The following is a 576,716-nucleotide window of genomic DNA, read 5'->3' on the forward strand; positions in this document are numbered from 1 at the left end:
TAAGGAAATTCAAGGTCGCTTCCCTCAGGGATCACTTTTAGGAGCTCCGGCGAATAATGACAATGGACCACGTCAGGGCTCGGTCAAAGGCTTGGGGGGGGACGTCAACAGGAAGAGGCTGTCGACCTTAGAGATGAACTAACCACTGCTAGCGCGCCCACCTCCCCAGACCACTGCCTCACTCCTCAAGCTCTCTGGTCATTACAAAATGGCTACCCTGTCCCTGGCCTTATATAAGCTTGCCTTAGATCACTAGAACCAGCTGGAAGGTTCTAGAGTCCCACTATGATACCCTATGGGCCCCTTCCCCTGAAGTGTCAGTTATGGCAGTTACTGGCCATCATTTTGTGGGTCTTGTAAATTCAGTCAGAAAGGCACCTACGCCCCAGGAAAAAGACTATGAGGGAAAAGAGCACCTAATCCCTAGGCCAACACCTGAAAAGTCCAGTGGACATCAAAAATAAAAAGATTGAGGGGCAAAAAGGGGACAAAAATAAATAAATGAGTAGGAGGGACCACCCAGAGGGCTGACAGGTCTAACAGCCAGTTAGTCAGAAATCATGTTTTTCATGGAAAGGGCTGCTGAAATGCTGTAAAAACGCAGCTGCATTTACTAAAACAGGTTTGATTCCTGACTCGTAGTGGCTGTAAATAGAAGCAGTAGAAGTGAAAATCAAGCAGAGACTGGCACATCAGGTGAAGAGGGCGACCGGTGGAAGGTCACTGGTGGGGCTCAGGTGCCAGTAATCTTTGAAAAGTTCAGCTTAAATATGTAGAGAATTCTTTACCTTGATCATGGGCTGGAGGTTTCTACAGCTTCACAAAGTAGAACAATGGCTTGATGCTTGAAGTGGGTGATTTCCCAGACTGAAGTCAAACACTCCTGGTACCAAAATGTAGTATTGATGAAAGGACGCTCCAAGCCAGGTAGTTTACCACGTAGATTTATTGAGGTGGTAAATTAGATACATAGACAAGTAAAGTCAGAGTCTAAGTAGGAGTCCCACCAGGAGCAGCTTCACTGCTGCTCAGCCCTTCATCCAACTAATTCACGCACTCACACATTCCAAACACTAACATTCCATCAGGCAGTCATTCTGGCTGAGCAGCAGGATATCACAAAGTCACAGAGTATCTGGGAGGTCTCAGGACCAGGAGTGCTCTTAACCAGGAACTGCTTGTGACTGGGAAATCTGAAGGTTGGAACCCTGGTGACTGGCACAGGTGACGTTGACGCCTGTGGATAGGGAGCCGCCTAGGTGAACTGTAGCCTTGGAGACCAGGACGAATGATGACAGAGAAGCCTCATGACTGGGAACCCGGTGATCGAAAGTCTGTATACTGGCAAGTGTGGCAATCAGGAAGCCAATGACTGGAAGCTCTCATGTGTGAGAACCGTGGTGACTCTGAATATTGGTAATGGGGGCGCTGGTGACTGGACCCGTATGCTAACAGGAAGCTTGGTGAGTGGGAGCCTTAGTGATTGGACGTTAATGGACCTGGAAGCTTGGTCACCTGGTAGCCGCAGCAAGTGAGAGCCCTACTTACTGACGACCCAGTGATATGCAATATTGGTGATTGGGAGCATTGGTAATGAGTCCTGGTAACAAGAAGCGCTGGTGACAGCTAGCCCTGATGACTAAAACGCCTGGTGACCGGAAGCCCTGGTGATTGGGAAGCCTTGTGACTGGTTGGCGTGATTTCAGAGAGTCTTAATGTATGAAAGCCATGATGCAAGAGAGCCAGGGTGACGGGAAAACCTGATGTCAGGAGCCACAGTGGCTTATTCACCTAGTGATGGAGAAACCCGGTGCACAGGAGCCCTAGTGACGGGGAGCTTTGGTAACTGTAAGGACTTCAGGATATTTTTGTCCAAGACCCATTATATCCAGGAGTTGTGGTGAGCAGGGGCCATGGAGACTAGGAGATATGGGCATATTATCAAGCCCCAGCGATAATCATCGCTGAGCGCGCTTAGCGCTATGGTGATAAATATTCCAGCGATAGCGGGGTTTTCCGTGGAGAATCGCTGGTTTTCCAGCGATGTTCCATGGAAAATGGTGACAAGCTTGATGAAAGGGCCTTAGCCCCACAATCCACCTCCCATGTTAAGTATGCCTTCATCAGGAATTTAACAGACGTTAAATTCCTGAGTTAAGGCAGAGTTAGTGCGATTTAAATTATCGCTAGGCCACGCTGTTAATATCATGAAGCTGCCTTCGCGATATTTTTCCATGTTGTTTTCACAGCCACGCCTACTTTGTATATCATCATAGATGCGAGGCGTGTGAAAACGGGAGCTAAGTCAAGGAAACACACGCAAGCGTGTCCTTATAAACAATGCAATATAATTATCGCCGCTTTGCGCCCGAAAAACGGAAGCTAAAGCAGCAATAATTATATCGCTGGCCCTTGGTAATATGCCCTGTAGTGAGGAGAGGGGGAAGCGTGCTGAATTACATTTCTGGTGAGAGCCATGATGACCGGTAATCCTGGTGACTGAGTGAGGTATGCAGGAAGTCTAGTGATTGGAGGCCGAGTTACTGGAAAGCCGGTTGACTGGGAGCCCTGATGGTGGCGTGGAAGCTTGGAGACTGGGAGGGCTGGTGACTGGGTACCCTGGCGTCCGTAGCGTCGAATGACCCGGAGTCCTGGTGACAGGGAGCCTGGTGACCCAGAGTCCTAGTGATCGGGAGTCTTGGTGACCTGGAGTCCTGGTGGTCCTGAGCCTGGTGACCGGGAGTCTTGGTGACAGGGTGTCTTGGTGACAGAGAGCATGGTGATCGAGAGCCTGGTGACCGGGAGTCTTGGTGACCGGGAGTCTTGGTGACAGGATGTATGCATGTATGTATGTATGTATACTTGTAAAGCGCACTGCTACCTCGTTACGTGGTGTCCTGGCGCTGTATACCGCTGGGGAACCCGTCCTGGCTTTCCCTGTGAGAGGGCACCCCAAGGTGAAGCCAGGCATCCCCGGCGTTGCTGGGGCCGTTGTGGAGATTAAGCAAGCTATTGCCCAGAGTTGCAGAGTGGGACCCATGGTTAGCGTAGGCACCTAAGCGAGAATTATCGAGTCCGCGGACATTGACCCAAGACCCTGCCGCGTCGGGAATTGAACCCTGGTCCCGACCTCTGCTTCAGGGTCTGCCGCTTCTAACCAGTGAGCCACACAGGGAGTCCTGGTGGCAGGGGAGTCCTGGTATCTGAGTGTGACGACGCCGAGGTGCCAGGGTGCCTCGGAGGCCTGTTGACTGAGATTGTTGGTGGCTGCAAGGCCTCGTGGCTGGAAACCCTGATGACAGGAGCCTGGTGTTCGGGAGCCTTGGTAACCGAGAGTCCTGGTGACTGGGAGCCCTGGTGATTGAGAGCCCCGGTGTCTGCAGCTGTTGGAGGCGGGCTTGCCGCAGGGACTTTGTCCTGTCGTTAACTGCATGTTTACAGCTCTGAAGCATTAATTGTCACTTGCTAAAATTAAAAGCCCTGCTCCTCTCAGTGCAGCGCCCCGTGTACACTCTAATCTAATTGCCATTACAAGCTGCTCCGGCTTCATGCACGGAGAATCAATACCATTTAATGAAAGATTCCCGTCGCCTATAGGCGGGAACCGGGGCGCGCTGAGGGGGCTGAGAGCAGCCGGGGACAGCCCACTGGCAGGGAAGCACATGAGACCATGAGCGCGTGGGGACCTATAAAACAAGCCGGCATCAAGACACTACACGCATGGCATCAACGGGCATGCACGACTCTGGGGGTGATACTGGAGCATAGCATCATCTGAACACTACCTCCAAGGTACTGCTAATGGTACTGGAGTTCAGGGCGACAGTATACACCATCCACTGACTCATGATAGGGATGAGTAAGACTCGGGGAGAAATGGCAATATGTAACATGACATCATCAGAACCCTCTTCCCACAGTGGGGATAGGTATGCAGCAAGCTGGGGGGACAGAAAGGAATGGGCCGTCATCTGAACACTGTCCCCAAAGTACTGAGAGGGATACTGGACGTCAGGGGGACAGTGCAGAATAGACCAGTGTAGGAATGCTATCCCCATGGTAATGCCAGGATTAACTGAAATCCGGACGAGTTGAGATTATCTCACAAAACAGCATAGAGTGCAGAGATGGGTCAGTGTCAGAACACTGCCCCAATGCCAGTGACAGGGCCGCAGGACATGTCTCAGAGCAGGCTTATCTCTTCTCCTGCTATCACATTTGTTGAAATAAAAGAAACAAAACATGTTGGGAAGCCAAAAATTCAAAATTTGTTTCATGCAAAAAATATCAAGCAGCACTGCTAAAAGCAAGAGACAAAGGAGTGAAACCGGAATAAGCTCTTATGGGCAAGTCTGACGGAATCCCTATACACAATAAAAGAGCAGAAATTAGAAAAACATAGGGCCATATGTATCAAGCCTTTTTCCCGTTTGCAAATGGTCAGATTCTCAGAATCGGCCCGTTTGCGAATTAGAAAAAGCCTTTTGGGATGTATCATCCCAAAAGGCCATCGCAAAATAGAGATTTGCAAAATTTGTGATTCTGGGCCATATGTTTCAAGAAGTCATTTTGCAATTCTCAAATAGCGATTTTTTGCGAATTGCTATTTGAGAACCGCAAAATGCCATGTATGTAGGATTTGCAATACATTTTGTGAATCCTACATATTCCCTAATTGCGAATCGCAAATTGCGATTCGCAATTAAGGAATACCTCCCCATTCATTCCTATGGGCCTAGAGGCCCATAGGAATGGGAAGACATTCTCAATTTGTGATTAGCAGTTAGCGAATCGCAAATTGAGAATGCAATTTCAAAGGTGCAGGGGTGTCCAAAGGACACCCTGTTGCACCCCTGAAATAAGCATGGGTGCACATGTGGCGCACATACATGCCCTAAGGGCATGTATATGCTTCACATTGCACTTTGAAAAATGCAAAAAAGTGCATTTTTGAAGGAAATCGCAAATTACCACCAACTTGAAGTTGGTGGTAATTTGCGATTCCTTAAGGCCAATTAGGATTTTTTTTAATGCTTCTTACATTGCATTTAAGGAATCACAAAATGTGCGATTCCTTAAATGCAATCGCAAAATAAGGAATCACAAATGTTGCGATTCCTTATTTTGCACGCAGATTTCTTTGATACATACCATTTAGCAACAAGCATTTACAATGCAATGGTCTCGGCATTATTAAAGGTAGAGCTATTGGCATTGCTCATGAATTTTTTTTTTGTAATCATAAATAAATGGCATTGTCATTTACATTGCCAATAGCTTAATCGTTAAATAAATGGCATTGTCATTTACAATGCCAATAGCTTAATCGCTTGCAAATGCATGACCTATTGCATTTACACACACACAGAGCCACACACACAAAGCCACCCACACACACATACAGAGCCACCCACACAGAGCCACCCACACAGAGTCATTCACATAGAGCCACCTACACAGAGCCACCCTCACACAGACAGAGCCACCCACACATAGAGCCACCTACAAAAAAAGCTATCCACACAGAGCCACACACACACACACACACACACACACACACAGCCACCCACACACACAGCCACACACACACACACAGAGACACACACACACACACACACAGCCACACACACACAGAACCACACACACACACAGACAGAGCCATGCACACACACACACAGACTGAGCAACGCACACACACACAGACTGAGCCACGCACACACACACAGAGCCATGCACACATACACAGACAGAGCCACTCACACACACACACACACACAGACAGAGCCACGCACACACACACACACAGAGAGAGCCACGCACACACACACAAAGACAGAGCCACGCACACACACACAGAGCCACGCACACACACACACACAGAGCCACACACACACACAGACAGAGCCACGCACACACACAGACAGAGCCACGCACACACACAGACAGAGCCATGCACACACACAGACAGAGCCACGCACACACACAGACAAGGCCACGAATAACTGAGCCAGTCTAGCTTTTCCCATTCAATTCAGTCAGTTGTAGGACTCCTTTAGCCGTGCATGCTACAAGTAACCGAATGCAAAGCCTGGTTATCGCTGACAAGGGTCTAGCAAACTTGGGAACTCAGTTGGGTCCCCGACTGACATAGAAAGCAGCGGGGGACCCTTCAAGCATCTACGACGAGTAGCCGTACGTGAGATGTCCTTCTGTCCTGACGGAATCCAGCTGCCCGTCCTCCCAAAGCTGGGGCCCGGTTAGGAACGCTGGCTAGCCTCAGTCATCCTTCCCGCCCCACTTCCATCGTTATGCGACAGACAAACATCCGCACTGCCATATTCCAGCCTAAAATGGAAGGATCCCTCGCTGGCGACGTGGATTTGACCTCAGACTCTGCACTCTGACCTCAGACTCTGCACTCTGACCTCAGACTCTGCACTCTGACCTCAGACTCTGACCTCAGACTCTGACCTCAGACTCTGACCTCAGACCATGACCTCAGACCCTGCACTCTGCACTCTGGCCTCAGACTCTGACCTCTGACCTCAGACTCTGACCTCAGACTCTGACCTCAGACTCTGACCTCTGACCTCAGACTCTGACCTCTGACCTCAGACTCTGACCTCTGACCTCAGACTCTGGCCTCTGGCCTCTGACCTCAGACTCTGACCTCTGACCTCAGACTCTGACCTGAGACTGACCTCAGACTCTGACCTCTGACCTCAGATTCTGACCTCAGACCCTGACCTCAGACCCTGCACTCTGTACTCTGACCTCAGACTCTGACCTCTGACGTCAGACTCTGCACTCTGACCTCAGACTCTGCACTCTGACCTCAGACTCTGAATTCTGACCTCAGACTCTGCAATCTGACCTCAGACTCTGACCTCTGACCTCAGCCTCTGACCTCTGACCTCAGACTCCGACCTCAGACTCTGACCTCTGACCTCAGACTCTGACCTCAGACCCTGACCTCAGACCCTGACCTCAGACCCTGCACTCTGCACTCTGACCTCAGACTCTGACCTCAGACTCTGCACTTTGACCTCAGACTCTGCACTCTCACCTCAGACTCTGCACTCTGACCTCAGACTCTGCCCTCTGTTCTCAGACTCTGCACTCTGACCTCAGACTCTGACCTCAGACTCTGACCTCAGACTCTGCACTCTGACCTCAGACTCTGCACTCTGACCCCAGACTCTGCACTCTGACCTCAGACTCTGCACTCTGACCTCAGACTCTGACCTCAGACCCTGGCCTCAGACCCTGGCCTCAGACCCTGACCTCATACCCTGACCTCAGACCCTGACCTCAGACCCTGACCTCAGACTCTGCACTCTGACCTCAGACTCTGCACTCTGACCTCAGACTCTGCACTCTGACATCAGACTCTGAATTCTGACCTCAGACTCTGCACTCTGACCTCAGACTCTGACCTCTGCCCTCAGACTCTGACCTCAGACTCTGACCTCAGACCCTGACCTCAGACCCTGACCTCAGACCCTGCACTCTGCACTCTGACCTCAGACTCTGACCTCAGACTCTGACCTCAGACTCTGACCTCAGACTCTGCACTCTGACCTCAGACTCTGCACTCTGACCTCAGACCCTGACCTCAGACCTTGACCTCAGACCCTGACCTCAGACCTCAGACTCTGCACTCTGACCTCAGACTCTGAATTCTGACCTCAGACTCTGCACTCTGACCTCAGACTCTGACCTCTGACCTCAGACTCTGACCTCTGACCTCAGACTCTGACCTCAGACTCTGACCTCAGACTCTGACCTCAGACCCTGACCTCAGACCCTGACCTCAGACCCTGCACTCTGTACTCTGACCTCAGACTCTGACCTCTGACCTCAGACTCTGCACTCTGACCTCAGACTCTGCACTCTGACCTCAGACTCTGAATTCTGACCTCAGACTCTGCAATCTGACCTCAGACTCTGACCTCTGACCTCAGCCTCTGACCTCAGACTCCGACCTCAGACTCTGACCTCTGACCTCAGACTCTGACCTCAGACCCTGACCTCAGACCCTGACCTCAGACCCTGCACTCTGCACTCTGACCTCAGACTCTGACCTCAGACTCTGCACTTTGACCTCAGACTCTGCACTCTCACCTCAGACTCTGCACTCTGACCTCAGACTCTGCCCTCTGTTCTCAGACTCTGCACTCTGACCTGAGACTCTGACCTCAGACTCTGACCTCAGACTCTGCACTCTGACCTCAGACTCTGCACTCTGACCCCAGACTCTGCACTCTGACCTCAGACTCTGAACTCTGACCTCAGACTCTGACCTCAGACCCTGGCCTCAGACCCTGGCCTCAGACCCTGACCTCATACCCTGACCTCAGACCCTGACCTCAGACCCTGACCTCAGACTCTGCACTCTGACCTCAGACTCTGCACTCTGACCTCAGACTCTGCACTCTGACATCAGACTCTGAATTCTGACCTCAGACTCTGCACTCTGACCTCAGACTCTGACCTCTGACCTCAGACTCTGACCTCAGACTCTGACCTCAGACCCTGACCTCAGACCCTGACCTCAGACCCTGCACTCTGCACTCTGACCTCAGACTCTGACCTCAGACTCTGACCTCAGACTCTGACCTCAGACTCTGACCTCTGACTCTGCACTCTGACCTCAGACTCTGCACTCTGACCTCAGACCCTGACCTCAGACGTTGACCTCAGACCCTGACCTCAGACCCTGCACTCTGCACTCTGACCTCAGACTCTGACCTCAGACTCTGCACTCTGACCTCAGACTCTGAATTCTGACCTCAGACTCTGCACTCTGACCTCAGACTCTGACCTCTGACCTCAGACTCTGACCTCTGACCTCAGACTCTGACCTCAGACTCTGACCTCAGACTCTGACCTCAGACCCTGACCTCAGACCCTGACCTCAGACCCTGCACTCTGCACTCTGACCTCAGACTCTGACCTCAGACTCTGACCTCAGACTCTGCACTCTGACCTCAGACTCTGCACTCTGACCTCAGACTCTGCACTCTGACCTCAGACTCTGCACTCTGACCTCAGACTCTGCCCTCTGACCGCAGACTCTGCACTCTGACCTCAGACTCTGACCACAGACTCTGACCTCAGACTCTGCTCTCGGACCTCAGACTCTGCACTCTGACCTCAGACTCTGCACTCTGACCTCAGACTCTGAATTCTGACCTCAGACTCTGAATTCTGACCTCAGACTCTGACCTCAGACTCTGACCTCAGACTCTGCACTTTGACCTCAGACTCTGCACTCTGATCTCAGACTCTGCACTCTGACGTCAGTTTCTGCACTCTGACCTCAGACTCTGCACTCTGACCTCAGACTCTGCACTCTGACCTCAGACTCTGACCTCAGACTCTGACCTCAGACTCTGACCTCTGACCTCAGACTCTGCACTCTGACCTCAGATTCTGACCTCAGACTCTGCACTCTGACCTCAGACTTTGACCTCAGACTCTGCACTCTGACCTCAGACTCTGACCTCAGACTCTGACCTCAGACCCTGACCTCAGACCCTGACCTCAAACCCTGACCTCAGACCCTGACCTCAGACCCTGACTCTGCACTCTGACCTCAGACTCTGAATTCTGACCTCAGACTTTGACCTCAGACTCTGAATTCTGACCTCAGACTCTGCACTCTGACCTCAGACTCTGCACTCTGACATCAGACTCTGAACTCTGACCTCAGACTCTGAACTCTGACCTCAGACTCTGCACTCTGACATCAGACTCTGACCTCAGACTCTGACCTCAGACTCTGACCTCAAGGGGCTCGCGGGCACCGCCTAAGCACTGTAGCTAAACACAGACGACACACCCCCCACCCGACCCCAGCTGGGTCTGCACCCCCCCACCCGTGGTGCCATCCTGAGCCTCTCGCTCCTTTCGCCTATGCCCGCAGCAGGCACTTCAATGCACCCGCAGACCCCGCCTCCCCCATTCCATTTCCCAACTGCAACCAAGGCGCACGGGGAGGGGGGAGGGGGGTCGTCTGCTGCGGGCATAGGCGAAAGGAGCGAGAGGTGCAGGATTGAAGTGGCTGATTTTTCAAAGTAAGGTCCCGGCCGGGGCATAAAGACTGTTTTACAGCATGCTGTCCATCACACGCTGAAATGGCGGCGCTGCAGGCAAGTCAATGTCTTAAGAAGTCTGACAGAAGTGTGAATGTTTTTGGTGTGGACGACATAAACTTTGTAAGATTTGTTAAAGCTGTGGCATACAGAACTAAAAACGGTCGGAGACATGGTGTTTTTTGTTGTTGTTGTTTTTAAATACATGTACCGAGAAAAAACATACGATTTATGTTCCCGTTGCTTCAGATTGACAATAGTTAAACGTGCGGACCCTACTGGTGAATTGTTTCCCTTGCCAACCCAGGTGCTGCTGCAGCTGAAATTTCGGGAGGCATTTCTGGCGTTTGTGAGGGGCAACTATGAAATGGAGTTTGTCGGTGGTGTTCCGTTTGATCGTGCACCAGGTCTGCGCTCGTTGGCCTCAGGCGCACCTCCTAATTTTTTTTCTACATTAAAACGCCGGCACGCGACGGCCTAATTATAGGCCTTCAAGCGCTCCATCCAGCAACAGACACCGGGAGGGGGGGGAGGGGTTAGAGACTTTTGAGGCAGTCAAGTGTTGGAGGTGTACGAGAAGAGAGTGAACGTGCGTGCCCGTGTGGCTGTGTGCTAGGGCTTCACAGCACACGGATGCAGAACTGCTCTAGACATGGAGTGATGGCGGATGGTGTTTGCCGTAGGCAAAGAATGGAAGGCATTGTGCCGACATAAGCCCATTGGCACATATTCTACCGTGTATTTGCCATTTCACCTGCAATTATTTGTAATTATTTTCCCAGACTGCAAACTGAGGTAAGAGGCCAGCAAACTAATAACGAGGAAAGCGAGAGCAGCCTACCTCAACCTTACCAGCAGCAAAATGGCGGCCTCAAGCTTCCGAAATTTTTCGGATTCGGGGGCGTGTTTTGCTGTCCTGAGTGACGGACGACGTCACGAGCTAAAGAACAGCAAAACTTACGCCCCCGAATCTGAAAGAGACGGGGCTTGTTTGGAGTGACTCCCTTCTCTTCCAATGGCTGGCCTCCGTTTAGGAAGCCAGCCAATGGAAGCGAACGGAGCAGAGAGGCGGGTTTAAACTGCCCTACTCCAAAACATAAGATCTCCGGACCGAAAGCTGCGCTTTGCGCTGCTTTTAGGTCCCTCGACCAAAAAATGCGTTCGCAAAGGCCGAAATTCTGCGAATTTCGGCGTTTGCGAACGCATTAGTGCTTGATACATATGGCCCTCTGTATTTTGCAAATGCAATTAAGGAATTGCAAATTGCGATTCCTTAAATGCAATTCTGGAAGCACCAGAAATTTGCTATTTGGCCTTAAGGGGAATTGCTAATTACCACCAACTTCAAGTTGGTGGTAATTTGCGATTTTCTTTAAAAAAACACTTTTTAGATTTTTTTAAAGTGCCATATGTCACACAAACATGCCGTAAGGGCATGTATGTGCGCACAATGTCAACACATGCATATTTCAGGGGTGCAACAGGGTGTCCTTTTGGCACCCTTGCAACCTTGAAATTGCATTCTCAATTTGCGATTCTCTAATTGGTAATCGCAAATTGAGAATGTCTTCCTGTTCATTCCTATGGGCCTCCTAGCCCATAGGAATGAATGGGAAAGTATTCCTTATTTTCGAATCACAATTTGCGATTCGCAAATAAGGAATATGTATGATTTGCAAAATTTTTTGCAAATCCTAGATACACTGCATTTTGCTATTCTCTAATTGCGATTCGCTAAAAATCGCAATTTGAGAATCGCAAAACTCTTTTTTGATACATGTGGCACTTAAACCCATACTATGCAAGGCGCCACCCCCCTTAGGGGAGTGGCGTCGTTAGTGGCAGCCAAAGGGCCGACCACGTCAGGGAAACACTTCCGGGTCATCTGACCCGGAAGTGAAAGCAGACAGTAAGGACCAATGGGCGCGGGGGGTATTAACGACCCGGAAGTGGTCGAAGGGCGCGAGGCTTAAAAGCCTGCGTCCATCTTAGGGACCCCCTCTTCGTCCACTGACCAGCCAGAAGTCGGACGTATCGGGAAGAAGGCAGGAGGACCGTCGCGTGGTCGAGGGTCAATCCGACTCAGAGGTTGGTGGGCCGCGCAGTGTGTGTGCATCTTTGTTTCATCTATAGTTGCGTGTGAGTGGCGTGTGGGCTACGGAGTGTTTTTTGTGTGCGGAGAAGGGAGAGGGCGCATGGCGCGTGCGAGCTGCGGGAAGCGGTGATGGGAGACAGGGCGGGTCTGCGCGCGCCTTGCATTATTACAACTTTTAATTTAATCGCGTAGTGCAGATGTACCCTGCTCGTTCGTGTACGTCACGTTGCTGCTCGAGGCAGTTGTGTGTTGATATTTACTCCCATACTTCTTATGTCTTAACTTAATTCATTAACGAGGACGAGTGAGCAGTTCGCCCGGGCTTGTAACGCGCTGTAAATCAGCCTTGAGAATTTGAGAATCGCAAAACTCTTTTTTGATACATGTGGCACTTAAACCCATACTATACGCAATGACATATGCTTGGCACAAAGCACACAGTAAGTTTGGGGTTGATAGGGGACTCCTTTTTGTGTAAATGACAAGATCTGCATTGGTGAAGGGAACAAACATGGCCTGACGTTGAATCCAAAAGAATTGGTAGAATAGGAAACCTGTAGAAAGTAGAACTATGACATTCCCTGACGCAAGCACAGAATCAGATTTAAGCCCTTCACCATTTTGGGAATTTTAGTTGCATAAAAGCAGAACTGGGACCCAAGTAACAGCATTTAGTCCTTAAATCTATGGGGAGTAGGTACAGGAGTAGTCTCAGATACTCACAAACTGATAACAGCCTACACATTCTCTAACCCGACTGCATGCAACTTCGAGAAAGGTGGCCTAGACAGATGGAGATATTAGAGCCACACAAAAACCCTTGAAAGAGGCTGGGTTTAAATTTAGACACTTGAAACTATTAATTAGGTGGCACTGCCCCCAGCCCCCCAAGTGACTAAGCATTGCGGGACCAGCATACCGTGCAGAGGTTTGGAAGATTTTAAATAGATCCATTGCTTTAAGTCCTTTATGAAAAGTCATCTTGTGGTCAGCACAATACTACTCAACACCCGGACATCTCTCCCCAGCGAAGACGGTGCTTCTCAACAGCAATGGCAGTAGCTAAACTGAGTATTGAGACTGTGGAGCAGGAACTCTTGTCGGAAACTGGAAACCTGGGAGCATATTCTCAAGAACGTGTGATAACCATCGCTAATTTAGCTTAACGCAACTTTGCATATCGCAGTCTATCGCTAGAAAATAACACCGTCTTAACATCCAATTCCCAACCCGGCGGCACCATGCGATAGTAGCATGATAACGCGCCAAATGACCGCGCAAAATTCAAAGTAACTAACAAAAAATGAGAAACACTAACGCCAAAAAGGTTGCGATGCCCAAAAGCGCGGTACCAAATTCACCGAAAAACAGAGACAGCCCTGCCTTTTCCACGCGTCATGCGGGAAAATAAACTATAAAACCCCCCAAAAAACCACACCAAAACCAATTCAAACTGCGTAGCACCATGGATGCACCCGGACCGAGTGCAGAGGACAAGCAGAAACCCACAAGCCCCACGGAGGACTAGCATGGAACCCCGTGTTGGGGGAAGGGCAAGGAGAAGAGGAAGAGAAAGACAGGGTTCAGTCCGCTGGAAGACCTGATCATCGTCACAGAGGTGATAGAACACTACCAACAACTATTCGTCACCTTCACTGCGGCAGTGGCAACACAAACAGAAATATGGCAGACCATCGTCAACAACGTCAATGCAGTCGGAGTGTCGAGGAGGTCAAGAGGCGCTGGCATGATGTGAAAAGCCAGACCAAACAGAAAATCTCCGCCAACAGGAAGGCTGCAACTGCGACTGGAGGTGGGAGTCCTGCGCCACAGGAAAAGCTGGATGAGCTGGAGGAAATGGTGGTCACAGTCACCAGTGTGGAGACGGTGGCAGGAGTCGGAGGCCTAGACACAGCACAAATGACCTGACTCAACAGCATCAGGGTGAGTAACGACCATGGACTGGGGAGATGGGGGGGAGATGGGCACAATGGCACACATGCCCAACGATGTGTAGCACACTGCACACGCACAATGACAGTGGAACATGTCCCTGATACCCTTGGCACACTGCAGCACGCACACAAACACCACATATGGGCCCCCTCCGAATAACCAATGAAAACACCAATCCATGCACATGTGATGAATCCAAAAAAGCAGCGGCTCTGTGAGCCACACTGACTAAGCAGGTGACACTGCATGACAGATAGCATGGCAGCAGCCAAAATACATGACATGGTGCACGAATCGACATGGGGGTGGACCAGTGTGGATCACATCCATAAAAGAGCAGGTCACACTCTGACATATCTACGTGCACCCACTACCCATGTCGTCCAATACATGCAGTAGACAAACAATGCACAAGGCCACAAAATCTGTCCAAGAGCACAAAGGATCCAAGTCGCAAGCATGTCAGCCCCCAAAAAGCACACAATGCAAAGGCACACCACCTCAAGGGGACATGGGTCCACGAAATCAGAGCTGCAGGGTCGACTCCCCCACAATGCAGCACACACACATAGCAACCACAGTAAATCACCAATGACGACAATTTATTATTATTTTTTTAAAGATTTTTATATAGCGCTGGCTAGACCCGAAGGTATCAGAGCACTTTACATTAGGTTCCACAATGTAACAGAAAATGATCACAATTACACAATTCGTAAAAAAATAAGCAATAGATTAGGAGAGGAGAGAAAAAAATAGTGGAGGGGGAAGGGGAGGTTAGAAGAGGGAGGATGAGGTGAGAGACGACAGGAGAGCCAAAGGAAGTCTGTCTAAAGACCGACTAGGTAGGTGACGTCGAAGGAGGGATTCCACGGCCAGTCTCCCCTTTATCTAAATCAGGTAACTCCATCGGGCATCAGACAAAATAGCTAGTTCTCAAGTGTTGAGAGAAAACGTTCACAGAAAAACAGGGTGGGGACTAAGGGCAAGGACAGGTGAGGGCAAAGGTCAGGAGCTGGAAAGAGTAGTGCGGAGAGGGCTGGTGGTAGGAGAAGGGGGAGATAAGGTCAGGAGTGACGCGGGAGAGTTTGCCCAAAGTCCGGCTGGGTAGGTGATGGTCAAGGAGAGAATCCAAAGTCCATCTCCCCTTTAGCTCATGAGGTAGCTCCACCGGGCATCAGTCAAAATAGCTAGGTCTCAGTTGTTGAGGGAAGTTCACAGAGTAAATGTTCTGGTGGGTGGGCAGGAACAGGGACGGGTGAAGGCTGGTTGAGGTCCCGACGATGATCAAAGATTATAGACCAGGGGAGGAAAGAGCATTGCAGAGGGTCTCACTGAGTTGGCCATCTAGAAGTCAGGCAAGGGAGATGAGTCATTGAAAGATCGGATTCAGTCCGCCCCCATGAGTCTCTATAGCCCAGAAGGGAAGTGGGAGGGCAGCCATTTTGAGATCCAGTCAAAAATGAGACATAAGAGCCACTTGTAATATAATGATCGTCAAGGAGATAAAATCGGCCGCACAATGAGACGCATCTCTTCATCTTCATCATAGTTATGGGAGCCATTTAAGGGAGTCAAGCTGGTAGAGAAAGGCACTCCCTGTAAAAGGGTCCAATGGCATTACCTCTTCCCACTTTGCTAGCGCCACGTTGACAAAGCACCAAGTCGCCAGGCTGGAAGGAGGAGCTCCGTGTTGCTCATAGAGTCCCCATTATAAGGACAGATCGTGGCTCCCCGTTTTAAGTTTGCCGCCGCCAATTGAAGTTCAGGCTTCGTCTCGAAAAGAGCAGCGCCGAGTTGGTGGCAGGAGACGCAATTTAGAAAACTCTGAATCTCTTCCCAGTTGAAGCAGGTGCATTGGTAATATAGGATTTCACATGCCTGTGTTGTAGCGCTGTATACTCCCGTGTAGCATCTAGTGGATCAATCCAGATAGTAATACTGTCTGCCCGAACCTCTTTTCCTTCTGGTGTTGCCTTAATCACGTCATCTGGAATATTTCCATCCCATGACAGGTGATTGTGCTCATCTTTAACAACTTGTTCTTCAGAATTGATCTGGAGATCGGGGAAGGTGTTGTGGATAGTGTAGTACATCTGCCAGTTGGACTACACTTTGCCGTCTGTGATCTTGTCGTCGGCTCCTTCGCGGGACTTACCCTTGCTTTTCTCACCCGACACCCGCCTCCCGCACTTCTCGCACCTTGTCTCCACCACGCTTTGCCGCTACCAGAGACACAGCTAGCAGTTTACGCAGGTCAACGTGTTTAGTCTCATCTCCAGCCACAGGCGCCTGTCCATCCTCTTCTCCCGCGGGCAGCAAGAGAGTGGACAGGCGGCCACCCAGAAAACCGGCATATAGATGGTAGAGCACGCCCAGAGCTAGCAGTGCTAAAACACCCATGCCCAGCGGCGACAGGCAGATGCCCATGGGGGCCATGGGGTCTAAGAAAACCTGTGGCGGGCCGACGTCACTTTGGAGGGCAAAGAGCTGCCAGCACTGCCAACAGTCCGGCGCCGGCAATGTGGGGCAAAGTACAACACCTACACCACAGAGGAAACAACAGGTTCCGCTTGTGCGTAGTAACTGTCCACTCACATCTGGCATTGCCTGACACTGTGTAATGACAATGTACGGGTGCTACCTCACATCCGTCATATTCTCTAAAAACCTACTGTCTGCCATCAAATAGTCAGCTCCACCAAAACAGTCACAATTTGCATTGTCATGCAGTCTGTATGTAAACATCTATAAAGCTGCAACATACATGGGAACCTCTGTTAACCTGCATCTCCCCTTAACATTGCAGGGGGACAAACAACACTTCCCACTTCCCGTCTGGGAGCAGACCACAAATCCCATCAGTGATAATAAAGAGGACAACCTGCACATATGTTCAGACACCCTATAACGGCTAATGGACAGCCTCCGCACACGACCCCCGGGAGCATGGCCGCCCAGCTGCCTCAAGGGGACCCCACCAACTGCACAGACCACACAGCAGGAAACACACACCACCACGGCTGTCTCCCAGGACCCCCACGAACAACACATGGAATTTCAATGCCGTGTGTTGGGTTGCAAGGTGGAGTTGGCCGTCCAGCTGTGGGTGGGTTTCGAGCTCCCTCACGGACACACACTGTCCACACCATGCTCCATGACCATCCTTGGCCAACATCGCTGGGACCATCTCTCGGATACAAGAACTGCCTAGTCAGACAGGCACCAGCGATGACTGCACAGAGTTGCCACAGATGCGCAGGACAGTTGAGACCATGGAGCAGATGCAGGCTGGAAGTATGGCTGCCACGGCTGAACACCAGTGAGATGTAGCTGGGATCTTCCATGCCTTGCAGTTCATCATCCTGCCATTGCAGCCACTGAGCCGCTCCCGGATGACTGTAGCGGGAACTGCGACACACACATCTCTGACCCCTGATGTGTCAGTGTCACACAGTGATGGAGCCCTATCACCTTCGCACCCTGATGTGTCTGTGGCATACAGTGATGCACCCATTACCCCGCCACACACACCGGACACACCGGACACAGAGGAAGTATCAGAGGACTGAGATGTGGATGGTAATTACTATGTGAGGAAGGAGGTAGTAGCATCCATCACCGCCATATGACCTGTCTCTGCCTGGTTCTGCCCTATGCATCATGCCCTGGAACAACACCTTCCACAGACCCCCGGAATACTCTGCGACATACACCTGGACCATGACATAGACTACCATATCTTCACTGGTTGACAATTACACAGCAATCCTGCTGCGGTATGCACTCTCCCTCTTCCAAATCACTTTTCAATCCCCAAAGGAATCAGGTTGGCCCACCACTGGGCTCCCATTTAATGTGGGCTTGGCATGGCGATGTAGAGCTCCAGCTCTGGATTTCACGCGAATGTGAATAAAACATTCGAAATAACACAGATGTGTCATGACTATGTTCACTCAAGTATAAAAGTACGGATGTATGTATGGACAATGATTGCACAAGAAGGTACACCCTGGTAAATTACATCAATGCGCATGTTGAATCCTGAACCATATGGCCAGTTGGATGACTGTGAAGGTGAGTACTAGTTGTGGCCTCATTGCACATGAACAACAATCTCGCAACCCACCAATGTAGGCACACGTGCATGTATTAAATAGGACTGTGTCTAGGAATGACCAAATCGGTAGCAGGCCAGAAGTGTTGTCCTACATCGCAAGTGACAACAGAAGTTCACTTCGCATACCTAGTCACACACATCTGTGTGAACACATTCAGTTTAGATTCATAGCATTGCTCCACATGTTCAGAGGTTGGACACCATAATCACATTGTGGTAGACACATAAGTGCACACGCCTGCCAGCAACTATCCCACGCACAGTGTTTGGCTCACAGAGGTGGAGCAGTCAAAAGGGACCCACCCCCATTGTACATGCATCACTCAGTCCCTCCCTGTGTAGGGACGATGCTCATTGTGGCACACGATGTGTAAATCTAATCAACACTCATCACAGTTGGACAGTAGTGCAGTTGCATAGGCTTTATTGGCATGTGCGTGTCAGTACAGACAAGGCAACGGCCGCAACATGCAGGGACATGCTTGAGACAATAACACGCAGCATGGTAACATGTAGACGTGCAAGACATGGGGAGGCAAAAATGTACACAAAATCATTACGGATGGCAACGGTCTCAGCCCACCTTGCCTTGCTGGACGAGTCATGTGATGTTTGGCGTCTGTCCATTGCCCCGTCTGAGGGGACACAACTAACAGCCCATGGGGTCTGCATAGAGCTGTGCCACCGAACTGCTCCGACTGTCGGCTCTGCTGACAGTGATCAGGTGGAAGGGTCATGTCATGCTACATTGCCATGTGTGTCCTCTCCCCCCAGCTGTATGTCCGAATTGGGAACGTTGCCAAACGACGCTGTGCTTCTCCGACCATGGATGTGCATTACCTTGCACAGGCGTGTGCACACACGCGTAGTTCCACGCACATGCATTCAGAATCCAGATGAAGGCAGACATGTCAACTGTTGTGGTGGGATATGTGACCATTCCCCACCATGCAACAAGGTGTTGGGACCTGTGCTATGGGTGACAGTCCGATGTTTGAGTTTGAGTTTAAAAAAACATGAGTTTGAGTTTAAAACATTTGTAGAGCGCACGTACACCTGGCGGTTTCATGGCGCTGTGAAGTACTGATCCCGGGAGGGCAAGAGGGTCGGAGGAGGAAGGGGAAGAAGGACAGTTATTGTGGAAAGGCCTGTGCGAAAAGAAAGGTTTTGAGCGCCTTTCGAAAGTGCGAATAATGAGTGGAAGATCTAAGATGGGCGGGGAGAGAGTTCCAGAATGTGGTTGCAGGAATGTAGTTACTCGTCCATGAATGCCAGCGCAGCTTCATGGGCAATGTGTTCCAATAGTACATCGTTGTCGGGTTCAAGGAACACCAGGGTGACCCAATCCATTAAATGGTCCGGGTAGATGTGCTCAGTCCACGCAGTTTCCCCAATCCGCAACACTGCCCAGTAGGGTAGCGCCTCGATGTGGTCACTGCACACGAGGATTTGTGCAATCTACCATGCACAACTGCCAGCACATACGTCAAAGATCAGTGCATCTGATGCTCGGGTATTCTGGTGACACTCCTGTTCATGGGCCAACCTAGGGGCGCACTGTCAGGTCATACTCCAATTCAGCTACCGTTGCGTTGGATAGGCAGACCTCCATGGGGCACTCGAATGTGCATGATCAACAGTGGAACCAGGGCTGGACGCAGGTGATGTAGGCAAGACGGAAACTCAGACTGTTACTGATTCGCAACACTGCCATTGGCTCAGATCCCAACAGATTCAGCATTCGTGCACGTTACACTTCCACGTGACTGGGGTTGTGCATGTGCCCGGGAATGCCTGCCATTGTGTTTGTTGGTCTCGTAGCACCGGCACTCCTCAGACCGGAGCCAGTTCTGTGGATGATATGCTGCAGCTCAGGGCAATGAGTCATTTGTGTGCAACGTTTAGAAGTATGGGTAGTTTTTGGCCAATGTGTCAAGGGCATCCCTTGCAGGTGTAGGTCGTGCAGGAACAAGTGTGTGTGGCCATGTTGGTTTTTCTTTAGTGCAGTTCGTGGTGTGGGAGTCGTCGGAGGCTGGTTTGGTATCTCACGCAGGGTGTGCCAGCCGCATTCAGGACCAAGGTCGGAGGGTCGGTGGGCCTACCGCCTTGTGTGTTGTGACAAAGGAGCTTTCATTCCTAATTTTAGTCTGACTACTGCTTGAATTTCTGAAATGTGATGTGGCCTTCGTGCTGACTTTAATGCCAGTTAAACTATGGAGTTAGGTCCATAGGGGCATGGGGTAGGCTGACCTTATAATATCTAGAAAAAAAGCAAAAATGCCTCCTCCACTCTTATTTTTACTACACCTTCTTTCAAAAGGTCAAACCACGACTTGTTTAGTTTGACACAGTATTTTTATTTATACCATCCAATTTTTTATATTTTTGAAGATTATTTTTTCAGAGTTCATAAATGCAAAACAAGACCACTGTACATTGATTTATTTACAATACTGTACAATACCATTGAAGATATACACATAACAAAAAACTAAATCAAAATTGATTTATCGATATCAATCATCCAAAACAGAAACAATTTTAAACAAAACAACACATTATGTACACTTAAATTCCATAAATGAATAGACAAAGTAAGCCAATACGGAGTTCAATTAATGAAATAATATATTTGAAAATCAGATCTTATTAATTAATACTGTGGATGACTATTTGCTCCTTCAAGTTTGCCAAACTTAGTCAATAGTCAAATAGGCGGTTTGTACACTGCTGGCGAGCATTGGAATCGAGGCTATAGCTGATCTAAAAGTCACCTCCTATCGTAGCTACCCTGCTCAAGGCCTGTTTTAAAAACGATATAGGTTTTTAAATATGTGGGCTCTGTTGTTATTTTGCACAAATGTATTTACACTATTGATTTTAAAAAACGATTGAGGTTTTTAACAAGAGGGAATACATTTTAACTTGTGCTCCACTCATCTGTCTCACTCACTTGCTCGAGGCTTCCCCGGTCCGCCACAGCTTTGCCGATTGCTGCGGAGGGAAGACCTCACCTTGCACCACTTCCGGTATTCCTGTTCCGGCGGGGTTAGCGCTCCAGGCACCAGACGCGACTATTTAGAGCCACACTGGGCCGGACGCGCAGCGGACGAGCACAGCGGGCGCGCCGCGGGCGCGCCAAAGGCGTGCCTAAGGCAAGCCCGTCTGCGCCCGTCCGTGCCAGGACCGGGCCAAGGGCCTGTTAAGCTGCCAATTTCGCCAAGGGTCATCCCATTCTGCGCCCTTACAGTCGAGTTGCCCTACTTTCTTTAAACCCGGGCTCGCATGCTGAGCAGAAACGCTGAAACTTGGCATCAGATAATGTCTGGGCCTGCCCGGACTGTAATTTCCACATCCCTCCTCTGCAGTCGGATCCTCCCTTAAAGGAACTGCATACGCCGACCATCCGGGCTGCCATGATTAATGCACGCTCGATGGTGAAACATGCCGGTAACATCTATGAGCTTATAACGGACCATAATTTCGATATTCTGTGTATTACGGAAACCTGGCTCAGGGAGTCTTGTGCTCCAGTGGTCAGTCCCCCGTGGCTATCACCTAGCTCGAGCTGATCGGTGCTCGGGAAGAGGTGGAGGCACTGCTGTGGTGTTCAGGGAATCTTGGGCTTTTGTCTGCGAAAAATCCACGAGAATCCAGGAGGGAGAAGAGTTGGATTTTTCCTTTATTCTGACGCCCCACTTCACGTTAGGGGGAACGCTGATTTATCGACCACCTGGGCCGACTGGATTATTTTTAAATTCCTTGGGCGAGTCACTGGCAGATGTGTTCTCCGCTTCCCAAAATTTCTCCTTCTTGGAGATTTCAACATCCATTTAGATTCCCCCAGGGACCCAGACACTCTGGCCCTTGTAGATCTCTTGAATACAACCCAGCTGACCCAGTGGGTTATTCAACCCACCCACTCACAAGGTCACACATTAGATCTGGTGTGCTCCAATTTTTCACTAGACATGAGCGATCCCTGGCCAGTATCCTGGTCTGACCATGCCGTGATTATGTTCTCTTGGGCCATGGCCAAGCCGCTTCGCCAATCTCCTCTCTCCTCTGGGGCTCTTGCCCGGAAAATTAGCATTCCAGGACTTGCCGAGGCTTTATCTCACCGGCAGGTAGCCCCTGCACACGATCTTGAAGGACACGTTGACCAATTTAACACTTGGATCAGCAATGGGGTAAAAGCCATCTGCAAACCTGTGTCAAGAATAAATCAACGTGAGGTGCCCTCCCAACCATGGTATTCGCCTCTGCTAAATAACCTGAAGCGGAACTGTAAGAAGTTCGAACGACTCTGGAGGGTGGCCTATAGTCCGCTAGCCAAAGCTAACCTCCGCGCCTCTCAGAGAATATACTACACTGCGGTAAAAAAAGCAAAAAGTGAGTACTATACTTCCAGAATCATGAAAGCCGATAATAACAGCAAGGAGATCTTTGCCATTGTTCAAAGTTTCATGTCCCCCCGAGCAGAGCAAAAGATCATCCCCATCTCGGCGGGTTGGTGTGAGGAGCTTTCATCCTTCTTCATCGATAAGATTAAACTTATTGAAGAGGGACTAGCACTGTTCACCGCCCCACCTCTCCTGTCTCCTAACTGCACATTTTGCCCCCCCCCCTCCTAGCAGGCACCTCTCCCAGTTCGACATGGCAGAACGACCCGATATTCTGACCATCCTTAAATCTTTAAAATCTGGTTCACCCTCTGATCGTTGCCCCGCCAGGGTTTTGGCTGGAGTGGCGGACACTATAGGCGCCGAAGTCACAAGCCTGGTAAATAGGTCGCTGCAATCAGCCACGGTGCCAAGACAATGGAAGCAAGCTAAGCTCCTTCCACTATTAAAGAAACCCTCGGCTGACCCACTCACAACAGCTAACTATCGACCCATTTCACTGTTACTGGCTTTGGCTAAAGTCTGCGAGAAGATTGTCTTTCGCCAACTGAACGCTTTTGTGGAGGAGTCGGAGGCCCTCCACCCAGCGCAGTCTGGCTTCCGATCGTCTTTTAGCACTGAGACGGCTCTGGTCGAGGTGACAGAGTCAATTAAGGATTGCCTGGACAGGGGCGGCAGAGCGGTTCTGATTTTATTGGACCTCTCTGCCGCCTTTGATACGGTACCCCACCAACTTCTGCTAGCGCGCCTATCATCTATTGGCATCTCTGGGGCCGTGTGGTCATGGCTGGAATCCTTTCTTGGCTCCTGCACCCAGCAAGTCTGGATGCCGCCCTACTCGTCCTCGGCCAGAGAAGTTCAGACAGGGGTCCCGCAGGGCTCGACGCTGAGCCTGCTTCTTTTTAACATATATATGAACCCCCTGATCTTCCTGGCCGAAGAACTGGGCGCTAAGATTATGGCCTATGCCGACGACACCCAGCTGCTGTTTACCTGGGAAAACTCGAACTTAGAAGTTGATGCAGCAAAAAAATGCCTGGCAACCGTATTCACCTGGCTTGCCCAGACCTAACTAAAATGTAATGAGGGAAAGTCAGAAATCATCCTCTATGGCCAATTCCCCGCTCAGTTCTCAGAAGCACTGTGGCGCTCGGATTTTCTCCGCCCCCTTTCGGAAAGTGGCCTAGGCAGGAATCTAGGCATCTGGTTTGAGGAAGATCTAAGGTTTTCAGAACACATAAAAAGACTCTCGGGCATCTGCTTTGGGACCCTTAAGTCCTTAGGCCGTTTTTTTCCCCTGCTTCCCCAACAGGCCAAGGAGATGGTTGCCCGAGCACTCATCTTGTCTCGCCTGGACTATGCCAACGCACTCTATTTGGGCATACCAGCATTCCTGGTTAATAAGCTACAACTTATCCAGAATGCTGCGGCGAGACTCCTCTTGGGCATCTCTAAACGAACTAGCATAAGAGCGCAAATGTCCTCACTGCACTGGCTTCCAGTGGCACAGAGGATACAATTCAAGGCCCTGGTCCTATCTCAGAGAGCCCTGCATGACTCAGGCCCCTCCTACATTAGGAAGAGAGTGGCCTTCTACATGCCCCGACGTCCTTTAAGATCGGCATCCCAGCGCTTGATGGTAATTCCTTACTTCCGTCGCGCCAGGTTGGGGGGGCCAATCTTTTTCTGTAAAAGCAGCCATTCTTTGGAATGCCCTTCCTACAGTCCTATGCCACACTCAGGAGATAAAATGTTTTAAAAAACTTCTCAAAACCCACCTCTTCGGCCAGGCCTATTAATGCATTTCTCTCGCCATATGTGTATTATTGCTTCGCGCCAGGATACTCATGAGTAGTTGTGCGCGCTATAAATACCAATATAACATATAACATAACATATTGTACATTATTGTAAATAGATCAATGTACAGTGGTCTTGTTTTGCATTTATGAACTCTGAAAAAATAATCTTCAAAAATATAAAAAATTGGATGGTATAAATAAAAATACCGTGTCAAACTAAACAAGTCGTGGTTTGACCTTTTGAAAGAAGGTGTAGTAAAAATAAGAGTGGAGTAGGCATTTTTGTTTTTTTTCTAGACTTTAATGCCAGGGCCTGTGATTTGTGGTGTACGAATTTCGAGACACATGCAGCTGTTGGCATGTTTGCATGAGCCGGTTGGCATTGCGGTCCTTGTTCAGTCTCTCTCTCTCTCTTTCTCTCTCTCCCTGTCCTTTGATGAGTGCCTGACACACCTTCTTATCTTGGATATTGTCTTGCAGGTTGTGAGTCACAGATTGTCCAGGGATGCCCGCCATGACTATTCAAAATAGTTGTTTGGAGACAAATTAGTATATAACATTTTGTTTGGTCTTTCAATGGTGCATGAATGAATTAGGATTTCTGTACTCACATATATGTTGATAGCTGCAATTGTGCAACATCAGGCAGGTGTTTTTTTCATTTTTTCGGGCCGTTGATGTGCAGTGTCTTGGTCCGGGGGAGGTGGGGTGTGCCCGGGGTGGGGCCCAGGGGGGGTAGGGGGTGGTCCTGTGTGTGGTGGCGGTGGGTGTTGTGTCCCTCTTGGGTGTCCGGCCCGTATGATCAGTGGCTCCATGGCATCTGTGGCCCTTCAGGTGTGGCTCTGGGCTGGGCTCCCCTTTGTGGTGCAGGCTGTCGTCCAACTGTGCACCAGGTCAGAGCAGGTGTTACTTTCCTTCTGCTAGCGCGCCTTATCGCATGCTTTGTGATCTTATCACCAATCTGGCTGGTGTTGAGAATGTTGCGTAGTGGTGTTGTTGCGGCTTTTGGCACGGGAACGCCTACTCTGCATCTCATTAGCAATAGTTGCCGGAGTCGTCTGTGGCGATGTTTTTTGTGGCTGCTACCACGGGTAAACTGGTGATGTCAGCTGTTAGCACCTGCTTGTGAATGGGGTGATAAATTTATCGTGACTTTGGCTGCGATAAAGTGCCTTTAACTGGGCGATGACTCCTTGAGAATAAGGCCCCTGGTTACAAGAAGTGTATCACTTGGCATCTTATGAAAAGATACTTAATCAGCCAGAACAGGATCCATGTCAGATTTGTAAGATAACTACATTTATCTAAATGGGGATATGCTAAAAATCTGGCATAGATCTGGCCCTCCAGGACCGACTTTGGAGAACCCTGCTCGGCTGGATACGTTTGAAGAATATTGGGGTGACTTTTTGAAAGATTGATAGAATTTAAAAAAGTAACTTGTCACTATGGGTGAACTCCTTATGGGAAGCTAAAATGATAGATTTCAAGGAAGTAACGCAGGTCTCGATGTAAGCCAGAGTTTTGATGGGAGGGAAACTGATCTCAGGAGGAAAAGTACATTCTGTTCTGCTGTGCAACCGGTAATCAGAGTTAGAGTACTAATCTGGTCTATTGATGTTGAATGGTACTCTTTCTGAGCATAGAAGTGATTCATTTATTTGAGTTAGAGAGTTGAAATGGATACTCATAACTGTGTTAAGGAAAAATGTATATTATGAAAGAAGGAGTTATCAGTACAAGTGATGAAGAGAGGGTTGGAAGGGCATAGAAAGCTATGAATGTAACTGACAGATACTGTAAGTTTACTGTAAGTTTGCAGGATTGCACAGAAAATGACATGACACAATATGTGTATGTATCGTAATGTACAACTTGTTTATCACTAAAAATGTTCTAATAAAACAAGAGACAATTATTGTTTCCACCGACCAGAGTTCTTGCCCAGAAAAAGCCACATGGAGCATGTAATGCTAAAATGTACGGCAACTTGAGCTCCTTATATATATTTATCTCTTTATATGAATCTATGGGGCGTGACCACGTCACAGAAACTAGTTACACATGTAATAGACAGATGACAGGTTCTTAGGAAGAAAATGCAATACATCCTTGAAGCAAATGATACAATACATACAAGAGCGGCTCGTGTCAATGATAAGAGGTGGGGCGGGGGAGAGGGTCGGGTGGTGGAGAGGGTATGGATGTCGGAGGCAAAACAAAAATAAAAAAGAATTTACCTGTCTCTCTCCAGGATTGCGCTCTTCTCTCCACTGCAGGCAGGCACAGGCTCCCAGACAGTCCTGTGGCCAATCATGAAGCTGCTCTCATGCATTAGAGAAGCTTCAGGATTGGCCTAAGCAGGGTTGATTTGCACTACCAGACAGACTGGGAGAATGCACCTGCTCTCTCCATCCCAACAATGCAGCTGGGGTTAGAGAGAGCTTCACTGTCCATGTAGTTTTGGCCGACCTGAGACGTTTTATTATTATTGTTTTTCCCTCTATGTTTTTGAGAGTGTTGGCGGGGGGCAATGCTCCACAGCTGCTGAATACATAAGCACACTACTGACTTCATTAATTTCTTAAAATCACGCTTCTGGTTGCCAACATCTAAAGCAAGGCTATATTTTACTGTGAGATTCAAGAAATGTGCAATTGTACTGAAGCAAATTAAATGCTTTCTACGTCCATTACAGCTGTTAAACTTAGCAGGCGTGTCGAAACTAAAGTGCTCTCTAGATTAATAAGAAAACTACATTCATATCTGATTCTAAAATATATAAGCACACATTATGACATACAGCTACAAATAGACATTGACGTAAAAGCAATAGGAATACAGGATTATTTTTCACAACCTCCATTTATTGATTGGAGCAAAATTTCTTTACAGTGATTCGATTGTAAACAGCCTGAATACATCTGCCTTAATATCGTCATTATGATTACCTTCATCAACCTCAAGAAGGGGTACATTCCAGCCCAGGTAAGCATTTCTTTATTGGCAAAAATATTATGTAATTTAAGAAAAATAATTTAAGGGAAAAGAGATGGCTTAGGGTTAAGGAGTGGGTAAGGTTAAGGGTAATGGCGGTAGAGGTAAAGAGAGGTTAGAGTTCAGGGTCGGTTAGAGACAAAGGGGCCCATTAGGATGGCGGTTGGAAAATCACCCCGACCGCCATTGAGGCGGAAAACAACCACCCGCCGGGACCGTGGAAAAACCGGCGGTCAAATTATGATCAAGAGCCAAAAAAGACTGTCCACGGCAGAAACGGTCAAAGAAAAACCGCCTGTCGCTGGCGGTGATGTCCAAAATCCGAGCGCGGCGGTCGGAAACGCAGCGGAGAATCTACAACCCGCTGCAAGCATAGCGGAGACACCGCACGGTAAATTAGGATATCCCCGCTGGTCCCGCGGTATAATCCGCTGTTTCCGACCGCTGCGTTCGCACACTGCAGTGAATGGGAGAGCCAGCGAAGAGCTGCAGCACAGTCACCGCAGTGGACGATCCATACAAAACATGGCAGACTAAAACCCCACAAAATTGTCACACATTGCACAAATCAAAGTACCCATGCCCCCCAAATACACAAAACACATACCAATGAAACAAATACATGCCAACGGAAACATACAATCCCAGGACAATACCCACAACACACCTGACAGCAAAACCCCATTTGGACACACCCACATAGCTGGGTATAAAACCAGCCCCTTCACTGACCACAATCCTTTGCAACACTCCAGAAGAGAAGGGCATACACCACACCTGAGAGGAGAGGCAACACAACACAGCACACTCAACACCACCAACACCATCACACCACTACCACCAAGCCCCCAGCACATAACACACCTCACACACCAACACCACACACACCATCCACACCCCTGCACCCACAAACACTTTGCACACCACACACCATGTCCTGTCATAAAATGCCAAAATTCACAGAGAGTGAGTTGACAGTCATGGTCAATGAGATAGTCAGGGTGGAATCACAACTGTTTGGTAGCCTGGTCCAACAGACACCATTAGCCACAAGGACACAAATGTGGGAGAGGATAGTACAAAGGGTCAATGAAGTAGGGACCACCCAGTGATCCAAGAAGGAGATCATGAAGCGGTGGCATGATCTCACGAGGGTTGTCAAAGAGAGGTGGAGAAAGAACTGGGAGCTGGCTAACCGGACTGGCAGTGTCCCTCCCATCCCACAGAAAACATTCACACCATGGCAGGAGAAGGTGCTTGCCATACTGCATCCAGAGAGTCTCACAGGAGTATCCGGGGGAGTAGAGGCTGGTAAGTTCAAACAAATGTTTACTAACACACCGATATGTACTGTCTTGCACAAACACAAACCCACACCACCCAAGACAAATCCCATACATCTGCACCCACAAATACCTGTCTCACAGATCCAACCTTCACTCACTCCCATTTACCCTAAACGTAGCCAGCAATATTACCATGGGAGCATGAGCACAGGCAGCCTGTACCACTACTCCCACCTCCCACCAAGCTCCCTGGCCCACACCTCAGCATGATGGAGCACTCCCTCCTACCCACAAGCAGTTGAAAGCCATTGCAGTGTTCACCTTCACCTAACAGGTAGGTAGCCCGTACGTGCACCCACACATTTCTCACTAATGTAAGCATGCCATATGGCAACACCAGCCCTCTCATTGCACAAATATGCACACCGACCCTGCATGACATGCACCGTGTGCACACAGGTAAGCAAAGGGAACTGTCACAGATAACAAAGAGTGACATACCAATGTACATGCACAAGGAAGACTGGGCACAACCATGCACAGCACACACTGATGAGTGCATTGCCATGTGGCCCAACCAGCAAGGACCATAACAATATTGAGGAAGCATGTGTGGGCTCATAAATCTAAATCTGTACATGACAGGAAAAATTCATGCAGTACAATACAATGGACAGTCCATTCCCAGATGTGACGTCTGCCAGGTCAGACAAATCAACAAGGTGACAACAATGAAAAGATGTTGTGCTGGTCTCTACATGGTAACAGGTCCCTGTAAACATGACTCCAGTACGATTTGCATGGTATGCATTGATACCTCACACCATGTACAAGTAATGTATGTACCACTGCACCATGTTAGGAGGCACTGTAGTGCACTTAGAAAACAAAGTGAAGATCTGTCAATTGTGTAGTGTACGGCCAGTGGATGACACATAGCTAACAGAATGCTTGCAGAGTGCACAATAATGACCATTCCCCATCAAATCCACAGGTGACCAAGAACTTACTGCTGAGGATAACACCAACGACCAGCAGAGTACATGGACTCTTGGATGTAGACTCCCAGGATTATCTGGACGATGAGCTTGAGGCTGGCCCATGTGGTGTGCCAGGGAGCAACAGGTCCCAGGACCCCATCCTCCACCACCACCACATCTGCTGCAACACCAACTGCACAGCAGACCCCTGCTGTTACGGCCTGTGCATCCACTGCCACCGCTGCCGCCTCTACTACCACCACCACCATCAGTGCCACCTGCAACACCCTCCCTGTCCCAGAGGATGTCGACCCCACACCACCAACTGAGGATGGCAGGGAGAGTGTGCGGGGACCTACAGTGGCAAGGCAACAGGTCCGTGACAGCAGGGCAGGTGGGAGGGCCAGGGTCACCCTCAGAGTTCTTGGGGCATACGAACAGGCCCTGGGACAAACTGGCAGATCGGACGATCTTTTACGCGAGCTCATCCTGCTGATGAGGTCCATTGACACACGCATTGGACAAATGGTGGACCTCATGGGCCAGCAAGTGGCGTTACTGAGGGACTGGTCTGCGTCCCAACCAACACCTCCACCCCCCTCTGGTGGGACGTAGGATAACAGTTCACCATCCTCCCCTGTGGTCACAGAGAGGTGTGAGTCCTCAGATGCCGCTGGCACCACAGCAGGGCCCCCCCAGCCAAGCGACCAAGGGGCCATCCGAAGAAGAGCCTTGGAGTCACTGGAGGTGAAGCACCGGCCAAATGCCAGTCACCGAGCTAGCCCTGATGGAAACCCTCTTCTCCACTGCATTGACTGTTTGGACTGTCCATCCCCACACCGCCTTGTGAATGGCACCTGTTTGTTGGACTGGGTCACCACATCAAAGTGGTATCTACTCTTATATCTCATTTACCTTGACTGTCAAGTCACTGCACAATCACCACCTACATGTAAATATGCCCACCCCCTCACATGTCAACTTTGTAAATAAAATACCTTACACACTGTTTGTCTGTCAGATTTGTCTTTAGTGCAGGATGTACAGTCTTCAAAATGTCCAGAATGTATCAGAAGTATGTACTGTATGTAGGCAAGGATAAGTTTGAGGCACCTAGGGAAACACAACAGAACAACATTCACTGGTGTGAGTGTGGCATCACACAAATTACACTACACCAACCATCTACATAAACCAACATGCAGAGACCACAATGTGCAAAAAGTGTCACCATACACGTCCCGTATACGTTCACAGATGACATGTCACAGTCACATATCCACACACAGGTGACTTCACATCTGGCTGTTTAAACCATTCCCACATAGCCCTTCATGACAACAGCAATCTCACCAGACAATGTATATGTTGGACTTCGTCAACCACTGTCAAGTGAAGTAGCGGGTGATAAGCTGTTGACACATGTCACCACCTTCTTCCTCTCCACTGTCCTCACCACTGGACTCAGGTTGTTGTGCAGGCGGGGGCCTTGGGTCCTCATGATCACCCAGCATGATGAAGCCCTCCCTCCCACCCACAAGCAGGGGAATCTGCTTGTGAATGGCCAGGTTATAGAGCATGCAGCATGCCACTACGATCTTACGCACCTTCCCAGGTGAGTATGCCAGTGCACCTCTGGTTTTGTCAAAGCAGCGGAAATGTTACTTGAGCAGACCAAAAGTATGTTCCACCACACAACGTGTCCTGCCATGGACCTCATTGTATCTGATATCAGCCGGGGTCCTGGGATTACGCAGTGGGCTCAGCAGCCATGGACGGCTGGGATAGGCAGAGTCACCTAGGAATGACAAATACACCTTGCAATGCTGCACAGGTAGAGGGCAGCAGGTCATACACCCAGCACGCCATACAACTAGCCATACTCACCCACAATCCATGCACGGTCGGGAAGCAGATTAGCCATCAGCCGGGCAGGAAATAAGGAGTCATGGGCAGAGCTGGGGAATCTGGAACACACAAATTTGAGATGGTCATATATGCCAGGTACACCACCTGCACATTGATGGAGTGGTAATGTTTTCTATTACGAAAAATGTGGTCACTTGCCTGTGGTGGCACAAGACCGACATGTGTGCAGTCTATGGCACCAATAACATGGGTGATGTGCCCAAGGGGATAGAAGTCTCCTTTCACAGCTGCCAATTCAGCACCCCTGGGGAAATGTACATATCTGTCCTTGTAGATCATCATGGCGGACAGAACTTCCCGCAGCACAATGCTGAACATGGGTTGAGACATCCCACCAGCACTGGCCACGGTCTCCTGAAACGATCCAGTGGCAAAAAAATTGAGGGCTGCCATTACTTTATAAGTTGGTGTGAAAGCTGTTGGATATGTCCAGTGAGGCTGTAGGTGGGTCTCCAACAGATCACAAAGGGTCTTGAGGGTGGCTCTACCTAGACGGAATTTGCGAATGATCGCCACATCCTCCATGTCCTCCAGCAGTGTCAAGTGACGTATCAGATTAGGCCTCCTCCTAGTTGAGATGAAAGTGGACACATGTCAATGACACCCATCATGAGATGGCCACAGCATATTCCATTCACACAGAAAAAACAATGACTGACTTGATAAATGAGTGACACACCAGGTTACATGGGTGTACGTTTGAGCCACAGAGAGTGCACACCTCTCTATTTACAATACACAAGTGCCTCGAACACCACATAGGTCAATGTGAATCCACATAGTTTTATGGCCACATTTCACATGTTAACGCCAGGGAGCGTAGCATCCTACCAATGTGTGACAAATCAACAACACTTACTCATACTCATCTACTGTACCTGTCACACCTCAATGCATCATTCAAACTTGGCACACCTCCACAACACAATGACCAAAGTCGGCGGTGAACTGACAATTGCGTGTATGAGCAGACAGAAGAGCACAAGTAAGTAACAACATCATACAGTGAGACAAGTTTTGCTGAGGTCATCACTGCCCCACAACACAGTGATATGCGTCCACTATAACACTGTCCTGCCTCATGAACCATCTAATCCATGTGTGACATGTTAGGGACTATAGACCAATGTACGTCACACATACACAACCATGGCACATCTAGGCACTTGTGGAGTCAATGGAACATTGTCATTGTGTGCACAATCATGTGCCCTTCACCATGTGGCCACTGTGCACTGTTGAAGTGTTCCAGATGGACATGGCCATTGTATGTGCCCCAAATTGCAATAGCTACTGCCTGGCCCCGGTGGTGTCTCACCAGCACCCCCCTGACACAGGTGCGGTGGTTATTGGCATGGAGACATGCACAAATGGTGGTTGGCATGCTCCGCCATCCAATTTGCAGTAGCTTCCGCCCGGCCCCGGCGGTGTCTCACCAGCACCCCCCATGACAGAGGTGCGGTAGTTATTGGCATGGAGACACAAATGGCGCTTGGCATGCTCCGCCACCCAATTAGCGGTAGCTACCACCTGGCCCCGGAGGTGTCTCCCCGCCCTGGAGCCAATGGGAACAATGATTGCAATTTTGAAAATCGCGGTAGGTGTGCTCCGCCACCATGGAGGCGGACTTTGGATGCTTTTGAAAGACGCACCATCGCAGTAGCGCACCCAGGGCCCCTGCAATGCATCACTGCCATGGAGCATGCCCTGGAGCCAATGGGAATGATGATTCCGGTGGCATGATGCAGTTTTGAAAATCGCGGTAGGAGTGCTCCGTCACCGCGGAGGACAGTCATTGGATGCTTTTGAATGAGGCAGACCTGGACGACCAATTGTTGCAGCTTTGCACCTTTGAAATGACCCCAGGGGGCTATATATGTGTAGGAGTGAGTCTCACATTTCCACTGCTCACAGAGCCTGCTGCCTGAGACCCCTCATCTACTGCTGCCTCCAGGGACTGCTCCTTGAGACCCCTCTTCTGCTGCTGCCTCCAGGGTCTGCTGCCTGAGACCCCTCATCTGCTGCTGCCTCAAGGGACTGCTGCCTGAGACCCCTCACAACCCATTTCCACCACAGGTGTTCCATGTCCACAGGGATGGCAAGGACAGGGAAGATCCATGCCAGTCCATTCACAAGCGAGGAGCTGGTGGACAAGGTGCTCGCACAGTACCCAAGGCTGTATGGAGCCCCAAATGTCATGGTAAGTACTCATTAACGGAGGTGTAGGGCAGGTTGGGCACACATGTAGTTGGACTGTTGCAGTATATGCCCAAGGGTGTGGGGTTGTGTCATGCACTGTCAAACATGCTGTATCCAGGGTGAAGGAGTGTGTGTCCCAATGTTACAGGCTTCCCTGCCTGCAGTTGTAGATCTGAGTGAAGTGTGTTGTATTGTCAGCCATACAGTGACACAGTATGTTGGCCATGCATGTACCAGGACAGTGATTGCTTGGATGCATGGCTATATGTGCCCTTGTTGCCCAAGTCAATGTGAGCCCAGATGCTCTGCACAGTGGCCGCCCACCAAGAGGAGATCATATCACTGCACTTACTGTGCCCTTACTCTTGTTTGTTCACAGTGAAATCCAACTATGCACCCTCTTGGCCCTGTATAATTGCACACAACCACACTTGTGTAGTTCTATATTGTGTTTGTGAGTCCATGTCCCCCAATGCCACACACATAACATACTAATATATTCACAGGGCATGCACATTGAGTGCTGCACAGTCTTGCACACAGTAAGTCTACCCACAGACACAGCTCAATATGTGATGTATGTTGTGCCCAGACATGCATAAGACTGGAGATGTGTGCTTGCCAAATAGGGGGTTCAGTGCTGTCATCCTGCATGTGTGTGAGATGTGCAGGGACTCTGTACGCCGTCATAAATTCATGCAATCACATCAGCTTAGCCCATGCAGAGTGCCCATGTGAGATGTACCCAAGGGTGGGATGGACAGAGATTAGAATTGGTGATGAGTCTGTGTCTTGCAACTGTACTGATAGATGTTGGTACATGACACTGTGTCACTGATCATTTCCTCCTCATGTCTCCCATGCCTGCAACTCAAGGTACACCAGCGTAAGGCTGTGTGGAGGGCCATTGCAGCAAAGGTGCGAGCTCTGGGGGTATCTAACCGACAGTGCACCCACTGCCACAGGAGGTGAGATGACATCAGCCGGCTGGCAAAGAACGTGGCAGAGATGCTTCCTCGCACTGGGCAGTTGGCACGGTGCACCATGACACCACTGATGGGCCGCATCTTGGCAGTGACTCATCCTGAGCTGGATGCACATCTGAAGGAGCATAAGCAGCAAGGCAGGGGTGAGTATTTGTGGAGGGTGATTATGGCTGGGAGCGGATGCATGTGTACAGGGCCTGTACCAGCGGTGGCCTATGGGATGTTTGTGGAGTGGTGCAGTGCATTGTCATGTAAGTGGCTGTTGGGATGTGTGCCAGTGTCATGCATTTGCCCAAACTGTTCATACAAAGGTGATCGTCCCTGCTGGAGATTCCCATTGCCATATGTGTTATGCTCTTCATGGTTATTCAGTAGTGGGTAAGTCTGGGGAATCTCTTTGGGAGAGAACAGCAGTGTTCCCAATCCGAGTGTGACTACATCTATGCGTACTGTCATGAGGATGGGCTTTGCCTTTACACTTTGTTAAGTTAGCATGAGCTTATTAGAAGTTTAAACGCCATTTTTCCTCTCTGCTGCTTTTGCACACGGCACACAATATTATAAATGATTAGAGTCTAGCAGAATATTTTGCTTCACACGAGAATAATATGTTTTCCTATAGTATCAGCCGTGCTTGGTAAGCTATGTCTGAACAGAGAGTGCCGAGGCCTTTAAGGTTATTTCAACATAGTGGTTGTTGTTCGGTCTGATCAGCGCACGTCCTAGACATAACACATATGCAGCTGTGGCCACCTCTGATTTTGGCGCATTTAATAATGCACTGCGCAGAGCATGCACACACAGTTTGGAGAACATTTGCATGCAGAGAGCTGGTGTAGAAAAGGATGTGATGCCTTTCTACTAGGATCAGAGGTATGGGGCCGCTCTTGTAAACCCAAAGAGACCTTCTGTAGATATAATATAATATGCTAGCAAGGTAGGGTAAGACTGAGGTCCAATTTAGCCTTCTTCCCTTTAGCATTTTAACATACTTTCTCCGTTTGTATTTTATGGAATAGTAACTATGCTGATAACCGTGTTGCTTATAATATATTTGCTTGTATTAACTAAGATACTGCTCTTGAGAACACGGCATTAGAAATAAATATTTCAAACTTGCACGTGTCTTCATTTACTCCTCGTTTTGGACTGGTATGATAGTATACCGAAAGAGTGTTCATGTGTTCCACGTTACCTGAGGTGTTCTAAGTCCATGTTCTGGGTTGTGTAATCATTGGGGGTATGGAAGAACCAATGAGACACTGATTGCTAGTCTGGTAGGGGATTTTGGATACTAAGGTGAGTTTTGGTACACCCTAATTCACTGAGGTTCCAAGTCTCTATGCACAGTTCTGTGTAGGAGCAGAATCCCTGCGACATGGCGCCCAACCGCTGGTGGTCTTATTACATGACACTTGAGTAGTACTTCTATCAGTCCTTAACCCCTTCACTATTGTTTCCGGATAACAGTAGTGTCGGACAAACCTACCTATAATTATATAGGTTTATTCAAGCTTGATAACGGTTTTCGTTTGAATTACTACCCAGTTGTGCTACGTAGATTTTGTATTGTCACACTTTATTTCTGTGTCGGAATGGGTGATGTTGACATACCGCAGCATAGTCGCATTGCGGTACGCAATCAATTGCAGACTTATAACGTCGCCTTGGAGGGCATGGCGGTGATCATGGTGATGAGTGTTGAAGTTGCGTACCCATATGAGATCTTTTACTCGTGGGTGACTTTTCCTGCAGTGGACGCAAATTCTGGTGTGTTTCACACATATACCCACTCAGCCGTGCCCGCAGAATATGTTCCTTATAGGACACAGGAAGTTCCAATTAATGCATGGCAGCATCGTGTTTGGTTTAATGGCGCCCTTCCTCACTCATTAGCGACAACTAGATTGGGTCCTTTGTCCATTCGAGGCACAACTTGGCCTGTTTTGGCAGGATTTACTCCGCACCCTCGAATGGGTGCTGTCCTGTTGCTAATCTAAGGGTCCTACGTACAACCGCAATTGCAGTTATTAGGGCCTTGGTACAATACATTACCCGCAATCTCCCGGGCGGGGCCCTGGGTGTTGCGGCGCTTCCAGCCGGACCTAGTGGTATGAAGCTGAGTCCAGTTATGGTTAATGCTGTGATGGGCAAGCGTCCCCAGGAGAAGAATGATATGCCTTTCTGGCTTGCCGAGAAATTTGACCAGCTGGAAGCGGTATTTCCTAACAGAACTCTTGTTGAAAAACACAGGATTCTTACAATTAGTTTGCTGAAAGACTTTACACCAGACACCGGTGACTGCGAGTCATGGGGTAGAATTTTTGCGGCAGTGTACACGAGGTGCTTCGGCACTCCGTCAATGGCTGTCCTTCCTACGGTCATTAAGCGTGTTCAGCATGAACACGGACCTGAGGCTGCGGTTGAATTAGGAATGAGACTATGCGGCACATTTGACATAGTTTCGGAGCTCATCCTTTCTAATATAAAGGGAGACGCGGTAAACTTTCAGGTGTCTAATGCTTTGCTCGCGGTCCCCGATGCCGATAAACCCCGACAGTTACCGAAGATTATCACTGCTGCTTATAAAACCATTGGCCGTAATAGTCTGGGTGTCAAGCCATTTTCTACTAAAGAGAAAAAGCAACCCCAAGGGTCAGAGTCTGAAAATGACGATCAACCCAAGACCAAAAAGCAACCTTGGTCCAGTCCCCCATCACCAGTGCCTGCGTCTACTGAGCGAGTTTATGACTTGCGCAACCGCAGTACGATTAAGTCGCCTGATAGATTTCAGGTTCCTGTCCAACGCTCTCCTCGTTCTTTTCAGGACACATCGGCCTCATCGTCCGGTGGTGGAGGAGGCGGAAGAGGTAGGGGTGGCCCGCAGACTCGCGACCGGCACCGCCCGAAAGACGGAAAAGGCAAGCAGGACGATTCTTCACAGAAGAGGCCCCTGTTTCAGAAAAAGAAAGTTACCGCTTTAACAGCGAGATATGCCACAGATAGTGAGAACGCAGCTTCAGAATCTGACATGTGCTCTGACCTTGCTGGACAGCGCGGCAGAGATTAACATAGTGCGAGAGGCCCTGCGTCCACTACTGAAGGTGACAGCGACTGACCAATATGTTGTTGTGGAGACGGCTCATACCAGAGTAGCTCCCCCTGATAGGCTTTATGAAATTGTCTTTTTAATTGAAGGTGATATACAACGTACCATAAAAGGGGTATTGGGGAAAATCTTACAACTACCTATGACATTTTGTTAGCGGAGGCTGACTGGCCGCCACCATTTGTTCTCGCAGCTCCGAGAGGGGAGGAAGTGATACTGCCTAGTTTCGTGCACACTGTGTCAAAGGAGCATGCACTGAATTTTGCAGAAGAGTGCGCTAAAGCCCTTGCGCCGGCTCTGTACCGTCTGCATTATGGTTGGGATACATTTTCCCCACACCACGAGATTCCCTTACGGTCTATGCCACAGCCTCAACCTCAATATCCCATCCGACGCGAGGCTAAGGCTTCCGTTGCGAAAATCCTTGAACAATTGGAATATCAAGGTGTAATTGAAACTTGTGTGTCACCGATAAATAACCCACTTTTTACTGTTTGGTATTGGATTACCGGCATTTAAACTTGCATTGCCGTACCTTTGCAGTACAGAATACCCACGGCTCTGCTATAGTTGATAGTCTTGTGCTTAAACGATTTAAGACCACACTTGACATATCAATGTGTTTTTTGCCCACAATTTGGATGGTCTAAGTTCCCAATGGACCAGTTTTACCTGTGGCGGCAAACAACGCCAATTTAAACGCCTAGCAATGGGCTATAAAAATAGTCCGGGTGTGTTTGCTGCCCGCATTGTAACTCTCTTGGAGAGAGTTGACCCAGATGCGTGTTCGTATGTGGATGACATCTATCTCACAGACGACGAACTTTGGGAGCATCTGTGTCACGTTGACCGCATAATTTGTAGCTGTGCGGACTTCGGTTACAAATTCAACTTTGCAAAATCTCACATTGCAGAGTACACAGTGTTGTTTCTGGGTTATGAGCTCAACAATGAAGGTCGAGGATTGGCTCCTCACTTCTTGGAGAAATGCGCACAACAGCGCGCTCCTACAACTCTGAGAAAATTACATTCATTGCTGGGACTTTTAAACTTCGGGCGTACATACATTCCCGAATATGCCCAGCGTATCAAGCCTTTGTATGCTTTGATACAACCAACTTTTACCAAATCTTGCTGGCTGCCAGAACATTCAGCCATTTTGCAATCTTTGCAGGCTGATCTTCTTGAATCTAAATTCTTACTGACTCGTGATAGCCACATTAACCTGGTGATAAGAATCATCCCTGGGGCGGTGGGTTTCACTTACCCTACTTTTAACGAAGGTGATACAGTACCTATTGTTTACAAGTCACACTTGTACACTTCGGCTGAAATGCGGTTTTCCACTGTGGAAAAAGTTTTGACAGCAGTGCAAATGGCGATTCTAAAGGAACGAGCACTGTCACAGGGAAAACGCATGTTGGTTGTTACCCCGTATCCTGCACTTGAAGCAGTGACGAAAACCAGTGTACCTAATTCTAAAGCTTTGCACCCACGGTGGATACAATGGGCGTCTCCGGATGTCACGTTTGTTTTTGATGCCTCCTTACAGTCACAAGAGTTTTTGCAGTATGAATTTGTTCATCCTGAGCCATTGACTATGGGGCCTTTGGAGGATTTCCATTGTATCATTTACACTGATGGTTCAGCGCAAGTTGCGCATGGGTCTAAGCACGCATACGTTTCAGCTTGCGCCATTGTGGTAGGTGCCATGGGGAATGATGAATTCAAGTCCAAGGTCGTCCACACGCAGACTTTAGGGGACTGCACCGCACAATTGGCAGAGCTTCGTGCTTCAATGCTTGCATTGGAGTACGCTGATCCTAGTGTGAGGACTCTTACTGTGAGTGATTCTTACTACTGTGTCCAGTCTTACAATGAAAATCTGTTCTTTTGGATTCAGAATGATTTTCGTGATTTCAATGGTAGCACAATAACACATAAAATGATCTGGGTCCGAGTAGCTGAGCCTAAGGAGCAATTGCCACTCGTGTATGTAATTCACATTCTTGGTCATCAGCGCGTGGGAGTTCAAGCTGTTGGCAATTCTTTGGCCGATGAGGCCGCAAAATCAGCAGTATAGACATATTTGGTTGCGGCAGTTACACGTTCCAAGAGTAAGATTGATGATGATATCTTGACGCCTGTAGCTGTGACTAAGAGGGGAAGTAAATATCCTAAGGGTTCCCTTCGAAGTATTCATACTACTTAAGTCCTGATAAAGTTCCTTATGTGAAAATACCGGACGTTGGTGAATGGTTAATTCCCAATGCGGACCGCAGGTCCACACTGATTACAGCTGCCCATGAAGGTGTGGCGTCTGCGCATGCGGGCGTTTCGGCTGCTGTTCTCAGTTACAACAACGTTTCTGGTGGTGGGGACTGTACAAGCAGATGCGTGATTATGTCCTTCACTGTGACATGTGCCAGCAGATTAAACCTTCCACTGCTGCGCGTCCCCCCAGACACAGTTGTACACTTCTAATAAACCACTTGGTTGTGTTTACTTAGATCACTGCGGTCCTTTTTTTTCTGATACTGAATATAAGTACATCTTAGTAGCAGTTGATTCATGCACACGCTTTGTGTGGGTGTGGCCACACCGCAGCGCTGATTCGCGAACTGTCATATGAGACTTGCATGTCTTTGTAGGGATTTTTGCCTGTGGTAACTTCCATTTGGATCAGGGTCCTGCTTTCGCCTCAAAGGCATATAAGGATGCCATAGCTTCGTTGGGGGTCCAAGTCAAGTTTTCATCTCCATACAGACCTGAGGGTAATAGCGTTGTGGAACGAATGAACCGTGATTTAAAGCAGTCTTTGAAAGCTAGGGTTATAGGCACTGGCAGGAACTGGCTGGCCCACCTCAATAGCGTGCAGCGTGCCCTTAATAATCTCCCTAGAAGGTCTCTGGGTGGGCGGACCCCATACGAAATGCTTTTTGGTATCAAGATGTTTGTCCTGGACCTTGATGGTCTAGACCAGGCGGCTGTTGCTGCCTCTTTTGACATAGATGAACATTGCAATGTTTTACAGGATCTACAAAAGACGAGAGACAGTCTTGCAAAGGAACATTTGCCCTGCACATCTGAAGCTGCTTTGCAGATTCCGGTAGTTGGCTGGCTACCCCAAGTTGGAGAACTGGTTCGAGAGAAGATCGATAACAAGAAAGAATTTGGTCCCTCTTATCGAGCTCCGGTTCCAGTGCTTGAAGTGAAGGGCACAAGAACAGCCATTTTACCACCACTTCCAGGTCGTAAAGAAAACAGGTATATCTCCATTGACAATGTCAAAATACACAGAGTGGCCCATTCTTCTTAGTATGACACCGGCAGTCTCATGTCCTTCGATTTTGAGAAATTCTGTTTTGGCCCCGGCTTCTGATCCAAGGCCTGATGTTGCCATCGAGATTCCTGCAGTTTTGAGTCCTTTACTGAGTTCACTGCCTGGTACTCACCTTGATGAAACTGACTACACTTACCCCACTGACTTATCGATGCCTGATTTGCAAACTCGTTTGGCTACAGAATCAAGATTTTCATTTGACACTGACTCTCACACATCGAAGACCCCTTCAAAAATTTCTGTTTTGGCATCACTGTTTTAAAAAAAATGTTTGATTCCTCCTTGGACCTACATTTGGTTGGTGCTTTTTTCGATTTACCTGTTCATGTCAATTGGCTTTGTGGTGTATTTTTTTCGACTGGTCAACGGACACTATGTCGAGGAGAGAACATGCATTTGACATATCAATGGAACATTGGCTCCCCATTCCTCATCACACAGATTGAAGAGGGACCTGGCTTTTGTTAACATCACTGCTTGGCCTGTCTTAGATGGGATTGTATGGGATGCTGTTCGATTTCAAATCCATGGGCCCACTGAAGTTAGAGTTTCTATGGGGGATGTGATTAAACAAAATATACGTTCTGATGATTGGGATGTTCAGGCCGTAGAAGTTTTGTTTTCTGATTTGAACTATTATGCTGCCTTTGATGCTGAAGATTTGTATTTAGAATCTGCTAATTACGGTGATTTGTATAGTTACCAACATTTTGGCAATCACTACCTGCATAAAACCTGCATAAAGCTAATACCAGGAGGAACACTGTCAATTATTCACAATGAAAACATTGTCCGGCTCCTGTACAAGGCAGTTCTACTTCGTTTTGAAAACTTTCACTTATTTTACCAATTTTAATCAGTCAAATCCCAATGCATTTTATTTTAAGATGACTGAAAAGTCCATATCCAAGGTTAGACTTACAGACACAAAATTATTGTATTCGAAGTCCACTCTAGACCAATTAGCTGTTGGGGGCTACGAGTTGTGGAAGGATACCATTGATCTTAAATCTGTTTGGGGTTCTAAGAGCTGGCAAGTGCAAGGCACTGAGGCTTTGCACCGTGCATGCCTCATCCCGAACCATATATTGTTCTTGAATTCTACAATTACACAGACAACTTGCTTTGGATTGGCTACTACTAAAAAATTAAATGTTCCTTCTTTTCCTGAATTAGAAGAATATTCCGGTTGGAATAATGCCACTAAATTTTCGATCAGAGAGTTACAAACTCTGTTGCTAAATTCTTCCTTTAACATATCCAGTTTGGATCCCAAGGGTTGGTTGCTCTGGCACAGAAGTGCTGATTTTGGCCAGCATCGTTTTCTGGGTTTGGCTCATGGCTTTACACAGGTCAGGGTGGATCCCCGTTTTGAAAGTGGCCATTCTGTGACTACCTATTCTGTAGGCAAATTTTGTCAGAATTGGCTCAAACATTCCACTTTGGCGTCAGTTAAGCTGCCTTTATCTAAACTGACTGACGATGTTGATCTGAATGATTTTATAAAAGGCCCGGCTAACGGTAGATCTAAAAGATGGATATATGCTATTTTCAACGAGTTCTGGAAAATGTCCAAGATTGAGGCTGCTATCCGCATTAGAGCTATAGATAAGGCTAATTTAGAGAAAGTGCTAGCAGTTGTGGATAACAGCATTAACACGCTCTCTTCCCGCATTTACACGTTAGACAATATTGTATCATCTGTTGTTGATATTGTGCAGGATGAAGTGTCTGTTTTGTACCATGGTCAAAATCAATTGCGTTCCATTATGCAGTTTGCATGGACTTTGCAAACCTTGAACGCTGGAAAGGTGCCATGGCACTGCATGAACAGGTCATCATTGTTTGCCCCATTTAATTTGACTGACAAACAACGTTTAATGTCAATGAAAGATGCAACTTTTTCTATGTTACACATTGAGAAGTTGGAACCCTTACCATTTTCAGTGGCTGAGCTCAATTCAGTAACGTGGCTTATCCACTGGTTAATAACTCTCCTGTTTCCTCTATTCAAGTTCGAGGCGTGTATGAAGTACTTTGCCATTGGTAGATATGAGCCTCTAGGCAGTTCTTATCTCCATGAAGCTTGGTCGCTTCTATTTACCTATAGGTGCCTTAGGGAGGGTAAGGAAGTTTACTTGAATAGTGAAGATTGCACTGAAACACCAAATCACTCATTGATGTGTGGACATATCCAATTACATGGCTCTTGTAACCAGAACGAGCCTAATTTAGCCTGTATTTTGAAAGGTACACCTGTGCCTGCTATCGTACCCACATTCACATTATTGACAAACGGGAGTTATTTACTTTTAAATAACGAAGATTGTTGTGGGTTAGTAGCGGGAATTTCTTAAGTCGTTACCGTCAGTGAGTGTGTGATTTGCTGTGAAAATATAATGTATCCTCCTCCGCATGTGAAGCTTGATGTTTCCATCTGGCCAACGATTCCGACCTTGAAAGCAGAGTTCAATAAGATGAGTCGCATAAGAGCTCTTTTGTCCCAGAAAGAGGTTGCCCTCACATCTGCTCGTGAGACATTCGTCCTTCACATGGCAAACACCCGCACAGAGGTGCATGCTTTATTAAATACAGATTTGCCCTTGCATTCCGGTGAGTTAATTCACACTATCTTTAATGCATCCTCCACCACAGGACTGGCACACTTTTTTAAAGTTATAAACAGTGGCCTTGTGACTTCTTTTCAAACTATGGGGCCGATTAGGATGGCGGACGGACTTGCGTCCGTCCGCCACCCCTGAGTAGGAGGGACCGTCCGCATGGGCAGCGGCGGTCCCTCCATGGCAATTAGGATGTGACCGCCAGGGTGGCGGTCACATCCTCTATTTTTAACATTGCGGCGGGTGCAGCTTCAAGATGCACCCGCCGCAATGTTAAAAATGCATGTGTTGCATTTACATGCACAAAGCGGCAGGCACCGCACGGTGCCTGCTGCTTTGTGTACGCAAATGCAGGGGGGTACCATAGGTACCCCCATGTGCACCCCCCATTCACCCAGGGGGCCCGCAACGGGCCCCCAAAGTGAATGTCCGTATGCTTTTCCATGGCGGAAAAGCCGCCGTGGGAAAGCATATTTACACAAACATCATAATATGGCGGACGGTGTCTCATAGACACCGCCTGCCATGTTATAGCTTTTCCGCCGCGGTCGGAAGCCGACCGCGGCGGAAAAGCGGCGGACGAATTCCAGACCCACCAGCCATCCTAATTTGGCGGTGGGTCTTTGGAGTCTCCGCCGCGGTTTTTCCGCATCCTCCAGGCCGGCGGACACTTCCGCCGGCCCGGAGGATGCGGAAAAACCGCCATCCTAATGAGGCCCTATATTTGGTGTGTTCCCGGCATTCTTTCATTAAATTTTTTCCAGCCTGTTTGGTGGATTTCCCTTACTGCTGGCTCTGGCTGCAGGCGTTCTTTTACTGTTTTGTTTATTTCAAAATGGATGCACGTCCTGTGTTACAAGAAGAGCTGTCACAGCTGGTGCTGCTTCGCAACCGAATGCTTGAGTACTATGGAGCGCTGCCTCTTGCTACTTTGAGTGCGACTTATGGATTATCGTTTCGATTTTCCTACTTTACTTGTGTCCAGCCTGTCTTTCATTGCCTGAGTTGCGATTTCGACTGGGCCCTGGATTTGTGTCTCTGCAACACGGTGTCTCCCGATGTGGATTATAATCAGCTAATGAGCCCCTTAGTTGCTCATGAATTGCTTTGTTCTGGCGGAGGGATTATGGCCTTTGCAGCGATGCATGGAGTTCTAGGTTGTTGGAATGTGTTCGCAGCGGCGCAAGATTTCTTGGCACGCAGCTTCATTGAAAACCCACCGAGTTGTCCTCTGATGGTGCTAGAGGCTCCGGTAATTGAGGAATATGTATGTTCTTTCTCATTGTTAAATTGGATGGCTGAAATATTTTCAGATGAGAACAGTGACTTCCTGTTGGAGGCTGTTGCTGCATATTTTGCATATTCATTGTTAGGATGAGATGTGTCATCGCTTCTCTCTCTTCCATGACCGAGGTCATTTATTGGACATCGGATAATTTTTACTTTTTATCGAGCCTCAAATTTTTTTTCTCTGGCCCAGACCTATTGACTTCACTATGCCCAATGGCTACATTTATTGCATTTGAGCTATTATCGGGCTATAAGGGTTTTTTTTGTTCTAATTTTTTTTCCCTTGTACAAATTTGAGACTGGTTCTGACTGTCGTTCTTGAACTCTGTATTCCAAAATGTGCCCCTTATCTTATCATATCTTATCATATCCGTGCTCGGATCAAGGGAGGGTGTCATGGAGATGGGCTTTGCCTTTACACTATGTTAAGTTAGCATGAGCTTATTAGAAGTTTAAACGCCATTTTTCCTCTCTGCTGCTTTTGCACACAGCACACAATATTATAAATGTTTAGAGTCTAGCAGAATATTTTGCTTCACACGAGAATAATATGTTTTCCTATAGTATCAGCCCTGCTTGGTAAGCTATGTATGAACAGGGAGTCCCGAGGCCTTCAAGGTTAATTCAACACAGTGGTTGTTGTTCGGTCTGATCAGCGCACGTCCTAGACATAACACATATGCAGCTGTGGCCAACTCTGATTTTGGCGCGTTTAATAATGCACTGTGCAGAGCATGCACACACAGTTTGGAGAACATTCGCATGCAGAGAGCTGGTGTAGAAAATGATGTGAGCCCTTTCTACTAGGACCAGAGGTATGGGGCCGCCCTTGTAAACCCAAAGAGACCTTCTGTAGATATAATATAATATAATATACTAGCAAGGGAGGGTAAGACTGGGGAGCAATTTAGCCTTCTTCCCTTTAGCATTTTAACATGCTTTCTCCCTTTGTATTTTATGGAATAGTAACTATGCTGATAACCTTGTTGCTTATAATATATTTGCTTGTATTAGCTAAGATACTGCGCTTGAGAACACAGCATTAGAAATAAATATTTCAAACTTGCACGTGTCTTCATTTACTCCTCGTTTTGGACTGGTATGATAGTATAACGAAAGAGTGTTCATGAGTTCCAATGAGACACTGATTGCTAGTCTGGTAGGGGATTTTGGATACTAAGGTGAGTTTTGGTACAACCTAATTCACTGAGGTTCCAAGTCTCTATGCACAGTTCTGTGTAGGAGCAGTATCCCTGCGACAGTACATTGCATGCACCATGAATGTTGAGGCCTACACATCTCTCAACAATGTTCACTAGTCGTTGGGCCCCAGAGTACAACATGGTGTTTGGCATGTGAACTGTCATGTCATAATAGGTGTCTGTGTTGTCCCCTCCTGTTCCCTCAAAGTCTGTCAGTGGCAACAAGTGGTATGCCCACATCATGTCCGTAGGTGTGGACATAGCAAGTTGTGTGCCTGGAAAACTTTAGCCATGGGCGTGGTGTTGTGATGTGTGGCCTTAACATGGCTCAGTCATGACAGATGACCAGGGTTACATGCACTATTGTGGTCTATGTAGTGAGTTGCTGCAATGTGATTGCAGAGTGTGTGTGCAACATGTAGATTTGGGCATGTTTTGTACTGCATTGATTGCATTGCTTTGTCCTGTTGATGCCACTAACCTGACCCTGCATCTCTCTCTCATGCAGATTCGCCAGTGGTCATGGAGGGACAGGAGCTGGACACCAGTGGGGGTGAGACTAGCACTACAGCTGCACAATAGCCCAGTGTCACCAGCACCTCAGAGGGGGACCGGGGTATGCAGGAGGAATCCCTGCCTGAGACACAAAGTACCACATCATCTGATGCCAGCGGGAATGCATCCATGTTGGCGGAGAGGGAATGGAGAATCTGCATTATCTACTATCACACAGCGACCAGTGCCTACCCTGCCATCCACTTCCTCTGGTGCTGCCAGTGTCCATGTCAGTAAGAGAGGACGAGTTACATTCATACCTGGAACCCATGCCATTGCACCTGTCCCCCCTGCTGCCCTCAGTGCTGGAGTTGTTGAGCTTCTGTGCCAGCTTTGTGTGGGCCAGACCACCATGCTCAATGCCTTCAGTGACTATGACAAGAAATTAGGCCAGGTGGTTGCCTACATGGAGGGCATACACTCCGACGTGGGTCGGCGGCACCGTACTGTCCCGGCTTTGTTGTCCACATTTACGTCTGCCCTTCAACAGGCACATGCTCCCATTCCTGCTCAGGTGCCTTTGTCCACCCCCCAGTCAGTGGCACATCAGATGACAGTGAGCACGGTTTGCATGCATCAGAGACACGATATAGCACAAGGAGCACACAGCAGACACAACCAAAGCGATCCCGCCCACAGACACCATCCCCACAGAAGAGCAGAGCCAGCCCAGAATGCAAAGACAAGAGCCCGTCAGGGAAGAGCAAGGCCGAAAAAGCAATGAGACTGACATCAGGCTCACATGCTCAGAGGCATCACCAGCAAAGGACTCTACTGTCCCTAAAACTTCACGCAGAGCTAGGCGTGCAATGTCTGTGCCCACTGAGGAGGTGTTGTATGGCAAGGGTACACCTAGGAAGGGCACAGGGCCACATCCCCCACCACATCAAATCCAATTCCAAGCCCAGTGAAACAGGTAGAGGAGGGCACTGTAGGGGCTAGCCCTGGCAAACAGGCAATGGAGGGCACTATCTGGGCCACCCCTGGTAAAGAGGCAAAGGAGGGCACTGGCGGGCCACCCCTGGCAAAGAGGCAAAGGAGGGCACTGTAAGTGGGACACCTGGCAAGCAGGGGAAGGTGGTCCAGAGGCGTAGCCAGACAAAGCGTTCCGCAGGAACCAGAACATCACCAGAGGGAGTGCCAGGGCCTGCACCTGATGTGTGCCACAACAGGCAAACAGGTGTTTGCCTGTTGTGTCATCACCAGTTCCCATTTACCCCAAAACAGGGAAGCCATTTGGTATTCCCAAGAAGTGGAAGGGCACCCCTCAAACCTCTCCCACCAACACTGTGTTACAGGTCTGCATGACTCCACCTCCATGTGCCACTATACCACCTGGTCCAAAGAGCCCTCCAGTTTGCCAAGCCACTGATAGCCCTTCATCACCTGGGCCTCTGTCTCCCCAGCCAAGTGGTCCTGCTGTCCCAGACACACAGCCAGCTCCACGTCTGCCTGACAGCCAAGAGTGAGGGTAGTCCCCCTCATACACCTGTCTCTCATACAGGTGTGCTAGTCCTGCCCATTGTTTACCACCTGGGTGTGTTGCTGGCCATGGTAGGATACAGTCAAACACACTCACTGTGCAGCTTCTCATGTGATGACTCTGCACTTCTCCCTGGTCACTGGCCTTGTCATTCACTGCTGTTCTGGCCTTGCCTGTTCAGCTTCTCATGTCCTGACTCTGCACTTCTCCCTGGCCACTGGCCTTGTCATTCACTGCTGTTCTGGCCTTGCCTGTGCAGCTTCTCATGTCCTGACTCTGCACTTTGCCATGCCCACTGGCCCTGTTGCTCTGCTGTGTTGTAGTCTCACCTGTGCAGCCTCTCATGTACCTGCTGTGCCACCTGCCCTGGACACTGGCCCTGTTTCTCTGCTGTGTTGTAGTCTCACCTGTGCAGCCTCTCAAGTACCTGCTGTGCCACCTGCCCTGGACACTTGCCCTGTTGCTCTGCTGTGATGTAGTCTCACCTGTGCAGCCTCTCATGTACCTGCTGTGCCACCTGCCCTGGACACTGGCCCTGTTGCTCTGCTGTGTTGTAGTGTCACCTGTGCAGCCTCTCATGTACTTGCTACTGATCGAACAGCCAGGTCTTTAGTGTATTCCTGAAGGTCAGCAGGTCTTGGGTCTGTCATAGGCTCAGTGGGAGGGTGTTCCATGTCTTGGCGGCGAGGTGGGAGAAGGATCTCCCGCCGGTGGTTGTTCTTCGGATGCGCGGGACGGTGGCGAGTGAGAGGTCGGCGGAGCGTAGCTGACGGTTGGGGGTCAGTGTCCTTGCTGATTAAAGTTATTTTGCTGTGTGCATTTTGGTTGCCTGTGCACCATGCTCTATGTGTCACTTCAACATTGCCAGGCTCTTTGCCCGCATCACATTTTTAGACTGGGGTGACAGTGTCTTCAGTCCATTCAGACACTGATACTAGTGTTATCTGTGATGGCTATTTTACCTGTCATGCAGTTCACTTTTTAGTGGTTAGCTATTGTTGGCTACATTGTTGCCATGTCATATTGGGGGACACTGTCAGCACAGGGTGTGATGCTGTGCAAATGTTTGCATGCAGGCTGGGCAATGTCATGATGTATGTGTGTTATTCCTGTATATATGCCCAGCGGTGTATGTGTATGGTCATCCTGTGTTGACCCTTAGTCCTGGTCCCCTGGCCTACATGTGATGTGTGCTCTTGGGTGGTCAAGAGGTGTGCTGTGTGAAGGGTGTGACTTTGTAGTGGGTGTGGATGTGTGTGTGCCCCAGGATTGTGATAGACACACATGTGTGACCCAGGAGTTGTGTGCCTATTGTTTGGAATGTCCTGTCCTGTGTAAATGATTGTATGCACATGTGTGAGTTGTCTGTTGTGCACTGTGCAGTGTGTTGGTGTGTCCATGCATTTCTGTCTGACTCCTCCTTGTTGTTTTGGTCACTTATGAGTGTGCAAAGTGTGTGACCTGAACATCAGTGTTGTGTTTGTTTGATCATCAATGTGTCTTGAGTGTGGTTGTGTAGACTGTGTGGCCCTGCTGCTCCTCACTGGCATTGTGTTTGTTTTTCTCATGCATTGCAGGCACATGGTGCCTTTTCTCCTCCTGTATGGCATGGTGTGTGTGGCATGGTGTGTGTGGTGTAATGCCATTCCCTATGTGTGCCACTTGTTCCTAGCCATTGTGGGTCTGCACTCCCTCTATTTATGTATGGTACACCCCTTACATGTCTACTACTGACATGCAAGTCAGTTGACTTTGACGTCAGCTGTCCCCTTGGTTTACATGTGTATGTGCCTCCCCATCACTTCATTTGTGACACTGTGCCTTGTGGTGCAGTTCTTGGGCCAAGAGTGATGTTCCACTCTGGACATTGCCCCTATGGTTTATGTGTGATGTTCTTGTGCTATTAATCAGTGAGGATTGCTCATGTGCACTTCAGCTGTGTGTGCTGCCCAGTGCTCTTGTGAAGATGGTTCTGCTCTTGTATCCCAGAGTGGTGCATCCTGTTGTTGTTGTGTTGGATGTATGTGTGTTGGCTGTGGTATTGCTTCACTTCCTGGATGTGCTGTTGTATTTGTGCTGTGCTGGTTTGTGGTGTGTGTGTTGAGGTTGTGTCAGTCATGTCTGTGTGTGGCTGTTGTGCTTGGTGTGCACACACTGCTTGTTGTGCATACAGTGCTGTGTGTATGTGGCCTTGGAATTGCCAGATGTGCATCCCCTGATGTCCTGTGGTGTTTGTATTTCTAATTTCATGTGCATCTGTGGTTGGTTTGATGTGGCAGTGTAGCTTTGTAAGGCCAGTTTGGCCCAATACCTGACACTGGCACACATCCCAGCAGCCACTCACATGATACAGCACAGCACCACCACACAAACCTCACATGGGCCACACATGCCTCCGCTCCCAGCCAAAGTCACCCTCCCTAAATACTCACCCCTGCCTTGCTGGTGATGCTCCTTCAGACGTGCATCCAGCTCAGGATGAGTCACTGCCAATATGCAGCCCATCAGTGGTGTCATGTTGCGCCGTGCCAAACGCCCAGTGCGCGGTAGCAGCCCCAATGTCATCTCTGCCACTTTCTTTGCCAGCCAGCTGATGACGCCCACCTCTTATGGTAGTGGGTGCGTCATCGGTTGGATACCCTCAGGTCTCGCACCTATGCTGCAATGGCCCTCCACGCGGCCTTACGCTGGTGTACCTTGAGCAGCAGGTATGGGAGAAAAGAAGGGTAAATGATCAGTGACACAGTGTCATGTACCAACATCTATCAGCACAGTAGGAAGACACAGACTCATGACCAATTGTAATCTCCCTCCATCCCAAAACTGGTGGAAACCTCACAAGGGCACTCTGCATGGGCCAAACAGATGTGATTGCATGCATACATAAGGGCGTAGAGGGTCCCTGATAATCTCAAACACATGCAGGATGACTGCACTGAAACCCCTCAGTGGTTTGCAGACATCACCAGTCCCATGCATGTCAGCCCACTACATATATCACATATCTAACCCTGGGCGTAGTGTGCGGAGTGGGGCTCCGCGGAGCTACGCGAAGTGGGCACACAACTACGCCCACCCGCGCACTCCGCGTAGCCCCACTCCGCGCCGCCCGCCTCCCTCCCGCCCTCCCTAAATACATAAATAAAAGTATAAAAAGCATTTAAAAACACTTACCTTGTCTGCCGCGTCCCCGGGGCTCCCTCTCGCCGTCCCGCGATTCGCGCCGCCACCGATTCGGATCCTAATGCGCATGCGCGGGCGGCCGCGCATGCGCATTCCTCATGAGAAATGCGCATGCGCGGCCGCCCGCGCATGCGCATTAGGATCCGAAATGTCGGCGCGAATCGCGGGACGGCGAGAGGGAGCCCCGGGGACGCAGCAGACAAGGTAAGTGTTTTTAAAAGCTTTCTATACTGTTTATTTATGTATTTAGGGAGGGCGGGAGGGAGGCGGGTGGCGGCCGGCTACGCACCGTCTGCGGAGTGCGCGTAGTGCCGCCTGGCTACGCCCGCTACGCAAAATGCGTAGGAGACGGCACTCCGTGCACTCCGTGCACGGAGCGTAGCTGGCCGCCCAGGGTTACACATATCTACCTGTGTCTGTGTCTAGAAGCACTGTGTGCATGACTGGGAAGCATTCAATGAACATGTCCTGTGAACATATGTGTTTGTAATGTGTATGGCCTCGGGCACATGGACTCACCAACCAAATATCCATCTACAGAAGTGTGTTCGTGTGCAATTATACAGGGCTGAGATGGTGCATATCTTCTTTTGAGTGTGAATGAACAGGAGCAAGGCCCATGTAAGTTCGGTGATGTGTTCTCGTTTGGGTTGGCGGGCACTGGGCCTAGTCTCTGGGTTCACACTGAGTGGGACAACAGGGGCACACAGAAACAATCACCTGAGCAATTACTGTCCTGGCACCTGCATGTCCAACATCCTGTGGCTCTGTATGGCTGACAATGTAACACACTCCACTCACACATACAACTGCAGGCAGGGAAAACAGTGACATTGGGACACACGCACTCCCTCGTCCTGGAGACAGCTTGTTTGTCAGTGTATGATACAACCCCACATCCTCAGGCATATACTGCAGCAGCACAACTACATGTCTGACACCCCCTGACCGATAGCTCCCTTCATGATGACTTACCACTACATTAGGGCCAAAATACAGCCTTGGGTACTGTGCCAGCAACTCATCCACAGGGACCTCCAGCTCCTCGCTTGTGAATGGACTGGCACGGATCTTTTCTATCCTTGCCATCCTTTAGGACATGGAACACCTGTGGTTGAAGTGAGTGGTAAGGGGTCCCAGGCAGCAGGCACTTGAGGCAGCAGCAGGAGAGGGTCCCAGTCAGCAGGCCCTTGACGCAGCAGCAAAAGAGGGTCCCAGGCAGCAGACAGTTGCGGCAGCAGCAGGAGAGTGTCCTAGGCAGCAGGCTCTGTGAGCAGTGGAAATATGAGGCTCACTCCAACAGGTTTATAGCCCCCTGGGGTTGTTTGTAAGGTGCAAAGCTGCAACAATTGGTTGTCCAGGTCAGCCTCTTTCAAAAGCATCCAATGACCGCCTCCGCGGTGGTGGAGCACGCCTTCCGCAATTTTCAAAATTTTACCATGCCACCGCAATCATCGCTTCCATTGGCTGTAGGCAATGCTCCATGGCGGTGATGCACCGCAGGGGCCCGGTGTGCGCTACCGCGATGGTGCATCTTTCAAAAGCATCCAATGACTGCCTCCGCGGTGGTGGAGCACGCTCCCATTGGCTGTAGGCAATGCCCCATGGCGGTGTCACTCCGCCGTTGCCAGGCGGTAGCTACTGTGATTTGGGTGGTGGGGCATGCCCACCGCCATCTACCCATGTCAATGGCTACCGCACTTGTGAGGGGCTGGTGTTGGTGTTACACCTCCGTGGCCCAGCAGTAACTATCGCGATTTGGGTGGCGGAGCATGCCCACCGCAATCTACCCATGTCTCCATGCCAATGGCTACTGTACTTGTGAAGGGGGTGATGCTGGTGTCACTCCACCGTTGCCAGGCGGTAGCTACCGTCATTTGGGTGACGGGGCATGCCCACTGCCATCTACCCATATCTCCATGCCAATGGCTACAGCACTTGTGAAGGGGGTGGTGCTGGTGTCACACCGCCGTGGCCAGGCGGTAACTACCGCGATTTGGGCGGCGGAGCATTGCCACCACCATCTACCCATGTCTCCATGCCAATGGCTGCTGCACTTGTGAAGGGGGTGGTGCTGGTGTCACTCCGCCGTTGCCAGGCAGTAGCTACCGCGATTTGGGGCACATGCAATGTCCATTGTGAACACTGCATCAGTACACAGCAGCAGCATGGTTAAGGACACATCATTGTGCGCACAATGCCGTTATTCCATATAATCCACAGGTGGACGCACGTTATGTGTGATGCACATTGGTCTGTGGTCCCTGCCATATCACTTATGCATTTGATGGTTGATGATGCTTGAAAGTGTTAAGCTGATGTCAATAATGTGTGACCAATCAATGTGTTGTGGGTCAGTGCTGACCTTGGCACGGCTTGTCTCACTGTATGGTGTTGTTACTTACTTGTGCTTTCATATCAGCTCATGCACACAACTGACAGTTTTCCAGCTACTGTGATCATTGGGTTGTGGATGTGTGTCAAGTTCACATGATGCATTGAGGTGTGACAGGTACAGCAGATGGGTATGAGACAGTCATGGTCATTTTACACACATTGGTGGATGGTACGGTACGAGGCGTGCACATGTGAAATGTGGGATTCAGTATGTGTGCATTCACATTGACTTATGTGTTGTTTGCGGCACTTGTGTATTGTAAATGGAGAGGTGTGCCCTCTGTGTGTCTCAAATGTCCACCCATGTAACCTGGTGTGCCACGCATCTCTCATGGCAGTCTTTGTTTTTCTGTGACATCCTTAACAGGATGTGCTGTGGCAATCTCATGATGGTTGTCATTGACATGTGTCCATTTACATCTCATACGTCACCTGACACTGCTGGAAGACAAGGAGGATGTTGGGTCCGCCTCGACAGACCGACACGGAAGACCCCTTGTGATCTGTTGGAGCCCCACCTGCAGCCTCGTCGCCACTACCCAACAGCATTCACACCCACATACAAAGTGATGGCAGCCCACCACTTTTTTGCAACTGGTTCCTTCCAGGAGACCGTGGCCAGCGCTGCAGGAATGTTGCAACCTATGTTCAGCCTGCTGCTGAGGGATGTTCTTGCAGCCATGATGATATATAAGGATCGATACATACATTTCCCCAAGGGAGCAGAATTGGCCGGTGGGAAGGGTGACTTCTATCCCCTTGGGCACATCCCCCATGTTGTTGGTGCCAACGATTGCACCCATGTCGGTCTGGTGCCACCACAGGTGAGTGAGCACATTTTTAGAAATCGTAAACATTATCATCCGATCAATGTGCAGGTGGTGTGCCTTGCCGATATGACCATATCACATGTGTGTGCAAGATTCCCCGGCTCAGCCCATGACTCGTACATCCTGAGAAACAGCATGGTGCCCCGGATTATGGCAATTCTGCTTCCTGAGCGTGCTTGGATTGTGGGTGAGTATACCTAGTGATATGGCGTGCTGTGTGTGTGACCTGCTGCCCTCTGCCTGTGCAACGTTTCAATGTGTGTTTGTCATTCCCAGGTGACTCTGCATATCCCAGTCGTACATGGCTGCTGAGCCCAATACGGAATCCCAGGACCCCGGCTGACATCAGGTACAATGAGGCCCATGGCAGGACACGACGTGTCATTGAGCGGACTTTTGGCCTGCTCAAGTCAAGATTCCGCTGCCTTGACAGGACAGGAGGTGCACTGTCATACTCGCCTGGGAAAGTCTGCAAGATCATTGTGGCATGCTGTATGCTGCACAACATGGCCATTCACAAGGGGATTCCCCTGCTCCTGGACGATGGTGAGGACCCAAGGCCACCGCCTGCTCAAGGACCTGAGTGTAGTGATGAGGACAGTGGAGAGGAGGAAGGAGTTGACATGCGTCAACAGCTCTTCGCCCGCTACTTCACTTGAAGATGTGTGACAAGGTACAACTAGTACATTTTCTGGTGTAATTGCTGTTGTTGTGAAGGGCTATGTGCGGATGGTACAGACAGGCACCTGTGTGTGGAAATGTGGCAGTGAAATTTCACCTGTGAACGTATACGGAACTCTGTCCACACGTGTTGCACATTTTGTTGTCTGCCTCTTCACTTTCCTAGCGCTGGGATGCCCAAGGGTAACCACGCGCGATACAAAACTCACTAATAATAATAATAATAATTCACTTGCGTAGATGGTTGGTGTAGTGTAATGTCTGTGATGCCACGCTCACGCCAGTGACAATTGTTCCGTTGTGTCTCCCTAGGTGCCTCGAAATTATCTTGGCCTAGGGACTCTACATATTTTGGAATACATCATGGACTTTTTGAACACTGTAAATATTGCACTAAAGACAAAGCTGCACCAATTGAAGTGTGTAAGGTATTTTATTTACAAATTTGACATGAGAGGGGTGCGGGCATGTTTTCATGAAGGTGGTCATGGATCAGTGAGTTGACAGTCATGGTAAATGAGATGCAAGAGTAGACACCACATGTATGTGGTGACCCAGTCCAACAGATAGGTCCCATTCACAAGGCAGTGTGGGGAAGGACAGTCCAAACAGTCAAAGCAGAGGGGAAGAGGGTTGCCATCAGGGCTGGCTCCATCACTGGTGTGTGGCTGGTGCTTTGCCTCCAGAGACTCCGAGGCTCTTCTTTGGACGCCCCCTTGATCGCTTTGGCAGGGGGGCCTGCTGCATGGCCAACGGCGTCTGAGGACTCACCCCTCTCTGTGGCCGCAGGGGAGGATGGTGCACTGTCATCCTGCAGCACAACAGAGGGGGGTGGAGGTGTTGTTTGGGACGCAGGCCGGTCTCTCAGGAACGCCACTTGCTGGGCCATGAGGTCCACCATTTGTCCACTGCGTGTGTCGATGGACCTCATCAGCAGGATGAGCTCACGTAATAGTTCGTCAGACTGGCCACTTTGTCCCTGGACCTGTTCGTAGGCCCCGATGACTCTGTCGAAGTGGTCCAGGGATGGTGTGCCAACCTCCTGAGATATGGGAGTGACCCTGGCCCTCCCCCCTGCCCTGCTGCCATGAACCTGTTACCTCGTCACTGTGGGTCCCCACACACTTTCCCTGCCATCCACAGTTGTTAGTGTGGGCTGGTCATCCTCTGGGACAGAGAGGGTGCTGCAGGTGGCACTGGTGGTGGTGGTGGTGGCAGTGGTGGAGGCACAGGCCATAACTGCAGGGGTCTGCTGTGCAGTTGTTGTTGCATCAGACGGGGTGGTGGGGAGGATGGGGGCCTGGGACCTGTTGCCCGCTGGCACACCAGATGGGCCAGCCTGGAGCTCATCGTCCAAAGTATAATGGGAGTCTACATCCAAGAGTCCATGGACCGGGGGTGGAGACTGGCTCTGCTGGTCGTTGTTGTTGTCCTCAGCAGTGAGTTCTTCGTCACCTGTGAATTAGATGGGGAATGGTCAGTGATGGGCACTGTACAAGTATTCTGTTAGCCGTGTGTCATCCACTGTCTGGGCACTACACAATTGAGAGATTGTCAGGATGCGCCCATCGTCTCGCTAAATGGGGTGTTTGAAAGGAGTTGGCAAGTTGAGACACCCTTGCTGGAGGACTTCATTGCGAGTTCTAGTGGCAGCTTTGCGGCGATCCGCCATCTTGGGAATGCGGAAGTAATTCCGTTTCCCGACCGGTGGTCAGCGTTGTAGTTGTTCTAGGAGCTGCTGCATTTCGCGCATGCGCGCAAATCGTGCTGCGCACTTCAACCGACAAATTCACCGGAGTAGAGAGTAGTTTAAACGCTCTTCCTCAGAAAAAGGCGTTCTTTGACAAGTTTACCAGTACAAGGCTTCAGAACTGATACCAAAAGGAAAGTAACTGTGAAAACGCTATATTAGAAATAAAATAGCATTTCTTAACGAACGTTTTTTCCCTCAGCATGCTTGTGACCAGAAGTGTGTCAACGCCAGAGCACTCGAGATGTTGAGGTGAAGAGGAGTCAGAGTTGGGAAAACTTCAGTCAAGAGAAGTTCCCTCAAAGACATTCAAGTAAGAGTATTTGTTGAGTTTCATGGCGAGTCTCAGGCGATGAACCAGGGGCGCTAAGGACTCTTTCTAGCCAGAAGGCAGAAGAGCATATTGCGCCCTGAGCCTGTCAGAGACTATTACCAAAGTGAAGTATTGTAAAGACTTTTGTGTGCCTCAAAGAATTCAAAGACATTCAAAGACTTTAGCTGTTGAGTAATTATCTTCGAAGGATTCCAGGAAATCTCAAGAGAGAGAGAGAGTTCCCAGTTTCGAGTTCAAGATTCTAGAAGTTTCACAGTTCAGAGTGCTAGGAGCAATCTCTTCAGTAATAAGTTTCCACAGAACCTTAGGAGTTCTTCCGGTTTATCAGATATTACACATTCCAGACAAGACAGTTAGGAGAGTGGCTAGCTTCCTAGTCTGTATCGGTAAGACGCAGAGTTAGGGAATAGAAATAAGATTGGGTCAAGTGAAAGTTTAGTAGGGAGATTTAATCTGTCTTTTCCCTTTCAGAGAGTTCACCAGAAAGACTCCCGAGGCAGATACCGTGAGGAAGAAGTCTCTCTTGTTTTGTCTGTCCACTTCCCCTTCCCCCCCGGGTTAAGTCCATGGACTGCATTACTAAAAGGTAGTTCCTGGCTTGGCTCGAGGGGGTCTGGGGTAAGAGCTTCTGTTCCTGAGGGGGCCGAACCAGTGTATCCTTTTGACAGAGATATTCACTATTTTTATTAAGTGCAATACTGTGCCTCATTACATGGTGCAGAGTTACATCAATGACTCGTACATGTCAGGTATCTATGCATTGCATGCAATTGGTGCTGTGTGTAGTGATGCAGGTCTCCAACCCACAAACAGCCAGCCCAGTGTAGATGGCTACCTACCTGGCAGTTTGTTTGGTGTACTGCAATGGATTCCAGGAGCTCCTGGGAGGGAGGGAGTGCTCCATGCTGCTGGGGTGTGGGACAGGGCGCATGGTGGGAGTAGGAGTGCGGGCCTCCCTCCCCCAAACAGGCCTCCCAAGCAAGATGGCCACCTACCTGTAAGGTGAGGGTGAAGAATGCAATGGCTTCCAAGTGCTCCTGGGAGGGGGAGGGGTCTATCCTGCTGGGGTGTGGGACAGAGGGCATGGTGGGAGTAGTGGTACAGGCCTCCCACCCCCAAACAAACCTCCCAAGCAAGATGGCTACCTACCTGTTAGGCGAGGGTGAACAATGCATTTGCTGACACATGCTTCTGGGTGGGAGGGAGTGCTCCATGCTGCTGGGGTGTGGGACAGGGAGCATGGTGGGAGTCGTGGTACAGGCCTCCCACCCCCAAACAACCCTCCCAAGCAAGATGGCTACCTACCTGTTAGGTGAGGGTGAACAATGCAATGGCTGACACAGGCTCCTGGGTGGGGGAGGGCTCTATCCTGCTCAGGTGTGGGACAGGGGGCATGGTGGTAGTAGGAGTGCAGGCCTACCTCCCCAAACACCCTCACTGTAAAGATGGCTACCTACCTGTAAGTGTGTTTGGTGAACAGTGCAATGGCTGACACATGCTCCTGGGTGGGGGAGTGCTCCATGCTGCTGGGGTGTGGGACAGGGTGCATGGTGGGAGTCGTGGTACATGCCTCCCACCCCCAAACAAGCCTCCCAAGCATGATAGCTACTCACCTGTTAGGTGAGGGTGAACAATGCAATGACTGACACATGCTCCTGGGTGGGAGGGAGTGCTCCATGCTGCTGGGGTGTGGGACAGGGGGCATAGTGGGAGTCGTGGTACAGGCTTCCCACCCCCCAAACAAGCCTCCCAAGCAAGATGGTTACCTACCTGTTAGGTGAGGGTGAACAATGCAATGGCTGACACATTGTCCTGGGTGGGGGAGGGCTCTATCCTGCTCAGGTGTGGGACAGGGGGCATGGTGGGAGTAGGAGTGCACGCCTCCCTCCCCCAAACACCCTCACTGTGAAGATAGCTACCTAACTGTAAGTTTGTTTGGTGAACAGTGCAATGGCTTACACATGCTCCTGAGTGGGGGAGTGCTCCATGCTGCTGGGGTATGGGAAAGTGGGCATGGTGGTAGTCGTGGTACAGGCCTCCCACCCCCATACAAGCCTCCCAAGCAAGATGGCTAGCTACCTGTTAGGTGAGGGTGGACAATGCAATGGTGTTTGGGTTGTGCAAGGAAGTACTTATCAATGTGTTAGTTGCCATTTGTTTGTACTTACCAGCCTCCATTCCCCCGGATACTCCTGTGAGACTCTCAGGCTGCAGTATGGCAAGCACCTTCCCCTCCCATGGTCTGAATGTTTTCAGTGGGATGGAAGGGCCTCTGTCAGTCTGGTTACCCAGCTCCCAGTTCTTGCTCCTCCTCTCTTTGACAACCCTCTTGAGATCATGTCACCGCTTCATGATCTCCTTCTTGGATCGCGGGGTGGTCCCTACTGCATTGATCCTTTGTACTATCCTTTCCCACATTTGAGTCGTTGTGGCTAATGGTGTCTGTTGGACCAGGCTACCAAACAGTTGTGATTCCACTCTGACTATCTCATTGACCATGTCTGTCAACTCACTCTCTGTGAATTTGGACATTTTCTGTGCTGCCATGATGCGAGGTGTTTGAAGTGTTTGTGGGTGCAGGGGTGTGTGGTGGGTGTGGTGTTGATGTGTGAGGTGTGTTGTGTGCTGGGGGATTGTTGGTGCTGGTGTGATGTGGTAGTGATGGTGGTAGTGGTGGTGGTGGTGGTGGTGTGTGAGCTGTGTTCTTTTGCCTCTCCTGCCAGATCTGATGTATGCCCTTCTCTTCTGGAGTGTTGCAAAGGATTGTGGTCAGTGAAGGGGCTGGTTTTATACTCAGCTTTGTGGGTGTGTCCAAATGGGATTGTGCTGTCAGGTGTGTTGTGGGTTTTGTCCTGGGAATTGTATGGTTTTTTTGGGGCATTTGTTTTTTCATTGGTATGTGTTTTGTGTATTTGGAGGGCATGGCTACTTTGATTTGTGCAAAGTTTGGCATTGTTGCGGTGTTTTAGCATCGTCCGCCATGTTTTTCATGTATCGTCCGCTGCGGTGGCTTTGCTGCAGCTCTTCCGCTGTCTCTCCCATTCCGCGACGGTTGGAAACAGCGGATCGTACCATGGGACCATCAGGGATTTACTAATTTCCCGGCTACCTACAGTAGGGAAAGAGTTGGATAGCGGGAGGGTAAAAATGACTATTCCGACTCCAGAGAGTGCAACAGTAGGGAAAGTAATGATTTAATATTTAAATAAGAATACATTATTTATCAATACCAATTTAAAATGAATTAAAATTAATTACCAATTGCCAAATATTTAATAATTAATTCAGTATAAATACCAATAAATGCTATTTATTACAAATTAATTACCTAGTAATAATGAATTAACAACAAATTAATTTTCAATACCAAAAATGTAATAAAATAAAAAATACAGATTAATCAAATTAATTATCAATTAATAATTAATTAAAAATAATTAATTATCAATACATATAAATATAAATACATATTTACTTATTTACAATTAAATTACTTCCCACCCCGTTCCCCTATAACCCACAACCCACTCCAAATAATGAATTAAAACAATTAACATAATTATCAACTAATCAATTAATTAAAACTTAATTACCAATTATTAAAAAATAATTACCAATTAATAGTTAATTAACAATTAATTCATTATCAATAAATACAAATAAAAATACATATTTACTTAATTACAATTTAATTACTTCCCACCCTATTCCCCTATAAACCCACAACCCGCTACAGAACTAAAACGCAAAATTAAATTAAAAATAATTATTAATTCATAAAAACTAATATTTAATGTGCTATAATTAAATGACTTCCCACCCTATTCCCCAATAAACCCACAACACCCTACGGAATTAAAGTACGCAAAAATTAAATAACATAACATTCATTATTTCAAATTGTTTTTTAACATACATTACAAATATAATATACATTTTTAACACATATACTAGCATACATAACACTAAAAAAAAATCGATATTATGGTAAAACGATATTTTAAATTCGATATTATAGGAATCGATATTTCTTACCTTAATTTCGATATTCTAACCAACTATATTTTGGTCATTCGATATTCTGTCCATTCTATATTTTTTATTCAATATTCTGGTCAGTTGATATTTCTGAATCGATATTTAGGGTGTTAACTATCTGATGCATGTAGTCATCTACTGACTCCCAAAATTCAGCAACAAACTATGCACAAAGACAGCACTTACATTTTCATGAGCCAAATCCGTGGGATGGACTATGCCCAAGCATGTCTCAAATACATTCATAAGTCTTCCTAAATATTCAGCTCGTGCTTCACCCTTATTTTTTTTACAATTTGAGATCGTACTCCAGTTTTCATCAGGCCAATATCTACAATTGCATTCAACAACACATCCTTTGCTGCACTCAACTGTCCTTTATCAGCAGGGGCAACCCTTGGCTGCCTATCTTTCACTTCATTCAGTACCACCATTCACTATAACTAATTTGTGTCTGCCTTGTTAGATGTCTATACTTAAAACACATTTTCCAGTTACTCAATGAACTGAGTAGAGTTTCCCTGGATGTTGGGGAATGTTTTTAAGGCTCATTAAATCAAAGGGGCCCAAAAGATGTACACCATAATTCATCCCTCAACAGCAGGGAGGTCTATCAGTGGAAAAGGGGTTGAAACAGAAAGAAGGGTTGTTGAATGAGAAGGGAAATACCTCCTACAATCTAGGACTATAGTCTTTCTCCAGCTTTAAAGAGTAATAGCAGGGTGTTGTTCTTTGTGGTCTCCACACCCCAGAAAAGACCGGACTCTGGGCCATATTATCAAGAAAGGGTGATACATTATCGTCGCATTTATCGTCAGGAAACTGCCGCTAAAGCAGCGATAATGGGCTTGATAATATGATCTTGTGAATTCCCATAGAAGCCCCGGTTCTGGTGTTAACCTGGGCTTCTATGGGAAATCACAAGGGCATATTATCAAGCCCATTATCGCTGCTTTAGCGGCAGTTTCCTGCCGATAAAAGCGGCGATAATGTATCGCCCTTTCTTGATAATATGGCCCTCTGCTCCTAAACTGATCCACGGTAGTACAAGCAACCTTTTGTCTACTTGCTCACACCCCTCTACCATGCACTTTATTGTCAATTGGTCATATTGCAGCACTTGCGTGTGTGTTACCTCCTTGTATCCAGCCGCTGGCTGTTCTACACGTGTTGCTCCTTTTCTGGATGCATTTGTTTTCCGTGACTCCCAGCCCCTTTGGCCAGCATGAAGAACCTACCCAGCAGATCCTCCTTGCTTGAGTACTCACTCTCTTTCCTGTTTCATGTGGTGCATTCATCTGGGAGAACAGACAGGGAGGAGGTGGGACAGTTGGAGCGCAATCCCTAACTCTGTTCCTAAGTTGACTGATGTGGTACTCTAATTTCTTCTGGGTATTTCTCATCCCTCACATTTGGGATTCATGTGTATGCTTGTGTGCCTCCTAATGCCATTTCAAAAAGAGAGGCCAGTGCTGAGCATCTACCATATTTTTACAATCCTTTAGTTCCTTCTGTACATTTGTTAAACTTTCTATATCAATGGTATAATGCCCAACAAAGGACGTCTTCCTATTCTCTTTAATTAGTCCCACACACTCTCTTCCATGTGCCTTTACTATATTATTGGTACATAGTAAAGGCAGGAGTCCCGTTAGGTGAGGCTTCACTACTTTTAGGATTCTTAGCCCCCATCTCCTTATCGGTCACTCAAACCTGGTAGACCTTGTGCCCACTGCTCATCCCTTGGAGGTGTGATAGGAAAGGAGACGGAAATAACAGGATAGGGCTTCTTAACTTCTAGCTCTTCAAACTGATCTTATGGAGGAAGGAAAGAGGAAGGAATTGAGCACTCACATCTAAAGATCTCCTTGCATTCGATGAACGTTCAGTCAAAACACTGCCTTCTCGCACACATTCAACCTCAAAGAGTCTGTGCTTCCGGTCCTGGAGCTCCTGTCTATTTTCCCATTTTTTTGACAGCTCTTTTTATTGAAGGATTATGACAGCAGATACACCATATTTTCAGTAACATCAGGTTCATGTACATGTACAAGATGAATACAGCGTACAAATTTTGATTCCCATTAAAATCCACATGGGCCTGTCACAGACCAGCCTCTCCCATTCCTTCTTCATCTATTCTCCCGCTTATGGCATGTATTGCAGGTCTCCTCCCTGGATCAGTGCAGGTACCCCCTCTGTATTTATTTGATCCATGGCATATCCTGGGTTTCCTGGGGGACAGTGCATCCACTGATTGATCACTGCGTGCTGTGCCTCTTGATAGTATTTGTGAATGTCCGGCAGCGCTGTGCCCTTTTCTTACCAGTACTGTGTCAGTTTTGTTAGTGCTATACGAGGAGCCTTCCTGTCCCACAGCAATGTCCTTAATTCAAAGCCTATTCTCCGAAAAGATACACCGGGGAACGGGAACAGTGTATTTTGCAATACATATATAAATCTGGGCAGTGCCATCATTTTAAATAGTGCCGCTCTGCCCAAAAGGGATAGCGGTTGAGGTCTCCAATGGTAGACATCTTTCTTAAGGCGTATCAGGGGGCCCTGCAGAATATGATTGTGGAAGGCCTAAGGATCAATGGTGATATAGATCCCCAAATATCGGAAGCCTTTACCCCAGTTCCCCGAGTTTGCCTCTGAGCGTCGCCCTTAAGTATGAACAAGATAGATTTTGACCAGCTAATAGCATATCCTGAACATTTCCCAAATGAGGTGAATATGTCCCATATCTCGCTCAGGGGGGAGTGGGGAGACGCCACATAGAGCAGAATATCGTCCGCATACAGGGATATTCTGTCTTCCAACTGCTCTGCCTATTTCAGGCCTCGCACCAAGGGGTCCGCCGGTCCCAAATCGTCAGGGGTTTCCTTTCCGTGACTAGGCCAAACAACAAAGGTGAGAGTAGGAACCCCTGACAAGTCCCCCATCTGAGCCAGAATTCTCTAGAGATTTTTGCTTTAACCACCACCCTGGCCAGCAGTTCGGTATACATTAGGCGCATCCAGGGCAAGAACTTTGTGCCAAACCCGATACATTCTGATACTACAGAGAGATACTCCACGGTGTCAAATGCCATAGGGGCATCAAGTGACAGAATCACGGCATCTTTCTGGATAGTTTGGACCCGACCCAGCACTATCTAGAGCCGTCTCAGGGCTGTGCTCCTGCCTGGCATGAAGCCGGATTGATCAGAATGGACCAATTTATTGATAATTTGATCCAATCTCATAGCAAAGAGCTTTGCCAGTATTTTGACCTCAGCATTAAGTAGGGAAATCAGCCTATATGAGGCACAGTACTCTGGAGGTCTGCCCTCTTTGTGAATGGCCAGTGATTCCAGTCTTTGGTCTCTGGGAAGTATTCCTACTTTCTTGCTTTCCTGGTACATCTTCAGTAAATGTGGTGTGATCAGTGCCGTGGTAGACTTATATAATTCTATTGGGATTTCTGAAGGCCCCAGGGCTTTACCCGATGCAGTAATCCGGATTGCCTGATCAATTTCATCTGCGGGTAGGTCCGCTTCCATAAGGTCCCTATCTTCCCTAGCCAGGGCAGGGAGTTGAAATCTCTGAGAAGATCATGAGCGTCGTCCTCAGTTGCAGTACCCATTGGGGCACACAATTGTTCATAATAGTCTGCAAAACCGTTTGCTATTTCTTGGGGGTCTGTAATTGGATTCTCTTTCTCCTTTGAGATTTCATTGACCCATCTGCTCGCCTTTTCTCTCCTGTCAAGCCATACTATAAATTTACCTGCCTTATCTCCCAACTCATAAACTCGTATTGGGCTGCCCTTTGGCTAAGTGGTCAGGTCTCTGTATGCCTGCTTTTTGAGAGCGAGTTCGTACTGTACTGTGGACATGGAGTTTGTATTTAACTGGGTCTCTAGCGTCAAAATATCTTGCTCAATTTGCTCAACTTCTAGCCTAGTTTTTTTTGTTTACAACAGTCAATGATAATGCCTCACCCTTAATTACGTTCAAAAAGTGTCCGAGCTGAGTCTTCCGAGCCCTCATTTTCTTGAAAGAATTTGTCCGTGGCTTTCGTCAGACCTTCCCTAATGTGTGGAACCTTCAAGTACCATGGATTGAGTGTGATTCCTTTACTGGGACCCTGCTTGTCTTCACTGTATTTGGCCCATATGGGGGAATGATCTGAAATCCCTCTCTCAAGATGTCGCACCTCCCTGAATATTGGTAGTCTATGGGCCAAAAGTGAATAGAAGTGCTCCTGAGTGAAATGTGAAGCTTTGAGCTGGTGAGTTGTTGGTGCCATATGTCAGTAATTCTCATTGCTGTGCACAAATCTGTCAAATGAGTAGTGGAGTAAGCAATATATCTTTTTGGTAGGCGATCCAGCAAATCACACATCGTAATGTTAAAATCTCCCCCCATCAAAAACTCGCCAGAGGGAAGATCCAATAAGAGTTTACCTAAGTCTGGCAGTGTGACTTTATGCAAAGTCGGCGGTATATATGCTGATACTATGTTGATCGTTTCCACCTACCATGTTCCTGAGAGCACCACGTACCGGCCTAAGGGGTCAGCCCAGGAACACTGTATCATCAATGGCAGTTGTCTCTTTAATAGAATTACCACCCCTCTTGAGCTGGTCGTGAATCCCGCCTGTGCCACCATTTTATACCACCACCTATACGGAGGTCAATGCCAACCTGGCTTCCAGCCTGACCATTTCCACGTTGCCCTGTATACATTGTGCATCCCGAATTCTCTCATCTCTCTGTTGTCATATAGAGGGAAAAAACCTTTAACTCTGCCCTCTGCCTCCCCCGTTCCCTCCCTTCCTTAACAAAAGTGCCCACCTCCCTGCACAGTGAGCTCAGAACTGTTCGCCCCCAAATTCTGCAGAGTGCCTATCGCCTGCTTGCTCTAAACAATGGATTCACATTCATACATACTTTATGTTCACTTGACTACCTGCCCAAACAACTTGTTTCTTGTTTTCCCTGTAATTTCCTGTAGTTTCCTACCCAGACGACAATTGTGTGCACCCTTTTTTACCAATGCATTAACAATACAGGCCAGGAAAAGCAAGGAAGTGATCAAATATAAAATAAGAACGGCTAGACGTTAACTATATTTTGATTCACTTGTTCTCATGCCCCTTTTAGCCAATTCTCCAGATCCACTGCTCGGCCCTGCTCCACCCAAGCTCCGGTGGTGAAACTTCTCCATTACGTCTGGTGTAAAGGGTCTTCATGTGGAGTCTGCTCCAGCACTCTTCTATATTCTGCTTGTAGAGTTGATTTTCCTGTGACAATCAGTTGAAATAAAATATAAGACGTCAGAAAATCAAAACGTCTAACGTGCATTTAATTCAAAACATATGAAGCAGCACAGAAAATAACCAAGAGACAAATTTCATTACAACCGACCAGAGCTCTTGCCCAGCATGTAATGCTGAAATGCATAAACATTTTAACAGCATATATACAACAGCATACATACATATATCTCTTTATACAAGTCTACGGGGCATAGAACTGTGATAGAAACTTTCAGCGAAACCTATTCTAATGAACAGGTGGCATGATCTTCTCATGGAGAAAATATGAGACATCCTTGAAGCAAAAGATACAATACATAAGAACATTTCATTCATTTCTTAAAAACATGCTTCGAGTTGCCAACACTGAAAGCGAGGCTACACTTTACTGCGAGATGCACAAAATGTGCACATTTACTACCTTACATTTAATGTCCTTTAGACCTGCTAAAGACATGAAACTTAGCAGAGACGAGAGGGCAGTCCAGAATAATAAGAAAACAACATTCGTATTTGTTAATAAAAAATATATATGTGCATGTTGTGATGTACAGATTCAAAAAGACATTGATGTCAGGGCAATCTAAATACAAGATTACATTTCCACAACATTCACAAACATTGTTTTGTTTATCTATTAGATGGTGGAGTTCAGTTTTAACCCACTTTTTAGCAAGTGAAATGAACAGCGGCCGCTGGCACAGGTAAACGCGGTGTGGCTTGTGGGGTGGGGAGGGGTTGGAGCTGGGAGGAAGTCGACAGATGATGGAATATGTATAATTAAATAAATAAATAACACCTATTTTGTCATCTGGTAGCTTCCCCCCAGCCGTATTCAGGATATGGGCATAAAGCTCCACCCACTTTCCGCCCATCTTTTTTATTGGCTCCTGTCCCAGTCCTTTGTAAATGGTGGCTTTTCATTGGTCAATAGGCTTAATAGTCCCTCCTTAGTACAGCCTTGTCTCTTCTTGCAACCGCCTATGAGGACGCCCCCTGTTACATGTGTTGTTACTCCCTGGGTTTTCATTACAGCATCAAGGCACTATTTTCTTAGAAGGCTTCAGGCAGGACACACACTTGGTCCTTAGCTAGGCTGGTATTGGTTACTTCACTCACTAGAACATCTCACATTTATATGAGCCCATCTATAAATTTCCCTTCATCCGATCCACACAGAGTACAACCTAATCCAAAATTAATGTAATAATTCTTTTGTCACATTGCAAAGCTACTAATTGTATATATGGACATAGCTATTTGAATGTACTCGTAGTACTGTCTTGCATGCAATGCATTATGGGTAGGGCAGATTTACCATATCAGGGTGCAGTACCATATGTGATCAAAAGAGGTCCCCTTTTGGCAACATGGCTAGGTAAAAAATATTGCTATTTATAGTGCCAATAACTCCAACTTTGCAGACATGCAGTGCTGGTGCCTTGCTCACTAGGGACCTCTGGAAGCAGCTTGCGGTACTGCACCTAGACACGCAGTGCTGGTGCCTTGCTTACTAGGGACCTCTAGGAGCAGCTTGCGGTACTGCACCTGAACATGCAGTGCTGGAGCCTTGCTTACTAGGGACCTCTAGGAACAGCTTGCGGTACTGCACCTAGACATGCAGTGCTGGTGCCTTGCTCACTTGGGACCTCTAGGAGCAGATTCCTGGCTTACTAAACAAGCATTTGCAATTCACTAGGTCTCGCATTACTGTATGAGCTATTGGCGTTGCATTATTATTTGCAACGCCAATACCTCAAACTATCAGTAATGCGAGACCTATTGAATTGTAAATGCGTGTTCTTGCTTGCACTGGGGTCCATGGAACAATTGCTCTGCCTTGTGCTTACAGTGATACGAGCCGGGGTAGCGGTTTCTGTTAAATAGCTGCATAGGTTGGTCTCCTATTAATTTTTTACTGCATACTACTAGTAATATGATTTTATTATTACAACCAAGTTATAATGTGAGGCATCCCCTGATTATGAAGATGGCCACTAAAGGTGTAAACAAATCTATGCAAAATGTAATAGTAGCCTATTTATAAGAGAAAGAAATATGGGATTAAAACCAGTAGGGTTGAGTGCACCACCTTGGGAACTCCTTGGATCCTCGCCTGAGAGCACTCCCTAACCTATCTGTATTGAAAAAGGTTTTGTGTCAACCTTATGCCGATCCTTATTCACCCAGACCAGTCTGGCTTCATTGCGGGACGTCAGACTCACGACAACACCCGCCGCATTGTCTATTTGATAGAAAAGGCTAACAAATTTAAGATTCCAGCGGTTTTAATCGGGTTGGATGCCGAAAAGGCTTTTGACCCCGTTGACTGGAAGTTCCCATTCTACACGCTCATGGCGTTTGGTTTCTCGCCACAATTCCTAAACATGATTCGGGCCAATTACCAACACCCTCGTTCTAAAGTTTCAGTGAATGGAGTGCAATTTTCCCCCTTTAACCACTCCAGAGGGACTAGGCAGGGGTGCCCCTTATCCCCCCTGCTATTCGCTCTCAGTATTGAACCACTAGCCATTGCGGTCAGAGAAAACCCTGGGATTAAAGGCCTGCCTTTCGCCGGTGAATCCCATAAGATTTCTCTCTTTGCAGACGATGTCCTCTTGTCCCTTTTCGACCCGGCGGTGTCTATTTCGCACCTCCATAGGGAACTAGAGCGCTTTGAGGCGGTAGCAGGCTTTAAAATTAATTTGGATAAATCTTATGTACTTAACCTCACCCTCTCACAACAGGAGGCCCTCTGACTCTAGTCCCTTACACCCTTGTCATGGGCCGCCTCTTCCATCCAATACTGGGGTATTCAGCTGACATCGACAGTGGAGAAATTATACTCTGCCAACTTTCTGCCCATTCTTAACCGCATTCAAGCGGAGCTGACAAGATGGAAGCCTCTCTTCTTGACCTGGCTGGGTCGCGTACACGCAGTTAAGATGACCCTTCTCCCTAAATTGCTATATTTATTTCAGGCACTACCAATAGAACTAGAGGGGGATTTTTTTCGGCATGTAAAAGTTTTGATCCTACGCTTTATTTGGCAAGGAGGACGTGCCCGCTCCTCATATTTTCTGTTGCGACGCTCCCAACGGGAGGAGGGGGTTGGTCTACCTGATATTCACCTATACTACAAGGCAGCACAACTCCGAATACTGGTTGAATGGTCGCAGGAGTCCGAGAAGCACTGGCTCCATATGGACCGAAGTGTGGCTGGCAGGACAATATGGGACCTAATCTGGCGTACGAAAAATGATAGACCCAAAAACGCCTACCTTAGCACTCCTACGCGCACCACCCTACGAGTTTGGGACTCTGTGTCGTAAAATGAAAGCTGGACTACATTCCCTTCGCCCTTCACACCACTCCACTTCACCGCGGCATTTCCTCTGGCTTTTCAGGAGGGACCCTTTGACGCCTGGTGGGAGGGGGGATGTCTTGCCCTGACCCAACCCCTCGCTTTTGATAACTGTAAGAGCGACTATGGTGTGGGAGATTCAGAGCGTTATAATGCATTGGGCACTCGCACCCCAGGTCGCGAAGGGGCTACCCGTCCTCTTACTAAATTCGAAGCCTTCCTTACCAGGACCTCTTCTATGAAGGGTGAAATTTCGTTTTTGTACAAATTTCTTCTATCCACTACACTCTCTCCTCGGCCGAGGTATATGTCCATGTGGGAGGGGCTGGCTCAACGAGACATTACAGACAAAGAATGGGCTCATTTGTGGTCTGACATTTTTAAATGTAACCAATCCACAGACCTGCGAGAGGCCCATTTAAAGATGATGATGGACTGGTACTTATATCCCTCCAAATTATCTCGGATCTTCCCGGGCTCTTCAGATAGATGTTGGCGGGGGTGTGGCCTGCTCTGAGATTTCCAGCACATTTGGTAGGACTGCCCAACCATTCGGCCCTTCTGGGAGGAAATTTTGGCACAGGTGAAAGACATGCTTGGGTATCCCATCCCTACATCTATGGCAGAGATCCTTCTGGGCATCCGAGACCCTATGTTAGAACACCAGACAAGGGCGGATAAAAGGATAATGTGGATAAGTATTGGAGCAGCTATGATTACTATAGCAGCGGCATGGAAAAGGAAAGAAGCGCCAGCAATATCTTTGTGTCACTCCCGCCTTTGGAAATTGCTTAGCCTGGAACGCATGTCTGACATCTTTAAGGATGATTTTAAGAATTTCGAGTTTAAGTGGGGTGCATTGGTCTCCTTCCCTTCACAAGGTCTTCCATCAGCAGTCTGTCCTGCTACATTACGGGCTCTTCATCTCTCCCAACTCTGAGTAGGCCCCACTACTGCGGGCTCATTCCAGATTTTATGAGGCCACCACCTGGGTAGGGGGGGGGGAGGGGGGATTGGGGGGGTTCAGTTAATTCAATTGATTCCTTTGTGTGGCTGTTAGCTTCTCCAGTGCTTCGGTCCCCCATGGGGAGAGCCCCGCTATACTAACACCTACTGGGACTTCGACTCAACGGTGGAGATGTGAAGGACACTGAATCCGACAGAGAAGACGGCGGAGATGCCATAAGCTGCTACAGACATTCCTTCTCGACCTGTTTGTTTTATGTACCCATCCGCTTTAGAAGCTGTACTCTTCACTTGAGCTATGTATTGTGATTGGGGTCCGTCGATACGCAAAACAGTGTTCTTTTGACTTGTATCATTATGCTGGCTGGTAGTCATCTCTCCCCTGCGTGGGATAGTGGGCGGATTGTGCCTTGAGTTCTTGTTGAAAAACCAATAAAAAATTCTTTGAAAAAGGTTTTGAATTGACCTTATTCAAGGAGATCTAAGACACTTAAGCACAGTGGGAGCCATCATTCAAAAAAGGACCAGGCTGCTTTCTCCACCCGAAGTCTCTTGCATAAGTTTGGAAGTGTGACTCACATCGCGACCTGTGGAAGTGAAAACAAAACGATTACAGCTTGTGAAGTGGCTTTTGTGACAAGTTCAGTGCAATACAAATAAGTGAAATAGTATTATATTACTCTTATATTACTCTATGTAGTATATAGCAATATATTTGATATTTAACCTTGTTCAATAAAAATATTCTTGAAATGATGGATGACTGGATGGATGAGTGGGTAAGTTCCAAGAGTATGAAAGGTGACCGATAGGTGGTTTAGTGCCCGAATCAATCCATGGAGAAATAAACATATTTAGATAAGTAGATCTATAAATTACTATTTTCACAAAAGAAGAGTTTTATAAACCCACGATTGACAGGAATTATGTCATAATTGTGAAATATTCCATGTAAAACGTACACATTTGATATCTACAAAATGTTCAGATTTTCACCACTGGCAGCCATAGAAAAATAGTTTACTATGTAACACGAATGATGATGAAATAATGGTTTCACAGGAATTTTCTTGACAATTACAAACCAATCGGCCTTTGGCCTCATGTTTATTTCTCATGTTGCAAGAACCTAGGACCATATGTACAACGATTGGCGTTAACTACCGCTAACGCTAGTTAGTGACAGTTTTCTCGTTGCGTACAGCTGAAAACTATCGCCTTGTTAGCACATATTTACAAGACATCGCTACATGGCGATAGGTGCAGGGACCTGCGGTGAAAACTGCCAGTAACACAAGCGTGAAGGCAATAGGAATTCTGGCGTTAGCAGGCGAAAACTAACGTAAGGCCCATTAGCGGCAAAAAAACGCACGTTAGTCAGCCAAAAGTTAGGTTTTTCCTTTATAGGCACAGGAAATAAAACCAATGGAATGCATAGTGGAGCAGCCAGGGCCATGTGCAGCACAGGTCAACAACCCCTACAAAACCCCCAACAGCCAGGATGACCAGCAAGAGTCCCAGGGGAAGAGGAAATTCAGGGCTACAACTATGAAAAGAGGGGCATCGCTGAGCAAAACCAGTGATGCATCACCTTTCATTGCACACTCCTTGCAACACCATGGCGTCCAAAACCTTGAATGCGTGGACAGTCCCAAGGGCCCGGAGGCCTTTCTGGGCCTGCATCTGGGACCGCGAGTGGGATGTGGAGGTGCTCTGGAGTCACTGGGCCGTGGCACTAGACATTGCGGTGCGGCAATCGCCCTTACCTGGTGGTGAAGTCTGGCCGGTCGCATGGAGACAGGTTGCTGACCTGTGTGAGAAGACCGCATTGAGCCCCTTGGAGCTGTGAATGGTAGAGGTGCTCCTGCGCACCAACTTAGGGAGGTCTGTAACGCATCCTACGATCCACCACTACACCGGGGTGCTCGGAGGAAATTACCATTGGCTCTCTGCATCACAAGCCGGTTGATGTTGCGCATGCTGGATGCTGTGGAAGGTGAGCCCCCTGAGCTGTGCCAAACTTGTGTGGCGGGAGCGCTGCAACTTCACGCCTAAGGGGGCCCTCTTGCATCACCTGCATCGGGAGGTTCCCCAGTGGACTTGACGGAGACTGCTGTACCCAGGCTTGTGAAATCCCACCTGGCTGAGGGTCCTTCTGGCTGAGTCACAGATTTGGAGAGAGTGCAGCTGATTGCGCCACAGTGTCAATGTCCATGTAAGGAGAAGGCGGACGCATAGCAGAGGAGCCCCGGGATTTAAGTCGCTCTGGCCTAGCACCTGTGTGTGACGCACCCCCAGTGCGGCTAATCCGCAATGACGGAAGAGTGTCGCGCCACTGCTTTCAAGCAGTGCAAGAAGAGGAAAAATAATAACATGGTGATAACTTTCTGATGCACTCATGCTATGTTTCCTTTGCGTGCAGGAGGGTGGGTATGCCCACTCAAGTGTGTAACAACTGTTTGGTCGGGCCTCTCAGGCTACCCAAAGCAGTCATGCGCACTTTCCTGTTTGCAATGCAGGCTGCATTACAGCCTACATGGAAAACATGCCCCCCTTACAGCCCCTGGCTCAATGCCTTGTCCTGGTACTCCTGAAAAATCACAACACGCATTGGAGCGCTGTAATTGGCTTAGGGGAGGGAGCTTGGCTGCCTGCTTCCTGTTCCTGGAAGCAGACTCAGGAGAGCAGGAGCACAGAAAAAGCGGGACCCATCCTCGAGGTAATATTTTTTTAATTAAAATATTTACAACTCCCACTCACACACCTACACCCGCGTCGCCCCTCCTCCAGTGTCCTTTTATGCATTTCCCACCTCCCAGCTGTCCAGTCCCCCCTGCAGCACTTCTCAATGGTGGCCGCTATGCGCCCATGCGCAGGGGACGTACCACTCGTGTGACAAAGGTATATATGATGTTACAACGCATACCATTACATCGCATTCCATTCCAATTCATACTAATACTAAGCATATTGCAACATTAGGGAAATTGCTGGATAGCGGAGGAGTAAAAATTACTATTCCCACTCCAGTGAGTGCAACCCTAAAACTAACACTTGCACCCCAATATGCACCCTGAACCCTAATATTCATCTCTGACCCCCAAAACACACCCTAAAATTCATCTCTGGCCCCCGAAACCCATACCCACCCTAAAACTTAAAAATCTCCATTACTAACCTCACAAAGCACTTGAATGATAATGATAATGACATTTATAAGGCGCATCAATTACCCGGAGGGGTCCTGGCACTATCTAGATCCTCTGAGGCCGTGGGCAGAGAAACGAAATGTAGGGACCGGATCATTGTGAAAAGAGCCATGTCTTTAGCCCCTTTTGGAAGGTCAGGAGATCCATAGTGTTTCTTAGCTGAAATGGCAGATCATTCCAGGCTATTGCCGCACAGTAAATAAAACTTCTGCCACCCCATTGAGCTTTTTTTATACGTGGCACTAGGACCAGCTTGGCTCCTTTTGACTGAAGTGTTCTTTCAGGAGCATACCATTGGAGTCAAAGCTTTAGATAATCCGGCCCTGTGCCTTGGAGTGCTTTAAAAACCAGGAATAGGGTCTTGAAGTGTACTTGACTCCTGACTGGGACCCAATGCAATTTCTTAATGTCTTTGGATACCAAGGAGAATCTCGACGTTCCTGTGAGCAGTCTAGCTGCTGCGTTCTGCAACACCTGCAGTTTGTTCAGGGATCTTTGCTGAACGTTTAGGTACAGCCCATTGCAATAGTCCAGTCTTGCCATTACAAGAGCCGTGACCACCGTTTGCCTACTTTCCAGGGGCAAAAAAGGCAATATTTTCCTAAGCATTCTCATAAGAAACATAGTTTTTGATGCCACCGCATTTACTTGGGGCTCAAAGGTAAGTCTCTCGTCCAGTATTACGCCCAGGTTTTCAACCTTTTTTGTGGGAACAGGAGGAGTGCCCAACGTGTCCGGCCACCAATTGGGTGTCCAAAAGTTAACGTTGTTGCCGAACAGTATAACCTCGGTTTTACCCGAGTTAAGTTTGAGGCAATTCTTTGCCATCCAGCTACCCACTGATAGCATACAGTCCTGAAAGCGTCCTTCAAAACTTGCCACTTTACCTGGTGTCAGAGATACCACGATTTGAGTATCATCAGCATAGGAAGTGAGGCTAAATCCAACTGCACTTATGACGGGAGCCAAAGCGCTGACATAGACATTAAAAAGCGTTGGACTGAGAGAGGACCCCTGAGGGACCCCACAGGGCAGTGTAAAAGGTTCGAACTGGTAGTCTCCCAGTGCCACAATTTGTATTCTATCTGCAAGGAAGACTCTTAAAAGCTCCCAGGCTTTCCCTCGGATGCCACATGCTTTTAGACGGTCTGTTAATATCACATGATGCACCATATCAAAGGCGACGGACAGATCCAACAGGATCAGTGCCGCCATGCCTTCCTCTCAGATTCCTTATAGCTTCTCCTCCAGCTAAGCTCAAACTGTTTACAGATGAGTTTTTGGTTTCTTAGCTCCTCTGTAAACCATGGGGCAGAGGTATGTGTCCTTTTAGGATGGATGGCTTTGATAGGAGCTATTCTGTCACAGGCTTGCTCCAGCCATTCCGTTTATGCCTGGCTCGCTTCTTCCACTTCCAATGGCAGTTGGGCAGCTGTGGAGGTGAGAAGCTCCTGCAGAGTAGTTCCCTCAATTTTAGTCCAAGCTCTCGCTTTTATTTGTTCCTTAGGGCCTGAGACCCTCGTACTTTGCTCAGTCAATGTTATCTCAAATTGAACGGCAGCATGGTCGGACCACACCAGGGGCAAAAGGCCCACAAATTGAAGGCTTGGATTATTGGAGAAGATCCCATCCAAGGTATGTCCTGCCACATGCATAGGCCCAATTACCCGCTGCCTCAGATCAGCACTTAGCATCAGATCATATAAAATCACCTTGTCTGTTTCGGCCAATGCTTCCAAATGAAAGTTAAAATCTCCCACAATTCTATAGGCCTCTGAGGAAACCCCCTCTTCCAGTAAATTTCTGAGAGATGCTAAAAAGGGATTTCTCATTCCAGGCGGCCTATACAGTAGACACCCCTTAAATGTGTAATGATGGGATAGACTAAGATTATAAAACAAGGCCTCACATGTATCTATTGGAATAGGCTGAAAAGCTTCCTTAATCGATCCACGATAGCTCACTGCCAACCCTCCACCTTTCCTCATTGGCCTATCTAACGTGTGGCATAAAAACCCTCGAGGGGTGGCCTTTACTATGTCTGGTCCAGATGACGCATCTGTCAAGGCCTCTGTAATGAAAGCCAATTTGACTTCCAGCTCCTCAATAAGCCTCGCACACTCTAAGCTGTGTTTGACTAAGGACCTCGCATTCAGCAAAATGCATTTACTTTTTTTTGTCTCCCTACCAGCTGCCCCTGTCCTCGTGTCTTCTCTTGTGCGTAAGAGCAGACCTAGGAATCTGGATAGGCTGTTTTTACTTCTAGGGCAGACGTCTGGGAGACTCCCCGGTATTTCATCCATCAATAAGCATATACAGTCCCTGGCTCTACCTGCCCCTTTTAGCTCTAACAGGGTAGATCTATCATAACTAAGAAACGGTACCGTGTCTGAGCTGTAACTTCCAGGGGTCCTGGTGCTGGGCACGGGCCGAGCGCAGACGGGCGCAGATGGGCGTGCCTTAGGTGCGCCTCTGGCACTCCAGCGGAGCGCCCAAAGCATGTTCGCGCCAGCCTGTGAATTTATGTGCAAGTCAGGGAAAGCTTAGTCCATTGACCACCGTTCCCTCCAAGATGGTGGCCCCTCCCGTCTCTCAGTTCCGTGCCAATTCCCCTGTTGACTGCCCCTTCGTGCTTCTCCCGGCTCACGCCTCACGAGATCAAGTGCGTGAGATCTAGTGTGTGAATGGCATGCGATCTAAAGACAACTGCGTTGTTAAAGTTGCGTTGTAAAGGAATTACGATGTAATGCCTGTGTTGTAATGGACATACTGTCAAACAAGTGCCATCTCCTACAAAGCAGACTCTGACTGACCATGCACTCTAATCACCCAACAGGGACCATGGAACACCTCAACTTTCAGATCTGGGCCAACCCCCAATCCCATCCTATACGGCACCCTCATCTGCAAGGTCCCGGGCCTTGGACCCCCATTAACTGATACCATTGTAGACCTCATTGCACCCCAGGCTCCCCCATCCCACTCGGAGACCTCAAGTTTCACCTGGACAATCCCAGTGACCAGAACACCACCCCCTCCTGGGGAAGCTTGCAAACATCAGAATCAAGCAGCTAGTCACCACACCAACCCACATAGCCAGACACACGCTCGAGCATGTCTCATCCGCCAGCGGGAACTTCAACTACAGCCACACCACCAGACTCTCCCGGACCGACCATCATTGAATACATCACGTCTTCACCATGTCCACCGTACACCATCACCATCATGGCACCCCTCGCAGCAGGATCAAGACCACCGGAGAACTTCTCATCAACTCCCTCAGCCCCACCACTTCGCCAACGATTACAGACTATAACACCGCAGCGCGCAATCTACACTGATGGATCTCCAACTGCGCCTACACCCTGTCACCCCTCAAGAAAAGACTAGGCAAACAATACTCCAAGAAGGCCAACTGGTTTAATCCTGCCCTCCACTAGTCCAGATGCCCTGCAGACATCTTGAGAAGTGATGGAGCCACAATATCAATCAACTCCGCAACAAAGTCACCCTTGCACCACGGTGCAAGGGTGCCTGTTTTGGCACATGGCAGCCTTTGTGTGCCAACGTAAGTGAAAAAGACAGGGGCGCTTATTCATGAGCCCCTTCTGATAGTTTCACCCTGACAGTGCGTTAGTTTCTTCACATACTTGCAGTGTGATTCTAGCACTACGTTGTGCCGTATTTGCAAAGTGACGCATGTAGGCATATGCGTGACCTTGTGAAACCTTGTGCCACATTATACCTGCATCAGGTATGATGTATGTAGGGTGTGCGTTCCCATTCAACACAGCCTCATAGGAGTGGCACAGTGAAATCCATCAGATTTCACTGCGACAATTGTAGGACACCACTGCATCAGTACCTGACGCAGTGCCACAGGGATAGACTGGCCCAATGCATTGCTGGGATTGCCTCATGCGTGTGACACAACAGCAGCAATGCGTGCTGACAGATACGTCAGGATTCCAGACGTATCAGTCATTAGTTGCGACATGGAGCACTGACCAGTGAATACAGCTCATCCATGGTGTTGCAAGAAGGGCATAGTGAAAAGTGTTGGAACACTGTCTTGTCGCAGCGCTGCAACAATTTTCATGAATGAGTCCCAGTAATGCGCACTATCTTATTGATGGTGCGCAGTCCTGCCTTGTAGTTTGGTCGCAAGGCAGCGCAGCAACATTCCTTGCAGCGCTGTCCAGCACCAAACCTGCTGAAATGAGGCCCCAAGTGTTTGCTCCATTTTTAAGACCAGCTATTTTCTGGTCTTAAAAAACTGCCTCTAACTGCAGTTAGAGGCAGTTTTTTTGGTCTTGCTCCATACAAGAATTTCCTTGTAAATATCGTAAAGTGGGGTTAGCGGTCGTTTTTGCACAGAAATGCCTCCCTTGCATTTCATTTTCGTTAGCTATCGCTAACAGAAGTGGCGATCTTTAAAATGCATGTTTTTGACGGAACACTGCCGCTAACTGAGGTTATCGACAGCTTGTACATATGGCAATGAAAAAAATGCTGCCATACTGTCAAACAAGTGCCATTACTGCGGCGTTAACTACTTGTACATATGCCCCTTAGACTGAGGAAGCTGTGCTCCAAATCTGATGGATTAACACAGGCGTGTCATGGGGGCAGGGCTCAAGCTCTTTCTGCATGCCAGAGTAAAACATGCCTAGAACGATCTGGAATAAATGAAGAACAGTGGTGTGCATTCTATCACGTATCTGGACAAATCTGGGCAAGCCACATAAACCATGGGAGTTGTGTGGGAACGCCCAAGCAAAGCAAAACTGAATGCCTTTCCAGGGCAGAGAGAGGCAACACAGTGATTTGTGCTGCGTTGCCTTATTACAGATTTATGAAGTTGCATGGTTTCATAAATCTGACTAAAGGCTTTTGTCACTCTTAGATCAAGTTGCGTGGTGCAAGAGGGACTCCAACCAGCTCGTAAATAGGTCCTAAACTGTTTAGAGTGGGTATGATTAGGCTTTGGGCCTTTGTCCTTGCCATGTTTTGCTTGTCTCCACACGTATTACATCACTCATGACATGTTCAACTACTGCATTGATAACATCTGAAATTACATTGTTAAAAAAAACACTGTGCATGGTGGGGGCGCAAGTTAAAATTATTTTAGTGCATAAGTTATAGTCACTTGAAATAACTTCAACTGGTGAATTTCCATTATTTTGTTAATTTAAAACGTTATGTTTTACCTGACTTTTTACCTTGTGTCCTAAGTCCCATTAAGTGTGCTTGCTTAAAGATCTTTCAAAAAGAAAACAGCATTGTATGCTTCCTTTGTGGATTACTCCACTGCCCTCGACAAATTGAATTGTCAAAGACTATGGACAAAGCTTAAAACCTGTGGAATTGACCCTTCTTTATTGCACTGCCTTATCGAACTGCATACCGACCCATTGCTGCAGGTAAGGTTATCCACTGACAATGTTTTGTCATACAAATTCCGCACTGAAAATGGCTTTAAGCAGATTGCGCCCTGGCCCCTTTAATATTCTCTTTATATATTGCCAATCTATCAGTGTCTCTCTTAAATGAGACCTTGGTATTCTACCAAGCTGAGAAGCACAGAGTATCACACCTTGCCTATGCTGATGATCAGGTGATACTGTCATAATCTTCAAAAGGGCCACAGTATTCACTAAATTATTTAAATGAATTTAATTTGGAGACGGGATTAATTGCCAACCTGTCAAAAATCAAAATCATGACAATTGGAAAGAAAACCAACTCCATATTGTGGGTCTCAGGTGATGCTGTTGAAATTTAAAATCAGATTCTCTTGTTTTTTGATTGAGCTATGCATCATCCATCTTCACCCCTACCCTACTTTCAGCCCGGCTCTATACTTGACACACCGCACTTGCATAAACATTGATAAAGAATCTAGATTAAGGTATTGTAGGCTATGTATACATGCGGAGTCAGTGCAAAAGAACAGCTGGCGTCTTCTCAGGGTTTTTCAAGACAATGGTAAAGCCTCAAGTAAGGTTTACCCAGATAGCATATCTTTGTTGTGCAGCCTTAGGATGCGACAATTGCACCAGGCACCAAGCTGTCGATTCTTACTGTTACCTCATTTGTGTGTTTTTCCCAAAGCTCTATTTACCTCTGGGCATCACTTGTTTGTGATCTTTTGCTATAAAATCCCATGTAACCATCATTCAGTGTGCTTCCTCCTTGAGTATCTCTATGGTGCTTACCGGATGAGGCTCCATTCATGAATGCTAATAAATAACCTTTGGATTGTCCTTCACTCCAGTGTCGATTCCTCCTTACTTGTTAAAGAACCCGTGGACGAAGGGTGACCCCTGCACCAGTGGGTTTTAAATAATCCGCTTCCACAAATTGGCGCCCAACGCGGGGCCCCATCAAAGACTGTCAGTCGGATCGTCGAAGGAGATCGTGTCGGTAAGACAAACTTCACTGAGGAGCGCACCACCTGCAGAGAGTAGAGACTAGTTCTTGTGTCCAAGGTGATTTTTCAACTCTCCGACTCTGATCTTCCCGGCGGCTGCTGACCTTGCCTGGGGCCCTCGGACGGTCATTTATTGGGGATCAGGGAGGATCGACAGGTGGGAGTTGAAGACTAGGAATAAGGTAGATTTGTATTGAACGGCTTCTTTTGGTTATTTGGAATTTGTCTGGAACTTGTTAAGAACCTTCTTTGGAACTTGCTATTTGTATTGATTAACAATTTTTCTAGAAGGTAACATGAGAACATTTTTATTTCTCTCTGTTTATATGTTTTTTTATATCTTATATAACATGCCTGTAATGAGTAAACTTTGGAAGTTTTGTTGCTGCTGCTGTGATAAGCAGAGCAATTTAGAAGCATGTCAGCCGGCGCCACCAGAAGATTAGATTAGATTAGATTAGAATACTTGTAAAGCGCATGGCTGCCTCAGCAATGATGCATCCCTGCGCTGAAGCAAGACAAAGTGGGGGGACAAAAGAAGGATTAGAATTGAGAAAAAATCCAGGTCTTCACACATCGTCTGAAGACCTTGTGATCAGAAATGCTGCAGATGTGTAGGGGAAGGGAGTTCCATAGAGCAGGGACTAGTCGCCTGAAGAAGCGACCGCCAGATCTGGTCCTTCGAATGCGTGGGATTCGTGCAAGGATGAGGTTTGCCGACCGCAGCACACGCGGTGGGGAGTAAAGGGTGCACATGTCGCTCAGAATATCTGGGCCGATGCTGGTCAAAATCTTGTGCATGATGCGGAGCGCCTTGAAGTGTACTCAGTGTACAAGAGGCAGCCAATGCAGGCAGAGAAGGAGATTAGAAACATGGCTGTACTTAGGGAGGACGAAAATGGCACATGCTGCAGCATTCTGAACCCGCTTCAGTCGGTTCAGCACAGACTTATTAGAACCAAGGAGAAGCACATTACAGTAATCCAATCAAGCCAATATGGAGGCTTGGATTATCAGCTGCGGGCAGCGTTTGGGGGTTAAATAGAACAAGTATCGGTTTAAGGCCGCATAGCAGCCCAAAGCATTTCCCTGCCACTGATTTGGCGTATGTCTCGAAGGTAAAGTCTTTGTCAAGCATAAAGCCCATGTTTTTCACTGCAGGTTTAGGGGCCGGTGGGACTCCAAGGGCTGTAGGCCACCATTCATTATTCCAGAGATGGGAGTCTTTGGCAATCAGAAGGATCTCAGATTTTGCAGAGTTCAGCTGCAAGAAATTAGCTGTCATCCACTCTGCAATGGCCAGTATGTCTTCTTTAAATTTCACTCTGTCCTGGCTGGGATTGTTAGACAGGGTGACCACCAGTTGGGTGTCGTAAGCGTATGACACCAAGGAGATTCCCCTAGCTTTGGCCTTCCATGCCAGTGGACTCATATATATATTAAAGAGCCCTGAGGGACCCCACAGCGTGGTGGATGGACACGGGAGGCGAAAGGAGGGGTAATCACTTGGAAGGTTCAATCGGCCAAGAAGGAGGAGAACCACAGCAAGGCTTTATTACTAATCCCTATCTCCTCCAGACGGTGGAGCAAGATTTCGTGGGAGACCGTGTCGAATTCCATGCTGAGATCCAGCAGGACCAGAGCTGAGGTCCTCCCGGCATCCGCGGCAGATCTAAGTTGCTCTACCACCGTCAGCATTGCAAACTCGGTACTGTATCATGGTCGGAAACAATTTTGGGAGCTATCGAGTATATGATTAACTTCCAAGAAGTGAGTTAGCGTCTGATTCACAATGGCTTCCAGGATTTTGGATACAAATGGAAGCAGTGATATTGGATGATAGTTGTCTGGCTTGGAGGTATCCAATGAAGGTTTTTTGAGTAGAGGGACCACTCTTGCGTGTTTCCAGGATTTTGGGACCACTGCCGAGGTGAGGGATAGATTGAGTAGTTCCAGGCACTTCGGTAGAAGACCCTGTTGAGCTTTCCTGAAAGCATCCGGTCTTAAGGGGTCATCTGGAGACCTTAATTTAATTTTGATCACTAATCCCTCCAGGTCTTTGAGGAGGATGGTGGGTAGTGATGTAAGAGAAACGGTCTCAGCTCAAGTGTGTCTGTTCCTCCCGATGGCTCCTGGAGTTACAGTGTGATCGAAGTTTTGGTAAATGCCCTCCACCTTCTTGGGGAAGAAATTCGCCAGCTCCTTGCATTGTTGGCAGGAGGATATAATACTGCCTGATGCCCAATGGAGAAGTGACCAGATCCTTCAAAAGAGAGAATATGGTTTTACTGCGATTAGTGCTGGTAGTGATCTGGCTGGAGTAGTGGGCTGCCCTAGTTTTAGGCACTAGTTTGTGGTAGGATTTATTAGCTGCTCTACATTGTAATTTGGCTTGGAAGTCATATGTGCACCTCCATGTTCTTTCTAGAACTTTATAGTTCTTCCTGGCTAGGGTCAGCTCCTCATTGAACCAAGCATTAACCCAAGCACCTTTCGAGTGAGTGGTTTGAGAGGGATGCAGGTATCTAGGGCTTGGGTTACCCATCTATGAAAGAGCGCATCAGCCTCTTCCATATTGATCACTCTGTCTGGTGGTTCTGTGCTCAGGGCTCTGAGGAAGGCCTCCTGGTCGAATTTATGCCAAGGCCATTTCAGTGAGGGGTGCTGGTTTGACTGGGACTTAAGGTCGGCCAACATTAGCTGCAGTAGGATGAGAGAGTGATCTGTCCAGATCATGGGGAGAGGTGTTAGAGCTTCCAGTGACTCAAGGTTAGAAAAACCAGGATTGAGGAGATGCCCGGCGCTATGCGTGGTGCCAGGAAATATTTGATCAGTTGACAGGCTGCCAAGTCCCCTAGGAAGCTGAAGGTATCTGGGGATTCTAGCATCTCTAGGTGAAGATTCAGGTCACTGATAATATTAAAATTGGCCGACTGAAGAGCTAGTACTGATGTAGTATTCGCCAGGGCTTCTCTGAAAGTTTTAGATGGACCAGGTGGGTGATAGATTAGGAGACCAGAGAAGGTAAAGTTTGCACTCTGTGCAATTTTGAAAAGCGCACTCTCCCAGTCTGGTAGGTCTTGGGGAATAAAGCTGCAGGAGTGGACAGTTTTATAGACGATCGTAATACCGCCCCATCTCTCCCTGTTCTATTGAGACTGCATATGGCATAACCTGTGGGGAGGGCAAGTGCCGGTATAGCCTCGGAGGCCTCGGAAAGGCAGGTTTCCGTTAAAAAGAGGACCTCAGGTACTCCGACTTTTGAGATGTACATCAACTATGGTATTTGTCTCATTATGTATAATGCATTGTTAAACAAATATACAAAAGGGGATCCCCAGTTGCAATGGCCATTAGAGGGAACAATGGACCCTCATAAATTCGAGTATTTAGAAAAATGATGGTTCATAAAGAAAGTTAGGCCAGCTATGATTGACAGTTTGCGTATGTGGAGGAAAGAAGTGAAAGAGCGGCAGCTCAAGGCAGATAAGGTACAAAGGAAACAGGAAAGGAAGACAGAGTATCAGAAGTATAAGGAATTGAAGGATAAAGAAGTTCAGGAGAAAAAGGAATAGATTGCTAGTATCTAAGGAATATATAATCAGACCGACAGTAGCAGCTCAGATTCACCAAGAAGATGTGGATTCAGATATTGATGGATTATTGATCGAACAACCCCCACCCCCATATGTACCTTCAACGCCTCTTCTCCCTGGACCACCGAATGACGTCTCCCCTGTACCTCCAGTTCCACCTCCTTTACCCGCAGTTGTCCAACTCCCTATTTTCCAACCAGTACTGGTACATCCTTTACCCTCTCCATCCCAAGTTACGGCACCCAAAATGGTTGATGATTCCGTACCTCGTGTACCTGTCCCGACCCCCCGGATTCTTTGTTCTAATGTACCTTAGTCACGTCAGGACGCAATAAGGCTGATAGTATTAAATTGGTTGAGTAATCAAGAAATGGAAGTAGAAGAAATGATAAATCAGATACAGGCTTTTTCTGAAGGCGAGCTACTTTGTCTGGTGAATAAGCTTTCCCATCAACTCATAGTCCAATGGGAAATGACTACAGGACAGAATGGTTCCGATGATGTTAGAGCCATTAATCGACTGTCAGATAGGGGCTTTCCCTGTATTTAGAGTTAACACCGCCCTTAGAACAATAATTGGATATCGTAATTAACTTTTTTCCTCTCCCGAGATAAGACCAATGAGGGAAGTCGTGCCGCAGTTTATACCTGCGAGAGGGAATGCAGATAATGATGACCCTAATAGTCCAAATGCTCTAGCCCACTTTATGTACAACTGGATATATACCCCTGGAAAAGAACGTATGTACTCACTTTAAAAGCCTCCTTACCGGATATACGGAAAAACCCTAGAGGAATTTATGATGATGTACAAGCAGCTATTGATTCCTGCGTCATGATCGTAGCTGATATTTATATGTTTTTTGGTATGATCCTGCCACCGGATATGTGGTGACTTACTCAGAAACAGGCTCATGCTGTTGACTTAGGAGGAGAGTGAACTGTTATAATAGCAGCCGACAGGGATAGGAAACCTGGCAAGAAACCTAGTCAGCTCGTACTGGATCTTCCTGGTAACATACTTACCTATATTAAAACGATAGTTCCGGCAAGGAAAATAGATTGGGCACTTCTTACTGCTTGTAAACAGAAACAGGGAGAGGCCGACCCTGATTTCTTTACTCGCTTTGAAGAAGTGTTCCATGACTTTAGTGGGCAAGATACATCTACACTGCTTTTTTCTCTATTCCTATACATAAGGATAGTAGATATTTGTTTGGATTTTCATTACGGGGCCGCTCATTTAGATTTTGTAGGGCTCCACAAGGTTATGAGGAAAGTCCCAGCATTTACAATCAGGCACTTAAACGACAGTTGGATGAACTTCTTTTGCCACCTGGAGTTACAGTTGTGCAATATGTCGATGACATTTTGCTAGCAGCAGACACAGTTGAGCATTTTAAAGAGGCCACTCTCTCCCTATTACATCATCTTTCTGTTAAGGGACATAAGGTCTCTAAGAATAAGTTGCAATATTTTCAGCCTGAGGTCATCTATTTGGGTCACCTCTTGTCTAAGGAAGGTCGCACTCTCACTAGAGACAGGATTCAAACTATCCTAAATATTCCTATTCCAAGTACTCAAAAAGAAGTCAGGGCACTTATCGGTATTACTTCCTATTGCAGACAGTGGATCCCCAACTTTTCACTTATCATCAAACCTTTTCTGTCCCTTGTTACTAAAGACACTCCCTTTCCTCCACCATGGCCTATGTCAAAATGCATATTAGCAGCTTCGCACATCCCTTTGTTGTGCTCCAGTGTTAGGCACTCCAGACTACACCAAGCCTTTCATATTATTTGTACACGAGAAGGAAGGATGTGCATTATCGGTTTTAACACAGCCACATGGCAGTAAACATTGTCCATGTGCTTATTTTTCAGCTGTATTGGATCCAGTGGCCAGAGGACTTCCGGGCTGTCTTAGGGTGGTTGCCGCCACAGCCATTTCTATACGACAATCTGAAGGGAGAGTGTTGAGTAACAAACTTATGGTTATGGTACCACATTCCGTAGATGCACTCACTAATCAGACCAAGACATAACACTTAACTAGCGCTAGACTCACAGGATACGAACTTGCGCTCCTGGCACCCCATATCACACTCAAGAGATGTTTGACACTAAACCCAGCCACATTGTTACCTTAACCAGCTGGACAATCTCATGATTTGCACGATTATATTTTCTTGACAGAAGAACAAACCAAGGAAGAATAGATCTTAAAGAAACACCTTTGTTAGATCCTGAGGGAGAATTGTGGGTGGATGGTTCTTGCTTGAGATTACCCGATGGCACCACCTCTGCATCCTATGCCATAACCACATTACAAACAGTGGTAGAAACAGCCTGTATTCTGCAAAAATCTGCCAAAGCTGCAGAACTCATCGCACTTTTGAGGGCCTGTGAACTTAGTTAAGGGTTATCATTAAACATTTTCACGGATAGTCAGTATGCATTTGGAGTGGCACACAATTTTGGCAAACTTTGGAAGGAATCGGGATTCCTAATCTCCCATAGTTCTAAAATACAGCACAGTGAATTTGTAAATATTCTTCTCATTGCCTTGACATTGACAAAAAGTGTAGCCATTATCAAATGTAGTGCCCACAAGGAAATTACAGACAAAGTGGGACAAGGAAATGCCTTTGTGTATGAAGTTGCAAGAAATACTGCAAGTACGCACACATGTAGGATGTATGTACTACGATCCCAAGCTGAAAGATGGGAAATTATGTACATAGAGATCAAGGAAATACAGCAGTTAGCTATTGAACAAGAAAAGGCTGAATGGAAAAAGGAAGGAGAGTTAGATGATGAGGGATGTTGGAGGTCCAAAGATATGCCGAAATGGAAGTTGCCCTGTGCCTATTTACTGCCCTTTGTAACCATGGCTTATGGACCTGCTCACCTTAGTGCCAAAAACACCATCTCCCAACTAGAACAGGTTTTGGATAATCAACACATTCGGAAAACAGCTGAGTATTTGGTTAAACTTTGCATGATATGTCTACAGCACAATACCGGGAAGGGAGTATCAACCCCTACTGGCGTATTTTCTCCACCCCAGGTCCCCTTCGAAGCACTTCAAATGGATTATATTAAGTTATAGCGCTGTAATAATTTGATATATGTATTAGTAGTAGTTTTTTCCTTTAGTAGGTGGGTGGAGGCTTATCCAACCAAAGACAACACAGCCTTGACAACAGCTAGAATTCGGCTAAAAGAGTTCTGGAATTTGTAGAGTACCATGGAGTAACAATGGCCCCCATTTTACAGGCCAAACAATAGAGTACCTAATGAAGGGTGTAGGGGTAAGACAAAAGTTTCATGCTGCTAATTATTCCTAGGCTGCAGGTCTGGTAGAGATTTGCAATGCCACATTAAAGTTGAAACTGACAAAGATACAAGCAACAACGGGCCTTAATTGGCCACTGGCTCTGCCTCTAGCATTGTTATCTGTTCGTTCCATCCCACATAGTAGCATTGGACTTTCTCCTTACAAAATAGTTTTTGGCAGGCCTATGAAGGTAGGGGGACCCCAAGGCCAAATGGGATAAAAGAAATACAGTACCCTATTTTGAGTGATTACCTGAAACATTTGACTGGAAAATTGTTTCTGATTTACCAGCAGGTGCATGAAGCTATACCAGACAAATCAGAGGGTCCGGCTCATAGTCTCCAGCCTGGCAAGTTTGTTCTAATAAAGAATTTTCAATGTTCTAAGAATCTGGAAACTCGTTGGAAGAACGCACAGCAAGTTCTGCTGACAACCCAAACTGCCGTCCGTGTCACCAACAGATGCAATGGATCAATGCTGTGCATTGCAAACGAATCCTGGTGACTGTTCTCCTACCAGGAGGCAGAAACGATCTGAAAGACATCCTACAAACTCAGAAGAGTGTTGCTCCTCTGAATAAAGACATTTTGTTTCCTGATCAAAATACGACTGTGGCAACCAGGTACAATTTACGACCAAGGAAGGGAAGGAGCAGACAGAGTATACCGGAGGACCAGTTTCAATTAGTGGGACAGTTTGGCTGCAGCACAGTAGGATCACAGAATCGGCTGAACTAAGTTCAGTTTGGGTTGTGATACGTGTTCAGTGGTGCCTGGGTCTCTCTCCAATCTGTGGTTTTATTGATACCAGGAAGGAGAAATGCAGAAATTGGGATCTAAGTTGCAAAGCAATGACAAGACTCTGTGTATGGTGACTTTGATCATATTATTGATAATATTAGCAGCAGCTTTTTGAACAATGGAGGAAGGGATTCCTGCTCTAAACTTATTGCTCACTACTACTCCTGCCCCCATGGAACATTATTACTGCAATCTTCCCTATCATGAAAAGAAGCATCAAATGTCATACCTCAATAACACTTTCATACAAATGTTACATCATACTCATAATGCTACAAATACTACTAACTGCTGGGTATGTGGAATGTTGCCAGCCCATCAGAAGAAGGGAGGAACACCTTTCATTCCCCTGCCATTTTCACATAATGGCTCTTCAGGAGCCTGGTTCGCACTATTGTGACCCTTTGCTGTTGATAATATTGCTCCATCGGATGTAGGAAGACTTAATACACAGCTAAATCAGGTCTGTTACCCCGATGAAGGCCTCCCACAGGCCAAAGGAACTGTGTGCGAAATGGAGGAGTATCGCAGAGGAAATTGCTCCACGAGATACATTTTTCCTAACACTCGAACAGCCAAAGGTAATGGAGTGCTTTTACTAGAGCCCAAGCAAATCTCTGTGTAAGCAGTGTTGGCAGTATCCCTGTGGGAAAAAGTGACTGTACTACAGTATTGACTATTACTGGAATGAACAATAGCAGTTTTCTATCTACTCATATCACTTACTTTATTTGTGGAAACAAAGGTTACTATCATCTACCTATTGGATGGTCTGGAATATGCTATTGTCCTTTTTGCTTCCTCCCGTGTACTTTGCACCTGCATCTTATCACAAAGACCAAAAATTGTTTAATGACGTTTCCTTGAACCAATTCAAAAGAACTATAACTAATGATGAAGTAGATCACACTGATACTGCATTACAGCAATATGTTGACTTTAATTTGGGATTCTTCTTCTTTGTTGGTGCAGCCCTAAATAGTAGGAAAATCTGATCCATAACTCGAGTAGTAGAAGCAGTAACTAACCAAACCGCGATAGCTCTGGCAAATATTACAGAGGAGCTCCAAATTACGAAAATTGTAACTTTACAAAACAGGATGGTGTTAGATGTAATCTTAGTTGATTGTGGTGGAGCATGCCGCATTATCGGGAGTAGCTGCCCTTTGTTTATCCCTGACCACACCCCATCTGTTTATGATGCCATTTCCAAATTGCATAAAATAGCTGCGGAAATACATCAAGACCAAGGAATATGTCCTTGGTCTGAGTGGTTATGGGGAATTGTTCCTACTTGGGGCTGGAAATTAAATTATTAATGGGAATAGTAACCATAGGAATCATCTTTTTCACTTGCTGTTGCTGCATTCAATGTGCCCCTATGATATGTACAGCTTGTAATAGTGTTAAACCACCCTCGATTAATGTTAATGAATTGAATCGAGAAATAATGATGCAACTTGAAATTAAAGAACTTATGAATATGTACGAGATTAATATGTGTACTTTTAAAATGGATTCAGCATAGGCTAAAAAGGAAGGACTGTTGAAATTTAAAATCCGATTCTCTTGTTTTTTAGGTCTCGACCTACAGCATTGCTTTAGCAATGCTTGTTTGTCGAGATTATAGTAAGTGGTCCGAAAAGTCTACCTAGCTGCGGATCGTGTACAGTTCATGTGAGCCAGGCGAGTGGACATCAAACACCATCGGCCTCAGCATCAGACTTCGAAGAAATGCGCTCCCCCGCCCCTGCATCAGACTTCAAAGGAATGTGCTCCCCTGCCCCAATTCTCGCCTTTTATCCTTCCCACTTCCCCAGTTAATTGCTCCCCTTCTTCTCCCTCTGCCTTGCACCCCCTTCCTCCTCATTTCACTGACTCAGGCCTCATGTTCATTGTTCAACTCCCGTTCACCAGCGCCATAGGTGCCATTTTAACCGCTCCTCTAAGCAGGCCCTGCGAGACTCTTCTCCCTCACAGCCTCCCTTCCCTCGCATGCTCCTTTTGTGGCCTTTCTACAGCTCCCCACCCTGTTCCTCCTTAAGGATTCCCCACGTTGCCTCTGTTTGAGGCTCACGGCTCCCTCCATTAAATGTACACTGCCGTTTTTCCTCCCCAGCCCTGCCTTTGAGGCTCCCCTCTCGCTTCTCTGAAGCCCACGCCTCACATTATGAAATATGCCTCTCCGCTTATGTCTAACCCTCCTCTGCCGTTTCTCTTTTCCAGACCTCGCCCCACTCTTTGTGAAGACAGCTTCATATTGTTATATCTGAGCCCCCATCCCTAATTCCTTTGAGACGTGCCTTACCCCCACCCACATTCATTATCTTGCCCCACGCACCATTATTCTTAACCCCTTTCCTGATTTTCCAAACCCCCCTTTTCCTTTTTTCCTTTTTAGGAATCGCTACCCCCATCCCTCTCTGGTATTAACCACCTCCATCACTTCCCGTCTCCTCGGCATCTCAGCTGTGCCTGCCACTCTTATTACCTCTCTCTTTCTTTCTATGAGGCGAGCCTTTCCCTCTCGTCTCATTTTCTCTCCCTCTTTGAGGCTTCCATTGCCTCTAAAAGAAGCGTGTTCTTGGCCTCCTGAACCCCTACTCTCACACTCCCTTTCTGAAGCTTACTTCTCCCTTCCTTGACTGCTCAACATGGTCTTTATTAAAGGTTCTATTTCCCGTCCCTTCCCTCTGCTCGCTTTCCTTTCCACTACCCTCCTTTCTGAAGCTAACCTCTTTTTCTATCCCTCAGCTTTCCTCTTTAAATTCTACCTTTTCACCCTACTTTGTGGACCTCTGCCCCCTCCCTTCCCACCAATGGCTTCTATGTCCTTCCCCACTCTGTATCTTGGGCTGACATTTCCCTCCGTTAAAGGAGCCGTATCCTTTCCCTCCATCATCTCTTGATTTCTTAGGGTCTGCATTTACTCTACTGACTCCCGAGCTCCCCTTATGAAGCCCACACTACTTCATCTGTCTTTGTGGCGGACTGCTTCCTCTGCGACCCCCCCACCCCATAGTGCTTCCTCGGTTACGCTGTCTTTTACCTCCCCATCCCAAAAAGCCCAGCTCCTTCGTCTCACTGACTCACCCTCTCACCCACCCTCTCACCCTCACACACCTTTCACCCCTACACACCCTCTCACCCTCACACACCCTCTCACCCCTCACCTTCACACCCCCTTACCCTCACATCCCCTCACCCTTACACACCCTCACCCTCACTCACCCTCACACACCCACTCACGATCACACACCCTCACCCTCAAACACCCTCACCCTCACACACCATCACCCTCACCCCCTCACACACCCCCTCGCCCTCACCCTCACACCCCCTCACCCTCACACACCCTCACCCTCACACCCTCACCCTTACCCCCATCAGCCTCACCCATCACCCTCACCCCACACACCCTCACCCTCACACACTCACACCCTCACCCTCACACCCCCTCACAACCCCACACCCTCATACCCTCTCACCCTCACACACCCTCTCACCCCTCACTTTCACACCCCCTTACCCTCACATCCCTTCACCCTCACACACCCTCACACACCCTCACCCTCACTCACCCTCACACACCCTCTCACGCTCACACACCCTCACACCCCTTTCACCCTCACACACCCTCACCCTCACACACCATCACCCTCACCCCCTCACACACCCCTCACCCTCACCCTCACACATTCACCCTCACACACCCTCACAACCCCACACCCTCATACACCCTTTCACCCTCACACACCCTCACCCTCACACACCATCACCCTCACCCCCTCACACACCCCCTCACCCTCACCCTCACACATTCACCCTCACACACCCTCACCCTCACAACCCCACACCCTCACCCTCACAACCCCACACCCTCACATACCCTCACGCACCCTCACCCTCACACCTCACACACTCACATCCCCTCACCCTCATTCACCCTCACCCTCACACCCTCTCACCCTTACTCCCCCTCACCCTCACACCCCCTCCTCCTCTATCCCCCTCCCCCTCACACCCCTCCCCCTCCCACCCCCTCACCCTCACACCCTCAGACACCCTCACACCCCTCACCTTCACACTCTCACCCTCACACCCTCACACCCTCACAACCCCTCACCCTCACACTCCCTCACCCTCACACCCCCTCACCCTCACCCCCTCACACCCCCTTATGCACACACCCTCATCCTCATGCCCCATCACCCTCACACACCCTCACTCACCCTCACACCCTCACCCTCACACCCCCTCACCCCTCACAACCCTCTCACCCTCACACACCCTCACACACCCTCATACACCCTCACCAGCATAGCATAACAAAACATAGCATAGCATAACAAAACACAGCATAGCATAGCATAACAAAAAAAACACAGGATAGCAAAACATAGCATAGCATAGCAAAACAAAGCATAGGATAGCAAAACAAAACTAAGCATAACAAAACAAAACATAGCATAGCAAAACAAATCAAAGCATAGCATAGCATAACAAAACACAACAAAACATAGCATATCATACCAAAACATAGCATAACAAAACAAAGCATAGCATAACATAAAAAGCATAGCAAAACAAAACATAGCATAGTATAACAAAACATAGCATAGCCTAACAAAACACAACAAAACATAGCAGAACAAAACATAGCATAGCATAACAAAACAGCATAACATAGCAAAACAAAGCATAGCATAACAAAACATAGCAAAACACAACAAAGCATAGCATAGCATAACAAAACACAACAAAACATAGCATACACAACAAAACATAGCATAGCAAAGCATAGCAAAACATAGCATAGCATAACAAAACACATCAAAACATAGCATCCCATAACAAAACATAACATAGCATAGCATAACAAAACAAAGCTTAGAATAGCATAGCATAGCATAACAAAACATAACATAACAAAGCATAGCATAGCATAGCATAACAAAACATAGCATAGCAAAACAAAGCATGGCATAATAAAACACAACAAAACATAGCTTAGCATAACAAAACATAGCATAGCATAACAAAGCATAGCATAGCAAAACAAAACATAGCATAGTACAACAAAACATAGCATAGCATAACAAAACAAAGCATAGGATAGCAAAACTAAACATAGCATAGCAAAACAAAACATATATTAGCATAGCAAAACATAGCATACCAAACACAACAAAACATAGCATAGCATAACAAAACATAGCATAGCAAAACAAAGCATAGCATAATAAAACACAACAAAACATAGCATAGCATAGCATAACAAAGCATAGCATACCATAACAAAACACAGCATAGCATAGCATAACAAATCAAAAGCATAGAATAGCAAAACATAGCATAGCATAACAAAACAAAACATAGGATTGCAAAACAAAACATAGCATAGCATACAGCATCATTCAGTACCACCACAGCTTCACTCAGGGGCACCACAACATCACTATGCACTACCACAGCATCGCTGAACGCCACAGCATCACTCGTTCGCCATCACAACATCACTCAGCGCCACCACAGCATCAATCTGTGCAACCATTCAACAACACCTGGTTCAAATATGTTCTCTCAATGTTTCAAGCTTTATTAAAAATGTAGCAAAAAGATGTTAATATTTCACTTCTGTTCTTGGATTTTTGTCGCAATAAAATACACTGAACATAATCTTCACAAAAGTTAATTACAAAAGTTTAAGCTATTGCCATTATAAATTACAATAACTTTTATTTAAGTAGGAGGTACTAAGGAGCTCACTACGTCATAACTTATTGTAATGAAATACAATTGCAATATATTCTTATTTTATATAAACTGTTATGGTTAGGATGTACTGTATAAAGCTGCGCTATGATGTATAATATCCGGAAGAAAAGCTGAAAAACTTTTAATAAAAAGATTTTTTTTTAAAACAAGTTTTATTTAAGTATTAATTATTTAAAAAAATTAAAAGCCATTGTTATTTGTAATATCAATACATGTTAGTCACGTAAATACAACACATATTGCATTACAAATGCTATAGGTGTCACATTTGCAAAAGTTATAACAATTGGCATTGTAAATGACAAAGCTATTAATTTCGCTATCTTCAAAAACAAAACATAAATAAAAAATGTGTCATTTTCAATACCAATAGCTCAAACTTTCCTAATGCGAGACCTATTGCATTGTAAATGCTTGTTTGATTGAGCTATGCATCATCCATTTTCACCCTTGCCCTACTTTCAGCCCCGGCTCTATCCTTGACACACCACACTTAGATAAACATTGGTAAAGAATCTAGAATAGGGTATTGTAGGCTATGTATACATGCAGAGTCAGTGCAAAAGAACAGCAGGCGTCAGCTCTGGGTTTTTCAAGACAATAGTAAAGCCTCAAGTAAAGTTTACCCAGATAGCATATCTTGCTGCACAGCCTTAGGATGCAACGATTGCACAAGGCACCAAGGCTGTCGATTCTTACCGCTACCTCATTTGTGTGTTTTTCCCAAAGCTCTATTTACCTCTGGGCATCACTTGTTTGTGATCTTTTGGTATAAAAACCAGCGTAACCATCATTCAGTGCGCTTCCTCCTTGAGTATCTCTCTGGTGCTTACCGGATGAGGCCCAATTCATGAATGCTAATAAATGACCTTTGGTTTGTAATTTACTCCAGTGTCGATTACTCCTTTCTTGTTAAAGAACCCATTGACGAAGGGTGACCCCTGCACCAGTGGGTTTTAAATAATTAGCTTCCAAAATACCTTGATCGAAATAGTCAATTAATATGAGTACGTTGGAGTTACATTTGACAGTAAGCTATCATTGACTAACTACCTATTCACAAGAAAGCTTAAGTCAACCATGATTACAAAATCTATTATAAGATTTTACAACCTGTTTAGAGACATAGCAATCAAATCTTCATTGAAAGCGCTAAACATGAAACATATCCCTTACTTAATTTATGCATCATCTGAGTTAAATAGCATGGTCATAGCTAATCCCAATAAAACGTACATGCAGTGTGTATGTAATCTTCAGCATTTTTGCATATCTGCTCCACACTGCATCATCATGCCAGAGCTGAACTTAAAAACTTGAATGTCACTTCAACACAGAAGCAGTTTGAATTATTCTTGTGATTGTGCAAGGCCGATCTGTCCACTTTAAAATCCTTAATTCATCAGGAATTGAAAAACAAATCACACAAGGATTTGGAATGAACATTGTACCATCAAAAAAGATTCTAGAAACGTATAATTTACTTAATTAAGCCTCGCTGGCAAAGTTAAACTGACTGGCCCCAAACTGTCTGCTTCAAGGGACTTTAACCAGTAGACAGAGGGAGAACGACTTGGCCAAGCTACAACATTACAAACACATGGTTTCGTTTCTGAAACCCTCCCCCTTCAGAACCAAGAATATCTATGGTCAAATCTGCCCGGCTACATTAAAATGCAATTCTTAAGATTTACACTGTTCTATATTCACATTTATGAATTTGAGGGTAAATGGCATCCAGTGATTAAAGGAAGTTCTCCCTGTTGAGTTTGTGGATTCACAATTGAAACCCTTTTGCACATTTTATGTATTTGCCATAAACTCTTGTATCTTAGAAAATTGTACTTACGAACAATTTCTAACAAGGCAAAAATAAGATATACTATAGTGGCTGTTAGGTATTGTTTTAGAATCAAAGATAATAGTGCAATTATAAGACTAATTACATTTCAAATGAAGTTTACAAACCGTCAGTCTCTTGAGTTCAGCAAACTTTTTATCATAGGTTTTAATTTATACATGTCCAGAACTTTCTAACCATTAGTTCTATTCAACATTTATGCTGATTGTGACATATTGTTTCTATTGTAATCTTTGGATTACTACAATACACTTCTTATTTATTTACAGTATCAAGTTCAACATCACACATGGCCAACACCTGCTATTGTTTCACGCTCTCAAAATAATGGAGATAGGGACTTAAAATAAAACCTTAAAGGAAATAATGTTAATTCAAATTAACTTATTTAAAGTAGTTACAAATATAAATGTTTAATGTTAATTTAATGTTAAAAAAATAAAAACATATTTATTATAAAATGTTTTAACAAATGATTTTGAATATATAAATAAAATGTATAATTAATTGTTATAAAAGTATAATTTAATTACTTGTAATTCATTCTTCTATACATCATTTTGATGAATAATTAGGCATAATATTATCTATTTTTTAATGAAATTTCAGACAAATATTTTGTTGTAATTTAATACATTTAAACTAATTAACGGTGTAATTCAAGGGTAACTTTATAGTGTGATAGTATTTTAATTTTGTTGTACATTTAAAATAAATATTTGTAATTAATTTACAATATTATTTAACATAAAAATATTTTTTACCACGGAAGGCTACTTTAAAGTCTCCCCTTAATGCTGTAAATGCGGCTATCAAACCCCTTTATACACAAACTATTTTTATCACCCCAATCTATCTTATCTATATATGGAGCATCCATTAGAGCTCTGCCCTGCAGCCTCCATGTAGGCATCAATACCACACCACTACACAGGCACCAACTCATCTGTGACTTGGAATGGTGTAGCATGAAAACAGAATTTGTTTTATGTGGATAAAAGTAAAATGAGTAACACTGTGCATTATTAGTTAACAGTTTGCACATCAAATTGCCATAAATAATTACCTCTACAAGGGTGGTGGAGTCGTACCAAAAAGTGGATCGTGAGCTACATTGTGTTGCATACAAGATAAAATGAAAGTCTACCAGTGAAATGATAGCTCAGTCTATGTTTCAGTCCTGGAACTCACGGCATGCTTAAGGAACACCTGAGTATCTATCCTAGAATCTAACGTGGGTGCTGGTGTTAGCACTTGAATTTGTCTGCACTAAGGTCATGAGACAGTAGAGTCCCTATCATCTGCCTCCAGTGCTCAAGTGCTGTTTTTAACACCAGCCTACTTTCTTGCCTTCCCTCTCACCCCCTGCTGCCATACACCAATAATCCCCCAATACCACCCAACAAGAAACTGGACACCAGCATGAGGAGCGAATCTGTGAGTGGTTCATGTGAGTTAGCGAGGGTACAGCGATGTATTTTATTAACAGGCTAGTCACAACTCTGATGTAATGAGCCAGGGACTGACCTGTGAACACAAAGGTGGCTCCCTGCTGCTTTATTTTATGCACCGGCAGCAGCGAGGGTGCCAAATGTATTTAAGTACAGGGCTCTATTCTGGCAAAGGCCGAGTGTGCATGGAACTATTCCCACCCTTTGATATGCGCATGGTCTCATCCTTCTAATCTTCGAGAAACACCTCAAAACTCTTTTCTATGCCCAGCTGCGCACAGACGTGGTGTTGCTATGTACTTAAGTGTAATATGTAGGAACCATTATGTGGTATGTATAACACTGAGGGCAGCCGGGTTCTAGGGGAGGCATCGGGGTTTGAAGCCTGGATGCTAAGGGCTGTGCTTGCTTTCTTGCTTAAGCAGAGCTGAGAATAAAGGAATATACTTCTTTATTTAATTGCTTGACTTGATCTTTCACTACAAAGTTGGCAGCGGACTCAACTCTGCGGCAACCAGCGTGCCAATGGGATTTCAGGTGTTGTAAATCGAAACAATGCGAAGACTGATGAGCGGAATGTGAAGATTTGAAGAAAGAAGATTACCTGCATTCGTTACGGATGATGAGCAGATTCAAGGAAATATACAAGTTGGCACTGCAGTGATAAAGGGATTTGGGAAGAGAAATGCAGCGGAGCAATCACGCGCAAAATCGCTGACGAGGAGGAGCGCAAGAGATCTCGTGAGGTTGAGCAAGACAGTAAAGCTTAAGGAGAAGGAAGCTTAGAATGGTCACAACGTAATGCGACACACGTAAGTGTAAAGTTGTATGTTAAATAACTGGAGGACCACTTGTTATGTTCCAGTAAGTATATTTATTTCTATTGTAAATTGCGAGCTAAATGGAGGAGCGCCGGCCGACGCTGCCGTTCTGTGTTCTCCCCGGCGCGCAATGAGGAATGCGCGCGCAGCGCGCCAACATGGCCGCCGCACGTCACGTCTGACGTGACATGCATAAACTAGAATGCACACTCTACATATCTCCCCTTTTTATCAAACTTTAACTGAGTCACTTTCAGTCCAGTGTCCAACTCGAAATCTCGAAATCTGGAGGGCCTTACCACCGGTCTCCCACTTCTTGTAACCTTTACCGGGTTCTCCATAGTTCCTTGGCTCCCCTCCTCTTGGCTCTCTGCTCCTTCTCTCACAGCTCCCTCTTCATTCATGCTTCTCTCAAACCTGTCCATTCCCATACCTCTACTTCCGTTCTCTTCTTCCTCTTCTCTATCCATTTCTCCCCTTACTCTGTCTTGCTGCTCGCCGGCTTCTTGTCTCTTCTCCACGTTCGCACCTTCCATGTCTTCCCATTCAGTTCCATGTTGCTCCCAGCCCAAAACCTTATTGCACCTAGCCATCCGGTCCTGGGACCACACGTTTCCATCGCTCAGCAAAGCGGCTCGATCGTACACCTCCACAACTTGCATCGGCTTGCTGTACTTGCTGTCTCCCTTCTTCTGCAGAGTGGCCAACTTTACTCTCACCCACTCTCCTTTCTCCAATCCTGTACTTCTGACATTCCTCCGTTTATTGTAGTGGTCACTGTAAATTGTCTGTGCTCTTTCCAGGTTGGCCCGCACCACTGCAGGGGACCATTCGCTGGTGACGACCTTTTCCTTCCAAATCCTGTTGTCATGGGTGAAGGGTTCACGTCCCCTCAATATTTGGAATGGGCTATACCCCGTGCCAGTGGGGGTTATTCCGTACGCCCACACCATGTTCTCTAACGCCTTTTCCCAACTCTGTCCACTGGATATGGCGGCTTGGATGGCTCCCATCACTACCCGGTTAAATCTCTCCACTAGGCCGTTACCGGCCGGATGGTAGATCGCCGTGTGCTTGACAGCAATGCCATTCCTTTGCATGAACTTGCTCCACCTTTCCGACGTGAATTGGGGCCCATTGTCACTTAAGATCAATTTGGGTATTCCTTCCCGGGTGAAAGTCTCTGACAGGAACTTTATGATGTTTTCTGTGTCCATGGACTCATCTATTTTCACCTCCGGCCACTTTGAATATCGATCCATGAGTACGCACACGTATTTCTGCATGCCTTGGTCATCTAGGACGGGTCCCAAAATGTCTATCGATAGTTCTTCCCATGGATTAGCGGGAGGGTCAAACTTCCCTATTGCTGGTCTCAAGGGTTTTAAGGTCTTATCTGCTCTTTGACATTGTGGACATTCCCTGACATGCCTCTCAGCCTTTATGTCCATGCCTGGCCACCAGTAGTTTTGCTTTGCCCTTGCTTTTAGTTTTCCTATGCCTAGGTGTCCTTCATGTAGCAGGTCCAACAGTTTCGAGGTGAGGTTCCTGGGGGGAATCACCTTGTCTCCTCTGTAGATGAATACCCCCTTGTCCCCTACTGACAGTTCCTCTCTGACTTCAAAGTACGGCTTGAGGCTTGCCCTCACATTCCTTTTCTCAGGCCATCCTTGAACAATGTTCTCTTTTACTTCTTGCATGTCCGTGTCTTCCTCATAGGACTCTGACCATTCTTGTAAGCTTATCAACCTTTCTTGGTCCTCTATAAGGGCTACCAACTCTCCTTTGCTTGCAGGGTCTTCCTCTCCTGGTTCCATGGCGGCCGCCCTATTGAGGAAATCCGCCACTCGGTTCCGGTTCCCGGGAAGGTACTCCACGTCATACCTAAACTCGAGTAACTTTAGTGACATCTTGGATATTCGGGGAGTGGCACTGGCGTGTCCACTCGATGTCAGCACCTTCACCAATGGCTTGTGATCTGTTTTGATTAAAAAATGTGTTCCCCACAGAAATTGCCTGAACCTCGTCATGGCCCACACAACCGCCAGCATCTCCTTCTCAATCACGCTGTATTTGCTCTCTGTATCCGTCAGTGCCCTGGACGCAAAACTGATTGTCTCCATTTCTCCTCTTCCTCTGTCTTGCATGAGCACAGCGCCCAGGCCCTTGTCGCTGGCATCCGTCGTCAGTACAGTGGTGCCTTGTGGATCGTAGCCCTGGAGGGGGACAGCTCCTATTACATCCCTTTTGATCGTTTCAAACTCAGCTTGTGCTTCCGGTGTCCATTGGAACACAGTGCTTTCCCTGGTCAGTAACCTCATGTTGTGGGTCTTTGAGGCGAAGTGGACCACAAACTTGCTGTAATACTCCGCCATCCCCAGGAATGACCTGACCTCTTCCTTGCTTTTGGGTGGTGGAGCGTCAGCGATGGCCTTTACATTTTCCAACTTGGGTGTAACGCCCTGTTGTCCGATCTCGTGTCCTAGGTACGTTACTGACTGTAGTCCCAACCGACACTTCGCCCACTCCGCTGTAAGGCCTTTTGTTTCCAGCGTCTGTAGCACGTGTTCCAGCTTTCGGTCATGATCGTGCTTGTCTCGGCCCATCACCAGGATGTCGTCCTGGAAATACTGGACGTCCTTGCAGTCTCTGAATAGTTGGTGCATCATCTTCTGGAAAACTGCAGCCGCCGAGGCCAGCCCGAACGGCATGCGACAAAACTGGTAGCAACCAAACGGGGTGATGAAGGAGGTGAGACTTTTGCTGTCCGGGTGGAGTGCTATTTGGTGATAGGCTGATGTCAAGTCGATGGTGGAGTACCACCTCACTCCTCTGGTCTTGGCCAACATTTCTTCAATTCTGGGGAGAGGGAACTTCTCCACCACTATATTTTTATTCAGTTCTCTCAGGTCCACACAGAGCCGGACCTTCCCATTGGGCTTCATCACGACCACCAGGGGCGCCAACCATTCCGCACATGTTATCGGTTCTATTATCCCCTTCTTTTCCAACTCCTGAAGTTCCTTCTGGACCGCCTCTCGTACCGCGATCGGCACGTTTCTCACCTTGTGAGCTACCGGTATGGCCCCTTCCTTGAGCACGATCTTGTGTTGGAACTTTTCCATCCGTCCCACCGTGCCTCCAAACACTTTTGGGTAGTTCTCCTTCCACTTATTCAAGTCCGGCCATTCCTCTTGTTCTGCGAGTAGTATTTGTTCCTTTCCACCTGGATCCAGCTTTATCCCCAAGTCACCCTGGTCCAGCCATCCAAGGACGGAGGGTCCTTTCTCCGCTATATATAGCTTGCACCACGCTGATCGGCCTCTAAATTCAAACAACAAGCGCCGGAACCCCATCATTGGAATGCGGTCGCCATTGTAAGTGACCGGCCGAATGTCTAGTTTCTCCAGCTCTGGGCCCAACTTGGGTCTGAACATTTCTTCCCACACTGCTCGCTGGACAATGGTGAAAGGGGATCCGGTGTCTGCCACTACCGTGATGGTGATTCCTCCCATAGACATGTCCAGAATGGGTTTCGTGGATTTCTTCCCTTCTACGCTTAGTACTTGGTCATATATACATAAGACTGTGATCACCTCTTCCTCTGCGATCTCCTCTAGGTCTTCTTCGCCTTGGTCTATGCTTTTCACCATTTCCTTGGGATTTTTCTTCCTACACACCTTTTCGTAGTGGCCCAAGATACCGCAGTGTAGGCACTTAGCTCTGAACGCGGGACATCTTCGATCACGTGCGTCGTGGGACCAACTGCCGCACCTGTAGCACGATTTCTTGCCTTCATTGCCTGCTTGTTTCCCTTGCCATCTGTTGGTTCCTCTGGCCATCGGTTCTTTGCCTCTCTGGTCTTTCCGATGGTCTCCCTCTTGAATCCTGTTCACCATCGTTGGGGGCGCTATGTCTTTCTTTGTCGCATCGGCACATCTCCGTGCGAGTTCCGCCCTTTTTACAATGACCATTACGTCTTTGAGTGTGGTGTCGCCGCTTGCCCATAACTTGTCCTGGACATTTGTGCTAGTGGTATGCATTACAATCTGGTCCTTTAGGAATTCGTCTTCCCACAATGCGTATTTGCACGGGGCAGCTAGCTTCCTCAAGGCCGCTACATATTCCTCAATGTTCTCTCCCGGCCGTTGTCTTCTCTGCTGGAAGTTAAACCTGTCCACTGATATGCATATAGTGGGGCGATAACGTTCGTCCAGATCTTCCAATGCGTGTGCATATACATCCTTGTCTGCATCGTCCCTCTTTTTGGGCACCAGGCTCTTGTAAATCCTGAGACCCTCCGGGCCCAGGTTCAGTAATAGGATCCGTTTCTTCCTTTGGGGGGTGAACGACTCTTCATTTTCATCCTCCAGGACCCCTATGAAATTGTCGATATATTCTTTCCAGTCCTCCCACTTCATCAGGGGGTCCCCTGGTTTCGGTAGGAATTGCACCGGCGCAATCGCATAGCCTGCTGGCGTGCTCATCCTCACCTCCCTGCTCACTGTCGATTTGACGTCCTTGCTGGTGGGACTCCCTGGGGTGCTGTCCTTCACCTCTGTGGTGGTGTCTTCCAGGGGACTCTCAGTATTAGTCCCCGCCTCCTCCTCTTTGGTAGCCAGCGCTGTACCTCCAGGGCCCGGCGTGGTGGTAAGGGTTGCACCGTGGGCTGTCTTCTGTGGGGCGTGCTGCAGCCTCTCCGGCCTCTTCGCCGCCTCTTGGTTGACTGTGGCACTGCCACTCTCCTCCGCTCGTGTGGTGGCTCAGCTGTGCCTTCCCTTGAGCCCTCTGCAATGTGGGCTGTGTGGGGCAGCTCTGCTTCCTGCTGTGGTAGTGTGTGTGGGGTTGCCTACCCTGCTGCTGTCCACGTGGGGGTCCGTGTTTTTTTCCTCTTTCCACGTGGGTGGTCAGCTGGAGCCTCCCGACCTCGTCGCCACTGTAAAGTTGTATGTTAAATAACTGGAGGACCACTTGTTATGTTCCAGTAAGTATATTTATTTCTATTGTAAATTGCGAGCTAAATGGAGGAGCGCCGGCCGACGCTGCCGTTCTGTGTTCTCCCCGGCGCGCAATGAGGAATGCGCGCGCAGCGCGCCAACATGGCCGCCGCACGTCACGTCTGACGTGACGTGCATAAACTAGAATGCACACTCTACAGTAAGGCACGGCCATTTTGTGTTGCGTGAGAAATACAAAGGTGATTCGTCATTTACAGCTAAGGAAGGAGGAAGCAAGCAAGCGTCACAAAGCAACGTGTCCAACGTAAGGAGCAGCCATTTTAGGTCGGAAGGAAATTACTTGGTGTGGGAGATTCATAACGGTGACATGCACACTAGTCTGAAGTGAAGTGCGTTCACGGACGGTGATGCTCACATTATTAAGAAGTGATTTTACAACAAGTTGATAAGCGGAAGTCATAATATTGTGGTGATGTGTACACCAGAAGGAATTAAGTGTGATCACACTCCGTGATACGCACACCAGTTTTGGTGATTTGTGCAGCGGTAAAACACACTAAGGTACTTTAAGAGATAATAAGTTATGGGAGGAGTTATGCTACGGTGATGTGCACACCTTAATTGACTGTGAGATTTGTTTATCTGTGCACAATTATTTGGGTGTGTGTTGCAGTTTAACATTTTTTGGTATTTGTTGGATTTTGTAACAAGTTTTGGGTAGTACGATTTTACCATATTTAATAGAAATTCTGTGTATAGAAGATATACTTAGCTGCAGTGATGTGTGCAAACACAACAATGATGGACAGAATGTGGATCAATGTCACACATTCACCCCAGTCCAAAGATCTGGGCCCAAATCCATCGTTTTTCCACTCCACACCACCCTGGGTTAGACAATGGCGATATGCAAATCAGCGCTGACCCTGTGCCCCATGGGAACAGTCCAGTCCGAACTACAAAAGCCATGTCCTTCCCAGAACGGAAACAAGCATCCGAGGACCGGCCCGGTTTCGAGGTAACACCTCTCTTCAGCCCGGCTAGCTTGATTCCAGTGGTGTGGAGTAACTGGGACTCACGTCTGAGAATCCCCAGTACACTTAGAGCGGTAACTGCAAACACAACAATGATGGACAGAATGTGGATCAATGTCACACATTCACCCCAGTCCAAAGATCTGGGCCCAAATCCATCGTTTTTCCACTCCACACCACCCTGGGTTAGACAATGGCGATATGCAAATCAGCGCTGACCCTGTGCCCCATGGGAACAGTCCAGTCCGAACTACAAAAGCCATGTCCTTCCCAGAACGGAAACAAGCATCCGAGGACCGGCCCGGTTTCGAGGTAACACCTCTCTTCAGCCCGGCTAGCTTGATTCCAGTGGTGTGGAGTAACTGGGACTCACGTCTGAGCATCCCCAGTACACTTAGAGCGGTAACTGCAAACACAACAATGATGGACAGAATGTGGATCAATGTCACACATTCACCCCAGTCCAAAGATCTGGGCCCAAATCCATCGTTTTTCCACTCCACACCACCCTGGGTTAGACAATGGCGATATGCAAATCAGCGCTGACCCTGTGCCCCATGGTAACAGTCCAGTCCGAACTACAAAAGCCATGTCCTTCCCAGAACGGAAACAAGCATCCGAGGACCGGCCCGGTTTCGAGGTAACACCTCTCTTCAGCCCGGCTAGCTTGATTCCAGTGGTGTGGAGTAACTGGGACTCACGTCTGAGCATCCCCAGTACACTTAGAGCGGTAACTGCAAACACAACAATGATGGACAGAATGTGGATCAATGTCACACATTCACCCCAGTCCAAAGATCTGGGCCCAAATCCATCGTTTTTCCACTCCACACCACCCTGGGTTAGACAATGGCGATATGCAAATCAGCGCTGACCCTGTGCCCCATGGGAACAGTCCAGTCCGAACTACAAAAGCCATGTCCTTCCCAGAACGGAAACAAGCATCCGAGGACCGGCCCGGTTTCGAGGTAACACCTCTCTTCAGCCCGGCTAGCTTGATTCCAGTGGTGTGGAGTAACTGGGGATGCTCAGACGTGAGTCCCAGGCACTCCACACCACTAGAATCAAGCTAGCCGGGCTGATGAGAGGTGTTACCTCGAAACCGGGCCGGTCCTCGGATGCTTGTTTCCGTTCTGGGAAGGACATGGCTTTTGTAGTTCGGACTGGACTGTTCCCATGGGGCACAGGGTCAGCGCTGATTTGCATATCGCCATTGTCTAACCCAGGGTGGTGTGGAGTGGAAAAACGATGGATTTGGGCCCAGATCTTTGGACTGGGGTGAATGTGTGACATTGATCCACATTCTGTCCATCATTGTTGTGTTTGCAATTACCGCTCTAAGTGTACTGGGGATGCTCAGACGTGAGTCCCAGGCACTCCACACCACTGGAATCAAGCTAGCCGGGCTGATGAGAGGTGTTACCTCGAAACCGGTCCGGTCCTCGGATGCTTGTTTCCGTTCTGGGAAGGACATGGCTTTTGTAGTTCGGACTGGACTGTTCCCATGGGGCACAGGGTCAGTGCTGATTTGCATATCGCCATTGTCTAACCCAGGGTGGTGTGGAGTGGAAAAACGATGGATTTGGGCCCAGATCTTTGGACTGGGGTGAATGTGTGACATTGATCCACATTCTGTCCATCATTGTTGTGTTTGCAATTACCGCTCTAAGTGTACTGGGGATGCTCAGACGTGAGTCCCAGGCACTCCACACCACTGGAATAAAGCTAGCCGGGCTGATGAGAGGTGTTACCTCGAAACCGGGCCGGTCCTCGGATGCTTGTTTCCGTTCTGGGAAGGACATGGCTTTTGTAGTTCAGACTGGACTGTTCCCATGGGGCACAGGGTCAGCGCTGATTTGCATATTGCCATTGTCTAACCCAGGGTGGTGTGGAGTGGAAAAACAATGGATTTGGGCCCAGATCTTTGGACTGGGGTGAATGTGTGACATTGATCCACATTCTGTCCATCATTGTTGTGTTTGCAATTACCGCTCTAAGTGTACTGGGGATGCTCAGACGTGAGTCCCAGGCACTCCACGCCACTGGAATCAAGCTAGCCGGGCTGATGAGAGGTGTTACCTCGAAACCGGGCCGGTCCTCGGATGCTTGTTTCCGTTCTGGGAAGGACATGGCTTTTGTAGTTCGGACTGGACTGTTCCCATGGGGCACAGGGTCAGCGCTGATTTGCATATCGCCATTGTCTAACCCAGGGTGGTGTGGAGTGGAAAAACGATGCATTTGGGCCCAGATCTTTGGACTGGGGTGAATGTGTGACATTGATCCACATTCTGTCCATCATTGTTGTGTTTGCAATTACCGCTCTAAGTGTACTGGGGATGCTCAGATGTGAGTCCCAGGCACTCCACACCACTGGAATCAAGCTAGCCGGGCTGATGAGAGGTGTTACCTCGAAACCGGTCCGGTCCTCGGATGCTTGTTTCCGTTCTGGGAAGGACATGGCTTTTGTAGTTCGGACTGGACTTGTCCCATGGGGCACAGGGTCAGCGCTAATTTGCATATCGCCATTGTCTAACCCAGGGTGGTTTGTAGTGGAAAAACGATGGATTTGGGCCCAGATCTTTGGACTGGGGTGAATGTGTGACATTGATCCACATTCTGTCCATCATTGTTGTGTTTGCAATTACTGCTCTAAGTGTACTGGGGATGCTCAGACGAGAGTCCCAGGCACTCCACACCACTGGAATCAAGCTAGCCGGGCTGATGAGAGGTGTTACCTCGAAACCGGGCCGGTCCTCGGATGCTTGTTTCCGTTCTGGGAAGGACATGGCTTTTGTAGTTCGGACTGGACTGTTCCCATGGGGCACAGGGTCAGCGCTGATTTTCATATCGCCATTGTCTAACCCAGGGTGGTGTGGAGTGAAAAAACGATGGATTTGGGCCCAGATCTTTGGACTGGGGTGAATGTGTGACATTGATCCACATTCTCTCCATCATTGTTGTGTTTGCAATTACCGCTCTAAGTGTACTGGGGATGCTCAGACGTGAGTCCCAGGCACTCCACACCACTGGAATCAAGCTAGCCGGGCTGATGAGAGGTGTTACCTCGAAACCGGGCCGGTCCTCGGATGCTTGTTTCCGTTCTGGGAAGGACATGGCTTTTGTAGTTCGGACTGGACTGTTCCCATGGGGCACAGGGTCAGCGCTGATTTGCATATCGCCATTGTCTAACCCAGGGTGGTGTGGAGTGGAAAAACGATGGATTTGGGCCCAGATCTTTGGACTGGGGTGAATGTGTGACATTGATCCACATTCTGTCCATCATTGTTGTGTTTGCAGTGATGTGTGCAGCATAAACTTTTATGTTAACTCTGCCAATACCTTTTCGGCCGTGTCCAGGGGAGCCATGCATGAAGTGGCAAGAAGGGAAAGACTTTTTTGAGAATTATATGGTCACTATAAACAATGAAACATTAACATCTGAGATAAAAAAGGGTATTCTTTTACATTCTTTAGGTCCAGAGTGTATTAAGCAATACAATCAGATGGAGAAGAAAGTTAAAGGAGTAGATGAAACAGATGTCTATGGTAATGCTTTAGATGATTTGGAAAAGATATGCTCCTACTGTGTCTATTGCTATTGATGGGTATACGTTTTTTTGCAGGAAACAGGAAGATAACGAAACGATTGATGATTATTAGGCTGTACTCAAAAAAATGGTAATACCATGTAGATTTGGGGCATTGCAAGAGGAATTGATAAGAGGTCAACTTATCATGCTGATTAATAATAAGAGAGTACAAGAGAGGTTATGGGCCATAGGAGATGGCACATTAAGCAAAGTGTTGGCGGTTTTTAGGAAAGCAGCAATGTCTTTGAGGTATGCGAAGGCTGCTTTGGACAACAGTAAAGAATGTGAAGATGTTTGTGTAGTCTATAATAAGAAAAGTGCTACATCTGTTTAGAAACGTGTGGAGAGAAGTAAAGCTCAAGATGTAAAGGAACCAAGGAAATTCTTTACTCCAGCAAAAGTGAGGTACAGGAGAGAAGCACAAAACGGGTTAAGTTGTTACAGGTGTGGTAGTCAAGAACATCTTGCAAACAGTAAACAGTGCAAAGCAAAGGATCAGAAGTGTTCTATATGTGGATTAATTGGACATAATGCACGTGCATCTAGGAGGAGAGATAGGAGAGAAAAAGGTTAGTGTGTGACAGAGAGTAAGAGAGAATTTCCTTCGGAGGAAGAACAGTGCGAAGAAGATAATGATCGTGTAAAAATAGTAAATGATGTAGTTTTGGATGTCGAGAATCAAGGAAGGAACAAACCCAAATGTGAAGTGGTGGTGGCAGGAGTTCCTGTAGTTCTTGTGGCAGATTCAGGATCGCTGATCACCATCATAAATTTGGGAATGTGGAAGGAGAAGTTTGATGGAGTGATTGGTGGTGAGCTGAAAAAGTGTGAAATTAAGCCAGAAAGTTTTAATGGGGAGGCAATTCCCATAGTGGGGTGAAGAGATGTGTCTTTTGCATTTAAAGGGAGAAAAACTGAGGGTAGAATGTATGTGGCAGAACATGGACCTTGTGTTTTGTGATGGAGAGACCAACTAAGTTTGAATATTATTCTCAATCCAAACAGTACATTACAAGTGTTAGTATTAGATGAAGGAAACACGGTGAGGGAGAAACTATGTGAAGGATTCAAGGGAGTATTTTCAGGCAACATTGGATTGTTAAAAGGGTCCACCCATTTGATTATATTGAAAGAAAGTGCTGTTCCAGTGAATTTTAAAGTTAGAAATGTTCCTTTTGTGGTACGAGGTGAATTGGAAAAGAAATTGATCAGGTTGAAGGTGGCGGGGTGATAGAACAGATAGAGTCATCAGATTGGATGTCTCCAGTCGTGGTGGCCAGGGAGTCGAATGGGAAGATTAGACTTTGTGTGGACTTGAGGGATGTAAATCGGCAAATTCAGGTAGACAAATTTCCCTTGCCAGAAATAGGAGAGTTATTGGCAAAAACAAAGGGAATGAGCTGGTTTTCAATGGTGGCCTTATCATCAGCATATCACCAAGTTCATATTCATGAGGAAAGCAGCAAGATTACAGCATTTGTTACACAATTTGTATGTTTTCAGTATGTTAGGATGCCATTTGGACTGGCTTTGGCAGCCTCAGCGTTCCTGAGGCTGATGAGTGAAATGCTGAAGAATATCAAAGGAGTTGTGTATTTTCAGGATGATGTACTGATTCTGGGGGAAAATAGGAAGGTGCACGATCAAAGATTGAAGGAAGTCATGAAAGTTTTAGAAAATAAGGGTTTAACAGCTGCATTTTCAAAGTGTCTGTTTGCACAAAACAAAGTGACTAATCTGGGTCATGTAATTGGAAAGGATGGTATTTCACCAAAGGAAATTGCTAGAAGCATTAAGGGATGCTCCAGACCTGAATATAAGCATGACCAACACTCATTCCTGGAACTCGTGGACTTTTATAAAAAATTTGAAAGAAATTTTGCTGAAAAAAAACATATGATTTGAGGCAAAGTTTGAAAATTTGAAACAAATTTATCTGTACTGAAAAGTGGGATGATAAAAGAGTAAATTTGTAATGCATCACCTATTCAAGGTTATGATCCAGATCGTTATAGCATACTTACGGTGGATGCAAGTGGGAATGGATTGGGTGCAGTGCTAACTCAAATTGAGAATGGTGGAAACGAAGTTGTGATTGGGTTCGCATCTAGAAGTCTTACACCTGTTGAAGAAGTTTATTCAGTAATTGAGAGAGAGTCTTGCTTGTGAGTGGGCGATGGAGCATTTCAGAGCGTTAGTGTGGGGTACCGAATTTGAGGTCAGAAGTGATCACAAGCCTTTGGTGAATTTACTTACTACTGAAGGGCTAGTGAAGGCGTCAGCAAGAATTGCAAGGCTATCAATGAGATTGCAGGATTATAACTATAGGATTGAGTATGTGCCAGGTGTACAGAACAAAGTGGTGGACTGTTTGAGTCGCATGCCATTACTCATTAAGGTGGCACAGAATAGTGAGTGGGATGATTATCAAATTGCATTCAAATTGCATTCACAGATGATGAGGGGTTAAATTAATTCTATTGGGAGTGAGGAGTGGAAAGCTGAGTATGGAAAGGAAGAATTGTTGGAAAAAGTGAAAGCTTTGCATTTTTAAAGATTGGTGTGTTAAGAAGCCTGACCAAAGTACGATGAGAAGTTTTTAGGAAATACGTAGTGAGTTGGGAGTGGAATCTGGTTTTGTGATGAGGGTAGGGAAAGTTGTACCTCCTAAAGGTCTGAGAGGAAGAGTGATGGATTTGTGTCACAAGGGACATTTTGGAATTGTGAACACAAAGAGAAGAGTTAAATCTTTTTATTGGTGGCCAGGAGTGGATCGTGATGTTGAGAGAAGAGTGAGGGATTGTGAGCAGTGGGTCAATTCTGACAAAAGTTTGCATACTTTGCGACCATCGTTGATACCTGTGGAATGTCCCAAGATGGTTTGGGATATGTAAGTAGTGGATTGTGTGGGTCCTATAAAGTCTGAGTCAGGATAAAGTAAATACACCATTGTTTTGGTGGATTATTTTAGTAAGTTTTAAGAGTTGGAGGTAGTGGAAAGAGCGGATGCAGACACAGTTGTGAGATTTTTGTAGGAAGTATTTTTAAAGGAAGGATTGCCTAAAAAGCTGCTGAGTGACAATGGAGCACATTTTACAGCACTGACGGTGGAGGAATTTCTTAAAAGGAATGTCATACGGCATGTGAAGACATGGGTGTATCATCCAGCTGGAAATGGTGCAGTAGGACAATTTAATCATGGTATTAAAGGTACCATTCAAATTGCACGAGAAAACTAAAAGAAATGAAAGAAATGGGAAGTAGAGTTGAAGAAAATGTTGTGGGGATACAGGATGACACAGAGTTTGACAGGCTTTAGCCTATTCGTATTGAGGCATGGTAGGTAGCCTTTTGCTAAAGATAGCATTGGATGGATGAGTAGTTCAAAACAAGTAGAGTGGTCCCCAGAAGAAGTTAAGAAGAATATCTTAAAAGCTCATTTTTTATTTTAAAAGTTTTATATAGCGCGAACAAGACCCAATCAGGTATTATAGTGCTTTACATAGGCAGGTTGACAAACAAACGGCACGACAATAGGGGCAAAGCAAGAATAAATTAAAGTAACCGTAATGTACAACAGTAATAATAACATGAACGTAGAGAAGGAGGATGTCAGAGCCAACCATTCCAGAATATCATAGGTAGTCAGTGGTTCACAACAGGTTGGCCGGGTCTGCACTTTAGCCCAGAGCGGAAGTCATAAGTAAAGTTTTCACTTCCCTTTTGAAGGGCTTTGTTGATGGAGTCAGTCTAATTTCCGTAGGTAGGGAGTTCCAGATTCTTGGGGCGACACCTGAGAAGGCACGATTGTAGGTTTTTGTTTTTTTACATTTGTTATGTTTCAACAGCAAGTTGCTGGAGCTCCTAGAGGACCGGGTACCTCCCGAAAGGACTACCTTATTTGCAAGGTATAGAGGAGTGTTGAAATGAAGTGCTTTGTGGGTCATGCATGCCTGTTTTAGTTGTACCCTTGCCTCGTACGGTAGCCAATTTAGAGCTTTCAAATCGGGTAAATGTGGCTGGATTTCTTGGAGCCCATGGTGATCCTTGCCGCAGCATTCAGTGAGGCCCTGAGAGAGGGTTTTACATTTTGTTATTCAAATTGCTATGTTTCCGTTTTCCTCATTGTAGGTGGGAGGGGGATGTGTGGTGTTGCTATGTTCTTTATTGGAATATGTACGAACCATTATGAGGTATGTAGAATGCTAAGGGCAGCCAGGTTCTTGGGTAGGCAGTTGAGGTTTGAAGCCTGGAAGCTAAGGGCTGTGCTTGCTTTCTTGCTTAAGCGGAGTTGAGAATAAAGGAATATAGGGGCATATTACCAAGGGTGGCGATATTGAATTATCGCCGCTTTAGCGGCCGTTCTCGGCCGCTAAGCGACGATAATTGCACCGCCCTATTACCAAGCTGTCGCTAACACCAGTTAGCGACAGCTTGTAGGCGATAGCGAGCGGTTTGGGCCCCTCTTTGCATGTCAGCGATATTTATCGCTAATGACATGCAAAGTGGGCGTACCCAACCGGTTAGCGACTGAAAGCAGTCGCTAACGTCGCTATCGCCTATTACCAAGAAAGGCGAAGCAATGGAAATATTGGCGCTAAGCGCGAATATCACCAAACGCTAACGCCTGCAAATACCAGTTCTTAGCCATGTTATCCAATGGGAGGTGGATAACATGGCTAACAGCATTTGCACGCTAATACGTGAACACCGCTGGTTTTCCAGCGATATTCACGCTAACGCCTGCAATATTATCGCTTTTGAGATAACGTTGGTAATAGGACGTTAGCTCAGCGATAATATTGGGCGAAGCGCGGCGTTAAAAAAACTAACACTAAGCTCAGATAGCAATAAATATCGCTAACTGTTGGTAATATGCCCCATACTTCTTTATTTGATTGCTTGACGTGATCTTTCACTACAATCACTGACTGCAGAGGCAGGGCCAGCTCTGTAAAAACGTCTTGTACTTTCCATGTGGGGAGGGCCAGGCGAATAATGGGGTAGAAGGCGGAGGCAGCAAACGTCGCAGAAAATAGTGCATATGTAAGCACATTGGGCCATTTATGAAATCTCTTGAGGATTAATGTACAGGAGGAGGGGGCTTTCTTCCCTGAGGATTAGTGACAAATGGTCAATTTTTATGCACTTTAGAGAGTAACACTGGTAAGAATATGTAACAAGCATTGGAAATGCAATAGGTCTCGCAATAACGCGAGTCTGAACTATTAGCATTGTAAATGATAATGCCCTTTATTTTTGCGTTCTGGTTTTTGGAACATAAATAAAAGGCTTTGTCATTTACAAGGCCTATAGCTTAAATTTGCGTTAAAACGAGACCTATTGCATTGCAATGGTGGTGGTGCTGCTGAGTTTTCTCTGAATCTGCACTCTGAATCTGCACTCTGAATCTGCACTCTGAATCTGCACCCACAATCTGCACCCACAATCTGCACCCACAATCTGCACCCACAATCTGCACCCTGAATCTGCACCCTGAATCTGCACCCTGAATCTGCACCCACAATCTGCACCCACAATCTGCACCCACAATCTGCACCCACAATCTGCACCCACAATCTGCACTCTAAATCTGCACCCACAATCTGCACCCACAATCTGCACCCACAATCTGCACTCTGAATCTACACCCACAATCTGCACCCACAATCTGCACCCACAATCTGCACCCACAATGTGTGAGTGGCGTTGCGTGTGTGAGTGATGTTGCGTGGATAAGTGGGGTTGCGTGGATGAGTGGGGTTGCGTGTGTGAGTGGCGTTGCGTGTGTGAGTGGCGTTGCGTGTGTGAGTGGCGTTGCGTGTGTGAGTGGCGTTGCGTGTGTGAGTGGCTTTGCGTGTGTGAGTGGCGTTGCGTGTGTGAGTGGCGTTCTGTGTGTGAGTGGCGTTGCGTGGATGAGTGGGGTTGCGTGGATGAGTGGGGTTGCGTGGGTGAGTGGCGTTGCGTGGGTGAGTGAGGTGTTGAGTGGATGATAGTGGGCTTGCGTGGGTGTGAGTGGCGTTGCGTGGGTGTGAGTGGCGTTGCGTGGGTGTGAGTGGCGTTGCGTGTGTGAGTGGCGTTGCGTGTGTGAGTGGCGTTGCGTGTGTGAGTGGCGTTGCGTGTGTGAGTGGCATTGCGTGTGTGAGTGGCGTTGCGTGTGTGAGTGGCGTTGCGTGTGTGAGTGGCATTGCGTGGGTGAGTGGCGTTGCGTGGATGAGTGGCGTTGCGTGGATGAGTGGCGTTGCATGGGTGAGTGGCGTTGCGTGTGTGAGTGGCGTTGCGTGTGTGAGTGGCGTTGCGTGGATGAGTGGGGTTGCGTGGATGAGTGGGGTTGCGTGGATGAGTTGCGTTGCTTGTGTGAGTGGTGTTGCTTGGGTGAGTGGCGTTGCGTGGGTGAGTGTGGTGTTGCGTGGATGATAGTGGGCTTGCGTGGGTGTGAGTGGCGTTGCGTGTCTGTAAGTGTTGCTGTGTGGGTGAAAGTGGCACAGAGCCTTTGATGTGGCCTGGCGCAGGAGAAATGCTGCTGCTGCTAATTAAATACAAGAGCGGCCGGGAAGCGGCCGGGAAACACAAGTACGGCCGGCCACATAATTAGGGGAGGAGAAGCCGCACAGCACACGCTGGGAGAAGCCCTTTGATGTGCTGTGTGGCCGCGATGCGCACTCTGTGCTGGGGGAGGGCCATTAGCCTGAACTCGCGGCAAGATCAAACGAAGGGTGGGAGGGACATTGAGGAACAGATGGCCATGAAAGTGTATGGGCCAAAAGCGCGTGCCTGTGGCCACGTGCACTCGAAGAAAACGCCACGAAAGAATGCGGTGGTTTGACAATCAGTTCGAGCACTTGAATTCTCGCCATTTCCCATTCCTTCGGAATGGTAAAGGACGAGACCTAAAAACTAATTTACAGGCAGGAGAGAAAATGTTTTCTGCTGCCGAGGCAACGTGGTTCTCAGAGCTCCGACCAAATCCCTGAAAGAGGACTCTCGGAATGGGCTCAGTGAAGAGGCTGTGTTGGGAGAAAACATGAGCATGGAGACAGAGAGAGGGGGCTTTTTGTGTGCGCGAGTGTATGTGTGAGAGAGATGGGGGAGGAGAAAGAGCGCCGTTTCAAAGCACTTGGGGGCATATTATCAAGAAACGGCGTTAAAATTATCGCCACTTTAGCGTCAGGAAACTGCCGCTAAAGCGGCGATAATGGGCTTGATAATATGCTCTTGTGAAATCCCATAGAAGCCCATGTTCTGGTGTGAACATGGGCTTCTATCGGAATTCTCAAGGGCATATTATCAAGCCCATTATCGCCGCTTTAGCTGCAGTTTCCTGCCTCTAAAGCGGCAATTATTTTAACGCCGTTCTTGATAATATGCCCCTTGCTCTGTTACCTAAATAAGCAGGGCGGGGTGGGGGTGGTCGTCTGAGACCCCGCGCGGCCGCTGCGCCTCTGTCTTCATTAGTTAAAGCTTCACGCGGCCCCTTTCTCTGCAGCCAGGTGGAAAAACAAACAGGGTAGGTTGAGGTCAGACCCCCTCCCGAAATCTCATTTACCGGCTGTCTCATTACTTTACAGAATGCTATTTGGGGAGTGAGTACAGCCTAATTACCTGCGAAATTAACAGATTTGTAAACAATTATCCAAGTACTTAACATGTTTGTGCGGTTGGAGCAGGTCCAAGTCTATGGGTGACACGGTCTGTCCAGGAGAGACCTTTACATCCCTGTATATCATGACTGGGTCTGGACAGTAAGGGCCCCTGCGCGCTTATTCAATGTGGCAGAGTTTGTACAAAGGCCAGGGGCCCAGCCTGGTCAGTAAGACTGGGGGTGGGGAGGGGTGGACTTCACATACCCCAACAGTCATGTTAGTGTATCATGTGAATATACAATATATGAGAAGCAGGGCATGGCCGAGGCTTCAGGGCAGTGCGTTAGGAGTACTCAAAACACAATGGGGCATATTATCAAGGACAGGCGCTACATTATCGCCGCTTTTATCGGCAAGAAACTGCAGATAAAGCGGCGATAACGGCCTTGATAATATGCTCTATGAATTCCAATCGAAGCCCATGTTAGATGTGAACACATCTAACATGGGCTTCGATTGGAATTCATAGAGCATATTATTAAGGCCATTATCGCCGCTTTATCGGCAGTTTCCTGCAGATAAAAGCGGCGATAATGTAGCGCCAGTCCTTGATAATATGCCCCAATATTTTTCAAACTAACCCTCATTTTCTTAAGACCTTCAAAACAGAGACGAGAGAGAGAGAGGGAGAGGGAGAGCGAGAGCGGGAGGGAGAGGGAGAGAAAGAGAGAGAGGGAGAGAGAGAGAGAGAGAGAGTGTGTGTTTTTGCCTGCATATATGTAAAAATCCCAGATGAAATCCGACAGACACCTCACAGTATCCAACTGAAACCACTTGTACCCAACTATTTACAACAGAATGCATTTTCAGGGGTGTGTAACACCCCAAACACCCTCCTTCCCTATAAAGCGAGATTACCATGTGGTGAGTCAGATTCCGCTGAATACTGCTTCATACTCTGTATGAAGGACCTGAGTTTGGCGTTAGGCAAGAACACCCCAGACTGAGTGATCCTTTAATTTTGTGCCTTACCTTTCATGCTATTTTGTTTCAATGAGAGTATAATCCAAACCTTCTGCCATCTCTATAGCTTGAGCTTGGAATTCAGTAGTGATTCAACTGCACAGGTCACCTGGAGGCAGAAAATACCCAGATTACCAAGACAATTTAAACAGATTAAAACTTAAATTCAGTGGCTGGCGACAAAAAAGATAAAGCATAGCACCCAATACATAATGGATATCCAAACTGTTGGCATCTGACCATTTTATGCGGGCGACCTTGCCCTACTCCCATTGGCCCACTGAGATGGGTCTGTGCCCCAGCCCTGTTGAATCAGTCAGGAACCTGGCAGCTAAATGGGATGTATTTTCAGCATGATGGCATAGATTTCTGCAGACATCTGCGGACATCTCCACGGGTACTTTCCATTTGCTATTGCTGCCTTCTCTGAGTCAGTTGGGTAATTGCCCTGCTATCTCAATTCAGTTGGTTCCTGTTTGGGTTATGGCAATGTGTAGGGCTCCCAAAGTTGCCCCCTATTGGTCATGCAAAAGAACAGCCAAGCCCAACTTGTGGTGCCCTGTGATTAACTCATGCTAAACCTCTGCTTGGACAAGTACATGTTCTCTCCATTTAACCTTAAGACTATGAGGATCATCACACATGCCTCTGTAGCTCATCGTTTCTGTTCCTGACACGGTGCTGACTAATAAGATCACTGACAAAATATTGAGGACAAAAATATTGTGCAGATAGATTTTCGGGTAAAAAATATCGAGGATCAAAATAAAGAGGGCAAATAGATAAGTATAGATTTACTACACTTAACTCCACATCTATGAGGAGGAGTGAGTGCATGATCTAGATAGATGATCGTCATCCTTGGTCTGATATTGCAGTGCCGGAGGTGTATGAGCATCTACATATAGGTTTTCATTAGTTATAGTTAGACAACCTTTAAAGCGTTCTGCAGTAAAAGCGATCTGCGGGGCTTACAGTCTTTTTACCCTAGCTACCATTTAGATACATCTGCTGGCAGAGGAAGGACCAAGCAAGCTCAAGGCCCAAGCACTACCGCACAATTCTTTACCACTGCACTTCTAGACCCCTTCTCCCGACCACCTTTATGCCTCCTTATACACATCTACACAAGTAAGCACCCCTTTTAGAACTATACACACATCTAAACCTCTACAGTCCACTGCACCCCTGTATTATTTTCTTATGCTCAGTATATATTTTATCAGACCTGCTTGGCTGGTGGTGAGGTTCACTGAGTTGGCACACCTATAATTGTCCAGTGGCTGGATCAGCTGTGAGTATTTTAGCTAACACATGATTTCCAAGCTGACAAGCTAACTGGTGGATGTCTCAAAACTTGGCAAACCCTTGTGAATGGGGCATTACTCAGGCAGGTTTGGTGGCTCTGCTTGGTGGCTGGAACCGAGACCTGAGAGACTGAGCCTCACAGGCAAAAGGCATGGCTTCTCCTGTCTCATACTGGGGATTACGGGAAATGCTCAACCCGGAGGAGCCCCAGACTTCTCCCCGGTCTGACAACATCCTGCCCTAGGAGGACTATGTGACTTTGTCCGGTGGCTGGAGCCCTTGCCTGTGGTAACGGGCCTCCCCGGCAAAAGTTATAGTTTGACCCACCTCTCACTGGAGACTACTGGAACTGTTCAGCCCAGAGAAGCCCCAGACTCCTCCCCAGTTCAATGCCATCCTGTCGCAGGTAAGCTAGGTTGCTCTGCCCAGTGGATAGATCCTCGGTGTACGGTTACCTTGCCTCACAGACAAAAGTCAAGGCTTCACCCACCTCTCACTTGGAATTATTGAAAATATGCAGTCCAGAGGAGTCCCAGACTCCTCCGCGATCCAGCACCACCCTGTCCTGGGCCGGCTAGGTGGCTCTGTTCGATGGCTGGAACCCAAGCCCAGCAGGCAGGGCCTCCCAGGTGAAAGATATGCTCTCACTGGATCTGAATCACAGGAACTGGTCTGCCTGGAGGAGCTGCAGACTCCTAGCCAGTTCAACTCCACCCTGCCTCGGGCAGGCTAGGTGGCTCTGCCCAGTGGACTGGAGTCTGACCTGGCGGTCTTGGCTTCACAGGCGAAAGCCATCGTTTCATCCGCCTCTGACCGGAGCTTACAGGGACTGTTCAGCCTGGAGGAGCCCCACACTCCCGCATGGTCCAACACCACCCTGCCCCAAATCCACATCCCAGGTTAGATTAAGTGCCTATGGTGGTGGGTGGAGGCTAGGCCTGGGGTAGCCGGGACTTGCAAGGGCGAGCCAAGGCTTGGGCTGCCTCTTACATGGTGATTATTGGAACTGTTCAGCCCAGGGGTGCCATAGACTCCTCCCAATTCAGACTCCACCCTGCCCAGTGCAGCCTGGGTGCCTCTGTCTGCTGGCTGGAGACGCAACCTATAGGGACCAGCCTGCCAGGTAAAAGCCATAGCGGCTCCTGCATCTCACTGTTTGATTATTTTAGCTGGTTGGCCCCAGGGAACCCAGATGCCTCGCCAGTCCGACCCCACCCTGCCTTGAGTAGGGAAGATCGCACGTTCTTCTTGGCTTGCTTCTTGTAACCCAGCCACTTGGCCCTGGATGCCTAAAAGAAATATCCACCTTCCTTTAACTCAGCCCTGGCTACCGGAGGTGGTTTAAACCCTTTGCTTACACTCTCTGAGCATAGCTAAGAAACCAATGTTATTGACTACTAAGCCCACACAAAGTGAGGGCTTATAGACCTAGGGGGAGGAACAAACTGCAAGGAGAGGTCTTGAGTACCTTAGCAAGGTCTATCTCCTCGGGCTCATTAGTGGACCCAGTGCCCCAAAAGTTTGGAAGAAATGGACAGACAAACTGCACCCAGGTCTGAAAAAAAATTGTAATCAATCCCTAACCACAGTTACAGTTCCACAGATACAGAAGAAAGCACCATTTTCCTCCTATATCGCAACTCACCTATTCGGTGAAAATAGATAAAAAATGTTAGCAGAGAGCTTCCTAATTATCTGGAAGATTATTTCCTCCTAGAAACAGCGAAAACGGGTTTTACACCTGCTGGAGGCAGAGACAGTTTTGATCCTGGCCATGGATGAGCTTCCGATGATGGCTGACAGGGGTCAGACATCGGTTTTGATTCTGTTTGATTTATCGGCCTCGTTTGACACAGTCAACCATCAAATACTCCTATCCAAGCCAGACAATATAGATGTAGGTGGGACTTCATTACAAGAGATAGAATCCTATCTCTCAGATAGAATTCAGGCAATTTCACTTCCCCTGTTCCTATCAGAATTTTAAAAAGTAGACCACGGGGTGCCTCAGGGATCTGCCCTGAGACCTGTTCTTTTTTTAATGTTTATTCTTGGCTAGGTCCACTGTTTAAAATATTTACATCGCACAACATTAGTTTTGTGAACTATGCAGACAACACACAGCTTAGTCTTTCGCTAGCAAGCGATAGACATAAATCATTAGAGACACTCCATGGTTGTCTACGAGAGGTAGCAGATAGGTTGAACAGGAACTCACTAAAATTCAATAGTGAGAAAGAATTGTTATGCTGGTCACTGTCAAAAAAATCCTACTACACTCCCAAATATGTTCTGCCCATAGACATCCACAGGGAGTTTACAGCTTTCAAGGTTAGTCCACAACTTAGAAGTACTGATGGTAAACTTTCAGTGAAGACACATTATTGTAAGGAAAGTCCCAAAACCACACATGTTAACAAGATAGAAGCTACCGACGTTGGATTGCTCTAGAATCTACGGAAAATTATACCACTACTGCCGCAACCAGCACGAAAGTTAGTGGTCCAGAGTACAGTTTAAAGTAGAATAGACTACTGCAATACACTTCTTCTTGGAGCCACAGATTATCTAATATAAAAAGGCTTTATAAAGTGCAGGCATCAGCAGCAAAACTTGCACTAGACGAAGGCAGGCACGCCCCCTCCTCTGGTACCCTTAAGGAACTGCACTGGCTCCCAGTGGAAGAGAGGGTCGGTTTTAACTCAATGTATTGTATTGTATTGTAATTGCATTTATATAGCGCTTACTGCCCCTGACGAGGCGTCGAAGCGTGTCTGGTGTATACAGAAAACAGGACCTAGAGTGCCACAAAGAAAATTGCAACATTACATGCCAGGAAAGAATTGACGTTCCTCCTCAGCCAAACCTCTATGCATTCTGAAAGGAACGTGAAGCGAGGAGGGCGGCCATTCTCAGTGAGGTCAGTTCAGTTATGGAGTAAGCTGCCTGCCCTATTGAGTGCCCGTAAAAGCCTCCTGCAATTTAGGACGTTCTTGAAATTATGGCTTTTTCCAAAATAGTAACTTTGCTTCAGGAAATGGGAATAAGGGATTTATTTAAAGATGTCTTTTCTAGCAGCTGTTATTAGTCTTCTGGAAGGGTTTTTGTGATCAGCACCAGGACACCTTTTAAGTGAAAGTTGTACTTTATAAATGTAATTATTAATAATATTAATAATAACAGCTGTGACAGCCAGCCCTCTGGTCATCTGGTCCACTAGTCACCAGCGCCCAGAAGACCCAGGCCGACATGACGATCAGATGTCCCAGGGTGAGCAGAGAATGAGTACCCAGGCCTCCGGCAGCCGATGACTTTTCTAGTTCCACACACTGGTTTGCCATCAATCAGCAATTGATCAGACTCTGGTGCTGGGTAGACCATCCCCAAAAGGCTGCTCTCCATGGGGATGTCAGCTTATGCCTCTGTCTGCTCTCTGGGATGGCAGGCTAGGGGGAAAAGCCCATTGGACAGGCCTAGGGCAGCCTCAGACCTGGATACCTAGGGCCCCTGGCAGGCCAGCTCCGGATCTGGGCCCCAGCGCAGGCCAGACTAGGCCCTAGAGGAACTGATGACAAACAGGTCCTAGGACCTTGTCCTTCTTTTCCTGATAACAACCACCTGCCTTGCTCATAATCCATGCACATCAAGTGACGGGGGGGGGGGGCATCAGAGCAAGTGTATCCGACCTCCCGGAGCCTTGGCTTTGCTCGAAGAGTCAAATGAGCCCCCATCAGGTTCTGCAGGATAGCCCAGCCATCTGGGCGCTATGCATTCCTATGCCATGCATGACCAGATGTCTATGCTCGGAGCGACCAGATGACCTGGGTTGAAAGATGGCCATCTCGTCACATCATATCCTTAAAACACATTACGTGTGACCTTGGAAGAGCCAGCCTGGCACGAATACGACAGAATACTTGGAGCCTGAGTTGGGGTTCAGACACAGGACTTTGAGGGGGCTCCTGGCGCTGTGACCCAGAGACTGGGTGCACTTTTTCATCACGGCAACGCAGGGAAGCGCTCACGGTGCTTGCAGGACCCCGTCCCAGGCACTTTGAAACACAGTGGGACAGAGAATGAGTCCAGGGCAAGGGGCGTCCACTCCTAGGCCAGCTGGAGCACTGACCCAGGCACAGTCTGAGCTTCCTCACAAGCAGGTGAGACCTCCACGGGCCTGCGAAACCCCATCCTGGACTGTAAGTGACGCGGTGGGTCAGAGAATGAAATCCAGGGTCGGGGATACCACCTCCCAGCCAGCTGGAGCTCTGACCCGGGCCTGGTTAAACCATCCTAAGTCTGCCAAGCAGGGGAGCTCGTCCTGTGCCTGCGGGACCCCATCTCAAGCACTTTGAGACACTGCCGGCTAAAGAATGGAGCTGGGAGCTTCCACAACTAGGCCAATCAGAGCTCTGACATGGGGCCTGGTCAGAGTCTCCTTGTACAGCCAAGTAAGGGAGACCTCCTTGGGCTGGCAGGATCTCGTCCTGGGCTCTAAGTAACTTGCCCAACAGAGCATGGAGCAAAGGGCCGGAAGCTTCAACCCCAAGGGCAACGGGAGCTCTGACCCATGCCCCAATTAGCAAGGGAGGCCTGTGGGAATCCATCCTGGGCACTTTATGGCACAGTGGGTTGGGGAAGGAAACCCAGGGATGGGAGCTTCCACCCCTGGAACAGACAGAGCTCCTACTCTGTGGCCAGTCACAGCTTCTTAACCTGGCCAAGCACTGAAGGCCTTTCTCAGGCCTATGGGGCCCGTACCAGGCACTTTGAGACATGGTGGGCTAGAGCATTGAGCCCGAGGCTTCCTCCATAAGACCAGGCCAAGCTCTGATACAGAGTCTTGTCAGAGTATCTTTACCCTGCTAAGTAGGGGAGACCTCCCTGGGCCTGTGGGGCTCTATCCTGGGCTTTGAGTCATGCATCAGGCCTGAAAATGGAGCACAGGACTGAAAACTTCCACCCCCAGGTCAGCTGGAGCTCTGACCCTTGGCCCAGTCAGAGCTTCTAAACCCAGTCAAGCAGGGGAGGCCTCTATGCCCTGTGGAACCCTATCCTGGGCACTCTCCAACAGAGAAGGCCGGGGAATGGAGCCCAGAGGTGGAGGCTGCCACCCGCGGCCAGCTGAAGCCTAACTTTGGGGCCAGTCAGAGCTTCTTAACTCAACCAAGCAGGGTAGCCCTCTGGGTGACTGTAGGCCCCTGGTCCAGGCACTTTACAGCTAGATGGGCTTGAGGAGGGAACCCATGGCCAGGTCTTCTACACCTAGGCCAGCTGGAGGTCGGAACCACGAGCTGGTCTGAGCTTCCTAACCTGGTCATGAGGAAGGGACTTTCCTAGACATGAAGGAATTAAGGAAGGCAAGAGAATGGTGCCCAGGGCTGGGCCGTCCATCCAGAGTCCACTTGTAGCTTAGAATCGAGGCACTGACAGGGCTTCTTAACCTGGCCACACACATGAAACTTTCCCAGGCCTGTGGTACCACCAATCCTGGGCACTTGGCAACACATCTGGATGGGTAATGGAGGCCAGAACTTGAGGGTCCGCTCCTGGGCCAGCAGAACTTCTGATTCAGGGCTCAGTCAGAGCTTCTTCACACGGCCATGCAGCGGTGCCCTACCCATATCTACGGCACCCCATCCTGGGCACCTTACACACAGCTTCCACCCCAGAGTCAGCTCAGAGCTCTGACACTGGGCATGAACAATCAGAACTTCTACATCTGGCCAAGCAGGAGAGGACCCCACTCTGAGGTCTAAATAACCCATCAGGCCAGAGAATGGAGCCCAAAATGTGGGGTTTCACCCCCAGGGCCAATCACAGCTCTGATGCTGGGCATGGTCAACGCATAATCACCCGGCTAAACAGGGTGCCCATCCCGGCCTGCGGGACTGTTTTTACAGTAACTTTGCCAAATGGCGGGCTGAGGAATAGAGCCCAAGGCTGAGGGCTTCCCCCCAGGGAGCCCTGATGCGATGTGTATTGTGTCCAGACAGACCTTCTTCACCTGGCAAAACATGGGAGACCTCCGCAGGCTTGCAGGACCCTGTCTCAGGCTCTAAGTGACAGGGCAGCTGGAGAATGGAGCCCGGGATTGGAGGCTTCCACGCGCTAGGCCAGTAAAAACTCTGACCAGGGACTCTGTCAGAGCTTCTCATCCTGGCGAAGCAGGGAGCCCTCTGCAGGCCTTCATTGGCCCATCCTGGTCACTCTGAAACACAGCACAGATCTCTGGTTCCTGAGGTACTCACCCAGGGACTGCCAGAGCCCTGACTAGGGGCCTGGCCAGGTCTTTTCATCCAGGTGAAGGTGAGACCTCCTTGGGCACTCTGCGATGGGGCATTTCAGCACATGAGTCCCAGGTGGGGCCTAGCAGAGCTGTGTCATGGGGCCCTGGCAGAGTGTGTCACCCCACTGAGAGCAGAGACTGGCTATCTGGGCTCTTGTATTGAGCTCACAGTGTAACGAAGTTAGCAGTCCAGTAGCTGGGGTGGGCGGAGCTAGGTGGGCAGAGGGGAAGAGGAGGGGACAGGACAGGAAAGGGGAGTCAGAGTAGGGACAGGGACGAGAGTGGTTGTAAGAGAATAAAGGTCCAGTGATAACACTACATAGCGTCTGTGGTCATTGTAGCAGGACGCTACAGCTGGCGACGAGGGTGGGATCAGCTTGAACTCAACCCACAGAACATTGTAAGAGAGCCCTGTCCCCAGGCAGCGTCGAGGAGAAGAAGACGCTGGCCAGAAGGACGAAACTACGACCGGCCACGAGAGGCCGGCCACCGGTGACCCTGTCCCCCCCCCCCCCAGCAGTTGAGAGGGACCCAGGAGGGAGCCGAGGCGCCGAGCGTTTGGACGCTCAAGGTAAAGGAGACCCTTCGCGCTAAAACGCGACTTGCGCAAGAAGCGCGCAGTGACCAGCCAGCGCTGCAGGAACAGAAGCCAGGAGCCTACCCTGACTCTGCCAGACCCTAACAGGGAAGAGAAAGTGCCCCAACGTAGAGGACGGCGCCCCGCGTAAACCGCCTGCCGAGCGGTGCTGAATGTGCGCTGTTCGCGCCAAAAACGGACGAAAAGCTCACCCCCGATGCGTGAGGCATCGCCTGCAAGCCCCGCAGTGAACCGGAGTCTGCCTGGATCGCGTCTGAACTGCTCCGGTGTCTGAGGAGCGTCTGGAGAGGTGCGGAGGGTGAGCTGCCTGAAGAAACCGGCTGCCGGTGAGTGCCGAGTGGAGAATGGAGGCTTGAATGAGATCTCGTGAGACACGAGATTCCCCTAGCGGCGGCCATCTTTAAGTCAGGCGATTCCTGGGACACCCTCCCTGAGCAAAATAGAGGCGGCCATTTTGGAGTCAGGCATCCAGAAAAGAAAGTGGAAAAGAGACAAACAAGCACTGATAGCCGTAAAGGACAAACAAGCACTGCTAGCCACAAGAGAACAGGCATTGGCCAAAGAAAAGAAAGTGGAAAAGAGACAAACAAGCACTGCTAGCCACAAGAGAACAGACCAGTCGCTGACGCAAGAAGTGGACGAAGGCGCCAAAACTCACCGCCAAGATGTCTAACCCTCCCACGCAGAAAGACGTCAAGGGAGGCACCCACCTGCGAGCCCCGGAGCCACTGTCAGTCACAACAGGAAGCAGCATGGGATTAAAGTGGCAAGAATGGCTAGAGGACTTTGAGGACTATATTGAAGGGTCCAAAATTGAACCAGACAAAGATAAGATCATAGCCCTTCGCAATTTGGGGGGGCGTGAAATAAGCAAAATTGTACGAGAGATCCCAGCCACAGATGGTGACACCTATGACAAAGTAAGAACTGTTCTAAATAACCGTTTTCTGCATAAGAGAAACGTTGACTATGAGAGACATAAATTCCACCAGCAGCGCCAGGGAAAAGAAGAACCACTGAGTTCTTTCATACATCGGCTGCGGCGGCAGTCCCAGCATTGCGATTTTACCAACTTCTCGCCGGATGCAGCCATCAAATCTCAAATGATCACGGGGTGTCACTCGGAGTCGCTGAGACGGCGACTGCTGAGAAAACCACAGGAACTAGCGGAGATTGAAGAAAACTCCCGACTGTACGACCAAGCCGAGGAAAATGCGGCAGAAATTGAAACAGGACCCAGTACCAGCCACGAACACGCCAACCGCATCATTGAGAGGCGGCAGGGACGACAGGATCGGCGCGACAGTGGAAGACGTCACCCGCGAGACAGATCGCGGCGCTCCAAGTATTCGCCCAGGCGACGCCCGGACTACAGAAGGAAGGTATCCGGGAGGAGAGATCGCAGACCTGAACGCACGAGGCGCTGTTTTAGGTGCGGGTACGACTACCCTCACATCGACTCTTGCCCTGCCATGGGCCAACGGTGCAGAAAATGTGGATGATCCAACCACTTTGAGGCCATGTGTGGGGATTACCACAAAGAAAAACGCAATGATGGTGACAGGCGGGATGGGTCGCAGCGGCCCTCACGAGTAGAGACCAAGCGTCATCACATCAGATCAGTTCAGCAAGAGCCTCCCAGATCTCCCACGTCCTCACACTCCAGTCACGACTCTCGGCGCTCCCGATGGGACCGTCGTTCCCCCTCAAGGGACTCCAGATCGTCCTCCTCCAGGCACTCATCCTACACCACCGAATATGTCAACTTTGCTGACCATGATCAGTTCAAACGTTATCCACGCCTCAACATCAAAGTGGGCAACCATGCCGCCAAGTTCATGATGGACAGCGGAGCATCGCTCAACTACATTTCTGTTGCCGAACACGACCGCATGGACCCCAAACCACGTTTACATTTCGCGCCTGTCCGCGTCTACACCTGGATGGCGAAGAAACCTCTCCAGTGCTTGGGCAAATTTGACACCACCCTCACGCATGGCAAGCTCTCCATCCCAGCAGTTATCCACGTAATTAAGGGGCCTGAGGCTGACTGTCTGCTGAGCCTCCCCACGGCGGAACGTCTTCAGTTGGTGCACATCCTCTTCAACGTCCATGACATCTCGGACTGCGCTGGAAAATTCCCTTCCCTCTTCCGAGGTCTAGGGAAACTGAAGGGCCGTCAAATCCACCTGCATATCAACGAGACAATCAAGCCAGTGGCTCAACACCCGCGTAGAGTGCCATTTCACTTGCAATCCGCGGTTGAATGTGAACTGCAGGACCTTCTGGACGCCGACATCATTGAGCGCACTGCAGGACCCACTCCATGGGTGTCCCCGGTGGTCATCGTCCCCAAGAAAGGATCCCAAAACAAAGTCCGTCTCTGCGTGGACATGCGTCTGCCGAATACAGCTATCGAGAGGGAGAGACACCCAGGCCCACTCCTGAGCGACATGATCACGGCCCTCAACGGGGCAACTGTGTTCTCCAAACTGGACCTGAACAAGGGCTACCACCAGCTCGAGCTAGACGACAGCTCTCGCCCCATCACGACGTTTGCCACCCATCTTGGCCTCTTCCGCTACAAACGTCTCGGTTTTGGCGTCTCATCGGCTGCCGAGATCTTTCAAGAGGCCATACGTCTCGTCATCCACCACATCCCTAACGCTCTTAATTACAGCGATGACATCTTGGTCTACGGTTCGGACACGCAGGAGCATGACACCGCCCTCGAGCGTGTCTGCCTCGCTCTGATGGAGGCTGGGTTGACCCTCAACAAGGACAAATGTGAATTTCATCAGTCTACCCTGAAATTTTTTGGACACATCTTCTCGGCGAGTGGCATGAAACCGGACCCGGACAAAATCGCCACGCTCAACAACACCAAGAGTCCGGCTGACGTCAACGACCTACGTTCCTTTCTTGGGATGGCCAGCTACTGCGCCCGCTACATTCGTGACTACGCCACCGTAAGTCACCCTCTGAGGCTCCTCACGAAAGCTGGCGCTCAATTTGTATGGACCCCGGAGTGTGAGCGTGCCTTCAAGGATATCAAACACGCCGTGGAATCAGCCAAGTGCCTCTCCTATTTCAATCCCAAGAGGAAAATGGAAATCACCGTGGACGCGAGCCCCGTGGGCTTAGGGGCCATCCTGGCACAGTACGACCATGAGTCGGATCAGAGGAGGATCATCGCCTATGCCAGTCGGAGCCTAACAGACCCTGAGAAGCGGTACTCCCAACCAGAGAAGGAGAGCCTGGCTGTTGTGTGGGCGTGCAAACACTTCCACATCTTTATTTACGGGAAACACTTCACACTCATAACCGACCATCAGGCGCTTGTCACGATCTATGGAAATCCCAAGTGCAAGATGCCACCCAGGATCGAGAGATGGGGCTTGCGGCTGCAAGAATACACATTCTCGATCATTCACAAACCGGGGAAGGATGAGAATCCAGCTGACTATATGTCTCGCCACCCCCGAGACTCATCAGAGACTGCGCCCTCCATTGCGGAAGAATACATCCACTTTGTGGCTAATCATGCTCGTCCACCAGCCATCCCCATGCACGCCATTCGGGAAGCGACCAACCAAGACAGCATCCTACAGGCGGTAATAAAGCGTACCCGAACGAACAGATGGAGATACCACCCGCAGGAGGAAGAGGAAAGCCCTGCCGCCAAGAAAGAACTCCAAGCCTTCCGGCATGTCTCCAACGAACTCTCTGTAACTGGTGACAACCTCCTCCTCAGAGATCACAGACTAGTTATACCAGCGACACTGAGACAAGGGGTAATCGACTTGGCCCACGAAGGACATCGAGGGGTCGTCTCCACCAAAAGAGCACTGAGAGAACGTGTCTGGTTCCCAGCCCTCGACCAGATGGTCGAAGACACATTAAAAGACTGTCACCCATGTCAACTGACTAGCCACAGTAATCCACCTGCACCTTTACAGATGACCCCATTGCCTGATGGGGTATGGCAAGAAGTCGCCATGGACTTTTATGGCCCCCTGCAATCCGGGAAGTATGTGGTCGTCATCCTGGATGAATACTCCAGGTTCCCCGTGGCCCAGTTCATATCATCCACCAATGCCGCATGCACCCTTAAGGTGCTTGAAGAAGTCTTCGCGACGTGGGGTGTCCCCAGGGTTATCAAGACGGACAACGGGCCCCCATTCAACGGTCATGAGTTCAGCGACTTCGCGAAGCACATGGACTTTCAACATCGCAAAGTCACACCACTCTGGCCTCAGGCCAACGGCACAGTGGAAAGATTCATGTCCACCATCAAGAGAACATTCCAGCAAGCCACGGCTGAAAAGAAAGATCTTCAGTCCGCACTGAATGAGGTCCTTAGTGCCTACAGGACCACTCCCCATTCTACGACGGGCCAATGCCCTGCGACTCTCATGCTTGGGAGGACAATGAGAAATCGGATCCCCACATGGGACGGAGCCTTGAGAAAGCCTCCGTCGGATCAACAACACAAAGACATGGCTATAACAGATCGACACCGCAAGGACAAAATGAAAGAATATGCGGACCGCAAGCGAAGGGCCCGGTCCCCCTCCCTGAAAGAAGGCGACAGAGTCGTTGTCAAGCAGGAACAACGCCAAAAGACTGATTGTCGTTTCAAAGATGAGCCCCTAACAATTACCCAACAAAAGGGCACCATGGTGACAGCAGAATCAGAGACACGAAGAGTCACCCGCAACGCATCTCATTTCAAGAAGTGCTCTCCTGAAGTCCATGACAGTGTACCTGTGGTCCCCACACCTGAAAGCAGGGACCACCCTGAGACTGTCGCACCCGACACCGGCCCTTCACCTACTGAAGAACCCTCACCTGAGAATGTCATGTCCACACCAGCGAGACCCCGCCGTCATGTGCGGCCTCCCAAGAGACTGATTGCAGAGATGGACTAATCTCTATTTTTTCATTTATTACTTTATTAAGAAAGGGGGAGATGTAACGAAGTTAGCAGTCCAGTAGCTGGGGTGGGCGGAGCTAGGTGGGCAGAGGGGAAGAGGAGGGGACAGGAAAGGGGAGTCAGAGTAGGGACAGGGACGAGAGTGGTTGTAAGAGAATAAAGGTCCAGTGATAACACTACATAGCGTCTGTGGTCATTGTAGCAGGACGCTACACACAGGACCCTTACAGCATCTGAGGATAGCAACCAGATTGATGGTACTTTACCCACAACCTGGCCCTACTCATATATGAAGGAAGTCCACTAGCCATTATTGTAATTCGCACACACTCCGTGACAGAGAGGGACATTTGAGCGTATTTATTCAACCTCTGGAGTCTTGGCTGGGCTTAGAACTTCAAATTAACCTTCATTGGGACTTCCAGGGCAGCTCAGAATTCAGAAAACTGAGTCACACTCAGAAGTGATGTGTTAATTTATTTTACGTAGAAAACATCAGCGGTCATGTTGGCATGACACATTTTGCACCACCCACGTGAGTGAGGTACATATCTCACAGGCATAATTGTGTGCACCCCTAGTTATCATTTTGCACACCTCTATTATTTTCCCCTGTAAAGCCTTTAACACTAGCTGTCCCCGTTGTGGCACAGTAAGTCTAGAAATATGTTCAGACTAGCGGAGTTTAGCTAAGGATTGCAAAAATCTAAATGGAAACTAGCTCTGCATGCAGTGGAGTTGTGGTCTGAGATCACCACCGGCTCCTTACAGGCAGAGCCTGCACTGCACCCTTTTCCGTCTGATAGAATGCCAAAGCTACTATTGACAACAGGCTGCAGACACTGCAAGCTGCCAAAGTGTGAGCAGACAGCGCCACCTAGTGTGCATCCATTCAACGGTATGACATCACCATTGCTAGGTTATTAGCAGATTTGCATTCTATGTACATAAATTACTCAGAGGGACGGACGCTTATTGCAGATGCGACAACTGGTTCCACCAAATACTGCACACATTGTGAAAGAATGACACCGCTGTGAATGCAGCGAGGTACTGAGCGATTCTATCCAAATTACCACATCCGACTGCTGATCCCCAGGGGACCCTATTAAATTAACAGTGGCATCTTGTACTGAGAAGACAGCCTGTCTCACCGCTCGTATTCTCTGCAGACATGTGAACCGAGGCACGACGAGATACGTAATTTGCTCAAGATCACACCCTTTATGAATTGCGGTATGGTATTTCTGGATTAAAACACACGTCTCTCCATTTACTAGTTTAAACATATTTTTATTGGGGTTGCGTACATTTGACGATAGGCGGGAAATCATTACAGTAAATAATGACGTTCCCTTGGCTATTAATGCAGTTACTATTTTTTTTTTCACATTGCAGGCTCCGCTGGCAGGCGATCGTCGTCTACACGCATGGAGGACTCCCTGGCACGGCAGAGAGGGTTACTCCATATACTCTACCACCCTCTCCTCTAGCCAGAACTGAGGCACAAGCCGAGATGCTCTCTATGCAAACGTATGGTAGTTAGTTCCAGTGCAGTGAGGTAACAAAACCCCTTGCAGCCCCGGCGGTGCGGGGTGGGGAGGCGAACTCCGGGGGCCCCTTGCGGCGGGCACTGGCAGCCCCCCTGGCCTGAGAGCTCCAGACCGGGTTCGGAGCGTGTGTGTGTGGTGGCGTGAGGGAGGGGGTATGGGGGGGCTGCATGTACTCTGCAGATGGCCCCCCTCAAGTTTCGTTACGCAGCTGTCCCAGTGCTTGCCATACTTCCAAGCTGTCCACCCTTAGTGGCAAGAGCATTCTCAAGGGCTAGGCGCTTTGCTACAGTTACACATTTTGTCAAGCAGGGAGCCAGGATTCATTTTGGGTTCCGCAGGCTTGAAGTTTTAGTCCCCCTGCCGCTCCAACTGGACCAACTTTGAAACACCTTCCAAGTAGATGGCTACCTCTTCCCACTGACTCTAGCATAATAGGACCCATGAAACATAACACAGGACCTGCAGAGTAAAGTATTGCCTCCGGCTACTTACATTTATATTTCGCGCACCAATCTCTCACAGCTCCTCTGTTAGTCTGCTAGGCGCTGCACCACAAAACAACGTAAGAGCATCTCTCTGCCGACTCACCCAGAACACTAAAACAAAGCCCCCATTGGACCACAATGGATGCAATCACGTATCCCTGCCTCTCCATTGTGCAGCGTGACATCAATTAGAAACAAGGAAAACAAGCATTGGCATAGCCAATAGGTCTCGCCTTTGGGACCGTATAAGTGTTTAGTCAACGATATTGGCAACGTTTTTAAGGTATGTTGTAGAGCAATGTAGCTGCTGTGTTCAGTACTGTAAAGTTTGTGTGCAAGTTGTGCTTAGTGTAGTGACGTAAGGGCAGTGGCATGGTGTGGAATGTAGTGGTGAGTTGTGATATGGTGTGTGTTGGTGGGATGTATGAGTGTAGTGTGTTTTGCTGGTGTGTATGTTGGTGGTATATGTCCTGGTGGGCTGGCTCCTACTGACATCACATTCTACTTACGAGCCAGCAATGGACCTTTAAAATGCACCGGACTGTCACCCGTTCGTGTTGAGGAGATTCACTTTATTGTAAACATTTTGCTGGTGCCCTGTAATCTCTTGTCAACTTCTCAATAAAGGGGTTTACAAAAAAAAGAGGGGAGGGGTGCTTTTCGATCACTGACATTTCAGCGCCTCGTCAAGGGCAGTAAGCGCTTTGAAAATCTACAATAAAGCTGTGTTTTGGCTTTCAAAAGTCTTTATCCTGAATCAGAATGCGCTCGCAATTTTTATATAGCTCAAACTCTACCCGAGGGTATCTGAGTGGTTTACATAAGTTCCAGTTCCATTACACACGGCCATGGTCATTTTTTCAGAGGAAGACCGGCACGGGGAAATTAGGTGATTTACCCAGGATCACAGGATGTTGAACTGAAGCAGAGACTCAGACCGTGCTACAAATAACAAACAAAGAAGAGTGGGAGGGGGTGCAAACATGGGGTGCAAACATGGAGCGCATTCCTCAGTTTTGAAGTCCACAGCTCAGGCCATTACACCGCAACCTCTATTGAATGAATATGGGTACACCCTGAGCGTGCCCCTGAGGGCTCAGTAAACATGCATTACAAGATGTACACAAGCTCTACACAATGCGCCATGCTTTTGCTTTTGCTTGTTTCTCTCAGATCTTTACTACGGAGCTACAGGTCTCCAATTGCTGGCACACAATATTTACGAACACAGCTGTATGTACGAGCCAACAATGGACTTATAAGATGCACCAGACTGTCACCCGCTTGTTTTGAGGAGATTCACTTTATTGTAAACATTTTGCTGGTGTTCTGTAATCTCTTGTCAACTTCTCAATAAAGTCGTAAAAAAAAGAAGGGGGCGTATTTCGATAACTGACATTTCAGCGCCTCGTCAGGGTCAGTAAGCTCTATGAAAATCTACAACAAAGCTGTTTTTTGGCTTTCAAAAATCGTTGTCCTGAATCAGAATGTGCTTGCATGTATTTATTAGTTTTTGCAGTTCTTATATAGCGCAAACTCTACCCGAAGGTATGTGAATGGTTTACATAAGTTCCAGTTCCATTACACACGGTCATGTTCATTTTTTTAGGGAAGGCCGGCACAGGGAAATTAAGTGATTTGCCCAGGATCACAAGATGTTGAGCTGAAGCTGAGACTCAGACTGTGCTACAAATAACAAACAAAGAAGAGTGGGAGGGGGTGCAAACATGGTGCGCAGGCTGCTAATGAAAACAAGCAGCTCAAGAGGATTGGTGGGGGCGGGCACAGGAATGCAGGTGCCGCCCTGCGCGCTGCTGCGCGCTCCGAAGAGCAAAACACTGTGGGAGTTAATATTGCAAAAAGAGGTGGGACATGCACCCATCTTTAGCCATTTGCATGCTTTCATTAGGGAAAGACACACGCAAAAGCCACTCCGGTGTGTGGGAGGAGTCAGACCCACACAGAGATGTTTTGAGTACTTACAAGAAGCCTCCCATAGACCAGCGCATGCGCGCTGCTCTAGGCTCGACCTAAAAATGCACCCGCTACGGGGTATGAGTGATATACAAATGATAAAATACAAAATCATTTGTTGGAAGCAAGATCATGTCACGCTTGTGGCTAAAAAGACATAGCTCGCCCAGTTTGAGCTGAACGGAGACCTCCAAGTTCATGTCACATACAACTTACGTTACCAGCAAAGGTTGGGGTCCAGATTTGTTAATAAAGAATATATCATTAATCAACTCATGTTTTCTTTTGAGTCATTTTTTGGGTGAACATTAAAAATTAGATTTTTTTGCTGATTTAAAGATAATAAAAATACAATTGATAAAAAAGTGAATATTTGTAATCATTTTATTTAGGGTTAAATCATTTGTGAGCTTGGAAGGGATGTACGTCGTTACAACGCATGCTTTTACAACGCATGCCTTTACGACGCAAGTTTTACAACGCAAGTCGTTACAACGACTTGCGTTGGGGGGCGCTGGATAGTGAATAGTTTAATTTACTATTCCAACTCCAGTCCCCGTGGATAGTAGGGAAGGTTTTGGATAGTAAATTAAAACTATTTCCTATCCTAGAGCGCCCCCAGCGCAAGTCGTTGTAAAAGTTGCGTTGTAATGATTGCGTCGTAAAGGTACTTCGTTGTAAAAGTTGCGTTGTAAACGCTGTTCCCCGCTTGGAAGAGATGAGGTTATGACATATAGGCTTCGTGGGTACTCTTAGGCCCTAAAAATGCCCATTGCTTTGTGTTTAGTGCCACAAACCGCTTCTGCTCCTCTGAATCCTATCCACCTTCTCGTATTCTTCTGAAAAGAGTGCAGAGTAAGTCTGCTCGAGGATGTTCATTGCCACAGGACGTCTGTACACAAATCCCAATGTGCTGTCCTACATGTAAATACAGTCACTGCAGGGCACATAGTGCAATTGAAAGAAAATGCTGCACAAGTTCAGTGGAAGTCATACTTTAAAGGGAATTTAACCATGTATAACGTTCCAATTTGAATATCGATTAGGTCATTCGCCCAATGCATCAGCATACGTCATCAGGAGCACCCCGGCCCCATCCATCATGTAGGGCTGTTTTGTAGCCATCACGCCTGGGACAGGTCAGTCTTTTCGTCAGCCCCTGCTGTCTGTAGGGAGCACGTAGCATCCTGGCCCTAGAGGGCTGCCCTGGTCAGACCACCCTCGGGTGCTTCATTGACAGTGCTATGGTCACCGAGTTGAAGCAGTAAATGTCTTCCTCAGGAGTGTACCTGTACCACAGTAGCAGTCATTCACAGTGTATCGCAGGGTTTCTCATTGACATCTATGCCCAGTTAGAGATACTGCTTTAGAATGAATACATCTTTATTAAGCTATTGGATTAAAAGCACAACTAAAGTGATAACAGCTAGTTTACAGGCGGGGGCGTGGTTTCGGCGCCGACCGGGATGGCAGCGTGAGCGAGTTGCTCCGCGCTGAGTCCCGCCCTTTCTCCTGATTTACCGTGCCCCATGCCACCTGGCAGCCACAAATGAGGCCTTGGCGGGTCGCTGACCTGGTGGGGACCATCTAATCCCCGTCGGGACCCTGGAAGCCGCGTGGACCGGACCTGGAGATCGGCCCGGCTGGCAGCACAAAGGAATCAAGATGGCGGCGCCGTCGGAGTGAAGCTCCGGAACCTGTGTGAGGAGCGGTGCGGGGCCGTCTGGAGGCGCCTGGGGGTCCGTCGCGAGGCGGAGAACCGAGGGAAGGACAGCGGGTGCGGACCCGGTACGGCGGCGGAGAGCAGAGCGGAGGACTGACGGTGGCGGCGCCCCCTCCCCCACCGGCTCCTCCGGCCGACTGGAGCGCAGGGGCTAGGCTCAAGCAATGCGGCCGGAGATCCCACGGATGAGAAGGGCCGCCCGGCTGCTGTGAGTGCTGCAGTGGGGGCCGCCGCAATACTGCAGTGAGCGGAGACTCATCAGGGCGCTGGTGGAGCAGCGGAGCACGGCGCTTGCACGCCCCGGAGGGTGAGCGGGCTGAGTGGCGGCTGGAGGGTCGATCGCCAGGGGGGCCCTGCTAGGTGACCAGCGTGGGAGCACAGGCTTGGAACTGTGGGGTGCACTGTGACCGGGGTGGCCGGCGCACTCCGGCCCACATAGGGGCGTTTCAGGGCACTGCCAGGGGGGCTGCATCTGGGCCTGGCGTGCTGGAAGTGATTGCTGGTAGCCCCTCTGGAGTTGGGCGAAAGCACCATGGAGAGACTGCCGTTTCTGCCAGGCACATTGCCGATGGAATGACCTGCTTGCTGGAGGAGGCGGCTGCCGGTCCCTGCCTGGCACCTGGATTCGGGCGCCTCCCGCGGCCCTGGCTTGATCCTCTCTGCACCAGGGGCCGTGTGTTGCCCGCTTGCTACTGGCTGAGACAGCGGGGTACCGTGGGGCCCAACCGCACACGGCGGAGAATCTTGGTCGCCCTGGCTGCGACGCACAGTGTCTGAACTACTAGGAGCAGAGGGCTTGCTCAGCCCGGGACAACGGACTCACGGCTGCTCGCCTGATCGGTGGGGCTTACGCCTTCTGGGCCAGAGGTTGGAGACGGGGCGAGGGCGTGGGACAGCTGGCTCCACATAACCACGCTAGCCCGGGGACAAGTGATCTGCGCCCACTTGGCTGGCTCGTCGTTGGTGCTGGGCGGGCCCGGGATTGGTACGTTCGGTGGGTCTATCGTCACCGGCCGCCTTTGGAGGGGGCTGCACGAGAGGCAGGCGTCCCGCGCTCGAGATGGCCGCGCAGGGGACTGGAGCCGCCGCGACACAGGCGCACAGGGAAGGGAGGTCGAAAGAAGCTGAGGACGGTTTCACGACGGAGCCCTCGTCGCAAGAGCAAAGGTTGAATCTCCGCCTCGATGCGATATTGGCCGCGATTACTGCCACGAAGGACGAACTGCACCAGGACATAGCGCAGGTGGCGACGGGGCTTGGCCTGTTGAGAGCGGACCACGCTAAGCTCTCTGATAAAGTGAAATCCAACGAACAATTGCTCCAGGAGCTGAAACCGGCCGTGGTCACCGCGGAGCATAAACTCGAGGACGTGGTTCGTCGCCTGGCACTCCTGGAGCGTAGGGCAGAGGATGCGGAAGGACGCAACCGCCGGAACAATGTGCGGGTGGTGGGGCTCCCGGAGAAAATCGAGAAGGGTGACGCAGTGGCCTACATGGAGGACTGGTTTCGGACGGTGGTGGCGCCGGAGGGTCTGTCACCCTTCTTCTCGCTGGAACGAGCGCACAGGGTGCCCGCCAAACCGCCCCTGGAGGGCAGACCGCCCCGACCGATGGTGGTCAAACTGCTGCACTACAAAGACCGGGATCTGCTGATCCAAAGGGCGAGATCCCAAGGGCCCTTCCAGGTGGAAAACAGCAAGGTGACGATCTTTCCGGACTACACGCAGGAAGTGCAGCGGGGCAGGGCTTCCTTTCTGTCGGTGAAGAAAGAGCTGAGGGAGGAAGGGATTCAATACTCCCTGCTTTTTCCAGCCAAGCTGCGGATTGTCGTGGATGACAGAACCCACTTTTTCCAGACACCGGATGAAGCATGGTCCTGGCTGGAACTGTATCGTGCGGGGACGGATCGTGCGCACAGGCCCGCCAGGGATCGTGCGCAGCCAGTCAGGGTCAGGAAGTCGCAGCGCATCCGCTCCCGGAATAGGCGCCAACGGGCCAAGCGAGAGGCGCAAATGCTGGCCGATAGACTGAGTGCGTTGGAGGCCACGGCGAACATCACGGGCTCGCAACGAGAAGACACTTCCAGAGGTTCGGCTTCGGAAAGGGAAGGGGAGCAGACCGGTGATGAAGACTCGGAGGTGGGGGGAGCGCAGGGGCCGGAGGTCACCCCACAAACTTCAGATGGTATATTTAATGGGTGAAGCTTGTGGCCGCTGTACTGCTTGTAAGGCCTGGACGCTCCTGACTCCTAATGGACTGCCAGGTATGGGGCTGCATTAGCAGAATGGGGCTGTGGGCGCGGGGTGGTCGCTCTGTCGTCCTGGTTTGGGGCTCCATAGTCCTCATCAGACCCTTAAGGTCTTCTGTGGTGTCGACTACAGACTAGTGTGATGTGTTGGGTGTTTGCGGTTTGGAACGGGGCTGAAGCTGGGTTACTAGGCCCTGTCCTGGGGAGGGGGTGGATGGGAGTTAAGGGGTGTGTTTTGAAGGGGTTGTACAATTGCTGCGATGCGGGTCACATTTATTGGCGTGTGCCACTGTTGGGGGTGATGCTCTATGGAGACGTTACCTAACTTGAAATGTGTCACATGGAATGTCCGGGGTATTCGAACTATGGTTAAGCGCCACAAGGTACATGCCTACTTGGTGAGGCGGGGCATTCAGATAGCAATGCTTCAGGAGACTCACTTGACTCAGCAGGAATGTGGGGCGCTACAGAGGAGGTGGCGGGGTCAGGTGTTTGGCACGACCTACTCAGCATTTGCCAGAGGGGTGTTAATATGGATCAGAGCGGGCACGCCATTCCAAGTCACGAGCCAGAAAATAGATCCGGAGGGCCGTTATGTGGTGGTGGAGGGACGGCTGTGTGGTAGGGAGGTGGTGCTGTGTAACATTTATGCCCCCAACGCTGACCAAGCGCACTTCTTTGAGGGTTTGTCGCGCTCACTGGCGTATTATTTGGCGGGCCCTATATTGCTGGCGGGGGATTTTAACTCCATTTCAGATGTGCTGTTGGACAGGTCACACCCGCCTTTGGTGGACTCCCCAGTGCGCAGACTCGCGACCCATAGGCGGGATTGGCAGGAGAGGTGGGGCTTGGTGGATGTATGGAGGGCGCAGCACCCCGAAACCCGTGATTATTCCTACTTCTCAGCACTGCATGATCTGCATGTTAGACTGGATTCGGTGCTGTGTTGCGAGTCTCTGGCGAATGTGGTGATTCACTCTGAGTATTTGTCTAGGACCATTTCGGATCATAACCCACTGCTGATTTCTGTGCAATGGCAGCGGGCGAGATCGGCGGTCCCTACGTGGAGACTTCGTCCGGAGACGCTGGATGACCCGGCGTTCTGTGACACGGTCCGTCAAGGCATAGACGACTACTTCGCGGTCAATGCTGGGTCAACAGCGACTAGAGCGAATGAATGGGATGCGATGAAAGTGGTGGTGAGGGGGATATGTATGGGACGGTTTCTGACTGTGAGAGGGACTGTGCTGAATGACCTCGCGAAGGCGGAGGAAGTGCTGAGAGGGGTGGAACAGCAGCGACCCGAGAAGCCGGAGCTGCAAGAAAGCTTGTTGCGTGCTAAGGAGGCGGTGGCGACTGAGACGGAGAGATTGCGGTGCTATGATTATAAGTTGTATGCGGTGAAAGTGCATGAGGAGCGAGACAAGGTGGGCACGCTCCTTGCGAAGTTGGCTGATCCGAACCCTAGAGGATGTCCGGTTATGAGTGTGCGACGGGAAGACGGGGAGGTGGTTTATTCGCAGTCAGCGGTCCTGGGGCGCTTTCAGTCCTACTACACGGGTCTGTACGCCAGCCACCTCGAAGTGGGGGCCATGGACATTGGTAATTACTTAGATCAGGTCCCTTTGCCGCTATTGGATGAGGAGGTAGCCCGGGATCTGGGGGGCCCCGTCACCCTAGCGGAAATCAGAGGGGCGATTAGTCATATGGCGCGGAACAAAACCCCTGGGGTGGATGGATTGCCGATCGAGTTCTACGTCAAGTTCATGGAAGTGTTGGCGCCCAGACTGCAGGTTGTGTATGCGGAGGCGCGACAATTAGGGCGGTTGCCTGACTCTATGACGGAGGCGCTGGTTGTGCCCCTGCTGAAGCCGGGCAGAGATGCTTTGGATGTCTCTTCTTTTCGTCCGTTGTCTATGTTGACTGTAGATTACAAGATTTTGAGCCGCATCCTAGCCACCAGGCTCCTCCCACTAATGGCCTCTTTAGTGCATAGGGATCAAGCGGGATTCATCCCCTCTAGGAGCACTTCGATGAATATCCGTCGGCTGATTGGGGTCATTGATAGTGCTGCCGCAGCGGAACCAGGCCCAGTAGTGCTGACGGTTGATATTGAAAAGGCGTTTGATAGCTTAGAATGGGATTTTCTAGATGGCGTGCTGTTGAAGTTCGGGGTTGGGGAGGGGTTCCGGAGCTGGACGAGAGTGCTCTATTCTTCGGCTAAGGCGCGGGTGCGGCTGGGGACCTTGGTCTCCTCGGTTTATCCGGTCTGTAGGGGCACGAGGCAAGGCTGTTCGCTATCCCCTCTGCTCTTTGCCCTCACAATGGAACCGCTAGCGGCGCAGGCGAGAACAGGAGTTGTTTTCGACGGGATTGCACAGGGACCTGACACGCATTACATCTCGTTGTATGCCGACGACTTATTACTGTACCTGGCGGATTCTGGAAGGGCTCTAGAAGGCGCGGTGGACATGTTGGGCAGGTTCGGGAGGCTTTCAGGCCTCAGATTGAACTGGACTAAGACCTGTGTGTTTCCGTTGCGGAAGACCACGCTCTGCCCGCGGCTCACGAGGCCGGTAGTGTGGGAACCCTCTTGTTTTGTTTACTTGGGAGTGCGCATCTACCATGCGGCGGCGGACCTCCTTGAGGGGAATGTGGGGCGCTGTATTCGAGCACTGAGAGGCAGTGTGGACTTCTGGGCATCTCTCCCGCTGTCTGTACTAGGCCGTGTGGCACTGTTGAAAATGGTGGCACTCCCGAGGCTCCTGTATTATTTTAGAACGTTGCCGGTGTGGATCCCGCAGGGTATTTTTCGAGAGCTGAGGACGTTGGTGACTGGCTTTCTCTGGGGCCACGGTCGCCGACGGGTGGCATTAGCCACCTTGATGCGACCCAAGTGTGAAGGAGGGATGGCTGTCCCCGACTATGAGCTATACTATCTGGCAGCGCAGCTCCAGGTCCTGACGCAGGACGTGGCCAGGGAATTCAGAGGACCTGAGGATGGCCGTGGGAACGGCGTTCAGAGGCATGTCTTGTCATCGATTGTGATCCAACAGAGACTGGCTAGTAGGGACCTCACGATGGAGGAGAGGACGCTTAGATTGTGTTGGAACAGGAACCTGAGGAGGGCTGGGAAGCGCCGGCCGTATGCACCGGAGATTCCGCTGGGAATGCTCACTGCCTTACCGCACGGAGGTGATTGGTCCCAATTGTTAGAGTGGGAGGACCTAGGTTTGCAGATGGTAGGAGACCTCTATGTGGACGGGACGCTGGCCCCGTTCCAGACCTTAGAAGATCAATTCGGCCTGCCAAGTGGTTCCTTCCTGTTGCATGCGGCGGTTGTTGCGGCCGTACAGAGGCACTGGGGGGGCGGACTGGCTGAACCGGAGGTGACGATGGTGTGCCAATATGTGGTGATGGCAGCGGGCACCGTCAAGGCGGTGACCTGCCTCCACAATAGGATGTTGAATGAAGGTCTGGCCCCGTTGGTTGAGTTGAAGTCGCGTTGGGAGGCCAGCGTCGGTAAACAGATCCCGGACTCCATTTGGGGTCAGGTGCTACATAGGACCTGGAAAGGGACGAGAAATGCGAGATTCCAACAGGTGCATTTTTTCGTGCTTCATAGGGCGTATTTGACCCCGGAGAGGTTGCGCCGACACTTCCAGGTGCTTGATGCCATGTGCCCACGTTGTCTAGAACCTGAGGTGGATCTTGACCACATGCTGTGGGGCTGTCCGAAATTGGGGAACTATTGGTCTGAGGTAGGGGACCTCTTGAATGCTGTCACGGATCGGGAGGTAGACTTTGACATGGCCGCTTGCCTGCTTCTTTGGTTCCCGCACACCAAAAAGACCAAGGTGACAAGCAAATTCATTGGGTTGGGATTGATACTGGCACAGCGTGAAATCACTTGGCACTGGAAGTCCAAAGAGGGGCCGTCTGTACGGAGGTGGAGGAATGAACTGATGAAGTGGTCGGGTTGTGAGAGTGTGTCACGAATGCGCCAGGCGACTAGAACTGGTAACAAAAAGAGTTTGGACCTGGCAAGGTCCTGGGAGCTGGTGGTGCAAGCATTAAAGGACTACCTAACTGAAGGCGAAGAAGCTGATCAGGTATAGGGAGGGATTCCGTGTGACTACTTGCTTGTCGAATCTTCCTGATAGTTGTCACATTAGAGCTAGGAAAGGATGGTGGAACCCGCATTAGCAGCAGTTGCAGGGGAGGGTACTGGGAGGGAGTCGTGGGAGGGGGTGGTTTGCCGGCTAGCGGCAACCTCCCGGAACCGGATGGCCCAGGGAGGTAATTGTGATGTTTCAGTGTCGTGACATTGGAGTGGCCAAGGACTAGTTGGAGAGGGTGGGTTGGTTGTTTTGGGATAAAAGCAGAAACGAGGTGCTGCATTTGACCTGTGCCCCGGATGGAGCACGCACCGAGATACCCCCAGTGTACTAAGCCATTGAAGCGCCGCCCAGCCTCTGGGATGTGGGCTGATCGGCTGTGTATTGTGTTACTGTCGCACTGTATGCTGGGTACCATTGGGATCTAGGTTGGCTTGTTGGATGTGTTTATTCCTGATTCTGCAATAAAAACATATTAAAAAAAAAAAAAAAACAGCTAGTTTACAGGCTATGAGTACATATAGAATTATAAATGGGTAACGGTGAATAACGATCATGTTTTCATCATAGAGTTCTGAGTGACATCAAAGATGAAAACGAGGTTCGAGTTGCGTATGATATCATTTAGAACTCCGAGGAGAAAAACATCCCTGGTTTTCATGTTTTACCCATTTCACCCACCTATTCCCCCTCCCCCGCCCCCAAATCACCTTCCCCTGCTAATAACTGCTACGCATTGGCATAGGAGTAATTGGAGGAGACATGCATACCATTAGTTACCTCTTCTCCAAAACATACAAAATACATTTTCTCCTGCCACCCACCTGTGTCTGTATTCCCCCTCCAATCCTAAAGCTGTGCCACAGTCACACTGGAAGGCTCTATGAGAGCTTTTTAGGTCTTGGCCTGCCAATGCGCTTGCGCGTTGCTGGCTGAGATTATAGTAATTGGGCATAAGAACAGTCTACCAACGGCAGATTTGGCACAGTTCATGTGACCTATGCGCGTGCACAAACCAGCCTCGTCACAAACATTGTCTGTGCCTCCCGCCTCCCGTCACACTTCAAAGCTGCCGCTTCCCGTCCCAGCATCAGACTTCAAAGCAATGCGCTCCCGCCCCGCACCCCAACAGCAATGCCAAGAGCTTTCCCAGCGCGCGCCACTCTCTCAGTTGCCACATGCATTAGTAGGCAGCCCACCCCCCCTTCTCCATATGATTTTCTTGTATTGCGTGTGTCTGTACTGTCTGTGTCTCCCCCATCCCATTGGGGGATGGGGGAGAAACCAGCTGCTGAGCGTGTTCGGGAAGGCAGAGGGAGACTTTTGTTTGCTTTTTGACTAGCTTGTATCTTTGAGGGAGAAATAGTTTATAAAGCGCCAACAGGAGTAACTTCGCATGAGGCGCATTAAGTGAAATGACTGTGCACAGTACCGACACACGCAATACAAGAAAATCATATGGAGAAGGGGGGGTGGGCTGCCTACTAATGGGGGGGTGGGCTGCCTACACGCTCAGCAGCTGGTTTCTCCCCCATCCCCCAATCAACCCCCTCCTGCTGTTAAATACTTGCTGTCCTGTCCGAGCCTCTTATCGCCCCACCCCTCCTCCATTCTCAACCATTCCCTTGCTGCTTGCTCCTGAGCGCCGTTCGTTTTAGGACTTGTTAAAATAGGCAAGCGTTGGTAGCGCTATGCTGTGTAAAACTTGAAGTGCGGTATAGTCCAAAACCACGCTTCACGTTTTGTTCACTTCCACCCCAACATCTTCTAACATTTATATTGCACCTCTTAAACGCAAGTTTGAGCAATGACCTACTTTTGAGGTAAAGTAAGCCTGGTCTCCAGCTGGCTGGAGTTCAAAAAAGGAAGCAATGCGATCTCTAGGAATGCGATCTATATTATGTGATTACTGATAATGGGCCAAGCTAGCAACAAAGGCGAGCTTGTGAAACTTCAAACACATGCAAGGGAGCCAGCAGGACTGCCTGGACAATCCACCAGAAAGCTGACGAGCAGGAGGTTTTCGTCATCTTGTTTTCTTTTCGTCAGTGATTTCATATATCTCTTCACTTTCTGGCTTTCTCTCTCTTTCTCTGAGTCCTAGTCTGATGATGAAAAATAAATGTCAGTACCCGCCTCCTGCTAACACCTGCTAACACCTGCACGGAAAAGGCACAATTGCACCCAGAAACCATCACACAGACTCTTTATGGATTTTTGAAGGCATTGGTTTATGCTGCCACACCCCTCTGGTTGACCAGCTCTTCAGTGAGAACTTTTTACCAATCTCATTCAGTTCCAATTTCCCATTGGTTTTGTATGGGAATGCGTCCAGTGCAACACTTTATCCGTTTATTCAACTCTCTGCGATTTTTATTTACTTGTTTCTTTTCCTCACCATGCGAGCCTTGTGACAGTCCGAAGATAACATATATTTTGATGTTCTTCATATCCTCAACCATCGAGGTGAATAATAATAATAATAATAATAATAATAATAATAATAATAATAATAATAAAGTAGTTTATAAAGCGCCTGGCGACGCCATCTCGGCGTGTCCCCACGCTGTGGAGAGAAAGATTAGCAAGCAACATTAACACCTCCCCCGCCCAAGCTATGCTTTATAGATTATACAAGTGGGTTTTTAGAAGACTTCTGAACTTGGCCTCCGATCTTTCCAGTCTGAGGCCTATCGGGAGTCTGTTCCAATTTAGAGCCGCTACGTCTCTAAAAGAGCGACCTCCCAGTTTGGCTCTTTTTACACGAGGAATCATCAGCTGGCCCGTTCCTTCTGAGCGTAGAGCTCTACTAGGCTCATACTCATGTACCAGGTCTTGGAGATAGGACGGAACTTTATGCCAAAGTATCCTATGGCATATTAGGAGAGATTTATACATAACTCCCTTCTTGACAGACAACCAGTGTAGAGCCGCGAGAGCAGGTTTAGATGCTGCTCTTTTGGAGAGTCTCAGGACAAGACGAGCGGACGTATTTTGAAGAACTTGCAGGCGCCCCATGCTTTTTTCTGTGGCGCCTAAAAACAGGACATTCCCGTAATCCATGCGGGACGTCACAAGAGCCTGGGTCATGGTGCGTCTGGCTTCATGAGGAAGTAGGTCTAAGGTGTGATTGAGTGTTTTTAGCACCCCAAAACACTTTCCCACTGGGCGACGAATGTGGCCTTCGTAGGATAGAGTGGGATCAACCCATATCCCCAGATTCTTTGCCTCCTTACAGGGAATAGGAGTTGGACCCAGACATGATGGCCACCAGTCCGCTGTCCAGCTCAGGTTGGCCCCACCGACCACCATTATTTCGGACTTGGAGCTGTTTAACTTCAAACAATGCGCGTTCATCCATACAGCAAAGGCCTGCATACAGGCCTTAAAATTGGATGCCGCCGTTGAGGGTGCTTCAGACAGAGTGATCAGCAGTTGGGTGTCATCGGCGTAGGAGACTAACTCCACACCGTACGCTTGCACCACTTCGGCCAGGGGGGCCATGTATAGATTAAATAAAGTTGTACTCAGGGCAGAGCCCTGAGGCACCCCCTGTTCCAAGGCCATCTCTGATGATCTAAATTAGCCTCGTTGAACCTGAAAGCTTCGGCCTGTGAGGAAGGATTTCAGCCACCCCAGAGCGGAATCCGTAACACCCACTTTGTTTAGACACTGCAGCAAGATGGAATGAGCTACAGTGTCAAAAGCCGCACTGAGGTCTAGCATCACCAGTGCCATTGTGTGTCCGGCATCCGCCCCTCATGGCTCACATTGGGTTTCTTCTTTATAGGAAGAACTACCACTTTCTTCCAGTCTTCCGGAAGCGTTTTGGAGACAAACGAAGTCTGAAGTACATGCCTGGTTCCAGAACCAGCAGGCTCTCTCCCAACACCCTAGGGGGTGCCGGGTCCCGAGGGGAGCCAGACTTAATCCCTTGACAAATGCTGCGAAGCACCTCCGGGGGTGGAACCGAAAAATACTTCAGACCGTTTTCCGAATTACTTGCCCCTGTGACTTCCTCAAAACTTAGTCCACTTTCAGGTTTGTTCGAAAAGGTAGCGTAAATATCCCTGACCTTTCCTGCAAAGTATTCAGCTACTCTGTTACACTCTACCACCGAGTCGTTATCTGGGGTATTAGAGCTCGCTACCAAAGAAATCTCCTTACAAATCTTAAAGAGTTCTTTCGAGGAGTTTTCTGCCTCCCCGATACGATTTTTATAATGGGTGGCTTTAGCTCCTCGCACCATAATTTGATACTTTCTCTGTGCCTCCTTATAAGTTGTCTTCATCTGAGGGCAAAAGTCCACCCGCCATCTACGCTCCATTCTTTTGCAGTCAGATTTTGCAGCCTGCAGATTGGGTGTGAACCAAGGAGCTGACTTTTTACCTCTGCTCCCTGCCTTGGATAGACACATCGGGGCCACCACATCGAGGGCACTAAGAATGCGCTCCTCTAGCTTATTATTTGCACTTTCGCAGTCAGCGCCCCCCGGCGGACCCCCTTCCTGCAGCAGTTCGCTAAAGGTGTCTTGTGAAAAGTGCTTCCATTTACGACGGGGGTAGCTCTTATTCTCCCCTCTTTGTGTGTCTATCGCTAAGATGTTTATTTTGAAGAGAACTAAGTAGTGATCCGACCAAGGTACAGGAAGGGGAGTATCCACCATCACTCCGTCCCAACTTCCAAACACTGGATCCAGTAGATGGCCATGCTTATGGGTCGGAGTAGTGTTTTTCAGTTCTAATTGTAATGCCTGCAACTCTTGCCTTAAGTCTATGGCCTCCTTGACCTGCTCATCTTCAAGATGGATGTTGAGGTCTCCTAACACCAGAAGTCTGCTCTTCCTTATAGCTAAATGAGCAATACCCTCCACCAGACTAGTCTTAAATTCTTTAAGCCCTCCTGGGGGTCTATATACAAGGATCCCCGACACAGAGTATTGAGGTCCTAGTTTCAAATTAAAACGTCCGGCCTCGCAGCTGTCTATTTTTAGGGGCTCTAGAGTGCATTCAAGCGGAGCCTTGATAGCAATAGCAATCCCCCCTCCCCTCCCCCCGCTCCTGTCTATTCTGGCCAAGGTGTAGCTTGGCGGGATAGTTTCTATTATGTCCGGGTCAGAGTTCTCCCCCAACCAAGTCTCCGTTAGGAAGAGAAAGTCAGGCTTCTCATCCAGAAGGAGATCCCAGATCTGATTACTGTGCTTACTTAGCGATCTGCAATTCAGCAAGCCTCCCTGGAATCTCTTATTGCATATCCCATTAGCCGGTTCCCTCCTGCACTTAAAAGAACACAGTAAGCAGTCTCGGAGTGTTAATGCCTCCATAGAGTGCCAACATGGCCCCGCCATGGGTGGACGTAGACTAAGAAGTTCCTGTCTCCCATAGTGAGTGTGGGTCCGCCTAATTCGCACAGGGGTCATGGCCCCAGGCCCCGTCGGGCGCAGACGGGCTTAACTTTGGCGCAACTTCGGCACGCCTCCGTCACATAAGTAGGAAGTAGGGCGGGGGGAGGGGCAGCTAGAGCGCTGACCTGACTGCTATGTGCCCGGAGGTGCTGGGCTCCTCCTCACCCTCCGTATCAAACGCCCATAATGGACGCGGCGGACCGGGGCGGGAGTGCAGTAGGTGAGTGACCCCCCGAACTTTTAGTCAGCCCAGAAGTAGAGTACACGTAATTTTTAAAAACAAATATCAGCTCAAGTGCAATGCAAATCGTAGGAACCTGCCAGCAGTACTCGCTCACACTATGTTTTAAAAACAGCAGTACAATTGCTATTACATTAAAAACGCTCTAAATCAGCGCCCACAGTGCAATGCTTGCAGCACACAAGCGGATAGAGTCTGCCTCTGCCACCGGCTTACTCGTCTCCACAGCGTAGCCGCGTTCCTCCCCACTTTTTATTGAGTTTGTCTACAGCGCAGCTAGAGCGCTGACCTGACTGCTATGTGCCCGGAAGTGCTGGGCTCCTCCTCACCCTCCGCATCAAACGCCCATAATGGATGCGGCGGACCGGGGCGGGAGTGCAGTAGGTGAGTGACCCCCCCGAACTTTTAGTCAGCCCAGAAGTAGAGTACACGTAATTTTTAAAAACAAATATCAGCTCAAGTGCAATGCAAATCGTAGGAACCTGCCCGCAGTACTCGCTCACACTATGTTTTAAAAACAGCAGTACAATCGCTATTACATTAAAAACGCTCTAAATCAGCGCCCACAGTGCAATGCTTGCAGCACACAAGCGGATAGAGTCTGCCTCTGCCACCGGCTTACTCGTCTCCACCCGAGTCCGATTATCTTATACACGGCTAATTCTCCCCACCCACAAAAAATGGCAGCAAAAATGCTTGATGGTCAGATGCGCCCTTCCCTTGTTGGTGCAGTGTTTAGAGAAAGTGCTCTGTGCACGTCTCCCCCACATCCATCTTTTAAACACCTGGAAGTGCTGTCATGTGCTCACCAGTCACTCTGAGGACTGTGATAAGCCTCTGCAAAGGGTGTTCCTAAACATCTGAGGCACTATGTGTGCGCCTCTTTGGAAGGATCTGCAGCAAGTCTACAAAACACCCTTTATGCCTATCTTGGGAGAGGAATGAAATGTCTCAGACTTGCAGCTTTCAAAATATCTGGAAATAAGTATGGCGGCTATGGGCTTTCTGGGTATAGCGTTCTTGCCCTGTAATGGGATATGAAAAGTATTTTCTCTCTCTCTCTCTCTTTTTTCTCCCTCTTCCTCTTTCTCGCGTGCTCGCTCTCTCTCACTCTTTTTCTCCCTCTCTCCCCCTCTTTCTCTTTCCCTCTCTTTCTCTATCTATATATTTTGGTACTAAGCTTTGAAAGGACAGTACTCTCTTGCACAAGGCTACCACAGCATCACTGAATGCCACAGCATCACTCGTTCGCCATCACAAAATCACTCACCGCCACCACAGCATCAATCTGTGCTACCATTCAACAACAACTGGTTAAAAGATGTTCTCTCAATGTTTCAAGCTTTATTACAAATGTAACAAAAAATATGTTAATATTTCACTTCTGTTCTTGGATTTTCGTCACAATAAAATACACTGAACATTATCTTCACAAAGTTATTTACAAAAGTTTAAGCTATTACCATTATAAATTACAGTAACTTTTATTTAAGTATTAATTATTAAAAAAACACATATTGCATTACAAATGCGATAGGTGTCACATTTGCGAAAGTTATAACTATTGCCATTGTAAATTAATTTAGCTATTTTCAAAAACAAAACATAAATAAAAAATGAGTCATTTACAATACCAATTTTAATTTAATTTAATTTAATTGCGGGTTTATATAGCGCTAGGAATCGACTCCCAGAGGAGTATCTCCATGCTTCGACCGCTGGGGAACCCGTCCTGGCTCACCCTGAGAGATGGTCCCTGATGGGTATCTCTAAGGTGCGACCAAGCATCCCCTGCGGTCTGGGGGGGCCGTTGTGAAGATGAGGCAAGCTGATGCCCAGAGTTGCCGAGTGTGGTTTCTGACTAGAGTAGGCACCAAGGCGAGAATTATCGAGTCCGCTGACCCTGGTCCATGACCCTGCCGCATCGGGAATCGAACCCTGGTCCAGGGCCGTTCTCTGCTTACGGGTCTGCCACCTCTAACCAGTGAGCCACACTTCTCCACTATTAAGATAGCTCAAACTTTCCTAATGCGAGACCTATTGCATTGAAAATGCTTGTTAGAATCTGTTATTAACGCTAATGATGCTCAGAGACAGCCATACATAGCACTGTTTTACCATAATGTACTGTGATATTACTAAAGTGGCAGCTACCCCAATGAAGTGAACGGGACAGCGTTGACCCTTGGAAATTGTCAGTCTTTTTCTCAGATCCTAACACCGTATGGACCACCTAGCAGCATCTAAGGTGAGACTGCACGCGCTCTCTGCTTGCTGTGTTTCCAGGCACCTCATCTGGGAGAGGCAATTGGGCCTCAAAGCCTCCTTGACTCTCCTTGGTTGCAGGAAACCCGGTGCAAGGTCTTTCTGAGCCCAGAAAAATTGGCAGTTTGCATTTGGAAGTCTACTAGAAAGAGAGCCATCAGCCATTTTAAGGCCATTTGTTGCAATCTGCTGCCTTGTTTTGCATCTTAATGAAGAGGCATCAGGACCCTGATTCCTGTGGCATTTATCAAGCGTGAGACATGATGTAAAGTTAGATGCAGGTACTGTGTAAAATAATATCACGCGCATGTAGCACAGACCAATGTACAGCCAAGGTTATTATACTTTGGCAAACACATTGGTATGGAAGAACTAAAAAAAACCTAGAAAGAACAGTGAAAAACGGACGTTTTTAGACGTAAACATTCATGAGATATTCAACAAAGTAGCTTCCGAGTTTGGCCATTTTCCTACAGTTGCCAGTTCTTTGCACCAAAATAGCTTTGATAGACTATAATGGGTAAATGTTATCACATGAGCACTCAGCGGAATGCATATTCCTGAAGCTGTCCCCAGTTATGAAGGTTTATAACGCAGTGGTAGGATGGAACACTGCCAGAGAGAGCAGATTCAAAAGAATCAGTCAAGATCTATTGCTATGCCACCCTCCCATCCCTGGGCTGTATTATATTGCAGCATTTGCTTTTTAGCACTTCATATCTGTCATGATGCCACACCGGACTGGGATTTGCTTTAGGTTCCAGGTGCCCTTTCAGAGTGCATGGTTGATATAGTTTTGGATATAATTTGGCTAACATTGGAGGTGTTGAGTGAGATGCGTGAGGTTCAAAGACATGCTTCAAACATGCTACTGCACGTCACTGCACATAAGTTTTATGTGTTGCAGAAAGCGTGAGAAGCAGATGCAGTAGCACATATCCACCATTTTAGATGAGGTTAGTTTTCAAAGAGCTCAGATGCGGCAGAATGCATAACATGCCATGTGGGTAGGTAGAGCCCACAAGGAGTTTGTCAGATGGAATACATCCAGAAGAAACAGAGAGCTGGCCCATTTAGGCACTGTTAAACAACCAGGGTATAAGAAGTCTTCTTGGCAGTGGAGTAGCTAGGGCTTTTGCCATCCAGTGCAGGTAAGAGTGGGGAATGGGTGGTGGCAAAAGACCACGATGAGCGGTGGGGGAGTGCTGGCGAACAGACAACGAGCAGGGGTGGGGTGTTTATCGACGCCGACGAGGGAGAATGAAAAAAACATGAGCATGGTAAGAGTGGAACAATAATCAAAGCTGGCAACCTGAGCAGAAGCTATCTAATTTATAAAGGCCCAGATTTCTCTTAGTCCAACTAGGTCAAAAAGGCCTAATACTGAGCAAGGTTTTGTGCTTCAAGCAACTCTACTGCTCCTGAAGGCACCAGAAGTAGGGCAAAAAAGCTGAAAAAAGGCCTACTCTGCTTCCATTGTATGGTCTGCAGCCTTCCCTGCATTTTGTGACATAGCCCAAGTCCAAATTTTGATATTAAAATGAAATAAAACGTATTTGAGCTCCGTCCTCAATGGACGTGTTAACCCCCTGGGCCCCCTGAGGTTCTAGGGTCATCTAAGAGTGCCATGTTGTCGCATGGATCAGCAACAGCTACCAAGACGTTTGCCCATGATCCACCACTCAATATAGGAAACTATCTGTGCCCCTGGGATAGTTAGTAACATGCTGGCCCAAGGTTAGGGTCACTCCAAACAGAAAATGGGCATATCTTAATAATCAGCCTTCAAGGTGGGACAATTTTAATGCAACTGTCCTACCTGCAGACCTGCCTTGCTTTCTTTAGGATCAGGAGGTCCCTGAATTTTAAAAGCCCAGTTTGACGGGAGCTGTAGACAATGTCCTTATGGATTCAATGTCCCTGAGTCCCTCAAATTGCTGCTGCAGAGGGAAAAGTGTCTTCCAGACACCACATGCTGGGGGTATGTAAGTAGGATTGAACCACTGGTGCAGTTGTCAAGCTCCGGGTCCAGCTGTCATCAGGCTGTTGGACCTGGGCACAGCACGCCGGGGCAGTGGGGGGACCTGAAAGCATGGCGCGGGTCCGGATGCTTCTGACAGCCCAGGGCAAGGATGATATCCCTGCGGTCATGGACATGCAGTTTCAGACTGCGGCTTCGGAATTACGTGGTCGAATAGGGTTGTCATGGGCCTGGAGAAGCCGGCTGGCTCTGCAGAGGCACCACTCAGGTGCTTGCTCACCTCTACTTTTGCTGTCGGTCCCTGGAGACTGTGAGAGGTGCTCCATGCTACGTGGGCGGTCGCAGGAGCAGGTTAGTTGTCGTCTGACAGTCTTCTGTCACGTTTTTTTTTTTTTCCTTTTCTCATCCAAGCTCCTTGGCAGACAGCCTGATGCAAGACCTCCAGCGGATGCCTTCAAGCTTGGTTGCAGCTTAAAGGAAATACTTAAATATCATAATCATGGCTCAGGGGAGCTTTAAATCCCTTTTCTGCTCAGATTGTGGGGCTCACACACTCCTTCCGACCAATTTCTACGGTTTTAAAGATCAGACTTGCTCCTGTTAAGGAGTTAATCCTTTTCACAAAAGGGAATCTCTTCAAAACTATTGTGCGTGTATTTTTTACTCCTGGGAAAACAAAGGTTACTATGGAGCAGAAAAGGCCAATCTACATGTGAAACAATTTCCCCTTGTGAAATAATAATAAACAGGTTAAAATCACACTTTCACGCCCCGAGGATAATAACACATTGAAAATGAACTCGAACAAATGAAACTGCGCAGCGCCATCTCTTTAATTCTTGTTATTCTTCTCAAATGATACAATTAAAGCCTTCAAAGCGGAGGCTTTAGTGCCAATGTGTTTTGGAATTGGATGACCCCTGACCCGGGACGCTGCGTCACGTGCCATGGCGCACTGTGGTACTGCTGTAGCATGATTATGGGGACCTGGACATCCTGTCAGTAATTTACAGTAGTTTTTCTGTAAACTATTTGCCCAACTATTCGTACTCAAAAACCCTGTCTCACAATGTACATAAAACGTACCCCATTTCTTTAGCAGTCCAGGGATGGAGATACATCTCTTTGCCATTTGACTTTTTTTTATAAGACTGACTACCGCCCTGCCTCCACCCGCACTTCGTAGCAACCCGCTCACGTTCTCCATTTGCAGACTTGCCCCTGTCATGTAAAGCTAACATGCCGGCCACGAATCCTTGTAATCTATATTGTTCAGGTGCCCTTTGAGGCTGGGCCCATGCTCTATAAACACCCCAAATAAAATTAGATACATTTTCCAGTGGCTGCTTTGAGCCTCATAAAACCTGCCAGAGAAAAGTCCTTTCTTGACAGCGCGACGCCGGAAGTCTCGCATTAATGTGGTTTCCTTGTAAAGAGAGGAGGCCTGGCCACCAGGGCCTGGCTAATCTACTTTCTTTTGTTACAAACACAATCATTCACTTTTCTGCCCACATATCTGAATTTCTTAGATTGAGTTCAACTAGCTGCGTCTGTAGACGTGGGGGCAGACTTACAAGCCCCATGCGCCAAATTTACGCCGCCGTTGCGTCCCTTCTGGGACGCGACGGCGGTGTAACCCATGCGCCACGTTGTGCCTTATTTACAATGTGATGCATCTAGGGAGATGCGTCACGTTGTAAAAGCCTGCGCCACATATAACTTGCGTTAGGTTTCATGTAAGCGTTCCGGCGCAGGGTGGGCGTTCCAACGCAGGAACGCCTCGTAAAAGTGACGCAGTGAAATCTACAAGATTTCACGGAGTCACTTTTACATCCATGCTACGTCAAAAGCCTGCGCCTGCTTGAAGCAGGCGTAAGGAGTGATGCAGCATGTTAAGCATAGGGCACCCCTGAGCATTGCTGGAGCCGCGTCGCACTTGCGACACGACTCCAGCAATGTGCCGCCCTCATGCCACAAGATGCAACATGCATCGCCCTATTCTTGCGCCACGGTGCGCCGCATTGTAAATGCGACGCATTCGTGGTGGCGTAGGTAGGGAATTGCGTGTCGCATCTTTTCTGGCGCATCCCTGCTGATTTGCAGAGATGTGACAGAACTCGTAAATCTGCCCTGCGGTTTTTATGTGGGGCACGCAAGGGGCCACAGATAAAACTGGCCAACTACAAAGGGGATTATGAAGACTGTATAGTACTACGTTTGTGTGTGTGTGTGTGTGTGTTTGTGTGTGTGTGTGTGTGTGTGTGTGTGTGCATGCGTGCGTGCGTGCGCGCGCGCGTGTGTGTGTGTGTGTGTGTGCCTGTGTACGCACAAAATAATCAAGCACACTTTTATTTAAACATTACTATGATCTGTGGAAGGAGCACATTACTGTGGTCTGTGGAAGGAGTAAGGTCTTCATAGTGTCACTCTTGGCCACTCCCTTCTGCAGTCTCTGTTTGACATTTAAGCTCCTTTTCTTCTCATACCTTTCTGGAACCCTCTGCATAGTTCTCTTCTTATCTGTTTCCTCTTCAGCACCCTCTTTTCATTCTTCCCTACGACTTTCTTGAATCCCCTTCACTTCATCACACAATGCACCCCCTCACCTACATGCACTGCATTTTCTTTAACGTTCGCCCTGTCAACATTTTGACATCCGTGCACCTCCTTTGCATACTTTCACATATCATTACAGTTGCAATTGGCAAACCTGACCGTTGCGTTGTGTGTTCTGCAGGAAAGCCAATGATTGGATGAGCACCTATTCAGAGCCTCTTTGTAACTGGCTGACCGGGACTGTGAGAAATTTGCATCATGTTTGGCCTGAACCCTACCGCTCTCAGTCATGGCCCACACACACAACCTGAACTCACACAGCTATATAGGAACGACTCTTTTCAAAGTATGCCCGGAAGATTCGTAATATGTTCTTTTTTTTTTTATTTCCGAAATTCTTTATTGTATATAAAAAAATATATATTTACATACATGGACAAGGCTTATACATGAGTGAAAGAAGAAAGAAGAGAGTAGGCGAAGGAGGAAAAAGAAGGAAGGAAGAGGGGGAGGGCAGGGGGGGGCGGTAGTCCGTATTCTTGAGATTAGTCGATAGTTCGTTATTCCATAGTTCGCATTCCGTCGTATTTGATGTTCCATGACATTTGTACGTCTCTGTGATCGCTCCTCTTATGCCCCGCGCCCCGGGCCCGAAGGGAACAGTAGAGAGAGATAGATGTAGTAGGAGATAGGGGGTGTGCAGGGTGTTTCGTTATCACAGAGGTTTCAGCATGCGCCCTCAGTTGTATCTTGTTCACGCCTATGGTGGCTTGTGTGATGAAAGGTAGTGGTCTAAGGACCCCCACATGGTCGACTGCTTGTGCGTTTTCGGTGAGTGTTTTGCTGTGATGTTGTCCGCCCCCCTTAGGAACGTGACCCAGTTGAGCCATGCCTGTGGTGCCGCTTTTGATGTGTCCTTCCAGTTAGTTAGGACTATTTTGACTGCGGCTGTTAGCAGAAGGTCAATGAGGTCACGATCCTCTGTATTTGTGATGGCCTGGGATGTGAAAACTAGGGCCAGGCTTGTGAGGTCTATTTGTATGTCTATGCCTGTGATCTCGTGGATAAGTATTCTGATCTTCCCCCAGAAGTCCTTTATTTTTGGGCATTTTAGTAGGAGGTGTTCTAAGTCTCCCCTCTCTTTATCGCAGTTCCAGCATACGTCGCTGTCTCTAATGCCCAGGGTGGCTAGTCGGGCTGGTGTCCAGTATGCCTTGTGTACCAGCCAGAATTTCGTTTGGTTAAGTGTGGCCGTTACCTTTTTCCTAGTCGTGGATCTCCATAGCTCAGCTGTCACGTCCTCACTTAGTGCTTGCCCTGCTGTTTCCCCCCAGAAGTTTATGATTCGTAATATGTTCTAAGAAAAAATACAGGAACTCACCATCCTGGAGAAAAAGATACTCTAAGGGAATTCAACAGTAAGCTAAACGTGACATGTAAACAGGAACAACATTACTGTTCCAATGTTCAGAGGGCAATGTCTGTTTTTGCTGGCTGTGGCAGTGATCGGTGGTGGGCCACAAGGGGAAGGGGAGCAGGATATTTGTAATGTAATGTAACTGGACACTTGTAGAGCGCTACTATCACTCTGAGGAGCATCATGGCACTGAGCGGAACCCGAAGTTGGAAGCATAATAGGAGGCTGCGGTAAGTGAAGGAAAGGCATTAGATGAGAGTTCCGCACATAATGTCAGATATTGAAAAAATCCAAGTCTTTAGGGCTTTCCTGGAAAGAGACTCGGATTGGATCTGGCGGAGCTGGTTTGGGAGTTTGTTCCATGCCTTAGAGCCTATTACTGCAAGAGATTTTCCTCCCTTCGAGACAAGTCTGAAAGCTGGTATTTTCAACAGATTGGCGTTGGACGACCTAAGACTCCGGGAGGGTGTGTATTGCATGAATCTGGTGCGGGGATAGTGGGGACCTAGGAGTGGACTATCCTGAAGGTGATTATCAGGACCTTAAACAGGACTCTTTTGTGGATAGGCAGCCAGTGGAGAGTTTCTAAAGCTGCTGCAGCAGAAGATCTCCTAGGCCATTTCAGCACTAGACGTGCTGCTGTATGTTGGACCATTTAAAGCTTGTGTAAAACTGACTTTCTTGCACCTGCTTGAAGACTGTTGCAGTAGTCAAGTCTGGACATGATTAGGGCAACTGCCACTGTCTGTCTGACTGAGATGGGGAGCAGCTCAAATAAAAAAAAAATGTTTGACTGATATAGCACTGTCTTCACAGTACTCCTCTCCTCACACCCTCTCCCCACGTCAGCAATGCCACTTGCTACCACAGGGGCGGTAGAGTCTCACACTTGGCATAGAAGCAATGAGTTCCTTAACCTTTTTGAAGCGGCACAGTTAAAATTCACAAAGCCCTGATATCCTCTTCAACATAGACAAGATATCATGCTGCACAGAGTGGTTTGCTGCACTCCTCCCCTGTTCCTGGTGGCTTCCAACGTCCCATTTTAACTCCCATAGAAACCTTGGCTCTCCTCTACATAAGAAAGAGCTGAACAGAATTACACCGAACTTGGCATGAAAGTGGACTATTACCAGGGTCGGACTGGCCTACAGGGCACCCAGGCAGTCCCCGTTGGGCTGATCTGACAGATCAGCATGTTGGCAGTTTTTTTTTTAGAAGTTTTGGGGCGGTTTATAGCCAGGTGGATGATTTTTACTGTTAAGTCCCCTTATATTAACACTTTTTTTTAAACTATATACTTCTCTAAAGTGGGCCACTTTTACTTCGGTGCCATGGCCTAATTTCTTGTCCCAGACGAACCCTGATTTACTCAAGCAGTGCCTTGGCTTGGTTTGTTGTAAATCAATTTAGTGTTTTATTTTTTTGGGTTGAGAAATCAGCATTATAAAAATGTGTTGGGGCTTGTCAGGGTTTAAAAGTTAGAGGTATCTGCACACTCTGGATTTTTGGATTTAATAAAATAAAGAATTCCCTTGGACCAGGAACCTTTTTCTCCTAATGTCCATTGCAGAATTCTCAAATTGGGCTAAGGATCTGTGAATCTTCAGTGTACTGATTGGCTGTCCATCACAGAAAACTTTCTGTTGCGGCTGCTATTATCTAAAGCAATTATACATCGAGCGCCACTTTGGAGAAAAAAAACTGGGCATAAGGGGGCAGGGTGTGCATACCCTTGACATAACCGAACCCCCAGATTCACAAAAGGCCCCTGGGACAAAAAATAAAATAAAAAAGTACATTTATGTACATATATTACTCCCAAAAACTAAAGTTAAACTGGAGTTAAATTTGATTAATATGTTAGTAGTGGCTTTGCCACAAAACTAGAGTCCTGAAATCCAAAATGAAAGGTGGGCCTACATTATGTCTACTAAGCCTGCCTTACTACCTCAATCTTAACTCCCGCCCCTGTTGTGGCCTGAAAAACTTTGAAATGAGATGTGTTTTGCAAACCTACTGGTTTTGTAAATGAGTAAAAGGTTGTATGAAGGTATAACTACTGCAAGATGGTGGGTGTGATGGCATATGACAGTGTCTGGTCTTGAGACGCTGGCTGTGTGGGTGCAGGATGGTGGCTATGTGGGCATCTGAAGGTGGGTATACAGATGTGAGTTAGTGTACATGGGCATTAATCGCAGGTGCCTGGTTATATGATACTTGGTGTGTATGGGTATTCTTGTGATAAATGATATATGATAGTGCGTGTTGGGCTTGGCCACCTTTGCGGGGTCATGCCCAAATGTTTTGCCTTCACCTATGATGCTTTCTGAACCCATATTTGTTGGCTTTTATGACTTTATGCACTATAGCATTGCTAACCAGTGCTCAAGTTCTTATGCTCACTCCTTAAAACATGGTAACATTGGCTCGCATCTAATTGGCACAATTAGTTTACTTATAAGTCCCTAGTACAGTGGTACTACACGTACCCAGGGCCTGTAAATGGAATGCTATTTGTGAGCCTGCTGTGTTACTGGTTTTGTTAAAAAACAAAATACCTAGACTGGTGAATCAGTCAATGAAGGCTATATCCATAAATGATCAAACACATACAGGAAATAGTATTAACATCGTATATTGAAAATCATACAGTGATGATATGCACGGTATACAACTTTACGCCAGTTAAAGCACAGCTGTCTAATTAAATAACACGTAAGTGAACTGTGTAAGACACATACATTAAACAAAATCAAAACAAACTCATGGACAGATAAAACTTATACATATATATATATATATATCATCATTGGCGTGAGTCTCCCTTCCATTTTGACAGATTGCCTCCTCTGTTTTGATATGTTTTTGCTGGATTTATGCTTTGGGCACTGTCCCACTGCTAATCAGTGCAAGTGCTCCCTATGTGAAATTGATGTACTAATTGGTTATTCCCTGATTGAGTTATTTGATTTATCTGTCAGCCCCTAGTACAGTGCACCATGTGTGCCCAGGGCTTGTAAATCAAATGCTGCGGGTGGGCTTGCAGCACTGGTTGTGCCACCCACAGAAGCAGCTTGTAAAGTATGTCTCAGGCCTGCCATTGCAAGGCCTGTGTGCAGTCTAGCACTGCCATGTCGACTTGGCCAAGTGCACCCACTTGCCAGTCCCTAAACCTTCCCTTTACTTCATATTGGACACCCCTATGGTAGGCCCAAGGGCAGGGTGCATTGTAAGTATAAGGTAGGACATGCTCTGATGTGTGTAGAATGTTCTAATAGTGAATTACAGCCGTTTCCGTTTTTCACTATTGAAGGTTACCTGTTCTCATAGGCGAGAATGGGCAGTTAGATTATTACATTCTTATAATCCTAACTGACTCAGGGAACACGGTAGCAATTCCAATTTAGTATGCCTAATAAAATACATCTTTTAGTAAAGTTTATTTTAATATTCTGTGTTTGCAAATACCACTTTTAGAAAGCAGGTATTTGCTTGCCTAACCATTTGAGCCTGCCTCTATTGGGTTGTGTATTCCTTGTCTGGGTTTGTGAGTGACAGGGCTGGGGGATTCAGGAGACAGGCTGGTGCAGCCCAGTGGTGAATAGAAAGATGTGCATCTAGATGGGAGAGCAGAGTTGCACCTGGGACCTGAATAGGGCTGGGCCTTCCCTCTACAATGCTGGCACCTCCTGTGTCTTGTCTGATGTTTCTGCACTGCACTGTGAAAGGAGAGGAGGAATCATGTCAAAAGAGTGCTCCAGAGCTATATCTTCCTTCCTCTGTGCTGGCTCCACCTCCTGTGGGGCGTCTGATGTCTCTGCCCTGCACAGTGAAAGGAAGAAGAGAGTCATGTAAACAAAGTGCTCAGGAACTGGTTTGGACTAGGCAGGGGCCTCTCTGCCTTCAGAGAACAAAGGATTTCGGGGTATAAATATTGGGACCCTGATCCCAAGAAATTAGATCACTTCTGGAACAAGAAACCTTTCTGCCGAGGAGAAGAACCAAGGAAGCTGCAGGAGTTGTACTGCCCCTCTGCCAGTGTGCTCTTTGCTGGGTTGGCCTGCTGTGGTTGCTTCATTGCCAAGGGAAAGGAGAAGGAACTTTGTAAGGACTTTCATCTACAGAATATTCTCCAAGGGCTTGAACTGTGCTTGCCTCCTGCTGAAGTCTCAGGGCCAAAAGACTTCACCTCCAGCTCCCTCCTGAATTTCCTTGCTGGGAATTCTGACTCCAGTCACTTGCGTGCCGCTGGGAGCTGGAAGCGCGAGGCATCGAGAATAAGCGTGTCGCCGTCACAGCTGAAATCATCGCAACGCCGGAGAAGCAAGCATCTCGCATCTCCCTAGAAGTGTGTGTTCATCGAAGCTGCCTGCTGTCGCATCACCGGAGAAGCGTGACGCCATCGTGAGAGTCGCCATCGCATCACCGGAGAAGCGTGTTGCAGGGCCTTGCATGGCTCCAAAGTACAGAGTCATCGCCAGGCTGCCAGGGCGTCATCGCATCGTCATCGCATCTCCGCATCAAGGGCGTCATCTTCTCGCATCCCAACCGGATCATCGCATCGCATCAAGGCACCAGCTTGCGCACCGCAACGGGCCTGCATCACCTGTGCACCGGTAAGGCTCACGACGAGTCCCCTACTCTGAGCAAGCATTGAGGAAGGATGCAACCGTTCCCCCGGGTCACGGAACTGACGCATCTCCCCTTTTGCGAGTGTTTTGTTCACTTTGCATTACGCATCCAGGTACTTTGTTGGGAACTTTGTCGCATTTACCATCAACTTGAATTAAGAGACTTGAATCATCTTTTATGTAATCCTAAGTGTAGTATTGTGGATTTTTGTCGTTTGTGGTCTTGTGTTTAAGTCTATATAAAGAATACTTATTTTTATAAAACATGTGTTGTGTCCATCTGTAGTGTTTTCACTGTATTACTGTATATATTCACAACTACTTAACACACTGCCTCTGAGATAAGCCTGTCTGCTCGTGCCAAGCTGCCAAGGGGGTGAGCAGGGATTATTAAGGAGTGTAATCCCCTTATCCTGACTTAGAAGTAAGGGTCCCTATTTGGACAAAGGTGAATACTATTGCCAACTAGAGACCCCCAGATCTAACATATAGTAATAACTCTGTGTAGTCTGCACATATAGTATTATTCATATATGTTTTTAGATGTGTTCAGAGTGGTTGCAGAGCACATTTTGTACGTTTCGTCGATGTTTCGACTCTCTAAGATGTGTAGCCTTGTCTCATCAAGGTGGGTCTTCCTCAGGGCATACAACTCTAGAAATAAAGACCAGTGTGTCTATATGCAAATTAAATAAATCAAAGAAAGGCAAAAGAATTACGGCTCACCTGATGGGGAACCGAAAGGGATGAAACCCAAATGGTCTGCACAAACTATGTGCCGAAAGAAGTGAAAAAATTGCCCCTAAAAAATGAACACATACAAGGGTAAAAACTCCTGGAGAAAACTGTGTGCAGGAAGTCTCTACTGAAAACATATAAAGGACCTTCCCTCACCTCATAACATGGACAAAGTGTATTCAATGTGTGTGGGTGTGTCTGTGTGTAGATCCCACTGGAATCCTACAATATGAGGAGGACCTGGATTCAGATCTTTTGAAAGACTGGGAAGAGGGACCATATGAGGCATCATATAGAATGATGGGGACACTAATCACTAATGCAGAGAGAAAGGTCTCCAAGATCAAGGAGCCAATCAGGATTTTAGAAATTGAGATTAATGAAAGCAGTCTTAAAGAAGTAATACAGAAAAACATGAAAAACCTAAAGAAGGAGTTGAATAATTATGAACTATATCTTAAAGAAAAAAAGCAGAGAAAAATCACGAGAGATGAAGGAGACTATAGGAGGGGGCGCAATTTCACATATGCGAGAAAATATGATGATTTAGTTCAGAAACCCCAACAGACTGAAGGAAGGAAGAGTGAGAAATCTGTTAGCATTTCATCAAGCAGTACTTCGCTCTCTTCCTTGGAGAGTGATCCCGGTGAAAGGACTAGCAATGATCCTGTCGCAGATCCTCCCTCATTTTTTTTACAGGAGGTACGAAGGTACAGACTAGGGAATCGAATGAAAGCACGAAACAAAGACGCAGGCAGAAGGGTGGCAAGAAACACCAGGGGGCATATGTATCATCCTTTTTTTGTAGTCGCAAATGCTGCAATTCTCAAAAAAGCAGCGTGTGCGACAAAAAAAAACGGAAAATGCAATGTATGATTAAAATCGCATCGTAAAATTTTGCGTCAGCATTTAAGGAATCGCAAATTGTGATTCCTTAAATGCTATGTATGAAGCACCCAAGTTGTGTGATTTGTCATTAAGAAATCGCAAATTACCACCAACTTGAAGTTGGTGGTAATTTGCGATTTCTTTCACAAATGCACTTTTTGGCATTTGTAAAGGTGCCATGTGGTGCACATACATGCCTTTAGGGCATTTATGTGGTACAAAAGGGGGTGGTGATGGACGGAGCATCTGAACCAATCAAACACTCACACCCAGTCAAAAGATCTGGGTTTAATCCATCACCGTTCTTTAGCCCACTCTGCCACCCCAGTTCAGACATGGCTATATGCAAATCAGTCTGACCCTGTGCCTCACGGGAACAGTCCAGCCCGAACTGCCAAGCCATGCCTTCCCTGGACCGGAAACAAGCTTCCGTGGACCGGTTTCTGGCATTACAGCCTTCTTCTAGGGCATTTATGTGCGCCATATGCGCACACATGTACATTTCAGTGGTGCATCAGGGTGTCCTTATGACACCCTTGCACCCTTGAAATTGTTCTCAATTTGCGATTCTCAAATTGCGAATCGCAAATTGAGAATAACTTCCCATTCAATCCTACAGGCCTCCTGGCCCATAGAAATGAATGGGAAAGTATTCCTTAATTACGATTCGCAGTTTGCTAATTACAATTAAGGAATATTAAGAAATCGCTAAAAAATTGCGATTTTTTACATACATCCCTATTTGCAATTCTCAAATAGCGATTTCTAAAAAAAAACGCTATTTGAGAATCGCAAAGAGAGATTTTCATACATATGCCCCTAGGTCAGGCACACAGGCCAGGGAGCAGAATGTGGGCAACAAGAAATAAAATGATGACACGAGAGCTGATTGTAATGATGGATCAACTGATTGTAATATATTGTCAATTGTTAATTTGTCTTCAAGAGAATTATCACCTCAGGAGGAACTTGTTTTGAGTAGAGGACTGAATTATTGCCCCACAAATAGATGTGATTTTGTAGAACTGCATACTGATCTATTTAAGTTTATTTGCAAAATAAAAATTAAAACATTTTTTGAAGATCATCCTGTTGCACAATGTGTTCCCTTGACTGTTACCGATAGTGATCATGTGCCATCCATAGCGGATATACATCACACACATTTGCTTGCCTCATTATGTGATGAGATGGAAATAGGGGATATCATGCAGGTAGCTAGACACTTGGGCATATCACAAGATTATACAACTGATAGTGGCTTAGGTTGCAGATCCAAATTTATGCCACCGCAAATGAGAAACTCGGCCGTTGATGATTTTTATAAGAAGGTAACAAATGACTTCCATGATTTGGAAGACTTGCATTATAAGAGGAGAGGTTGCGTTCATACCAATAACTTGAGTGAGGAAGGCAACAGGATTCTAACTTGACTTGTGAAAAATAAGGAAGAAAATCCCATTAAGTAAAATATACCCTGGAATTGGACATTTTCTTTGTGCGCTATTGTTGCTGTGAACTGGTATGCCGAGCTAATATTTATATATAGTGTTGAAACCAATTGCTATGAATATGAGGAGTGGGAGGTATCTCTTGACTGAGACCCTAAGAGTATATGCAATTCATATTAATTAACTTGTGGAATAACAAGGGTATCCTTGATTAAGGGTGCTGGTAACATTATGCCCTTTCCTTAAAGTTAGCAAAAGACAAACGTGTCTTTAAGAAGAATCACATTCACTGCGATGTCTCTGATAGAACCAGGATGGATTCTATTCATGTGTCTAAAAAAACACAGTGAAAAGTCATCAGGACCCAGGCGAATTCAAAGCCTTCTGGGTAAAAGCCTCAAAAAAACTATAAAATGGAGGTGTGGAGTCTGCTTACTGAAAAGAGGGGTTTGGGATACTGAAATTATCTGTACACAAAGAACAACATAGAAGTGAATCTGTAGCCCTGTATCCTATAGGGGCAGAACTGTGCAGGGCAGACTAGAATCCTACATCAACTGGCACCATTTGGAGCCCAGACGAAGGTCCAGCCTTTCAAGAATCCCTGTGTCCCTTTTTGTATATGACTCTCCTATCTGTTGTTTGTTGCTCACTCACTAAGGCTTTACTGATGCTTGGACCTCCTTTCTGTCCTGAAGGTTTATCGGAGGGTTATTGTTAGACACAGGGGTCTCCAGTTGGCAGTGTTTTGAACCCTGTCCAAATAGGGACCCTTATTCTAGTCAGGGTAAGGGAATTACACAGCTCAGATAACCCCTGCTCATCCCCTGGGTAGCATGGCACAAGCAGTCCAGCTTATCTCAGAGGCAATGTGTAAAGCATTTGTACATACACACACAGCAGCACAGTGAAAACTCTACAAAAGGAGTCCACACCAGTAAAGTAAAAAAACAATATTTAGCTGAATAAAACAAGACCAAAATGACAAAAATCCAACATACACAAGTCAAAATATCACTTTTAAAGGGTAAAATAAGTTCAGTCCATAGAGATCTATGGATGCGGTTCTCTTAGCACAAAGTACCTGGGATGCATTCAAAATCATAGACGATACTGGCGCAGAGGCGGTGAGGTGCCAGAAAAGCAAAGTGATGCATCAGTTCCTTACTCACTGGGGAAGTGATCCATTGGTTCCTAACTGCTGCGTAGGGGAGGTGATGCGTTGCTTCCTTACTGTCAAGGAAGGTGAAACAATGGTTCTTTACTGAAAGGGGAGGTGAGGCGTCGATTCCTTACTGCTGGGCAACGTCAATGAAGAACATGGCACCCAGGGACGATGAGTTGGAAAAATCCAAGCGTGCTGTGTTGAGGCGGCAGAGCAGGAGCTGTGCCGATTTTCCAGCCACGCAGCAAGTGTTGCACTGATTTTTCAGCTGCACCGTAGGGCCTGTGTCAGAGTCGAGAATGTGCCACAGATATCAGTGACACGGGGCTTGGTACTCGGGTGACCTTTCAGCTGCATGTCAGGCGCTGAGAGTCGATGCATTGATTTTCTGCTTTGGTTACCAGATTCTACTTCCAAGGACCCAGGACATGGATTTGGCATGGCTAAGCAAGTGAGAACTCTCAGTAAAAGAGCCCAGGTGATAGGTAAAGTCTTTGATGGCCCTGAGACTTCCTAATAGGAGGCAAGCATGTACAAGCCCTTGGAGAACCTTGGAAAGCAGGATGTAGGGAGCAAAGTCCAGTCTTTTAACTCCCAGGACAGAAGAAGCAAGCATCAGGCAAGCAGAACAAAGCAACAAACAGAGTGTCAGTCGTTCCTACAGCATCTAGCTCTTCTTCCTGGCAGAATGTCTTCTTCATTCAGAAATGTTCAGAAGTTAAAGGTCACAGCTCCGGTACTTATCTCAGGTTCCGCCTCTGAAGTAGGCAACCTTCAAAGTTAAATCTTTCTAGTGCACAAGACCCTGCTTTTCCCTAACCTAACTCCAGACACACTACAGGGGGTGTCAGACTATACAGGTGTCAGTGACAACTCCTTCCACCACTCTAGCTCAGAAAGACCCATCAGCCTGGTGATAAGTCATCAGGATATGCAGGGCCCACCACAGCTCCCTTTGTGTGCCTGTCTAGAGTGAATGCACAAACAGCCCAACTGTCACCCTCTCTTAGAAGTAGATTCCATAGGCAGGCAGAGGCACAGATTGGCAAAACAAGACAATTCCCACTTTCTAAAAGTGGCATTTTCAAACATGAAATTTAAAAACTAATTTCACAAAAAGATGTATTTTTAAATTGTGATTTCAGGGACCTCAAATTCCTACTCTCTATCTCTTCCCGATTGGAAGTTACACTCATAAGAGTTCAAAGACCGCCTCGACAACAATGCACACAATAGCAAGGAACTCTTCAACATCGTGAAGGAATTCTCCAACCCCAGCTCCAACACCAACGACATCACGCCGTCGCAAGCCCTGTGCGACTCCCTTGCCACCTTCTTCTACCGCAAGATAGCAGACATCCACGACAGCTTCAACACCCAGACAGCCCCAACAGACAGCAACACAAAAGACCCTCCGCACACCATCGACCACGACCCCCTGCTAGCCTGGGCCAGCGTGAGCATCGATGACACCATCAAGAAAAAGCGCAAAATCCACTACGGTTCTCTGTCAGACCCATTCCCGCACCACGTCTTCAACAGAGCAAGCAGCTCCATCGCACCCCACCTGCGCAACGTCATCAATCTCTCCCTCGAGACCACGACCTTCCCAGAGATCTGGAAACACGCCGAGATCAATGCCCTATTCAAAAAACCTTAGGCAGACCCAACAGACCTCAAAAACTTCCGGCCCATCTCTCTGCTCCCCTTCCCGGCCAAGGTCATCGAGAAAACCGTCAACAGGCAGCTAACCCGATACCTCGAAGAAAACAGAATCCTGGACGCTTCCCAGTCAGGGTTCCGCAGCGACCACAGCACTGAGACTGCCCTCATCGCCACCACCGATGACATCAATGGCGAGACCGCAGCACTCATCCTCCTAGACCTCTCTGCCGCCTTCGACACAGTCTGCCACCGCACACTACGCGCACACCTCCACGCCACAGGGATCCGAGACAAGGCTCTGGATTGGACCACCTCCTTCCTCGCCGGCAGAACCCAGAGCGTCCGCCTCCCCCCATTCCGTTCCAAAGCCTCCGAGATCTTCTGCAGCGTACCCCAGGGATCCTCCCTCAGCTCGACGCTGTTTAACATTTACATGGCCCCGCTCACACACGTAGCCCCCACCGCACGACCTCAACATAATCTCGTACGCTGACGACACTCAGCTGATCCTCTCCCTCACCAAGGACCCCATCCCTGCCAAAGCCAATCTCCATGAAGGAATGAAGGCCGTCGCCGACTGGATGAAGAGCAGCCATCTGAAGCTGAACTCGGACAAGAAGGAGGTCCCTACCTTATAGGTGCCTTCCATGTAGTAAATGGGAAGGTTTGGGCCTGGCAAGTGGGTGAATGTTAAAAAGTTGGGTCTCTAGCTGCAATATGTATACACCCTGTCCAAGTAGGGATCCTTAATCTAGTCAGGATAAGGGGAATACACACCCAAGATAACCCCTGTTCACCTCCATAGTAGCTTGGCACAAGCAGTCAGGCATATCTCAGAGGCAATGTGTAAAGTATTTGTACATAACACATACAATAACATAGTGAAAGCCCTACAATTGGACACCATACCAGTTTAGAATAATAACGTATCTTTATCTAAACCGAACAAGAACAAAACAACAAAAATCCAACAGACACAACTTCAAAATATGATTTTTAAAAGGTCTCAGGCAATTCTGTCCATAGGTAACTATGGATGCGTGATTTTTACACAAAGTTCCTCAAATGCTTTAAAATCCACAATGCAAAACAGACGCAGAGAAAAGAAGCATCGGAAATCACAGCAATGCATCACTTCCTGAGTCCTTGGGGAGGTGATGCGACAGTTCTGCTGCACGCAGGAGAAGTGATGTGTGTAATCCGGACTGTAGGGGTAGTGATGCGTCGATTCCAAGAGAGTTCTGGTCTGTTGGTGCTACGTCGGCTATGCGTGGCCCACAGGCATGATGCGTAGAAATCCAGTAAAGCTGGAGGTCGATGCGGTGGTGGCAAACAGGTGCTGCATCGATTTCGTCAGCTGTGGTCCCACGATGTGTTGTTTCTTGTAGCTGCACAGCAGGGCCTGAGTCGTACTTCGGAGACCGAAGCGTTGGACTCAACATGCAGCGGTTCTTTAGGCTGCTGACAGGTGCTGCATTGGTTTCTTTGGCAGCACAGGACTGTGCTTTGGGATATTCTCCCACACAGCAGTACTGCATCAGAAAATATGACTGCATGAAAGGCAAAGCGTCGATTTTGCAGGTTTCGTCAGTCCTTTCCAACAGGAACAACTTCCAAGGTCCCAGAATTGGATTTGGCACCACAAGACAGGTCAGAACTCCCAGCATTTGAGTCCAAGGAAGCTTCAGTTGAAGTCTCTGTGTTCCTGAGATGTCTTAACATGAGGCAAGCTCTACTTCAAGCTCTTGGGGAATCCCCTGGAGCAGGATTCTACAGCAAAACAAAAGTACAGTCCTTTCAACTGCCCACGGACAGAAGCAGCAACTGCAGGCAAACCCAACAAAGCAACACACATCAAAGGGGGAGTACTCCTCCTTGAAGCTCCCTAGCTCATCTTGTTGGCAGGGTCCTCCCAGGACTTTGGGGTGTTGGGTCTAATACTTATACCCCTTTTCCCCCTTGAAGTTTTTGTTCAGAAAGTCTCTCTTGCTCAGTAAAACCAGTTCTGTCCTCCCTGGTGCAGCCACATTACAGGGGGTGGAGACGGCCATTGTGCAGCCTATTCAGGTGCTAGTGGGAACTCATCCCACCACTCTTGCCTAGGATGGCTCATCAGCATATGCAGGGCACACCTAAGCTCCCTGTGTGTGAGTGTATGCAGTGAATGCACAACCAAGCCCCTGTCAATCTAAAACCATACGTTGATTCTGCAGGTAGGCAGAGGCACAGGATGGTTAAACAAGAAAATGCCCACTTTCTAAAAGTGTAATTTTTAAACCCACAATTTAAAAACCACCTTTAGTAAAAGATGTGTTACTAGATTCTGAGGTCAGGGAGCCCAAACTCCAAATCTTTAGCTGTTCTCAAGTGAAAGTTGCACTTATAAAATGTTACAAGGCAGCTCCAATAATAGCCAATGGGAGAGCTAGTCCTTGCAATAGTGAAAAACGTAATACACCGTATATTTCTATCAGGACATGTAAAACAAACCAGTACATGTCCTACCTTTAACCTACACTGCACCCTCCCATGGGGGTACCATGAGCCTACCTCAGGGGTGCCTTACATGTAAAAAAGGAAGGTTAGGGCCTGGCAAGTGGGTGCACTTACCAGGTCGACATGGCAGTTAAACACTGTGTGCACAGACACTGCAATGGCAGGTCTGAGACACATTTGAAAGGCTACTTGTGTGTGTGGCACAATCAGTACTGCAGGCCCACTAGTAGCTTTTGATGTTGTAGTGTAGTTCCTATCATCCCAATAGGCTCTGCGCATTGGAATAATACCTACAGCAGTAAAGGCCTAGGCCAGACGTTAACTAGGTCTACTACTGTCGATACTAGACTTAAAGTTTTGGGTTTGCCAGCTTAGCTCAGAGTTCACTAGAAACTTTCTCGAATGTTCAAGGAGGACTTAACTTCCCTGATTAGACAAGAAGGGATTTAGTTTCTGACAACCATAGAACATGACAACTTTGCTCTCCCCTAATCAAGAGTAAATCTCGAGAGTCGTGTGAACAAAAGGCAAATTATTTTACTCAGTCAGTACGTGCATTCTTAGTCCCATCAGAATGTAGAGAAAAGGAAGAGACGGGCGTGTTCAATAAAAAGGTGTTATTTATTGATCAGTCTCTTTTCTCATACAAGAGAAATGGATCGATATTATTGCAATACTTATAGCTAAGTAAAGTGCATACATTAAAAGCAATAGTATAAAATAATACTGTAAAAACATTGATTATGGTTTCTAAGCCATAAGATGTTTTAAAATGAATAAAATATATTACATACACATATACATTTGACTAAACGTACTCAACTGGTGTTTCTAGATACGCCTACCCCGTGTACCTGACCTAAGTCTAATACGTGGGCGGGAATAGAAAGTTACAGTTTAAGTTAAGTTTGTTTTTGCCAAGTGAATAACTAAAGAATTCTCTGTGAGGGGTTATTCAGTTCTGTACCTGGAAGTTAGGATGAATGAGGAATGGTATCTCTCTCTCTGGTCTCGATATTCCAGGCTGCCTGCGAGGGCTGCCCAGAAACGCCGGTGCTGGATTCTCGGCAGGAGAAAGCAGCGCGTCTCTCAGCGCATCAGGAAGGCGGGGCTGCTGCCAGCGGGGTCTGCTCTGCTCTTGACTTCGGCAAGTATGGCTGCTCCGTCTCGTCACCACACGTGTGTTTGCATAGGGCAAGATCGGTAATATTTATACCTTTAAGGCGCCGAGATTGACGTAAGGATGGACATAGATACGTCAATAAGGATGTCATACGACTTGCTCGTTAGCACATTCTTTTACTGAAGTTCTCGGTGAAATCAAAACAATGGCCGCAGGGTTTTGCCCAGGTTGTCATAGGTTTGATTTGTTATGAGATCTCCGTATGCCTTATCAGGGGCTGGAGGAATATCGCTTGTCTAATTAGATCGCAAGCGTTATGACCTAATCAGATAACACGTTCCTGTGCCGTAGTGTGACTGCGTCAGATAACGGTATCTGCATCATGGGGGTTTTCTGCCTCATGGGCTGACTGCTAGTTAACCTGTTGGTTTGTTTAACTAGAATAGGGTCAGGAATAGGGGGATCGATTCAGAACCTATAGGAATACATGACACCCACTCCACGCTAACTATGGACATATTTACTAATCTAGGCATAGTATAACATAGTACAACATACTATAGAGTAGTGTGTATACCTTACCACCCCAAAATACATAAATGCATTTTGAAGTTCTTCAAATATACGGAAAATTTGCAGACATATATATTGTATGCACTCAAGCTATGGAATAATGCTAAAGTAATCACGCATTTGTATACATTATTGCTTATTTGGTATATGAGAATTACACATGAAATGGTTTCTTAAATACAGAAAAAAGTTTCGAGACCATTCCATCACAGAATAAAATATTTGTGAACATACCAGCGGGCAGCTAAAGTCTATAAAGTATCTAAAAAATAGAAATCTTAGTTCTTTAGGAATAGTTTCTTACTTTAAGCAGAAGATAAGTGTCCCGAAAAACCGAAAAAATAAATTGGGGCTTCTGAAAGAGTTGCTGTCCGTGAACTGGAGTGAAAAATAGTTCATGTGACTTTATTATTTAAAGTTGAAGGCCGAATTCAGGGAACGCCGTGTGCGAGCTTGCTCAAAAGTCTCTATTTCTGTTCGGGTGAGAACATCATATCATTTAGGCTTTCGAAAAAACTGTCTGGGAAAGTTCCACTAACTCGGAAATAGGTGTAATCATGCATTCTTGTGCATGATTGTCTCCATTGACATTCTGATTCGCATTGCTGACAGAAGGTCGTACCTGTTCGATGCTGCTTTCATCTTGAACTTCACTACCCATCAATCGTAGTGGTGAAGCTTCCACGAATGCCGTCATCAGGATTGGTAGCCTTTGAGGGCAGCACAAAGCATAAACCTTGATCGGGCTCAACAATGTTTCTGCATCCATCGGCGCATCCGATTGTAGCGTCAGACAGGTGTCTAACACGCATTCTTCTCCGCATAGCAGACACCTCAATACAGGTAAAACACATCTTTGCCACATTGGTCGAAATGATAGAAACCAAGTCATGTTCAGGTCTCTAAGCCGGGAGAGTCCCAGGATTTTTGATATCCGGTCCCGGTATCCAATGGCTAAGATTGTTTGTTCCCTTGTCGCAAGAGTTTTGTCTGTGACATGGGTTGCCATAACGAAAAATAAGGACTAAGAATAGGATTCCTGCAATTAGTCCCAAGATCAGGGGAAGTCCGCCAAAAATCGAATGGACGAAATCTGGAAAAATACCCAGTATGGCTTTGAATGGTGTTAATGCCATCGAAAATACTGTCTTAAGTACTTTTGAGACCCCATTGGTATCAGAAATATTTAAGATTTCATTCAGGATTTCCGCGAAATGTACGGGGGAATTAGTTGATAATAATGTATGTATCTCTGCAGTCGTCCTTGCGACTTGTAGATCATACGTTTCTTTTGATGACGAGAGCCTGGTAGGCGTCTGAAGAAGCACTGTTTTCATTCTGCTTAAAGTATCTATTCGAACAGAAGTAATTTTCAAATCGGGCCATGCCCTTGCCTCCCTGTCTGGGAAGGAGCTGGGGAACAATGAGCGTCCACAGCACTTGACCTTCGCAGTCGTAGTTACTAGATAAGGAGTCCCGGGCATAAGACTACAACATCTGCGGTCTACAATAAGGATGTAACTCCCATTATAGAGTCTTTGAAAGAATGGTTCTATTTCTGTTGCAGGTGCGCCTTGCTGGTGACATGAAAGGTTGTATGAATTCCCTTCACAGGCTCCATGCAAACTAATTCCGTTACACAGAAGTGTGCCACTTAGTGACATCGCACAATTGTTGCCACTAAGAAACACGTTCTGTCCTTTATTACTGACACATGCATGTGAATAGGGCAGGTTCCATGTTGTTTTAAGGTACCCCTTTCCTAATTTCTCGTACATGCCAACCTGTATATATTTTTGACAGTATTGAAACCTGAAGGTTGAGATTGGAATTTTATTATCCCATGTATTATCCATTCACTGACAGGTCGTTCTGACATTGTCACTGGTAATCTTTCGAGTTTTTCAATGCTCAAGATTGTATAATCAGCACCCTTTTGTGACATACTGATTTGTCTATCAGTAAGGTTAAAGATTTGAAATAGTGACGTTGTGTTGATTAAACGCCAAGGCACATAGCCTGAACGCAGATTTTGTAACGTCCAGCCAAGCTGTACAATAGAACGCAATTGTGACTGACCGTGTTGTAATAACAGTAAGTCTTGCGATAATATATCGATTGCTGAAGACACAATGCTGTCCAAAGAAAAAATTCTGGAGGACAGAGTCATTAACCCATTGTCCACTACAGAAAGTGATTTTTCCAAATTAATACGGTCAATTTCCCGTATTCTCTCTGCTGTTTCAATTTGAGTAACCTTCCAGGCCTCATTGTATGCTGCATATACAGAGGCTGCTATGAAACGCTTTTGACGCTGTTTGCGTGGTCCCAAAGTGAAATCACGCAAGTCAGCACCATCAGTAAGTAAAGTTAGGTGTTGCTTAATTTCTGCCAGTGTGGAAGTTTGTAGCCACTGAAGGCATAATTTGCCCACACTGTAGGTTGTTATTATCCCTGTGTGATGTCTTTGAGGATATCTAGGGTCTGGCCTGGTCATTTTGAACCCCTGTGTTTTGTTCAGGAATCTGTCTTGACAGTTATTAGTATCTGTGGGCCAGATCAACCACTGTTTCCAATCAGGATGTGTTCTGTTTTGGTTTAATATATGGTTTACGTCTATCTCTTCATCTGTATCAGAGTTATTGCTAAACATTGTTGGCTTTGGAATAGACGGTTTATTTAAATCTTTGATTTTGGCTAGGCCAAGACAGGTGGTTTGTTGAACAGTGTCATTTAAAAAATTTCATTTGTTCTGGGATCATGCAGGCTCTAAACAAAGCTTCTATACCCTGTACTTGCCATTCTTTTGTACCCCAAACACTTTTCAATTCAACATTTTTGTCCCAATAATCAAAACCAAAAGTATTCATTTTTTCAAAGAATGAGTCTGAATATAACAATTTTGTGTTGGTTATCATGGTCTTGGTCCCTGTTTTGTTTGACAATTTAAAATAAAATGTTTCAGCATTACTTGTGTTAAAACCTGAAAAATATGAATATTTGTCGTAAACGGTTCTTGAGCTCCCTTTTGGAGGTGTTGCACAATGTTCCCATTGATTATAATTTAAAACATTTCTAGGTTTTGCAGATCTATGTAAAAACTGGTTACCATAGTGGTTATAGCAATACATACTATCATAATTTGTAGAACCCTGCAAATAATCATGTTTGGTAAATTTAGCAGACATTACTAAGTCAGACATCATATTATTAATGCTTTCGAAGTCCCAATCATCAGCAAATGAGTTTGGTTTTGCAAAGTCACTCAAGGAGATCTTAATTTGGTGTGGATATTTCAGGATCTCGACCGGACCATAAATTTCATAGTCAGTGTTGTCCCAGGCTACCCCACCAGGTATCGGATTGGCTGTGAAGTTGACTGAAGAAAGTTCTCTTTTCTCGATGTGTGAAGATGTGTGTGGTTTGAGGATCAAGTTGATTTTCTGACTTGCTGTGTCCATTTTTGCATATTTTCCCTCAATGAAGCGTCCCAATGTTAGTATCATGATGAGCCAAAGTATGAGGATAAATGCACCAAAACCCACCCAAAATTCAATCCATGGGGAAATCAGATATGTTTCTTTCAGTTGTTTCAAAAGTTCCTTAGCTTTATCTTTAAAGGTTTTTGATGATGGCTGTGTCTTTGATTCACTGAAGCCTTCAGAGGAATCATCGAAGTTTATGAAGTAGCCGGATGCAGTTCTGTCAATTGTTCCAATTGGTTCAGGATTTCTGTTTCTTGCATTTTCACTTGGTACTTCATTATAGGTTGGTGTGTCTATGCTAAATGTTTTTATTTGGGTTTTCAGAGGTCTGAGTTCTATTGCATTGCTGCATAGTCCTTGTTGTTCTTCTGTAGGCGTTTCGAATGTGATGAGCCTCTTTGTTAGGACCTCTGTACTGGTAGCAAACCTTGGTGTTCTGCTACTTATTGGGAGTCCACTTGGCCTACTGTTTGTTATCGGCCACATGTTGTGGTTTTACCAGGTCGATGGATACAACTCGGTTCTCCTTTTTACCAGCAAGTGGCGGTAGTACAACTGATCTTGTCCCGTTGACAGAGAAGACAGGAACTGCTTTTCTGTAAGAAGGCCCAAATTCCTTCTTTACCGCGATCTTTTCCCTGACTAGATCCCCGACTTTTGGAATCCAGACAGGTCTTGCTGGGACAGGTGGTGGTTCTTCAGTGGTTGTTGGCTGTTGTTTCAACTTTATGTTGCTCAGGTCTTTTCTTGTTTTGTTTAAGTCCTGCAAAATAGCCAAACGGTCTTTGATATCAAAGCTTTTTTCTTTCACCACTGAAGTCTAACTATCAATGTCAGAGATCATCATCCTAGTTCCAAATAATAATTCGTACGCACTGAATCCCTTCAGAGAATTTCTTGGCAAGTTATTGAGACTACGTTGGACACTTATTAGATGTTTGACCCACCCAGCTCCCGAACCTAATATCCTTTCCGTTATAGATTGCTTTATGCCTTGGTTTTTTCTTTACACCATCCCGTACCCTCAGGAAGGAAGTGAGAAGATTCCCGCTGGACTATGCTCATTTGGCCATGTTTCCCCCCAGGCTTGAGGGCTAGAGTGGAGACAATGGTCAAACATAGCATGCTCTTAGCGTATATGCCATTTAGACTCGCAAATCTTTGTATAACAGTCCGGACGTCAGCCGAGTGCTGGTGATCTACATTATAAGTGGAACTAGCCTGTATAAGTTAACCGCAACCCTTCCTTTTTACTCCTGATTTTTTCTGGAGTAGAACGACGAGGTATTAAACTGTTTCTCTCCCCACTGCGATCTCTGTTGCAGTTTGGGCAGTTTTTTACAAACATGGTGTGACGCAGACTCATGCCTGGCCACCAGTACCGTGATTGTAATTCTTCCAGAGAATCTTTTAGTTTAAGGTGTCTGAGACCCTCGCCCATGTGTGCGTCTGCGGTTAACAAGTTTCTCCTGTCCATGTTTGGAATCACTCTATCCCTCACTCCAGGGATTCGAGCAAATGGGACGGAGTTTGCATCGATTATGTATGTATAATTGAGTGGATAGTTGATCGGTAACGCTGAGCAGTCGCCTTTTGATGACATTTTCACCGCCAGCACTGTTTCACCGTCAATGTATTTTAATGTACGCTTTTTTCGAACTACGGGAGCCGCTTTAGTGGCTGCCGCTGTGGCTGTTTCAGCCAATGAATTCCCTGCAACGTGAACGCCATCACGCTGATGACTCAGTGTATGTATCACGTGAGTCTTTGGTAGTTCTTTTTGTAAAAGAGCTATTTGTTCCCAGAGCAGTTTTTGCTTTATTGGTGCATCTGTGTCATCTTTGTAACCGTTTTGAATCCATGTCTGCAAATCTTTGTTATATGATTTGACGCAGTGATATGAATCTGACACTATAAGTGTCGGGAATTCGCGATCCGCATTATCTAGCGCCATTTTCAATGCTATTATTTCAGTTTGTTTTTCTGAATTAGTTTCTACTGAGTGTGATTTTGTTAATAGAGGTTTTAGTTTACCTCCGCGCCACACTTCTTTTGTAATCTCACATGTGGGGTTGTATGCCTGTTCTCCCCAAACGGGAGGTTGAGCATGTCCGTCTGTATAGATTACACAGGCGTAATGTCGTACGGGCAGAATGTCGATTGGCAGAGGATATGTTTCTTCATATTCTAGATTTTTTAATTCTTCTAGTTCTGGATCAAAGTAGTAGTATACTTTGTCCGTTGTGATTGAATTCACCCATTGTATCCATTCTGGATTTAATGTTGTTGTTGGTAAATTACACGGTGTTGTTAGTGCCTCGAAGGCTGATTCTGCTGTTCTGACTGTGATATGTCTACCGTCAGCTTGATCTTTTTCTCTAGCTATTGCGGTTTGAACTGCATGAACAATTTTTTCTTTGTTGCTGAATTTCTGTTCAGCTTCTGTGTACAAGTGTGATTTGAATGCAATTGTTACCTTTTCCCCCTCATTAGAGGTTAGGTATGTGAATCCGCATCTCCCTGGGATGACTCGAATCACAAGATTGCGTGTGTTATCACGTGTTTCTAATTTTGTTTTAATTAGCATGTCTGTTTGTAGGGATCTCAAAATTTCTGTGTGTATTTGAGTCCAATTGGATCTTTTAAAATCTGGTTTTATCAGATCATAAAGGGGTTTGACCCTTTCTGCGTAATTTGCAATGTATGTTCTTCCGAAATTTAGGAAGCCTAGAATCGACTGTAGGTTTTTTAGTGTTCTAGGAGCTTGGATTACGGCACATTTCTCTAGGAAATTGTCAGCCAGGCTTTTGCCTTCACTTGATAATTCATATCCTAAGAACAGGACTGTCAGATGGGCAATTCTGGATTTTTTAAAGTTGAATTTGTAACCCTCTGCAGCGAACCCAAGTATTATGGTGTTCACTCTTTTCAAGTGAGTCTCCAAGTCATCATCTGTTAAGTAAATGTCATCGACATAAGATAATGCTTCATCATCATATAGTTGTAGTAATTCTGTTACTCTCGCTGAGAATACCCCCGGGCTGTTCTTGTACCCCTGGGCTAACCGACAGAATTGTTTTTGAGTGCCATTTATTGAGAATGCAGTTAAATATCTGCTCTCTGGTGCTATGTTTTGACAAAAGAATCCATTAGAGATGTCTAATGTTGTTTTGTATTTTTTGCGCACTATGTTATTCATTAGTGCAGCACTGTGTGAGTTTTGCACTGCAAAAGGTTTGCAACATGTGTTAAGGTGTCGGTAATCCAAAACTAGACGGTATGAATTGTCTGGTTTGGAGACCGGAAACAAAGGGTTGTTCATTTGTGAGGTGCAAGTTTCAATCACCCCCTGGTATTCTAGCTGATCTAGTATTCCATTTACCTGTTTTTTAGCTTCTTGCTTAATTGGGTACTGCCTTTGTGCAGTAGGTTGTGATTTTAACTGGATTTTGTGAGGAGGAGAATCCTCATCCCATCCCACGTGATTTTTATATAACGCAGGAGCTAAAGCCACTGCCCACTTTCTAGCAAGTGTGTATTTTTTATGAATTGGAATTTGATTTGAGAAGGCAGGCATAATTACTTCTACGCCATGAGGGCACTCCCTGACAAACTCTGGTGGCCAGTCTTTTTCAGCTAGAAGGATATCATAGCCCTTGGAGAGATTATCCCAAAATAGTCCCCTTATTTTCCTAGTCTTATCCCCCTCTATACGCAATGTTATTTCGTATATTTTGTGAGGTTTGCTAACTCTGGTGTCCGCAGTTTCCACTTGAAGATATTCATTCGTGTCCACTGTCTCCAGATGATTCATAAGGACTTTGCGAGCTATGCTCACTTCTGCTGCACTGTCTAGCATTGTCTGAGCCCATTCTCCGTTTTTCAGTTGTGTCCTCAGTATTCTCGGCATTGTTAACTACCTTGATACTGGCTACCTTCTTTTTTGGAAATTGTAATTTCTTTTTTAGCTGAGCAGGTTCCTTGTCTTTGGACTTGGTGTGCTCTTCTCTTTGTTCTGATCGTCCTCTTCTTTCCGATTTCTGCGAGGAAGTCTGAAAAGATTGAGAGGGACGTGTATCAATGTCTTGATATCTATCAGGCTTTTTAATATTATCCCTATTTCTAAGGTTATATCTTTTCCCAGAGGGGTCACTCTGGGGTGACCTGTGTCTTTGGTTCGGAGATTTCTCTCTTCGCCTAGGAGACCTTCCTCTGGACTGGAATTTATTTTCTTTAGGATTGGATTGTTTGTTTCCATCCCAGTTCTTTTTTAGTGAATTATTATTAAAAAATATTTTTTCTGGACTTTCTGTCAGTTGCGGTTTTACTGGTATTCCACCTAAACTATCTCTGCCTAGTTCCTCATAGGATTTTTCTATGATTCTGGCAATTTCAGCTGGTTGGTCTGCTATATCTGTCTCTTTTAACCTCTGGCGGATCGCCACGTTTGCTGCTTCACCTTTTATGTTGGCTAATAATATAGCCGAGACCTGCTTGAAGTCTTTCAGTAATTTCATACCAAGAGTTAAAGCGGGCTCAGGACCATATTCATCTTGAATTTGTTTTAGCACATCTGGTATTACCGAAATGGATGGAACACCGTGCGTTTTTGTGTAGATGGAAGCAAAGACTGTACCCCAAGTGTCACAGTCCTCTATGTGTGGTGCGATTCCCATTGGAAGACAGATAGTCAGAATCCTGTGCTTTTCTAGCGGGGTGGTGTCAGGAAACACCGCCTCAATTTGGGTATTTTTCTGTGCCAACCAGAATGGTATTTGTTCCCGTTTAGCCGGTACTTTACCTAGGCAGGATTGGATGTTCTGTGGTGTAATTTTATTTGTGTTCCCCTGGTGAGGGGTCAGCTGTGGGAGTTTAATCGCTGGCTGAACTGTTGAAGTCCGTATCACATATTGGACTAATTGTCTATGAATTTTTATTAGTTGTTTTAGCTGTGTTAACAGGTTAGCTGCAGACATCCCGTCGATGTCTGGATGTGGTGTGTATCCGGCTAGGACCGGCCACGTTGCTCCTGGTCTACCTAAAGGACCGAGCCTGGTGATGTGATTATTATGTTTTAGGGCGCCATCAAATAAGAGCAAATGCTCTTGGAATTTGAGTGGTACTTCCACCTCCTCGAAAGGAGTGTACTCATTAGGAGGTTCCTCTATTTTGTAATAGTGGAAGTACTTTGTTACAGCATTTGCTGCTGGAAAATGTATCCATGAATAGTATACCTCTGTCTGCCGATATTCGTGTGCCTCAATTACGAATATGACTGTGCCACCTCTAGGTGTCAGTCCATTTTCTATAAGTTTCAGGGTTATAGATCTCCTTTTGATGACCGGGATGAATATTATATCCCCGTCCGCATCTAGCGCTGCAGCATCAGCCGCTGCGAGTTCAGCTGCTAATCTAACTGCCTCTCTTTCTTCTTCATTGTCTGACATTTTACTGTCCTGAAGGTTATTTCTTTTGTTTGCAGATCAGGTTTCTTATGGAAACAAAGATTAGATGCACAATATTTTGGAACTGTTTATCCTTCAACGTTGACTATACCAAGAACCATACATAGGAGTTCCCTCCTGCGAGGTCTGGCGGATATAACCTTTCACCCACTCCAGACGTCTTTGGAGTATTGTGGGAAAAGGGGTCTGAGTGAGAAAGCACGACTGAGTTACTCTAAATGTCTTACGTTAGTTTTATCGCCCTTTCCAAACGCGTTGGGCGCCATGTAGTGTAGTTCCTATCATCCCAATAGGCTCTGCGCATTGGAATAATACCTACAGCAGTAAAGGCCTAGGCCAGACGTTAACTAGGTCTACTACTGTCGATACTAGACTTAAAGTTTTGGGTTTGCCAGCTTAGCTCAGAGTTCACTAGAAACTTTCTCGAATGTTCAAGGAGGACTTAACTTCCCTGATTAGACAAGAAGGGATTTAGTTTCTGACAACCATAGAACATGACAACTTTGCTCTCCCCTAATCAAGAGTAAATCTCGAGAGTCGTGTGAACAAAAGGCAAATTATTTTACTCAGTCAGTACGTGCATTCTTAGTCCCATCAGAATGTAGAGAAAAGGAAGAGACGGGCGTGTTCAATAAAAAGGTGTTATTTATTGATCAGTCTCTTTTCTCATACAAGAGAAATGGATCGATATTATTGCAATACTTATAGCTAAGTAAAGTGCATACATTAAAAGCAATAGTATAAAATAATACTGTAAAAACATTGATTATGGTTTCTAAGCCATAAGATGTTTTAAAATGAATAAAATATATTACATACACATATACATTTGACTAAACGTACTCAACTGGTGTTTCTAGATACGCCTACCCAGTGTACCTGACCTAAGTCTAATACGTGGGCGGGAATAGAAAGTTACAGTTTAAGTTAAGTTTGTTTTTGCCAAGTGAATAACTAAAGAATTCTCTGTGAGGGGTTATTCAGTTCTGTACCTGGAAGTTAGGATGAATGAGGAATGGTATCTCTCTCTCTGGTCTCGATATTCCAGGCTGCCTGCGAGGGCTGCCCAGAAACGCCGGTGCTGGATTCTCGGCAGGAGAAAGCAGCGCGTCTCTCAGCGCGTCAGGAAGGCGGGGCTGCTGCCAGCGGGGTCTGCTCTGCTCTTGACTTCGGCAAGTATGGCTGCTCCGTCTCGTCACCACGCGTGTGTTTGCATAGGGCAAGATCGGTAATATTTATACCTTTAAGGTGCCGAGATTGACGTAAGGATGGACATAGATACGTCAATAAGGATGTCATACGACTTGCTCGTTAGCACATTCTTTTACTGAAGTTCTCGGTGAAATCAAAACAATGGCCGCAGGGTTTTGCCCAGGTTGTCATAGGTTTGATTTGTTATGAGAACTCCGTATGCCTTATCAGGGGCTGGAGGAATATCGCTTGTCTAATTAGATCGCAAGCGTTATGACCTAATCAGATAACACGTTCCTGTGCCGTAGTGTGACTGCGTCAGATAACGGTATCTGCATCATGGGGGTTTTCTGCCTCATGGGCTGACTGCTAGTTAACCTGTTGGTTTGTTTAACTAGAATAGGGTCAGGAATAGGGGGATCGATTCAGAACCTATAGGAATACATGACAATGTACAGACCACAGGCACAAACAGTGCACTTTACAAGGGTCTTACCAGTAAACCAAATATTCCAATTATGGAGAACCATTCAGAATCACAATTTACACAGGAAGCACTTGCACTTTGGAACTGATCAGCAGTGACAAATTTCCCAGAGTACCTTAACCATCAAAAATGAAGTCCAGCGCACGGTCAAAAATACAGGAGATAGAGCCAAAAAGGTTGGGGCAATCACGCCAAGGATGCCAGGTCCAACACTTCTGCCCTTGCCAGATCGACATGGCAGTTTCAAACTGCCCACACAGACACTGCCATGGCAGGTCCGAGACATGGTTGCAGGGCTACTCATGTGGGTGGCACAATAAGTGCTGTAGGCCCACTTGTAGCATTAGATGTACAGGCACTCTTACTAGGGAGTTACCATGTAATGAAATATGCCAATCATGGATAACCAAGCACAAATACAATTTAAACAGGGCACACTTGAACTTTAGCACTGTTCAGCAGTGGTAAAGTGCCCAGAGTCCTAAAGCCAGCTAGAATGAAAGGCAGCACACAGTCAAAAACAGGAAATCTGAAGCAAAAAAGACAGGGTAAAAACACACCAAAGATGCGAGGTCTAACAGTTAGTCAGGGCAAATAAATCATTCAAACTCTGCTGCTTCCATTTACACTGCTGCAGGGGACGCGTAGTCTTTAAACTCAGATCTTCTGTAAAGATTAGCACTTCCCAGGTGTGACATTGTCAGATTGTGAATGGTGGCTGTAAAATTAGTAGCCATCAATTTCTTTTAGCACAAGAATCAATTTATTTAAACAATGCAGGACAATGGACCAGATATTTCTCACAATGCACACAGGCATACATGAGAAAGGCAGTAATCCAATTCTCGATAGTCACAGTCCCTTTCGGCTACATAGCTCAAATTATTCTTCCTTCGATCCCGCTTTAGCTCTCTTCTGCCTATACAATAATTTAAACACCTCAAGATATTCACCTTTCCAAATATTTTAGAAGTACTCTGTCTTCTGGCCAGCCAGCTAGAGTCTGGAAGTCACACAAGAATCTCCCAACTGCTGTCTGCTGCTTCTCTCCTCCCTTTTCCTGTCCAGATAAAGCTCAGCGATACTCATCTTGCTCCCTGCCCCTAACCTTACCTTCTCCCCTTCACTCCCATCCTCACTTTCAATCCAGACCCATCTGGCACTGGCACCTTTCCCTCTGTGACCCCCATCCTTCTTCAGTCCCACCTCCCTAGGCTTACTTGCCACTTTATCCAATAAAATGTTTCCTGCATCACCTTCTGGGTCTCTCCCTAATGCTCATCTTCACTTCTATATTCTCCCTGTCCTCTTCTTCGCCACTTCTACGCAATGCACTCAGTCTCTTCCCCACTGCACATGGCCTTTGCGCGCGTCGCTGCCACCCAACCCCACAATCACCATTTCTCACTACCCAAAGGTGCATCTCTGTCCCCCCCACCCTTCCCAACCTCATTGTTTGCCCCGTACCTGTCTTGTTGTTGGCACTCTTGACACAACACACTAGCAGCCGGAAGTCTGTTTTCTTTGGCAGTGGCGAGCTAACGCCCGTACACTGTCCTCATAGCCTCCTCTGATGTACTGTGCATGGGGGATGATGCCTTGTGCTGCCCTGCAAAATCATCTGCCTACCTCCCAGTGGACAGCCATCTGTCACTTGACATGGTGCAGCACCACTCAGTGCATGATGCAGTTCTGTTTCCCATTTTTAGGTCTCGTCTAGGCAGCGCATGCTGTGCTGTATCTACTCTGTGGGCTTCAAGCACGCCCATCGTTTTTCGATCCTTGGTTTTCAGCAGTGCATTGGTTTTATTTGTCCCTCCTTTTGGTGTTATGTCCTCTCCCATGGTGACTGGCCATATTACATGTCATAGCTCACTTCTGCCTATTTCTTTTACCTTCATTGCGCATTATATTTTTGTTGGGTCTCAGCTCGTATTTTCTGAATGTTGTGCTTTTGGGTGTTTCAATCCAATTGCATCCCAATACGTTCACACAACAGGAGCTACTGCGCCCCCTCATAACCCTAGCAAGGGTTTCCATGTTCACCTATTTATAATGTATGTGTTTTTTTAATATATATATATATATGTAACTGACGAAGGCAAGAGCCGATACGCGTTTTTCCTGTTGTGTGCAATAAACCGAAATGGTTTAATTTACTGCGAGTGCTGGTTTTCTGACTCTGGTCAGGGGAGCTGTAATGTATATATATATATATATATATATATATATATATATATATATATATATATATGAATATTCTCTCCAAAAAAGGTTGCCCTTGTAGATTCACCACTCGCGCTGGGATTGCAGCACTCACTGTCACGGGTGGAAGGACGTCAGCGTATCCTCCGGCCTTCCTGCATGCCATACGCGTTTCGAGCTGGCTAATCGCTCTTGATCACTGGCACCCTGAATAACAAGGCAGGTAATGTTGACCATCAGATTTATTTAATTATCAGGTCCCGCCCCAGTGGGCGTGGCACTCGAGCATTCTGGATGCTGTAGTTGGTTACTACGCACGAGTGCGCTGCTTCTTCACACAGGGTTAAAAAATGTTTGCCCGGTTGGGCGGAAAGTCAAGGGGATTGTCTGACTGTCCCTCCAATATCAGCCGTGACTTAGGCTCCCAGCGCTCCTGAAATTGCTCGCAAGTTAGAGCAAAAGGGATCCGCATAGTCCGCGGCGGGGCTCATCCGCGACCGGACAGGCCGCATGTATTCTCTCCAAAAAAGGTTGCCCTTGTAGATTCACCACTCGCGCTGGGATTGCAGCACTCACTGTCACGGGTGGAAGGACGTCAGCGTATCCTCCGGCCTTCCTGCATGCCATACGCGTTTCGAGCTGGCTAATCGCTCTTGATCACTGGCACCCTGAATAACAAGGCAGGTAATGTTGACCATCAGATTTATTTAATTATCAGGTCCCGCCCCAGTGGGCGTGGCACTCGAGCATTCTGGATGCTGTAGTTGGTTACTACGCACGAGTGCGCTGCTTCTTCACACAGGGTTAAAAAATGTTTGCCCGGTTGGGCGGAAAGTCAAGGGGATTGTCTGACTGTCCCTCCAATATCAGCCGTGACTTAGGCTCCCAGCGCTCCTGAAATTGCTCGCAAGTTAGAGCAAAAGGGATCCGCATAGTCCGCGGCGGGGCTCATCCGCGACCGGACAGGCCGCATGTATTCTCTCCAAAAAAGGTTGCCCTTGTAGATTCACCACTCGCGCTGGGATTGCAGCACTCACTGTCACGGGTGGAAGGACGTCAGCGTATCCTCCGGCCTTCCTGCATGCCATACGCGTTTCGAGCTGGCTAATCGCTCTTGATCACTGGCACCCTGAATAACAAGGCAGGTAATGTTGACCATCAGATTTATTTAATTATCAGGTCCCGCCCCAGTGGGCGTGGCACTCGAGCATTCTGGATGCTGTAGTTGGTTACTACGCACGAGTGCGCTGCTTCTTCACACAGGGTTAAAAAATGTTTGCCCGGTTGGGCGGAAAGTCAAGGGGATTGTCTGACTGTCCCTCCAATATCAGCCGTGACTTAGGCTCCCAGCGCTCCTGAAATTGCTCGCAAGTTAGAGCAAAAGGGATCCGCATAGTCCGCGGCGGGGCTCATCCGCGACCGGACAGGCCGCATGTATTCTCTCCAAAAAAGGTTGCCCTTGTAGATTCACCACTCGCGCTGGGATTGCAGCACTCACTGTCACGGGTGGAAGGACGTCAGCGTATCCTCCGGCCTTCCTGCATGCCATACGCGTTTCGAGCTGGCTAATCGCTCTTGATCACTGGCACCCTGAATAACAAGGCAGGTAATGTTGACCATCAGATTTATTTAATTATCAGGTCCCGCCCCAGTGGGCGTGGCACTCGAGCATTCTGGATGCTGTAGTTGGTTACTACGCACGAGTGCGCTGCTTCTTCACACAGGGTTAAAAAATGTTTGCCCGGTTGGGCGGAAAGTCAAGGGGATTGTCTGACTGTCCCTCCAATATCAGCCGTGACTTAGGCTCCCAGCGCTCCTGAAATTGCTCGCAAGTTAGAGCAAAAGGGATCCGCATAGTCCGCGGCGGGGCTCATCCGCGACCGGACAGGCCGCATGTATTCTCTCCAAAAAAGGTTGCCCTTGTAGATTCACCACTCGCGCTGGGATTGCAGCACTCACTGTCACGGGTGGAAGGACGTCAGCGTATCCTCCGGCCTTCCTGCATGCCATACGCGTTTCGAGCTGGCTAATCGCTCTTGATCACTGGCACCCTGAATAACAAGGCAGGTAATGTTGACCATCAGATTTATTTAATTATCAGGTCCCGCCCCAGTGGGCGTGGCACTCGAGCATTCTGGATGCTGTAGTTGGTTACTACGCACGAGTGCGCTGCTTCTTCACACAGGGTTAAAAAATGTTTGCCCGGTTGGGCGGAAAGTCAAGGGGATTGTCTGACTGTCCCTCCAATATCAGCCGTGACTTAGGCTCCCAGCGCTCCTGAAATTGCTCGCAAGTTAGAGCAAAAGGGATCCGCATAGTCCGCGGCGGGGCTCATCCGCGACCGGACAGGCCGCATGTATTCTCTCCAAAAAAGGTTGCCCTTGTAGATTCACCACTCGCGCTGGGATTGCAGCACTCACTGTCACGGGTGGAAGGACGTCAGCGTATCCTCCGGCCTTCCTGCATGCCATACGCGTTTCGAGCTGGCTAATCGCTCTTGATCACTGGCACCCTGAATAACAAGGCAGGTAATGTTGACCATCAGATTTATTTAATTATCAGGTCCCGCCCCAGTGGGCGTGGCACTCGAGCATTCTGGATGCTGTAGTTGGTTACTACGCACGAGTCCGGAGGCCGGAGGATACGCTGACGTCCTTCCACCCGTGACAGTGAGTGCTGCAATCCCAGCGCGAGTGGTGAATCTACAAGGGCAACCTTTTTTGGAGAGAATACATGCGGCCTGTCCGGTCGCGGATGAGCCCCGCCGCGGACTATGCGGATCCCTTTTGCTCTAACATGCGAGCAATTTCCGGAGCGCTGGGAGCCTAAGTCACGGCTGATATTGGAGGGACAGTCAGACAATCCCCTTGACTTTCCGCCCAACCGGGCAAACATTTTTTAACCCTGTGTGAAGAAGCAGCGCACTCGTGCGTAGTAACCAACTACAGCATCCAGAATGCTCGAGTGCCACGCCCACTGGGGCGGGACCTGATAATTAAATAAATCTGATGGTCAACATTACCTGCCTTGTTATTCAGGGTGCCAGTGATCAAGAGCGATTAGCCAGCTCGAAACGCGTATGGCATGCAGGAAGGCCGGAGGATACGCTGACGTCCTTCCACCCGTGACAGTGAGTGCTGCAATCCCAGCGCGAGTGGTGAATCTACAAGGGCAACCTTTTTTGGAGAGAATACATGCGGCCTGTCCGGTCGCGGATGAGCCCCGCCGCGGACTATGCGGATCCCTTTTGCTCTAACATGCGAGCAATTTCAGGAGCGCTGGGAGCCTAAGTCACGGCTGATATTGGAGGGACAGTCAGACAATCCCCTTGACTTTCCGCCCAACCGGGCAAACATTTTTTAACCCTGTGTGAAGAAGCAGCGCACTCGTGCGTAGTAACCAACTACAGCATCCAGAATGCTCGAGTGCCACGCCCACTGGGGCGGGACCTGATAATTAAATAAATCTGATGGTCAACATTACCTGCCTTGTTATTCAGGGTGCCAGTGATCAAGAGCGATTAGCCAGCTCGAAACGCGTATGGCATGCAGGAAGGCCGGAGGATACGCTGACGTCCTTCCACCCGTGACAGTGAGTGCTGCAATCCCAGCGCGAGTGGTGAATCTACAAGGGCAACCTTTTTTGGAGAGAATACATGCGGCCTGTCCGGTCGCGGATGAGCCCCGCCGCGGACTATGCGGATCCCTTTTGCTCTAACATGCGAGCAATTTCAGGAGCGCTGGGAGCCTAAGTCACGGCTGATATTGGAGGGACAGTCAGACAATCCCCTTGACTTTCCGCCCAACCGGGCAAACATTTTTTAACCCTGTGTGAAGAAGCAGCGCACTCGTGCGTAGTAACCAACTACAGCATCCAGAATGCTCGAGTGCCACGCCCACTGGGGCGGGACCTGATAATTAAATAAATCTGATGGTCAACATTACCTGCCTTGTTATTCAGGGTGCCAGTGATCAAGAGCGATTAGCCAGCTCGAAACGCGTATGGCATGCAGGAAGGCCGGAGGATACGCTGACGTCCTTCCACCCGTGACAGTGAGTGCTGCAATCCCAGCGCGAGTGGTGAATCTACAAGGGCAACCTTTTTTGGAGAGAATACATGCGGCCTGTCCGGTCGCGGATGAGCCCCGCCGCGGACTATGCGGATCCCTTTTGCTCTAACATGCGAGCAATTTCAGGAGCGCTGGGAGCCTAAGTCACGGCTGATATTGGAGGGACAGTCAGACAATCCCCTTGACTTTCCGCCCAACCGGGCAAACATTTTTTAACCCTGTGTGAAGAAGCAGCGCACTCGTGCGTAGTAACCAACTACAGCATCCAGAATGCTCGAGTGCCACGCCCACTGGGGCGGGACCTGATAATTAAATAAATCTGATGGTCAACATTACCTGCCTTGTTATTCAGGGTGCCAGTGATCAAGAGCGATTAGCCAGCTCGAAACGCGTATGGCATGCAGGAAGGCCGGAGGATACGCTGACGTCCTTCCACCCGTGACAGTGAGTGCTGCAATCCCAGCGCGAGTGGTGAATCTACAAGGGCAACCTTTTTTGGAGAGAATACATGCGGCCTGTCCGGTCGCGGATGAGCCCCGCCGCGGACTATGCGGATCCCTTTTGCTCTAACATGCGAGCAATTTCAGGAGCGCTGGGAGCCTAAGTCACGGCTGATATTGGAGGGACAGTCAGACAATCCCCTTGACTTTCCGCCCAACCGGGCAAACATTTTTTAACCCTGTGTGAAGAAGCAGCGCACTCGTGCGTAGTAACCAACTACAGCATCCAGAATGCTCGAGTGCCACGCCCACTGGGGCGGGACCTGATAATTAAATAAATCTGATGGTCAACATTACCTGCCTTGTTATTCAGGGTGCCAGTGATCAAGAGCGATTAGCCAGCTCGAAACGCGTATGGCATGCAGGAAGGCCGGAGGATACGCTGACGTCCTTCCACCCGTGACAGTGAGTGCTGCAATCCCAGCGCGAGTGGTGAATCTACAAGGGCAACCTTTTTTGGAGAGAATACATGCGGCCTGTCCGGTCGCGGATGAGCCCCGCCGCGGACTATGCGGATCCCTTTTGCTCTAACATGCGAGCAATTTCAGGAGCGCTGGGAGCCTAAGTCACGGCTGATATTGGAGGGACAGTCAGACAATCCCCTTGACTTTCCGCCCAACCGGGCAAACATTTTTTAACCCTGTGTGAAGAAGCAGCGCACTCGTGCGTAGTAACCAACTACAGCATCCAGAATGCTCGAGTGCCACGCCCACTGGGGCGGGACCTGATAATTAAATAAATCTGATGGTCAACATTACCTGCCTTGTTATTCAGGGTGCCAGTGATCAAGAGCGATTAGCCAGCTCGAAACGCGTATGGCATGCAGGAAGGCCGGAGGATACGCTGACGTCCTTCCACCCGTGACAGTGAGTGCTGCAATCCCAGCGCGAGTGGTAAATCTACAAGGGCAACCTTTTTTGGAGAGAATACATGCGGCCTGTCCGGTCGCGGATGAGCCCCGCCGCGGACTATGCGGATCCCTTTTGCTCTAACATGCGAGCAATTTCAGGAGCGCTGGGAGCCTAAGTCACGGCTGATATTGGAGGGACAGTCAGACAATCCCCTTGACTTTCCGCCCAACCGGGCAAACATTTTTTAACCCTGTGTGAAGAAGCAGCGCACTCGTGCGTAGTAACCAACTACAGCATCCAGAATGCTCGAGTGCCACGCCCACTGGGGCGGGACCTGATAATTAAATAAATCTGATGGTCAACATTACCTGCCTTGTTATTCAGGGTGCCAGTGATCAAGAGCGATTAGCCAGCTCGAAACGCGTATGGCATGCAGGAAGGCCGGAGGATACGCTGACGTCCTTCCACCCGTGACAGTGAGTGCTGCAATCCCAGCGCGAGTGGTGAATCTACAAGGGCAACCTTTTTTGGAGAGAATACATGCGGCCTGTCCGGTCGCGGATGAGCCCCGCCGCGGACTATGCGGATCCCTTTTGCTCTAACATGCGAGCAATTTCAGGAGCGCTGGGAGCCTAAGTCACGGCTGATATTGGAGGGACAGTCAGACAATCCCCTTGACTTTCCGCCCAACCGGGCAAACATTTTTTAACCCTGTGTGAAGAAGCAGCGCACTCGTGCGTAGTAACCAACTACAGCATCCAGAATGCTCGAGTGCCACGCCCACTGGGGCGGGACCTGATAATTAAATAAATCTGATGGTCAACATTACCTGCCTTGTTATTCAGGGTGCCAGTGATCAAGAGCGATTAGCCAGCTCGAAACGCGTATGGCATGCAGGAAGGCCGGAGGATACGCTGACGTCCTTCCACCCGTGACAGTGAGTGCTGCAATCCCAGCGCGAGTGGTGAATCTACAAGGGCAACCTTTTTTGGAGAGAATACATGCGGCCTGTCCGGTCGCGGATGAGCCCCGCCGCGGACTATGCGGATCCCTTTTGCTCTAACATGCGAGCAATTTCAGGAGCGCTGGGAGCCTAAGTCACGGCTGATATTGGAGGGACAGTCAGACAATCCCCTTGACTTTCCGCCCAACCGGGCAAACATTTTTTAACCCTGTGTGAAGAAGCAGCGCACTCGTGCGTAGTAACCAACTACAGCATCCAGAATGCTCGAGTGCCACGCCCACTGGGGCGGGACCTGATAATTAAATAAATCTGATGGTCAACATTACCTGCCTTGTTATTCAGGGTGCCAGTGATCAAGAGCGATTAGCCAGCTCGAAACGCGTATGGCATGCAGGAAGGCCGGAGGATACGCTGACGTCCTTCCACCCGTGACAGTGAGTGCTGCAATCCCAGCGCGAGTGGTGAATCTACAAGGGCAACCTTTTTTGGAGAGAATACATGCGGCCTGTCCGGTCGCGGATGAGCCCCGCCGCGGACTATGCGGATCCCTTTTGCTCTAACATGCGAGCAATTTCAGGAGCGCTGGGAGCCTAAGTCACGGCTGATATTGGAGGGACAGTCAGACAATCCCCTTGACTTTCCGCCCAACCGGGCAAACATTTTTTAACCCTGTGTGAAGAAGCAGCGCACTCGTGCGTAGTAACCAACTACAGCATCCAGAATGCTCGAGTGCCACGCCCACTGGGGCGGGACCTGATAATTAAATAAATCTGATGGTCAACATTACCTGCCTTGTTATTCAGGGTGCCAGTGATCAAGAGCGATTAGCCAGCTCGAAACGCGTATGGCATGCAGGAAGGCCGGAGGATACGCTGACGTCCTTCCACCCGTGACAGTGAGTGCTGCAATCCCAGCGCGAGTGGTGAATCTACAAGGGCAACCTTTTTTGGAGAGAATACATGCGGCCTGTCCGGTCGCGGATGAGCCCCGCCGCGGACTATGCGGATCCCTTTTGCTCTAACATGCGAGCAATTTCAGGAGCGCTGGGAGCCTAAGTCACGGCTGATATTGGAGGGACAGTCAGACAATCCCCTTGACTTTCCGCCCAACCGGGCAAACATTTTTTAACCCTGTGTGAAGAAGCAGCGCACTCGTGCGTAGTAACCAACTACAGCATCCAGAATGCTCGAGTGCCACGCCCACTGGGGCGGGACCTGATAATTAAATAAATCTGATGGTCAACATTACCTGCCTTGTTATTCAGGGTGCCAGTGATCAAGAGCGATTAGCCAGCTCGAAACGCGTATGGCATGCAGGAAGGCCGGAGGATACGCTGACGTCCTTCCACCCGTGACAGTGAGTGCTGCAATCCCAGCGCGAGTGGTGAATCTACAAGGGCAACCTTTTTTGGAGAGAATACATGCGGCCTGTCCGGTCGCGGATGAGCCCCGCCGCGGACTATGCGGATCCCTTTTGCTCTAACATGCGAGCAATTTCAGGAGCGCTGGGAGCCTAAGTCACGGCTGATATTGGAGGGACAGTCAGACAATCCCCTTGACTTTCCGCCCAACCGGGCAAACATTTTTTAACCCTGTGTGAAGAAGCAGCGCACTCGTGCGTAGTAACCAACTACAGCATCCAGAATGCTCGAGTGCCACGCCCACTGGGGCGGGACCTGATAATTAAATAAATCTGATGGTCAACATTACCTGCCTTGTTATTCAGGGTGCCAGTGATCAAGAGCGATTAGCCAGCTCGAAACGCGTATGGCATGCAGGAAGGCCGGAGGATACGCTGACGTCCTTCCACCCGTGACAGTGAGTGCTGCAATCCCAGCGCGAGTGGTGAATCTACAAGGGCAACCTTTTTTGGAGAGAATACATGCGGCCTGTCCGGTCGCGGATGAGCCCCGCCGCGGACTATGCGGATCCCTTTTGCTCTAACATGCGAGCAATTTCAGGAGCGCTGGGAGCCTAAGTCACGGCTGATATTGGAGGGACAGTCAGACAATCCCCTTGACTTTCCGCCCAACCGGGCAAACATTTTTTAACCCTGTGTGAAGAAGCAGCGCACTCGTGCGTAGTAACCAACTACAGCATCCAGAATGCTCGAGTGCCACGCCCACTGGGGCGGGACCTGATAATTAAATAAATCTGATGGTCAACATTACCTGCCTTGTTATTCAGGGTGCCAGTGATCAAGAGCGATTAGCCAGCTCGAAACGCGTATGGCATGCAGGAAGGCCGGAGGATACGCTGACGTCCTTCCACCCGTGACAGTGAGTGCTGCAATCCCAGCGCGAGTGGTGAATCTACAAGGGCAACCTTTTTTGGAGAGAATACATGCGGCCTGTCCGGTCGCGGATGAGCCCCGCCGCGGACTATGCGGATCCCTTTTGCTCTAACATGCGAGCAATTTCAGGAGCGCTGGGAGCCTAAGTCACGGCTGATATTGGAGGGACAGTCAGACAATCCCCTTGACTTTCCGCCCAACCGGGCAAACATTTTTTAACCCTGTGTGAAGAAGCAGCGCACTCGTGCGTAGTAACCAACTACAGCATCCAGAATGCTCGAGTGCCACGCCCACTGGGGCGGGACCTGATAATTAAATAAATCTGATGGTCAACATTACCTGCCTTGTTATTCAGGGTGCCAGTGATCAAGAGCGATTAGCCAGCTCGAAACGCGTATGGCATGCAGGAAGGCCGGAGGATACGCTGACGTCCTTCCACCCGTGACAGTGAGTGCTGCAATCCCAGCGCGAGTGGTGAATCTACAAGGGCAACCTTTTTTGGAGAGAATACATGCGGCCTGTCCGGTCGCGGATGAGCCCCGCCGCGGACTATGCGGATCCCTTTTGCTCTAACATGCGAGCAATTTCAGGAGCGCTGGGAGCCTAAGTCACGGCTGATATTGGAGGGACAGTCAGACAATCCCCTTGACTTTCCGCCCAACCGGGCAAACATTTTTTAACCCTGTGTGAAGAAGCAGCGCACTCGTGCGTAGTAACCAACTACAGCATCCAGAATGCTCGAGTGCCACGCCCACTGGGGCGGGACCTGATAATTAAATAAATCTGATGGTCAACATTACCTGCCTTGTTATTCAGGGTGCCAGTGATCAAGAGCGATTAGCCAGCTCGAAACGCGTATGGCATGCAGGAAGGCCGGAGGATACGCTGACGTCCTTCCACCCGTGACAGTGAGTGCTGCAATCCCAGCGCGAGTGGTGAATCTACAAGGGCAACCTTTTTTGGAGAGAATACATGCGGCCTGTCCGGTCGCGGATGAGCCCCGCCGCGGACTATGCGGATCCCTTTTGCTCTAACATGCGAGCAATTTCAGGAGCGCTGGGAGCCTAAGTCACGGCTGATATTGGAGGGACAGTCAGACAATCCCCTTGACTTTCCGCCCAACCGGGCAAACATTTTTTAACCCTGTGTGAAGAAGCAGCGCACTCGTGCGTAGTAACCAACTACAGCATCCAGAATGCTCGAGTGCCACGCCCACTGGGGCGGGACCTGATAATTAAATAAATCTGATGGTCAACATTACCTGCCTTGTTATTCAGGGTGCCAGTGATCAAGAGCGATTAGCCAGCTCGAAACGCGTATGGCATGCAGGAAGGCCGGAGGATACGCTGACGTCCTTCCACCCGTGACAGTGAGTGCTGCAATCCCAGCGCGAGTGGTGAATCTACAAGGGCAACCTTTTTTGGAGAGAATACATGCGGCCTGTCCGGTCGCGGATGAGCCCCGCCGCGGACTATGCGGATCCCTTTTGCTCTAACATGCGAGCAATTTCAGGAGCGCTGGGAGCCTAAGTCACGGCTGATATTGGAGGGACAGTCAGACAATCCCCTTGACTTTCCGCCCAACCGGGCAAACATTTTTTAACCCTGTGTGAAGAAGCAGCGCACTCGTGCGTAGTAACCAACTACAGCATCCAGAATGCTCGAGTGCCACGCCCACTGGGGCGGGACCTGATAATTAAATAAATCTGATGGTCAACATTACCTGCCTTGTTATTCAGGGTGCCAGTGATCAAGAGCGATTAGCCAGCTCGAAACGCGTATGGCATGCAGGAAGGCCGGAGGATACGCTGACGTCCTTCCACCCGTGACAGTGAGTGCTGCAATCCCAGCGCGAGTGGTGAATCTACAAGGGCAACCTTTTTTGGAGAGAATATATATGAATATATATATACATATGTATATTTATATATATATATGAATATATATATATATATATATATATATATATATATCCACTCCACTCCCCATCAACAGAAAGGGAACCGACACATGCTAGCTGGTTCAGATTTTTAATAAAATTTGACAGGGCTCGTTGTTGAAATGCGAAATGCAGGGGCAGACGCGTTTCAGCCTAGCTACACACCAACCCATGCAGCCACTTATACACAAAGTGTTACATTAATACATATATTTAAATATTTAAACATTACTCACTATTATTTATTTTTCAGAAAGACACACATTCACTGGATGGTGTCATCAGTGATGACATGAGTGATGTCACTGACCATGTCATGAGTGATGTAATATGTGATGTCATCAGCAGTGCATTGCACGCGCAAGTTATAGTGAGTCCAACTAACTATAACGTGGGAATTTCAATGGTTTTATGCGAGTAAAACTTCCAGCTAACTATAACAAGTGTGAAACCTATGGTTTTTTCAGTGAATTTAATAGGTTTTTAAAATGCTAATTCCTAACTATAACTGGTGTGAAACCTATAGTTTTTTCAGTGAATTTCAATGGTTTTTTAATAGCAAATCTCTATAGGTATAAAAAGTAAAAAAATGTATAACGAATTTTATATTGTATAATTCTTTAATAGTTTTTTTTTTTTTTGCCCCGGAGAGCTCCCGGGGCGCGTACCGGTGAACGCACGGGTAACCACAATGTTGCGGCGCGCCCCGGGGCGTGTACCGGTGAGCGTCCGGTTAGCGCTATTCTCGCGAACGAAAACAATATCGTGACGTTTCCCGTAACCGCGTGATGCGTCATATGACGCCCTGCGTAAGCGCACCCGGAAGCACGCGAGCGCATACGATCGCGCAACGTCCTGACGCGCTTACGCTACGCGCCCCCGGGCGCGCTCCAGAGCGCGTAGCGTAAGCGTAACAAGTCATATGACCTTGAAATACTCTTTTCATTGGTTCCTAACTTTTTTTTTTACAAAGACTGAAATCCCCACCCATTTCCTTCACTTCTTGTTTCACTTTTGTGAGTGCAAGACCTGCTTTTGGCACCTGTGTCATATTTACTTCTATTATCATGGCTGCAAGAGCATCCAGCAGCAGTGATGAGACTGAGGATTACATTGATGAGGAGGTTCCTGAACGAACTGTGAAGGAACATTTCATTTGGAAATTTTTCAAAATTCCAGAGGGGGAGAAGAAGGTAAATGCTCCAAAGGTGGAGTGTAAAATATGCCACACCATCTTATCGAGAGGAAATCCCAGAAAAAAATACAGCTTCGGGAACTGGACGATGATACGCCACGTGTCAAGGAAACATCCCCAGAACTATGCACGGGAGAGTGTCAGGGCTCTGGCACGAGAGGCTCCCAGGGATTGTGGCTCTACTTCTACCGGTGGAGCAACACCTTCTGTGCGTCGGCGTGAGCAGGAGATGATACCAAATATTCAGCCTGCTTTTAATCAGGCTATATTAAAATGCCGAAAATGTGACCATCTTCTTTGCTATGGGGAGCAAAGTGTCACACTCATGGTTCGAGCTCTCGAGAACCACCGCTGCCATCCCCAGGCCTAATTTTTATTTATTGTTTGGCTCCTGTTGAGCTGTTTCCAGTTCCCTGTTTTTGTTTTTGTTAAAAAAAAAAAAGAAAAAAAAAATTCTTTTCAGAGCTACCTCCAATTCTCATCAAAGAGCTGTGTTCTTAAAAAATGAAAAAGAACTACCTCCAATGTATTAAAAAATGCTACACTTGTAAAGAAGTCTGTCATTGTTTTTTCTCCAGGGTACGCTCCCCGGTACGCGCACCGGGGCGCGTACCGGGCGCTCCCCTCGCGAAAATCGAATTTCTTTTTTTTTTTTAATGCGGCGGGGCCCTTTTATGACCCCCACATCAAACCTAGGTGGTCAGGGGGGGTCTACCCTGCCCCCTTTTGGTTATTTCCCCCTTTGTTTTGGCACCTCTTGTGTCTCGATCCTACCGAGACACAAGATGGCGGCCGATCCGGTCTGTTTGGAATGTTGACAGACACCCGTGAACCAATCAGCTTTCCGCTCGCGTACTCGCGTAGCGCGCAGGGTATATATATATATATAATTTACATAGCAAGAACGTCATCCCAAAGGTATTGGAGTCCGTTACATGAGAAACAGTTGCATTACACACAAGTCCTTATGCCACTTCCTCTTCCCTGGAGATCAGCATTTAAGATGGCTGGCACTCCTTTGGAAGCACAATTATTATGATTTCCAAAGCAGCGCCGGCCATCTTGTTTTCTAATGCTGCAGATGGGAATTTCCCACCCACTCGCACATGGAACTACCTAGTGAAAAAATCAATCAAGATTTTTACCTACTTGTGATACACATTTATTTAAGAAAGACCAGCCCCTGCAGAGAAAGCTGTCTGATATTTGCTGTTAACACCTCCATGGTTGGATGCAGCTTTTTTTTTTAATGTAAACTTATAGTTGCTTATAGTGATGGAATTAGTGGATTATCATGCCCATCACGTAGAATGCACTGCATTTTATATCAGAGCAAAGGGTGATGTCTTTAACATTCAGCAATGCTTGCTACAATGGTATGCAGACATATCTAGAAGGTAAAATCTATTCCTAAACAAACGTTTGGCTGGTGGCGTTTCTGTTGGGTTGCGAATAAATCATTCTCGGCTCAGTGCGCAGGTTACCTTCTTCCTCTGAACTATGTATCTGCACCGCAGATCATGGAACGGATGTCAAATCATTTTCTATTGACTATTTACTGAAGTGCAGGTGGAAAATTGTACTAGGTATCCCAGGTTATGTTTATATCTTCAAAAGGTTTCAGGAACATCGGGGCATCTTTTCATTATCATGCCGACTTTGTCTACATACCTTCAAATAAATTGATTTGTTATTCTTCCTTGCATTGATTTTTGCGACTTCTTCACATGCTCCGAACTCATGGATGAGTTAGGTAGGTTGACAGGGACAATAGGTTTAAAGGTAAACAACCTTTACAACGAAACTTTTACAACGCACTACCATTACAACGCGGTCATTACAACGCAAACCATTACAACGCATTGCGCTGGGGGGCGCTCTAGGATAGGGAATAGGTTAATTTACTATCCAATTACCTTCCCTAGTGTCCACGGGGACTGGAGTTGGAATAGTAAATTAAACTATTCACTATCCAACACCCAAAAGCACTATGCGTTGTAATGGATTGCGATGTAAAAACCGCGTTGTAAAGGCAGGCGTTGTAATAGCCTGCGTTGTAACGTCACACATCCGGTTTAAATCATACAGCCTGAAAGACTCTAGGTTTTATACAGCGATATGTTTACCTCTATGTGAGTGTAGGTGCTCAGAAGTTATTTGCATGAAGCCGGCATCTTACTGGTATTTGTTGCTGAAATAAACTGCACCATATTGGCCACTGGTGTTGTATTTCAACATTTAATCCTTTCGGTATCTGAATGTAATCGCCTCTCTGATGTTACACGGGCCAAAGGGCTAGTCTTAGGGAAGAAGGCACAGAAGGCCCCTGTTAACAGTCTTTAAAATGCATCCGAGATGTTAGTTCTCCACGGCATGTGTGACTCAGTGGTCAGCATTGCAATTGTTCATGAACCAGGAATTGCGGCAAGTTTGCATAGCATGTGACAGCACTTCCAGATATGTGAGTTCATCCTACCAGTTGTACAAAAATAACACTTTGAATAACTACTTCTCAATGCAGTTCTATAATAGGCCTACTAGTGTCAAAGCTTCCACGTTAAAGAACAGTAGATGTTGTAGCACCAAGGATCATGTGCTGCATGGCTAAATATTTTTAAGGTCCCAAAGGCGAGACCTATTGACTATGCCAATGCTTGTTTCTCTTTCGCTTCCAACTGCAGCCAGCAATGCCGTCCTGTGAGTGCTGCTCTGACTGCAAGGGGCACTTCCATTGTTCCCTTCCACCTAACACACAATCCTCTGCTTTTTTGATCTTCATGGGTGGAGGGGGGGCTGAGCATTCTTATACCACAGGGCCACTCCCTAGACAAGTGTCTGCTCGTCCGTGCCCACTTTGGCATCCACGCCTGATCGAGTACTTTAGGAACTAACAGACCCTCCATGCCAGTGTCCCTAAGTGACAACAAAGCCTCTACCACCTTCTTTGCTTTTGCAGTTTTATATAGCAGGTACTTGGACGAAGGGCATTAATTCGCTTTACGTGAGCACCAGTTTACAATATACAAGGTCAGATTTGTTTTGTTTTAGGCAGAATACGGGACATTCCTATAATCATAGGATGTTGAGCCAATGATGGGATTCGATGTAGAGCCTGGTTCCCCAGTTCCAAATTTAGAAGCTCTGGCTGTTAGGCCACCGCTCCCTATTTAAACCAACCAGCCGCACACACTAACCCTCACTAGGTTCAACCATTAGAATCAGACAAACAGACCTAGTTCCTTCTAGGAAGCCAACATGCCAGCTGGGTACCTAGTAAGAGGACCCTACCCCTTGGTCCCTACTCTTTTAACCCCACCTATCCCCTTCCCCACACCACACCCATCCCAATGGGCCCCTCTGCGCAGCCTGAACAGCACTGCGTGTACGATAATCCTGGGAGGCACAGCCACCAAGTCACCTTTCTCCCAGCCCCATTCTCTCTCACAGACTTTTGTGGTGCCTGTGGTGATAAATGTGGTGAGATCTCTACAAATAATTTTGTGCAGGATATAGGGCGGTTTATTCAATTGCTTAAAATAATTATTTTATCCTTCAGCTTTTCCCTTCCCTAATCATACTCCGCAAGCACCACCCTTGCTCCCTGTCCTTATCACTGTCACCTGCATCTCTCCTAAGCCACTCAGCAGTCTCATTTCTGCACATATTGTGTCTTCCTCCTGTGCCCCTCCCAGCACTTTGCCACTCCCACCTTTACTGCTTTGCTCTTTGGTGTACCATATATTGAGTGGCCACCTCCCAAATACTTGTTCCCCGGTGCCCAAAAAACTCTCCCCTCTTTAGGCTCTAAAGTAATATTAGATAGAGGAGCCCCAGTGGAAGGCAGTTTGCAGCACTATGCAAAAGTACTGAGTGCTCATGTCGCGTAGCAAAAATGTGAATTAAGGCCATTTGTCGAATTATGCCCACGACCTCTTGTTGCCATGTGAGGTGGCACCATACTGCAGCTGTCTACAATTGCCTTAATGCTTTATTGGCACTGACCGACTCTGTCCAAGTGTCACAAAGCAGACAAATGAATCCAAAAATTCATCTTTGCACCATTGCTACACCAGCACTTGAACCCAAAGACAACTGTGCTGATGCACCTCAATCTCACCTGCATTGTTCCTGGCCATTATCTTTCTGTACTTACACCAGAAAATGCAGCAGAGCAGGCTATTTTAGTACTTGGACCCACACATCCTAAGTGCACCCTGATCCTGATTGACGTCATCTCTTGCTGTTCCAAAAGTAGCACATACATACACACGTCAGTCAGTGTCCCTTGGTCATGATAGGTAGCACATGTGCAATTCCACACCAGAGACCCACTTGGTACTGCCAATGCTTCTCATTACGGATCTCAAGTACCCCATACTACTCCCTGGAGCAAAGTAGTTTAAGTCAGAGCTGATTTACAATATTTAAGAATCTCAGAATGTATCAAAAACAATTTGTGCAGCAAAACACAATGTTATTTAAAAAACAGAAGAGTCACTGGCACACTGCAGTGTAAATGACAACTCTACACATTTTGCAAGTTGCTGCTCTCTGCAAGGAACATCCCTCCAAACGTGCCTAATCAGCCCTTTTCAAAACACCTAGATCTCATGGCCAAAAACCTCTTCAAGGTCTTATCTTCCTAGTTCTAAAATGAGAAATACATTTTCTGTTCATTTGTTGCTATGGCCTCAAGCATTATAACTGGTCTATTCCTCGGCGCGTTATGTACAACATTCCTGTTTCACTGCCTTTGAGCTGGATATACTGATTGCCCCGCAATTGTCAATGTCCCACCCAAGATGGGCCATCCAGATGTGAGGCAGCGGTGCAGTTGTTTTAGACAGCGGCCATGGTTGGTTGTTTAGTGCACTACTTTTCTTTTTTTCTTTCTTTTTTTGTATTTTTTTTATTGAGTGGATTTTAGCCTTACCATTAATAAAAAATAAAAAGAAAAAAACTTACACAGTTACACACAACAACTCTTGTCCAATATAGCCATTAATTCATAAATATATAGCACAAAATAAAAGCGCTAGTGCGATGAAAATACAGTAGTGATCATGAAATCTGAAATATAGTGCAAATTTCGCAAAATTCGAAAAAAGTAGCAACCGAGATTTATTAAATTATAGCAGCAAATTAATTTACAACATCTTTAGATCCAGCCCTAAAGTCTAGTTGATATAAAAAATACAAGTACAGCACTGATCATGGAATCCCAAACATTGAAGAATAAACTTATGAACATAATCAAGGAAATCTACTGTGCTCCTTGAGTGGAAAGGAACAACTCACCATCATATTCTCTATCCTTCACTGCTTCTCGTTTGCACTTTCAGTGCCAACATATTCTGTAGTAGTTGACCCGTTTTACATCTGGATAGCCACATGATGTAGCTCCCTTTCTTCGGCTACCTATTTCTGTGAGAACTTTGGACATTTATTGATGAATATTCGCCAGCACAATACCATTTAGCACTAATGGGAAACCTCACTTTCCCTTGTTCTATGTAAGATTCAACTACACAGTGTTCTAAAACAAACTCCAGGTGCAATTAATATTATAAATAATTTGCAGTTCAGGTTATCAATTTCTATACTCTGTGTGATTTTTCTATTCTTTTATAAATTCACAGAGGATCACACTTTTCAAAAGTTGCATGTACAGTACTCAAGATAACATTTAGATACACGAGTGGATGATTTACAGAAGTGAGTGGGTCCCTTTCTTCTTAGTGACCACATACAATAACTTGTGTTTGATTCAATTAACTTGTTATTAGTTAATTTACTAAATGAAGCTGTGTACACGCCGCAATTGTACGACATCTTGATACCAGTGAATAGTGTCTAATTTTGTTTCTATGTGCTGTGAAGTGCGGGCCGAGGTGAATTAACCCTGCTTGTACCCGCCTGCGGCTGAAGGATCCGTCTCCGTCTACTTTCACTTCACCCTTCCATCGTTCTGTCCTCCCAGGCTGACCTGGCAAAAAAGTTAAACACAGCCCCACACTACAGGAAGCCTTGGCTAGAATGGAGTCGGAGGTCATGGGTAGGTCGCATCAGCCCGGCTGTGGTCAAGGGTCTGAAAGCAGACCCTTGACCACAGCCGACCGAGGAAAGGCCTCCGTGGCAAAATGGATCGTCCTGCCATGGTCCACTTCCTTCATCCGCAACGGCCAGTCCGTGACTGTGTCATTGCCACCAATGCCAGAGACATGTGCACCGACTCCCGCATGGAGATTCAAAGGTTAGAGAAAAACGTTAAAGTTCCTCAAACACAGGAAAAGGCACAGCCGAAAAAATGAGATATGCCAACCCAAGCGCCACAGCAAAGTTAAACTAAAGGCTTCCAGGTGTGTGGAGCGAAGTCTAATTTTAAAGGAGCCAGTGGATTTGTCTACCTCAAGACGATCACCAATAAGCAGCCCAGATGCGTGGTTAGCAGGGTCGGATTGGTAACGCGGGCACTCGGGCAATGCCCGATGGGCCGGTGTTCAGTTCCAGTTGTGGGCTGCTTTTCTGAGCAGCCTGGGGGCCGAATTGGGTGATTTCTGCATTGTTCGGATACCGCCAGCGGCCCAGTGGGGGTCTGAGTGGCCTTTCTGGAGGCAGAAGGTAGTCAATTACCTCCCTTTTATCAACGGCAGGTGTCACTCCCTTTCGCTCGCTGGGCTGGCCCATTAATATATGTATATTGAGTGGGGCAGGGGACCTGAGCAAAAGTGGCCTCACCTGTTTTCAGGTGTGTTTCACCAATGTAAGCTAATACGTGCATTTTTTTAACCCCCATCCCTCCTCGTTTTTATAAAATTTCGCCGAAGCAGTGTTTTGCGGAAAACCAATATGCAAATGTGGTCCACTTTTTTTTATCATGCCCGGCTCGATTTATACTACCAATCTAACCCTAGTTTTAGGGGAGGAGTTAGGAAGGTATGGACCAATCTCAGGAGCCGGAATTTGAAGTCTGGATCCAACCAGGGACTCTACCTACATAAAAGCAGGCTATTGAGACCAGGTGTGCAACGCCCATAGAACTAAAAGGGCTTTTTTAAAATTTATGCTGCTCTCCTGCTGTTATCCTGAACTCACACCATTCATCTTCCTCTTACCCTGTGCTCGCAAGATCACACCGCTCACCCTGCACTCACATCGACCAGGCTGCACTTATGCCCCTTGCCATGAACTCACGCCGCTCTCCCTCCACTTACTCTGCAGTCACATGAGCACACCGCTCACCCTCTACTCACAGTGACCACACTGCACCCACACCACTCATCATACACTCACACTTTTTACCCTGCACTCACAAAAGTAGACTACCCACCCTGCACTCATATGATACCTCACTCACCTGTCACTCTTATTGCTCACTCTGCAATCTCACTCAAATAAGCACATCTTTCACCATCAATCAATCAATCAGGGAATCGTTAAGCGCACTACTTACCCGTGAGGGTCTCAAGGCACTTGGGGGGTGAGGGGCGAGTGAGGATAAGCATCTCGGTCAGTCAAAGAACCAGGTCTTCAGAATCTCTCTGAAGATGTGCAGAGAGGGGGCGTGTCTGATGTCGACCGGGAGCTCATTCCATTCCAGGTCTTGGTCGTGATGTAGGAGAAGGCTCTTCCACCTGTTCTGGCTCTGCAGATGCGCGGGGGTTTGGCGAGGGCGAGGTCTGCAGATTGGAGGTTTCTCTTGGGAATGTGGAAGGATATTCTTTTGTTGAGGTATTGGGGTCGGGTGTTGTGGAGGCATTTGTAGGCATGGGTGAGTATCTTCAAGGTTACTCTCTATTCGACGGGGAGCCAGTGGAGGTCTTGCAGGTGTTGGGAGATGTGTTCTTGACGAGGGATGCCGAGGATGAGTCTGGCTGCAGTGTTCTGTATGGTCTGGAGTTTGCAGAGCAGAAACTTGTTAATTCCGGCATAGAGGGCATATCCGTAGTCCAGTCTGCTGGTCATGAGTGCCTGGGTGACAGTCTTTCTTGATTCAGGGGGGATCCATTTGAAGGTCCTGCGAAGGATGTTGAAGCAGGTGGAGGGGACGGCATTGACATGTCGGGTCATGGAGAGGGAGGAGTTGAGGACGAAGCTGAGGTTCCGGGCGCAGTCCGTGGTGGCGGGCAGGCTGCCGAGGGTGGTGGGCCACCAGGTGTTGTCCCAAGCGGTGGGTGAGGGTCCAAGGATGAGGACCTCTGTCTTTTCTGAGTTGAGCTTCAGGCAGCTACTGCTCATCCAGGATGCAACATCCTTCATTCCTTCCTGGAAGGTAAGTCGGGTGGTGATGACGGGATCCTTAGTGAGGGAGAGGTTGAGCAGGGTGTCATTGGCATAGGAGACTATGCTGAGTCTGTGCTGTCTGATGGTGACTAGGGGGCCATGTAGATGTTGAAGAGCGTCGGGCTGATAGGTGATCTTTGAGGTATTCCCCAGTTGATCTCTGTGTGTTTGGAGTGGAAGCGGGGCAGTCTGATTCTTTGGGTTCTGCCGGTGAGGAAGGAGCAGAGCCATTCGAGGGCAGTTCCCTGTATGCCAGCATCATGAAGTCTGGCAGCGAGAGTTCGGTTCATGCATTCATTCCTCCCAATCTGAACATTCACCTGCACCCAAACTCATATGTCACATAACTCACCCAGCAGTCACTATTCTCACCCTATTCTCCCACTATCACATCGCTCACCGTGGATTCACATAGGCACTGCTGTCACTCACACAGCTCACCCTTCACTCACATGGGCACAGCACTCACCCTGCACTTCCTCCTCGCACCCTGCACTCCTACGGGCAAGCGTCTCAGCCTGCATTCATACAGGCACTCTGATCCTCCTGCCTGCACCACAGGGACAATAGTCTCTCCCAAGCACTCACCAGTTAATCTCACAGATCGCACTTTACTCTCGCCGTTGTCCCTGCTTCAAACACAGGCACTCCACTCACCCTGCATTGACACCGCTCACACCACCCTACACTCACTCATTCCCCTCTGAATGCACTCCTCTCACCTGACACTAACATGGGACTTCCTCTCAAATCAGCATATTTTTTTACCCTACACTTGCACCACTCCCACTGCACTCACTCATACTATCCACCATCACCCAGCACTTACATGAGCACACCTCATACTCGGCACATATAAATATTTCACAACTCTCAAGAATATACATATATTTCTACAAAGGCAACCACAGAGGAATGTATGACGCAACAACGCATATGTTAACAACGCAGTATTTTACATTGCGTCCGTTACAACGCAAGTGGTTACAACGACTTGCGCTGGAGGGTGCTGGACTTATGAATAGTATGATTTACTATTCCAACTCCAGCCTAGGTTACAGTAGGGAAGGTGTTGGAACAGTAAATCATACTATTCCTTAGCTTAGAGCATCGTCCAGCGCAATTTGTTGTACCGACTTGCGTTGTAATGCCTGCGATATAAACATACTGCAGTATAACGACCGCGTTGTGAAGGTCGTTCTCCTCCACAGAGTACCTGTTCTTTCCATCTTAATTCCATTTGCAACATCAGGGTTTCGTGCAAGAGGGGAGAGTGGACTGAGAATATGGGATGGCGCGAGGACGGAGAGGAGGGCTGAGGCTTTGGGGTATGATGATGGATTGAGAATCATGTGACGTCTTCAGCCATTCCTGGCTTTCAGTTCACCACAATGCTTCATTCCAGGACTTGTATTTTTTTTTCATTGCAAGTTGGGTCTCAAAAATCCCAAAATGCAAAGTATTACTGGATAAAATCCATGGTTGCCCAAGAAGTCAAGCATTTTATAGGATCAGTTGGATGTGATAATTTCTAATACTGTAGCTGCTTGATCCACAATTTAAATTCAAATATAAGTTCCATACAGCATATTTTAAGGGAGTGTACCTTTTATTCACATCATACTTCTAACAGACATTGACAAGGCAATATATTATTTTTGAATAGTGTATAGAGAATATATACTATTTTTAATTTTCGCTACATCCCAAGCAGAAGCAGCTGGGCAAGCTTTTTTAACACAATATGTTGTAACTTGTATTAGATGTATCTGGTTACTTTCTGTTACTTTCTTCCTAGCTGCTCTGCCAGTGTGAATGTGATGCATGGAATGTTGGTGTGATGGTCTTGAATGGAATGTTTGGGTGCCTGGATATTTGAGTGTGACGGTTGGAGTATGGGCTGAGCAGAATGCAGACTGCTCCTGGTGGGACGGCATCTCTGCAACTCATCTACTTGTAACTGAACTTAATAAATCTACATGAAACTACATCTTGGCTACATACCTCATCACTACACAATAAAAGCAGATTGACTAATGTAAGTGTGAGTTGCTGTGAGTCTGTGTAAGTGTGACAGAGTACAAATGTACGAAAGAGTGCAGGAGCTATAGTGAGAATGTGTATGTGTGAGAATGTGTGTGTGTGAGTATGTGTGTTATGAATGCAAGTGTGCTACTGGTCTGGCATACTGGAGGTTATTCCTCCCTTATGGACAATAGCATACCATAATTGGCTGTGGGGACTTGAACTGTCTAACTGAGAAAGCCTCTAGCCCAGTCTTGCCCAGCAGCAGGGACACAGAACACGCACCACCACACCTGGCCAAAGTCCCTGACATAATGCATGTAATTCTTATCATATGGGATGGTGCCATAGCAAAATGTTGGAACTGATATTTGATGTAACTCTTGTCATAAGATTTCTTGTACTCATCTTCTAGGGGGTGTCAATGGCAAAATGCTAATCCTTTTATACTGTATTTTTAGAGGTACCCATGGCTATGGCTGTAGAATCCATGGTAAATGTCTGGCACAGTCATATTGGATGTACTCCTTGGCATAAGGGTTCACCCATGAAAAAATTATGACCTTGGTATAGTGGATGTAATTTCTGACTTAAGACATTTAAAATAGACGAGATCTACTCCTAGAAAGGCCAGGCTTCCCTGGTGCACTTTAAAAGTATTGGAATATTTCATGAATGCCCGTAAGGGTCTGTGGTGTTTTAGCAAATTTGATCCCAAAATTTCAAAACATTCTAAGGGAAGAAGTCTACTCTCCCTTAAATAATGTACAAGAAATCTGTTAACTTGTTTGCTTTTTTGGAAGTTGGTGGGAATTATCACACCTCACCACTTTCATGGATCTTTTTCCTCATATAATGGGTACGAAGTTTGCTCTCACCCTATTTCTGGAAATGCTCGTCCCGCCCCATTACTGGGAGCAGGACTGGCTTTAGGGCGGTGCGATTGGTGCAGCCGCAGCTGGCATTGAATTTGGTGTTGGGTGCTGTGTTTAAAAATAATTCTTGGTTTAAAAGCAAATTAACTTCCTTGTGCATCAGGAAGTTTCCAGGCAACATTTACAATATCAGGATAACTCTGGTGATTAATGTTCCTACTAGTGAGAGTTCAGAATGTTGTTTAGTTGCAGTTTGGGCTCATCGTAAAGTAGCAAGGAGGGTTAATGTGCCTGTTGCAAAGAGGTGTACCATTCAGATCACAGAACTGAGTGTGAGTGAACTATGAGTAGCACTAAACAAAAATTAAATGCACGTCAGAGAGAGGCTATAGAGAGATGACAGATGAGGTGCACTGTTGGAAAGTGGTAATGAGGGAATTCATGGAGAAGGAGGATATGGAGGAGGTGCGTGCCAAAAAAGGACTGCCATAACGGCCACCACCAGCGCTCGAGCCAGCCCAGGCTGGGAGTCTTCCCCTCCCCCCTCCCGCCCTCCCCTGTAGTGTAGTTCCTATTATCCCAATAGGCTCTGCGCATTGGAATAATACCTTCAATAGTATAGGCCTAGACCAGACGTTAACTAGGTCTACTACTGTCGATATTAGACTTAAAGTTTTGGGTTTGCCAGCTAGCTCAGAGTTCACTAGAAACTTTCTCGAATAGGCAAGGAGGAGTTGAACCTCCCTGGATAGACAAGAAGGGATTTAGTTTCTGACAACCATAGAACATGACAACTTTGCTCTCCCCTAATCAAGAGTGTATCTCTAGAGTCGTGTGAAAACAAAAGACGACTTATTTTACTCAGTCAGTACGTGCATTCTTAGTCTCACCAGATTGTAGAGAAAAGGAAGAGACGGGCGTGTTCAATAAAAGATGTTATTTATTGATCAGTCTCTTTTCTCATACAAGAGAAATGGATCGATATTATTGCAATACTTATGGTTAAGTAAAGTGCATACATTAGAAGCAGAAGTATAAAATAATACTGTAAAAACATTGATATGGTTTCTAAGCCATACGATGGTTTAAAATGGATAAAATAGATACATACACATATACATTTGACTAATCGTACTCAACTGGTGTTTCTAACTACGCCTACCCCAGATGTACCTGACCTAAGCCTAATACGTGGGCGGGAATAGAAAGTAGCAGTTTAAGTTAAGTTTGTTTTGCCAAGTGACTGACTAAAGAATTCTCTGCAAGGGGTTATTCAGTTCTGTACCTGGAATCTAGGATGAATGAGGGATGGTATCTCTCATCTCCGGTCTCGATATTCCAGGCTGCCTGCGAGGGCTACCCGGAAGCGCCGGAGCTGGATTTCTCGGCAGGAGAAAGCAGCGTCTCGTTCTCAGCGCGTCAGGAAGGCGGGGCTGCGCCAGCGGGGTCTGCTCTGCTCTGGGCTTCGGCAAGTCTGGCTGCTCCGATCTCGTCACCACCGCGTGTGTTTGCATAGGGCAATATCGGTAATAATTATACCTTTAAGGTGCCGAGATTGACGTAAGGATGGACATAGATACGTCAATAAGGATGTCATACGACCTGGTTGTTAGCACATTCTTTTGCTGAAGTTCTCGGTGAAATCAAAACAATGGCCGCAGGGTTTTTCCCAGGTTGTCATAGGTTTGATTTGTTTTGAGAACTCCGTATGCCTTATCAGGGGCTGGAGGAATATCGCTTGTCTAATTAGATGGCAAGCGTTATGACCTAATCAGATAACACGTTCCTGTGCCGTAGTGTGGCTTAATCAGATAACTGTTCCTGCATCATGGGGGTTTTCTGCCTCATGGGATGGTTGCTAGTTAACTTGTTAACCAGAATAGGGTCAGGAATAGGGGGATCGATACAGAACCTATAGGAATACATCACACCCACTCCACGCTAACTATGGACATATTTACGAATCTATGCATAGTAAAACATACTGTAGAGTATCATGTATACCTTACCACCCCAAAATACATAAAATGCATTTTGAAATTATCAAATATACGGAAAAAACAGTCACATGTAATATATGCACTCAAGCTGTAGAATAATGCTAAAGTAATCACGCATATCTATACATTATCACTAATTTGTATATGAGAATTTACACATGAAATGGCTCTTAATACAGAAAAAAGGTTCGAGACCATTCCATCACAGAATAAAATAATTATGAACATACCAGCGGGCAGCTAATGTCTATAAAGTATCTAAAAATAGAAATTTTAGTTCTCTAAGAATAGTTCTTACTTTAAGCAGAAGATAAGTGTCCCGAAAAATATGTAGAAATATTTTGGGGCTGCTGAAAAAATTGCTGTCCGTGAACTGGATGGAAAATTGTTCATGGTATTTTGCTATTCTAGTTGAAGGCCAAATTCAGGGAACGCCGTGTTCCAGCTTGCTAAAAAGTCTCTATTTCTGCTCTGGTGAGAACATCATATCATTTAGACTTTCGAAAAAGCTGTCAACAGCTTCCTGGGAGAGTTCCACTAACTCGGAAAAAGGTGTAACCATGCATTCGTGCGCATGATTGTCTCCATTGACGTTTTGATTAGAATTGCTGACAGAAGGTCGTACCTGATCAATGCTGCTTTCATCTTGAACTTCACTACCCCTTAATCGTAGTGGTGAAGCTTCCACGAATGCCGTCATCAGGATTGGTAGCCGTTGAGGGCAGCACAAAGCATGAGCCTTTATTGGACTCAACAATGTTTCTGCATCCATTGGCGCATCCGATTGTAGCGTCAGACATGTGTCTAACACGCATTCTTCGCCGCATAGCAAGCACCTTAATACAGGTAAAACACATCGTTGCCACATTGGTCGAAATGAAAGAAACCAAGTCATGTTCAGGTCTCTAAGCCGGGATAGTCCCAGGATTTTTGATATCCGGTCCCGGTATCCAATGGCTAGGATTGTTTCTTCCCTTGTCGCAGGTGTTTCGTCTGTGACATGGTTTGCCATGACGAAATATAAGGACTAGGAATAGGATTCCTGCAATTAGTCCCAAAATGAGGGGAAGTCCGCCAAAAATCGAATGGACGAAATCTGGAAAAATACCCAGTATGGCTTTGAATGGTGTTTAATGCCATCGAAAATACTGTCTTAAATACTTTTGAGACTCCACTGGTATCAGAAATATTTAAGATTTCATTCAGGATTTCTGCGAAATGTATGGGGGAATTAGTTGATAACAATGAGTGAATCTCTGCAGTCGTCCTTGCGACTAGGAGATCATACGTTTCTTTTGATGACGTGAGCCTGGTCGGCGTCTGAAGAAGCACTGTTTTCATTCTGCTTAAAGTATCTATTCGAATAGAAGTAATTTTCAAGTTGGGCCATGCCCTTGCCTCCCTGTCTGGAAGGGAGCTGGGGAACAATAAGCGTCCACAGCACTTGACCTTCGCAGTCGTAGTTACGAGATAAGGAGTCCCGGGCATAAGACTACAACATCTGCGGTCCACAATTAGAACGTAACTCCCATTATAGAGTCTTTGAAAGAATGGTTCTATCTCTGTTGCAGGTTCACCTAGCTGGTGACATGAAAGGTTATTTGAGTTCCCTTCACAGGCTCCATGCAAACTAATTCCATTACACAGAAGTGTACCGCTCAGTGACATCGCACAATTATTGCCACTAAGAAACACTTTCTGTCCTTTATTACTGACACATGCATGTGAATAGGGCAAGTTCCATGTTGTTTTAATGTACCCTTTTCCCAATCTTTCGTACATGCCAGCCTGTATATATTTTTGGCAGTATTGAAACCTGAAGGTAGATATTGGAATATTAATTATCCCATGTATTATCCATTCACTGACAGGTCGTTCTGACATTGTCACTGGTAATCTCTCGAGTTTCTCAATGCTCAGGATTGTATAATCAGCACCCTTTTGTGCCATACTGATTTGTTTATCAGTGAGGTTAAAGATATTGAATAGTGACGTTGTGTTGATTAAACGCCAAGGCACATAGCCTGAACGCAGATTTTGTAACGTCCAGCCAAGCTGTACAATAGAACGCAATTGGGACTGACCGTGTTGTAACAACAGTAAGTCTTGCGATAATATGTCGATTGCTGAAGACACAATGCTGTCCAGAGAAAAAATTCTGGAGGACAGAGTCATTAACCCATTGTCCACTATAGAAAGTGATTTTTCAAAATTAATACGGTCAATTTCCCGTATACTTTCTGCTGTCTCAATTTGAGTCACCTTCCAGGCCTCGTTGTATGCTGCATATACAGAGGCTGCTATGAAACGTTTCTGACGCTGTTTGCGCGGTCCCATAATGAAATCACGCAAGTCAGCACCATCAGTAAGTAAAGTTAGGTGTTGCTTAATTTCTGCCAGTGTGGAAGTTTGTAGCCACTGAAGGCATAATTTGCCCACACTGTAGGTGGTTATTATCCCTGGGTGTTGTCTTTGGGAATATCTAGGGTCTGGCCTGGTCATTTTGAACCCCTGTGTTTTGTTCAGGAATCTGTCTTGACAGTTATTAGTATCTGTGGGCCAGATCAACCACTTTTTCCAATCAGGATGTGTTCTGTTTTGGTTTAATACATAATTTACGTCTATCTCTTCATCTGTAGAGCTATTGCTGTTCATTGTTGGTTTTGGAATAGACGGTTTATTTAAGTCTTTGATTTTGGCTAGGCCGAGACAGGTAGTTTGTTGAACAGTGTCATTTAAAAATATAATTTGTTCTGGGATCATGCAGGCTCTAAACAAAGATTCTATACCCTGTACTTGCCATTCTTTTGTACCCCAAACACTCTTTACTTCAACATTTTTGTCCCAATAATCAAAACCAAAAGTATTCATTTGTTCAAAGAATGAGTCTGAATATATCAATTTTGTGTCTGTTATCATGGTCTTTGTCCCTGTCTTATTTGACAATTTGAAATAAAATGTTTCAGCATTACTTGAGTTGAAACCTGAAAAGTATGAATATTTGTCATAAACGGTTCTTGAGCTTCCTTTTGGAGGGGTTGCACAATGTTCCCATTGATTATAATTTAAAACATTTCTAGGTTGTGCAGATCTATGTAGAAAATGGTTACCATAGTGGTTATAACAGTACATACTATCATAATTTGTCGAACCCTGCAAATAATCATGTTTTGTAAATTTAGCAGACATCACTAAGTCAGACATCATATTATTTATACTTTCAAAGTCCCAATCATCAGCAAATGAGCTTGCTTTTACAAAGTCACTCAACGAGATCTTAATTTGGTGTGAATATTTCAGGATTTCAACCGGACCATAAATTTCGTAGTCAGTGTTGTCCCATGCTACCCCACCCGGTATAGGATTGGCTGTGAAGTTGACTGAAGAAAGTTCTCTTTTCTCGACGTGTGAAGATGTGTGTGGTTTGAGGATCAAGTTAATTTTCTGACTTGCTGTGTCCATTTTTGCATATTTTCCCTCAATGAAGCATCCCAAAGTTAGTACCTTGATGAGCCAAAGTATGAGGATAAATGCACCAAAACCCACCCAAAATTCAATCCATGGAGAAATCAGATATGTTTCTTTCAGTTGTTTCAAAAGTAATTTAACTTTATCTTTAAAGGTTTTTGTTGATGGCTGTGTTTTTGATTCAGTGAAGCCTTCAGAGGAATCATCGAAGTTTATGAAGTTGCCGGATGCAGTTCTGTCAATTGTTCCAATTGCTTCAGGATTACTGTTTCTTGCATAGTCGTTTGTTACTTCATTATAGATTGGTGTGTCTCTGCTAAATGTTTTTATTTGGGTTTTCATAGGTCTAAGTTCCATTGCATTGTTGCATAGTCCTTGTTGTAGTTCTGTAGGCGTTTCGAATGTGATTAGCCTCTTAGATTAAACCTCTGTGTTTGTAGCAAATCTTGGTGTTCTACTACTTATCGGGAGTCCACTTGGCCTACTATTTGTTATCGGCCACATGATTGTGGTTTTACCAGGTCGATGGATACAACTCGGTTCTCCTTTTTACCAGCAAGCGGCGGTAGTACAACTGATCTTGTCCCGTTGATAGACAAGACAGGAACTGCTTTTCTGTAAGAAGGCCCAAATTCCTTCTTTACCGCGATCTTTTCTCTGACTAGATCCCCGACTTTTGGAATCCAGACAGGTCTTGCTGGGACAGGTGGTGGTTCTTCAGTGGTTGTTGGCTGCTGTTTCAACTTTATGTTGCTCAGGTCTTTTCTTGTTTCGTTTAAGTCCTGCAAAATAGCCAAACGATCTTTGATATCAAAGCTTTTTTCCTTCACCACTGAAGTCTGACTGTCGAGGTCTAAGACTAACATCCTAGTTCCAAACAATAATTCGTACGGACTGAATCCCTTCAGAGAATTTCTTGGCAGGTTATTTAGACTACGTTGGACACTTATTAGATGTTTGACCCACCCAGCTCCCGAACCTAATATCCTTTCTGTTATAGATAGCTTTATGCCTTGGTTTTTTCTTTACACCATCCCGTATCCCTCAGGAAGGAAGTGAGAAGAGTCCCGCTGTGCTATGCTCATTTGGCCATGTTTCCCCTCAGGCTGGAGGGCTAGAGTGAAAACAATGGTCAAACGTAGCATGCTTCTAGCGTATATGCCATTTAGACTCGCAAATCTTTGTATAACAGTCCAGACGTCAGCCGAGTGCTGGTGATCTACATTATAAGTGGAAACTAGCCTGTATATGTTAATCGGACGCTTTGTTTTTTACTGTTGATCTTTTCTGGAGTGAAACGACACGGTATTACACCGTTTCTCTCACCACTGCGATTTCTGTTACAGTTTGGGCAGTTCTTTACAAACATGGTATGATGCAGGCTCATGCCTGGCCACCAGTACCTTGATTGTAATTCTTCCAGAGAATCTTTTAGTTTGAGGTGTCTGAGACCCTCGCCCATATGTGCGTCTGCTATTAACAAGGTTCTCCTGTCCATGTTTGGAATCACTCTATCCCCCACTCCAGGGATTCGAGCAAAAGGGACGGAGTTTGCATCGATTATGTATGTATAATTGAGTGGATAGTTGATCAGTAGCGCTGAGCAGTCGCCTTTTGATGACGTTTTCACCGCCAGCACTGTTTCACCGTCAATATACTTCACTGTACGCTTTTTTCGAGCTACGGAAGCCGATTTAGTTGCTACCGCTGTGGCTGTCTCAGCCAATGAATTCCCTGCAACGTGAACGCCATCCCGCTGATGACTCAGTGTATGTATCACGTGAGTCTTTGGTAGTTCTTTTTGTAACAGAACTATTTGTTCCCAAAGCAGTTTTTGCTTTATTGTTGCACCTGTGTCATCTTTGTAACCGTTTTTAATCCATGTCTGCAAATCGTTGTTATATGATTTGACGCAGTAATATGAATCGGACACTATAAGTGTCGGGAATTCGCGATCCGCATTATCTAGCGCCATTTTCAATGCTATTATTTCAGTCTGTTGTTCTGAATTAGTTTCTACTGAGTGTGTTTTTGTTAATAGAGGTCTTAGATTACCTCCGCGCCACACTTCTTTTGTAATCTCACATGTGGGGTTGTATGCTTGTTCTCCCCAAACGGAGGGTTGAGCATGTCCGTCTGTATAGATTACACAAGCGTATTGTCGTAAGGGCAGAATGTCGATTGGCAGAGGGAATGTTCTTTCATATTCTAGATTTTTCAATTCCTTTAGTTCTGGATCAAAGTAGTAGTATACTTTGTCCGTTGTAATTGAATTCACCCATTGTATCCATTCCGGATTCAATGTTGTTGTTGGTAAATTACACGGTGTTGTTAATGCCTCAAAGGCTGATTCTGCTGTTCTGACTGTGATGTGTCTACCGTCCGCTTGATCTTTTTCTCTAGCTATTGCGGTTTGAACTGCATGAACAATGTTTTCTTTAATGCTGAATTTCTTTTCAGCTTCTGTGTACAAGTGTGATTTGAATGCAATTGGTACCTTTTCTCCCTCATTAGAGGTCAGGTATGTGAATCCGCATCTTCCTGGGATGACTCGAATCACAAGATTGCGTGTGTTATCACGTGTTTCTAATTTTGTTTTAATTAACATGTCTGTTTGTAAGGATCTCAGAATTTCTGTGTGTATTTGAGTCCAATTGGTTCTTTTAAAATCTGGTTTTATTAGATCATAAAGGGGTTTGACCCTTTCTGCGTAATTTGCAATGTATGTTCTTCCGAAATTTATGAAGCCTAGAATTGACTGTAGGTTTTTTAGTGTTCTAGGTGCTTGGAGTACGGCACATTTCTCTAGGAAATTGTCAGCCAGGCTTTTGCCTTCACTTGATAATTCATATCCTAAGAACAGGACTGTTAGATGGGCAATTCTCGATTTTTTAAAGTTGAATTTGTAACCCTCTGCTGCGAACCCAAGTATTATGGTGTTCACCCTCTTCAAGTGAGTATCCAAGTCATCATCTGTTAGGTATATGTCATCGACATAAGATAATGCTTCGTCATCATATGTTTGTAGTAACTCTGTTACTCTCGCTGAGAATACCCCTGGGCTATTCTTGTACCCCTGGGCTAACCAACAGAATTGTTTTTGAGTGCCATTTATTGAGAACGCAGACAAATATCTGCTCTCTGGTGCTATGTTTTGACAAAAGAATCCATTAGAGATGTCTAATGTTGTTTTGTATTTTTTGCGCACTATGTTATTCATTAGTGCAGCACTATGCGAATTTTGCACTGCAAAAGTTTTGCAACATGAGTTAAGGTGTCTGTAATCCAAAACTAGACGATATGAATTGTCTGGTTTGGAGACAGGAAACAAAGGGTTGTTCATTTGTGAGGTGCAAGTTTCAATCACCCCCTGGTATTCTAATTGATCTAGAATTTCTTTTACCTGTTTTTTAGCTTCTTGCTTGATTGGATACTGCCTTTGTGCAGTAGGTTGTGATTTTAACTGGATTTTGTGAGGAGGAGAGTCCTCATCCCATCCTACATGATTTTTATATAAAGCAGGAGCTTGAGCTACTGCCCACTTTCTGGCAAGTGTGTATTTTTTATGAATTGGGATATGATTTGAGAAGGCAGGCATAATTATTTCTTCGCCATGAGGGCACTCCCTGACAAACTCTGGTGGCCAGTCTTTTTCAGCTAGAAGGATGTCATAGCCCTTGGAGAGATTATCCCAAAATAGTCCCCTTATTTTTCTAGTCTTATCCCCTTCTATACGTAAAGTTATTTCATATATTTTGTGAGGTTTGCTAACTCTGGTGTCTGCAGTTTCCACTTGAAGATATTCATTCGTGTCCACTGTCTCCAGATGATTCATAAGGACTTTGCGAGCTATGCTCACTTCTGCTGCGCTGTCTAGCATTGTCTGAGCCCATTCTCCGTTTTTCAGTTGTGTCCTCAGTATTCTCGGCATTGTTTACTACCTTGATACTGGCTACCTTCTTTTTTGGAAATTGTAGTTTCTTTTTTAGATGAGCAGATTCCTTGTCTTTGGACTTGGCGTGCTCTTCTCTTTGTTCTGATCGTCCTCTTCTTTCCGATTTCTGCGAGGAAGTCTGAAAAGATTGAGAGGGACGTGTATCAATGTTTCGATATCTATCAGTCTTCTTTATATCATCCCTATTTCTAAGGTTATATCTTTTCCCAGAGGGGTCACTTTGGGGTGACCTGTGTCTTTGGTTCGGAGATTTTTCTCTCCGCCGAGGAGACCTTCCTCTGGACTGGAATTTCTTTTCTTTAGGATTGGATTGTTTGTTTCCATCCCAGCTCTCTTTTTTTTTTTTTTTTTTTGTTGAATTATTATTATTAAAAAATATTTTTCCAGGACTTTCAATCAGTTGTGGTTTTACTGGTATTCCACCTAAACTATCTCTACCTAGTTCCTCATAGGATTTTTCTATAATTCTGGCAATTTCAGCTGGTTGGTCTACTATATCTGTCTCCTTTAACCTCTGGCGGATCGCCACGTTTGCTGCTTCTCCCTTTATGTTGGCTAATAATATAGCCGAGACCTGCTTGAAGTCTTTTAGTAATTTCATACCAAGAGTTAAAGCGGGTTCTGGACCGTATTCGTCTTGAATTTGTTTTAGCACATCTGGTATTACCGAAATGGATGGAACACCGTGCGTTTTTGTGTAGATGGAAGCAAAGACTGTACCCCAAGTGTCACAGTCCTCCACGTGTGGTGCGATTCCCATTGGAAGACAGATAGTCAGAATCCTGTGTTTTTCTAACGGGGTGGTGTCTGGAAACACCGCCTCTATTTGGGTGATTTTTTGTGCTAACCAGAATGGTATTTGTTCCCGTTTAGCTGGTACCTTACCTAGGCAGGATTGTATGTTCTGTGATTTGTGTTCCCCTGATATGGGGTCAGCTGTGGAATTTTAATTGCTGGTTGAATTGTTGAAGTCGGCATCACATATTGGACTAATTGTCTATGTAATTTTATTAATTGTTTTAGCTGTGTTAAAAGCTCTGCTGCAGACATCCCATCGATGTCTGGATGTGGTGTGTATCCGGCTAGAACCGGCCACGTTGCTCCTGGTCTACCTAATGGACCGAGCCTGGTGATGTGATTATTATGTTTTAGGGCGCCATTAAATAAGAGCAGATGCTCTTGAAATTTAAGTGGTACTTCCACCTCCTCGAAAGGAGTGTACTCATTAGAAGGTTCCTCTGCTTTGTAATAGTGGAAGACCTTTGTTACAGCATTAGCTGCTGGAAAGTTTATCCATGTGTAGAATACCTCTGTCTGCCGATATTCGTGTGCCTCAATTACGAATATGACTGTGCCACCTCTAGGTGTCAGTCCATTTTCTATAAGTTTTAAAGTTATAGATTTTCTTGTGTTGACCGGGATGATTATTATACCCGGGTCTGCTTCTTGCATAGCAGTATCAGCTGCTGCGAGTTCAGTTGCTATTCTAACTGCCTCTCTTTCTCCTTCACTGTCTGACATTGTACTGTCCAGAAGGTTATTTTGTTTGTTTGCAGATCAGGTTCTTATGGAAACAAAGATTAGATGCACAATATTTTGGAACAGTGTATCCTTCAACGTTGACTAAACCAAGGACCATACATAGGAGATTCCTCCTGCGAGGTCTGGCGGATATTACCTTTCACCCACTCCAGACGTCTTTGGAGTATTATGGGAAAAAAGGGGTCTGAGTGAAAAAGCACGACTGAGTTACTCTAAATGTCTTACGTTAGTTTTATCGCCTATCCAAGCGCGTTGGGCGCCATGTAGTGTAGTTCCTATTATCCCAATAGGCTCTGCGCATTGGAATAATACCTTCAATAGTATAGGCCTAGACCAGACGTTAACTAGGTCTACTACTGTCGATATTAGACTTAAAGTTTTGGGTTTGCCAGCTAGCTCAGAGTTCACTAGAAACTTTCTCGAATAGGCAAGGAGGAGTTGAACCTCCCTGGATAGACAAGAAGGGATTTAGTTTCTGACAACCATAGAACATGACAACTTTGCTCTCCCCTAATCAAGAGTGTATCTCTAGAGTCGTGTGAAAACAAAAGACGACTTATTTTACTCAGTCAGTACGTGCATTCTTAGTCTCACCAGATTGTAGAGAAAAGGAAGAGACGGGCGTGTTCAATAAAAGATGTTATTTATTGATCAGTCTCTTTTCTCATACAAGAGAAATGGATCGATATTATTGCAATACTTATGGTTAAGTAAAGTGCATACATTAGAAGCAGAAGTATAAAATAATACTGTAAAAACATTGATATGGTTTCTAAGCCATACGATGGTTTAAAATGGATAAAATAGATACATACACATATACATTTGACTAATCGTACTCAACTGGTGTTTCTAACTACGCCTACCCCAGATGTACCTGACCTAAGCCTAATACGTGGGCGGGAATAGAAAGTAGCAGTTTAAGTTAAGTTTGTTTTGCCAAGTGACTGACTAAAGAATTCTCTGCAAGGGGTTATTCAGTTCTGTACCTGGAATCTAGGATGAATGAGGGATGGTATCTCTCGTCTCTGGTCTCGATATTCCAGGCTGCCTGCGAGGGCTACCCGGAAGCGCCGGAGCTGGATTTCTCGGCAGGAGAAAGCAGCGTCTCGTTCTCAGCGCGTCAGGAAGGCGGGGCTGCGCCAGCGGGGTCTGCTCTGCTCTGGGCTTCGGCAAGTCTGGCTGCTCCGATCTCGTCACCACCGCGTGTGTTTGCATAGGGCAATATCGGTAATATTTATACCTTTAAGGTGCAGAGATTGACGTAAGGATGGACATAGATACGTCAATAAGGATGTCATACGACCTGGTCGTTAGCACATTCTTTTGCTGAAGTTCTCGGTGAAATCAAAACAATGGCCGCAGGGTTTTTCCCAGGTTGTCATAGGTTTGATTTGTTTTGAGAACTCCGTATGCCTTATCAGGGGCTGGAGGAATATCGCTTGTCTAATTAGATGGCAAGCGTTATGACCTAATCAGATAACACGTTCCTGTGCCGTAGTGTGGCTTAATCAGATAACGGTTCCTGCATCATGGGGGTTTTCTGCCTCATGGGATGGTTGCTAGTTAACTTGTTAACCAGAATAGGGTCAGGAATAGGGGGATCGATACAGAACCTATAGGAATACATCACACCCCAACACCCCGAAGTTCGGGTCTAGTTGCACCCCTGATTGACACAGTACTCGTGGAGGGTCTAAAAATATGTATCCTGACTAGCGCTTCCATGTTTGCAGGCAAATAGGGACACAGGATTATGAGAGGAATCAGGAAAGGGCAGGAGGAGTGGGTGGAGCAGAGGTCCTGACAAGATATATCCTGACTAGCCTTCTTGCCCTTCTGTAGTGGAGAACGAGATAGGCTTCAGCTATGAATTAATTGTGTGACTCCAGTAGAATATTGAGAGAAGTATTATATAAGAGAAATATGATGTGTAATGACCAATACCTCTTCAAGAGTATATCAAGAGACTTGAATCCTAAAGACTAAGAGACTAACAGCCTGATTCATGTACGGGCCGTTTTGCGTGTCCCTAATAGCGATTAATAGCGACTCGCTATTGAGGAAACGCAAAACGGCATTCATGTACTTTTCGGAAAAAAAATAGCGACTCGCACGCGGGCGCTAAAGCCGTTAGCGACCTACAAAAAACGCAGAAAAATCGCTATTTCCGGCCACCTGCGATCGGGATTGCGACTCGCAATCCCGATCGCACGTGATTGCGACTCGCAATCCCGATCGCACGTGATTGCGACTCGCAATCCCGTGCGATCGGGATTGCGAGTCGCATTCTCGCGGGATCTGGATAACGGGAAGACGCATTCCGAGCACCGTGATGACATCACAACCAGGAAGCAGCCAAATCCCACCCCCAAACACCACAGTGACGCTATCATTGGAGTGTTGACGACGGAAAGCTGCCGCTAAACCTCCGTTAGCGTCTCCCGATTCTGCCGAAATTGCGACCGCCATGTCCGACGAACCTCTCCCTGGCCCCAGCACCAGCGCTGGCCGCAAGCGCAAACTAAAGTTCTCCGAGCAGGAGCTGGAGAACCTTATAGAAGGGGTGGTGGCCAACCACGACCAGCTGTTTGGTGCCAACTCAAGGAGGGTCCCAGAGCAGGAGAAGCGGAGGATCTGGGTGGGGATTGCCTCCAGCGTCAACTCTGTGGGCGTTGCGGACAGGTCGTTGGAGGAGCTGAAAAAGCGGTGGTACGACCTCCGGGGGCGTGCCATGGAGAGGGTGGCGGAGCGCCTTGGTGAGGCATCAGGCACCGGAGGTGGTGGACCGACTGTCCCACCCAACACCCCCCTGGAGGACCAGGTAGAGGACACCTTGGAGAGGGAGGCGTGTGTTGGCGTGACCCCTCTGGACTCCTCCCGCCCCACCCAAGACACCCAAGGTAAGTGGCATGCGACTGCGACCCTGTCCCCTATGACCGCCCCTGACCAAATAGGCTCACTCATTGGCCCTTAGTCATGCCTATGTTGTGCATCAGGAAATGCCCTGAAGCATTGTGGGAGACGTAGTATGTCCACAATGTAGTAGTACCACAATGCGGCCAGAAAGGTTCCAAAGTGCGCAAATCCACAGCCATCCAGGGAATGACACCCAGCATGCATGTAACATCTGCACGTCTGACAGTCACATGCACCTAATGAGTATCCACTTACCCTCACAGGTGCGGATGATAGCAGTGACAGCGAGAGGCTGCTGATCGATGAGGAGGCCCAGGAGGAGGAATCCCTACCCGATACCCAGCCACCAGCCCCTGCCGCTGCGCAAACACCAGCAGCCAGGCCCCCCACCGTACCTGCTGCAACATCTGCAGGCCCACCGGCTGCCAAGACCAGAGCCCCCACCTTACCTGCTGCAACATCTGCAGGCCCACCGGCTGCCAAGACCAGAGCCCCCACCTTACCTGCTGCAACATCTGCAGGCCCACCGGCTGCCAAGACCAGAGCCCCCACCTTACCTGCTGCAACATCTGCAGGCCCACCGGCTGCCAAGACCAGGCCCCCCACCGTACCTGCTGCAACATCTGCAGGCCCACCGGCTGCCAACACCAGAGCCCCCACCAATGTGCCTCCAGTGCCTGCCGCACCTGCAACACCAGCTGCTACAACACCTGCAGCACGTCCAACAAGATCTGGGCCAGCCACATCCGCTACACAGCGGCCCAACAGCAGGAGGGGCAATGGGCATCTCCATGCCTGCATGAGCGTGGAGCGGCGCATGCTCCGAATACACCAGCGCCAGTCGCAGCAGCAAGGAGCCATCCAGCTCCAGCTGCATAAGATTGGCCGCAATGTGGCGGGAGTCGGCGAGCGGATGGACCGCATGACGGCGGCCATGGACCACATGACGGCGGCTATGGAGGACAATACTGCAGCGCTGGTGAAGCACCGCAGTGTTGCAAGCAGGCGCCACCACCAGCTGCTGAGCCGCCTGTCCACCTATAGTCGCTCCAATTATGTGTCAGCAAATGCCACCACCCAGCTGGCGCGGCGCTCGTTGACCCAGCAGCACCAACTGGTCCAGTGCTGCGAGGACATTACCCGGGTGCTGGAGCACTTGACCACCGCCGTCACCGCACTGCATGCACCTGTGCTACCGGCCATTGTGGGGGGAGACGATGCGAGTGAGGGTGCCTCGAGTGTCAGCAGCCACTCTGCCACGCAGGCCCCCCCACCTAGGCGCAGCACCAGGGCTACGCCTGGTACAGCTGCCCAGGATGAGGAAGAGCCTCACAGATGCCTGGGAATTGTGCGCCGGAGGCGCCAATGACATTGTGTCAGGGACACAGGCGCAGGCTGAAGCTAAGCCTGCCATGAACCGTCTCATGCAGTATGCAGGAATACTGCATTTTGTAAATAGTTGTTACCATGACCCTTTTTTCTTGTGAATCAAACAAATACATTTATTTTGCTGCACACATTCGCCTTGTGTAATCATTACATTTTGCATGCAATTGTGATATGTGGGGTGGGGGAAGGGGGTGGGCTAGAAATTGTTAGCTGTGATGTGGTTGCGACGTCTGTGGCCTTCAGCTGGGTTCTCCCCACGTGCATGGTACGCATGAGCTGGTGGCCGGTCGTCCCCCTCAGATTCACTGCCTGATATGTCAACTGGTATCCGGCGCTTGGTTGCAATGTTATGAAGCATTGCACAGACAGCCACAATGCGGCAGCACGCTGCAGGACTGTAATACATGGCCCCACCTGTCTTGTGCAGTATACGGAACCTGCTCTTGAGCAGGCCAAATGTCCTTTCAATACAGTTCCTAGTCTGGATGTGCGCAACATTGTAGCGGCGTTGCTGAGGTGTGGCAGGGTTGAGGTAAGGGGTCAGGAGGTATTCCCGTAGGGCGTAGCCACTGTCACCTGAATGAGAGGAGCAGATGTTGATTGCCTGTGCAGCGCAGTTACTTCATAGCAATGTGACATTGTCGACAAAGTGTACTTACCAAGTAGGTGTCCTTCCCCAAACTCTCCCCTGATCAGTCGTGTGTGGAGTCCGCTGTGCCTGAAGATGAAGGAGTCATGGGTACTCCCTGGGTACTGGGCCACAATGTCAGTGATGATGGTCTTGGCATTGCAGACCATCTGTATGTTGAGGGAGTGGTAGGACTTCCTGTTGCGGTACATATACTCCGTGCCAGCTGGTGGGCAGATGGCGACGTGGGTACAGTCTATGCAGCCGAGGACATGGGGAAAATGGGCAACATTATAAAATTGTAGTTTTGTCAGGTCCAATTCCTGTTGGCTCGTGGGAAATGTGATGTGCCGGTGGAGCTGGCTGAGCATGGCGTCAACAAAAGTGTGGAGGCAGCGTGACATGGTGGGCTGGGATATCCCCCCAGCAGCGGCTACTATGCCCTGGAAACTGCCGGAGGCCAGGAGGTGCAGGCTGCACAATACCTGCACATGTGTGGGCACAGAATTGTTTCGCCTTGTTGGGTGCTGCATGATGGGGTCGAGTTCTTGTATCAGCCAGGTGATCATTTCCCCATTCAGCCTGTATTTTGCATAAATCTGTTCTCTGGTTTGGCCCAGCAAGGTGACCCGCTGCCGGTAAATCCTTGCCTCCCTCATGCGTCTCCTCCGTGCTGCTCGCTGTAGCCTTCGCCGCCTCTCCACCATGTACATCCCAGGCATTGTGGAACGCCTAATGCTGCTGCTGAATGTCCTTATGTGTGATTGGTCAGGCCTGGACCTGTTGGTGATTGGCTAACAGTTTTTCAAATTTTGGTTAATCATGGCTTTTATGGTTACCACCTGCTTTGAGTTGTCCTTAAATTGCGCCGCGCAAACGTGCGATTTAGCGCTTTTTCGCTAATGTATTTCTTTCATGAATGCCGATTGAGACAATATTGCGTTTCGCTATTAATTTCGCAGATTCCGTGGTTGGTCGCTATTTCCGTATCACTATTGCTCGACTTCCCGGAGTCTGCGACTATTACAGCGTAATCGCTATTCCGATCGCTATTATTTTTTAGCGATTTCGCTATTTCGTACTTGAATGCCGATTCCGTGTTTTGCACCCGCAATTGCGTTTTCGCAGCCATTGCGGGCGCTATTTCGCTTCATGAATCAGGCTGTAAGAGACTGAGAAAGTATGAAGAAACATACCTGCATATAGAAATTTCTCACAATTTAGATAATAAAGAATTAGAAACCATTACATCACGAGAGAATGTATTTTATTGTCTAGGTATGACAAGCTCCCTTTTCCCTCCCTTCATTCTTCCTCTCTCCACTTTTTTCAATTACTTTTTCTTTGTCTCTATATTATCCTCCCCCTCACTTCCTTGTATCCTCTCGCTCAACAAATATTTTAATTCTTTTTACTGCCACTCCTTCTGTTTCTACTGCCATTTTTCTCACTCCCCTTCTTTTTATCTTCATCTTCCCCATGTATCTCTTCTCCTCCTATACTTCTATCTCCCATGCCTCTCACATATCTTTGCTCATCCTGCCTCTCTTGTTTTTTAGGTTTAGGTCGAGGCTACCGTCTCACTGCGAAGCAGTGGGGGGCGGAGCCGAGATTTCATGACTTCAACAGTGGAGCTTTATCCCACCTCTCTCTTCCATTGGCTAGCTTCGTAAATAGAGGCTAGCCATTGGAAGAGATGTGTGTCAATTACTATTTTCCCCGCCTTGATGCGATTCGTGGGCGTTTCTGTCTCTTTTTTTAAGTCCCCCCCCTTTTTCATCGTCATTCGGAGGTGGGCGTTATTTCTAAAGAAACTGACATTTGGCTGTAGAGTGTCACTCATAAGTGAACCTAAAACCATGGAAATAGTGCATACATGTGAACATGTTAACACTCTCGACGTCTGAAACGGGTGAAACAGGACTATGAGATTGCAAGATTTCAGCGAACATTGGTCGTCTTAAAGAGATCTGCCGCCCACTTTAAAACACCTTCAAGACCTCACTAAGTGAAGAGACCCCACTGTTCCTCTACCATGAGGCATCAGACCTTTAAGACCGCAGCCTTCTTTCTGTTCGAGTGAACGCAGACCCTGTACAGTCGGTGGAATAGCACTCGTACGAGTCATAACCCAGCCTCCTATAATCGCGCAGCTTTGTGTGACACGTTCCGTCAATTTAATTCCCCGAATCTGTTCGAAATACTACAGCCCACACGTTACCCGTGTTGTGACTGACTGGTTGATTTCTGTACAACGTTCAAGATGGCCAACGCATTTACAGCGTCACAGGGGGCGGCTGACGTAGTATTCTGTTGAACTGCTAGGGAGTTTACCCTGCGAGTCCACCTTCTCTGTTCATGGATGGACGGCTGCTGTTTTGTTTCTTCCCGTGAGTTCCGCTGCGGCTAGTGGTTGACTCTTCGGCGTGTGGCTGTACGCCTTTCAGTCCCGCGCGATGGTCGTGACGGTGTGGGTGAGGGAACCGTTCACCTGAAAATGGCATACTGTCTGCGATGGGACCCGGTGCGTGATCCACTACTTCCCAGGGTCAAGATGAGGGAGCTTTTGACGCAATGGGAACACTGTGGCATAATAAAGCGCACGTCACATGGAGTGGCTGACTCCTGAGTATACCGCCAACCTTGGTGTCGTCACAGGTTGTCGAACTCTTGTGGATATCTTTATTGTTGATTACGAATCTCTACAGTTGCTTACTGTACATCTGTATTTTCTTTTGGCAAATTCCGCTCATTATGTTTTTAGTGGTGAAACGGTCATTTGTTTTGCAGATACCATAGGCTCGCCAAGGGGGCCCAATGATAAAGAATTGCGCTTAAATAGTGCTTACTATCTCTGACCAGGTGTGGAACCACTTGTGAACCATTTTCACCTCTTTATCATCCAATCCCGTGCTTGGCCTGCGATCCTCTGTCATAGGTTGAAGCATGGGCATCAATTAACCAAAATAGCAGGGGTAGTGGAAGTACATCAATTTTGTAACCCAATAGCATATGACTTTTGACACGCTGTCACACTCCCCTCAGCTGTTTGTCATCTGTTTAATGTTTCTATTATCTGTCACGTCTTTCTCACCTGTCGCTGACTCCTGTTCACCCCTACTGTCTACCTTAACTGTGTATTTCTCACTGATCTCCTTATAAAGCATCTTTTCCCCTCTCTCACCTAACTTTGTCACCTGTTCTATCTCTTTTTACAGTCATCTTTCTACCTACTCCCCTATTTGTGCTTTTTCACCGGCCTGTCACAGTATTATTGGTGTCTCTTTCAACCCTCTTTGTCTCTCTCCAGCATACATCCGCCTGTGTTTTGTCTTTTGATCACCCACGTCTTTGTAGTGTCTTTTTCCTTTCGTTATTTTACCCTTCCTTTGTCTCAAAGCCTTTTAACTTTACCTCCTCTCTCCCTCTCCCCTGTATTTGTTTCTTACTGTCTCCATTTGTTCAGGGGCAGCAGGAACCACAGAGATTATTCACATTACTTGGAACTATTCTTTTCCAAGTTAGCTACTGTTCTCTAAGGTCTGACTCAGGGGATCACAGTAACAGTGCTGGGGGTCGCAGGAGGCAAGCCAAGGGTCGCAGCTATGACTCTGGTGACCCTAAATGACATCCATGGGTTGAACGTTTCATACAGGCGGAAGATTGGCCTTGAACTTTTATTGGAATAGTTGGCAGGTATTAAGCAACCCTACTTTGAACTTGGGCTGTCATTATTTTCCCCGTAAATATATGTTTAGCACTTCTATAGCCAAATGAGCAGCAGAGAATAAAAGCTGCTAACCAAAAAGAGACTAGGAAGAATGTTGTCTTACGGATGAGAAGGTTTAACAGACGATTGAGGGTGACTACATTTATTCATGTATTTATTTTATTAGTACTTGCAAAGTTATCAAAAACAATTGCATGCAAAAACGTTAAAAGTGGTACAATAATCCACATCAGTGCAACTCCTGTGGACCTACATGTGTTACCAAAGAAACTTGTACAACCAAGTCACTAAGAAGAAAATGCAGGAATAGAGTTGCGGAAGACCCCACTGTAAATAAAACTATTGCATATGATAGAGCAAGCATCGCATCGCGACTTGCTCGAGTCAAGAACCTCGGCCGTGTGTAATCAATTAATAAATTGTACGTCTTACTAATCTTTTATTTTCATATTCGAACAAGGTAGAGGAAGCTTGCGTACGTGTATTTCTAATACAACTAAACAATGTCCCTAAAACATGGCCGCCGCTTGAAAAAGTGCTTCTGCGCATGCGTCAGTCACACTCACGTGACCTGACGTAGTTATAAGTTTTGGAGGGAAAGGGTGCGCATGCGTAATACACAGCTTTTGTGAATAACGTGGTAATGCTCTTGTGAGTGTGTATATGTTGCTAACATTTAAACTGCATAGTATATTTTTATAATGATAAGTTTGAAGTACAAGACCAATGATGTGTTTACATACATTTATTTCTATGTATTAATTTGTTCTCGCTTACTTTTCATGTACTGCGGGAAATGGGGGTCCGAACCGGTTGGGAGCCATATTGAGGGTCTCTTCTGCGCAGACTCGTGGTGCACTGAAAGGTGGCAACATTGGACAGTGGAACTCAGCCAGCTGGCAGCCACCGTCAAGATGCTCATGGGAAAGCCACCTCTGCCCTACGAGAACGGAGAAAGTTGCTCCTTATATGATACAATGTGTGTTGCGCTACTGTTTGCCGTACAGTTTCTCATGGGAACCCCAATCTTGCTAGGCGGTACCCAGAGATGTAAATTAGGCCTCCAAATAGTCTATTCTGATTGGTGTGTTACCCAAAGCCTACCTTAGGACCAATCCAAATTGAGGGATTCTGACACTTTGCAACATTGGGGGGTGGTACACCGTCCCCAAACAGTATAACTACCCTGGGTTCACCTAGGGAAGTCGTCCGACTTGTCTGGTTTAGCTGACCTGTCACTGACCCAACGCACTCAATAGGTGACTGAAGATACAGAGAGCTGCGGAGCACTCTGTCCGAAATTGACCATAGACTAAGGTTTTACTAAACCTTAAAGTGCTGGCGGAGCACTTTGCTGGGAGTTCGCTGACCCAATCGGGGTCTTGATCGATAGCTGCAGTGAGGGTGGAGCGCAGGCGTTGCTTCCGAACTGCGGGTGCTGGTCCTGTCCTGAGGGTCCTGTCTGAGAGGTCCTGTCCTGATTCCTAATCTGAGGGTTTCCTGTCCTGTCCTGGGTGTCCATTCTGCACCTGCTGTCCATTGAGGGATATCCTTTCTTGAGGGTTTCCTGTCCTTAACTGACCCGTGGCCAGGGTTTGGTTTTCACACCAGTCTAGGTAAATATCACTCTGAATCTTGCACCTTTCTGAATTTCTGTCTTTTGCTTTAATAAAGACATACCTTTGCATATGTTAATTTTCCATGCTTTTCCGCAACCATTTAATCACAAAGTCATTTGCATTTGTTCCATAACGTGTTCCTATGTTACCCTATCTGTTAGAAATTATATTTTGTATTGCAGTTTGTCATTTCCGGATATGGTCTAGAACCTCCTTACTTAAATTGTCTAAAGCACTTTTGCCTTAAAGCATAGCGTGTCTTTCTCTATAGACTCTCCTATAGTTGTATAAATGTCCCGAACTCCTGTCTCATTCCCTTGAAATAATTCTAGAATACTAGTCCTAATCAAAGCCTATCCCTCTTAGTGATTCATCTTAAACGTTCTAATTCCTGATCCTTCATTTTTTAATGTGTCCTGGTTCCATTAGATTATAAATGGTTGCACTGACTTATTTCCTATTCAGCTATGTGCTTTCTGTTATTCTGATTATCGATTGCTTAATTACTGTGAATTTGATGCTATCTGAATTTTACTAAATTAGATAAAGATTTTAAAACTTCCAGTTGTCCGTGGTCATTTTACAAAGGTATTGAATATTATTTTGTTGGGTTTGTATTTTGCTGCCTTCCCTTTTACAGCTAGCTCCCTGATCCATGATGGTCATAGGTACCCGTGTCGGTGGATGGTAAGTCGGGTACACTGAAAAATAACGAAAGGAACTCACTAATATCTGATAGCAGAGCGTGAGGTCATCTGATCAATGTATATGGTGATTTGAAATATATGGGCCCGAAGCCAGAAGTGGCGAAATTATTGGTCGGGTGACCCGCGCGCTCTATCAGTATTTCTGGTAAGCAGAGGATGGTTAGGGAATAGTTAAAGGTTAGGTAGGACTAGTTAAGCTAAGTCAAGTCGGTAGCTGCTAGTATATTGATGCTGCTATAAGAGCGGCCATTTCGAGGGACCTGATCAATCTCTTGAGAATGCGCTGTTTTTGAAATTTATGAATTGTTTCAAAATTGTTATTCTTGTTCTTATATTGTTATATGTATTAATCCATGCGTACCTAAAACGTGTTGTTCAGTGTTGTCAGAACTCCCCGGGGAATTGAATAGGCAAGTGGTGAATAGAATCCATTGCCTTGAGGTCGCAGGCTCAAGGAAAGTTAGGTGCAGGTTAAGTAGAAAACCAGAAGCACTAACTAGGGTTTTTTTTCCTGAATACCAGTGTGAATAAATGTTAGTAACGAGGTTCATTGGCAAAATTCCAATAGTGGCGTAACCTAGCGAGGGTCACATCGGAAGAGTAGCAGGTTCATCGGAGCTTGGGTGAAAGCACAGGGGTCCGCTGGGAAACCTTAGACTCGGATATATCCCGGAAAAGAGTGGATGGGTCTAGGGAAGTAACAGGTTCACTAATGCTAGAGTGAAGGGTAGGCGGAAGAGATCTACCCGCAGCGTGTGAAAAGTAAATGGAAGTAGTTTACTTGTAGTAAAATAAATCTTTCCTGTCTAGATACTTGAGCACTGTGGCGAATGTGTATTCGTTGTTAAAAATACCAAGCACTAGCACTTTAGAAAGAAAGAAAGTTTCCGTTACCTTGTGAAGGGAGGGAGTCAGTCGCGAAGCGTCTCTGACGTCACTCTGTGCCGCGCTGGGATTGGTAGATACAGCGGGCGGGTAGCGGGGCCGGAATTGTGAAGGAGGGGTGAGCGCCGAAGCATGAGAACTGTCTCGCGAAAAGGCCGCGCACCCATTGGCCGAATTTTTTTTTAACGCGTGCACCAATTGGTCGCACGGAATTCCAAGACGCATTCTGATTGGAGGTAATTTGTAAACAAAGTTAAGCGTAGAAATCGTATGTGGCACTCGTATTCTCCAGAAACTAGACCCGATCCAAGAAACCAAGGGTTTGAAAGGGATCAGTGGAAAGCTAATAGATACGATATTATGTACGGAACTAAGAGAAAAATGGCCCTTGTAAAGAAGGTAAAGAATTACTTTAAAAAGGACAAGCCGATTAAAACTAGAGAGGGCATTGTTATTCCACCACCAAATACTCCCGCCTCTTTCATGATGTTTGACAGAGGGTACAATACGTGTGTGTGGTTAGAAAATTGGGTGAAGTACACAGAAGACGACGGAATAATGGCCTTTCCGTTAGAAGGTACCTTTAATGGTAGAATCCTATTCAATTTAAGAACCCGAATGAATGAATTACATCCCAGACCGAGACTAACGCAGTATGAGGCATTAGAGGAATGGGAGATTGAGGCTTTCCAAAGAGAGAAGCCCCGAATGGACAAAGGGCTGACAAAGTATTACCCAAAACTGAGGCAAGAATCCTGAGATAAAAAGATGAAACAATGGAGACAGAGCATGATTGTTGAAGGACTGTTTCCCATGATGCCAGCAGAAGATCATCCTGGGGGGGGGAAAAGAACAGAAAAGACTAAACATTAGGGGCCCCTGGGAGAGTCAGATGACGAATTATTAGATGACATGTGCATGAGAAGTCCGCCTCCTTATAATGAGGGACACCGACCTTCGAGTGCAGGAGATATTCCCCGGAGACCCCTACAAAGGGAAGAGGTCAGGTCCGCAAGTGTAGGAGGGGATTATATAATTCCTCCTTATACTGAGAATCTAGGACCCATAGAACCCAGAAGTATTTACCCCAGAAGACCCATAGGTGGAGAGACAGGATATTCACGTGAAGGAGAGTTTTTCCCTCGTTCCCCTTATGGAGGAGAGGTGAGGTCCGTGGGTTCAGGAATGCCGTTATTACAGCCCCAGAATGAGGAAGATCCAAGAATCCTAGGCACAGGAAGTCTGTTTCCAAAGCCTAACTATGGCGGAGGGCCGAGTGAGACTCATCCCACTGCCCCGAGTTATGCTCCCATTCTGACCCCGCAGGTGTTACATGGAAACTCCTTGGACAGGTTATTAGAAGAGAAAGAGCGAGAAGCGCTGGGGAATCAGCGAGCTGAAATAATACGGAAAATGTCACAGCTAAATGCAAGTCCTGAAGCCTTGACGATCCCAGTAACGATCGGACCGGTGGTTCCGCTGTACGGGGACCGTCAAGGGACTCCAAAAACTCCCGTAATTACCCCTGTCATTGCACCGACCAGACCAGAACCCTTAATTATAGATGATCAGACCAGTGAGTGCGAGTCGGAGGTCTCGCTGCTAGATCTGCCCATTAGGAAGACTGGGAAAAGGATCCCGAAGCCGCACACGTTTAGTACGAGGGCAATTCAGATGGAATCGACCTCGGGTACTAGGAGTGTCACATTGGTGACTCCTGAAGAAATCGAAAGATGGAGTCAGGAATTGGAAAAGCAAACGTCCCCAACGAAACCTTTAGATCTTTACAAGCTGAGAATAGAAATAGAGGAATTGATGGCAGGAAACGTAGGATTAGACAGATTAAATACCTACTCCGAAGACGAAATGCTGTTTATCTGCAAAGGTCTCACCCGAAATACCCGAGTACTTCATGAAAAACTGACAGACACTGCTGCTAGCATGGGTATAGATATTTCAAGATCGAAACCACTGCAAAAACCCTATAGAGCAGATTTCTCAGACAAAGATTTGGAAAACTTGAATGCTTCAGGAAAGAAAGCACAGGTCAAGGAACTATTGTCAGTATTGCAAAAATGGGGAGATGTGGAAAGGTGGAAAGCCAGATGGGCCAAGAAAAAGGACGAGGCCAGGTCTAGGCAGGCAACTCCAGAATTTTTGCTAAAAGAAGCTGAAAAACCAGAGCAGTTATGCCCTATGCGCGAAGTACCAGGTGGGAAGTATGTGCACGTTCCATGGTCCAGACAGGACATTGTGTCCTTTACTAACGATTTCCCCAAATTGCGCGAAAAACCAGTAGACTGGTACAGGCAGGTGGAAAGGTTCGTAAAGGTACAAAAATGCCTGTGGAAAGACCTGGATGGGTTTTTCGACATTGTGGTCCCGGTAAATCTGTGGACCGAGTGTAAAATAGCCATAGCTTGGCCTAGTGAGGAATACCCGAGAGATGGCAACACAGGGGAACCATCGAAAGAAGTGATGAAAAAATATGAACAAGTAATACAGCATTTGAAAGTAAAAGTGCCAGCAAAGGAAACTGATTGGACCAAGATAGATAGAACAACACAGGAAAGAGACGAGACAGTACACTCCTTTTATGAAAGGCTGTTGCAGGTGTTCAAAACATACAGCGGGATAGACAACATCGAGATGAAGGATATGACACATTTTATTTACAGGTTTGTAAATGGTTTAAGACCCGAAATTTGTCAGTGGATAAAAGATAACAAAATCTGTTGGCATACTAAAAAGATGGATGAGGTCCTGCGGTACGCAAAGTACTGCGAGGACGAGATGGCAGAAAAGAAAAAGGCTCTCAAGGAGAAGGTTATGTGGGCTCAAGTGAAGCTCGCAGAACAGCAGGAAAAACAATTGAATAAAATGGCCAAAACTACTCAGAATCCAGGTCCTGGGGGTGGGGGAGGAGGCAAGCCCCGGCCCAAAATGAGCAGGGAGGAGGCTAAGAAGAAATTTCCCTGCCATCAGTGCGGAGAAATTGGACACTGGCGAGACGAGTGTTCCTATTTGCAGGATGATAACTCCCAAACACCTGATTTAATTCCACAGACGCAGAAAGAAAGACCAAGAAAGACCCAACCACAGGTAAAAACGATTCAGTTGCCCCGAGCACCAAAGCAAGTATTTAAGGGAAAGTCCACGCAGGGTGATGACGTAGAGGTCTGGGAAAGCAATGAGAACAGAAATACAGCAACTTTGCAGTATTTACTAAACGATACCTTCCTTTGTGATGACCAGTACTGACGGGGCCTGAGAGGGGAGGACGAGGAGTGCGTACTTGGCGCCTCCTTGCCGGTAGACCAGTCCGGACCATACATTGAAGGAAAGGTTGACGGAAATGATGTCACTTTTCTGTTGGACACTGGCGCTACCCGTTCTACTGTGAGAACAGTGGACGTTCCAAACCTACCCCTCTCGGGAGAAGCCATCCAAGTGGTGGGTGTATCTAATCAATTGATTAGTACTCCTGTTACCGAGCCCATGGAGATCTCAATTGGAAACTTTAAGGAAATGCATAGATTTGTCGTTTGTGACACCAGTCCAGTGAACTTACTGGGACGTGATTTGCTGTGCAAAATGAACTGTACCATCTTTTGCACACCAAAGGGTGTTGAAATTCAGACCCCAGATGAAGATGGCATTTATAAATTAATGTTAATCAGACGGACTCAGAAATTAAACGAATGACTATGCAGGATTTGCCCAAAGAACTCCAAGAAACAGTGAAGCCAGAAGTATGGGACTTTACCGGAAAAGATGTAGGATTAATGAAAAACGTAGACCCCATACAGATAGCCATCAAGGACAATGCAGTATATCCTAATACTAAACCCTACAGAATGAATGCAGAAGTGAGAGCAGGGGTTGCCCTGGAAATACAGAAATTATTAGAAGGAAACATCATACAGGAAGTAATGAGTAGCCCATGCAACTCACCGATTATGGGCATCAAAAAGCCTAGTGGCAAGTACAGAGTACTGCAGGACCTAAGAAAGGTAAACAAGATAGTGATTCCTTGCTGCCCTATTGTCCCGAACCCGGCAGTGATTCTGTACCAGATCCCCTGGGATGCTGAGTGGTTCACTGTGATAGATCTATGTCATGCTTTCTTTTCCATTCCCTTGCATCCAGACAGCAAATTTCTTTTCTCATTTGCCTTCAACAGTCACGTGTATGTCTGGAACAGGGTCCCCCAGGGGTACACAGAGAGCCCCTCTATCTTTAATCAGATCTTGAAAAAATGCTTGGAAACTTTGGTCTTACCTGGAAATTCTGTCTTGGTGCAATACATTGACGACCTCTTGGTGGCGTCCAAAAGTCATAGGGACTGTGTGATTGACACCATTGCCCTACTGAATCACCTGAGTGAAAAGGGACATAAAGTGGCCCCTGAAAAATTACAGTTCTGTGCAAAATCAGTAAAATATCTGGGGCACCAGATAGAGAAAGGCATCAGGAAAGTAACATCAGAAAGAGTGAGGATAATTCAAAAGATGCAGTTACCCCGTACTCAGAAAGAAATCAGAATGTTCCTTGGAGTGATAGGATACTGCAGGCAATGGATTGTGGGATTTGCGGTCCTAGCTAGGCCTTTGATACAAATGACCAAGAGAGGAACACCAGATATCGTAGAATGGGATGATGAAAGCTTAACAGCCTTCACAAAATTGCGAGATTGTCTGTGTACAGCCCCTGCGTTGGGAATGCCAGACTATTCCAAGGAATTTGCCCTGTTCTGTGACACTCGCGATAATTGCGCGTTGGCAGTTCTAACCCAAGAACATGGCACAACCAGAAGGCCTGTGGCATATTTCTCTGCCACCCTGGATCCAGTGGCTGCTGGATTACCAGGATGTCTGAAAGCAGTAGCTGCTACTTGCACAAGTTTAGAGCAGAGTGAATCCATTGTCATGGGACATCCTATAACTGTGTATGTTCCACATGGAGTGGTAATTTTGTTAACAAGAACGAAAACTCAGTATCTCACCCCTAGTCGGCTGACTAAATACGAGAGGATTCTCGTGGGTGCTGCAAATATAACAATTGTCAGGTGCAACATTCTGAACCCCGCTACTCTGCTTCCTGATTCAATGAATATGGAAAATGGGGAGGAAGAGGAGCACAACTGCATTGATTTAACAGAGTTTTGCACAAAGCCACGCCCAGACATTAAAGAAACACCTTTGCCTAAACATGACATGGAATTGTTTGTGGATGGTTCATGCCTAAGGCATGAACAAGGAGGCCTGAGTGCTGCCTATGCGGTAGTCTCCTTAACCAAAATTGTAGAAGCAGGTTATCTATTTGAAGTAAAGTCTGCACAAGTAGCCGAATTGATCGCTATGATAAAAGCTTGCAAATTGGGGAAAAACATACGCCTAACAGTGTATACTGACAGTCAGTACTGTTTTGGAGTTGTGCATGACTTTGGCCAATTATGGCTACAGAGGGAGTTCCTGACCTCATCAGGTACCCCTATTCGAAATGGAAAAGTTGTTCAAGACCTTTTAGAGGCAATCCAGTTACCAAAGGAACTGGCAGTGGTCAAATGTGCTGCCCATAAGAAGGACTTTGACCCTGTATCTTTGGGAAATGACTTTGCTGATCGAGTGGCAAAATTATGCGCCAGGGATCGATATATCATAAATCCAAAACGAGGAGGGCCTGGAACCAGCTGCCAACTTCGAGTGTTTGAAGAAGTGCCTACATGGGATGAAGTGAGAGAATGGCAGCAGGTGGCACCCTGGCAAGAGAGAGAGAAGTGGAAGGAAGACGGGTGTAGACCAAGACATGAGGATGGTGTCATCTTGGGCCCAAATGGTATGCCCGTGTTACCCAGACACTTGCTTGGCACAATGGCGAGATTGATACATGAGGGATCACACATTGGTAGGGACGCCATGATTCTGGTATTCCAACAGACTTGGTATAGTAAAAAGTTCAGGAAGGTAGCAGAGTCCCTCTGCCAGAGGTGCCTGTCATGTCAAAAGATGAACCCAGGCAAGAGAACAATAGTGGAACTAGGGAAAATCGGGAGGTCGGCGGGTCCCTTTGTAAGAGTACAAGTTGATTTCATCACCATGCCACGTTGTGAAGGGAAGCGTTATGTCCTTGTGATTGTCTGCCTATTTTCAAAGTGGGTGGAAGCTTACCCTACTCCCCAAAGTGACGCACTGACAGTAGCAAAGTGTTTACTGAAAGAACTGATACCTAGATTCGGGGTTCCAGTCACTATTGAATCAGATAAAGGCCGACATTTTCAGAATGAGGTAATCGACCAACTCTGTAAGGCATTTGGGATCTCGCAAAAACTCCACTGTGCATATCGACCAGAGGCATCTGGAGTAGTGGAACAAATAAACGGGACTATCAAAACAAGACTAGCGAAATTGTGTGATTCATCTGGCATGACCTGGGTAAAGGCCCTGCCTCTGGTTCTGATGGGACTCCGAAGTATTCCAGACCGAAAGACAGGCCTGAGCCCTCATGAAATCTTGATGGGAAGAGTGATGAGACAAGCATGGGTACCAGGAAGCAAACTGTTGAGTATTACTGATGATTTGGTGCTTGAATACTGCAAGAGATTAGGTGACCAAGTGCGTTATATCTCTCGCCAGATCGGAATAGACGCTGTCGCCAATCCAACGACTCCTCTCCACAAACTGGTTCCCGGAGACTGGGTAAAAATAAAGAAGCATACTCGGTCGAGCTGCCTGGAGCCGAGGTGGGGAGAGAAGCGTCAAGTGATCCTGGTAACGACCACAGCAGTGAAGTGTGCAGGTGTTCCCCATTGGATCCACGCCAGCCACACCCAGAAGGTACAACCCGACAAAGAGCCTGGAGAAGAAGACGGTCCAGCAGAGGGGCCTGCAGAAGCAAGACCCGAAGTAACTGACGACGTACAGCCCAGTACCAGTCAAGCTGAGGGGTCCGCAGACGTTGGTCCAGGAGTAGTTGATGACGAACTACCAAGAGTCCAGCCTGCTGAAGGGTTCCCAAAGGTTGGTCCAGAAGTAGCTGATGACGAGCTGACAAGCATATGGCCAGATGAGTGGATACCATTGATTGACCTTACCGAAGACCCCATCAGAACAAGCGAACGAATCTGGAAAGGTAGAGAGTGGAATAGAGAGGAAAAGCAAGGCACAGGCGAAGAACCTCAGGGTATTGAGATCCACATCAAAACTGAGGAAGGAGAAGGTCAGACAGGGACAGAACAAGTGATCGATACTCCTCCACTGACTCCTGATATCGAAAAGGGACAGATTAGACCTAGTAAAGAGATTTGAGCGGAAGAAAATCAAGAGAACGAAGTGCTCAAACAGGATCAGACAGGATTAGGAGAAAGTGTTCAGGAAACAGAAACAGAGACATTTGAAAAGCAAAAACAAAATTCTCCTGAACAAGGCCAGATTAGTAACCAGGCAGAAGAAATAGATGCAAGTCCTGGAACTAGTGAGATAGGAAGGGAAGAAGAAGCAGAATTGCCACAAACTAATGAAAATAAAAGGGCAAGAGAAGAGAACGAGGTCTCAGTGCCAACTAAAAGACTTAAGAAAAGAAAGCACATTGAGCCTGGATACATAAAGAAATTGAGACTGAGAATAAAAACGGTAGAAGAAAAACGTGCAGAAGAAAGGAGAAGTGCTCGCATAGCAGAACAACCAGAAGACACTTCCAAAAGAAGGAGCGATCGAATAAAAAGACAAAACAAAAAGTACAAGTCTCCTGAATGGACTCTCGTTTTGGAGGAATTTGAAGACCTTGATATAACTGACGAGAGCGACGGAGAACCAGTCGCTGAGTATTCTGCCGAAGAAGAAGACGGTAGCTAGCAGCGAGTGAGAAGCGCCGGTTCCAATTTGAGTACAGAGGTTGGAGATCACGACGGTACGTGACTGTTGAATACAGAGCGGAATCGAATCACTGTGCTCCGCGAGTGCCCCGGCTGGGGTCCTTTGACTGGAAGCGCGGCGAGCGGATAATAACAACAAATAAAGATACAGGGTAGAAATTCCTGCCGCCTCATATCAGAAAATCGTGAAAGGATCAAAAGAAGAGATAATCCTCTGCCTCCCAGAAAATCCCCCCTCCCTTTTTGTGGCTACAAATTTGAACCACTAAAGGTTGGTGCTGCCACTGAAATTATCCTGGTTGTGTCCTGAATAAAGGATTTGGTCCAGTTATAGAAACCCACACAGGCCAACCGTTCACTAACGTTCAGAAAAATCACAAGAGCCCTGATGATAGTTTGGAAACTTCACGCCCAAACTTGAAACGCGTCGGCAATCCAGCAAGAGTTAATGATATACATTAATTGTGTATTATGAATTATACCTGCCTCACGCTTTTTCTCTTGTATTGAATTGGCTCTTTCCATGTTTTCTGATTCGTCTGAATTTTTGATTTGGCTGTATGAAATTGTTTAGTGATGATGGTTATAGTTTAGTATTGTATTGTCATTGGGATGTCACATTTAAATATTTTTCACAGAGTGTGTTAGTAGTATTGTGTCAATTTAGTTTAGCTTTATTTGTAAATAATTGTGTATGTTGTATTCTCCTGTTGCCATATGAAATATTTTTTGAAATAATCAGTCATAAAAGGTATAAATAAAGATACCGGACCAGATTTAATGTTCATGTTTATTTGGTCCTGAAATAATATTCAAGTGATTGAGTGAGGGGGCACATTTTGTCGGTTCGCAATATATAGGGTCCAGCCCTCCCTCAGCCCCGCTAAGGACCTAACTCCTTTCTGTTTGCTGAAGAAGAAGACGAGCCACCGTGAATTTGCACAAAGTAAGCTACTGGTGTAAAGACACAAAGAGGGTCGAGAAACTTCTTCTGAGCCAAAATGTCTGATTCAAACGTGAATGGTAGACCTAGTTGCAGTCGTTGCAAAACATGCTGCAAGGTATGTATATGTAGTATAGTTATACTGATATTAATTTGGATAGGACTAACAGTTTTCATTCCTTTTGCGGTGAGCAAAAATACTAATATTGACCCTACTGAGATTGTAAATACTGAGACTGAAGAACTAACAACACAAAGTGTAGCAATACATGAGAGAGCACTCAGACAAACAAAACGAGACCTAGAAGCATCAGATGAGGGAGGACTACATTATCATGGAGTAAAGAATAAAACGCATTTAAATGTTTTCGCAAACTTGTTAATACACTATGTAGAGACTATGGAAATTGAAGATTGCTATGTCTGCATGAAGCTACCTACCTCTGTGGCTGAAGGCGTGACATACCATCACCTGCCCCTAACATATGGAATTTCCTGTAGCATTTTAGCTAGCTTATTTTACAAAAGAGGACCGTTACAGTACTATTACTCAAACAATGACGTGATCTTTTCTGAACTCCCTATACGTGGGAACTTGAATCCTGTACATACTAAAAGTGACGTTACTCGCTATATGGGTGAATACTTTCTGACTATAGGTAATATAGACATAGGTGACGCACACAGAGATAACTTGACCTGTTCTTTGCGTGAGCAGGAAAAGATGTTCCTGAACATGGCAGAGAAGAGGAGAATAAAAATAAAAAGAAAGGCAGATGACGAAACACAGAAAAGGCCAAAATGGGCTGAGAACATGGAAGGCACCTCAAATGGTGGGGCGGGTCCTGCTCTGTTGCTGGATTTTGAAAAGAAAGGAAAGCTATGTCTTCACTGCGAGAAGACTAGCTATTATAATAACATTTTCATTGGTTCCAGTGAATGTGAACATAATTACAAGGTAATTGGAGGTTGGGGTTTCAAAAATGGGTCAGAGCCTGTGTTTCCTGGAATTTATTATATATGTGGGGACAAGGCTTATTTCAAATTGCCGGATCACTGGTATGGAAGCTGCTATTTTGGCATAGTCTTCCCGAAAATATACCATGTGAACAAAGTTGCTGGAAGCAGTGAAGATACTAATGGCTTAGTGCGTAGTAAAAGAGAAAGCGTAGGTGAAATAATGGGTAGTATTTTCAGTGCACTGATACCTGGAGTGGGAGTGGTTCTGAACACTCACAGAATTTGCAAATTGTCCACTATAGTGGATGTGTTGTCTACTGACACAGCTCATGGATTTCTGCTGGTCAATACCGAAATGGTTGCGATCAGATCAATGGTTTTGCAGAACAGACTTGCTCTTGATACCTTATTAGCAAAAGAGGGCGGAGTCTGCCGGATGTTGAAGGCGCAACATTGTTGCACTTATATTCCGGACAAAAGTGTGCAGCTCAAAAGATACGTGAAAAACATTACTAATTTGGAAAGGGAACTCAAACCACTCGAGGTTGACAGTGCCTGGAAGAGACTGGTAGATGGTCTCTCAAATGTAGGTCATTGGTTTGCTAGCTTAGGTAAAAGCTTATTGTTTAAGGTACTGATGCCAATTGGAATTATAGGTCTTATCCTATTTTTCATATTTGTCTGTTGCAAGTGTCGTAAACACACCGGAAAGCATCAAGTGAATGCCAGAGGAGTGAAACGAAGTGTGGATGAGCTTGAATTAGAGGAAATGAATAATCAGATATACAAAAAGGTGAAAAATTCTCACCCTACTAAAAATGAAAAAGAGAAGCTGGATCGTTTGTTGGAAGAAATAGAGCTGTATAAAGTGTGAAGAAGTTGGCATCTGGTTCCATTATTTTTGTGATGATAGTAAATATCATCAAAGAGGGGATTGATAGAGCAAGCATCGCATCGCGACTTGCTCGAGTCAAGAACCTCGGCCGTGTGTAATCAATTAATAAATTGTACGTCTTACTAATCTTTTATTTTCATATTCGAACAAGGTAGAGGAAGCTTGCGTACGTGTATTTCTAATACAACTAAACAATGTCTCTAAAACATGGCCGCCGCTTGAAAAAGTGCTTCTGCGCATGCGTCAGTCACACTCACGTGACCTGACGTAGTTATAAGTTTTGGAGGGAAAGGGTGCGCATGCGTAATACACAGCTTTCGTGAATAACGTGGTAATGCTCTTGTGAGTGTGTATATGTTGCTAACATTTAAACTGCATAGTATATTTTTATAATGATAAGTTTGAAGTACAAGACCAATGATGTGTTTACATACATTTATTTCTATGTATTAATTTGTTCTCGCTTACTTTTCATGTACTGCGGGAAATGGGGGTCCGAACCGGTTGGGAGCCATATTGAGGGTCTCTTCTGCGCAGACTCGTGGTGCACTGAAAGGTGGCAACATTGGACAGTGGAACTCAGCCAGCTGGCAGCCACCATCAAGATGCTCATGGGAAAGCCACCTCTGCCCTACGAGAACGGAGAAAGTTGCTCCTTATATGATACAATGTGTGTTGAGCTACTGTTTGCCGTACAGTTTCTCATGGGAACCCCAATCTTGCTAGGCGGTACCCAGAGATGTAAATTAGGCCTCCAAATAGTCTATTCTGATTGGTGTGTTACCCAAAGCCTACCTTAGGACCAATCCAAATTGAGGGATTCTGACACTTTGCAACATTGGGGGGTGGTACACCGTCCCCAAACAGTATAACTACCCTGGGTTCACCTAGGGAAGTCATCCGACTTGTCTGGTTTAGCTGACCTGTCACTGACCCAACGCACTCAATAGGTGACTGAAGATACAGAGAGCTGCGGAGCACTCTGTCCGAAATTGACCATAGACTAAGGTTTTACTAAACCTTAAAGTGCTGGCGGAGCACTTTGCTGGGAGTTCGCTGACCCAATCGGGGTCTTGATCGATAGCTGCAGTGAGGGTGGAGCGCAGGCGTTGCTTCCGAACTGCGGGTGCTGGTCCTGTCCTGAGGGTCCTGTCCGAGAGGTCCTGTCCTGATTCCTAATCTGAGTGTTTCCTGTCCTGTCCTGGGTGTCCATTCTGCACCTGCTGTCCATTGAGGGATATCCTTCCTTGAGGGTTTCCTGTCCTTAACTGACCCGTGGCCAGGGTTTGGTTTTCACACCAGTCTAGGTAAATATCACTCTGAATCTTGCACCTTTCTGAATTTCTGTCTTTTGCTTTAATAAAGACATACCTTTGCATATGTTAATTTTCCATGCTTTTCCGCAACCATTTAATCACAAAGTCATTTGCATTTGTTCCATAACGTGTTCCTATGTTACCCTATCTGTTAGAAATTATATTTTGTATTGCAGTTTGTCATTTCCGGATATGGTCTAGAACCTCCTTACTTAAATTGTCTAAAGCACTTTTGCCTTAAAGCATAGCGTGTCTTTCTCTATAGACTCTCCTATAGTTGTATAAATGTCCCGAACTCCTGTCTCATTCCCTTGAAATAATTCTAGAATACTAGTCCTAATCAAAGCCTATCCCTCTTAGTGATTCATCTTAAACGTTCTAATTCCTGATCCTTCATTTTTGAATGTGTCCTGGTTCCATTAGATTATAAATGGTTGCACTGACTTATTTCCTATTCAGCTATGTGCTTTCTGTTATTCTGATTATCGATTGCTTAATTACTGTGAATTTGATGCTATCTGAATTTTACTAATTTAGATAAAGATTTTAAAACTTCCAGTTGTCCGTGGTCATTTTACAAAGGTATTGAATATTATTTTGTTGGGTTTGTATTTTGCTGCCTTCCCTTTTACAGCTAGCTCCCTGATCCATGATGGTCATAGGTACCCGTGTCGGTGGATGGTAAGTCGGGTACACTGAAAAATAACGAAAGGAACTCACTAATATCTGATAGCAGAGCGTGAGGTCATCTGATCAATGTATATGGTGATTTGAAATATATGGGCCCGAAGCCAGAAGTGGCGAAATTATTGGTCGGGTGACCCGCGCGCTCTATCACATACAAAAATGTAACAACAAATGGGTGCCGATATCTGGAATAATAAGACTTTTCTCTTTGATCAAGGATTTATAAGGGGATCCTGCTGATTGAACATTTAGTTTATTTGTTGCTCGAATCAAGAATTTAATGAAGGGGGCAGTTAGTCTGAGGTTGGTGGCTAACTCGGACTCGTTCAGGGTGACTACATGACTTGATTGTATTGAGTAGTAATAAGTCTGTATTTATGGCAATGGTTGAGAAATGAATAGGTATAGATGATGATGAGGAAGTGTGTGATAATAGGGCTGTAACTTGGTATCGGGAAAGTTGTTAGACCTTATTTTGTTATGGGATTATTCATTCAGGAGTCCACCTTAGAAACAGCTGCTTTTTTGCTGACTATGAGCCCCATCTTCCCTATGTGGTCCCTTCCTTGCATGCATGTGATACTGCTAAGACAGTCCACAGCTACAACACACCGGAAAGTAAAGGTGTTAAATGACCAAATTGCACTTTATTAAAAGCATACAACTGTAAATCCCAATTGTTTACTGTGTTCCAGATACATAGCATTTGCCATGACATAATTAAGTAAACTGTAAAGGTTGCAAGCTGTGCTTATGGTTGCAGGTGCGAGTTAGTGCCTCATCATTATATCTCAAGCTAGGCAATGCTGGCTTACAGTGAAAAAGATGATTGGCAGAAAAGTTCGCTTTTACTTTCCAGAACCCAACCGACCAATTGGCTGTTGCATCTTCAAAATGTTAGTTTTCAGCAGGTCGTTCTCGAACTCCTACATGGGTTGGCAAGTCTTTACACATGAAACCAAACAGGCGAAATTTAAACTGAATGATGCTTTGCTAACTGCTAAAGGCCAGCAAACACTATTTCTGGTGTGCATTTCAATTCGACTTGTACTTAACTTGAACTGAATTTTAAGGGTTTATTTATTACTATTATTTTTTTAAACCTGAGGTCTACAAAGTACTTGGAATAATTGTTGTGATATACTTGTCTTTCATGTTTTTGTTCTGGATTTGTTTTCCTTTGTGGGAGCACCCATGTCCACTACACCACGTCCATCACCACCTCCACCACCACCACGTCCACCACCACCACGTCCACCACCACCACGTCCACCACCACAACGTCCACCACCACAACGTCCACCAACACTACGTCCATCACTACCACCATTTATTTATGTTTTTAAAAAAACAAAAAATGAAAAAAATGCCATTTGCAATGCCAATAGCTCTAAATTTTAACAAAGCCGAGACCGTTGCATTGTAAATGCTTGTTTTTATCTCTTTCCATTGCTGTGTTCACCCCAAGCTACGAAAGCTAATGCTACTTTTTCCTCCTTCCTTCTAAGACTGATCTCTACAAGGTTATCTTCCCTTCTAGCCACAATTACAACAAATGTACTAAAGAAGTAAAAGGTTTTTCTTCTCTTTCTTGTCAGTTTAATTGGTGTTAGAAAAACATGCAGTTTCTAAACTCAAATCTTGGTGGTCGAGGACACATTTGTTAGCACAACATTTCAATCCGTTAGTCTGCTTTCCTTGGCCCTGCGCCTATACACAAGGTCTTGCTTGCATGTAACGTGTATTAATATTAAACGAAAGCCCTGTCACCCACAACACCATCGCTCTGAGCCACTATCTCTTTTCCCCTCCTTATCAGACTGCAGTCTCTTACCTTATCTTATTCGCGTTCTATCCTTTCTTTTCCCACGTATTCTCTTTGTGCAGATCTATCCTCCCCCTCCATCTTTCCACTTTCTCTTTCCTCTCTGTTGCCCTCTGCTTCTGCTGTCTATGACATTGTCCCATATTGTCCTCTCCTCCTTTTTCCACTCAAACTCACTGTGAGGCCTTTTCCCCAGTAAACGATGAGCGGGCTTTATCGGGTGAAGATACTATCATTCATGAATAGTGTCCCAGGGTGGCAGGTTAATAGTGTAGCCCAACTGGACAAACTAGTTACTCTGTTCTCCAAGAAGTCAAGGTTTACTCCAAATCTTGCTAAGGTTTATTTTAAGTGCAGTAGAAGGTTTGGAACTCAGATACTGTGTGGCACAAGTAATTACACTGAAGGATATTTGGGCCAGCTAAATTAAGAGCAATGCACACCTACAGAAGTTCTTGTCTCCTTTTGGGACCAATATACAACACAAGGACAATGATATTACAGTGTCACATCCACAGGGGAAGGGTGATGACAAAATGAAGAGGAACTACCATTTCATACAGACACACACCAAATCCTGATGGAACAAGATTCACCCTACACATCATCTGTATGCAATGTACACCAAAGAAACATACCCCACACACGACACAGACTACAAACAAATCAAGGGCATGGAAGAAAGAACTACAAATATAGGGGGCTGCGCAGATTTTATAGGTGTAAGGTCACAGTTCTCACCCCTCCAGTGGTGCAGGTAAAAATGCCTGTGTCCTGGCAGTAGAACATGCTTCCTCCTACAATCAGTCACAAGAAAGGCTGGCATGATGTGAACACGTACGATGAAGTAAGGAAACAGCATTATCGTTCAATCATCTGGAAGATGTAGGCCAGAAAGTGTTTGAGCATCTTCTAGACGTGTAACCTCTTTAAAATCAATTTGGTATTTGGAACAAATGTGAAGCTGTTGCACACACGGAGAAACAATACTCTGATGAGCCTTGGTTAATTATTTAGTGACAAAGCTTTTTTAAAAGGAAAGAAAGTATTCACAAATCCATAGAGAGATACATTGCGTTCCTGCACATTTTAGCAACCACTTTTGAATTTGAGAGCAGTCTGGATATAATTGCATTTCCAAGAAAATTCAGCAAAGGCTGCTTTGTAGCAGAAATCCAACTTTAATCTTGGCCATAGAGAAAGTAATAGAACGACAAGACCATCTAATTGTTTTGTGGGCTTTGGGCCAGACAGGCTGAGGGCAATGCTTTCCCATAGAAAGATAGTGGAGGTAAATAGGCATTTGGACATTGGTACAATAAAAAAGAGATGGGGGCAAAGAATGGGGTGAAGTATGAAGAAAGATATGAGATGGAAATACAGGCAGGCACAGAAAGAAAGGTGAGGGTGGTAGATGTGACAGATAGGTACTAAAAGATAGGGTTTGATAGAAAAGTGAGGTCATGAGAAGGGAGAGGATTTAGTGATTGTTATGGTATAACAAGATGAGGCACCACAAGAAAGAGAAATAAGTTATGTAGAGATCATGATGTAGAAAGATAGGGCAGAGGTAGAGGTAACAAGAGATAAAGACAAGGTAGACAGGGAAGTGAGCTGAAGAATACTTTAGAGGGAGGAGGAAAGAGAAGTAGAGAGAGAGTGTGCAGAGGGATGAGAACAGATTGTCCTTGCAATGGGTGGAGAGAGACAGTCCATAATAGAGAAAGAAAAAGCGAGGAATGGATGATGAGGTAAACAATCTGACAGAGGAGGAAGAGAGAATAAGAGGTAACTTTACCAGGGCCCCCCATGGAAGGCGGGGGCCCTGCCCATTTAACCCATGCTTTAAAGTGTCTCCGTAGAATGGACCATGTTATGTTCAAGAGCATTAGTGGCAGAAGGAGATAAAGGCACTCTGCGATGAGCAGTCTTCAAGAAACTGTACCAGACTGCCTACCAAATTCTAGATTCAAATCAACTAGGTATAATGTTAAGAAAAGTATGAAAACTGTTGAAGATGTAGGTATAAATCACATATAGTTAGCAGTACAAGTTGCCCAGCCCATGACAAACACAGCAATCACTGTAAAACAAGAGGGCATTCCCAGAGTGTATGTTCGAGTTTGAGCAGCAGTGTCAGCCGGAACGACACTGCGGAACCAGCACGATCTGAAAAAGTAAATACATAGGTACTCACTACGAAAGTAAATGTAGCTGCAGCAGTGAATCAGCCTGCAAAAGGCCCTTTATGTTGGGTACCTGTTGGGAATATTTGTCCAATGTAATCGCAGATTCAAGGATGCTCATCACGATTTTGTCTGTCACTTTCATGGATACATTGTGTGATGTATGATGAAGTATCTCCGATGCAATCCCAAAGCCTTCGGGAACTATGGCAATGAGATGATGGATTCTTTTGTGGGAGCAGCAGAATTCACCAGCAGAAGGGTTACTACAAAAATATGTGTTGCTGTCAAAGGAAGATTTCAATGGTTGGCAAGAAAAGGCTATCCCGGGTACTGCATTGAACCTAAACACTGATAATCCTGTTGTTTTGGGGGATATGAAAGTATCAAATGCAGATGGTATGGAATTAGAAACTATAGTGAAAGTTATTCTGAAGTGTTCATTAACGTACTGGGGATGGTCAGAGGTTTTGAGCACTGTATTAAGCTTAAAAAACAAGCTACGCCAGTTATTCACATTTAGAGTGTGTGAGGAATTCAAAGAGCTGCTCAACAAGTTATGCACTGAAGACATTACCCAGCCTAAGGACTCTTCAGAATGTGTTTCCCTTGTGGTAAAAAAACTCATACGAAGTCAGGAGATACACATTTGTGTGCATATATCCTTACACTTAACAACAACATCCTGATAAACTTGCATCCATTGGCAAAGATCCATGATATGTTGGGTCATCTGTGAAGAACAAAATATTTTTCAATCTTAGTTTTGCACTCAGCCTACCACCAGATACCACTGACTGAGGAGTCCCAAAAACGAACAACTTTTGTATGTGTATAAATCAGTCTTGCATCTTCTGCTAGTGTTGTTTCAGAAAAGAAACCTATTAACTGTGCACAGGGGCTCAGGAAGTGTGCTTCTGCAAGATCACCTAGAAGAAGAGACCACAGCTGTGCAGAAAAGGACAACATATTTAATCAATACTCCAAGCCCAGTAGGAGGATTAGCTTTTCAGGATCCCTTTTTGTGAGCCTCGTCTGACCCGATTTACTCAGTGTGCCCCTCATAGTCCTCAAGAGGACTTTGAGGATGCTTGGTCCCCTATCCGGTAATGGAGATGGATGGTGGGGTTAGCCAGATATTTGAAGGTAAAATGCTGCATCATGTGAGCATACGTGTACCTGATGTGTCCCCCAGCTTTGTAGGTGTTCCAAATGCAGGAGAAGTTGACCGCATTCTGTAGGTTGCCAGCTAAGGGACCCAAACGTGAGTGGTGTCACATGCCTGTGGCTGTGCAGATTAGGGATTCAGTTGTTTAGTATTGTAGCTTTAAGAGATCCGATCTGCTCTGAGCAGTTTCTGAAATATCACCAGTTGAAGATCAGAGACCTTTCAAGTATAATAGCCTCTAAAACCCCTATCAGCATGATTCTGTTTCTACAATACTGTGCTTTGCAGAACTGTTTCCCCCATCATTGCGGGGCCTAAAGATTACAGTGTATGAACGCAGCTTTAGCCACCCACTGTCTGCTTCTTGGTAAGCAGACCCGCTGAAAGCCCCTCAACACGTATGCGGGTGAGAAAGGTGAATAACACTCGTCAGGGGCCTATAAAATGTAAACATACAGGACCTTAGTATTCAGTCTCTGAACTTACAGAGTCATTACATCATTGCATATCATGGATTTATGTAGAAATAAACATGCATAATCTACAGTCAAATGAGTATTTACTCGCGCAAATCATCACCAAATTAATGAAAGCCTAAATGAAGTTTCCAGAGAAAGAGAACATGGAGTAAAACAAATTCAAATTAGTGGTTAGCGTTCCTAACGTACAGATTATGAATGGCGGTGTGCATCGACTTACCCGGGAGAATAATGCGCGGCGTTCTCGAGGTTCGAAAACACGGAAATGTACCGATGATTCAGAGAGCCAATGAGGTTCTGACATATAGGCAGGTGACTAAAGTCACGTGATCATGCAAGTTCAAGTTGACGATCAATAATATTTACCGACTCTGTGTACAGAATATGGATATATATCGGATGATCTCAAGGATCGTAAAGTTAATAAAGACTGCAGTCTATGTTGTGACAATATTTAACAACTCGCGGTCTTTTTTAATAGACCGGGTAGTGATTGAAACCAGAAGTCCGATAGGGTGAGTGATGGTCACGTGATACTGTAAGAGACGGATTCAGTGGCGGTTTGAGAGGCGCGGTCTCATAGGATGTTAGTGGATCACGAGGTGCGCGATGCCAATAGTAAACAAAACATTCGGACAATGCAATAAAGCACTATACACATGAAAGCAAGCTGTAATGTGCTACTGAACCTCATTGGCTCTCTGAATCATCGGTACATTTCCGTGTTTTCGAACCTCGAGAACGCCGCGCATTATTCTCCCGGGTAAGTCGATGCACACCGCCATTCATAATCTGTACGTTAGGAACGCTAACCATTAATTTGAATTTGTTTTACTCCATGTTCTCTTTCTCTGGAAACTTCATTTAGGCTTTCATTAATTTGGTGATGATTTGCGCGAGTAAATACTCATTTGACTGTAGATTATGCATGTTTATTTGTACATAAATCCATGATATGCAATGATGTAATGACTCTGTAAGTTCAGAGACTGAATACTAAGGTCCTGTATGTTTACATTTTATAGGCCCCTGACGAAGGTTTATGCCGAAATGCACTGGGCAGAAAGGAAATAATGTATGGAAAAAATACAAAACAAAGAAAAATATTCATGAATGAAATGAATGATTTGATATTGAAGAAATCCTTCTAATGGAATAAAACAGACTTTAAAAATCGAAACAAGATTGAATTGAATCTTTTTAAAAAACTTGGAAGATGGTATAGAAACCAACCGGTTTCATGTATAACTAGCGCGCCTTACAGTGATGGTTAAATCACACATTGAGCTCATAATTAAAGACACCGCTGGCATGGTGTGACAAGGACACGCGCCAAGAAAATCGTCAAATTTCTTATTAAGCATAGTGTGCACGGAGATCCATTAATCTCAAAGGTGAATAACACGCCTGAAGTAGGTATCTGGGAATGTTTGGTATGGGATGTTGGTGCATGGTGATGCATTGAATGTTGGACGTCTGAGAGAGTCAGTTGGAGTATGGGCTGAGCAGCAGTAAGGCTGCTCCATGTGGGGCTCTTGATCTTAACTACTTAATAAACCATCTTACTTAATCTACACCTGGACTACTGGACTTCCTTTATATTACAACAGTAACCTTGGCGGTGGAGTGATGGAACGTCACTGAGCCTGCTGTAACATAAATAGGAGACTACCGATAAATGCATGGCTACAACCTGGAATGAATTCTGAGGCATATAAGCAGGTTCAGGTTTATCACTTCCCATTGTGAATGTTGCTGTGGCAAGATCCCTGCACATCAGGATACCAGATGGGAACTCCAGGACGCCACCACAAACCAGACCCCACAGGAGCTGAGGAACTAACAGGCAGGATACCAAAAGTATCGAGCACAACAGCAAAGACAATAGCAGAGGGAACGAAGAGGCTCTCCTAATGCAGTGGAACAGAGAAGCAAGAAGACAATCAAACTGAGGGACAAGTGAACAGGGGTGAACGGAGGTTGGGGTATTCATTTCCACTTGTGGGTTGAGCAATGCATGCAAAGCATTAGAAAGGATGCCCGGTTTATGTTGTAAATGTGAAATCGAATATTGTTGATCTTTTCTATTGTATTCTCAATTCATGGTAGGATTGAAGGATCTGGGAGGAGATATGCAATGTTTGACATCTTTAACGAGTTCTTTTTTTCTTGTTGCTCTGTTGATGGTTGTCTAGTAAAAGGTGGCTTTTTAATGTTAATGAGGGATCTGTGTGCAGAGTGGAGAGAAGATCCTTCAGTGTATAATAATTCGGTTTACAATTTAATGCATGATAATTAAGGCTTCAATTTTCCCAGATAGGTGCAGACAGAAAGCATTTGTTTTTCTATCTCTGTTTGTTTTCAATTTGAGCTAAAAATGGAAATTAGGTTGTTTTTGATTTATTTGAAATGCTATCAGTTAGGTGTGGGAATTAAAAAGAGCATACGTTCCTAATGATGCCTAAACTGCTGTAAACGTGCTCACGGATAAACTAAAATGAGCATGTTTTCATATGAGTATATTGATTTATCCATTTTAGGTATTCATTTCATAGGGTTGTATGACGTTACAACGCATACTTTTGCAACGCACACCTTTACAATGCATTTTTTACAATGCAACATCCATTACAACGCATTCCATTACAACGCATGCCATTACAACGAATTTTTAAAAACTACCTTTACAACGCATTCCATTACAATGCATACTACCTTTACAACGCATACCATTACAACGCATAACATTACATTGCATGTATGGTAAGTATTGGATAGTGTAGGGGTAAAAATTACTATTCTAACTCCAGGGGCTGCAACAGTAGGGTAAGTGTTGGATGGTAATGGTATGCGTTGTAATGGTATGTGTTGTAATGACTGTGTTGTAATGACATGCGTTGTAATGGTATGCATTGTAATGGTTGCGTTGTAATGGCATGCTACGTAATGGATGTTGCGTTGTAAAAGTTTTGTTGTAATGGTAGTGCGTTGTAAAAGTTGCGTTGTAAAGGTTGTTTCCCTTTCATAGAAACATCAGGTATGAGTCTACATTTATCGGTTAAAAAAAAGCGAAAATAAACTAACTTCAGCTTCATTTTTCTTTTTTTTTTAAAACAGTTTTTATTTGACTTTCACATTTATTACACACAGCCCCCACCACTCCCCTCCCCCGGAGAACAGGTACCCATCCTTTTTATTACAAAAAAGTGTTAGTGAGCATAGTCAGTTTTAAGAAAGAAAAGACATACAGAAAGAAGAATATCAAATTTGCAACAAATGGCCAGCGTCTATTATACCCACCAATCATTCCTCCTGAATCCAAGCTAGCAGTGGCGCCCAAATCTTCATACCCCTATTCCGCGTATCCCTCCCTTTATTTCTGTAAATGGCAACCTCCAGGCTGCAAGTCGCAAGCAAAAAAACGATGGATTTGGGCCCAGATCTTTTGACTGGGGGAGTGTGTGACATTGATCCACATTCAGTCCATCACTTGTTGTTTTTGCAATTGCCGCCCTAAGTGCGCTGGGGATGCCCAGACGTGGGTCCCAGGCACTCCAGGCACTCCACACCACTGGAATCAAGCTAGCCGGGCTGAAGAGAGGTGTTACCTCGAAACCGGTCCGGTCCTCGGATGCTTGATTCCGTTCTGGGAAGGACATGGCTTTTGTAGTTCGGACTGGACTGTTCCCATGGGGCAACAGGGTCAGAGCTGATTTGCATATTGCCATTGTCTAACCCAGGGTGGTGTGGAGTGCAAAAAAACGATGGATTTGGGCCCAGATCTTTTGACTGGGGGAGTGTGTGACATTGATCCACATTCAGTCCATCACTTGTTGTTTTTGCAATTGCCGCCCTAAGTGCGCTGGGGATGCCCAGACGTGGGTCCCAGGCACTCCACACCACTGGAATCAAGCTAGCCGGGCTGAAGAGAGGTGTTACCTCGAAACCGGTCCGGTCCTCGGATGCTTGATTCCGTTCTGGGAAGGACATGGCTTTTGTAGTTCGGACTGGACTGTTCCCATGGGGCAACAGGGTCAGAGCTGATTTGCATATTGCCATTGTCTAACCCAGGGTGGTGTGGAGTGCAAAAAAGCGATGGATTTGGGCCCAGATCTTTTGACTGGGGGAGTGTGTGACATTGATCCACATTCAGTCCATCACTTGTTGTTTTTGCAATTGCCGCCCTAAGTGCGCTGGGGATGCCCAGACGTGGGTCCCAGGCACTCCACACCACTGGAATCAAGCTAGCCGGGCTGAAGAGAGGTGTTACCTCGAAACCGGTCTGGTCCTCGGATGCTTGATTCCGTTCTGGGAAGGACATGGCTTTTGTAGTTCGGACTGGACTGTTCCCATGGGGCAACAGGGTCAGAGCTGATTTGCATATTGCCATTGTCTAACCCAGGGTGGTGTGGAGTGCAAAAAAACGATGGATTTGGGCCCAGATCTTTTGACTGGGGGAGTGTGTGACATTGATCCACATTCAGTCCATCACTTGTTGTTTTTGCAATTGCCGCCCTAAGTGCGCTGGGGATGCACACGACCCTTAATTGTTGACTTAGCTTTCAACCTAGTGGTTTGCCGTGGTGAATGTGAGAATAATATGTTATTGCTCTGATATCTGCTTTGTTTAATAAAACATGTCTGCACGGAGAGTGCTGAAGTTTCAGGAGCAACACGATATGGAATTGTTATGAGGTCTGATCTCCACGCCTTCATAGTCATAACACAAGTGCAGCCTTTGCCAACTTGGGCTTGAGGCGGGATTGATATTGCTTTGCACGAGAATTGTTAACACACTTGATGCGGTGCACATGCAGAGAGAGCTGGTGTATGCTGATGTGATTCCTTCATGCTAGGACACTAAGGTATGGGCCCGCCCTAAAACAACCCAAAGAGACCTTCTTAGATAATAATATAATATATGTGTTAGGGAGGGTGAGATATAAGTGTTGTTAACTCTTATTCATTACAGCATGTTAACATGCTGTCACCATTCGCTTTTTATGTCTTAGTAACTATGCTGATAATTTTGCTACTGATAATAAGTATACTTGTATTATCAAAGATACTGCGCCTGAGAAGACGGCATTAGTAAATAAACATTTCAAATGCACATGTGTCTTCTTTACTCCATGTTCTGGTTTGTAATGATAATATAACGAAAGAGTGTTCATGAGTCCCACGTACCCTGAGGTACTGTAAGTTCATGTTCTGGTTTGTCTAAACATTGGGTGTTTGATATGTCCAATGAGACACTGTAGCTAGCTCGGTAAGGGGTGAGTTGGTTGCTAAGGTAAGTTTTGGGACATCCTAATTTGCCGAGGTTCCACTCCTCTGTGCACAGTTCTGTGTGAGTACAGAAACCCTGCAACATGGCGCCCAACGGTTTCGGTGGTCTTATATCATGACACTCGAGTAGTTTATCGTTCATGCCTTAACCCCTTCACGTCCGTTTCCGGAAAACGGGGTGTTGGTGAAACCTACCTATTTTTTGAAATAGGTCTTTATTCAAGCTTGATTCTTACTTAAACGGTTTCTTTGAATTACTACCCAGTTGTGCTACAAAGTATTCTTTGTGTTTTCTTGTTTCCATTCTGTGATGGCGGCAGCGGTGGCTATTGCGCAGCATAGTCGCGTAGCGGTACGCAACCATCTTCAGACGTACCAGGTCCCAGTAGATGGGATGGCTGTGATTTTCGTGGTAAGTGCAGATCCGGCGTTTCCTTACGAGTTGTTTTACTCTTGGGTTACGTTTCCGGCTGTGGACGCTAATTCTGGTTTGTACCACTCCTACACCGCCTCGGATGTCCCGGCTGAATATACGCCATACAGAGCTTTGGAAATACCTATTGATCATTGGCAGCATCGAGTTTGGTTTGATGGCGCCCTCCCCCACTCTTTGTCCCGTGCGAGGTTAGGTCCACTCTCGATTCCAGGTACTAATTGGCCTGCGCTGGGTGGCTTTACCCCGCACCCGAATCACGGGGCTTGTACCCTGATAGAAATTCGCAGGCTGCATGTAGTTTCCATTTCCGTGATTCGTGCTTTAGTGCAATACATCGGTCGACATCTTCCTGGTGGTCCCCAGGTGGGTGTGATCGCTCCCATGGAACGAGGCGGAATGCGTCTCAATCCTGTTATGGTAAATTCGGTTTTTGGTGCGCGTCCTGTTGACAACGATGACTTCCCATTCTGGCTAGCAGAGAAGTTTGATCAACTGGAAGCGGTTTTTCCGAATTCCACTCCTGCTGATAAACATAGAATGTTGACGATTACTCTCCCGAAGGATATTACTCCTGAACTTGCTGACTGTGACAGCTGGGGAAAAACATTTGCGGCAGTTTATACAAGGTGCTTCGGCACCCCGTCTATGACTGCCCTGCCTGAAATCGTTCGACGTGTTCAGAATGATCACGGTCCAGAGGCTGCGGTTGAATTGGGTATGCGCCTGTGTGGTTCATTTGAGATTGTAAGTGATCTCATTCTCTCCAATGTTAAAGGAGATGCAGTTAACTTTCAGGTGTCGAATGCTTTGGCTGCTCTGCCCGATGCCGACAAACCCCGCCAGTTAGCAAGGATTGTGGTGGCCGCTTATAAAACGATTGGCCGCACAAGTAGAGGTCTGAAATATTTTCCAGTGAAGGAGAAAAAACAACCACTGGGACAATCTGCAGTGACAGATGCCCAGCCCAAGTCCAAGAAACAAAATTGGCCTAAAAAACAGACACAGGGGAAGCAGACAACGCAGACTCAGGGTCCTTTTCCTGCAATACTAGCTCCTGCACCACCCGAAAAAGTTTATGATTTGCGCGACCGCGCGATGATTAAATCACCTGATCGTTTTCAGGGTTCTGATCAACGCTCTCCTCGTTCCTTTCAGGACACATCGGCCCAGAAAACCGGTGGAGGAGGAGGGGGTGGACGTGGACGTGGTGGCCAACAAGGACGTGGTCAGTCCCGCCAGACGGACGGCGCAGTGAAGCAGGAGGATTCTACGCCTCGGCGTCCGCAGTTTGCGAAAAAGAAAGTCGCAGCCTTAACAGCGCATCGATATGCCACAGATAGTGAGAACGCGGCTTCGGAATCTGACGTGGGCTCTGACCTTGCTGGACAGCGCGGCGGAGATAACAATAGTCAGAGAGGCGCTGCGTCCACTACTGAGGGTGACAGCGACTGATGTCTACGTTGTGATAGAAACAGCGGATACGAGACTTGCTCCCCCTGAAAGACTATATGAAATTGTCCTGTTAATTGAAGGTGACATACAGCGTACCGTTAAGGGTGTATTTTGGGAGAATCTGTCTTCTACATATGATATTTTACTTTCGGAGGCTGACTGGCCCCCACCTTTTGTGCTCGCGGCGCCGCGAGGGGAGGAGGTGATCCTACCCAGTTTCGCGAACACTGTCTCGAAAGAGCATGCGCAGCATTTTGCAGAAGAGTGGGCTCGGGCTCTCGCGCCGGCTCTGTACCGTAACCAATGTGGTTGGGATAAATTGTCGCCTTGCCACGAAATACCGTTGCGGTCTCAGCCGCAGCCTCAACCTCAATATCCCATCCGGCGTGAAGCAAAATCTTCCGTCGCGGAAATCCTTGAACAATTGGAATATCAGGGAGTTATTGAAACGTGTGTGTCACCGATGAATAATCCCCTTTTTACTGTGAATAAACCTGACGGGTCATATCGTTTGGTTTTGGATTACCGGCATTTGAACTCGCATTGCCGTAACTGTGCAGTACAGAATACCCACGGCTCTGCCCTAGTGGATAGTCTCGTGCGTAAGCGTTTCAAGACAACGCTTGACATATCCAATGGTTTTTATGCCCACCGATTGGACAGCTTTAGCTCCCAATGGACCAGTTTTACAAGCGCTGGAGTCCAAAAGCAATTCCGGCGTCTTCCAATGGGCTACAAGAATAGTCCTGGTGTATTTACCGCTCGAATTGTCTCTATTTTGGAGGCACTCGACCCTGATGCTTTTTCGTATGTGGATGACATATATCTCACAGACGACGATATTTGGGAGCATCTGTGTCGTGTAAATTCTCTTGTTTGCAACTTCGCAGACATGGGTTACAAATTCAACTTTGCAAAATCGCACATTGCTGAACACACAGTGTTGTTTTTGGGCTATGAGCTCAACAATGAAGGTAGAGGTTTGGCTCCTCACTTCTTGGAGAAGTGCGCACAATTACGCGCACCAACAACACTGAAGAAATTACAATCCTTACTGGGCTTTTTGAATTTCGGCAGAACTTACATTCCGGAATATGCCCAGCGTGTCAAGCCTCTGTATGCTTTGATACAACCAACTTTCTCAAAATCATGCTGGCTGCCTGAGCATTCAGCCATTTTGCAATCCTTGCAGGCTGATCTGCTCGCTTCTAAATATTTACTGACTCGTGATAACCACACCAACCTGGTAATAAGAATAATTCCTGGGACGGTGGGTTTCACCTACCTCACTTTTAATGAAGGTGACACAGTACCTATTGCTTACAAGTCACACTTGTACACCTCGGCTGAGATGCGGTTTCCCACCATAGAAAAGGTTTTAACTGCTGTACAGATGGCAATTCTAAAAGAACGTGCTCTGTCACAGGGGAAACGCATGCTAGTGGTAACACCCTGTCCTCATTTGGAGGCAGTCACGAAAGCCAGTGTACCAAATTCAAGGGCTTTGCACCCTCGGTGGATTCAGTGGGCTGCGTCATTGTCATCCGCAGATGTCATGTTTATTTTTGACGCCTCCTTACGGTCACAGGAGTACTTGCAGTATGAATTCGTTCATCCTGCTCCTCTGGCGATGCGACCTTTGGAGGACTTCCATTGCATCATTTACACTGATGGGTCGGCGCAGGTTGCGCATGGCTCTAAACATGCCTACGTTTCCGCATGCGCCATTGTGGTCGGTGCTATGTTGAATGACGAGTTCATTTCCAGGGAGGTACACACGTTGCCCCTGGGCGATTGCACTGCACAATTGGCAGAGCTTCGTGCTCTATTACTAGCTTTGGAGTACGCAGATCCAAGTGTTACTACTCTAATTGTAAGTGATTCTTACTACTGTGTCCAGTCTTACAATGAAAACTTGTTCTTTTGGATTCAAAATGACTTTCGTGATTCCAAGGGTAGCACAATAAAACATAAAATGATCTGGGTTCGAGTGGCAGAGCTTAAAGCTATGTTGCCACTCGTTTATGTGATTCATACTCTCGGTCATCAGCGCGTGGGAGTACACGCTCTTGGCAACTCGCTTGCTGATGAAGCGGCGAAATCAGCAGTATCTACATACTTAGTTGCAGCAGTTACTAGGTCTAAAACCAAGATTGATAGCGACATCTTGGCAGCGGTTGCTGCCTCTGAGAAGGGAAGTAAACATCCTTCGGGATTCCCTTCGAAGTATAAATACCACTTAAGTCCCGAAAAGGTTCCTTTTGTGACAATTCCTGATGTTGGGGAACGGCTGATTCCCAACTCGGATCGCAGAACAGACTTGATTACAGCGGCTCATGAAGGTGTGGCGTCTGCGCATGCGGGCGTCTCAGCCACTGTAACGCAATTACAACAACGTTTCTGGTGGCGGGGACTGTACAAACAGACGCGTGATTATGTCCTTCTTTGTGACATATGCCAGCAGATTAAACCTTCAACTGCTACGCGTCCGCCTCAGACTCAGTTGTACATTTCTAATAAACCACTAGGCTGTGTTTATTTAGATCACTGCGGTCCATTTTCATCTGATACTGCGTATAAATATATCTTAGTAGCAGTTGACTCATGCACACGCTTTGTGTGGTTATGGCCACATCGCAGCGCTGATTCCCGGACTGTCATCAGAGATTTGCGTATCTTTATAGGGATTTTTGCCTGTGGTACCTTCCATTCGGATCAGGGTCCGGCTTTCGCCTCTAAGGCGTATAAGGATGCCATGACTTCGATGGGGGTCCAAGTCAAGTTTTCGTCACCCTACAGACCCGAGGGTAATAGTGTAGTTGAACGAATGAACCGTGATTTAAAGCAATCTTTGACAGCCCGAGTTATAGGCACTGGCAGAAACTGGCTGGCTCACCTCTATGGCGTGCAGCGTGCTCTTAATAATCTCCCTAGAAGGTCTCTGGGTGGGCGGACCCCATACGAAATGCTCTTTGGCATCAAGATGTTCGTCCCTGACCTTGACGGTCTAGACTCGGTGGTTCGCGCCACTGCCTTTGACGCAGATGAACATTGCAATGTTTTACAGAATCTACAAAAGACGAGAGACACTCTTGCAAAGGAACATTTGCCCTCCACATCGGATGATGCGTTGCAGATCCCGGTAGTTGGCTGGCTACCCCAAGTTGGAGAACTGGTTCGAGAGAAGATCGACAACAAGAAAGAGTTTGGTCCCTCCTATCGAGCTCCAGTCCCAGTGCTTGGAGTGAAGGGCACAAGAACAGTCATTTTACCACCACTTCCAGGTCGTAAGGAAAACAGGTTTATTTCTATTGACAATGTCAAGATACACAGAGTGGCCGATTCTTCTTAGCATGACACCGGCAGTTTCCTGTCCTTCCATTGTGAGAAATTCAGTTATGCACACTGCTTCTGATAATGAACCTGAGGTGGCAATCGATTTACCTGCTGTTTCCAGTCCATTATTGAATAATTTACCAGGAACTAACCTTGATGAGACAGACTATACATACCCCACTGATCTGTCCATGCCTGACCTGCAAGCTCGTTTAGCCACGGAATCCAGATTTTCATTTGACTCTGCTTCCCTTGCCTCGAAAAAACCCTCTAAAATTGCAGTATATGCCAGCCTGTTTAAAAAACATTTTTTGATACCTCCTTGGATATACATTTGGCTGGTCCTTTTTTCAGTTTACCTTTTTATGTCAATTGGTTTTGTGTTTTATTTTTTTCGGATTATGAATGGACACTATGTCGAGGAGAGAACTTGCATTACTCATTTAAATGGAACTTTGGCCCCACTTTCCTCTTCACATTCTACACACAGATTAAAAAGAGACTTGACTTTGGTTAACATCACAGCGTGGCCTGTTCTGGATGGAATCGCGTGGGATGCAGTTCGTTTTCAGATTCATGGTCCAACGGAAGTCGTTAATGTCCCTAATGTACTAAGAGTTAATATGGGGGATGTAGTGAAACAAAACATTCGTTCTGATGATTGGGATGTTAATGCTGTGGAGAGTTTGTTTTCTGATTTGAAATATTATGCTGCTTTTGATGCTGAGGATTTATATTTAGAATCTGCTAATTATGGTGAATTGTTCTGTTACCAACATTATGGCAATCACTTCTTACACAAGACATCTTCCCGAAGGGATGCGGTTAATTTTACTCAGTGGGAACATTGCCCAGCACCAACACAAGGGAGTTCTGAAACGTTTCTTAAAAAGTATACTTATTTCACTGACTTTAATCAGTCCAATCCCGAGTCCTTTTATTTTAAATTTCACAAACAGCCACAGTCCAAGGTTCGACTTACAAATACAAAATTGTTATATTCAAAAGCCTTCCTGGATCAATTAGTTACTGGAGGGTATGAGTTATGGAAGGATACCATAGACCTTAAATCAGTTTGGGGCTCAAGGGCCTGGCAGGTACAAGGCACTGAGGCTTTGCACCGTGCATGTCTCATCCCAAATCATATGTGGTTTTTAAATGAAACCATTTCCCAGACCACGTGCTTTGGATTGGCTACGTCTAAAAGGTTAAACACCCCGTCTTTCCCGGAGTTGGAGGAATATGAGAATTGGAGTAATTTCACTAAATTGTCCATTAGAGAAATACAGGCTTTGCTTCTGAATTCCTCCTTTAACATTTCCAGTATGAATCCCAAGGGTTGGCTACTTTGGCACCGTAGTGCTGATTCTTGCCAAAAGAGATTTTTAAATATAACTAACGGTTTTAGGGCTGTTAGATCTGATCCCCGTTTTGATTTGAGTCATACTGTCACCTCTTACTCAGTTGGCAAGTTGTGTCAAGCTTGGCTGAAACATTCAACTTTACCTGCGGTTAAGTATCACCTTTCCAAACTGAATGCAGACGTGGATTTGAATGATTTCATTAAAGGCCCGGCTAGTGGCAGGTCGAAAAGATGGTTATATGGGGTTTACAATGAAATTTGGAAACTCTCACAGATTGAGGCTGCTTCACGTCTTAGGGCTATTGATCAAGCAAATCTTGAAAAAGTGCTTGCAGTGGTTGACAATAGCATTAACGTGCTTTCCTCTAGAATTTACACATTAGATAATATTGTGTCGTCTGTTGTTGATATTGTGCATGATGAAGTGTCTGTATTATACCATGGTCAAAATCAATTACGTTCAATCATGCAGTTTGCATGGACACTACAGACTCTAAAAATGGGTAAAGTTCCCTGGGGATACATGAACGTTTCCTCTTTATTTGCACCATTTAATTTGACAGACAAACAACGCTTGCTTTCAATGCGTGATGCTTCCTTTTCAATGCTCCATATTGAAAGGTTGGAATCTTTACCTTTCTCTGTGGCAGAGACCACTGCTGCTACGTGGCTTATCCACGGTTTGATAACACTGCCTTTTGCTTTATATAAGTTTTCAAATTGTATGAAATATGTGCCAATAGGTCGTTTTGAACCCTTAGGTAGCGGTTTTCTTCATGAGGTCTGGTCACTCCCATACACATACAGATGTTTCAAGGATGATCAAGAGGTTTATCTGACAGGGGATGAGTGTACTGAGACTCCAGATCATTCTTTAATGTGCAGACACATACAGTTGCACGGTTCATGTAACAAGGACCGCCCGAATATGGCTTGCGTTTTACAGGGCACGCCAGTTCCTGCTATCATCCCCACGTTTAAATTGTTAGAGAATGGTAGTTATTTAATGCTCAATAATGAAAACTGTTGTGGTTTAATTAAAGGTATAGCTTTCATAGTAACAGTTAGTGAGCGAGTTATTTGCTGCAGAAATGTTCTTTATCCTCCCACACGTGAACATAGGGAGTCTTCCATTTGGCCACAGATACCGACCTTGGGAGCAGAATTCAGCGGCATGGCTAGAATAAGAGCTCTATTGTCCCAGAAAGAGGTGGCCTTGAGCTCGGCCCGTGAAACTTTCGTGCTTCACATTGCTAACACCCGCACGGAGGTTCAGGCTCTTTTAAACACTGATTTGCCCTTGCATTTCGGAGCCATGGTCCGTTCTATCTTTAACGCGTCCTCCACGACGGGCCTAGCACATTTTTTTAAAGTTGTTAGCGGTGGTCTCGTGACTTCCTTTGAGAAGATTTTTGGAATCATCCCTGCTTTCTTCCATTCTATTTTTTCATCCTTGTTTGGAGGGTTTCCGTTTTTGCTTGCATTAGCGGCTGGCGCATTGGTGGTTTTCTGCCTTTTTAAATATGGATGCCCTTCCTGTGCAAGACCACGCACGGCTACTACTGACGCGGTTTTGCAACCGCATGCTTGATTACTATGGCACACTGCCGTTAGCGACTCTAAGCACGGCTTTTGGATTATCTTTTCGGTTCTCCTATTTCACCTGTGTCCAGCCTGTATTTCGCTGCCTGACCTGTGATTTCCTTTGGGCCATTGATTTGTGTCTCTGCGGACCGATATCTGCTGACGTCGATTTTGATCAACTGATGAGTCCTATCATTGCTCACGAGTTGGTTTGTTCTGACGAAAGGATTATGGCCTTGGCGGTGGCACATGGACTAATGGGTCCCTGGGATGTGTTGTCGGCAGCGCGAAATTTCTTGGAACTAAGTTTTCTTGAGAACCCACCGAGCTGTCCTCTGATGGTTATAGAGGATCCGGTGCTGGCAGATCACGTATGTTCCTTTCATCTTTTAAATTGGATGGCTGAACTGTTTTCGGATGAGGACGGTGACTTCCTCCTGGAGGCTGTTGCAGCTTACTTTTCATATACGGTCTTATCATAGACACTGCCTCAAATTGGCATGCTGATTGATAGCATTTCCTTGATTTTATTGACTTTTGGTCAAGACATTTTATTTTTGCTTGCCTATTGGCTTGAGCCACATTATATTTGTGGACTATTTTTTAGCATTAGTTTTTATTTTTTGAATTTTTATTCATGCTCGTTTATAAATGAATTCTGCTCTCATGTGATGGCACTTCTGTTACCTTATTTAGTCCGTTCTCGGATCATGGGGGGGTGTTGTATAGCTCCTATATATCCATATTTCGTGTTAAGTTAGCATAGGTACATTTTAGATTTAAACGCCATTTTTCCTTTCTTGCAACTTCTGCACACGACCCTTAATTGTTGACTTAGCTTTCAACCTAGTGGTTTGCCGTGGTGAATGTGAGAATAATATGTTATTGCTCTGATATCTGCTTTGTTTAATAAAACATGTCTGCACGGAGAGTGCTGAAGTTTCAGGAGCAACACGATATGGAATTATTATGAGGTCTGATCTCCACGCCTTCATAGTCATAACACAAGTGCAGCCTTTGCCAACTTGGGCTTGAGGCGGGATTGATATTGCTTTGCACGAGAATTGTTAACACACTTGATGCGGTGCACATGCAGAGAGAGCTGGTGTATGCTGATGTGATTCCTTCATGCTAGGACACTAAGGTATGGGCCCGCCCTAAAACAACCCAAAGAGACCTTCTTAGATAATAATATAATATATGTGTTAGGGAGGGTGAGATATAAGTGTTGTTAACTCTTATTCATTACAGCATGTTAACATGCTGTCACCATTCGCTTTTTATGTCTTAGTAACTATGCTGATAATTTTGCTACTGATAATAAGTATACTTGTATTATCAAAGATACTGCGCCTGAGAAGACGGCATTAGTAAATAAACATTTCAAATGCACATGTGTCTTCTTTACTCCATGTTCTGGTTTGTAATGATAATATAACGAAAGAGTGTTCATGAGTCCCACGTACCCTGAGGTACTGTAAGTTCATGTTCTGGTTTGTCTAAACATTGGGTGTTTGATATGTCCAATGAGACACTGTAGCTAGCTCGGTAAGGGGTGAGTTGGTTGCTAAGGTAAGTTTTGGGACATCCTAATTTGCCGAGGTTCCACTCCTCTGTGCACAGTTCTGTGTGAGTACAGAAACCCTGCAACACCCTAAGTGCGCTGGGGATGCCCAGACGTGGGTCCCAGGCACTCCACACCACTGGAATCAAGCTAGCCGGGCTGAAGAGAGGTGTTACCTCGAAACCGGTCCGGTCCTCGGATGCTTGATTCCGTTCTGGGAAGGACATGGCTTTTGTAGTTCGGACTGGACTGTTCCCATGGGGCAACAGGGTCAGAGCTGATTTGCATATTGCCATTGTCTAACCCAGGGTGGTGTGGAGTGCAAAAAAACGATGGATTTGGGCCCAGATCTTTTGACTGGGGGAGTGTGTGACATTGATCCACATTCAGTCCATCACTTGTTGTTTTTGCAATTGCCGCCCTAAGTGCGCTGGGGATGCCCAGACGTGGGTCCCAGGCACTCCACACCACTGGAATCAAGCTAGCCGGGCTGAAGAGAGGTGTTACCTCGAAACCGGTCCGGTCCTCGGATGCTTGATTCCGTTCTGGGAAGCACATGGCTTTTGTAGTTCGGACTGGACTGTTCCCATGGGGCAACAGGGTCAGAGCTGATTTGCATATTGCCATTGTCTAACCCAGGGTGGTGTGGAGTGCAAAAAAACGATGGATTTGGGCCCAGATCTTTTGACTGGGGGAGTGTGTGACATTGATCCACATTCAGTCCATCACTTGTTGTTTTTGCAATTGCCGCCCTAAGTGCGCTGGGGATGCCCAGACGTGGGTCCCAGGCACTCCACACCACTGGAATCAAGCTAGCCGGGCTGAAGAGAGGTGTTACCTCGAAACCGGTCCGGTCCTCGGATGCTTGATTCCGTTCTGGGAAGGACATGGCTTTTGTAGTTCGGACTGGACTGTTCCCATGGGGCAACAGGGTCAGAGCTGATTTGCATATTGCCATTGTCTAACCCAGGGTGGTGTGGAGTGCAAAAAAACGATGGATTTGGGCCCAGATCTTTTGACTGGGGGAGTGTGTGACATTGATCCACATTCAGTCCATCACTTGTTGTTTTTGCAATTGCCGCCCTAAGTGCGCTGGGGATGCCCAGACGTGGGTCCCAGGCACTCCACACCACTGGAATCAAGCTAGCCGGGCTGAAGAGAGGTGTTACCTCGAAACCGGTCCGGTCCTCGGATGCTTGATTCCGTTCTGGGAAGGACATGGCTTTTGTAGTTCGGACTGGACTGTTCCCATGGGGCAACAGGGTCAGAGCTGATTTGCATATTGCCATTGTCTAACCCAGGGTGGTGTGGAGTGCAAAAAAACGATGGATTTGGGCCCAGATCTTTTGACTGGGGGAGTGTGTGACATTGATCCACATTCAGTCCATCACTTGTTGTTTTTGCAAGTCGCAAGCAGCCTAGCTCTCCATTGTAGAAGCGAATGGTGGTAACTGATCTATCCATGCTGATGCAACGCACAGCCTGAAGACGGCGATAGCTACAAAGATCAGCCCTTGTATTTGTTTTTGGTCGAGCGATGCTAGATGTACCCAACACGACTTCTTCAGTTGTGATGTTAACCCTACAGTGTGCGTTAACTGAGAGGAAGTCAGAAATTTCTGCTAATACTTTTGCTAGTATAGGGCATGAGGCGAACATATGATTGTGCCTTTCCCAGTCCCCCATTTTGCTATTTTGTAAGGAGTATAGTAAAGTGAGAAGAACGTCTTATAGAATTGTGCCTGGAGTTTCATAGACATTAAACAGGTGAGTGACATTTCGTAAGCGTCGAGGGATGTTTGAGGAGAGACATCGAGCCTAGTCTGCCATGCCGCCCCATGTTTGTCCATATCATCTGGTGATAATAAATTCAACCCTGCATATATCTCACCGATTCTTGGAGTTTTTGCTAGTCTCAGTTTATCTATAATTTGGCAAGGTTGAAATTTGATACGACCACCCACTTTATTTAATATAAAGTCCCTCACCTGGAGAAATTTTTAAAAATCCCTATTCGCCATACTAAAATCTGATTTCAATTCATCAAATAATTTAATTCCGTTTACTGAAAAGAAACAACCGAACTGTCTAACCCCTGATTCAATCCATCTCTGCATACATACATCCTGGAATATTTCTGGAAGATCCGTATTCTGTGACACGGGGATGTAGAAGGAATACCGACCTACACCTACTAGTTTTTTAACATTTCCCCATACTTTGACAACACTAGAAATGGTCTTAAATTTCACTTTTTTAAAATAGCCATCATTTACATGTCGCCACAGACAGCCAGCACTCCCATCCCCCAGGATCAGTTCTTGTGGAGTGGGTATGTTGCGGCCATCCGGGTTAGCGATTAGTAGGCTTACACTGTATTTCAGCACTGTAGCCCAATAATATAGTTTAAAATTGGATAGTGACCATCCACCTTGTTCTCTAGGTAAGGTAATCCATCTAAATGCTCTACGTGGTCTATTATATCCCCACACAAACCGTGAAAACATAGTGTCTATATTTTTAAAAAGTAGTGGGGAAAATTCTAGACATATAGCACGGAAAAAATATAAAAACTTAGGAAAAAATAACATCTTTACAACATTAGTTCTACCCTCAATAGTCAGATGTAAATTATGTAGCCAAAGTAGTTCCTTCTTGGTATGGTGTATAAGGGGCTCGATATTATCATCAACGATATTTTCAATTTTAGCGCTAATACTAACCCCTAAATATGTCGCCTTATCAATTATCCTCGGGTCCCTCATCGTGATTTTATTGTTAAGCACTATCTGAGTTTTGCTAGAGTTCAGTTTATATCCTGAGACTCTACCAAAGTCATGGGCTTCTTTTTCTATCAGCTTCATTTTTCAAAGACGCCAAAATAAATATAGATAAACTCCGATATAAGCGGCTAAAAACAAATAATTATCCAAATAGAAGGAAATATCAAAAAAATAAATACCATAAAACCAGCTGGCTTATAATTCAATGAAACAAGCGACTTCAAATATGTAATCATCTAGTTGCTCAGAATATTAAATGCAGGAAAGAAGTACTGTCCTTTTATTCACTCTGTTTGAAACAAAATGAGTTTAAATATAATTAGAAAAACAGTAACTGAACCTTTTTTGATTGATGGTTAAAACCTGATTAAAATTGGTTGCCCAGGCTTCTTAAAATTATTCACCGACAGGGAAAAAATATTTTGTGATGGAAAACACCACTGAACTGTCAAATAACTGAGCAAAACGCATGTCACTTTAAGTTTATCAAAACTGTGTGACCGTTGAGGTGTCATTAAATTAAAACTGGAGGACAGTAACATCTTGGACGACAGGCAATGCGGTTTACGCATTAGGAGAGGCATGGAACCTGTTAATCAATGGCAACAGAAGACCTCGGGCCATACTTGATGGCCATTCAGCCACTGTGACCTACCCTAACCTCTGCGGCCTTCCACAGAGACATCATAATGTCATCACAATGTCCTTATAATTTGGTTTACATCCTTTCTGGAGGAAAGAACTGAAGCTGTGAACCCGGAGAACCTGCATTTTAACTACAATGCCCTGAGGAGTTACCATCATTTTCATGTATATGTCAAATGCTGGTAAAGCATCTTTGGCAGGGTACCGTTTTCTAACGGTGATAAACCTCTGACACTCAATTCATTATCCGGCTATAGGACTATTTTGTTTTTATCTGAATGCAAATAAAATAGAATGCATTGGTGGTAAGCAGTCATGAGCAGTGCTGGAATGGTGCCAGCCAGCTTGGGATCACCACCTTTACCAGTCACCAGGGTGAAGTCTCTGGGTGTCTTTCTGGGGAAAAAAACTCTCTGTCAATGTAACATGTACCACCAGCCAGAATACTTTGCGTCTCTTAAGAGAGGCTCAGCATCTTCTACCGGCAAACCCCATGCCACAGTATCGACTAAACCTGGTTATAGCAATGCCTTGTTACTAGGTCACCAAGGAGGATCACAACGGAAGCTTCAGTGGGCTCAGAATTCCCACTCTTGATTAGTTTGCAGCATTAGAAAGTCTGAGCATGTTTCTGGTTCCCTTAGGAGACGCCATTTGTCAACCATAGCATAGAGGGCCTAGTATCAATGCCTATTCATGCACCTAAGGTCTTCTATCTGAAAGACCCGTTAGGAAGGTCATACTTATGGAAGTATTAGATACCAGTGTGCACATTGCACTCAGTAGACCTTGCTGCAAATCCCTGCTGTAAACAAGACGAGGCAGCCGAGCCAGGTGCTATAACATTTTGGAATCAACTTCCCTACGGTTCAAGAATATATCAACCCTCCTTCTTCTGAGGAAAGAGCTCAGACCACATCTAGTTTGCTAGTTTGTGGGTTTTTTTTTGTGAACAAATGTTATTGTATTTTCACAGAAAAGATACATTAGAAGAAGGGGCAGGATGCTATGCCAACCTACATAGTGAATGTACAATGTCTCAGTAATTGTGGATTTGTAATGAAGGCCTCAAAATATATTCAGATATGTCACTGAGATGTTGAATTACTATAGACCATCTCCTCACAAACAATGCCGCTCCCCATCGCCTCCCTCTTTCTCTCTCTCTCTTTCTTTTCTCTCTCTCATCAGCGTTCAATTCCAACATAGTAACATGCTCCCACCCCCAACTTCCAACCTCCCCCGGTCATGCCTTGGTCTGCTCCAATTTCCATGTGTTGTGTAGGTGCCAGCATCTTTATAGGAGTGGTCCCATGCAATCATGTGTGGCATCCCATGCTCCTGTGGAGTCTCGTCTCTTGATGCCTCCTGTATTTGATCCCCATGAGGAAATCCTGCCCGTAATGTAGTTGCTATTGCTAGGGGGTACTTTGCATCTCTGCGGGTGAAGAGGGGTCAGGGTTCTGTAACACATTTCCTAATGTCTCCCAAGCCCTGGCTTCTAATGTCTCCCAAGCCCTGGCTTCTAATGTCTCCCAAGCCCTGGCTTCTAATGTCTCCCAAGCCCTGGCTTCTAATGTCTCCCAAGCCCTGGCTACCTCGAGCAAGCCATGGCCTTGCTTGGCTTCAGGGAGTCTCACTATACACTCCAAAATGTGTCGCTACTTCTCGCCAATCCCCTCCATGTGGGAGCTCTGTCAGGAAACCCATCAGAATATCTGGGGAATAGGCCGTCTGGCCCGCATCTTTTGCAGACTTCTGGTCCAGCAGGGATGCAGCACTTGAAATTCCATAGGGTCGACTCTGCTGGGACTGTGAAGTCTAAGAAGCACCCTTGGCAGTATGTGGAGGACAGGGACAAAGGGGCCCAAGTCCTTCCTAGGAGTGAGTCTGCCCGCTATTCACAGCATTAGCCATTGAACCTGTGCAACTAGACAATAGGTTTCAAAGTAGCCAACGCACCCTCTGCCGCTGGTCTCCGGAGTGTGGTCAGAGCTACTCTCCTGTGGCCCGAGCTCCACAAGAAGCATGTAATGAGTGTGTCTAAATCTCAGGAAAATGTCAGAGGGATGCAAACCAGCAACACGACAAACAAATACAGCAGGCAGAGAGGCGCTATCATTTTCAGTAATATCCCTCAGCCTGCTATCTGCAGGGGAAGCGTTTTCCAAAACTCAATGCTGGATCAAGGCGCTCGGATAGCCTTCCCCACATGCCCCTCCAATAGATCTGCAGGATCGTGATAGACCTGCACTCCAGGGTAGGGCAGAAATCTGGGTTACCACTGTAACACCCCCAAACCATCTGGCGGGGCTCTGGATGCCCTAGTAGGGAATAAGCAAGATTTCTGCCAGTTGAGTCTGAGGGTTCGAACTCAGATAATGTGTGGTACGAGTAATTGCACTCAAACTCACTGTCCAGTAAGATCCGTAGCTTTATATTAGGTCTTTATTTACATGAAGGATGTTTGGGCCAGCTAAATTAAGAGCAATGCACACCTACAGAAGTTCTTGTCTCCTTTTGGGACCAATATACAACACAAGGACAATGATATTACAGTGTCACATCCACAGGGGAAGGGTGATGACAAAAGGAAGAGGAACTACCATTTCATACAGACACACACCAAATCCTGATGGAACAAGATTCACCCTACACATCCTCTCTATGAAATGTACACCAAAGAAACATGCCCCACACACGACACGGACTACAAACAAATCAAGAGCATGGAAGAAAGAACTACAAATATAGGGGGCTGCGCAGATTTTACAGGTGTAAGGTCACAGTTCCCTCCCCTCCAGTGGTGCAGGTAAAAATGCCTGTGTCCTGGCATTAGAACAAGCTTTCTCCTACAATCAGTCACAAGAAAGGCTGGCATGATGCGAACACGTACGATGGAGGAAGGAAACAGCATTATCGTTCAATCAGCTGGAAGATGTAGGCCAGAAAGTGTTTGAGCATCTTCTAGACGTGTAACCTCTTTAAAATCAATTTGGTATTTGGGACACATGTGAAGGTGTTACACACACGGAGAAACAATACTCTGATGAGCCTTGGTTAATTATTTAGTGACAAAGCTTTTTTAAAAGGAAAGAAAGTAGTCACAAATCCATAGAGAGATACATTGCGTTCCTGCACATTTTAGCAACCACTTTTGAATTTGAGAGCAGTCTGGATATAATTGCTTTTCCAAGAAAATTCAGCAAAGGCTGCTTAGTAGCAGAAATCCAACTTTAATCTTCGCCATAGAGAAAGTAATAGAACGACAAGGCCATCTAATTGTTTTGTGGGCTTTGGGCCAGACAGGCTGAGGGCAATGCTGTTCCCATAGAAAGAAAGTGCAAGTAAATAGGCATTTGGACATAGGTATAATAAAAGAGAGATGGGAGCAAAGAATGGGGTGAAGTATGAAGAAAGATATGAGATGGAAATACAGGCAGGCACAGAAAGAAAGGTGAGGGTGGTAGATGTGACAGAGAGGTACTAAAAGAGAGGGGTTGATAGAAAAATGAGGTCAAGAGAAGGGAGAGGATTTAGTGATTGTTATGGTTTAAAAAGATGAGGCACCACAAGATAGAGAAATAAGTTATGTAGAGAGCATGATGTAGAAAGAAAGGTCAGAGGTGGAGGTAGCAAGAGATAAAGACAAGGTAGACAGGGAAGTGAGCTGAAGAATACTTTAGAGAGAGGAGGAAAGAGAAGTAGAGAGAGAGTGTACAGAGGGATGAGAACAGATTGTCCTTGCAATGGGTGGAGAGAGACAGTCCATAATAGAGAAAGAAAAAGCGAGGAATGGATGATGAGGTAAACAATCTGACAGAGGAGGAAGAGAGAATAAGAGGTAACTTTACCAGGGCCCCCCATGGAAGGCGGGGGCCCTGCCCATTTAACCCATGCTTTAAAGTGTCTCCGTAGAATGGACCATGTTATGTTCAAGAGCATTGGTGGCAGAAAAAGATAAAGGCACTCTGCGATGAGCAGTCTTCAAGAAACTGTACCAGATTGCCCACCAAATTCTAGATCGAAATCAACTATGTATAATGTTCAGAAAAGTTTGAACGCTGTTGGAGATGTAGGTATAAACCACATACAGTTAGCAGTACAAGTTGCCCAGCCCTTGGCAAACACAGCAATCACTGTAAAACAAGAGGGCATTCCCAGAGTGTATTTTCGAGATTTAGCAGCAGTGTCAGCCGGAACGACACTGCGGAACCAGCACGGCCTGAAAAAAGTAAATAAATTGCTACTCACTAAGAAAGTAGATGTAGGTGCAGCAGTGAATCAGCCTGCAAAAGGACCTTTATGTTGGGTACCTGTTGGGAATATTTTTTCCACTGTAATCGCAGATTCAAGGATGCTCATCACGATTTTGTCTGTCACTTTCATGGATAGATTGTGTGATGTATGATGAAGTATCTCCGATGCAATCCCAAAGCTTTCGGGAGCTATGGCAATGAGATGATGGATTCTTTTGTGGGAGCAGTAGAATTCACCAGCAGGAGGGTTACTACAAAAATATGTGTTGCTGTCAAAGGAAGATTTCAATGGTTGGCAAGAAAAGGCTATCCCGGGCACTGCATTGAACCTAAACACTGATAATCCTGTTGTTTTGGGGGATATGAAAGTATCAAATACAGATGGTATGGAATTAGAATCTATAGTGAAAGTTATTCTGAAGTGTTCATTAACGCACTGGGGACGGTCAGAGGTTTTGAGCACTGTATTAAGCTTGAAAAACAAGCTAAGCCAGTTATTCACAATTAGAGTGTGTGAGGAATTCAAAGGGCTGCTCAACAAGTTATGCACTGAAGACATTACCCAGCCTAAGGACTCTTCAGAATGTAAGTCCAATTGGTCGCACACTGCTTGTCCTATCAGCGTGTTGCCCCAAAGCATTGTGGTCCATGAGGTAAAAATCAGCGGGTGCGCCTCTGCCAGGGTCTTGAGCAAAAAATCACTGTCGCGTTGGCCATCCCTGGACACGTGTTTCGAGGTTTTTACCTCTCGTCAGCAGGGAATAGGCATATAAGTAGGGGTGCTGCGTAGGCTGCCAAAAAATATCCTCAGGTCCGGTACCACTCGTGGCACGCAGGTGCGTAACTCGGGCTCGTCAGCCCCACCAGCTCAAGGGAGCTTGAATATAAAAGAAAGTCCAATTGGTCGCACACTGCTTGTCCTATCAGCGTGTTGCCCCAAAGCATTGTGGTCCATGAGGTAAGCATCAGCGGGTGCGCCTCTGCCAGGGTCTTGAGCAAAAAATCACTGTCGCGTTGGCCATCCCTGGACACGTATTTCGAGGTTGTTACCTCTCGTCAGCAGGGAATAGGCATATAAGTAGGGGTGCTGCGTAGGCTGCCAAAAAATATCCTCAGGTCCGGTACCACTCGTGGCACGCAGGTGCGTAACCCGGGCTCGTCAGCCCCACCAGCTCAAGGGAGCTTGAATATAAAAGAAAGTCCAATTGGTCGCACACTGCTTGTCCTATCAGCATGTTGCCCCAAAGCATTGTGGTCCATGAGGTAAGCATCAGCGGGTGCGCCTCTGCCAGGGTCTTGAGCAAAAAATCACTGTGGCGTTGGCCATCCCTGGACACGTGTTTCGAGGTTGTTACCTCTCGTCAGCAGGGAATAGGCATATAAGTAGGGGTGCTGCGTAGGCTGCCAAAAAATATCCTCAGGTCCGGTACCACTCGTGGCACGCAGGTGCGCAACCCGGGCTCATCAGCCCCACCAGCTCAAGGGAGCTTGAATATAAAAGAAAGTCCAATTGGTCGCACACTGCTTGTCCTATCAGTGTGTTGCCCGAAGCATTGAGGTCCATGAGGTAAACATCAGCGGGTGCGCCTCTGCCAGGGTCTTGAGCAAAAAATCACTGTCGCGTTGGCCATCCCTGGACACGTGTTTCGAGTTTGTTACCTCTCGTCAGCAGGGAATAGGCATATAAGTAGGGGTGCTGCGTAGGCTGCCAAAAAATATCCTCAGGTCCGGTACCACTCGTGGCACGCAGGTGCGTAATCCGGGCTCGTCAGCCCCACCAGCTCAAGGGAGCTTGAATATAAAAGAAAGTTCAATTGGTCGCACACTGCTTGTCCTATCAGTGTGTTGCCCCAAACCTTTGTGGTCCATGAGGTAAACATCAGCGGGTGCGCCTCTGCCAGGGTCTTGAGCAAAAAATCACTGTCGCGTTGGCCATCCCTGGACACGTGTTTCTAGTTTGTTACCTCTCGTCAGCAGGGAATAGGCATATAAGTAGGGGTGCTGCGTAGGCTGCCAAAAAATATCCTCAGGTCCGGTACCACTCGTGGCACGCAGGTGCGTAACCCGGGCTCGTCAGCCACACCAGCTCAAGGGAGCTTGAATATAAAAGAAAGTCCAATTGGTCGCACACTGCTTGTCCTATCAGCGTGTTGCCCCAAAGCATTGTGGTCCATGAGGTAAGCATCAGCGGGTGCGCCTCTGCCAGGGTCTTGAGCAAAAAATCACTGTCGCGTTGGCCATCCCTGGACACGTATTTCGAGGTTGTTACCTCTCGTCAGCAGGGAATAGGCATATAAGTAGGGGTGCTGCGTAGGCTGCCAAAAAATATCCTCAGGTCCGGTACCACTCGTGGCACGCAGGTGCGTAACCCGGGCTCGTCAGCCCCACCAGCTCAAGGGAGCTTGAATATAAAAGAAAGTCCAATTGGTCGCACACTGCTTGTCCTATCAGCATGTTGCCCCAAAGCATTGTGGTCCATGAGGTAAGCATCAGCGGGTGCGCCTCTGCCAGGGTCTTGAGCAAAAAATCACTGTGGCGTTGGCCATCCCTGGACACGTGTTTCGAGGTTGTTACCTCTCGTCAGCAGGGAATAGGCATATAAGTAGGGGTGCTGCGTAGGCTGCCAAAAAATATCCTCAGGTCCGGTACCACTCGTGGCACGCAGGTGCGCAACCCGGGCTCATCAGCCCCACCAGCTCAAGGGAGCTTGAATATAAAAGAAAGTCCAATTGGTCGCACACTGCTTGTCCTATCAGTGTGTTGCCCGAAGCATTGAGGTCCATGAGGTAAACATCAGCGGGTGCGCCTCTGCCAGGGTCTTGAGCAAAAAATCACTGTCGCGTTGGCCATCCCTGGACACGTGTTTCGAGTTTGTTACCTCTCGTCAGCAGGGAATAGGCATATAAGTAGGGGTGCTGCGTAGGCTGCCAAAAAATATCCTCAGGTCCGGTACCACTCGTGGCACGCAGGTGCGTAATCCGGGCTCGTCAGCCCCACCAGCTCAAGGGAGCTTGAATATAAAAGAAAGTTCAATTGGTCGCACACTGCTTGTCCTATCAGTGTGTTGCCCCAAACCTTTGTGGTCCATGAGGTAAACATCAGCGGGTGCGCCTCTGCCAGGGTCTTGAGCAAAAAATCACTGTCGCGTTGGCCATCCCTGGACACGTGTTTCTAGTTTGTTACCTCTCGTCAGCAGGGAATAGGCATATAAGTAGGGGTGCTGCGTAGGCTGCCAAAAAATATCCTCAGGTCCGGTACCACTCGTGGCACGCAGGTGCGTAACCCGGGCTCGTCAGCCACACCAGCTCAAGAGAGCTTGAATATAAAAGAAAGTCCAATTGGTCGCACACTGCTTGTCCTATCAGCGTGTTTCCCCAAAGCATTGTGGTCCATGAGGTAAACATCAGCGGGTGCGCCTCTGCCAGGGTCTTGAGCAAAAAATCACTGTCGCGTTGGCCATCCCTGGACACGTGTTTCGAGGTTGTTACCTCTCGTCAGCAGGGAATAGGCATATAAGTAGGGGTGCTGCGAAGGCTGCCAAAAAATATCCTCAGGTCCGGTACCACTCGTGACACGCAGGTGCGTAACCCGGGCTCGTCAGCCCCACCAGCTCAAGGGAGCTTGAATATAAAAGAAAGTCCAATTGGTCGCACACGGCTTGTCCTATCAGCGTGTTGCCCCAAAGCATTGTGGTCCATGAGGTAAGCATCAGGGGGTGCGCCTCTGCCAGGGTCTTGAGCAAAAAATCACTGTCGCGTTGGCCATCCCTGGACACGTGTTTCGAGGTTGTTACCTCTCGTCAGCAGGGAATAGGCATATAAGTAGGGGTGCTGCGTAGGCTGCCAAAAAATATCCTCAGGTCCGGTACCACTCGTGGCACGCAGGGATGGCAAGCACATCAGTGAACACCCTCAAGATTCAAGACTCGGGTAAAAGCGCACCCGCTGATACCTACTACATCGACCATCATGCTCCGGGGTCACACGCTGATGGGACGAGCAGTGTGCGACCTCATTTGGAAATACTATTTATACAGGCTCCCTTGAGCCGGTGGAGGTGACGACCTCGAGATTCCGCAGCTGCGCGCCACAAGAGGTACCTGGACCTACGAATATTTTCGGCAGCCCATGCAGCAACCCCGTGCACACGCCTAATACCTGCTGACAAGCGTTAATGAATGCGAAACACGTATCAGAGGTACCTGGACCTACAAATATTTTCGTCAGCCCATGCAGCAACCCCGTGCACACGCCTAATCCCTGCTGACGAGCGTTAATGAACGCGAAACACGTGTCCAGGGATGGCAAGCACATCAGTGAACACCCTCAAGATTCAAGACTCGGGTAAAAGCGCACCCGCTGATACCTACTACATCGACCATCATGCTCCGGGGTCACATGCTGATGGGACAAGCAGTGTGCGACCTCATTAGGAAATACTATTTATACAGGCTCCCTTGAGCCGGTGGAGGTGACGACCTCGAGATTCCGCACCTGCGCACCATAAGAGGTACCTGGCCCTACGAATATTTTCGGCAGCCCATGCAGCAACCTCGTGCACACGCCTAATCCCTGCTGTCAAGCGTTAATGAACGCGAAACACGTGTCAGAGGTACCTGGACCTATGAATATTTTTGGCAGCCCATGCAGCAACCCCGTGCACACGCCTAATCCCTGCTGACGAGCGTTAATGAACGCGAAACACATGTCCAGGGATGGCAAGCACATCAGTGAACACCCTCAAGATTCAAGACTCGGGTAAAAGTGCACCCGCCGATACCTACTACATCGACCAACATGCTCCTGGGTCACACGCTGATGGGACGAGCAGTGTGCGACCTCATTTGGAAAGACTCTTCAGAATGTGTTTCCCTTGTGGTAAAAAACTCATACGAGGTCAGGAGATACACATTTGTGTGCATATATCCTTACACTTAACAACAACATCCTGATAAACTTGCATCCATTGGCAAAGATCCATGATATGTTGGCTCATCTATGAAGAACAAAATATTTTTCAATCATAGATTTGCACTCAGCCTACCACCAGATACCACTGACTGAGGAGTCCCAAAAACGAATGACTATTGTGTGTGTATAAATCAGTCTTGCATCTTCTGCTAGTGTTGTTTCAGAAAAGAAACCTATTAACTGTGCACAGGGGCTCAGGAAGTGTGCTTCTGCAAGATCACCTAGAAGAAGAGACCACAGCTGTGCAGGAAAGGACAACATCTTTAATCAATACTCCAAGCCCAGTAGGAGGATTAGCTTTTCAGGATCCCTTTTTGTTGAGCCTCGTCTGACCCGATTTACTCAGTGTGACCCTCATAGTCCTCAAGAGGACTTTGAGCATGCTTGGTCCCCTATCCGGGACTGGAGATGAATGGTGGGGTTAGCCAGATATTTGAAGGTAAAATGCTGCATCATGTGAGCATACGTGTACCTGATGTGTCCCCCAGCTTTGTAGGTGTTCCAAATGCAGGAGAAGTTGACCGCATTCTGTAGGTTGCAAGCTAAGGGACTCAAACGTGAGTGGTGTCACATGCCTGTGACTGCGCAGTTCAGCAATACAGGTGTTTAGTATTGTGGCTGAAGAGATCCGTACTGCTCTGAGCAGTTTCAGAAATATCACTGGTTGAAGATAAGAGACCTTTCAAGTATGGTAGCCTCTGAAACCCTTATCAGCATGAATCCGTTTCTACAATACTGTGCTTTGCAGAACTGTTCCCCCCATCATTGCAGGGCCTAGGATTTACAGTGTGCTGACACTGAAACCAGCTAGCCACCCACTGTCCGGTTCCTGGTAAGCAGACACGCTGAAAGCCCCTTAACACCTTCCGTGCGGGGCTGTTTCCCCCCGCTGTGCTGAGGGGCGGGTGGGCGCGTACACGCCCCGGTGCTCATGACAAGGTCAGCTCGTCATGAGCCACGGCGCTCCGATGCTCATGACGAGCTGAGCTCGTCATGACAACGCCCGTTCCAATGGAACGCTCAGCACAGCAGGAGAATCAGCCCAACGTGCGAGCGTTCCACGGAACGGGCGTGGTCATGACGAGCTCAGCTTGTCATGAGCCCCGGAGCGCCAAGGCTCATGACAAGCTGACCTCGTTATGAGCACCCAAGGGGTTAACATGTATGCAGGTGATAAAGGTGAACAACACACCTGCACTAGGTATCTGGGAACAGAGAGTGAGAGAGAAACACTGGACTGGGTCTCACTTGGGATGGATTTGTCACAGACTTAGGGGCCGATTATGATCGCGGACAGACTTGAGTCCGTCCGCGATCACCGAGGATGAGGGAACGTCCGCATGGGCTGCGACGTTCCCTCCTGTGCTATTAGTATGTGACCGCCACCCTGGCGGTCACATCCTCTATTTTTAACATTGCAGCGGGTGCAGCTTTAAGCTGCACCCGCAGCAATGTTAAAAATGCACGCATTGCATTTGTATGTAGAAAGTGGCAGGCACCGTGCGGTGCCTGCGGCTTTCTGCATACAAATGCAGGGGGGTACCATAGGTACCCCCCATGTGCACCCCTTACCCCCTCTTCACCTAGGGGGCCCGCAACGGGCCCCTGCAGTGAAGATCCGTATGCTTTTCAACGGCGGTAAACCCGCCGCGGAAAAGCATATCTTGGCAGCAATCCTAATATGGCGGACGGTGTCGGAGAGACACCGCCACCATATTAGAGCTTTTCCGCCGCGGTTGTAAGCCAACCGCGGCGGAAAAGTGGCAGACGGAAACCAGGACCCACCAGCCATCCTAATGTGGCGGTGGGCCTTTGGTGGGTCCGCTGCGGTTTTTCCGCATCCTCCGGGCCGGCGGTGGCTGCCGGCGGTGGCTTCCGCCGGCCCGGAGGATGCGGAAATTCCGCAATCATAATAGGCCCCTTAGTGTGGCACTGGGTCACTGTTATACCTGCTGCTCAGCCAGTGTGAGTGTGGTATGGAATGTTGGTGCATGGTGATGCATGGAATGTTGGACGTCTGAGAGAGTTAGTTGGACTTTTGGCTGAGCAGCAGGAAGGCTGATGCTGGTGGGGCTCTTGATCTTAACTACTTAATAAACCATCTTACTTAATCTACACCTGGACTACTGGACTTCCTTTATATTACAACAGTAACCTTGGTGGTGGAGTGATGGAACGTCACTGAGCCTGCTGTAACGTAAATAGGAGACTACCGATAAATGCACGGCTACAACCTGGAATGAATTCTGAGGTATATAAGCAGGTTCAGGATGAGGTTTACCGCTTGCCATAGTGGATGTTGCCGTGAGGTGATCCCTGCACATCAGGATACCAGATGGGAACTCCAGGACGCCACCACAAACCAGACCCCACAGGAGCTGAGGAACTAACAGGCAGGATACCAAAAGTATCGAGCACAACAGCAAAGACAATAGCAGAGGGAACGAAGAGGCTCAGTGGAACAGAGAAGCAAGAAGACAATCAAACTGAGGGACAAGTGAACAGGGGTGAACGGAGGTTGGGGTATTCATTTCCACTTGTGGGTTGAGCAATGCAGGCCAGGCAGTAGAAAGGATGCCTGCCCGGTTTATGTTGTAAATGTGAAATCTGATTTTGTTGATCTCTTCTATTGTATTCTCCATTTATGGTAGGATTGGAGGATCTGGGAGTAGATTGCAATGTTTGACATCTTTAACGAGTCCTTTTTTTCTTGTTGCTTTGTTGATGGTTGTCTAGTAAAAGGTGGCTTTTTAATGTTAATGAGGGATCTGTGTGCAGAGAGGAGAGAAGATCCTTCAGTGTATAATAATTCCGTTTACAATTTAATGTATGATAATTAAGGCTTCCATTTTCCCAGATAGGTGCAGAGAGAACGCATTTGATTTCTATCTCTGTTTGTTTTCAATTTGAGCTAAAAATGGAAATTAGGTTGTTTTTGATTGATTTGAAATGCTATCAGTTAGGTGTGGGAATTAAAAAGAGCATACGTTCCTAATGATGCCTAAACTGCTCTAAACGTGCTCACGGATAAACTAAAATAAGCATGTTTTCATATGAGTATATTGATTTATCCATTTTAGGTATTCATTTCATAGAAACCATCAGGTATGAGTGTACATTTATCGGTTAAAAAAAGCGGAAATAAACTAACTTCAGCTTCATTTTTCAAAGACGCCAAAATAAATATAAACTCCGATATAAGCAGCTAAAAACAAATAATGATCCAAATAGAAGGAAATATCAAAAAAATAAATACCATAAAACCAGCTGGCTTATAATTCAATGAAACAAGCGACTTCAAATATGTAATCATCTAGTTGCTCAGAATATTAAATACAGAAAAGAAATACTGTCCTTTTTATCACTCTGTCTGAAACAAAATGAGTTTAAATATAATTAGAAAAGCAGTAACTGAACCTTTTTTGATTGATGGTTAAAACCTGATTAAAATTGGTTGCCCAGGCTTCTTAAAATTATTCACCGACAGGGAAAAAATAATTTGTGATGGAAAACACACACTGAACTGTCAAATAACTGAGCAAAATGCATGTCACTTTAAGTTTATCAAAACTGTGTGACCGTTGAGGTGTCATTAAATTAAAAGTGGAAGACAGTCACATCTTGGACGACAGGCAATGCGGTTTGCGCATTAGGAGAGGCATGGAACCTGTTAATCAATGGCAACAGAAGACCCCGGGCCATACTTGATGGCCATTCAGCCACTGTGACCTACCCTAACCTCTGCGGCCTTCCACAGAGACATCATAAGGTCCTTATAATTTGGTTTACATCCTTTCTGGAGGATAGAACTGAAGCTGTGAACCCTGAGAACCTGCATTTTAACTACAATACCCCGAGGGGTTACCATAGTTTTCATGTATATGTCAAACGCTGGTAAAGCATATCCTGTCCTTTGGCGGGGTAACGTTTTCTTACGGTGATAAACCTCTGACACTCAATTCATTATTGGGCTTGAGGACTATTTTTTTTTATCTGAATGCAAATAAAATAGAATGCATTGGTGGTAAGCAGTCATTAGGAGTGCTAGAATGGTGCCAGCCAGCTTGGGATCACCACCGTTACCAGTCACCAGGGTGAAGTCCCTGGGTGTTTTTCTGGGAAAAAACTCTGTCAATGTAACATGAACCACCAGCCAGAATACTTTGCGTCTCTTAAGAGAGGCTCAGCATCTTCTACCGGCAAAACCCCATGCCACAGTATCGACCAAACCTGGTTGTTGCAATGCCTTGTTACCAGGTCACCAAGGAGGATCACAACGGAAGCTTCAGTGGGCTCAGAATGCCCACTCCTGATTAGTTTGCAGCATTAGAAAGTCTGAGCATGTTTCTGGTTCCCTTAAGGGACGCCATTCATCAAACATAACATAGATGACATAGTATCAATGCCTATTCCTTGCACCTAAGGTCTTCTATCTGACAGGCCGGTTAAGAAGGTCATACTTATGGACGTATTAGATACCAGTGTGCACATTGCACTCAGTAGACCTTGCTGCAAATCCCTGCTATAAACAAGACGAGGCCGCGAAGTCAGCTGCTATAAAATTTTGGAATCAACTTCCCTACAGCTCAAGAGTATATCAAACCTCCTTCTTCTGAGGAAAGAGCCCAGACCACATCTAGTTTGCTAGTTTGCTAGTTTGTGATTTTCTTTTTTGTAAACAAATGTTATTGTATTTTCACAGAAAGCATACATCAGTAGACGGGGCAGGATGCTGTGCCATCCTACATAGTGAATGTACAATGTCTCAGTACTCATGCATTTGTAATGAAAGCATCAACATATATTCAGATATGCCACTGAGATGTTGAGTTACTAATGTCTGTCTCCTCACAAACAATGCCGCTCCCCATCGCCTCCCTCTTTCTTTCTCTCGCTCTCTTTCTCGCTCTCTCATCAGCGTTCCATTCCAACATAGTAACATGCGTACCAGGGTCATGTTCATCTTTCTGTAAAAAACCCTAATTTACGTATACAAGGTATATCTTGGTTCTCCGCCTTTGTTTAACGTGATAGCATCATCATAGGGTTTATTCTGAGAATTTGCTGACCTTCACCCGGGGGAAGACCAGCTGGTCATGTCAATTGTACCTGTGACTCTATTATCCCTGATTCGGGCTTCCTCGAAGGGCCGGACGGCTGTAAAGACCGATCTGTTCTCAGTCTCGACTTGTGCTGTCTCTGAGGCGCCGTGAACAGAGACAGCACAAGTCGAGACTGAGCATAGATTGGTCTTTACAGCCGTCCGACCCCTCAAGGAAGCCCAAATAGAGGGGAAGTGTTTTCCAAAACTCAATGCTCGGATAGCCTTCTCCACATTCCCCTCCAATAGAACTGCAGGATCGTGAAAGACCTGCACTCCAGGGTATGGCAGAAATTTGGCTTTCTACTGTCACGCCCTCAAACCAGCTGGCAGGGCGTTGGATGCCCTAGTAGGGAATAAGCAAGATTTCTGCCAGTTGATTCTGAGGCCTGATAAGGAGCCACCACACTCCAGGGGAGCCGGAGCAACTGCCAAGCCCCATTCTGAGCCATTCAAGAATAGCAACAGATCATCCCCGTAAATCACGACATGGTGGGTCTGGACTCCCACCGTTATCCCTCAATAGGCATTCCCTGCCCTGGCATAACACGCCAATGGCTCCCTCGCCAGGGCAAATACTAGGGGCAACAAAGGGTAGACCTGCCTTGTACCCAGGTCCACCCCATATCTTTCTGAGATGATGCAGCCTGTCCAAACTCTGACCAAGGGGTCCACGTATACAACCGGGTCCAGGTCACAAACCTCTGTCTGAGGCCAAAATGTGTAATTACACTATAGAGGATGGCCCATTCTAGGCTATCAAAAACCTTCTCGATCTCCGCTGCGAAGAACACTGCCCATATGTGTCTGCCTCTAACAGTGTGAGGAGTGTACAAATGTTTAGTGCTGTATTGTGGCCCAGGATGAAGCCTGTCTGGTCTTGGTGTATAAGGGTAGGCATGTGGTGGAAGAGTCTGGTGGCTAAGATTCTGCTGAGAATCTTGTAATTGATATTCAGCATTGATAATGATCAGTAGGCCTTTCTGTCAAGGGTTGTCTTTCCGGGTTTCAGCAGGAGCACGATCAGGGCCTCATCAGGGCCTCCTGGGAGTAGGGGGGTAGCGAGCCTGCATCTCTGGCTGCCTCATAGAGGTCCACTAATTTGGAAGCCAGGCGTCTACATAGGTAGAGTAGAACTCGACCCGTAGCCTGTCTGTGCCAGGTGTCTTGTTCCGGGCTATATATTTTGTGGCTGCTCGGATCTTTGAGAGTGTAATGTCCCCCCCAATCCCTCAGCCTTCTCTGGAGTAATGGTAGGAAAAGGTGTGGGTGCTAGAAAGGCATCAATGTCGTCATTTGAACAATCAGTAGCACTGTAATACAGGGTAGAAAAATGTTTATAAAATTCATAATTGATGTCCTCTTGCCTGTAGAGTTTGGAGCCCTGGTGCATCTCTAACTTCACAATAACTGAGCCTCTTTTAGCTGGGTTTGCAACACCCTATTAGGGAGCCAGTGCGGTCTCTGTCCACAACCACCCGGTCTATGTAATTCTTATAATCAAAACAGCTCAAGCACTCTACATGCTCTGCGACCGCCTCTTTTGCCTTCAAGAGCTTGGTCTGTATTTCTGGGTGCCACAGTCATTGCTGTTCTAGAGCCCATAGAGCTGCCTCGGAGGACAAGGATTCCATCAGCAAAGTCCTTCTGACTCCTACCAACTCCGAAAAACGCCTACCCCGATCATAGCTTTAAAGGCATCCCACTCCACTTGGGGAGTCAACTCAAAACAGTATTGTCATAAAAATAATGTTTTATGGCAGTCTCGAACATGTCCTGGAAGAGCGGGTCCTCTAGCGCCTGTGGTCTTAACCTCCACAATGGGATACAGGGCCGGAGTGTCTCCAAACCAGCACTTGCAACAAGGATTATGATCATGGATGGTCCTGGAAAAGTAATCTGAAGTTTGCACTAACCCGTGTACATCAGGCATACACAAGAGGGCATCAAGTCGCACATGAAGGTCATGTAGATTGGACAAGAAAGAGTAGATCTGTTCCCCCAGGTGATGTGAGTGCCAGAAATTAATTGAGCCCCATTCAATTTGCTAGGCAGAAAATGCGCTGGCTACTCAGATTGTTTGAGAATTTCTCAATGGGGGGTGATAATGATCTAGTATGGGGACCGCTACAGAGTTGCAATCTTCCACAGGATAAGTGAGCACAATAGGTGGGGGTGAGGGGGATTGGGGCTAACACCCTGGAAAGCTCAGCAACATTTTTTGCCTGGTCCACAGTAGCACTAAGGTGTGTTTCCTGGAGAAGCACTACCTGAACGCCCTCGTCTATTAAGACATAAGAAAGCTTTGTGCCTCTTAGCCATTGTGTGCATCCTCCTAATATTCCAGGACAGGATTTTGCACATTATGGTGGGTCGCCATTTTGTAGTAAAGACCAATCAGGTGGCACCACCAGTGTCCGCTATCCCAAGAATAGGATACCACTCCATCCCAGCATAATAAGGAGCACCTCCACAGGACATGCAACAAACATTTCCCCTCAATTAGTAAACAACAAACTCCCCAACTCCCACACCCAGGACAAGCAGGACAACTCCCCCATCCAAATAGTCAACCAATTCAAATGCATAAACAGGTGCAACCCCGATAAACTCAAATGGACTGAGTTAGTGGCCCTCTAAGAGCCCCACATCCAGCTCCCCCTACCCAAGTAGATAGACTAAAGAAAGGCAGGTCTGATGCGGTGCCAGCATCACAACGGCAAAGCAACACATAACCGACTGAGGGTTCCCTGCTGATAACCAACAAAAACCTTACAGTTTGCCTTCTCCGTCAAATAAGTTCATCGGCTGTGCCAGACATGCCTTTAGGGAGATCTCTGTCTGAATCCTCAGTAGTACTGCCTTCATGAATGAGGTCTGTGTCCCGCGCCTCTCCCTCACCCAGTGATGAGACTGGACTTGTTCCTCCTCTGATCATTGCCACCACCACCTTCACTGCTCTCTTTTGTTCCTTCTGGACCTCCTGTCCTGTTGGGGACCTCGTGAACAGATGATCATCTTTCAGAATACTCAGGTCCGTCCCTAGAGCATCAATCTTCACCTCCATCGCTTCCTGGGAAGCAGTAATTGCCTGTAGAACGTCTTGGAGAATGGCCCCCTCCTGGGGTCCCCCTTGTGACGTTGGATTTGCACCCACAGGTATTCAGTCGGCCACCCAGAGCTTGACCTCCCGAGTCAAGCTTTCTCTTCCTTACCAATTTGCCCATGACTACAAAGGAATGGTAGGTGGTGCAAGGCTCCTGAAAGGCATCCTTGTTATTTCACCCCAGGCTCAGCAGTGCCTCTGCTCGATTAGACCTATGTGTTCAACTGCCAGGTTGCGAGGGCTGGAAAGTCTGGTTGCACACTTCTTACCAATGGCAGCTATGTAGAAGAGTGTACTCCCTATGCAGCTCAGTGAGACCAGAAGTGCCCGTCCCTGGGACGGTGATTTGCAGGTCTCATTCCCCAGGTCCTCCTACTAGGAAACCAGTGATGCAGTCACTTTGGGGCACGTGGTCACGTCGCTCAGCTGGCCCACGCAATGCAATGTTCCCACAGGCAGCACCACATGGTCTCATCAGTGCAGCTCATCCATCCTGCCTCATACCTACCCCAGCGGTGCAAGGCAATTGCAGTCTATGATCTGCGCAGCACATAGGGCATGGGTGCAAAGTGGCTCTATTTCAGAGGAGCATGCATTGTACACCAGGCCCAGCGGACGTTCAGTGCTCCTCTGAGGACCAGCAGAGTCCTTCCCTGTTGCAAAGAGTACTCTCTGTGGCTGCCTGGATATAGAGGCCATCCTATGACTCATGTCCTGAGGCAGATTCAGGGGTAGGACACCCCTCACTGCAGGGTCCCAATATTGCTCTACAGGGCAAGATTCATCCTTGCTGCTGTACACCCCAGTGCACAAGGGGGCCACCAACTCTCCACAGTTTGTCACACCCTGCAGGGTGTGAAGGGCCCCAACCATGTCCGGCTGCAGGCCTGCCATGGCATGTAGTAGGCCGGAGCACAGCCCCCCCACCACACCACCTACAGTGCAGTTCTCAGCAGGCGAGGAGTCAGAAACGCAAGCTCCCAGTCAAGTTTCCTTTATGTCTCATCCAGTAGAGTCCACTGTCCCTATTGTCCCCTCTGCTGCCCTTGCCCAATCTCCTTCGCCGCAGCCTCGTCTCTGCAGTCACTCAACCAGAGTATTTCCATACTGCTGGACACCGAGGGTCCCTGCATCCCCCGGTGGGCCATCACTAGTCCCAGCAAGCAGAGCAGCACAGTCCCCTGCCACCTGAGGGCACCCCCGCCATACTCGCCCCGCTGAGAACCTTCAGACATTCCGTAGCTCAACGTAGCATCCAACTATTTGCGTCTGCCATTTTGTCAGCACCATCTCGCTGGATTCGCGACAGGTCTGGTAATTTATCTCCCCGTCGTCGTATACTGCTACAAACAGGTCATAGCGTGCAGCTGAGTCAGTGGGGCTCTCTAGTAAGTTTGGGGCCCTCTTGTCTTAGGATGGTGGCAGGATGTTGTCAAATGGGGGAGCACCGGGTGGGAGCTCCGGAATCTGTGATTCACAACATTGGCGTTTGGCCACGCCCCCCTAGTTTGTGATGGTCATGCCTATTGCTGGTTGTCAGCACTATGAAACCTTATGGTAACAGTGAGCTAAATAAGAAGTAGGTTCAAAGTTGCTGCATATAGCTTTGACCACATGGCACCGAAAAGAAAGTGAAATTACTCTCTTGGAAACGGAAATGGAACTCATGCCTATTCAATAGGGCTTTAATTTAGGGTGCCTATTAACCTAGAAGGTTGTGTCATCCCCAGAGCTGTCGAGGAGTTACAGGGCGATCCAGAGTCTGCAAGGTACAAAAGGGTACTATACTACAGCAGCACAAAAAGGGTGCTAAGCCAAGGATACCCAGGGATGTCTTAGCGTGTCTCCTGGAAGAACTACGGCGCCCCGTTAGTCCGACGGGCGGTTGTGGGTCTGAGCAACCGGGGGCTGCCTGGAATGCTCCGCCCACCTTTTGGGGGCTGCTAGTAAGGGAGTGGACTGGCGGTCCACTGATGGGAGGGTTGGCCCCTCCCAAGGATTGGTAATCACTGATTGGCGACGACCACAGTGCAATTTGGCTCATCAGGCAGGTGGGGGGCGTAGGGTCTGGCCTGCCATGGGATCGCCCATAAGATAACCCACCATGTTGGCATATTGATTATGCAAATAAACCTGCAGCAAATTTCTCCACTAAGAAGGTGTTGTGTGGTTTATTTATGCATGTTGCTGTATGAGAAGGGAGGAATGTTGCCGATATTGGCACTATGCCAAGGCTGCCCGGGGGGCCACGTAGGGGACCCTCCACCAGGGCGGGCACCTTAGTGCCACAGGAAGGCACAGCAGTTGGCTGACCAGGCCCCCTGGGCGAGAGACCAAGGGGTCTGCTGGCCGCGTCACTTCCGGCTGTGGGAGGGAGACAGGGGTACAAAACCTTCCCCCCACCCATCGGGCAGTCTCTTGAACGCTGCCCGTCGCACTGTTTCCTGCCCTACCGCTTACCCTGCAGATGGTCATAAAAAGGGGTATGGGGAGTGGAAAATCGAACGTATTGTTTTGTGTTGCAGGAGGAGTTACAGGGCGATCCAGAGTCTGCAAGGTACAAAAGGGTACTATACTGCAGCAGCACAACAAGGGTGCTAAACCAAGGATACCCTGGGATGTCTTAGCGTGTCCCCTGGAAGAACTACGGCGCCCTGTTAGTCCTACGGGCTGTTGTGGGTCTGAGCAACCCGGGGCTGCCTGGAATGCTCTGCCCACCTTTTGGGGGGTGTGAGTAAGGGAGGGGACTGGCTGTCCACTGATGGGAGGGGTGGCCCCTCCCAAGGATTGGTAATCACCGATTGGCAACGGCCACGGTGCAATTTGGCTCATCAGGCGGGCAGGCGGCATAGGGGCTGGCCTGCCCTGGGATCGCCCGTAAGATAACCCACCATGTTGGCATATTGGTTATGGAAATAAACCTGCAGCACATTTCTCCACTAAGAAGGTGTCATGTGGTTTATTTATGTATGTTGCTGTATGAGAAGGGAGGAATGTTGCTGATATTGGCACTATGCCTATTCAATAGGGCTTTAATTTAGGGTGCCTATTAACCTAGGAGGTAGTGACATTGGAACATTTACAGTACCTAGCCAAATCTGCTATTTCTGTTCCATTTGTAGGATAATGTCAATCTGTACCTATCTCCAGCGTTGATAAAAGTATAGCACCCATATACTGAATGCACACGTGAAAAAGTGGAAATTACTGAGCCAAATTAAGTGCTTAGGTGACTCTCCGTGCACATGTCCAAAAAGAAGTGTTTTGAGCCTTGCACATGGAAGAACAGTATTTTGAGAGGTCCGGCTGGCCAAGGGGTGAAAGACCTGAGGCCCCTTCTTCAGCCCCTATTTCTCTTAGAGCCCGGAATAGGGTCCTGCAGGCCTGGGACGACATCCCTGCTGGGAGAAAAGGCTCTGACTAGGCCTGGTTCAGAGCTCCATGAAGACTCCATACAGCTCCATGCCTGAGGTCCAGTTCATGTTCCAAGAAACCGCCGTGGGGATTCCTTGGCATTAGCTATTTATAAGATATGGTGCGACCATGTTAACCCTGCCATTTGGTTGAGAATGCCAAAGGAATGAATGGCATGCCGAGATAGTCAGACTGCTCTGGAAGTCTTGATGTGGGCTCATTTGACTCTTTGACTCATTTGACTCTTTCAGCACAGCCACCACTCCAGGAGATCAGATACATTTTCTCAAATGTAACTTTCTGTCACTCGGTATGCACGGATTACAAGAAAGGCAGGTAGCCTACCTCTGGATTGTTAGGGACAAGGTAGTAGGTACCCACTTGAACTGTCATTCTCTCCAGGTGTTGAAAAGGGCCTGGATGGCCTGTCCCAGGACCCCACTGGCACGGGGTCTATGTCTGCCTTCCAGACCTGTTTGATGACTATTTCCTGATATCCACTTGCAGGGCAGCCTTCTTGGAGATTGTCCTGCCAGCACCATACTTGATCGACCTTGCTTGGTCCATTTAGGGATGGACTGCTCGGCCAGCCCTGGCTGTTGTTTCAAGCAAAGAGTCTTCCACCTTGCATGCGACCATCCAACTCGAAGGTCTCCCTTTCATGGAGGCTCTCTCCACTCCCACCCATTCAACAAGCTCTACTTTCCATTTCATGGTGCAAAGTTAGATTACCACATCATCGCCATTTGGCTTTTGCCCACAATGAAGCCTAAGTCAATAAATTAGCAAGTAATCCTATTCTTTCTCTGTGTCTTTTTTAGTCCTAGAATGAAGGTCTTGGAAAGGAGTTTGATTCTCACACCTAAGGTGACCACCTGACATGAAGGCAAATTCTGGACAGGACAAAATAACAGGACAAAAGGTTAAGTTTTACAGACACATCCAAGGAGAGGCCATACCACCCTTCTTTACCAGTGCATTTATTTACTATTTTCTGTATGGCATTATTTATTAGCTGTGGCCTTTATGTAATTGCCTCTAGGTATGGGACATTCAGGTGGCACATTATGTCCTTGTTCAATCTTAAATGAATGCCCTTGAGCATGATGTCAAGGGCAGCACCCCTATCAGGATTTAACCAATTGTCCTTGGAGAGAAAGCAACAGCAATTTTTTAATTCGTTTTCTAAACATTTTCAAACCTATGGCAAACAGTTTGGGAAACATTAAGGTAATTGACCATCTGCTAGCTTAGGCAAGTTGAACAAAAGCATCTGGCGCATCTCAACCTTCAGTCGATGTTAAACCTAAAAATAATGAATGAGGCTGAACAGATGGTGTGGGCAAAGGTTTCACATCTAATGTCAGGAAGTCAGGTACCCACAACTTGTCTGTGGGTGGCTAAGGGCTATATACCCCGGGCAGGAAGAACATAGAAGGTACAGAAGGCAATTCAAAAGAAAGTGGTCAAACATAAAATCGTGAGGAAAGAACTGCCCAGTGCCCCAAGGTCAGAGGCCTGACAGAAGAGCGAAATCGGAAAAAGAAACAGTATAAGTGGGATCTTGAGGGAAATGAAAGACTTGAGGAGGAGGGGCCCTTAGATGCAGTCCAAAATGATACAACACTGAAGACCCACAAAAGATAGAGTCATGGATCTTTCCGTCACTGAAAGAGAGAAATGCAGATTAAAGAGTGTAGCACATGGTGTAAGCTAATGGGGGGAGGCCAATCAAAAACAAACTGGGAAGAGTGGGTCCTCACTATTGGCCAGGGAAGTTGGAAGTGGGGGGAGGGCAAAGGAAGAGAGACTAGAAGATGGCGGGAGCAAGAAGGGATACCGAAGGGATACCTAGAACCCCATGGAAGAGGGGCAGGCAGGAACAAACAGAGGAAACTTAAGCCCTAGAACCGCCCACATTTATTGCAAGCACTGGCCAAATGTCCTAGCCTACGTGAAATCTCAACTGGGGATATACGGAAAATAGCGTTCACAACAAACCAAGAGGAGAAGAGGTTACAAAGGTCCTTTTCTATTCTGAATGTGAAAAACAGATTGTGGTGAGTGTGGAGGAAGAATTGCGGAATGAGGGTATAAGACTGATACATGAGTTAGGGATGGCAGTGGGAAGGGGCCATATGGCCCAAGATTGCCTAACAGGTTTAAGCACAGCTCAAGTAATGATGTGTTCACAAGGGGTCCAACATAGTAGAACATTTACTAATTTAAGTGAAGGTGGACTACGAGTGACCATAGAAAGTGGAGACAAAGGACCAAAGCTAAAAAATTGATTTGAGTGCCTATCAGATTCAGTATTAAGTTGAGAAAATAGTAGAAGGTAGAGATGAGCGATCTGGATTAGGGATCGGAGACTTTGCACAAACTAGCAGCCTTGTCTTGGAACAAGGGGGCTTATAGGAAACATCTCACCAAAAACAGTTTTTAAAGAAATGCTGTGAATGTATGAGATTATGTGTCTACTGCAAAGCACCCGAACCATTAGATACCTTTTTAATGCTTTATAAAGATGCTAGGCGATTAGGCCCTGGTCGACCTTCGGGCGGACTACTTACCTTAGCTACAACAAAAATAGCCAATAAAGTAACCATGCTGAAGGTTAAAAGTCGCTGGTCATTGGCTGGCCAATAGAGATCTTAAGTGGCCCTCAGATGAAAAGAAATCTAATCAAGGTACCACTAGCTATCTTCTCAAGATTCTGTGGATCAGAGTGAGATGAAGCCCTAGTGAAGTTCTTAGGGTCTATAGGGTTGTTCTGTGTAAATGGACAGGTGGATACCGACGCCCTGCTGTCCAGACATTACACGTAAGCTATCAGGTCTGCCCAATTGATTCTGTTTTTATTAATGCTTAGCACATGTCCTCTGTGGAGGGGTTTGAAGTGCTGCACACCAAGGGCAGTGATCAAGGGCCTTTACAGGTAATGTTTTGCGTGAGCAAAGATATAAAGTCGCCCCTCTTCAAGTAGAATACCCTATATGTATAACAGCTTGTATAACAGAGGGAAGTTTAAAGGTGCTTAATGACTTGATGATAGATTACACAATACTGGCCTTGCCAGAGGATCAGAGTGATGCTCTAACATGGCACGACCAAGTGGTAGAGCAGGTTGTAAATTGTCTGTGGGAGAGACTCTGCTCGGGAGTCTGGTATAAGGTAGGAGAGCATGATATTCAGAGCAGGAGAAATGATTGATGTAATGATGATTGTAAAAGGTTAAAACTAAGGGTACAAAAATGGAAGAGACTGTTTAGGAAAATGCATGACCTGGGAATAGGTGCAAAGTTCCACTCAAATCCAAAAATATGTTAAGGAAAAGGACAATGAATTTAATAAATAAAAATTGGCAACTTATGTTATAGGTAGTGGTACAAATAACATTAGGAAGTTTTGGCAACTAGTGTGAAAAGAAAGTGAGCAGGAGAAAAATTGGTGTCTAGTAGGTGAAGATGACTGGGTCAACCACTTGAGTACTTTATATGGCAGTAATGATGAAGATGAGGGGCCGATGAATAATATTGAGGTGACGAGGATCAGGTCATATTTTTCGTTTCAGAAGATAAAAGAAACCATTCAGTCCCTCAAGTTAACTAAGGAGATGGGTCTAGACAACCTCTCTGCAATTATAATAAAAAATAACGTGGACTGGTGGGCGAGTTTCTTCTATGTCATCTTCCAAAAGATCCTGGCTTCTGGGGGTTCTTTCAAAGAGTTGGAAATGGCAATAATCAGGCCGATGTATAAGAAGGATGATGCCTCATTGCCCAAGAATTACCACCTAATTAGCCTATTGGGTGTGGGAGAGAAAATATTCTCCAAAGTATTGCTAAGCTTAGTAAACATTTGGGTGGAACAAAATAACTTAGGGGCATATTATCAAGAGCTGCATTAAAAATTATCGCCGGTTTAGGGGCAGAAAACTGCTGCTAAAGCGGCGATAATGGGCCTGATAATATGCCCTTGAGAATTCCAATAGAAGTCCATGTTGTGTTGTGAACATGGGCTTCTATTGGAATTCCCCAATGCCTCTTTACCTCTAGACAGGATGTAGCATTAGGGACAGGGCTGCTGACTTTGGAACTAAGGAACCAGATTTGACTCTCTGCAATGGCTCAACATCCTGTGGTTCAGGGTAAACCACTTAATCTTTCCATGCCTATAAACAATGAATGTGACCATGGACAATGTAAGTGGTGCTCATCTAAAGGGCTCCAATACCTTTGGGTGAAGTTAACGCTATATCAAATCTTCAGAGAAATGCACAAAGAAGTAAAAACAAAGCCCTTAACATTAGGAAAGACAAATACTCATTTTCTGGCTGATTTGTACAATGTTAAACTAGAACACTGGGATAAATTGTGGCTTCACTGCTTAAATTATGTGATCTTAGGCAAAAGTTTCACTTCAACAAAGCTCTTTTTTCTTTATGAATCCATTTGAAAGCACTTTCAAATATGAGAGTTCTGAATATCAGTTGTGTAAAAACCTATTGAATTTGATTTAAAAGACTTTAATGTGATGTATTAATGCTTCACATATTAAAGAAATACATTTCTCTTGAATTATATAATATTTTACGTGATGTTTGTTATCTGATTTACACAGCAAACATATCATGACTTGGCTCATGTACAGGCTCAAAGATCCAAGGCAGACCCTTGGTTCTGCACTCTTTGTTAATTTGTTGCCCCACCCACCTCTCAAGCTATTCAATGCAGTAGCTGAAGTGCATTTCAAAAAAGTATGGATACTGCCATGGGAACGGAGGAGTAAGCACAGAGGCATAATCAAAGGCATGGCTAAACAGAGCAAAGTATTCTGTAACTATTTTGTAGATGTCTGACCGTCATGTGACTGCATATAAAATAACGCACTAAAAAATGAATAAACGTTAAACAAATCAGTGGGAAATATACTATTTTCTGTTATGAAACCTCTATTGGTTAATGCGATCAGATGTATATGTGTGGAACCAGAGGCCACAGAATTGAATCCTGTTTAGGGAAAAGTGCCTTGTGTATTTTTAGTGCTAGGAGGCCCCTGAAAGCACATTGAATGTTTAACTCATTATTTTAAATGTGCATTATACACAGTATAATGTAGGCTCTAACTAAATACACATATACATATAGGCTAAATCTAAAAAGGGATTCTAAAGCATAGATTATAATAATATGCAGTCTATACCTAGTGCAAGCATTTTTTCTAATTGTCCATTAAAAGCATGCACTCCATAGCTCGGCATGGAACACCCTTAAAGTACCTCGCAAAAACAAAATATCTTCTCATCAGGCAGCTTTAAGTGATTCCATCAATTAACACCTCCAAAGCAGCGTTTACATTTGCCAATTAACCAATTGCACACATTTACATTACTTTAGGGAAGCAGACACCCTGACAAGAAGATTTATTTTTAGCCGCCTGCCCCTCCCTCCAGAATGCAGCACAGGAGATTCCTCCCCTTAATTTTCAATTGGGGAATTTCAGTTGTGGAAATGAATGTTTGTACTTTAGCTGAGAGGATGGAATTAAGAACAAATGCAGCTTGTTAAGGCATCAGTCACAGACAACGGACTTCAGGGCAAATTTACAGCCAGTCCGTGAAAATTACGGATGTTTGGTCCCTACTCCCACTCATCGGGTTCTCTCTAAAGCGACGGTCCACCTTCCAGGAAGACATTACAGTAGGGCAGAATCGAAGCATGCACCAAGCCAGCATCCTCCTTGTGATATCTACGACATGCGTCAGCCACCAATGGGAACCTTTTATGTAAGCAACTGAGTGCAAGAAAAGTATTCAGTACTGTTAGACCTGATACTCTTCAGGTAGTGTTTCCCTAAACTTTTTTCTTTTTCCTCCTGGGTATGCTGATTATCTTGTAGTGGCCTTAGGGCTTTGGAGACTTTCCCACTGTAAATGCAACGTGAAAGTTCCGGCACCCTTCTTACACATGTTGGGAAGTGGTGCTTACCTGATGTTTTTAAACATGTAAACATTCTGCCATTGCAGGCCGATGTGCGCACTTGCACCTATGGTGTTTCTAAACCTGTCTCCTGCCTGTCATTGCAGGTCAATGTGTGTGCAATTGCGCTACTGCTCACGCTGGCCTTTCTAAATCACTTGCCATCCAGAGTGGACCTTTGACGACCACTAGAGCACCCTGAGGGTAAGTCTTAAGGGATGCAGCTAGTGGTGGGTGAAAGGCCAGCAGGTACATCTGTGTGTTCCCTGCCCAGGTAGTGAAGAATACCCATGTGTGTTTTCACTACCTATGAAGTTTGCTCTTTCTATAGCCTAACATGGGGAATTGCTTGAAAATACTTATATTGTGGATTGCAGAGGAGCAGCCTCATCGTGTTTTCTACCATTTGATTCCCAAATGACAATCCATTTACTGTGCAAAATGTGGTTTTCTCATTAGCAGCTCAGAAATGCCTCTCCTTGAGAATTGGGCATTTCTCTGCTGTAAAACTCTTTGTGTGCCTTCTAGCTTGACTCCAGTCCACACTGGAGAGTGGGGTGGCACATTTGGGCATTCCTTAGCAACAGCTATAAAACATTGGGCATGCAACTGGAACAACAGACCTCTGCCATTTGAGGGCCTGGCTGGATAGACTGGTTTTGACACATGGCCTCTGGGAGCCAGATCATGGACTCACTAAAAATTCAGATATGCATTTCATAGCCCCACGGTAGATAGGACTAAAATTTAGGGGAGACATCTGTGGTTCACTCTCTTAACCACCCCCCACTTCAGAGGCACACTACAGTACAACTACCGGTGCCATACTTCAGCAGTGCAGAGATACACTTGTGGGGACATGGACTGGAGAACCTAGGATTGCACAAGGAGGATTACTGAAAAGTGCTGTCCTGGGCTGACTACCTGTTGCGGTGTGACACACTGAAGTCTGCTTTCCGCCGGTTTGTTGCCTTGCCCTCTGTTCTTTTAGAGGTCTCAGGAACATCAAAGATCTCCTACTTTGGGTGCATATCCTCTTAGATCAGGTGAAAGTGGGTAGCCTTGCTCCTATCAATCCCTGGTGCAGTGAGCTAAAAAACGGTGATGGATCAAGCCCTGATCTTTTGACTGGGTATGAGTGTTCTGTTTAACTCAGATACTCTGTCCATCACCACCCCCCTTTTCTGAATCGTTTTGGCCACTATAGGAGTGGCAGGGTATGCTCAGACATGAGTCCCTTGCTCACTGCACCATCAGGATTCAAGCAAGCCGGGCCGAAGACGGCTGTAATGCCAGAAACCGGTCCCCGGAAGCTTGTTTCCTTTCCAGTAAAGAATTGGCTTGGTAGTTTGGTCTGCCCTGTTCCCATGATGCACTGGGCCAGGGACAGACTAATTTGCATGTAGCCAGGTTCTGAACTGGGATGGTGCAGTGAGCTAAAAAACAGTGATGGATCAAGCCCTGATCTTTTGACTGGGTATGAGTGTTCTGTTTAACTCAGATGCTCTGTCCAGCACCACCCCCCTTTTCTGAATCGTTTTGGCCACTATAGGAGTGGCAGGGTATGCTCAGACATGAGTCCCTTGCTCACTGCACCATCAGGATTCAAGCAAGCCGGGCCGAAGACGGCTATAATGCCAGAAACCGGTCCCCGGAAGCTTGTTTCCTTTCCAGTAAAGAATTGGCTTGGTAGTTTGGTCTGCCCTGTTCCCATGATGCACTGGGCCAGGGACAGACTAATTTGCATGTAGCCAGGTTCTGAACTGGGATGGTGCAGTGAGCTAAAAAACGGTGATGGATCAAGCCCTGATCTTTTGACTGGGTATGAGTGTTCTGTTTAACTCAGATGCTCTGTCCATCACCACCCCCCTTTTCTGAATCGTTTTGGCCACTATAGGAGTGGCAGGGTATGCTCAGACATGAGTCCCTTGCTCACTGCACCATCAGGATTCAAGCAAGCCGGGCCGAAGACGGCTGTAATGCCAGAAACCGGTCCCCGGAAGCTTGTTTCCTTTCCAGTAAAGAATTGGCTTGGTAGTTTGGTCTGCCCTGTTCCCATGATGCACTGGGCCAGGGACAGACTAATTTGCATGTAGCCAGGTTCTGAACTGGGAGGGTGCAGTGAGCTAAAAAACGGTGATGGATCAAGCCCTGATCTTTTGACTGGGTATGAGTGTTCTGTTTAACTCAGATGCTCTGTGCAGCACCACCCCCCTTTTCTGAATCATTTTGGCCACTATAGGAGTGGCAGGGTATGCTCAGACATGAGTCCATTGCTCACTGCACCATCAGGATTCAAGCAAGCCGGGCCGAAGACGGCTGTAATGCCAGAAACCGGTCCCCGGAAGCTTGTTTCCTTTCCAGTAAAGAATTGGCTTGGTAGTTTGGTCTGCCCTGTTCCCATGATGCACTGGGCCAGGGACAGACTAATTTGCATGTAGCCAGGTTCTGAACTGGGATGGTGCAGTGAGCTAAAAAACGGTGATAGATCAAGCCCTGATCTTTTGACTGGGTATGAGTGTTCTGTTTAACTCAGATGCTCTGTCCATCACCACCCCCCTTTTCTGAATCGTTTTGACCACTATAGGAGTGGCAGGGTATGCTCAGACATGAGTCCCTTGCTCACTGCATCATCAGGATTCAAGCAAGCCGGGCCGAAGACGGCTGTAATGCCAGAAACCGGTCCCCGGAAGCTTGTTTCCTTTCCAGTAAAGAATTGGCTTGGTAGTTTGGTCTGCCCTGTTCCCATGATGCACTGGGCCAGGGACAGACTAATTTGCATGTAGCCAGGTTCTGAACTGGGATGGTGCAGTGAGCTAAAAAACGGTGATGGATCAAGCCCTGATCTTTTGACCGGGTATGAGTGTTCTGTTTAACTCAGATGCTCTGTCCATCACCACCCCCCTTTTCTGAATCGTTTTGGCCACTATAGGAGTGGCAGGGTATGCTCAGACATGAGTCCCTTGCTCACTGCACCATCAGGATTCAAGCAAGCTGGGCCGAAGACGGCTGTAATGCCAGAAACCGGTCCCCGGAAGCTTGTTTCCTTTCCAGTAAAGAATTGGCTTGGTAGTTTGGTCTGCCCTGTTCCCATGATGCACTGGGCCAGGGACAGACTAATTTGCATGTAGCCAGGTTCTGAACTGGGATGGTGCAGTGAGCTAAAAAACGGTGATGGATCAAGCCCTGATCTTTTGACTGGGTATGAGTGTTCTGTTTAACTCAGATGCTCTGTCCAGCACCACCCCCCTTTTCTGAATCGTTTTGGCCACTATAGGAGTGGCAGGGTATGCTCAGACATGAGTCCCTTGCTCACTGCACCATCAGGATTCAAGCAAGCCGGGCCAAAGACGGCTGTAATGCCAGAAACCGGTCCCCGGAAGCTTGTTTCCTTTCCAATAAAGAATTGGCTTGGTAGTTTGGTCTGCCCTGTTCCCATGATGCACTGGGCCAGGGACAGACTAATTTGCATGTAGCCAGGTTCTGAACTGGGATGGTGCAGTGAGCTAAAAAACGGTGATGGATCAAGCCCTGATCTTTTGACTGGGTATGAGTGTTCTGTTTAACTCAGATGCTCTGTCCATCACCACCCCCCTTTTCTGAATCGTTTTGACCACTATAGGAGTGGCAGGGTATGCTCAGACATGAGTCCCTTGCTCACTGCACCATCAGGATTCAAGCAAGCCGGGCCGAAGACGGCTGTAATGCCAGAAACCGGTCCCCGGAAGCTTGTTTCCTTTCCAGTAAAGAATTGGCTTGGTAGTTTGGTCTGCCCTGTTCCCATGATGCACTTGGCCAGGGACAGACTAATTTGCATGTAGCCAGGTTCTGAACTGGGATGGTGCAGTGAGCTAAAAAACGGTGATGGATCAAGCCCTGATCTTTTGACTGGGTATGAGTGTTCTGTTTAACTCAGATGCTCTGTCCATCACCACCCCCCTTTTCTGAATCCTATCAATCCCTGGCATCACCGCAACCCCAAGACCCGAAAGGCACTCATCTAGGCGATAGACAACTATTTTGGTGTAAACGAGGGCACAGTAACCTCCTCCCTAACACTTTGGGAAGCTTTTAATATAGTAATCAGAGGAGAGGCTTTATCTCTAATATCTGGGCAAAAGAAAGAGCGGCAAAAAGAGATCTCTGATGCAGAAAACGAGATCTATTGCCTGGAAAGGGAATTGGAATGCACACACACTCCAGTATTTCTCCACTTACTCAGCCTTAAACAGGGTGAATATAGAGCACTGGCCACCAACAAAGCCCAAATTTTAGGGAGGGACAAACTTAGTAGGATATACGATCTGGGAGACAAGGCAGGGAAATTAATAGCCTGGCTTGATAAAAAGGAATGGGCAAACAGGCTGGTCCCAATGCTGCAAGACGCTGACAAAACGTGTGTGACAGATCCCCAAGAAATGGTGAATTGTTTTGTTCAACACTTCACCGGGATATACACCGTGGTGGCTCCCTATACCGAGAAAGATTCTTCTGAATTGTTGAGAGATATAGTGCTTCCGGCCCTCTCTCAAACCAATCGACAGCTGCTAGATAGTACGCTCACAGTGGATGAGATTGCACAGGCAATATGGTCCCTGAGTTCAGGAAAGGCCTTAGGACCTAACGGTATCCCTATCGAATTATACAAACTCCGACCATATAAACTAGCCCCGTATTTAAAAGCTATGTTTCAAGAGAGTGTAGAGATGGGGGAACTGCCACAGGATCAACGATTAGCTACTATTGTCACTATCCATAAGAAGGGTAAGCCCAAACGGTCTGTTCCTCATATAAGCTGATTTCACTCCTTAACGCTGAACCCAAGATTCTGGCTCAGGTACTGGCTAATCGATTAGTTAAAGTCATTTTGAGCCTTGTTCACCCGGGTCAAACCTGCTTTATACCACACCCGAACACGGCACTAAACCTACGCAGAGTCCATTGTGTTTTGGGTAGAGCGGCAACGATACAGAAACCAGTCATACTAGTATCCTTGGATGCAACCATGGCATTCGATACCATTGAATGGCCCTATCTTATGACGGTACTTCAAAAACTGGGGTTTGGTCCGGGCTTCCTCCAATATATACATCTCCTTTATGCGAGGCCCTTAGCACAAGTTGTGTTTAACAATAAAAAGTCTGATACATTCGCCCTTAGTCGAGACACTCATCAGGGATGTCTGCTTTCCTCCCTCCTCTTTGCTCTAGCGCTGGAACCACTTGCAGCATGGATTCGAGGGGATCCGGTTATACAGGGCCTGCTATGGTCTCCCGGTTGGGAAGACCGCATTTCATTCTAAGCAGACAATGTTTTACTTTATTTCGCTTCCCCAGACGATCCCTAATTGCAGCCTTAGATATATTAGCGATATTCGGCAGACACTCGGGGTTCACCATCAACTGGACTAAATCCCATCTGTATGCCCTCCAGGGTTAGCCGCAAGCACTGCCCAGAGGATGCCAGATCCAAATCAGTGCCATAGGGTTCAAATAGCTAGGCAGATTCCTCTCCTTAGATCAGTCAATTAGTTACAACAGAAATCTACTCCCCGCCTGTTGAGAGTGAAGCGGGATATCGCTAGCTGGAAATCGCTTCCCCTTTCCCTCCTGGGCAAGGCCGCCCTTTTTAAAATGATGTGCCTCCCTCGTTCCCTCTACGCCCTGCAGAACTCACTCGACCCAGTCCCTCTGTCCTACTTTCGTGATATTGAAAGTATCCAGAGAGACTTATTGTGGAATGGCGCACCACGTATTGCCATTGGCAAACTTACCTCAAATTGGTACGACAGGAGCATCAGCCTTCCTGACATTAAAAATATTATTGGGCTGCACACCTAGCGGCTATTAATCATGGCACCTACAGTAACCCGGAAGACCCTGGATACCATATGGATATGTGGCTCCTCCCAGAAGGTAACTATAATAGAGCACTATATTCAAAGCCGAACCAATTTCAGTTAACAGGCCCCACCGGTCATTTAGTAAAAGTATGGCATGTGGTGAACAGAGCCCTTGGGTGGGGAAATAGGTTGACTCTAGCTACCCCCTATGGGATTCGGAGCGACTAGGTATTTTGTGGAAGACTAATGGCTTCGACAAATGGGACCTAATTGGCATCTCTCGGATCACAGACATGTGGGACAAGGGAAAAGTGAAAACCTTTGCTGCTCTCCAACGCCAACACGAGCTAGCTAACACTGAATATTTTCGCTGTGCCCAGGTTTGTCACGCGCTATGCTCACTCCTTCCAGCGGGTTTCTCTCCTCCAGAATGGTCTCCACTGGTAGACAGGATATTAGATGGCCACCTTCCAGAGAGGACAATTTTCCTTATTTATAACAAAATTCTATGTAATATGGATGACCCTCTTCTAGCTTTACGAAACAAATGGGTGGCAGGGGGTATAGAAATGGATGTTGAAGATTGGCAAGATGCAGTGTCCTCCCCTAGAGTTGTGGCCATTCCAGCGTGTCTCCGTTTAGTGCAGCTCAAAATCCTGCATAGGACATATATCACGGGGCCTCGTTTGGTGCAAATGGGAAGTACGAGTGAGGGGGAATGTCGGAGGGGATGCGGGCAGCTAAGCACCTTTATGCATATAATATGGGAGTGTGAGCATATACAATCGTACTGGAAGGGCATACATGAGGTAATAAGTAACCCTGGGCAGAGCACTTCGCTCCACCCACAGAGTGCACGTAGTGTTGCCTACTACGCGATTCGCAAAGTAGGCGTAGTAGGCAACACTCTGCACACCCGTGGACGGAGCGAAGTTGCCCGCCGCCCGCCTCCCTCCCGCCCTCTTCTACACCCCTAATTTGGATTTTTATTAGATCAAAAGGTAATAAAAAGCACTTACCTTTTATGCGGCGTCCCGGGGCTTCATCTTCTTCTTTGCGCCGACTTCATCCAACCAAATGCGCATGAGCGGGCGGCCGCGCATGCGCATTTGGTTTGGAAGAAGTCGGCGCAAAGAAGAAGATGGAGCCCCGGGACGCCGCATACAAGGTAGGTGTTTTCCTTTACTTTTTAACCTATTAAAAATCAAAATTAGGGGTGTAAAAGAGGGTGGGAGGGAGGCGGGCGGCGCGTAGTGGGGCTACGCGAAGCGCGTGGGTGGCCATAGATTAATGCCCACTTCACGAAGCCCCACTACGCCCACTACGCCCAGGGTTAGTAATAAGTGTAGTTTTTGGGATTACTATTCGCCCAGAAGCACGTAGATGTCTTCTAAATATTTGAGAACCCACTGACTTCAATCAATCAATCAATCAATCAATCAAAGCATTTATAGAGCGGGCTACTCACCCGTGAGGGTCTCAAGGTGCTGAAGGGGGGTGGAGCTGCTACTGATCGAGGGCCAGGTCTTGCTGCTGCTACTGCTCGAAGAGCCAGGTCTTGAGGTGTTTCCTGAAGGTGAGATGGTCCTGGGTCGTTCGTAGGTGTGTGGGGAGGGAGTTCCATGTTTTGGCTGCTAGGTAGGAGAATGATCTTCCTCCGGTGGTGGTTCTACGAATCCGTGGGATGGTGGCGAGGGCGGAGGAGCGGAGTTGGCGAGTGGGAGTGTAGAACGAGAGGCGGTTGTTGAGGTATTTGGGTCCTATGTCGTGGAGTGCTTTGTGTGCGTGGGTGAGGAGCCTGAACGTGATCTTTTTGTTGATGGGGAGCCAGTGCAGGTTTCTCAGGTGGGCGGATATGTGGCTGTGGCGAAGGATGTCAAGGATGAGTCGTGCGGAGGCGTTTTGTATGCGTTGTAGTCGATTCTGAAGTGTGGCGGTGGTTCCTGCATACAGGGCGTTTCCGTAGTCCAGTCGGTTGGTGACGAGGGCCTGGGTGACGGTCTTTCTGGTTTCGGTGGGGATCCATCTGAAGATTTTTCGGAGCATGCGCAGGGTTTTGAAGTAGGAGGACGAGACGGCGTTGACTTGCTTGGTCATCGTGAGGGATGTGTTCAGGATGAATCCCAGGTTGCGTGCGTGGTCCGCTTGTGCTGGGGCGGAGCCCAGTGCTGTGGGCCACCAGGAGTTGTCCAAGGTGGAGGGGGATTGTCCAAGGATGAGGACCTCCATTTTGTCTGAGTTCAACTTCAGGCGGCTGAGTCTCATCCATTCTGCAACGTCTTTCATTCCTTCTTGGAGGTTGGTTTTGGCGGTCGTTGGGTCTTTGGTGAGGGAGAGTATCAGCTGGGTGTCGTCGGCGTAGGAGATTATGTTGATGTTGTGTTTGCGTGCGATGGTGGCGAGGGGGCTCATGTAGATGTTGAAGAGGGTTGGGCTGAGCGAGGAGCCCTGGGGAACGCCGCAAATGATCTTGGTGGCCTCTGATCGGAAGGGAGGGAGGCGGACTCTCTGGGTTCTGTCGGAGAGGAACTAGGTGATCCAGTCCAGGGCCTTACCTTGGATCCCGGTGTTGGAGAGGCGGGTTATTAGGGTGCGGTGGCAGACGGTGTCGAAGGCTGCCGAGAGGTCCAGGAGGATGAAGGCGGTTGTTTCTCCGTTGTCCATCATGGTCCTGATGTCGTCGGTTGCTGCGATGAGGGCAGTCTCGGTGCTGTGGTTGGCTCGAAATAAGGACTGGGACGGGTCGAGCAGGTTGTTAGCCTCGAGGAAGGCAGTCAGCTGTTTGGTTACGGTCTTCTCGATGACTTTGGCCGGGAAGGGAAGAATAGAGATGGGGCGGTAGTTCTTGAGGTCTTTGGGGTCCGCCGTGGGTTTCTTCAGAAGGGTGTTGATTTCTGTGTGTTTCCAGCTCTCGGGGAAGGCAGCTGACGTGAACGAGCTGTTTTGACGTTCCGGAGAAGGGGTGCGATGATGGTGTCGGCTTTGTTGAAGATATGATGGGGGCATGGGTCAGAGGGAGAGCCGGAGTGGATGGAGTTCATGACGCCGGTGGTGTCTTCAGTGCTGATAGGGGTCCAGGCGCTGAGGGTGGAGGTGGGGGTCGCTGGTTTAGTGGCTGCAGGCAGAGTCTGGGGTCCAAAGCTGTCGTGTATATCTGCGATCTTGCGGTGGAAGAACGTGGCGAGGGAGTTGCAGAGTTCTTGTGATGGTGTGACGTCGTTGTTGCTGGCGCTGGGGTTGGAGAGCTCTGTGACGATGCTGAAGAGCTCCTTGCTGTTGCGGGTGTTGTTGTCTAGTCGCTCTTTGAATGATGTCCTTTTGGTGGTTCGAATAAGATGGTGGTGTTCGCGGGTGGCGTTCTTGAGGGCTGTCATGTTCTCTGTGGTTCGTTTGTGGCGCCAGGTTTTTTCAAGGGTTCGACAGGATTTCTTGGATTCTTTGAGTGCGTCTGTGAACCATGGGGTTTTCCTGTTGCGCCAGGTTTTTTCAAGGGTTCAACAGGATTTCTTGGATTCTTTGAGGGCGTCTGTGAACCATGGGGGTTTCCTATGTTGCTTCAACACACATAAAAACACAATTGATTACTCTGGGGCTTATGATAGCGAAGAGGGATGGTGCTCAGGCCTGGGGAGCTGCTGCACCACCCACGATAGGTACTTGGGAAACACATCTCGACTGGCGAATGTACCGGGAAAAGACAGTATATGTGGCTCGAGGCTGCCCCAAGAAATGGTCCTGAATATGGAATGCGTGGAACTCATATCGAGGGGACATATGTCAGCCCTCACTTAACATTGAAATGGATGATTTGCAAACCCCTTGATTTGACCTAACAGTGTATGCCGTAAATGCTAATCTGTTTTTTTTCAGTTATGCCTACAACAACGATAATCGCCTTGTATAATTTGCTTTATGTCAATGACTGTTTAATAAAAAAGAGCTTCAAAAAAAAAAAGATCTCCTACTAGGGACTTAGTCCACTTGTGACATCTGGGCAACCCATATCAACGTGCACTGGACATTCTGCGCAATTTCCAGGGAGGTATGGAAATTTGCAATTTTTTGATGTGTGTGACTCGAACGGTCTGATGCGACCCATATCAACACACACCAGATGTTGTGCCCAGGTGGCCTGGGTGCGACTCTGATTGACGTGTACCTGACGGGGTGCCTCCTTCTTCCAAGAGTCTCCCCTGCTTCATTCTCCATTCATCGATTGTTACCTTTTTGGCTCTCAGTGCGGCTGACCAGCTGCCCTCTCCTCACCCGGTCCTCCGACAACATCGTGTTGTCAGGTAGTATGGCCCAGCTCGGGCTTGGGTAGTGAGAGTGACTGACTGGGTTGAAGGAACGCTTCCGAAAGCGATTGGAAGCAGGTTAAGATACTGCAAGACCCCCTTGTGCTTCGCAGAACTGGGCTGGTGTTGGAAGGCCCTTGTGGAACCCTTTTGAGTGACTGATTATTGTCCTCAGCCCACTTCAGCTCTGCATGCAGTGGGTGAACTTCATGAGTGGCTGCCAAGCCCCTAGTTTACGAATGTCTCCTAATTTCTCCTGTTACCTACACCCTCCTGCTTCCATGGGACCCTGACTAAGTGTGACTACAGCCCTATGTGGCCTAGTATCCGGGGGGAGGCTGGTTATCCTCCATCTGTGGGTGTAGGACAGTTGGGGCGAACTGTAGGGTGGCAGGAGGCTTGGGTCACGGGGTCTTCAGCGTGCTATCAAATGACCTGCTGGGTTTCAGTTGCACCGTATTACAGTATTGAGTGCCTATGTGTGCGGTCCTGCCTGGTATGCATTGCACTGCGTATCGGTGAGGAGTGAGTATGTGTGTGGGAGTCACAGCCGGTTGACCACCTGTGATTCACGACACTGGCCGGTGGTGTTGCCTTACATGTTGATTTCTAGCCAGAAGAACACTTCAGTTGACATTGGTTTTACCCATGCAGCCTCGGCCTGCAGTGCTGCTAAAAAGTGTTATAATTCTTTGTATGTACATATTTCTGATATCTTTGTGACTTGGGGTGCAGCCTATAACCGTGTGGTATTGAATTATAAGATTTGCTATGGGGGGGGGCTGGTGTTGGCAATGTGTTGCACTACATAAGGGTGCTGGGGGAGGGAGGGGGGTGTAAATAGGATTTGCATATTATTGATGTAATTTCAGCACAGTTAGGCCTAGTACTGCTATTATTATTTACAATTGTAATTTATGCCCTAAAATACATGATGTTCATGTTGTGTTGATTATTGTGTGTGTTAAATACAAACGTTATTTACATACATCACCTGTGAATTCTCTTTTGTGACGCTCAGTGTATTTATTGTAAGTGAATGTTGTGACAGTGCTTCACACATTGCCTCTGTGATTAGCCTGACTGCTCAGTGCCTTGTTACCCAAGGGTGAGCATAGGCTATACAGTATGTGTAATCACCCACTTCTGACTGGAGTACTGGGTTCTGCATGGCTAGGGCATCTCCTCAGCTAACCAGAAAGTGCCAGTTCCAACAAGTAAATTGAGCTTAACCAGGCAATACCTGGAAATCAGAGGTTGTACCCATGTTATATTGCCCAAACACGTGCATCAGATAATCATTTATGTCAATGCCTCATGACTACACTCACTAAAATGTATCTTGTACACTTTTTTGCAGGTATTAAATGTCCTAGATATATTAACTTGTCTCTTACTCAGCACCCTCTGTGGTGCCTGGCACACGTTGCATAGATGCTTGGAGGGCACCACATGTGCCACCCTGGGCCCATGGCGGAGGCCCACGAGGAACAGGGTCCTGCCTAAGGCCCCCAAGCCTTTACATGGTGGTTGGCCCACCATGTAGAGGGAAGAGGGACATCATAATCCCTACAACAGTGCCTCCGAAGGCACCACCGCCATTATAGGGATTGCGGTAGGGCAGACGTTCCAACTGACTCGTAATGCGATGGTCGGACCGCTATGCTGGTTGTCGGTGGCCAGCGACTGAACGCCTGTCGGTGGCAGGCCCACCAACATCGTAATAAGGCCCCTAGTCTCTTCAAGGGTCATAGAACCAATTGACGCATCCGATTGGATATCTCCTTTGGTCGTGGCCAGAGGTATCAATGGAAAAATTAGGGTGCGTGTTGATTTATGCCATTTCAACAACAATATTTTGGTGTATCAGTTTCCATTTCCAAAAAATAATTAAATGGTAACGTGTGTCAGAGGGGCTAAGTGGTTTTCCCACTATCGACTTGTCATCAGTGTACCACAAAATGTGTTTATTCCAGGACTCCAGGAAATTTACATCATTTGTCACACCTGTTGGTTGTTTTTAACTTAAGTGCATGCCGTTTGGCCTAGTGTCAGCGGCTGCTTTCTTTTCAAAGACTAATGTTTCAATTTTTTGGAAAGGAGAGTGGTGTAAAATTATTACAGGACAACATTTTGGTTTTTGGTTGTACCAAGTGAGAACACGATAACAGACTGATGAAGATGTTGAGTATTCTAAAGTCCAATGGTTTGCCAGTAGAGTTTTCCACATGTAAATTTGCCACAAACAACGTTTCTTATCTTGGCACATGAATAGTGCAGAGGGTTTACAGTCAAACCCTTCCCTTGTGAGTGTGATAGTTGATGCACCTGTACCAGCAATTAAAGAAGATGTGAAGTGTTTCCTTGGTATGGCAGAATACTGTGAAAAGTACATTCACAGATTTGCAGAGAAAACGTATTACATAAGACAACTTCTCAGAGGTAAAGGTAAATTTGATTGGTCTTTACAATGTGAAGAAGATTTTCCAATGATTGTTGCTAATGCACCTGCATTCAAATGTTTTTGTCCCAATGCAGAATGCATTATCATGACTGACGCAAGCAGTAAAGGACTGGGCGCAGTTTTAACTAAATTAGATAAATACAACAAAGTGTGTGTGATTGCCTATGAATCAAGGTCTTTGTCACCTGCTGAGGAAAAATATCCCATTATAGAACAGGAAACTTGGGCTTCAAACCATTGTAGGGTTTTTGTGTGGGGAAAACCGTGTACCATCAATTGTGATCAGAAGCCTTCAGTGAAGATTTTAAAGTCTGAAAGTATGGTGAACGCATGTGCCGGTTAACCCATTTGTCCATGGGCATGCAAGACTATCAGTAGAAACTGGTGTATGTCCCTTGTAAACATAATGTTGTTGCAGATTTTCTGTCTAGAAGGCCTACTGATATGGAAGAATGCGAGGATGAGAAGTCGAACGAATTTTAAGTGGCTCTGGTGCATGATAGCAGTAAACCCTCTGTCAAGGGTGAAGAGTGGGTTAAAAAGTGCATAAAGGATAGTGTTACAGTCATTCAAGAAATCAATTAATCAATCAATATACTTTTATTCGATGTTCAAAGAAAATCATACACATACAGAGTAACAAGAAATTCATCATAACAAGCAAGATTGGATAAATAGTAAAATACATCAGTCCATACAGCATTAACATCGGTCACGTTCTTTTTTTTTTTAAACGGATCTTTACAAATATTAACAAAGCATTCCACAGACAAATGAAAAATAACTATTAGGTAGAGACTAAGATCCCAGATGAAGAAATGGGAGACAAAAAACAGTTTGTGAGTAGCCAAAAGCTGTAAGTATAGGTAAGCAGTTCTGATCTGGTTATAACCACATACAAGCAATATATGCCTTAGATATTTATGTTGGAGGGTGGAGAATTTTTAACATAAAAGTACTATGTGTATGGAGATACAAATGAAGGATGGTCAGTTTTATCAGTCCAGCTGCTTGCACATAGTTGTGCAGTGTGTCACTGGAGCCTGTTGGAAGGCCTGCATACAACCTTTTCTAATACTTTGGTGAGACTGCAATGACAGAAGTTTGCACTGCCTCATTGTGGCCCAACCACGCCAGTAGGCATTCCAACTTGTCCCCCTTCGTTGTGGTGCCTCGCTGTCTATTCCTTGTAGTCAGAAAGCTCTAAGTGCTCTCCACATCCCTTGTTAGCCAATATGACATGGAGTAGACTTCTTCCACGCCTGCCAGTGTTGCCACTTTTTTCTCAAAGTCAATGTTTCCTCTGAAGGGAGATTATTTCTCTATTGTGTGTTGATTTAACCCTTTATGTTGTGCTAACACCTCTTTCCCTGATATAGACTTTAAAAGCCTCCCCATTCAATCAATGAGTCTCTGTTAGAAACCTCATTAGTCTTGGCATATTGTTTCAAACATGCCATCCTACTTGCTGTCTCGCCATTGGATCAAGGTGGTTGGTCCACCCCAGGTCCGATGCAACAGCTGTGGATAGAGTAGAAATGTTTTTTCAATAATAAAAAATGAATGTGGATTTTCAGATGTGTTTAAGTTGGCATATCTGTACCGCAGTAGAAGACAAGACCACAGCCAACTTACATTTACATCCATTCTGAAATAACTGTGCACTTTGTTTCACATGAACAAGTCTGTCCACATGGGTCTCTATGTGCTTTTCTATTTTAAAAAAATAAGCAAAATAGAAGCAGTTTTCACAGTGTCTGTGTGTTATTAAAATACAATTATTTAATATAATGTGCCGCCCCCATGAGGAAGCTGTACCTGAGATGTTATTATCTCTGTAACAATTTCGAGGTCTTTTGCTCCAGCCTCTCGATGAGCCATTCATTGTCCGAACATATTATTGTATTTGTTTTTTATGAATTGCAAAGTCATCACCTCTTCCTTTTTGTTTATTAATATGCATCAAAGTAGGTGTTAGTAAATGGTTCTTATTTCATGTATCATGTGAATTTGAATAGTGATTGGTACTTTTACATGTATTGTTGTAAGTTCAGCCCTTTTACGTCATTTCACACCATGTCGAGTGTGAACCCCTATAAAATGCCTTTAAAACTGAACAGACGCTATGTCAATCTGTTTACTAATTTATAGCTAAACTTTTTCTGCCTTTTCACCTGTGCAGAGCCTGGGCTAGTCTGTAATTTCATTTATAGTTAGAGTCGTTTGGTTTACTTCTTAGGGTCAGACTCTATGTTGTTAGTCTGTCTATTCACTTTAAATCTGGTCTGGCTATTGACTTGCTTCACAGCCTGACCTTATGTTAGTCCTAATAGATTATGACTGTGATTATTTTTATCTGAGATAATTAATGATTTGAATAACAGTTTTTTTGCCTTCTGTAATATTCCTGATATTGAATAAGCCTTTTGCGGTATGACTTTGATTTCTTGTCTTGTGAATGTTTAATTAATTATCCTAGGGCTTAGTCTTACGAAAACTTGTTAGATCTTAGGAAGAATCTGACAGCCTAAATCATGCACATCAAACCTCTAATTCTTTAATTAGATCAGAAAATGTGAGTGTGAATTATTCCTCATGCTGCATCTTGTCCTGGAAAAAGGCCAGAGTACAGTGTAATGTCCCATCTAGAGATTATGGTGCGTGTGTGGGAATAAAAGTGGTATTCAATGGCAATCAGCTGAAGTGCACACCATGAATCGACTAAATTCTAGTCGGTCAACCATGTCATGAAGGTCTCCACTAACTTGCATAAAGAGGCGTTAGTTAGCGGAAGAAAGGATATATCTATCTTTACACCTCACACACAGTTAAAGTGACCCTTCCCAACACGTCGAAATGTATGATGCCAGCAAGGCAGGAGTTGACAACATTGAATTTGTGAGCTAAGTGCTTTCTCTATTGGTATTTTGTCGGACAGTATGCTGAAGTAAATGTTTGCCTCTGCATAGCATTCTAATCTGAAAGAGCAGTGGTTTCTCAGGCCAGTTCTGTGTTCTGAGTCCTGAAAGGGGGATGCTTTCTTGGGGCAGTACTGTATTCGGGGCATGACATTTTTCTACTTTTTTCTGGAAGGAGAGACTACTGGACTATATAGATAATTATGTGCTTTCTCTGGAAACGTTATCTAGAAAACAAGGTGTTGTCCCGGGCTCGAACTGTATTTAGATCTAATATACTGTAGTCTGTGATTTTTATATTGAAAGTGAAGTGGTTTCTCATGGTAGTACTGTATCTTGGGGGGATAACATGTTTTACAGGTTAGTGCTGTTTCCCAGAAGCGAAAGAGTTTCTAATGCCAGGGGTGAAGAAGACATTACATTTCTTGGAAGACAAGTGCAGCCTTGTGTACTTTCGATTAACCCTATGCAAATTGCCCGAAGTTTGTGAGACACAGACTCCGATAAATAAACTACACAATTGCATAGCTTTAAAGTGAAATAGATAAGAAGGCATGCGTTCAAAGTTTCCAAGAATGCTTTATTGTTATTTACATTCGAGAAAATAATTAGATCAAATGGGTTTAGGGTATAGGGGCTGCTAGTCATAAAGAGAGGTAAAGGTTTTGCAGGGCTCACGAGTGGGTAGAGATAAACGGAGGTTAAGGTTTTTTTTAGTTCAGCGTCGCATAGAGGTAAAGAGAGAAAAGGGATTTTTAGGGCTCAGGAATGTGTAGAGATACATGAAGGTAAGAGGTTTTCATGGGTTAGGGACAGGTAGAGATAAAGGTAGGTAAGAGGATTTTTGGGCTCAAAGGAGAGAACAGTAGGGAGAAATAGGGAAATACAAGCTTCCCCCAAAACGATAGAAGGAAAACAATTAAATAGTGAGGGAATTTGGATTTCTGTCCTGAAAAGAAGAGAAACCAAAACATTCCACATTGGACATTTTAACAAGCGCACTATAAGCAGCAAGGCTAAGTTTCATGATTGGACAGTAAAAACATTCGGAGATTTGGTCCTTAGATGTGCTGACGAGTTTTATAGACGAAATCCTTGCATCTCTATGCAGGTTTTTGTAAAGCAGAACACATGGGTAGCCACTCAAGCTAGCTGAACAACAGGCCTCCATGGAGAATGTTGTCTTACAAAAATGATTACCAGCTACGCATATTAAAACCCCTAATTTGTGTGCGACTGAGGTCTGGCATATTTGTATTATAATGTTTTATTTCATAGCACCAACTATGCTACCACCTGGCCAGTTGTTTACCTGCATGACCATTAGTTTAATGTCCCAGCTAAAAGAAAAATTAGGAAAACCAGGTGAAGCTGCAATTTTTCCCCTTTTTCTTTGAACAGTAAACATAAGACCAAAGCACTTGAAAATGTGCTTTAGAGCTGACTTAATGATCCCTGACCGATAATTAAAGTAAACAAAGACAGAAGGGCCATGTAAAAAATGATTACAAATTTCTATTTAAGTATCATGTCGGGGGCTTTGCAGAATGTTTAAAACGCCAACAAATGACCGTTGTTTTTCTGAGAGAAAGGTGGTAACTAGGGTTGCCACCTGGCTGTGTTGTTTACTGTTTAGTTAGTACAAAAATGAGAAAATCACTTAAAGCTGGTAGTTTCCCCCATAGTCATGCGTACCTAATACAGTAATTATAGGAAGAAAGCACTTTAAAATGTGTTCTAGAGCTGCCCTGACTAATAATTAAAGCAGAACAATACAGACAGGCCGTTTTAAAAATTATGACAAACGATTTTATTTCAAGTTCCATTTGGGCCTCAGGTCCAGGCGATTGCAGAAACTTAAAAGGCGAACAAATTGACGTTATTGCAACCCTAGTGACAAAGTGCTGCAGACAGGAAACGTGGCCTCCAGCAACACAACCGACCCCCATCTCCCCAGCCTCAAGGACTCTGAACCGGAGACTGTCAGATGATGGTGAAGCGCTGAAAAGCTGACCCTCTATGGGTGCTGGGCGGGACCAGGCCTGCTTTAGCACTGGTGGCACCTGGTTCGACAATCATTTTTGGCTCCCCCCACACCCCATGACCGCCTCCTTGGATTCTTCAATTACCCCAGGCAAAAGTGCCCCTCAGCTCTCCAATCATGTTATTGCTAAAAGCAGCGCCCCACCTTGAGGTCAGCGCCCCCTCCACAGGTCAGCACCCAGTGCGGCCGCACCAGTCGCACTGCCCGAAAGCCGGCCCTGGGCGGGAGAACTGCATACATAAACAGTGGTCCTTAAATAATCTAATTTTTAGCACGATAAATATAGACTGAAATCAGAGCTATATTGCACATGTCCAGCCGGACAGTAATTTAATAATGAGAAAAATTAAAGCAACCATAGTTCAGAACATCAATCTAGTGGGGCGCAGTCCTGTTTCCTCTCTAGGACATGACAAGTACAAAACTCGCCGATTCCTAGCGGGGACACTGCGTTATATGGTGGATTGTAACGGTACGCGTTATACGGAGTTAATTATTACATATCCTGGAAGCAGTATTCCTTTAAAAGAATCACTCTAATCACACCCCAGTATTTCAATGCCATTTGGTTCCCTGATGTAGCAGACGACTCGAGTTTGTTCCCCCAGCAGCTGAGGCAATTTCTCAAATCGTATCAGGCATGCACCCATTAATGTCCTGAAGATTATCCTAATATCATGTTGAAAGGATCGAAACATTGTCGACTCTTGTTTGACAGTTGTGTGCATTACCCCATTGTGTAAAGCGAGTGCACTTACTGTCCCGAAAAAGCTTGACAAAATTTCAATGTAACAGGCTTCACTTGACTTGCCTGAAATGTCTATGTGTGTGTTTTGTCTTTGCTTTCTGGTGACCCTGGATATAGAAAGTTTATATACCTGCATCCCGCAGGATGAGACCATAAAAGTGAAGCCTTGTACCAGTCTGACTGGGATTTTTCAACCTCCCGCACATTTGTAGTGGAGTGTGCTATTTTGGCCCTTAAACTGAACTTTTTTGAACACAAAGGTGACATTTATCTCTAAGCCACAGGGACTTCTATGGGCAGTACTTTTGCCCCTAGTGTGGCGGGGCTCTATGTTCACCATTACGAGCGTCAATTCATTTTGGCACCCAATAACCCCTTTTCATCGAATATCATTCTATGGCAACTTTACATAGATAATGTTCTGATGATTTGGAAGGGCGAAGAGAACATCTTATTCTCCTTTTACGACTGGGTTAATTCCTGTGACCCTCACTTACGATTCACCCATGAGCGTGCAACAAGTAAAATTGTTTTCCTGGATGTTACCATCACTAAAGTAGGAGAGCAGTTACGAACAAGGACCTTTTACAAACCTACTGCTAAAAACAATCTCCTTCATTTTGCAAGTTTTCATCCGCGCCCTTGAAGGGAAAATTTTCCCTTTGGCCAATATCTCCGCATAAGAAGAAATTGTAGTGAGTTGGCGGACTTCACAGAACAGGCGTCGGGGCTGACTAAAAAACTACAACAACGAGGTTAGCCCAATAAGATCTTAAATAAGAGCTTCAAGAGGGCTAAAAACCAACATAGGGATGCCCTCCTGGAAACCTATCAAAAAGACACAGAAGCAGAGGCTCCTTTAACTTGTGTGACCACATATAGTGCGGTATCAAATAATGTAAGCAGATGCATAAATAAACATTGGAATATCCTAACAAGCAATAGATAGACATGATTGGGGTAAACCTCTTTTCTCCTACCGAAGGGCGAGAAGCCTAAAAGATTCTCTGGTTCACACTCGCCGTAAGAACGGTCGAAAGAAAGAGAAACAACTGTGGAAAATGACAATGTATATGTACATAAGCGGCGTTCATTTGTGTTCACCCTCGCCACTGTTGAAGGTAAAGCGAAAGTCACGAAACAGTGGCCCGCCATCTTGTCCCCTTTTAGGCCCCATTACGAACATAGATAGTAGCCATTTTTGTGTCATGACCTCTCTGCCCACTGCCAATAGCCTGCGTCTCCCTCTCTCCCCCACTCCCCAACCTCACGAGTATTCCCCCGCGCCCTGACAGCCCCCGGTTTCTCCTGCGCGGGCCATAAACGCACCTCTAAACACGACCCTGCCTCCGTGCTGAACCCCTGCCCCCTCGCTCTTTCATCCCACCCATAGAACAGACCCTTTCGGTAACCTCTTCCTCCCTGCCCGATTGCTCGGCCTGATCCCAGGCCATCACCTAGCCCAACAGATGCAGTTTATTGCTTCCTACAGTAGGACCTCGCCTCACATCAGAGGAGCGGTGATTAATGAAGGCCTTCACACCCCAGATCTGACCGACACCCCTGCATTCCTCCCAGGAGCACCCTTCCTCTCTTCTGATGACCCCCCCCCCCCGGCTACACCTGGCCTCTCGACCCAGTCCCAAGTCATAAAACTAGGTCTCGTGGATATACCCCCCGGCCCCGCATAGCAAAACGTGATCTTATCGCCTGCCCAACCTTAGATCAGACTACCCCCTCCTGCCCTCGTGTCCTGTTGGAATGTCCGGCTGCAGATTGCAATCACATGTTACATTTGGGAGGGGAAAACAACATCAGAGCGGCCGGTATGGGAATAGGCCTGGAGCTGGGATCCCAAACATGCCCTTTTTGTACTTCAAAGTGTCTTTATTGCAATAAGGAATGTTTGTGCATCATAAACCTGTGTATAAAAGACGGAGCCGAAGAGAAACTTGTTAGAGCACCTCGAGAAGATACCCTGTTGTCTGATTTGACGTGTTCTGTTCCATCAGAAATAAACTCCTGTTTCCTGCCTTCCAGTCTCCAGCGCCTGCCTCTTTATTTGGTAATCGTGAGTTGGGTGAGAAGCGGCTAACGCCGGGCAAACCTAGAAAAGGGGTAAAACGACCTGATCTGCCTGAACCCTTTTGTTTTACAATTGGCGTCCCAAACGTGGGGCCCATCAGCGACACGTGGATCCAGTGAGAGAGGTCCCAACGACAGAGTGAACGACTGCAATGATCGGGAAGAGCTCCTGCCCGATAGACCCTTGTCTGGCAGCCGATCATCCGAACTTCACTGGTTCCGAACAGACCTCTCTCGAGTGATCTACGGTCCTGACTGGGAACCATCAGGACGATCGGGCGCTGGAAACGGAAGACGAGAAACTGTCCATACGGTCCGGGTAAGGTCGTGTAAACACGACAAATTGCGAATTGATTGTTTGATTGTCATTGGAAAATACTAGTATTACGCATTTGATAGTTTTGTCCTGAGAGATTCTCTGTCTACAAACGGGGAAGGATAGGAGTATTCTCCCTTTGCAGATAGTGAAGGGTGGGTAGCGCAGGCTTTTGCCCCCGTTGTAACCTGTCGCGCCTACTTCCCTCTCCATTTGATTGATTGTTACCAAGCATTTATTGTTTTGGAATTGGTTCTCTTTGGATCATTCTCTATTTGCAAACAAGCACAGAGTCGCCATACTCTGTTTAGTCTTTGCAGATAGTGAAGGATAGGTAACGCAGGCCTTTGCCCCCGTTGTAATCCGTCGTGCCTATTTTTATCCCCCACTGATTGATTGTTTGACCGAACATTGATCGTTCGGAATTGGTCCTCGGAAAGGATCTTCTCTGCCTACAAACAGAGAGGAACAGGAAGATCTCTCTCTTTGCAGATAGTGAAGGGTAGGTAGCGCAGGCTTTTGCCCCCGTTGTAACCCGTCGCGCCTATTTTATTCCTCATTTGATTGATTGATTGTTTGTCCGAACTTGACTGTTTGGAATTGGTTCTCTCTTTGGGTATTCCCTATTTGCGAATACTGTAGAATAGAAATATTCTACCTAGTCTCCGCAAAGTAGTGAAGGATAGGTAGTGCTGACTTTTGTCCCCGTTGTAACCCGTCATGCCTATCTTCCCCCCATTGCTCAGTAGTTGGTTCAGCCCGGACCATTTATTAGAGGTAGACCATCTGGCTCCACCGGAGGACACCCCTAATAAAAAGGACATATATAAAGAAAATGCGGATTAGCCGCTGTATCGTGCTAGCAAATAAAAGAACATAAAAATCGTTAGGAAAAACAAAAGGAATCGAGTAAAATCAGTAGGCCACTGATGAGATCTCTTTTCAACCTCACTGAAATGGAAGCATTAGGAACAACCCCTCAGGAAATATGAAACTAGTGAGGAAAGTCGAACTCAACGCCATGATGACTGCGAGACAGCTCGGCTCCACCGACCACCCCGCCCAATTAACGACAAACCCTAGGCAAATATTAGAAATATACAACACTATAGCAGAGTAACAGGTTAAAACGTTTTTATTTGAACAAAAATATATTAAACAACTATTTACATGGCAAACGGCTGCAACAACAAACCCACAATGCATTTCGCCGTCTGCTTGACGCCGTTCCTGTCCCTCCTTCCCCAAAAGTAGCAATGTCGGGCTACTTTGGGCTACTTTCTAGTAGGTTTTTGGGCGTCAGAAAGTCTACAAAAGCCGTCGGCGGCGGCCTGGGGTGGAGAACCATTACGCGAATAGTTCGGAGGCGACACCACGCGCCAAGGCCTGTCCCCAGGATGAATCAAGGGACCCGTTCCTGGGGCCGTGGCAAAGAGCGGCCGACCGCCATCGGCCGGAGAAGGAATGGCCCGGCCCGGAATGAACTGGTCCTCCCATTCCCTTCTTCTCCCGGCGCCTTGCAGGCCACGGGGGGGATGTCTTGCATATGCCTCCGACCCCCCCCTCTTTCATCGCCTGGTCCAGCCATAACGAATGTCAGCGAGACGGCGTGGGGTGCACTGGGAGGGAGAGGCGGCGCAGACGAGCCTCTCCCACCTCCCCAGGTGGAGGCTCCTCAGCTGCACCCCCAACGCTCCACGCACCCGGCAAAAGGTTCGTCCACTCTTGCGGTATAGCGACGCTCCACTCACCCAGCAGTGTCTTGTCCCCGGCGGTGCAACGACGCCTCGCCCGGCAGACTGGAATCCGTCTGCTCTTTCGACCCAGTGACTGCTGGTAGCTGCAGAACTCCTAAAAATGGCAGTCGACTCTGCAGGAATAAGCCTGGCGTGCAAGGATGGCCTGGTCGCTGGCCAGCTAGAGAAACGAGTCCTCCGTCCAGAAGCGTTCTCCTCAGCTTTGAAGATTCTACGAGAACTGCGGAGGGCCCTCGACCTCCGCGGGCCGCGACCGCCCCTCCGATGGGAAATGACTGCCATGATTGCCCGCAGAACGACCAAGACGTAGCCACGAGACGTTGGCGCTCTCATGCTGACACCAGCCTCAGTTTGAATGGCCAAAAACCCTGCAGACTACTGATTTGATCAGTTCCGGTGGAACACCAGTATGACCCGGTAGGAAAGATTGTTGCCCCCTCCCTTTTCTTTGATTAATGGTTCATGTCACCGGTCCCTTCTGTTGCCCCTTAGCGGAACTTCTGGACTGCCGAAAGAGATTCTGGTCCAACCCCGAGTTGGTGGAGACATTTTGACTATACTTGGACCCGCCTGACCCCACCCAAAATGGCACCGGTACAAACGAAACTCGCAATTCCCCGTTGTGTTCCGGATGCTCAGACTTGATATCATGAGATATGTATGCAGTTTTTGAAGCACATGGCGGGAGGGGATGAGTATTGCTTGAACATTCGGACAATGAATTGATATTAAGTTCTGATGCATCATTGATTACAGTATTATTGAAAGTTCGAATTTCTTGACACTGATGGTACTTGCCCACAATGAATTTTCGATATGATTTTATTGCACTTATCGTACCTTGATGAAATAAAACGACCACCGACTCAGTTATGTTTTCCTCAGATAAATATGCCCTCATGTACAGTTCCAGTCTGCTCCGTGGCTGGCCCACGTGGTTGTAGGCCTGCATTTGTACGTCACCATTTTTTAAATAAAGATTTTGTGAAAAACAAATATAGTCGTAGCTCTTGGATTGGTAAGTTCGAATACATAGCCATTGTTTCCGATCTACGTAAAATACAGGCGAAATAAAGCAAGTCGATTACTAAAAGGTTAAAAAGCAAAGTGCCCAGAAATATTGAAAATGTGAATGGTCCAAGTTTGTTGCGTGTGGTTTTTTTTTTTTTTTTTTTACTTTTGTGCAACATAAGGCAATCGATAAAGGTCCCGGTGTTCTGTTTTACTTTGTATGCCACATATCTCAGGGAAATTGTTTCAGATGCCCCTAAACCAGACCCGGTACCACTGTAAATGCACCCCGCCTCCTCAAAGGAGAACACGAGTTCACCCCCACTTTACACTGACTGCCCTTTTGTTTCGACCCCCCCCCCACACAAGATCCGCAATACCACACGTGGGCGATCTATGCAATATACAGTCCATCAATGATTATGCCTCCTGCACCACCAGTCCCTCTGGGCTTAAAACGCCGAGATGGAAGGGACTGCACCCCGCGGAGATAGGTCGAATACGTGGTAAGTAAAAGCCTTTTGGGTTTATGCGCGCGGATGTGTTTTAAACGCTGCCCCCACCCCTTCTTCTTCCCCTTCTTTCTGCAGGTCGCATCGGAACATCGACTAAAGTGTGGAGAAGACCTAAGCAATGCGGATTTGGGTGATATGAATGCACGCGTGTATGACCGGATGTGTGTGACTCGACTGGATATACGTTGCACGCGTTGACCTGATAAGAGAGATGTTTTTGCACGACTTGAGTGATGATTGAACGGCCGATGGAATGGGGAAAAAGGGGGTCTGAACATAGTACCTATACACGACAAACAGACATAGATATAACACTCTCTTACTTAAAAACGACCATCTCTCTCTCTCTGAACCCAGCGACTGGAGGGGTGACCTGAAGTAGAAACTTGGCGGGTTATTGCAGTATGACAAAAATATGACTCCAACCGGCCCCCGAATAATGCAGCCAAGAATGACGTGCACCTACGAGTAGATTCTTACGACATGAAACTCGAAGCTGCCCATTGTTCCCCCAACTGACACCCTCCGTTGCCTCAGCCTGGATACCCATTCGCTAAAAACGATTCAAAGATCCCACCGTAAGTACTAGCCCGACCAGGTTAGTTCCCGAACAATTGACGAAAGTGTAAGTATTTGCAACAGAGGCCAACAGCAAAAGACAGCCAGGCGAATTAAATAGGAAACTAAGGATGCGCAGCATGCAGGAGGAAATATCTTTGGCCAAGTACTGTTCTATGTTTTGTCTTGAGTTCTTTATGTAAATACATGTACCCCCCCGCCTGAATTCATGTGTACGTAGTATATGGATTTACGTTGTCCCTCAGTCTGTGTTTCTATATAACATGACCCCTACTGTTTTGTGTTGTGTGCGCACTAAAATGGCCTATTATTGTACACGTTTCTCTCTCTCTTTCTTTCTCTCCATGTCGTACGTGTACCGAATAGTTCATTTAAAATGCGGACGACTCTCTCTCCGAGGTTCCCCCTGTTCCCTCTTCCTTTGTGTGGTAACGTTGTGCCCCGCCGGCACGAGCCTAATTGGTTTTTCGAACACAAAGGTGTTCGACAAATTGCCAGAAACTAAAACAATTGTAATTTGCCATGTTACTACCTCTCCTTTCTGTAAAAATGATAGAACTCGAATTGGCTATGAAGGAAAGGACAGGTAAGACGACTGATGTCCCCTAATCTGGCCCTTTTTATAGGAGGACTATACGTCAGTGGCCTTCTGTTCTCAGCTCGTTAGAAACACAATCTCCTATGCCCAGATTGCCCCACCTCTCTGCACCCAAGTACGGATGTCCAAAGCGTCCTCGTTTCTCCCGATTGACCCCAGCTCCGTAAACTCCAAGTATAACTGATGACCCTGATTAACTCTTGCTCCCCGAGAAAAGAGTGTTTAGCCTCTACCCCTCTCTCATGATGATAGAAGACTGCCAGGGCTTGGGGTAGAAAAACGAGTCTCTACCGAAGGATCCGATTTCGAGTTTGATGAAGTACACAGTCAATAAGAGGCGGATCTCTCCCTGTACGTCATGAATGAACGCCAAATAGGCTTAGCACTAACCCTGGGCGAAGAACTACGCTCCGTTCGCGGAGCTTGCGGAGTTTTGGCAACTCCGCGTTCTACGGAGAACGCGAAGCTGTCGATTACTCCGCGATCCGGTGCGTAGCGTAGTTCTCGCGCGCTGAATAACATTATCGCGTGCGCCGGGGGTAAGTTCGCGCGATATTTGACGCGATCACGCACTTTGGAAATAAGGGAACGCAAGCGGGCGGGACAAACCTCTTGAGTAACTTAGCGCGCTAGCTATCTCGAGCATGCAGGCAGCGCCCCGAACACGCGCACCGCGCTCCCGAAGACGAAAAACGGCGTGCGAACGGGTCTAGCAAGCTACTACGCATGTCCGCGGAGCTACGCGAAGGTCGCGGAGTGCAACTGCGTCTTCGCGTAGCTCCGCGGAGTGCGGCTCCGCGAACTACGCCCAGGGTTACTTAGCACATACTCAGTAGACATGCCTGTATACATGCTCCACAGTGATAACTTCTGACCGTGACCGATGAACGAACCCCCAACTACTTAGATTTGGGACGGAATTGAAATGTATAAATATCTTCTCCTGTCTGTTCTCTAAAACCTGTTTTGTACCCATTCAAGGACACACAGTCACCAGAAGAGAGGGGCCGGACGTGACGCACAGCCTGGCCACAGATCATGAGGCACGTGTGACCTCGACCTAAGATGGAGCCGCAGAGCAACGGGACGCGGGACGATGCACCACTCTCAAACGCAGAAAATGAAGGAATGGAGGGCTGCCTTGAAGCCCTCTACTTGTTGACCAACGCGTGCCAGAAGTCCCCGCCCCTTTGAGCCCGATTGATGGACCTGCCTGCGCATCACCCTTTGCTCCCTTGGTTTGTCTCAAAGATCTGGTCCCACTCCGCCCTCTCTTCCCTCGATTATCCGACAAAACCCCCTCTTTCCCTTTCACATGGATTTTTGACTCAGAAAAAAAGAACAGCATTTAGGTAGAATAGGGTTTGCCACGGATGGAGAAAAGAAATGCGGGTGCCCAGCCTGAGGCGCCCTTAAAAAGATTAGTTAGGAAACAGGACTGTGGTCTAACAGCAGAAGACAGATCGCACCCTGCGACGTGTAAAGAAGGATCCGAGCTGGACCTATAGCTCCACCGCCAGTGCTCAACAGCGCCAACGGAAGAAAACGAACTACCAGAGCCTACCAGTGATGGCTCGCTACAAAAAAAAAAAAAAAAAAGGACACCGTAACGAAGACCCCCCCCTTTTTTGTTTCGGAACCTTCTACACCCCCTTGACTAATTGCTTGTATTGGACTAAATTCCTCCCTCAACCACTTTTTGCCTGTAAAATGTTTCATCGGTCACTTTTTAAATACGACAAATGTAAATTTATATGTATTCCACCTCGTATGTCACATCAACTGCACACGGTTATATGCAAATCCACCAGTATTGACAAACGCTATTTCACTGACTACACACGACTATATGTACACCCCGTCAGTTATGATAAACACGGAAATGACCTATCTTATGTAAAAAGCGGCGACTGTGGAAAATGACAATGTATATGTACATAAGCGGCGTTCATTTGTGTTCACCCTCGCCACTGTTGAAGGTAAAGCGAAAGTCACGAAACAGTGGCCCCGCCATCTTGTCCCCTTTTAGGCCCCATTACGAACATAGATAGTAGCCATTTTTGTGTCATGACCTCTCTGCCCACTGCCAATAGCCTGTGTCTCTCTCTCTCCCCCACTCCCCAACCTCACGAGTATTCCCCCGCGCCCTGACAGCCCCCGGTTTCTCCTGCGCGGGCCATAAACGCACCTCTAAACACGACCCTGCCTCCGTGCTGAACCCCTGCCCCCTCGCTCTTTCATCCCACCCATAGAACAGACCCTTTCGGTAACATCTTCCTCCCTGCCCGATTGCTCGGCCTGATCCCAGGCCATCACCTAGCCCAACAGATGCCGTTTATTGCTTCATACAGTAGGACCTCGCCTCACATCAGAGGAGCGGTGATTAATGAAGGCCTTCACACCCCAGATCTGACCGACACCCCTGCATTCCTCCCAGGAGCACCCTTCCTCTCTTCTGATGACCCCCCCCCCGGCTATGCCTGGCCTCTCGACCCAGTCCCAAGTCATAAAACTAGGTCTCGTGGATATACCCCCCAGCCCCGCATAGCATAACGTGATCTTATCGCCTGCCCAACCTTAGATCAGTCTACCCCCTCCTGCCCTCGTGTCCTCTTGGAATGTCCGGCTGCAGATTGCAATCACATGTTACATTTGGGAGGGGAAAACAACATCAGAGCGGCTGGTATGGGAATAGGCCTGGAGCTGGGATCCCAAACATGCCCTTTTTGTACTTCAAAGTGTCTTTATTGCAATAAGGAATGTTTGTGCATCATAAACCTGTGTATAAAAGACGGAGCCGAAGAGAAACTTGTTAGAGCACCTCGAGAAGATACCCTGTTGTCTGATTTGACGTGTTCTGTTCAGTCGGAAATAAACTCCTGTTTCCTGCCTTCCAGTCTCCAGCGCCTGCCTCTTTATTTGGTAATCGTGAGTTGGGTGAGAAGCGGCTAACGCCGGGCAAACCTAGAAAAGGGGTAAAACGACCTGATCTGCCTGAACCCTTTTGTTTTACAATTTTGTTTTACACAACAGTCTTGAATGCTTGGGGTCTCCCTCCAGTGATTGGCCATTTCCCCTGTGGGAGTTGAAGTGTGTGCCACCTGACTAACAGCACCTGAGTGCTGAATCTCGAACCTGGCAAAGAGTGGCAGCAACGACATCATACCAACTGCAACTCATGTAATGTCGTGTATCTAATCACCTGCCCTTGTGGCTTAAAATATGTAGGGATGACAAAAAGACGCATAAAATTGCGCATCTGCAAACACCGCAGTAATATCCGATGCCAACGTAATACCACAAAATTGACATCCCACTTTCTGGATAAAAAACATGCGCCCAATGACATCAGTTGGACCATTATTGAACAAATTGATAATTGTAATGAGAATGGCCTTTTCGAAAAAGAGCAAAGGTGGATTTACCGCCTATCAAGCCATGTCACACGCATGAATGATGACATTCCGTGGGGGTCGGTAATGAGATGTTAAGACACCACAGGAATATACTCATTCATTTTCACACTAGTGCCACCACTGATTGGTTTATAGTTTTGTTAGCAATCATCTTTGCAGATATTCGTTTCTTAACGTGGTCTTCACTTTTGACTGCCGTATATATAAATTGAATTGTATCACAGCAGTATAGGGGTTTTATAGATCACTTATTTCAATTATAAAGGGAGCCATACACATAAACAGACATGATGAATTTCATTTCATCTCATGCTTACTACCTTTTACATCATTCCTGTGCTGTTCGCATGATGCGCAGTCATGTTTGGAAGGATATGAATCAGTTTTGAACAGTGACGAGTCAATTTGCCTTTGCTGACTGTTCTGCCAACATAGGTATCAATAAAGCATCGATTCAGTCCCTGAACTTTTTTCTGTGGAGCTAGGCCTCATGCCCCTGTATTAACGGCTCGTTTTAGAACCGATCTCCTTTAACGCAAAATTGTCATTTAATTTGCGATCAATTTTATGGGAAGGAATATTGTCTAGTCCTTGAACAAATCCGGCAACTTTGTTATAATATCTAAACCGGCAATACAAACTTTATAAAGGACAAATGAAATGAAAGTCTCTTTTCCTTTAAATGCAAATTTGGTTTGAGCACATCACTAACATGATGCGGTCACACGTGACCGTACACGTGATCGCAGCGGGAAGGATTTACTCCGCTGGCGTTCAGTGTTTTCGGGCCGCGGAAGTGCTAACAGATAGGTTCCATGCGGGGAGTCGTCGCCTCATAAGTAAGTTGGTACGGGTCCTTGTGAGAATCTGGTTTGGCTGTAAACATGGCGAAATAAGGCTGTGTAATTGAAACTCTGTTTTTTTTAGACGTAGCGCGACGTGAAGAATACCCCTGCCACGCTAGCCCATGTAGCGTTATAATTCACCAGCTGCGGTGAGTTTTTTAAGGTCTTTTATCTTCCATTTTCCAAGTAATTCTATTAGCACTATAAGCCTGCACGGATTTAGTATTGAGATTGATTATAATTTCCGTCTGGCTTTCATGTACACGTATAACTACGAATAGTTGATGGTTCATGATAAACTAATTTGCTGACCTCTGAATTCTGGAGGGTACTAACAGCGCACCTTAGAATTGATTTAGCGCTGTATTTGGCAGAGCGTTAAGAATATCGAACCCTGTTATTTACCGGGGGTTTTCATGCATGATTTACACTGAATCAAGGTGATGATACATGCGGTCACATAAGGGTGAAATGATAAGATATTCGGAATGCGACACAGATCTTGTTAATGATGGGCACACATGGATGGCAACTACGACTGTGTGAATTATTGACTCGTAAATTATGTTTGCATTCTCTATTTCTTTTTCCTTACAGATTGTGGGCCCTGGTGAAATCCGGTAGAGCCCCCACGGAAAGTCCGTGAGTTATACTATTTTTAACACATTTTCCTCACGGGAGGGTGCGTCTTAGCGCACGCATACCACCGAAGGAGTCACAATTTTTGGTCCTGATGAATGCTGAGTAAAATATACTCCTGAGAGCAGAAACATGTTGACCTTTTGAATTATAGGACAACGAGTTTCAAAACTAAAACTCTACATTGTCCGTCAGTTTTTAACTGAAACAGTTTGGCCCCTTATTAAAATTTGTATTGGGTACAAGCCTTTTCTTTTAAATCACATACACTATCACTAATCACCACACTTTTTCACATGAAAAACAAAAAAAACAGCTCCGCTGTAACACAGGCGTTGTAGCACACTGGGGGGACATTCGGTCTCCCCAGTGGGAACCCGATGATGAAGCATGTCACCACTAGGTGGTGAGTGAGGGTTCTTCTTTTTAAAGAAAATGTTTTCTCTTTGGTTTTCTTCACCTTTTTGTGGCTTGGGATTTTTCCTTATGCACTTGTGTGCGCTCCGCATATATTGTCACTCTTTAGTTGTTGATGTCTAGTATTGAGGGGTTGAGGAGTGACCCATAAGGAACCTTAACTCTCCTGTTGTTTATATATATGTGTTTTGTACTTGTCATGTCCTAGAGAGGATACAGGACTGTGTCCCACTAGATTGATGTTCTCAACTACGGTTGCTTTCATTTTTCTCATTATTAAATTAATGTCCGGCTGGACATGTGCAATATAGCTCTGATTTCAGTCTATATTTATCGTGCTAAAAATTTGGTTATTTAAGGACCACTGTTTATGTATGTAATTTGATACCCAAGGTCCTTAATTACCTTGTGGGTTCCCTTGTTTCTTCTGACTGGATGGGAGAACAGCAGGATGAGGCCACACAAGCCAGGTGGGCTTGCAGAGAGGCAAACAGACATAGATAGGTGTGGTGTACTTCTTAGTCCCACCTCACTATCTCTTCCTCGGATTACCCATAACTGTATGGGGCATTCAGCTTTCCTCCAGCCAATTTAATTTTTGTCTGGTCTTTCCTGATACAAGATCCGCCTCTCTTCCCTCCCAGAATGGAGTCAGTGATTAAGGCAGAGGAGCATCGCCCCAATGCTCTCTGAGCAGTGCAAAAAGCAAAAATAAAATGATAATAACAATGTTATCATCATTTTGTTTTTCAGTACTGCACCAGTTTAGGGCGTGGCGGGGCTGGGCTGTCGTCAGCAGGGAGGAGGAGAGGTGGGCACCATAAGTGTGCATTACGGTTTGGCCAGACGTCTTAGGGTAGCCAAACCATCACGCGCAATTTGCTTTTCTCAATCCCGGCTGTGTTGCTTAGCCAGGTAGAGAACAGTCCCAGGCTCCCAGGCACTGTTGAGCTGCAAACCAGGCCACTCAGGCTAATCATGACATTGCTGTCATGCTGGTAATATTATTACCAGCTTGAGTTGACAGCAATGTTGTGATTGGCTTTGGGGAGTCTCTGAGCCTGTGAACTGCCTTGAGTCAAACATCCCCGGACCTCCCCCAATCACCAATAGCGTAGCTGCCTCATGCAGATGATGGTTTTGTTCATGTGTGCTAGCAGAGGTCAGAAGTTGAAGGAAGGGCGAGGAAGGGGGCTAATAAAGGACTAAAACCACTTTAAACTGGCAAATTAGCCAGAAACGAACAGGCAGGGACAAGGACAAAACTAGAGCAAGATGAGAAGGGCGCTGCTATTGGCATAACCTTAAGGAACACAGCCCCATGCCCCCCCTCAGACAAATTGGACCCTGGGCTTGGGCTCAGCTCGCCTATTTTAAAGGCCAGCCCTGCAGGGTCTTCTCCATGTTTTTCTATATCTACCTCTGATTTCAAATGTGATTTTGTGAATGGCTGTAGCTCGGGCTCGGATTCTCCTCCTGGGGTCTTGTCTCCTTGTGGTCTCTCAATCCCTACATTGGGCAAATTAGTGGTTTGGGGACTGAACGGGTTGGTTTGGTTTCTATAGGGCTCTCTGGAAGGCTCCATTGTGGTTTCAACAGGCTTGTTGTCTATACACTGGAAGAGTGTGTATATTTCACTGTGTTTCTTCTCAATCCTGGAGCCTTTCCACAGAGGCTCATTGTGTACCCTGTCCACCGCTTGAATCATGTATTCCTCTTGAGTGGTTTCCATTGAGGTTTGGGTGTTGCCACTCTTACGGTGCAATGGGCATCAATGCGAGCATTCAAAACACCTTTAGGACCTTAGTCTTCCCAGGAAAGTTTTTCTGCTCCCATGGGGTTAACCTCTGGTTCTCAGACTTTTAAAACATCTTACATTTGAACCTTTTTATCAGATTCCACTGGACTTTTTTTCTAACAAAGTGTTCTTTTGCAGTGCCTATGTCACCGATCCAAAGACTGGGGGGTATATTATCAACAACTAGCGATAATTTTTGTCTCTAACTTGTTTAGAGACAAAAATTATCGCCGCACATCGGCGATTTTTATCGCAGATAAACCTTGCTATTAGCAAGGTTTATCGCAAATGCGATAAAAAACGCCCGCAATGCATGAATATCGCTGAAAAGTCAGCGATATTCATGCATTATCGAGCAAATGCTCTTAGCCATGTTATCCACCTCCCATTGGATAACATGGCTAAGAACTGCTCAGGGCAGGTGTTAGCTTTTGGAGATATTCGCCTTTAGCGCAAATATCTCCAAAAGTTGGTAATAGGAGATAGCGATGTTAGCGACTGTTTCCAGTCGCTAACATCTTGGCACGCCCACTTTGCATATCATTAGTGATAAATATCACTGACATGCAAAGTGGGGCCCATGATGGTCGCTATCTCCTATTAGCTGTCGCTAACTGGTGTTAGCGACAGCTTGGTAATAGGGAGATAATTTTATCTCCGCTTTCTTGGCTTATAAAGCCAAAAAAGCGGAGATAAAACCCCTTGATAATATACCCCTGGATGCTTTTGGATCTCTAGGGGGTATATTATCAAGGGGTTTTATCTCCGCTTTTTTGGCTTTATAAGCCAAGAAAGCGGAGATAAAATTATCTCCCTATTACCAAGCTGTCGCTAACACCAGTTAGCGACAGCTAATAGGAGATAGCGACCATCATGGGCCCCACTTTGCATGTCAGTGATATTTATCACTAATGATATGCAAAGTGGGCGTGCCAAGATGTTAGCGACTGGAAACAGTCGCTAACATCGCTATCTCCTATTACCAACTTTTGGAGATATTTGCGCTAAGGGCGAATATCTCCAAAAGCTAACACCTGCCCTGAGCAGTTCTTAGCCATGTTATCCAATGGGAGGTGGATAACATGGCTAAGAGCATTTGCTCGATAATGCATGAATATCGCTGACTTTTCAGCGATATTCATGCATTGCGGGCGTTTTTTATCGCATTTGCGATAAACCTTGCTAATAGCAAGGTTTATCTGCGATAAAAATCGCCGATGTGCGGCGATAATTTTTGTCTCTAAACAAGTTAGAGACAAAAATTATCGCTAGTTGTTGATAATATACCCCTAGGTCTTATCCCTCCTTTCTTACAAGTCCTGCTCAATGCTCTGGCTCTTTATGCTGGCTCTTCCTTTCTACCCAAAGTACTTTCAGAATTTCACCTGGACCAGGATGTTGTACTTTCTGCTTTTGGGATGACTTTTCCATCTTTCAAAGCAGTCGATGTGTGCAGGGAAATGTATGCTAATTTTGAGTTGCATTTATGATTTCAGAGCTTGTGACTCTGTGAGCCGGCTGTTTTATTTATTTATTCCTTTTATACATAAATTGTTGTCATGTGTGATGAGCACCAATAAGGTGTGGTTATTTTCTTGTGCCTCAACTGTCAGATACACCTTCAGAAAGTTATGAGTATGATAAAGAACAGATGGGATGTTCAGACTATGTATGGTAATCCTTATTATGCTTGCTCATCTCTTCCTTGTCAAATTCATAACGGGGGTGGGGTTGCAGCAGGGGTTGATGGGTGAGGTCAGGGCTCCGTTCTCTATAATGGCAGAGAAGAAAGTCAGAGCCAGCAGCAAGAAAGAATACACAACAGGACAACGCTTCCAAAAAATGCATGCTCTAGAGAAGAGGCAGAGCAGCACGTGCAGGTGTGAATGTGATGAGGAGGAGATGGCTGGCTGTAATGAGAAACTTTATATGTAATCCGTGCCTTCAAGCTGATGATTCTCCTGCAGTCGAACCATCTCGCGCATATACCCCTCATACGGTACACATTTCCATAACTCTGTCTTCTTCAGATGAAGTGCTTCCAATAACTCTGACAGTATTACAAGTGATCATTTTTCTAGTAGCTTATTTTTAAAGTAATCTTCTATCTCAGAAAGATGTTAAATTCCAGATCTGATATGCTTTTCTTGACTAGAGTTGAAGTATTTTAAGAGTATTGCAGTTTCCTGTGAGCAAAGCATTGCATTTAGAAAAGTGTAGTGCCTCCTATGGCTAGTAGTGTACGGCAGAAGTGAAGTGCATTCTTGTGAAGTGCTGGTTGCTGTACGTTATGCGTTTTCTCAGTGGCTATTGCTATATTTAAAATATAGTGCGATTGTGAGTTAGTCCATCCTGTAAGTGAATGCCTTTTCTTGCTAGTACTCTATTTCAGGAGTGGCTTTAAAGAGCCAGTATCTGTGAGGCACAGACACCCCAGCTCCATTCTAGCAGCAAAGCACTCCAAAGGGTTTACCTTTATCGGAGCTTCGAGGCTTCAAGCCGCTCTCCAAAGAATTCAGAAACAAGCACTATGTAACTAAATATATATAAATATATATATAACTATTTACCAAATTGAAATCTATGTTTTGCACATCTGAAAATCGGGCCATTTCCAACCGCAAAAATGCTTTTGTACATATGGGTAAAGTGTAGATTAAACGGGAAGGCCTGGGCTTATCACTGGCGCTAATAACTCAAAGCGGTGAGCTTTTCTTCACAGAAATATGAATAAGTGTGCAGCACAAAAACAAAATCAAAGTCAGGTACTCAATCAATAACATTTCCAAACCAGTTTTAGTAAAAAAAATATGAATGTAATGATTGAAATTACCATAGGGACAGGCCTGAACTACCCATTTATTCAATAAGGCTTTTTCCTGGTGGAGCCATTGGAGAGCAGTTTTTGAAGGCAGAGGAATTCTGCTGGCTCCTCCGACACCTTCTCTTTCCCCCAGGTAAATACAAAAGGCACAGTAAGATGCTTTAGACGAGAGAGAGAGAGGAAAAAGAGAGAGGCAAGAGAGAAATGAGAGGAGAGTATGGGAGCAGGGCTAGTTTTAATATTTTTGCCCAGACTGCTTTTGGATCCCATTCCAGCCCTGCATACAACAGGTGTACTCAAATGCTTCCAGTCTTCAAAGGACTCTTCTGGCTGCTGATTCCAGGAAGAGAAAGACTCCTCTTCCCCCATGCTTCCAGTCCCAGCCAATCATCTGCCCTCACCTTTATCCAAGCATTGGATACCTTTTGACTGGATATTTACAATGCTCTCCAACTTCCAATATCTCTGCTGGGGCACTCCAGACACAGATCCAATAGACAGACAGACTTCTCTGCTCATGCTTTCTTAAGACCTCAGTCAAGTGTCTAGTCTCATTGGACTTACCGAGATTACATTCAATGGTGCACTCTCTTTTCCTTTATGTCTCTGGAACTACAGAAGGTTAGCTGTTCAGGCCCTTGAGAAGCACTTGGATGCAAGGAAAAAGCAATCTAAGTCCTATGGCCCAGTTATGATATTGGTGGTCTGACCAACCCCGGACCGTGGTTTCTGAGGTCGGGAGAACGTCACCAGGCCTGCAGCAGCCCGACCGTCGCATTACGATTTTACCATCTGGCTGGTGGTTTTGCGGCTGCAATGCCAGTGGCAAGCTGAAGGGGGCACAAAATGTGCCCCTATGCACACACCACTCAAGGGCAAAATCTCCCTGGGGCCCTGTTTGGGGCTCCTTCCCTGCCTTTCCAACTGACATTTTCATGGCAGGGTCCCTACCCTACAGAAAAGGTCTGCAGAAATGCAGATCGTGATCAGCATGGCAGTGCCGGAATAGGAAAGCACCGCCATTGATTATTGCTTTCCCCACCGCAGGATCCAAGATCCTGGCCGTGGCAGTGGTCTTGTGACTGTCCAACCACCATGGTCGTGATCGGGTGATCTACCACCGCAGCTAATCAATCAATCAATCAATGACACTTGTAGAGCGCGCTACATACCCGTAGGGTCTCAAGGCGCTGGGGGGGGGGGGGGGGGGGGTTCCGCTACTGCTCGAACAGCCAGGTCTTCAGCTTCTTCCTGAAGGAGAGGTGGTCTTGGGTCAGGCGCAGGTCGGGGGGGAGGGAGTTCCAGGTCTTGGCGGCCAGGTAGGAGAAGGACCGTCCTCCTGTAGTCGCTCTTCGGATGCGGGGGACGGCGGCGAGGGCGTGGTTGGCTGAGCGGAGGTGGCGTTTGGGAGCGTAGAAGTTGAGCAGAAGTGTGCAGCACAAAAACAGTGGCTTTGGGACTGCGTATTAGTAATCATGCCCCTAGTCCATTTCCAAGGTAGATAGACAACAGGATAATTCACTTCTGAGCTTCACCAATTCCAGATGTGTTCTGATTTCCAGTGGGTGGGAGCCCCGAGAAATATTGGAATCTATGCAGAGGTGAGTAACGGACCTTAAGCATATCCTCATGCTCAGATCTCCCAACATTTCAGCAATTCTCCCATGCCATGGTATAAATAATTTCAAGCAGCATATTTCTACAAGGTTTTCAAGATGGTAAAAGACAGTGTTAGCTGTAGGAGCTCTGTCTGTCCGCCCACATTTTGTCTATTACAGTGATGTACCTGCCACTTGTTATGTTATGTGTATTTGTAAAATGCACTCTCACCCACAAGGGTATACTGGCGCTGAGCAGGTGTGTGTGCCTAGCTCTGACTATGGTAGGTTAGTTAATTGAAATGCCAGGTCTTCATCTTCTTGTGGAATTCAAAAAGATAGAAGGAGGCTCTGATGTGAAGTGGAAGGCAGTTCCGCGCTATATGAGCAATGTGAGAGAAAGTCCGCTCTCCTGGTCTGGGTCGGTGTATGCGTGGGTGTGGGCAATTAGGAGTCCTGGGAGCAAAGGTATCTGGGTGGTTGGTAGGAGATGCGATTGTTCAGGTAGGTGGAGCCTGAGTTGTGTAGTGCCTTGAATTTGTGTGTGAGGAGTTTGAATTAAGTGTGCTCCTATCTGTTGAAACCCCGCTTAAACTGATTCTGTGCTACCCTGCACATTCTCTTTCTGTTAGTAAGAGGAGCCAATCTTGAGGAGGCTATGCTCACACAAATGGCAGGTCTACAATATAACTGTTTTAGTGTAACCTGGGAATCTTCCGTAGTATCTGCTAGTGCCATTTGATATCCAGGGTCCTTTTTCTCCCTTCCCTTCCTCAGATAGCACTTCCCTTGTCTGTCTTCATGACGGAGGTCCTCCAGCAACCCAGCTGTCACACAAAGGCACTTTGTTCTTTCCGGGGCCCCAATGTGGGCAGGTAGTGCTTAATTTGTAACAAAATAAGGGCCCGATTCACAGAACTAACTTAAGACAAAATCCTAAACTTACTACCATTTTCGTATTCACAGAAGGCACTTACTCATTTCGGTATTCACAGTAGTTAGGAGTCCTAACTTTAGGACTCCTAAATGCCTGCTGTGAATACCGAAAGTCTTAAAGTTAGGATTTTTCTCAGTTTAGGAGTAGTAAAGTTAGGACCCTAACTTTAGGACTCCTAAAGGCCTTCTGTGAATACCGAAAGTCTTAAAGTTAGGATTTTTCTCTGTTTATGAGTCCTAAAGTTTGGAGTCCTAACTTTACTACTCCTAAACTGAGAAAACCCCCAACTTTATGACTTTTGGTATTCACAGAAGGCATTTAGGAGTCCTAAAGTTAGGACTCCTAACTTCTGTGAATACCGAAATGAGTAAGTGCCTCCTGTGAATACAAAAATGAGTAAGTGCCTTCTGTGAATACCAAAATGGTAGTAAGTTTATGATTTTGTCTTAATCTAGTTCTGTGAATTGTGCCCAAAATGCCTGGGCACCATTCTGGAAGCCACTGCAGCTTGCTTCACCCATGGCCCCTGCCAGCGCTGCTAGTAACAGTATCAACACAACTACTAACCATCACACTCCTACAAGTGTGACAATCCGACTATTCCACTCTCCTAAATCTATAGGAATGGCTTGGGTGGCAGCTATTTGTCATTTTTAATGTATACTGAATTAATAAACAACTGTGTTTGTGCTTATCTCTAAATTAGACAGACAGCACCACCATGTGGCAGACTGTCATAATCAGTGGTGTTGACAATTAACTTCCGGGCGAGCACCGGAAACCAACGGCTCAAATTAAGCACTGAATTAGGTCAGCTTAGGGCTGGGGACTGTTTAAAGTTAATACTAGGTCGTCTCTGGAAAGGGAAAGCCTAATCACAGTTATTGCAGAGGATGAGGCTGCTGGAGGACAAGTTCCTGGAGTTCCCATGACATAGGCACAAATTAACATTTATTAAGTCACATTTGCAGTATAATTACCAAACATCCAGCTTCAACATTGATTTAAATATTGTATCTGATCCTTAAACCCAGGAAAAAACTTTGATTCACAAGTCAGCTTTTGAAAATAGGCAAAGGCTACAGCAGCTCATGCAATAAAAATGTGCTTTTAATTTTGTAACTGCAGGGACAGGCCAGTGTTTCAATATTTAGCTTGTCCCACTTTCATACATTATGCACCTATGCCTTGAGGTGCAAAATGACAGTTTTACACTATAAGTTTATTCTAGAGGGGAAAGCCATGTTTTAAATCCTTCCTAAACTTTAAAACGTTACTTTTTCCCCTGTTCCATCAGCTGCCTACCACAGCAAACAATGCTTTGTCTCTAAGTGTGGAGCAACTGAACCTTGCCATTGTAACCAGTGCTTGAGAAGCCAACCTCAGCACATGGCTGGACTGGTGCACACATAAAGCGATCTTTCAAATTACTATGTCTAGTAGAAGGAACTGCTTTATGCATCAGGCATAACAACGTAAAGATGATCTGTTTATTTACAGGTAACCAATGTAACAATGCAAGTGCCTTTGAAACATGATTTTTAGCTCCCTGGCCTAAAAAGAGCCTGGCTGTGTAATTTTAAACTGCCTTTTACCTACAAATCAGATCATCAGGGAATCCTAGATAAGATGGTTTAAACAATCTAGTTGTCCCACAGAGCCAGCTTAAGGGTAATGTGACCAGTGCTGCGGCGGAGTTCCTTGTGTGTCCAGCACTTTTCAGCCAACAAAAAAATTTCAAGATAACTCTGGTTAATGTACCTGCCGGAGAGCGTAGGGGTTTTGTCCAGTGACTGTTTTAACTCATAATAAAGTAGAGTAGAGGGTTAATATCCCTGCTGCAAAGAATGTGTGCAATGCAGATCAAAGAACTGTATTTTATGTGGATAGCTCAGTGGGATACCGCTTTTGTCACAGAGATCATTTTGTTAGTTGCAATTCATAAGTTGCAAGCCCAATATAGCAAAGTGACCTATGAACCGTTATTACTATTAGTATTATTATTGTTATTGTTGTTATCATTATTACGGTTATCATTATTATTATTATAGTTGTCATTATTATTATGCATTTATAGAAGTGCAGTTATTAAAAACCATTGCATACAAGTACTTAAAAATAGTTCAATTCTTCATATACGTGCTACACTTGTAAAACTGCATGTTTTTCCAATCATTCATAGAAAGGAGTCACTAGGATGACCAGCCGTCCGTAAATTTCACAGACCGTCCGTTATTTTAGTATGATGTCCACAAGGCGTCCGTAATTTGGGGCTCCCAAATTTCGGACGCCTTACAGACATCATACTAAAATCGGAACGGGGAATTTCAGGAAGGTATGCTGTTTCTCTGCGAGAGGCCCCATGAGTTTAAAAGATTTCACTCGGGGCCTCTCCCACTTATCTTTTAAACTGAAGAGGCTGCAGCAGCCTCCCCCGCCACCCCCCCACCCCCGCCCCTCAGACCTCACAAAGACTGTGGACTGGCCCATTGTCATTCTGAGACTGCAGATGATTAGCACTTATAGAATGACAATGGGCCCAATTGCAGTGACAGCAGTTGGTGTGCCTTCTCCTGCATCAGACTAGGGCAAAGCAATCTGCTTTTGTCTTGGCGCCATGCTGGAGAAAATAAAAATAAAATAACTAACAGCGTTTTCACTGTACATTTAAAAGTCAGATTTTAACATTCAAATAAAAAAATACTATTTAATGTTTATTGTTACATTAGCACAAATCTTGATTGCAGATAGGGCCTGATGTAGCTTTGCAAAGCTGCGCACATACTGAAAAACTGAAGTGCACAATTGTCTCAACCTTATATAAACTTATTTTGACTTGTATTTATTTTGGTTGTCTATTTACTTACTTATATATTATTGTGCCACCTCCTCTATGTCTGTAAAACGTACGTTTTGTCGCAAATATTTGTCCTGAATTTTGACCTACTGTCCTCAATATTTGTACTGAATTTTTACATTGACCGTCTTGAATTTGCACCCATGCTAGTTGGTCACCCTACGAGTCACAAAATGTAATGCATTAAAAGAGAGCTGTAAAAGGGCACGATGTGGATCGTGGGGACTGGCAAGATGGCTGTCTTGTAGCCGACTTGGGTTTTCTGTCATCTTTAAGTGAAAGTTCTAAGGAGACACTGCTGGTAGAGCGTACGTTTCTTTAATAAAGTCTTTAGTCTGTTATACATGACTTGCAGCGACTCGATCATGGCTCTTCTGCACTTTCAGATCCCTCTTGTTAAAAAAGTGGGTTTGAGTCAATGTCTACGTTCTGTTAGTAGAGCGGGGCAAGTGCATGTTATATGTTCAATTGTCTCCCAATGATGGTCACATAACCTGCATTTATTTCTACCGTCCGGGCTGCGCCAGCTCGGGCCCACATCTAAAGTCGGAAACTCACCAGGTTGAGTAGGTATCTGTGGAAGAAAGGCCCGCTGCCAAGTAGAATTGCGGGTGCATTTGGGCGGCAATGACATGTTGGATATTGGTCGTCAGGCAGTCAGGGAGCCATTGCTGATGGAATGCTCATGGCTGGGAAGGGCATTCCCTCAGACAAAGATTGCTTGGTAATGCATGATTCCGCAGCGGACATTGGGCCCTGGAGTGAGATCGAGGGCGCTGAACGTGTCAGTGAGGTGTCTGAACGGTGAATTGGCGAAATTGTGCACTGGCCGGGGCGGCCTGTGCCATATACCTTACAGACTGATCAGAGGGGACCAGATGTTTCATTGTGATGTGGTGCACTTGTCGGACAGTGGGACTGACGCCTGGATTGATGACATTTGGTCATTTGTGCGGAACTTGTTCTGTGGTGGGGAGGGTGAAGGACCTATGGGCCCTGGTTGCCCTTGTGGCGGTAAGGAGGCCACAGAAGATTGACTCACATTGTTGAGGTGAGTCCTCCTGCAGACTCCGTAGGTCAGCAATGAGGGGGAGAGATGGTAAGCTCACCACAGTGAGAAAGGGGACAATGGCGGGGGCAAGGGTGCCAGGTTACGAGCTAGGGCAGGGGGCAGCGGCCCCTGGGCATTCCCTATGAGCCCCCTTGGTCAGTCTGGTGGTAGAGGGGTGGGCCCTAAGGTGGTGGCGGACAAGGACCAGAAGGCTGGGGCTCACCTCTCAAGGACGTAGGTGGGTTACGCCTTGCGTGGTTCTCAGTTGGGTGGCGTAAGCCAGAGGGCCCCTTGGTGCTGGAGCAAGAAGATATGTGTTGAAGATAAGTTAGTCAGTCAGTTAGGCTGATTGTTAGGATGCATACTAGAAATGTAAAATGGATTGATTATTGATTAATGAGTAATTGATTAGAACTGCATCTAATAATGTGATTGGTAAAATTAAATTGTCATGTTTATGGTGTATTATAAACATGGCCTGTTTTACCCACAGCTCTGGCAGCAAGTGTTGATGTGTGGGTTCCGTGGGGGCGGGGCGGGGAGCAACCTGGGGATTCCTGGCTCTCTTGAAAGCGTGCCATTTGAAAAAGCATGCCATTAGGGCCCGGCACCCTGGGGTCCTAGCCCAGTCCACCTCTAAGCGCCGGGGTAGCCCGATTGGCGACCGGCCGCAGTAATCACTTCTGGGGGAGGGAATGACGTGTTTTCGTCCGGGGCCGGCGATTGAGGGGGTGGAGTTGGGGGCCTATTTAGGGCTTGGTGCCCAGGCTCTCCTCCTCTGTTCCCCCAAGCGCCGGCCCCCAGTCGCAGTGCATCTTCAAGGAATCTCCCACCCACCCATCCCTTAGATTTAAGTTTTGGGAAGGAGTGGCGATAAGGAGGCCACAGAAGATTGACTCACATTGATAAGGCGAGTCCTCCTGCAGACTCCCTAGGCCAGCACTGAGGGGGAGAGACGGTAAGCTCACCACAGTGAGAATGGGGACACCAGCTGGGGGAATGGACGCCAGGTTACAAGCTAGAGCAGGGGGCAGCGGCCCCCGGTTATACCCTACGAGCCCCCTTGGTCAGCCTGGTGGTAGAGGGGTGGGCCCTAAGGTGGCCGACAAGGACCAGAGGGCTGGGGCTCACCTCTCAAGGATGCAGGTGGGTTGCCCCTTGCGTGGTTCTCAGTTGGGTGGTGGGAGCCAGAGGGCCCCTTGGTGCTGGAGCACGACGATATGTGTTGAAGATAAGTTAGTCAGTCAGTTAGGCTGATTGTTAGCATGCATAATAAAATTTAAATATGGATTGATTATTGATTAATGAGTAATTGTTTAGAACTGCATCTAATAATGTGATTAGTAAAAATTAAATTGTCATGTTTATGGTGTGTAATAAACATGGCCTGTTTTACCCACAGCTCTGGTAGCAAGTGTTGATGTGTTGGTTCCGTGGGGGCCGGGCGGGGAGCATCCTTGGGGGTCCGGGCTCTATAATGGAGAGTTAAAGCTGAGTCAGTTTTGACTCACAGATTTCTCACTTGAGAGGCAGGTGCTTGTTTTGTTCCTAATGAATTTGGCCACAAAATCAGGCTCCAAAACACAGACACCCTCTTAGGACAAACAATATACATTTCATTTTCATTTACTTTTAATGGTGCTTGAAAATACTCCGCTCAACCTGTGACAGGCACGTATAGCGGTTGGACAATGCCTCTCTTAGATCTTTAAAGGTTTTGAACACAATCTGGGTGTTGTCACTATACAAATACAGATCAAAGCCCTGAGTCTAAATCAGATTAGATAGTGGGGTCATATCAAGATTGAAAAGCACGGGTGACCACATAGATCCCTGTGGGACTCTGCAATGTGGGCCAGGACATCATGTGAGTGCATAGCCATAATGGCCTAAAAGGCTCAGCCCTGGAAGAAACTGAGGAACCATTCCCATGCCCAGCCCTCCAAGCCAAGCACTGAAAGCCAGGGACAGGTCCAATAGGATCATTGCAATGGAAGTATCTTGGTCCGCACATGGCTCAGGTCATCTAGCACAGCTACTACCACAGCTTCTGTACTCCCAACCCTACTGGAAGCAACTTGTGATGTGTGGAGTAGGGCATTTTCATCCACAAAAACCAGTAGAAAGGCAGCTTTCTGTAATTACTTTTATAAACGTGGCAGTTGTGAGATTGGGCGAGAGTTAGCCAGGTGAACAGAATTCAAGGAGGCTAGTTTAACCTCATTGGGCATCATCCCAGAGGTAAGGGAGGTATTGATTTTATCGCTCAAAGGTGTGGGATTTCTTTTGCTAGTCTGAAGTTTAACTTGTTTTTACTAGGCTCAGGAATTCACCCTTTCATAGCGGCGAGCAGTTACTCAGGTGGTTCCTGTAGCACAAAATCTTATAAGGAGTCATGTTACCCAAAGCTATACTGATTTTATTTATTAAATAATATACCAGATGATCACATTTGGATACAGAACTTTCCACGACCCTGGTTCGCCAGCAGGACTGTTAGCTCTCTGATTTAAGGATGGCAGCAGTCATATTTGGGGTGAAAAGATGTGGGCAAAGTACAACTGTGCGTTATTTTTACATATAGAGTGTTTGATTTGATAATTAAGTATTTGCCATTTAATATTGAAAAGTGGGTTATAATCAGAGAGGATGTAACCTTACGGCTAGAGCGGTGGACCTCGAAGCTTGGGAACCCTGGGGCATATTAGCAAGGAACCTCGTTAAAATTATCGTCGTTTCATCGGCAGGAAACTGCCGATAAAACGGCGATAATGGGCTTGCTAATATGCGTTATAGAATTCCTATAGAATCCCAGGTTAGATGTGCAGGACATCTAACCTGGGACTCTATAGGAATTCTATAACGCATATTAGCAAGCCCATTATCGCTGTTTTATCGGCAGTTTCCTGCCGATAAAACGGCGATAATTTTATCGAGGTGCCTTGCTAATATACACCAAAGTTCGAGGTTCGGCAACGACGCTCAACATGCTGTGATTCCAGGCAAATCACTTAATCTCCCCGTACCTAACAAAAATAAATGTATCCATCTGTAATGAAAGTGGTGCTTGTGTACAGCGCTCTGATACCCGATGTCTCGGGTCTACTTTGCGCTATATAAAACTCTTGGGGGCATATTATCAAGGACGGGTGATACATTGTTGCTGCTTATATCGACAGGAAACTGCTGATAAAGCGGTGATAATGGGCTTGATAATATGCTCTATGAATTCCCATCGAAGCCCATGTTAGATGTGAAGACATCTAACATGGGCTTCGATAGGAATTCATAGAGCATATTATCAAGCCCATTATCGCCGCTTTATCGGCAGTTTCCTGCCGATAAAAGCGGCGATAATGTATCACCCGTCCTTGATAATATGCCCCTTGTTTTTTTTTTTAAACACGTCACACCTAACGCTCCAAAATGCGGAAATCATGGTGCATCGAGACACGCTCCTTGGGGAACCATTTACGAGGTGGCCGTCCAGGTTTATCTCAGTTCTCCTTTAAAGGGGTAGCCTGTTCCAGAGAGAGATAAACTGCTCATAGTATAGCGCTATCTTTGCTTGTGGGTCATTCCCCACAGCATCATGCTCTCTCTGGAGGTAAGTAGATAATACAGATCCTCTCACTGTGGGTATGCTTCATGGTGGATTTTTGAAAACAATTTAGTGTAAATACAACAAGAAAGTGATCTGTCCATGGAGATCGGTCTAAAAGACACAACAAATTGAATATCTAAAGCATAGCCTTTACTCTGTGAGGAGAAAGAGGGACTAATAGCAAGATTTAAAAAATGCTCAAGTACTTTCTTAAAACTGGTCACCAGTGCATGATGATCATACTTATCAAAAGGGGCACTGAGGTCGCCTAGGACAACAACCCGAGTATACTCAATCTCCAACTCCAGCAACAAAGGCGTCAGCAGATCAGCTGACCTCAAAAGTACAGTGGTCCAAATTAGATTACTAAGAGCCTGAATTTGATCATCAGTGTTTCTAGGTCAGGGTGACAGTGACCGGCCACCATTTCAAATGTTCCTTAAAAATACAAACATGTCCCCTCTTCGTTTGCCTTGACAATGCACAAACTATGCAGAATATTGTTTTGGAACCACTTCATTTAAAATATCAGCAATCTCATCATGAAGCCATGTTTCTGTAATACACAGCGCTTCTACATTATGTTCAATGATCAGGTCACGAAATGCATTACAATGTGCTGAGCACGCGTTTACAAGAGCACCCTACAGCTGAGTTTGAGATAGAGGACAAAGTGCATATAGAAAGGTATGGGAACTGTGATCCTAAGCACAGTGGGGGCGTGGTCACTGAGTGTGGGGGCGGGGTCAGAGACATAGCTAAAAAGAACAAAATATTCTGTAACTTTTTTGTTGGCCTTTCATCTACAGGTAAAACTTACATTAATTTGTAGAAAATGATTTTTTTTCTGGTAGGACAGCTCGGTTGGTTAATGTAAACACTTCCGATATCTGCAGGTGTAACCAGATGATCACTGATTTGCTGATTAACCAATTGCACATATTTACATTTCTTCCATCTAGGGGGCCGCTTGGAGAAAAGTCCTGTCTCTCCTTCATCTGCACATCCGTTCTCTCCATTCAAGGCAGAGCAGACCCTACATGTCCCCTTTCAACTTAACGCAACCATCCAGGAACGGGTGTTTTGTAACTAGAAAGTATGGAAGCTCTTGATCAAATTAAGTAATTTTTAGATCCTACTTAGGGGCAGGTGTGGGCCACGCAGGTAAGAGCGGTGGGGCCGGGTTGGGGGGCATTCGACAGATGACCACGAGGGAAAATTAATTAAATAATTATTTCCCCCTCATCGTTGTCTGTCGAAATACCCCTCCCCCCCCATACCTCCCCTCTCAACCCGGCCCACCACCCAACCACTTCTACCTGCACGTGCCACTGCTGCTTAGGGGTGTCTTAGCTAGTGTTGAAAGAAGGCATTTCAGCATGTCAAAATGCTTTGCTTTGATGTATGCTGGCTGGAGTTTCTGGCCATGGTCATTCAGAGCTGCAGTTGCAGGCCTGAAACGTGTTTTTAGACATTCATGTGGATGGTGTTAAATTACACTGTTACCAACATCTGACATCAAACCTTTATGTCAGTGGTGCATTTTCCTCCAAGCTTAATTTGAGCAGGTGGTTTCCAGTGCCGGCACACTTAATTGTTAACACTGGCATTTATGACAGTCTACCACACGGTGGTGATGTCTGTATAATTTAGAAATGGCCACAAAAGTCATTTGTTAACTCAATATACAATACAAAGGATTAATACCCGCCATTCTTATAGCTATGGGGGCATGGAATAGTCTGAATTGCTACACACGTAGGAGTGTGATGGGTAGGAGTTGTGTTGATTCTGTCAATAGCAGCGCTAGCAGGAGCAATGGGTAGTGCAAGCTGCAGTGGCCTCTTGAAAATGGCCCTGACAAATTAAGCACTGATTTAACTGCACCATTGTACTGCTTAAAGAGCAAGGTAAGCAATTGGGAATAAACCAGTACTACCAGGTTTATGGGGTCTGAACACATCTTTGGAATTATCTGGTGTTTGCCTGTTTCCCAGCGTCCTTAGAAGAATACCTACAAATCCAGTCGAAAAACAGCGGGACTGCATGAAAAAACAACTGATTCTTACAATGACCGGTGAGATCATTACACTCTTTCTCCTGGTTTTAGGCACCCCTGGAGCATAAGTTGACACAACACACTCAAAAGACGATGGAAAAGAGATAGAAACTGTCTCTCCGACAGGGAGACCACCTATGGGTGCAGTACAAGCAGTGGCGGCTCCTTCGCTAAGGCGGAGGAGCGTCGCCCCACTGCTTCGCAGCAGTAAAATAAAGGAAAAATAAAATGATACCAACTCAAGGTTATTATAATTTTATTCTGTCCAGCTGCAGCAGCTTTGCAGGGAAGAGCGGGGCTGCTCTGATGACAGGACCAGGGGAGGAGTGGTGACACACTGTAAGTGCCCATGACTGTTTGACCAGCCGTCTTGGGACAGCCAAGCAGTCATGTACACTTTGCATGTTCTCCACACAACGGCTGCCATACAGCCTGGGTGGAGAACATGCCCAGGCTCCATTCCGTGGCTGAGCGGTGAACCACGGCACTCAGACCAATCACAACGCTGCATTGCAAGGTTGTGATTGGCTTAGGGGAGCCTAAATGTGCTTCCTGTTCCGGCAGCGAGGAGTAGAGATGGAAGAAAGATGTGGCAGTAAAGTAAGTTTTTTTTCTTCTTATCTGAGATCCCGTTAGACACTCCCACCCGCGATTCATGCCGGCTGCCGCTGAGTAAAAGGTTTCCAGATTACGCAGTGATCACAGTACGGTATCCAAGAAGTAAAATGGCGAATCAGGCTAGCACTGTATTTTGGACTTCTGTTGGACTGCAAAATACGTCTAGCCAATTCCTTCAAGCATTGTGCGAGTTAAGTTAGCATTTGCGGCACCATTTTGTTTTTAGCCGCCATTTTGTACTGTGATCAAAATAAGCTTCTGTCTCATTGACTGTCTGCCTCAGCTAAAACTGCTTCGAGTTACTTCTTATTGTATTCAAGGTTGTTTTCTGGTTTACTAATGAATAGCTTACTCTGTGTTTGCATGCCTTTCCTCTCTCGTAACCCTGTTCCCTCACTAGTGTTGTGTTTCTATCTAGGACCCTAATTCGATATTCTCGATTTATGCCCTTATGTGGTTATAATAAATAGTATCCTTATAAAGGCATAAGAATCATATCCATATTTAGTATTAGCCCATGCAGTCCAAATACGGCAAGGCTACTCCCCTAGACTCCTAGAAAGTACAACGCGTTCTTTAAACAAACCAAGCCTCCAGCAGCCCGGGAATTCCCCCTGCTTTTGTTTTGATTTGCGCAAGAACTCCTGGAGTCCAGAAAGAACTGTTAGTTCTTAGTGACGTCTTATGTCCAACCTTGCGTCAAACCCGGCACCTTTCAGGTATAAATATACCAACGTTGCCTTAAGCAAACACACGGTGGTTTGGAGCAGAGCGGCTATCTACTTGCCCGGAAGCCCAGCTGATGCGAGAGCCGAAGGAAGCCGCCCCTCCCTTTTGACGCACTGAGAAAGATGCTGTCTTTTTCTCCAGCCGAGAAAATCCAGCTCTGGTGTTTCCAGTCACCCTTGCGGGTTGCTGGGAGATCGAGTCCTGAGATCGAGATACAAGACCTCCTTCATTCTAGAACCAAAGTACGGAGCTGACAAAACCCTTAAGAGATTTCTTGATTCAGATTCTTGGCAAAAACCAACTTAACTTAAACTGCAACTTACTTGCTCCTTCCCACGTATTAGGCTTAGGTCAGGTACACCGGGGTAGGCGTATCTTAGAGCACCAGTTGAGTGCGTTAGTCAATGTTTTTATGTATGTATATATTTTATCCGTTTTAAAGTATCATTTGGCTAAGAAACCATATCAATGCTTTTACAGTATTATTTCATAATACTCCTTTTCCTGTACGCACTTTACTTTATGATAAGTATTGCAATTGTGGCAATTCATTTCTCTTGCATGAGAAAGAAGACTGCTCAATAAATAACACCTTTTATTGAAAACGCCCGTCTCTCTATTTCTCTGCACTCTGGTGAAACTAAGTATGCACGATTGACTGAGTGAAATAGTTGTCTATTGTTTTCACACGACTCTAGAGATACACTCTTTATTCTGAGGGGGCAAAGTTGTCATGTTTATGCGGTTGTCAGAAGCTAATCCCTTCTTGTCTATTCAGGGAAGTTAAACTCCTCCTTGTTTACTCGAGAAAGTTTCTAGTGACCTCTGAGCTAGCTGGCAAAACTAATTAAGTCTAATATAGTCAGTAGAGACCTAGTCGTCCTCAGTCCTACGTCTACACTGCTGTTTATATTATTCCAATGCGCAGAGCCTATAGGGAAAATAGGAACTACACTACATGGCGCCCAACGTTTGGTAAGGCGATAATCTAACGCAAGACATTAGAGTAACTCAGTCGTGCTTTTTCACACAGACCCCTTTTCCCGTAAAAACTCCAATAGACGCCTGGAGTGGGTAAAAGGTTAATATCCGCCGGAACTTAGTAGGAAGAGATTCCTATGTATTTGTTTTTGGTTTAGTCAACGTTGAAGGATACAGAGTTCCAAAATATTGTGCACCTAATCTTTGTTTCCCTTGAAACTTGATCTGCAACAAAACTTTCTGTCAGTAAAATGGGGGAAAGTGAAGATGAAAGAGAGGGAGCTAGAATAGCAGCTCAACTTATAGCGGATGACACAAGTCTCCAAGAAAATGACCCGAATGTTATAATCATTCCGGTAAATGTAAGAAGAACTATAACTAAAATACTTATAGAAAATGGAGTATCATCACGAGGTGGTACAGTCATATTCGTGGTAGAAGCCCATGAATATCGGCAGACAGAGGTATTCTATTCATGGATAAATTTTCCAGCAGCACATGCTGTGACACACGAATTCCACTATTACAAAGTAGAGGAACCTCTGGATGAATACACTCCTTTCGAGGATGTTGAAATCCCACTAACTTATCAAGAGCACCTGTTCTGGTTTAATGGCGCCCTAAAACATCAAAATCACATCACCAGGCTCGGTCCACTAGGTAGACCAGGAGCAACGTGGCCCGTTCTAGCCAGCTACATACCACATCCAGACATCCATACCACATCCAGACATTGAAAAAATGTCAGACTGAGAGCTCTTAGCTCAACTAAAACTGTTAATTAAAATACACAGACAATTGGTCCAATATGTCATGCGGACTTCAACAGTCCAACCAGCAATAATAATTCCACAGACCACCCCTCACCAGGGGAACATAAATAAAATCACACCACAGAATATACAATCAGCAATTGGCAAAATTCCCGCAAAACATGAACAAATTCCATTCTGGTTAGCCCAGAAAATCACTCAAATAGAGGCGTATTTCCGGATACCACACCTCATGGGAAACACAGAATTATGACTATCTGTCTTCCAATGGGGATCGCACCACATGTGGCACTTGGGGCACAGTTTTTGCTTCGAATTACACGAAAACACATGGTGTTCCGTCCATGGCGGTTATACCAGACGTACTAAGACAGATTCAAAATGAATACGGTCCAGAACCTGCTGTAACTCTGGGTATGAAATTACTGAAAGACTTGAAGCAGGTCTCGGCTATATTATTAGCCAACATAAAAGGAGAAGCAGCATCTGTGGCGATCCACCAGAAATTGAAAGAAACAGATATAGCAGAACAACCTTTTGAACTTGCCAGAATCATAGACAAATCCTATGAAGAACTAGGTAGAGATAGTTTGGGTGGGAAACCAGTAAAACCCCAACTACTTGAAAATCCAGAACGAGGTAGCAAGTCTCCCCCGAGGGAGCCCTCTGAGAAAAGATACAACCTTAGAGATAGGGATAAATTGAGAAAACCTGACAGATATCAAGATATTGATACACGTCCCTCTCGATCTTTTCAGACTTCCTCACAGAAATCGGAAAGAAGAGGACGGTCAGAACACAAAGAAGAGCACGTCAAGTCCAAAGACAAGGAACCTGCTCATCAAAGTAAAAAATTACAATATCCAAAGAAGAAGGTAGCTAGTATTAAAATAAAACATGCCGAGGATTCTGAGGATGCAACTGAAAAACGGAGAGTGGACCCAGACAATGCTAGACAACGCAGCAGAAGTAACCATAGCTCGCAAGATCTTGATGAATCTTCTGGAGACAGTGGACACGAATGAATACATTCAAGTGGAAACTGCAAACACTAGAGTTAGCAAACCACATAAATTATACGAAATAACATTACGTATAGAGGGGGACAAGACTAGGAAAGTAAGGGGTCTCTTTTGGGATAACCTTTCGAAAGGCTATGACATCCTGTTAGCTGAGAAAGACTGACCACCAGAGTTTGTCAGGGAGTGCCCACATGGCGAAGAAATGATTATGCCGGCCTTCTCAAATCATATTACAATTCATAAAAAATACACATTTGCAAGAAAATGGGCAGTGGCCCAAGCTCCTGCATTATATAAAAATCATGTAGGATGGGATGAGGATTCTCCTCCTCACAAAATCCAGTTAAAAAATCAACCCACTGCACAAAGGCAGTACCCAGTTAAACAAGAAGCTAAAAAGCAAGTCAGGGAGATCTTAGATCAACTTGAATATCAGGGTGTGATTGAAACATGCACCTCACAAATAAACAATCCTTTGTTTCCTATCTCCAAGCCAGACGATTCATATCGTCTAGTTTTGGACTACAGACACCTAAACTCCTGCTGCAAAACATTTGCAGTACAAAACTCACACAGTGCAGCACTAATGAATAACATTGTGCGCAAAAATATAAAACAACATTAGATATCTCAAATGGATTCTTCTGTCAAAACATTGTACCTGAAAGCAGGTACTTGATCGCTTTCTCAATAATGGGGTCGCAAAAACAATTCTGTCGACTCCCACAGGGGTTCAAGAATAGCCCAGGATTATTTTCAGCAAGAGTAACAGAGTTACTACAAATATATGATGATGAGGCATTATCTTATGTCGATGACATCTATCTCACAGATGATGACCTGGAGACACACTTGAAAAGAGTGAACACCATAATACTTGGGTTCACAGCTGAAGGGTATAAATTCAACTTTAAAAAGTCACGAATTGCTCATCTAACTGTCCTGTTTTTAGGATATGAATTATCAAGTGAAGGCAAAAGCCTAGCAGACAATTTCTTAGAGAAATGTGCTGTACTCCAAGCTCCAAAAACGCTGAAGAACTTACAATCAATACTAGGTTTCCTGAATTTCGGAAGAACATACATTCTAAATTATGCAGAGAGGGTTAAACCTCTCTATGGATTAATAAAACCTGATTTCAAACAAATCAATTGGACTCAAGAACACACAGAAATTTTGCAAACAGACATGTTAACTAAAACAAAATTGCAAACACGCAAAAACATACGCAACCTTGTAATCCGAGTCATCCCAGGAAGATGTGGATTCACGTACCTAACCTCTAATGAGGGAGAAACGGTGCCAATAGCTTACAAATCACATTTGTACACACAAGCTGAAATGAAATTCAGTTCTACTGAAAAACTTCTAATAGCGGTTCAAACTGCTGTAGCAAAAGAAAGAACCCAAGCCCAAGGCAGGAGGATATCTGTTTTAACAGCAGAATCAGCCCTTGAGGCATTAACAAGCACACGCAAACTAAATGCAGTGGCATTAGATCCAAAATGGATACAATCTGAAAATTCTCTTGCTGCAGAAGACGTGAAGCACTATTTTGACCCGAAAATGAAAAAACTAGAAAATCTAGAATATGAAGAAGAATATCCTCTGCCAATCGAAATTCTGCCTCTCGAACAGTACACATGTGTAATCTACATGGACAGATTTGCACAACACTACGATGTAGAGGAAAAATCCTACAATGCAGCGTGCGCGATTGTTAAAGGTCGTTGGCGCTTAGGTAAATTCAGACCGATAATTACAAAAACTGAATCACTCAGAAACTGTACAGCTCAGCGAGCTGAAATAAGATCTTTAAAGATGGCGCTTGAAAATGCAGATCGCAAATTCCCCACACTAATAGTGTGCGGTTTGCATTACTGCGTCAAGTCTTACAATAATGACATGCAGACCTGGATTCAAAACGGTTACAAAGATGACACCGGTGCCACAAGAAAGCATAAAAAGCTCTGGGAACAAGTATTTCTTTTGCAGAAAGAACTACAAAAGACTCACGTGATACATACACTGAGTCATCAACGTGATGGCGTTCACGTTGCAGGGAATTCATTGGCTAACAGAGCCACAGTGGAAGCAGTTCAACCGGCTTCCGTAGCCACAAAAAAGCGTTCTAAAAAACACATAGATGGAGAAACCATGCTAGCGGTAAAAGCCTCATTAAAAGGCGACTATGCAGCATTACCTCTCGGCTATCCACTCAATAATACATACATAATTGATGCAAACTCCGTTCCTTTTGCTCAAATCCCTGGAGTGGGGGATAGAGTAATTCCAAACACGAACCGGAGAGTCTTCTTGATTCAAGAAGCACATATGGTGTCAGACTCCTTAGTAGATCCTTACTACACAGGAACAGAGATGCTAATTCCCAAATCCACCCCTAACAGCAACCTAGAGCTTGATGTTACAAGTCTCTAGAGAGGCTAATATGGGGGAAGGGGGAAATTGGATAAAATAACAAAAGAGAGAGAGAAGAGATTGTCCTGGTGGTTTTCTTCTGTAGTCCGTCCTGCAGACTTCTATTAGTCGAAGAAAAACCTGTGGGCAAGAATTATACCAACATGAATCAACAACTACACTACTCTTTCCTACCTATCTATTTCTTCTTATCTCTCAGGACCTTACCCTCTGACTTCCAGAACTTGACTTCTCTTCTATTTCTATTTAGCACTCTTTTAGGGTGTGCTGTTTTTTCTAGACTGGAGACTTCTTTCTGAAAAGTTAGAAAAGAACACTCTGTTTTAGACACTATCCTTCCTTCTACCTGTCTAGACCTCTCCCTGTCCTATCTCACTTACTTTTGCTTTTTCTTTCTTGTTTAGTTCTTCCCTTATGTTCTTTATTCTCTGCCTTTATTCTCTCTGGGTTCTTGTTTGGTGCATCTGAAATATATTTAAATTCTTTTATTGACCTTTACTCCCTTACTTTTTCCTAATTATTTGTCTAACTAATCTCCACTTACTGTGTTTTCTTTTGACTTTCTCCTATGGTAATTAACATTGTATTTCTTTCTCTTTTCAGGTTCTTCTCTTGGATTCAGTTAATTGATCGTGCACTCATGGATTTACTTCCTGACATTGGTGAGTACTTCTTGGCATCTGTAAGTGTCTTCTCTCTAATCTCCACTTATATTTCCACTACTGTTATACAGTTCTTTAAACATTTACTGTGTTTCTTCCTTGTTTACTGTGACTGAAATTAATTTGCATTTCATTCTGACTGAATACAAACGATTAATTTCTTACTCTGTCTTTTCAAGCTAACATTTTTGTATTGGCATTTCTTTCAACACTGTTTTGACTTTAGTCACTTAGCTCGTTGTCTTCTTGAGGCGCTCTGCCTAATACGCGACTCGAACCTCCTCACGAACTCAGAGACGCTAATCTCCACTCTGCTCTGAGACGCTTCTTCGTCAGCTCCGTGTAGCCGGTAATGCTTTCTGATACTCGGCTTTAAACTCCGCTTGGGACTTGAGGGCAAATACCTTAACTAAGAACTTCTACTGTGTATTTACACGGAACACTACTGAAATGTCTCCCGACGCTGGCAGATCCTCGGTGAAGTGCGCAGTTCCCAAGCAGCGCACGCCTCACCAGGATTCTGTAGCGCGTGCTGCTGGGACTAGAACGCTAACAACAAACCGAGTCTGGCGACCTATTCAGGCGCCATCTTCGAATCAGTTCTGACCAGCCCAATTTATTACCATGGGTTTTCTTGTTCATGAGTTCTCTCTGCGCTATTAAGCCTATCAGCACTTTTGGAGTCCTGACATATGGGAGAGAGTCTAAGGCACCAAGAGATCGTGAAATCTCTAAAAGAATTACAATCAGAATACTGGTGGCCGGGAATGAGCCTGCAAAATTACAAATTTGCAAAGGATTGTCCAGACTGCAATCGAGATCGCAGTTGTGAACCGGACCAGACTACTGCCAGGACACCTCTATTAGAAAGCATAAGGCTATCTATACGCAAAAATCCAGCAGGAGAAATGCGAACCCATAAATATTAAGACTAGATTCACTTAAAATGCAGACACCAGCGCTCGGCTGATGCCAGAACTGTTATTAAAGATTTGCGAGTCTTTATCGGCACATACACAATTGGCATGCTACATTCTGACCAGGGTCCTGCGTTTAGCTCTCGAGCTTACAAAGAGGCCATGACCAGCATGGGCATTGCATTTTGGCACTCTCTCCCTTCCATCCTGAGGGAAATGCGGTAGTGGAAAGAAAAAAACGTGACATAAAGCAATCTATAACGGCGAGGGTATTAGGTTTGGGTGATGGGTGGGTCAAACATTTAACAAGTGTCCAACGTAGTCTTAACAATCTGCCAAGAAATTCTCTAAAAGGTCTCACTCCCTACGAACTATTGTTCGGCACTAGAATGCACATCCAGGATCTAGATTGTCAGACTTCAGTGGTAGAGGAAAAACCCTTTGATATCAAAGATCGTTTGGCTGTTATACAGGACTTAAATGAAACAAGAAGAAGTCTGAGTAATATAAAGTTAAAGCCAACAGCCACTGAAGAGAAACCACCTGTCCCAGCAACACCTGTCTGGATTCCAAAGATTGGGGATCTATTAAGAGAAAAGATCGCGGTGAAGAAGGAATTTGGGCCTTCTTATAGAAAAGCAGTACCTGTATTAGCTGTCAGCGGAACAAGATCAGTTGTACTACCGCCCCTTGCTGGTAAAAAGGAGAACTGAGTTGTATCCATCGACCTGGTAAAACCACAATCATGTGGCCAATAATAAGTAGTAGGCCCCGTGGACTCCCAAGAAATAGCAGAAGACCAAATCTTTCTAAAATCCAAGAGGTTCAAACTGAGAGACTAATAACATTTGATAAACCTGCAGTGAATAAAAAAGGACTATGCAACAAAGCCATGGAACTTGTGCCTCTTGAAACCCAAATTGCAACAGTTTGTCAAGAAACACCTGTCTACAACGATGTAGCCTTAGACTATGCTAATGAAACAAAGAAAGATTCAAAGACTAATGAGAATCCGGAAGCAATTCCATCAATTGACAGAACTGCATCTGGCTACTTCATCAATTTCGATGACTTTTCTGAAGATCCAAGCGAACATGAACACGAATTCCACTATTACAAAGTAGAGGAACCTCTGGATGAATACACTCCTTTCGAGGATGTTGAAATCCCACTAACTTATCAAGAGCACCTGTTCTGGTTTAATGGCGCCCTAAAACATCAAAATCACATCACCAGGCTCGGTCCACTAGGTAGACCAGGAGCAACGTGGCCCGTTCTAGCCAGCTACATACCACATCCAGACATCCATACCACATCCAGACATTGAAAAAATGTCAGACTGAGAGCTCTTAGCTCAACTAAAACTGTTAATTAAAATACACAGACAATTGGTCCAATATGTCATGCGGACTTCAACAGTCCAACCAGCAATAATAATTCCACAGACCACCCCTCACCAGGGGAACATAAATAAAATCACACCACAGAATATACAATCAGCAATTGGCAAAATTCCCGCAAAACATGAACAAATTCCATTCTGGTTAGCCCAGAAAATCACTCAAATAGAGGCGTATTTCCGGATACCACACCTCATGGGAAACACAGAATTATGACTATCTGTCTTCCAATGGGGATCGCACCACATGTGGCACTTGGGGCACAGTTTTTGCTTCGAATTACACGAAAACACATGGTGTTCCGTCCATGGCGGTTATACCAGACGTACTAAGACAGATTCAAAATGAATACGGTCCAGAACCTGCTGTAACTCTGGGTATGAAATTACTGAAAGACTTGAAGCAGGTCTCGGCTATATTATTAGCCAACATAAAAGGAGAAGCAGCATCTGTGGCGATCCACCAGAAATTGAAAGAAACAGATATAGCAGAACAACCTTTTGAACTTGCCAGAATCATAGACAAATCCTATGAAGAACTAGGTAGAGATAGTTTGGGTGGGAAACCAGTAAAACCCCAACTACTTGAAAATCCAGAACGAGGTAGCAAGTCTCCCCAGAGGGAGCCCTCTGAGAAAAGATACAACCTTAGAGATAGGGATAAATTGAGAAAACCTGACAGATATCAAGATATTGATACACGTCCCTCTCGATCTTTTCAGACTTCCTCACAGAAATCGGAAAGAAGAGGACGGTCAGAACACAAAGAAGAGAACGTCAAGTCCAAAGACAAGGAACCTGCTCATCAAAGTAAAAAATTACAATATCCAAAGAAGAAGGTAGCTAGTATTAAAATAAAACATGCCGAGGATTCTGAGGATGCAACTGAAAAACGGAGAGTGGACCCAGACAATGCTAGACAACGCAGCAGAAGTAACCATAGCTCGCAAGATCTTGATGAATCTTCTGGAGACAGTGGACACGAATGAATACATTCAAGTGGAAACTGCAAACACTAGAGTTAGCAAACCACATAAATTATACGAAATAACATTACGTATAGAGGGGGACAAGACTAGGAAAGTAAGGGGTCTCTTTTGGGATAACCTTTCGAAAGGCTATGACATCCTGTTAGCTGAGAAAGACTGACCACCAGAGTTTGTCAGGGAGTGCCCACATGGCGAAGAAATGATTATGCCGGCCTTCTCAAATCATATTACAATTCATAAAAAATACACATTTGCAAGAAAATGGGCAGTGGCCCAAGCTCCTGCATTATATAAAAATCATGTAGGATGGGATGAGGATTCTCCTCCTCACAAAATCCAGTTAAAAAATCAACCCACTGCACAAAGGCAGTACCCAGTTAAACAAGAAGCTAAAAAGCAAGTCAGGGAGATCTTAGATCAACTTGAATATCAGGGTGTGATTGAAACATGCACCTCACAAATAAACAATCCTTTGTTTCCTATCTCCAAGCCAGACGATTCATATCGTCTAGTTTTGGACTACAGACACCTAAACTCCTGCTGCAAAACATTTGCAGTACAAAACTCACACAGTGCAGCACTAATGAATAACATTGTGCGCAAAAATATAAAACAACATTAGATATCTCAAATGGATTCTTCTGTCAAAACATTGTACCTAAAAGCAGGTACTTGATCGCTTTCTCAATAATGGGGTCGCAAAAACAATTCTGTCGACTCCCACAGGGGTTCAAGAATAGCCCAGGATTATTTTCAGCAAGAGTAACAGAGTTACTACAAATATATGATGATGAGGCATTATCTTATGTCGATGACATCTATCTCACAGATGATGACCTGGAGACACACTTGAAAAGAGTGAACACCATAATACTTGGGTTCACAGCTGAAGGGTATAAATTCAACTTTAAAAAGTCACGAATTGCTCATCTAACTGTCCTGTTTTTAGGATATGAATTATCAAGTGAAGGCAAAAGCCTAGCAGACAATTTCTTAGAGAAATGTGCTGTACTCCAAGCTCCAAAAACGCTGAAGAACTTACAATCAATACTAGGTTTCCTGAATTTCGGAAGAACATACATTCTCAATTATGCAGAGAGGGTTAAACCTCTCTATGGATTAATAAAACCTGATTTCAAACAAATCAATTGGACTCAAGAACACACAGAAATTTTGCAAACAGACATGTTAACTAAAACAAAATTGCAAACACGCAAAAACATACGCAACCTTGTAATCCGAGTCATCCCAGGAAGATGTGGATTCACGTACCTAACCTCTAATGAGGGAGAAACGGTGCCAATAGCTTACAAATCACATTTGTACACACAAGCTGAAATGAAATTCAGTTCTACTGAAAAACTTCTAATAGCGGTTCAAACTGCTGTAGCAAAAGAAAGAACCCAAGCCCAAGGCAGGAGGATATCTGTTTTAACAGCAGAATCAGCCCTTGAGGCATTAACAAGCACACGCAAACTAAATGCAGTGGCATTAGATCCAAAATGGATACAATGGGAAAATTCTCTTGCTGCAGAAGACGTGAAGCACTATTTTGACCCGAAAATGAAAAAACTAGAAAATCTAGAATATGAAGAAGAATATCCTCTGCCAATCGAAATTCTGCCTCTCGAACAGTACACATGTGTAATCTACATGGACAGATTTGCACAACACTACGATGTAGAGGAAAAATCCTACAATGCAGCGTGCGCGATTGTTAAAGGTCGTTGGCGCTTAGGTAAATTCAGACCGATAATTACAAAAACTGAATCACTCAGAAACTGTACAGCTCAGCGAGCTGAAATAAGATCTTTAAAGATGGCGCTTGAAAATGCAGATCGCGAATTCCCCACACTAATAGTGTGCGGTTTGCATTACTGTGTCAAGTCTTACAATAATGACATGCAGACCTGGATTCAAAACGGTTACAAAGATGACACCGGTGCCACAAGAAAGCATAAAAAGCTCTGGGAACAAGTATTTCTTTTGCAGAAAGAACTACAAAAGACTCACGTGATACATACACTGAGTCATCAACGTGATGGCGTTCACGTTGCAGGGAATTCATTGGCTAACAGAGCCACAGTGGAAGCAGTTCAACCGGCTTCCGTAGCCACAAAAAAGCGTTCTAAAAAACACATAGATGGAGAAACCATGCTAGCGGTAAAAGCCTCATTAAAAGGCGACTATGCAGCATTACCTCTCGGCTATCCACTCAATAATACATACATAATTGATGCAAACTCCGTTCCTTTTGCTCAAATCCCTGGAGTGGGGGGATAGAGTAATTCCAAACACGAACCGGAGAGTCTTCTTGATTCAAGAAGCACATATGGTGTCAGACTCCTTAGTAGATCCTTACTACACAGGAACAGAGATGCTAATTCCCAAATCCACCCCTAACAGCAACCTAGAGCTTGATGTTACAAGTCTCTAGAGAGGCTAATATGGGGGAAGGGGGAAATTGGATAAAATAACAAAAGAGAGAGAGAAGAGATTGTCCTGGTGGTTTTCTTCTGTAGTCCGTCCTGCAGACTTCTATTAGTCGAAGAAAAACCTGTGGGCAAGAATTATACCAACATGAATCAACAACTACACTACTCTTTCCTACCTATCTATTTCTTCTTATCTCTCAGGACCTTACCCTCTGACTTCCAGAACTTGACTTCTCTTCTATTTCTATTTAGCACTCTTTTAGGGTGTGCTGTTTTTTCTAGACTGGAGACTTCTTTCTGAAAAGTTAGAAAAGAACACTCTGTTTTAGACACTATCCTTCCTTCTACCTGTCTAGACCTCTCCCTGTCCTATCTCACTTACTTTTGCTTTTTCTTTCTTGTTTAGTTCTTCCCTTATGTTCTTTATTCTCTGCCTTTATTCTCTCTGGGTTCTTGTTTGGTGCATCTGAAATATATTTAAATTCTTTTATTGACCTTTACTCCCTTACTTTTTCCTAATTATTTGTCTAACTAATCTCCACTTACTGTGTTTTCTTTTGACTTTCTCCTATGGTAATTAACATTGTATTTCTTTCTCTTTTCAGGTTCTTCTCTTGGATTCAGTTAATTGATCGTGCACTCATGGATTTACTTCCTGACATTGGTGAGTACTTCTTGGCATCTGTAAGTGTCTTCTCTCTAATCTCCACTTATATTTCCACTACTGTTATACAGTTCTTTAAACATTTACTGTGTTTCTTCCTTGTTTACTGTGACTGAAATTAATTTGTATTTCATTCTGACTGAATACAAACGATTAATTTCTTACTCTGTCTTTTCAAGCTAACATTTTTGTATTGGCATTTCTTTCAACACTGTTTTGACTTTAGTCACTTAGCTCGTTGTCTTCTTGAGGCGCTCTGCCTAATACGCGACTCGAACCTCCTCACGAACTCAGAGACGCTAATCTCCACTCTGCTCTGAGACGCTTCTTCGTCAGCTCCGTGTAGCCGGTAATGCTTTCTGATACTCGGCTTTAAACTCCGCTTGGGACTTGAGGGCAAATACCTTAACTAAGAACTTCTACTGTGTATTTACACGGAACACTACTGAAATGTCTCCCGACGCTGGCAGATCCTCGGTGAAGTGCGCAGTTCCCAAGCAGCGCACGCCTCACCAGGATTCTGTAGCGCGTGCTGCTGGGACTAGAACGCTAACAACAAACCGAGTCTGGCGACCTATTCAGGCGCCATCTTCGAATCAGTTCTGACCAGCCCAATTTATTACCATGGGTTTTCTTGTTCATGAGTTCTCTCTGCGCTATTAAGCCTATCAGCACTTTTGGAGTCCTGACATATGGGAGAGAGTCTAAGGTACCAAGAGATCGTGAAATCTCTAAAAGAATTACAATCAGAATACTGGTGGCCGGGAATGAGCCTGCAAAATTACAAATTTGCAAAGGATTGTCCAGACTGCAATCGAGATCGCAGTTGTGAACCGGACCAGACTACTGCCAGGACACCTCTATTAGAAAGCATAAGGCTATCTATACGCAAAAATCCAGCAGGAGAAATGCGAACCCATAAATATTAAGACTAGATTCACTTAAAATGCAGACACCAGCGCTCGGCTGATGCCAGAACTGTTATTAAAGATTTGCGAGTCTTTATCGGCACATACACAATTGGCATGCTACATTCTGACCAGGGTCCTGCGTTTAGCTCTCGAGCTTACAAAGAGGCCATGACCAGCATGGGCATTGCATTTTGGTACTCTCTCCCTTCCATCCTGAGGGAAATGCGGTAGTGGAAAGAAAAAAACGTGACATAAAGCAATCTATAACGGCGAGGGTATTAGGTTTGGGTGATGGGTGGGTCAAACATTTAACAAGTGTCCAACGTAGTCTTAACAATCTGCCAAGAAATTCTCTAAAAGGTCTCACTCCCTACGAACTATTGTTCGGCACTAGAATGCACATCCAGGATCTAGATTGTCAGACTTCAGTGGTAGAGGAAAAGCCCTTTGATATCAAAGATCGTTTGGCTGTTATACAGGACTTAAATGAAACAAGAAGAAGTCTGAGTAATATAAAGTTAAAGCCAACAGCCACTGAAGAGAAACCACCTGTCCCAGCAACACCTGTCTGGATTCCAAAGATTGGGGATCTATTAAGAGAAAAGATCGCGGTGAAGAAGGAATTTGGGCCTTCTTATAGAAAAGCAGTACCTGTATTAGCTGTCAGCGGAACAAGATCAGTTGTACTACCGCCCCTTGCTGGTAAAAAGGAGAACTGAGTTGTATCCATCGACCTGGTAAAACCACAATCATGTGGCCAATAATAAGTAGTAGGCCCCGTGGACTCCCAAGAAATAGCAGAAGACCAAATCTTTCTAAAATCCAAGAGGTTCAAACTGAGAGACTAATAACATTTGATAAACCTGCAGTGAATAAAAAAGGACTATGCAACAAAGCCATGGAACTTGTGCCTCTTGAAACCCAAATTGCAACAGTTTGTCAAGAAACACCTGTCTACAACGATGTAGCCTTAGACTATGCTAATGAAACAAAGAAAGATTCAAAGACTAATGAGAATCCGGAAGCAATTCCATCAATTGACAGAACTGCATCTGGCTACTTCATCAATTTCGATGACTTTTCTGAAGATCCAAGCGAACATGAAGAAACGCCAGCAACAAAAACTTTCAAAGACAAAGTGACTGAATTTTTCACCGACTAAAAGAAACATATCTGATTTCACCATGGATTGAATTTTGGATTGTGTTAGGTATACATTTCCTCCTGCTTTGGCTCATCATGGTTCTATGTTTGGGAAAATTCATTGATGGAACATATAGTGCAATGGACACAGCAAGTCAGAACATCAACTTGGTCCTAAAGCCTCACACATCCTCTCATCTCAAGAAAAGAGAACTGTCATCAGTGAACATCACAGCCAATCCAATACCCGGTGGGGTAGCATGGGACAAAACGGATTATGAAATCTATGGCCCGATTGAGCTTTTGAAATATCCACATCAATTTAAGGTTTCCTTAGGTGACTTTGTGACACCAAGTACTTTCTCTGATGATTGGGACTTTGAAAATATCAATAATATGATGTCAGATTTAGTAATGTCAGCCAAATTTACAGAACATGATTACTTGCAGGGTTCATCAAATTATGAAGAATGTTCTGTTATGATCATTTTGGTCATCACTATTTGCATAAATCTGCTCAACCTAGAAATGTTTTATATTATAATTAATGGGAACATTGTCCAACACCGCCAAAAGGCAGCTCAAAAACATTTTATGAGAAATTCCAATACTTCTCAGGGTTTAACAACAGTAATGCAGAAACGTTTTATTTCAAAATGTTAAATAAGACAGGAATGAAAACAATGTTGACAAATACTAAATTGATATATTCAGAACCATTTTATGAAAAAATGACTACATTTGGTTTTGAATTTTGGAAAAACAACATTGAAACAAAAAACATCTGGGGTTCAAAAGACTGGCAGGTACAAGGTTTAGATGCATTATTTAGAGCCTGCATGATCCCAGAACAGATAATATTCTTGAATGACACCATTCAACAAACAACCTGTCTTGGTTTAGCCAAGATAAAAGACTTAAACAAACCGTCTATTCCGAAGCCCATGCCTGATAGTAATAGCACTACAGATGTGGAGATAGACGTATCCCATATTTTACACCAAAACAGAACAAATCCTGATTGGAAAAAATGGTTGATCTGGCCCACAGACACAAATAACTGTCAAGATAGATTCCTGAACAAAACACAGGGGTTTAAACAGACCAGGCCAGACCCTAGATACTCCCAGAGACAACATCCAGGGATGGTTACAACATACAGTGTAGGGAAACTATGCCTCGAATGGCTACAGAAATCCACACTGGCTGGAATTAAGCAACACTTGACTTTACTTAAAGACGGTGCTGAATTGCGTGATTTCATAATGGGACAACGAAAACAGCGTCAAAAACGTTTCATATACGCCGGTACATACGCTGCTTACAACGAAGCTTGGAAAGTAACACAAATTGAAACAGCAGAAAAAATACGAGAAATTGATCGTATAAATTTGGAAAAATCAATTTCTGTAGTGGCAAAGGGGTTAACGACTCTGTCCTCCAGAATATATTCACTGGACAGTATTGTATCATCTGCTATTGATATAATAGAGCAGGACTTACTAATGTTACAACATGGTCAGTCCCAATTACGTTCTTTTGTACAGCTTGGCTGGACGTTGCAAAATGTGCGTTCAGGCTACGTGCCATGGCGTTTAATCAACGTAACGTCATTATTCTCTATCTTTAACCTTACTGATAAACAAATCAGTTTGGCACAAAAAGGAGCAGAGTATACGATTCTGAGCATTGAAAAACTTGAGAGATTACCGTTGACAATGTCAGAGAGACCTGTCATTGAATGGATAATACATGGAACGATTACAATCCCAATAACAACTTTCCAGTTTAAGTATTGCCAAAAATATATACCAGCAGGTCTGTATGAAAGGTTGGGTAAAGGATACATCAAGCCAACATGGAATTTGCCTTCTACACACGAATGTTATAGTGAAGGAAAAAAAGAGGTATTTCTTAGTGGTAACAATTGTAAAAAATCACTAAGTGGTACACTCCTGTGTCAAGGTATTAACTTGCATGGAGCCTGCGAAGGGTCTTCAAATAACCTTTCTTGTCACCTGCACGGCATTCCTGTAGCACAGATAGAGCCATTTTTCAGACAGCTTTCCAACGGCAGCTACATTCTAATAAGTGACCACAGCTGTTGTGGCATGGTGCCAGGAAAAGCCTATCTCGTGAGCGTTAGTTCCAGGGTCACTTGCTGTATGCAAGTATTGTACCCAAACAGCAATCCAGACATGGAGGCGGCAATATGGCCTTCTTTAAATATCTCTTCTATTCCAATTGATACTTTAAGCAGAATGAAATCCATTCTTTTACAGACAACTGTGCCTTTAACCTCGTCCAAAGAGACGTATGATCTGCAAGTTGCAAGGACAGCAGCAGAGATACATTCCCTATTATCAACAAATTGCCCCGTGCATTTCGTAGAAATGTTAGGTCAAATCTTAAACATGTCTGATACCAGTGGCATCGCAAATGTATTTAAGACAATTTTTTCGGGACTGTTAACACCCTTTGAAACAGTTCTGGACATATTCCCGAATTTTGTCCATTCCTTTTTCGGCGACCTGCCTCTTCTTTTGGGACTCGTAGCAGGAATTTTATTTTTGATCCTTCTGCTCCGATATGGCAAGCCAAGCCACAGACAGAGCTCCAGCTACAATGGAAGAAACGATCTTAGCAATACGCTACCGAGACCAGATAATAGAATCCTCGGATTGGCCTGGCTAAGAGATCTAAGTGCTATTTGAAAAATACAAGGGAACCCAGGGCGCAATAAGCTAAGGACCTTGGGTAGGTACTTATTATCAACAACAACGGTCCTTAGTAAGGAAGGGGAATGTACAAGAAATTAATATAGACTAAATAGGACTATATTTGTTAAGAAATGCCCAGCCGGACACTTTAATGTCTTGATAACAATAATGCAAGGAGGAATAAAACACAGAGTGTGATGAACGTGGGACACCAGCCGATGTCCAGCTAACACACTGGGGGAACACAGACAAGGGAAGGAATGGTAGGCAAAATTGGGTCATCTAAAATTCAAATTATAAGACGATCCACAGTATACACATATGCATGTTCAATTTTGTGTTAACTATGCATTTAGTGCATTTTTGTCGACGACGTTTCGAACCATACTTAATATTGGTTCATCCTCAGGACAGAAATGATTGCCTAAAAAATTAACAATTTAGCTTGAACCCACTATGTAGGAGTCAAAATGCCATACAATAACACGGAGAATAATCATGGGAAACAAAAGAGGGGGGGGGGGGGAGAGAGGAGGGAGACATAAAAAGTAAAACATGTCAGTTAATTACTCCCTTATCTCAATTACATATGAAGTGCCACACTCACACCATGCCAAAGTGTCGAGGGCGGCAGAGTGCGGTGCATGCTGGTTACATGCAGTGAGCTAGGAGTTGTAGAGACGAGGTAGAAGCATTTGCAGGGCACGAAATTCAATCGGACTGGCAGTGAAAGGGAAGTGAAGGGTGTTGTTGTCACGAGGCAGATGTATGCAGTTTGTGAAGTGCAAACCATGCAGGCAAACTCGGTGCGGTTAAAGGCACGAAATCGCGTGTAACTCACCCTGTCAATAGTGGGGAGGTGAAAGTTGCGCTACCATAGGGAAGTCGAATTAATGAAGTGCAACTAATGACGCAAATACGGCGTGGTTGAAAGTGAACAATAGTGAGCTGCTTGGAAGAATTACAACAAGGGCTTACCGGAGGGGATAAGCTGAAAGTCACTCAGCCACAGATGGGCAATAGTTAGAGTGAATTTCTAAGGGGGAGGGAAAATAAATAATTACACGGAAGTCACGGAGATCGCAAACGGGCTGACACCAGTGGGAACCAAAACTTACCAAAAGGTGAAGCCAGCGTGGGTTACGCGGAATCTAGGGGGAATGGAAGGGGGATTAGACTATGGTGGCGTGAACCGGTTAGACTACAAGGCTCCTGGAGCTGGGCTTGAAGAGCTTACCTACAGGAGCGGTGCCCTGGTCCAAGGATCTGTGGGCGAGGAAAATTCATAGGCAGTATAAGAACAATTACAAGGTAACGGTGCCGAGGGAGTTAAACGACGGAGTGAGTGCAGGTCCACGGTGGGGGTCCTTGCACGGTGGGGGTCCTTGCACGACGTGAACACTGGACACTCACCCCCACGTGACCAGGAGCCGCTTCTCCATTACCAACACTCCGAGTTCTTGACTCTTCGTGAAGGTTTCCTCACGTCGTGCAAGGACCCCCACCGTGGACCTGCACTCACTCCATTTTCCGGTAAGTCAGCGGGAGTTGCGGTCGTTTAACTCCCTCGGCACCGTTACCTTGTAATTGTTCTTATACTGCCTGTGAATTTTCCCCGCCCACAGATCCTTGGACCAGGGCACCGCTCCTGTAGGTAAGCTCTTCAAGCACAGCTCCAGGAGCCTTGTAGTCTAACCGGTTCACGCCACCATAGTCTAATCCCCCTTCCATTCCCCCTAGATTCCGCGTAACCCACGCTGGCTCCACCTTTTGGTAAGTTTTGGTTCCCACTGGTGTCAGCCCGTTTGCGATCTCCGTGACTTCCGTTTAATTATTTATTTTCCCTTCCCCTTAGAAATTCACTCTAACTATTGCCCATCTGTGGCTGAGTGACTTTCAGCTTATCCCCTCCGGTAAGCCCTTGTTGTAATTCTTCCAAGCAGCTCACTATTGTTCACTTTCAACCACGCCGTATTTGCGTCATTAGTTGCACTTCATTAATTCGACTTCCCTATGGTAGCGCAACTTTCACCTCCCCACTATTGACAGGGTGAGTTACACGCGATTTCGTGCCTTTAACCGCACCGAGTTTGCCTGCATGGTTTGCACTTCACAAACTGCATACATCTGCCTCGTGACAACAACACCCTTCACTTCCCTTTCACTGCCAGTCCGATTGAATTTCGTGCCCTGCAAATGCTTCTACCTCGTCTCTACAACTCCTAGCTCACTGCATGTAACTAGCATGCACCGCACTCTGCCGCCCTCGACACTTTGGCATGGTGTGAGTGTGGCACTTCATATGTAATTGAGATAAGGGAGTAATTAACTGACATGTTTTACTTTTTATGTCTCCCTCCTCTCTTCCCCCCCCCCCTCTTTTGTTCCCCATGATTATTCTCCGTGTTATTGTATGGCATATTGACTCCTACATAGTGGGTTCAAGCTAAATTGTTAATTTTTTAGGCAATCATTTCTGTCCTGAGGATGAACCAATATTAAGTATGGTTCGAAACATCGTCGACAAAAATGCACTAAATGCATAGTTAACACAAAATTGAACATGCATATGTGTATACTGTGTATCGTCTTATAATTTGAATTTTAGATGACCCAATTTTGCCTACCATTCCTTCCCTTGTCTGTGTTCCCCCAGTGTGTTAGCTGGACATCGGCTGGTGTCCCACGTTCATCACACTCTGTGTTTTATTCCTCCTTGCATTATTGTTATCAAGACATTAAAGTGTCCGGCTGGGCATTTCTTAACAAATATAGTCCTATTTAGTCTATATTCATTTCTTGTACATTCCCCTTCCTTACTAAGGATCGTTGTTGTTGATAATAAGTACCTACCCAAGGTCCTTAGCTTATTGCGCCCTGGGTTCCCTTGTATTTTTCAAATAATATGTAGCGCAACTCCTTGGTTGCAAGGGCTCGCACCCCTAACCTCTCTTGAAGTGGGTTACCCTCTTTTGTCCATCTTTCCACTTTTAACACCTTCATCAATTTTCCCTCCTCTCGCCTTTCTTCCCCCTTCTGGGCATGTCAGACCACACGCCCTTATATGACGAGGAGCATTTCAAAAAACTTCTAGAAGGCCCGTCCTTGCTTACTGATACTCCAGAGAGTCCCAGTACACTTAATGTTCCTCTTGGTGACCAATTAGAAAAAATTAAGAAAAAGTCCATTAGATTAGAGCTGATGATACTTCTCCTCACTCAATACCTCAAGGCTAACATTATTCCTTTAGGATTGCAAGTCCGTAATATACCGGGTGTATTTACGGATAACCCTAAGTATACTACAGGGTTTAGTTATATCAGCACTAATTGTTCCAGGCAGTGGATGGCATTGGGTATCGACATTGCCTCAGAGGAACTCAGGAAGCCGGAACTTGAAATTGCTGATATAGAAAAACAAATTAAGGACAATTGTACAGTACCGGATTGTAAAAAACTATTAGACGAAGTAGCAAAAACTGTAGGCGACTTCCATAGAATTGAACTGAACAAAAAAACAATTAAAGTAAAAAAAGACATCAAAAACTTTTCGCAAGAAAGGGCATACCCTTACCTAGTTAAAGACTATTATACTAACAGAGCATACAGTGGCCCTCAAAACTATAACCAAAGACCGTGGGGCCGCTATAACAAACGCCAGACATTGGTCGGCTTCTCAGATACCTCGGCGGAGTCATCTGACAGCTCTGACCAGGGCGAAGCACCTGGCCCCTCTAATAGACCTCCTTTTTTACCCCGAGGCCAGGCCGATCCCCCCAAGAGAGGGAAACCCAAGCAAACACAACGTTGGCCTTATCAACCAGGCGAACGCAGTACCAGACGCCAGCATTACCAATGGTAAATTTACAGCTCTCTATTCCTGCCAAAGACATGTCTACTCCTAGTGACCGAGTAGATTCGAATTCCTTGCCCATCTTCAACCTTACACAACATTCCCTTTCCAACAGTGAATTGTCACTACTCAGTAAGGGTCTCTCTTTTGTCCCGACTGTACGTCCGAACTACTTGGATGTCCAAACCGAATTATTACTGTTCTTTAGGAAACTTAGACTACACGCATTTTTCCTACTCCATCCCAAGCCAATGCCAATACCTAACACTCCTTTTCGACCACCTTCCAATTTTTCACCCACTAGCAGTATGGTACCTTCAGAAATTGCAACATTTGAAAAACTTGTCTTGAAGGACCTCTCTATTATGGAAAAACGCCATTCTTTCATCCCCTACAATATTTCGTTAGATGAAAAAAGAGCAATATCGAGCCTTAAATCCAATTCTTCACTCGTTATTAAGGCTGCGGATAAGGGTGGTGGAATTGTCTTACAAAATCTTGACACATATAAGACAGAAATCCTTCGACAATTAAACAATCCTGCACACTATGTAAAACTTCCAAAAAACCCCATTACAGAGATACAGAAACTGATACAGTTGGTCACCAAGGAAGGGCTTGATTCTGGTTTCATTAGTAAAAAAGAACACCTTTTTTTGAATGCTAAATCCCCACGTACCCCGGTGATATACACGCTACCTAAAGTGCATAAAAATATGGAACATCCCCCAGGCCGGCCAATTGTGTCAGGATGCGGATCAGTTTTAGAACCTTTGGGTCTGTTTGTAGACTATTTCATCAGGGAATTCGTGCCTACTACCCAATGCTATATACGGGATAGTATGCACATGATCAATTTGATAGAAGAATGCCCCTTTGATTCCACGTCCAGTGTACTTTGCACTCTGGACGTGGAGTCATTGTATACCAACATACCACAGAATGACTCCATGTTGGTCATTCAAGACATTTTGAATACACGCCCAAGACCCCACCGCATACCCACCATGTTTATTTTGCAACTCCTTGAGATCTGTTTATCCAAGAATTATTTCTTGTTTGATGGTCAATATTATGGCCAGATCAAAGGTACATCTATGGGGGCTGTTTTTGCCCCCAATCTAGCGGTACTATACATGGACAACCTTGAATGTGGTCGCATTTTGGCACGTCAAATCCCTTCCATAGTGGCATAGCCCTATGGAAGCGGTATATTGACGACATCTTCATGATCTGGAGCGACTCTGAAGATTTGCTACCCCAATTTTTACATTGGCTAAATTGCAATTGTAGCGGTCTCACTTACACCTTGACCACCAGTCATTCTAGCATTCCCTTTCTAGACCTTAATATACAGGACAAAGAGGGACTGCTAATTACCAGCCTCTACAGGAAGCCCACGGAGCGCAATACTTTGTTAAGTTACAAGAGTAACCACCCTAGAGCTCTCCGTGATTCCCTCCCTTACTCACAATTTTTGAGGCTGAGAAGAAATTGCTTCCTCAAAGAGGATTATTTCAAAGAGGCAAAATTACTCAGCACCAAACTTGGAGCCAGGGGTTACCCTCGGAGACTGATAAGATCCTCACTCAAAAGAGCCTGGTTTTGCCCGAGGGAAGTATTGCTAGAACCCAAAACCAAAAAAACACAGGACCGGCTGGTCTGTGTCACGACTTTTTCACCAGCGTCTAACTTACTCACTAGGAGCATCAAAAAACACTGGCCAGTGTTGAATGCAGGCCAACTTCAGCTGGACAAACCTATGTTTGCCTACAAGAAATCCAAGAACTTAAGAGACCACCTTGTGCGCGCAGCGTTACCTGCGCTAGTTCAAGTGGCGACAATTGACAAACTTTGGGGTCTTCCAAAGTTAACAGGGCATGTGAAATGTGGTAACTGCTCTATGTGTGACAGCACTATAGAAGGCAAGGAGTTCACGCACAATGATATTAAGTATGTTCGCAAAGAATTCTCGAATTGTAACAGCACAAATGTTGTTTATGCTATTGTTTGTCCATGTTCTATGATTTATACAGGGCAGACAACCCAGAAAGCGCGTACAAGAATGTGCCAGCATAGGAGCAGAATACGATGCAGAACTCCGAATGCCCCTCTTGTGCACCACTTCACTGAACTGTCACACACTGAAATGGACTTCAAGTGGACCATCATTGCTGTGATCAAACTCCCTAATCGCGGAGGGAATTTACAGCAGCTACTGAATAAAGAGGAACTGCGTTGGATACTCAAGACTCAGAGCCTGCACACTGGTCTGAACCGCACGGAGGACTTGACCTCCCTGATCTAGACCCCAGCCCTCTCTGCGCTATTGAACATATGTTGTGCTTGACAAAATATCTGACTTTGGTAAAACAGTACATTTCTCTGACTGGCTCTCCCCAATCGAAATTTTGTTCAAACAAATTTGTGATTTTAACAGAACATTTTCTAATGGTTGCCTGTTTTATAATTAATTTTATAAGTCACCGTTCAAATGTTTATTGTGGTATTCTTAATCACACTTCTCTCACTTCTCGAGTCCCTGAACGCCTAGTCATGCATGCTTCCATCATCACTCTGGACTCCTTGCCCATAATATACCCAAGAGGGCTGCCGTAATACATCAATCATGTCCCTCGTTAGTTTTGATCCATTGCACTGCGCGCCCTACCTAAAATGGCCGACACTTTCAGCCGCGCCTCCATTGGACACTCACCCCCACGTGACCAGGAGCCGCTCCTCCATTACCAACACTCCGAGTTCTTGACTCTTCGAGAAGGTTTCCTCACGTCGTGCAAGGACCCCCACCGTGGACCTGCACTCCCTCCATTTTCCGGTAAGTCAGCGGGAGTTGCGGTCGTTTAACTCCCTCGGCACCGTTACCTTGTAATTGTTCTTATACTGCCTGTGAATTTTCCTCGCCCACAGATCCTTGGACCAGGGCACCGCTCCTGTAGGTAAGCTCTTCAAGCACAGCTCCAGGAGCCTTGTAGTCTAACCGGTTCACGCCACCATAGTCTAATCCCCCTTCCATTCCCCCTAGATTCCGCGTAACCCACGCTGGCTCCACCTTTTGGTAAGTTTTGGTTCCCACTGGTGTCAGCCCGTTTGCGATCTCCGTGACTTCCGTGTAATTATTTATTTTCCCTCCCCCTTAGAAATTAACTCTAACTATTGCCCATCTGTGGCTGAGTGACTTTCAGCTTATCCCCTCCGGTAAGCCCTTGTTGTAATTCTTCCAAGCAGCTCACTATTGTTCACTTTCAACCACGCCGTATTTGCGTCATTAGTTGCACTTCATTAATTCGACTTCCCTATGGTAGCGCAACTTTCACCTCCCCACTATTCACAGGGTGAGTTACACGCGATTTCGTGCCTTTAACCGCACCGAGTTTGCCTGCATGGTTTGCACTTCGCAAACTGCATACATCTGCCTCGTGACAACAACACCCTTCACTTCCCTTTCACTGCCAGTCCGATTGAATTTCGTGCCCTGCAAATGCTTCTACCTCGTCTCTACAACTCCTAGCTCACTGCATGTAACTAGCATGCACCGCACTCTGCCGCCCTCGACACTTTGGCATGGTGTGAGTGTGGCACTTCATATGTAATTGAGATAAGGGAGTAATTAACTGACATGTTTTACTTTTTATGTCTCCCTCCTCTCTTTCCCCCCCCCCTCTTTTGTTTCCCATGATTATTCTCCGTGTTATTGTATGGCATATTGACTCCTACATAGTGGGTTCAAGCTAAATTGTTAATTTTTTAGGCAATCATTTCTGTCCTGAGGATGAACCAATATTAAGTATGGTTCGAAACGTCGTCGACAAAAATGCACTAAATGCATAGTTAACACAAAATTGAACATGCATATGTGTATACTGTGGATCGTCTTATAATTTGAATTTTAGATGACCCAATTTTGCCTACCATTCCTTCCCTTGTCTGTGTTCCCCCAGTGTGTTAGCTGGACATCGGCTGGTGTCCCACGTTCATCACACTCTGTGTTTTATTCCTCCTTGCATTATTGTTATCAAGACATTAAAGTGTCCGACTGGGCATTTCTTAACAAATATAGTCCTATTTAGTCTATAATAATTTCTTGTACATTCCCCTTCCTTACTAAGGACCGTTGTTGTTGATAATAAGAGATCTAAGTGCAACCTGGTTTCTTTCATTCAGACCTATCTGGCAAGATTGCATCTTACCTGTGCTTCAATGTCTGCTATGCGGCGAAGAATGCGTGTTGGACGTCTGTTTAACACTTCCATCAGCAGTACCAATGGATATCGAGACTTTCCTAGGTCCAGTAAAGACTCATGCATCGTGTTGTCCCCAGCGGCTACCTATTCTGATGACTGCATTCGTTGAGACTTCACCATTACGATTAGGTGGCGGTGAAGTGCAAGCACCAAACAGGTACAACCTTCTGTGAGCATTGTCGATCCAAACATCGATGATAGCAATCATTCTCACATATGCACAATTTAGCATTTCCGAACTTGGTCGAACTTTCTCCTGATGTTGTAGACCAATTTTTTGCAAGCCTGCCTGATATGATGTTCTCCCCTGAACAAAAAGAATAACTTTTTAAACAACGAGTACCCAGCGTTCCCTGAACTTTGAATTCAGTCTTCAGTTTTGATAAACAGACCTACTGAAAAAACATTTGGAACTATTTTTCCCGTGAGAGCGAAATAATTTTTCCACTTCCAAAATATTAACCTTTTTTTTGGCACACAGTAATCTGCTTACAGTAGAACTATTCTTAGAGAACAGAGCGTCTATTTTTAGAGATACTAGAGACAATATTTTATCTCAGCCTCTAGCACATGTACAGCATTTGTATAAATATTTGATGAAATGGTCTTGACCTTCTTTTCTGTATTCAGAGCCATTTCATGTGTAAATTTTCGCAATTCATTCAGCTGAGATATATATGCATTTACCTGAATTATACCACTGCTTAAAAAGCGTACAGTACCAATACTCATTTTCGTGTATTTACCAGATACCATTTCAAATGCGAATTTTGTATTTTGGGGTGGGTTGTTAAACACACATGCATCGTTATATGTTTAATATTGCTTCGTTTTTAGTAATGATGGACATTAATTCGTGGAGTGGGTGTTGTGTTTCTATCTAGGACCCTAATTCGATATTCCCGATTTATGCCCTTATGTGGTTATAATAAATAGTATCCTTATAAAGGCATAAGAATCATATCCATATTTAGTAATAGCCCATGCAGTCCAAATACGGCAAGGCTACTCCCCTAGACTCCTAGAAAGTACAATGCGTTCTTTAAACAAACCAAGCCTCCAGGAGCCTGGGAATTCCCCCTGCTTTTGTTTTGATTTGCGCAAGAACTCCTGGAGTCCAGAAAGAACTGTTAGTTCTTAGTGACGTCTTATGTCCAACCTTACATCAAACCCGGCACCTTTCAGGTATAAATATACCAACGTTGCCTTAAGCAAACACACGGTGGTTTGGAGCAGAGCGGCTATCTACTTGCCCGGTGGCCTGGCTGATGCGAGAGCCGAAGGAAGCCGCTCCTCCCTTTTGACGCACTGAGAAAGACCCTGTCTTTTTCTCCAGCCGAGAAAATCCAGCTCCGGTGTTTCCAGTCACCCTTGCGGGTTGCTGGGAGAACGAGTCCTGAGAGAGAGATACAAGACCTCCTACATTCTAGAACCAAGGTACGGAGGTGACTAAACCCTTAAGAGATTTCTTGATTCAGATTCTTGGCAAAAACCAACTTAACTTAAACTGCAACTTACTTGCTCCTTCCCACTTATTAGGCTTAGGTCAGGTACACTGGGGTAGGCGTATCTTAGAAGCATCAGTTGAGTACGTTAGTCAATGTTTTTATGTGTGTATATATTTTATCCGTTTTAAAGTATCATATGGCTAAGAAACCATATCAATGCTTTTACAGTATTATTTCATAATACTCCTTTTTCTGTACGCACTTTACTTTATGATAAGTATTGCAATTGTGGCAATTCATTTCTCTTGCATGAGAAAGAAGACTGCTCAATGAATAACACCTTTTATTGAAAACGCCCGTCTCTCTATTTCTCTGCACTCTGGTGAAACTAAGTATGCACGATTGACTGAGTGAAATAGTTGTCTATTGTTTTCACACGACTCTAGAGATACACTCTTTTTTCTGAGTGAGCAAAGTTTACATGTTTATGCGGTTGTCAGAAGCTAATCCCTTCTTGTCTATTCAGGGAAGTTAAACTCCTCCTTGTTTACTCGAGAAAGTTTCTAGTGACCTCTGAGCTAGCTGGCAAAACTAATTAAGGTTAATATAGTCAGTAGAGACCTTGTTGACCTCAGTCCTACGTCTACACTGCTGTTTATATTATTCCAATGCGCAGAGCCTATTGGGAAAATAGGAACTACACTACACTAGAGAGCGCTCAGCTCGAGCAAGATGGCCTTGGGAGTGTGATAATATGTACCCATTCTGCAGTTGGTAGCTCATCCTTCTGTACCTCCTTTGTTTACCAGTGACTGAGCTGGAAAATTCCGGCCTGGGCGGGACTTTAGGGTGTCGGACGATGCATATTATGTTTTACGAAGTGTTCTGATGTCAGTCCCTCGGCAGCCATCTCATTGTGCTGGTCATATTGGGCTCCGCTGCAGCGCATTACTAATATAATTATTTGGTTTGTATTCTCTGTCTCCCCGACTCTTCATTGTTTAGAAGGCAGAGAGGTGGTCGCGAGTGACCCGGGTGGCCTGATTCGGGTCACTTCCTTCACCTGGGGTGCTTTCATGAGCGTATAATGCACTTCACAGTGGAAGTGCTTTTTCTGTCAGGTATTCTGTGCAGAAAGTGAAGGGACTTGTAGGCTAGCTTTGTTTTCTGAGAGTGGGATATTTTCATTAGCTAGGACTGCATCCGAGAAGTGAACTACTTTCTGTAGAAGCTAATGTGCTTCCCTGGCAATTACTTTATTCTGTAATTGAGATACTTTTATAGGCGTGTACTGAATTCTAGAACTGAAGGGCTTTCTTTTGTGCATACTCTATTCTGGAAGTGATATCCTTTCGTGAACTGGTACTGTAATCTGGAAAGTAACAACATTTTGTGAGCTAGTACTTTAATCTGAAAGTAACATCCTTTTGTGAGTTTGCACTGTATTCAGGAAGAGATATCCTTTTGTGAGCTGGTACTGTAATCTGAAGTGATATCATTTTGTGAGCTACTACTTGATTCTGGAAGTGATATCATTTTGTTAACTAGTACTGTGTTCTGGAACTGACATCCTTCTGTGAGCTGGTGCTGTTAATTGGAAGTGACATCCTTTCGTAAGTTGATACTGTATTCTGAAAGTGACATCCTTTTGTGAGTTAGTACTGGATTCTGGAAGTCATACCTTTTTGTTACATTAGGTAGTACTGTGTTCTGCTAGAGATACAATGTTGTGAGCTAGTACTGTATTCTGGAAGTGACACCCTTTCGAGAGTTGGTACTGTATTCTGGAAGTGGCACATGTTTGTGAGCTAGTGGAAAAGACTTCCTTTCAAGAGCTAGTACTGTATTCTGGAAGTGATATCCTTTTGTGAGTTGGTACTTGAATCTGGAAGAGACATTGTTTCGTGAGCTAGCACTGTATTCTGGAGATTATATAATTTTGTGAGATAATACTGTATTCTGGAAGTGATATCTTTTCGTGAGTTGGTACTGTATTCTGGAAGTGACACCCTTTCATGAGCTACTGGAAGAGACTTCCTTTTGTGAGCTAGTACTGTATTCTGGAAGTGGTATCCTTTTGTGAGTTGGTACTGTATTCTGAAAGTGGCAGCCTTTCGAGAGCTGGTGGAAGAGACTTCCTTTCGTGAGCTAGTACTGTATTCTGGAAGTGATATCATTTTTTGAGCTGGTTATGAAATCTGGAAGTGACATCGTTTCGTATGCAAGCACTGTATTCTGGAGGTGATATAATTGTGTGAGGTAAAACTGTATTCTGGAAATGACATCCTTTCGTGAATTGGTACTAGATTCTGGAAGTGACACCCTTTTGTGAGCTTGAGGAATAGACTTCCTTTCGTGAGCTAGTACTGTATTCTGGAAGTGATATCCTTTTGTGAGCTTGTACTGTAGTCTGGTAGTGACACCCTTTCGTGAGTTGGTAATGTATTCTGGAAGTGACACCCTTTTGTGAGCTAGTGGAAGAGAGTTCCATTTGTGAGCTAGTACTGTATTCTGAAAGTGATATCCTTTTGTGAGTTGGTACTGTATTCTGGAAGTGACAGCCTTTCTGAGGTAGTGCAAGAGACTTCCCTTTGTGACCTAGTACGGTATTCTGGAAGTGATATCCTTTTGTGAGCTGGTACTGGAATCTGGATGTGACATTGTTTCGTGAACTAGCTCTTTATTCTGGAGGTGATATAATTTTATGAAGTAATACTGTATTCTGAAAGTGATATCCCTTCTTGAACTGGTTCTATAATCTGGAAAGTAACAACATTTCATGAGCTTGTACTGTATTCTTGAGTGATAACCTTTTGTGAACTGGAACTGTAAACTTGAAGTGACATCCTTTCGTGAGTATGTACTGTAATCTAGAAGTGACCTCCTTCCATAAACTAGTACTGTATTCTGAAAGTGATATCCTCTTGTGAGCTAGTACTGTATTCTGGAACTGACATCCTTTTGTGAGCTGGTGCTGTAAATTGGAAATGACATCCTTTCCTGAGTTGATACTGTGTTCTGGAAGTGACATCCTTTCGTGAGCTAGTACTGGATTCTGGAAGTCATATCCTTTCATGATCTGGTACTGTGTTTTGGAAGTGATAAGGGGGCATTAGCAAGGGCTGGCGATATAATTATCGCCGCTTTAGCGTCCGTTTTTGGGCGAAATGTGGCGATAATTATATTGCAGTATCATCAAGGACATGCTAGCGCGTGTTTCCTTAATGTAGAGCCTCGCCTCGCATCGCTAACGAGATGCAAAGAAGGCGTGGCTGTGAAAACAACACATGTTAATATCGTTAAGGCAGCTTTGCGATATTAACAAGGAGGTGCAGCGATAAAAAAAATCACGCTACTTCAGCCTTAACTCAGGAACTTAACGTCTGTTAAATTCCTGATTAAGGCATACTTTTAATGGGAGATGGATTATGCTGATACGACCACAGGGTTGTATCAGCAATGTTATCGCTGTTTTCAATGGAACATCGCTGGAAAACCAGCGATGTTCCATTGAAAACACCACTATCGCTGAAATAATATCGCCATAGCGCTATGCATTGTAAATATAGCGTTATCATGGCGATAATATTCAGCGATAGCTAGTGATAATATTTCTATCGCTATGTACGGCCAGCACTAATTATCACTGGCCGTTGATAATATGCCCCTTGATTTTTTTTAGTTGGCCCTTTATTTTGGAAGCAATATTGTGACATGAGGTAGTGATATATTGTTGTGAGCTTGTGCTGTATTGTGGAAGTGACACCCTTTTGTGAGCTAGTACTGTATTCTGGAAGTGATATAATTTCGTGAGCTAATACTGTCTTCTGGAAGTGACATCCTTTTGTGAGTTGGTACTGTCTTCTGGAAGTGATCAGGGCCGGCTTTAGCAATGGTGGCCCTGGTGCGACAATCTTTTTTGGCACCCCCTCACGTGCCCTCCTGCTCGGATTCCCTCACTACCACCAGCAAAAGTGTGCCTCATCTCTCCAAAGTTCCCCCCTCAAATACATTTCATTTGTTTTAAAGCGCTGGTAAAAGCTGGCTTTACTAGTCCACTCAGATATCCACATAAAATACAGATCTGCTCTTTGCAACAGGCACATTAACTCTGCACTACTTTTAAAACTGCCACTAGACAAAACTCGGATCTCTCTCTTTAGTAGGAACATTAATCACAAGAGCTATCTTGACATTTTTATTGCTGCCTGAAAGCTGGATGACAGTGAACTCTGCAGAAGGTGCTTTAAATTGTTATTGCGAAACCTAGCGCCTCCCCCAGAGGTCAGTGGCCCCCCAGGTCAGTCCAGTGCGTAAAGCCGGCCCTGGAAATTATATCCTTTTGTGAGCTAGTACTGTATTCTGGAAGTGATCAGATTTGGTGAGCTGGTACTGTATTTTGGAAGCAATATTGTTAAATGAGGAAGTGCTGTGTTCTGCAAGTGATATATTGTTGTGAGCCTGTACTGTATTTTGGAAGTGACATCCTTTCGGGAGCTAGTGGATAAGAATTCCTTTTGTGAGCTAGTACTGTATTCTGGAAGTGATATCCTTTTGTGAGTTGGTACTGTATTCCGGAAGTGATCAGGGCCGGCTTTAGCAATGGTGGCCTCGGTGCAACAATCTTTTTTGGCACCCCCTCATGTGCCCTCCTCCTATGATTCCCTCACTACCACCAGCAAAAGTGCGCCTCACCTCTGATAGGAAAATAAATATTTCCGGCTAGTACTGTATTCTTGAAGAGAAGTAATGTCTTGGGCTACTACTTTATTCTGGAAGTAAAATGGTTATCTTGGGCTAGTACTGTATTGTAAGAGGGAAGTTAAATGATATCGTGGGCTAGTTCTGTGGAAGACAGAGCTGCTGTCATACTCCAGTGCTTTAAACAGGAAGTGGTTTCTTGGGCCACTACTGTCTCACAGACCTCCTAAGAGTGTTATTTATGAATTCCCTGGAAGTGACATCCTTTCGTGAGCTGGTACTGTAATCTGGAAGTGACATCCAACCATGAGCTAGTACTGTATTCTAGAAGTGACATCCGTCCATGAGGTAGTACTAGAACCTGGAAGTGGTAACATTTTGTGAGTTGGTTCTGTATTTTGGAAGTGAATCAAGTGATATTGTTTCATGAGGCAATACTGTATCCTGGAAGTGAAATAATGTTGTAAGTACTGTATTTTGGAAGTGATATGCTTTCTTGAGCAAGTACTATATTGTGGAAATGATACATGCATTTTTTATCCGTGAAGTGAGGTTTTGAGCTAGCAATTTATTCTGGAAATCAGCTGAGGTCTTAGACGTGCACTGTATTCTGATAGCAAAATAATTATTTCGGGCTAGTAGTGATTCGTGAAGTTAAGTGATGTTTTTTAATAGTTCTGTGTTCTGGAATCGTGATGCCTTCATGCTACAGTGCTTTAAACAGGAAGTGGTTTCTTGGGCCACTACTGTCTCACAGGCGTCAACGGTGTCTTTAATGAATTCCCGTACCTTAGAAGTAAGGTACTTTGTCGACCGTCCCCTGTTTAAGAAGTGAAGTGCCACCGTGGGAGTTCCTAGAGAGCAGGGTGATATCTGGCGGGAATGTATCAAATATGGCGCCTCTCGCCCGTATCGATCGCCTCCCCGCCCCCAGGTGAGCGCGGCACTCCAGTGTCAGCGCCCTCATCTCAATCAATTATCCACCTGTTAAAGGCCCTGTCACTGCCACTAAAGAGGAGCTTATGATATGACAGAGAGCTCTTAAGGAATCGTTAATCACGGCTATGAGCTGTCACTGCTCCATTTGCCAAATCATCCATTCCCTCTCGCCTTCTGCCGCCCTCCCCCTTCTCCCGGCATCCCTCCAGCCTCATTTCCCTTCTGCTCTTCCTTCATCACTTTAAGCTCGTTATCATGTTTTCTGCCTTTTCTTTTTTTTCTGTCTGATTTCACCCACCTTCTCCTTCTCGTCTACCTTCTGTCTCTCTTCCTCCTCTTCCTATATTTTTGTCTTCGCCCCTCTTTACCTGCTCCCTTATTGTCCATACCACTGATATTCCCTCTTTAATTCTTTCTTTGCCCTCTCTTCTCCCCTCTTCTTGTTTTTAATTCCTTCCTCTTCTTTATCCCTTCTGTATCCTTCCCTCGATTTCCTCCCTTTCATTACTTCATTTTCAACCCATCCTTTTATTTTTACCTTCCTTTTTTTATTCCCTGCCTCCCACCTTCCATTACCTTTAATGGTTAAAATTCTAGCAGAGCTCCTCTTGCCTTTTAGTTGTCTCTTTAGGGCTATTTATTTTCGCTCCCACCCTCCATCAGCATAGAGGGAGGGCTCGGAGTTATATCCTAATAATTTAAATGTTGGCCGTCATAAGGCATTCATTAAGTCCTGCCAGTAGCGGCAGAGGATCGCCGCCCCACTGCTTTGAGCAGTGCAAAAGAAATTAAATGTAAAATGATAACTTTTAATTATCATCATTTTCTGTTTCCTTCCTTTGTGGGGGCGGGGCAGCTCTGCTCACAGAGCAGGGCAGGAGAGGAGTGGTTTTCCCACTATTAAGTGTGCAATGACTGTTTGGCCCAGGCCCCCATTCCCTGGTTGAGCCTCAAACCAGTATGCTCAAAACCAATCACAACGTTGCATTGCAGTGTTGTCATTGGTCAGGGGAGCCTGGCTCCCTATCTCACAAGGAGAGCAGCCGCAAGGAGCTGAGACGCGGCGGCGGGACCAGCAGCAAGGTAAGTGTGTACATTTTTTTAAATTGTATTTATATTTCATTGTGCTACCTCGCGACCCCTTCCCCCGCTAACCCCATCCATGTCCGCCTCACCACCTTTGGGTCATGCCGGCCGCCACTGGTCCTGTCTGCTGGTTATGCCATGTGCCTCTCAGAAAAACCAACTTGCAGTGTCTTCAACTGTGTCCTCCATTGCATACAGTAATGTCTGCAGTTCACTTTCCCATCTCTTGCAGTGTATGTAGGTAGCTCAGTCTCTCATAGATTTCAGCAAAGCGTTCAGATCGCTCGGTCATTGTATGCAGCCATTACTGCAGCTGAGGTTTTCAAAGGAAGAAGCAACACCTGCAGTTCGCTCTTGTGCAGCATGCAGCAGTGGTTGCAGCTCAGTGTTTTAAAGTATGCAGCAGTGCCTGCCGCGCAGTCCTTCACAGCATGCAGCAGTGCCTGCTGCACAGTCCTTCACAAAAAACAACAAGTGATGGACTGAATGTGGATCAATGTCACACACTCCCCCAGTCAAAAGATCTGGGCCCAAATCCATCGTTTTTTTGCACTCCACACCACCCTGGGTCAGATAATGGCTTTATGCAAATCAGCTCTGACCCTGTTGCCCCATGGGAACAGTCCAGTCCGAACTACAACAGCCATATCTTTCCCAGACCGGAATCAAGCATCCGAGGACCGGACCGGTTTCGAGGTAACACCTCTCTTCAGCCCGGCTAGCTTGACTCCAAGTGGTGTGGAGTGCCTGGGACCCACGTCTGGGCATCCCCAGCGCACTTAGGGCGGCAATTGCAAAAAACAACAAGTGATGGACTGAATGTGGATCAATGTCACACACTCCCCCAGTCAAAAGATCTGGGCCCAAATCCATCGTTTTTTTGCACTCCACACCACCCTGGGTCAGATAATGGCTTTATGCAAATCAGCTCTGACCCTGTTGCCCCATGGGAACAGTCCAGTCCGAACTACAACAGCCATATCTTTCCCAGACCGGAATCAAGCATCCGAGGACCGGACCGGACCGGTTTCGAGGTAACACCTCTCTTCAGCCCGGCTAGCTTGACTCCAAGTGGTGTGGAGTGCCTGGGACCCACGTCTGGGCATCCCCAGCGCACTTAGGGCGGCAATTGCAAAAAACAACAAGTGATGGACTGAATGTGGATCAATGTCACACACTCCCCCAGTCAAAAGATCTGGGCCCAAATCCATCGTTTTTTTGCACTCCACACCACCCTGGGTCAGATAATGGCTTTATGCAAATCAGCTCTGACCCTGTTGCCCCATGGGAACAGTCCAGTCCGAACTACAACAGCCATATCTTTCCCAGACCGGAATCAAGCATCCGAGGACCGGACCGGTTTCGAGGTAACACCTCTCTTCAGCCCGGCTAGCTTGACTCCAAGTGGTGTGGAGTGCCTGGGACCCACGTCTGGGCATCCCCAGCGCACTTAGGGCGGCAATTGCAAAAAACAACAAGTGATGGACTGAATGTGGATCAATGTCACACACTCCCCCAGTCAAAAGATCTGGGCCCAAATCCATCGTTTTTTTGCACTCCACACCACCCTGGGTCAGATAATGGCTTTATGCAAATCAGCTCTGACCCTGTTGCCCCATGGGAACAGTCCAGTCCGAACTACAACAGCCATATCTTTCCCAGACCGGAATCAAGCATCCGAGGACCGGACCGGTTTCGAGGTAACACCTCTCTTCAGCCCGGCTAGCTTGACTCCAAGTGGTGTGGAGTGCCTGGGACCCACGTCTGGGCATCCCCAGCGCACTTAGGGCGGCAATTGCAAAAAACAACAAGTGATGGACTGAATGTGGATCAATGTCACACACTCCCCCAGTCAAAAGATCTGGGCCCAAATCCATCGTTTTTTTGCACTCCACACCACCCTGGGTCAGATAATGGCTTTATGCAAATCAGCTCTGACCCTGTTGCCCCTTGTTTGCAAATTCGCCATAAGTGTGCTGGGGATGCTCAGACGTGGGTCCCAGGCACTCCACACCACTGGAGTCAAGCTAGCCGGGCTGATGAGAGGTGTTACCTCGAAACCGGTCCGGTCCTCGGATGCTTGATTCCGTTCTGGGAAGGACATGGCTTTTGTAGTTCGGACTGGACTGTTCCCATGGGGCACAGGGTCAGAGCTGATTTGCATATCGCCATTGTCTAACCCAGGGTGGTGTGGAGTGCAAAAAAACGATGGATTTGGGCCCAGATCTTTGGACTGGGGTGAATGTGTGACATTGATCCACATTCTGTCCATCACCTGTTTTGTTTGCAAATTCGCCATAAGTGTGCTGGGGATGCTCAGACGTGGGTCCCAGGCACTCCACACCACTGGAGTCAAGCTAGCCGGGCTGATGAGAGGTGTTACCTCGAAACCGGTCCGGTCCTCGGATGCTTGATTCCGTTCTGGGAAGGACATGGCTTTTGTAGTTCGGACTGGACTGTTCCCATGGGGCACAGGGTCAGAGCTGATTTGCATATCGCCATTGTCTAACCCAGGGTGGTGTGGAGTGCAAAAAAACGATGGATTTGGGCCCAGATCTTTGGACTGGGGTGAATGTGTGACATTGATCCACATTCTGTCCATCACCTGTTTTGTTTGCAAATTCGCCATAAGTGTGCTGGGGATGCTCAGACGTGGGTCCCAGGCACTCCACACCACTGGAGTCAAGCTAGCCGGGCTGATGAGAGGTGTTACCTCGAAACCGGTCCGGTCCTCGGATGCTTGATTCCGTTCTGGGAAGGACATGGCTTTTGTAGTTCGGACTGGACTGTTCCCATGGGGCACAGGGTCAGAGCTGATTTGCATATCGCCATTGTCTAACCCAGGGTGGTGTGGAGTGCAAAAAAACGATGGATTTGGGCCCAGATCTTTGGACTGGGGTGAATGTGTGACATTGATCCACATTCTGTCCATCACCTGTTTTGTTTGCAAATTCGCCATAAGTGTGCTGGGGATGCTCAGACGTGGGTCCCAGGCACTCCACACCACTGGAGTCAAGCTAGCCGGGCTGATGAGAGGTGTTACCTCGAAACCGGTCCGGTCCTCGGATGCTTGATTCCGTTCTGGGAAGGACATGGCTTTTGTAGTTCGGACTGGACTGTTCCCATGGGGCACAGGGTCAGAGCTGATTTGCATATCGCCATTGTCTAACCCAGGGTGGTGTGGAGTGCAAAAAAACGATGGATTTGGGCCCAGATCTTTGGACTGGGGTGAATGTGTGACATTGATCCACATTCTGTCCATCACCTGTTTTGTTTGCAAATTCGCCATAAGTGTGCTGGGGATGCTCAGACGTGGGTCCCAGGCACTCCACACCACTGGAGTCAAGCTAGCCGGGCTGATGAGAGGTGTTACCTCGAAACCGGTCCGGTCCTCGGATGCTTGATTCCGTTCTGGGAAGGACATGGCTTTTGTAGTTCGGACTGGACTGTTCCCATGGGGCACAGGGTCAGAGCTGATTTGCATATCGCCATTGTCTAACCCAGGGTGGTGTGGAGTGCAAAAAAACGATGGATTTGGGCCCAGATCTTTGGACTGGGGTGAATGTGTGACATTGATCCACATTCTGTCCATCACCTGTTTTGTTTGCAAATTCGCCATAAGTGTGCTGGGGAGGCTCAGACGTGGGTCCCAGGCACTCCACACCACTGGAGTCAAGCTAGCCGGGCTGATGAGAGGTGTTACCTCGAAACCGGTCCGGTCCTCGGATGCTTGATTCCGTTCTGGGAAGGACATGGCTTTTGTAGTTCGGACTGGACTGTTCCCATGGGGCACAGGGTCAGAGCTGATTTGCATATCGCCATTGTCTAACCCAGGGTGGTGTGGAGTGCAAAAAAACGATGGATTTGGGCCCAGATCTTTGGACTGGGGTGAATGTGTGACATTGATCCACATTCTGTCCATCACCTGTTTTGTTTGCAAATTCGCCATAAGTGTGCTGGGGATGCTCAGACGTGGGTCCCAGGCACTCCACACCACTGGAGTCAAGCTAGCCGGGCTGATGAGAGGTGTTACCTCGAAACCGGTCCGGTCCTCGGATGCTTGATTCCGTTCTGGGAAGGACATGGCTTTTGTAGTTCGGACTGGACTGTTCCCATGGGGCACAGGGTCAGAGCTGATTTGCATATCGCCATTGTCTAACCCAGGGTGGTGTGGAGTGCAAAAAAACGATGGATTTGGGCCCAGATCTTTGGACTGGGGTGAATGTGTGACATTGATCCACATTCTGTCCATCACCTGTTTTGTTTGCAAATTCGCCATAAGTGTGCTGGGGATGCTCAGACGTGGGTCCCAGGCACTCCACACCACTGGAGTCAAGCTAGCCGGGCTGATGAGAGGTGTTACCTTGAAACCGGTCCGGTCCTCGGATGCTTGATTCCGTTCTGGGAAGGACATGGCTTTTGTAGTTCGGACTGGACTGTTCCCATGGGGCACAGGGTCAGAGCTGATTTGCATATCGCCATTGTCTAACCCAGGGTGGTGTGGAGTGCAAAAAAACGATGGATTTGGGCCCAGATCTTTGGACTGGGGTGAATGTGTGACATTGATCCACATTCTGTCCATCACCTGTTTTGTTTGCGAATTCGCACAGTCCTTCACAGCATGCAGCAGTGGTTGTTGCTTAGTGTTTTAAAAGAATGCAGCAGTGCCTGCTGCGCAGTCCTTCACAGCATGCAGCAGTGGTTGTTGCTCAGTGTTTTAAAGAATGCAGCAGTGCCTGCTGCGCAGTCCTTCACAGCATGCAGCAGTGCCTGCTGCGCAGTCCTTCACAGCATGCAGCAGTGGTTGCAGCTCAGTGTTTTAAAGAATGCAGCAGTGCCTGCCACGCAGTCCTCACAGCATGTAGCTGTGCCTGCTGCGCAGTCCTTCACAGCATGCAGCAGTGGTTGTCGCTCAGTGTTTTAAAGAATGCAGCAGTGAATGCCACGTAGTCCTTCACAGCATGCAGCAGTGGTTGTCGCGCAGTGTATTAAAGAATGCAGCAGTGCCGCCGCGCAGTCCTTTACAGCATGCAGCAGTGGTTGTCGATCAGTGTTTTAAAGAATTCAGCAGTGCCTGTTGCGCAGTCCTTCACAGCATGCAGCAATGTTTGCAGCTCAGTGTTTTAAAAAATGCAGCAGTGCCTGCCACGCAGTCCTTCACAGCATGCAGCAATGTTTGCAGCTCAGTGTTTTAAAGAATGCAGCAGTGCCTGCCACGCAGTCCTTCACAGCATGCAGCAATGTTTGCAGCTCAGTGTTTTAAAGAATGCAGCAGTGCCTGCTGCGCACACCTTCAGTTGCGAAACAGAACAAAGTGGCTGGCCAGGATGTTTTAATTACGAATTAGAACCCACACAGCCCATGAGTACTGCGTGACCAAGCCATTTATTTAGCAAAACATTTATTTTGGTTCATAAGCAAGTTTCAAAATTCATAAAAACATGACATCAAAAGAAAAGCACTGTCAGAAACAGTCAAGTCAAAAGCAAAAACTGACAATTGTGCACATAATGAATACAAAATAAACGAGAATACTAAATATTCAAACAATCACATAACACATGACACCAAAGTGAGACTTTGAATACAGTACATACAGTCCAAATCAATTGTAATCAGATAACATATAAAGCTAGAAAGGAAAAGACCAGTCCTTTGAGTGAAATACCAGTGGACAGGCGGAATCAAGGGTGGAAAACAACTGCCTGCCTGTCTCACAAGACCTGTGACTAAATGTTCAGTCTGGTTGCACGCAAGGGCCCACACCAATGGAATAAGTTGATCCCTAGCTGCACCCTCCTTTGTTGTCACAGGCTGGGGGTCAACGCGTTTCGAACCGAAATGATTAAAGGTTCTCCTCAGGACGGGGACTGGGTACGATCTTAACTGTGAAAAAAGTTTAAAAAAAGGGTGGTGTCAGACTAGTAGTGTCACAATTAAGGGGACCTCTCTGTCATTCCACAAATACGAGACAAAACCAATTACCTGCACCACGAGCAAAAGGAATTGCAGGAGTGGAGGTAGACTGTAAAACAGGACAATTTAATCTGTAAAAAGAAATGAGTGGCAATCAGGGCGAGAGGGTTTGGAACTTAGGCACACTCACCAAGCTTGTGTGTTTTCATGTTTTTAAGGGTGCTCAAATACCTGGAGTTGTGAAGATGTCAACAACACGGGGCGCCCGCCAAGCGGTGCGCTGTTGAGAAGTCACAGGGTTCACATTCCTTGAGTGAACTAAAAAATGAGAAAAGTAATAATAGCCCGCATGAAACAGCGAACACCCACAGAGTAAACGCAGACCGATACCATAATGTGTGGCGCTTCTCCTACCTGCACGTCATATGCTAAAGGAACCGGCTGTGTAGAGGCAAAGTCGGTGATTCTTTCTCAAGTGAGGCGGAGATTAGTTCTGCCGTATGGAACGGCTGCAAAGAGCAGAAGAGAGGCACATGTAACAATGCCTGGGAAAGCAGGTATTGGGTCTGCTGGAGTCGGCTGAGGGTCGAGAGAAACACTTAAGTGTGTAACAGGGATTGAATCCAGACAGCGGCCGAAGGCGTTCAAAGAGTCCTTGGCGCGGGCTCATTAGGGGGAAACTAATAGCTAGCTCAATGAAAACACAAAAAGCGAGGAAGGACACCGGGAGGTTCAAAGGATGCTGGTACTTAGAGTACGTACCGCCGGTCCCACTCGTAATTCTGAACAATAAGTTATAATTATCCAGCAGAGTCTACGGGCATCGATCATTTTGTTTTATACACTGGCACATGAATAAAAATATCTCACATTTCATTTGCAAGAATAGAATCTTCAAATCTACAGGCAAAACCTCAGTATGTAAAAAATCGAACATTGTGTTGTGTAAGATAGCACATACTTGCGAATGTCCCACATTTCATTTGCATAAATCGAATGCGGTCATAAATATATCAACATCACATTTCATTTGCATCCATCGAATGCGGTCATAAATATATCAACATCACATTTCATTTGCATCCATCGAATCCTCAAATGAACTGCAGTCATAAATACATTAACCATTGCAGATAGTATGTATGTACAAACTTACACTCCGCATATAAACATATTTATAGTATCCATGAACTAGGACTAAAACCTCATCGATGTTGTGAACAACAGGGGGACCAGGCATCGCCACCGAAAGAAGGGATGCCACTCACCATGACCTGAAGTCAGTAGCATGGCAGGTGTTTGAAAAGAAAAAGGATTTGTTATATAGCGGATGCAGTTCTTGACCACAATCCAAGCAGCACGGCTTAAAGCTAGACGCAGAAAGACCAGAGAATCAGAGATTGCCGAGTTCCGACATTTCATTGAGGCCAGAATTAGAAGTATCAAATTTCAGAATGAGATATGCCTCTTTTTGAGAGAGGCAGGCATCCGGGTCCCCGCTGCCACCTCTGATGACGGCAAGCACGGTCCATCTTATATCATTGGCTCAGTGTTTATGTTGTATGAAGTGGGAAACCAGAGGAGCTGTTAGAGTCTTATTGTTTATTCTGGATCGGTGTTGAATGATTCTGTTATATTCTCCCTATCCTCAGCTTATGTCTCGTGCTGAGCTCGTGCTACCCGATCTTATGACATAGCCAGTGTTCGATCCTAACGGTGTTTGTTGCCTGTTTGGTCCCGATCTTGCTGGTTGGGTTTTCCACGCTTCCTCCTGAATAAATACTTAACCAACGTGACATCGCTGTGCAGCCTCGTCATCATTTACAACATTTTGGCGACATCGTATCACAGACGAAGGCGAAAGCGACATCGTGTCACAGACGAAGGCGAAAGCGGAAATTGTCGAATGACAGCGTGAAGCGTGAAAAGAAGAAAACCCGACCACAGGAAAGCACCTGCGATCTCATGGGAAGGATCGCTTTTGAAAAGAAAAGTACCGTAAGCCTCATCGGAAGGTATGCTTTAAAATAACTCACCGGGAAACCAAGTAACAGTCTGGGAAGCGTGACGGAGCCATAACTGTAGACCCCCAACCCGTCAACGCAAGCAACAGCGCCCCGGCGTCATTACATTTCAAGGGAGAATTGTTTTTTAAACGGAAAGGCAACATCGGTGAGCCCCACCATTGGGTGGAAAAGTTAAAAGGGAAATGCACTCGAGGAAGTGAAGTGCACTTAACACTATTACCAGCATCGTTTAAAACGGCTGACTTTCGAAACGCAGACTGCAGTGACACACTCACTTTAAAATAGCTTCGCTACACAGTGTGTCACACAATAGACTATCTGACAACAGTGACACACACACTTTTATTGGCGCAATATGAACATTATCGTGATACACTCTTTTGTAAAGAAGTTCACATTCTGATTTATGTTTTCTTTTGATCCTCTATACTAAACTGTTCATATTGTTGTTAGATTAAGCTAAGGTATTCACAATGAATATCAGCAATACTATCCAAGCCCCTGTCCCTTTCCTAAGTGCCCCGGGTGAGCCGTCCATGGAATGGGATGATTAGTGTGAGGCATTCGAGAACTACATTATAGCTTTGGATGGCACAAAGTTTTCTGCCATTAGGAAAAAGGCTTTACTACTGGGTGCTTTAGGAAAGGAGGGGCAGAGAATTTTTAAGTATTTACCGAGCCCGCCCTTAGACATTGATGATGTTTATAAAGATGCTTTGTTCAGGTTGTATACAAGATTTGCTAAGCAGGAAAATGTAGTAATGCGCAGACATAAATTTTACACTGCTCCTCAAAGAGAAAATGAAACAATTGATGAATTCGTCTCTAGGCTAAGGGAACTTTCTGTGAAGTGTCAAATTGGCAATATACAGGATGAAATGATCCGTGATCAGTTAATTGTACAATGCCTTAGCAAGAAAACACAAGAAAAATTGTGGGCAGCCAAAAACCCCACTCTCACAGAGGCGATTACAATTGCTAAGGTCGCCGAAGAAAGTGACAGATGTATGAAAGAGCTTAAGAGAATACAACATGGGCACACCAATAGTCAGGAAATTGCAACTTTGCAAACAGATGTTTCAGAAGGCATTGGTTTAATACAAGGCAGACAGACAAATAAAGGGGGGAGGGCCACAACCTCAATTAATAAAAGTGGGCAAGTAAACAGATTTAGACAGACCACACGTTCATGTAACAGATGTGGTAGCCCTTTTCACCCAGCTGATTCAAAGAATTGTACAGCTTTGTCTAGGGATTGCTTGAAATGTGGAAAAAAAGGACACTACGCACGTATGTGTAGAACCAATAATTCCAAAAAGATTGCTATGGTTGAGAGTGAAACCACAGATGATGAGGCGGAGGTAATGATGATTACATCTGCTGGGAGCCAAGAAATAACAGAAGGGATTGTTTTGTCTCGGCCCAAAGCAGATTTTGAATTGAATGGGAGTGTAGTAAACCTAATGGTGGATACTGGGTCACTATACACAATTATTCCAAAGAGTTTGTATGATTCTTCGTGCACTAAATCTAATCTAATCAAATCTGACATCACACTGAGAGGCTATCAAGGGGTGAGCATTGGTGTTCTTGGGTTCTTCGAGGCCAATATTAAGTTTAAAGGGAGAACTACTCAAGGGAAGGTTTACGTATCCCCACACGGCCCTGCAATATTGGGATGGCTACATCAGTACGAGTTAAACATAAGAGTAAACCCGAGAGCAGATCCACCTGTGATGTGTGTAGATGGTGAAAACGAATGCAATGGTGTTCATGGAAATTTAGAGACCATTCTCAAAAGGCATGAGAACATCTTCAGTGAGAAACTAGGGGAAGTTGTTGATTACCAACATATTATAAAAACTAAGAGGAGTGTTGCACCTGTAAAACACACCGCGAGAAAGATACCTTTGTCCGCCAGAGATGAAGTCAGAAAGATTATCAAACAAATGTTGGATGATGACATAATTGAACCCGTAGAGGCCACGCAGTGGTTGAGTCCAGTAGTTATCACACAGAAACCGGACAAGTCTTTGCGTTTCTGCGTGGACATGAGAAGTCTGAATAAAGCTGTGATAATGGATAATTTCCCACTTCCCAATATAAACGAAATTGTTCTGAGTTTGGGTGGAGGAAAAGTTTTTTCTAAGTTGGATCTTCGCAGCGCATACCACCAGGTAAAGCTTCACCCGGACTTAAAGCAGTTCACGTCGTTCATCACTCCGGAAGGGACATACCAATTCAAAAGACTTCCTTTTGGTCTTTGCTCTGCAGCAAGTGCATTCCAGAGAATTATCACCGATGTCCTCAAAGACATTGAAAGAGTAGTATTTTTCCAAGACGATATCCTGATTCATGGTCTAAACATTGATGATCACAATGTTATTCTGGATAAGGTTCTTACCACTCTTTCAAGGGCTGGATTGACGTTACGTAAGGGAAAATGTGTATTTGCTGTTAGGGAAGTAGATTATTTGGGGTATCACGTATCTGACCTTGGGATACAGCCTAAAAAAGATCTTGTAAGCGCAATATGTAATGTGACTGAACCTGATGATAAAGACAAGCTAAGGTCTTTTATGGGCATGGTGGAGTACTATGCAAAGTTCGTTAAAAATTTTGCAGAGAAAGTAGAACCTTTGCGCATCATCATGAGGAAAGGACATTTTTTTACTTGGGGTGCAGAGCAGAGAAATGCTTTTTTAATAATCAAACAAAATATCTTGGATGCTAATATTCTCTCAAGTTTTGAACAGTCATTTCACACCATTCTCACTGTGGACGCCAGCTCTGTTGGGATCGGAGCGGTTCTGACACAAAAAGGTGGTGGTAAACAGAACACTGTTGCGTTTGCTTCGCGTTCCCTGACTGAGACTGAAAGGAATTACTCAGTCATAGAGCGTGAAGCATTGGCGGCTGCATGGGCAACTCGATATTTCCGTGTGTATTTATGGGGGATCACATTCACACTCAGAACTGACCACAAGCCACTGTTGAAGGTTCTAGCCCCCGGGGGTATTAGAAATTGCTCAGGGAGGTTAGCGAGACTAGCAGTCAGTGTCCAAGAGTTTACATGCAATGTGGAATATTTACCTGGTTGGTGCAACAGTGTTGCGGACTGCTTATCGAGGTTACCTGACACCAAAGTGCAGCCTAAAGAAATGGTGACCGAGAGTGTAGTCGCGTTTTTAGATGATCTAGAGAGTGATTTACCCTGTTCCATATCTAAGAAGGAGTGGATGGAAGAGATGAAAAAAGATCTAGTCATGGAAGGTCTGATTAAGATGTGCAAGGAAGGGGTGTCGAGGCAGAGTACAGTCTCATCTGCCCTTAGGCCTTATGTTCAGTTACAGGATGAAATCTCTTTACAGGGGGAGTTCATTCTTGTGCGAGGTGAGAAATACATACCACCTGTGTCCCTTAGACCCCGTATCATTGCCTTGGCGCATGAGGGCCACCTAGGACAAACCCTTACTGGCAAACGCATCAAGGCTGACTTTTGGTGGCCGGGAGTAGATGCACAAGTCAAGAGTTGGGTTGAACAGTGTCAATCGTGCAAAGAGTCTGAGAAAAGGTTACAGGTTCGTGCAAGTAAGGATACTATGGGGCAGATCGTTTCCGATAATGGTACATGGCAAAAGGTTTGTATTGATTTCATAGGTCCCTTTCACGACCTGTTGGATTCAGAGAAGTTTGCTTTGGTGTTAGTAGATTCGGCTTCAAGGTGGGTAGAGGTTGCCTTTATGAAAAGCATCACTGCTGAGTCCACTGTCAAAGTACTGGATGAGATTTTTAGACGTGAAGGGATTCCTTCCATAGTATTGACAGATAATGGCACACAACTCACCTCGGCCTTTATGAAGAATTATTTTGCGTTTTTGGGCTTAAAGCACTTGCGCACTTCGCTCTACAACCCGCAAGGGAATGGACTATGCGAGAGGGTGAACAGACTTGTTAAGGGTACTATGCAGCTAGCTTTAGCCTCAGGTCGTTCAGTACAGAAGGAAATTAAAGAAATGTTGTGGGCATACCGCACAACGGTTCACAGCAACATGTCTGTTACACCTTTTGAACTCATGAGGGGGAGGTCAGCGGGTACGAAGCTGATTCCTTCTTGGCTACATGAAAAAGTAGAGAAGGTTGGTCACAACACCCCCAAATATTGTGCTTCCACTAACATAGCTGAAGGGGACTTAGTAAAAGTGAAACCTGGCGGAAATCAGAGTATGTTCAACAAATTTAGAGGGCCTTACCAAGTGAAGTCGGCGGTTGGCCATGCAGCCGCCAATGCTTCACGCTCTATGACTGAGTAATTCCTTTCAGTCTCAGTCAGGGAACGCGAAGCAAACGCAACAGTGTTCTGTTTGCCACCACCTTTTTGTGTCAGAACCCCTCCGATCCCAACAGAGCTGGCGTCCACAGTGAGAATGGTGTGAAATGACTGTTCAAAACTTGAGAGAATATTAGCATCCAAGATATTTTGTTTGATTATTAAAAAAGCATTTCTCTGCTCTGCACCCCAAGTAAAAAAAATTCCTTTCCTCATGATGATGCGCAAAGGTTCTACTTTCTCTGCAAAATTTTTAACAAACTTTGCATAGTACTCCACCATGCCCATAAAAGACCTTAGTTTGTCTTTATCATCAGGTTCAGTCACATTACATATTGCGCTTACAAGATCTTTTTTAGGCTGTATCCCAAGGTCAGATACGTGATACCCCAAATAATCTACTTCCCTAGCAGCAAATACACATTTTCCCTTACGTAACGTCAATCCAGCCCTTGAAAGAGCGGTAAGAACCTTATCCAGAATAACATTGTGATCATCAATGTTTAGACCATGAATCAGGATATCGTCTTGGAAAAATACTACTCTTTCAATGTCTTTGAGGACATCGGTGATAATTCTCTGGAATGCACTTGCTGCAGAGCAAAGACCAAAAGGAAGTCTTTTGAATTGGTATGTCCCTTCCGGAGTGATGAACGACGTGAACTGCTTTGAGTCCGGGTGAAGCTTTACCTGGTGGTATGCGCTGCGAAGATCCAACTTAGAAAAAACTTTTCCTCCACCCAAACCCAGAACAATTTCGTTTATATTGGGAAGTGGGAAATTATCCATTATCACAGCTTTATTCAGACTTCTCATGTCCACACAGAAACGCAAAGACTTGTCCAGTTTCTGTGTGATAACTACTGGACTCAACCACTGCGTGGCCTCTACGGGTTCAATTGTGTCATCATCCAACATTTGTTTGATAATCTTTCTGACTTCATCTCTGGCGGACAAAGGTATCTTTCTCGCGGTGTGTTTTACAGGTGCAACACTCCTCTTAGTTTTTATAATATGTTGGTAACCAACAGCTTCCCCTAGTTTCTCACTGAAGATGTTCTCATGCCTTTTGAGAATGGTCTCTAAATTTCCATGAACACCATTGCATTCGTTTTCACCATCTACACACATCACAGGTGGATCTGCTCTCGGGTTTACTCTTATGTTTAACTCGTACTGATGTAGCCATCCCAATATTGCAGGGCCGTGTGGGGATACGTAAACCTTCCCTTGAGTAGTTCTCCCTTTAAACTTAATATTGGCCTCGAAGAACCCAAGAATACCAATGCTCACCCCTTGATAGCCTCTCAGTGTGATGTCAGATTTGATTAGATTAGATTTAGTGCACGAAGAATCATACAAACTCTTTGGAATAATTGTGTATAGTGACCTAGTATCCACCATTAGGTTTACTACACTCCCATTCAATTCAAAATCTGCTTTGGGCCGAGACAAAACAATCCCTTCTGTTATCTCTTGGCTCCCAGCAGATGTAATCACATGTGTTATATTCTCCCTGTCCTCAGCTTATGTCTCGTGCTGAGCTCGTGCTACCCGATCTTATGACATAGCCAGTGTTCGATCCTAACGGTGTTTGTTGCCCGTTTGGTCCCGATCTTGCTGGTTGGGTTTTCCACGCTTCCTCCTGAATAAATATTTAACCAACGTGACATCGCTGTGCAGCCTCGTCATCATGTACAACATTTTGGCGACATCGTATCACAGACGAAGGCGAACGCGACATCGTGTCACAGACGAAGGCGAAAGCGGAAATTGTCGAATGACAGCGTGAAACGTGAAAAGAAGAAAACCCGACCACAGGAAAGCACCTGCGATCTCATGGGAAGGATCGCTTTTGAAAAGAAAAGTACCGTAAGCCTCATCGGAAGGTATGCTTTAAAATAACTCACCGGGAAACCAAGTAACAGTCTGGGAAGCATGACGGAGCCATAACTGTAGACCCCCAGCCCGTCAACGCAAGCAACAGCGCCCCGGCGTCATTACGTTTCAAGGGGGAATTGTTTTTTAAACGGAAAGGCAACATCGGTGAGCCCCACCATTGGGTGGAAAAGTTAAAAGGGAAATGCACTCGAGGAAGTGAAGTGCACTTAACACTATTACCAGCATCGTTTAAAACGGCTGACTTTCGAAACGCAGACTGCAGTGACACACTCACTTTAAAATAGCTTCGCTACACAGTGTGTCACACAATAGACTATCTGACAACAGTGACACACACACTTTTATTGGCACAATATGAACATTATCGTCCTACAACAGTGATACACTCTTTTGTAAAGAAGTTCACATTCTGATTTATGTTTTCTTTTGATCCTCTTTACTAAACTGTTCATATTGTTGTTAGATTAAGCTAAGATATTCACAATGAATATCAGCAATACTATCTAAGCCCCTGTCCCTTTACTAAGTGCCCCGGGTGAGCCGTCCATGGAATGGGATGATTGGTGTGAGGCATTCGAGAACTACATTATAGCTTTGGATGGTACAAAGTTTTCTGCCATTAGGAAAAAGGCTTTACTACTGGGTGCTTTAGGAAAGGAGGGGCAGAAAATTTTTAAGTATTTACCGAGCCCGCCCTTAGACATTGATGATGTTTATAAAGATGCTTTGTTCAGGTTGTATACAAGATTTGCTAAGCAGGAAAATGTAGTAATGCGCAGACATAAATTTTACACTGCTCCTCAAAGAGAAAATGAAACAATTGATGAATTCGTCTCTAGGCTAAGGGAACTTTCTGTGAAGTGTCAATTTGGCAATATACAGGATGAAATGATCCGTGATCAGTTAATTGTACAATGCCTTAGCAAGAAAACACAAAAAAAATTGTGGGCAGCTAAAAACCCCACTCTCACAGAGGCGATTACAATTGCTAAGGTCGCCGAAGAAAGTGACAGATGTATGAAAGAGCTTAAGAGAATACAACATGGGCACACCAATAGTCAGGAAATTGCAACTTTGCAAACAGATGTTTCAGAAGGCATTGGTTTAATACAAGGCAGACAGACAAATAAAGGGGGGAGGGCCACAACCTCGATTAATAAAAGTGGGCAAGTAAACAGATTTAGACAGACCACACGTTCATATAACAGATGTGGTAGCCCTTTTCACCTAGCTGATTCAAAGAATTGTACAGCTTTGTCTAGGGATTGCTTGAAATGTGGAAAAAAAGGACACTACGCACGTATGTGTAGAACCAATAATTCCAAAAAGATTACTATGGTTGAGAGTGAAACCACAGATGATGAGGCGGAGGTAATGTTGATTACATCTGCTGGGAGCCAAGAGATAACAGAAGGGATTGTTTTGTCTCGGCCCAAAGCAGATTTTGAATTGAATGGGAGTGTAGTAAACCTAATGGTGGATACTGGGTCACTATACACAATTATTCCAAAGAGTTTGTATGATTCTTCGTGCACTAAATCTAATCTAATCAAATCTGACATCACACTGAGAGGCTATCAAGGGGTGAGCATTGGTATTCTTGGGTTCTTCGAGGCCAATATTAAGTTTAAAGGGAGAACTACTCAAGGGAAGGTTTACGTATCCCCACACGGCCCTGCAATATTGGGATGGCTACATCAGTACGAGTTAAACATAAGAGTAAACCCGAGAGCAGATCCACCTGTGATGTGTGTAGATGGTGAAAACGAATGCAATGGTGTTCATGGAAATTTAGAGACCATTCTCAAAAGGCATGAGAACATCTTCAGTGAGAAACTAGGGGAAGCTGTTGGTTACCAACATATTATAAAAACTAAGAGGAGTGTTGCACCTGTAAAACACACCGCGAGAAAGATACCTTTGTCCACCAGAGATGAAGTCAGAAAGATTATCAAACAAATGTTGGATGATTACATAATTGAACACGTAGAGGCCACGCAGTGGTTGAGTCCAGTAGTTATCACACAGAAACCGGACAAGTCTTTGCGTTTCTGTGTGGACATGAGAAGTCTGAATAAAGCTGTGATAATGGATAATTTCCCACTTCCCAATATAAACGAAATTGTTCTGGGTTTGGGTGGAGGAAAAGTTTTTTCTAAGTTGGATCTTCGCAGCGCATACCACCAGATAAAGCTTCACCCGAACTCAAAGCAGTTCACGTCGTTCATCACTCCGGAAGGGACATACCAATTCAAAAGACTTCCTTTTGGTCTTTGCTCTGCAGCAAGTGCATTCCAGAGAATTATCACCGATGTCCTCAAAGACATTGAAAGAGTAGTATTTTTCCAAGACGATATCCTGATTCATGGTCTAAACATTGATGATCACAATGTTATTCTGGATAAGGTTCTTACCGCTCTTTCAAGGGCTGGATTGACGTTACGTAAGGGAAAATGTGTATTTGCTGTTAGGGAAGTAGATTATTTGGGGTATCACGTATCTGACCTTGGGATACAGCCTAAAAAAGATCTTGTAAGCGCAATATGTAATGTGACTGAACCTGATGATAAAGACAAACTAAGGTCTTTTATGGGCATGGTGGAGTACTATGCAAAGTTCGTTAAAAATTTTGCAGAGAAAGTAGAACCTTTGCGCATCATCATGAGGAAAGGAAATTTTTTTACTTGGGGTGCAGAGCAGAGAAATGCTTTTTTAATAATCAAACAAAATATCTTGGATGCTAATATTCTCTCAAGTTTTGAACAGTCATTTCACACCATTCTCACTGTGGACGCCAGCTCTGTTGGGATCGGAGCGGTTCTGACACAAAAAGGTGGTGGTAAACAGAACACTGTTGCGTTTGCTTCGCGTTCCCTGACTGAGACTGAAAGGAATTACTCAGTCATAGAGCGTGAAGCATTGGCGGCTGCATGGGCAACTCGATATTTCCGTGTGTATTTATGGGGGATCACATTCACACTCAGAACTGACCACAAGCCACTGTTGAAGGTTCTAGCCCCCGGGGGTATTAGAAATTGCTCAGGGAGGTTAGCGAGACTAGCAGTCAGTGTCCAAGAGTTTACATGCAATGTGGAATATTTACCTGGTTGGTGCAACAGTGTTGCGGACTGCTTATCGAGGTTACCTGACACTAAAGTGCAGCCTAAAGAGATGGTGACCGAGAGTGTAGACGCGTTTTTAGATGATCTAGAGAGTGATTTACCCTGTTCCATATCTAAGAAGGAGTGGATGGAAGAGATGAAAAAAGATCTAGTCATGGAAGGTCTGATTAAGATGTGCAAGGAAGGGGTGTCGAGGCAGAGTACAGTCTCATCTGCCCTTAGGCCTTATGTTCAGTTACAGGATGAAATCTCTTTACAGGGGGAGTTCATTCTTGCGCGAGGTGAGAAATACATACCACCTGTGTCCCTTAGACCCCGTATCATTGCCTTGGCGCATGAGGGCCACCTAGGACAAACCCTTACTGGCAAACGCATCAAGGCTGACTTTTGGTGGCCGGGAATAGATGCACAAGTCAAGAGTTGGGTTGAACAGTGTCAATCGTGCAAAGAGTCTGAGAAAAGGTTACAGGTTCGTGCAAGTAAGGATACTATGGGGCAGATCGTTTCTGATAATGGTACATGGCAAAAGGTTTGTATTGATTTCATAGGTCCCTTTCACGACCTGTTGGATTCAGAGAAGTTTGCTTTGGTGTTAGTAGATTCGGCTTCAAGGTGGGTAGAGGTTGCCTTTATGAAAAGCATCACTGCTGAGTCCACTGTCAAAGTACTGGATGAGATTTTTAGACGTGAAGGGATTCCTTCCATAGTATTGACAGATAATGGCACACAACTCACCTCGGCCTTTATGAAGAATTAGTTTGCGTTTTTGGGCTTAAAGCACTTGCGCACTTCGCTCTGCAACCCGCAAGGGAATGGACTATGCGAGAGGGTGAACAGACTTGTTAAGGGTACTATGCAGCTAGCTTTAGCCTCAGGTCGTTCAGTACAGAAGGAAATTAAAGAAATGTTGTGGGCATACCGCACAACGGTTCACAGCAACATGTCTGTTACACCTTTTGAACTCATGAGGGGGAGGTCAGCGGGTACGAAGCTGATTCCTTCTTGGCTACATGAAAAAGTAGAGAAGGTTGGTCACAACACCCCCAAATATTGTGCTTCCACTAACATAGCTGAAGGGGACTTAGTAAAAGTGAAACCTGGCGGAAATCAGAGTATGTTCAACAAATTTAGAGGGCCTTACCAAGTGAAGTCGGCGGTTGGCCATGCAGCCGCCAATGCTTCACGCTCTATGACTGAGTAATTCCTTTCAGTCTCAGTCAGGGAACGCGAAGCAAACGCAACAGTGTTCTGTTTGCCACCACCTTTTTGTGTCAGAACCGCTCCGATCCCAACAGAGCTGGCGTCCACAGTGAGAATGGTGTGAAATGACTGTTCAAAACTTGAGAGAATATTAGCATCCAAGATATTTTGTTTGATTATTAAAAAAGCATTTCTCTGCTCTGCACCCCAAGTAAAAAAATTTCCTTTCCTCATGATGATGCGCAAAGGTTCTACTTTCTCTGCAAAATTTTTAACAAACTTTGCATAGTACTCCACCATGCCCATAAAAGACCTTAGTTTGTCTTTATCATCAGGTTCAGTCACATTACATATTGCGCTTACAAGATCTTTTTTAGGCTGTATCCCAAGGTCAGATACGTGATACCCCAAATAATCTACTTCCCTAACAGCAAATACACATTTTCCCTTACGTAACGTCAATCCAGCCCTTGAAAGAGCGGTAAGAACCTTATCCAGAATAACATTGTGATCATCAATGTTTAGACCATGAATCAGGATATCGTCTTGGAAAACTACTACTCTTTCAATGTCTTTGAGGACATCGGTGATAATTCTCTGGAATGCACTTGCTGCAGAGCAAAGACCACAAGGAAGTCTTTTGAATTGGTATGTCCCTTCCGGAGTGGGTACGAAGATGATTCCTTCTTGGCTACATGAAAAAGTAGAGAAGATTGGTCACAACACCCCCAAATATTGTGCTTCCACTAACATAGCTGAAGGGGACTTAGTAAAAGTGAAACCTGGTGGAAATCAGAGTATGTTCAACAAATTTAGAGGGCCTTACCAAGTGAAGTCGGCGGTTGGTAACTACGTAAAGTTACAGAATGGACAAACTTGGAATCTCCGCAGGGTAGCACTTTACCAGAAAAGGGTCAAGCCAACTACTCAAATGCCGGTCGCTAAAAAGGTTGTTCCTGAAGAGACCTGCAGACCTCTTCGCAAAAGGGTTGCTCCTGCCTATTTAAAAGATTTTGTGTAAAATGTTTGTAAGGAAGGGTGTAGGGTTACATGATCCTATGTAAAACTCTGTATTCAAAGCTATATCATTATTTATGTGTATATTCTTGCTTAATTTGTTTCAGTACACTTTCTTTGTCCATTGTTTAAGAAAAGGAGATGTGTTATATTCTCCCTATCCTCAGCTTATGTCTCGTGCTGAGCTCGTGCTACCCGATCTTATGACATAGCCAGTGTTGGATCCTAACGGTGTTTGTTGCCCGTTTGGTCCCGATCTTGCTGGTTGGGTTTTCCACGCTTCCTCCTGAATAAATACTTAACCAACGTGACATCGCTGTGCAGCCTCGTCATCATTTACAACAGATTCGTTGACGGACCTCCTGAGTTGTCTTCCCAATGTACACCTTTTTACAAGGACATTGAATGGCGTACACTGTGTTTTTGGTTTTACAATTAGTGTGTTCGTCGTGCCTCCAAAATGTATTGCCATCTGTAAAGAGGGAACCCTCCATAGTGAGGTCGCAGACTGTGCATGTCCCACATTTACGGTGCCCCTTGACGGGGTTGGACCCGAAGATGGTACTTTGAGTATCTCTTTTGGCAGGAGGCCGTGTCGACGTAATCATCTGGCCGATGCTCCGATTCTTTTTGAGAGCAAACAGCGGTACTCCCACATCTGGTAGCACCATTTGTACCTAGGAACATCACTAAGAAACAAAGAGAAGCCATATGTGAATTGAAGAATCAGCAGGAGGCCATCATAAGGCCTGCAGATAAAGGAGGAGCTGTGGTCCTCTGGTCCAAGGATCTGTATAGAACTGAAGGACGAAGCCATGTCTATAACCAAGATTGGTACTGCCGGATCACACAAGACCCTACAGCCCAGATATTGGATGAGGTTTCCAAACTTGTGAATGGGGCCAGACAAGCAGGGATACTTGGTCCTAAGGAGTCCGAATATCTGGTGAAGAAATATCCACAAACTCCCCATCTCTACTTTCTCCCGAAAGTGCACAAAGACTCCAAAACACCCCTGGGACGCCCAATCGTGTCGGGGTGCGATTCTGTTTTTGAACCAATCGCTCAGTTTGTAGATATATTTCTCAAACCGCTGGTTGTCCAAGTTCCATCGTACCTGAGAGACACTATGGATTTCATTAATAGGGTCGAAGGCCTCAAATTTGACTCCAATTCTCAATTGCTTGTCACCATGGACGTATCTTCTTTGTATACGCAGATTCCGCAGCAAGATGGCCTTGATGTCATTGAACTATATCTGGAGACCAGACCTCGTCCACATAGGGTTCCCACTGATCTCATCGTCTCGTTTGCTACATTGGCTCTAAAAAATAACTTTTTTACATTTGAGGAAGAAATGTTTTTGCAAATCAAAGGCTCGGCTATGGGCTGTCCCTTTGCGCCTGAAATGGCGATCCTCTATATGGGTCAATACGAGGAGAGATATGTGTATACCAACAATCCCTATAAAGAGCATATTGAGCAGTGGCTCAGATATATAGACGATGTCTGCTGTGTCTGGAATGGTTCCTCGGCTTTACTTGAAGAATTTCACGTTTGGCTTAGCAATAGAAGCCCTGATATCAAATTCAGTCTGAGCTATGATTCTAAATCATTACCTTTCCTTGATGTGGAGGTGTCAGCCAAGACAGATGGACTCATGTGTTCCCTGTACCAAAAGAAAACCGATAAGAATAATGCACTTCACTACAAGAGCTACCACCCCAGGAGTCTGAGGGATAACCTCCCATACGGACAATTTCTCCGTGTGAGACAAAATTGTTCGTCTACACAGCAGTTTGATCTCCATGGACAAGCACTCACGGACAAACTGCAGGAAAGAGGCTATCCTCACAAGCTGTTGAAGCACTCGATGAAAAGGGCTAGATGGACGCCTAGGGAGCACCTCTTAGAAAAAAGATCCAGACCTGCAACCCAAAGGATGGTGTGCGTATCCACGTTCGGCCCCCATACCAATCAACTTCAAAAAACCATCAGGAAGTGTTGGCACCTGGTGGAGGAAGTGCTACAAGATGTGGGAGTACCGCTGTTTGCTCTCAAAAAGAATCGGAGCATCGGCCAGATGATTACGTCGACACGGCCTCCTGCCAAAAGAGATACTCAAAGTACCATCTTCGGGTCCAACCCCGTCAAGGGGCACCGTAAATGTGGGACATGCACAGTCTGCGACCTCACTATGGAGGGTTCCCTCTTTACAGACGGCAATACATTTTGGAGGCACGACGAACACACTAATTGTAAAACCAAAAACACAGTGTACGCCATTCAATGTCCTTGTAAAAAGGTGTACATTGGGAAGACAACTCAAGAGGTCCGTCAACGAATCATTCAACACCGATCCAGAATAAACAATAAGACTCTAACAGCTCCTCTGGTTTCCCACTTCATACAACATAAACACTCAGCCAATGATATAAGATGGACCATGCTTGCCGTCATCGGAGGTGGCAGCGGGGACCCGGATGCCCGCCTCTCTCAAAAAGAGGCATATCTCATTCTGAAATTTGATACTTCTAATTCTGGCCTCAATGAAATGTCGGAACTCGGCAATCTCTGATTCTCTGGTCTTTCTGCGTCTAGCTTTAAGCCGTGCTGCTTGGATTGTGGTCAAGAACTTCATCCGCTATATAACAAAACCTTTTTCTTTTCAAACACCTGCCATGCTACTGACTTCAGGTCATGGTGAGTGGCATCCCTTCTTTCGGTGGCGATGCCTGGTCCCCCTGGTGTTCACAACATCGATGAGGTTTTAGTCCTAGTTCATGGATACTATAAATATGTTTATATGCGGAGTGTAAGTTTGTACATACATACTATCTGCAATGGTTAATGTATTTATGACTGCAGTTCATTTGAGGATTCGATGGATGCAAATGAAATGTGATGTTGATATATTTATGACCGCATTCGATTTATGCAAATGAAATGTGGGACATTCGCAAGTATGTGCTATCTTACACAACACAATGTTCGATTTTTTACATACTGAGGTTTTGCCTGTAGATTTGAAGATTCTATTCTTGCAAATTAAATGGGAGATATTTTTATTCATGTGCCAGTGTATAAAACAAAATGTTCGATGCCCGTAGACTCTGCTGGATAATGATAACTTATTGTTCAGAATTACGAGTGGGACCGGCGGTACGGACTCTAAGTACCAGCATCCTTTGAACCTCCCGGTGTCCTTCCTCGCTTTTTGTGTTTTCATTGAGCTAGCTATTTGTTTCCCCCTAATGAGCCCGCGCCAAGGACTCTTTGAACGCCTTCGGCCGCTGTCTGGATTCAATCCCTGTTACACACGTAAGTGTTTCTCTCGACCCTCAGCCGACTCCAGCAGACCCAATACCTTCTTTCCTAGGCATTGTTACATGTGCCTCTCTTCTGCTCTTTGCAGCGGTTCCATGCGGCAGAACTAATCTCCGCCTCACTTGAGAAAGAATCACCGACTTTGCCTCTACACAGCCGGTTCCTTTAGCATATGACGTGCAGGTAGGAGAAGCGCCACACATTATGGTATCGGTCTGCGTTTACTCTGTGGGTGTTCGCTGTTTCATGTGGGCTATTATTACTTTTCTCTTTTTTTAGTTCACTCAAGGAATGTGAACCCTGTGACTTCTCAACAGCGCACCGCTTGGCGGGCGCCCCGTGTTGTTGACATCTTCACAACTCCAGGTATTTGAGCACCCTTAAAAACATGAAAACACACAAGCTTGGTGAGTGTGCCTAAATTCCAAACCCTCTCGCCCTGATTGCCACTCATTTCTTTTCACAGATTAAATTGTCCTGTTTTACAGTCTACCTCCACTCCTGCAATTCCTTTTGCTCGTGGTGCAGGTAATTGGTTTTGTCTCGTATTTGTGGAATGACAGAGAGGTCCCCTTAATTGTGACACTACTAGTCTGACACCACCCTTTTTTTAAACTTTTTTCACAGTGAAGATCGTACCCAGTCCCCGTCCTGAGGAGAACCTTTAATCATTTCGGTTCGAAACGCGTTGACCCCCAGCCTGTGACAACAAAGGAGGGTGCAGCTAGGGATCAACTTATTCCATTGGTGTGGGCCCTTGCGTGCAACCAGACTGAACATTTAGTCACAGGTCTTGTGAGGCAGGCAGGCAGTTGTTTTCCACCCTTGATTCCGCCTGTCCACTGGTATTTCAGTCAAAGGACTGGTCTTTTCCTTTCTAGCTTTATATGTTATCTGATTACAATTGATTTGGACTGTATGTACTGTATTCAAAGTCTCACTTTGGTGTCATGTGTTATGTGATTGTTTGAATATTTAGTATTCACGTTTATTTTGTATTCATTATGTGCACAATTGTCAGTTTTTGCTTTTGACTTGACTGTTTCTGACAGTGCTTTTCTTTTGATGTCATGTTTTTATGAATTTTGAAACTTGCTTATGAACCAAAATAAATGTTTTGCTAAATAAATGGCTTGGTCACGCAGTACTCATGGGCTGTGTGGGTACTAATTCGTAATTAAAACATCCTGGCCAGCCACTTTGTTCTGTTTCGCAACTGTTGAGGTCCAGGCTGGTCTGTTTGTTGGACCCAAAACCTTTTTGTATACATTCGCACACCTTCAGAGCATGCAGCAGTGCCTGCCGTCCAGTCCTTCACAGCATGCAGCAGTGGTTGTCTATCAGTGTTTTAAAGAATGCAGCAGTGCTTGTGGTGCAGCCCTTCACAGCATGCAGCAATGTCTGCAGCTCAGTGTTTTAAAGAATGCAGCAGTGCCTGCCACGCAGTCTTTCATAGCATGCAGCAGTGCCTACCACGCAGTCCTTCACAGCATGCCGCAGTGCCTGCCGCCCAGTCCTTGTCATAAAGTGAAGGTCTCACTAACCTCAATAGCCGGATACAACAGGAGCGATGCTAGGATACCAATCCCCCTACTCTGGTAACACCTGCGAGTCTTTGTGAAGTAACTCCACAGATCATACCATAGTCGGGGAAAGGGTAAAAAGGGACAAAGGAAACAATAAAGTTGTCGCAGCAAATCAATGACTCGGCGTGTATGGGAAGTTGTAGTCTTCACTCCTCTACGTGCCCCTGAGTGCCTGCATATAACACAAATAAACAAATAGTGAGTGTGACCCCACCCTGCCCGTGCACCAGGATATACTAAAGACACCACGAACATTCACCTATGCATTTACAAAGATATACTGCCACAAATGCTCCAAGCAAAAACAGTACAAAAGAGAAAAAATAAAGAAAAGAAATCAACATAGTCTGTAGGCTTTTCAAATGTCAAAGATCAATCCAAGGTTCAGTAGTTCGACCTTTTTCATAGGAATCAAGACAGAAATGAATTCAAAAATGTACTTAGCTGCCCATAAGAATGATTACTCAGTTGTTTGAAAGAACATCCAATCTGTGTGTACCAAAAATAAAGACGATCGCTGCTTCTTGTTTCAGAGAACGGCGATCAAAACAACATCGTTAAAGTCTCTGTAAGTTTCCGCTAAACCCCGAAGACTAGCCCAAACAGACTAGACTCGTTCAATGCGGGAAGAGGCTTGCACGATGATTCCGTAAAGGATTTAAGGATACAACAAGGAGCGGTGGGTGCCGCGAGCGCGCTCCAGTGCTGGCACTGATGTCGGCAATCCACAGAGAGTGAAAACAAACGTGAGCACACTCCGTGCGGCGTTTGAAAATTAGTCTCGATCACAACCATGGCAACCAGAGCAACGATAACCAGCAGAGCTCGGCTTAGGGAATTTCCAGGAAGTACTCAGGTGACCAGCACCGAGGAAAGGGAGGAGTGGGTTTAGATAGGCAGAAAGAAGGAAAGGGAAGTAGGACCAACCTTCAGGCATTCTGGGAGATGTAGTTGCATAGCTTTCACACTGTGTTAACGGCTTGACCGTGACAGTCCTTCACAGCAAGCATGAGTTTTTGTTTTCTAAAAAATGCAGCAGTGCCTGTCGCGCAGTCCTTAACAGCATGCAGCAGTGCCTGCCGCGCAGTCCTTCACAGCATGCAGCAGTGCCTGCCACTCAGTCCTTCACAGCATGCAGCAGTGGTTATCTCTCAGTGTTCTAAAGAATGCAGCAGTGCCTGTCGCGCAGTCCTTCACAGCATGCAGCAATGGTTGCAGCTCAGTGTTTTAAAGAATGCAGCAGTGCCTGCCGCGCAGTCCTTCACAGCATGCAGCAATGCCTGCCGCGCAGTCCTTCACAGCATGCAGCAGTGGTTGTCGCTCAGTGTTCTAAAGAATGCAGCAGTGCCTGTCGCTCAGACCTTCACAGCATGCAGCAGTGCCTGCCGCGCAGTCCTCCACAGCATGCAGCAGTGCCTGCCACGCAGTCCTTCACAGCATGCAGCAGTGGTTGTCGCTCTGTGTTCTAAAGAATGCAGCAGTGCCTGTCGCGCAGTCCTTCACAGCATGCAGCAGTGGTTGCAGCTCAGTGTTTTAAAGAATGCAGCAGTGCCTGCCGCGCAGTCCTTCACAGCATGCAGCAATGATTGCAGCTCAGTATTTTAAAGAATGCAGCAGTTTCTGCCACGCAGTCCTTCACAGCATGCAGCAGCGCCGGCCACGCAGTCCTTCACAGCATGCAGCAGTGGTTGACGCTCAGTGTTTTAAAGAATGCAGAGATGCCTGTCACGCAGTCCTTCACAGCCTGCAGCAGTGCCTGCCGCGCAGTCCTTCACAGCAGGCAGCAGTGCCTGCTGCGCATTCCTTCACAGCATGCAGCAGTGGTTGTCGCTCAGTGTTTTAAAGAATATAGCAGTGCCTGCCACGCAGTCCTTCACAGCATGCAGCAGTGCCTGCCGCGCAGTCCTTCACAGCATGCAGCAGTGGTTGTCGCTCAGTGTTCTAAAGAATGCAGCAGTGCCTGTCACGCAGTCCTTCACAGCATGCAGCAGTGCCTGCTGCGCAGTCCTTCACAACATGCAGCAGTGCCTGCCGCGCAGTCCTTCACAGCATGCAGCAGTGGTTGTCACTCAGTGTTCTAAAGAATGCAGCAGTGCCTGCCGCCCAGTCCTTCACAGCATGCAGCAGTGGTTGCAGCTCAGTGTTTTAAAGAATGCAGCAGTGCTGTCGCACAGTCCTTCACAGCATGCAGCAGTGCCTGCCGCGCAGTCTTTCACAGCATGCAGCAGTGCCTGTCGTGCAGTCCTTCACAGCATGCAGCAGTGCCTGCCGCACAGTACTTCACAGCATGCAGCAGTGCCTGCCGCGCAGTCCTTCACAGCATGCAGCAGTGGTTGTCGCTCAGTGTTCTAAAGAATGCAGCAGTGCCTGTCGCCCAATCCTTCCCAGCATGCAGCAGTGCCTGCCACGCAGTCCTTCACAGCATGCAGCAATGGTTGCAGCTCACCTTTGCCAAGTTTCCAGCAGCACTTTCAGCAGCTCATGAGTAAAAAGGTTGCAGCAATGTCCCTCAGTCTCTGGCAGAATGCAGTAATGCTTGAAGTGCCATCTTCCACAGCAGGGTCTGCAGGTCAGTCAGTCACGGAAAGCTGCAGTGCCTACAGTCCGAGCTGCCTCAGAATGCAGCATGGCATGCACCTCAGTGTCATACTCCAGGGGCTATGTTTACAGGGCAGAGATGTTAAGTATGGAATAAGACAGAAGATCAAAGGCCTCTCTGGGCCCACAGCATTGAATGTAAAGTGCTTTAGTTATGGGAGCTGTTTCTAACTACCTTGTTTTTATTCTAAACGTGTGTGCAAATGAAAAGCTACAGGAACTGCAAAAGCATCAAGACTGATTGAAATTCAAAAGTACCCAATGTGGTAATAGAAGAGGAATGAGCTGCAACCTCCACAGTTGAGATAGTGAGTTTGTGTATCCGTTAAGTCTGGTAAGTTTGCCCAAGTTTGCGCTAGAGTTTTGTGCCAAGGGGACGACGGAAAGACTACCTGTGCATGGGAAGGTGTAATATTTCAGGCATCCACTGATCTGCTCCAGGATAGAGTTGGAGGGGGTGCTCAAGGGTTTCCTCTAACCTAAGTACCATTTCCATACTTCACACTTGGAATTCTGTGCTCCAAGCGTCTGGCTCGAGGACGGATAGAAACACCCATGCTCCAGAGTAGGACAGAATCAGAGCATCTTTCTTCGGTTTGCACCTGATCAGTGTTTCACTGCCCTCTGCTTGGCATGTACTTCCATGCTAAGAAGAGGTAAAACAAACAGGGAAATCATTGTAATCTGCTAGTTTTTTCTGTTAAGTATAACCTGAAAGCAAAGAATACAAGATTAAAACAAGTCAAAAGAATTGTGATCTTGTCTAGACGATGCGTAAATGTTTTAAAGGAAATAAAAGCAGAATTGCTGTGTTTCCGAAAAGCACAGGGGCTTTTATACAAGTTATGTGCTTATTAGCTCTTGGCCCATCTAGAACCCCAAATGACCGGTATTCTTCTCTGAGAAAAGTGGATACCCTAGCAAGTCATCTGGCTCTTAGTGTATATTTAGATGAACGGAAGGTGAGACTACTAGTCTGGCCAAAGAGCAGCATTTCCAGGACCATGGGGCAGGCCCACCTTTCCTGGCAGTGGTAAAAAGGAGCGCAGTGACTGGTAGAATGGCTGGGAGATTTTTTTGCATAGAGGCAAGCATGGATTTCTATCCACCATTTAACACTAGAGCCCAACGTCTTCCTTCCACATTCAAGACAGGGTTAAAATGGAATGCCGGAGATGAACATAAGCCAAGAGCCGTCACCTTCTTATATTCGCTCATGTCAGGACCCGAACCCAAAAGCAGCCCTTTTAAAAATGTTCAGACTAGCCCTGCTCCCTTTCTTCTCACTCACTCTCTCATATATCGCTTCTCTCTCTCCCCTGACGTCTTACTTCCACTTGCTTGTGGTAATTACATGGTGTTGCAAAGTCATCCTGTGCCCTGGGCAACCCCAACATTTTGCTGACTGATACTGGTGGTAACTGACCCTAACCAGGCCCAGGGCCAGTGCTATGCTGAAAGAGACACATTAGAATACAGTTAAAACACGTACATACACTAGGGTACACAATGGTATGGTGGGGTACCCCAGTCATTTGCATGACCTACCCTATAGGCCCCTAGTATATAATAGGACAGGGGGATTGAAACTACAGAGAAGTCCCCAGTACCCTGGAGCATGGCAGTTTAGAGGCCAGCAGCCTTTTTCTGCACTTGCATGTGTGCACTGCTGAAGCCTGAGGTCAGTTTAAAAGCAGCTCTAGGTGCCAGGACTGCTTTTAAAAGTAAATTGTGCTCAAACTCAACGTTGGTGTTTGGGGCACTTAAAATGAATAACCTACCATGTTTTGACATAATAGGGACCCCCAGGGTCTCCACTAGGTATCCCAGGGGGGGAGGGGTGGTCAGGTATTTATACGGTACAACCTTATAAAATGATTTTTTATATTCCTGGGTAAAGTGAAATTTCACATTTCACTCCCCACATTGTAGTAAAGTGCTGCTCAAATTCGACTTTGATGCTAGGAGCACTGTGAAGGGAGAATCTGCAATATTTCTACAGATTCAGAACCCCTAAAGTCTCCCCTAGTTGCACATGGGGTGGGGGTCCTGTAGATGTAAGACAAGTGCTTATAAAATATGTTTTTGTAAGTCGTGGTAAAATGGTCCGAGTCATTTTTCCCATTGCACTTCCCCTGTTACATAGGTTAACAAGGTAGGAAGTTATTGATTAATAACTTTTGATAGGAGAGGGATAGAAATGCCATTCAAAGACTTCCCAGAATGGTATTAATAAATCCAACAATATCATATTGTTGAATTTCCCTTAAAGTGTACATACAAGAAGTTATAAGACTTTCTTGTTTGTAAGTCCAAATTCAGCCTTCAATTGGTCTGCCCTGATTGGTCAGAGTTAAGTGGATTAGCCAGGCCGCCTTGCGGATGTGATAAAAGAGCCCCTGGGGTTAACCAGCTCTGCTGGCAGGGCAGTGTGCTGTTCCATAGGAATGCCAGGCCAGGCGGAGGAGTCGTAAACTATGTTCTTCAAAGAGGAGAGCAGAGACCAGTGTCTTTAACAGCTCTGAACTTCCCACCTTAGGCAGATGGTACGATTAAGAAAGGTATGAGCAGATGCAGGGGGGAGAGTATAAGTAAATTAGCCATCCTAGGAGTGTGTTTAGCCAGCTCTTACCTCCTTGCTGGAAAATCAGCCATTATGGATTTGGAAGATGTGATGCACTCTTGGAGAAAATAATGCCACACTCTACAGGATGTGGTCATATATCAGAGGAGTTACTCTGCTCCCATTGGTCAGAAGTGACCCCCTGCTTGACCCAGAGAACTAGGAATAAGTATCTGAGAGGGGCAGAGCCCTCCAGATCTGCTGCTTGAAACTTACTGAAGCAAGAAGTACCCTTTTGAGAAGTTTTGCTGTGCAAAGATTTCTAATGCCTGACCTCTGAAGACTTCACCATCTAAAACTGCAGCCCTGTGGATTATCTTGCTGAAAAAGTACTAATGAGTGGACTCCCTGAAAGCTACAGGTTAAAAGAGTTCATCTGGAACATCACCAACTAAATCTACACTTTGGTGAACTACGAATGGATTTGTAAGGGTTTTCAAGGACCATCTTGCAGCCTCCAGACCCATGGAGTGGGTTTGAGACACTTTGGGACCACTTGAGGAACTTCAGGAAGAAGTTCAAGAAGTTTGGAAAACTTTGAAGCAACTATGAAAAAAAGCTCCATAGAGGGACTGACTCAACCTGGCCAGCCAGGCCACCTGCCTTCAACCGCGAGCCGGCCAAGCCAACCAGGTTTGCCCCACTAAAAGCTTCATCGGTCCAACTTCCAGAGATTGACCGGGACTAGAGAAAATCTGAAGCCGCCGAACCCTCACTGGATCCGGCTACATGAGGAGCAACAAGAGACCCTGCGAGAAAAAGCCCCAGAAAAGTTTCTAAGTCCGTTCATAGGAAAGGTGACCAGGAGCGACCGCGAAAGTCAAGCCGCCTGCCTTCCATCGCGTGACGGCCTGGATTCCTGGGTTGCCCTGCTGAAGCAATCTTGAGAAATTTTCTACGTCTACTCCAGGGAAGTTGACCAGAACCTTGCCACAAGTCAAGCCAGCGAACCCTCACTGAACCCAGACTGGCTGGGAGCTTCGGGGGGCCTCGAGGAGAAAAGCTCCAGAAAATTTTCTGTGTGAAGGAAGAAACTGAGACAGGGATCTGCCTCCAGCTGTAGCCCCTCAGGGCTCCATTGCGCCAGGCCTGAAACTTTGACTTTGCCCAGTCTATTGCGAGCAGGTATCACAATATGGTGCTATAATCTTCTAAGTGCTATATTTTATTAAATCTTTGAAAATTCATATCTCCGGTTCTCTATATTGTATTTTTGTCGTTTTGGTGTCATTTTAAAGATAAAAATATATCCTATGTTTATAAATTGGTGTTGGATTTTTATTATGTGTTGTGTCTGCATGATGTACTAAAATGGTGTTTTTAAATGCTTTACGTACCTGTCTTTGAAGCTAAGCCTGTCTGCTCAAGGCCACATTACCAAGGGTTGAGCATAGGAATCATTTTCTAAGACCTATGCTGAGTCCGATCATGTGTTAGTGGCCTTATTGCCAGTGGCAGACCTACATTTGCCCCTTCCAATAACTCACTTTCCAACACATGGAGAAGATGGAAAAAGTGACATAGGCACCAGCAGTGGTCCACTGCCCTGTAATACAGCCTCAAAAGGTTCCAGTCCACCGGGAAATGGCCTGTGGAAAAATGGACAGTCCAGGCCTGAGCACCTGCACAATCCCTACCAATGGCTGCAACTAGCTCCGATGAAGTCCATGCTATTTAGGCCTGATTTAAAACAAACACTGTCAGATTGACGCCACACAATGTGGTGCAAAGGAAAAACACACAAGAAGAACCTAAGCACATAGAGTAAAATCTGTGCACTGAGATCAACACGTCATACAACAAGTAATGAGTCCACAACCTTTCATCTTCTAGCAACCAACTACCCTTTTCTAGAAGAAGACTCTGTCAGGATAGTGAGACAGAGCAGTCCAAGGCCTACTCAAGGAAAGGTGGGGTGGGCCAGTACCCCAGTCAAGAGAGATGCAACAAACAACACCCAGTAAATCATGCCCGCTCTGCTGCAGGAGATAACCTACGTAGGTGTGTGATTGAGCTGTGGAGACGGAGGTGACTGCGACCGCTCCCGGCCACCTACTGGGTGACAGGCACGGTCACTGCCGGGACCATAACCTCCGGGCTCGTTAGCCTACCAGACCAGCTGGGGACTTTTCCTCATGAAGGAGCGACATCAAGGAAGTGAGGAGTCATCCTGCGCATAGTAAGGAGGAGGCCTGTCCTCCTCTGACCTTCTTCCACCTCGATGGGGATTGTAGCGGGCGTTGGCTGACTGCCTGCCTGAATGTTGATGAAATCAGTGTGGATCACTTTGCCCGTGGGGGTGAGTGGGGGAGAGGCGGCTGGCCCACTGTGACTGTTGAGGGGTCATCATATTTGAGTGAGTTTCATGGCCCCCCTTGAAACTACATGTGACTGGACGTGCTCCTTTGCCCCTATGAAAGTTTATGTGGTGTATGCAGGGTCACTACTGACACCCTGGACCACTGCTAGGCTATGCAGTGAAGGATATGTACTTAATGATCCATGAATGTGCATTTGCCCATCCGACTGCTTGAATCTTCATAGCTGCATTCCTCCCGTATAGGTGCTAACACCTTTTCTCCCGGCACCGCTGCATTCCTACTGCAACATCTGCTGGCGGCGAAGCTGGGCATCTATGGGGCAGAGACAGCCTGGAGCTCTTGACAAGTGGGCACGACAGTGGCGAGAAAGTCTGGCATCCCAATAACCACCCCCCTGCATCATGGAGGTCGGTGTCCGGTGGGGCCATGGGATTGATTGTGGAGCAAGACATATTGCCCCTACGAAAAGCCATGGAGGATATGCCACTGACGGAACCCGATGAAGTGATGACACAAGTGGGATGCTGTGACAGATACATGTGGACATGGGGAAGGCTGTCAAACCCCAGCCCTAGCTCTAGTTTGACATGCAGAAGTCCCATAAAAGCGCAGTCAGGCTATAGATAAGTACTTCGCCATGAATATTGGCTTGGTGGGCAAATTCACTACGGTATGGGAGGCCTTCAAGGTCTACATACAGGGTGTTATAAGCATTCTGCGTTCCTTAGGTCTATACATGGACAGCTGCAACTCTTAGAAGTCTAAATAGCCGATATCGAGGTACAACATAGAGTGGAGGCAGATTGGAGTGTTCTGGGTACTAGCAGAAACAAAATGGAGGAATTTCAGGATGTGGGGCAAAGCAAGGTGAACCATATTGGGAAATATGCAGTGGCTCGGTTGTATGGCGAAGGGAAGTGCCCAGGAGCAACTTTGGCACCATTACTGCATCCTCAATGCAAGGATGATATGATCCTAGAGGTACACGGGCAGCTATTAAGCACGGCAAATCAGGTTATGGAATATTTCCATAGATACAATTCTGACTTATACAAGTCTCAGCTGATACTTGATGAAGACGCAGTCACAGACTACATAACGTATATAGCAATGAAATAGCTCATGACGGATCATAGGGAGCACCTCATGGCCCGCTACTCCCAGGCGAAATACATGCTGCAATTAAAGATATGTAAACTGTACAGATTCGGGCTGCATGAAAGCGCTGGCTGCCCGCGATGTAGTGAAGTAGAAGCTGGATTCATGCAATTTGCATGGTATTATCCAGGGGTGCAAGGTTTTTGGTGAGCGGTGTTTTAGGAGATGGGTGCAATGGTTGGCAAACAGTTGGAACAAGAGCCACTCCTGGTGTTACTAGGATATAATAAGGAGTTGCGCAGTACCATTAGGCGGCTGGTTGCTATAGGATTACCGCTTGTGAAGCGTAGGTTGGCAATGCTTATTCCAACTATACAGTAATGGCCCAAGTATATGACCTATTGTAATACACAGTCAGATACTTACCGGGAGCTTCTCCCAATTTGTAGTCGCCTACAGGATATTTAGAGTTCATAACAGTCTTACCTGGCTGGAATTGAGGCGGAGTCGCTATCTGGGGAGGGAAGATGATCCTGCAACAGAAGTGTTACTCTCTTTGTTAAACTCATCCTGTTTGTTCTCCCAATTAAGCTGCTTGATGAAAATGTTTGTCGTCTTCCTTGTGGGGTTCGGGACCTGTGTGAGCTGCACTTGCACTATATTTGCTACTGGAATGTCCATAGTTATTTATCGCAGGAGAGGGGTTGCTTTGAAATCTGTATTTACGCGGATTTAAGTGTGGTGACCTGGGTAATCCTGTCTGTATGTAAATCATGTTAAAGATGATTGTTAAACACGGTTGCTTGGATTCATGCCTACACCAATATCATGTTTTTACATGATCAGCTCTGCGGGAAACGGCCATTACAACATGGCTGTTTGCACGCATAACCTTTACTACTCATGCATTACGACACATGCACTGTTACTACACATAGCCTTTACCACGCATGCCTTTACAACAAATTACGTTGTAAAGGTATGTATGGTACTGGTATATGTGTGATAAGGGTGTGCACCCTTATCATGCATAGCCTTTGTCATGCATGCCTTTACAACGTAATTCATTGTAAAGGTATGTATGGTAAAGGTATATGTGTGCTAAGGGTGGTGAAGGCTAACGGCATCATTATAGAAAATGGTAAGACCCTTCCGCTTCCTCTGTACAATGTGTGCTGCACCTCAGAAGAGCTGGAGGGGAGCTGACGTCATGAAGAAGTAAGGGGGATTGGGCCTGGGTAGGGGGTAATGAATTTACGATTATTATTTTTTAGGGGAGGACTTGCGCAGGAGACCGCTTTTAGGGCTGAGGGCAGCGAAGGGGTACTTTTAGAAAGACTGTGGCCGGATCTGCATTTATGGATCGGGGAAGGGGTACTTTTTAGTGGAGCTGTGGGCTGAGGAGAGGGAGCCACTCATGGGTCCGCATTTAGGGTTCTGGGCAGGGTTGTGGTAGTTTTTAGAAGGGCTTGCGGCCGGAGGGGGGTGCGATTCTAGGGCTCAGGAGGGGGGGATTTTTTTAAAAAGGACTGGGGACAGTGAGGGGCGCAAGGGACCAGTTTTAGGATTCATGACAGGGGTCACCTTTACCACATATATGCCTTTAACAATCATGCTTTTTCAATGAAATTCGTTGTAAAGGTATGCATGGTAAAGGCATGTTCGTGGTAAAAGTTATGCACGGTAAAGGTGTGTGTTGCAAAGGAATGCGTTGTAACATCATACAACCAGGTTAGAAGGGGAATAAAACTTAAAATAAAGTTAAATATAAAGCATGTGTGTGAGTGAAAATGAATGAGAGTCCTGTGACAGATAGTAAATGAGATTGCATAAGATTGAGACCCAGATTTACTATTCTTTGACACAAGGCAACGCTGCACCAAAGTTCCTGCACTGCCTTGCATCAAAGGAGCAGAGAAAACATGTGCGATATCTAATAAGATATGGTGCATTCTTTTCTCTCCCAGTGCGCCAGCGCATTTTTAGTAGCCATGCACCAACACACACACCCTTGTGCCAGAGTGCAAGTTGTCTGCATACTCTGAAGCATAGGTTTTGTACTGGAATGGGTCCCTTCCAGTATAAAAACTATATTTTACCGCATTTTGCACTTTGCATGTGTGCTGTGCAACTCAGCACACATGCAAAGTTGGAAAAACAAGAAGAATTGAAACATGTTCTTCTCCAGGTTTGGTTGTAAGGTTTTAGGGAAAGTTTCAGGATACCAGCCCCATGATATGTGTGTGTTCCCCATTGCAGGAACCAGCAGTCCCTGAGGTCCAACTTGGAGGTGGTGGCAGCAAAAATTGTCAAGGAAGTGGGCCTGGGGAGGGTGGCTGGCCTGTTTGAGTCAATACTCCTAGAAGGTTTGGTCTGATTTCCCTTGAGGTGGTGGCCAAGAAAGATCCGGGGGAATTTAGGTTAATACATAACCTCTCTGCTCCTAGGGGTCAGCTGAAGCTATTGATTGGACCCTATGCTCTGTCAATTATGCTTCCTTGGACCAGGCAATTATGATGCCCCAGAAGTTGGGGCCAGGCACCTTTCTTGTGAAGTCAGACATAGAATCAGCATTCTGGCTTCTCCTTGTGCACCCTCAGGATTTTCACCTGTTAGGTTATGAGTTTGAGGGGGGACATTATTTCGATAACTGCATGCCTATGGGTTGCTCGATTGCCTGCTCCTACTTTGAGAAGTTCAATTCTTTCCCTGAGTGGGTAGTCAAGCAGAGAACAAGACATCAATAGGTTTTGCATTATCTAGATGATTTACTCTTCTTGGGTTCACGCAGGTCGTCGGAGTGCAGCAACACGTTGCAGTCTTTCTGCACATGAATGAGAGAGATTGGACAAGTGAGGAGCTAGGCCTTTTCACGGGTGCAGCGGGCAGTGAGGGTTTTGGTGCCATCCTGGGTGTGCACAACGCTAGCCTGCTACCTGGGTGGTGTCGAGACTGGTTACCAACATAGGTTTTCTAGAGCTCTTTCCCATCCTGGTGGCATCGTTCATTTGGTCCAAGCATTTCTGCAACCAGTTGGTCATATTTCGGTCTGATAACATGATGGTGGTCGAGTGCATTACCAGCATACTGCCAAATGTAAGATGATACTGGGTTGTTGAAGGAGATTGCGCTGCAATGCTTGAAACTTGCTATATTGTTTAGGGCCAAGCATGTCCCAGTGCTGATGATGCTCTATCTCATTTCAAGATGCATGCTTTAAGGTGCCTCCACCCAGAAACAGCAGAAGCTGTGACACCTTTTCCGGACCATCTGTGGTGGCTGGGTGAGGATGTAGCCTTACGGCTAGAGCGGTCAACCATGAAGCTGGGGTAAAGGGTTCGAGTCTCGGCAACGACGCTCAACATCATGTGGTTCTGGGAAAAACACTAAATCTCTCGTGCCTAACAAAAAATAAAAATTAATGTGTCCTTCTGTAACAAAACTGGTGTTCATGTAAAGTGCTCTGATAACCGATTCGGGTCTAGTTTGCGCTATATAAAACTCTGTAAAAAAAAAAAAAAAGCCTACCAGGCCTTGTGGCAGTCAGTTTAGCAACCAGGACGAGGCGGGATTATGATGGGGCATTCAGCGCATACTGTGGTTTCTTGGGAACTGGGTAGCAGAAGGTGTGGACTGAATCTCCCTCTGTCCTGTCATTTTTGGGAGACTTAAGGGATCAGGGGTGCTCTTCAGCTTGCACGTGATGACACATGGCAGCGATTTCTTTCTACTCAAAGATGCTTGGCCACCAGGACATAACTGGATCATTCATAGTGCATAGGACCTTTCAGGGATGGCAACGTTTGCAGGGGACCAAGCCATATGCCAGATGCCCCATTGGTATCGGCAAATCGGCGACAGTCCTGAGTGTCCTTGGTAACATCTGTAGGTCTACCAAGGAGGCTCGCCTTTTCAGGGCAGTATTTACGCTGGCTTTCTATGAGGCTTTCAGGGTTGGGGAATTGGTGGCCAAGAACAAGAAAGATAAGCACGGAGGGCTGCAGCTGCCTCATGTGCAAATTTCTGAGGGCTTGTTGACAATTACGGTACCACACTCCAAGACAGACCAGGACGGCAGGGGGGACCACATCATCTTGCACAAGGCACCAGGTAATGCTTGCTGTCCCGTGGGCAACCTCGAATTATTCTTGACTCATAGGCCGAGTGGGGCAGGAGGCCCCATTTAGTCCATTCCGATGGGGCCCCTTTCACACGGTTTCAGTTCTCCAGGGTGCTTGGTTTGGCGCTCAGGGCAGTGAGATTTGACTCCATAGTTTTCGGTTCTCATTTATTCAGGATTCAGGGAGCCACAGAGGCAACAGCAAGGGTACTCTCCGGTAAGGAGGTGCAGAGGATTGGCAGATGGTACTCGGAATGCTACAAGCACTATGTTGGGTTACACATGCTGTAGGTTGCTACTAACCTTTTCATTCTCTCACAGTTTTCCTGTCCTTTGATGCAGGAGGGAAGTCTGTAGCGCCATGTCGATTGGGGATTCCTGTACAGGCCCGGTGACAGAATTGACTGAGGAGAGGGTAATAGGCCATTCTTATGTGAAGCGGATTAAGCATGTTTTCTCTGCAGGCAGTTATGATGTCTGGGCCCGCCAGGCGTGGTACTGTATGTCTTACCACAGGCAAGGGGGGCTCCGTCTGCTACAGATTAAGAATACCCTAAGAGGTGTACGCCTCCGGGGATTGTGGTGGTGCATCAGGTTGGCAATGATTCGGTACACCATGGCAGGAGAGGTTTATTTGAAGCATTGATTACTAAGATGGGATGGTTGGCAAAGAAATTCCTGCAGTCAGTCATAGCAAGGTCCCACATCATCCCGCGGTTGCATTGGCGAGGATGGAAGTCGGTCTGGGCCCTCAATCACTCTGTCAAGTGTGTTAATAAGAAGGCAGACAAGTTGTTTTGATTAGGAGTGGGCCGAGCTCATGGAGTTGCACAACATGGAATCCCGCAGAGTTGCATAAAATCTCCATGGAATTCCATGGAGTTCTACTCCGCCCTACTGGTGATGTGAAAAAAAGACACTCTTGCAATGGCAGGTAGACTTTGGTCAGAGGCAAGGCAGAAAATGAACTGCAGTGGAGTGGCTCCCACAGAGTGCACTCGGTGAAGTTTGTATGCGCTCAGTCAACTTTGTTTTGTTATCAAATTCACTGCCTGCGAGTTTGATCATGTGTCACCTCTTAGTGCCCCACACCCTGTGCTGCTACCCCTTACCTCCAAAATCTGCAGGGGCAGTGGGTGGCTTCATGGCATGTTAGTTCGTGTGTTTTGTTGCTCTCACTGACAGCTCGGGCCTCAGGGGAGGAAGGGGACTTGGAGGTCTCTCGGGGCGGATGGAGGATGCTGCTGGTGTCCTATCCTGCCGTGCAGCCCCAGCTTCCTGCTCCTAGCGCTCTAGCCGCTCTCCAGTCGGGCTCCAAGGTTAGGTGTCAATTGATGCTGTTTTTTTAAAGCAAGAGACGCCACGATGGGAGCCTAACCGGTGAGCAGCAGTCAAGGGAGCCGATGTGCACCGCATGGTCAGGAGATATCTCTGATGCGCTCTGGGGGGTGGGCTGCAAGGACTCAGCCTCGCCACTACGTCAGTGTTAATCAACTCAACTGGAAGATGTTCACTGACAGAGACTCATACAGAGTCTTGGAGCAGATGCGTTCCAGGGCCTGCAGTGTGCAAAAAGGGACAGAAGAGGGGGCATGGCCATAAGGTCGTCACAGCAACCTAGACGACGAGGCACATGCAACTCGGGCTAAGTACTGGCATGCCAGCGATAGGTTAACACAGTGAGGAGAAAAGAGTCGGACCAATTCTCGGGTGAGCTGAGTGGTGCACGCTGGTGTACTCCGCTCCTGGTGGATGGCTGAGTTTTTGCTCAAGTGCGCACTTCAAGGGGAGTGCAGAGTGGAAAAAACTCTGCAAACTCCACTGGCGGAGCGCAGTTCACCGCCCACCCCTAGTTGGGTTGACCAAAGCTCAGGGCCGGACTGGGAACCAAAACCAGCCCTGGCAAAGTGCTCGGCCGGCCTCCCCCGGGGGGTTGTGGGTGCCGCCGAGCTTTTTTCCACGGTCGGTTTTCGGCCAATTTTGTTACAGGGCCGATGCTGCAAAAACGGCCCTGTAACAAAAACGGCCACCAGTGGTCCCAAACCGCCCCCCACCCATGCGGCACGCCGGGGGATTGCCCGGTGCCCGCTACGGCCAGTCCGGCCCTGCCAAAGCTGCAGACTATTCCGCAAGACTGCATATAGGGTGAGCAATTATTTTGTCCAGGATGGGTTTACCTACCTAAACTGGGTAATGATTTGTCTGGGAAACATTCTAGCCTGGATGATTCATAGGCCAAATTGTGCATGACCTTCATGGTGGGAGGCCAGATAGTAGGTGAACTATTCTGGCCTGTGGCAGGTGATTAGTAAGGCATTTCCGGTCCACAGAAGGCATCCTTTTTACTTGGGATAGGTGGGGACAGTGGTCCCACAGGGCCCTCCAGGGGGGTGCTTCCAGCAAGTTGGTTAGAAGGTGCAGGGGGTGTGGGAGTGCACGCTGCCAAAAGGTCTTTACGACCAATCCACACAGGGGCGCGTGGGCACCAAGCTAACAGTATAGGCCCTTGGTGGATAATGAGGGTGGAGGTGGGGCCTGAGGTAGACAACCTGATGGGCAGATGGGACCCCTGTGCAAGATCGCTCCGGGGGACCTCACAGGTTGATCAGTTATAATCTCACTCGTAAGCTCAATGTTGGATATGCAGGGAAAGGACTAAATATGGTTAGGAATAGCTATGCATTAGAGTCTATGATAAGGTTAGCCACCCATCAAATTGTAAGTAATAATGTATGGTTTTTATGGCATTTCTGCATATTAATTTTGAAAATTATAGTAATAACTTTTTTTTTAGATATGTGACGTTTTTGTTGTCACAATAAGTATGGCTGGGGGTTTACAACCCCTAACCCAAAAGGTAGCAAAAAAGTGTTGTGTGCTGTCTTTGCGAAGGTGGGTGATGGAGGCCACAAGGAGGGATGGTGGCCCCTGGTGCATATAACAGGTCCGGGGCAGGGTCTCGGTGATACTAGACCATATGTATGGAAGATGCAGAAATGGTTCAAGTTCATCTTTTAAAGATGTATTGAATGGTGGGAACTTTCAACGAGGGGACATAGGTTAATCTAGACGATGTTCCTCAAAAAGTGAATTGAGAGCTCATTAAAGTCAGAGTGTGCCAGAAATAATGTAGCATTAAGAGCTGCAACTTAAACAGTTTCTACATCTCATTCGTTAACTAAACATTTTGAATATAATGCGTTGTCATGCAGGACGATGAGTAATGTACAGCCTTGCTTGAGCAGGTGGAATAGTAGGCCAGGTTTTCACTGTCCCTCCGAGAACTCCTGATTTCGCTTGAGGAGCTTCAGTTCTAGCAAGTCAACATATGTGAATGAGAGATTGAAAGGTAGATGATGCACAAAAAGCAGCCTTAATGAATTGTTTGATTATCGCTTGCAACATAGGGTTACCAAAGCTTTTAAGAATCGCAGCATGTCTTGCCACATAACGGTAAGCTTTCAGCCTCCACATTTACAGATTTTTTAAACATGGAAGAAGTACTCTTAGGCTTCCAGGCCTCTCACCGAATGCATTTCTAGCAGCCTATGCCTGGAAAGAAAGAAGTCCCCTTCACTAACACAACCTGTGGGGAAAAATCAGGAGTGCATTTGACTATCAGAGTGTGGAGGAATGTTCAGGACATCTCCAAGGCTTTCTGTCAGAGTGGGCTTCCAGCATTTCAGATCAATTGTTTCGGGTGCCAGCTAGAGTGGTTGTGTTCCATTGAAGTCAGTTGGAGCCCGGCTGGCAGAGGGACGGCTACACATAAATCACAGGGAGCAAAGTACATTAAGGCTCACTTTCTGCCTCATCTGGTGTATGAACTTTCTTCTTTCCGCCACAAGAAATTTTCTGATAGAATATGAGCTATTCATAAAAGCTCTTGGTAACGCACAGCATCTTTGACCTACACCTGGTTGAAAGGTCGTGTGAACAAACATTGAATATCAACAAATGGGGGAACCTAATAGGGCTTTTTCAGCGGGGTCCAGTGTACAAGCCCAGACAGACTGTTACACAAAGAGAGGTACAAAGTTCCCCAGTAGGATAGAGAGGGTAAGGAAAAAGGGAAAAGCCTAGCGTGTAAAAATAGAGGGAAAGGAGAAAGGGGAATCCCCTTTTCGAAACTAAAACCCTCACACACCCAGCAAGCTAGGTGTCATGCTTCATGATCTGGGTTTTGCTCCTCATCAGACTGGCGCTGCAATGTCTGATGGGCACCCGTGAAGGGGCTCTTTATCGGAGATCTTTTGTTCCTGCCATTTTTTGCATGTGGGTATGAGGGTTCTTCTAATAACAAGGTGTGGTGGTGTAGTCGTGAGTGATGTGTGAAATTTAAAAAAAGGTTAAGTAATCCACTGAGTCCTTTAATATTGTGGTTAACTACCTTGTTAAAAATTAAGTGAGGGAGAGATACATACTGGTGCTATGATCCAGCAATGTATTCGCTACCCTAAGGTCGACATGTTTCATGCATATGTTGCAATTCGTCAGGACCTAGCTGGTGAAAAACTGTACTACACACAGAGGATAAAGCTACACAACCTTAATTTAGAAGTCAGTACGTGCGCAGGCCAATCGGTCCTGCCCTCTATGATTCGACCTTAAACGAATGACAAAAAAGTGAGTACTGAGGATACTGCTCAATTGCTGTGTTATTGCATTACTCAGGTCACAAACACGCTAGGTAACAAGGTGAGTGCACACAACCAATAGTGTCTATGAGGTAACATCATAGGGTGGTGCAAGAGAACATTTATTAAAAACCAAAGTGAGTAAAGGAATTACTGAAGACGCTCAGTAATGCTCCACAACATGGTGAACTAGGAGTGAGGGTCAATGAATGTTAATGCTCACCCTAATGAAGTCCCTAGGGTGCCTCAACAGTCTGCTCCCATGGAAATGGCACCTTGAAGTAGGTACCTTGGGGAAAGGGAGATTAAAGGTGTTAAAAATGCCCATCAAGGTTGCTCAGCACAGAACCGACTGCTCCCAAGCCCCAAAGGGGCATACCGCTATCTGAGTTGCCTAGGTAATACTGGAATTCAAGTCACACATGCGAACGGCAAACCCAAGCGGAGGACGCTCCTAGTTGATACGTCAGTAACCCTGCAAACACGCCTGTGGCACACGCCCATAATGCCTACAAATGCGTGTACAAGCAAGGGCGATGGCGGCTCAACGACGGGCAGCTGAGAAAATCCAGCACTGTCCCACCAAAGGATGCCGAGGGCAGTGGCGGCCAAAGCATCCAAATCACCCGACTCAGCGAAGTGTTGCAGCCCCGGAGTGTCCCGGGGATCGGTGCCACTGTGGGCGGCGCTACGAGCGAGAGTAAAACAAACCGCAAAAAGATCTTACCTGCCCGATGAACGGACTACGCCTGCTGCACCTACCCCCACGACGTCAGGTCAGGACAAGGAGCGACCGGAGAAATTAGGCATATCCGGGAGCCTCTTTTAACTGCAGTTGCTGCCATTGAGCTCCTGCATCACGTGAGGGGGCAGTGTACGAAGCTGCGCATGCGCGGTAGAGCTCGACCGTGGGTTCCATCTTTACTCTGGTATGCCGAAAATAGCAGAGCAACCACGGCGGCCATCTTAAGGTGGACGGGGGCCCTATGTGAATCAATTGGCACATGATAACCTTTGGGATTACCTCACAAGTAATTAAATGTAAGATGGCGCAAATGGGTGCGCGGTGTCAGTGAAGGAGTGGTCATGTAGCATAATAGCTATGGCAATATTAGCCCGCAGAGTCACAACCTGAAATATGAAAATGTACGCGCTTATAAGGGGCAGCATACGAGTGGTAATGTTACACAGTGAGTAAGGCAATGTCAGTGTACACAGTCACGGCCTGAAATGTTGTGGTATGCGTGCTTGTGAGGGTTGTAACCATCAAGTTCAAAATAGTTAAGTGAGGTGTTGGTAAAATTGTAAAATGTAGCTGGTCTTATTAATGGAACAGTATTTCATTTACCGGTGTGCTGTTATTGTGTTTCTTACACCCAGTGTTGCTAGAAAGGGTGGTCACAACAAGGCGTCAAATGCAGGTTACCTAGCCAGAGTGGTCCAAGGGACAGAATCATTAAGACCCTCGCTGTCCAAGTTTAAGTGGTGGACCCATCTCTGCTCAACTCTGAAGAGTGCTTGTGGGGTTATGTCCTGATGTGATTCCAGGATAAGCCATCTGATGCTCTCCGCTGCATGACTCTTTTGTTTGCAATGGTCATATAATTTTGTATGTGTCTTGGAGCACCTGATGTTACTTTTGTGCTCAGTAATTCTAGGTTTGACTTTTCTCATGGTCATACCAACGTATCTCTTGCTGCATGGGCAAGTCAGAAGGTAAATGCATCTGGAGGTGTTACAGTTGGTGTGTCGTTTGAGATGCCAGGTGAACGTTTCCGTGAGTTGCACCTCTCTACACTGACTGGTTTGTTGGTAGACAGCGCAGCCACCACAGGGGTAGTGGCCCACCACTGGTGGAAGGTCCCATAGGGTACTTTGGATGGTGTTTTCCTTCCTCTTGTTTAGCTCCGAAAAGGGGATTCCCCTTTCTCCTTTCCCTCTATTTTTACACGCTAGGCTTTTCCCTTTTTCCTTACCCTCTCTATCCTACTGGGGAACTTTGTACCTCTCTTTGTGTAACAAACATTGAATGCCACTGGGCTTTGGAAGTTTTTTACTGTCAAAGGTTGTAAGTCTGATGACAGAGGAAAGGTGAATTATCAGAACAAGGATAAGGGTGGAAGAAGCTTCTGGGGTCAATGTCCTAGACTGTCCATGGCTGGAGGATCTTCTGTGTGCCTTTCCCTGTTCCTGTTGATTGTAAAACTTCTGTCTCGGATAAGGATGAGGGTGCTTCAGTGACAAAGATTGTGCCAGCCTGGTCTGATTGACCATAGTATCTCTGTTACGACTGAAGCTGAGAGTTTTGGATGGATTTATTTTAACCCAGTCCTATTTTCTTTGGTTCCTGGTTCTTTCCACAGATGTTCTGACTCACCTCCACTTATCGACCTTGGGGTGGGGCAGGTTGGCCTTCAGAACAAAGGTTTGCCAAAAGATTTAGACATTGCTGTTGAGAATTCTTGTAGGGCTGGTCTTTATGTTCTTAATCCCTTCACTGGGCATCCTTTAGAAAATGTTCTCCTTTTTCTACAAGAAGCTTTAAACCTGAGTCATATTCCTCTACCATTTGTCCCCAATGGGCAGCGATTAGAACTGGGAAAGGTTTACAGTTGTGAAATTTGGTGCACAGTTTTAGTGAGTCCCAGTCATGTTATAATGTTAAAGGCTTTGCAATCTTCCCCCTGTGGATGTTTAGAGACAGTTGATCTCATGTTCTTCAATTTTAAAGTGTTCTTCTTAGAAGCCATTACTTCAGCCAGATTATTGGGGTGACGTGGGCCTTAAACTTGTAACTATCCTTTCCTCAGGGTTTTTCCAGCTAGATTAGAGCTCAAGTTGGGCCCTTCTTTCATTTTCTATGTACCTTCTCCGTTTAGTTTGTAATAAGAAATTATGCTTTTTGAATTAATTCCAGTACCTTCTTTCTCTTAAGAAGTTCTTTATACTTTGGATAAGCAGTGAGAAGTTCTTTTGTATGTGCTGCGTGTGGGCTCTTTTCACAAATCTGATTTTCTCTGCGTGAATTTTGGTCCGGCTCGACAGGGTTTACAGCCTTTCACTCTCATCCTGAGCCACTGGGTGTGTTCTCTCACTTCTCCTGCTTAGAATATTCAAGGGGGTGTCCTGTTCCATGGAAGTTTAGAGTTGGTCCAGTAAAGGAATGGTAACTGCCAAAGCAGAGGCACAGGGCTTCTTTTTGGTGGAAATTTGAAAGGCTGCTATATGGGCGCGTTTGGGGTCATAGGGGATACAGATTTCGGTGGTAGGGTGATATCTGCTTCACAGCATTGGGTTTCTGCTATAATGCAATCATTGCTGACTGAAATAGTTAATGAAGTTCTGCAGGGGTGATGCATTGGTTTGTCTCTGTGTGGTTCTAAGAAAGAAAGAAAGAGGGTACTGTCCAGCCTTCTCAGCTGATGCTTGAGTATGAAAAGGTAATGTTTTAATTAATAACCAGTAACTCCAGTCCGTTTCTTTTTGTTCGAGTCTTCATGTCCCTCCCTCCAGGTGATTTATATGGTCGGCCCGCCAAGAGAGCTTGGGGACTGTACATGTCTTCTGCGAACTTAACTCATGATTTGAGACAATTGGCAAGTGTGCAGAGATTAAAATGAATCGTGGGACCGGTTTAATGCACTGAGATCTGTGTAGAAGATGGACTCACCTCAATTAGTTGAGACTGCAACAAGGAAGCATGGACTCAGAGTAGTGAAATTACTGGTAAGTAATTAATTTAATGAGAAGACCATCAACCAAAACCAGGTGCTAAACATTGGTCACACTCAAATGAATCAAAGATAGGAGCCTGGAAGACACAACTCAAAGGGCTGGCAGCATCGTGTACATGAGTGATACTCAAAGTACAGCCCGGGTGCCACATGCGGCGCTCCTGACCTTTACATGTGGGCCCCTGGGCAGCAGCAGCACTAGACTGCAGTTTACTCGACTCAGCACTACCAATGGAAAAAAATGTTGAATATACACTTATTTAAAGGTTAATTGCAGTTAGAGAAAGGAAGTAACTGGGCCCTTAACTTTAGGAACACCTTCATTTTTAAGGACAGCTACTAGATATACATCCTTTGCTTCCCCTACTCCCACTTTACCTCCCCCGCTGGCATCAGTACGGCCCTCGGCCACACCATAGACCAAACTTTGCGGCCCCGGGGAACATTTTTATGAGTACCCATGGTGAACATCATAGGTGCTGCTTTGAGCATCGCCTTCACTGCTCCAGTGACTAGTTGACATCATTGCACATAGTTTTATGGATAACTGCCCTAGGGTTAAAATATCTGGTTAAACAGGTGTGGTATTTACACGTTTTACCATATCTTTTACTGAATATTTTAGCAGGGTCGGAATGATTAATTGTAATCACAGCGGAATTTACACTGTAACGTGTGAAAACATAAACATATTTTGTAAATACATAGATTTTCAAAATCTCCAGCTTGCAACAGTGTCTTCCTAGAAAAATCTAGTACTCTGACCTTTTTCCACAATCAACAAGCATTTGCAATGCAATAGGTCTCGCATTTGCGAAAGTTTTAACTATTGGCATTGTAAATGACAATGCTTTTTATTGATGTGTTTTGAATACCTGCAAGCAGTGCGTAAACACGCACTTTGTACTTATAGTTCTTGCTTACGAGAAGGAAGGCTGGCAGTAACTGCACCTATTTTACTACCAGCCTTGCTTCTCGTAAGCAAGGACTGTAAGTACAAAGGGCGTGTTTACGCACCGCTTGCAGGTTTTCAATACACATAAAGAAAAGGCATTGTCATTTACAATGAGTTACAGAATATATTCACAAATGTGAAAATATGTTTGATTGGGCATGTATCCATCCCCAGAGAAGTGTTGTGCTTGTGTCCTCTTGCCATTTTTTATGTAAGTTCTATATATTCTGTATTGGGAGCTGGGTAGATGAGGGTGTGCGGAGTGGGTGACTGTGGGTGTGTTTGTGGGTATATGTTTGTGTGCACATGTGTGCTGCTGTCTTTGCAGTACCATTTCTTTGAGAGAGAAAATCTTGAACTGCTGCTGACATTGTTCCTGTCCTGCGTCTGCTTATGACGCTTGAGAAACCCTTTAATCTGTACAAAAATGCAAACTATTGGTTTTGTTATTGATGTATTTTCTTGGTGCAAATCAGATTGCAAGCTGCAGAGGGTGATAAAATAGTTTAAACAGCAAATCACGAAGAGCAATAAACAAGCATTGGCAAAGTCAGCAAGTCAAGCAGGCGCTTGCTAAAATATTAAGCGTGGCACCTGTGTTGTTGTTTAGAATGAAATCAGAAATATCTTTAAACTGTATCTGTCCAAGTTCCACAGCAACAGTGACTGTCAGAACTATCTTCCTGAATCTAACAGCAAAACCAACAGCAACCTCTGAGATGCCTGACGCCTCTTAGTTAACACCTCCCACCCATGGTCCGCTTTATACAAGTCACTGTTGTGTGGACATAGAGAGAGAACATGCGTGCTGGCCATGCCTAGACCCACTTAACAGGGCTGCCATATGGGAACTAATGTTTACTAAGGGGGAGTGGCCTAAGCGAAATGTTTCTAAAGAATTATACAATGGTAATTCCTAATCAGCAGTAGACATACATTTAAAAAGTATTGCCATTGTGACCCTTACTGCTTTGGGGGGTGAAGTCAGTGAGTTTAGAAAGTTTAGCATGGCGCCTGGGGTGGGAAAGCGATGAGGAGGAGTCAGCAGAGTGGAAAAGCGTATGCTGTGCTACAACCTATAGCATGGTGCCTGAGTTGCTGTTAATGCTGAAAGATTAGCACAGCGCCCGGGGGCAGGACAGCAATGAGGATCAAGCTGCAGCGCTGCCAAAAAATAAAAAAAGAACAGAAGGGATACGGGCGCTACAGTTAGAGCATGCCGTGCTTGAAAAAAATATATAATAATACAGATTAAAAGGAGCACGTTGCGAGGAAAATAATGGCGTGCGGTTGCTAAAGTTAAAGCGTACTGCACTGCCAAAAAAATAAATAAATAACGCAGATGAAAGGGTGCGAGCTCAGCAGGCATCGTTGCAGGAAAGTATGCCATGCCTTAAGTAGGAGAAAATCATTAAAGAAAATATTGCTCATAGACTGTAAATAAGACATGTAACAACACAAGTAAAAGGGCCGGTCCACATGAGAGGTTACAAATGTGGAAAAGGTGGTACTAAGGAGAGACTAACAAGCATAGTAACAAATCAGAAGATTTACAAAGGACAATGACACAGCCAATGAAAAATATGGACGGAGCTTCAAGTGCTTACCTGAATGCAGCATTTCTCAAAGAGACAGTGCAAGCACTGCCTAAGCGAGAGCTAAAAACTGCATGTTATTGCCTATTCTGTACGGATACCTGAAATTGGGTGCACAAAATACCCTGGGTAATATCTGCATCTTACATTAATGCGATGTCTCTGGGCAGTTTATGCACATGATATTCCTGGCCTTCAAAGAGAAGGAGAGTATTTGACGGTTGGCCTCTGGATAGGGCTGACTAAAATGATGGTCTTTGGCTTGGCCCAGCAATATTCCAGCTGAGGGACTTCAGTTTTGCCGGGGTCACCACTTGTGAATCTTGCAGTGTCGCACCTGCTGCACGGTTATTTCACATAACCTTGCAGCACTTGAAAGGGCACCAAAGCTCAGCTCTGGTACACAGGTGCAAGCCAGCAGGGATGTTTTCTTGCCCTCCTCCATTGGAAAGATAAAAAGATAGATACCAATCCAGCAGCAACATGACACAACGTGTAACCAGGAAACACAGGTTCGAGTAATAGCTTCTCCACTGGCACAACACACAGTGGTCCTAGTCAAAGTACTTTACTTTACTGAGTCTCACTTTGATTTACATATCTAATATCATCTTGTATACTGCGTGACACACAGCTGCGTGAAAACCTCCGACAACGTTCTCAGCACACGCCCCCATTGCGAGGTCTCGTTCACAAATGGCGGGTGTAGCTCACATGGCCAACATATGCATGGAACAATGTAACCAAAGACAATCGTTACATCGCAATGAAAATCCAACGAATCCCTGAATTTTAGATCTTTAAAATAAAGAAGAAATAAGAGATAATTACCAACTGCCTGTTGTTGTCTCCGTAATGATACACAGAAGAGAAACCAGTAAGAGTACGAACCGTTCAGCTTTTTTTTCTCGGTTTCATTCTCACAGTGTGTTTCTCTACGAAGCAGGAAGCATGATGCTAAACGAGATGACCCCCGACGTCCACAGACCCTGCAGGGGGAGAAGGGAGTGCCTCGAGACCCCCCAAAGTCCACATACCCTGCAGGGAGAGGAGGGAGTGCCTTGGGAGGTACCAGTGTCGGGGCCCAGGAGCAGCTGCAGCCCCTCCTGATGCCAGGGACCGCTGTTTAAACGACTCACAAGATTTGTCCAAGGTATCACCAGTTTTTGTCCCTGAGTTCGGTGTGCCCTAAGGAATCACATTACACCTCACCGATGTGTCTTAATCTGATCAGAGGATGTTAAGAGTTTCACTGGACTTTTTGCAAGGAGGGCAGCACTGATTTACGTATTATTGACAGGGCCACTAGAATGATGCGATTGTGCCACCGCGGCGATTTTCGCATAATTAAAGATTTGCTGCATTAGCCGCATAATCCATCATTTGCAGTATAATATGCAGATTTTAATTTGAAAAAAATTGGTTCTAGCTCAAACGGAACAAAAGTAACTGAAAATGCAGCGAGACGTGGTGCTGCGCAATGCAAGGCCCTTTACAAAGCGGGACTGGTCACCTTTCTATTGCTTATTGCTATATTTTAAACTAGTACTAATGAGGTGCAGCCAATGTCCAGACGTGTTACCAAGCTTAACAAGCATTTGCAATGTAATCAGTCTCGCCTTTGGGATCTTATATGTATTTAGCTATGCAGCACATTAGCCTGGGTGCTGTGAAACATCTACTGTTCTTTAACATGGAGGGAAAGTAAGCACCAAAATTGTGTGACACACCTGGTAAGGAAACACATGGAGAGAAATATTGCCTTTCAGCTGGAAATGGTATAGTCCAAAGCTCTGTTTTAATAGAAAATCAGGGCCACCGGTGGTCATATCACTGAAAATACAAGATTTGAAAAATATTATTGTCTACAGGTGCTCGTGGAAGACAATTTCTATGGACTGTCATCTAAAAAATGCTAACGTGATTCTGGTATTTTACTAACCGCTGCTGGCCTTTTTCTATAAAGAAAGTTAAATAGAGGCAGTTGCCAGAAAAATTAAAAAAAAGAAAGTCCCTCTGCAGGAAGCAATTCTGGTATTTTACTGACCTCTGCTGGTTGTTTTCTATCAAGACTTTTAAATAGAGGCAGGTAAACAGAAAAAAAAAGTCCTTAAGCGGAAGCAGACAAGTCCTAGGGCTGATCTCCAGAGCCTACAAAGTACATACATATATCAGTATATACTAAAGTATATACAAGAGGTATCAAATGCTCGACCTCATTATATAATGATGTGATACTATTACAAAAAGTAACACATAATGTACCTTTTCTTGCTGCATAATTTACTCAACCCTGCGACATAATATGGCCCTCTCCTTTCGCATAATTCCAGTAGTCCTGATTATTGAGCCATGTAAACAATGGTACAATAGATGAAATGCATTCAGGATAACAGCGGTGCTTTAGACTGCTTTGGGCATTTCTATCCATCACTTTTTTGCATCTTGAAGGCTGACCTTTTTCTCTGCCTCCACTTCTTTGCCCCTCACCCTAATACCCACCTCCCCACATCCCTGTATCCCGCTCTAACCGATCAAGAATCACTTCTCTCCATCCCATTGTTCCCTCACGTGTGGCACTATCCCTGCCTTCCTCCTCCCCACTGATATCTCCCTCCTCACAGTCCGAGTGGCCCATCTCTCTTCCTTGCCACTCTTCAAACCTGCGCTCACCTCGGCGCTTGACTTCCCGTAGTGAACATCTCTCATTAACTGGCGAAGAGAACATTATGATCAGATAATGAAACCTCAAGCTGTTAAACATCCAGTTAAATGAAGGGCACTTAACACATAGGCAGGATCAATTAACCGGAGGCCGGCGCTTCCAGCGGCGCTGCTGCTCCTCTGCAACATGTCAGCGAATCCATCCCGCGAGCATGCCCCAAATCTACCACAGGAGTCAGCGAGGACAAAAACTGGACACAGGAAGAACATTTCTGAGAGGGTAAACACCAACAGCAGGAGAAACGCCGGAGCCAGGAAATACAGCGGAAATGGGAAGCACTACGGGGGAGTAATCTGTACCATATGCAAACACTACAGAAAGCACAAGTCCCGCAAAGAGGACAGAAACTGTAGGAAAATCATCGAGTACAGAAAAAAACAACTATACAAGTTGTACAAAATCTAAAGCTAATTAGAACAGATACTACTGAGAAGTAAAATGCAACAGAATAACAAACAATACAAAAGAAAAATACTACCGAGGCAATAATTACTACAGAAAGGAAAGGTACTTTCGGCAAGAAAAATATTTCAGACAGGACAAGTGTTACAGTCAAGAACATATTACAAACCGGATCAAAACTAAAGAGAGAAGGTTACCGCAGCAAGGAAAAATATTGCACAAAATTAAATACTGTGGGGAAGATATTAATGCAAAAAAACAACTCTACTATAGAAATGGTAATTGCTATTTAACGACGAACCATAAATAGATGACAAAAACTCCGGGGAAAATAATAATACAGAGAGGATCGATTTTACAGAGAGTGAAACACTACATATATGACAGATATTGCAAGAATAACAAATATTAGAGAGGGTAGCAAGTGTATCCAAATGCAAACACTACAGCAAGGGGACATACTATTAAAGGTAGGCCAAGCACTACAGAAAGGACATGAGAGGACAAATGATGCCAAGACAATACTAAAGCAAAAACATATGGATCAGGAATTACAAATACTGCGGTAAGAGCAAATATTAAATCAAGGTAGTACATATACAACAGTTAGGATACATGCCACAAATAGTAAAAATACTGCGGACAGTACAAATACAACAGAAAGGATGAAAACAATTAAATGCAAGTGCTTCGGAGATCAAAAGCTCAATGGCTAGACAAACAATACAGAGAGGAAAGATGGCACAGGAAGGATAAATCCTATTGAAAGGAAGAAACTAAAGCAAACACAATTCCTACAGAGAATTAAAATATTATGGAGAAGTGGATAACGACTTCAGAAAACACAATTACCAGAGGCATGACAAATAATGCAGAAATGACAATGATACAGAGATGACAAATACTGAATTCAAATATTGCAAAAAAGGGTAAATATCATAGAAAGTGCAAATACTACAGACAGTACGAATATGACCAAGAAAATGAAGAAAATTAGACCACACCTAGACAACAGAGAAGAGACCAACACCATCTCAAAGTCTAACATTGCGACAGTCCAAAATTACCCTAATTTAATACACATTTAACAGAGACAATGACGATATCCCCACCATGCAGAAATTCCCCACCTGCAAAAAATCTCATCCTACCCTCAGCCGTCTCTCAGGAGAAACTCTCGCTACATTTCTAAAACAAATATCGGAGGTATCTCCCTTACATGCTGCAAAGAGGACAGATTTTACTTCACAAGCAAACATATCCAACATAATTACCAGTCATGCTTCAGGTTTAGCTGCAGCTCTGAGACAACAACTATTCAATTGATGGTCAATGCCTTCAATAGCTCTGACAAGAAAGGCTCCTTTTTATGCATCTTCCAGACCCGGGCATCTCACATCCTTGAAACACGCTTGGCATTCTCAAACATTATAATGTAATGCAAGGGCTGGCTACCATCCCTTCACCCAGATGACTCATCAAGGCCACAGAGGTTACCGGATACTTGGACAGTATCCATCCTCTGTAGCATCAATGTCAGTCTCTACTGGGGACCAACACGGAATTGCTAATGGACAAAGACTTCAAAATCCATCAATTCAGCGCTTCCCTGATGGCAAGCAATTATAACTGAACATCTCAGTAGCCAGTGCATTGACAGACTCACGATCTGTCTGACCAACATGCATGCCTCAATACCAAATTCCTTACTTTACAATTAACCTGAAAGTGAATGAATTTCTATACTTAGTGAAGATTGAGGGCGTCACATCCTATCTCTCCAAGCATACTAAAGCCCGGGATACATCCTGGAATGTGACCTCTCCTTCTGAAACACATCGCCATGAGCACGAAGATAGTATGGTATCAAATCTCTTTACAGGAGCTAAACTGACTTCAGAAATATAGCCATCCCATAGTCTTTTCCAGGGACTGTCTTTTCTGACTCCCTCACCTGCAAACTTCCTTCTCTAAAGATGATCTGACACACTGCTGACCATCACATAAAAGATCAGAAGAACTTTAAACACATCACCCTATCAAGTGTCTGGGTCAGACTCGGAATACAGAAAAGATCATGGGCACATATGTTACTAAAACAGTTAAAGCATCATAAACTCTGCGACACCCCTATGCTGATCCCTCCATACTGCATTACACTGACATTGCCTCGGGGTTGCATAGATCATTAGCATGGACACTATGAAGAACTGAAAGTGTCAGCTGTTCAATCACAATTGTAATGTGGAATGTCCGAGTCACATATTTTCCCTTCCATAGTACAGTCATCAGAGTTAATACAAAATGAGAATCAGATCAGTACACCTTGCCTGAAAACGCTTCATACGTTGCTTCTGGCTTCTCCACCCCTATTGAGTTTGTCACCCAGCGTTTCATTCACCCATCATTCTTATTTTGTACTTTTCCCAGCTTGCTGTAGTGTTTATGTTCCCTCTTAGCTTGGTTCCTAGAACATTGTCCCTTTTCCTTGTGTTTTCTGCTTAATCCTCAAGAGGTTTGTCTCCAGCTTCTGGGGCACCTTAGGTTCCCTGGTGATGCACACTTACAACGCAACTTTTACGTCGTAATGCTGTTACAACGCAGCTATTACAACGCAGGATCCATTACACCGGATGCCATTACAACGCATGGCATTACATCGCATATGCTATTACAACGCATACCATTACATCGTAAGTATTGGTAAGTATATACATTTTTTTTATTTAATTTAATATTATATAATTGATTTAATTATTATTAATTCTAAATAAAAATAAATAAAAATATTTATTTATGTTTTTAAATATTATAAATTAAATGTATTAATTTAAGTAATTTTTTAAATAAGTATGAGTATAGGAGTATATGTTTTGGTGTACTGAGGTATATGTTTTGGGGTGTTTGGGTATTTTTTGGTTTTAGGGCAGGATTTGGGTTTTGGGGTACAGGGGTGTTTTTAGGTTTCAGGGCTAGGTTTGGGTTTTGGGGTACAGGGGTGTTTTTAGGTTACAGGGTAGGGTTTGGGTTTTGGGGTACAGGGGTGTTTTTAGGTTTCAGGGTAGGGTTTGGGTTTTGGGGTACAGGGGTGTTTTTAGGTTTCAGGGTAGGGTTTGGGTTTTGGGGTACAGGGGTGTTTTTAGGTTTCAGGGTAGGGTTTGGGTTTTGGGGTAAAGGGGTGTTTTTAGGTTTCAGGGTAGGGTTTGGGTTTTGGGATACAGGGGTGTTTTTAGGTTTCAGGGTAGGGTTTGGGTTTTGGGGTACAGGGGTGTTTTTAGGTTTCAGGGTAGGGTTTGGGTTTTGGGGTACAGGGGTGTTTTTAGGTTTCAGGGTAGGGTTTGGGTTTGGGGTACAGGGGTGTTTTTAGGTTTCAGGGTAGGGTTTGGGTTTTGGGGTACAGGGGTGTTTTTAGGTTTCAGGGTAGGGTTTGGGTTTTGGGGTACAAGGGTGTTTTTAGGTTTCAGGGTAGGGTTTGGGTTTTGGGGTACAGGGGTGTTTTTAGGGTTCAGGGTTGGGTTTGTGATTAGGGCTAAATAAATTATAGTTACCATTTATAAATTAATTAAAATATATTTATTAAATTAAATTAATTATATTATATTAATTACATTTTAATTAAATTAATTAAATAAAAAAATTATTTTAATTAATTTAATTTCATTACAATTTTAAACATATTTAAATTAAAATAATTTCATTATATTAATTAATTAAAATTAATTACAATTTTTATTAAAATTAAATTAAATAAATAGATTTAAATTTATTAAACTAAAATAATTACTATTTTAAAATGTATTTTAATTAAATTAAATAAATTAAATTAATTAAATTAAATTAATTACATTTTTTTAAAAAAGTATACTTACCTATACTTACGATGTAATGCCATGCGTTGTAATAGCATCTGCAATGTAATGCCATGCGTTGTAATGGCATCCGATGTAATAGATCCTGCGTTGTAAAAATTCCGATGTAACGGAATGCGTTGTAATAATCCGCGATATAGTGACACCAATCCGGTTCCCTGGTTGGTTCAGGAGTTCATGGTAGCATGCCCTCACCTGGAGCCTGGTGAGTCATTCATTCATGCCTACCCACAAGTATTCTTGGGCACAGATTTGTTTTTCCCCGAACTCTAAAAAATCTTGCTGTTTCTTTGTTCAAAGCATGAGTTGGCCTTTACTCTACAACCTAATGTCCAGATGAGACAGACTGCGGTACCAACTATTGAATACTGTTACTCTCGCTCTCTTCCTTCCCATGTATCCCTCGAACGGACACCCACCTGTTACAATCTGACTCCAGGATGGGTTAAGGATGACAGGGACTATCAAATGGTCCACTGTTGGATGTTTGGAAATGTGCCAGTATGCCAGGCTACACCTTATGGGACTATTAGTGAATCCCTTTCAGTCTATGGTCCAAGCAATTAATAAAATCCAAGATTGCCGATGTAGAAAGGCTTTTTTTACCGAGAATTTTGCAAAAATGATGTGCAATTATGTACAACTGAGAATCCATCATTTCCACTATATTTTAGCATGAAATGCACCCTCACATAAATTGTTAACTCAAGGACACGTTTTATACTAACAAATTGTGCAGAGAAAATTCTGTAATGCTGTTTCCTTGTGTTAATGATACTTTTTTTTTTACTGTGAATGGTGCATTCACTGGAATTTCTTTCTCGTGAATGGTGCATATTTACAAAAGGAGGTATCATTTTGGAAATTTCAAGTAAGAAGTGTAATGCGAAATTCACGTAATTACACGATTTACCATGCCATAATAAAAATTTCACCTAAGCCTAGCTTTTATTAAATCCAATTAAACAGTTCGCACTTCGGCCCACCTCCTAAGCCAGATGGGCAAAAATACAAACATTAGTCCACTGGCTAGTGGGGCCGATGCACCCTCTTAACGTCAGGGCCTGCATCTGCTTCTGTTGGGCAGATGGTATTAGGATAACCTGATAAATATTTGAGTGATTCTCTTCAGTTCCAGTTATTTCTAGCACAGTGTCAGCTGCATTAACTGCTCTGACATCAGAATCAAACTACAAAAGTGGCATTCCTTTTGTCTTATTTACCAAATGAGGCAATGGCTTGAGCTAGCCCACTTAATCTACATGGTTATGATCAGTTTTTGGCTCACTTTAGGACTATCTTTGACAAAAAGCAGGCCACCCAGGCAGCACATACTGGACCCTTAACTCTTCGAAGGAGTTAGTGCTGTATATTAGCTGTTTCCTGCAAAAATAAATGGAACTTCCCTCAAGTGGAAACTTCAGAAGCAATGCATAATGGGGAGGGGGATCGGAGTGGGGCTTGGTGTCGATAAGAGCTGGCCAGCATTTCGTGAGGTACGCTGCAGACATGGTGGAAAAAAGAGCGGAATTCCTTCCACAGACACATTCTACTGCCGGCACCTTATGTCTTTGGTTCAATGCTTCTATAAAAGATACGGTTCCTATCAATATGGAAGAGAATCTCACAACTCTGATTTCTAGATAGAACCCTCTGTTCTTATCTTGGTGCGGGAGATTAGATACATTAAAGAGAATGCTATTTCCTATTAAAAAAATATATCTTTCTAATATTCCTTGAAATGTTCCTTGTCTTTATTTCATTTTTTTAAGTATTCTATTCTATCCTACTTTTTGTGGAATAATAAAAACAACAGCTTGTCCCTTCAGAAACATGGGAGGTGTAAACTTTCCCCATTTTCGCTCTAATAATGCAGCATTTTTTCTCAAACAATCCTCTTTTACCCTAACCGAAGAGGAGTCTATTACACCTCCCCTCTGGATTGATATTGACAACTTTTTTGTTCACCCTTTCTCTTTTCGACAATCTTTATCCTTTAGTCAGAAACCTCTATCTCTGTCCCTCCCAATTGTAAAAATGCATGTAAGCTTCTCCATCCTATTCTTGTCTCCTATCATAATATCAAAGAACAATTTCTCCATTCCTCAATTTGGCATAATAAAGATGTTAAAATAATGAATAAAACTATTTTTTGGAAGTCCTGGCATGGAAAGGTTCTAAGATGGCTTCATCAACTCTTTGATAATGATTCTTGCCTTTCTTTTTGTGATAGCTCAACAGAGTTTCTCCTTTCTGAACACATAGGCCCACATTAGGATGGCGGGTGGACTTTGCCCGCCCGCCATTCTCACGATACTAGGTACCGCCCGCCATAAGGGCGGGGGTCCCGTACATGGCATTAGGATGCGCCCGCCACAGTGGCGGGTGCATCCAGCATTCCTACCATTGTGGCAGGCGGTGCACTCAGCACCGCCCGCCACAATCGCAGGAAGGCATGTACTGCACTTCCATGCACAGCATGGCAGGCGCCGCGCGGTGCCTGCCATGCTGTGCATGGAACTGCTGGGGGTACCCCCCATGTGCACCCCCCCCCCCCGGAGTCCATGGGGGCCCGCATCGGGCTCCCAATGCAGACTCCGCATGCCTTTCTGCTGCCACGGAAAGGCATTTAAAAAAAGACATCCTAATATGGCTGGTGGTGACTGACAGACAACACCACCATAGAAACCCTTTTCCACCCTGGTCGCAAGGTGATCAGGGTGGAAAAGCGGCGGATGGTCTTTCCATCCGCCGCGGACCCCCCAGCCATCATACTAATATGGCGGGGGTTCATTCCGGGACGGATGGCGGGCAGATCGCCCCCACCAGGCAGGCAGTGGCTACCGCCGGCCTGGCGGGGGCGATCCGCCCGCCATCCTAATGGGCCCCATAATGTACTAAATATGTCATTAATATTTGTGATTCACTCAACCTATGAACAACATTCACAAAATATAACTTCTTCTTCTCCTACCCCCAATCGGCTATGTCTTTATTATCCTTTACTTCGGCATCCGAAATTTATAATAAACTAACCGCACCTCCATAAGATCGGGACAAAACAGATGTGGAGTTACAATGGGAACATCGCTTACATAACTTTTTTTCAATTTGTTTATGGAACAAGATCTGGCTTAAGCCATTGAAATCCTCTAGACTACCTAATAGTATTCAAACTTATTGTTTTATTTACAGTAGACTCTTGATTACCCCAAGCACTTTGCATAAAATAAATCCTATCTCTTCCTCCTCTTGCTGGACCTTCAATATCATTCTCTCCATTCTCAAACATACGCTATTTGAATGTCCCTCTACATATGAATTTTGGTGGAAAGTCTGGAAACAGATAAATGCTATTTTTCACACACAAGACCCTTTTAACTTCAAAAATGTATTTCTCGGTAGCATCTCAGAGGATATGTTTTCTCATTCAGATAAAGTTCATGTACTAGATTTACTTCTTGCAGTTGCCTTTCAGCAGATCACCCAATACTGACAAAGATGCTTCTAATATATCTTTTCAAGCCTAGAGGTATGATGTTTGCTATAATCAAAGACTTGACAGAGCATATGTCAAGCCAATATATTTTGCCAACCTTTGGTTACCTGTAATGACTTGTACTGGACTTTTCTGAAAAATCTGCCAATTCACATGATTTTCAGATTGATGAGGTGCCCAAACTTTTGTGACTCTTTACTACTGTTATGTATAATTGTTATATATTTCATTATTAATGTACACATTTATTTCTTGTATTTTAGTAATGAGATTGTATCTCTGTAATTTTTGTTAGGTTATAGTTATATGATATTTGCTTTATTCTCTTTCCAGTTTCTTTTTTATTTTTTTCCCTGTATTTGTTTTCTCTTGTTTACTGTTTACTCTCATGACCTTCTACTCTGAATGTGTTTGAATAATTGTAGATTTATCTATTATTATACATCAAATGCTAAATAAACGTTATGTTTTAAACTGAAAAAAGTAGCCATGCACCATGCTGCTAAGCCTCACCAGTAAGTGAAAGAAGATAGAAACCATGGTTTTGTCTATATTGGGAAAGCCTGGTCATTTTAGAAATCCGTGTTCCACCCTAGAGAGAGAAATAGATTGCCTTAGTCCTAGACGATGGCTCTAAGGTGAGCATGCAAGTAATCCAGCCATCTATCGCAACAACGGCACACCTTTTTAAGTACTGTTAGTATTAATGCTAACTTAGCAGATAAAGCACCTATACAGACTTATGGATGTATTATCCTCAATAACAAATGAGTCAATGTTCCCCATGGAGACTAACTTTACAGCAAAGAATCCAGCATAATAAATTAAATAAACCTTCCTGAGCTGAGTAAAAGTTGGAAACCATGAAGGGTTATTAAATAATTGAAGTACAGTGCAGAAGTAAAAAATAATGGTCAGCCGAAATGCATAATGAATCAAATACAGGGAATTAGCACAAGGCTCAGTCAAATAATGCAGGAGGTATGACATAAATTCAAGCCTCAGAGGAAATATTTAAAGTCCTGAGCAAAAGAAAGTCTGACAAGGATCTGCTCCTTAAAGCGTCAGAAAGGAACTCCTGGCTCTCGCCCACATTGGGTTCCCTTTCTAATGAAATAGATAGCAAAATTCATGTGGTCAGAATATACTAAACAATATGTTTCAAGGCTCAGCCAATAAAAATATAGCAGTTTGCAACAATATTGTACTATATAAAATAGTAAGCAATCCCTGTTGACCTAATGATAACAGATGTGACATTACAAATCTAGTTACACACAAAACAATGACGAGGTTATGAATGAATAGGCTTACAGTCGTACAGACAGGAAATACCTGAAGCAGTTACAAAAGAAGGGAAAGCTTCTTCTGGAATCTTCAAGAACAGCATAACAACAAATGTTTTGCTAATTTGTACAAGGGAGAAAGAAAAACACACACTCATCATAGCTGTGTTGAGTTTCAAGAGGAAGTTGGGGCCTACTTTGGAGCTAGTATGGACATTCCGGTGTCTATTGGCACTTCATATTTAACTTCATCACACTCACCTAAACAAGAGAATTATTCCCAGAAAAAGAGTATGCCTTTCAGACCCTGAAACAGGCATTCATCTCACGACCTATTTTGAGAGCTCCTGGTGTGATTTTACTATTCATTATTCGAAGAGATACATTCTCCCTTGCAATAGGGGCTACATTGTCGCAAAAAGACCCCTTGGTACATTATGTACTGTTGCTTTTATTCTTGAAACCTCAATGTTGTAAAATGAAACTATACTATCCATGATAGATATGAGAAATTGGACTATTAGTCAGGGTGGTTGTGAGACCTCAACAGGTAATAATGTCACTATTCTGAATAAGGTCCAGTTTGATTTCTTTAAAACAAATCTTAGCTCAGTCCTGAGTATCTATGGCACAGAACAGTCAAGACTAAATCAAAGGGAAACAAGTGTAAAGCTTTTATCAGTACCAAAACAGTCAATAAATAAAAAAAAACGCATTAAAATCCCACTTCAATTTATACAAATAATGTATATTTGTATCTTTGTGTCACTCCAGACAGAGGTAACAGGTGACAAAATCCATTCCTGGGTCAACGACATGCTTTTCTGTAAGTCTGACATGTGGTGAAGGATATATTGTGGCTTTCCATCCCACCTCACATTCCCTTCAAAATATTTTGTATCAACTACAAATTTGTAAGAACTGGCTAAATAGCTTACATGGACAAAGTAAGTTACTAAATCTTACGAACTCAAGAAAGATGCTGCTTGTCACAGAATTAAGAGGCACAAAAATGAGAAGTCTAGAAAATAAGCCTTTTCTTTCTACACACCGAGTATTTAGAAAAATATCTCTTCTTACATTAATCTTGCAGTATCACAAATAAAGACCCACCTCAGCAAAGTGCACCTCGTCATCTGCGGAGACCCTTCAAAGTTCTTCTGGCCTAAAATGACTCTTTTGTATCCCCTCCTTTATTGTACGCAATGTAGAAGATTCCTCCCTGTCAGTGCCAACCCTTATTTGTACTTTCCTCTGTTAATTCCATGCTAGGTTTTCTTTATTTTAATTCCCCTATTAATGTACATGCAAATACATACGACAAATAGTACAACAAAGGAAATTCCTGTAGAGCTGACAAACACTAAAGAAAGGACAAATGCTGCAGGGCGCTTTTATATTATTGGCAAAACAAATATAACTGGAAGGACAAATAATACAAAAAGAAAAAATACAACCTAAGGAAACATTCTACACAAAGGACAAAGGCATTTGAAGAACAACTTACAACAGAGATGGCAAATAGTACTCTAACAATAAATATCAATAGGAGGACAAATACTGCATAATTCTGAGGGAGGAGCTGACCTAACGGCTAGGGATCAATCAATCAATTAGGGAATTGTAAGTGTGCTACTCACCTGTGAGGGTCTCAAGGTGCTGAGAGGGTGGGGGGGCGCAGATCTGTTTGGCTGAAGAGCCAGGTCTTGAGGGTCCTCCTGAAGGTGTTCAGGGAGGGGGCGCGTCTGACGTGTGCCTGTAGCTCGTTCCAGGTCTTGGCTGCAATGTGAGAGAAGGATCTTCTGCCTGCTCTGGCTCTGTGGATGTGCAGATTTTTGGCCAGTGCGAGGTTGGAAGATCAGAGGTTTCCTTTGGGTACGTGGAAGTTAATTCTGTCATTGAGATATTTGGGTCAGTTGTTGTGTAGGCATTTGTAGGTCTGAGTGAGGATTTTGAAAGTGACACTGTTCTCCACGGGGAGCCAGTGGAGACTTCGTAGGTGTTGACTGATGTTTTTGTGTCGGGGATGCCGAAGACGAGGCTGGCGGCAGTGTTCTGTATTGTCTGGAGTTTGCGGAGTAGGGACTTGTTGATGCTGGCGTAGAGTGAGTTTCCATAGTCCAGTCTGCTGGTGATGAGTGTGTGGGGGAATGTCTCCCTTGACTCAGGGGGATCCACTTGAAGGTCTTGCGGAGGATATTGAAGCAGCTGGAGGTGATGGCGTTGACCTGTCGGTTCATGGTGAGTGATGAGTCGAGTACGATGACAAGGTTCTTGGCGTGGTCTGAGGGGGTAGGCGGGCTTCCGAGGGCGGGTGCTGTCCCATGCAGAGGGGTGGTACCAAGGACGAGGACTTCTGCCTTCTTGGCGTTGAACTTCAGGCAGCTGTTTGTCATCCAGACTGCGAAGTCTTGAATTCCTTTCTGTAAGTTGAGTTTGGCAGTGGTGGGGTCTTTGGTGAGGGAGAGGATGAGCTGGGTGTCATCGGAGTAAGATACAATGTTGAGGCCGTGTTGTCGGATGATGGCTGCGAGGGTGGCCAAGTAGATGTTGAAGAGGGTGGGGCTCAGGGATGAACCCTGTGGGATTCTGCAGGTGATTTTCATGGGGTCGGCGAGGAAGGGTGGTAGTCTGATCCTTTGGCTTCTTCTTTTGAGGAATGATCGGATCCAGTCCAGGGCTGTTCCATGTATGCCTTCATCATGTAGTCTGGCAACTAGCGTGCGGTGGGAGACGGTGTCGAAAGCCGCTGATAGGTGGAGTAGGATGAGGGCTGCGGAGTGGCCTTGGTCCAGGAGGGTGCGGATGTCATCTCTGGCAGCGAGTAGGGCGGTCTCTGTGGTGTGGTAGCTTCTGAATCCAGATTGGTACGGGTCGAGGATGGCGTTCTATTTAATGAATCGTTTCAGTTTCCGGTTGACTGTTTTCTCTGCAACATTGGCTGCGAAGGTGAGGAGTGAGATGGGCCGATAGTTCTTGAGGTCGGTGGGGTCAGCTGTGGGCTTCTTGAGCAGAGGTCTGACTTCTGCGCACTTCCAGTCATCTGGAAAGGGGCCTGTTTTGAAGGTGGTTTTGATAGTGCATTGTAGTTTGTGTGCAATGGCAGCCATGGCTCTGTGGTAGATGTGAGTTTCGGTGGGGGCCCCCACAGTGGATGCTTTTCATGGTTGAGGCAGTGTCTTCAGCCGTGATCAGTGTCCAGGTGGAGATGGTGAGCTGGCTGGTGTTTTTGGGGGGGGCGTCTGTGGCGCCTAGTGGATGGTCGATGAAGTTGTCGTAGAGGTTTTTGATCTTGAGGTGGAAATAGGATCCAAGCTTGTCACAGAGGTCTTGGGATGGGAGGATGCCTGTGGCTTCCCTGCATGAGTTGGTGAAGTCTTGAATGACATTGAAAAGTTCCTTGGAGTTGATGTAGTTGGCCAGGATTTTGTTGTGGATGAAATTTCTCTTGGTGGCTCTGATCTAGTTGTGGTAGTCCGTCATGGCGTCCTTGTAGGTGGTGTGGTTTTTGCTTGTCTTGGTGTTTCTTGTTGTCCTCAAATCTGGGGAATCGGGTTCTAGTGTCGGCAAGGACGCAACATCTTGTGATTCTGGGCAAATCACTTAATCTCCCTTGTCTAACAAAAAACAAATGTTCGTGCTGTATAAAACTCCTCTAAAATTGTATATATATATATATCAGATTTGGTAACTCTCTTTCAAATAAATCTTTGCCGATAATATGTTTGGACTTGCGTGGTCATTCCTGCTTTCTGGGTGGCGGCGTTGTGGAAGACTGCTGTTGCGGTATATATATATATATATATATATATATATATATATATATATATATATATTAAAGAGCGAATGTCCCAAGGTCCCAAGCGGGGGGAGCGTCCTTTAGCTGGCGCTCGCGCTGGCGGCGAGGATCGGGACAGCCTCGCTACATGTCATTCAAACAAGTTTTCTTCATTCAAGAAGACGCCGCACACCACTTCAATTCTGTTTGGTTGTGTTAATTCTCCTGTAGGTTTTCCCCACCTACGCGTTTCAGACTATACAAGTCCCTGGTCATGGTTTACAAACATTAGTCCCTTGTTTGTGTTGCATATTTATACTGAAAGTCTCACTCAGCAAATTAAGATGCATTGTGGGATCAGTAGGCAATTGCAGTTATGTGCTATTTTTGCTAGCTTTATCAATGTGTTGGTGGCTTGCAAGTTGCGCACTTTGCAACTAAGATTTATTGGGTGAGTATCACTGGTGGTTCACCAAAGTGACATGAGGCATATGATGTTTACATATAGTATGTCATCAATCATTGTCAATTTGCAATAACATATGGAATTGGCACTATGCCTTCGCATTTAATGACTAAAGGGTCATTGGGTGATTTATGGCTGAGTGCCTTAAATTTACTATCCCAATTGTGCATGTGCTTTACTTGCCTTCCACACTTTAATAAACAAAGTTTTTTCAAAAACTTTTTTTAACTGATTTCCTTCAATTACATGTCTATCTCATACTCCTTTTCGATATTTGTTTCTACCACATCTTATTACTTTTCAAGCAGATTAATCAACATTGTAGTCCATTTTGAGCTTTCATATCGGATGTGTACTAGATTTATAAATGCACATACATTTCATCATCCCCATTCAGTCCCATCGGGGTTCTGGTTTTAAATCTGATTATTAGTTTAGATTCGAGACGTCGTAATTTGGTAACTCGGTCACCGCCTCGTTCATTCTCTTTTATCATAGCTATGCCTGCATATGTGACATCCTTCCAGGTTTTGCCAGGGTGTGTTTTTAGATGTTAGATGTCATGTCACTTTGGTGAACCACCAGTGACACCCAATAAATCTTAGTTGCAAAGTGCGCAACTTGCAAGTCACCAAACACATTGATAAAGCTAGTAAAAATAGCACATAACTGCAATTGCCTACTGATCCCACAATGCATCTTAATTTGCTGAGTGAGACTTTCAGTATAAATATGCAACACAAACAAGGGACTAATGTTTGTAAACCGTGACCAGGGACTTGTATAGTCCGAAACGCGTAGGTGGGGAAACATACAGGAGAATAAACACAACCAAACAGAATGGAAGTGGTGTGCGGCGTCTTCTTGAATGAAGAAAACTTGTTTGAATTATATATATATATATATATATATATATATATATTCACTGAAAAAACCATAGGTTATAGACCATATATAGTTAGGAATTAGCATTTACAAAACCTTGAAAATTCACTGAAAAAACCATAGGTTATAGACCATATATAGTTAGGAATTAGCATTTAAAAAACCTTATTTTACTCACACAAAACCATTGAAATTCCATATATAGTTAGTTGCACTAACTATATATCGCGCACCTGCAATCCACTGCTGATGATGTCACATATTACATCATTCATGACATGGTCAGTGACATCACTGATGACATCACTGATGACATCTCAAATGACATCACTGATGACATCACTGATGACAACATCCAGTGACTGTATGTTTCTGTAAAGTTAAAATATATCTTACATATTGAAGAATGAGTGGATGTATAAGTGTCTGGATGAAGGATTTAGTAGGTGCGTGACTGACTGTATGAGTGAGTGATTAAATGTGTCTCACTGAATGCATGGGTTAGTGACTAAACTGTCTTAATTTGTGCATCATTATGTCTGTTGTTCTGTAAACTGCTGCATGTGTTGATCATTAGCTATACGAGAGGCTATATGTGTTATTAATTGCTTGCCCAAGTATTTCTATGGGAGATTGAGTTTGTGTGGGGGTGGCTGAAAGGTGTGTGACTCTATGCATAGATGTGTGAACAGTTTATTCACTAGGTGTATGAGTTCAAGAGTGCATGTGGAAACAGCTACATGGGCAGTTGACTGTGTGCATGAGTGTATTGATGAGTAAATGGATATCTCAATGCTACATGTCATAGTAAGTACATATGTAAAACACAGTACATGTGAGAGTTGGCATATATAAATAACTGTGCATGAGAGCCACCGAATGAGTGAGTGGTTGTATCGATCATTGTGAACTTGTATCAGGGATTGTATAAGAGAGTAAATATGTGTTAGTATATGTTTCAATAAGTAAGGTGTGTTTAACTGTATAGTTGAAGAAATGGAGATGAGATTGTTTCTTTGCATGACTGACTGGGTGTGTGAGTAACTCCATGGATGAGTGGAAGTGTGTGAGTGTCTGTATACACTGAGTGTATCTAAGATTATATTAGAGTCTGAAGAGGTTTATCGTATTAGTACAAGAATGATGTCAAATGAGATGTCATTAGTGATGTCATCAGTGATGTCATTTGAGATGTCATCAGTGATGTCATCAGTGATGTCACTGACCATGTCATGAATGATGTAATATGTGACATCATCAGCAGTGGATTGCAGGTGCGCGATATATAGTTAGTGCAACTAACTATATATGGAATTTCAATGGTTTTGTGTGAGTAAAATAAGGTTTTTTAAATGCTAATTCCTAACTATATATGGTCTATAACCTATGGTTTTTTCAGTGAATTTTCAAGGTTTTGTAAATGCTAATTCCTAACTATATATGGTCTATAACCTATGGTTTTTTCAGTGAATTTCAATGGTTTTTTAATAGCAAATATCATAAGCTGTCGAATGTCAAGTACGTGGTAAGTGAAAACATTTTCGTGTTTATGCACACTTATCTGCTTTGAATGGTGCCCCCCCCCCCTCATTTCTATTAGGAGTACTCTCTCTTTGCAGATAGTGAAAGGTAGTTAACGCAGGTCTTTGCCCCCATTGTAATCCGTCGTGCCTGCTTCTCTCTCCATTTGATTCATTGTTATCCAAGTATTTACTGTTTTAGAATTAGTTCTCTTTGGTTCATTCTCTATTTACAAACAAACACAGAGTCGCAATACTCTGTTTAGTCTTTGCAGATAACGAAAAATCGTGTAAAAAAAAAGAAAAGGAATCGAGCAAAATCAGTAGGCCACTAATGGGATCTCTTTTTGACCTCGCTAAAATAGAAACATTAGGAACAACCCCTCATGACAAATACAAAACTAGTGAGATGAACTGAACTCCACACAATGATGGCTGCAAAACAGCTCGGCTCCGCCACCCACCCCGCCCAAAATAACGATAAAGAACGGCTGCCATGATTGGTTGCGGAATGACCACGACGGAGCTACGAAATGGTGCTGCTCTCATGCTAACCCCAGCTTCAGTCTGAAACATCCAGAAACACTGTAGACTACCAATTCGATCAGTTCCGGTAGCGCCCCAATGTAACCCGGTAGAGAAGAACTAGCCCTCCCCTCTTTGACTGATGGTTCTTGTTGCCTGTCCCTTCTGTTGTCATTTAACAGAACTATTTAGCCTGCTGAAAGGGGTTGTGTTCCGACCGCTGGTTGGTGGAGACATTTTGACTATATTCTGTACCTGCGTTGTCGCGTAATGCGTCATATGACGCGCCGCGTTAGCGCATCCGGAAGTCATCCGGGGCGCGCAGCGCGTAACGTAAGCATAACAAGTCATGTGACTTGTTAATAAAACTTTTCATTGGTTCATTTTACTTTTCTTATTGTAATGATGAAAGGCTTGGTCATTTGACCTAAAAATTACGCTTTTCATTACTTCCGAACATTATTTTTTCTTAAATATATGTTATAATGTTCCAGGCTAATGTACTTTCCCGGAAATTTTACAACTGTCCTGCAAGTAAAATATATTCTTTTTTCGAGAAAAAGAGCGTTTCTTCGTCCCATGACGGAGCCGTTGAGCAAAAGAGGGTCGACCTGCTGTCTTAGTCGCCGATACGCCTGAATATGAGATTCTTATCGATCACTTTATGTTGCAGGAATAGAAAACACAACAGCCCTTGACCATTTATCTTTACTGCGTTCCTTCGTATTATACCTTTTACCCTTCATGTAATTGGTCTGCTTTATTTCACTTGCCTTTTAATGATTCTAAAACAGTGACTATTATTAAAAACTTTACCAATGTATATACTACTACCATGTTTTCTTTTAAAAACCTTTATTGTGAAAATTTCATTATACAAATACGAGCCTATAACCACGTGGGCCGGCCACGGAGCAAACTGTAATCGTATATGATGAATAGACATTTACACTGTAGAGGAACGTAACGGCGGGCCATTAGGTTGCAAGAACTAAGGTGTCTAACAGTTACGGAATCGGTGGACGTACATTTTATAATTAAAATACGACAGGGCCAGTTACAATAAAATTATCTAGATATACATTTGCGGGCAAGTACCATGGGTGACGTTAATTCGAACTTTCAACAGTACAGTAATCAATAACACATCAGAACTTAATATCAATAGGGATGTCGAAATATTCAATCAATTCTCGTCCCCGCCCGCCATGTGCTTCAAAACTGCATACGTATCTCGTGATTTCAAGGTTCTGCAACCAGTACACAACAAGGAGTTACGAGTCCCATTTATTCTGGCGCCATTTTGGGCGAGGACGGGCAGGTCCAGGATATAGTCAAAATGTCTCTACCAACCATCGACTATGATGATGTTCATATGCTGTATTTATTAGAGTAACACTCATCTGTCCACATGAAATTAATTTGCCACAATCTAAACATGTCATTTTAATCTTTCCAAAGTTCTTCTAAATATTTGGGACCGTTTCCCTTGCCTCTGAAGCTCTCAGTGCCACTTCTTTGATGAATGTACTAGCAGGTCAGGGGTTCTCCTCCAAATCTCTCTTTTATGCAGCACTATAATTAATTGGTGCCACCTCTCCATATGACGATGCATGGTATAGTTACCACAACTATATTTTTTTTCGGTTCCTCTGGAGAGTTCATCGTGGCAGATGAAGCGTGTAACGTACCGGGCATTTACCTTTTTTTGCATGTACAGGAAAGGAAAAAAAAATCGAGCGTCCGAGTTCTAAGGTGTCCCAGGGCCATTTTGGTGGACCAGGCCCAAATCCAAAGAACAGCTATCTCACAGGCTAATGGGGCGACCCACGCCGAGTTTCAGCATTGTAGGATGACCACACAAGTACAGCAACTTGCTAGACATCACCTCGGTGCCATCCGGATCTCGGCGCCCCACTGCAGATGAAGTGCCTCTCAACTATGAAACCACCACGGTGACATCCGGATCTTGGCGCGTTGTGCTGCCTTCGGCCTATTCGCACATCGGTCCGCTACTGACGCCATCTCACAGGCTAATGGGGCGACCCACGCCGAGTTTCAGCATTGTAGGATGACCACACCAGTACAGCAACTTGCTAGACATCACCTCGGTGCCATCCGGATCTCGGCGCCCCACTGCAGATGAAGTGCCTCTCAACTATGAAACCACCACGGTGACATCCGGATCTTGGCGCGTTGTGCTGCCTTCGGCCTATTCGCACATCGGTCCGCTACTGACGCCATCTCACAGGCTAATGGGGCGACCCACGCCGAGTTTCAGCATTGTAGGATGACCACACCAACTTGCTAGACATCACCTCAGTGCCATCCGAATCTTGGCATCTCAACGCCTAGTGGTATCTTCCATACAAAAAATATTGTTACGCTGCCTTTGGCCCCATTCGCACATCAGTCCGCAACTTAGACATCACCTCGGTGCCATCCGGATCTTGGCATCTCAGCGCCTTGTGGTGTCAGTCAGAAAATATTGTTGTGCTGCCTTCGGCCTATTCGCACATCGGTCCGCTACTGACGCCATCTCACAGGCCAACGGGGCGCCCCACGCCGACTTTCAGCATTGTAGGATGGCCACACCAGTGCGGCAACTTGCTACACACCACCTCGGTGCCATCCGGATCTTGGCATCTCAGCGCCTTGTGGTGTCTTCTACTCCGGAAATATAGTAGAAAATATTGTTGCGCTGCCTTTGGCCCCATTCACACATCAGTCCGCTACTGACACCATCTCACAGGCCAACGGGGCGCCCCACGCCGACTTTCAACATTGTAGGATGGCCACAGAAGTGCGACAACTTACTAGACACCACCTCGGTGCCATCCGGATCTTGGCGCGTTGTGCTGCCTTCGGCCTATTCGCACATCGGTCCGCTACTGACGCAAACTCACAGGCCAACGGGGCGCCCCACGCCGACTTTCAGCATTGTAGGATGGCCACACCAGTGCGGCAACTTCCTACACACCACCTCGGTGCCATCCGGATCTTGGCGCGTAGTGAAGCTGCAGCAGCTGCAAATAAGCTTCAGACAGTGTTACAACCGCTGCTCAGAACTCTCAACTATGACACCACCTCGGTGCCATCCGGATCTTAGCGCGTTGTATTGCCTTCGGCCTATTCGCACATCGGTCCGCTACTGACGCCGCCTCACGTGCCAACGTATTTTCTCCGCATTTTATACCCTATGCCGCATAACAGGTCATGTGACTTGTTTATAAAACTTTTCATTGGTTCATTTTACTTTTGGTTTCCTAATGATGGAAGGCTTGATCATATGACCTAAAAACAACACTTTTCATTGGATGAAAACTTTTTTTTTCCCCCAAACGATGAAAGCCCTACCTTGTTTCTGGATGTTTCAGACTAAACTGGCGTCACCATGAGAGCACCACCATCTCGTAGCTCCGTCGTGGTCATTCCGCGAGCAATCATGGCAGCCGCTCCCCACCAGAAGCCTGCAGGACTCGGGGCCCCCAAAACTTTTGATGAATTCTCAAGGCGGAGGGGACGCTTTCGAGAATGGGGTCCAAGACCTAGCAGACAAGCGTCCGATTTCCAAGGTGTCCCAGGGCCATTTCAGTGGACCAGGCCCAAAAAGGAAACAGCCTGCCGCCATTTTGAGAGTCCTGTGACAGCCGCCTATCGCTGCACCGCAAGAGTGGGCGCAACTCAGCTGAATGGCGGATTTTGACACAGTGGACCAAAAGCGGACGGAATGGCAACTGAAACGGTAAAGGGGCGCCCCACTAAAACAGATGAGACTCCACCTGGAGAGGCCCGTTCACGCCGCCTCCCCCGGGGCGCTCCACGCCGTTATTCGGAGCAGCATTGTAGGATACCAAAACCAGTGCGGCAACTTACTGGACATCACCTTGGTGCCATCGTTCTGCTGCCTTGGAACTATTCGCACAACAGTTTGCTACTGATGACCCACCCCCCGCGACGCCCCACGCCGTTATTTGCTGGGTGGCAACTTACTAGACATCACTTTCGTGTCATCTAGATTTCGGCGCGTTCTGCTGCCTTGGAACTATTCGCACAACAGTTTGCTACTGATGACCCACCCCCCGCGACGCCCCACGCCGGAAATCTGGACGTTGTGCTGCGTTGGGACTATTCGCACAGCCGACCGCTACTTCGTTGTTTTTCTCTAAAAATGTTTATATGTTATTACTATTTTTGTTTTCTTGTATATATTTATAAATTATTAAAGTTTTATAATCTTACTACTTTGTCGGAGTGCTATATATTTTTAATGTGACACATAATTGTAAAAACTTTGATGTACAAAGAGTCATCCCTGGAATCTTCCGCTTCACGCTCGGTCCCCTCCCCAATCACAATACAGGATGGTTTTCAGATAATAGCAACGCTTCTGCTGTGACGGATCTCATCGAGTGTGGGCCTTGATCTACTATAACTCCTTTGAAGACGGGTGATTCTTTACAGCTGTGGCCATAAACTACATCTGCAGGGCTAGCTGATAGCCTAGGACCGGCCTGGACAATCGGACACAGAGGAAAAGGAGTGTCAGAGGGTGCGGTAGTGAATAGGGCGAAAGGGAGGTGTCGGGCGGGCACAGGGTGTGATTCTCAGGGAAGAACAGCGCAGATGGGGGGAGGTTTATTACCCATGCATAAAACAGAGAGCGGGGGTGACCACTGCCTGGGGGAGATGCTTGCGAGGGTGGGGAGCCATGCTAAGGATCGACAGCGTGCACAGAGTGGATCTGGTCAAGGCATCTAAAATGGCTGCCGTGCACGACAAAAGTGTGGCATTTGAAAAAAGACAAGATGGCGCACACAATGTTTTTCAACAATTCCTGATTTCCTTTGAATCGAACGTTAACAGACGTTGGGGCATATTACCAAAGTTAAGCGATATTTATCCCTAACGATGCATTGCAAAGATTTTTTTACCGTCAGAAATTATCGCAGATAAACCTTGCTATTATCAAGGTTTATCGCAAATACGATAAAAAACGAGCGCAATGCATTAATATCGCTGAAAACTCCGCGATATTCATGCATTACCGAGCTAATGCTCTTAGCCATGTTATCCACCTCCCATTGGATAACATGGCTAAGAACTGCTCAGGGCAGCTGTTACTTTTTGGAGATATTCGCGCTTATCTCGAATATTTCCAAAAGTTGATAATAGGAGATAGCGATGTTAGCGACTGTTTCCAGTCGCTAACATCTTGGCATGCCCACTTTGCATGTCATTAGTGATAAATATCACTCACATGCAAAGTGGGACCCAAGATGGTCGCTATCTCCTACTAGCCGTCGCTAACTGGTGTTAGCAACAGCTAGGTAATACACATATAATTTTACCTCCGCGAAGCGGAGCGCTGTTACAGATATATATCTTGTTTTTGAACGTTAATTTCTCAAAATGCACTGAAGCACATATATTGAGACATAGCAAAGGCACATCGGGCTACCAGTCCCTAATATTTTACCAAGTTTCGTGCAAATCCATTCAGCCGTTCGATTATTATTATTATTTTTTTTTTTTGCCCCGCGGGGCCCTTTTAAAACCTCCACATCAAACCTAGGGGGTCAGCGAGGATCTACTATGCCCCCTTATGGTCATCAGCCGTTCGATTATTATTATTATTTTTTTTTTTTGCCCCGCGGGGCCCTTTTAAAACCTCCACATCAAACCTAGGGGGTCAGCGAGGATCTACTATGCCCCCTTATGGTCATTTGCCCCTTCGCTTTGGCCTCCTCTTGTCTCTCGATCCTACCGAGAGACAAGATGGCGGCCGCTACGTACTGTTTGGAATGTTTACAGACACCGGAGAGCCAATCAGCTTCGCTTCGCAAAGCTCCGTAACGCGAAAAGTACGCGAAGCGGTGCGCTGTTACAGATATATATCTTTTTTTGAACGTTAATTTCTCAAAATCCACTGAAGCACATATATTGAGACCTAGCAAAGGCACATCGGGCTACCAGTCCCTACAATTTTGCCAAGTTTCGTGCAAATCCATTCAGCCGTTCGATTATTATTATTTTTATTTTTTTTTGCCCCGCGGGGCCCTTTTAAAACCTCCACATCAAACCTAGGGGGTCAGCGAGGTTCTACTATGCCCCCTTATAGTTATTTCCCCCTTTGTTTTGACCTCCTCTTGTCTCTCGATCCTACCGAGAGACAAGATGGCGGCCGCTACGGACTGTTTGGAATGTTGACAGACGCCGGAGAACCAATCAGCTTCGCTTCACAAAGCTCCGTTGCGCGAAAAGTCCGCGAACCAGAGCGCTGCCTGGTCCGCGCTTACAGATATATATCTTTTTTTAAACGTTAATTTCTCAAAATCCACTGGAGCACATATATTGAGACCTACAAAAGGCACATCGGGCTACCAGTCCCTACAATTTTGCCAAGTTTCGTGCAAATCCATTCAGCCGTTCGGGCTAAAAGTGAGGCCAACCGCCCTATGGAAAACTCAATGTTAAAAACAAGTTTTGGGACCCCCCTTTTTTCTCGGCCCCCACTGGACGAACCCCCCCAAATTTTCAAGGGCTGCTCAGAAACAAAATGTGCCATTTTCCTGAAAATTTCAGCCAATTCCGTCCACAAACGCCAAAGTTATTAGACATAGAATTTTCAAAAAACCCATAGAGAAAAAATCCTAACTATATATACCTACTGGCGACCGCCAGTAGGTAATATATATATATATATTACCTACTGGCGATAGCCAGTAGGTATATATAGTTAGGATTTTTTTCCTATGGGATTTTTGAAAATTCTATGTCGAATAACTTTGGCGTTTGAGGACAGAATTGGCTGAAATTTTCAGGAAAATTTAACATTTTGTTTCTGAGCAGCCCCTGAAAATTTGGGGGGGTTTCGTCAAGGGGGGGCCGAGAAAAAATGGGGGTCCCAAAACGTGTTTTTCCCATGCAATTTTCCTTAGGGCGGTTGGCCTCACTTTTAGCCTGAACGGCTGAATGGATTTACACCAAACTTGGCAAAATTGTAGGGACTGGTAGCCCGATGTGCCTTTGCTATGTCTCAAGATAAAGGGTCCAGTGGTTTTTACGAAAATTAACTTTGAAAAATATATATTGGGCTACATTGGGCTATATATATGTTGGAGCCCAAATGTAGCCCAATGTAGCCCAATGTAGCCCAAAGATGGCCACCAGTGACAAAAAAAAACAAATGTAGCCCAAATATCAGCCAGATGTAGCCCAACTATAGCCCAATGACAGAATGTCCCAGAGTGTTCTAAAGAACAACTAGAGTGCTAACAGTCCTACTTATTACAAAGGTATGGCACACCTGAAGCCATCTTGATTGGAATAAAGTGGTAACTCTTAAAACATTTAATTTAAAAAGGAACAAAATGAGGGGGTTCATTTTGCCATAGAAAGTATGATTAGCGAATATATGACGAAATCCCGCATACCATCAGTCCGCAAAAAAAATCCCGCATGTACTATTAGGCCGCAAATTAAAATAACGAAAACTTTTAGAACGAATATGCCTTTAGCATACACTAAACAACTAAACTACCCTAAACCCTAAAACACTACCCCCAGCATGACCCTACACTACACAAACAGTACAACACTACCCTAAACCCTAAAACACTGCCCCCAGCATGACCCTACACTACACAAACACTACAACACTACCCTAAACCCTAAAACACTACCCCAGCATGACCCTACACTACGCAAACACTACAACACTACCCAAAACCCTAAAACACTACACCCCAGCATGACCCTACACTACGCAAACACTACAACACTACCCTAAACCCTAAAACACTACCCCCAGCATGACCCTACACTACGCAAACACTACAACACAACCCTAAACCCTAAAACACTACCCCCAGCATGACCCTACACTACGCAAACACTACAACACAACCCTAAACCCTAAAACACTACCCCCAGCATGACCCTACACTACGCAAACACTACAACACTACCCTAAACCCTAAAACACTACCCCCAGCATGACCCTACACTACGCAAACACTACAACACTACCCAAAACCCTAAAACACTACACCCCAGCATGACCCTACACTACGCAAACACTACAACACTACCCTAAACCCTAAAACACTACCCCCAGCATGACCCTACACTACGCAAACACTACAACACTACCCAAAACCCTAAAACACTACACCCCAGCATGACCCTACACTACGCAAACACTACAACACTACCCTAAACCCTAAAACACTAACCCCAGCATGACCCTACACTACGCAAACACTACAACACTACCCTAAACCCTAAAACACTACCCCCAGCATGACCCTACACTACGCAAACACTACAACACTACCCTAAACCCTAAAACACTACCCCCAGCATGACCCTACACTACGCAAACACTACAACACTACCCAAAACCCTAAAACACTACCCCCAGCATGACCCTACACTATGCAAACACTACAACACTACCCAAAACCCTAAAACACTACCCCCAGCATGACCCTACACTACGCAAACACTACAACACTACCCAAAACCCTAAAACACTACCCCCCAGCATGACCCTACACTACGCAAACACTACAACACTACCCAAAACCCTAAAACACTACCCCCAGCATGACCCTACACTACGCAAACACTACAACACTACCCAAAACCCTAAAACACTACACCCCAGCATGACCCTACACTACGCAAACACTACAGCACTACCCAAAACCCTAAAACACTACACCCCAACATGACCCTACACTACGCAAACACTACAACACTACCCAAAACCCTAAAACACTACACCCCAGCATGACCCTACACTACGCAAACACGACAACACTACCCAAAACCCTAAAACACTACCCCCAGCATGACCCTACACTACGCAAACACTACAACACTACAACACTACCCAAAACCCTAAAACACTACCCCCAGCATGACCCTACACTACGCAAACACTACAACACTACCCTAAACCCTAAAATACTACACCCCAGCATGACCCTACACTACGCAAACACTACAACACTACCCAAAACCCTAAAACACTACCCCCAGCATGACCCTACACTACGCAAACACTACAACACTATCCTAAACCCTAAAACACTACGCCCAGCATGACCCTACACTACGCAAACACTACAACACTACCTTAAACCCTAAAACACTAGCCCCAGCATGACCCTACACTACGCAAACACTACAACACAACCCTAAACCCTAAAACACTACCCTTAGCATGACCCTACACTACGCAAACACTACAACACTACCCTAAACCCTAAAACACTACCCCCAGCATGACCCTACACTACGCAAACACTACAACACAACCCTAAACCCTAAAACACTACCCCCAGCATGACCCTACACTAAACAACCACCACAACTCTACACTACACTAACACAACACTACACTACACAACACTACACTACACTACACAATCACTAACCCACGAAAAAATTAACACAAACCCACTTACCTCTCTCGTCATCGTGGTTTTCACAACGCAAATGCATTTACCATACATGCCTTTAAAACGTAATTCTTTGTAAAGGCATGCGCGATAAATGCACATGCGTTTTGAAAAAATGCGGGATAATGGTATGCGAGGTCAATGACCTTGCGGGATAATGGTATGCGGACTGAAAGTCTGCGGGATAAAAAATGCGGGAAAATGGCTGCAAACCATGATTAGCAGCAGACTTCCCTGGTGAGCACTAGCTTTACTACAGTGATCTAATGAGCAACTAGAGTGCTAACATTCAGAATTTATGGCAAATGTGTGACACATCTGAATGCCTTCTTGATAGAACCAAAGTAAACAAGCATTGAAAATGCAATAGATCTCGCCCTCGTTTAAGTTAAAGCCATTCTGTTTGTAATGAGGTGGCTTTTTAGCTTTGCTTTTACTAGTGTTTTTAAAACTTTCATGTAAATAACATGCATATGTATGCATATATGTATATGTATGCATGCATTTATATTTATATAGATATGCAGATTATATATGTTTATATATGTATATTACCTACTGGCGATAGCCAGTGGGTATATATAGTTAGGATTTTTTCTCTATGGGATGTCTGAAAATTCTATGTCTAATAACTTTGGCGTTTGTGGACGGAATTGGCTGACATTTTCAGGAAAATGGCACATTTTGTTTCTGAGCAGCCCCTGAAAATTTGGGGGGTTTCGTCAAGGGGGGGCTGAGAAAAAAGGGGGGTCCCAAAACGCGTTTTTCCCATTCATTTTTCCATAGGGCGGTTGGACTCACTTTTAGCTCGAACGGCTGAATAGATTTACATGAAACTTGGCAAAATTGTAGATATGGTTTGCCCGACGTGCCTTTGCTATGTCTCAATATATGTGCTCCAGTGGATTTTGAGAAATTAACGTTTAAAAAAATATATATATCTGTGACAGCGCTCCGGTTAGCGCCCCGGTTCGCGTACCTGACGCGTAACGGAACTTCGCGAAGCGAAGCTGATTGGCTCTCCGGTGTCTGTCAACATTCTAAACAGTCCGGAGCGGCCGCCATCTTGTCTCTCGGTACGATCGAGAGACAAGATGTGGTGAAAAACGAGGGGGGAAATGAAGGAAAGGGGGCAAGGTAGACCACTCCTGACCCCCTAGGATTGATGAGGGGGATATTAAAGTGCCCCGCGGGGCAAAAAATAAAAAATAAATGTTTTTTGCGATTTTACGCCGTAGAGGCGCGTCCCGGTACGCGAACCGGGCAGCTCACCGGGCAGCTCACCGGGCAGCTAACCGGGCAGCTAACCGGCAGCGTAGCTGTCAACATTGTAAACAGTCCGGAGCGGCCGCCATCTTGTCTCTCGGTAGGTTCGAGAGACAAGATGTGGTGAAAAAAGAAGGGGGAAATGAAGGAAAGGGGGCAAGTAAACCCCTCCTGACCCCCTAGGATTGATGAGGGGGATATTAAAGTCCCCTGCGATTTTTCGCGGTAGAGGCGCTTCCCGGTACGCGAACCGGGCAGCTAACCGGCAGCGTAACGGGAGTCCGCCATCTTGTGTTTTTGGAGCGTCCGGTTCGCGTACTGGGTAGCGTCCCGGTAAGCGTAACAAGGGGAAAACCAAGAGAAACAGTAAAAAAAAAATTAAGGGAATAGATTTCCAGCAAACTTGGCAAAATTGTAGGGACTGTTTGTTTGATGTGCCTTTGCAAGGCCTCAAGATATGTGCACGTGTGGATTTTGTCTAATTAAGGTTAAAAAAAATATATATATCTGTAAGCGTGCTCCGGCACGCTTACGTTACGGGTTTTGTTTGCGCTGCAGAGCCGATACGTCACGGTTATGCGACGCGTCATGAGGCGTCTCACGTGGCTACGTGATACGTCACGTAATAAAGAATATATTTTACAGCTATAGATATTAGCTTTTAAAAAAACAATGAAATTCACTGAAAAAACCATAGGTTATAGACCATATATAGTTAGGAATTTGCATTTACAAAACCTTGAAAATTCACTGAAAAAACCATAGGTTAGAGACCATATATAGTTAGCTGGACATTTTATTGACATAAAACCAATGAAATTCCATATATTGTTAGTTGCACTAACTATATATCGCGCACCCGCAATCCACTGCTGATGATGTCACATATTACATCATTCATGACATGGTCAGTGACATCACTGATGACATCACTGATGACATCTCAAATGACATCACTGATGACATCACTGATGACATCTCAAATGACATCACTGATGACATCATGACACACCAATACCAGTTACTACATACGCACTCACTGATTCCTACGTCTACACACACATTCACTCATTCACCCATACAATCACTCATACATACAGTCACTCATTATTACAACACTATCATATGCACTCATACACCTATGCAGACACTCACACACTGCCACTCATCCATGGAGTTACTCACACACCTAGTCAGTCCTGTAAAGAATCAATCACACTTCCATTTCCTCATCTATACAGTTAAACACAGAACACCATACTTCAGTGACATCACTGATGACATCACTGATGACATCTCAAATGACATCACTGATGACATCTCAAATGACATCACTGATGACATCATGACACACCAATACCAGTTACTACATACGCACTCACTGATTCCTACGTCTAAACACACATTCACTCATTCACCCATACAATCACTCATACATACAGTCACTCATTATTACAACACTATCATATGCACTCATACACCTAGTCAGTCCTGTGAAGAATCAATCACACTTCGATTTCCTCATCTATACAGTTAAACACAGAACACCATACTTTTCACACATATACTAACACATACTTACTCTCTTATACAATCACTGATACAAGTACACATTGATATGCACAGAGTCACACACCTCCCAGCCAGCCACACACACACTCAGTCTTCCATACATCCACTCATTCTTCAATATGTAAAACATATTTAAACTTTACAAAAACACACAGACACCAGATGATGTCCTCAGTGATGTCATTTGAGATGTCATCAGTGATGTCATTTGAGATGTCATCAGTGATGTCACTGACCATGTCATGAATGATGTAATATGTGACATCATCAGCAGTGGATTGCGGGTGCGCGATATATAGTTAGTGCAACTAACTATATATGGAATTTCATTGGTTTTATGTCAATAAAATGTCCAGCTAACTATATATGGTCTCTAACCTATGGTTTTTTCAGTGAATTTTCAAGGTTTAGTAAATGCAAATTCCTAACTATATATGGTCTATAACCTATGGTTTTTTCAGTGAATATATATATATATATATATATATATATATATATATATATATATCCACAACACTCGATCCCAATTCTCGGGTCGTTTCGCAACAAAGAGCACTCAAGTTGTATTACGTAGTTTTATGCCATTTTTTTATTTATAGCATTTCTGCAGTTTTCAAAAGGTTTAGCAAACGCGTTTCGGCGTCTCCGCCTTCGTCAGTGTAAACCCACGTTGCATTTCTAGCGTATTAAATAAAGTTTCATTGCGACCTCAGTCACGTGATAAAATTCAGGGCTAAATAACTTTTGGACATGTCGCCAACCAATGGCACAAAAACACTTAGGCCAAAGTAGCCATTATAGCGAAATGAAATGTTTAAATTGACTGTGATTATAACAGTATAAGTGATATTGAAATAAGGAATTGATGTTGAATACTTTTTAACATTTGCCAATGAAATATGATCACTTTAAGATGGCCGCCACAATGACTGAAATTGTATTTGTTGTGCCTTTTTTTATGTTTAATTTTATCACGTGACTGAGGTCGCAATGAAACTTTATTTAATACGCTAGAAATGCAACGTGGGTTTACACTGACGAAGGCGGAGACGCCGAAACGCGTTTGCTAAACCTTTTGAAAACTGCAGAAATGCTATAAATGAAAATATTGCAAAAAACGACGTAATACGACTTGAGTGCTCTTTGTTGTGAAACGACCCGAGAATTGGGATCGAGTGTTGTGGATATCTAAACGCACTCCACCGTGCGGTAAGAGGCACCCGTGGACAAGTGGAGCAGCGGTTGGTGGATGAGAGTAAAGGGATATATATATATATATATATATATATATATATATATATATATATATATCCTCGAAACGCGTCGAGTGGAGCTATCATTAAAAGCTCGTTAAACTGCACAAGCTGGCCCGGACATTCCTTCTTTGAAATCGAGTTGTGGAATAAGCTTTGATTTATTTGGGACACGCTATCCCGTCGGGGCCCTCCGCTGCAAGTGGCAGGGGTCCAGAGCGAAATTTGAGGTTTGTATATATATATATATATATATATATATATATATATATATATATATATATATATATATATATATATATATAAAAAAAGAAAAGAAAATTACAACAGAAAAGGCAAAAACAACTCAAATGACAAAAACTAACAGATGGCGCAAGAATAATTCTACAGAAGACACCATTAACAGACAACAACAAAATACTTTAAAGAAAACAAACACTCCAGAGAGAACAAACACTATTTAATGGAGAAATACGGCATAAAATACAAATTCAATGGAAGGGACACATACCAGGAAAATGAGAAATACCGCAGAGTTTTTAAAATACTCTAGAGAGAACATATACTACATAAATGTCAAAGACTATGTCAAGGACAAATGCTACATAAACGAAAGAGAGCAGGGAGAGTATAGAAGAAAAATACGGACAGGACACATACTTCAGGTAGAAAGAAGTACTACAGCTGGGACAAATAATTGAGTGAGGACTGGTACTGGAGAGAAGGCAAACACAACAATTAGGACTGGTCATTTAGAGAGGGAAAATATAGTACAGAAAGTACAAACACAACACAGAGTACAGATACTATACAAATGAGCAATACTGCAGAGAAAACAAAATAGTACAGAGAGGAAGAAAAAGATACTAGCAAGAGTACAAGTACTAAAGCAAGGACAAATTATAAAGCACTTAAAGTACAGAGAGGTTAAGTACGAAAGGCCATGAAGGCGGGCTAGCGGCGAACTAAGATGGCAGTACTTTCTTAAGCCTGCCAACATCTCTTCTGTTCTCCCTTCATCCGCTAGACCGGAACCACCAGGTAGAACTTGGACTTCCTGTGGCAATAGATGAGCTGGGCAGCGGGGTTTGCCAGTGCTTGGGGCCCCAGCAGTGAGAGAATAAATTCTCCAGGGCCGGGAGGTGTACACAGCCAAAATGGTGCCCCTTGGCTGCCGGGGAGAGTAATGGAAGACAAGGTTATTGCAGGCTGTGCAGGCTATGCTCTGAAGCACCGGGAGGTGAGCCAGCTGCCCATTGATTCACGAGGGATCATCTGGAGACCTTCTGAGGGGGTGCCTATGGATGTCCCCACCTGCCTTACAACTGTCCTTGAAAGGAGGCAGGCTGTGGCACTTGTTGTGCCCACAGTGATTGCCCTGCCCCTGCTGGGAACAGTGGTGACCCCTAAGAGTAGATCGGGATTCTCCATCTGCCCTGGTTACTGCTGGGGTAGACGACCCCCTTGAGTGACAGTGGAAAGATTCATGCCAAAGGAAACTTATTTTCCAGGTGGGGCATTGAACAGGTTGATGCCTGGAATACCATTGGAAGTCACGAAGGCACACTTTGGCACTGAGGGCCTCTATGACAACCTGTCCACAAGGTTCAATGAGTTGCAGATTGTAATAGGCAGCATCTATGCCCTGAATGTTGGACAGACACACTTCCTCACAACTCTCACTCATGTTCTTTCACAAGACGCTCACATCCTGTTAGTTCTGGGGGGAGACTTTAACTGAATTGCAGATGCCATCATCAACAGATTGTTCCCTTCTCTTGCAGCATCCCCAACAGTAACGTTGGTACTTTATTTCAGCGAGTGCAAAAACAACAGTTGATGGACAGAATGCAGAACATTCACCCCAGTAATGAGATCTGGGCCTTAATCTATCGTTTTTTTGCTCACCATCAGCCGCGGTCGGCAGTAGAAATTCCTGCAGGGCGGTGACGTGGGAGGGGCAGGGAGGGGGGTAGTAATATATGGATTACGGAGTTTAACAGGTAAGTAATATGCGTGCACTGCATCACCAAATGCTATGCAGTGCATCTGCAAATCATTCTTGACCCTGTGCCCCATGGGAACAGTCCAGCTGGAACTGCCAACACATGACCGCTTGATCTCTTGGCTCAACAAAAATAAAATAATAATAAAATATGTTTATAAAGCGCACAGCTACCCTGGATGGGGTTTCCCGGCGCTAATATGGACAACAGCAGAGAAAGAGGTCAGTAGACATTTAGTCAAAAGCGAGGTTCTCAAGACCGTTCTAAATTCCTGTTAGGACTGCAATTGGCATAAGTGAGCAGGTAGGTTATTCCAGCATTTGGTGGTCCCCACTTAAAATGTCCTTCCCCCCCATTCTGGCCTTTGTGAACCAGGGGTTGGTAAGGTATCATTTGTGGTTAGACATAAGGGATCTGTCCTGCTGGTAAAGCAAACGTAAGGGCCTTGAATTCGATGCGCTTGGGCATGGGTAGCCAATGCAGCTGTCTCAGGTAAGGGGAAATACGTTTGCGAAGAGGGACCTTGCAGACCAGTCTGACTCCTGAATTTTGTACAATCTGGAGCCTATGGATCAATCCAATTGGCAGACCCATGTAGAGACCGTTAGCATAGTCAAGATGGGAAGTAATTAATGCATGGACAACGGTTTTGCATGCTGACTCAGGCAAGAAGTCAATACATTTTCTAAAGGTTTTTATTTTGCCGAAGCAGGCCGTGGATACTTGTTGAACATGGGCAGCAAGGGACAGGTCTTTGTCCCACCTGACTCCTAAATTCTTAACTGAGTGCTTAGGTGTGGGGGGAGATCCAAATTCAGCTGGCCACCATAACGCTGAGGAGGGTGACACAGCTTGATTAAAGAACAGGACCTCAGTCAGGGGCAGGCTGTGATTCAGGTGGGGTAGTGAGGTAAGGTTAAAATGGTGACAAAAAAATCACAATCAGTTCCAGCATATATTCCTCATATGCCTGTAAAACAGGCAATCAAGTACACATTCATCACACCGTGGGTGAAAAAGAAGGAGATTCCCACTAATTAATGGAGCCCCTTGATTCTTCACCACTGATTAGTGGGAATCTCCTTCTTTTTCACTCACGGTAATTATTATGGTCCAGCCCAGCACATGGGACTATGCTTACCTTGTTTTTCAATCTCAGCTTGGATATGACACCGCATCCATTGTCCTTTTCAGGTCCCCCTTCACCCTACACCACTGTCCTGAGGAAGACCCCTCGAGTAAGGCCAGAAAAAACCTACACAATATTTGGGGTCGAAACGTTGACACTTGTTAATTGCCAGTCCTTACAACAGTACTTACCTTACTGTGAAACCCCGTGCTAAATGGCAAAGTTGTAAAGATATTTTGTACTGTGAGGAATATATGCCGGAACTGACTGATTTTTTGTCACAATTTTAACCTAACCTCACTACCCCACCTGAATCACAGCCTTCCCCTACTCTTCTTCACACTTTGGGCACCGCCCTGTTGAAACTATGTTAAAAATGGATGCCCTTAAGTTTTTGCCTGAAGAAAAGACGATCAGTTTCAATGTGATTAAATAACACTGAAACAACCAAAAAGTTTTGTTTGCATTTTGCTTTTTGCAATTGAATTCTATTGTAAGTTGTTCGGTTTGTCTGACACGTTTGATGTTATAATACTGGGACCACCCTATTATATACTGATTTCCTATACATACAGCGGTATGGGAACTGTTATTCCCCAGTAAGTTTGCTATATGGAGCATTCAGTTATAAAAAAATACTTTTTATTGATTTTGCGTAGTAACAACAGTACAACTGGAGCCGCCTGCATCCATCGGCCGGCGGGCATACTTTTAGATGCATATTCAGTAGGTTGACTTATAATGAAAAACATTCAAATACACAAAAGATGTAGAACAGAATTGTTAAATGCAAACTAAAATGTGGGAGGTGGGGAGAAAGGTGAGGAGGAGAGGGGGAAGAAGGGAGGGGTGCATGAGGGCTTCTCTTTCAAAGCGTTGATATGAAAAGAAAGTGTGTGCGGCCCGTTGTTGTGTATTAGGTTCGGTGAGTGTAAGGCGTAGGACTTATAAGTACTGGGGTCATGTCAGTTCGTGGAACTCGTCCGCTAGGTATGCTATGCATGGTTGCCACATTTTGTCAAACGGTGGTAATTGTTGTGTAGCCACCGCCATGAGTTTCTCCATCCCCAGGACATCCCAGACTTTGAGGAGCCAGTCCTGATGAGAATGGATCTTATCAGACCCTCATCGAGCTAGTAGGAGTTGTTTTGCGGCCCCCAACATAAGGGTAAATGCTTTGCCCCTGAGTGATCTCTATGGGTAGGTGAGCAGATTAGGGAGACCCACAGTGTGAAAGTAGGGAGCCTGGGTAAATCCGTGTCAAACATTTGCAATTCATAATACTTTTATATGCACTTTATTAATTTTTGTTTGGTTATGTTATTCTATTGCTGTATTTGTTTTCTATTTTGTATTGTGTTTGTTGTGCTCCTGAGGCGGAAGCCGGGAGCGAAGCTCTGCGCATATTTCTAAAAATAATTTGTGTCACTTGAATACTGTGTCTGATTCTAAAATACCACACCTTTGCTGAATACCTGGGGTTGAAGCAGTCGATTACTTACTGCCGGTAGACCGCCTGGGATCGTTGTTTGGCGACAGCGCCAGCGCGCGGAAACGGGAGGCCACGCCCCTTTTCAGGCCACGCCCCCACCTCTCCGGAAGCAGCATAAAATATGTGCATGACCAGGACGCGCAGCGGACGAGCTCAGCGGGCGCGATGATTGCGCGCCGAAGGGGCGCCTAAGGCAAGCCCGTCTGCGCCCGTCTGCGCACGACCGGGCCTAGGGCCAGAACCTCTGCCAGACGGGCTTACCAAGGGGGTGAGCTACTCTAGGCGTGACTTACTTAGTCTCAGATCCACCAAAAGCACACACTGTAATTATGTTCATGATTCAGGTGGAACTTTTACAAACTGTGCCATCTGCCCTCTGGTCAAACTACAACTGACTCAAGGGCCACTGACACACTCTGGCCTGAAACTAGCAGCTCTAAACTGTAGGTCGCTCCCTATGCATGCCTTGCTCATTAACCATCTGCTTGATGACCATGAACTAGACATTCTGTTCTTAACAGAAACATGGCTTACACCGCACTCTGACTCGGATGTGGTTATGGCTCTGCCCCCGGGCTTCCTCATCCAATCCCAGCCACGCCCCTGTGGCAGAGGAGGCGGACTGGCAATTCTGCATTGGGAGTATCTCCCGTGCAGAATTAGCGATGCTCTCATCAAGGATTCAGAGAGCTGCCATTTTAACATCCGCCTGTCCCCTGTTACCTCACTGACAGGCATTCTGGTGTACCGCCCCCCCGGCCATTTTGGCCCCTTTGCTAGCGCCCTACTGGATTCCATATCAGCTCTTGCCCATTCCACTTCCAACTTCACTGTGCTAGGTGACCTCAATATCCATTTTGACGATCCCTTAGACACAGGGGCTGCCGACCTGGCACGTGATCTAGCTGCTTATGGTCTCCAACTAGCAAACACCGGAGCTACCCACATTAAGGGCCATTTACTAGACCCAGTCTTCACCAATGCTCATACCCTCCTGGCCAAACCTGCATGCTCTCTCCCCTGGACTGACCACTTTCTGGTCCCCCTCGTATTACCAGGAGAATTCAGGAAGCCTCCTAAGTCCATTACGTACACCCGAGACAGGGCTTGGTCCAGACTCCCTATCAAAGACTGGGCCAATGCTTTAGAAGCATCAACTCCCAATTCTACCGGGAACCCGGTTACAGCTGACAATAACTTCAGGAAGTGGATCTCCGACTCACTTGATCCTATCATCCCCATGAAAACCCGCGAAGACAAAAGCGGAAAGCTAGGTTCAGCCCCATGGTTTAACTTAGAACTTAGAGCTCTCCGCAAAAACTGCAAAAAAGCTGAACGATTATGGAGGAAGGACTGGCTTCACTCCAATAAAGACGCATACGGGAGGACTGTCAGAGCATATAAAGCTGCTCTGAAAACCTCTAAAGCCTCCTACTATGATGACAGAATAAAAAATGCCACCAATTCCGCAAGAGAATCTTATCTCATAGTAAAAGAACTCCTAAAGATCCCTGAACCTCCATCACTGTCCAGCATCTCCCCAGACAGGAGTAAAGAACTAGCAAAATTCTTTGACTCCAAAATCACCACCATCCTGGACTCACTTCCACAGCCTAGTCAGCTAACCTGCCGGGACACGATCGCACCTATCACCAGCTTAGGAAGCACCCCAGGCCCGTCTCTTGATGCCTTCAGAGCAGTCACACTGGATGAAGTCGAAAAGACCCTGGCCAAAATGAAAAGTGGCTCCCCCCTAGATCCCGCACCCATGAGATTTCTTAAAGCAGTCGCCCCAGTGATCGTTCCTCCAGTCACGGAGCTGATCAATGCCTCTTTGTCTCAAGGCATAGTCCCTCCTAGCTGGAAGGGAGCGGTCGTCAAAGCCCTGCTAAAAAAAAACAACTAGACCCTTCCGACCTAGCCAACTATAGACCAATTTCGCTCCTTCCTGGCATCAGCAAAATTGCCGAAAAACTGGTCAACGCGCAGCTGTCCCAATTTCTGGAATCAAACAATCTGCTGCGCCAGTCCCAAACGGGGTTTCGCCCTGACCAGGGCACGGACACCGCCCTCCTCGCTGTCATCGAGGAGGCAAGGTGCATTTTGGATTCGGGGGGATCAGTGGCAGTGATCCTCCTGGACCTTAGTGCAGCCTTTGATACGGTGGACCACCGTGTCCTGCTCCACCGGCTGGCTAGGGCGGGACTCGGGGGCACAGCGCTGGCCTGGTTGGAGTCTTTTCTTTCGGGCCGCTCTTTCCAGGTCTGGGATGGCTGCTCCCGGTCTGACTCTCTTCCTTTGATAAATGGGGTTCCCCAGGGCTCTTCATTGAGCCCTACCCTTTTTAATGCCTATATGGCCCCTCTGGAAGATGTAGTTGCCCCCTTTGAATTTAAGATCATGAGCTACGCGGACGACACGCAATTGGTCGTCTCACTGTCCCACTTAGACCAGCGCCCAGACAGTCTTCTGCACTGCCTCCAGAAGATCCATCACTGGATGTGCGAATCTTCGCTCAAGCTCAATGGGTCCAAAACAGAGGTCATGCTGATGGGCAAGAAATGGACAACTATCCCACCATCTGTTTGGCCCGACTCCCTGGGTAAGGTGCCCTCCCCCAGAAAAGAACTTAAGAGCCTGGGGGTATGGCTTGAACCAGACCTTACCATGAAAACCCAGGCTACTAAAACAGCCGGTACCTGCTTTGGACTCATGCGGTCAGTCCGAAAGATTCTTCCCCTACTCCCCCCACCATCCAGGAAACTACTGATTCAAGGACTAGTTCTTGCCCGACTGGATTACAGTAATGCTGTCTATTTGGGAGCCCCTGAATCCACCCTGGGTAAGCTGCAACGAACCCAAAATGCAGCTGCCCGGATGCTGCTTGGTCTCCCCTCCAGATCTTCCGCAAGACCTGCCCTCAAAGCACTCCACTGGTTGCCAGTACGAGAGAGGATCGAGTTCAAGGCTATGTGCATTGCCCATAGGCTCCTAAATGGACAAGGCCCCTCCATTTTGGAAGAAATGGTTACCCCGTACAAGGCCTTGAGGTCCCTTCGATCGGACAATGATCGACTGGCGAATGTTCCCAAGTTTAGGAAGGCACGTACCGGAGGCCGTCGTTTCTCCGTAAAGGCAGCCTCTCGTTGGAACTTGCTTCCCCGCAGCCTGCGATTGGAACCCTGCTACCTTCGCTTTCGCAAACAACTTAAAACGCTGCTTTTCCCCAAATAAAGAGTTCCGCTCCTCCTCTCTCCCCTCTTAGCCAACTTACAGTTTATAGCGCGGGGATGCCCTTGGGTCACCAGGCGCTCTATAAGTCCTTAAATAAATAAATAATAAATAAATAAACATGGTGTCAACCGCATTCAGTACATCCGACCAAAATGAGCCAGTCTTGGGGCATTGCCATAGGAAGTGAGTAAGTATACCCTTTTGGCCACAGTTTCGCCAGCACATCCCATCCCCCCCTGGGGTCCCAAGTAGCTACTCTCACTGGTGTTAGATAACAGTAATGGGCTATCTTGAGGAGCATTTCCTTACTGGTTGTGTTGAGGGCAGATGTACGGGCGTGGTGAAGAATGTCGCTCCATACCTTGTCTGAGAATGTGTAGTCGCATTCTGTCTCCCATCTGGCCCTGGCGGGGGAGTGTAAGGGGTGCACTGGTTGTGTCAGGAATGCATAAATGTCTGACAGCAATTTCTTGTCGGAGCTCCGTGTAACCAGATACTTAAGTCCATAAGACCCTCGAGGTTGAATAAATCCCCCACCCTTTTACAGTTGGCTTCCTGGCATGCCTTATAGCTGACCCTGTCCCAGACTACCACTGTCGCTCGGGTGACTGGTGAGACGTAGACCCTCGGGCCTACACTGTTTGGGTAGCCAGGGCACCTTCCAAATATGTGCCTGGTCAACGAAACACCAGATTTTTTCGCTAAGTGTGCGTGCCATTCTACCATGTAGAGCAGTTGGGCTGCTTGGTAATATTTGCTGAGGTTCAAAACCCCCAACCCGCCCTCTACCAACGTAAGGTAGGCCCGTGGTCTGGACATTCTCGCTCTTTTACTTTCCCATATAAAGTTCCAGATTAGGGCCTGTAGCTTGTCTAGAACCTGTGTCGTGGGCTGCAACGGGAGAGTTTGCATCAATAAAGCAGGTTAGGGAGTAATGTAATTTTGACCGCTGCCAGGCGCCCGAGCCAGGAAAGATTCTGCGATTTCCATTTGTCGAGTTCAGTCCGCGTCAGGGCGAGTATGGTACAGAAGTTATAGTCTGCAGTGGCCTTGACTGTGGGGAAAAGATCTGCAAGCCCAGATATGGAATCCCGTTTTCGGCCCATGGAAATGGAAAGTGTTCGCGTAAATGTGCACGCTCTGCCTCCTTTAGTGTCAGGTCCAGGATCAACGATTTGTGTGGGTTTATTCTGAAGCCCGACACAAGCCCGAAGAGTGTAATTTATGCCATAGTCGCTGTTAGGAAGGCAGACAGGTGTGTGAGGGTCAGAAGGGCATCATCGGCGTATAGCATGATCTTATGCTTCCTCCCTCCCATCTGGATTCCTGTCACCTCTGCGTTGCCCCGTATGGATTCTGCCAAAGGCTCAATGTAGAGTGTAAAAAGGAGGGGGGACGGGGGCAACGCTGCCTGGTCCCACGCTCAATGTAGAAGATAGGAGACTGTATACCATTGACACAGATACTAGCCTGTGGGGCTGCGTAGCAGGCTCATATCCACCCGCGCAGTCGGGGCCCTAATCCCGCCCGCTCGAGAACCCAGTACAAGGGATCCCTGCTTGTCTATGGAATTGTATAGGCGTGTAAGAATCGGGGCCAGGTGGGAGGCAAATGTTTTGTAAAACTCCCTGCAGTAGCTATCGGGGCCGGGCGCATTGCGGGGTTTCAGCCTCTGTGTGACAGTAAGGACCTCCTGCAGTGTAATGGCATTCTCTAGGAGGCTATATATATATATAGGTACTTCCACCCCAGATGGATACACCCTGCACAGGTATGCCTCAACATCCGGTTCTCGTAACGGGTCGGCCTAGTAGAGAGCTTTATAAAACACTCCAAACTTGCGTGCAATACCCTTGTCTGTGTCCACATTGGAGCCGTCAGCCTTATTTCCTCCAGCATAGTCAGACCCCCCAGGATATAGCGGCATGGATTAGCAAATTTAGCGGCACAAAAATGGAAATTTAGCGGCACAAATATGGAAATTTAGCGGCAATTTTGCGGCATTTTATTTGGCCATTTTTCCTACAACAAACAGAGATATCTTATTTTATTAGGTTTACAAAACTAACAAAAGCAGCCCCAATTGGTGCACATTAGCATCTGTGTTAGAAATGTATATTTGGGGTCTGATGTGGTTGCAGGGGCTGTGAATCTCTTACAGTTAAATCGTAGTGTGACCATGTTTTTTCTCACTAAGTCTAATTCTTTTTGGACTGCCAGCAACGGAATACCATCTCTGGACACCAACCTATTATTAAAGGAGTGAGAAAACTCTGCATTATTCTTCACCAAAAAATTCTTTTGGATGCCCAGATGGCCAACATTGCCAGCTGATGCTTTTTTCCATCTTATAATAGTGCTGCTAGGGGTTCTTTCCTTAAACCAAAGCTACACGCAAATACACTGAATGCTCTTGTGCAATCCAGGCTGGTCTATCAAAATCGCAGTCACTCGAAGCACTGGAATAGACCTTCAACAAAGAGAAATATGGAGAAATCATCTAGAATAAATATCAGAAGTGTAGGAAAATACAGTGAAAAAGTGTCCGTGTTGTGAAAACTATATTGGCTAGTTTTTCCACGTCTTAGTTATTTATTGCTCAGATGGTTATCTATGGCTCAGTCTCTTGCCTACATGGTAGTACGTTTCACAGTGATACTACCTCAGTCGTAGCAGTGTCCAGAGCTTTTTCTGTAACCTTAACGTCTTAGTTCCCTGACCCTCTTCTGACCTTCTTTTCGGGGCTAACCCCGCTCTTGCACATTTAGAAACAAACAAACACATGACTTAAACCGAGTAGGTCGAAAAAAAAAAAAGCACCAATTTTGCACTTAATTGCTATATTTCTTTGGCAGATAGCAGACGTGTAAAAAAAGATCACGTTTGCCTCATTTCTTTGCCAAGAATGATACAGACCGAAGCAGACAGTGAGGAGATAAAAAGACAGCCAGGTAGGCAGCTAGAGACAAATATAGACACAGATAGACAGACAGCCGAATATAGATTTCGCTATTTAAAAAAAAAAAAGCCCCATGTTAACATTGGCTGCACATGTTGTATTCCCGCCGGGCCTTCCTCACACAGGTCAGCGAACAATCGCCCTTTCTTTCCCATATTGACCCTCGGCTCCAGGGGAGAGGGCAGGGCCTCGCCCCAGTCACCGGGAGGGTCTCCAGCGGGGAGCCAGACGCGCGAGGGCACTTCAAAGCCCGTCACAGTGAGCTGCTAATGCCCCATTAAGCCTGGAAAGCTATTCTTTTGTTTTCTGTGTCCTTCCCAGACCGCCCCAATAAACAACCTAAGTGGCCCCAGACCCCCCAGGATATAGCACCTTTGTAAGAATGCCGCGATTTCACCAAAAGTGCCGATTTCGCGGGCACTATTGTAAAAATCGCGGCATTTTTACAAAAGGGCCGATTTCGCGGCAAATCGCGAAATCGCGATATCCTGGAGGGTCTGCATAGTACCACTGGCGCAGCCGGGCAGGGCATACTCCGCCCGTCCCGTGTCTATCACCCGCAGCTGTTTACGGGCTGTCATCAGTTGTTGCCGGACCATCACTGTACCCGAGTGTGCATGTGTCGCTTCTAAGTCTTTAACCTGTGCCTTCAGTTTTTTTTTACAGAGTTTTATATAGCGCGAACTTGACCCAAAGGTATTGGGTATCAGAGCGCTTTACATAGCACCAGTTGCATTACATGAGGACAAATGTGGGTTTTTTTTGTTTTTGTAAGGCACGGGGAGATTAAGTGATTTGCCCAGAATCACAGCATGTTCAGCGTTGTTGCCGAGACTCAAACCAAGTCCCCAGATTCGAGGTCGACTACCCTCGACATTAGGCCAACTCCTCTCCCCAATTTCCCCAATTGTGCGTGTTTATCTCACCGTTCCCTATTAAATTTTGTCGCCAAGCCTATGAAATGTCCTTGTTGAACCACCTATAGTGTCTGCCAGAGCATAGCTATAGCTGTCTAAGCAGTGTTGTTATGTTCTAGAAAGGTGGTGAGCGCCGTGAGAGTGGACTGTTGCACCTGTTCGTATGTGAGAAGTTTCATGTTGAGAAGCCAGCGCTGGGGAGCTAGTGTTCGTGGTGTTAGGCGGAAACGGACGCTAATGGGAGAATGATCTGAGAGGACGGCGGCCCCAATATCTGTGGTCAGGGTGGCCCTTGTTATCCCTGGTGTGGTGAGAAAATAGTCAATTTGGGCGTATGTTTGGTGCGATGCGGAAAATATTATGTATTCGACCTCTGTAGGAGGCATATGACGCCAGGTGTCGGTGAGTCCCGCATTAGTCATCCATCCTTTAATGTCAAGAGTGAGTCCCCCGGGGGGCGTGGCTAAGGCGCCGAGGAAGATGGCCTCAATACCGGAGAGCTCCGTCGCGACGTGAGGTGACGGGAGCTTCACCGGGTGACTTCTCTCTTCTTCGCCTACCGGACCAGCGCTAAAGTGCGTCGGAAGGTGCGCGGCGCATGTCCATGTGTCCGCCAGCTCGCGAACAGCTTTAATTACCGGCATTTCTCCGCCTGCAGTTCCTGACGGCTCGCTCGCCCTGCGGCCGCCATTTTACGAGATGTTCCGCATTTCTGAGGTGACTTCCTGCTATTCCTAGAGATGCTGCATTTTTTAGTATTCTGCATTGCGTTTTGGACATTGGCTACTGTTCTTTGCATATTCCTCAGCTTTTGACCTCTCATGCTGATTTAATAGCATGATTAGTTCTCTCCTCAAAGTCCTGCCGCCATTTTGTTTTTGATGTTTTCCTCACTGGGCTCTCGCAGGATTATTATGCTTCTCATGGCCTCTTCCTGTTTCCTGTAGCCCTTCGTTTTGCTCCCTGCTGCTGTCATTTAGATCCAGGCGTCCTTGCTGAGTTGCTGCTGAGTTTTCAAGACATTTTATTGATATTTCTCCTCACTTTCGCGGCTGCTTGTGCTGGGCTCTCCTTTTTCACGTAGTGCATTTTTCAACTGAATCTTCACTACAATGGCTACGTCCCGTTCAAACCGTAATGCTCCTCTTCAGCAACGCTCTGTCTCTCATGCACCTTTGGCGGATAATAACCCTTTCAATGTGTTGCAGGACTCATTTGATGATTCACACTCTGATTCTGCTAGCGTCAAAGGCTCTACTACTCCTAAGTCGCGCTCCACAAAGCCATTTTCCAAGGCTGTCTCTCCATCTTCGAATCTCAACTCAGGAAAGAGGTCTAAGGCTAATCCTCCTTCTCCTACAAATATGTCCAACGCAATTTCTATGGAACTTCTTTTGGAAGAGATTCAAGCCCTTCGGCCATACATGTCAGAGACCAACTCCCGCCTCCAGAGTCTTGAGGATAATTGGTCTCACACACAGCAGAGAGTGGTGGATATTGAAGATTCCCTGGCTTCAGCTCAAACGGTCATTGTCCAGGTTCCTACTATGCAGAAGGAGATTGCTTCTCTCAAGCAACAGGTTGAGAATTTGGAAAATAGAAATAGGCGCAATAACCTCCGTATTTATGGCCTTGCCGAAAATCTTGAGGGGTCCACTCCAATTTCATTTTTTCAATCTTTTCTTCCCACTCTTCTCAATTTTCCACCTTCGCCTCCTTTAAATATTCAACGTGCTCACCGTCTAGGTCCAGTATCTCATTCAGCAAATGTCTCCACTTCGGTAAAACCTAGAGGTGTTATACTGTACTTTCTAGAATATACTGACCTCCTTCGAGTTCTTCATGCTGCCAGACAAAAAGGAAAAATTTCACACAATGGATCTAACTTGTTCTTTGCTCAGGACTATGCTAAAGCTACTGCAGACCGTCGAAAATGATTTTTGGACATGAGACCTGCTTTACGGGCCCTCAATGCCCGCTATGGACTCTTTCATCCTTGCATTTTTAGGGTCACTTATAATAACAAGACGACATCTTATGAAGATCCTGTTCGCTTGCAGCAGTTCCTGGATTCCTGTCACGCCGAAACGATGGACATCCTGCAACCATGATGATTTCTGTTGCCTTTCTTGTTTTTTCTTGTGATGTTCCCTCTCTTTCCCAATGTTGGTTGTTATGTGCAATTGTTATGTAGCTAATATGTTTTCTCTCTTATTTTGTTTCTCATATGTGTTATTTTTTCTCTCCCCTATTCCTTTAGTTGCTGGTCATGTGGTCCTTACCATTTGTTCTCCGTTCATTCCTCCTCACTTGCCCGGTGGTTCCTCCCCTTGCCGCGTCTCCGTGGAGTCTTCGGTTCATTGTGCTCCCTTCCTTTATGGCTCCTCCATCCCCAGTTCTCTTGTATTTGTGCGGTATGTGTTTTATTATCACATTGATTCTTGTTTTTCTCTTCTTTTTGTACTCGCTTTTTCCTCTTTTTCCTCTCCTTCTCCTCTCTTCTCCTCTTTTCTTCTCTTCATTTTCTTCTTTCTTATGTCTTCATATATGGCGTCTTCCCTTTTCTCTTTTCTCAGCTTTCAGCAGTTCCTTGCATTTCTTCTCTCTTTTCTTCCTTTGCTGCATTGTTAATTTTATGCATGGTTATTTATATATTTCGGATGTTTTTTAATCTTTTCAATGTCAATTAATATTATCTCATGGAATGTTAAAGGTTTGGGGTCTCCTATCAAGAGACAACGTGTTCTTTCTCACTTAGCTCATCTGAAAGCAGATATAGTATTGTTGCAGGAAATACATGTCAAAGATGTTGAAGTTTCTAAACTTAGACGTAATTGGGTGGGTCATGTCTTTGCTTCTCCGGGGACTGGAAAACGTAATGGGGTCGCTATTTTGACTCATAAACGTTTGAATGTTCAACTTGTTCAACAGGATAATGATACGGAGGGCAGATGGGTTGTTACATCATTACTGGTCAACAAAATTCCTCTCACCATTTTTAATGTATATGCCCCTACCATTCCTGATAAGTTGTTCTGGCCACAAATCCTCTCCTCCACCATGCAATATACTGATGATTATTTTATTTTTGGTGGGGATTGTAACACGATTATGGATCCTTTCCTGGATCGTAGATCTCACTCCCGATTCTCCCCGTCTCCAATTCATACTCAATTCACCTCCTTTATTGACCAACGATCCCTAGTTGATTCATGGCGACTTTGTAACCCTACCCTCCAAGAATACACGTATTTTTCTCCAGCCCATTCTTCCCAATCCCGAATAGATTATCTTTTAATCTCCAAAGCTCTTTCTCAACTCATTACTCACTCAGATATAGGTTCCATTTTAATCTCCGATCATGCCCCAGTCTCCCTTCAGCTTGATTTACTTCCTCCTAATAAGGGGACTAAGCGATGGAGATTCAACAATTCCCTACTCCTCGACACTACATTCTCTACATCCTACCTTCAATTTGCCTCTTTTTTCTTTAAAGAGAATGAATCCCCTCAGACCTCCCCCCAACTAGTATGGGACACATTTAAGGCTGCATCTAGAGATTTCATCATTTCTTATGTTGCCAAGAAGAGGCGTCTACGCACACAGTCTATCTCTACGCTTACCGCTCGTATTAAACATTTAGAACAAGTTTATTACTCCTCTAAATCTCAATTTGACCTTAATAATCTTGTTTCCGCCAAATTATCCTTCAATAAGCTGTCCACCGAATCTGCAAATTTAATTTTACTTAAATCCAGTGCTAAGTACTATTCCTCTCAGAATAAAGCTGGTAATATGTTGGCGAATTATCTTAAAGTTAAGAAAGAACGCACCAAAATTGAATCGATTGTCTCTTCCACAAACACTATTCATCATAAGGATGAAGATATACTGGGTGAATTTTCTAATTTTTATCAGAATCTTTACACTCCTGAATCTCCTCCTGTCCCCTCCGTCATTGATCATTACTTATCTTCTATTCCTTCTCCTTCTGTTTCTGATGTAGATTTCTCCTCTCTAGACAAAGACATTACGTCTGTAGATATTTTAGAAGCCATTCGTGTCCTTAAAAGGGGGAAAGCTCCAGGTCCAGATGGCTTTTCTATTGAATTTTATTCTCATTTCTCTGCTTTTCTTGTTCCTAAGCTATTTCAATTATTTTCTTTCTTTATTTCTTCCCAAAAGTCTACAGGTTCTTTTCAGGAAGCACTGATTTGCCTTCTCCCCAAGGATAATAAAGATCATACCTTTTGTAAAAATTATAGGCCTATTTCTTTGATTAATCTTGATTATAACATTTTTGCAAAAATTTTAGCTTTACGTTTAGACAAAATTTTACCTCAGCTTATTGGTAAGGAACAGTGTGGATTTATCAAAGGTCGACATCTGTCAGATAACACACGTTTATTTTTTGATGTCCTTACTAAATCACATGCTTCCCCTCAATCTTTGGCTGCTATAGCTTTAGATGCTGAAAAGGCTTTTGACAGAGTTAACTGGCCCTTCCTTTTGTCCTCTCTTAAATGGTTTGGTTTTGGGTCGCAGTTTCTTTCTTACGTCTCGTTGTTATATTCTTTTCCTAGATCTTTTATTTTTGCTAATGGCCTTGTTTCCTCTTCTTTTCCTCTATTTCGTGGAGTTCGTCAAGGCTGTCCTCTTTCACCCCTTCTTTTTATTCTTGCTTTAGAACCTTTCCTGACAAAAATCCGACTCAATGCCAAGATTTCGGGCTTCCCGTATGGGGATAAACAAATAAAGTTGTCCGCCTATGCTGATGACATTCTTCTCTTTATTTCTAATCCTCAAGTTTCTGTCCCGGCGTTCCTATCTGAAGTCTCTGATTTTGCAGCCGTCTCAGGGTATAAACTAAATGTTGATAAATGCGAGATACTTCCCCTTAACAAATTCTGTTTTCATGCGGATTTTTTGATATCTTCTTTTCACTGGAATCCCTCTAAGATTAAATATTTAGGCCTTTGGTTCGCTCCATCCATTAAAGAAACAGTGGCTCTTAATATTAAACATTTACATACCACTCTCACTGATTCTACGTCACGATGGCATCCGCTATTTTTATCTTGGTGGGGAAGATTAGACTCAATTAAAATGATGCTGGTCCCTATTATTTTATTTTTTCTTTCTAATCTTCCTGTTAATATTCCAAAATCTTGTTTTAAAACTATTTATTCCATTTTATCCCATTTTTTATGGTAAAATAAAAGAGCTAGAATGTCGTTTTCTAAACTTCGCCGCCCCAAACATTTGGGAGGTGTTAACTTTCCCGATTTTTCCTCTTACCATACTTCCTTTTTTCTTTCTCATTCAGTTTCTTTGCTGTCTCCTACTTTACTAGATGATACTTCTCTTCCCTTGTGGGTTGATGTTGAATCTTCCTTCTTTCATCCCTTTTCGTTTAAAGAGTTTATTTCCTTACCCCGTATCCCAAAACAGCTGTCTCTACCTACTCTTACGATCTCCAGGAAACTTTTCATTCCAGTGTATCAGACCGCCCTTGATAGCCATTCGCGTTTTTTACAGTCTCCTCTTTGGTATAATCCTCTTATTAAGCTCAAAAATAGGACTCTTTTCTGGAAGGCATGGTATGATCACGGGCTTTTTTGGGTACATCAAGTTTTTCAACATGGTGCTTGTATTTCTTTCCCTACTCTTCAACATCGTTTCTCTCTTCCTCCTTCCTTCCTCTCTAAATTCAATCTTTTGACTAATGCGGTTCAACTGGGTTATGACTCCCTTCCCTCCTCTACTTCTTCTTCTTCCTCTTCTTCTCCTCTTACACTCTCTTTTCTCTTATCCTCATCTTCCGCTTCGCAGATTTATAAAAAATTACATGAATCCTCCCCTACCCGAGATAAATCGACCGTCGAACTAGCATGGGAATCAGACTTAGGTGAAACGTTCTCTACCTCCTTGTGGCAAGACATATGGAATAAAATACGGAAATCCTCTAGAGCAGCCAACACTACCCAAACTTTATTTTTTCTATATAATCGTCTTATGCTCACCCCTGCACGATTACATAAAGTGAATTCCTCTATTCCCTCTACATGCTGGTCTTGTATTGAAGCAAGATCGGATCTCAAACACATGCTTTTCCTCTGCCCCCTTGTTCGTGCATTTTGGTCCAAGGTTTGGAAACAAATTAATAATATTTTCTCCACTAATTTTCCTTTTTCCTATACAAATGTTTTCCTGGGTAGCCTTTCCGACATATGGTCCTCCTCTCCCTTCAACACTTCTATTATTGATCTCCTTCTAGCAATAGCCTTCCAGCAAATTACCAAAGCGTGGAAAGATACCTCATCCATATCATATCAGGCTTGGTGGTATGGTGTTTGTTTTAACCATAGATTGGATAGAGCTTATGTTTATCCTATTACGATTGCTATCAAACGTGATTTATTGTGGTTACCTATCACCTCTTTCTTAGACTCCTCAGCTGCATCTTCTACACTTCATTCCCCTCGTACTGAGGAAGTGCCCAAATCCCCTTGAAATGTTTTTTGCTTACTTTTTTAATACGTTCTCAACTCGTTTCCTTATTTACTATAGTTCAAATGGTTAGGCTTACTTTATAGTGATATGCCTTGAATACTGCAATTGTATTTTCTTTGCTGACTTTTTGCCTTTTTCTCTTTTTTCCTTCCTCTTCTCCCTTCCTGTCTTTCTTTCCCTCTCCCCCTTTCTCTCTCTTTCTTTCCACTTTCTCTTATAAAATTAACTAGCTTGTTTGAGTTGTTTCATATTACAGTTGTTATTCCTTGTACGAGTTGCATTCTTATACCCAATAAAATTGTCTTTAAACTGAAAAGAGTGAGTCCCCCGGTCTGACCCTCCCTGGGGTGGGATCTGTCACGGCGGGTATCCATTGTGATGTTGAAATCACTCCGCACTACCAGCTCCTTGTCTGGCGTAGAGATCAATTGACCCAGGGCATCTTTAATAAGCAATTACTGTTTGTCATTAGGGGCATAGGTAGTGGCTATCGTGTATCTGGCCCTCCGGATCCATACATATAGGGACAACAGGCGGCCTGGGATGTCCACGAAGACCCCCTCCACCCTCCCTGCAAAGTGGGTGGCATGCAGGATGGCTACCCCCACCCTCTTGCTTGTACCAGAGCAAAAGTATTGCCGTTTGAACCAGCGGAATCACATCCTCCACCAGTCCTGCTGGACCAGATAGGTCTCCTGTAATAAGTACATGTCGCTCTTAGTGTCTTTAAGGAAGGACAGTACCGCCAATTGCTTCCCGGGGTAGTTAAGGCCCCAGACATTGAGGCTAAGTATCGACACCATTTTTCACCTCATTGCCACCCATCTCTTGCCCAGATCAGGACCCCGCAGACCCGCACGCCCGCCCCCATGAACAAGAACAAAGGGGAATGTCGTAGGAAGAGGAAGGAAGGAAAAAGGGTAAGTGAAATGCAAAACAGAATACAACACAGCTGGTGAGTCCAACCATATCTCCCACCCGGGAGTCAAACTTATCATGAAGTTCGGGTCCGTGTCGCCGCTGGGCATGTTGAGAAGAAGAAGGAAAAAGCAGCTCAAGATCCCCACCAGTGGGCCACATCGTTAGGACACTGGGTACCGACCCCGGCCAACCCCTCTCCTTATGCGGGGTCACTACTGTTCAGCAGGACACAAGAAACCATTCAGTCTGATATATCAGTGATCACCGGCTGCGCCACCTGCCATACCCTCATGCTGCAGATGCTGGAGAAGTCAAGCGCGTTCCTCCCGGATGTTGGCCTCGGTGGGTTTATTGAGCTTCTTCGGCCCCCTTCTGGACGAGCGCCACTCCTAACGACCCTCCTCGGATGGATCACGGGTGGGAGACCTGGTGGGGGAGGCCTGTCGCAGGTCTGGCATCCCCGGTATAGCGTGGGCATCTGTGAGAGTGCGGACTAACCATAACCCCTCCTTCCAGGTAAACTGTAGGCGAAAGGGATGGCCCCATTTGTAGCGGATCTTCCACGTTCGGAGGAAATCGGTTAGCAGTTTCAGGGCTCTGTGGCATTGCAGCGTTGTTGGGGAGAGGTCCTGCTAGAGTTCAATCTTATGTCCTTCGAAATTGATGGTTCTCACGTCCCTAGTTGCGGACATTATTGCTTTCTTCTGGGTGTAGTAGTGGAGGCACGTGAGTATGTCCTGTGGTTGGACCGGGGTGGTTGTTTGCCTGCCCATGTGGTGTGTGCGGTCCAGTGTTATTACTTGATCCTGTAATGCGGGCACCACGTGTTTGAATAGTTTGGTCACAAACGCCTCCAAGTCACCCGTGATGGCCCGGGCTGGCACATGCTTGATTCCATATTGGAACGTTGAGAACGGTTCTCTAAGTCCTCAATTTGATACTGCAGTTCCACGTTCTGGTTGCGTAGCTCCAGGAGTTCCCGCCGATGACCCTCTATCTCCTCCTCATGAGCGTTGTGGTTCTGTTCCACTGAGTCCAATCGCTGGTTGAGGTCGGCAACGTCCTGTCTCAACCCCTTGATATCCATGGCTATGTCATGCTTAAGTGCTGCGGGAGGTGCCAAACAGGCCCTCCATAAAGGCTTTTGTCAGTGGGGACACCCTCCCGCAAGGCCTCCATCTTTTTCTCGGTCGAGCGGGCGAAGATGTCTTTCACAGGGGAGGTCTTTTTCCCCCCTTGTCGGAGGGTAAGCATCCCTGCCTTCGATTATTGCCCTATAGTAGGTGTCAGATGTCCCCTGTCTGTGTGAGGCTGTCCCCCACGGGTCCTCCACGCATACTTGCTGCAGCACAAATCAGCCCGGGGCCACAAGAAGCTCTGCTCCAGGACGCCTCTTCCAACCCTAGAGTGACAGACCCGAAAGGGGAGAGGAGGGCCGGCTCACCAAGCGCGCGCCACAGAAGGCTACAATACAGGGCCCTCGCATCCAGTTAGTCCGCGGAGGAGCAGGTAGGTTATTGAGGCCCAATAGGGTGAACAGTCACCAGTAACATCAAGGCCCAGTCCTGATAGCTCGAAGATGTGGTTTCCCACCTGGCAGAACACTGGATGCCACCCGCCTCGTGGTGGCGCGCGCCTATTTCACCCAGCTAATCCTTAATGCACACGGCCTCCTGGCCCTGTCCAGTGGCTGTAGGCCACCTCCCGCATGGGTGGGCATATGAGGAAGAGAGAAGGGATCCAGCCGTGGGGACCACAACAAGCACCGCACCCAGCCTGGGAAGGGATCACACAGCAGGTTAAGGAGGGCTGGCTCGCAATTGCGGGCCACAGTAGGCCAAATGGCTGTGCCCTCACCTCGTGTCCTGGACTCTACCATTGGTGGCCACACTGCAGACCCAGGCAGTCCAATGCTCGGAGCGAGATGCCCCGGTCGGCCCAGCATCCCGCCCCCTGGTCCTGGTACCTCTCTGGAGGGTGGCCTAGCCTCTATCAATGGCTTAGGCGCAGGAGCGGGTGTGGAGGGGGGCCAACACCTTGTGTGCACCCTAATGCGGGCGGCGGTGGCCCCTCCCCCATTCTCCCACGCATAGTGTAAAGGCGATGCACTGGGCCACACTCGCCAATAAGTAAAGCCGTCTGGGAGGGGTGGGGAGGATCCAGAATTCTCCTGCTAGGGTGCCCACCCAAAACTCATGGGGTCGCGGACCGGGCTGCCTCACCGCACCTTGTTGGCAACGTCAGGCCCAGGGGCCACACACCCCACAGGCCGCCCTCACGCCATGTACCGGTGCTGTTTATGCCCCTACTCCGTCACCACCACTGCAGGTCTCCGGGGTCCCCCAGTCACCAGCCGCCCTCGGGGAGTGTCCTGGGCTGCAACCGGCTGCCAGCTCCCCGCGGGTAAGTGTATGTTGTCCTGCATGCCGGAGGAGCTCCGAGGTGCACGCCTTACACCACGCCATCTTGAGCACGCTCCCTGCTTGTTTGTTTTTCAGTAATACTCAACTTGAGGTGGATGTGAATTGTCCTACCATATGATTGAACATTGTCATTTTAAATTAATTTGGAACCTTGTGTGCTCCAAGTGGGTAGGATTTCTTTTAATTTTCTCCTTTTTATTGCACTTGTAGAGTCTTTTTAAATTTAGGATGCACTTCTTCCCTATTTTTAAACTTGGTGATTTATGTATAAATTTATATGGCTTGTTGAGTTCTTATTTCAGTGGTTGACCTCGCTTAAACACAGGGGTGATGAGACCATGGTGTTGGTTCTATGAACTGGTTGTATTAGACCTGGCCTTCGTTGGTGTGGTCTCCCATAACCTTTTTGGCTGCCAACCTCATGTTTGACCTTGTTTTGTTAGTCTTAGGACTTGGGCTCATTTGGCACTGCAGTGAAGTATCAAAGTGGTGTCCTCAACATTTATTTACATGCTGCGGAGCAGGGATTTTATATGATTGGCTGATTCAAGTTTGCTGTAAGACCCTTGTCATGGGGTAAGACCTATACTATGGGCAAATATCTTGAATACCCCTGCGTGGGCCTGGTGTACAGGTTGTGCCATCCACTGAGGTAGCTTATTTATTGTGCCACAAGTTTGCCCTGGTGGGGCCTTGGTGCACGGGTTACTGTTACACATCTTGGCTTTACAAAGCTGTGTGCCAAGGTTCTGCATGTCTCCTGTTATATTGAAGTTCTCCCTGGTTACGGGGTATGCTGTTGGAAAGAGGTTGGGAAGGTGTGTGTATGTGTTACCTGCAATAGTCGGGACTGACACCCTGTGGTGTGTTTGGTACGATGGGGCCTGCTTCTTGCTTTGGGTTAGCATGAGGGGATGTAGGGAAAGGCTGTCTAGCATTATTTCCAATGGGCAGAATTGCAACAATATGATGTTTGGTATCAATGAGCTCATAATGGCAAATCCTCTCCGGTAGTGGGTTTGATATCACAGTGATGGAAATACCACTTTTGGAAAGTGGGCATTTCGATGAGCATGGCTCTGTGTGCCTGGTGGCTTGTCTCCTAATTCACAACTGGGTGCTAGAGGGATAGCCACATCTGTGCAATCCTGATAGTGGGTCATAAACTAAGGGTTCAGAGGAAACTGCATGCCTCTGACTCTGAAGGACCTTTCTGGGATGGTTACATGGCAGTGGAATTGGCACTTGCATCCCAAGGGGCAGGGTTTGGCCCCACTAAAGATTGTGATCAAACCTTCTGGGGTAGGATGGCAAACAGGACAAATTTTAGATAGGGCCTGGGCATTTCAAATGTGCACTGATCGTATCTTCAAAGGCTAAGGTACGTATAACTACTGGGTCTTCAGCCTCCGAAAGAAGACACACTTTTGGATTTGGAAAAATACAATGCTGGTTCAGTACTGGGATATTGAATAAGAAATCATTAGGGCAGGAGGGACTGTATTAGAAATGGGCTCTCTATTTGGCAGAGGTTTGCACCATGTCCAAGTAGGGACCCTTATTCTAGTCAGGGTAAGGAGATTACATTGCTAAAATAATCCCTGCTCACCCTCCTTGGTAGCTTGGCACGAGCAGTCAGGCTTCTATCAGAGGCAAAGTATAAGGTATTTGTACAAACACACACAGTAACACAGTGGAAACACTACAAAAGGACACTACACCAATTTAAAAAATAAAATAACCAATATTCATCTGAATAAAACAAGATCAAAATGACAAAAATTCAGCATGCACAAATCAAGATAACACTTTTAAAAGGTTCAAAATAGTTCAGTCCATAGCAAACTATTGATGCATCACTTTTATCACAAAGAACCCGGGATGCATCAAAAACAGGCACAGGCACAGGCATGGGCGTCCGCAGAATTTTTTCTAGGGGGGGCAAAATGTTAAGTTCATCATCATCCGCCGACGCCATGATGTGTGCCAGTTGGGGAACAAGAAACACTGGGGCGCAGGAGGAGCCATGTAGCTCTGAATGCCCCTCTTGCTATTTTCCAAGCTCTCAGCACTTCCTAGGACATTCCTGTCCACGTGGGAAACAGGCTACCTCGATGGCACTGCTGAGCTACACAAGTATTCTTCATCTATAGATTTTCTGTGTAATATGTACACCATGTGCACTCATGTCTATCTGGGTGTGTGCAAAGAGCCACAGAGACTGCTTCTGGGGTAGCTTCCAATTCAGCGCCAAGAGACCTTTGGTGTACGTGCGCTCAATAAATTCCCTATAACATAACATAACAATAATTCTATACAAAGAGGCTGAGGCTATAGAGCATCGCACCTAACAAACAGTCCATGCACTGTCTTGTGAATGCAGGGCACATTTAAATAAATGCAATAAGTAAAAACACAATAACAGTGAGTTGGTCATCAGAGTTGAGAGTGGTGTAGAAATAGTGAAAGGGTGGATGGTAGACAGGCAGGTGGATGGGAGCTTACAGGCAGGCAGGTCGGTGGGAGGTTAGAAGAGGCATGTGAATGGGAGACAAACAGGTGGATACAAGGTTATAGGCAGGTGGGTGGGAGCTTAGAGGAGGCAGCAGGATGGGAGCTTAGACCCAGGCAGGTGGATGGAGGTTAGATGCATGCAGGTGAATGGAAGTCAGGCAGGTGGATAGTAGGTTGTAGAGGCAGGTGGATGGGAGCTTAGAGGAGGCAGGTGGATGGGAGGGTAGATGCAGACAGGTGAATGGGAGCTTAGAGGCAGACAGGCAGGTGGTGGTTATTGGCAGAAGGATGAATCCGACCAGGACGTGATAGTGGTGGCTGCCTAATACGTATAATGTCCTGACATACCTGAATGCGTTCAAACTTCCCCAGACAGTGTGGTATATGTGTTTGTTCTGCACGGGGCACTGTTGGTGTCAGATGGGGCAGGAGCTGGCCCTGTGCCCTTAAGTGGCCGGTGACTTCTCCATAATACTGGGTGAACTTTTCTCCCACACACCTTTGGCTGTAAGGCCCTGTTTGTGCACATCGCTATAGTTAGTACTTTTGGTTGGTCCTTTCCTTGCTTTTCCTGTCCTCAGGTTGGTCCAGGCCTCACATGCAGCATCTCCTAAGGGTGCCTGGGGCAGGTGCCACCTATCCCTGTCACCCCCTCGTGTCCAGGTCTATTTGTTGCTGAAGCTCCTCTGAGCAGGCCTCATCCTGGCCTCCTGTCCTCTGAGGTTGGAATGCCTGTCACACACACTGCACCATCTACGGGGTGCAAAGGGCATGTTCCTCCCCATACCCAACCCACACCCCCTCCAGACCCTCTGGTTCAGCGCTATGGTAGGAGCTCAGAGCACACACCTTCCTGGCCTCCTGCCCCGTGAGGTGGAAGCGTTCCTCACACAGGTGTCTGTCCTTCTCAGTACCAGGGCAGTAGCTGACTGGAGCACTGAGTAGGGCTCTTTCTGGGTGTTCTTTCCCACTGGCGGGTCCGGCCCTCACATACAGCCCCAACGGACGAGAGCCGAGGTTAGGTGCCCACCCCCACAGTGCACCACGCCCCAGCCTCAAAGGTCCGTCTGCCCCATGCCTTAAAATACGCATTACTGGAGTCCCTACCACCAGGGGGTGTGGGTGAAAGCTTGGGTGCTATGTCGCCAGTCTCCTTTGACCATGAGGATGTCTAGGCGCGTTGCCTCCGAAGCCTCCTCATGTCCCCAAGTGCACCTGGTGCTGTGGTGCTGCTCTGCTTGGGACCGAGGCGCATTCAGAGCAAGACTCCGTCCTTTTACAATGAAAGCGCCACTTGTTCAGAGGACTCCGGTTAAAACACTCACATAGTCAGATCAAAAAGATTCACCTAAGTGCCTTTCAAGCAAAATATTTACCTATCGTATGGTGTACAGGAGAGAGTGCTGTACTGAACATTCTATGAAGCTGGTGTGACTGCCACGTACATAGCATATCTCTGCTGTGAGAGTACCTTTTCAAAGCGGAATCCCTATATAGGTGTCCAGCGGGCAGGTATTTTCATTTAAAAGTGTCTTGTGTAGTGGGTGCACATAGATCATGCTAACGTGCATTCCGCAGCTGCACTTTAGATAAGAAAATGTCAGAAAAAGACATTCCCAGCAAAAACGATTTCTTCCTGTTTAGATCGATTTCACTGGGGAACAAATGAAGCAAGGGAGTGGAAAGAAAGGGTAAGAGGCAGTTCTTGGAGACGAGTCACGGTTTTCAGCAAGTGAGGAGCTAGACAGAGACAGAAAACAGGAGCAGTTATGACTTACTTCAAGCTGTGGGAGCAGGCAGACCCGGATCTTCTCTCTTATCTTGCCGATCATTAGCTGTTTTCCCACTATCAAGCAGGGCCTGCAGACAAACACCACTGTGGGGGGCTGTACTTGACCCTATGCGTGGTTCTTTACAGCGTAAGATAGGTGGCGCAGCTGCAGCACTCCTCATGATGTCATGATAAGAGTGCTGCTAGCCTAAAATATATAATGAAGAGGCCTGCTCACAAATTAAAAAATCCATCCATTCTAGTGTCATGGCAAAAGCTGGGACAGCATTATAAAAAATAATGGCACCTGCACCACGGCACAAATACGGATGGCTGGGTGATCCAGGGGGGGCAAGTGCCCCTCCTTGCCCCCCCCTGCGGACGCCCATGGGCACAGGGGAGGTGAGGCACCAGAAAAAGAAGGCAATGCGTTGGTTCCTTACTCCCAGGGGAGGTGATGCATCAGATCGTTTCTGCCAGGGGAAGTGATGTGTCGATTCCTTAGTGCAGCGCAGGGGAGGTGAAGCGTTGGTTCCTTACTATCAGGGATGATGCGTTGGTTTTTTAACCACACGGCGATGCTGTGTCAGGAAAAACAGGTGCTGAAGGTCGATGTGTGGATTTCAGGCTTCTTTGCAACAACAGCCACCTCCAAGGGGCCAGAACTGGAATTGGTACCACTTGGCAGCTCAGAACTCCCAGAAGAGGAGTTTAGAGTCTACAGACGAAGTCTCTGATGGCCCTGAGACTTCTTAAGAAGAGGCAAGAACACACAAGCCCTTGGAGCACCTCTGCAAGCAGGATGTAGAGAGCAAAGTCCAGTCCTTTCAATTACCACGACAGAAGCAGCAAGCAGAAGGCCAGCACAACAAAGCAACAAGCAGAATGGCAGTTCATCTCCTACAGCATCAAGGTCTTCTTCCTGGAACAGTGTCTTCCAAGTCCAAAAGTGTTCTGAAATTATGGTGTTACAGCTCCAGAACTTATACCAGTTTCTGCCTTTGAAGCAGGCAAACTTCAAAGGAAAGTTTCTGTAGTGCACAAGACCCTGCCTTTCCTTGACCTGGCACCAGACACACTACAGGGGGGTGGAGACAGCTTTGGGTGAGGACAGGCACAGCCGTATCCAGGTGTCAGTCCCAATTGCTCCCACCACTCTAGCTCAGGAAGACCCATGAGTTTGGTGATTGCCCATCAGGATATGCAGGGCACACCTCAGCTCCCTTTGTGTGACAGTCTAGAGTGAATGCACAAACCACCCAAATGTCACCCTCTCTCAGACGTAAATTCCACAGGCAGGCAGAGGCACCGAATGGTAAAGCAAGAAAATGCCCACTTTTTAAAGTGGCATTTTCAAACATGCAGTTTAAAAAACAACTTTACTAAAATATGTCATTTTTAAATTGTGAGTTCAGTGACCAAAACTCCAAATATCTATCTCTTCCCAATTGGAAGTTCCACTTGTAAGAGGTTACAAGGCAGCTCCAATAATATCTTACAGGAGGGATTGTCCTTGCAGTACACAAAAGCTAAACTAGCATTACATGTCCTACCTTCTAAATACACTGCACCCTGCACATGGGCCTACCTTGGGTCTACTTTAGGGGTGCCTTACATGTAGTTAAAGGGAAGGTCTGGGCCTGTCAAGTGGGTGCACTTGCCAGGTCGACATGGCAGTCTAAAATTGTCCACACAGACACTGTAGTGGCAGGCCTGCGCATTGTTTGCAGGGCTACTCATGTGGGTGGCACATTCAGTGTTGTAGACCAACTAGTAGCATTTGACTTACAGGCCCTAGGCACACACAGTGCACTTTACTAGGGTATTACCAGTAAACCAAATATGCCAATCATGGATAACAAATCACAATCATAATTTACACTCGCACTTCTGAGCAGATCAGCAGTGATAAAATGCCCAGAGTTCTAAAGCCAGCAAAAACTAATTGCAGCACACTGTCAAAAATAGGAGGTCAGAAGCAAAAAAGACAGGAAGACAGGGGGAAAATGTGGCAAAGATGCCAGGTCTAGTAGACTGCAACTGGACTATCTGCAGAAGGGGACTATCTCACTGTTTCCACAAGATCAGAAGGACTGCACTGGATGCGTCAGAGACAGGTGGAAGTGATTGTGGTTGGGACAAGGACCTTCCTGACATAAAGCATCATCTCACTGTGGTGGAAGAGTGTGTGCACAAAGATCAGTAGCCATCTGAGGTGCCAGGACATGAAGAGTTCGAGGAGTGTGAAGGAAGCTTGCAACCAAGGGGACATGTGCTAGCTTGTGCATCAGAGCGTGTGGTGTCCGAGGGGGGTTGGGGTAATCTGAGCTGGGATCTGAGACTGTCTTAGGCCTCCAGATTGGGAAGACAACAGTGCCTGACATTGCGGCCTCTGTCCGAGGTAATTGGTTCCCTCCCTGGACTCACAGCACATGGTGTTCTGTTGTAGAAAACATTGAGACGAGACCTAAGGGGTTTTGTGTGCCTTGTGGGCATCCGCAGCTAACTGCTGGGGGTCTATGGCTGGTCACACCTTCGCTTGAGGGGAAAACATTTCTCCAGACGGGAAGCACACAAGCTTTCTGGGTCACAATCTTTTGTCTGCGGGGGGATAGCGATTACACCCTTGTGCAGTTGCTGTCAGGGGCCTAGAGGTCTAATCCGGATGGCTGAAACTATGGCTGGTCACACCTTCGCTTGAGGGGAAAACATTTCTCCAGACGGGAAGCACACAAGCTTTCTGGGTCACAATCTTTTGTCTGCGGGGGGATAGCGATTACACCCTTGTGCAGTTGCTGTCAGAGGCCTAGAGGTCTAATCCGGATGGCTGAAACTAAGTAACAGTTTTTTTCAGTGTTAGGTGATTCCGACTGTCTGGTGAACAGGACGCCAGCAGGGGCAACATGTACCATCATTTGGTAGAGTTGAAAGACTGAGGGACTGGGTAACGACCAGTGACTGTTTGATCTTCCTGCAATGGGTAAGTCCGACCATTGCATATAACTGTAAAGTGTCTTTCGTTGTGCTTTCAAAAGAGAGGTTTGACAATTGCGAATGACTGTAAAGTGTATATACAATGTGTATCTCTTTTTGATTTCAGTACGTGAATGTAATTTACAGACAAGTGTTTTTATACATACGGTGTAGAGTGGTAGTGTTGGGAATGCGGTGTTTTGCCAGGAGAAGTGTTGACTGCTCAGTGCCAACCTACCAGAGGGTTTATTTTTTTTTTATATTTCTTTATTGCCATTTTCAAGATTATACAATACTGCCATAATCTAAGAGATGGTTATCATTCTCCATACATAGGGTACAATAGAAACATTTATAGCACTCCACTATCTGCATCAGTGCCATGCACCCTTCCGACAACTGGTCGAAGTTTCATCCCACCATTTCACCCCCCTCCTTCCACCTACCAACATGTCCCCACAGATACAGCAAAAGGAGCCTGTAAAGGTACTACACCATCTACCAAATCCAAACGGACACAGGCAATCTTCGAGTTCATTAGAATGGGAACCTCTTATTACCCCTTTATTCAGTGGGATCCGTCTCAGAGTTGGGGGCCTGGGTCAAGGACAGTGTGCATGAGGGTTTGGCGGCCGATTTCAAGCCGGCCAAACTGTTATACACACTTTGAATGTTCTCCACAGGCTGTATTGTACAGCTTGGGTGGATAACATGCACTGCCTCCTAGACCCCGCTGAGCGCCGAACCACAGTGCTAATACCAATCACGACGCTGCTGTCATGGTGACATCAGTATTGTGATTGGCTTAGGGGAACCTGAGAGCCTGGGTGCCGCCGGGAGCCTGAACAGCGAGGACGTAGAAGAGGCTGCTGGCGATGACAAGTAAATGCTAGCGAGAATGGTGTCACCCAAGAAATCTAAAGGATCTGGGTCATAATTGGTATGGGAAACAAGTGGTCCTAGATCATAGTTTGGGTTTATCAATCAATGATGAAATTATTTAGTCAGCAAGTGCAATTTCTACCTGCAAAAGAAAAGAAGAAAGCCCAATGCATTCACATATATCAAACGGCACCCATGGTAAAGTTTTAGCCAAAACTCTTCAGAAAAATTATTTCATGGCCGTTTTTATTTTCGAAATTATATTTAAACATAGTTTTTTCAATTTGAACACCTGGTTACAGGCAGGTGGTTAAATGAAGAGAGTGTAAAGAGGGTGCTCGTGGAAAGGAATAGAGGTATAGGGATTTTTTTAAAAAATAGATCAATTGCAATCATTCAATAGACCAAGTCTAGATTTAGACTTATTGTAGGTGGAAGCCTGCCCCTGGCGTTACTTAGAAACAAAACGTTATTCCTTTTTCAACAGAGTACAGTGAATTCATCATCTGTAGGTTTTCCAAAAAACTGCAGGGGGTGGTGGGAGAACAGCAGGGGGATGCAGGCCCACGTTGGGTGGTAAGCGTCGACGTTTCGACCCTGGCGCTATAGGGGTGAGTCTACTCCTCAGCTACGGGTCTTCTTCAGGACGGGGGAAGGGGACCTAGGGAGTAGCCATAAAGTGTAAATGACTTGACCAACCTAGTCAAACTGATAAAAATGAGGCGTACATGGGTACTGACCTATAAAGATTTTAACGATTTTCAAGAGCCCCCAGCAGGACGGTGGGCCACCTATAATGAGGGAAAGGAATGCATAAGGCTTAGTCCTATTGAAACGGACTAAAAGGAATGAATAATTCATATATCGATAACGGGCACTCAACGTTTAGTGGTTAGCCCAGGACATTCATGGTCTCCATGGGTAATTCAATACAATACTCAAAAGTGGTTCTGATAATGGCAGTCAATCCCAAAAAAGCTAAAACAAAGACGAACAAATTACACACTACGTATAGCTACCATTGTTAAAGTTATCACTAAACGAGTGTCGGGCCATAGTTTAAAGACGTCACTCACCCGCTGTCAAAGCTAGCGGTCAGCGCTTTCAAGAAAAAGGAGGCGCGTATGTCACAATATCCTCTGCGAGTAAAATAGGGGATAAGAGGATCAAATCAGGACATTGATAATTAAGATGTGTCCTGTGTGAAAAAACTCCAAACACTACCTGTTATTCCGGTCCGTAGTCACTGGCGGGGCTCGGTCAAAGAGACGGCCTCCACGGTGACTCATGGATTTTATAAACGGAAAGACCGTGCGCGACGTGCACGTTGCAGCGCTGACGGTGGCTACGTGGCGGCACACCTATGCGGGGAAACTAACAAAATACTAAGTCGGATGAGTTAAAAACGTGGGCATGTAAAGAAAAGAATAAGAAAAAAGAATAAGAAGAGGAAATACAATGTGCCCAAATGCATTCAATGTAGCACAGATTTCACAAATTTCAAACATTACAATAAATGGCAGTAATATTTTCATGGATAGTTATCGGGTAAAGTACCGTTGTCTGTTTTACTACATTACAATATAGGCATCTGACCAAATGCAGGATATTACATAAACATCGCGTCAGTACATTTGGAAAGAGATAGGTGCGATATGTGTCTGTATTTACATATGTTAAAATAAGCCGAACAAAGTGTTCAGGACCAACAAGATACAGTACAATATTCACAGAATAAAAGGACAAATAAAGTAGGACGATCATCATTTAAAAAAAGGAAAAAACGAATGTGCTGTATGTCAAGGAGCAATAAACGATCATTTTAAAAAGAAGACAGTGGGTTCAGAAATTTAGATACAATAAATACAGTGCAGACAAGCTAGCCATTGCTCAAACTGGCCATTTGTCTTGAAATTTCTTCATATTCATTACGTCCCTTATTTACAGTGTAAAAGATGTGCATCCATTTGCACTCTCTAGTGTTAAATAGCCCAACAAAATTACCCCCACGTGCTATGGCGGTTACCTTTTCAATCACCCACCATTTTAGACTTTCTGGGGGATGTCCAAACCTCTCAAAATGTTGTACTAGAGGTGCTCCCTGGGTTTTACAGCGTATCCTACTGCAATTCTGTAGAATACGTATTTTTACTTTTTGCACAGTTTGTACCACATACATGAAACCACAGGGGCAAAGGATAGCATAAATGACCCCCATTGAGTTACAATTAGTGTGTTGGTGCATGGTATGGGTATGGAGCCTGGGTGCTGCCGGGAGTGTGTACAGCGAGGACGTAGAAGAGGCTGCTGGCGATGACAAGTAAGTGTTCTTTTTTTTCTAAACTCCCAACTCCCTGCCCCTGCCGTCCGTCACCGTTCCCTACCAGCTGCCACTGATATTCGGTTGCACTAGTGAGGAACTTCAAATTATTAGATGGAATGCTACACAGGTGCAAATCATTTAACAGTAGTATTATGTCGTTGCTTACCAGCTGCGGAAAAATGACTGGGAAGTCTCTCGGGCCCTGGACAGGGTCTGGGCATGGAGGGACGCGGACAGGTTTTGCAGCATGCTTGCGGCGCTTCTTTCTGTTGCCAGTCTAATAAAGGGTGTGGGTGGATGACATATCTCAACTGACAAAGACTAGAGAATGCACTTCCAATGCTTCACCTCTAAAATGGCACAATTGAGAGTGAAGTAAAATGGCCAGTGCTCTCGCTGTAACACAAGCGGATCATAAAGTTAAATAAAGCAAGCATTGGCAACGCCAATAGGTCTCACCCTTGCAAGAGATATTGTCTTTGCAAATGTGTTTTAGCCATGTGGTCTCCAAAGCACAACCTCACTCTATAACTCTCAAAATATCCTCTACCTCCACTCATTCAACTACTATGATCTCCAATATAACCCTTTCTAGGCTCTTCCCTCCTGCATCCCTCCTTGGATAACCCCAAACCTCATTTTAATACTATGCTCTCCTGAAAAAAAACTTCTAAATTCTTCCCTCACCTATCCCTCCTTTGACTCGTCCAAAAAACAAATTTTACTATTATGATCTCCCTAATCCGTTTCTAAAGATTCATCCCTCCTCCATTTCTCCTTATACTCATCCCAAACCTCATCTTACCACTATGATCTCTCGATAAACACTTTCTAGACTCTTCCCTCTTCTATCCCTCCATTATCCTTTTCAATCCAACTAAAAGACTCACATATCCACCGCTCAAATTAACTGAAATTTCACTATACTAGTCCACCACTAATCTTTTTTGGGTTCCTGCGTAGCATGCTACTCGCCAAAAAGCGCTTTGACACCTCTTCAGGGGTTGTAAGGGCTATATAAATACAATTACAATACAAGACAATGCAATGCCGGTGATGGTGATGGTGGAAGTAGACTGAGGGCATCAGAGATATGGCATCATTTGGAGTGGCTGCATTTCTTTCAGCGTGCTTCAGTACACATTTGGAATCCTAAATGTCTGGTACATCTATTTAGCCTGTAACCTTGCATTCAACATTTATTAAACTAGAACTCGCTTCAAAGAACCCATTTGAAGAAATGCACAATTCAGTGACCAAAGCCAAATAAATAACAGTACTGAAGTAGCACAATGCCGGGCTTGTGCGCATACTTACTAGTGTATGCAATGTCATTGTGAAATTGCATTGTACCTCTTTGTATACACAGCACCATGCCATGTCTTACGCGTATTAGATTGTCTAGCAATTGCCTAATATTCCACTGGTCTCTGATCTTTGAGCAAGTTACCACTCACAGTTGTGCAAAATTGCTTTGCCAGTGGAAGGTTCTATCTTATATATGAATGCTACCAAGAATATTTCTTACTTTCCGGAGCTACAAACTAATTGCCCTAACTCAGCTCATCCCAAAGTATGCCCCAATCCACCACATGTCCTTTTTAGTTGGGAACACTTTGTTGCTTGTTGGGATATTTCAGACTCATATCCCCCCTAATATTATTGACCAAGCTACGCCCCTGCATGTGTCAGTGTGCCTACTTTGGCATCTTTTAATTCCTGAGGAGGGAGATGTGTTTGTTGTAGAACTCGGTGTAGTGGATTTCATTCAGGGTGGTCTGTCACCAGGGTCGGACTGGTGTATACAGTAAGCCGGCAATGTCGTAAGGGCTGGTCTCACAGGACAGTATGAGGCCATTATTCTGAGTGTTTATGGGCCTGTTTCTTCTGTTGATTTCCCTGATATTACAAAACACACTGCATGCAGCAAGCACAAACACACGCAGTCTCATGTACCTTGCAAAACACCTATACAGTGTGTCTTTATAAATTCAAATTTCCGCAATTTGCAAATATGGGCCACTATTTCAGTTATCAGATTTGCAAATGGGGACACTTTTATTTGGATTCCCCAAGTCTATTTTTTGTCCTAGTTCAACCTGGTGGACCAATCCCAGTATCAAGTCACCCCAGACTGTGATTTGTGTGTGTCCAATTGTCGAAGTTGTATAGCATGACCCGTTTACTTACCAGTAATCTTCATTAATCCGAGTCCAGTTCTTTTTAATCACAGTGCTGAACCCGTCTCCCTAAATTGCCAGGTCTGATTGACTTATGATTTATTTCCATATTTTAACCCTTACCTCCCTAAGTTCACAGTTCTGATTGATTAATGATTTCCTTCGATCTTTCCTTTAATTTAAAGCCATATTGAGGGGAACGTTTTTGTTGGACTAGATAAACAATGTCCTTTGGCCTCTACTCTTGGACATTTAAAGCCGAGACAGTTGGTTCCCATTAATAGATAGAGGAATGGTTAAAGGTAGAGACAGAGAGCCAGTCTGCAACTGAAAACAGACCAGCCTGAAGTTGGTCAAGAAGACACCCATGTAAAAATGTAAGTATGGTCTTTTGTTTTTCACAAATTTTTAGCAGAGTGACAAGACATTGGTCCTGAAGAATGCCACAAATTTTTATCACCTGGCAGAAACATGTTGACCTAGTCAGATAGGGAACATCCTTATCCCTATTGTTTTAACTCCATCCATAGGGGATAATCAATAAAGATATTTTCCCCATATGAGGTGGTTTTGATACACTTTTGATATTATTTAGCACTCTGCCCCTCACTCACATATTACATTGGAGTTAAAACACCTCACACTCCTCTCATGAGGGAGAGTTGTAGCCCACACAGTGCACCTTGCAGGCACTGTGTGTAGGAGGAAACCCAATAATGAAGCGTGTCACCCTATGGGTGAGTGAGGGTTCTCGTCTTTAAAAAGCAAATGCCCTTCATCTTAGGCTTGTTTAAATACACACTTGTTGAAAATGGCAATGTATATGCACATAAGCGGCGTTCATTTGTGTTCACTGTACCCCTTGTTGTAAGCAGAACGGATATCGTGAAACACTGACTGTGTTACCCCGCCAGCATAGACCCATGCACACACGTACACGACAACCATTTTAGGCACCATGGCCTCTCTGCCCGTTTGTTAAACCCCCGGCACCCCTCCCCGCGCGCACTGCTCATGCATCGGCCATAAAACCCTCTCCCTCTGCGTGACCCTGCTCTAGAAGTAACACTCCTGCTTGACCCACACCCCCCATTTCCTCCAAGAACACCCTTCCCCTCAGCTGACGAGCCCCCCCAGCTGCACTTGGCCTTTTGACCCGGTCCCAAGTCTTAAGACCAAGCCCCGTGGATGTACACCCCCCCTTTCCTGCCCAGCATAACAAAACCGTGATACACCAACCGAAGTGCCCGATCTTATCACCTGCCCAACCTTTGATCTGATCATCCCCTCCTGCCCTCGTGCCCTGTAGGAATGTCCGGCTGAGAGATCACAATCTCTTGTTACATTTAGGAGGGGAGGATGACATCTGAGCGACTGGTATGGGAATAGGCCTGAAGCTGGGATTCCAAGCATGCTTTTTTCTACTTCAAAGCGTCTTTATTGCAATAAGGAATGTTTGTGCATCATAAACATGTGTATAAAAGACGAAGCCTCAGAGAAACTTGTTAGAGCACCTCCTGAAGACACTATGCGAGTGTCCGAAATGACAGGCTCTCCTCATGAGAAATAAAACTCTGTTCTTGTTTTCCTGCTTCCAGCGCCCGTCTCTTTATTTGGTAATTGTTCAAGATGGGAACTAAGAGGCGTCCTGCGCCAGCAGCCTGGGCATCAGGTGCGTTATGGGCTGACTTTTCCACAATTGGCGTCCCAACGCGGGGTCCATCAGCGACATAAGGTCCGGTAAGAGAGGTCCAGACGATGGGGTGAACATCTAAACGATTGGAGTATACCTGCCTTGAGAGGGCCCTCGTCCAGCTGCCGATTGAATGAACTTCACCGATTCCGAACGGACCTCTCTCAAGTGACCTACTGTCCTGACTGGAATCCCACAGGAATGCTGCGGTAAAAACATGGAGAAAGAGAACGATTGGGCGCTGGAAAAGGGAAGGCGAAGAATTGCCCACACGGTCCGGTCCGGGTAAGGTTAAGTAGGACGTCTTTACGTCCGATTGGTAGGATGGCTTTATCCATCTGATTGATTGATTGATTGTATTTGAAGTATTGGTTCTCTTTGAGACATTTTCTATTTGCAAACAGCGATGAATAGGAGCGTTCCTCTCTCTTTGCAAATAGTAAAGGATAGGTAATGCAGACGTTTGTCCCCCATTGTAATCCGTCATGCCTATCTTTTTCCCCACTGATTGTTTGTTATCGATTTTTATCGATTATTGCTCTTTGAGATATTCCCTGTCTACAAACAGGGAAGAATAGAAATATTCTGCCCCCCCCTTTGCAGATAGTGAAGGATAGGTAATGCAGATTTTTGTCCCCTATTGTAATCCGTCATGCCTATTTTTTCTCCCCACTGATTGATTGATTACTTGGACATTTTATTGCTCAAGGAATAGTTCGTTCGAGGCATTCCCTGTTTGCAAATAACGTAGAAAAGAAATATTCTGTCTAAATCTTTGCAAGTAGTGAAGGATAGGTAATGTGGACCTTTGTCCCCCGTTGTAATCTCTCGTGCCTATCTACTCCCCACTGATTGATAAACTAGTTCCACCCGGACCATTTATTAGAGGTAGGTCATCTGGCTCGACCGGAGGGCACCCCTAATAAAAAGGACATATGCAACAATAACGAAGTAATCACCGTATCCTGTTAACAGAAACTTTAGCATGAAACACGCTAGAAAGGAAAGGAAAAAAAAAAAAAAGAAAGAAATAAGAAAGCAAAATCAGTAGGCCACTGATGAGTTTTTGATTTCGCTACAAATAGGAAAACGTTAGAAATAGCTCACGATAAAACACATGATTTCGCTAGAAATAAGAAACGTTAGAAATAAGCCCGTAATAATAAACATGAAAATGGTAAGAGAAGCCAAGCTTGACATCGCGACGGCTTCGAGGCAACTAGGCTTCGCCACCCCTCACTGCTCCAAACATGTCTGTCCCACCGCCTGCCACGCCCCAATAACGGTAACATGAGATAGATACAAGTCAGCAGATACCTACCCCCATTCTGGAAACTCCCGAAGTGCAACAGGTCCGCGGTTACGCCCATCCGGAAGACGAGATCTTCGGCACGTGTAGGGCGGGTCCTGCTGCCAGCCGTCGGCCGGGGAGGTCGTCGCATAAGGTGGGCCAGAAGAGGAGCCGAGGCCGACGGGATCCGGATGTCCCCTCCTCTTCTTTCTTCAATAATGGCTGCGACAACACGGGGGGGGATGTCTTGCTCATGCCATCGACCCCCCCCCCTCGTATCTCCTGGTCCAGCCCCGGCTTGGTATGAGCTCCCCGTCCGGCCCTGAAGCGGCGCCTTGCAGGCCACCGGGGGGGGATGTCTTGCCTATGCCTCCGACCCCCCCCCCCCCTTCTCATCGCCTGGTCCGGCCATCATGAATGTTAACGCCGAGAAAAACGGCGTGGGGTGCGCTGGGAGGGAGAGGTGGCGCGAACGAGCCTCTCCCACCTCCCCAGGTGGAGGCCCCAGTGGCACCCCCAACACTTCACTCACCCGACAAGGGTTCGTCCACTCTTGTGATGCAGTGACTGCTGGAACTCGTAAAATGGCGGTCGATCCTGCAGGAGCGGGCCCGGCGTGAAGGGATGGCCCGGTTGCTTGTTAATTAAGAAATGAGTCCCACAATCAGAAGTGTTCTCCTCGACTTTGAAGATTCTATAAGAGCCACGGGGGCCCCCGACCCCCGCAGGCACCCCCGATGGGGAATGACTGACATGATTGCCCGCGGAACGATGAAAATGTAGCCGCGAGACGTCGGCGCTCCCATGCTGGCGTCAGCCTCAGTTTGAATGACTAAAATCCTGCAGACTACAGTTCGGATCAGTTCCGGTGAAAACCCAGTATGACCCGGTAGAAAAAATTGTTGCCTCCCTCCCCCTTTGACACCATTCTGAACCGGCGCAGCACAGGCGTACGCACAGGCGTACTCACAGGCGTACCCACAGGCGTACCTGACCGGACCGGACAAGGCGACTCTCTCCACTTCTTGCCGCACCCGCTTCGCGGGTGCCGCTTCGCCCAGGAGTGCGTGGGGCATTATCTCGGCATCCTAAGGAGGAGGACCAGCAAGGCAGGCAGGGCAAGAGGCTCGGCGGGGCTGCGAGCGTGCGGGGACTCCGTCAACCAGGAGTCCCTGCGAGACCAGGGATACCAGCATCCGGTCCGCTCTCCCTGCTGGCCCGCCCCCTGCCCAGCTGAAGCTTGTTAAGGCTTCCACCACCTTTTCTTCTTTGGGACACCATTCTGAACCGGCGCAGCACAGGCGTACGCACAGGCGTACTCACAGGCGTACCCACAGGCGTACCTGACCGGACCGGACAAGGCGACTCTCTCCACTTCTTGCCGCACCCGCTTCGCGGGTGCCGCTTCGCCCAGGAGTGCGTGGGGCATTATCTCGGCATCCTAAGGAGGAGGACCAGCAAGGCAGGCAGGGCAAGAGGCTCGGCGGGGCTGCGAGCGTGCGGGGACTCCGTCAACCAGGAGTCCCTGCGAGACCAGGGATACCAGCATCCGGTCCGCTCTCCCTGCTGGCCCGCCCCCTGCCCAGCTGAAGCTTGTTAAGGCTTCCACCACCTTTTCTTCTTTGGGACACCATTCTGAACCGGCGCAGCACAGGCGTACGCACAGGCGTACTCACAGGCGTACCCACAGGCGTACCTGACCGGACCGGACAAGGCGACTCTCTCCACTTCTTGCCGCACCCGCTTCGCGGGTGCCGCTTCGCCCAGGAGTGCGTGGGGCATTATCTCGGCATCCTAAGTAGGAGGACCAGCAAGGCAGGCAGGGCAAGAGGCTCGGCGGGGCTGCGAGCGTGCGGGGACTCCGTCAACCAGGAGTCCCTGCGAGACCAGGGATACCAGCATCCGGTCCGCTCTCCCTGCTGGCCCGCCCCCTGCCCAGCTGAAGCTTGTTAAGGCTTCCACCACCTTTTCTTCTTTGGGACACCATTCTGAACCGGCGCAGCACAGGCGTACGCACAGGCGTACTCACAGGCGTACCCACAGGCGTACCTGACCGGACCGGACAAGGCGACTCTCTCCACTTCTTGCCGCACCCGCTTCGCGGGTGCCGCTTCGCCCAGGAGTGCGTGGGGCATTATCTCGGCATCCTAAGGAGGAGGACCAGCAAGGCAGGCAGGGCAAGAGGCTCGGCGGGGTTGCGAGCGTGCGGGGACTCCGTCAACCAGGAGTCCCTGCGAGACCAGGGATACCAGCATCCGGTCCGCTCTCCCTGCTGGCCCGCCCCCTGCCCATCCCGGCCCTATAACACAGCACTTAACTCCCGCAGCGCGGGACGCAGCCCGGGGCGAAGACCGGGCTAAGAGCGGGCCGTTTGAGGCCGTTCGAGGTCTAAGAGGGCTGGGCTGGGCTACCCCCCTTGGTTTCATTATATTACCTTTTTTGTTATTAGTGTTAACTTCACTGTGTATTCTTGTCCTCTGTTGTGTCAATAATGTGCTCACGGGGTAGTCGGAGCAAAACTGCCTTGGGTCTCAAAAAACCTAGTGGGACTCTGGACGATTTCCTCACAAAGACTAACTTGGCCATTGATGCTGAAATAAATAAAATGCAGCACAGGGTTTCCTTGGAATTAGATGCTGCTCGGAAACTGTCTATGGACATTGCTTCCTCCAAAAAATCGTCCCTGGGAAAGCTGGCCTTAGCACTAACTCCCGAGCGTCCAGCTGGCCCTCGCCCCTTGATTACAATGGCTGAAATGCATCACCCGCCACCTGTATCTCCTCTTAAGCAAGTTAAGGTTTCTATTCCAACCGCTTCAGAGGTGCCTGTACCATCCATTTTTGTGGCAGGGAAAAAATCACCGGGGAAAATTGTCATGCCCAGGTCAGCTGCTATCGCTAGAAAGGCTGCCCTCCAGCGGAAAAAAATTCTGGCAAGGTCTACCTTTGCTCGTAAAAAGGCAAGGATTGCCCGTTCCCAGTTTTTTAATAATCGACGTCCATTGGGTATACTAGGGACAGAGGATGCAAAAGATAAAGTTGTACCTGCTCCACTTGGTAGTGACATTAGTTTTGCCCCAAGTGATGTAGAGTTTGAATCCTTAGTGGAAAATTCCCAGGTCAACAATAACATAGTACCAAACAAGTGTAGATTGAGTAAGGTTGAGGGGGACAGAAGGAGGGATGAGGAATTTTTACAAACAGTTTGGGACACGCTCAAAAAGTTACTTACTCCCCTAGAACTACGACTCTCCCGTATGGAAAACCATTTGTTAGAAATGGACAAAACTATTGTTACATTGGCTAGCTTTAGTCTTAAGCAAATGGAAGCTAGGGTCATACAGGATGGGAGCTTGATGCCACAGCCACTTGTGGCAGACCCACCTGCCCCCCCCACCACAAACCCCAAACCTGTGCCTAAACCTCGCACAATTGTTGGAGATAGTGCCATCAACTCTTCTAATCTTAGCCTTTGTTCTATGCCTCAGGACCCAATACCACCGAAACCCACACAACAAGCTTGCCCCGCTAAAACTACAATTCCACCAAAGGCGAGGGCTCACACTACCACATCACAGAATACAACACGTCCAAAACCTAGCTTAAAACCTGTTGTACAACGTCCTAACGACTTGATTAATAAAAACTGTCCACCGTTAGAATCTAGTAGACCAAATTTTCGTGGTGGATATATTGATCTACCTCCTGAGGCGAGCTCATATGTCATCATATTAACTGGCGTTCCTTCTCTTGGCCATCAAACAAAAGAGGACCCTTGGTCTCTTAAAAATAAGGTCATCCACTGGCTAAACAAGAACAAACAGATACCTAGTCACCTAAGAAGCCAGGTCTTAATGGTGCGAAGAGTACCATGGGTTGGACGCACTTATAAAAACATTACTGGTGACTGTATAGTGGTGTCATTCGCTGATCCCAATACTGCACAGCACCTTTGCTCATGGCCCCATTACGAAGGTGATCAGTCAATCGTTGTTAGACCCCTCACCTTTTTTTATCCCCCTCAACGGCAATTTGACATGGGTGGGTCTTGGATGACAATTCAAAAGCCCAGGCTTAGAGGTTTTGGGTACGGTGGGCCCACACAGAACACTGGATGGCAAGGTGTGCCTACCTGTAACATGTTTGGCTGTTTGGATGAGGTTGACTGACATGGGGGGGGGGTTGCTCTTAAGCATCCAGTAGATCTCAGCTTGCCTTCCCGGGTAGCACCTAGTATAGAATGCACCATGATGCCATCGGGATTATTATTTCCAGTGGACATCGATGGTGAGCGTATTCTGATTGAGTCTGGAGTTCCGGGACACACTGCGACCTCCAGTTTTAGTAATCCAGCTAACCCAATAAATATGGCATCTTGGAACATAGCAGGTTTAAGGGGTCGCCTGGACAACGATGATTGGGTCGATTTCATTATCACTCATGATATCATCGTTTTCCAGGAAACCTGGTCAGTTGATCCCCTGTTTAGAGTAGGTTTTCTAAACTTTTATATACCTGATTTGCAGGGTCTTAGGGGTAGGCCTTCAGGTGGGTTAACTATTTGGGTAAAAAACTCACTCTGTTTTAGTGTGAAGGAAATCCAGGTGAAGAACCCCGATCTCCTTTGTCTGCTATTGCGCAAGGAGAACTGCAAGGACATCCTTTTAATTAATATCTATGCCAGGGGTTGCCAGGGTGGAAAAAAACAACCCATCCTTAATGACTTGGAAGCCTTCCTAAATGAGCAGAAAAGTGACCAGCTCGTTTTGGTGGCTGGTGACTTGAACTGCACATTTGAACCCATTATGAATCTAGGTGAGGATATAGGGTTGGAGGATGACTCTGTCTGGAATATTCCCCCGCTGGCTATAACTAAGGGAGTTAAGGGAACAGAGGCTGCCCTCCACTGGCTTGGTTTCTGTTTGGAATGGGGGTTCCGTGCAGTGAACGGGCGTTGCTTATCTGATAAGGTGGGCAACCCAACTTTCAATAATGGGCTTGGTGTGAGTCGTATTGACTATATTTTGGTCAATATCGATTCCTGGGACACAGTAGTGGACATGTCAATTGAAATAAGGCCAGAGAGTGATCATGATCCACTCTTATTTGTATTTAAGGTCCCGGGCTTAGCACCCCCCCAGGCTGAAACAGCCTGCATTACATCAGATCTGGTTCTAAGTGACAATAGAAGACGAGTCCAATGGCCGAGGGTCATAGTAGATCAGGAGCTTGTCAGTCAAATAGAAAATCTTGCCCTTGAAACCAGAGATAAGATGCTTGCATTTTCACCTGACGACGACAGGGCTAAGCCCACTATTGTTGATCTTCACGAGACATGTTTTGCGGCCATTAAAGAACTGCTTACTAGGCCATATAGAAAACAGAAAGTGAAGCAACCCAAAGGTTGGTATACTAAAAATTGTCGAGAGGCCCATAGTATACTAATCGCTGCTGTTAAATCTAGAAATACCCCAGAAATCAGGACAGCCCGACAGGCCTATAAACACGTTATTTGGGAAGCCAAAAGGGAATGGGACGATTCATATTGGACGGAACTCCTTAAAGCCTGTGAATCATCCAACCAGATTAAGTTTTGGGAGTTGGTTAGGTGGGGTCGGGGCTCTGACTCACTTACTCCGGAAAATTATGTTTCCTCTGATGATTGGGTGGAATTCTTTTCCACTCAGTTTAAAGACCCTAACATCGTTCATTTAGCTACTGAGTCTGTAGTGGGGACCTCACTAGAAGTTTATGGGGATGTTCTTAACTTCTGCTTTTCTGACACCGAACATGCCTTACACTTAGTCCAGTCTGGGAAAGCCCCAGGCATAGATGCTGTTCCCGCAGATCTTTTTAAATTAAATATAGAATTATGGGTCCCTTATATAACAATTTTAGCAAACTCTATTGCCGCGGGAGCTAGGGTGCCACAATCCTGGAAAGGGGCTGAAATACTTCCGGTACACAAGAAAGGGGATCGAACTTCTCCGAAAAATTATCGCCCCATCAGCTTGATAGATACTATTCAGAAAGTGGTATCAAGAATGGCCCTAGCTAGAATTCAGGGGTGGATGGAGCAGAATAATATACTCTCCCCCTTGCAAGCAGGGTTTAGATCAGGAACTAGCACCCTAGACCAGGTGTTTCGCCTTACCATGTTATACTGGAAGGTGGTCCTCTTGGGCGGAGGTGTCATGTATGCCGCCTTTGTCGATCTCAGGTCGGCTTTCGACCTGGTTCCGAGGGCCAAGTTATGGGATGCCCTTAGACTTATGGGCCTTCCACTTGAACTTCTAGAGCTGGTTAGGCGTCTACACGAGGATAATTTTGCCCGTGTAAGATGGGGGAAGCAGGGTCAGGTAACCGCCAACTTCCCTGTCGAACGCGGGGTTCGGCAGGGTTGTGTGTTGGCACCCACGCTGTTCCTCCTATTTATTAATCGGGTGGTTGCCTTCTTTAATGAAACTCAAACTGATGCACCCACCCTGGGGGGGGCCAAGTACCCCATGTTAATATTCGCTGATGATACCCTGCTCCTCTCTAGGACTCGGAGTGGCCTCCAGGCAGCTTTAAATAGATTTGCAGAATTTTGTTCTGAAAATGACCTTCAGATTAACGCTGATAAAACGAAATTTATGGTTTTTAACAAAAACAAACAAATTACAAGTTCATTTTTATTAGAAGGTGTCCCTATTGAACAGGTCAAAGTCATGTCCTATTTAGGCGTGACTCTTGACCATCAACTTAACTGGAATCCCCAGCTGGAGGTTTTAATTCTAAAATTTGTCCGCCTCACTGGCTGCTTGCTAAAGGAACAAAAAAAAACCTTGACAAAACGCATTACACCAGCTTTAAAAATTTATGAGGCCAAGGTTAACGCAGCCACTTTGTACGGTGCGGACATTTGGGGTTACAAAAGCTTGACAGCATTGACCATAGCACAGAATAGGTTCCTTCGGAGTCTAGTTGGGCTTCCGCAATCGACACCCATAAAACCCTTGCTTTTGGATTTGGGCTGCAGACCTCTGGATGAGATGGCACAGTACCGGCTTGTCGCCTTCTGGCGAAGACTCTGGACTACTCATGAGCTTAGCCTTTTTGCCCACGAATTGTGTGAAATTAGATCATTGTGGGGTGCCATGAAAATCCCTTGGCTGCGGGAGGTCAAACAGACTCTGGACTCCATGGGCCTTTCTGAATTATGGTTGCATCCGGAATGTGCTAGGTTCCCCTCCAAAGTGGAGTTTAAAGAGCTATTTTGGGCAGCAAAGAAATCTGTTTTGGTTTCACTCTCATCAGAAAATAGCCTAACGGGATTGTTCTTATCACATAAGATTATACCATCCCTTGAGCCTTTTTGGGATTTGATATGCAAAGCCCTTGACCGCAAGCTGTACTTTCAGTTTCGTGTGGGAACGTTGCCGATCAATTCCTTTACTGCAAGATGGACAAAGTCTTCTACCTCTAAGTGTCCTTTTTGCTCTGATCAGGTTGAGAGTATTGGCCATATATTTTTTGCGTGCCCAGCATATCGGTTGCCCCGACTAAAATGGCTGCAACCAATTTGTAAAACTTTAAATTGTGTAGAGAATCGCACTGCCCTGTTGAAACTACGCGACATGCGCACTGAAAAATCTGTGATTTGTGTTGCTAAATTTCTGGGGTGGATGTGGCTGATACGTGCAAAGAACGTGTAACCCTGCTTTGATTAACTTGTATTCTTCTTCTTAACTTGTGTTTTTAAATTTTGTATGTCGCCTACGGGCAACCTTTTTTTATATTTGGGGTTCCTTGGAATATGCAAAAATGTTGATATCTTGTAAATATTTTTATTTTGTGGTCTTTTATGAATTTTATTCGAAATAAAGACTTATGAACTTGAACTTGGTTCATACCGCCGATCCTTTCTGTTGCCCTTTAACGGAACTTCTGGACTGCCGAAAGAGGCTCTGGGCCAACCACGAGTTGGTGGAGATTTTGACTATGCCTGGCTGCACCCAAAATGGCGCTGGTACAAATGGAACTTTCAACTCCTTGTTGTACCCCGATTGCGCAGCCTTGGTGTCATGAGATATGTATGCAGTTTTTTTAAACACAATGAATTGATATGGGATGGGTACTGATTATGTGTTCGGACAATGAATTGACATGAGATGGGTACTGATTGAACATTCGGACAATGAATTGTTGTTAAGTTTTGGCGCATCATGATTATTGAAAGTTCGAATTTCAACACTTATGATACTCGCTCACACTGAAGTTTCGATATGATTTTATTGCACTTGTCACACTTTTTATTATGAAATCAACGACCACCGTCTCCATTAGGTTTTCCACTAATAAGTATCCCCACATGTACAGTTCCAGCCTGCTCCGTGGCCGGCCCACGGGGTTGTAGGCCCGTATTTGTGCACCGACATTCTTATTAAAGATTTTTGGAAAAAGCAAACGTAGTTGTCACGCGTAGATTGGTAAGTTTCGAATAAATGACCACTATTTCCGATATAACTAAAATACAGGTGAAATGGCTCAGCTCGATTAGTTAAGGGTTAAAAAGTATAGTACGCAGAAATATTGCAAATATGAACGGTCCAGGTTTTTGTTGTATGTGTTTTTCATTTTTGTACAGCCTAAAGCAATCGCTAAAGATCCTGGTATTTAGCCTATACTTTATATGCTACCTGTATCAGGAAAGTTGTTTTAAAATGTCCCTAAGTCGCCACGAAGGAGTGCCACCTGACCCCCCTAGTGCGAACGACAACGACCCCGGACCACTGTAGGTTATCCCTTTTCCTCAAAGGAGAGCACGAGCTCGCCCCCCAGTTTGCACCGACTGCCCTTTGTTCTGACCCCCCCCCTGCACACGATCCGTAATACCACACTTGGGCGACCTATGCTATCCACAGGCTTCCGATAATCATCTCTCCCACACTAAACGGTCCACCTGGGCTTAAACGCCAAGTTGGCAGGGACTGCATCCCGTGGAGATAGGCCGAGTATGTAGTAAGTAAAAGCCTTTTTGGGTTTATGCGCGCTAATGTGTTTTTAAATGCTGCCCCCGCCCCCCCCCCCCTTCTTTTTTCCCTCTATCTGCAGGTCACATCGGAACGTCGATTAAAGTACGGGGAAAAAAAATGGTGATCTAGCGGACGAAGAGATGGGAAAAAGGGGTTCGATTATGGTGCCTACACACGACGAGCAAACAATGACTATTTCTCTCCCTGAACTTAGCGCTTGGGAGGACAGCCTGAAGCGGAAACGACAAAATATGACTTCGCTCGGCACCCCGAATAATACAACCAAGAATGACATGCACTAATGAATAAATTCCTACGTTTAACTAAATAGGGAAAGTTTAAGGAATATTCCGAGGTGAGGTTTACCCAAGTACCCTCCGCTTGGAGGACTAGGAATGTTGCCAGTGTTTAAAATCTGCTTCCTCCTTTTTCGCACCCTCATAGACATGAAACTCAAAGCTGCCCCATTGTTCTCCCAACTGACACCCACTGTTGCCTCAGCCCACCGTGAGCATTAGCCCGACCAGGTTAGTTCTTGACCAATTGCCAAAGGCGTAAGTGTGTGCAACCGAAGCCACCAGTGAAGGCAGTCTACGATAAAAGAGAAGAAAAAGGTAAAGAGAGCTTAGGATGCTAAGGAAGGCGCAGCATACAGGAGATCATTTTTGGCCAATAACTCTTCTATGTTTTGTCTTGGATTTTTGTATATAATACTAATAACTGTTCTATGTTCTGTCTTGGATTTTTGTATATAATACATGTACTGTCTCCCCCGCCTGAGTTTGTGTGTACGTAATGTATGGATCTACGTCGTCCCTCTGCCTGTGTTTCCGTATTACTTGACCCCTGCTGTTCTGTGTTGTGTGCGCACTAAATGGCCTATTATTGTACACGTTTCTCTCTCTCTCTCTCTCTCTCTCTCTCTCTCTCTCTCTCCATGTCATACGTGTACCGAATGGTTCGTTTAGAGTGCGGACGACTCTCTCTCTCTCTGAGGGTCCCCCTGTTCCCTCCTCCCTTGTGTGGTAACGTTGTGCCCACCGGCACAAACCTAATTGGGTCTCTTCGAACACAAAGGTGTTCGGCAAAATTGACAGGAACTAAAACGATTGTAACTTGCCATATTACTACCTCTCCTTTCTGCAAAACGATAGAACCCGAGTTGGTAACGAAAGAAAGGACAGGTAAGACGACTGATGTCCCCTAATCTGGCCTTTTTATAGGGGGACTATGACGTCAATGGTCTTCTGTTTTTCAGTTCGTTAGAAATGCAATCCCCAATGCCCAGATTGCCTAACCCCTCTGCACTTAAGTGCGGATGTCCAAAGCGTCCTCCTGCTCGCCCGATTAACCCCAGCTCCCTGTCCAAAGCGTCCTCGCTTCTCCCGATTGACCCCAGCTCCCTGTCCAAAGCGTCCTCGCTTCTCCCGATTGACCCCAGCTCCATATCAGCTATCCCCGAAGCGTAATTGATGACCTTGATTAACCGTCGCTCCCCAAGAAAAGCATGTTTAACCTCTGCCCCCCTCTCATGATGATAACCCCACCCCCTGCTTGCAAGAGTTAGCCGACCCCGAAGGGAAATGTAAGATTGTCAGTACTTGGGTTAAAAAAGGGCGAGTCTCTACCTAAGGACTCGATTTCGAGTTTGATAGAATACACTGTCGATGGGAGTCCGATTTCTCTCCACGTACGTCACGAATGAACGCCAAATAGACTTACGAATTCAGTGGAAATGCCCTCCTACAAAGTCCATAAGTGATGACTTCTGACTGTGACCGATGAACCTATCCCCCACCTACTTAGGATTGGGGACGGAATTGAGATGTATAAATGTCTTCTCCTGCCAGTTTTCTAAAACTTGTTTTGTACCCATTCAAAGATACAATCACCGGAGGAGAGGAGCTAGACGTGACGCACAGCCTGGCCACAGATCATGAAGCACGTGTGACCTCAACCAAAGGTGGAGTCGCAGAGCAACGAGACGCGGGACGAGGCACCACTCTCAAACTCGGCAGATGAAGGAATGAAGGACTGCCTTGAAGCCCTCGATTTGCTGACCCACTCGTGCCTGAAGTCCCCGTCCCTTTGAGCCCGACTGATGGGCCTGCCTGCTCGTCGTCCTTTGCTCCTTTGGTCCCTTGGTGTGTTCAAAGATCTGATCCCACTCCGCCCTCTCTTCCCTCGATTATTCAACAACATCACCCTTTTCGCATAACTTTTGACTCAGAAAAGAAGAGCAGCATTTAGATAGAATAAGGTTTTGCCACGGAAGAAGAAAGACACGCAGGTGCCCAGCATGAGGCACCCCTAAGAAGATCAGTTAGGAAACAGGACTGTGATCTAACAGCAGAGGACTGATCGCACCCTGCAACGCGTAAGGATGAATCCGAGCTGGACCTATAGCTCCACCGCCGGTGCTCAACAGCGCCAACGAAAGAACACGGACTACCAGAGCCTACCAGTGATGGCTCGCTGTGAAAAAGACATTGTGAAAAAGACCCCCCTCCTGAACTTTCTACCCACCCCTGGACTAATTGCTTGTATCAAACTGAATTCCTCCCTCAACCATTTTTGTATTGCTTTAAAAAAAAAAATGTTTCATCAGTCACTCATGTATTTAGTTTTCCAAAAATTCTCTTATAGCACTGACAAGACCCGAAGGTATAAGAGCACTTTTTACTGTATGTTGATGTCACCGGAGAGAAAGTCAGAACCTGATTCTATAATGTGTCGGAACCTTTTTCTTGATTGACCCCGACTAAGTATTATGCCGATCTCTAGACTTGTATGAATAACCCAACAAATGTAAATTCATATGTACCGCGTTCCGCCAATCGTATCGACTGTATATGGTTACACGCAATCTGCTAGTATTGACAAACGCTATTTCATTTGCCACACATGGCTATATGTACACTCCGTCAGTTGAGGTAAACACCGAAATGAACTAGCTTATGTAAAAAAGCGGCGACTGTTGAAAATGGCAATGTATATGCACATAAGAGGTGTTCATTTGTGTTCACTGTACCCCTTGTTGTAAGCAGAACGGATATCGTGAAACACTGACTGTGTTACCCCACCAGCATAGACCCATGCACACACGTACACGACAACCATTTTAGGCACCATGGCCTCTCTGCCTGTTTGTTAAACCCCCGGCACCCCTCCCCGCGCGCACTGCTCATGCATCGGCCATAAAACCCTCTCCCTCTGCGTGACCCTGCTCTAGAAGTAACACTCCTGCTTGACCCACACCCCCCATTTCCTCCCAAGAACACCCTTCCCCTCAGCTGACGAGCCCCCCGCCAGCTGAACTTGGCCTTTCGACCCGGTCCCAAGTCTTAAGACCAAGCCCCGTGGATGTACACCCCCACCTTTCCTGCCCAGCATAACAAAACCGTGATACACCAACCGAAGTGCCCGATCTTATCGCCTGCCCAACCTTTGATCTGATCATCCCCTCCTGCCCTCGTGCCCTGTAGGAATGTCCGGCTGAGAGATCACAATCTCTTGTTACATTTAGGAGGGGAGGATGACATCTGAGCGACTGGTATGGGAATAGGCCTGAAGCTGGGATTCCAAGCATGCTTTTTCCTACTTAAAAGCGTCTTTATTGCAATAAGGAATGTTTGTGCATCATAAACATGTGTATAAAAGACGAAGCCTCAGAGAAACTTGTTAGAGCACCTCCTGAAGACACTATGCGAGTGTCCGAAATGACAGGCTCTCCTCATGAGAAATAAAACTCTGTTCTTGTTTTCCTGCTTCCAGCGCCCGTCTCTTTATTTGGTAATTGTTCAAGATGGGAACTAAGAGGCGTCCTGCGCCAGCAGCCTGGGCATCAGGTGCGTTATGGGCTGACTTTTCCACACACTCATGTTCACATTTTTAGCTTAAGAAACCATCAGGTTACCTTTTGTGTGAATTATATAAGTGGAGGAGTGGTACCACTGTGGGTTATAATTCCTCCGTTAGAGACCCTGTTGTGATTTAATATAAGGACTGGAAGAGGATGGTGATAGTAGTAGTCTCTGCCTCAGATTATTGGGCAGATCTTACATCCAAGATGCACTCCATGGTTCACTTCTCGACACCCTTGGCTGTGGGCACGTGCGTTTTTTCCTGAGAGTAAAAGATGAGGATTAATTTGGTTCTCCAACCAGTAGCTCGTAAGCTACTGTAGCTGTCCAGCTACCTCTGAGTAGCTCGCCGTTGTGCAGCCCAAAGGGTTGCCATGATAAAAATGTTCAAAGAAATCCCAGCTCAGCCAGCACAAGTGTGAAATCCCTACCCATCAAATTCCCGAACATACAAGACAATTAAGCCAGAAATTAAAACTGAAGTGAGTTTGCCTACAGCCTGAAGGGACCATGTCAATTAGGAAAATGTGACACAATTTACACGACTTTCATCTGGCATCACTTTTATTTTTTTTGGGTGGTAAATCCCCTCAAAATGCACACGTCCATAAATCACAGAAGAGGGCAGTCGTGAAAGAAGAGTCCGGTTTTTAGGCAAACAAAACTATGAAAAAGCAGGAACAAGAAAGAAGCTTAAAATATTACCTACAGAATGTTTTCCCTGTTCTTTCTAAATGAGTTCGGGGTTACTCCATATGCTCTCAACGACTCCATAGAGCATCTCGAGCCTGTCTCTGCCTGCTATAAGAACCCAGCCAGGCCCTCTTCCTACCTGCTGTCAGGGACCTTGCATCACCCGTACCTCCCTTCTCGTGGTCCCACCCACCCCCTCTCTGTGCCTGTTCTCAGTGTCATCTTAAGGATTTTAGGAGCTCTGGTCAAGATATATTTTGGAGGCCCCTATTCAGAAGTACTCTGAATCATATTACCCATTTCTACTAATTCAAGCGCCAATTGAATTAAAACGCTTGAAATATGTCTACGCTTGAAATATGTTTTTCCCAGGCCCCCCAAATCCTTAAAATGAAAGTACCAAAGAGAAACTGAATCAGACATAGCAGTAGACTGAGAGCACGAGTCAGGTCGAGATGTAGAAATAGACAGAGGTGAAATAGAGACAAAGAAAGTTCACTCTCCCGGGGAGGGCCTTAGAGGGGAGGGGCTCTAGGCAATTGGAAACTTTGCCCATGACTTACAAAAAATCTCATCCTGTTCTAAGAACCCCATCACCATTCTCTTTCTGCCTGTGGCAAAGGCACCTACCTGTACCTCCCCGCTCACAGGGCCCTACTGTAATGGTGTTGATGCAAGTGACCAGTGACCAAACTGGTCAGGCACTAGGACCTGCCCGAGTGAGGGACGAGGGCGGGCGGAAAGGGAGGAGCTGGGGGACCAAACAGGCAGATAGCCGTTAGTAACTGAAGAGTGAGGACGTACAATAAAGAGGTCTGTATTTACAACACACTGTGTCTGCCTGCATTCTTTGGGGCTGGACACTACAACTGGCAACGAAGGTATAGGACCGTAAACGTGTGGACGGCTACAGCAGCAACCGGTGACCGACTGGTCCGGAGCTTGCCCCACATCTGGAGGCTCGAGCACGCTGCAAGAAAACGCCCACCGAGTGCCCACCTCGGCGGCGGAAGAGCGCCAACAAAAGCGCCTACCGAGTGCCCACCTCGGCGGCAGAAGCGCGCTATCAAGAGCGCCTACCGAGTGCCCACCTCGGCGGCGGAAGAGCGCCAACAAAAGCGCCTACCGAGTGCCCACCTTGGCGGCAGAAGCGTGTGGCCGAAGAAAATCACCAACCGGGAGCCCACTCCGGCGGCAAAAAGCAAAGGAAAGTGAACCTCACCTGCTGAAGTGACTCTGGCAGTGGATCGCGGCTGCAACTGACAAGCGGTGAGTGGAGAGTCGAAGCGCCGAGTGAACGAGTGGCTCCGGTTGAAGAAACGAGCAGAAACGACTGAAATCTCGCCGAAAACGAGATTCCCGGCGGCCATTTTGAAGTCAGGCAATATTGACCAATCCCCTGCGAGGGATCATCGGCGGCCATTTTGAAGTCAGGCAAAGAGTCTGAAACAGCAAATAAGCATTTGCAAGAGTCAATCAAACATTGGCAAAGGCAAATAGACCAACAAACAAGCACTGGCGGTTGCAACCAAGTAACAAACAAGCACTGGCGAGTGCAATAAAGACAGTAAACAAGCACTGGTGAGTGCAGCAAGATAACAAACAAGCACTGGTGAGTGCAACAGAAGCAACAAATGAGCACTGGCGAGTGCAATAAAGACAGTAAACAAGCACTGGTGAGTGCAGCAACATAATAAACAAAGACTACAAAAGCAGGCGGGAACCACAAGCGCACAATGCCCGACTCAGAGTCCGCAAGCATGTTGAGAACATCCCTCCTGCAACGCCCCGAGCCCCTTGTCATTGAATCCGGCGGGAGCATGGGCCCGCGATGGCAAGAGTGGATCGAAGATTTTGAGGATTTCATGAAAGCGTCCAAGGTGACAGACGACGTAGAGAAACTGCTCATTCTCAAGAACCTGATTGGCAGGGAAGGTGGACGAATCATAAAAGAACTGCCAGAAGATTCCTCTGAGACCTACGCCAAAGTACGTGAAGCACTGGACAGCAAGTTCCTACACAAAAGGAACATCAACTTCGAGCGGTATACCTTCAACCTGGCCACCCAAGAGAAAGGTGAACAAATGGGGGCGTTCGTAACACGTCTGAGACGACTGGCGAAACACTGCAATTTCGACAAATTCTCAACCGAGGACGCCCTGCGACTAAGAGTCATAAAAGGTTGTCTCTCCGAGCCACTGAGACGCAAGCTACTCAAGAGAAGCTACGCGCTGGAAGATATCGTAGAGATGACGAGAGTAGATGAACAAGCTGACGAACACGCGAAGAGAATGGAAACTGGGAAAAGTGAGAGACGAGAACAAGTCTACAGGACGCAGTCTCGGCAAGAGCAGAGACGGTCTCCACCACAGTCTCGTTCCTCCAGACCCAAGAGACATCACCACCAATCAAACAAAGGACACAAGGACCAGAGTCACACGAAGGGACGATCAGACAGACAACCCAAGTGCTACCGATGCGGATACGACTTCCCGCAGGCAGACGCATGCCCAGCGCTAGGACAACAATGCCGGAAATGTGGTAGAGACAACCATTTTGAAAGCATGTGCGGGGCAGTACCAAAGAATGACCACGGGGGAAGACACCGACGACACCAACCCTCAAACAGTCGTCATCACGTCAGAGCAGTCCAGGATAGACGAGACTCATCTACTGGGTCGTCACAATCCAGCTGCCGCTCCTGCAGGACATGTCAATCTCGGCGATCGTCATCACGAGAATCTCGATCCCCATCACCCAACCCCCGACCTCGAAAAGAGTATCTTTACCGTGTAGCTGACCTTGATCAGCTGAAAGAGTACCAGCATCTAGACATAAAAGTTGGCTCCCACCCCACACAATTTGTGCTAGATAGTGGAGCAACGTTAAACTACTTACCAGTAACGGAGTACCAACGCATGAAATCACCACCCAAGCTAGTTGATGCCCACGAACGAGTGTATACGTGGATGGCCAAGGAGCCACTTACATGTCTTGGGAAGTTTGAGACCGAACTGTCATATGAAGGTCGGACAATACCAGCCTATATCCACGTCATCGAGGGGCCTGAAGCTGACTGCCTCCTGAGCTTAGCACCTGCTGAGCGACTGAAACTAGTGGACATCTTATTCAGAGTCACTGACAAACTAACACTCATCCAGAAGTTTCCCAAGCTTTTTCAAGGCCTGGGAAAAATGAAGAACTGCCAAATAAAGTTACATATAGATGAACAAGTCACACCGGTGGCGCAACACCACCGAAAAATCCCGTTCCACCTGCAAGAAGCCGTGGAGAAGGAACTCCAAGACCTGCTGGAAGCCGACATCATCGAGAGAACGGATGGACCAACTCCATGGGTCTCCCCGGTCGTGGTGGTCCCAAAGAAAGGAGAAACTGACCAAGTCCGTCTGTGTGTAGACATGAGGGCTCCCAACACGACAATAGAGAGAGAAAGACATCCAGGCCCTCACATCAGTGACATGATCACTTCTCTCAATGGAGCAAAGATCTTTTCCAAACTGGATCTCAACAAAGGGTACCATCAGCTAGAACTACACGAAAGGTCAAGATACATCACAACATTCTCGACACACCTTGGATTATTCAGATATAAAAGACTAAGTTTCGGGGTGTCATCAGCAGCAGAGATATTCCAAGAGGCCATCAGGAGAACAATACACCACATTCCACAGGTCCTAAACTACAGCGATGACATCCTCGTCTATGGAGCAACGAATGAAGAACACAACAAAGCACTGAATCAAGTCTGTCAGGCGCTGATGGAAGGGAACCTCACACTCAACCAAGACAAGTGTGAACTTCACAAACCCACACTAAAAATTTTCGGACACCTGTTCTCTGGAAGCGGAATGAAACCAGACCCAGAAAAGGTAGCAGCACTAAACGACACACCAAGCCCGGAGGACGTAAGCGATGTACGATCATTCATAGGCATGGCCAGCTACAAGATATATACCTGACTACGCCACACTAAGCTACCCGCTAAGGATGCTCACTAAACAAGGATAGCCCTTTCAGTGGTCCACGCAGTGTGAAGGGGCATTTCGTGAAATCAAGAGAACTGTGGAATCAGCAAAGAACCTAGCATACTTCTATCCGAAAAGAAAGATGGAGATAACCGTGGATGCCAGTCCCGTGGGATTGGGTGCCATCCTCGCGCAGTATGACAGAGAAGGAGACCAACGGCACATAGTAGCATATGCCAGCAGAAGTCTAACGGACACGGAGAGAGCATATTCACAGCCGGAAAAGGAAAGTCTAGCTGTTGTCTGGGCGTGTGAACATTTCCACATTTTCATTTTTGGAAAACATTTCACACTGATAACTGACCACCAGGCGCTGATCACAATATTTGGAAACCCGCAAGCGAAAATGCCACCGAGAATAGAGCGATGAGGCCTACGGCTCCAAGAGTACACCTACACCATAATTCACAAACCAGGAAAATATGCAAACCCCGCTGACTACATGTCCCGACACCCCGCCAGATCCAACAAATCAGAACAATCAATCGCGGGTGAATACATTTGTTTCGCAATAGACCAAGCGAGGCCTCCGGCCGTTCCACTGGAGGCCATTTGTGAAGCGACGCAAACGGATGTCACCCTACAAGAGGTGAAACGTTTGATCCAAACGAACAGCTGGAGACACACAAAAAGCAATGTACAAAACAACCACGAGATGGCAGCATTCAAGCACATACATGAAGAACTGTCAATAGCCGAAAATGGTCTCATCCTACGGGACACCAGAATAGTGATCCCACAACAACTCAGACAAGGGGTCATCGACCTGGCACAGAGGGACACAGGGACATAGTAGCCACAAAAAGAGCACTCCGTGAAAGAGTCTGGTTCCCAACACTAGACCTGATGGTGGAGACGACCCTGAAAGACTGTCCGCAATGTCAACTGGTAAGTCGTCCGGATCCCCCTGCACCACTACAAATGTCTACACTACCGGAGGGCGTCTGGCAACACATTGCCATTGACTTCTTCGGGCCAATCAAATCAGGACAATATGTCCTAGCCATCATGGACGAATACTCCCGATTCCCCATCGCACAACTGTGCACATCCGCGAAAGCCTCAAGTGTCATACCGATCCTGGAGGAGGTCTTTGCCGCATGGGGCATCCCCCTAGTGGTGAAGTCAGACAATGGGCCTCCATTCAACAGCCATGACTTTGCTGATTTTGCTAGGCACCTCAACTTCACACACCGCAAGATCACACCACTCTGGCCACAGGCCAACGGAATGATCAAACGCTTAATGGCCACGATCAAGAAGACCATCCAGCAAGCAGACCTCACCGGGAAGAGCCTTCAGACAGCACTCGACGAAGTATTGCGAGCGTATCGCAATACGCCTCATTCCACCACAGGCAAATGTCCTGCCACTCTCATGCTAGGACGACCAGTGCGCACCAGAATACCCATGATGAGTATGACAGCACGCGAACTGGATCTCGACTCTGATCATGAAGAAATTGCAGTCAGAGACAAGATAAAGAAGGAAAAGATGAAGAACTATGCTGATGAGCGACGCCATGCTACTCCCCCTCAAATCCAAGAGGGAGACTGGGTGCTGGCACGACAAGAGCAGCACAGGAAGACCGACTGCCGATACCATGAGGTTCCACTCAAAGTGATCCACCAAAAGGGAACCATGATCACCGCAGAGACTGATGGAAAAAGACTTACTAGGAATGTGACGTACTTCAAAAAGTGCAGCCCCAATGTCAAGGAGCTACTGACCGAACCAAAACTGGAGCCGGGAGACCCAGAGACACTGCCAAATCACAGCCAGCTACTGATGGAGATTGCTGATGAGAATGAGCGCGACAGTCCCAACCTCCAGTCACGCCCCAGACGTGTGATCACGAAACCGTCTCGCTTTATGGAAGAATTTTAAAGACAATAGTTTACTGTTTTTTTGCTGTGGCGTATATTATCGTGTTTTCGTTTATTCACAGAGGGGGGAGATGTAATGGTGTCGATGCAAGTGACCAGTGACCAAACTGGTCAGGCACTAGGACCTGCCCGAGTGAGGGACGAGGGCGGGCGGAAAGGGTGGAGCTGGGGCACCAAACAGGCAGATAGCCGTTAGTAACTGAAGAGTGAGGACGTACAATAAAGAGGTCCATATTTACAACACACTGTGTCTGCCTGCATTCTTTGGGGCTGGACACTACACCTACCAGCCCCTGGCTCTGCTTGCTCTAGGGTCCCTTATGTCACCTGCTCCCCCCTTACCCCCATTTCAAGTCGTCCCAGCTTCAAGGTTCCTGTCGCTCCCTGCTAACCACTGTAAGAGCCTAGTTATTCCTTCTGCGTGCTTGCTCCGAGGGCCAGGTCAGCACATTTCTGTGCTACCAGAGATTCCTACCGTCATATGTCCGCCTGATCAAAAGCTCCTATCACTTCCTCTCACTGCCTGCTTGCTCTAAGTGCAATGCACCTGCCCGCTCGGAAGGGTCCAGCCACCACATGCTTCTTCTGTCTACTCAAAAGGCCTTGTGGCCTCTGTCTTTGGACCTTGCCTGTTCCAATGGAAGTTTGGCCTCATGTTCCTCCATGCTTTCTTGCTGTAAGGGCACTGTCCCCTTCTATCCCGCATGCTAAATAAAGATTGTGCGGCTCACTGTCCCTGTCTGCTCTCAGGGCCAGGGCCAGACCCTCACGTGCCGCTGCCTGCTCGATGGGCCCTCTGAGGCCCTCATAGTCCCAGACCGTGCCTGCTCTGCACGTGCATCCCGCGCCTCCCCCTGCCCACTGCAAGGGCCCTGCCTCCGCCCTGGGAGCTGGTGTCTCTTCGCTGCGGGTGAAGGGCAGATCTGCCTGCGGCGACGAAGCCAAAGAAAACACTGACAGCAGCTTTTTAGCAGGAGTGAATAATCTTCCCCGGAGCAATGACACAGTTTCCTTTAATGGGAAATCAATGGCAAAGCTTTGTTTAAATAAAAGAAGGACAAGTCAGCAGTGCTGGAGGTGACGTGTAAGCAAATGCAAACTCGCTCTGGCATTCTCCTCTTGTCTCTTCCTCCTCCATTCTACGATAATGTTATCCACTCTCCCTTCTTCCACTGAGTTGTGCTGGACGACCCTCATACCTATTCCAGGTCTTTGTTTTAATTTCATTTCCGGTCATCATTCTTAGTTTCCACTTATATATTTATCTCCCCGTGTTTTTCGAGCACCGTGTCTTCAGTGACTTAGGTGTTTTCTGTGGATGTTGATTTATAAATTATCTCTGAATACGAAAGGTGGGTTTTGCAAGAGTTGCTCAGTATCAGTAGCCTCTTAATATCCATGGGGTCAGTGACAACAGTTACCGGCCACATCGGAATTATGAGATCACCCCGAGAATTAAGATGCTCTTCGGGTGAAAGTCCAGCTCAAAATGGGGAATTACCAGGGGAGTCAGACCCTGATTTACCGATTCCACATAAATTCTTATTTCTTACTGGAAGCTAGGGGTCGAACTTGTAAAGGTCCGGATTTTCCAAACCCTTTGAGTTACCACTACCCCAGTGTTAATAATTCTGGGATTGGAGAAAATCTAACCCATTTACCACCCAGTCTTAATGAGGGCCTAGGTGTCCAAACTTTCTAAGTCACCTCATGTTATGAAAAGAACAGACACCTGAACGGACTCAAGCTTAATAGTATTTATCACTCCAGAGAGAATCTAAGTACTATCGTACCGAAGGAGCGAGGTAAATACAACTACATTTTACCATGGACGTCGTTTCACCAAATGCAAGGGGTAGCGGAAGCGACACCACATGTGCTGTGACCTTAATGACATTACAGTTAGGGACTCGTTTCGATGTCAGTTGGAGTTGCCTCCGACTGATGCCGTCCCTGTTTCGGGACCGCCGACCGGTGGTCAGTAGGTCCCGAGACCGCCACTACGTGTACACAGTACAGTACATACTTCCATTTGTCTAGGGGAGCTTGTGCTGTGGCCATAAACCGGCCGTAGCACAAGCTACCATTGACAAATGGAAGAATCTGTTCATCCCTGCACGGTGTGGCAGGCACCTCCGGATGTCTGAAACACAGTGTCACTTTCTGACAGGCTTTTCATGTCGGAAAGCCCGACATGGAAAGCCTTTCGGAAGCCGACATTGTAATCCCTACACCGGAAATGCCATCCATAGGGATTACGGGCCGATCTTCAAGTGGCCAACGGGCCTCTTGAGCTGGTTGGAATCTAGCCGGAATGACCAATCAGTTTGAAATTCAACCACCGTATTCATAATACGGCGGTTGGAATTCAAACCACAGATGTTGGTCAGAAAGTCTCCGACCTGCGGTCAGAGCAGGTGGGAGGCTTTCTGGCCGACATCTAAATTGGCCCCTGATTTTTCCCAGGAGGTCATGTCACATGGCCATAACCCCAATGACACCACAATAAGTGACATCACTAAAGATCCATATTAACTGCAAGATTAATATATCAACACAACACATACGCATGTCTACTTTAGATCCCACCTAGTTTAGAGTGATTATATGGTCTTTGAAACTTCTGGGGCGAATATAGGTCTTTGTCCCACAGTCTTTTTTCCCGCATGGAATCACAACGCGGTCATTACAACGACCGCGTTGGGATTCCGCATACCATTACTCCGCAAGTCGGAACAACGACTTGCGGAGGAGGGGCGCTGGATGTTGGAATAGTACAATTCACTATTCCAACTCCAGTCTGTGCGGACACTAGGGAAGGTGTTGGATTTTAAATCCAATGCCCCCCTCTGCAAGTTGTTGCTCCGACTTGCGGAGTAATGGAATGCGGAATCACAACGCGGTCGTTGTAACGACCACGTTGTGATTACATGCGGGGAAAAAAGTTTAGTCATAAACGTTGTTTACCTTCTGGGGCATAGTACGTGCCCTAAATTGTAGAAAGTGAGTGAAGCAAGGGAGACAGCCATCTTCCAAGAGGATCAGTGGCACTGCCCCAGACAACATTTTTAACAATGGGGTCAAAAAGTGCATTTTGAAGCACAAATTTCACACACATTTGTTTAGAAGCTATAGCCTGTGAAGGAACACTCTTTAAATATTCAAGTCCTCTTGTGTTGTGCCAAGACAATAAAACCTGACCTCCCCAGGAGTTTACCTCAATTTTTCAAAATTATGCTGTGGGCGCCTCCATATGTCAAAAATGACCTTCATTGTACCAGGGCCAGCATTTCGTCATGAGTGCCCTCTTAGACCAACAACGACATATAATATAACAGAGCTAGAATGTTGCCATTAATGCCATTGATACACCATGGGCGAACCTTATGTCAATAAGTACCTTAATATGTCAGGGCCAACATTTTGTCATGGTTGCCCGCCCTCATGACAATAATTACTTCCACTGTACTAGTGTTCTATTTTGCCAAAGGGTTCCTTGCCAAGAATTTCCACTAATATGCCACCTCCAGCACTTTTCCACTTTTACACAATAATTACCTCTACTATGACAATATCGGTATTTTAACATTATACCAAGTACTAACTACAGTACTAATGACCTCCAGCATGCTTGTACCAGTGTTTTACCATGATGCCAACAAGTACCTCCAGGCTGCTAGTATTTTGTCACAGGTACTTGTCATGCTAAGGATTGACAGTACCAGCATTTTTCCAGAGTTGCCTCCATAAGACAAGAATTCTAAGTCACTTTTACTTATAAGAACTTTGGAATGTTGAGCACTCCATTGTAAACAATGGAGTGCTCCGGGCATCTACTGGCTGGTAGAAGTCCGGAGAGCAACATTCCAATGTTGTTTTACTTTCACAGCTGCTGCTGTGAATAGGGGCCTCTCACAGCCTGAGGGGATTTAGGGGCATATTACCAAGCAATAGCGATAATTATCGCTATTGCTTGGTTAGAGACAAAAATTTACCGCTGAGCTGCGGCGATTTTCATCGCAAATAAACCTTGGTATTATCAAGGTTTATCGCAAATGCGATAAAAATCGGCCGCAATGCATGAATATTGCTGAAAAGTCAGCGATATTCATGCATTACCGAGCTAATGCTCTTAGCCATGGATAACATGGCTAAGAACTGCTCAGGGTAGGTGATAGCTTTTGGAGATATTCGCGCTTAGCGCGAATATCTTCATAAGTTGGTAATAGGAGATAGCGATGTTAGCGACTGTTTCCAGTCGCTAACATCTTGGCACGCCCACTTTGCATGTCATTAGTGATAAATATCACTGACATGCAAAGTGGGGCCCAAGATGGTTGCTATCTCATACAAGCTGTCGCTAACTGGTGTTAGCGACAGCTAGGTAATAGGGAGATCATTTTATCTTCGCTTTCTTGGCTTTTAAAGCCAAAAAAGCGGAGATAAACCCCCTTGATAATATGCCCCTCAATTCCCCTCGGACTCTGGGAGGCCTTTGTTTTGACTAATTAGAACAATCTGCCCTCTAGGGGCAGAATGTTCTAATAGACATATAGCCCTCCTAGCTGGCTCTACCGGCCATTAAAGACCCGCTTCCGTGTTAAAGTCCCTCGCCGAATGCTGGAGCGGGCCTTTAATGGCTGGTAAAGCTCACCAGGTCGGTCGGGCTCTAAGGCTATATTAGAACATTGGAATGTTGGCAGCTCTATTGAAGACAATGGAGTGGCTCCGAGCATCTAAAGGCTGGTAAAAGCCCAGAGCTCCAATATTCCAATGTTGTAGTTCACAGCTATTGCTGTAAACAAAAGACTCACGGAGCCCGAGTAGATTTCAATCCCCTCATACCCTTTGAAGGCTTTTGTTTTATTTGTTAGAGCATTCTGCCCTTTAGCGGCAGAAAGTTCTAATAACCTTATAGCCCTTCATAGCTGGGCCCTGCTGGCATTAAAGTCCTGCCCCCTTTTACTCCGGAGCGGGCCTCTAATGGATGGTAGCTATAAGTCTATATCATCACCCACCTTCACTCACATGTACTCATTCTATTACACTCACTCAAATTCACTCATACTATGACTCCATTATACTTTCTCACTGACTCTTACCCTCACTAACTCTTTTTTTCTCACTCAGTGTTACTCTCATTCATTAAAATTGATTTTCACAACCTCTAATACTCCCTCACACGGATTCATTCTCACTCACTCACTTGTAGAAACCAAGTTTATTATGATTTTATTTTTCTTTCCCGGGCAATACTTGGGAGTGGGGCCATTGCGGGGGGGGGGGGGGGGGAAATTACGGAGGAAAAGTGTTGGACACTGAGATCAGTGCGTATGATACTTTTGCTGGCCGTCCCAGGCCAGCGAAAGCGTTATGAGCACTGAAGCTCTCTCCAACCCCAGCTGCATTGCTGGGTTGGAGAGAGAAGGCACAGTTTCCCACTCTCCCAAGTCGAGGGTGCTCAGGCCAATCCTGACGCTGCTCTCATGAATAAGAGCAACGTCAGTATTGGCATTCAGAGGATCCTGGGAGTCTGTGCTGGTGAGGAGGAGAAGGATAAGAACTGCGATGCGGCGGTGCGGCACAACGGGCAGGTGAGTTATTTTTTTATTTTGTATTTGTACTTTGTTGTAGTCGTTAGTCTCCACCTCCTTCCCTTCCCCTCTTTCCCTGCCACTCAGTGCAGACACCAGCCACTACTGATTGGTTCTATGTCCTCGTTCTAGTTAATGTTTCCAAATTAAGGAAGGACCAAGAGGAAACTCCTACATCCCTCAAAAACAAAACCTTACACTGGTTAATTGCAAATTGCAATTTCCCTATAGAAGGTGCAAGGGAGATTATTAATACTCAGAGGGTGGGTTGGATAGGCCCACTTAGAAAAAAGTTTGAGGGGGATTGTGTTACAATCAATTTTAAGAACCCACAATGGGCAGAAAAAACATTAGCAAGTGCCCCATCACCCTTAACTTGGGAATTCAACACCACACTCCTTCCATTAGGCTATTTTTATAGACATTTGATACCCTAAAAACAAGTTATGGTGAGCCACCCCATTACTTCTTATCAAGATTCGAATTTTGGTGCAAGGATCAAATCACCGCTCTTTCTACAAAACCAGGATTTCGGCCATTTGAATGGCCATAATAATTGGCGGAACCAGATCCCAATGTCAGTACCCCCTTCTCATTCTCCGCATCATTTTCAATTCTCAAACATGCACCAATACAACTATAGAGATAGGTCTTATCCTGCCCCTGACCTTCATCAGTTTCAACCGATAACTGAAGTAAGGTCAACATTCAACATTCCCACGCATAATCGTTTTGAATATTTTTCCAACCTAGATGAGCAGGATTGACTGGATATAACGCCTAATACAGACATCCATAGCCAAGCCACAGTCAGTATACAAGAGGGATATCCAGCATTAGCTGTAGACTGTCAGGTTCTGAATGGCATATTGGAAACCATGGAATTGATGCCCGCTAATAGCAATCTCCCTGTTGTTGTTAATACTATTTTTGAAGAAGCAGGGAGCACTAGGGTAAGGCCAGGTAACCGTTGCAATATCCATGGGTTATCAATCTTAAACTGGATTGTTGCAGGATTGGAATCTAAACTATCGGATCCTGCATGGATCGAGATAATTAATGATGCAGATATTCTTATGTTTCAGGAAACATGGGCTGTTGACAATTTGTATATAGAGGGCTATCACTGTTTTAGCCTAACATCGCCTAAACCGAGTTTTGGCCGAGCAGTGGGTGGCCTCTTTGTTGGGATTAAGATTCTCGCAGGCGGTACAATTAGAAACCTGCAGAACGATGGTCCTGGTAATTCCAATATCCAGATTCTTGAATATAAGTTGAAGTCAAAGACCACAGTCTATTTAATTAATTTTTATAATAATGATTTTTATCATGTACCGAATAAGAACTTTTTGGCATTATCCAAGGTTTTAAGTAAATTGGAATGTTCCCTTTCAGTAGACAATAAGTCAGGTATTTTAATAGGGGGTGATTTCAATGCAAAATTAGCAGTGAGTGCTGGATCTGTTAATCAGACCTATTCTGATCCAGCAGAGCGCAGGGGGTCGGAATTGTCCAAATTACTCATTGAATTTGATCTAGATGATGCTCTGAGAATAGGACATAACCCTGATTCCCCTTATGCTCCAACGTTTATTGGTGGGCACAGTAGCTCCACCATTGACTATGTATTTACGTCACCACTGTTAACTGATTGTATAGTAAAAACCTCTGTGGTACAAACACCCCTCAGTGACCACAATCCACTGGTTGTAATTTTGGATCTTGCTCCAAGTCCGATTTTTGCGAATTTAAATGGTGCAAGGGATATTACTCCATCAACTGATGGCCTTCGGTTAAAATGGAGGGGAGTGGACTGTGAGGCTATCTTAGCCAGTGTACAAACGCTATATCCACATCTGATTGACTCTTGTTTGTTTCCAAGTGATAACCATGACCAATTAATTGCCAATTTTGAAGTTTTGTGTTCAATTATCAAAACTCTTTTGTCTGTTCCATTACCCAAGGAAGGTAAAGAGCCAAGGTGGTTTGATTCATCATGTTCCTTGGCAAATAGAGAATTAAGAAAGGCTCTATCTATTAAACCAAGGTGTAAAGTTACCGTTCAACTAGCCAGGAAAAACTATAAAGCCAAAATATCAGAACGGAAGGCCAATTTACTTTCTGATCAATGGGACTCTTTGGTAATCAGTGCAAACTTGGGTGGCAGCGGTCCATTTTGGTCAGCTGTCAGAAAAACAAGGGAAATGGGAAAGAAACTTACCCAAATCAGTTGTAATATAACAAGCGCAGCATGGGAGACCCATTTTCCTAGTATTTATGCAGCCCCCTTAGAGGAGTATCCCCCTCCTACTTTTGGTCAATCAGGTGGTCTATTAATTCTAGATCATGAAGTTAAAACAGCTATAAAAGAGAGTCTGGGAAATAAGGCACCCGGACCCGATGGTCTTCCCATTGATATTATCAAATATGACGCTGACTTGTGGACACCCATATTTCTCAATATCTTTAATAGTCTCCCAAAAACAGCCATGCCGACTACATGGGCAACCAGCATTATTGTCCCAATCTATAAAAAGGGAGATAGGTCTGACCCTGCGAATTATCGCCCTATCTCCCTTTTGGACAATACTCTAAAAGTATTGGGTCGTATAATTTTTCACAGAATACTGGAATGGGCAACCGACACTGACTTTTTAGATCCGTGTCAGATGGGGTTCCGTAGTGGGGTAGGAACAGTGGAGCAATGCTTAAATTTAAAATTGATAATTGACAAATATAGTGTTGCCCGCTCCTCCCCCACCTATCTTGCATCTATGTGTCTCTCATCCGCCTTTGATCTTGTTAATAGATCGAAGCTTTGGTCCATCCTTTCAACCAATGGCCTTAATAATACCCTTGTAAATTTTTTAGCCTATCTCCATACTGACCTGAAAGCACGGGTACGTATTGGGATGGGTGGTGAGGTATCAGGAGCCATTGACATAGGGAGGGGGTGAGACAGGGGTGCGTTTTAGCACCCCTGCTGTTCATCATCTATATTAACGGTTTATCTACCTGCCTGAAAAAAGCCACCACAGACGTCCCAGTCATTTTAGGGAAACCGCTTCCAGTGCTTTTATACGCAGACGATGCGGTGCTTATGGCCCGCACTCCTAATGCTCTTCGTCTGCTTGTACATAGTTTTGTTAAGTTCATGGAGGATCTGGACTTGAGGGTAAATTAAAAAAAATCTTTTATCATGTCCTGTGGCCCTGGCAAAAGGAAACTCAATACTATACAGTTAGGTACAGACAAATTGGAATCTGTCCCTAAATTTCCATATTTAGGGTTGGTTTTCGCTGCAAACGGCTCGTGGAGTGGGCATTTGGCCCACGCCACGAGCAAGTTCTCGAAAGCCAACAACTCTGTTTTGAGTCTCCCCCGCCCAAAGAAAATAGGTGCCACTAAGGCTATTTTAAAGATTTTTAAACTACAGTGCTCACCTGTTGCCACGTATGGAGCAGAGGTATGGGGATCGGGAAACAGCCTCTGCATCCAAAGGGAGGAAAATCGCTTTTGCAGGAAAGTGTTGGGCGCACCGATCTCCTCATCTAATTTTATCTGCCACAGTGAATTAAATCTTCCACACATAAGTGATTTTATTAGAGCAAGACCTGCACTTTTCTGGATTAGAATCTGGAGGAATGATGCTGCTGCTCTTACTCAAAATATTATAAAGGACTGCTTAAGTAGTGATCACGGAATGAGGATCCCATGGTTGTCCGAAGTTTTTAAATCACTAAATGAAGTTGACAGAGGTACTTTGTTTACTGATCCCACGTCTATAGAATTAAAGGATAAAGTTGAGGTCAAAAATGCGTTATATGCACTTTACAATAGTGAAAGGCTAAGAAGCGAATCACAAAAATCAACTGTTATAAAATATATAGGAAATGGATTGTGTAGCCAGACTTTGCCGCCCTATCTCTCCCTGCCTATGACCAGCTGGGAGAGATCATTATTGTTTCGTTTAAGGGCAGGCACTATAAAATTTATGTTGTCCTTCCACTGGGGTACTGTCACAGCGTTGATTCTATTTTATGACCCTGTGATGGTGTGAGTATTCAGGATGATTTGCACTTTTTATTTTTCTGTAAATTTTATCTCAAATTTATTAAATGGTTTTTAACTCCGTATTTTAAAAAATCCAGACCACTGACTCTTAAAGACTCATACAGTATGTTGATTGCTCTGGATAGTGATGAATTAACTTTCCGCATTAGTTCCTTTTTAGGATTGGCCATACGAGCACGCAAGATGATGGAAAATCTCTGAATATAGTAATCAGTTTTATTTGTGTCATTATGGAAATGTAGCATATTCTGAAATATATTGTATTGTCACTGTATAGAATGTAATGTCATATGTTGTATTTTATTTATCATTTGTATGTATATATATTATCATGGTTTGTTGATGTTATGATCTGTACTTTTATGAATTTTAAGAAATTCGAATAAAGGTCTTTTAAACTTTTTTTTTTTACTGATTGGTTCAAAGCAACTCACTTCAATGTCTTTGTCATTCCTCTAACCAAACAATCTCAAACAAGTGCACCAGCCTCGCCCACACTCCTGTCTCTTGTCCTCAGGTGTAGGCTAAGCCCTGTGGTTTGCCTGCTAGTCATTTGTGGCAGTCCAGGATGTGGGGTGGTTAAGAGGTGCACCCTCACCATTACAGTCATTCATCTTCCATAAAGGGGACCGCAGTAGCAGCCTCACTCATTAGAGAGTTCATGGGATGCACTCAGTGAGACAGAACTGCACATCTGTACCCACCTTCAGCAATGGCAGCTGCAGACAGTCTCTCAGCAGTGGTAGTTAGGCCTCTATGCTGGATCCCTCAAGATGGTGTCTTTGGGAGCAGTTGCAGCCTATGGGCCAATCAGGGCTTTCTGATTTAGCTTGCATCAGTGGTGACGTGGCTTTTGTCTCATCATCAGTGATTGACTCAAGTCCATGACAGTCTACCAGGCAACACAGGAACACATGCTCTCGTACACTTCTGATGCAGCTCACTCATGAAATGTGGAGACCGAGAGAGCCCCCTGAGAGCATAGGTCAACCTTGGCTCACTCTCTTAAGTTGTCAGCTTTTCCTGGGTGTTCCTCACTCCAAGAACACCTGGACTTCTCCTGCTGGACCGTCTATCCTCCTGCAGGAATATGCACTTTCCTATTTGAGAAAGCAGGCAAGCTGCTAGACACTACAGGCTACTCTCAGCTCCTCCAGCAAAAAATGTTGACTTTAGGTGATATCCCCTCACCCCAGGAAACTAGCCTTTAAGTAGGCAGGCACAAGCTCCCCCTGTCTTCCTTAGTCAAGAAGACATAGGGACTGGAACTAAGTGGGATGGTTTGGATCCCACTTTTACACACATTTCCCATAAAGGGAATGTGGATCTGCTGTCTAAGGCTTCACAAGTGTTTTGGGCTGGATCTCTTTCCAATGTCATTTCCAGGCTGCTCTGCAGACACAGCTTTTGTGCAAAGTGATATCTTGTACAGCCTGTAGTGAAGGAGCTGGGTACAAGAAGGAGTACGCAAAACAAGGGCACAGACAAAGGAGAGTCCTCTGTACCTGGCTGTCATCAGACACCCTGAAGTAGTAATCAGAGGTGGACAAAAGAAGCTTCCTCTACTTGAACAACAGAAACTAAAGTTCAATTCCAGCTACCAAATAGCAGTGTTTAATAAAAACTAATCAGCAGTCCTTTGCTAACAAGTACCTCATGGAATTTTAAAGGCTGCCCTATCTCCATCCTCTTCACTTCAGTGTATGGGTCACACTGTCCAGACTCAGGAATGCAGTCAAAACAATTTCAGTGCATGGGAGAAGCTGCCTTCATTCTCCATCTTGTACCATGCTTTACAAAGGGCTGTCAAAATGGATCCCACTGGCCCTAGTATGGATACTTACACAACAGACAGAGTCCTTCTTCTATATATGTGACACACACTCACTGCATATACACCCATTCAGCATGCACACGGGATGCCAGTGCAAGGTTCTGAGTTTCACATCACAGTGTAACTTCAAAAGAGAAGGGGCATTACACTTTCCTGTCACTGACACAGGAAAAAGCCCTGGTCACACTATAGATTAAAAACATAGTACACTTTTGCCACTGCTTTATGTGATACATCCATGTCATGGAAAGCAGTCTGTTGCCCACTATTACTGCATTATTGGTGCGCCTTTCAATGTTACAAAACAGGTGTTGGACCTCATATTAGAAATGACAGGCTTCGACTTCAGTGCACACACAAGATTAGCATCATGACAGGTCCAACATATAATTTGCAATTAGGTACTTGGGAAAGGGGTACACGCCATTTACCTTGCAGGGGCCGTTCTCGTCCCAAGAGCAACATTCTAATTTTTGTAGCTCAGAACGTGGAAAAACATGCAGTTGATCTAATTTCTTGATGTTGAACTGGAATGGGTTGGTAATGACGCAGCACTTTGATTCGTGCAAATTCTGGTGCAATATCAGCGCCCATGAAGCACTCTGTGATGAATCTTAATTTCTAAGTACGACTCATCATCAAAAATGTGATACATTTCAATAATGTGCCACATTAGACTCCATAAAGAAGACAGAGAGTGGTTAAGTTTCGAATCATGAAAGGATTAGCAAAGTTACAAATTAAAATCATCAAATTAGTTATAAATCAATAATCAATACATGAACGCATTATTCAAAATATTTCAAAGAAATGTAAAAGTAATATAATCAAAGATGAACTATGATAAAGTTGCCTAAGAAAGGCAAATTAAGTACAATCTGATCTTCCAGGAAGAGAGCGCCGCACTCTGCTAAGTCAGGGAAATGTTCTGCTAAAAAAACAGGAAAGAGGGGTTCTTACAACCATCTGAAAGGCATCTGAAAAGCATCTGACTCAACTTTAGCTTAAATATCCCATTTCAACATTGATACACCGACAAGGGTCACATATAATGAACCAATAGGCACAAGTAGATAACTGAGCTCATTATTTTCTCAAGGTACTACACCATGAGTCTACTTTAGGCGCCCTTCAAATGTTATCTGCAACATAATGAGATACATCGTACCAAGCTGTACTCTACAGGTGCACACTAGCAACTAATTAGGGCATTCTCCAGTTATTGTGTAAAAGAAAACATTTCACTCGAGAACATGAACAAGGTCACTTTCACGTTGTAAATGAGGACTTGGTTTCTCCTGGAATAAGAAAGATACATTATGTGGTGCAAGATGGCAACCAGATGTTAGCCATTTTAAAACACAGACCTACATTAGCTCTAGTCTGCTTAAATGTGAACAATACACCATTAGCACATTTGTTAACGCACATGTTAAAGTTGATAGGAATGAAAAACTCTAAATATGAAAAATATCTCCACCAATAATACCACGGATCCTGTGGAATCTGCATTTATTTGGTGCTGCACCCCCTCTCGAAACCCAGGGTTCCTCGTAATTGGCCTTAATCTAGGAAAGGGAAAAGGTTTGGGTACCATATATTCTAAAACGGAAATGTAAAATATTAACCAACTAGAAGCATTACTAAGAGGATGGATCATTATTGTAAACAGAATGTTACAGACATCAGAAATAGAAAAAAACACCAGCCTTTCATAACACATTCCATGGACATAATGTCTGGACTGCGTCATGTGAGATGCTGTCTTGCAGTTGTAACTCTGTCACTTGGTATCTGAAATTATCAAACAGCTTGCAAGTTACTATATTCAACTTTTATATGCTCCTGAAAGTGTCCAGCAAAAGTGATATTTGTCAGTAATTTCAATAATTAAATTGAAACAAATGGAAAAACGAGAGACTACAAGTATCGTAATAATAGGCTTGTGAAAAGAATCAAAAAGAAGCTAAGCATAGGAGACGGATCGGGATGCGCGGCAAGATGGCTGCGGCTTAGTGAAGCTCCATGCTTTGACCGGGACCGATCATACATAGGAGCGGCAGTACATGTGCCTCATGGGAATGAAGCGGTGTCTCTAATCAAGCAAACCCGGGAGCACAGGTATTTTCTCTTTTTGGCTTTGTTAAGCCATATTTGATGCTGTTTCCCCCCGCGTCGCGCTCCTCTCAGGATTTGCAATTACTCCCGCCATTTTCTTTACAGCAATATGCTGTACTGAACAGCTTCTTCCCGCGCTGAGGTGCTACTTAAACCAGCAATCCTGACATGCAGTTTCATAATTTGGGGGCTATTTTCAGCACACACTCTTTTAGTTTAAAGACACTGCACTATTTTTATTCTTACTTTTTTGTCACTAAACTCCACTGCTGATTTCCAGCCTTTTTGACTGTGTGGCAGGCCAGTTTTGCTGTAGCTGAACCCCTCCTGGATTTCCCACACCACCAGCTCTTAAGGCTTCATTTAAACATAAGGACTGTTGGTTTGGCATCCAACTGAGGAGATGTTGTTTTTTTCTGTATCTCATTCCAACCGCATTGGATGTTCTTTGTTGTCTGAAGTACATTGGTCTGCCCCTAATATCAGTGTGTTACTTTTGCTTTAGTTACATTCAGTGTCATATATTTTCACCTTATATGGAGCCTACATCTACAAACATGTCATCCGCTCTTAAAGACTCCATTACCACTTCTAAATGCCAAAAAAAGGAGCCCTGCTCTCCTACAAAGCCTCCATTGCCCCTGACTCTTGATGACCTTATGGAGGAAATAAAACTTTTGAAACCTTTTGTCATAGACACCAATGCTACTCTTCAGAGACTTGAGGAGAAATGGAATAGTTTAGAGTCCAGGGTTTCGGTGGTGGAAAAAAAGATTAACGATGCTCAAGACGTGGCCACTAAAATTGACGCTATGTTTAAAGAAATAGTTCTCCTTTAACAACAAATGGAGGACTTGGAGAATCGCAACGGACGCAATAACCTCAGAATTTATGGCATTCCTGAAGGGGCAGAAGGAACCGATATGCTTGCCTTTCTTAAGATTCATATTCCTAAAATAGTTGGTCTTAAGGAGGGTACTGATCTTAATTTGCAATGTAAACACTGGTTTGGCCCCAAATCAGGGAATCCATCTTCTTCGTCATCCACCAGCTATCTATTTTAACTGCTGTTTCTTACTTTATATACATCTATTGTCTTCTTTTTATGGTCTATGTCGTTCTCCTTTGACTTCTCTGACTCTGCTGGCTGTCTTCCTTCTGCGCATCCCCGCCTGTCCATGTCTCTCCTTTCAGACTGGTTGTGTATATTGTTTATCTTGACTGAAGTCCCTCAGCTTTTTGTTAACTTCTCTTCTTTAACAGTTCCTACCTTCTTTTCTTCTTCCCTTCCTGTAGTATTTCATCTTTGGTCCTTTTTTCCCTCCTTTTGACTTGCAGCTCTTCTCTTTTTTTCTCTTGCCTTTTTCTGTTTTTCTTTCTTTCTCGTTATTATTCTTTTTTCTCTCCTTGCTTTTTCTCCATTTGAAAATCTATTTCCGGTTCATATTTTTATTGCTCTTTTTTTACAAGATGACTTGATATTCTTGCACTATCTTTTCATACTGTTATCAATTTTAGAATGCTCATGGTGTTTCCTAATGCCTTACCCTTCTCCCTATGATTTGTAATGTCCGTATTGTGACTTGGAATGTGAAGGGTTTACATAACCCCATTAAGAAACAAAGAGTACTTACACATCTATCTAGATTACAATGTAAGATCACAATGTTACAAGAAACTCATCTTACTGAAAATGTTATTACTTTTCTTTAAAAAGATTGGGTGGGTCATGTTTATTATTCCCTTCCCCTGTTAAGGAGAGAAGAAATGAAGCAGTGACACTATTTCACAAGTCTCTATTTTTAACTATAGAAAAGGAGGAGAGGGATGGTGATGGCAGATGGAGTCTTCTTCACCTTGTTATTGATGGTATCCCGTTTCCCTCCTTAATATTTATTGTCTCACTGGTCTAGATGCACAGTTTTGGCAATCCATGGCAATCCATGTCACTTACCATACATTCCTGTTCTAACTCCAATCGCTTGGTGGGTGGAGTCTGTAATCAGATTGTGGACCCTTTCATTGACAGAAAATCTTCCACTAGATATAACCACAATAAAATGCAAAAATCATTTGCAAAATCTATTCACTCTATAGGCTTGGTGGTTGCCTGGGGGATGCATTACCCTGATAATTTGGAATTCACCCTTTATTATCCCACTCATAATTCAAAATCTAGAATTGATTAAATTTTTGTGACTCCCCAACTTGTCAATGATCTAACTCACGCCAAAATTGGCTCTATACTTATATTCGATCATGCAGCTGTTTTTATTGATATTGATCTTTCATTTGAATCCTCTAAACCTCACAGGTGGCTGTAGACAGATATCAGCTTCCTCGACTAATTCTGGGAAACACCAATGCTTTAATATTTCCCTGAATACTGTACATCAACTGGACAGAAAAATTTTTTTTGAACTTTTAAAATATTTGTATCATTGAATATGTTCATATAAATTTTTATAAGTATAATTAAACCTTTCATGTTATCATAGTTTTCTTGTGTATTCTCCTTATATTGTTTTTTCTATTGTATTTTTCTTTGCCAGATAATTTGTTCTAATTTGCCTGGGTTTTTACCTTTGCTTCATATTGCTTTACCCTGACCCAGGAAATGTATCCCACTCAGGGGGTCCTTGTTTATTTCTACAGTCTTCTTCTTTATTATCATCTATTAAGCAACTTGAGCATGCTTATTACACTTCTAATAATGGTGATACTCTTAAACAACTAGTTCAGGCTAAATTGAACTTTAATAAGAAATCAACTGAGGAGGCTTCTGTGATGTTACTAAAGATCAATTCAAAGTTTTACAGCGGACGCAATAAAGCAGGTAAATTTCTAGCGAATTATTTGAAAATCGAATCCCAAAAATCCAAAATAGTGAACATTATTGATGACAAAGGTACTAATCATATCAAAGATGTAGAGATATTACTGTGTTTCACAGAGTTTTATAAAAACTTGTATACATCTGAGTCTCCTCCTTCGGACATTGCCTTGGATTCTTTTTTTTTTATTCTCTTCCTCCCCGTTCTTCTCCTCCTTCAGACTGTTCCTTTTTGGATCAAGACGTATCTCTTTCCGAGATTAAGGTAGCTCTAGTTCAATTACCGAAGGACAAAGCCACTGGCCCTGATGGCTTTACAGCCAAATTTTATTCTTATTTTTCTCAGATTCTTCTCCACATCTCCTCTCTCTTTTTTGGAAGCCATGATCTGTTTGAGTCCAAGAGTACGTTTTGGTATAAGGGGCGAATGTACACAGGATTTTAAGATTACAAGAGGTGTACGCCAAGGTTGTGTATTGGCACCTTTGTTGTTTTCATTACATATTAATAATGTGGATCACTTTCTGCAAAAGCAAAATGTTGATTGTCCAAAAGTAGGCAGACGCATAACTCCAGTTTTACTCTACGCGGATGACGCTGTCCTTTTATCAAGGACAGCGAATGGATTACAATGCCTAATTGAGAATTTTACACAGTACATGTCAGATAGGGATATAAAGTTAAATCTTAACAAAACTTTCGTTATGACATGTGGAAAGACTAAGTCGAAGCTTAGACAACATGTGGGGGTGTATCCATAGGTAGAGTCTCAACCTTTGTTTATCTGGGCCTACTTTTCAATAGAAAGGGCAGTTGGAAACCCCACATGGATTCATATAACCTGAAATTTTTAAGAGTTGCTGAGAGAATTTTTTAGATTTTCAGACAAAATGGGTAACAAGCCTGTTAAGGAGATACTTACCTTATATATAACCAAATATGTTACTGGTGCTTGCTATGGGGCTGCCATATGGGGGAGAGAAAATACCATATCCCTACAAATCCAAGAAAATACATTTCTAAAAAGAGTATTGGCAGTACCAAATTCCACAGCCAATTATATTGTACATAAAGAATTGGCTGTTTCTTATATAAATGATAGCATCAAATTAGCGGGCCTAACACTCTGGCGAGGTTTGTGGGCAAAAGAAGAGACAAAATTTACTACAGACATAATATTGGACTGCCTGGCTCTTGATCACTGGAAAAAAATTCCATGGCTTGAGTATATCCAAAAGTTACTGACAGATTGTGTGATAGACTTTGACAAAAGGGATTTAACATCTATATTAGACATCAGTTAAATCGAGTTGAAGTCAAGATGTATCTCGGCCATGGCCTGTATTAGAACTAATGAGGAAAATCATAAACATAGTGTTACTGCTTATAGTCAAATCCCTTCTGTACAAGGTATACAGAAATATCTTATAATGACAAGAAATGCCCAACACAGAATCTTTTTAACACAGTTAAGATTTGGCACAATACACTATATAACTGCTTTTCACGACAAGAAAAAGGGGCCGTACAATTTACCAAATTGCCTATGTAATGGAAAAAAAACCCAGTCCACACTACACTTTATACTGTTCTGTACCTTGTACAATGATAATCAGAAATCTGTTTTAAAACCTCTTTTTTTTTAACGAATAGATTGTATAATTATAAAAAAGCTTTTAACTTTCTATGTAGTCTGGACAATATGAAAATTATTTGCACTGTTGTTCGTTTTATATTAAGGGCAGTAATGCGTAGGAAGGAATTAGTACACTTAGATGAATTACTGTATGAGAAAAGAGATCATATTAATTAGTAAAATATCTGCAGACACCTTTATTGATATGATAATTCTGTGTGGCACTATTTCCTGGCTGCAACCCCTGATATATTTTGATTAATGATCCCCTGGAATCTCTATGAAAAATAAATTGTAAATGAATTGAAATTTTAAATGTGTATATTTGTACCCGTGATCTATTTTATTAATGGTTTTTATGAGTATGCTTTTATGGATGTATATTTTACACCGAATAAAGCTGTTTTTTTGATTTTTGATTCCAAAGAAGGACAAAGATCCTTTCTCTTGGGCTAACTATCGTCCCATTTCTTTAAAAAATTTAGACTGCAGACCTTTGCCAAAGTGCTAACTCTGTGCCTTAACCAGATTATTCCGATTTGATAGGTGTAGAACAAATGGGTTTGTTAAGGCTACAACCTTGGCGGATAACTCCAGAACCGTTCTGAACATTATACATCTTGCTTCTATCTAAGAGTTCCTTGCCTTTAGCAGTCATCACTCTAGACGCCAAAAAGGCCTTTGACCGCCTCCACTAGCTTTCTTTGATGTGTGCTCTTAAATGGCATGGCTTTGACCCTGTTATTATGTCTTTTATACGCCTGCTTTATTCCTCTCCAACTACTTTGTTTCTTGTTAATGGTACCCAACCCCCATATTTTACTCTTCAAAGGGGCACTCATCAAGGTTGTCCCCTTTCTCCCTTACTTTTAATATTAGCCCTTGAACTCTTTACAACATTCTCCTCTCTTTCAGGGGTTTCTTCACAAAACGACTGAAATCAAATTCACAGCCTATGTTGATGACCTTTTACTATATGTCTCTGATCCCTTTGTTTCCCTACCTGCTTTTACTGATCTTCTATCTTCTTATGCTATCTTGTTGGGTTATAAATTAAATTTCACAAAATCAGAGGTTCTCCCTCTAAATAAATTTTGCTTAAAGGACATGTTTGTGGGAGAGGGTTTCAAGTGGAACTCCAACTACAACACCTGTTTGGGGGTCAAATATTCTTCCTCAATCGCCAAATCTGTTCAACTTAATTTGGATAATGTTCTTCTGAAAGTACTTCATATGTCGGACAAGTGGTCCCCCCTTTATCTACCTTGGTGGGGTAAGCTGGACGCCATTATAATGATGATGCTCCCTGTTATTAATTTTTATCTGTCCATGCTACCCGTGATGCTCGCTTAACTTTTTTTAAAACCCTTAATAGTACCCTAAGTACATTTCTATGAAACAATTGGGAAGCCTGTATTTTCTTGTCTTCTTTATCCGCACCTAAGGTTAGGGGTGGTATCAATTTTCAGAATTTTCGACAATACCACTCTTCCTTCCTAATTCGTCAAATTCTACCACATCATTCTCCAACTGAGGATACTCCTCAATCGGTTTGGCACAAACTGGAGCATTCATTGAATCATCCCTTTCCTTTTTTCTCGATGGCTAATTTTTCGCATCCTCCCCGTTCTTTTAAATCTCCCAGAATTTCACAATCTATATTGATTATTCACGTGTTCCTCACTAAGTCTCTTTCATCACTGCTAGTGTTGCTTGATTCTTCTTTATGCACAATAAATTCATTAAACCTTCAAATCGTACTCTTTTTTTGAAGGATTGGGTCACTAAGGGTATAGTTCAGGTTAAGCATTTGTTTAGAGGAATGCACCTTTTCTTTTGAGGTCCAATTTTTGCTTGTCCGCTGCATGCCTTCTTAAGCATGATTCTATAAAAGTGCTACTAAACACTATTGTGGTATCTAGTATTCAGTGCTATGCATCTTTTCTGCTTCTCTGCCTTGCGGCTCAGCTAGAGTGGATGTGTTATGGAGTGCTGGTGCATGTGAGGTAATGGGATGTTGGGGATGCCTGGTGGATGAGTGTCAGTTGGGAGTATGGGCTGAGCAGCAAGGGAGTTGCTCCTGGTGGGGCTTACCTTAAGATCTACAATAAACCTTCTTCATTCATCTACACCTCAGCTACATGGACTTATTTACCATTACCACAAGCATTCTCTTCTTTCCGGATCTTCTTGTCCTCCTTTGGATCCCTCATTGGTGCCCTTGTCTGCCTTCTCCTCTTTTCTGGCCTTTCACTTCTATAAATATCCTCATTTTTCTCTCCCAAACCGCCCCAAGAACAAGGTTGAACTTTTTTGGAAGTTGGATTTGCAACACACTTTTTCTGTCCACACTTGGAATTCTATCTGGTCACGAATTCATCACACATCATGTAATGCTAGCACTACTCGAACTTTATATTATTTCTATCAGAGGTTATTTTCAACCCCATCGTCCATCTCTAAATTCAGTCCTGATTCATCACCTGATTGTTGGACCTGCACAAACACTCCAGGCACATACTTACATTCCTTTTCTCTGCCCTAACATTATCTCTTTTTGGATAAAGATTTGCAAATCAATTTCCTCAATTTGCTCTATTAATTTTTCTTTTGAGATCAACTCTATATTTTTGGAAAGTAGTTCTGCAATTTGGTCTGGTGATCTCAAAATACGGTTGTTTGTGGATTTATCACTTGCTATTGGTTTTCAAGTTATTACTTCTAACTGAAAAGGTGCTATTAAGGTCACCTTTTCTGGCTGGTGGAACCTGCTTTGTTATCATCGTTGACTGGATAGAGCGTCTGCCACCACCACTCACCAACTTCTTCGAAAGGAGGCATTTTGGTCTCCACTTACTGGGCACCGCCTCCCAAACCAACGGACCACGCACGCACCTGGGCACCGCTCCCAAACCAACGGACCACGCACGCAACCTGGGCTTCATCCTGGACTCATCCCTGTCAATGACCAGACAAGTCAACGCCGTTTCTTCCTCGTGCTTCAACACCCTGCGCATGCTCCGCAAGATCTTCAGATGGATCCCCACTGAAACCAGGAAGACCGTCACCCAGGCACTCGTCACCAGCCGACTGGACTACGGGAACGCCCTCTACGTCGGAACCACAGCCAAACTCCAGAGAAGACTCCAACGCATCCAGAACGCCTCCGCACGATTCATTCTGGACATCCCCCGACACAACCACATCACCGGACACCTGAGAGACCTGCACTGGCTCCCCGTCAGCAAGAGGATCACGTTCTGACTCCTCACCCGCGCACACAAGGCCCTCCACGACCTGGGCCCCAAGTACCTCAACGACCGCATGACCCTCTACACGCCCACCCGCCAGCTACGATCTACCAGCCTCGCACTCGCCACCGTACCACGCATCCGCAAAGCCACCGCCGGAGGAAGATCCTTCTCCTACCTGGCAGCCAAGACTTGGAACTCCCTCCCCACCCACCTCCGGCGAACTCAAGACCATCTCTCCTTCAGGAAGCAACTCAAGACCTGGCCGTTCGAGCAGTAACATACCCCTCACCCCCAGCGCCTTGAGACCCTCCCGGGTGAGTAGCGCGCTATATAAATGCCATGATTGATTGATTGACTTACTATTTATCCTCACCTGTCCTGTATTGCCTACCCAGGATGCCACGTTTGTTTTTCAGCCGCCATGAGTTTCTTCATTTTATTCTTGATATATTGTTAGTATTAGAATATTACATTATTACCATTCTGTTGTTAGAACATTTATAGTGCAAGCCATCGGTTTCAATATTGATATTTCTGGTATAGTTATTGACATTACATATTCCACATGTCTTTTATGTATTCGGAAACCCTACTCAAGCATCGTGTGAATCACGGAGAAGGAGGAGCCACGTCAGAGGCAGCAAGCGAGCGAGCAGTCAGCGGTACCAAAGCGGTACCGAAGCGGACCGGAGCGATTCCGAAGCAGAGACTGGTGGCCGTCGAGATTTGGCGCCCGGAGGAACCAGAATCGGAATCGGGGGTCGAGCAGAGGCAGGTCGGTGAGGTTCTCCCTGCTCCCGCGCCAGCTCCCCCTGCCCGATCCCGAAAAAAATCGCGCCATCCGCCACCCAGCCCCCCAGTCTGCCGCTCGCTACCCCAGTTATACCGGCACTTCTCCAGCCCCTCTCCCCCCCCACCCCAGCACTCCGCGAGGTAGCGCGGCATAACGGAGAACAGAGGTGGGGGGTCAACAGCAGGGCCAACAGCAGGGGAGCAAGGGGAGCAAATCAAATTAAAGCAAAGCTCCTTGAAGCCTCAGCGAAACCTCACCGAACCCCCTGAGAAGCTCCAGCGTGCCTGCGCGCCAGAAGTGAGCAGAGCTGGGCCAGTTTGGAGGAGGAGGTGGTGAAGGAGCCGCCTCCAGGGGCCCCGGATCGCCAGAACTGTTAGAGAGCACCCAGATTACTAGAGCCCTTAGAGAGTCCTCAGAGAGTACTCTGAGGGATCAAGCATACTAGACAGTAGCAGTAGCAGGCTAGAGGGTCACTTGGGTCACTTGGGCTGAAGGGTCAGAAGGACCTGTAGGTCCAAGTGCAATTTACAGAACGGAGAGAGTACTTGAGGCCATTGGAGAAACTCGACCCCCAAAAAACCCGGCAAGAGAGCGTCCAACTGATCCAACTGATCCACGAGTCGGTCCGTCTCCTCTTGGATCACCTTGGATCCAGTCCACGTCCAGTCCACGTTTTGCGGTCAGCTTAGCCGTCCGAGAGAGGTGGCCAGAGGAGACAGGCTGCGTGCTGGCGTGAGCGCTGGGCTTAGCGCTGAGAAAACAACGCTGCCGCCGCCGCACACTGGAATGGTAACCCCCAGCAATCGAAGCGCTACAGATTTTTAACAAAAACTACAAGCTGCATGCTGCTTAACTCTCACTAAACTTTCATCGAACTTTCCTGTCGTTCACGCATGTACTTTCTGCACTGAACCTGCATTCAATTGCGAACATAGCTATCTCTGTCTTGGACAAAGCCAGCCCACTGCCTCTGGCTCTGCCCTATACCGCAACACCGCAAACACCACCGGCAGCTGCTCCAAAATTCCCTGCGTACTGTGCATGTGTAGGAAGTGGTTACAAGGCAGCGCCTGAAAGGAGCAGACAGGCTTGGGAGGTTGTGTGGATCTTTGCGGTCTGTGCGGCCCTGAGCCCCCAGGTAGGAGCAGCGAAAGAGGGGGGCGCGGAGAGCGGTACCAAGCCAGCCAGCGTGACCGCATACCGTGAGTGCCCGGGCAAAGTCGCAGACGTAGTGGCCACTGGTAACGGGCTACGGAGCCATGTTGAGGCGTGGTGACCCCCCTACCCAATCTTCGGCTCTGACCACAGCCTACAGCTACAGCTGTCTAACCATCCGGCTCCATCCCAGCACCGCAGCGCTGCCTATCCCGCAACGGCCATGTGCAATGTAATGCAACGCAGCACTGTGTTTAAGTAAAAAAAAAAAAAGTACAAAAGCACAAGTGACGCATAAGTGACACGAATAGTTAATAAAATCTGAATAACTGTCATCTTGCATAGAGGGCGAGGGGCTTTAGAAGCGTTGATTTCAACTGATTAGAACCTCGCAGGATTTATTCACTTATTGAGCCCCCACCTTCCACTTTCCTCTTGCCCGGCATCAGCTTTTACCCACTATGAGATCAGGCAAAGAAAGACGAAGTATTTCAACAGTAGTGAGTAACCGGAAGAAGAAAAACAAGTTACCCAATATCCCCTTAGACAGCCACGAAAAGCTAACAAGACCAACAACATCGGGCACAAGCACAGAGGATGACATTTTAGTTACCCTCGAGCACGAAGCAGAGGGCTTGGTGCAGGGTCAATCCGACCAACAAACTTATAACAAACAAAAACCAAAAAAAAAATCTCTTGTTCAACCAAAAATATTCTCCAAGTTCGCCTTTGTCAAAGACGCTGGGGCAGTGTTAACCATATGAGTCCTGCGCAGAAATGCCTTCCCTCCCCTTTGCTTCCGAAGATTATCATCTTAACAAAACACGACGTTGCAGACTCCGCACAAGCCTTACAACCAGCTTTACAACCAGCATCAGTTTTGGCTAACCACTTGGGCAAGGAGAGCCCACTAAAACCCATCAGAGACCCTACATTCACTTCAAGTACAATAGCTAACAGTCCTCAAGGCACTGAAATTGACGGAATCAATCCAAGGTGGCAAAGTAAAAGCTTTGAAGCGAGCCGGGACATAATCGAGGCAAGAAAATTGAGTGCAGATGAGCCCGATGAACAAGCCAATGAGCCTTCTCTCAACGAATACCTAGAACATCCATCACCTCAAATTTATACATTCCAATCTACACCAAGAGAAAAACCAAAGCACCAGTCTCCTGTTCCGGTGCTGGAGTCAAATAGCCTACCCCAAATAAATCATCCTGGCCTAAACATGACCCAGCGTGTGCTATTAAAACCTGCACACTCCGCCATTTTTGAGTCAAACCCCTCACCGCAAGTGGGATCCATGGCTTCAACTAGCACAACTACCACTCAGCTCCCAGGGTCAACATCAGTAAATAGCGCATCCCCCTTTACAACGGAAGACTGGGAGAAAACGGCGGCTAGAACCACCCAGGGAAAAACCGTCATGCTACCTCATGACACAGAAACCAAAACGACTGATTCCCCAAAGACTCTAAACACAGAAGAGAGCGGTCTTTGGGCATCACTGCTAAACACCATGAACCTCACGTCTAAAGCAATGGAATACCATTCGGATAAGATGGACATCCAACTTAATCTGCTAACTCGCTTAACCACCCATGTTATTAACATCGATACCAAGTTACTAGATTTGAACGAGTTGATCAAAAGAGCTCAATCAAGTACCACAATTAACCCACCAAGCTGCACATGTTACTCAATCATCGATAAACTATCATCTTTACCAGATGTAATGAGCGAGCTCTTAACAGACATAAAATCCGAAAATATCTCTAATAGAGCAGCATGGGCAGAAGCAAACAGGGATAGAAAAAACCCAGTTTGCGAGACAACGGAAAAAAAACAATCGGTGGTTACCCCCAACGGCGCAACGGCTTCTAACAACCTACTTAACTGCTCTAGGGAACCAAATGATCAGAATCCAAAACAAACGGGAGGCGCTCACATGCTTCGGCACGACGAAAAGCAGCAGAGCTCAACCAGAGAGCTGGCCGCCACAGTGGAAAGCGGGGAGTACTTATGCAACAAACAACAGTCTGCCAAACAAAGACGGAAAATGAAGAAACAAGGGAGAAACAAGACGGGCTCCATAAAAACATACTTCCCACAAGCTAACAAATCGCTGACAGAATCAGTGAAAGAAAAAAGAGGCACTAAGGACGAACAAAACCAAAGGCCTAGGGAAAGCCCTCTAACTTCACCTACTCTTAGAAGCCCAGAGGCAATATCACCTAACAACAAAACAACAGAAGCCGATCTTACAAGGGGACCGGCTGCGGAAGCAGGTGAACAAGATGACCTTGGGGCAACAAGCAATAGTACAAAAAATCCCCTTCACCTTAAGTCAACGGGTCAACAAACTGCGGACAACCCGGCGGCGCAATCCACTGGAGGAATGAATCCTTGGGATACTGCCACCAGTATCACCTCAACAGCAATGAAAAACGAACCTAAGGTAATTTTTGACAAGGAATTTCTGACCCTGAAAAAGCAATGCCCTGGTCCATCCCAAAGCACAGCCTTCGAACTAACATCGGGCAAAAAACAGGTCAACAACAAGTACGAAACCCGCGACTCAACTGTTAACTTGGGACAACCGACGCAAAGAGATCAACCATCTCTAGACTACAGTAACAGCAATAGTATAGCACGGGTACCAAGTGCTAACTCGGGTCCGCCCACCCAAAGGGAGCAAAGCCCACAAGTATACAATAATCGCAAGAGCGCAGAACGGGCACCAAATATTGTCCAGCGACAGGAGACCATCAACCATGAAGAGCCTAAAACAATACTCTTCATTCCTGACTACAGATCTAAAGGCCGCGGAGATATTTTAAACCGAAGTAATATCTTACGAGTTCTGAACTCAATTACATCTTTAGCTACGCTAACCACTCACGACCTGGAGGCTGTCGAATTTATTACACTTAAACATCTCTCAGAGCAGAAAATAACAAAAACAATTTGGAACCCTTGAGAATTAGCGGAAAAAATCTTAAGAGAGGAAAACCAATTAAAAGCATGGGGGATTCGAATTAAACCGTTCATCAAGCCAGGCTACCCAGCTCCATTACTTCATAATCCTCAAGAAAACGCTAACTTGACTAAGAGCAAGCTCCCGCCTGATATTCCTATAAAATCTATACTGAGAGGAGCACGAGGAAGCTCAATTGAACTAAAGGCCGGTAAACCCCTTCTGCAAAAAATCAACGATCTCCCGTCCCAAAATCAAGATTGAGACTGGATCGCAAGAACAATCAACTCTAGACAGCCCAGCCAATGACAGTCTGTAAAGCGATCTGACAACGCCCCAAATACAAACCGGTCACTTAAATTGTGTTCTTGGAACATAAACGAACTAGGAGCAAAAAGTACCAACAAGGACCTATTGCTATATTTTCAGCAGTACGATTTAATACTGCTTCAAGAAACTTGGTCAGCAGAGCCGTTTCATCTTCAGGGATTCAAATCATTCCACTTCCCAGCAAGGAGAACCTCATAATACGGTCACGAAAAATGTGGTTTAACGACATACACTTCGATTCAATCAATGAACCACGTAATAGAACTACTAAATAAAAGTTTCTCGGGATCTGAAAACGGGATCATTGCAGTCCAGCTGGAAATGCTAACACCGGGATCCAGTAGGCAAGAACTAACCGTGGTTAACACCTATCTGCACCCAAAGGATAAAAAAAACGCTGCCACTTCCCTGGTGAGAGAACTGAACAAACTAGTAACGGAAGTGGACAACTCGAACTTAATTGTCTCAGGAGACTTTAATATGTTCCTTTCAAAGTCAACAGGAAAGAACTACCCAATGGAAGATTATTTGTATGTTAGGGGGATTCCACCTCTGAAAGGGTGCCCTTGGGGCAAACAATCAAAAGTATCAAAGAGCTTAACAGAGGACCTAACCAACTTGGGCTTGATCTCAGTAAATGGGCGAACACCGGGGGACCGTCCCCAAGCAGCAACTTTCCACAACTCAATGACATCAACAGCAATCGACTATACCTTCCTGTCCTTCTCACTGTTCGTATTAGTACAAAACTTCATCATCGGAATATCTGACTGCAGTGACCACCTCCCGCAAGAACTAACACTAAGAGCCCAAGGGACAGCAATAACACTTCCAGCAATTGGCCCAAAGCTACTGACCTCTGCAAAAAGCAATAGAATTAAGTGCAATACCAGCGACTTGGATCGATTAGTGCAAGAAGCAAAGACGAGCTGGGAAAGCGCTATCGAGCAGAACGATAACAAAATACTGGCCTGGGACTCCTTTTTGAAATCTTTTGACACAATGAACACCAAGCCCAATCTCGTTAAAGAAAGTGACCCACGGTAACGCCAAAAAACAACATCGCACTGCTCGCCCAGTAAGCCAAAAAATGTCCCCCAATCCTCCTTAACGCCTAACTTAAGAGCAATAAAAACAGCCATCAACAGCACGCTTCGTGGGCTGAGGAAAGATGGAAGTGTCAACGGCTTAGTCTCTAAACTGAGATCACTAAAATGCAAAAAGAATAAAATCCTGTGGCGAATTAAAAAAGAAGCCGCGGAAAAATCTTGGGCAAAACTACTTTACGATTCAAAAAACAACAACAGTTCAAGATTTTGGAACACTGTTAATAAAATAGATAATCCGAATGCCCCCGGAGTGAATTCCCATATCACAGAGGTAACCTGGGTAAACTACTTGACCAAACACTTTAACGATGAAACGCCAACTACGGGCCAACGAAATCCTGAATGCTGCAAGCAGATCGCGACGAATCAAAAGTTTTCAGCTGTGGACACCAACTTCCCTGGTACGATTGAGCAGTTGAAGGGACGAATTGCAAAAGGACGGAAGGAGGGAGCCACAGGCCCAAATGGCATCACTCCTATCATCTACAAACAAGATCCAACTGATTGGGCTGATCAAGTGCTCCCGATCTTCATTGAATCTGGAAGGCTGAACAACTCCCGTCTTCCTGGCGGGGTTCAATAATAGCTCCAATCTATAAAAAAGGCAATAAGAACGAGCCTAAGAACTACAGACTCATAGCTCTTATAGATATAGATGCTAAACATGTTTCTGGGCTACTCCTGGAAGAACTAACCTCCTGGGCATCAAACAAAAAATTAATCCCCATCAACCAGACTGGATTTCAAAAAAATCTAGGGACCTCGACTAACATTCTAGCCCTTTCCCTGCTGATAGACGCTGCCATTAGACGTAAAAAAACATTATACGCGTGCTATATCGACTTCTCAGCCGCTTTCGACAGCGTCGACAGAGGGAAATTGTGGTAAAAACTCTCAAAGTGGGAGGTGGACCCCAAACTGCTCAACTTATTGATTTTATTGCATTCAGACACCTGGGTCCAAATAAAACTGGGGTCCGGCCACTGTTTATCCAAAGAAATCCCGACCACAAGAGGGTTGAAACAGGGGTGCGTCCTCGCGCCGACCCTGTTCAACCTCTTTATGTCTGACCTCTCTAAAGATTTGGACAATTGTAACCATCATGCTCCAAAGCTAGGGGGTCTTATATTGTCGAATTTATTATATGCAGATGACCTGATACTTATCAGCCACACCCCAGTAGGCCTGCAACATCTTATTAACACAACTAGCACATTTTCCGAATCAAACGGCCTGACCATAAATACGGAAAAAACAAAGGTGATGGTTTTTAATCAAAAATTAAGAAGGCAAGCATTTCAATGGTCTCTGTATGACCATAAAAATGAAACAGTCAAAGAATACAAATACCTGGGAATAAACTTTGACTCCAACGGCTCTTTCCAGCGACATGCAGCAACATTAAAAAACAGAGGGATTTCATTGGCCATTGCTTTAAAAAACATCAAAAGTAAAATAGCGGGCCCAAACTTAATCCCTTTGCTGGACATATTTCGCGCAAAACTGTTACCATCAATAACATACGGTAGCGAATGCATGAGAGGGAGAGATGAAGACATCTTAAATATTGTGGTCAGCAAAACACTTTGAATACTTTTCTCATTACCTCCGTATACCTCCCCTGCACAGCTAAGGCTGGAGTTTGGTTTACAGAAGCAGAAAATTGCGCACAAGAGGGCGTATGCAAAATGCTGGTACAAAGTAAAGAACAATGTAACAGACTTCCTGAACGCCAACCTTTGGAAAGAGCTGGAGACAAACAAGGGATCCCCAGCAATGGTCTACCTTCAAGCAGCAATAAAATCCCTTGCATTAAAAGACCTTTGGGACTCGAGCTGTTCACAAAAGTGCTTCAAACGCCTGGTCAACAAGTCAGTGAAAATTCTTTCTATGGAAGAAGACAACGCAGCATTAACCAGGAGATCACACGGGTGGTTCGTAATCCAAGGCTACACTAGCGCCCTACCTCAGCCATACCTCAGTGCCAGCTTTTCAAGGAAGGTGAAGGAAGAGTTCCTGCGGCTGAGGATGGGGGTAATCCCGTCAAAAGAACATCTTCCCCCATGGAAACGCCTGGATTTTAATCTTACATGCAGGCTTTGTGACAATCCAAAGGAGGATGTTCTACACTTGTTATGCAGCTGTAAAGCTCTAGATAGTACCCGAAGGGGCCAACTAACTCAACTTTGGAATCAACATGGCGTGCGAACTCGAAGACAAGCCCCGTTGATCAGCTTTAAGGGAGACGACATCCAATTAGCCTGTAGTCTAGTGCGTTTCATGAAATCAGTCAACACGCTTCAAAACTCAGATTCATGACCCAGAACCCAGAGGCCAGAGACTGAACTTGATTCTAAAAAACATCTGCTTTTGCACTTTAAGATAACTCTTTTTTAACTAACAAAGACTAAGTAAATGTTGAATGCCTTTTTTTATACAAAGTCAATGCATTGTGTCAGTTTACTTGGATCTTTTATCCATATTCTTAACTTTCTGTTATTGTTTTTTAACCGTTTCTGTAAAATTCTTGATTGCGTATCTCTTCCAGCTTTTTTTGTTTTTTTTTACAAAGAGTCATTGCAAAGATTTTTTTTAATCACGCAATAAAATAAAATGTAGTGATGTATAGTTATTGATTTTTTTCTCTCTCTTTACTTTTTCTTTTTATTCATAAAACATAAAATGCTGCGTAATTAAGGAACCTTGTCTTTTAATATTTTGTTTGTCCAACAGCACGGACAGCGGCATCCTGGGACAGTCAAAAATAAAAGAGAATGAAGAATACCACTCCAAGCTGGCCCCTCATGTTTATAATAATTCGGCAAGTGGCACAGAGACTGAATACTGAAAAGGCATCAGAAAAATTGATGTTAATGAAAACAAAACAACTTTTTTCGGTAGCATCCTTTTTAAGATGCTTTGTCAGCATTCTTTTCATTACTACCAGACCACTCCCCGTCTGATTTTAGAAGTAAAAAGTCCCCCATGCATTCGAATGGGGACAGAACAACACACTAAAACAGCCAGTAAAAAAACTATGGGGCATATTGGCAAGAATCTCATTAGAATTATCGCTGTTTTTGCGGCAGGAAACTGCAGATAAAACGGCGATAATGGGCTTGCTAATATGCGTTATGGAATTCCAATAGAAGTCCAGGCAAGATGTGCAGGACATCTAACCTGGGCTTCTATTGGAATTCTATAACGGATGTTATCAAGCCCATTATCGCCGCTTTAGCTGCAGTTTCCTGCCGCTAAAATGGCGATAATTTTAACAAGCTTCTTGCTAATATGTCCCCAGGTGAGCCTCGTTTGGTCATGGATTTGTTTACCTAGGGGCATATTAGCAAGGGCAATATCGCCGCATTAGCGGCACTTTCTGCAGCTGAAGCGGCGATATTATTATCGCCCAATTAACAAGCTGTCGCTAACAGCAGTTAGCGACAGTTTACTGCAATAGCACCTGTGTCCTTCTCGCTTTGCATGTCAGATATATTCATCGCTAATGACATGCAAAGTGGGCGTACCTCACCTAATCCTGAATGAAATCCCTCACCACCACAACATCGCCCTATTAACAACGCGAGTCAAGCGACAACAAAAGCTGCGATGCCCACGATTATTGCCGGAAATTAACACCTGCTCCAGACCTGACTTATCTATGCTAACAATGGGAGGTGGATTGACATGTTAAATCCACACTCCCCTATCAGCTAGGATTACCGTAGCGCACTTCCATTATCGCAGCTTTTCCTGAGCATCGCCGTCTATCGCTGAAATGTACATCGCCATTGTGCAAGTGTTGATAATACGCTGCTGAAACGGCGATGTACTCCAGCGATAGGCGGCTATAATGCAAATTGCGCTAAGCGCGATTTGCAATAATTAGCACAGGTCCTTGCTGATATGCCCCCTAGTTTTTCTAAACTTTTGATAGAAATATCCCTCTTCCCTTTGTCATTGACATGCTGCTGTGGCTCTGAATGTGTGCCTCGCCCTTGTTTGGTTTGCTAGTACATTATTTAAGGTATCTGTACAATAATTTAGTTTGTGTATCCAGGTAGTGAGGTCTGGCTACTATGGACTGGCAGGAATTTGCTTTTCGTTGGTACACATTTGTGGCTGCGGAAAGGTATTTTGCTAGGTTTTTCATTTTGGGCAGGATTAAGTTACATTCCAGTTGGGTTTATTTTTTCTGCATCACCCCTGAGATTTCAGCTGCTTTCCGGGTTAAAATGCTGCTCAAAAAGAGGAATTACAAGGGGAATCAGACCCAGAATGACCAATTCCACATAAAATCTTCATTTCTAAGTGGACACTCAGGGTCCAACTTGTAATGTGTCGGTTTTCCCCACCATTTGAGTTACTGGTACCCCAGTGGTGATAACGCAGGAGTTGAGGAAAAACCAACCAGTTTAAAGACCCACTCATAATGAGGGCCTAGGTGTCTAAAGCTTTCTAAGTCACTATATGTTGTGAAGAGAACAGACACATGAACTGACTCAACGCTTAACTAAAGAACCACACCTTGTGGTTGACTACAAGTCATCATGCCTTTAACAACTGCTCCAGATACCTGGATGCTGATTACAAGCTGTGTGGCACATGGTGGGGTATTTACCATCCCTGCTAAAAACTTTTTCCCCAGGGTGAGGCATTTACAGGTGTAATATGAGACATAATATGTAGATTCAGTATTTAACACTCTGGATTCTGCATTTTATTTTATTTTAGCAGGCCTTTGCTCCTGGTCAATTTTTGTAGGTTTGACCATTCTGGAATCTATTGGGAAAACCACAAGATGATAATCTATCGCCTCAACATGGAATTCTTAACCCTGTGCAAATTTGTTTCTGAACAGAAATCAAAAATGTAACCCTAAGCTTAAAATCATTTCCTGAGGGTTTAATAAACATCATGTCACTGCAGCTTTCCTCAAGAGACCATCATTCCCCATAAAGTCCCCGCATTATGCACATTTTTCACAAAGACCCATGGGCCCTCATTAGAGGGACATCTTCATTCCGATTGTGCTTGTGACCAGAGTGACCCTAGCGCCGCCCCATTGGAATCATGAGACCTGCAGCGTTCCCACGGATCTGTTCATTTGAACACGAAGAGCTTCTGTTTGAAAGTCTGGAGAACAGTGATTACTGATTCTTGAATGTATACTTTCCTCTGTTGCTGCTCTGGGGGATAAGTGCCCTTCTCTTTTGGCTTATTTTCCAATTTATTTGGTGTATGAACAGTGATCTAAGGAATCTTGAAGCCCTCCCCCCCCTACAAAGTACATGCAAGGGGCCCCCAGACTCCAGATCTAATCCGAAGCTCCCAGGGCAGGGGTCTGCCAGTGTTGGAGTGGGCCTTCGGAGGTCGCCCCCCCTTCACTGCAGGTTGCTGTGGCCTTGCTATGTTACGCCACTGCACATGAATACTATACAACAATTGGGGGCAGATTTACAATAACTGGCGCATCCCCAGGGTTGCGCCAGTTATGGTGCGCCGCAGCTCCGCCACTCTTGGTGCGCCTCATTTACAATGTGGCGCACCATGGGGCAAAAACGGCACATATGCGTGACGCATCTGTGCCGTAAAGGAGTTGCTGGAGTTGCGTTGCAAGCACGACGTAGCTCCAGCAATGCTCTGGGGGGCCCTATCTGTCCAATGATGCCTCAAGCCTTATGCCTGCTTCAAGCAGGCGCAGGATTTTGACGCAGCATTGACCTAAAAGTGCCTGCGTGAAATCTTGTAGATTTCACGCAGGCACTTTTGCGAGGCGCACCTGCGCCGGAACGCCCACATGTGGCGCAGGGCTTTACAACGTGACGCATCTGCCTAGATGCGTCACGTTGTAAATGGGTCGTAGGGATGCGCCATGTTTACGCCGCCGTTGCGTGACGCAATGGCGGCGAAAACGTGGGCCAAGTCCGACATAAATCTGCCCCTTAATGTCTTTGTATTTCTAACCTCGCACGGCCACCCCTCCCCCTTTATGAATACCGTTATTGTTATATTTCACCATAACTCTGAGGTGATCCCGCCTGAGCCGGTGTAATTAGTTGCATGGGTCCTATCATGGACCATTCAGGTGACCTTGTTCCTAGCGCTCCTATCTCTACCCCCACAATTCCTTCTTGGTTTAATCCATGTTGAAGAGGTCCCTGCATCATTATCGTCATGATGAGACCCTTGTACCTCGTAAAGGTCTAAACGCCATCGACACCAAATAATAAAAAATAAAAAAATAATTAAACACCTATCATTACACGGAGCTTTGAAATCATTTTCTTGTGGATTGGTCATTACTAATTGCAGAAGATTTAGTAACATTGTTTAGTTTTAGATTGTGTTTTAAGGGGCTCCGCAATGCATGAGCACGCAGGGGAGTTGCCCGGGGCCCCACGAGCATAAGGGCTCCATGCAGATCCAGATTTTAATGGTAATTTTCCATTAAACATTTTTATTCCTGTGAGTGGTTGTGTAGGCAGGGCCCAGTGCACTACTTTACTTGGGGGCCTATAACGCTGTTAAAATGCCCCTGGGGCTCCGTACTAGGGTCACATTGACAAGTTACGTTTTTACTTTTTTTTTTTAGTTCTTAGACAATTTTGTGTTGCACATAATCCAATGTGTCAATTATAAATGCATTTGCTATCTAAACTCTACCTTGAGATGGGATTTTTTAAACATTGATTGTGTGTGGGTTAATTAACCCTGTATCGTTTATTTTCTTAGCATTGATTGCATGAGGATAATCAACCTCTTATTATGTATTCTTGGTCTGAATGATCCCAATGAGAATCACTGGTCAAGATAAGACGTCACTCTGAAGACAGCCAGTATCATGAAGGACTTCACTTTGCTCAAGAATTTCATCACCATAAATTCTTGCTTTTCATAGATAGGCAATAATCAGAGACATATTTCACCCTTTTAAATCTCCGAGAGTGAGTAAACATACTTAGGCCTTTAACACAGCAGCAGAGATTGGCAAGAAAATACACATCAAATGCCGTTCAGTGTCGGCGCTTATGAAAGAATTTTCTGAGTCCAGCCCTGAAATCTGTGCCCGCAGCATCTGTATGCTGAAGTAATATATTTACAAATTCTGCGCCACCTTTCCCCTTAGTTAAGAATTGCATTATCCATGAAGGTGGGGAGTTAATCATGCAAACACTGCCGCAGGCGATCATTAGCAAGGCTCATAAAGGGAGCATTATTGTAAGTGTCACAGGATAGACTCAGGTCTTCATTAATTACGGGAAAACATCCACCATTAACAGAAGAGATAGCCAAGAAATAGCAGATGGTTTTGTTTTGCCTTGAAACGATCCTGTCCTTTAGAAAACCTTCTGGTCTCTCCAACTGAACCGCATCGTGAGGACCGACGCTGTGTTGTGTGGCTGCTGATGTTACCACACTGCTCTCTAGGATGAGGGTGTGTGCTGCTGGTTTACGCACTTCGAAACATGCGCACTTTGGGGCTGATTCCCAGAAGCGTTTGAGTGTGGGAAGGGAGTAGCCCCACAAGGAGTACTCCCACATCTCTTTGTAAATTTACCCCGAAACGACCATCTCCTTAATAGTAAAAAAGAAAGAGAGCACAGTCAAACCTATGTGTACCTGTTGTTTATGACTATGACGCAAATATCTTCATTTTACTCACTTTTAGACATTTTGAGGCCAATTCTCAAAGGCATGTAAGAGTATGTAAAAAGAGTGCAACAGCAGAACCCTTTCACATGGTGACTGGTTTTTATTTTTTTCCCTGTACTGTACTGCTCTGATTTCTGTATTTGCATCTGTATTCTGTATTTTATTTCATTTCGTAGTCGGTCCCTTTAGCGCCCCTTGCCCTCTGTGCCCCCCCGCTCCCCGCTTCCTGCTTCCCACCGCTGCTCCCCTGCGGCCTCACCCCTTTGCCTTCTGTGTCCCGTCCCATCCCCATCGCCCATTGGCCGCCCTGCTCCCACCTCCCAGCTGCTCCTCTCTCCCACTTGGCCTCTTATGGAGGATACCGCGCGGAAGCGCAGCGGACGCGCGCAGCGGACGCGCGCAGCGGACGTGCGCAGCGGACGTGCGCAGCGGACGCGCGCAGCGGCGCACCGACGGCACGCCGAAGGCAAGCCCGTCTGCACTTGTCCGCACCTGGACGGCTCCCAGGGCCAGAACCCCTCGACCCAGAGGCCGCCACAACACCAGACTACACTACGACTCCAGCACCATCCACGCACTCAACACCGGACAAGACCACCCCTGCTACCAGGCCATCCCGAAGCACACCCAAGGGCCCTTCACCTGCCGGAACTGTAGCTTCACCAGCATCCAGCCCGCCAAACCATCAACCAGAGAACCCAACCACCTCCTTTGCATCCTCCTCAACACCCGCTCCGCTCGCAAGCACGTCATCGAACTCTGGGACCTCCTAGACTCTACCGCCCCTGACGTCGCCTTCCTGATGGAGACCTGGCTGAACACCACCTCAGCACCAGACATCGCCATAGCCATCCCACAGGGCTACAAGATCTCCCGCAGAGACTACACCAACGGAGTTGGAGGAGAAATCACCATCATCCACAAGGACACCCTCAGAGTCTCGACCAACACCGACGACACCCTCACCACCGCCGAGCACATGCACTTCCAGATCCACATCTACCCCAACACGACCCTCAGAGGAACACTCGTCTACAGACCACCCGGACCCCGACCACAGTTCTGCGACACCATCGCCGACCTAGTCAGCACCCACGCCCTCGTCTCCATAGATTACATACTCCTCGGGGACCTGAACTTCCACCTCGAGAACAATGACGCCGACTCCACCGCCCTGATCGACAACCGCGCCAACCTCGGACTCAAACAGCTCGTGACGACACCCACTCACACTGCTGGACACACGCTGGACCCTATCTTCTCTGCAAGTCCCCACGTATCCTTCAACCACACCACCGAACCCCACTGGACCGACAACAGATGCGTCCACTTCACCTTCAGGAAACCCACCACACACCACCGCACCCAACAGTTGCCAGGCCGCTGCTGAGGCAAGGTCACCAAGGACCAACTGACCACCACCCTGGCCCTGAGACCACCCGTCGACCCCATCAACCCCGACACTGCCGCTACCAACCTCAAACAGTGGATAAATGACTGCGCCAACATCCTCGCCCCTCTCAAGACCTCTACTACCAACCACACCAACAAGAAAGACGCCTGGTTCACCAAAGACCTTCGGACCTCCAAGCGCACCTGTCGGAACCTGGAAAAGAAATGGCTCTGCGACCAAAGAGCAGACAGCCATACAGCCCACAAGAACGCCACCCGCAGACACCACCAACTCATCAGGACTGCCAAGAGGACTGCGTTCAAGGACCGCCTAGACAACAACGTACAAGTTCCAAGTTCCAAAAATTTTTATAGCGCACTACTCACCCAGAGGGTCTCAAGGCGCTTGAGGGAGGGAGGTGCTTTACTTATCGAAAATCCAAGTTTTTAGTTGCTTTCTGAAGGAGAGGTGGTTCTGTGTGAGGCAGAGGTGGGTGGGGAGAGAGTTCCAGGTTTTGGCCGCTAAGTAGGAGAAGGATCTTCCCCCCATGGTGGATCTGTGGATACGCGGAATTGCGGCGAGGGCTTGATTGGACGATCGTAGTTGGCGGGAGGGGGTGTAGAAGGATAGTCGCGTGTTGAGGCATTCAGGACCTAGGTCGTAGAGGGCTTTGTGTGCGTGGGTAAGGAGACGGAAAGTTATTCTCTTGTTGACAGGGAGCCAATGGAGATCTTTCAGGTGGCCGGAGATGTGAGCTTGCCGAGGGATGTCCAATATGAGTGTAGCTGAGGCGTTTTGGATGCGTTGGAGTTTTTTCTGTAGTTTGGCTGTGGTTCCGGCGTAAAGGGTGTTCCCGTAATCCAGTCGGCTTGTGACCAGTGCGTGGGTGACCGTCTTTCTTGTTTCGGTGGGGATCCAACTGAAGATTTTTTTGAGCATGCGTAGGATGTTGAAGCATGATGATGAGACGGCGTTTACTTGTCTGGTCATCGAGAGGGAGGAGTCCAGGATGAAGCCCAGGTTACGTGCGTGGTCCGGAGGTACGGGTTCGGTTCTCAGGGCCGGTGGCCACCATGAGTTGTCCCAGGCAGAGGGGGATGATCCTAAGATGAGGACTTCCGTTTTGTCGGAGTTTAGTTTTAAACGGCTATTCTTCATCCACTTGGCTACTTGGTTTTGGCGGTGTTTGGGTCTTTGGTGAGGGAGAGGATCAGCTGGGTGTTGTGTGCGTAGGAGATGATGTTGAGGTTGTGTTGGCGTGCGATGGATGCGAGAGGACTCATGTATACGTTGAAGAGGGTGGGGCTGAGTGATGATCCTTGCGGTACTCCGCAGATGACTTCGGTAGCCTCTGATTTGAAAGGGGGAGGCGGACTCTCTGGGTTCTTCCGGTAAGGAACGAGATGATCCATTCCAATGCTTTTCCTTGTATTCCGACGTTGCTGAGGCATTGTATGAGGGTGCTATGGCAGACTGTGTCGAAGGCTGCGGAGAGGTCAAGTAGGATGAGGGCAACTGTTTCTCCGTTGTCCAGTAGTGTTCGGATGTCGTCTGTTGCTGCAATGAGGGCGATTTCGGTGCTGTGTTTGGCTCGGAAGCCTGATTGTGAAGGGTCGAGGGATTTGTTGGATTCGAGGAAGGCGGCGAGCTGTCTGTTGGCGGCTTTCTCAATGACTTTGGCGGGGAATGGGAGGACCGAAATGGGGCGGTAGTTCTTAAGTTCGGTGGGGTCTGCTGTGGGTTTCTTCAGAAGGGCACTGAGTTCGGCATGTTTCCAGTTTTCCGGGAAGGTAGCGGAGTTGAAGGAACAGTTGATGACATCACGGAGATGGGGTGCGATGATGGAGCCTGCTTTGTTGAAAATGTGGTGGGGACATGGGTCGGTTGGCGATCCCGAGTGGATGGAGTTCATCAGGCGGATGGTGTCTTCGGTGGTGATTGGGTTCCAGGCGCAAAGGTTGTTAGAGTGCGGTTTTGGTTCGGAGGTGGGTGGAGTGGACTGGTCTTCGGACTGGTTTTCAAAGCTGTTATGTATTTCGGCGATTTTGTTATGGGAGAAAGAGGATAGAGAGTCGCAGAGGTCTTGGGAGGGGGTAATGTCGTTGGTGTCGGCGGTGGGATTAGTAAATTCTTTGACGATGTTGAATAGTTCCTTGCTGTTTTGGGCATTGTTGTCAAGTCGATCCTTGAATGCTGAATTCTTGGTGGATCTGATCAGTTGGTGGTGTTTGCGGGTGGCGTTCTTGAAGGTGGTTAGGTTATCAGTGGTTGGGTTTTTTCTCCAGGTTTTCTCGAGAGTACGACAGAACTTCTTGGATTTCTTAAGGCCATCGTTGAACCAGGGGGCTTTTTTGCTACCTTGCTTGATTAGATGGTTTTTCAAGGGTGCTAGTTCGTCGGCGCTGTGGGTGATCCATTGTGTGAGGTTAGTGGCAGCTTGGTTTGGGTCCGATGATTTGGCAGGGGGGTTTTGGTGAAGCGATGTGAAGAGCTGGTCGGTGGTGTTTTTGTTCCAATTTGTTCGAGGAATAGGTTGTGGGGGGTTGTGGGTCGTGGTCTTTTTGTAGTTGAAGTGAACGCAGCTGTGGTCCGTCCAATGGAGAGCTGTGGTGTGATCGAAGGAGATGTGCTTGCTGGAGGTGAAGATAGGGTCGAGCGTGTGTCCGGCGTAGTGGGTGGGGGTGTCTACAATTTGTTTGAGTCCTAGATTGGCCAGATTGTCCAGAAGGGTGGTGGTGTTGCAGTCGTTATTCTTTTCCAGGTGGAAGTTGAGGTCTCCCAGTAGGATGTAGTTCTCTGAGGGGAGGGCATGTGGGCTGATGAAGTCTGCCATGTCTTCGCTGAATTGTGTGCGGGGTCCTGGTGGTCTGTAGATGAGGGTGCCTCTGAGTGTGGTTTTGGGGTCGGTGTGAATCTGGAAGTGAATGTGTTCGGCGGTAGAGAGGTTATCATCAGAACTGGTCGTGATGCGGATGGTGTTCTTATGGATGATGGCGATACCTCCTCCTGTTTGGTTGGTGCGATCTTTTCGGATGATCTTGTAGCCGTCCGGGATCGATGTCGGGCGCTGATGAGGCGTTCATCCATGTTTCTGTGAGGACGGCGACGTCCGGCGATGTAGTGTCGAGTAGGTTCCAGAGTTCAATGGAGTGTCTGTGGACCGAGCGGGTGTTGAGCTGGATGCACTTCAGGTGGTTAGTGTCGGAGCTCTGTTTGGAGTTTGTGGGTTTGGTGTGGGACCTGTTGCAGTCGAGCTTGCAGGAGTGGCAGGTGAAGGGTCCATGGGTGTGTCCGGGGCAGCTTGGTAGCATTGTGGAGTGCGGCCGGGGTTAAGGGCTGAGAGGGTTGCGGCGTCGTATGTAATGCGGGTGGAATGGGTTTTGCGGGGGAAGGGGGTCTGGCCCTGGGCGCAGTCCAGGCGTGGACGGGCGTAGCCGGCTTACCTTTGGCGCACCTTCGGCACGCATGGGGCGCGACCGCTGCGCTTGAACGCTGCGCGCAAAGTCTTCTGTCATATGTGGATAGTGGAGGGGGGAGGGGCGAGGGAGGAGCAGCTGGGAGGCGGGAGCGGGGTGGAGAACCGGGCAGGGAGGCCCAACAACAACAACAAAATGGCAGCAAGCCAAAAACGAAACAGGATTGGGGCACAAACTGAATAAATGCAATGAAAGTGGCAGAGGCACCGGTACAATCAGGCGCAAATGAGTTACACAGGCAGCACAGCACAGCTGAAACGATCGCGAAAGCGCACCTTGGCAGTACAGCGCTACGATACAATCAAAGTGAGCAAACAGGCAACAATAGTTGAGAGAGCAAACTTGCAGTATAGCGCTACGATATAATTATAGATAGCAATCAGGCAATAATAGTTGAGAGAGCAAAACTTGCAGTAAAGCGCTAGATATCAAGCGGCAGGCAGAGCAGGGAGCAGCGTGAGGAGCGACCGCTTCTGATGAGATCAGGACGGTCACAGCGCTACAACGGGGAGAGCGGAGCCGAAACTATCAGTGGGAGGGAGGAGCAGCTGGGAGACGGGAGCGGGGTGGAGAGCCGGGCAGGGAGGCCCAACAACAACAACAAAATGGCAGCAAGCCAAAAACGAAACAGGATTGGGGCACAAACTGAATAAATGCAATGAAAGTGGCAGAGGCACCGGTACAATCAGGCGCAAATGAGTTACACAGGCAGCACAGCACAGCTGAAACGATCGCAAAAGCGCACCTTGGCAGTACAGCGCTACGATACAATCAAAGTGAGCAAACAGGCAACAATAGTTGAGAGAGCAAACTTGCAGTATAGCGCTACGATATAATTATAGATAGCAATCAGGCAATAATAGTTGAGGGAGCAAAACTTGCAGTAAAGCACTACGATATCAAGCGGCAGGCAGAGCAGGGAGCAGCGTGAGGAGCGACCGCTTCTGATGAGATCAGGACGGTCACAGCGCTACAACGGGGAGAGCGGAGCCGAAACTATCAGTGGAAGGGAGGAGCAGCTGGGAGGCGGGAGCGGGGTGGAGAGCCGGGCAGGGAGGCCCAACAACAACAACAAAATGGCAGCAAGCCAAAAACGAAACAGGATTGGGGCACAAACTGAATAAATGCAATGAAAGTGGCAGAGGCACCGGTACAATCAGGCGCAAATGAGTTACACAGGCAGCACAGCACAGCTGAAACGATCGCGAAAGCGCACCTTGGCAGTACAGCGCTACGATACAAACAAAGTGAGCAAACAGGCAACAATAGTTGAGAGAGCAAACTTGCAGTATAGCGCTACTATATAATTATAGATAGCAAGTACACAACACCAAAGAGCTCTTCAGCATCGTGAAAGAACTCTCCAACCCCAGCTCCAACACCAACGACATTCCACCATCACAAGACCTGTGTGACTCACTGGTCATCTTCTTTCACCGCAAGATCACCGACATCCACGACAGCTTCAACTCCGACACCCCCACACCCACCGCCGAGACCACCACCCCTGCGACCTCCACCCGCACCAGTCGCCTGACTGCCTGGTCCAATGTCAGCGACAAAGACACCATCAAAAGCATGAACTCCATCCACTCCGGATCCCCATCCGACCCATGCCCTCACCACGTTTTCAACAAAGCCAGCACAGCCCTTGCGCCCCACCTCCGGAAAACAATCAACATCTCCTTCGAGACGGCAACCTTCTTGGAAAGCTGGAAGCACCCCGAGATCAACGCCCTACTGAAGAAATCCAAGGCGGACCCCAAGGACCTCACGACTTCCGGCCCATCTCCCTGCTCCCGTTCCCGGCAAAAGTCACGGAGAAGATTGTCAACAAACAGCTAACCCGCTACCTTGAAGACAACAACATTCTGGACCCTTCCCAATCCGGTTTCCGCAGCAACCACAGCACCGAGACCGCCCTCATCGCCGCCACCAATGACATCAGGATCCTGATGGACAAAGGAGAAACAGCCGCCCTCATCCTCCTTGACCTATCAGCAGCCTTCGACACGGTCTGCCACCGCACCCTATCAGCACACCTCCATGACGCCGGAATCCAAGAGAAGGCCCTGGCCTGGACCACATCCTTCCTCTCCGGCAGAACCCAGAGCGTCCACCTCCCACCCTTCCACTCTAAAACCACCGAGATCATCTGCGGCGTCCCACAGGGATCTTCCCTCAGCCCGACGCTGTTCAACATCTACATGGCACCTCTCGCCCACGTCGCACGACAACATAACCTCAACATCATCTCCTACGCCGATGACACCCAGCTGATCATATCCCTCACCGAAGACCCCCACACTGCCAAAACCAACCTCCACAGAGGAATGAAGGCCATCGCCGACTGGATGAAGGATAGCAGGCTGAAGCTGAACTCAGACAAGATGGAGGTCCTCATCCTCAGACCCTCCCCATCAGCCTGGGATGACTCCTGGTGGCCCACATCGCTAGGCACAGCCCCGGAACCCACCAACCACGCACGCAACCTGGGGGTCATCCTTGACTCCGCCCTGTCCATGACCAAGCAAGTCAACGCCGTCTCCACGCCCTGCTTCAACACCCTCTGAATGCTCCGCAGGATCTTCAAATGGATCCCCTCTGACACGAGAAAAACCGTCACCCAGGCCCTCATCACCAGCAGACTCGACTACAGGAACGCCCTCTACTCAAGAACAACAACCAAGATCCTGAGACGACTACAACGAATCCAGAACGCCTCAGAACGACTGATCCTCGACTTCCCCCGACGCAGCCACTTCACACCCCACCTGAGAGGCCTGCACTGGCTCCCCTCCAACAAGAGGCTCACCTTCAAACTCCTCATCCACGCACACAAAGCCGGACCAGCATACCTCAACGACTGACTCAGCTTCTACACCCCCACCCGCAGTCTCCGCTCTACCAACCTCGCCCTCGCCACAGTTCCTCGTATCCGGAAAACCACCTACCTACCTCGCCGCCAAGACCTGGAACACTCTCCCTACGAACCTACGACAGACCCAGGACCTGCTGGCCTTCAGAAGACTTCTCCAGACCTGGCTCTTCGATCAGTAGCAGACCCTCACGGGTATGTAGCACGCTTTAGAAATGCATTTATTGATTGATTGACAGGGATACATTGCTCACAGTGGGAGTGTACCAGCACTTCTCAGTGATGGTGGGTTCCTCTTAATGGGAGAGTACCAACTATTCAGCAGTGAAGTATTCCTGTTAATGGGAGGACCTTGGCACTTCCCAAAAAGAATACTTTCCTATGAGGAGGAGAGTACCGGCACTTCTCAGAAAGGATGCGTTCCTATCAATGGAAGAGTGCAGGCACTCTCAGCAGGTATGCATTCCTGTGAATGGGAGGGTACTGGCTCCTTCCAGTAGTAATATGTACCTATGACTGAGCGAGTGCTAGCACTTTTCAATTGGGTCACAGTCCTGTTAATGGGAAAGTGTCAGCGCTTCTCAGCATGGATGGATTACTGTCTCTAGGACAGAACTGGCACTTCCCAACAGGGAAGCATTTCTACGAAGAGGAGATTAACTAGAGGAGATTAACCGGCTGTTCTCAGCAGGGATGAGTTCCTACTAATGTGGAGAGTGTCAGAACTTCACCGTTACCCTTTACCCAAGCACTATACCAAAGCAAAACTCTAATCACATCCAACCAGAGCTCTAGTCTTACACCTTGTCCTAAATCCAACTCTTATCATAAAGATGAGCATAATCCTAAGTGCAACCCTAACGCTTGTCCTATACCTTATCACGATATTTATCCTTACTACATTCTAGATACCCTTAAATTTAAGCCTAAGCCTAGCACATGCCTAACACAATCCTCACTTATATTTCAACGTAACTGTAGTACTGAAACGACCCTAATGCCAATCAGATCTGGTACTTCAAGCTAAACCGTCTTTATTTTAATTCGTTATCATTTCTCTTCACTTTCTCTTTTCATATAATGCAGTTTGAGTGGTGATTTAGAAGGACAGAGAGAGCAAACAGGTGGTGGGGAACTACCCCTGCCACCCTTCCCACCCGACCACTCATCCAGGTTAAAAGACACATTTACCTTTGGACCCAGAACTATAGAGGATGCTGAAGTGACGGGCAGCTTGGGAGGCTTCTCATTCCCAGAGTTGTCCTGGATTCTTGGAGCACAGAGGCTTCAAGGTTCAACAAGGATCCCTCAACAAATGCTGGATGCCTTGCTCAAGGCCCTCAGCTTAGCTAATTTGGTCTGTTTTGGGTAGTAAGCACTCAAGACTCCACCCTAGGGTGGCCTAGCTGACAGCTATGGAGAGGCCGAGGTGCTTTGAAGAATGCTGACTGGAGTTTGCATTCAAGAAGTGTGGAGGAAGGGTGGAGCAGGGTCCTGTCCACTTCACCTAGGATTTCTAGAGTAATAACAAGAAGATAGATGTGCACAACTTGGACTTGTGATCAACAGGCTGTTGAGTCAATAGTGGTACAGCCTAGAGTCCAATCGCAAACAATACAACGCATAATGTGCTGTCCTACCTTCTATGACATGAAATGTACCAACCTATTAGGGTGCCTTCTGCGCCCTTATAAACCAGAAGCTGTGTTACACATGCACACAGCTTGTCTGTGCTGCTAGGACTTGATTTGTTCATCAAGCCCTGTGGGAGGAGTGCGGATCTCCCGATCCACCTCACACACGAGGCAGCCACCTGCACACCCTCGCAGAACAGTGCAATGTCAGGCTTTCACGTGTTCGCTTTTGCCACATCGTTGCTGTCATCTAATCCTGGAACAGAGTGCTTCCCAGCGTAAAGTGCTACAACACCTCGTCAGGAGTAGTAAGCGCTATATAAAAGCAATTACAACACAATACTGTCTCCCAGATCACATATACCCACTGGCTATGAGCATGTGCGGGGACATAGTGCTACTTTTTGGGATAATGGGAATTGTGGTTGGAACCTTCACCCAGTGCAATCAGTTGTGCAGGCTGTTGCCAAAATGGCTGCCATGTTCCCATTTGATGTAAAATGTCCCTGTAATTTTCTGAAACAACTGCACTTTATACACAGCTTTCTGCTCCAGAGAAGTGCAGAAATGGAGAGGGCAGTCGGACGGTATAGAACGAGAAATGCCGAACCAGGGGTCCCAGTTGCGCATGTGAGCAAGTGAGGTATGAGTAGTTCAAACTTTCCTAGGTTTAATTGCTGACTTTTACTTTTATCGTCAAAAACATTGGAATACAGGAAGGCAAAATAAAAGCAGCACTAGTAACGCATGACGTGGGACAACGTGAGATCTTTGTAGACGTGTACACTCACAAGCTAAATACAGACATGCCATGTTAACTTGCATATTTTTTTAATTATAATTACTTCGGCACATTGACGGCCTCCAAAAACTCAATGGAAACATAATCTAGAATTATATTTTAAGCATCTGATTGGTGAACCTCTTCGATTCTGCCTTCGGCTGAGGTTACCTTTAAGATTAACTACCTGTAGATAACACTGTTACGTATCTGGATCAACTCCCAGCTTCTAGTGTACCTCGATTCTCAGATGAATCCCCCAAACTAAAAGGGGCCTACAGGAAATCGTCGGAAGCGTTTATTTTAAGTGTCAGCATGACTCTGTCGGCTTCTTGCACCCACTGCCCCTTGAATGCCCATGGAGACCTCCCCACCCCTGCTAGGGTCTCCCATCAAACGTCTCTCTCCAAGAAGTCCTTATTCATCAGAAAGTGTTGCTCGATAAGAAATGGGGAGTGTGTCGTCTTCCTCTAAGTGAGTGACAGAGATGCGGGAGGCGTGGATGAGGCCTGGCCCAGGGAGATGGATCTCTGGAGGAGTGAGCTGTCCTCTGTCCAAAGCTACATTTCAAACCGCCTCCCGGTCCGCTAGGAAAAGGCCCAATCTGCCGGCAACTAATTAGGTATAATTAGCTTGATATGCATCTTCCTGACAATCTGGGCAAACATTTGGATATGGAGATATCTCTGGAACGAGTCCCGAACTGGCAGCCACCCCTGATAATTCGGGCATCAGGGCTGAAGGAGGGAGTGACGCATCCGAACGGAGCGCACCGTCCTCGGTGCGCGCGCACAAGGCCCGGGGACCCGCGGGCATCCTCGCCTAGCTCCTGATCTGGCGACTCTTTGGCACGAGGCAGAGGAGGCTCGGTCACCACAGGATGAAGTTCCGGTTGTCGTCTCGCGAGTTGTGATTGCGACGAGTGTAACACTTGCACTGAGGATGTTGGGATGGCCGGGGCTATTTATGATAGACTTGCCTCCCCCTTTTAAGAGGCCCTCGCGGTGCGTCCATAGGGGCGTGGGGGCGTAGCCCCCCCCGCCCGCAACCGCCCGCAGGAGACACCGAGGGAGAACTGACAATGCATGCCAGTCAGCATGACGTCGGGAGGCGTCATGTTGATTGACATGATTGTCACCAGGCAGGCAGCAACACGAGTGCGCATGCGTGGGGACGGAGGGTGAAGTTTTTACCCGTGCCCACGCATGCGCACTTGTGTTCGTGCTTTTTTACGCATGCGCATTAGGAGCCCTTCGGTCTCCTAATGGGCGTGCTCTGGGCGTAGAGTAACCTGTGCCCCTGCAGCGCCAGGATTGTCTGAAATATGGAAACAATTGGTGCGGACATGGCAGCCTGTTGACACGAGCTGTGCAACAGTGACCACACGCAAGTAAGGAGGAAAAAAGTGTTTTGACGTGTTTTATTTGTTTAAGATACCCGACAGCACTGCAGTGCTGAAAGAAGAAAAGCGTGCAGTCTTAAGTAAAGAGTGCACCCTGTACGGATGTGTGCAATGTGGCTATTAATCAACCGTAGACAGTGTAAAAAAAGTTCAGTGGGGATGTAAATCACAAACTTATAGCCAGTTTCTCGCAGACTCCTGTCAGGTCAGTTTTCCTCCTAAGAGACCACAGATGTTTACAGTAAGGGTAAAATGAATGTGAATATATTAGATGGTGGAGTTGGGGGACCCAGCTTAAACTTGATTGGCCAGTTTCTAAGAGCCGCAGCAAAGGAAATTGAACAGGGAGAGTGGGTGCATGGATGGATGCATGCATGATGGGTGGATGGATGCATGAATGATGGATGCAGGTTGGATGGGTGGATGGATGGATGGATGAATGGATGGGTGGATGCATGAATGAATGATGTATGGATGCAGGATGGGTGGGTGGATGGATGGGTGGATGCATGAATGATGTATGGATGGATACATGGATGCATGAATGATGGGTGGACGGATGCATGAATGATGGATGCAGGTTGGATGGGTGGGTGGATGGATGGATGGATGGATGGGTGGATGCATGAATGAATGATGTATGGATGCAGGATGGGTGGGTGGATGGATGGGTGGATGCATGAATGATGTATGGATGGATGCATGGATGCATGCATGATGGGTGGATGGACGCATGAATGATGGATGCAGGTTGGATGGGTGGGTGGATGGATGGATGGGTGGATGCATGAATGAATAATGTATGGATGCAGGATGGGTGGGTGGATGGATGGGTGGATGCATGAATGATGTATGGATGGATGCAAGGATGCATGCATGATGGGTGGATGCATGATGGATGGATGGATGGATGGGTGTATGCATGAATGAATGATGTATGGATGCAGGATGGGTGGGTGGGTGGATGCATGAATGATGTATGGAAGGATACAAGGTGGTTCGGGCTCGCTCGCTGCGCTCGCTCGCTGCAATATGCAAATTAGTTTACGCCCCACCACTTTCAAATGTCACTAGCTGCCCCTGAATGGAAGTGAGGCAGGGTGCATTCACTTCAGAGTGCGACTGCAAGTAACAGTGCTCAAGTGCATGTGCTATGTGGCTAAGATGTAATGGTATTTGGTGTCTCCATGATTGGTATATTTGATCTACTACTAAGTCCCTCGTACAGTGCATTACATTTGCCCAGGGCCAGTAAACGAAATGCTGCTAGTGGGCTTGCAGCGCTGATTGTGCCACCCACATGAGTAGCACTCCAAACTTGTCTCAGGCCTGTCAGTGCAGAGCTTGTGTGCGCAGTTTTTAACTGCCATTTCGACCTGGCAAGTACACCTACTTGTGGGCCCAAATCTTCCCTTTTACTACATGTAAGGCACCCCTAAGGTAGGCCCTAGGTAGCCCCACCGGCCGGGTGCTGTGTATTTAAAAGGTGGGACATGTGCTTTTACATTTCCTGGTAGTAAAAAACACTACGTTTGTTTTCACTATAGCAAAGCCTATCCCTCCCATAGGTTAGCATGTGAGCTGCACTGTAGCATTTGACACTGATACTTTCCAATTGGGAGCTGAAAGAAAATTGTTGTCTCTGGACTCACAATTAAAAAAAAAATCTTTTAGTGAAGATGTTTTTTAAATTTCTGGTCTTTTAGAAAGTTGGCATTTTCTTATTTTAACCATTCTGTGCCTCTGCCTCACTCTAGAATATACCTCCGGGTTGGATGGCAGTTGGGCTTTGTGAATTCACTCTGGACAGCCACACACAAAGGGAGCTGAGATGTGCCCTGCATATGGCAGGGCTTTAAGTGGGGAAAAAAATGGGGGTGCTCTAAAAGGGGCGTGGCAAATTTCTTAAAGGGGTGTGGCCTATCCGAGTAGGGGCATGGTCTAAATAAAGATAACTAGCATTGTGTGCTTAAGAAGATCATGAAGTCGCATCCAGCAAAGGATAATAAAATAGGCAAAAAGTATATTTATTAAGTATAAGCCATAAAATACCAAACATTATTTGCATTACTTAGAAATCTATTGCAGGATTTCCCAAAACCCTTGAAGATATTCACTGTGTCTATTTTGCTGGGGTTTGTCACAACAATTTTCTTCAGCAGACCTTCTACCTTTTGCCAGCCAACTCTTTACATACAGCTTTGCGTCAAATATTTCAAATGGAGGACTATTGAGTTTTACCCATAAGCATGAAGAAATGGTCTCTACAAGGAGAGAGGCCCTTGTTGGACTAGCAATTAAGTTCATTGCGCTGAAACCTCTCTCGCAATCCGCATTACTTGCTGGCAGGGTTTCCATGCAAAGTACTAACTTTTTTTATGCTGCAGGGGTTTTCTTTCCACCAAAAACTTTGAAAAGTCTAAAAGCTTGGATAGTATCTCTTGCTGGCAGCTGAAACTCTGAATACAGTTTCTTGATCTCTGTTTCACCATAAAGAATGAATTCATCACCAGAAGACTATTTGCCTGCATCTAGCACACTGAAGCTGGCTAAAAATTCTTTCTCAGAATCCGGGGCACATCGTTTATTGATATTTACTGACAGACTTTGGTAAAACTGATTTGGATTAAGGGCAACAGAGTTACTTCTACCATGGAAAAGAGGAACATTATTGAATTTGCCCTCGTCAACTGAGAACCAGGGAATGGGGGCAGAAGAGCAATGGCGAGCTGGAGCCCACCTCCTTTGCACAGCTCTGTTTCAAGAGACATCATCCCCCGTCTTGGTGTTACAAGGGGAGGAAAGCTGACTGGCTGTAGTATTGAGGCCATGTGCTGTACAGATAATACTGGGCATATAACAAGGAATAGATTCCTTATGAAACAAGCCGTACTGGTTTCAGCAGTGAGTGGTACAACAGTGACCCGGGGGCGTGCCAGGTATCTGACTGAAGGACCCGGCGCACTGCTGCAAACACACTTGTAAATCCCACCAAACAAAGTAGGCAAGAAGCAGCACTACAAAGGGGCATGGCAGGAGAGGTGCTAATGGTGACCCAAGAAATAGAGAGGGCGACAATGAGCAACTGCGAGGGCTGCCAACCAGATGTGAACTGAATTATAAACTGGAAAGCGAGGGAAGCTATTGGGCCAAAGTCCAGAAGAAGTCTTGAATATGGATCTTCCCCCAGTGGTGTAACAAAGGCCCCCCAGGAGCCCCAACAATGCGGGGCTCCCCAAGCTCCTGAGTGTGGTCAGAGGGGGCCCCCTCCAGGTACTTTGCAGGGGGGCCCCCTTAAGTTTCGTTACGCCACTGACACGTAAGTAGCAACAGGGCGACCTATAAAGATAAGGCAGGCCTGCCGGTAGCGCGTGTGATCATAATCTCCCCCCCGTGCAAACTCTGGTTCCGGTTACCTTAGGATGTGAAGGTCTGCGCTGATCTCCGGTGAAGCCACTTTCGCCGATGGGACGCACCTCAGCCTCAGGATCAGGCAGCTCCTTTCCTCGATGACGAGCGCGAGGGAATCCCGGTTGCTAGGGGACGCCTCGCGCCTCTCCAGATGCAACGTAGCTCCGCCTGTGAACCTCGGCGTTGCTGGGGGAAATCCTCGTTGCTGTGACCAATGTGAGTGTCGATCGGAAATGACGATCCCGGGTCGGTGGTGGTGAATAATGGCAGGGTGTCAAGGCTCCTTCTCAGAGCGGCAAACCTGGCCTCGGGCACACAACACAGCTCGAGGGGCAGTGGTAGAGTCAATGCACACACAGCGCTCGGGGGCAAAGCTGGCACTCCAAAGTTCCTCAGCGGTGCTTTAATCCGCTCACACAGAGCGCGAGGGACTCGATCCTGGGGCATATCACGTTTGAGGCAGAGCAGGCCTCACGACCTTACGCCCCTGCTATGTGCCGATGAGCACACCGAGACAGATTTCATAGGGGGGAAGCTTCACGAAGGCACAAGGCAGAGACCCACACAGCAGCTGGAAGGGTGGGTGCTGGAGAACTTTTGTATCCCCGAGTTCCCAGCTCTTCTTAGGCCCTTGGAGACAGGCAGGCTTCAGAGGGGCAAAGCACACAGCACAGCTCCTCTTCAAGTTAGGGGGACACAGCACACAGCAGACAGTCCATTCCTCAGCAATCACAGCAACTGTAGGTCAGCTCCCAGACACTCAGCACGGATTCCTTCTTGATCACAAAGTTTCCTAATTTATTTTTACTGGGGCTCCAGTCCTACTTTTATACCCCAAAAGTATTTGTTCTTCTTGTGTGCGGGGTCCTGGACCCAATCTAAACCAGTTCTGGATGCACTCTGCCAGTGCACCTCTTCTTCCTTTGTGAGTGTGGGCCAGGGCCATCAGCCGCACCGCAGGAGGTGGAGCCAGCATTGTGGCAGGCAGGCATAGCCCTATTGAGACCCATGTGCTACTCCTCCCACCACTCTACATGCAGATGGGTCTATTCAGCCTTGTGCTGACTCAACCAGCCTCCTGGAGCTGCCCCCAGTCCTTGTCACTCACAAACCAGACAGTCAATACACAACCAGGCAGAGGCACACAGAAAGGTTGAGCAGGAAAATAGCCACTTTCTAAAAGTGCTATTTCCAAACTTAGAATTTAAAAACCATCTTCACTAAAGGATGTGTTATTAAATTCTGAGTTCAGGGATACCATATTCCATATGTCTATCATGCCATTATGGGAAGATATGCAGGGAAACATGTCACATGGCATTCCCCATGTTATCCTATGGGCAAGATAGCCTTTCAATAGTGAAAAACGAAATGGGCAGTATTTCACTATCAAAACATGTTACCCACACTAGTAACACCAAACAAAAACCGGGACGTCTGCTCACCCTACCTTTGACCTTTGAGGCCCGAAAATAGAGCCCCCTTTCGAGGCCTCCAAAAAAAACTGGGGAGGCTCAGCCCCTCATAGCCACCCCCCACTTAAAGCCCTGCTGGTGGCACATCATCAGGCTGATGGGTCTTTCTGAGCTAGAGTGGTAAGAGGAGTAGACACTTGCACCTGAATAGGGCCATGCCTGTCCCCACACAAAGAACTGCATAACCCTCCTGTAGTGCAGAACCAGGGACAGGAAGGGCAGGGACTTGTGCACTACAAGTACCTTTCTTTGAAGTCTCCCTACTTCAAAGGCCAAACTGGGTATAAGTACTAGACCTCTGATACCATAACAGTAGAAACACTACTGGACTCAGGACCTTCTGCCATTTAGAAGAGCTGTTGGGCTGCCAGGAGAAACTGCCACTTTGCTGCTTCCTTTTCTATGTTGGCCTGCTATCTGCTGCTTTTTGTCTGAGAGTGAAAGGACTGAAATTGCTCTTTGCATCCTGCTTTCTAAAGTTTCTTCAAGGACATAAGTTGAGCTTGCCTCATGTTGGACATCTCAGGGCAATCAACAACTTCACCTGCATATAGTGCAAAACCCAGTCTTGGACTATTGGAGATGATTGTGGTGATTGTGGAATCGGTGAATCGGAGCTGCCTGCACTGAAGCCATGGTCCCCGCTTGCTGAGTGTGCAACACAGCGACCATGACTTGGAACGCAAGCCGTGCCGGTGCTGCAGCGCCTCCGAGGTACCGCCGCTGTGTGGGTCTTGAGCAACGCTTCACCAGTCTGTGATGCACTGCTCCGGCTCCGATACAGCGCCTGCAGCCTGGTGGTTCGATGCCGGCACCCTGGAATCTATGCACTGCGCTGAGACACCGACACATCATGGGCACCGCATTGCTTCCAGGACCCGAGGTCTTCAACCTGCAACCAAAGCATCACCTTCACTGCAGCCGGGCATTAGCAGCTCAACGACTCTTTCTTTGCCTCCTCCAGGAACCAACGCATTCGTTTGCTACATTGATGCCTCACCTCATGCCAATGACCTGCATAGCAGAAAAGGAAACCACCGCAAAATGGTTCCAGAGCCTTACACAGTGGATCCACATAACCTGTGTGGAAAATGAGTATAGAAGAGAGATCAACACCATCTCACTTTCTTCCATTATGAAGCTCTAAATGCATACCTAAAGAAGGGAGGGTGCCTCAGAGAACTCGAAGAGTCGATGTGCAACTAGGGTGGGTGTCTGCCTGACAGCCAGTACTCTAGAGGTCAGAAGGCTCTATCTGAAGTTTGTGGAATCTGCTCAAGAAACTGTAGATCAGCCTAATACCTGGAAGATGGCCTGCCTGCTCAGGGAGGGAATGAGACTGTCTGGCACTGCAGGATGAGAGACTGTCCAGGTGGAGAGGTGCAGCTTTATTCACAGTACAAGGAACACACGACAGAGGATTCACTTAGCCTCCCTGCGCAGCTCATTTAGTGTACTATGTGACGCAATATTAACTTTAATATCCGCATGCTGTTCGGCAACTTCGTTGTGACCTGAGGTCTGAATTTGTTGACAAGCTATGTATCCAGACGTCTTCCTTGCCGCAGCTGTGGACTGTCCTGTCTGGCCAGAGGCCGCGACTACCAAGGAGAAGCAAACGTTGATCCTAGCTTTCCGGCCAGCATCTCTGCTGTGACCTGTGGGCACTGCCTGCCGCTTCCGATGAGCTGTGTGTGCAGACATCAGCACAGCTGCAGCAGAGGGTTTCTCTGAGGTCTGGAGGCTGCAGTTGCCAAGGAAGCATGATGGCTGATCTACTTTGTCACAACTCTGATGTGACCTGAAAGGTAGGGTCACCTCCGTGACCTATCTCCCATTGCTGAAGAGTCTGTCGGGTGACGCAAAGAGTGTGTGATGACTCCTGCAAGGCTGAGCAGTGATTTGCCCCGGCCGGTAACACAAGGCCCTGTGTGAATGACTGAGAGAATGTATCTTGTCCTAAAACTGCGTAGTTAAACCCAGCCAATGGGCCATCTGAACTTTTAGAAAGATGTGAGATTGAGGAGACCTTGGATCCCTTGCATTGAAATACTGACCACACTACCATAATAGTGTACTCACACATGAGCCAATTCTTGCCTCAGATGCCGCATAAGGATATGTCCTGCATAGATGGGTGGCGTTTACAGCTGTAAGGGGATGGCACTGTAGCAGCACAGCGACCACCACCCTGATCAGAAGACCCTGGTGTGTGTGTAGGCACTGCACGCATTAGTTAGAGTTGACTGTGTGAAGAAGTCTGTAACTGAACCCCATTCCTATATGTGTTCTCACATTTGTTGTGCAATTAAAGTACTTCTTTCTTTACAAGGCAGGCGGGACAGCATATCCACGTGTATATTGGTTGAGTTCTTGTCCCCCACACTCCCTCGCTCAGAAGCCTTTCACCGCTCGCCCTTGCTACCACAAGAGACAAGTGTGGAAAGGGCATGCTTGGCCCAGGTTGCAGAGCATAGAAGGACGGACCCCCTAGCTACCATAGTTGTGGCCATTAGCCCATCTGCCCTTAGGCCCTCCAAATGGAGTCTCACAACTTGATTTTCTCCTCTTTTGCACTTTTATCCCCATCACTGTAGGGCTACTGAGAGCCACCACAGGTGGCGTGCTTGTCAGCTGTGTAGGCAGGGGGTGACAGTTGCGATGTCTTTGTAGATGGTGCAGCTGGTTGTGAAGATGATGGTGGTGGAGGCGGAGGAGTTCCATGGGTGGGTGTGAGGTGGGGATTATTTCTTCAGGCCTTTCATGCGGCGCGCTCTGACGAGTAGTACGTCTGTCTGTTTCCTATTGTAATGTGTGCCGCAAAGTCGAAAAAGACCATGGAACTTTTATAAATGTTTTCGCATTGAAAATTATCCCTTAAATCTCACTCATCACTTCCAAACTCGACTTTGGTTGTGACATAAAGACATGAATTATTCTGTCTGAATTTGGCGCCTGAGCGCGCCTCCCCCGCGTGCGTACAAAGGAGACAAGGCGTTCGCCACGGTGCTCAACCTGAGGCGGGCGACGGGGATCGTGGCCCCGAGGGCAGGCGCTTTTAGAGAGACATGAAACGTGGAGACCGGGGGAGAAGAGCTTCAATATTCATATTTTGTCGCGTTCTCGTCTTTCAAGGGCCGCGCCATGTTCCTAAACCCAGCGGAGGGCTCCCGTCACTTTTCCTTTTAAGCTTCTTGTTCGGCGCCTTGTTTACTCAAGTCGCAGCGACGAGTTTCTGTCTGAGGTTCGGCTGATGCGCGCCTTGATCTTGGACATTGGGTCCCATGAGAGTAGGGCGCTGGGAAAAAGGCTAGACTGTAAGGTGTCTGTTTAGGCTACTAGGCAAGGGAGTAGCCAGAAAGTGAAAATATCCCCCTGCTTTGACCCGTTCTCTTAATAACGTAAAGCAAGCATTATGAGCAAGCCCTCCCTTTTCAATTCCACCCTACCACATCCTTCCCTTCATGTGCCTGTCCTATGAGCCTTCCATCTATCTACAATCCCACTATCCATATTAACAACTGCTCATCTATCTATCCTTTTCAGCATCAACCCATGGTTTCACCCATCCACCTACCCATACATTCTTTCTCCTTTCCATCATTCTTCCATGCACCCACCCACCCATCCTCCCACTTACCCATATTTCCAGCCTTTCACCCATTCATCCAGTCAACCATCCAATTGTTCATCCACTTTTTCATGCATCCTTCCACTTTTCATGCATTTTACTTTTCCTTCCTTTACCGTTCTCTTCTTCGCAGCCTTCCTTCTCGTTGTTTCGTTTCCTTTTCTATCTACCCATCTTTCTTACTTTTCTTTGCTCTTTGTCCTATTTGCCTCTATTCCTCTGTCCTGTTTCCCCATGTTCATAATACTATTTCTCTGCCTCCTTCACTATACTTGGCACATTTGTCGGCTCTTAGCCCACACCCATCTCCTCCTGCGTCGTCAGGGTCTTCCTTTAGAGCAGAAGTTGTCAAACCGTGGGGAGCACAGGATGTATTCCCAGCAAGACACAAATGCCTATGTAAGTACTTGTAAAGGAAGATGGCCAGGGCCGGACTGGGAACCAAAACTGGCCCTGGCAAAGAGCTTGGCCTGGGAGCGGTCGAGCTGTTTGCCAGGGCCGGTTTCGGTCAATTTTGTTACAGGGACCGATTTTGCAGCTATGCTGCAAAAACGGCCCCCAGAGGCCCAAAATCGGCCCCCACCCTAGCGGCCTACCAGAGAAACACCCGGTGCCCGCTACGGCCAGTCCGGCCCTGAAGATGGTAGGGGCAGCTCCTGCACTAAGGCGGAGGACCGTCACCCCACTGCTCTCAGAGCAGTGGAAAAGGAAAAAAATGATAATAAGAAGGTTATCATTTTAATTTTTGTTTCTGCAGGGCTGGGTCAGACAGTAAGGGCAGGTGGCTCAGGGAGGAGAAGTGGACTGTGCACACTAAGTGCACATGACTGCTTGGCCGGTCATCTCGGGCCGGTTAAACAGTCATACGCACTTTGCATGTTACCCACCCAGGCTGCATTATAGCCTGGGTGGTGAACATGCACCCCTGGTCTCACCTGCCCCCGTTCCCTGCCAGCTGCCACTGGAAGATGGCATGGAAGGGTAACTTTGTTTATTTAATACTTTTCCAAGTTGGTAAAAAAAGTGAAAACTGTAATCTGTGCCACAGTGATGGGGTCATGGACTTAACTAAAAGGAAACAAATGTTCTGTGTCCTGTAGATTTTTTCACCTTCATGTAACTGGGTATTAAGAACATACAAACCTTAAATGGGAAATAAATGCAAGTCAAACTAATCAGTGGCAGGCAGTGTTTGTCAACACTAGAGGGACATCAGATGAACCGAGAGCCAAAGTCAGTGGGGGCCAAAAGATAATAACAAACATGAAAAATGTACTTACCTACCCTCTCCTCCGTATTTCCCTCTCCACCGGGATTTCTTGTCTCTTCTTAGATGCCGTCAGCGTGACAGAACCTCATGGAGCCTCAGGCCCCGCCTTCTGCAAATTCTGATGCTGCTCTAATGCTGCAGATGGCTAGCGTGGGATTGGCTAGTGTGGTCAGCCTGTACGCTCCAGCAGGCACAGGAGGCTTGGGCCTGCTCTCCACCCAGCTGTCTGAGACAGCTAGGTACAAATGTGAAATGGTCGGTGCAGTGTTCATTCATACAAACAAATCTACAATGGAACATGGGAGAATACAAAACATATACTAATGAGTTCATCTGATATAACCTGAATTTAATTCATTCAGTGAGTTGTGTCAATACATGCTTCTGTACCACAAACACTTTTTAAATTCCACAGTCTTTTGTACATTATTATACAGTGCTCAGAGGTGCAAGAAAAGGACAGTACTTGGGGTAGGAAAGGTGTGGTTAGGTCAGTGAGGGACAGGGTAAAGGCGTTGTGGTAAAAACACAATTCAGCAATCTGTGATGGAACCTTTACAGTCTATTGTTGATCATGAGTTCCCATAAAAACTTTACACATAGGGCAGTGATAGCTTCTTGTGGTCCTATAGTGTATGTTGCTTGAAAAGTGTTGTCGACGTTTTGACCCCTATTGGCAAAAGGGTTATTTGATCCTAATTTTGGGGTCTTCCTCAGGACAAATATGGGGGTGTGAGCACCTGCTGTGGTACGATGGCTCAAGGGGTCCAATTTTGATTGATGGCCGCCGGGGAGAGCCGTGTTCTGTATATGAAAGATGAAACGCCTTGGTTTAATCCCATAAAATTTCCAATGTCAGAAGATGGAAAGTTCGCAATAAATCCGAACAGTGTTTGGTTGTGTGTGTGACCAAGCAGTCGGTATCAGCTCCTGGCCGCGATCGCCATCCGCTCTGCGGTCAGTTAGTTTTGGGGCCTACCCCGTTAGAACTTACTATGAGACAGCTAGGTGGCAAGGTATGCTCTACGCATGTTAGGCTGCCCGTCCCAAGACAGCCAACCAGAGTGAAGGCCCACAAGGCTATCACGCTGAAGGTCACGAGCCGGTTGTGGCAGTTGAGTCCATACTCCACTGTGGGACATTCAATACCTAAGCAGTGTAGTCTTATGACAGTACTGACAGCATTGACTGTTTTTTCCATTTCTTTCGCATGGCGACCGGGGGTACGGGCCTGGCCCGTTTCGCTCATAATTGCTGTACTCTCTTTAAGGGAGTCACTTGCTGAGAGCTTGTTGGCTTCTGAGCAGCATGACTTTGCTAAAGGCTTTTTGGGATTGGGTGGGGGGGTGGTGGGTTCCTGGTGGTGGTGGTGTAGGGTAGGCATACACAAATATTCAGGAGGAGTTAGCTTCATTCACAAGGGAGTGGGTGTTGGGGACTGAGCTCTTCCAGGGCGGGATGTTAAAACGGGTTGTTACTGTCTCGGGTGGGGGCTTTGCGAGTGGGAGGAGAGGGTTTGATCTGTGTAAATAGTATCTATTGCATCATAGAAAGTGAAAGGTTTAAATTCATCCCAAAAACGCCCAAAAATATGTAAATATCTCAATGACCACCAGTTTGATGTGGTAGCACTCCAAGAAACACATCTCAAGATATCTGAAGAAACACGACTACGCCACAAAACATATCCTTTGATCTATAGATCCTCAGCGGGCACCAAACACAATGGAGTAGCCCTGCTTTTTCGTAGCACAGCTAAATTCCAGCCTGAGGCTCTCAATATTGATCAGGAGTGCAGAGTTGTGATGGTAAATGGGAGACTCAGGGGCAAGCTTTGCACATTCATCTCCCTCTATGCCACCAACTCGGGACAGTTGACTTTCCTGTCCACCACTCTCGACATGATAGGAGACTTCGCAGAAGGGCCGGTTTTTCTCCTAAGGGATTTTAACTCAGCATGGCAGGCAGCGCTAGACAGCTCCCCCACACACAGGGCTACACTCAATGGTATATCTAAAGGGGTTAAACAGAAAATGTCCATGTTAGGTCTTAATGACTCCTGGCGCACACTCAATCCTTCTACCAAAGACTTCACCTATTACTCTCACGTCCACTAGTCCTACTCCAGGATAGACTACATTTTTATAAGTCAGGCTCTGGTCGGCTCCCTACAGACAGTCCAGATACTATGCCTTTCGATCTCAGACCATAGCCTAATCTCTGCTAGTCTAACTTAGGAAGGAAATAGGCCGGGCACGGCGTGCTGGTACTTCCTGGGCTCGCTCCTTCGAGATAAAGCCCTTTGCCCCGAATTGCGAACCTCCATTAATGAATACTTTACGCTGAACACTCCACAAGCTACTTCCACACAAAACAATTGGGACGCCTTCAAAGTGATGGTGAGGGACATATGCATACAACTCAACATGGCTCTGAACCAACAGAGAGCGAAGGAGCGAGAAACGCTAGAGGGGGAATTGAAGATGGTGGAAAAAGCCCATAAGACTGCCCCCACACGAGCACTTCAGTGGTAACTCAAGGCACTTAGAGGCAAATTGCGAGCTATATACGACAACAGAGCGGATTCACTTTGCTGAAACTGAGGCAATCAGCATATGCCCAGGGGGATGTGAGAAAGACCTTACCCAAGGGATGTCGGCTCCATGCCGGTGCACGGGACCCCGAGATCCAGACTCCTCTGCTCTGTTTCCACAGGATCACGGAAGGAGCTGTGACCCGGAAGTCCCGGCCTCGCGAACCGGAAGAGGAGTCTACGGACCAATCATAGGAGGGGACACAGAGCGTGAGAAGCAGAGAGAAGACGCGGGACTCGACCAGCGGAGAGAAGACGCGGGACCCGACCAGCGGAGAGAAGACGCGGGACCCAACCAGCAGAGAGAAGACGCGGGACCCGACCAGCGGAGAGAAGACGCGGGACTCGAGCAGCGGAGAGAAGACGCGGGACCCGACCAGCGGAGAGAAGCCGCGGGACCCGACCAGCGGAGAGAAGACGCGGGACCCGACCAGCGGAGAGAAGACGCGGGACCCGACCCAGAGACGACTTGTATGCCGGATAACCCCGAGGCAGTGAAGAAACCTGGTCCGAAGACTGGTGGTGTCCGGAGGTGGCTGGGGAGCGGCCGTGACTCAGGAGAGTTACGGCGGAGGCAGGTTAGTGTCTGTAGCTTGGGAGCGAGAAGGAGGAGGGTGGAGGAGGAGCGGGAGGGTCACTTGCAGCAGCGTATAACAGAGGGACCATCCCAGTACAACCCCTTTGTGATTTCATACGCCCTAGACTACCTGATCCCGCACTTGTTCAACATGAGAACGTACCCTCTTATATTGTAGTTAAGCGTGTTAAACGTGACTTTGCTACACTGAAAACCATACAGTGATATGCCCTTGTTTTCGTTGTTTATAGACATATTATACCTTCTAGAACCTTATACTCGCCTTATTCTTGGTGGTTGGCACTATATTCGCCGTATTCTTGGTGGTTGGCACTATATTCGCCTTCTTCTTGGTGGTGGGCACTTCCCTCGCTCAAGGCACCTTAACAAACCCAGTGCACCTGGTGTTGTGATTACAGTATTGCCTGGAACAATACCATAAGACCATTCTGACAGCCCCTTTTCCATTTCTTTGTTCTCCTATGAGCCTCCGGGGTGAACACCACGTCCAAGGACCACCAGAAGACCGGACAAACCTCCTATCTTCATCAGACCAGACCAGCTCAAGGGAATCATCTGACGAAGAGAAAGAGCTTCCAATAACTATATCTCAACAACCTACTTCCTCTACTTTTGTTAATAAATCTACTTCTAAACCCATACTTAAGCCTCCATGCCTGTTCATCAAGCCTGCCCTCCCACAAGTGGTGTCAGAAGTGGGATTCAAAGGCGAAATGGAGGCTGCTCTAGCAAAGATGGCCGAAAACCAGGAACATTTGGGAAAGGTCATGGAACGATTCTTGACTGTTGTCGAGGAAGATCGAGAAAATTACACCAAGTACTCGCTGGTCAAGAACAGACACAAGGGGCAGTTATGGACAAACTCACTACGGCTCTTGGACAACAGAGAGGTCCAACAACTTTGCCCTCAGTTGTCCTACAACGATATGTAGCTGGAGAAGATCCAGACTTTTTCTTCAGTAATTTCGAACGCATGGCAAGTGTCGCCTCGTGGCCCCCGGATAAATGGGGTCAGTATTTGGGGCCTTTGTTATCAGGAGACTTACAGGCCGCTTACCAAGCTGCCACCCTACAGGGAACAGTCCCCTATGTAGAGATAAAAAAATGCATCCTAGAGAGACTGGGAATCGACGATGAAACCTATAGAATCAAGCTACGACAAATGAAAGAAGGTCCACAAGAGACACCTCGTGCTCTTTACTTTAGAGTAAAAGATATGGCAGATCGTTGGTTAAAACCTGCCTCTACAGACAAGGATGGTATCATGGCAAAGATTTATCTGGAACAGTACCTCACCTCTTTGCATCCCCCTATTCAACGTTGGGTTCGACAACAGGCGAACCTCACTTTAGAGACTGCCGTTGAGATAGCTAGCGCTCATAGCAGGGCTCAAGATTTCCAGAAGGGTAGAGAAGAAAACGTAGGGAAAACAGGGGGACATCCTATTCATAGGCCGACCAGACCCCTTGTGACAAAGAAACCTGAACCACTTGCTCTGGTTCCAAGCACACCCATACCCAGTGTCCCGTTTATCAGACCTCCTGTGACTGGACTCCAGTGTTTCCAATGTGGGGGAATGGGACATATAGCCAGATTTTGCCCACAACGAGAGAAACCTATGGAAATAGGAGTGGCACGTAATTATTATTGCTCTCCCCCCAATAAGAAACTTCCTCCTTACAAATGTACGGTATCCGTGAATGGACAACCAGTTACAGCGTTAGCTGACACAGGATGCCTACATAGCGTAGTCCGACCTCAGGACTTGGGTAACAATATTGGTCCCATTGAGGGCATGGTGGCTATTAAATGCGTACATGGCGACACCAAGCCTTACCCTACCGCTAAGGTGTTGATTCAACATCCTCAGGATAAAGGAACGTCCCTTACTGTGGGTCTAATACCCCGACTACCTGAACAAGCCATACTGGGTAATGATTACGCCAAACTACCTCAGTTACTGCAGGAATCTGGAACAGAGGAAGGAAATGAATGGCTAGATACAGCTCCCTTTTCTAACAACACAGACAAAGAATGGCCGCCTTCTAAACCCCGGAAAAGCCGAAGTCAGAAAAGGGCTGAGAAAGGACTAAAGTCCCTGGTAATGCCAGCCATTTCGATAGAAAATCCTTGGGAAACAGACCGCAATTTTCATGCTGCACAGCGAGAGGACCCTGTATTTCAAGAGGCATGGAAAAATGCACTTGAAGATAAAGACCCTCAACATGTAGGTCCTTAGTTTTTTATTAGGAATGGATTGTTGTATCGGAAAGGTGGCGCCGACCACAAAGCCCAGTTACTAGTACCAGAGCCCTTTCGAGAAAAGGTTTTATACCTGGCTCATAGTCACCTTTTAGGGGGCCATTTTGGGGCAGATAAAACCGAGAAAACCCTTGTAGAAAACTTCTACTGGCCAGGGATTTATCAGCAAGTAAAGAGATATTGTAGAGAGTGTCCTATTTGTCAGCAACATAGTCGGTATCATCCCCCCAGAGCTCCATTGCTACCGCTTCCTATCATCAATGACCCATTCAGTCGAGTGGGTATGGATATAATCGGTCCCCTGTTACCCTCTCGAAGTGGATATAGATATGTGTTGGTTATGGTCGATTATGCCACTAGATTTCCTGAGGCCATACCCCTCCGTCGACCCGACACTACTAACATAGCCAAAGCTATGATTGGAGTTTTTTCTAGGGTGGGATTTCCCAAGGAAATCTTAACAGATCAGGGAACCCCTTTTGTTTCCAAACTAATGAAAGACGTATGTAAACAGTTAGGAATAAAACAAATCAGAACATCTGCATATCATCCACAAACGGATGGATTAGTGGAAAGGTATAATGCCACTATCAAAGCCACGCTCAAGAAGCTGTTAGACCTCAAAACTAGAAGGTGGGAGGATATCCTTCCCTTAGCACTCTTTGCCATCAGGTGTAAGGAACAAAAGAGTACTGGACATTCCCCCTTCGAGTTGCTTTACGGGCACAAACCCCGTACTCTCCTAGACATGGCCCGAGAACAGTGGGAGACTGAACGAGATAATACAAAACCCTTACCAGAGTATGTCTCCAATCTAAAAACACATTTAGGACAAATACGAGAGATAGTCAGAAACAATTTAGAAAGTGCACAGAATGCACAAAAGATCCAATATGACAAAGGAGCCAAACTGAGGACCTTCCAGGTGGGGGATCTCGTGTTACTTATGATGTCCTCATCGGACCAGAAACTGTTAGGACAATGGCAGGGTCCCTACACAGTACTCCAACAAGTCACCCCTGTGACCTACCGCATAGAAGTAGACAGCAATAAAAGAATCTCACAAATTTATCATGTGAATTTGTTGAAGAAATGGGAAGGACCAGCTCCAACGGCCGTTCACTGTGTAGAAACCCCGGTGGCCCTGTTTACCCAATGCATAGATCCAGAGGTACCCAAGGCCTTACAGGAGAAACTAATCGAGGTGTTACAACCTCTTGATTTTGTCTTTTCCACTACCCCAGGGGTGACAAATCTTATTGAACATGCCATAAAAACACCACCTAATAAACGTGTTAGATTAAGGCCTTACCGCATACCTGAAGCAAGGCGACAAACAATAAGAGAGGAAGTACAGAAAATGTTACAGATGGGGATAATTGAACCATCCACGAGTGAATGGAACTCCCCCATAGTACTCGTGCCTAAGCCAGATGGATCAGTTAGATTTTGTATTGACTTTAGAGAGGTAAACAAGATCTCTGAGTTCGACACCTATACTCTCCTACGAGTGGACGAAATGGTAGAAAGAATAGGGAAAGCCAAATATATCAGCACTCTAGACTTGTGTAAAGGTTATTGGCAAATACCCTTAAAAGAAGAGGACAAGGAAAAAACAGCTTTTTCCACGCCCGACGGTTTGTACCACTTTAGAATGTTGCCTTTTGGTTTACATGGGGCGCCTGCGACATTTCAGAGAGCCATGAATATGATTCTAAGGCCTTATGATGATTTTGCTGGAGCTTACATTGATGATATTGTCATATACAGTGACACATGGGAACAACATTTAACCCACCTCACCACAATCATGCAAGCCCTAGGTATCCAAGGTTTGAGGATAAATCCAGCCAAAAGTTATTTGGCAGCGCAAACAGTCAAGTATCTAGGATACTTACTAGGGGAAGGTGTTATAAGACCACAACCGTCGAAACTATCGGCTATTTCTCAGATACCATTCCCTAAAACAAAGAAAGATTTGAGAGCATTTCTGGGGTTGCTAGGGTACTATAGGAGATTTATCCCTCAGTTTTCCCAGATGGCAGCACCCTTGACTGATCTTTTACAGAAGAACTGTAAAACGGAACAGATATTACAATGCCCTCCTGGTCATGTGAGACAGTCCTTTGAACTTCTGAAACAATCTCTAACATCGGACACTGTTCTAATCAGTCCGGATTATTCTCGTCCTTTTGTCCTTCAAACGGACGCCTCAGACCAGGGGTTAGGGGTGGTTCTTTCTCAAGAGACCCCTCAGGGAGAAAAACCTATCCTATACATTAGCCGTAAACTCTTTCCTCGAGAAAAAAATTATGCAACAATCGAGAAAGAAGCCCTCGCCATCAAATGGGCAATAGAAACCTTACGATATTATCTGGAGGGGAGAGAGTTCACTCTGTACA

At 46.2% G+C, this 576,716-nt stretch overlaps 1 pseudogene; it reads right to left on the reverse strand.

The window, feature by feature from the left end:
- Positions 1-15,965: 15,965 nt before the first annotated feature.
- Positions 15,966-16,587, reverse strand: LOC144823546 (Golgi-resident adenosine 3',5'-bisphosphate 3'-phosphatase pseudogene; annotated as a pseudogene).
- Between the last annotated feature and the right edge of the window lie 560,129 nt (positions 16,588-576,716).

The sequence above is a fragment of the Lissotriton helveticus genome, chromosome 3_1, assembly GCF_964261635.1.
Source record: "Lissotriton helveticus chromosome 3_1, aLisHel1.1, whole genome shotgun sequence".
NCBI classification, from domain to species: Eukaryota; Metazoa; Chordata; class Amphibia; order Caudata; family Salamandridae; genus Lissotriton; species Lissotriton helveticus.